Consider the following 576,716-nt stretch of genomic DNA (forward strand, 5'->3'; position numbering starts at 1 on the left):
TATACACACCAGTGGACTGGTGGGAAACAGTAAAAGGGAACATCAAGAGGTTCTTCATCCTCAAAGGTGTTCAGGAGGTGAGAGAGAGGTGGGGAAAACTGTCCCAGCTCCAGGAAAGTATGCAGAACCTGCTCCTGCTGCAGACGATGGAGGTGGATGTCATGGAGGACCTCAAGGAGGTGAAGGGCCAGCAAGCCTCGCTCTTTGCTTTGGAGGCCTCCAAGATAATCTTCCGGTCCAGGGTCCGCTCGGTGGAGCAGGACGAGACATGCTCACGTTTCTTCTTCCAGAAGGTGCACAAAGAGAGCTCCGTGCTCAGCAACCTGAAGGAAGAAGATGGCTCGCTAACGTCATCTCAGGCTGACGTGATGAAGATCAGTAAATCCTTCTACGCCAGTCTGTGTGACGCGAAGCCGACCGACAGCACGGCCTCCCAGTCGTTCCTGTCCTCTATCACGGAGGTCTTAGACGACAGAACACGAGAGAGGCTGGACCAGCCGCTATCTCTGGACGAGCTGACCAAGGCCCTCGAGTCCTTCGAAAAGAATAAAACTCCCGGAAGCGACGGCTTACCGGTCTAGCTCTATTCCGCTCTTTGGGCCTTGATTGGCCAGGACCTGCTGGAGGTGTATATCAGTATGCTTCGGGCAGGTACCATGAGTGAATCCATGAGGAAAGGCATCATCACCCTCATCTACAAGCGGAAGGGGGAGAGGGAGGATCTCAAAAATTGGAGACCAATCTCACTGTTGAATGCAGATTACAAAATTCTGTCAAAGGTAATCGCCAACCGGGTCAGGTCTGCTCTAGGGTCGGTGATTCACCCTGACCAAACCTGTGCTGTGCCGGGCAGGAAGATCGCTGAGAGTCTCGCGCTCCTCAGGGATACGATCGCCTACGTGCAGGACAGGGGGTTGGACACCTGCCTGATCAGCCTGGACCAGGAGAAAGCCTTTGACAGGATGTCACACATGTATATGAGAGATGTTCTCTCCAAAATGGGCTTTGGGGAGGGAATCTGCAATTGGATCAGACTGCTCTACACCAACATTGTCAGTGCAGTCTCAATCAATGGGTGGGAATCAGATAGCTTCCCAGTCAGATCTGGAGTCAGGCAGGGCTGCCCTCTCTCTCCTGCCTTGTTTGTGTGCTGCATAGAGCCATTTGCCGAGTCCATCAGGAAGGATGCGAGCCTGAGAGGGGTGACTATTCCTGGCAGCGGGGGCCGGCAGGTTAAGGCCTCCCTGTATATGGATGACGTCGCCATTTTCTGCTCGGATCTGCTGTCCATGCACAGACTCATGTGCATTTGTGACCAGTTCGAACGGGCCTCGGGGGCCAAGGTAAACTGAGGCAAGAGTGAGGCCATGCCCTTTGAGAACTGGGCCGACCAATCCTCAAGCCCCTTCACCATCAGGACCGACCACCTGAAGGTGCTGGGTATTTGGTTCGGCGGGTCTGGGGCGTGCACCAAGTCTTGGGAGGAGCACATCAGCAAAGTGAGGCAGAAACTGGGCAGATGGACGCTACGGTCGCTCTCCATCGCGGGAAAAAACCTGGTCATCAGGTGTGAGGCATTGTCATTGCTATTATACGTGGCACAGGTCTGGCCTATTCCCAGAACCTGTGCCACTGCAGTCACCCGGGCCATCTTCCAGTTCATATGGAGGTCAAAGATGGACCGGGTCCGAAGGGACTCGCTGTACAAAGATCTGGGCAACGGGGGAAAAAAATACACCCAATGCCACCCTCACCCTGATGGCCACCTTTGTGTGTGGCTGCATCAAGCTGTGCGTGGATCCCCGGTACGCAAACACCAAGTGTCACTACGTACTGAGGTTCTACCTGTCCCCGGTGTTGCGAAGGATGGGCCTGGACTCGCTGCTGCGGAACGCTCAGAGTAGTTGGACCGTTCCGTATCACCTGTCCTTCGTGGAGAAGTTTATGAAGAAAAACACCTTTGACCACAAGTCCATCAGGAAGTGGTCAGCACGTAGTGTCCTTGAGACCCTTCGGGAAAAGGAGAGGGCGGATCCTATTGAGCGGTTCCCTGAGCAGACTGTCAAAGTCATTTGGCAGAATGCCTCATCGCCAGAACTTTCCAACAAGCACCAAGACATGGCTTGGCTGGTGGTGAGAAGGGCTCTGCTGGTGAGATCCTTTATGCACGCCTGGACTCTCAGCCGCACCGCACGTTGCCCTCGAAGCGGCTGCGGGGGGGACGAGACTGTCACACACCTCCTTCTGGAATGTGCCTATGCAGAGGAAGTCTGGAGAGGAATGCAGTGGTGTTTGTCGAGGTTCGTCCCGAGCAGCGCCGTGACGCGGGACTCCGTGCTCTACGGCCTGTTCCCCGGGACGCACACCGAGACGAACATCAACTGTGCCTGGAGGATCATCAACTCCGTGAAGGACGCTCTCTGGGTGGTCCGAAACCTGCTGATCTTCCAGCTGAAGGAGTTGACCCCGACTGAGTGTTGCAGACTGGCACATTCCAAGGTCCAGGACTACGTGTTGAGGGATGCGCTGAAGCTTGGGGCAGCTGCCGCCAAGGTGCAGTGGGGAAAGACCACTGTGTAAAGTCTGCCTGCCTAACGAAGAACAGGGGGCCCATGCAGTCATTTGGGCTCTGCTGACGCCTCAGCTAATCATATGGGCATATGATTGAAAAATGTACTGACCTGTATAAAAATGATAAATTCTGATCTCTGTATGTACATGTTTACATATGTATGGCATGACCAACTGTAAAGACCATCAAATTATTTTATGAATAAAGTATATTTTTGAAATATATAAAAAAAATACACACAATACACAAGTTGTCAAATTACACATGGAGGGCTTAAAGCATTCCTGATCCCCACTTGTTGGTCTCCCTTCAACTGAGGAAGGGGAAGCAGGCCGATGTATGCTGAAAATGTAAAGGTGACGTGCCTGAAGGCCCCATTCCGCCCCCATCCCTGAGCCGAGAGTTGCCAACTTTGCTTAACCATATTGAACCAGAGGTTTTATTGCATAACTTGCACGCATTCTCCAGCCATTACTCAGTCAACACATCCATCCTTTTGATTTGATTTGATTTATTATTGTCACGTGTACTGAGATACAGTGAAAAGTATTGTTTTGCATTCTAACCAGACAAATCATGCCTTATATAAGCGCATCAAGTCAATAAAACAGAATGCAGAATATAGCATTATAATGACAGAGAAGATGCAGGGAGAGATCAATTCTAATATATGAGAGATCCATTCAAAAGTCTGAAAACGGAGGGGAAGAAACTGTTCTCGAATCTGTTGGCATGTGTTTGCAAACATTTGTATCGTCTACCCAATGGAAGAGGTTGGAAGAGAGTATATCAGGGATGTACTGTCTCCAACGATGGAAAGTCAACATCTTACTCAACTGGATGATGCCTGACTGTCATCAGTCTTTTCAATATCTCTATTTTCAGTGAAAACACACACACATACACACACACAGTAGGCCATTCAGCCCATCGACTCTGTTGTGCTTTTCAATGAGATCATGGTTCATTTAATAATCCTCAACTCCACTTCCCTGCCTTTTCTCCATAGCCCTCAATTCCCTTACTGATTTTAAATCACAGCCTTGACTATACTAACTGACACATCGTTGACAGCTCTCTGTGGTAAAGAATTCCATAGATTCATTACAAAATTCCTCCTCATTGCCGTGTTAAATGTGCAAAGCCTTATTCTGAGATCCAAAGGCCTAGGGAAAGTCCTAATGTTGTAAGACTGAGACTGGCAGGGAGGTTTGCCATGGCATCTCAGTGCCCACAAGTAACAAAGGGAGAGGTTGGTGAAGAAGGGAAATGGGGCAGTTTTAGTTGGGTAATGGTGGCGACCCATTGGAAGACTGGAGGATTCTTTGTCAAGGCAAGTTTAGATATGTTGAAGGTGTTGGTCAACATATTGTCTAGCTATCACCATTGTTAACAGCTAACCCGAGAATGCAACTTTTTTAAAAAAAGGTTTTGTGATTTACACATGAAAGAAGTGAAACTGTCACTGTATTCTAACAGATAAAAGGCTTAACAATCAATTTTTCAATGTATAATTTCAGTTCAATCACACTAAATTTTTGCGATAAATTCTGTGTGTTAGGATTGAGCCTCCACTATCACCTGATGAAGAAACCAACATGGTCATTCTAAAAGATGAGAGACTTAACAAACACTCCAGGTCTTTTTCAATATATCATTTCAGTTAGATCACACTGTAAACTTTTACTATAAATTCTGTGCCTTACAATCTTATTCTCCACAACCACCTGATGAAGGAGCAGTGCTCTGAAAGCTAGTGCTTCCAATTAAACCTGGTGTTGTGTGATTTTTAACTTTAGAAATGAAATATTGTGCCTTTTAGCAAAGCCTATTCAAATATAGAGTTAACAATTAGATTTTGTACAGGGAGTACAGGGAAAAGTTTACAATGTTGCCATTCACAGCACCTTAGGTCCAAGGCACCCAGGTAGAAAATGAGAGGTAAATAGTAGAAAAATAAAGAAATAAGTTAAAATTTTAACATCACAATTCTTGTCAGTATAAGGTAGTAAATATGACATAAAGTTAAAAGTTTCAAATTACCGTCCTGCTTTAGCGATAGGCCTTCAGTCGCGCCACTGGGCATACCCAACGAGGTCTCCCCACCGCGCCCCCCCCCCACAAACACTGGGCTCAGTCTCTCTCCCCCCCCACACTGGGCTCAGTCTCTCTCCCCCCAACACTGGGCTCAGTCTCTCATTCCCGCACATACTGGGCTCAGTCTCTCTCTCCCCCCACACTGGGCACAGTCTCTGTCTCCCCCCACACCGGGCACAGTCTCTCTCTTCCCCCACACTGGGCTCAGTCTCTCTCTCCCCAAACACTGCGCTCAGTCTCCCTCTCTCCCCTCACACTGGGCTCAGTCTCTCTCTCTCCCCCCACACTGGGCACTGTCTCTCTGCCCCACATTGGGCTCAGTCTCTCTCCCCCACACTGGTGTCAGTCTTTCACTCCCCAAACACTGGGCACAGTCTCTCAGTCTCTCACTCCCCCCCACACTGGGCTCAGTCTCTCTCCGCCCCCCCCCCCCCCCCCCCCCCCCCCACACTGGGCACAGTCTCTCACTCCGTCCACATTGGGCTCAGTCTCTCCACCCCACACTGGGCACAGTCTCTCACTCCCCCCCACACTGGGCACAGTCTCTCTCCGCCCCCCCCCCCCCCCACACTGGGCTCAGTCTCTCTCCCCCCACACTGGGCTCAGTCTCTCTCCCCCACACTGGGCTCAGTCTCTCATTCCCCAAACACTGGGCTCAGTCTCTCTGTCCCCCCACACTGGGCACAATCTCTCTCTCCCCCATACTGGGAACAGTCTCTCACTCCCCCCACACTGGGCTCACTCTCTCCCCCCACACTGGGCTCAGTCTCTCTCTCTCCCCCACACTGGGCTCAGTCTCTCTCATTCCCTCCACACTGGGCTCAGTCTCTCTCCACCCCACACTGGGCTCAGTCTCTCTCTCTCTCCCCCCATACTGGGCACAGTCTCTCTCCTCCCCACACTGGGCACAGTCTCTCCCCCAACACTGGGCACAGTCTCTCTCTCTCTCCCCCCACACTGGGCTCAGTCTCTCACTCCCCAAACACTGGGCACAGTCTCTCTCTCCCCCCACACTGGGCACAGTCTCTCCCCCCACACTGGGCACAGTCTCTCCCCACACTGGGCTGAGTCTCTACCCCCCAACACTGGGCTTAGTCTCTCTCTCCCCCCAAAACTGGGCTCAGTCTCTCCCCCCCACATACTGAGCACAGTCGCTCACCCCCCACACACTGGGCACAGTCTCTCCCCCACACACACACAGTCGGGCACAGTCTCTCCCCCCACACCCTCCCACACTGAGCACAGTCTCCACACACACACACACACACACACACACACACACACCCCCACTGGGCACAGTCTCTCTCTCTCTCTCTCTCCCCCCCGCACTGGGCTCAGTCTCTCTCCCCCCACACTGGGCTCAGTTTCTCTCCCCCACACTGGGCTCAGTCTCTCACTCCCCAAACACTGGGCTCAGTCTCTCTCTCCCCCCACACTGGGCTCAGTCTCTCACTCCCCCCACACTTGGCTCACTCTCTCCACCCCACACTGGGCTCAGTCTTTCTTCCCCCACACTGCGCTCAGTCTCTCTCCCCCCACACTGGGCTCAGTCTCTCTTCGTCACACTGGGCTCAGTCTCTCTCCCCCCCACACTGGGCACAGTCTCTCCCCATACACTGGGCTCAGTCTCCCCCCACACTGGGCACAGTCTCTCCCCATACACTGGGCTCAGTCTCCCCCACACTGGACTCAGTCTCTCCCCATACACTGTACTCAGTCTCCCCCCTCCCCACACTCTGCTCAGACTCTCTGCCCCACACAGGGCTCAGTCTCTTCCCCCATACTGGGCTCGATCTATCCCCATACACTGGGCTCAATCTCTCCCCAACACTGGGCTCAATCTCTGGCCCTGCTGAGTCGCTTCCATCTACAAAAGTGAAGGCTGAGGTTTGATCTCATGGTGATGTTTAAAATTTTTAAGGTCAACATGGAGAAACGTTTCCCCTTTATGGAGCAGGAACAAAATTTAAGGGCCATGGATTTAGGATCATCACCAGTAAAAGGAATGCTCCAATGCAGGGGGAGTGGCTATACCTACAGTATGGTTAGAATATGATCCCACAAAGAATAGTTGACGGAAGTAATGTGATTGCATTAAAAGAATAAGCAAATAAGAAAGAAAGAAATATAAGAATAAAGTGCTGAGAGTTTTAGATAGAGGAGGCTCATATGGGACATGGCACATGTCTCCGAATTTCTGTGCAGATAATACTTCACATCTTCAGACATTCTAAGCTCTTCAGCCTCAGAGCAATCAGAGTGGATGGTGCAGTTCAGGTCTGCTAGCTCACACACTCTGAACAGGCCCGGGTCTTAAGGCAGGAGTCACAGACGAGATGCAAATAGCAAAGCCGTATTACACCACCACACATAAATAACCCAGAAAGGAATCTGTAGTAGACTAGTGAAATTATACACGTCAATACAAAGTCACCATTGTCTACAAAATGATAGATTCTAAAACAAAATTTCAAGAGCAAGGCAGCTACCTTGTAAAATCTGTCTTATCTTGGCCATAAACACATGCCTCTGTGAGACTAAACAATACTGAAATACTTAAATTGTGATATATGTACTGCTGGAACTATTTCTGTGTAACTAATAAAGTGATTGAAGTGGCAAAGTCTATTTTAATGAAATGGCCTTTGGGGTTTCTTTTCATTCTAAAGAGTTGCAAAGTCTTTTAAAGTGTTGTTGACTATTCAGGATTATCACCAGATAACTTGCACAATTTTGACAACAATTTCCTTCCCAAAGAGCCCAGATTATTTTTACTTGGTCCTGAATAATACTGCTCTAATTCTAGTTGCATTTTGAATTAAACCACTGAGCTCTAATCTCACAAAAAGCTTGGGAAAATGGTGGATCTATGTTCAGATTGTTTTCAAAGGGTTTGATGGCACAGTAATGGTGGTGAAATGTTATGAGTGGATTGACTTCTCCTCTGTTATTTTAGAGAACATTTTCTCACTGATGTCTGGTTAATTATTTCTCTGCTGGCTCACCTTTTGGGAACTGAGTGAAGGGCACACGTCTGTCTGCATCAGGAGGAGATGGTCGAGATCATCATGTTCATGACTGATGATCACCAACAATCTGTCCTGGTCCAACCACGTTGACCACAATGGTCAAGAAAGCACAGCAATGTCTCGGATTCCTTCGGAAGCTAAAAAATTCAGCATGTCCACAAGGCCTCTTACCAATTTTTATAGATGCACCTTAGGAAGCATTCTACCTGTATGTCTCACATTGTGATGTGGCAACCACTCTGCCCATACCACAAGAAACTACAGCAGGTTGTGAAAACAGCCCAGTCCATCATGAAAACCAGCCTTCCATCCGTTGATTCTATCTATACTTCCCACTGCCTCAGGAAAGCAACTAAAATAATCGGAGACCCCTCCCACCCCAGTTATACTCTCTTCCATCCTCTTCCATTGGGCAGGAGATATGTGCTTGAATACACGTACAAACAGATTCAAGAACAGCTTCTTCCCTGCTGTTATCAGACTTTTGAATTGACCTCTCTGATGTTAATTCTGTTCTCTCGCTCTCTTTACACCTTCTCTGTGGCTGTAACACTATATTCTGCGCTCTGTTCTGCTGCCCTGACTTACTTTGTATGGTACAATCTGCCTGCATAGCATGCAAAATAATATTCCTCACTGTATCTCAATACATGTGACAACAGTCAGTCAATCAAACAACCAAGGTCCAGGTTTAGCACTTCATTTCTTCCATCTTGGAATTCCTCATGGTACTTCTCGGACTCAACAGGTTTTGCATTGTGTCCGGCCTTGCCTAATGATGTCCGGAAGCAATGGCTCAAAAAATTTGTCGGTGGATTATTTTTTCCAGTGCTCTTCCAAATGGAAGAGAACCCTTGGAAAAAGTGACTATAGCACAAGGAGAATTTAGCATTCCGTTTGAGAGGGAGGAACCTAAACTGGAAATGATTGTGCTCAGTTTATATAATCGAAATTACATAGAAATAGGGCAGAGCTGGCTGGGTTGGGCTAAGGAAAGCGTTCAGTTACAAAGACGATAGCAAAATAATGGCAGACATTCAAGAAAATAGTGCATGGATCACAGTAAAGACATTTTCCTGTGAGTAAAAAGGATTGTAGGAAGGGGATAAGCCAACCACGGCTAACCAAGGAATTTAAGGATTGCACCAAATTGAAAGAAAAAAAGAGTTGAGGAAAATCTCCTATACTGCGTATTCAGAAGGAACAGGAACCCAATGAACATAGTCCGCCCATTTCTCAGCAACAAACCCAAACAAGTGGACAAAACACATCCAGAAACCCGAGCCACTCTCCCCTACATCGAAGACATCTCGGAAAAGACTGCCAGACTGCTCAGACCCCTTGGCATCATGGTAGCCCACAAGCCCACCAACACACTAAAACAGCAGCTAATGAACTTGTAAGACCCTATACAGACAACAAGCAAAACCAATGTCATTTACAAAATACCGTGCAAGAACTGTAACAGACACTACATTGGACAAACAGGCAGAAAACAAGCCACCGGGATACATGAACTTCAACTATCCACAAAAAGACGTGACCCACTCTCACTAGTATCCTTACATTAGATGAGGAAGGACACCAGTTCGACACTATCCATCCTACAACAAACCAAACAGAGACACATACGAGAATTCCTAGAAGCATGGCATTCCAACCTGAACTGTATCAACAAACACATCGACTTGGACCCCATTTATCCCCCTTCTGAGGAAAAGAACAGGAAATGACAACACCAACCCAAGGAAACCTAAACACATAAATAGAAAGTGGGTCATGAACATCAGCGCTTCACCAGAGGCTCACTGATGATGTTGCCTAGTATGGTGATGAAACATCTGAAAACGAACCTTCCAGCTCAGCGAGCAAACCTACATCCTAAAAGAAAAAATACAATGGCAAAGATTAGTAGTAAGTCAACAGATTGGGAAAGGTTTAAAAGCCAACAAAACAGAACCAAAAAATAATAAGCAGGATGGAAACAAATGCTGAGGTTAGACTTATGAGTAATATCAAGAGGAACAGCAAGCGCTTGTTTAAAAAATCAAAAGGGAAAGAGATGCCAAAGCTAACACTGGCCTCTTTCAGACTGAGGAAATAATAATGAGGAACCATGAAATAGCAGAGGTGTTGCATAAATACTTTGTCTTTGTCTTCACAGTAGAAGATACCAATAGCATTCCAAAATTACTAAGTATTAAAGGAGTGAAAGGAAGAGAGAGATTGAATACAATAACTATCCCAAGAGAAGCTCGGGAAGCTCATGGCACTGAAAACTGAGACCTGTTGGGATACATTTGAAGATATTAAAGGAAGTAGCTACAGAAATAATGGAATGCACTGGTAGTAATCATGTCGGAATCTCTAGATTCTGGAAAAGTCCCATAGAATTGGAAAACTGCCAATGTAGCAACTTTAATTAAAAAGGGAAGGGGGAGCAGAAGACAAACAGGTAACTATAGCTTAACATCTTGAATTGGGAAAGTTTAAAGTCTAACATAAAGGATGTAAGAGAAAAGCATTTATGAATACACAATGTAATCAATCAGAGTCAGCATGGCTTCATGAAGAGAAATCATTCCTGACAAATTCACAGGAATTCTTTCAGGAGTTAACAAGCAGGATAGATAAAGGGGTAGCAGTGAACGTAATATATTTCAGTATGCAGAAGGTATTTGTTAAGGCACTACACATCAGGAAACTGCATAAGATAAAGTCCATGGTGTTGGAGATTGTATTTTAGCAAAGATTGGCTAACTAGTGGAAAACAGAGAGGTGAGATAAAGGGGGCATTTCAGCATGGCAACCTGTAACTAGAGGAGTGCTATACGGCTCAGTGCTGAGCAATAATTATTTAAAATATACATTAGGGCCTTGGATGAGGGAAGTGAATGTACTGTAGCCACATTTGAAGATGAGACAGAAACAGGTGGGAAGATAAGTGCTAAAGATGATACAAAGTTCCTGCAGGGGGAATATAAACAGGCTAAGAGAGAGGTGAGAACCTTCGCAGATAGAATGTAAAGTAGGGAAATGTGAGGAACGTAAAGTAGGGAAATGTGAGGTTATGTACATTGGCAGCAAGGATAGAAGAGCTGAATGTTATTTTTGGAGAAAGGCTGCAGAAAGCTATGGAACAAAGGGATTCAGGAGTCCTCATGCATGAATCACAAAAAGCTAGCACACAAATTCAACAGGCATTAGGGAAGACAAGTGAAATGTTGACCTTTCTTGGACTGGACTATAAAAGTGGGGAGATTTTGCTAAAACTATATAAGACACTCGTCAGACCACACTTGCAATACTGCGAACAGCCCCTTATCTAACAAAAGATATACTAGCATTGAGCAAAGTCCAGAGAAAGTTCACTATTTGATCACAAGTTTGGAGAAACTATTTTATGAGGAGAGGTTGAGTAGATTGGGCCTGTACAAACTGGAATATTGAAGAATGAAAGGTGTCATTATTGATGCATACAAGATTCTTCGGGGACTTGACATTGCAGATGCAGAAACATTGTTTCCCCTGTGGGGCAGTGTGGGACTAGAGGATGTAATCTCAGAGTAAGGAGATGGAGAGGGATTTCTCCCCTCAGAAGGTAGTGATTCTGAGGAGGGCCATCGAGGCTGAGTCATTATGCATATTCAATGCTGGCTCAGATAGATTTTTAATCAGTAAGGGTATTAAGAGTTGTGTGGGAAACGTAAGAAAGTGGAGTTGAGGATTCTCAGTTCAACCGTGATCTCATTGAATGGCGGAGCAGACTAGATGGGCTAAATAATCTACTTCTGCTGCTGTGTCTTTTGTTGTTACTTATGTATCAGAGAATTATATTAGTGCAGTTTTTCTCCCTTAACTGCTGTGTAAGTTGATCTGTTAAGACTTTAACGTTATGTACAGAGATTTACAAGTAGAATGAAAGTCTTTCTGCTGAATAAAGTCTGAATTCAGAAAAGAAAGTAATGGAAAGTTGGCTTACAGCTTCCCAAGCTCACTCCAATCTCTTAAACCACTGAGATCTCGATTAAATAGGACTGGCTTCAACATGAATGAGATTCATGACTGATGGTGATTGAGGAAGTGATTATGGATAAATCAAGGCTTTGGTTCAATGAATTCAGTGTGAGTAAAATTTGATAAAAAGAAAGGCATAGACTTACTGTCCAATATACACACAGCCTGGATTGCATTACTGCTGATTATATCAGAGGCATGACAAAGGTGAACACCAGCACAACATTGCTGCATATTGCAAAATGCAGTGTTTAATGGTGACCAGCATGTCCCACTCTCTCAGTGTCACAGATACTCCATACACCTCCTTCCTGTGGTGCTACCTCTGTACATTCACCGATTCTGTCCTCCAGGACTAACTGGGATGGCCGAGGTTGGTTAAATAGATGCATGCGGTTGTGAGGTATTGATGACCTAATATTCTTCAATATTCCAGTTTGTACAGGCCCAATCTACTCAACCTCTCCTCTTAAATAGTCTCTCCAAGCTTGTGATCAAATAGTGAACTTCCTCTGGGCTTTCCTCAATGCTAGTATATCTTTTGTTCGATAAGGGGCTGTTCGCAGTATTGCAACTGTGGTCCGACTAGTGGGGTAGGAAGCTCGAGTGGACTCTGATGCAGCTTACCACCCTCGAGATGTTGATGGGGCCAGAAATCTTCAGTTGTCCATTACATTTGTTTGACTGGTGAAGTCAACACTTTCAGATTCTCAGTCATGTTATAGAGTCATAGAGATGTATAAACCCTCGGTTCAACTAATCCATGCTGACTTGATATCCTAAATTAGTCCCATTTGCCAGCATTTGGACCATATCCCTCTATGGCTTTCCTATTCATATTTCCAACCAGATGTCCTTTAATGCTGTAATTGTACCAGCCTTGACCACTTCCTCTGGCAGCTCATCCCTTACACGCACCACCCTCCGAGTGAAAAAGTTGCCCCTTAGGTCCCTTTTAAATCTTCCCCCCTCACCTTGAACCTATCCCCTTTAGTTGTGAACTCCCCTGCCCTGGGAAAAAGACCTTGGCTATTCACCTTCTCCATGCCCCTTTTGATTTTATTAGCCGCTTTAGGGTCACCCCCTCAACTCCTGATGATCCAGGGAAAACAGCCCCAGTCTATTCAGCCTCTCCCTAGAGCTCTAGCCCTCCAACCCCGGCAACCATCCTTTACTGAGAAATATCTCAGGTGACCTCCTCAAATGAAGTTGCTGTTGGGAATTGCATGTAGGATCTAAATTGAAGTTGCATGGTGTAACGGACACATTTTAAACTGTGTTGTCGTATGCATTGCAGTGTCCTGTAACATTCCTATGCTTCTGACAGTTGTTCCACCCGCCCCATGTAGTCTCAGGCTGTAACTTCTGCCACTCCACTCATGGTAAATCTTCATTTAGGATAGTGATCTCAGCACTGATAGCTTAAATTCAATAGGATTTCCATTGGCGTAAACAAATTTTGTGAATCCAGGATCATTGGGATTACTAGTTTCCCTTATAACTGGCAGAGTTATCTTTTCTAAAGGAGATTGAATTATAATATTAATGTCTTTGTGTATAATCTCCACCTTTCCTGGAAATGTGTAATTGTGTGCTACTTCTGCACTTAGTCTTTGATTTTGAAGCAATGTTACATAGAGTCATAGAGTCATAGAGCTGTACAGCGCGGAAACAGACCCTTTGGTCCAACTCATCCATGCCGATCAGATATCCTATATAACTCTGGCCCCATTTGCCAGTATGTAGTCTATATCTTTCGTATTCAAATACCCATCCAGATGCCTTTAAACATTGTAATCGTACCATCCTCCACCACTTCCTCTGGCAGCTCATTCCATACACACACCACCCTCTGTGTGAAAAAGTTACCCCTTAGGTTGCTTTTAAATCTTTCCCTTCTCACCCTAAACTTATGCCCTCTAGTTCTGGACTTCCCCACCACAGGGAAAGACTTTGTCTATTTACCCTATCCATGCCCCTCATGATTTTATAAACCTCTGTAAGGTCACCCTTCAGCCTCCGATGCTCCAGAGAAAATAGCCCCAGTCTATTCAGCCTCTACTTATAACTCAAACCCTTCAACCCTGGCAACACCCTTGTAAATCTTTTCTGAACCCTTTCAAGTTTAACAATATTTTTCCATAGGAGGGACACCAGAATTGAACACAGTATTCTAAAAGTGGCCGAACTAAAGTCCTGTACAGCCTCAACATGATCTCCCAACCCCTAAATGCAAGGCAAGCATAGCAAATGTCTTCTTCACTATCCTATCTACCTGCGATTCCACTTTCAAGGAGCTATGACTCTGCACTCCAAGATCTTTTTGTTCAGCAACACTTCCCAGGACCTTACCATTAGGTGTATAAGTCCTGCTCTGATTTGCCTTTCCAAAGTCCAGCACCTCCCATTTATCTAAGTTAAACTCCATCTGCCACTCCTCAGCCCATTGGCCCATCTGATCAAGATCCCATTGGACTCTGAGGGTAACCTTCTTCGCTGTCCACTGCACCACCAATTTTAGTGTCATCTGCAAACTTACTAACTATACCTCCTATGTTCGCATCCAAATCGTTTATATAAATTATGAAAAACCTGTTGCCTCCATGGAGTCCATTTTTGCGTTCTGTCTGCACTGCCCAGAAATCTACCAGCAAGTATTAAAGATTTTTCAATTTCTCCTCAATGTGCTGACTAATCTTATTACTGTAAAGCTTTTAAAATCACATAATAATTTTTGTAATTTTGATAAGAAGGCACAAAAAATATTAATATTCATGGAGAACTTGAGTGCTAAAATGCAGGAAAATGAATGTCAGTCTTTCAATTCTGAGAAGATGTTAGTTTCTTTTCAGTAGCCATAAAGTCATTTTGAACATTAAATTCAAAACAGCACCTGCAATGTTTAAGTATATGACTAGCAACCCTGCAAGGGAGATCGGTGCTAAGGTTCTTGCTGATGTGAGTCTTACAACCACTAGAGAGAGACTGAGATAGAAAGAGCCAAAAGCGGGAAGAATTCTGCAACAGGAGAGGTGCTGTTATTAGCAGTCTCCAAGCAGGGAAAACTGGGGAGAATTCAGGGGGTGCTTAGAAGGCAGTGAGAAGAAAGCTCCAGAAGCTGAAGACTGTGTGAGAGTTGGAGTAGAAGACAGCTTTCAAGGCTGTTGAAGCCAAGAGTTTATTAGTTTATGGAATCTATGTTAAGTAACTGTGAGCCGATATAGTGGTTTATTTAAGAGTCTCAGAGATAGCCGTTACCTGAAGAAAATAACATCTGGTGAATGTGCATCAATTTGCAGAAAGGAAACCAATTACAGCCATATCAGCTAAGCAAGAATGGTTAGGGTAGTGATGGGAGTGGCTCTTCACTGACATTTCAGTGTGTAGAAGTGTATCAATGGGATTTGCTTGTTTTCAACTTAAATAAGTTTTGCCAATTTTATAACAACAGTCTTAATTTCTTTCCTAGCTCTTTCACTGTTTCTTGCAGTTTTAACTTTTACACCCCCTTGCTTTTCTTTTCTGGTCTTTGCTCTGCTTTTCATAATGTTCTTTCCTTTTCCTAGAACGATCTCTAACTTTAATTCCTGAAACCTTCACTTGCTCTTTATAGATCTGCGTGTTTCCAAATATGGCTGGCTTCTCTGACTTCTTTCAACATACACCCTTTCCACACAGCCTCACTTCCAGTAAGATGGCAGCAGAGTAGAACACTACAGCCAGAGCTCCTCTTCTCCACCTGTTCTTGTTCTTCTTTCTCGGTTTTTTCTTTTTTTTTCCTCCCTCCCTCTGTCCTCCCCTTCCTTGGCCTCGAACACCCAGCCCCAGCATCTGAAGCAGGGTCAGCAGTCAGCAGAGATGCCAGAGGCAGCATTGGGCTTGCCAGCAACCAGTGGCCCAGTGTGTGAGTGGGGATAACATCCCAGCATGCAGTGTGGTGCAAGTCAATGTGGAGGGCCCCCTGTGCTGGTCTGCTGTGGAGAGCCTTTGGGGAGAGACTGTGATGTTTGTCTTTTTAATTTTGCTTCTTGTTTGTTCTGTGTCATACTGTGTATTGCTGTAATGTAATTTTATTTTCTTCATTTCTCTATTCTGTAACTAAGGACTGTACCTAGGTACCTTTGTACCTAAGATGGCGCTGTAAGTGGCGACTTATAATCTTCTTACTGTACTCATTTGAATACATGTGACAGTAAAGCTAATTCAATTCAATTTAATTCATTCAATCCAATAGTGTTTTGTGGCAACGATCTAGCACCATTTTGAGCTACAAAAGGAATAAAAAGAAATTACTGAAACAAGACTTCATCTTCTGTTCAAATTGAGTCTCAGGCACAGCTCCAGGGCTTTTACAAGCTCCCTGCAAAGTATTCCGGTTCAAGGAGTCCCCACCGACACTGTAGTCACCACCCCACGGACACTGCTCCAGCCTTGAAGATGAAGAAAGAAATGAAAAAGAGAAAGGAGATGTAAAGCACCTTGAGAAAATGTGCAGCCTGGAGCGGACAGGCCTGACGCCACCTATTGTGCTGGCACCACTGTCTTGACATTCTGTATTTGCCACCTCCACTACTATGTAGGAGAGACTGGTTTTACAGAGCTAACTTAGTGCCTCCTTTAACTTCAATTAATTTTGAGACTGCCTAGTGATTATTGGTAGAGGAAATACCAGTATAGAACATCGAGTCATAGAGGCACACAGCACGGCAACAGACCCTTCGATCCAACCAGTTCATGCCAAACATAATCCTAAACTGAACTATTCCCACCTGCCTGCTCCTGGCCCATATCCCTCCAAACCTTTCCTATTCATCTATCTAGCCAAATGTCTTTCAAAAGTTGTAATTGTCCCCACATTCAGAAGTCCATTCCACATGTGAACTATCCTCTGTGTAAAAAATCCGCCTCTTATGTCTTTTTTAAACCTCTCTCATCTCACCTTAATAATGCTCTCCCTAGTCTTGAAATCCCCCATCCTACAGAAAAGACAACTACCGTTAGCTCTAACTGTACCTCTCGTTATTTTATAAGTTTCTATCAGGTCACCACTCACCTTCTACACTTCAGTGAAAAAAGTCCCAGCCTATCCAGCCTTTCTTTATAACTCAAATCTTCTATACCTGGTAAATCTCTTCTGAACCCTCTCCAGCTTAATAATATCATTCTTGTAACAGGATGACCAGAAATACACATAGCATTCCAGAAGAGACCTCACCAGTATCCTGTACAACCTCAACATGACATCCCAACTCCTATACTCAGGGGACTGAGCAATGAAGGAAAGCGTGCTAAATGACTTTTTAACCACCCTGTCTAAATGTGATGCAAACTTCAAAGAATTATGTACCTACATCCCTTTGTCCCTCTGTTCTACAGCACTACCCAAAGCTCTGCCATTAATTGTATTAGCTGAAAATGTGTTGCTGCAAAAGCACAGCAGGTCGGGCAGTATCCAAGGAGCAGGAGAATCGATGTTTCGGGCATGAGCCGTTCTTCAGGAATGCCCGAAACGTTGATTATCCTGTTCCCTGGATGCTGCCTGATCTGCTGCGCTTTTCCAGCAACACATTTTCAGCTCTGATCTCCAGCATCTACAGCCCTCACTTTCTCCATTGATTGTTTAGGCCCTAACCCTGATTGTTCAACCTAAATGCAATACTTTGCATCTACAGAAGAGGCACTGTTCTTACAGAACAAGAACATGATAGAAATACATACAACTACATTTGGTCAGGCATAATTATTAGGATCTTCAGGAGCTGACATGGATTCATTAACTCCCAAGAAAAGCTAGAATAGAACTCCTTGTTCATGGGCAACTTTAGTCAACTAGGAACAGTCAATGTAAAATACACATTTACCCCTTTGGAACCCTTATCTTCTGCCATTCCTGCCTAAGTGCTTTCCACATCTATCACTATCCTCCTCTATCCTACCAGTGTGTGTGTGTATGGACAAATTTTGAAATTGTGTCCTTTATCGCACGGATTATATATCAAGAAAAGCAATATTCTGAGCACCAACCCACCAGAATCCTTGGCCAAGACCAAACTTTGTTATCTCTTTCACTTCATTTCAAAAACTCAAGCAAATTAGTAAACCACATTTTGCTGTGAACAAGTATCCCTTGTTTTTACTTAATTGATGTGCATTTGTCTATTCCCACCTGCCTGCTCCTGGCCCATATCCCTCCAAACCTTTCTGCCACTGAGGTTAAACTGACTGTAACTGCTAAGTTTATCCTTGCACCATTGTTTGAACAAGAGTGTAACATCTGCAATTGTCCATTCCTGATGAAGGGCTTTTGCCCAAACCGTCGATTTTCCTGCTTCTCGGATGCTGCCTGACCTGCTGTGCTTTTCCAGCACCACTCTAATCTAAATTCTGCAATTGTCCAGTCATCTTGCACTGCCTGTATATTGAAGGAGATTACAGTATTACACCCTATTTGACATCTGGGCTGAAGTTGCAATCAAGTTGGCTGTTTTCTGATCATTGGGTGTTCTCTTTGGATGATCAGCCTTGAGCTGCACCACAGAAGTTCTTTCTGTGGCCAAGAAGTTCTGGTATGGGACTTGAACCTGGCACTGATGGCCCAGGGGTGGGGACGCTACCACTGTGCCACAAAACTTTCTATTTGTCACATTAAGAAACCTATAGCAATTCACTTCTGTTTCCAATATTTTTAAAGCAATGCCATCAATGCTTGCACACTTGCAGAGTTGGTCCGAATGCAGCTTCAGTATTTAATGTTACTGCAAAGCCAATTAGCTGACTTTCATTCAACCTTAGAAATGCAATTTATAAAATGGCCTGCTGAGCCTATCTCTTTGAAATGACTCAATGCGATTTGTTGATAGCAACTTCATGCACAAGTTATTTGCAAAGATATGAAGCCTTTGTCTTGTTGAAATACGTGAACATAAGACTGGCTAGCTGCATTGATTCTGTTCGATTTAATAATTAACGTAGGAATAGAGACTCAAGCTGATTGGGTGTGGTATACCAGCATCAGAATTAAACAATCCAAAATGGCTATGGCCATAAACACATTCTTCATTCATCATTGTACCAAACAAAAATGACATCTGCAAGAGATGTAGAGCCTAAATTTACATTCCTTGATAAAGGAATAAGTTATCTGTAAAATATTTTCATTTTGTGCTTCAAAGACTTTCCTGCCCGTTGTTTTCTTGCCCTTTTATGTCACTTCCCGCTCAGCAATGTGCCTTTTGTGCCTGTAGATTTATATACGCAATTGTAATAGATTGCAGATATAAATCTCTCTTTGCGTTACACTCCAAGAACTCCTGGCTTGGCTCTCACTTAACTCTGCATCCTCTCTTTGTTCTCCAACTGGCACGTTGATTTGCAGTGATTTAGCCTCGATTGCAACCAGTGCTCAAAACAAACAAGCAAATAAGAATTTAGTACGGGTTAATGGCCAAAACAAGCCTACAAAAGATTTGTTCCATTACAGAACTATACAATCTAATTTAGCTAGTTCAAGTGCCCTTCCAAATTTCCTCTCTGATCATGGCTAGTAGCAAGGCAAAGCACAGATGGCAATAACTGCTGAACGTTTTTGAAATTGATAATTGTTTAGATTAATTATAAACACTGTTGTCCTTGATTTATGGGACTAATTTTCAATTGTATTTTCAGATGGGAGCTCACTTATTCAGCATTTACTGTCAAAAGTGGAGTGAAATATTGTGATTAATATGGCAAACAATTCGGGCCAGGAATTTCCTCCGAGCTGTTTTCACTGTGCACCGGTAACTTCATCGGACATGAAACCTCTTTCACGGGGTAAACCGAGTTTCCACTGGTGAAATAATAAAGACAGAATCTGAGCAGCTCAGAGGAAATTTCCACCCTGGTTCAAAAAAAAGGGAGCAATTTATGAATTTATGCAATGAGCGTTGAATTTAATCTACTGAGATCTGGTCATTTTTATTTTGCTTATTCACTGGATGTGGCCATTACTGGCTACACAAGCATTTATTTATTTTTTAAACATCCTGTTCAGGGGTATCATTACAAGCCTGTGGGGCAGGTGGGATTTAAATACAGGCTTTCTAGCCCAAAGGTAGATTTACTACCCGTGTGCAGAAAGAGAAAGAGCCCTGTAAGGGTCTGATGTTCTCTTAACTTTCAGCCAGTATGTATTGCCTATCCCTAATTGCCCTAGAACTGCAGAGCCTATCAAAGAGTAATTAAAAATCAACCGCATTGTTGTTGTACAAGTCACATGTAGGCCAGATGCATAATGTCCCTGAAGGGTATGAATGAACCAAATGGACTTTTTTGCAGTGATACAGAGAGTTGTCAGTCATAATTACTGAGATGAGCTTTATATTCTATACTTCATTTTAAATTAATTAGGTTTTAAAGTACACCAGCTACAATGGTGGGATGATAAGTTCATGTCACCAGAGGAAATAGTGAGGACTGCAGATACTGGAGTGACAGAGCCAATAAAGTGTGGTGCTGGAAAGAAGCACAGCAGGTCAGGCAGCATCTGAGGAGCAGGAAAGTCAACATTTCGGATGAATGATTAATCCCAACACGTCAACTCTCCTGCTCCTCCGATGTTGCCTGACCTGCTGTGCTTCTTTCCAGCACCACACTTTATTGGATCATTTTACTAGAGCATTAACCTGGATTACTTGTCCACTGTATTTTCTCCTCCTAAACGTGTCAGTGTTAAACCCTGTGGGACTTCCAGTGTTCATGTGAGCAGTTCTTGCCTTTCCTGGCTTTCCCCTACATCAATGACCATGACCCCACCAGGCCCCTGGCTGAGGTGATGGAACTTGGCAAAATACCCCAATACTGAGCCTTACTCCTTCATGGCCTGTACAGCTCATGATCATTCCACATACTGTGCTTTCCACTGAGGTGTTGGAAGATTGCTGTTATTGACTGTTAGGCTATAAGAATAATACTTTGGTACAATTGTACAATATGAGTCATGGCCACTTTCAGATCTGTCAAATGAAATTATTGGAAATACAAATGGGGAGAAAGGTGAAACTAGTTGCTCACTAACTACCATCACACTATCATGCAATGTCACTCAAAGCAAAACCTAACTTCTGGCTCTCTGACAACAGTGAAGTTAGCTGTGATTCAGAAAACAAACCGTGTAGTACACAATTTATAAGAATTCTTAATTTTAGCAATTGACTGGATTTTTGAATGGACTGCATAAACTTTTCAAATATCTCAAATGCCCACAGGACAATGAGAGCTTTTTATCTGACATATAACCATGCTTATGGCACTCCCATTCCGAATCATAGCATTCATGTGATATGTTTTTTAAAAGATCAGTGGTGTAATTCATTCATTACCAGGTCACATGCATCACTTGACATTCATGGACAAGATGTTGAATGTTTCTGAGCAGTGACATTATTACTAAGAGACAATGTCCCCATTTAAGGTAGGCGCAGACTCATTTATGATAAACATTAATCAATTAGACCGCTGAGTCATCTCACACAATGCACGACTGTCAAAATACAAGGAACAAAATTTACTCACATTTTGTTCATCATGAGCAGCAGAATAAAATTGCCGTGACAATTATAATGAATTTGCTGTGAATTGAAGTTCCAATATCCTTAGCAGCTTCAATTGTGGCATGGCCTGATAGAATTTTCTACAGTGATTTCAAAGAGTACTGTTGACCAAAGTTAGGATTTAGGTTCAGAGAGATTTTCCAACATAAAATTAGATCCTTTGGTCAATCATGTCCATGCCAGTCATCAAGTGTCCATCTATACGAATTCCATTTTCTAGTATTTGGCCCACAGTCTTGTGGCACTTCAAGTGTTAATCGAAGTCATTCTTAAACGCCTTGGTAGTTCAACCTTTACTCGTGATTACCATATGCTCACAACACATAAAGTTGTTAAGACACAGCAGCAGAAGTAGACCATTAAATCCATTGAGTCTGCTCCACCATTCAATGAGATCATGACTGATCTGCTAATCCTTAACTTCACTTTCCTGCCTTTTCTTCATAATTCCTGGTTCCCTTTCCTGCCTTTTCCCCATAACTCCTGATTAAAAAGCTTTGACTATATTTAATGTCCCAGGCTCAGCAGCCCTCTGTGGTGAAGAATCCATATATAACCTTGCTTCTGGCACTTTCATTCTGAACCATAGCATTAAGCTGAAGGATCCATAAATGCACAACTTTCTAACAGAAGAAATTCCTCAACATTCAGTTGACAATTATATTCCTTAAATCCCTCCTAAACATCCTGTTCCTTAACTGTCCCCATAGTTATTGGCCCCTTTACTAAAGGGAAAGGTTTCTCCCTTTCAAACCTGTCAATGTGGTTCAGAACTGTATACCTCAATCAATCCTCCTTCAGCTTTCTCTGCTGCAGAGAAAACAACCCCGGCCTATCAAGTCTCCCTTCATAGTTGAATTGTTCCAGCCCAGGTAACATTATGGAGAATCTCTTCTGCACCCTCTCCAGTGCAATCACATCTTTCCAATTGTGTGGCGACCAGAACTGCACACAGTCCACCAGCAGTGACCCAACTAATGTCATATCCAGCTCCATAATAACTTCCTTGCTCTTGTCATCAATGCCTTGACTAATAAAGGCAAGTATCCCATAATGCTTCTTAACAACCTTGCCTCCCTGTCCTGCTGCCTTCAAGTATCAGTGAACAAACACACCAACGTCCCCCAATCCTCTGTATTTCCTAGGGTCCTACCATTCAACGTTTACCTGCTGCCTTGTTAGACTTCCCACAGTCTATTTGGATGATGTGGTGATCTTTATATACACTTCATGTATAGTCCTCCCCATCTGATTCTTACATATGTCCTTATACTGCAGTAACAAACCCTTCAACTGCATTCTACGCTCCTGAGACAGATAGCTTGCTAACCTACCCCATCCCTCAAGGACTTCTTCATCTTTTAATCTATTTTGAGGCAAATCAAAATCCATGTTATCTGGATTTGATTCCTTACTCTGCGGGGCAGTAACTAACACCTGGTTTTCCAGTTCTTTCTCTCTGGTATGATACGGTTTCAATATGTTCACATGACATACCCAATACCTTTTTTTGCTATCTGGCATCTTTACTAGATAGTTCACCTGACTCAACCTTTTCTCAATTTGACAGGCACCACTAAACTTGGCTTTGAAGGGATCTCCAATCACTGGTAACTGTACTAACATATCATCCCCTCGGGAAAACATCCGAGTCTCAGAGCTTTGATCTGCCAACCTGCTTCTATCTGTGCTCTCCTGAGATGCTGTTTAGCTAACTCACCTACTTGATTTAGTCACTCCCTCACCTCTGATAAATAACCTAAGTGTGAGATCTCCGACTTTGGTCCTATCAATTTTTCTTTAGTTAATTTCAAAGGACCTCTCACTTCATACCTGAATATTAACTCAAAGGGAATGAACTGAGTATTTGGGGCATCTCTAATGGCAAACAATAGGAATGGGATGCCTTTATCCCAATCAGTGGGTAGTCAGGTAGTGTACTCTTAACATAGTCTTCAATGTCTGATGCCCACCTTTCTAAAGCTCCCTGGGATTCAGATTATACACATTGGATTTAAAGTACTGCATACCTAAGTTATCCATAACCGCCTTATACAGCCTAGCAGTAAATTTTGACCCCTGGCCTGACTGAATCTCTCTGAGTAGCCCATACTGTGTGAAGAAAGCTACTAAATCCTCTACAACCTTTTTGCCTTGATATTCCGTAATGGAAATGCCTCCGGAAATCTAGTAGACACATCCATTATAGTTAACAAGTACTGGTGCCCATTTTTAGTTCTCGGGAGGGGATCTACACAACCAATTATAACCAGCATGAAAGGTTCTTTAAATGTGGGAATTAGCAACAAAGGTGCTGGTTTTATTACCGCCTGTGGCCTACTTACCATTTGGCATGTATGACACGTATGGCAAAAGTTAACCACATCCCTGTGCATTCCAGGCCAATAAAAATGTTTTTGTACCTTAGCCTGAGTCTTTCATACCCATGTGCTACCTGTAACACCTTCTGTCTGTATGCTACAGGTAATACAATCTGGTGCACTTCAGCCCATTTCTCCTCTGCAATAACCTGCCGTGGTCTCCATTTCCATCTTAGGATTCTATAATAGCACAATAGAATATTCTCTGCTTCCTTTTCAGAGTATGCATCCACATATATATCTTTTATCATCTTGTCTTGCTGTTGCAAGTCCCTGAGCCTTTCAGGACTAAACACTTCTGTCTGACCTTCCGCCTGTTCAGGGTTTGCCTGCACCATTATGTCAACAGGGTATCCACTAATTGAACCTCAACTCCTTCATCTTTCTCATTATTTTTCACTTTGTGCTGTGACTTACGACAGTGGGATCTGGTTACCACACAGTCTGGGAAAATACCAGGGTATTTCTGTTTTAACTCCTCAGTTTCTTGGCCTTCCTTGGGCTTCTCCACAACAAGGGGCATAACTCCCATCTTGATCCTGTCAAATCATTCCCAAGAACAAACTGAATTCCTGGAACTGACACACTGTCAATCACTCCACTGTAATTTCCCCAATCTTGAGTTGGCACTCTAGCCTGATCTTACATAGGGGAATGCTAAATTTCTGTCTATCTATCCCACAAATTACCACACTCTCAGGTAACAGATCAGAAAGAGATGCAAATTCGCTTATCCCTTATTATCAGTGACTGGTTAGATCCTGTATCTCTCAAAATGATAACTTCTTGTCCTTCTCCCTCTGTTCTTTCTGAGTAAACTTTACCCATGAGGCAAATTCTTTGTAGAGATCAGGTACTAACCCCATCCCCCGCCCCTGCCTAGCCTGTGTACTCTCCTGCAGCTCCTTAGCTCTTCTTGGGATGCATACTTTAATACCTTCACTAATGCCACTGGCTTTGCTTCTTTTATCACATCTTTTCCCACAGTGCCTTTCTTTAATGACCTACTTTCTAGCAGTGAAAGCACCTTTTCCCAGTGCCCTTCTGAAACCACTGGCACTGTAATTTACTGTGTCCCACTCCACGACAGTGAAATTACCTGAGGCCTTTCACCTCCTGTCCACCCTCTTGGGCTTCTTTTTTATCCTGTGGTAAATTCTTGCCAGTACTCTTTCTTCCGTAGTGTGGGATCTTTTTCATAGTGTGGGATTTCCCCTTCTTCCAACTTCTATCCCTCACAGGGCGAAATCATGGCCAGAAGCTTGTCTTATGCACCAACATATATTCATCTGTTAATTCTGCTGCCCTTCTCACTTTCTGAACTTTCTGTTCCTCCACGTGAATTCTTACCATCTCTGGAAGTGAGGTTTTAAACTCCTCCAGCAGAATAATCTCTCTTAGAGCCTCAAAGGTCCTATCTATTTTTAAAGCACACACCCATCTATCAAAATGACTATGTTTAATTCTTTCAAAATCAACATAAGACTGACCTGGTTCCTTCTTTGTGTTTCTGAACCGCTGTTCTATATGCTTCTGGACTAATTCATAAGCACTTACAATAGCCTGTTTGACCTCTTCATAATCTCTTGACCCCTCATCTGACAGCGTAACAAATACCTCACTAGCTCTGCCTACCAGCTTAGTCTGAACTAGCATTACCCATAAATCCTCAGATCACTCCATCTGCCTAGACAATTTTTCAAATGAAATAAAGAAGGTTCCAACATCTTTCTCATCAAAATGTGGCAGAGTTTCAACATATTTGTACATATCACTACCTTCTTTCTTAACCACCATCCTGTTAACTTGATTTTGCTGAACTTCTCAAGTTCAAATTCTCTCTGTTTTTCTCTTGCTTCGCGCTCTCTTTCTCTCTTCTTTTCTTCTCTCTCTCTTTCTCTCTCCCTTTCTTCTCTCTCTCTTTGCTCAGTTAAGAACCTTCACTCTTTCTCTCTCTTCTTCTCTCTCTCTCTTTTTCCTCTCTCTCTCTGTTTATCTTCTAACTACATTTTCCTTCATTGTAATTGAAGTTTTTCTACCTCTACTGCACTTGTCTGTTTCTCTGACACACCTAAGTGTTGGAGTAATTCCCTGACAATTTCAGCTTTACTTTTGTCCTTGGTTATACTCAAATCTAACTTATTTGCTAATTCTAAAAATATGGCCTTTTCTTTCCTTCTAAACTTTCTTAGCAAATTTGAGAATCATCTTCTTTAGCAATTTTAAGAACCATTTCTCTCACTTTTAATTTAATCCACCATAAGTCATTGAAATTAAACAAATTGTCTCACCTATGTTTATTTAAAAGTCTAGGACCCTCACCTGCAAGTGTTTAAATCTGCTGGGATTTTTCGTACCCGCAAATTTATTTAAATCTGTCTAAACCATTTCAAATCCTGGACAGGCACCCAAACTGTTACGACACGGGGTAAACCCCCTCTGGCTAATTTTAAACCAGTAACACAGGAAAGATTTATCCTATGCAGTAATCTGTGAAAATTCGAGAGGCCAAGAACTATTTCAAGTAAAAAAGAACAACTTAAAGTATATCAGAGAATAATTAACTAACAACTATTTACAACTCCTTCAACTAACCTATAATTTACTTTCCCTTATATAATACTAGTCTGATAACACCCTCAAATAAGATTTACCAAAAATTCAAGTTTCAAATCCAGGCAGCAGTCGAATCTTCCCTTTGTATCCTCTGGAGATTTTCTTCTTCGGATTTCTCTTTCACAGGTTATTAATAGATAAATATACTTTTAAGAAAGCTGTATTGTGGGCAGTCTGTCCATGCTGGTGGCTTGGCAGCTCTTCCCCAGCTGTTCAATTTTTCCCTGATCTTATACTCCCAAAGCATCAGATTGTGTCATTGGCTTGGTTGGAGTTTGGTATTTTGGGGGTATAATTTAAAATGATTGGCCTAATTCAAATTTGTTTTTGTGTCCAGGCAACCATCTACATTAGCTGCTGGTCCAAAAGGTTACATTGTATCTTGCTCAGTACACTTGGTGCTGTCAGGTAGTTCTGCTGGCTTTTAACTTTTTTAAAGGTACAGTACACCCACATCTTCATAACACTAGATCATTAATGTAGATACTGGTTGGGCCAGCATTTATTGACCATTCCTAGTTGTCCCCAAGACATTATCTGGGTCTTTGGATGACCAGTCAAGTGATAATGCCATGAGCCCATTGCCATCTTGAGGCATCCAAGTGTACAGTTAGGGTGCAGCAGTTCGAGTTCAGCATTCTCCTTTCTTCGAGCAGCAGAATCAGACAGTATGCGTTGTCTGGATAAGACAGATACTGGTGTGAGCTCAGAGGAGACAGAGAACAGATAGAGGGTAACAGGTGGGGTTCAAAGATAACAGAGAGGGCAAGACTGGCTATAGAGCATAGAAAATAGACCATTACAGCACAGTACAGGCCCTTCAGCCCTCGATGTTGTGCCGACCTGTAAAACCAATCTGAAGCCCATGTATCCTACAGTATTCCATTTTTATCCATATGTTTAGCCAATGACCATTTAAATGCACTTAAAGTTGGTGAATCTACTACTGTTGCAGGCAGTGCATTCCACACCCCTACTACTCTCTGAGTAAAGAAACTACCTCTGGCATCTGTCCTATATCTATCACTCCTCAACCTAAAGCTATGTCCCCTCATGCAAGCCAACACCATCCGAGGAAAACAGCTCTCAATGTCAAACCTATCTGACCCTCTGATTATCTTCATTATCTCAATTACGTCACCTCTCAACCTTCTTCTCTCTAATGAAAACAGACTCTCAAGTCCCTCAGCCTTTCCTCATAAGACCTTCCCTCCATAACAGGCAACATTCTAGTAAATCTCCTCTCTGAACACTTTCCAAAGCTTCCACATCCTTCCTGTAATGCAGTGACCAGAACTGTACGCAATACTCCAAATGTGGCCATATCAGAGTTTTGTACAGCAGCAGCTCCAAAACTTAATCCCTCCACCAATAAAAGCTGACATGCCATACGCCTTCTTAACAACCCTATGAAACTTCAGGGTAACGTTCAGGGATCTACGTACACGGACACCGATATCTCTCTGCTCATCTACACCACCAAGAATCTTACCATTAGCCCAGTATTCTGTATTCCTATTACTCTCTCCAAAGTGAATCACCTCACACGTTACTGCATTAAACTCCATTTGTTACCTGTCAGCCCAGCTCTGCAGCTTATCTATGTCCGTCTGTAGCATCCTTCAGCACTATCTATAACTCCACCAACCCTAGTGTCATCAGCAAATTTACTAACCTATCTTTCTATGCCCTCATCCAGGTCATTTGTAAAATGACAAACAGCAGTTGACCCAAAACAGATCCATGAAGTACACCCCAGTATCTGAACTCCAGGATGAACATTTCCCATCTACCACCACCCACTGTTTTCTTTCAGCAAGCCAATTTCTGATCCAAACTGCTAAATCACCCTCATTCCCATGCCTCCGTATTTTGTGCAATAGCCTACCGTGGGGAAACTTACCAAATGGCTTACTGAAATCCATATACACCGCATCAATTGCTTTACCCTCATCCACCTGTTTGGTCACCTTCTCAAAGAACTCAATAAGGTTTGTCAGGTACGACCTACCTTTCACAAAACCGTGTTGACTATCCCTAATCAACGTATTCCCCTCTAGATGATTATAAATCCTATCTCTTATAATCTTTTCCAACACTTTGCCCACAACCAAAGTAAGGCTCACTGGTCTACCTCTACTCCATTTTGAATCATAGAGTCATAGAGATATACAGCATGGAAACAGACCCTTCAGTCCAACCCGTCCATGCCGACCAGATAGCTCAACCCAATCAAGTCCCACCTGCCAGCACCCGGCCCATATCCCTCCAAACCCTTCCTATTCATATACCCATCCAAATGCCTCTTAAATGTTGCAATTGCACCAGCCTCCACCACTTCCTCTGGCAGCTCATTCCATACACGCAGCACCCTCTGCATGAAAATGTTGCCCCTTAGGTCTCTTTTATATCTTTCCCCTCTCACCCTAAACCTATGCCCTCTAGTTCTGGACTCCCCGATCCCAGGAGAAAGACTTTGCCTATTTACCCTATCCATGCCCCTCATAATTTTGTAAACCTCTATAAGGTCACCCCTCAGCCTCCAATGCTCCAGGGAAAACAGCCCCAGCTTATTCAACCTCTCCCTAGAGCTCAAATCCTCCAACCCTGGCAACATCCTTGTAAATCTTTTCTGAACCCTTTCAAGTTTCACAACATCTTTCTGATGTCTCATCCTGACATAAGGAGAAAGTGAGGTCTGCAGATGCTGGAGATCAAAGTTGAAACTTTATTGCTGGAACAGCACAGCAGGTCAGGCAGCATCCAGGGAACAGGAGATTCGACGTTTCGGGCACAGGCCCTTCTTCAGGAATGAGCAGAGAGTGTTCAGCAGGAGAAGATAAAAGGTAGGGAGGAGGGACTTGGAGGAGGGGAGTTGGAAATGTGATAGGTGGAAAGAGGTCAAGGTGAGGGTGATAGGTCGGAGTAGGATGGAGGCGGAGAGGTCAAGAAGAAGACTGCAGGTCAGGAAGGCGGTGCCGGGCTGGAGGGATCCGGCTGAGACAAGGTGGGGGGAGGGGGGATGAAGAAACTGGTGAAGTCCAAGTTCATCCCCTGCGGTTGGAGGGTTCCCAGTCGGAAGATAAGACGCTCCTCCTCCGACCGTCGGGTTGTTGTGGTTTGGCGGTGGATGAGTCCAATGACCTGCATATCCTCGGTGGAGTGGGAGGGGGAGTTGAAATGCTGTGCCACAGGTTGGTTGGGTTGGTTCGTCCGGGTGGCCCAGAGGTGCTCTCTGAATCGCTCCGCAAGTAGGCGGCCTGTCTCCCCAATATAGAGGAGGCCACACCGGCTGCAGCGGATGCAGTAGATGATGTGGGTGGAGGTGCAGGTGAATCTGTGGCGGATATGGAAGTTTCCCTTGGGGCCTTGGAGAGAAGTGAGGGGGGAGGTGTGGGCGCAAGTGTTGCACCTCCTGCGGTTGCAAGGGAAGGTGCCGGGAGTGGAGGTTGGGTCGGTGGGGGGTGTGGATCTGACAAGGGAGTCGCGGAGGGAGTGGTCTCTACGGAAAGCTGATAGGGGAGGGGAGGGAAATATATCCTTGGTGCTGGGGTCTGTTTGGAGGTGGCGGAAGTGACGGCGGATGATGCGCTGTACATGGAGATTGGTGGGGTGGTAGGTGAGGACCAGTGGGGTTCTGTCCTGGTGGCGGTTGGAGGGACGGGGCTCAAGGGCGGAGGAGCGGGAAGTGGAGGAGATGCGGTGGAGGGCACCGTCGACCACGTCGGGGGGGAAATTGCGGTCCTTGAAGAAGGAGGCCATCTGTGTTGTACGTATTTTGAACTGGTCCTCCTGGGAGCAGATGCGGCGGAGACGAAGGAATTGGGAGAATGGGATGGCGTTTTTACAGGGGGCAGGATGGGAGGAGGTGTAGTCCAGGTAGCTGTGGGAGTCGGTTGGTTTGTAGTAGATGTCCGTGTTGATTCGGTCGCCTGAGATCGGAACAGAAAGGTCTAGGAAGGGGAGGGAGGAGTCCGAGACTGTCCAGATGAATTTGAGGTCGGGGTGGAAGGTGTTAGTGTAGTGGATGAACTGTTCAACCTCCTCGTGGGAGCACGAGGTAGCGCCGATACAGTCATCAATGTAGCGAAGAAAAAGATGGGGGGTGGGGCCAGTGTAGTTGCGGAAGATGGATTGTTCCACATACCCTACGAAGAGGCAGGCATAGCTGGGGCCCATGCGGGTGCCCATGGCTACTCCTTTTGTTTGGAGAAAGTGGGAGGATTGGAAAGAAAAGTTGTTCAGGGTGAGGACCAGTTCGGTCAGTCGAAGGAGGGTGTCGGTGGAAGGGTACTGGGTGGTACGGCGGGAAAGGAAGAAGCGGAGTGCTTTGAGTCCTTCGTGATGGGGGATGGAGGTGTACAGGGACTGGATGTCCATGGTGAAGATGAGGCGTTGGGGACCGGGGAAGCGGAAATCCTGGAGGAGGTGGAGGGCGTGGGTGGTGTCACGAACGTAGGTGGGGAGTTCTTGGACTAATGGGGACAGGACCGTGTCGAGGTATGCCGAGATGAGTTCGGTTGGGCAGGAGCAGGCTGAGACGATGGGTCGTCCGGGGCAGTCAGGTTTGTGGATTTTGGGCAGGAGGTAGAAACGGGCGGTGCGGGGTTGTGGGACTATGAGGTTGGAGGCGGTGGATGGGAGGTCCCCTGAGGTGATGAGGTTATGGACGGTCTGGGAGATGATGGTTTGGTGACGGTCTGGGAGATGATGGTTTGGTGACGGTCTGGGAGATGATGGTTTGGTGACGGTCTGGGAGATGATGGTTTGGTTGACGGTCTGGGAGATGACTCCCAGACCGTCCATAACCTCATCACCTCAGGGGACCTCCCATCCACCGCCTCCAACCTCATAGTCCCACAACCCCGCACCGCCCGTTTCTACCTCCTGCCCAAAATCCACAAACCTGACTGCCTCGGACGACCCATCGTCTCAGCCTGCTCCTGCCCAACCGAACTCATCTCGGCATACCTCGACACGGTCCTGTCCCCATTAGTCCAAGAACTCCCCACCTACGTTCGTGACACCACCCACGCCCTCCACCTCCTCCAGGATTTCCGCTTCCCCGGTCCCCAACGCCTCATCTTCACCATGGACATCCAGTCCCTGTACACCTCCATCCCCCATCACGAAGGACTCAAAGCACTCCGCTTCTTCCTTTCCCGCCGTACCACCCAGTACCCTTCCACCGACACCCTCCTTCGACTGACCGAACTGGTCCTCACCCTGAACAACTTTTCTTTCCAATCCTCCCACTTTCTCCAAACAAAAGGAGTAGCCATGGGCACCCGCATGGGCCCCAGCTATGCCTGCCTCTTCGTAGGGTATGTGGAACAATCCATCTTCCGCAACTACACTGGCCCCACCCCCCATCTTTTTCTTCGCTACATTGATGACTGTATCGGCGCTACCTCGTGCTCCCACGAGGAGGTTGAACAGTTCATCCACTACACTAACACCTTCCACCCCGACCTCAAATTCACCTGGACAGTCTCGGACTCCTCCCTCCCCTTCCTAGACCTTTCTGTTTCTATCTCAGGCGACCAAATCAACACGGACATCTACTACAAACCAACCGACTCCCACAGCTACCTGGACTACACCTCCTCCCATCCTGCCCCCTGTAAAAATGCCATCCCATTCTCCCAATTCCTTCGTCTCCGCCGCATCTGCTCCCAGGAGGACCAGTTCAAAATACGTACAACACAGATGGCCTCCTTCTTCAAGGACCGCAATTTCCCCCCCGACGTGGTCGACGGTGCCCTCCACCGCATCTCCTCCACTTCCCGCTCCTCCGCCCTTGAGCCCCGCCCCTCCAACCGCCACCAGGACAGAACCCCACTGGTCCTCACCTACCACCCCACCAATCTCCATGTACAGCGCATCATCCGCCGTCACTTCCGCCACCTCCAAACAGACCCCAGCACCAAGGATATATTTCCCTCCCCTCCCCTATCAGCTTTCCGTAGAGATCACTCCCTCCGCGACTCCCTTGTCAGATCCACACCCCCCACCGACCCAACCTCCACTCCCGGCACCTTCCCTTGCAACCGCAGGAGGTGCAACACTTGCGCCCACACCTCCCCCCTCACTTCTCTCCAAGGCCCCAAGGGAAACTTCCATATCCGCCACAGATTCACCTGCACCTCCACCCACATCATCTACTGCATCCGCTGCAGCCGGTGTGGCCTCCTCTATATTGGGGAGACAGGCCGCCTACTTGCGGAGCGATTCAGAGAGCACCTCTGGGCCACCCGGACGAACCAACCCAACCAACCTGTGGCACAGCATTTCAACTCCCCCTCCCACTCCACCGAGGATATGCAGGTCATTGGACTCATCCACCGCCAAACCACAACAACCCGACGGTCGGAGGCGGAGCGTCTTATCTTCCGACTGGGAACCCTCCAACCGCAGGGGATGAACTTGGACTTCACCAGTTTCTTCATCCCCCCTCCCCCCACCTTGTCTCAGCCGGATCCCTCCAGCCCGGCACCGCCTTTCTGACCTGCAGTCTTCTTCTTGACCTCTCCGCCTCCATCCTACTCCGACCTATCACCCTCACCTTGACCTCTTTCCACCTATCACATTTCCAACTCCCCTCCTCCAAGTCCCTCCTCCCTACCTTTTATCTTCTCCTGCTGAACACTCTCTGCTCATTCCTGAAGAAGGGCCTGTGCCGAAACGTCGAATCTCCTGTTCCCTGGATGCTGCCTGACCTGCTGTGCTGTTCCAGCAATAAAGTTTCATCCTGACATAAGCCTTCTTCTTCCTCTTGACAAGAGCTTCAATTTCTTTAGCAAACTATACTATAGGAATAAGTCGATTAGGGATAGTCAACACGGTTTTGTGAAAGGTAGGTCATGCCCCACAAACCTTATAGAGTTCTTTGAGAAGGTGACTCTCCTGCTCCTCGGGTGCTGCCTGACCTACTCTGCTTTCCCAGCACCACATTCTCAGTTCTGATCTCCAGCACCTCCAGTCCTCACGTTCTCCTAGTGAATCTTAAACAATGACAAGATGGAGCATAAGAAGCAGATAGAGTGCTTAGTGTTATGGTGTAAAGACAACAATTTCTCCATCAATGTCAGTAAAACAAAAGCACTGGTCATTGACTTCTGGAAGCACAGTGGAGGGCTCTCCCTTGTCAGTATCAATGTTGCTGAGGTGGAGATGGTCAAAAGTGTCAAGTTCCTGGGAATGATGATCATCAACAATCTGTCCTGGTCCACCCACACTATGGTCAAGAAAGCACACCAACACCTCTACTTCCTCAGGAAGCTAAGGAAATTCAGCATATCCATAAAGACTCTTATCAGTTTTTATAGATACACCATAGAAAGTGTCCTATCTAGGTACATGACAATGTGGTATGGCAACTGCTCTTCCCAAGACTGCAAGAAACTAAAGCCACCTTCCATCCATTGATTCCATCTAGAGTTCCTGCTACCTGGGAAATCAACCAACATAATCAAAGACCATCGGTCAGAAGATAAAAAGGTTTGAATAGACATACTAACAGGTTCAAGAACAGGTTATTCCCCACTGTTATTAGACTTCTGAATGGACCTTCTAAATGTTTATGTTGATCTTTCTCTGCACCTTCTCGGGAGCTGTAACACTGTATGCTGCACTGTGTTCTGTTACCCTGATGCACTTGTACAGTATGATCTAACTGTAAAGCATGCAAGACAATCTAAGACAACACTTTCACTGTACCTCGGTACATGTGACAGCAACAAATCAAATCTAATCTACCAAAATGGATAAGAGTCTTTGTGAACATGTCAAATTTCCTTTGCCTTCTGAGAAAGTAGAGGTAGAGAGTTACTAACTCTCTTACTTAAGATCTGAACTGCTTTTACCATTCACTGGAATATTCTTCCTTGTTGAGCATTACCACGCAGGTTTCTTCTCAGTCCCAGTCCTCTCTGGAAAGTTCCACGATCTCCTCCTCAGCTGGGGGCAGGATTCTGAGCTCTGGGATTCCTCCTTTTGGAATGCCCCTACCTAGAGTGAAGGAGTTTCTCCTGCCGAAAGACAGAATGATTGAGTGTTAGAACTTAAAACCAGAAGCAGAAGGCCATTCAGCCCCTCGAGCTGGCTTCACTATCCAATACTCTCGTGGGAGCTGATCTCATCCCAGCCTCAACTCCAGGTTCCTGCTTGCTCTCCATAATCCTTTAGATTAGATTCTTTCATATGGAAACAGGCCTTTCGACCCAACAAGTCCACACCGATCCTCCGAAGAATAACCCACCCAGATCCATTCCCCTACCCTATATTTACTCCTGACTAATGCACGTAACACTATTGTCAATTTAGCATGGCCAGTTCACCTAATCTGCACATCTTTGGACAGTGGGAGGAAACCCACACAGACACAGGGAGAATGTGCAAACTCCACACAGAGGCTGGTATTGAACCCGGGTCCCTGACGCAATGAGGCAGCAGTGCTAACCACTGAACCACCATGCCGCCCTCTCATTAATCAGCGTCCTCTCTCATTTTCTTACCAGCAAATCCCACAGATGGCAGCAACTTCTGGAGCTGGAAGTCAATGTCGCGATCGACAATCATGGAATATTAGAGTAGCTGTGTGCACAGCTGAGAGGGAATGTTGCCTTGAACTCATCATTAATTAAAAACCTATCTATCTGTTATCTCAGTAGGTGTACGGCCACTTTACCACCGTTCCTATGACAACCCTTGAATTCTATAATGCTAACACAGGCCTGTAAAGGGTGCAGCAGTCATAGCATGAAGTGGCTCTTCCCACACATTCAGGTGACACGTCTCATCTGAAAGTCTGCTGTCTGAAAGCCCTCTGTGCTCACACCTTTCCACTGCTTGATAACTGTGTGTTTGTCAATTTTCAATCACCACACATCGCGCCACTTAATCTGGCAAAGCGGATTGTTCAGCTTTTTCAGCATGGCCCCAAAGGTTTAGAGTGTGCTCATGGGTATAAATCCTAGTTCCAACCTCTGTCTTGCGGCATTTGTTAGATAGAGGCAGAAGATAACAATAAGGATGAATGTGAGGTGAGAGGGATAGAGGTACAATGTACTTCTTAGAAGGTGAGAGATTGGGAAATGTGAATGTTCAAATAGAACTGGTTGTCCTTCTTCATAATTAAGGAGACCTTGGAGCGCAGAATCATTTTCCTTCACAGTGGAGTCACTGGTAGGCAGAGTGGTGAAGAATGCGTTTGGTATGCTTGCCTTCATTGTTCAGTGCATTGAGTATAGGAGTTGGGAGGTCATGTTGCAGCTGTACAGGACGTTGGTTAGACCACTTTTGGAATGCGGCATTCAGTTCTGGTCTCCCCCCTATAGGTAGGAAGTTGTAAAACTTGAAAGGGTTCACTAAAGATTGTTGCTAGGGATGGAGCATTTGAGCTATAGGAAGAGGCTGTTTTCCCTAGAACGCCTGAGGCTGAGTGATGACCTTATTGAGAGACATGGAAGGCTAAATAGCCAAGGTCTTTTCCCTGGGGAGGCAGTGTCCAGAATTAGAGAGCTTAGGTTTAAGGTAGGAGAGGAAAGATATATAGGAGACTTAAGGGGCAACTTTTTCATGCAGAGGGTGATGCATGTATGGAATAAACTGACAAAAGAAGTGGTGGAGGCTGGTACAATTACAACATTCAAAAGGCATCTGGATGGGTATATGAATAGGAAGGGTTTAGAGGGATGTGGGCCAAGTGCTGGCAAATGGGACCAGATTAGGTTGAGCTATCTGGTGGGCATGTACAAGTTGGAGTGAAGCATCTATTTCCGTGATGTACATCTCTTAGACACTATGACTCCATGACTGCAATTCAATTAAAACTAACAGGGTAAATAAAAAAAAATTGCGTACGGGAGTAAGGATGTCTTGCTTCAATTGTACAGAACACTGGCAAGATTGTACCAGGAATTGTACCATTCTGTGTGGGTCCAATGCCTTGCTATTGAGTGAGTGCAGTGCACGCTCACCAGACTGATTCCCAGGTTGGTGACATTGATAGCGAGATGTCTCAGCCTGTATTCCCAGAGGTCTAGAAGAATGAGAGGCATTCTCAGAAATTGCAGAATTTTTAAAGGGCTGATTGCAGAAAGGACGTTTCCACTGGCTTGGTGGGGAGGGTGCTAGGGAAGCGGGAAGATACGAGTGTGGTCTAGCACCAGGGAACCCTGTCTCCGAATGTGCTGAGGAGGAATTCCTTCATTCACAGGATCGTGAATCTCACGGAATCTCTACCCCAGCATATTTTGTGGTATCAAGCTTGTCTGAGATCAATTGATTTCTCGACACTCATGACATCAAGGGACATGGGGATTGCATTGGGACATGATGACCATGCCAATGATGATAACGTAGAATAACGAGAGCTGGTTCAAGGGGCTCAATGGGCTTCTTCTGCTCCTACGTTTTATATTTTCTTTGTTTCCATGGCATGAGAGCCACTTGTTGCCATACCTGAGAAACAGGACTCTCCTGCCTTCCCTGGGCAGTGTGGAGGGAAACCTTGTAGTGAGCTGCCTCTAACTGCGGGAGCAACTCCGATTGGGCTGGTGATCAGGATTAACAGGTAGAGAGGGGAGGATAGAGGCCTCAGTTCCCAAGAACTTGTCAAACAATCAGAATGTGCTTGGGCCTCACAGTGAATGAATGCCTGTCCATGTACTCTGTAAACATAACAACTGGGCCTTTGACCTGTGACTACGATTTAATTTTGATTTGATTTGTTTGTCACATGTACTAAGATACAGTGAAACGTATTGTTTTGTGTGCTATTCAGACAAATCATACTTTAAATAAGTACATCAGGGTAATAGAACAGATGCAGAATATAATGTTCCAGCTACAGGGATGTTGAAGAGAAAGAGGCAACTCTAATACATGAGAGGTCCATTCAAAACTCAGATAACAGCAGGGAAGAAACTGTTCTTGAATCTGTTGGTATATGTTTTTAAACTTTTGTATCTTCTGCCCAATGGAAGAGGTCAGAAGACGGTATAATCTGGATGGTAGGGGTCTTTAATTATTGGCTGCTTTCCTGAGACAGCAGGAAGTGTAGTTGGAGTCAATGGATGGAAAGCTGGTTTGAGTGATGAACTGAGCTGTATTCACAGCTCTCTGTAATTTCTTGTGGTCTTGGGAAGAGCAGTTTCCATATCAAACTGCAACCAGATCCGATGCTTTCTATGGTACATCCATCAAAATTGGTATAAGTCGTTGTGGACATGCTCAATTTCCTTAGCTTCCCGGGGAATTATAAGGATTGGTGTGCTTTCTTGACCGTAGGGAAGGTGTTGATGGATCAGGACAGATTATTGGCGATATTTGCTCCCAGGAACTTGAAGCTCTCGACTATTTTCACACTAACGCCATTGATACAGACAGGAGCGTGTCCTCCACTCCACTTCCTGTAGTTGACGATCAGCTCCTTTATTTTGCTAACATTGAGGGATAATTTGCCGTCTTTACATCATACTACTAAGCCCTCTATTTCTTCCCTGTACTCTGTCTCATTGTTTGAGATCTGATCCACTACTGTGGTGTCATCAGCAAATCTGTAAATGGAGTTTGAGTTGAATTTGGCCACATAGTCATGGAGTAAGGGGCTGAGCACATAACCCTGTGGGGTGCCAATGTTGAGAATATTGATGGCAGAGGTGTTGTTACCTATCCTTACTGCAGATCAAGAAGTCAGGGATCCAGTTGCTGAAAGAAGAACAGCTCCCACACTTGGGAATTTGGAGATGAGTTTGTTTGGAATTATGGTTGAAGGTGGAGCTAAAGTCAATAAATAGGAGCTGAGGTAATTGTCCTTATTATCCAGATGTCCCAGGGAGATGGTGTCTGCCATGGACCTATTGCGACAGTAGGCAAATTGTAATGGATCGAAGCAATCTGTAAGTCTGGAACAGATGTGTGCCATTACTAACCTCTTGAAGCATTTCATAATGATGGCTATCAGAGCCACCGGACATAAGTCGTTAAGGCAATTTGTCTGACTTTTCTTTGGCACCAGGATGTTACTGGTCTTCTTGAAGCAGGTGGGAACCTCACATCACAGGAAGGAAAGGTTAAAGATATCAGTGAATATCATTGGGCCTGTATTCTTCTACCAATATACATTACCTCACATTTCACTGCATTGAAATTTACCTGCCAGGTATCTGTCCATTTAGCCAACTTGTCAATGTCCCTCTGAAGTCACGCAGCACCTTCCTCACAATTCACTGGTCTCCTTAGCTTAGTATAATCTGCAAATTTGGAGACTTTGCCTCAACACCTATCTGAAACTATTTATATAAATCAGAAAAAGCCAAGGTGCCAAACACCAATTCCTGGGGAACAGTGTTTTCAACTTTGCTCCCATCTGAAATATCCCTATCTATACCCACTCTCTGTTTCCTATCTTTTAGCCAACTTCTAAACCAAACAGCCAAGGACCCATCCATCCCAAGTGTTTCTAATGTGATAATCAGCTTGCCATGTGGTACCACATCAAATACTTTCTGAAAGTCCAAATATACAACATCTAAAGCACGATCCTCATCCACTAACTGTTTCCAGAGATGGCTTCTGTTTCTCCTCAATGTTGCTCCATTGTGACTTCATAGGATCCAGGCTCAGGCATGTTTTGGATCCCTTGCTAGGTAACTAGATTGCCTGGAAAAAACAAATCATTATGAGACTCCATTCTACATTTTGTGTGGCAGTTTCATACCTACATATTGGTCATGTATCATCTTCATTCCCCCTTGCTTTTTTGTACTTCTGAGAAATTGGACTGATGATCGTTTGACAAGTTTGTCCTAATTTGTGTTCTAGAACATAGAACATAGAACATAGAACAGTACAGCACAGAACAGGTCCTTCAGCCCACCATGTTGTGCCGACCATTGATCCTCAAATATGTACCCACAAATTTCTGTGACCATATGCATGTCCAGCAGTCTCTTAAATGTCCCCAATGACCTTGCTTCCACAACTGCTGCTGGCAACACATTCCATGCTCTCACAACTCTCTGTGTAAAGAACCCGCCTCTGACATCCCCTCTCTACTTTTCTCCAACCAGCTTAAAATCCCTCGTGTTAGCCATTTCTGCCCTGGGAAATAGTCTCTGGCTATCGACTCTATCTATGCCTCTCATTATCTTGTACACCTCAATTAGGTCCCCTCTCCTCCTCCTTTTCTCCAATGAAAAAGTCCAAGCTCAGTTAACCTCTCTTCATAAGATAAGCCCTCCAGTCCAGGCAGCATCCTGGTAAACCTCCTCTGAACCCTCTCCAAAGTATCCACATCTTTCCTATAATAGGGCGACCAGAACTGGACGCAGTATTCTAAGTGTGGTCTAACCAAAGTTTTATAGAGCTGCAACAAGATCTCATGACTCTTAAACTCAATCCCCCTGTTAATGAAAACCAAAACACCATATGCTTTCTTAACAACCCTGTCCACTTGGGTGGCCATTTTAAGGGATCTATGTACCTGCACACCAAGATCCCTCTGTTCCTCCACACTGCCAAGAATCCTATCCTTAATCCTGTACTCAGCTTTCAAGTTCGACCTTCCAAAATGCATCACCTCACATTTATCCAGGTTGAACTCCATCTGCCACCTCTCAGCCCATCTCTGCATCCTGTCAATGTTCCGCTGCAGACTATAACAGCCCTCTGTACTGTCAACAACACCTCCAACCTTTGTGTCATCTGCAAACCTGCTGACCCACCCTTCAATCCCCTCATCCAAGTCATTAATAAAAATTACAAACAGTAGAGGCCCAAGGACAGAGCTCTGTGGAACAGTACTCATCACTGACTTCCAGGCAGAATATTTTCCTTCTACTACCACTCGCTGTCTTCTGTTGGCCAGTCAATTCTGTATCCAGACAGCTAAGTTCCCCTGTATCCCATTCTTCCTGACCTTCTGAATGAGCCTACCATGGAGAACCTTATCAAATGCCTTGCTGAAGTCCGTATACACCACATCCACAGCTCGACCCTCATCAACTTTTCCAGTCACATCCTCAAAGAACTCGGTAAGGTTTGTGAGGCATGACCTGCCCCTCACAAAGCCGTGTTTACTGCATTTGATCAAGCCATGCTCTTCCAGATGGTCATAAATCCTATCCTTCATAATCCTTTCTAAAACCTTGCAGACGGCAGACGTGAGACTTATTGGTCTGTAATTGCCAGGGATTTCCCTATTTCCTTTCTTGAAGAGAGGAATTACATTTGCCTCTCTCCAGTCCTCAGGTACGACTCCAGTGGAGAGCGAGGATGCAAAGATCTTCGCAAGTGGCGAAGCAATTGCATTTCTCATTTCCCAAAGCAGCTGAGGACAAATCTGGTACGGGCCTGGCGACTTGTCAATCTTAATGTTTGACAAAATTTTCAGCACATCAGCTTCCTCTATCTCTATCCATTCCAGCATGCACACCTGCTTTTCAAAGGTTTCATTCATTACAAAGTTTGTTTCTTTCATAAAGACAGAAGCAAAAACCTCATTTAGGGCTTCCCCTACTTCCTTAGACTCCACACACAAATTCCCTATGCTATCCCTGATTGGCCCTACTCTTTCTTTGACCATTCTCTTATTCCTCACATAAGTGTAAAATGCCTTTGTGTTCTCCCAATCCGTTCTGCCAAGCCTTTCTCGTGCCCCCTCCTGGCTCTCCTCAGAACATTTTTGAGCTCCTTCCTCGCCTGCCTGTAATCCTCTAGAGCTGAACTTGACCCTAGCTTCCTCCACCTTATGTAAGCTACCTTCTTCCTTTTGATGAGAAGCTCCACCGCTCTCGTTATCTTCCCACTTCTTGCCTGTCTCAGAGGGACATATTTATTCATCACTCTCAACAACTGTTCCTTAAACAGTCTCCACATGTCTATAGTGCCTTTACCATGGAACAATTGTTCCCAGTCCATGCTTCCTAACTCATGTTCTCTGGGTGAAACAGTAATTTCATAACCAGAGGCAGAGCTTTTAGGTGCAGCATTGCAATACGAAGATTCTATTTTGTTACCCTGCACTTCATGATAAACAATTTATAGGAAACCATTAACTTACTAAGATCATTGGATGTGGTACACATGTTCCTAAAGGGTCCCTGCCTAAATATTATGGCACAGACTTAGATATGATGTTTCCAGCTGAACTAAGGAAGAGTGAGTATTATCCACATTGATTCAAATCTTCAGATCAGGATCGCTATTTCTGATCCTAATTTGACTAAAAAGACCATGTTCATGTTTAGATGGATTGTCCATGTGAACATCCAGACCACGAACATTCTCGACTAAAATAGTCCTAAATCTGTGCAATATCTCAGTTCCAATGGCCCTCTCTATTTTCATTGCTTGCTTACCCAATTCTGAGGAGAAAGTGAGGTCTGCAGATGCTGGAGATCAGAGCTGAAAATGTGTTGCTGGAAAAGCGCAGCAGGTCAGGCAGCATCCAGGGAACAGGAGAATCGACGTTTTGGGCATAAGCCCTTCTTCAGGAGCTTCAATTCTGAAGCAGCTAAATCCAAAAACCATTGTTCTTATTATAAAGAAACCTAAATTCAGATAGTACATCTGTATTATGAAATTTGGTGGTCGTCTTCCTGAGGTTCATTGTCTTTTACAAATGTTATCAATGCAGAGGGGATTTATGGTAGCATCACAATGAGGTTACAGCATGTGGAGATTAAGCAATGCAGCTAGCTGCTATGCTTTTTTAAAAATAAAAATCTTCCCTGTGTTGTTTTTGGCTATGGCTCAAGTCATTTTGTTACAAGCACTTTTTCTTTCTCTTTGCATGTGGATAGCATCTGAAGTTGGTTTAATGGTCTTGCAGCTGGGACAGACAACCCATAACCAACCTGCCACTTGCACAGACCACAAATCTAGCCAACTCACAAATCAAGTACTCTCTGTTTGGCCAGTCACATTTGTAGAGTAATTTGTTTCCCTGTGAGGAATTGCTTAAAAGAATCTATTCTTGATTTACTGTAAAAAGAAAACTACAGCTGCTACAACCCTATAAACGTGTCAATCAGACAGATTTCTAAAATATTAATAATAGACACTATAAGCACTTGACATTTTTTATCGTGTGTAAAAGACATTCAATCATTGAATCATAGACCCATAGACATCTATAGCATGGAAACAGGCCCTTCGGCCCAACTTGTCCATGCCACCCAGCTTTCACAATTTAAACTAGTCCCATTTGCCTATGTTTGGTCCATAACCTGTACCTGTCTTAAATGATGAAATTATATTTGCTTCCACCACTATCTCTGGCAACCCATTCCAGACACTCACCACCCGCTATGTGAAAAAATTGTCCCGCTCTACCCTTTTGTATCTTTCCCCTCTCACCTTAAACCCATGCCCTCTAGATTTAGACTCCCCTACCCTGGGAGAAGCTGTCGGCCATCTACCCTATCTATGCTTCTCATGATTTTATAGACTCAAATAAGGTCACCCCTCAGTTTCCTACGCTCCAGTGAAAAAGGGCCCAGCCTATCCAATCCCTCATTATAATTCAAACCTTCCACTCCATGTAGCATCCTAGTAAAGCTTTTCTGCACTCTTTCCAGTTAATAATATCCTTTCCATATTAGGACGACCAGAACTGCATGTAATTTTCCAAATGTGGCCTCATGAACGGCTTGTACAGCTCCAACAAGACGTCCCACCACCTATACTCAATGCTCTGACTAATGAAAGTTAGCTTGCTGAAAACCTCCACCCTGTCTAACTGGGACTCCAATTTCAAGGAGTTAAGAACCTGTACCTCTAGATCTCTTTGTTCTGTGACACTCCCCAGGGCCCTACCATTGATAGCCCTGGTTTGTTTTACCAAAATGCAACACCTCGTATTTATCTAAATGAATTTCCATCTGCCATTCTTCAGCCGACTGGCCCAACTAATCAAGGACTTGCTGCACTCTGTCGGGGAGATTTCACTGGGGTGTTTAATGTAGGGCTAGGGAGGGTGACACTAGTTCTGCAACAGAAACTTCTAGTTCCAGCCCTGAAATGGTTAACAACAGCCAAGCGAGCTGCTGCTGGCGACTGCATGACTACCTGGCTGGAGCTTGTAAGGGATATGCATAATGTTAATTAAATCTTGGAGCCTGTAAATACCAGCCAGTATCAATTGCCCCATCGAAACTCGGGATTAATAAAGAAACCGATCGGAATCTGTAACTGTTAGACAAGTGTGAATTGCTCTATCGGAACCTGTAACTGTTAAGTGTGAATGGCTCTATTTAAGTCTAAAGTTGATAAGTGTAATTGTCAATTTAGTTAAACTGAAACTATTGAAAATGGCGAGCCTGTCAGACGCATAGTAATTCCTTGAAACAATGAACTATTGAATACGGGATCGGAACCGCTCCCGGGGATGGCTGAGCCATTGTCAAGCACAGCAGGAGCTGGACAGGCACTTCGATGCGGCCAATAGGAGGACGGATCCCCAGCGCGCGCAGATGAATGGACCAATGGGGAAGGCGAACTGACCGGGGACTCCAGGCAGCGCGAAGTATAATTGTGTCAAGTTTGAACGAGAAGGGAGAACGCCTTCTCCAACGAATGCATGCTTGTAGATTCGTTGTACCAGTTAAGATTGTGTGAATAAACGGCTGTCTGCGTCTAACCATAGTTGCCAGTGTGAGTCTCTCCTTCCGAAAGAACACGCAAAGACGGGACCCCGCGGGTCCGTCTTAACAACTCCCAGTAACCTTTTTCACTGTCTCTTATACTCCCAAACTTGGTGTCATCTGCAAACTTACTAACCATAACTCCTAGAGTTTCATCTATGTCATTTATTTAAATGATGAATAACAGTGAACCCAGCACCAATCCTTGTGGCACACCGTTGGTCACAGGCCTCCAGTCTGAAAAACAACCCTCAACCACCACCCTCTGTCTTCTACTGTCAAGCCAATTTTGTATCCAATTGGCTAGCTCTGCCTGGATCCCATGAGATTTAACCCTACTCAATAACCTGTCAAAGGTCTGGCTACTGCACTGCCCTCATCTTCTGTCTTGGTCGCCCCTTCAAAAACTCAATAAAATTCATGAGACATGATTTCCCATGCATAAGGCCATGCTGACTATCCTAAATGAGTCCTTACCTCACCAAATGCCTATAGATCCTGTCCCTCAGTATTCACTCTAACAACTTACCCACCAGCGATGTTAGGTTCACCAGTCTGTACTTCCCAGGTATTTCCCTGCAGCCTTTCTTAAATAATGGCACAACATTAGCCACCCTCCAGTCTTCTGACACCTCACCCGTGGCTGTTGATGATACAAATATCTCTGCTAAGGGCCCTAGCAATGTCTTCCCTAGCTTCCCACAAAATCCTGGAATACACTTCATCAGGTCCCGGAGATCTTTCTGCCTTAATGCGTTTTAAGACATCCAAGCACCTCCTCTTTTGGAATGTGGACACTCTTCAAGATATCACTATTTATTTCCCAAAGTCCTCTAGCATCCATATCTTTCTCAAAGGTAAATATTGACGAGAAACATTCATTTAGGATCTCATCCATCTCTTGTTGCTCCGACTTGGATAACCTTGTTGATCTTTAAGATGACCTATTCTTTCCCTGGTTACTCTTTCGTCCTTCATGTTCTTGTAGAATCTCTTTGGGTTCTCCTTTGTCTTATCTGTCAAGGCCATTTCATGTCCCCTTTTTTGCCCTCCTGGTTTCTCTCTTAAATGTACTCTAACAGATTCTATGCTCCTCAAGGAATTCACTTGATCCCAGCTACCTATATATGTCATATGCCTCTTCATTTTCAAGACCAGGGCCTCAATAAACCATTGAAAAAGAATTCAATCTAGATAAATGTCAGGTGTTGCATCTTGGTAAGGAATATCAGACCAGGATTGAAACACTTAATGGTAACGTTCTGGGAAGTGTTACCAAGCAAAGAGACCTTGAAGGTGCAGGTTCGTAGTTCCTTTAAAGTGGAGTCAGAGCTGGTCAGAAAACATTTAGAACGCTTGCCTTTATTGGTCAGTGTATTGTGTATTGGAGTTGGGATGTTGCCACAATACCTGACATTGGTTAGGCCACTTTTGGAATACTGCATTCAATTCTGGTCTCCCTGCTATAGGAAAGATGTTGTGAAATGTGAAAGGATTGAGAAAAGATTTACAAGGATGTTGCCAGGGTTGGAGGGCTTGAACTATTGGGAGAGGCTGAATAGGTTGGGGTTATTTTCCCTGGAGCGTTGGAGAATGAGAGGTGATCTTGTTGAACTTTGTAAAATCCTGATGGGCATGGGTGTGGGCAAGGTCTTTTACCCAGGGTAGTGGAGCCCAAAATTAGAGGGCATAGGTTTAAAGTGAGAAGGGAAATATTTAAAAGGGACCTAAAGGAAAACCTTTTCATGGAGAAGATAGTGCATGAATGGAATGAGCTGCCAGAGGAAGTGGTGGAGGCTGGTACAATTATAGCATTTAAAAAGTACCTGGATGGGTAAATGAATAGGAAGGATTTGAAGGGATATGAGCCAAGTACTGGCAAATGGGACTATATTTATTTATGATATCTGGTTGACATGGATGAGTTGGACCGAAGAGTCTATTTCCATGCTGTACAGCTCTATGACTCTAAAAGAGATCACAGAAAAGATAGCTTGTTATAACATCATAAATCTGCCTATCAGCAAATGTTCACTAGTTTTACCTGTTTTAAGATTTATTCATTTTTTCTGGGAGTCTGGGCTCACAGCTTATCTTCTTGTGTTTTTTTCCTAGTCACTGACCTCACCTCCCAATTTAACTGCCTAACTCTAATCTCCCTCTATCTCCTTGAAAGTGAGTGTCTGTGAGGACACTTGCAGCCAAAGTACAACTGTCAGGTCAGGAATTTACTCAACTAGAGCTTACTGCATCATACGGGAAATCTAACCCTTCAAACATTTTGTCACCATTGAACTATTCCACTCCTCAAAAATCATGTGATATCCTTTTCTAATTCTTTAAACTGATTTACTGACAGCATTCCCTCCTTTTTCCAAAGTTCATCTTGCACGTGTTGAAAAGTGGTATTAGTTAATTTCAAAATTGGGTAGATTAAATAATTCCTTCATTCTGTTTATTTTATTGTCCCCACAGTACCACAACCATTCATTCATACCGCAAAGAGTTAGAAAGCTCGACAATATGTCACTGGAGTCTTTGCATATATTAATAATGTTTCAGAAAAAAACAGCAGGCATGTCAAGAAATAATGGTTAAAATTATGATAAGGTGCAAACCCAAAAGGTTAAATTATTTGATGTGTAATCATCAAGATGTATGCATTATTTTACTTACATTAGGTGCAACATATTAATCCTTAACTTTTTAAAATGGCTCCTACATGTGGAATCACCATTTATTAAATCACTTATTTAGAAGTATCATTTGAGTTCAGATGTAATTCCTTCCTTGGCTGTATATATAAATATGTTGGATTTGATTTGTATGGTAAAAATGAAACTCATGTGACTTGCATTTGAGGGTTGGGTCATATGGAGGCCTGTATTTTGAATTATATAGAGGCTGGAACACAAATATAGGCCATTCAGCCCAACGCATTAGTGTCAGCACTCAACCTCCAAACAAAGAAATAATTATAATCTCATGCACACACCCTATTCCCATATCCCTTCAACCTCTTCCTCCACTTATCCAAGCTGGTTTAGAAAATTGACATTGTTCCTGATGCACCTTGTAGCCCAGGAAGAGAATTCCATGCCATCACAACTCCCAATGAAAGCTGGCCAGTTATTACCCCTAGAGTTGTCTATTCTTTTCTTGTGATAAGAATTCCATTGACAATTGAGTGGTGAAATTCTCATTGTAGCTTCTTTGACCTTGGGTCAGTTGTGCTTGTTTCAGGCTGAGAAAGTTGAGTTCACAATTCTTCTCTGTGACAGGAGCTGCAATGATGGCAGGGCTGCTGTTCAACTGAAGCCTTGTTTTTCCTGTTTAGGTCATAGAGGCACACAGCATGGAAAGCAATCCTTCCGTCCAAACAGTCCACACCCAACATCATCCCAAACTAAGTTAGTCTCACCTACCTGCTGCTGGCACATATCCCTCCAAACCTTTTCTATTTATGTACTTATCCCAGTGTCTTTTAACCATTATAACATGTAGGAGTCATTATAAAAAAAATTAAGGATTACTACATTTCACCTAATATAAGTAAAATAGTACATATGGCTTGATGATTTCACATGGAATAATTTAACCTTTTGGTTTTTTTGTACCTTATCTGGTTTTAACCATTATTTCTTGACATACATGTTGTTTTTTTCTGAAAACTCACATCCATTACTTCCTCAGGAAGTTCATTTCACACGCAAACCATCCTCTACGCAAAAAGTCTGCCCCTCGTACCTTTTTGAATTCTCTCTCCTCTCACCCTAAAAAGTGAGCCCCCTCATCTTGAAATCCCCATCCAAAGGAAAAGATACCTACCATTAACCCTATACCTCTCATGATTTAATAACTGTGTATAAGATTTTCAACCTCCTACATTCAAGTGAAAAATGTTCCAGCTTATCCAGCCTTTCTTTAGGGTGGCATGGTGGCTCAGTAGTTAACACTACTGCCTCACAGCACCAGGGTCCAAGTTTGATTCCCACCTCGTGCAATTGTCTCTGTGGAGTTTGCACATTCTCCCCGTGGAGAAAGTGTGGACTGCAGATGCTGGAGATCAGAGCTGAAAAATATGTTGCTGGAAAAGCACCGCAGGTCAGGCAGCATCCAAGGAGCAGGAGAATCAAAGTTTCGGGCATAAGCCCTTCTTTAGGAATGAGGAAGGTGTGCCAAGCAGGCTAAGATAAAAGGTAGGGAGGAGGGACTTGGGGGAGGGGCGTTGGGAATGCGATAGGTGGAAGGAGGTTAAGGTGAGGGTGATAGGCCGGAGAGGGGGTGGGGGCGGAGAGGTCAGGAAGAAGATTGCAGGTCAAGAAGGCGGTGCTGAGTCCGAGGGTTGGGACTGAGATAAGGTGGGGGGGAGGGGAAATGAGGAATGTGGAGAAATCTACATTCATCCCTTGTGGTTGGAGGGTTCCTAGGCAGAAGATGAGGCGCTCTTCCTCCGGACGTCGTGTTGCCATGGTCTGGCGATGGAGGAGGCCAAGGACCTGCATGTCCTTGGCGGAGTGAGAGGGGGAGTAAAAGTGTTCAGCCACGGGGTGGTTGGGTTGGTTGGTCCGGGTGTCCCAGAGGTGTTCTCCAAAACATTCCGCAAGTAGGCGGCCTGTCTCTCCAATGTAGAGGAGGCTACATCAGGTGCAGCAGATGCAGTAAATGATGCGTGTGGAGGTGCAGGTGAATTTGTGGCGGATATGGAAGGATCCCTTGGGGCCTTAGAGGGAAATGAGGGGGGAGGTGTGGGCGCAAGTTTTGCATTTCTTGCGGTTGCAGGGGAAGGTGCCGGGAGTGGAGGTTGGGTTGGTGGGGGGTGTGGACCTGACGAGGGAGTCGCGGAGGGAGTGGTCTTTCCAGAATGCTGATAGGGGAGGGAAAGGAAATATATCCTTAGTGGTGGGGTCTGTTTGACGGAAATGACGGAGGATGATACAATGTATCTGGAGGTTGGTGGGGTGGTAGGTGAGGACCAGTGGCGTTCTGTCCTGGTGGTGGTTGGAGGGACGGGGTTCAAGGGCAGAGGAGCGGGAAGTGGAGGAGATGCGGTGGAGAGCATCGTCAACCACATCTGAGGGGAAATTGCGGTGTTTGAAGAAGGAGGCCATCTGGGTTGTTCGGTATTGGAATTGGTCCTCCTGGGAGCAGATGCGGCGGAGGGGAAGGAATTGGGAACATGGGATGGTATTTTTACAGGGGGCAGGGTGGGAGGAGGTGTAGTCTAGGTAGCTGTGGGAGTCGGTCAGTTTATCGTAAATATCTGTGTTGAGTCGGTCGCCCAAGATAGAAATGGAGAGGTCTAGGAAGGGGAGGGAGGAGTCTGAGACGGTCCAGGTAAATTTGAGGTCAGGGTGGAAGGTGTTAGTAAAGTGGATGAACTGTTCAACCTCCTCGTGGGAGCACGAGGTAGCGCCGATACAGTCATCGATGTAGCGGAGGAAAAGGTGGGGGGTGGTGCCAGTGTAGCTGCGGAAGATGGATTGTTCCACATATCCAACGAAGAGGCAGGCATAGCTGGTGCCCATGCAGGTGCCCATGGCTACTCCTTTGGTTTGAAGGAAGTGGGAGGATTGGAAAGAGAAGTTGTTCAGAGTGAGGACCAGTTCAGTCAGTCGAAGGAGGGTGTCAGTGGAAGGGTACTGGTTGGGTCGGCGGGAAAGGAAGAAGTGGAGGACTTTGAGTCCTTCGTGATGGGGGATGGAGGTGTACAGGGACTGGATGTCCATGGTGAAGATAAGGCTTTGGGGGCCAGGGAAGCGAAAATCATGGAGGAGGTGGAAGGTGTGGGTGGTGTCCCGAACGTAGGTGGGGAGTTCTTGGACTAAGGGGAACAGGACCGTGATGAGTTCGGTGGGGTAGGAGCAGGCTGAGATAATGGGTCAGCCGGGGCAGTCAGGTTTGTGGATTTTGGGCAGGAGGTAGAAACGGGCGGTGCGGGGTTGTGGGATTATGAGGTTGGAGATGGTGGATGGGAGATCCCCTGAGGTGATGAGGTTATGGATGGTCTGGAAGATGATGGTTTGGTGGTGGGAGGTGGGGTCATGGTCAAGGCGGCAGTAGGAGGAGGTGTCCGCGAGCTGTCGTTTAGCCTCACCAATGTAAAGATCGATGCACCAAAGTACCACCGTGCCTCCCTTGTCTGCCGGTTTGATGGTGAGTTTGGGGGGAGGGAGTGGAGGGCTGCACGTTGTGAGGGTGAGAGGTTGGAGTGGGTGAGAGGGGTGGACAGGTTGAAGCGGTCAATGTCGCGGCGGCAGTTGGATATGAAGAGATTGAGGGCGGGTAAGAGGCCAGTATGGGGTGTTCAGGTGGATGGGGTGTGTTAGAGGCGGGAGAAGGGGTCGTCAGAGGGTGGGCAAGAATCCTGGTTGAAGAAGTAGGTGCGGTGGCGAAGGCGGCGGAAGAAATGCTCGATGTCTCGCTGCGTGTTGAACTCGTTAAGTGGCGGAAGTGACGTCATGGTTCGTGGCGGCGGTTGCTGCAGCGGCAGCGTGGGTAATGGCGCCCGAGCGGTTCCGGAGGCCGATGGAAGATACTGGAACGGTTGAGGAATCTGGAGTGTGGGGGTAAGTACAGGAAAGTTTTTGGTACTTACTGTCTTTAATTTCCGATATGGCTAGGAAGAACTGTTTGTTTAGTGTATGGATTCTTCTGAGGATGAAGAACAGTAGCGGTCCTTTTGCCCGTGTCTGCGTGGGTTTCCTCCGGGTGCTCCGGTTTCCTCCCACAATCCAAAGATGTGCTGGTTAGGTGAATTGGCCACGCTAAATTGTCCATAGTGTTAGGTGCATTAGTCAGGAGTAAATATAGGGTTGGGGAATGGGTCTGGGTGGGTTACTCTTCAGAGGGTCGGTGTGGACTTGTTGGGCCGAAGGGCCTGTTTCCACACTGTAGGGAATCTAGTCTCTTTATAACTCAAACCTTCCATATTCAATAACATCCTGGTAAATCTCTTCTGAAACCTCTCCAGCTTAATAATATCCTACCTATAACCAGGTGTCCAGAACTGGACACAGTATTCCAGAAGAGGCCTCACTAATGCCCCATACAACCTCAACATGACTTCTCAACAAAGAACTGAATAATGAAGGCAAGTCGGCTAAGCCCTTTTTAACCTATATGTGATGCAAACTTCAAAGAATTATGTTCCTGTATCCCTAGGTCCCTCTGTTCTTCAGCACAACTTAAGACCCTACCATTAATTGTATAATAGGTCAATGTATCAAATCCACAATTTATATTTAAAAAAAATTGTTTTCTTTGTTTTGCTTCGAACAACATTGTAAAGTCATTAGTGATGTGAAAGTGAGTACTGCAGATGCCAGAGATCAGAGTAAAGACCAGAATGGTGCTGGAAAAGCACTGCAGGTCGGGCAGCACCAGAGGAGCAGGAAAATTGATGTTTTGGGTAAAAGCCCCTCATGTCCAGTTCTGGACACCCTGTTAGAGGAAGGATGTTATTAAACTAGAGTGGGCTCAGAAAAGATTTACCAGAATGTCATCAGGAATGTGAGTTTGAGTGACGGTGAGAGGCTGGTTAGGCTGGGACTTTTTTTCACTGGAGCTTGGGAGATTGAGGGGTGACCTTATAGAGGTTTATAAAATCATGAGGGGGATAGATAAGGTGAATAGTAGGTGTCTTTTCTCTGGGGGATGGATTTCAAGATTATTGGACATATTTTTAAAGTGAGAGGAGAAAGATTTAAAAAGAATGTGAGAGGCAATTTCTTTAGAGAGAGAGTGGTTCACATGTGGAATGAACTGTGGAGGTTGTGGGTATAGTTACATTTAAAAGACATTTGGATAAGTACATGAATGGACAAGTTTGGAGGGATTTGGGCCAAGCAAAGGCAGATGAGACTGGTTAAGTTTGGGATTATGTTTGGCATAGACTGGTTGAACCAAAGGGTGTGTTTCTGTGTTATATGACTCTGTATTAAAATGGTCAGAAAGTCAAGGGCAGTGTCTGCCTGAGTTTCTGATGTACATTGCCTGCTGACTGCCAAGAGTTCTGCTTTGGCCAGCAAAATTGCTCCTATTAACTGGTGAGTCATCTTGTCTCCTGTTTTATGGCAACCCTTTGCCCATCAATGGGACAGCCAAGATTGTCAATCATTGCGGAAAGCAGACAAAGCTTTCATTAGATTAGATTACCTTCAGCCCAACAAGTCCACACCGACCCGCCGAAGCGTAACCCACCCAGACCCATTCCCTTACATTTACTCCTTCACCTTAGGTCCGCTGGACATTTTATAAGTGCTGCACATCTGTGTAAGCTCTTCCTTTTGTTCATTTCACACAAAATGATCCTGAGATTTGTCCAAATATTGTGGATATTCATCAAAGCAAAGTCTCTGTGGTCCGAGCACCATTGAGCAGTAAATTTATTGCCTTCGTCTTGCTCCTGACTATGTATTCCCTCCCAGTTTATGGGACATTTCTGACTACTGAGATTGTATAAGGGTGGAGAACAAGAAAATAAAGTGCCATCTCTGGTTTACAAGCAAAGAGGAACTTCAGTGAGTTCACAGGGAAATCAGCAATGGAGTTCAGGTTTCATAACTAAGAGAGAAGTAACTGTAATGCCACATTTGGGGGAAATCAATATAAAATTGGGAGTTGCACAAGCATACCATCAGAAGGAAGCGCTTTCTTTTCAGGTTATGTCTATTGACACTTTATCTATAATACAGAGATTCCAATAGTTTCAAAGACAGTAAATATTCCAAACATGCATATGTTCATCTTTGCGGTGTAGAGATAGAATGGTTTCCTAATGTATTCTGCTTAAGGAGTAAATCTTGTCCAAGGCCTCTCCTGAAAACAAAACAATCCCGATCTGTCCTTTGGCTTTGATTTTTAAGGTCCGGGGATGTGCGGGTTGCAGATAGTGGTGGGGCACGGGGGTGGTGTTGGGGAGGACAGGTCTGTGGGAGTTAGGGAGAGGGGGGCAAATGAACCCATGCACAATGGTGACTATGTTAATGGAGGTGAAGAGAGGTTAGATGTCCATGATGGAAAGGAAGCGATTAAAACCAGGAACCTGAAACCTGTTAAAGTTGTGTAGGCTTTTGGAAGAGATGCAGATGCAGGTACAGAGGGGGAGGAAAAGAGGAAGAACAATAGATTCGCCCTGACCGGGAAACATCAACACGTTTGCCTCCAATTTCCACCCTTTTCTCAGTTTCACATAAGAACATGAGATGGAGTAACAGAAAAAGGCCATTCAGCCCATTGAGTCTGCCCATGAATAATAATCTGATAATCCTCAACTCAATTTTCCTGCCTTTCCTCATAGTCATTTCATTACCGTACTGATTAAAAATCTGCTTTACCAAAGATCTCCCTTAAACTTGTGTCACAATGCTATGCTTTAAGAGATTTATTTTTCTTTTTTTAAAGAGAGGTTTAAATGGAAAAGAAGATGAGCTGTCCAGTTGGCAAGCTAATAAAGTAAATAGCTTGTGAGGCCTTGCATTTTCTTTCAAAAGTTGGAACAATAGAAGCAGACTGAATGGGTGTGGTCAACTTTCCCCAGATCCAGGATTTTTAGTTCTCTTTCAGCAGTTGTTGCTGGGGTCTCAGCAGGGTTGGAAGGTAGCAAATCTCTCTCTCTCTCTCTCTCTCTCTGTGTTTTCTCTAGATGTTTTCCTCCTGGACATGTGTCGTTGCATGTGAAACAATTTGTTTTCTGAATCTGCCTTTTGCCAAAAGTTATATTTATGGCATGTTACTATATTGGAACAGTTACTGTTTAGTTCTGAAATAATCTATTATTCTGTTAAGTTTTCCAATAGAGTTAAGTTATTCCAAGTTCCTCTTTCTTGCATTTTAACTATAGTGTTTTAATAAATTGAGTTTTGCTTAACGTTGAGTAGTTTCACCAATCAAATTGCACCTGGAACACAGCACCTCACATTTACCTGTAAGGTAAGGAAATGCTATGCCTATGTTCTGCCCACAAAAATGATCCTGAGCTTCCAGTTGTCTGCCACTTCAATACTCCGCCCTGTTCCCTGGCCAATATCTCTGTCTCAGGCTTGCTGCAGTGCTCCAGTGATGCTCAGTGTAAACAACAGCACTTCATTTTCCATTTGGGGACCCTGCAGCCATCTGGTCTCAATATTGAGCTCAATAACCCAATATCTGTACTCTCCTATGTCTTAGGCCCCATTCCCACACACTAGGCCTTGTTATCACTTGGTCTGCTCTTATACACAACCCATTGTTAGCCACTAACAGTCTCCATTAACAGCTATCCACTCTCCTAGCCAGATCATTATCCACTTCTTTGATGGTCCAACTATTCTTCTCTCTCTTTGGGATTTGTTCACATCTATCATTTACTCCACATCCCACCCCCAACCTATCTTCGGCATAAAAACCAATACTTTCCTCGCTATTATCAGTTCTGAGCAAGGGTCACTGGACCTGAATAGCTAATTCTGATTTCTCTTCACAGATGCTGCCAATTGCCAAAATAATTACTCTTTTTGTTTAAGAAAAAGTTGGTGTCTAGGCTACTTTCTCATTATATTTTGAAGGGAGTCCAACCTGGTCCAAAATACCTGGGGTGGGATTCTTGAGAAGATTTGTAGTGCAGTTTGAGGTTTAGGTTGTAAGTTTGTTCGCTGAACTGGAGGGTTGTTTTCAGATGTTACGTCACCATACTAGGTAACATCATCAGTGCACCTCCAGTGAAGCACTGGTGGTACGTCCCACTTTCCATTTATGTGTCTTAGTCTCTTAAGGTGGGTGATATCATTTCTGGTTCTTCTTCTCAGATGCTGGTAGATTGGGTCCAAATCAATGTGTTTATTGATGGAGTTTAAGTATGAATACCAGACCTCTTGGAATTCCCGTGCATGTCTCTGTTTGGTCTATCCTCAGATGAATGTGTTGTCCCAGTGGAAGAGGTGTCCTTCTTCATCTGTATATAAGGATAGTAGTGATAGTGAGTCATGTCTTTTGGTGGCTAGTTGCTGTTCATGTGTCCTAGTGGTTAGTTTTCTGCCTGTCTGTTTGATGTAGTGCTTGTTACAGTCCTTGCACAGTATTTTATAAGTGACATTCATTTTGCTGGTTGTATATATAGGGTCTTTTAGGTTCATCAGCTGCTGTTTAAGTGCGTTGGTAGGTTTGTGGGCTACCATGATGCCAAGGGGTCTGAGTAGTCTGGAAGTCATTTCAGAAATGTCTTTGATGTAAGGTAAGATGGCTAGAGTTTCTGGGCATGTTGCGTCTGCTTGTTTGAGTTTGTTGTTGAGAAATCGGCGGACTTCCAAACTACTCAGACACCTTGGCATCATGGTAGCCCATAAACCTACCAACACATTTAAACAATGGCTGATGAACTTGAAGGACCCTATACAAACAACCAGCAAAACGAATATCATTTAAAAATACCATGCAAGGACTGTAGCAAACACTACATCAGAAAGACTGGCAGGAAACTAGCCACCAGGATACATGAAAACCAACTAGCCACCAAAAGACATGACCCATTATCACTAGTATCCTTACATACAGACGAAGGACACCACTTCGACTGGGACAACACATCTTCAGATGAAGACAGGCCAAACAGGGACACGGATGGGAATTCCAAGAGGCTTGGCATTCTAACCAGAACTCCATCAATAAACACATCGATTTATACCCCATTTACCATCCACTGAGAAAAAGAACCAGAAATGATGTCACCCAACCTTAGAGACCAAGACACATAAGTAGAAAGTAGACATAACATCAGCGCTTCACCGGAGGCTCACTGATGATATTACCTAGTATGGTGATGAAATGTCTGAAAATGAACCTTTCAGGTCAGCGAGCAAACTTACAACCTGATACTTGGCATCATGAGCATGAGGCTGCAATGGCTTATTATTTTGGTTATTTACTGACACCTCTAATCTTGACCTGTTGTTCTGTTCTGGTGAAGCTGAATCAAGCTTGAGGAATAGACCTTCACCTTTCAATTACACACTTTATAGTCTTCTATTTTGTTCCAAACATGAACATCATGGTTCATGTGTTATAGTATGCTATTGTTAATTTTTAAGAATTAAAGTTTAACTGCAGCAAATTGGATATTTGTAATTGAAGCACCTTTAAATTTATTGCACTTACAAAGTTGGGGTCATGTTATTTTAAAAATGAACATTAGGAAGGTAAGATAATGAAAATGCTGGCTGTTCGTTATTGCCAGAACAACTGTTTCGTTATAAAATACAATTAGAATAGAAAATATGAAACGAGAAGATAACATAGGAGGCTTACTGAGATAGAGACATCCTCAATGCGTGCACAGAGGCAGTTGAAAAGGAGTTAAAGATAAATTAGCTTGAAAGGATTTGAAAACCCTTAAATGTCAGTCAGGAAACAGCCCAGGAGAGCTTAAGGAAAAGGTTCTCTGGTTTCAAAGTACCCGCAGTATGTTTGTTGGGAGAGGTTAGGTACAGCTTGAAGCTAGAAAAGTGCTGAAGTAAAATTCTAGCTTCTGAGTAGATTCAAGACAATTAGGAAGATAATGCATTGTAGTTGAGAGTGGGATGGAGGAAGCCCACAAGCAGTATTTGTTTGATGCAGCTGAGAAAGATTGGAGCTTAGAAAAATTAACAGAAGGTCAATAAATTTAAGTGTTTAACAAAAGCTGAAATTGTGCCAATAATTAGACACTTGAGAGCAATCTCAGGAATCCTAAGGAACTTGATCTCAGGAGAAGTGATTGAACTCCAAGGTATAAACATTCATTGACATAGGAGAAAGTGAAGTCTGCAGATGCTGGAGATCAGAATCAAGTGTGTGCTGCTGGAAAAGAACAACAGGTCAGGCAGCATCTGAGGAGCAGGGAAATCGACGTTTCGGGCCAGAGACCTTCCTGATGAAAGGTTCTGGCCCGAAATGTCGATTCTCCTGCTCCTCAAATGCTGCATTCATTGACATAGTTCAATTTGGCTAGGCATTTGACTATATTTTTGAAGAATTGTATCTTTTGCAATGGAATCAGAGATTTGATGAACAATAGCATAATGAGTATCTGAGTGGGAACTATCAAGTGCATTGGCCACTTAAAGTGCAGGCTTTGGGGTGTCCGTCATATTTGTTTGTTAACTCAGATTTACCTTTCATTAATCCTGATTGCTAGGGTCTAAATTGTATTGTTATAAAGGGGAAAAGTTGAACCCCTCCAATAATTGAAATCAAAACACCCAGAGAAGCTTGTCTCACCTTTATAATTTGTTAAATACAGTGGTTAAAGGATATATACTTTATAAACAACAAGTAACAATTTATTGATTTAATCCTAACAGTGATTACTAACAAACCAAACAATTTCTCACAACTAACTATTCTCTAACCAAACAAAATTCTACTGGTGTGCTGTTCCAATAAACGCAAGTCCCACTTATACAAATTCAAGTAATAAGTAAAAATAAATTAAAACTTACTCTCTCAAAGTCTACACAGAAGGTATCTTCTGGAATGCTTTACTTTCTCCATTGTCTTTCCAGTCATTAACACCTTTCTTCTGCTGTTCTCAAGTCACAAACACCTCGCTTCCTGCTGTCAGGAATGTTTTCCCGTGAATTCTTGTGTGAGGACTATAAGCTAGAAGTGCTGTGGAACCATTTATGGATAGATGGTGCTTTTTTGGAGAGCTTAGAGATTTCTTGTGAGAGCTAGATGTTTATTTCTCAGATGACAGATCACTCTCACCTGATTTTCAAGAACCCTCTCCTTATATACCCTGGCTAACATATCAATTTCCTACATTAATGTTGGTCCGAGGTTGTCAAAACCATCAGATTTAAATTCAGTTGGCTTTCAATCTCTTAAGTGCTTGGTTTAAATTAATTGGTTGATTCAAGCTAGTTGCCAAAACATCAAAACAAGCCTAAGGTTTCCAATCACACAGCCAATTGATACATGTTTCAATTTCAGAACTGTCTGCAATCTACAGCTACTTAGACACATTTTTCTGTATAAATAGAGTCATAGAGTCATAGAGGTGTACAGCACGGAAACAGACCCTTCAGTCCAACCCGTCCACGCCAACCAGATATCCCAATCTAGTCCCACCAGCCAGCACACAGCCCATATCCCTCCAAACCCTTTCTATTCATATACCCATCCAAATGCCTCTTAAATGATGCAATTGTACCAGCCTCCACCACATCCTCTGGCAGTTCATTCCATACCCGTACCACCCTCTGCATAAAAATGTTGCCCCTTAGGTCTCTTTTATATCTTTCCCCTCTCACCCTAAACCTATGCCCTCTAGTTCTGGACTCCCCGACCTCAGGGGAAAGACTTTGTCTATTTATCCTATCCATGCCCCTCATCATTTTGTAAACCACTATAAGGTCACCCCTCAGCCTCTGATGCTCCAGCCTCTGAACAGCCCCAGCTTGTTCAGCCTCTCCATATCGCTCAAATCCTCCAACCCTGGCAACATCCTTGTAAATCTTTTCCGACCCCTTTCAAGTTTCACAACATCTTTCCGATAGGAAGGAGACCAGAATTGCACGCAATATTCCAACAGTGGCCTAACCAATGTCCTGTACAGCCGCAACATGACCTCCCAACTCCAGTACTCAATACTCTGACCAATAAAGGAAAGCATACCAAACACCTTCTTCACTATCCAATCTGCCTGCAACTCCACTTTCAAGGAGCTATGAACCTGCACTCGAAGGTCTCTTTGTTCAGCAACACTCCCTAGGACCTTACCATTAATCTGTATGCTTAGAAAAACACTCTATCTCTTAAAGGAACCATGCACTTTTGTCTGAGGATCTTTCATGAATTTTTGAAGAACATCTTGTATATAGTACACATTGATGCTACTGAGCATTGGTAGTCGAGGGAGTGAATGAGATACCAATCAAGTGGGCTGCTTTGTCTTAGATGGTGTCAAGCTCCTTGAGTATTGACAGAGCTCCACCCATCCAGGCTAGTCCATCACACTCCTGATTTGTGACTTGTGACTTAAGATATTTGGGGAGTCAAGAAGAGAACTAATCACCACTGTATTTATGTAGTGAGTCCAGTTGAGTTTCTGATCAATAATAACCTCCAGGATGTTGATAGTGGAGTATTCAGTGATGGCAGCACTGTTGAATGTCAAGGGACAGTGGTTAGATTCTCTCTTTTTGGAGATAGTCACTGCCTGGTATTAGTGTGGTGAGAATATTACTTGTCACTTATTATCCAGATGTAGTTGCATTTGAACATGGACTGCTTCAGTATCTGAGGAGTCAGAAATAGTGCAATTATTGGCAAACATCCCCACTTCTGACCTTATGATGGAGGGATGGTCATTGAAGAAACAACTGAAAATGGCCTAAGACATGACCATGAGGAACTCCTGGAGCTGAGATGAATGACCTCCAACAAGCATTCATCTTCCTATATGCCAGGTATGACTCTAAACAGTGGAAAGTGTGCCCCCGATACCCATTAACTCCAATTTTGTACGTGCTCCTTGATCCCACACTTGCTCAAAAGCAGCTTTGATGTCAAGGCCTGTCACTCTCATCTCACCGCAGTGATAGTGCCATATGACACGATAGAGGATATTCTCAATGTGAAGGCTAAAAATCATACTGAAAATACATTTTGTCTAGCATTATCATAACTGATATTAAAATAGAACTCAACATTACACTGTACAATTTCAGACCATGATGCTGCCTGCTGTTTTTTTTCTCCTTTACTTCGCATGTTTCAGTTTTACTCTATTATTTTCTCTTTTCTTTTGCTTTCTGATTGCAGTATGCTTGCTGTAAGCATATCTTTTATTTCTTTCCTTGTGCTATCTCCTTTCTCTTTGGCCCTTTAAGGATAACTTTTCAGCTTTCATTCTGGCCCTGCTTACCTTTTGAACAACATCTATTATATTGCTAATATTTCCCAGTTCTGATGAAAGATCGTCAAGTTGGAATAGTTACTCTGTTTCTCTCTTTCCACAAACATTGCCTGACCTGCAGAGTATTCCCCGCATTGTCCATTTTAATTTCAGACTGTTCACCTCAGTCATAGTGAGCTGTTGGTTGCTAGGGACCACAGCTTGTTGCCCATGGAAACAGCAATCAAGAAGCTGCTCATTCTTCCGACTGAGAATCAGGAGGGCCAGGAACTCCTGCTCGTCATCTGGTCAGCACTGGATGGGGGTTAGGAAAATGTAATTGAATTCGGGGGAGTGGGGGAATCAGGCTGCAGCTTCTCCTGAACAACAGGGCCATGCCAAGGTGGGAGGGAAATGGGATCAGGGAGAATGTTTCCTCTTTCTGGTCATAATAAATTCAGAGGACTGATGTTCTAGGACATAGGTGAACTTTCATAGAATCACAGCTTATTATAGTGCAGCGTAAGGCCATTTGACCCATCGTGTTTGCACCAGCTCTCCAAATGAGCAATTCACTGATTGTTATTTCCCTCGCTTCTCACTGTAACCTGGAAAGTTCTTCCTTTTCAGATAATTCCCTTGTTTGAAACTGCCTCAATCACAATCTTAGGCACATCCCAGATCTTAAGCACGCATCTTAGGATTTCCTCATTGTACTTTAATTCTGTGGCCCCCTGATCTCGATCCTTTCACAAGTTCAGAATAGTTTCTCCCTATCTACTTTGTCCTGACTCTTTCTCTGGCCAGTCAGCTTCTCCTGATTTTTTTTTCTGCCATATATTGGCGTCACAATGCCAATGATGCACTTGGGATGCAGGGTTTGAATCAGGAACCTCCTATTGGCTTGAACCATTGGCATAAATATTATGACAGTGTGGAATGCGGCAGGAATTTCAGGAATGGGTCAGGGTGAGAGGTGGATGAAAAGCAAACATTTCTGGAAGGAGACAAATGAATTTCAGCACGTCAACAAATCTGAAAGAAGCAATATTTATTAGATTCTTTCTTACATTAAGAATGATGAAATATTTCAATGTCTAAGCTCAGATTTATTCCACGATTGAAATGCAGCCACTTTGGTAAAACCCAGGAAAACAAACCGAGGGCTGGAAGAGTTAGTACGTGGAGTCTGATCTCTCTGGGTGGTGTGTACCTTTTAAACACTGATGGAAGTCAGCATTGACAGAAAGATGATGTCATTGACAGTGGAATTGATTAAAACCTAGCTCACATAATATGCTGCCAGAGTGAACTGACAGTTGAAGCACAAAGTCGCAAGAGTTTATTTTTCTTTGGGAGGGGATGTAGACCGGGTGTAAACTATATAAAGATGTATGAGCATGTAAATATATCATTTCTGCAGAACGTGGTCAGTGACCAAGTGAACACACTCATGTACTGAAAGTCAATGGAACAAAGCTATTAGCTAGACAGTTACTTAAGTGACCCAGGGTATTACAGACATTTCAAGTTTTACCTCATAAACTGAAAGAAATTAAGTTGACAACATTGTACCCTTGGATTTACATTTTTGTTTATAGAACTGAATTGGTCCATGAGCAATTAAGACATTAAGTGAACTCATGCATACTACTTCAGTTAACCTTATTAGGAATTTCAACCTGAGCATCATCATATATTCCATAGTATGTTACCAAGTAGCAGTTTCCTCATAGATTTTGCATCTTCAAATGTTTGTTTATGTTGTTGACAGAGGTAATTGTAACCTTGTATGCTCTCTCTAAATACCCTATGAACTTTATGTCCTTTGTTTGCAATGGTCTGCCTGTACTGCATGAAAAATAAAACTTTTCATTGTACTTAGGTACATGTAACAATAATAAATCAAATCAAGTAAAAGCAAAAACGTTGTTGTGAGATGCTGCAGTCCATTATATTAGCTCTTGATCAACCCTTGTTAAACGTTTGAGACAGGAACTTATTCCTGTATGCTTCATGTGAGCTCTAAGCTATGCCCTTAGCTGCAGAGCTCAAATTCTAATCATTGTATTAATATTTCCAAACTTTAACCAAAGCTCCAATTCATATCTCTCAGGAAAGCAAATGTGTGAATTTTACTATCACAAATTTAAATCTAGAATACAACATTTTATACAAATTAAGATTTTGCTAAAATATTTACACAATTATTACATTGACCTTGTTTCTTTTTCTGTGTGTCTACATTGGGATTTGATGCTTTGATGTAGGACATCACCAGTATTGAAAAGAGATAATACCTCAGGAAGCCATGACTACAGGATGTTATGAATTGGTAATTAAAGCCTGCAGATAACAAGTGACAAGGAAAAATGATAGAAAATTATATAATTTTGAGGTCCTGGTCACGCATGCTTTAGAGGTGGGTGGACAGATTTTGCCTTGACTTTAACTCAGTGAGGATGCAGGGAAGAATTGGTTTACAGCAAATTTCAAAGACAGAAAGAAAGAGATTGATGTTGAAAAGGTCACAAAGGGTTGTAATTTTGATGAACTAGGGAGTCTAGAAATGAAAGTGAGATAATCTGTCACATGGCAAGCTTTTCTCCTGTTCCCAGTCCACAGGTGGAAGGAGCATGTTGGAAAAGGATTCCCTGATGAAAGCAGAACTCAAGTATTGAATGGATCATTGAGGGTCATGAAAAAAACATCTCCGGCATGGAAAAGGATAGCAATTCTTTCAGCAATGAGGGAGAAAGCTTAGCAAAAAGCGTCAGTCAAGTCTTGATTTGATTTGATTTGATTTATTATCGTTATGTGTAGCAAGATACAGTGTAAATTGTTGTCTTACATGCTTCTCAGGCAGATCATACTATACAAGTTCATCAGGGTAACAGAACAGAGTGCAGAATATAATGTTACAGCTGCCGAGAAGGTGCAGAGAGAAAGAGAGATCAACATTAACATTTAAAAGATCCATTCAAAAGTTTGAAATCAGCAAGGAAGGTGCTGTTTTTGAATCTGTTTGTACTTGTATCAAAACTTTTATATCTTCTGTCCAATGGAAGAGGGTGGATGAGAGTATAACTGAGGTGGGAGGGATCTTTGATTATATCGGTTGCTTTCCCAAAGCAGCAGGAAGTGCAGATGGAGTCAATGGGTGGGGGGCTGGTTTGTGTGATGGTCTGGGCTGTGTTCAAAACTCTGTCTCATTTATGCAGTTTTGGGATGATCAGTTGCCATACTAAAATGTGATGCATCCAGATAGGATGCCTTCTATGGTGCGTCTATAAAAATTGGTAAGAATCTTTATGGACATGCCGAATTTCTCCAGCCTCCTGAACAATTAGAGGCATTGTGCTTTCTTGACTATAGTGTCAACATGTCAAGACACTATATGTGGAGATCATTCATTTTAATGATTGATTTTCATTCATGCTATAGAAATTCAACCATTTGAATAAAATGTTGTGAACACTGAGGTATGATGAGCTGAACTAAGTTGATGAATGCAAAGTAAAATTCAGATCAAAAGAATTGAAAGAGTTAAATAATAAGTCCATTAGATTTAGAGAAGTCATGACTCTGAGAAGGCCCTGGATTGTCACAGTGATTTCTCTAAATGGCCACAAGGTCATGCTTCAGCTGTACAAGGCACTGGCAAAGCTGCACCTGGAGTATTGCATACAGTTCTGGTCACCGCATTATAGGAAGGATGTGGAAGTTTTGGAAAGGGTTCAGAGGAGATTTACTAGGATGTTGCTTGCCAAAGAAGGAAGGTCTTATGAGGAAAGGCTGAAGGAACTGAGGCTGTTTTCGTTGGAGAGAAAAAAGTTGACAGATGACTTAATTGAGACGTATAAGATAGTCAGAGGGTTGGATAGGGTGAACAGTGAGAGCCTTTTTCCTCAGATGGTGAAGGCTAACATGAGGGAACATTGCTTTAAATTGAGGGGTGATAGATCTGGGTCAGATATCAGGGGTGGTTTCTTCACTCAAAAGTCGGAACGTAGAACGGCCTGCCTGCAACAGTAGCAGACTTGCCATACTTAAGGGCATTAAAATGGTTATTGGATAGGCATATGGATAATAATGGAATGGTATAGGTTAGATAGGCATCAGATTAATTTCACAGGTTGGCGGAACATCGAGGGCCGAAGGACCTGTGCTGCACTGTAACATTCAATGGTCTGTGTTCTAAATGACTGCTTATCGTTGCAGAGACTGAATGATCAAGAGAAAATTCAATACCCAATGATAGAAATTTGGTGAGAAGCTGAAAGATGACAAATTGATGAGAGTCATATAATCTTACCAAGGTTTTCTAGCAGATATTCTCTAATATGTTCCAACAGTGATAAACGTATAACACAGGCAACAGGACCAGTAGTCAACGTCAAGCTATTAGAAATAGTGACTTAGACCAGAGGTTTCAAAGTGATGGATAAGTTGACAGGTCATAGCAATTGCCATTACACTCAAAAAGACTTTTCAAGTAGTAATCACCATTCTTATGATTAGGGGGAGGATGAGAAAACCACCATGAAGAGGCATTAAAAATACGACATGGTGCTAAATGTTTGAAAATGACAGGAGGGAGTCCAGCAAAACCCAAAAAGTGAAGAAAACAAAGTATTCAGTGGCATTAAAATTTGATATAAATGATCATGGTCAACCAGATAGAACAATGGAAGGATTCTTTTATTAAAGCTTTTGGACTTAGTGCTAGAAAAGAAGAGGGACCTTAAAAACTGAGCTCTTGTGAAGACATTCAGTGCAGGCTATTCTTGGGGTGCAGACAGCATAGCTATTGGACAGAGATAGCTTTACTGCATCTGGACAGGTGGGGAATACAGCAAGACTTCACAAACACCTGGATTTGGTTTGAAATACGAAACTACTGGTCCTGCCCTGACACTGAGGCAACCAGGTAAAATTGCACGTGAATAAGTGCTAGCTATCATGAGGGGAAACTCCCGACTAATCCATCACCTAAATAATTCAATTAATGACATCTTTACCACGCGGCCTGTAGGAGTGAGGATTGCTGCAGCAGTAGTTTATATTTCCTTCAGTCACTCTAACAGTTCTAAGCTGGACAAAGAAATAAAGTTAGCTCTTGGTGTTTTGTATTAATCAAGATAGGAAGTAGACAGCAGACCACTGACTTCATTGAAGCAAGACTCCTTGTCAGATCAGGTAGAAGGTGAGAAGAAAAAACTCATCAGAATATCAGCGAGAAATGCGCTGGCACAAGGTGGGATGGTGAGAAATAGAAAGTGAGCAAATTGAGCAGGGAATGGGAGAAAAGGAAACTGTGATCTCAATAGTGTAAACATCCCGTTGATTTCCAACTTCCTCACAATAAGATGTTGGAAAATGATTCCATGGTTCTCACTCTTTTTTTTAAATTCATTCAATGGTAATTCTTCAGGTTTGAGCTTAGACTGTGCTCAGAGTTTTAAAAAAACATAATTATGGTGACAATTTGTAGCTATGACCACAATTTCTGTAGAATGAAGACCGAACTCACAGGATTTCCAAAGGGTCTTCTCCCTTGAAGAATCAATCCAGACTACATTTAAATCTACAAGAATAATACAAAATTTAAAATGTATATTTTCTCGCATGATTGTGTTGACACTGATAGTGCAATTTATACCACAGCAAAGAAAAAGGTAACAGGCATTCACAAAACCAAAAAAAGATTATCCCAGAAATAAATTCTGCAAGGTGATATCATTACATGTAAAAGTAGACTTAATTACATAATACAAGACAGTAATTCTATGGGCTATCACCATTATAATAGCGACTGATAATAAGTGAGCATTAGGTTAAACATGGGTATGTATTAATTCTACTTAGAAACTTTTTCTTAAATGTGTTATGATCTGCCAAGGAGAGGACAATTAATCCTCAAATTGCTATTTGTGTTGGATATTTTAAGGGCGCATTATGTACATGCTGCATATTAAAAACATATACGTGATAATACCATACAAAATAATTGACTTCCAAATACTATGCAACAATGACATTACTGTTGTAAAATTAAATTGCAAAGCCTGTACATAGAAAGCTGGCTAAATCCAGAAGAAGCAAAATTCACAATTTGGCTTTAGGCTCTTCAAATCCAGGTTACACATCCGACTTTCTTTCAAAATTACCAAAATTGAACCAAAATTACCTTCATTCAAAACATCTTTAACATTACCAGTGAATCATTTTAAGTTTAGTTTTGACAAAAGAATCAGTTTGAGAAAAGATAATGAATATGGTGGTTAGAGCATAACGTTAGGTGTTAGTGCTCAAACAATTAGACAATAAGTGTGCCACAATATCATAATCAAGATGACTTTGCCTGTGCCTGTATTAAGTTGTGACATGCACACACAATCCCTTTATTATTGACGTGCATTTAAAGAATGGAATGCAGAACTTAAAAGCTGCATTTCTAGTTACTTATAAGCTAATTTCCCTCTCAGGTTACCTCATTGTCACCAAGAATTTGAATGTGCTTTTGCCTCGAGAATTTAAACAAATTTAAAGCCATCTTCCAATGAGACAATAAAACTGTTTTAAAATACATTTTAGTTGAATATATTATTCTAACAGACACCACTCAACCAAACAGCCATGAACAACACACTAAGTTATGAAGACAGTTTGATCAAGAATTTAGATTAGATTACTTACAGTGTGGAAACAGGCCCTTCGGCCCAACAAGTCCACACCACCCCGCCGAAGCGCAACCCACCCATACCCCTACATGTACCCCTTACCTAACACTACAGGCAATTTAGCATGGCCAATTCACCTGACCTGCACATCTTTGGACTGTGGGAGGAAACCGGAGCACCCGGAGGAAACCCACGCAGACACGGGGAGAACGTGCAAACTCCACACAGTCAGTCGCCTGAGGCGGGAATTGAACCCAGGTCTCTAGCACTGTGAGGCAGCAGTGCTAACCACTGTGCCACCGTGCCACCCACTAAATTTACTGACACAACCACTTTCCAGAATATAAGGGAATGCATTTTTTTATGAAAGTTGTTTTGCCGTGGGGACTGAGAGAACAATCTGTAAATTTGTCTACATTTCAAATGATCAGAACATCTGTACTGCTGAATAATTTTTTTTTCATTAATAGAATTGCTGGAATCAATTTAAAACTGCTGGCCATTTGCTTTCTGAAAGAAACATTATTCTTTAATCAATAAAGATCTGTTTTATCTGTCCCTTAATATTATTCTTGAACCATTTTAACAGATTAGAATAAAGGAAGTTTTTTTTTCTTTAAGGTCTAGTATGGTTTGATCAAAGGAAATGTTTCAATTGACAAAATGACCAGACAAGTCTGCGCAGGCAGGAAATGAGGTGGTTTTATTGTTTCCATTTTAAATGGTGTATGGGACTTCTCATGCTCCATCTATTCTTCGACACTGTAGTTGTGTTTTTCCTGTTCGCATTGCTAGATTTGGCTTGGCTTGAGTCTCACTCACTACCTTTTGTCTGTAACTTGCCATCGTTGACAGAAATAACCACATGGTGATGAGCTCCAGATTTCTGCCATGTTTATGGCTCATGTACCACAGGTCTGTCTTCAAAAGGTAGTCAGTGGGTAATGTCTGCTTCTCCCAAGGGTGAAAGTTTCAGTGAACTTTACCCACGATAGCAATTGGGACTGAATGCACCTTTTCCTATTAAGTGCTTTAACAACAGCCCTTGAAAACCTTCTGGTACAAATAGACAACTAAGGCAAGCTGTTAACCTGGAACTTCTTTAGTCATTCTTGGTCAGTCACATGCTCACGTTACACTGCTATTAATTTCCCATTGCAATTTAGAGTGGTTGCTCATTTGTTTAAATATCTTTTAAGAGACAAAAAGGCAAGAAACAGCTTAAGTGATATTCCAGGAATATAATATTAAGATCATTTACCTCACGAGTGCAGCATTAGTCCATAATGTCATTACATCATCTTCCTAATAAAATAGCTCTTTTTGAAAGTGTTATAAAACAATACAAGTGTGTTCAGAACAGAACAAATTTGAAGTGAAAAGCTGCTGGTAACAATGGGGCAGTCTATACAGGATTGTCGATATAAAGAATACAAAAAATGTGTTGTTTTTGAATTAAAAAGGCTTTACATTAAAATATTTCACACTGTCTCCCTGCACCCACCAATCAATGATACAAGTCAATGCACTCTGTGTAGGGCTTCTGTGTAAAAACTCTGCAACAATTCAATTTCACCTTGATCAAATATATTTATCGAAACACCTGTTTTTAGAGGAAAATATGATACAGTTTTTCTCACTTAACAAAATAAATTAAATATACATGACTTTCTGTTTAAAATCTATATAGTTTTACAACAACAAAAGAAGGCTTATATCTGTGGTTAGCATCTCTCTAATCCACACAAGGCACTACTGAGGTCCTATTTGCTAAAACATCATTGAAACATGATTGTACAGAATAGAAGAGTGTGATCTCCAGTAAGAGCAGGCACAAGTCAGTCCACTAGGAGGAGGTTAGCTGCTGGACTGTGATTCATTTTCCTCCTTGATATACTCAATTGTCCAGTGTCTCTACAGTGGGTGACAGTGAAATACAGCAGCCTGCTCTTTTCCTTCAAAGGTGAATAAATATTTCACCAAGACAGTTCATATTGTTTCACATTCGAAGCACTGTCCTGCTGTTCTTTTCCCTTGAAATGGCAGTGGCAAGACATACTTATTTTGTGGGGTACATTTTTAAAGGTCTTCACCAATGTCCAGTAGATGTTTATGTGGTAGCATAGACTATACAATCCCGAATATCAAGTCAGCCAGGAACTTAATGTAGACAGCAAGTTTATTTAAAACACAGTTAAACTTTGATTTGGCACTAACCAGTGGTGAAGCCTTTCTGAAGCACTGGGTTCATTATGTGTATGATTGGAAATATAATATACTGTCCCTGTTCAACTTCCAGGTAATAGTAATTATTTTTGAAATATATATAATATATAAATATTATTTGGTGTTGTTGATAAGGTATCTTTGTGTCAAGTGAATTTAACTGCATAGACAAACTAGTTCTCACAGTATTCAAATATACCTCAAGTAGTTTACATTTTCTAATATAATTTATCGAAACAAAGTAATTGCTCAGTACCTGGGGCAATGATTCAATTAGATGGACTGTGCACCAAAAGATAGTTTCATTTCGAAAGGTGTTTCAATTGGGATTGTGAAGTGTGAGATGATTCAGTCTTTGCAGTTTTGTTTTGTGAAAAGAAAATTTGCCTTGGGTCAATCTATTAGTAAGATCTGAATCGCTTCTAAAATATCACCTTGAAACATTCTCGCTGCAACCTCCGTCCCTCATGCTTCCAAGTACATTCTCATTTCATAGGAATTTCAGAGCTAGCTCCATTTTCCACTCTTGCCTCCCAAATTCCTCGCAACAAGGTCTTTTGCCAGGCAACTTTCAGTTTACTGGCAGTATGTGTGCGTGCGTGTGTGGGGCTGTGTATGTGGATGTTGGGGGGGGGGGGGCATGTGCATGTGTGTATGTGTACATGTTTGCATATGGGTGTGCGAGTGTATTTGTATGTAGCTGTGTGAATGGTTTTGTGCGTCAGGGGTGTGCATGTCTGTGTGTCTGTGGTGTCTGTGTGGGTATCTGTATATATGTGGAGTCTGTGTGTGTGTCTGTATGTGTAGCTGTGTGTTGGTGTATGTGTGTGCATGTGTGTGCGGGTGCGTGTGTCTATGTCAGAGAGAGAGAGTGATTGGGGATAGGTAGGAGGAGGCTAACAAACGGAAGTTGCTTGATCTTTCGAGGCCCCTTGTTGGGAGATTGGGAAGTGCTGTAGATGCCATCGCTAACACTGGTAGTGGATGTGCTGGTGCTGGTGAATCTTGCCTTCAACATGGGAGTGTGTGTGGGTGTGGATGTCAGTGTAGATCTTTGGGTACATTTTTGGGGCTGGCGGTGGGGGCCCTGGCACTAGGAGGTGCTGCTGCTGCTGCTGGGCCAGGTACTCCTCGTAGTTGATGGGGGTAATACACTCTTTGTCCGGTACACAGCCCCGGTCCCTCTGCTGCTGCTGCTGCTGCTGTCGGTGAAGGACGGTTGCTGCTGGGCTGGTGCACGGCTTCTTCTTTGCCTGGCAAAGCCAGAGGAGGATGGTGCCAAAGATGAAGATGGCACCAGCAGGAATTCCGATGATCACGGGCCATGGGAGGCTGCTGTTCGAAGAATTAGTCACAGGGCCTTTTGGAGGCTTTGGGTCTGGATCAAAGGGATAAGAAAGGGTTGGAGTAGAGAGGGTGGGGAGCAGAAAAAAGGCACAGATTTAAAACCAAGTGATTGGAAATCAGCAATAGATTACCATCTTCTTGAAGTAGGCTAGTCTCGACACATAAAGCAGCCACCGAAGCATAAATTATTTGATAATTTTTTACAGGTTTTCCACACAAGAGTGAATCAGCTGAGAATTGAAGCTATATTTCTGCATTTAAGCCCATACTCAAATAGCAATGATAGGGGAGTGGAGGTTCAATAAATGTCAAGTTTAGCTTGCAGTATGTGGGCTTTGTGAAATAAAGCTAATCTTGGACTGTCTAAACTTTTCAAGGGTGATATTATCAAAATAAAATCAATGTGGCCACACAACATGCAGTCCACAACCCAAAGGAATGATGCTGTGCCCATTTGGAACAGCTTAACCTATTCTAATTATTAACTGGCTTCTTAATAGAGTGGCATGACAACACAGCCTCATTCACCAATCATTGGCATCTTATTTGGCATAATGATTACAAAGCCACAGTGAAAATGTAAAGAACCTTGGGGGCCTCCATTAACTTTTCATGTGAACTACTTTACTGTTTCAAGGCGGCACATTTGGCTCTCATTCAAGTTAACACAATGAGGAGATAGCCCAGAGGTGTCTAGACACATGACATGAGATTGCGCCTATGGTGTCCCAGTGAATTACCAGTATGCCAAACACCAGAAGAAGGAGACCAATGGAAACAAGGTACTCCCCCATAGCATGACAGAAGGAAAACCAGCTAATTTTTTAAAAAAATCTTAAAATCAGAGGATATGGTATTTATTACACATTCGTAATAGCCCCTGAGAAGGTGATGGTGAGCCACTTTAACACCTGATGAAGGAGTGGCGCTCCGAAAGCTAGTGCTTCCAGTTAAACCTGTTGGACTATAACCTGGTGTTGTGTGATTTTTAACTTTGTACACCCCGGTCCAACACCAGCACCTCCAAATCAGTCTTTCTTTCGGTGATGCAGTCACTTAGTAACAATGCCCTTTGTCTTTGTGCCTGTGTACAGGAGATTTAGACTCACACTGAAGCAGAATTAGAAGAGTTCATCAATATTCCCAATTGTCATCACTGCTCCAGAAACATCAAATCACAACACGCAAGGAAAGCATTCATTTCTTAGACCCCACAGCATGAACATTGGCACAAAATCACATGCATACATTAGCAGTGATTTGTTTTGGATACATTTCCAAACACAGAAAGTTATCGTAAGTAACCTCTCCCTTGACTGGTGAGGCAACAGCTAAACTATTGCATGTTTCTAACACAGCCACTGAATTTGCTTGCAATTTTTAGTATATCAGATGCTCTGAGATGTGATAAATGCCATAAACGCGAATCTTTATGAAACAAACATGTTCAGTATTAAATTACAGAATTGACAATGTCATCACAATACCATCCTTTACATTGGGAGAGAGAGAGAGAGAGAGAGAGAGAGAGAAAGCCACTACACCTCAGGCAAGGGGGTGAGGTTAAGATGAAGAATCCTTCATGGTAACCTCAACTATTGCAAGAATTGAACCCATGCTGTGAGCAGTGTGCTGCATTACAAACCAGCCATCCAGACAATTGATTAAATGAGTGCTTCATGTTGAATGCTTGAAATCTACCCACCCTTCTCTATTCAGACTCTTTCCAGCTTTCTTGACCCTCCTTCCACCTCCTATCTCCCATCCCTTTGCCCACCACAATTCCTGTCTTCTGTGATGCAAAGGACCCAGGTTAAGGTCTCCAGTTGTGGTAAAATCCTGAATCATAGCCCCATATCTGGATCTCAGCCAACTTTTGTGGACCTTCCACTGGAACTGGAACATAGACTTAGGTCATTAGGCTCATCAAGTCTGCTCTACCATTCAATTATGATGATATGTTTCTCAATGCCTGCTTTCCTCCTGTAACCTTTGATCCCCTTACTAATCAAGAACCTATCTAGCTCTGTATTATAGTGACTCAATGACTTAGCCTTCTTAGCCGTCTGTGGCAATGAGTTCCATTGATTCATCACCCTCTAGCTGAAGAAATTCCTCCTTATCTCAGTTGTAAAGGGTTGTCCTTTCACTCTAAGCCTGTGCCTTCAGAATATAGTCTCTTCTACCAGTGGAAACATCTTCTCCAGGTCCACTCTATCCAGACCCCTCAGTACTCTGTCAGTTTCAATGACATCCCCCTCATCTTTCTAAACTCCATCAAGTACAGACCAAGAGTCCTCAACTGTTCCTCATACAACAAGAATCATTCTTCAACCTCCTCTGGACTCCCTCCAAGGTCAGCACATCCTTCCTCTGATACTGGGTCCAAAACTGCTCACAATAATACAAATACAGTGTGACCACAGCCTGAAACAGTCTCAGCAGTGCATCTCTGCTCTTGCATTCTAGACCTCTTGAAATGAATGCTAACATTGCATTTGCCTTCTGAACTGCCAACTGCCAACTGAACCTGCATGTTAATCTTAGAAGAATCCTGAACTAGGACAGCTCTAATTAGGGCACAGAGAAAACTCTGTATACCACATAGTGTTGTAGATGCCCCAAACATGTTCAGGTCTACTACAGGTTACTATTAGTTTAGTAAGACCATTCACATTATACATTAATGATCTGGAAGAAAGAACTGGGGGCAATTGTTGCTAAGTTTGCAGATGACACAAAGATAGCTGGAGGGACAGGCAGTTTTGAGGAGGTGGGGCGGTTTGTGCTTCAGATTTCTGAGGCCATTCCCCATTTAGGAAAATGTCTATCTCTTTGTTCTTTCTGCCAAAGTATATAACCTTACACTTTTCAATATTGTATTCTATCTTCCACTTCTTTGCCCACTCTCCTAGCCTGTCCAAGACCTTCTGCAACTTCCCCACCTCCTCAACACTAATGTCCGTCCAATTATCTTTGTGTCATCTGGTTTGTCAACTGCTCTTCCCAATACCGCAAAAACTACAGAGTTATGAACACTGCCCAGTCCATCAGACAAATCAGCCTTCCACCCACTGACTCCACCTGCACTTCCCACAGCCTTGGCAAGGCAACCAACATAATCAAAGGTCTCTCCCACCCCAGTTATAATCCCTTTCGACGGGCAGAAGATATAAAAGTTTGAATATACGTATGGACAGATTCAAGAACAGCTTCTTCCCCTCAGTTATCAGACATTTGAACTGACTTCTCAAATGTTAATTCTCTCTCTCTGCAGTCTTAACACTCTATTTTGCTACCCTGATGCACTTTGTATGGCATGATCTGCCTGTATAGCATGGAAAGCAACACTTCACTGTACCTCGGTGCCTGTGACAACAATAAATCAATCCATAAACCAATCAATCAATTGTTACACACAAAGTAGTTAGGATATAGAATGCTGTGTCTGAGGTTGGGGGAGGGGGGGTGGTGATGCATTCAAAAGACAACTGGAACACAAAGACAAACGGCAGGAGAATGCAACTAGTTGATTACCTCTACAAGGGACCTGGTATGGGCATGGTGGGCTGAATGGCCTCCTACTGTGCTGTAACTATTCTCTGATTCTATCAGTACTTTAGAAGTCTAGTCACTGTTGCAATATAGGAAAGGTAGTTGCCAATTTACACAAAACCATCCCCAGGAACAGCAATCTGATAATGATGGGATAATATGTTATACTGCTGATATTGATTGAGGGATAAATATTAACCAGGATAATTGGTGAACTCCTGGTCAGTTGTTCTGATGATTAGAGCAAGTACATCCACGTTGACTGCTGCTGAGCTGCACTGTTTGCCCAGTATTGTGTAACAATGTTTATGTTAGGCTGCATCCAGGTGTAGGACCATGAACAGGACTGGTCTTCATTGACATATTTGAACCAACATCCTTTGCAATTTCTTCCACTACTTATCCAGTTGCCATGACTACTTTCCTGCAGGGACTAGGGGCACTCTGGCATGGGAGATTGACTAGATCTAGTATGAAACTGCAAGATCCCACACACTGTCAATGTGCAGATGGTGTAACAGGGAAAGGTGTCTGTTGGCCTTATGTGATGTGTAGCCTGCTGGGAGAAATCTGGCCAGGCAACCTTTGCCAATTAGTGAAGGGAAAATGGGAAAAGGTTGGACAAAACTGTATAGAGTATTCCCACTTTGGCACCTTGATAACCCATCATATCTAATATTTGACAGGAAGTTTTTGTTTTACCATAACTGTAGCCATTTTACTGATGCACTCACTGTACATGAGGCTTGTTCAGTGCCATCACTGTGTCAAGACAAGGAGATAAAATCCTCAAATACAGAACTCACAACCAGTTCCTGTTCCTTCTCTTAGTTCATGAAACCAACAAAGGGAAGATATTCAATTCGATGGTGTCTCATCTGCTCTTGAAAGATTATCCAGTTAGTCTCATCCCTCTATTCTTTAATTATAGCTCTGCATGTTGCTCCTCTTCAAGTACATATTCAATTTTCTTTTGAGAGTTACTACTCCACCTGTTTCCATCATCCTCTCCAACTGTGCATTCTGAATCAGCATTAAATATAATCCTTATCTCTCCTAACTTTTTCTCTTGCCAACTATCCTTTGTGCATGTCAGTGGGAACAACTTCATCCCAACCAAAGATCCTTATAATTTTGAACACCTACATCAAATATCGCTTGGTCTGTTCCACCTGTTTTCAGATAGCACAAAGAAACCTGACACTATCAAGGGATGTTGAAACTCATTAACTCTGTAAGAGTCACAAGGTGTTCTGTACAAAAATGGAAAATTCTGGGAATACTTAACAGGTCAGGCGGATTATGTGGCTTTCAGATCAATGACCTTTCGTCAGAGTTGCCAGATCTGTTGCGCATTTCTGATTTTTTTTAATTGGAAGCAGTGCTTTGTCCAAATGTATTTAACTAAAAGAAAAGCCATGCTGAACAGTCTACATTAGACTGGGACCACACTACCAAAGCTAATGGAAGACTGAGATGGATTTATGGTTAGAAATGTGTGAGTAATAGGATCTTAAATAAAACATTTTTATTTTTATTTTTTATTTTTATTTTAGTTTTAATTCAGATTCAGCAGAGGCTCAGTGTCAAAGGTGACCTCAGTCAATACTGGCTCTTCGGTCAAGCCAGATGCATTGCCAGGATCGAAGACTGAGCCCATGGAGGTCACTGTTGACGTACAAGCTGGTAACTGATTCAGCCTGGTCATTTGAGTTATGATCAGAGGTTGATTGCCAAAGCCGAGTGAGTTTGTTCCAGTAGCTGGAGGTGATTGTCGAAGAACTGCAGGATTTCGCACTCCCTTCCACCAATCATTTTTTTAAGATCAGCAAATGAGCCAGCAAACCATACGCAGAGGAGAAGTAGGCCATTCAGCCCGTCAAGTCTGCTGCACCACTCAATGAGGTTGCACTTGATCTGAAAATCCTCCACTTTCCTACCTCTTTCCCATATCCTTTGATTCTTTTACTGATTAAAAATCTGTCTATCGCAACCTTGAATTACTTAATTAACTATTAAGCTTGATGATCAGCCATGATCACACTGAAAGGATCGAGGAGTCAACTCCCTATTCCTGCTCCAGTCTTCTCTGTTTCTAGATTAATGAACAGTCCTCTGTGGCAAAGAATTTCACAGGTTCACTACACTCTGACAGAAGAAATCCTTCATCTCTGTCTGCAGGCAAAACATGAACCACCTTGTGGGGTCCTTGTGCACAAAGCACAGAAAGCTTGCACACAGGTACAGCAGGCAATCAGGAAGGCTAATGGCTCTTACTTCAAGAGGTTTGGGGTATAAGAGTAGGGAAGTCTTACTGCTACCGTACAAGGTGCTGGTGTGACCACATCTGAAATACTGTGAGCAGTTTTGGTCCCCTTATTTAAGGATAGACATCATTTCATTGGAAGCAGTTCAAAGAAGTTTCACTACGATGATCCCTGGTAGGGAGGGATTGTCTTTTGAGCAAAGACTAAACAATTTGGGATTCTATTCATTGGCATTTAGAGAAATAAGAGGTGATCTCATTGAAACATATAGAATTCTTAAGGGGCTTGACAGGGTAAATGCTGAGATGATATTTCACCTTATGGACCATGATGTTTCCCCTCATGGGTCTAGGATCAGAGGGCATAGTCTCAGAATAGGAGTGCCAATTTAAACCTGTGATGAAAAGGAATTTCTTCTCTCAGAGGGTTGGAAATCCTTACCACAGAGAGCTGTGGGGGCAGAGTCCTTGAGATAGATAGCTACTGGATCAGTCAGGGAATCAAGGGTTGTGGGGAAAGGGCAGGAAAGTGGACATGAGGAATGTAGGATCAGCCATGATCCTACTAAATGGTGAAGCAGGCTCAAGGAGCTGAATGGCCTACTCCTGTCCCTATCTCTTGTGGTTTAACTTTTTATGATTCGATTAAAAGAAAGTCACAGAGCACCGGAAATATACTTAGATATGGAAGTTCGATAATATAGATAGTATGTTTCTTCAGAAGAATAACTCACAGTCTAGCAATTACGCACTGCAATATTAAAGCAGAAAACATATCTAAGTGTTATCTCTCTGTGTGCTGTACTACAATATGCATTAATTCCTTTCTTTCAAATAGATTGATGAAAGGTAGAACTTTAAAGCTGGGTTCATGTCCCATGAAAAACCTGTAAGAAATCCTGACTAAAAGCAGAAACAGGGTCAACTCCCATAGCCCTAGCCAATTCGTGCCTAAGAGCTCTGAGAATTCTGTCCAGTGTATCATTCAGTTATCCTGGGCCCAGCATTCTGTGCCTAGTCAAAGTCTTCAGAAATCTAATGGACAAGATAATTAATTTCTGAGGGGGCTTAGGTAACCTTCTTTAATCTATTGGGCCTTTGTGATCACCCTTGATCTTCGCCCTATCAAAAAGGTAGAGTGGAAATTTGCTGTATGTGTCTCTTCTAAGGTTATACGGGTGGAAGGAGCACACCTCTCGCTCCACAATATGAGGTAGAGCAGGCAGCCATCAGTTTCAGGCCCATTTCATAGCATGATCTGTGCTATACCGTTCTTCAATCTATGATGCAAACAAAATAAACATTGGTAGAACCTTATTTGCATCAATGAGTAAAGAATAAAGGATCTGCCATTATGTTATTTGTTCATAGGATGCTGGCATCACTGGCTAGGTCAGCATTTATTGTCCATCCCTAATAGCCCTGGAAAAGGTGACAGTGAGTTGATTTCTTGATCTACTGCAGTTCATGCAGTATAGAGGCACTCACTGTATTGTTCAGAAGAGAATTTCAGGATTTTGACCCAGCAAATGTGAAGGAACAGTAATCTATTTAGAAGTTAGAGTCTTGTGAGGCTTGTAGGGGAAATTGCCTTTGTCCTTCTCGAAGATATAAGTTGGGGTTAGGAAGGTCCTGTCAGATGAGCCATGGTGAGTTACAGCAGTGAATCCTGCAGCAGGTAGGCACAGTGCTATCGTGCTTCAGTATTAAAGGGAGTTAGAATTTAAGGTGGGAGTGGAGTATCAACAAGTGAGATGTCAGTGATATCTTCCTGTACCTCCACCTCAGACTAGATGGGTATATGGCCTAAAATCTCATCCAAAAGGATAGCACAGACATGGAGTCTCAGCCTGAAGTGGGACCCGAACCCATCCAATTTAAAAGGCAACCGTGCCATCAATCAAATCACAGCAGCTACCTAGAGACGCAACATGACTGCAGGTTCTTCTTCTCTGTCATAAGGGTGATGAATTATTCAAGGTGAGTTTTCAGTACTTTTCAAAGTGTTTGGGGAACACAGTGTATTCCTAAACAACCTTAAGACTTTCCTCTTGAGGCTAATCACATTGTGGGCAGATTAACCCTCTACTGGTCGGTAACCTGTCGCTGTGTGATTGTGAAATTTAGACAAGAGTTTAAAAGAAAACACTGGACAAAGAGAAATCAAGTTAAAGAAATCTTTATTCTGTCACAGGGCCCAGAAAATCTCCAAGTGCTTTCTAATTTATGTGCTGAGGTGCAAACATTGTATGTCAGGATTGTTTTTTTCTGGACATTGAGATAGTTGATTGATGGTGTTAATGGATGAATATCTCTGCTATTGAATCAGTGTTCTGACATTGGGAAGGATTACTGAGGTGTGGCCCGTCTGCAAGGGGTCATGTCCAGACTGGCTCCATGGGTCACATTACTCTGCCCATGTAGCTGGCATGGCCAACTGGGATGATTTATTGCCTTGTTAGTCACTCATCACTGGGGCAATATGCTCAAGACACTGTCTAATGCAGTGTTGAACTTTTGTACATAAGTGTATCTGTCAGCTAGCTTGTAAAGAGTATCTGTGAAACTACCAATCAACTTAGGCAGGCCAGTGTGGATAATAGCATAAGACTCTTCATGTTGGTCCACTGATTCTGTGAGGTGTGTCCCCTTTGTTTCTAAAGATGACTGAATCCTGGATCTACGAGACTGCACACTGTGTCTTGTTGCTGGCACTTCCGTTGTGCCATCTGAACCACCTGACGGATCACTGCTGGCATTGGAGATATCAGGGTGAGTGCTGGGCCTAATGCCATTGCCCACATTTGAGAAATTGGCAAAGGAGACAGAGTTATTCCAGGGCGAAAGAGTATAATTGGCATCTGTGGGAGAGAACCAGCACACTATTAGGATTGCTGAGAAAGTATCCAACAAGTGACTATGTTGACATAGGAATCAAGGAATGCAAAAGGAGACAAGTCAGTTAGTCATACCGGTGCCAGCTCTCTGACAGCACTATCCATTGATATCCAGTCCCATGTCCCAAAACTCTCCAGCTACTGTGTTCTTCAAATATTTATTCACATCCCCCTTGAACCCAATGATAGGTTCTGTTCCCGCTATTGTAATCACATCGAGATTTCCAGTGTAGAAGTTGCTTCCAGTGAAATCGCATGTAGGCCTGAGCTTGAGCCCAGTTTCATGCTCTTCCACCAGCCTCCTTCGTGAAAATAAGAGGGGGGAGCTGCCTGTCCCTGGCGATTGGCACCTCATGACTTAAATGCTGCCTGCACCCCTTACAGTCACAATGTATTTTGGTTAAAATCAACGATCTCTGAGGACAATGGAAGATACAGGAGAAACTATTCATCCCACATAGCCCTCACCCAGGTTTCATTGCAGGAGGCTGACAGGAAGAGGGCGTCTTCCATCTGCCAGTACCAAGAGATTTTACAGGTACTAGCCTGGAAAGAGTGGGCAGAGGTGGTAAAGTATGAAGACTATCTCCCCACCAAAAGGGCTATGACATGCTTCAGCTCCTCACATTGGTGATAATATTCTAGCCCACCAGGTGCATTCCCAAAACCCCTCACTGCTCTAGCACTGATACTCTCACCTTTGACACAGGACAAGGCTTGACATTCTAACAGGCAACAGTCACAGAAAAAGGGCCAGGGTTCATCATGTGCTCTCATCTCTTGACATACTGCAGTCTGTCTTCTATAAATAAATCCACAAGGCCATTAGGGATGGCATTTCAGGATTTTGACCCAGTGACACTGAAGGAATGATGATATCTCGAAGGTAGCAGCCATGGGTTGGGAAGTTAGGCAAGTAGCAAGTGCAGAGAATGGCATTGACAGGTGATGGGGAAGCACTGCAAAGGGCCACTGTGATTGGAGGAGAGTGCTAGAAATTGAGATGACTGAACTCATTCCTGTGATATAGCCATGTTTCAGGGAAACCTCTGCACCACCCTCATTACAGATTAGGGGAGGCCTAGTGGCATTATCACTAGACTATCAATCCAGAGACCCAGGTAATGTTCTCATAGTCATAGAGTCTTAGAGATGTACAGCATGGAAACAGACCCTTCAGTCCAACCCGTCCAGGTCGACCAGATATCCCAACCCAATCTAGTTCCACCTGCCAGCACCCAGCCCATATCCCTTCAAACCCTTCCTATTCATATGCCCATCCAAATGCCTCTGAAATGTTGCAATTGTACCAACCTCCACCACATCCCCTGGCAGCTCATTCCATACACGTACCACCCTCTGTGTGAAAACGTTGCCCCTTAGGTCTCTTTTATATCTTTCTCCTCTCACCCTAAACCTATGCCTTCTAGTTCTGGACTCCCCGACCCCAGGGAAAAGACTTTGCCTATTTACCCTATCCATGCCCCTCATCATTTTGTAAAGCACTATAACAGCCTCCGATGCTCCAGGGAAAACGGCCCCAGCCTGTTTAGCCTCTCCCTATAGCTCAAATCCTCCAACCCTGGCAACATCCTTGTAAATCTTTTCTGAACCCTTTCAAGTTTCACAACATCTTTCCGATAGGAAGGAGACCGGAATTGCTTGCAATATTCCAACAGTGGCCTAATCAATGTCCTGTGCAGCCGCAACATGACCTCCCAACTCCTGTACTCAGTACTCTGACCAATAAAGAAAAGCATACCAAACGCCTTCCTTCACTATCCTATCTACCTGTGACTCCACTTTCAATGAGCTATGAACCTGCACTCCAAGGTCTCTTTGTTCAGCAACACTCCCTAGGACCTTACCATTAAGTGTATAAGTCCTGCTAAGATTTGCTTTCCCAAAATGCAGCACCTCGCATTTATCTGAATTAAACTCCATCTGCCACTTCTCAGCCCATTGACCCATCTGGTCCAGATCCTGAAGAAACCGCAAGAACTGTAGATGCTGTAAATCAGAGGCAAAAACAGAAATCACTGGAAAAGCTCAGCAGGTCTGGCAGCATCTGTGGAGAAAAATCAGAGTTAAAGTTTCAGCATTAACTCTGATTTCTCTCCACAGATGCTGCCAGACCTGCTGAGCTTTTCCAGCAATTTCTGTTTTTGCATCTAATGTTCTGTGGACCCAGGTTAGAAGCAGGCCATGGCAGATGGAGGGAGTGCGAATTCAACAATTCTGTGGAAAGAAAGAATCCAATAATGATCATGAATCCATTGCGGATTGTCAGGAAAATCCCATCGGGTTCACTAATGTCCTTTAGAGAAGGAAATCTGCCATCTTACCTGGTCTGGCCTACATGTGACTCCAAACCCACAGCAATGTGAGTGGCCCTTAACTGCCCTCTGGGTAATGAACGTTAGCGTAGCAAGTGACACCCTCATCCCATGAATCAATAAAAGAACAAAATTGCTGCATAAGCCTGGAGGATACGCAGACCTTAACTATCAACCCTCCAGTCTGAACTCTTAAAAATTCATCCCCAAAGAGATCAATGACAGATTGGAACATTGTAAGTTTACAGAGATGACTCACTGTTTGTTCACCAAAAGCTAACACTTCTCCCTTTCACAACTGTCAAATCCAATCGATGTATAAAGAGGAAGAGGAAAGCCTTCTGAATAGGAGGCATCCCTTGACTGATGCTGTGCAGAGAGTGACACCACATGTAACTCAGAGAGTAAGGCCTGCACATGATTAAAGCCTCTTAGCTTTGGTATTGTTGCAATAAATCTCTTCTGTACCCTTTCCATTCTCCACTCTGCTGAAGTCAGCAGCACCATCTCCTCTTCGATATCAGCTGGCAGGATGCAGGCTTGCTCAGTCAATAGAACAGGAGAGTCAATCTTAAGAGCTGTGGGTTCAGGTCCCACATTGGTTGTAAGGTTTAGAGGAGACGCATGGAAAGCTTTAACCCAAAGGGTGGTGGGAATCTGAAACTCTCAGCCTGTGAGGTACAGGTAGAAACCCTCATAACGTTTAGATGTGCACTTGAAATGCCAAGGTATTCAAGATGTGGAGGTGCCAGTGCTGGACTGGGGTGGACAAAGTTGAAAATCACACAACACCAGTTTATAGTCCAACAGGTTTATTTGGAAGTACCAGCTTTTGGAGCTCTGCTCCTTCATCAGGTGGTGCTCCAAGAGCTAGTGCTTCCAGATAAACCTGTTGGTCTATAACCTGGTGTTGTGTGATTTTTAACTGAAGTTATTCAAAGTTATGGGCCAAGTGCTGGAAAATGGGATGAGAATAGTTAGGTGGTCACTTTTGACTGGGCCGAAGGATCTTTCTCTGTGCTGTAGAACACAACCTCAAGTGATTTCTGCTACTGTAGCCAGCTCCCCCCATGGCCCATGCTCCAACACTCTCAGTACTGGCTGCAACATCTTCCTTCACTCACTCTCACCGACCCCCAACTGCCAACACCATTAACCCTGCATACTGTCTATGCTGCCTACTCACTCACTCACTCAGAACAGCTTCCTACCTGAATCAAAATTAATCCCCTGCTTTCATCTCTTATATCTGTCTCCATCCCATTCCAAAAGGAATAGTGCTCACAATATGGCACAAGATAAAGGTGGTTCGCATGTGGAATGAACTTCCTGAGGAAGTGGTGGATGTGGGGCACAATTGCAACATTTAAAAGATATTTGGATAAGTACATGAATAGGAAAGATTTGGGGGGATATGGGCCAGGAGCTGGCAGGTGGGACTAGGTTAGTTTGGGGTTATGTTTGGCACGGACTGGTTGGACCAAATGGTTTGTTTCTGTGCTGTATGACACTGTAACTCTATAAATGGTGGGCTCCCTGACAGTCAGCACCTTATCCCTTTTCCCAACTGCAAACGCTCCAAATGGTTGAATGACCATGTCCGTGGACTGGTATTGGAGGTTGTGCTGAACTTACTGTGTTGGAAGCCCCTAGGTGAAGGCTATCCCTCTTGATAAGCCTGAAGACTGCTGACAACCATAACAAGTTTCCTGGTTTTGTGTCTGCAATAAACAGTAAAACGGCACTGTACGCAGTGAGTAGTCAGGTAGGCTGAGAGCTCGTTAGAGCTATGACAAAAAGTGAAACTCAGAAATGAGGCCTGGTCCATTCCATGAGCTGGGTGTGAGGCCCTGAGAGCAAAGCAATACAATGCTAGTAGCTGGTGAACCCAAGCCGCAGTATTGAAGTGCAGAAGAGCACTGTAAATAGATTGGAGATGGGCCATGAGGACTCATAGGTCAGGACATGGGGAACATGTGGCTGGTGTCCATGGAACATGCCTCTCGATGTTGTTGAGAGCAAGGTGAAGTCACCAAATAATCAGTCTGATGTCGATATCGAAATTCTTGACATTTAGCTTACTTGGTAAGTTTGGTAAGGTAGAAAGATTAATATTAGTGTGGTTAGTTGTGCATTTAACAAGCAGTGATTCAACTGGCCAAGAAAGAAACTCTCCTGTCTGATCAACAATTGCATAGAGATGCAGCACTGCAAAGGTAGGCCTTACCAGACTTCTTGTCCAGTCACAACACAAAGCTCACCACTGGAAATGCCTTTAAAAAGAGTGGGCATAAGGTTTGTTACACAGCTACTATGGCGACCAATGAGAAAAGGTATCTTTACCTCCCCAAAAGGTGACTGAATCTCTGAATTGGTGATCCAGAAGCCCAGGCTAATGTTCTGGGGACCAGTGGTTCAAATCCCCACCATGCCAGCTAGTGGAATTAAAATCTAAAACTAGTCTCAGTAATGGTAGCCATGATGTGGAGGTGCCAGTGATGGACTGGGATGGATAAAGTTAAAAATCACATAACACCAGGTGATAGTTCAACAGGTTTATTTGGAAGCACTAGCTTTTGGAGCACCATTTCTTTGTCAGATAGTTATAATCTCGGTGTCCTGTGATGCTGCCCTACTAGAAGGAGCAGTGCTCCAAAAGCTTGTACTTCCAAATAAGCCTGTTGGAGTATAACTTGGTGTTGTGTGATTTTTTAACTCAGTAATGATTGATTGCTGTTAAAACCCAGCTGATCCACTCATGGCCTTTAGGGAAGGACCACTGCCATCTTTACCTGGTCTCTACATGTGATTCTAATCCACAGCAAAGTGATTGACTCAACTGCCCTCTGAAATAGCGTAGCAAGCCACTCAGATCCAGGAGATTGTCTCATGAAAAAGTAGAGAGTAAAAAAAAACACATTCAAACCACACTTTAATATTTTCCATTGGCCTCATCTATAAAAGAAAATGACTTGGAGCTTTAGCTGAAAAGTCCTTGGTTTTTAGGAACAGATTTAGGAACATTATAACAGAGGGAAATTCCTACTCCTTGTTAACATCGAATAAAATAAATTGGGGTGTGCATGTGTGTGTCCATCCACACGTGTATGTATGTGTTTTGAGTGTATGCATGCGTGCGTGTGCGTGTGTGTGTGTGTGTGCACGTGTGCACGTGTGCGTGCATGTTGGGCGTCTGTGTTTGTGGTTTGCATTCTATCGGGATGCTTCATCGACATAATAAGGTTGTGCACATTTTAGGAATTACCATTTTAATATTCCACATCAAAAAGATTGGACACAAGTTTATGTGCAGCCAGAATGTCAGTGAAGCAGATTAAACAGAGCATTTAATCTTTTTTTTAAAACTACCTTCTTACAGAAGATTAAAAATTGCTGCTGATTATGGCCATGACAAAATATGGTCGGCACAGCCAACATATCACCTGGTAGTTTGCACCCAGATAAGAGGTGAACTCACACTTTGAAGTGTTATAAGGAGTATAAACCACATGCTTATAGCTGTAAGGTTTCACATTAAGGGAAGTGCCAACAAGTCAATTTAATGTTAAGGCTCCCCAACTTTCACTGATTCATTTCTCTTGCAACAAGGGAGTAAGGAATTTCATAGGCTAGGAACCTGCCAAAGCTAAAGAGGAATGGAACTGACTGAAATAACTTACACTAAAAGACAAAGAGGTTATTTTTCATAAAACAACAACTGCTGTGGGAAATAGTAAAATTTGCAAATTCTCAGCAAAATCCTCTCTCGTCCCATACCTTGTATTCCTCACAAACATTCTTAATTCAGGTTCCCTCCTTTGTGCCTCACTTAGACATTCTAATCTGCATTCCCCATTGATGGAAAGTTGGAAAAAAGGTACAGTAAAGGTAGCCACAGACACATATGTCACCGGACCAACTTGGTAAAGAGTACCCTGAAACACACAAATCTCACTTGGGAGGTGAGTCCCAAGACACAATGTGGACAGCTACGGTTGTGGGTCAGTGCCAAGATGGATTGGAGAGAATGGGTCTCCTAGTTCTGTGACTTTGTCTCAGTTGGTTATCGCTGTTCCACTTTCTAACTCTGATATCCACTTACCCCCATGACCTCTTATGCTAATTCTAGCCTCTGCCCACACACATCCCTATGGAACCATCCTGTCCTCCCCCCACCCAAACCTACCCCTCCCCACCCCCTTACCACCTCCACAACCATTCACTTTCTATCCACCCTGGACATACCTCAGGAGCCATGCAGGAATGAAAAGGAAACGCTAACAATCTATGATTGAGAGAGTGGGTGGAAAATAACTCCCATTCATAAAATCCATTCCAAACTGTTAAGTCTCAAGTGGTTAATCTCTTCAAAAAGAATAAGCATTTCTATTTGGATCTCACATCACCACAGCTAATCATTTAATAGTCTTTAGGTTGTCCAACAAACTGAACTCAGAACCCCCTATTGTGATAACTGTAGCTTCTGAAACTCTGCCAAAGACTTGGTGACAAAATAATCCTTGGAGAACAGTCAAACTAAACAGCTTCAACTAAACTCCATTACCAGATGCCACACGTTTCCCAATGCACTGTCACAGCAATGCAACAGAGGGTCTCTTTAAGTAAAAACAAAAATCTGTTAGACAGAAGTAATATTTTTAATTTTAGAGTTAGGCATTTTAATAATTCAGATTATTGCAGCCTTGAATAGGGCTTCGGTCTACTCCATTAATTGATTACACCCATAAGTGGATTAAGGCGGCACTGCTGCCTCACAGCACCTGGGGCCCAGGTTCAATTCCCACCTCAGGTGATTGTCTGTGTGGAGTTTGCACATTCTCCCTGTGTCTGTGTGGATTTCCTCCAGGTGCTCCGGTTTCCACCCACAATCCAAAGATATACAGGTTAGGTGAATTGGCCATGCTAAACTGCCCATAGAGTTTAGGGATGTGTAGGTTAGGTGCATTCGTCAAGGTAAATGTAGAGTAATAGGGTAGGGGAACGGGTCAGGGTGGGTTACTCTTTGGAGGGTCGGTGTGGACATGTTGGGCCTAATGGCCTGTTTCCACATTGTAGGGATAAAACAAAAAAGGACCCATCCAATGTTCAAGACTGGTTCAGATTTCATGGCTGCGGGAATCATGCTGTCCTTTTCCCTTACCAGGAAAATCTGGATCGGTCATAAATGGGACTTCCTACGAGTAGCAAGTTGGGGTGGGCTGAGGTACAGGGGGTGGAGGTGGGGGTGGAGTTGGAATGGGAAGCTAGTTAGGGGGTGGAGGAGAAAGAGGGGTTGATCCTTGTGGCCCCGTGCACAAAGGATATCCCACCCACAACAACAAAGTCTCTTTTCCTTCCTTTCCTTTCTCATCTGAGCCACAAAAAGCAACCTACACCATCCTGCCTACATCAGATGTATAATGGTGCAGGCAGTCATATTAACCTAGTCAAAAAGCTCACTAATGAACCTAAAATTAACTTTTTAAATATGGCCGTCAGACTGTCAATCGATTAGGAGGGTCAGCTCAGAGATGGGCAGGAAGATGGTGGTGGGCTGTCAGCACATGGATTTTGCTGCCTCACCACCCAAACCCCATCTCCGAAAGCATGCTCAGCCTGGGCTGCAATCTTGGCTCTCCAGTGCCACATACTTCAGTGCTGGACCCCCTCAACAACACTCAGAGCGATTTAGGTCAAGTCATTAAAATGACCCCCTGGCCTGGTCTTTAAGATAGGAGGATTACTATTGACATAGTGAGTCTCAAAATCATGATTTCTTTGAGTCTCACAGAAACATACCTGAAGCTCCAAGTACAGCTCAATCAATTTATAGATTATGTAAATGCAGTGAAAACAGTACAGAGAAAATGTACCAGACTAATACCTGGAATAGACGAGTTGTTTAATAAGGAGAAAGTAAGGACAGCAGATGCTAGAGATCGGAGTCAAAGAGTGTGACGTCGGAAAAGCACAGCCAGTCAGGCAGCATCCAAGTAGCAGGAGAATCAATGTTTCGAGCATAAGGCCTTCAACAGGAATGATGAAGGGTTTATGCTCAAAACATTGATTCTCCTGCTCCTCAGATGCTGCCTGACCAGCTGTGCTTTTCCAGCAGCACACTCTTTGACGGAGAAAGGCTGGACAGACTAGGCTGAAGGTTAGTAAGGCAAGAGGTTAGTAAAGCAACTTGACTGAAACATTCAGGATCCTGAGGTATTTGCACACAGCATGTGTGGAAAGGATGCTTCCTCTTGTGGGAGAATCTGGAATGAGGGGATCAAAAAGTAAGGGATTGCCTTTTTATAAAAAGAAATAAGGCAGGATTTTCCCAGAGGATCGTGAGAGCTTGAAACTCTCTCACTGAGAAGGCAGTGGAATCAGAGTCTTTGAATACTTTTAAGGCAAAGGTGGATAGATTGTTGGCAAGGTGGGAAAAGAACTGAGGTTAGCATCAGATTAGTCATGAGCTAATTAAAGGACAGAGTAGGCTCAAGGGACTGAATGACCAATGCCTGCTCTTAACCTGTATGTCCCAAACTTTACTTGAAGGAGGACAGTAGATCCCACCAGTGTCATGGCTAGCATTTTTCTTACCCAACCAATGTCACGAAATTCACACACCACTGATTTATTTCATTGACTGCTGGAGGGATCTTGTGTGAAAATTGCTTCCTGTGTTTACCTCTGTTGTAACCATGACTGAACTTCAAAAATATTTACTTGGCTGTGACACACTGAGTCATACTGAGGATGTGAAACATCCTCCAAAACAAAAAGAGAATTTTTGTAATTTACCTTTGAATCATCAGTGTAAGCGGGTCATTGTGTTTCTGATGCCAGGTCGAACTCACTTCTGCACATTGTAAATAGCACCATGCTAATCCCCTTCTCTCAGACTACTGCCACTCCACTGGAGGTTTGACATGTTTTACCAATTCAGCAAGTTTGAATCCTTTTCAAAATCCTGTCCCATCCAAATATGGTTAACTAATTTCCTATTCCTACAATCCACAAAATACATCGTACTTCCAACAAACTAAAAGATTTATCAAAAAGCATGAGAAATTAGAAGCATTGCCCTTTCTTCTCTCACCAGGGAAGCTAACTTCAATTCGTGAACCAACTATTGTTGTCTCAGCTTGTTAACCCCTCTATTACAAAGTATTTACATATTTACAGGGTTTAGAACCGATAACAACCAGTTAACTCAGGTCAGTGTTAATACTCCCAAATTTGCTGTACTAACAGTTCATTTTATTTTCCCAAGCATCAAATGTAGCTACTTGTAAATTTTACATTAAAGACTAAATGAAGCAGAGCATTACAACTGGTGATGCTTGATATTCTTGTTGTGTTAAGAATATGTTGGCCTCTGCCTGTTCTAAATTAGCTTGGCATTAATCTCCATGTATGCCTTTTGCTCCTACCTTTTTGACAGAGTAGTAACTTGGTCTTGCCTGTTTACCACTTTGTAATTTCTGATGACTACCCCTTCTGAAATGTAAAATTTAAGCTTCAAATCTTTTTCATAGTTCATTCACCTAACCTTTTGAATTAGCAAGAATAAAGGGAAAAATGACTCTAAGACAAGTGGTGCGCTGATCAAAACTGACCGATTCCCCTCTCAATAAAATGATAAGATTCTATTCACTTTCCGAATTACTCGCTGTGCTTTTTGTGACTCATACATGAGGAAATCCAAATCTCTCCATCTCAATGCTCTGCAATTGCTCGCCATTTAGATAATAAGCTTATTTTTTAAGCTTCCTGCCAAAATGGACAATTTCATATTTTCCCACATTATACTCCATTTGCCATATCTTTGTCCATTCAATTAGCCTATAGCTTTTCATATCTCGTTGCTCCCTCTTCACAACTTACCTTCTCCCTTATGTTGGTGTAATCAGCAAATTTTGCAATCATACTGTTCTGTCCTCTTAAATCATTTATTATCTATATAAACAGTTGAGATCCTAGAACAGATCCCTCAGGGCACACTATGCTTCACATCTTGCCAATCTGAAAATGACCCAATTATGCCTGCTGTCTGTTAGCCAGCTAATCTTCTTTCCTTGCCAATCTTCTGCTTCTTACACCATGAGCTATTATTTTCCACAATATCCTTTGACGCAGCGCCTTATTAAATGCCTTTGGGAAATCCAAGTACAGCATTTCCACCATTTTACCCTTGATTCACAGCATGTGTTACCTCCGCAAACAAAATCTCTAATACTTTGGTCAAACATGATTTCCCTTTCACAAAATCATGTTGATTCTACCTGATTACCTTGCAGTTATTCGAAAGTCCTGCTATAATGTCATTCTTAATATCTTGACTATTTTTTCCTCTGACAGATGTTGAACTATCAGGCCTGTAGTTTCCTGTTGTGTGTCTTCCTCCATTTTTGAATGGTGGAGCAGATTGGAAATGTCAAATGGACTAATCCTGCTCAGATGTCCTATGCTCCCACACTTCACTGAGCCACAGCTGAAACTAAAAAGGATGAGGTAACGTGTTTGGGTACCTCAAATAAATATTGCTGAAAAGTTACCTTATATTGTAAAACCATTTCAATGCACTTCATTGTTCTTAAAGATTCTGAGTAACACTCATATTCTGAAGAACCTGAACGCCCAAGCCTTCAACAATGCCCGAAAAAAAGAAAGATCAATCTGCCTAAATTTCCAATTCTACTATAGTTCCAAAAAAAGATAAGCAATGTTGTCTCTGCTGGGATGCCTAACACTATTTTTCAACAATGCAAGCATTCTGGTCAAAAGATTAAGGTCACGCGATTATGATTTTGCTAAGATCTAGCAATTTGTTTTCTGCAAATACCTCACACAGTTTAGCTTTCCAAGCAGTTGGATTAATGTGGGAGACTTGTGCAAGATTTTACCTCAACACTGATGACTGCTATTAGAGAAAAATGAACCAGCAATCCTTTTTCCTGGATGTTCTCCACTGTAAACATTCAACTTACGTACAGTCAAATATAACATCCTACCATGTGTAGGCACAAACTGTACTCCACATTGTCAGTTTCACATATAATCAACATCATTAATCTCATTTCAGCTCTTTGCATTGGGTAGTACAGATGTTGGCACCAATTCCACCGAAACATTTGTGTAAAATTCTGGTCGAAAATCATCATAGTGTTCATGCACTAAATCCTTCCATTATGCTTCTTTGCAAAATAATTTCTCAAAGCATGAAGCTTTTCATGCGGTAATTACGTAGATCTATTGCTTCCAGCATCAAAGCAGCCCAAACGTGTCCTAAGTACAGTGACAAATTACTTTCTACAGTATCCTAAACCTTTGAAAACAAACCAGCTTGGCCCTGTTTGCTCAGCACAATTTACTCTGAAGTGGAGTTTCCTGTTCATCAAGGTAAAGGGAAAAATTAATTTTTTTTCATCTATAGTGCCCACTGTTAAGAGCGAGCACTTTGGATCTCCGCACAGTGTTGGCAGTTACAGAACTAAACAACTCTTTTCAGACTCTTAACAAAAATGTATTCACTGGAAATTAAAACCAGGAGGGATAAATCAATATTGCTGGTTTTACACCAGTTTCCTCCCCCCCCCCCCCCCCTCCCTCTCCAGAAAGGTTAAGCTTGCCTCTACACTCTTACAAAAGCAAAATACTGGAAATCTGGAGGGAAGATAGAAAACAAAAGGGGAGAAACAGGTTTCACATTTCAGGCTTTTCATCAGAACAATTCTGACGATAACTTATTCATTAACCTGAAACACTAGGCCATATTTTAATTTTCAGTTCAGCAACAGTATGGAAGGTAAAATAATGCAAGTGCCCTTCCTGCAGCTAACTTACCCACCCAGTTCTGGCAGGGATTTTACAAAGAGGAGGGCAAGGCCTGGGCAGCACCATCCATTCCTACTCCTGACTAACCCTTAAGGGCTGCCATTTCTGGGCAGTGGGAGGTGGTCAGGGGAGAGGGAGGGAACATTCCAGCAGGTTAGTTTAATCCCTGGCTCCTTTTGACAGTGCAATCCCACCCCCATCCTCTGAGATCTCCTCTGTCACTATCTTCCTCGCACACTTGCCCTCTGCTCCTGTGGCACAGCTCAGGGCTGCCCCAGCTGGTTCTTCCTCCCCAGACAACTAAGGCTGAGGCAGTCATCAGGGGTGGGTAACCAAAATGCAAATGAGAAGTGGGCCTTTCAGCCCCTTAGGCCTGTTCTGCCATTCAAAGAATGGTATCTGCTTGTGTTCCAAATCCCACATTCCCCTCTACCAGAGAATCTATGTTTTCCTTTCCCATCGAGAATCCATCTCTCCTTTAAAAATCTTAGTGATTCACCCCACCGCCACCACATTCTGAGACAGCAAATTCCCAATTCCCACAGCCCTCAAAAGATAAGAATGATCCTGATCTATTTTAAAAGGGTGATCGCCAATTTTAAAAACAGCGCCCACTTGTTCTGGACTCACCCATACATGTCTGCCTTATCAACACCATTATATACTTGTGATACTGTAAACTCAAGTCCAGCCTGTCCAATCCTAATTCATAAAATATCCACCCATTCCAGTTATCAATCTAATAAGCCTCCTCTCAACTATCTCCAATTCATTTACATTATTTCTTACATAAGATCAAAACTGCACACAGTACCAATGATGTGGTCTCACCAATGCTCTGTGTAACTAATGCATGACATTAATGTGCAATTTCGCTTGTAATAAAGAATAGCATTCCATTAACCACTTAATTACTTGCTGTACCTGCATGCTAATGGTTTTGTAATTCACTTCAGAATCCTGCAGTCATTCTCCTTTTAAGTAACACACTGCATTTTTTAAATGAACAAAAACTGAAATTGCTGGAAAAACGCTGCAGGTCTGGCAGCATCTGTGGAGAAAAATCAGAGTGGAAGAGCTCTCAGTACTGGAGAAAGGTTACTAAGCCCAAAACGTTCACTCAGATTTCTCTGCACAGATGCTGCCAGACCTGCTGAGTTTTTCCAGCAATTTCTGTTTTTTGTTTCTGCTTTCCAGCATCCGCAGTTCTTCGGGTTTTCTCTGCTTTCTTATTCTGCCTGCTGACGTGAACAACTTCACATTTGCCCACATTATATTCCATCAGCCAGATTTTCTTTTTAACAGAGTATCCAAACAGGATAGGCCATTCATCCAGAGTGACCTGGATGGGTTAAAAGGTCATTCTTCATTGTGAAAAGGCAGAGCGGTATACTACTTTGAAACCCATCCCTAATACATATAAATATATTAATACATAATACATTGAAAAGAAAAAAACATATTTTCTCTCTGTTCTGTTATGGTCACTGGTTGAGAGAGAGAAAAAAACACTGAAAACCAACCACTGAGGGAAGATTACTAACCAATTGGAAACAAATGGGTAACCTGGTGGGCATCTTTGAGACCTATTGATGAGCCTAATTCAGACTGCTTTAGATGAGCACCCAAAATTCCCACCCAAAACAGGCTCTTTAAATTAGGATCTACACTAATTATTGAACTCCAGTGCTAACTTTGATATACAAGTGGGCAGTCAATGCTGTTCCCCATGTCCCCTACCTGCCAATTGGGTCTGAGCTGAAAAGAAAAATCGGGAAATCTGATGTCCTTAAATTTTTGGCTTGATTGCTAGGTAACAGAATGACGACCCTGCAAATTTGTCAGCCAGGCGTTATGCCTCTTCTCTCCCCCTGAGGAATGCTTGGCATTTAGTCAATGCCTGCCAAATATATCCAAACAAGGTCAGGTTTATGCTGGGTCTTCTCTCTCACTCAGCAGTTAGCCAAGAGAGCCCATGTAAATTCAGTGCAGTTAATTGGTTCATCTCACTATTGTTGGATCATGCACCTACTGGGAGGGAAATAAGTAGAGGAGGCAGTCTAAGCATGTTTCCCCAACATCCCATATAATTGACGTGTTGCTGAAACACCTTGTAAACGTTTATGTCAACTGCTGCTACAGTCCTAAAGGCAGTCCCCATTTTAATTCCTTTATCACACAAAACGATAAGCCTAACTAACTGAATGCTCACTACTCTTCAGCTTTAAAATATTAGATTCAAATTAACCACCGCATAGAAGAGATTCTCAATCCTCCAAAGAACTCGCCACATTAAATCCAGGCTCATTGCAGAATCGCCTACTATAATTCATTCTTTCTTAGTCCTTCAAAATTGAGAGGATCCTCAGTATCTCAGCACCCACCACTATATTTGGCAAACTTTAAAACCCACCCCACTCATCACATAATCACTACCGTATCATTCATCAAAAAAAAAACAAAGAACTGCGGATGCTGAAAATCAGAAACAAAATCAGCAATTGCTAGTAAAACTCAGCAGGCCTAGCAATTCTGAAGAAGGGTCACTGGTCCCAAAACATTAACTTTGCTTTCCCTCCTGCCAGACCTGCTGAGTTTTTTTTCCAGCAATTTCTGATTTTCCTACCATATCATGTGTGTGGGTTTTTGATACCGTAATTTTCAATCGTTGCACTTCACCTAGATTTCCCAAACTAAACATAAAGTCAGAATGATTACTTGAGGCAATCAGACACATTCCAGCAGGACTTGTTTGCATGTAACTTTGTTAATACTGTGTGACGGCATGGGGGGGGGGTGTTGGCCGTTAGCAACAGAGAGAGATTTTTCAGGCCTCATGTTGGTCTACGGATCTTAGTGTACCAAAGGGAACCGGCCATTCTCAGATTTCCACACTTCAAAAGCTTCAAATCTCAGGCATCCAAGGCCAAAATGCACTGCTGAAATCTAGAAAGAGCATAGACATTATTTCCAGTAGGCCATTACTGAGAGAATTAGGAGCCTGCCTACCTGGTAGCACAGTAAGGAAGGCACTCCGGAAGCTGTATCCCATGGTGTTGGCGCCCAAGCAGATGTACATCCCAGCATCCTCCTCTTTTGCTCGGGAGATCATCAGTTTGTTTAAGTAAGAGCCATCAGGTCTGGACCAGACCTCTCCCGTTGGCAGCACCACAAACTTCTGTCCGCCAACATCAATGGTGGAGTTGTACTTGTTCTCGCTGCCGTACTCTACTCTCTTCAGCCACTGAATCACAGGCTTAACGTCACTGCGGACCTTGCACTGAAAAGAGGTGGTACCTCCATAATCGACAGTGGTGTTTACAGGGTGGGTTCCAGTTAGAATGGGTTTGGACCTGGTGGTCTCTGCAAATGGTAAGCCAAATGATCCATTGTTAACGTTTACTGACTGCAGAAAACCTTACTGCACAATTACACGTATGGTGCAGCCTTTAAAAAATGCAGCAGTATTTCCCTACAAACGTGACATAGACTTTTGCTATGAAATCTTATAGCATAATTATCCTAGTTGAAGCACAAACCAGGATACAGCTGAGGACTATATGACATGGTTCATTAGATGTGACACCAAAAGTAGACATGCATTTCATTTTGGTAAAAAAGAATTTTGTTAAGTCTTGATAATAATGCACCTCATTATTACAAATGGAATCATTAAAACCAGACACAGCCTATTACACTACATCCCCTGTATTGGAATACTTTCACAAGCAGGCACACAGTATTAACTACAGTAATGATTCCTAAAGGGAATGAATATTAACGATGCATTTTCACTTCCACTTTGAGAAGAATCCAAAAAGAAATGTAATATCCTGCATCGATTGTCTCAGAAGTTGAACCTTGTCTCAAGGCAGAGCATTGAGGAATGTGCACTGGGGCAATAGGGTCTGAAAATGAACCAACTTCTCTCCACTCTCAGTAATACTGAGGGGCAAGGTTTCAGAAATCATTCAGAGGATCATTAAAATTGGTCAGGACTGGAGTATTTCACCTTCAAACAAAAAGAAAATGAGTAAAGTCAAGAATACAATCCAAATATCCAAACAATAAAACTCCTGGAAAGTCAAGAGTACAAAGTCAATAAATAAAAGAGGCAAAAGAATGGAGGTAAGTGGATGGAGGTAAGTGCCTTTCAAATGCTTGTTTAGAAAGGATTCTGCCACCTCAACTACTAATTTAGGTGATGGAGAGAAAAACAATCAATTCATTACAATTTTCTTTTGCTTTGTCAATGTATTTGCTGGAATGCTTTTACTGACATGGTTTTACCGACATTGATGAACCAATTACCAGCTTGGCAGACATACAGCTATCTCTGTCATATCAGAGAATTGCAAGGCCTCATTGATTTTATGGGTTGTTAGCAGCAATTGGACGGTTGAAATTAAACTTCAAGAGCAAGGCTTGAACATTTACTGTTAATGGGCTGTTTGAGAGAAAGAGAGGAATGAGGGATTGTCTGAATCCATCATTTGCAGTTGCAGAGTGGGTTAACTCTGACAATATGAACCGAAAAGAACATACAAAGAAGGGAGCTAATGCTAGAAGCACTCAAAAGGCACCCCACTATCATTTCTAACTGCATGATTCCTGAGAAAAGTAAACCTCCTGGAAATCTTTTCAAGCAAAATAGTTATTTTAAATATTTATGTTAAACCTTCTGGGCTCTTAGGCCAATCCATAATCAAAGTGCAGATTTGCATAATTGAGGAATCCAACTTCTTTAAAACAAGGCTCTGTTGGAATTCAGCTGTTTGCATGAAACAGTTTTTTTAAATTATATTTCAAAGCCCTTACAGAAATCCTGGTTACACTGAGAAAAACCTGAGTTTCTCCCCAGTGACATTAAATTCCACACGGTTTCAACATTTGGACAAAAGAAGAACCAACCTGAGGCCCGCACTGTTCAATTTTGTTCATGAACAAACTACCATGATTCCCAGCTGGCAGTGAGGTAACTGTAACTTCAGGTTGTTTTTCTAACAAAAGCCTAATTAGCTCCCAGATTCTGAAATCATGTTTGCCTGTAGGATTGCCTTGAGAGTGGGTAGCTCAGAACATATACAACAAGCCTCAGCACGGGGATAAATCTTAATTATTTTGTTCTCTGGGAGGTTTGTGCTGATTATTATCATCTATGGATATCAACAATCATCATTGTCTACCTCACTAAAGGAGCCGTTTTCTATATATCATTGTTGAGCAGCAGTAACTGATGGGATTGTGGAAAGTATTGTCAAGCTTCACCCAAATCCACACACAAACATACCAGCATCCCCCAATCCTGAATCAACCAGGAGGCGAAGAGGCCTGGGAAACAGCGAGGGAAATCACTGGGTTGGCCTGCCTCTTGTCTTCCTGCCGCCATGACATTTTACCAGGGGAGGGGAAGGCACACAACCTTCCTGCCTGGAGACCAACGTTAGAATTAGAATTAGAATCCCTACAGTGTGGAAACAGGTCCTTCGGCTCAACAAGTCGACACTGACCCTCCGACGAGTAACCCACCCAGACCCATTCCTCTACCTTATATTTACCACTGACTAATGCACCTAACCTACACATCCTTGAACATTATGGGCAATTTAGCATGGCCAAGTCACCTAATCAGCGCATCTTTGTATTGGGCCAACTGGGCCATTTGAATGTCTAATGCAGCTGGTGTTTTGCCAGTCACAGGCAGACTCTGCCACATGGGGGAAAAATAAAATAAATAGAAAGTTTTTTAAAAAAGACATAATAAACTCTGCTGACTTCCCTACAGACAGAGGGAGGTATCCTCTTGTAGCCCACAATGCAGTCTCCACTGGCAATGACCAACCCCTGCCATAACACTTATTTCTTTGTTTAACAATCACCTCTTCCACCTCCCGACTGATCCCTGTGCCCCAAAACCCTACTTACCTGGTCAGGAGGGTCCTCTGCTCCCAATACATCCTCAATGCAATTGTACAAGACTTTGGTCAGGCCCATAATTGGAGTACTGTGTGCAGTTCTAGTCGCTGCGCTATAGGAAGGATGTGGAGACTTTGAAGATGGTGCAGAAGAGAGGTTTACCAGGATGTTGCCTGGATTGGAGTATATTAACTACAAGGAGAGACTGGACTAATTGAAACACAGAATGGGAACTGCATATTCCCAGTCTGTATGGTTCACACCAGACATAGTTTTGCACCTCCAAGCGAGCCATATGGGGGAGCTGCCTGTTCACATTCTTATTCAAACTGAATGCACTTCATATGTTTTCAAACTAATTTCAAATAATCAATTGTGATGGAGTAGAGCCTTGTGAGCTTCCTGGTAGCTAAAGGCTAAAATCCCTACAATTCAGAAGAATTTAACTTGAATCCTGGGTCTGTACTACGTTAATCAGTTACAGCAGCATTTACGGAGGTACAACTTGCTCCTGGAAGCTGGAGGGAAAGCAACATTTGGCAGTGGCTCCTGGCATTCATTGAGATCTACTGGATCTCAGGTCAGGGATGCTAGGAAAAGAACTAGCTGAAATGGCATAAAGACCTGAAGCCTCTTCTCGTACTTGCATGAACATTGGCTGGTTGAATGAACTAAGAGGGGGCTACTACAACAGGTGGAATTGCACTATTATACATCTCAGTCTCTTAAAGTGGAAGAGACAGAGTGCAAGACAGGACCAAAGAGGTGCGAGTGTCCCACCACAATAGGGAGGAAGTGAGTCCAGCACTCCATGCAGTCCCTGGTATCTTCACATTTCTCCTAATGTTCCCCAGGACATCACTGTGGGAAATCTAAAACAAAAACGTTTTCTCTAAACTCGAGCCCTGTACTTTCCGAATCTGGTATCGAATAGATTGGAGCTAGTTAGCCTTGACAGGAGGAAAACCACCTTGGGGAAAGTGAGGCCACACGAGAAAGTAAAGAGTCCAGTAAATCTCTTATCAGTTCCTACAATCAGCTGCTTCTGAATTAAAACCTTCAGTTAACTATCTCTTTAACAGATCTGTTGCTTTTAAGAAAAACAAAATATATCTAAGCTTTGAATTCCAAGCAAAAGTAAAACATGGGTAGAGTAAACTGGTTTTTGATGCAAAATGGCACATTAAATAAAAAATTGCCTTGAGTTTTCGCTTCTGTCTGAGTCAGAGTGCAGAAATAAAGCCACCACATCTGACAGTGGGATGAGGCCTGATTTGAGTTTTGTATCTCTGCTCCTGTGTTTAGAATGAAAACACATTTAGCATCTGCACAACCTTATCACTACCAGATGTGCAATGTGCTCCAGGTTGGAATCTCTTGGAGCGCAGCACAGATTTGGCCATGTGGTTCTCATTGTGAGCATAAAGACTGCTTGCAACTGTCTTCAAATTGACCATTATTTTAATCCCTTTCTAAATCCAGTGCAGTACTTACGGATTACTTCAACCTTGTATGTTGCATTGATTTCACCCGCTCTGCTAAAGACACGACACGTGTACTTCCCACTGTCTCCGGGCCGCAAGCTCTTCAGGGTCAAAGTCCACTTCTTCTTCTTGGTATCGCCCATGTCCTGAAGGACAAGAGGCTTGTTGTCCTTTAGCCAGGTAATATCAGGCTGGGGATATCCGCTTGCAGTGCACTTCAGCCGGACCGAGCTGCCCACAGGACGGGCAATCACTCTGCGACGCATTTTGGTGGGTTGTGTAAACCTGGGTCTCACTACAAATCACCAAAGAAATATCATTACATCTCTGTTCATAAAGGCATATCTGCTTGATTAGAAATAACTTAAATAGGAAGAGCATTTATACATTCTAATTCACCTGGGTAATCCATCTGCAAGGGTGATTCTGTAGCATTATTTGGCCATTCTGCTTCAGAAAGACATCCCTTGAGGCGCTTAATATAGAGACATAGAGATGTACAGCATGGAACCCAGACCCTTCGGTCCAACCCGTCCATCCTGACCAGATATCCCAACCCAGTCTAGTCCCACCTGCCAGCACCCGGCCCATATCCCTCCAAACCCTTCCTATTCATATACCCATTCAACTGCCTCTTAAATGTTGCAATTTAAATATTCAGATAAAAATTCTTTATTGACTTTGCAGTACAGGTATAGGTCATTACTTCTAACAGATCCATGTGGCGTTTACCCTTCAATGATGTCCTTCCACCTGACTTTACGTCACCTATCACCATATCATCCTATTTCTAGGGGAGGCGATAGACTGTTAATACAGAGACCCAGGTGACATTCTGGGAACATGGATTCAAATCCTGCCATGGCAAGTGATGAAGTTTGAATTGAATAAAAATCTGGAATTAAGAATCTAATGATGATCATGAATCCACTGCTGATTGTTGGAAAAACCCATCTGATTCATTAATGTCCTTTAGGGAAGGAAACTGCCATTCTTACTTGGTCTGGCCTACAGGTGACTCCAGATCCACATTGTGGTTCAGTCTTGGATTAGATTCCCTACAGTATGGAAACAGGCCATTTGGCCCAACAAGTCTATACTGACCCTACAAACAGTGGCCCACCCAGACCCATTTCCCTCTGACTAATGCACCTAACTATGGCATTTAGCATGGCCAACTCACCTAAACTGCACATGTTTGGAGTGTGGGAAGAAATGGGAGCACCCGGAGGAAACCCACGCAGACATGGGTAGAATGTGCAAACTCCACACAGACAGACACCCTAGGCTGGAATTGAACTCAAAGACCTCATGCTGTGAGGCATCAATGTGCCACTGCACCACCCATCTTTAGAGATGGCAATAAATGCTAGCCTAGACAGCAACACACTCATCCCATGAACAAATCTAAAAAAAAATTCTTAGTGCCCCATCTAGCATCCTCCCCCAGATCCAAAGCAATGTGATTGACTCTTAACCCACATCTGAAATGCCTCACAAGCCATCCAATCCAAGGGCAGGTAGGGATGGTGATAAATACCAGCCTCACTAGCAACACTCACATCCCATGGGAAAAATGAAGGAAACAACTAATCAGTTGAAGTGCTCCAAATGTTAGTAGTTACATGCATGATCTGTTTGTGGTTGACTTACATAATTTAAAGAATCTGGCGTTCTGAATTGCCAATAATATCTAGTACATTTGTTCTCTGTAGATTTAATTAGAGCAGACTTAGTGAGCTACAGAAGGTACAAAGAAAACAGGCACAAATCTAAAAATATAAACAGAAATCTCTGGAAATAGATAATGGATCTGATATTATCTAAAGAGAAAAAGTGCCCTCATGGCTCCAGTGGCAATCTTTGGTCAAATGCTCTGTAATTTTGGGTACCTGTATTTGTGAGCTCTAACATTATCGTCAAGGCTTAGTGCAGTCCCTGAGAATTCTAAATAAACATGCAAGTATGAAGAACAAACATCAATTTTAGCAATAGTCAAGACAATTCCCTTTTAGGATACCTGGTTGGCATCGTCTAGTTGGACCAAAGGGTCTGTTTCCATACTGTATTCTCTATGACTCTATGACTCAATAATCTGCATTTAAAAAGGATTTTATTTCAAACAGAGTGGTGAACATTATATATATGGACATCAGCAAGGCATTAGTGAGGTTTTACATGGTAAACTGCTTAGCAAGGTTAAACTAAATAGAATCCAGGAAGAGCTAATCATTTGCATGCAAAACTGGCTTGAAGGTAAGAGACAGAGGGTGGGTGGTGGAGGGTTGCTTTTCAGACTGGAGGCCTGTGACCAGTGGTGTACCGCAGGGATCAGTGCTGGGTCCACTGCTTTTTGTCTTATGTAAATGATTTAATGTGAATATTGGAGGAACTGTGAGTAAGGTTGCAGGTGACAAAATTGGTAGAATAGTGGACAATGAAGAAGGCTATTTCAGAGTACAATGGGACCTTGATCAGGTGGGCCGAGGAGTGGCAGCTAAAGGTTAATTTAGATAAATGCGAGGTTTTGCATTTTGGTAAGGCAAAGCAAGGCAGGACTTACACAGTTAATGGTACAGACCTGAAGAGTGTTTTCATACAAAGAGACCTTGGAGTGCAGGTTAGTACTTCCTTGAAGGTAGAATCATAGGTAGACAGGATAGTAAAGAAGGCCTTTGATACACTTGCTTTTATTAGGATTTGGGAGGTCATGTTCACCTGTACAGGACATTGGTTAGGTCACTTTTGGAAAACTGCATTCATTCTGGTCTCCCTACTATAAGAAAGATGTTGCTAAACCCGAAAGAGTGCAGAAAAGATTCAAAAGGATGTTGCCAGGTTCAGAGGCTTTGAGCTATAGGGACAGGCTGAATAGGTTGGGGCTGTTTTCCCTGGAGCATTGGATGCTGAGGGGTGACTTTATAGAAGTTTATAAAATCATGAGGGGCATGGATAGGATAAATAGACAATGTCTTTTTCCAGGGTAGGACAGTCCAAAACTAGAGGGCATAGGTTTAAGGTGAGAGAGAAAAGATCTAATAGGGACCAAAGGGGCAACCTTTTCACACAGAGGGTGGTGCGTTCATCACCCTCTGTGGAATGAGCTGCCAGAGGAATTGGTAGAAGCTGTTACAATTATAAGATTTAAAGGCATCTGGATAGGTATATGAATAGAGTGATAGAGTGATATGATTTAGAGTGATAGGGGCCAAGTGTTGGCAAATGGAATGAGATTAATTTAGGATATCTGGTTGGCATGGACAAGTTGGACCATAGGGTCTGTTTCCATGTTGTGCAATTCTCTGACAAACAACATATTGAGAAACAAATTGCTAATTTGATCATAATTTCTTGTATTAGGATTTACTCAAATATGTCAACATTTACCTTTTAATCCTAAAAACAGTGGAAAAAAAAGAAAGCAAAATTTAATTTGGCAATTAATTTTTCTGTGTTTGTATTCTCTTGGGATCCTTGCCGACATGACTGCACATTGGAAAATCACTCACTGTGCCAGCAACCTTTTAACATGCAGAAGAACTTCCCTGCATCTGACTCTAAACTGGAATAGGTCCCACTATAATCTGTAGACTCTTTTGTTACAAAAGGGAAAGGAAAATGATTGCAATCCAAGGGAACATAGATTATAAGGAGTGACTAAAAGCCCGAGCAGAGGTAGCTTTTAAGAATGGCATTCAAAGGAAATGCAGAGGCTGGATTTAGAGAATCCAATAATGCAAGTTGAAAATAGATATGGATTCTTGCACATTCTGAATGAACTGTACCTGTACTTTCTAACTTAGCTTTTAATAGTATTTTCTAAATACTCCTTCTTATTAGAATGACAATAAATCATGAGGGAAACAACATCTGATTGCTCTTTATTTACTTTGTAAATATATATTGATGAACTTGCACAACCAGAAAAATTCTTCACTTTTTAATGAAGTTAGTTTCTTGAAAGCAGAACAACCAGGAAAATCTATGCAGCTAATGGTATCTGCCAGCACTTGGAATGTCTTGGAATTCAGTGAAAGTACAGGAGGCTATTTGGGCCATCCAATCTGTGCCAGTTGATGAGAAGCAACCTAACATTATGCTCTGGGTCTGTAATAGCTCTTCAAGTCAATGTTTAAGGACTTCTTAAAAACGGAGAGAGTTTCTACCTCTACCTTTAGACAGTGCGCACCAGGTCCTGACCAGCTGCTGGGTGAATAAAAACATTTCCTCATTCCCCCTTATTTCCAGTGATCAGATACTTAAAATCTCTCCTTTTTCAAAACGATCATCTAACTGTGTCAAGTGTTTCCTTTCTGACCCTTTCCCAAGGTACTGAACTCCTTTTGACACACTTGGCAAGACGGCAACGTGGCCATTGACCTGAGCCCTATCCACTTGTCATAAGCGGGGAATGTACTCAGTTAAAATCCAATACTTTACTTTGCAATTCAAAATTCCAATACCAGCAGGTGGACAAGGTAGGAGCAGGAGCATGTGATCATGCCGCATTCAAACAGAGAAGGAACAAGAGTAGGCCACTCAGCCAATTAAGTCTGCTCCCCCATTCAATAAACTGGTGGTTGATCAGATTTTAACCTCGATTCTATACTCCTGCATGCCCGACAATCAGTCAACCCCTAACTGCATTTTAATTGGGGCAGAAGCCTGGAAGACCCCACATCTTTTTCTCCTGATCTAAGTTGGTCTGTAACTAGTCTACACATTGAGGCTCTCCAAGGTAACAGTAAAATTGACCTGTGGGACCAGGAGGAGCAGGAATCCTTTTCTCGAATATCCTCCTATCCATCGCTTTCATTCCAATTTGGACGTCTTCTACACTCACTGCAACCCTATGTATCTGGCTCCCTCCCTGATTTTCTACTTTAGATATCTATTTCTTGCATTTCTGAAATTAGGTGTTTCCTTAATGTCTTTTATGTCTTCAATGCTTTGCTTTATTACTTTGAGATGTTCTACAACTTTAAACTATTGGTGTATCCCTTCAGAGGAACAGAAATAGATCAGTCAGCATTTCAAGCGGGACCTGCCATTCACTTAGAATAAAGTAAGAACCAACAGCTGAACAGCACACAGGGCATCCCGAAATACTTCACAACTAGAGATGTACTTGTACAGTGCCATAATGCCAGCAACTAGCTCACTGCTCAATCTTCAACCATTAAGGCAATACAATGAATATTTACACTAGCAGTTCTCAAGACGCTTTACATTCTCGTAACATTGTGGTGAATCTGTCATGTACAGACTCTAAGATCAATACATCCTTCCTGCAGTGTGGTGTCAAAACTGTATCATTGAATCATCACTTCCACACTCTAACCTTCTTGAAATAAAGGCCAACATTCCTTTTCGATTACAGACCAGCTTCTAGTGATTCTCATTCATTGATGACATCTAAACCTCTTTCCTTTAGTCGTGTTACTCATTCCTCACCACGAGAAAAATATTTCAATTTGTTTTTTTAATGGAGGATAATCTCCACCTATCAAACTCTTACTCCATCACTCAGGCAGTTTATTCCTTTATCACTTCCTGCTCCCAGCTACACAATTTTCAATGTCTCCTTATTTAATTCCATCTGCAAACCTGGATAAACAATTGGACATTCCTTAATTGAAATAATTGACAAGATGAAAGGGTCTTTGAAAAACACCAACTCCCCCATCTTTTCAATCAGGATTTGTTGCCTTTATCCTCATGGTAGTCCATACTTCCTATCATTTGCCAACCCGTGTCACAAGGCTATCTTCAGCTCTGTGCAGCTTCACTTTTGCCAATTATCTCTTTTATAGAACTTTCTAAAGACCTCCTGACTGTCCATTTAGACAATCCCCCATGCACCATGTCAGCGAGCTGCAAATGTTAAACTGATTAAGCTCAATGCAACTAACATTCAAAAAATCTACGCTGACATCATTTGTCATACCATCCTTGATCACTCCCCAGTGACAGAATCCTGCACATTGCTATTAAACTGATAAAGCTCTGGAATTGGTTTGCACTTCCTTTGCAATTTAATAATCTAGAGGTACAATTTGTCTTTCTTTGTCTCAAACGGTAAGGATATGGGGAGAAAGTGGGAACAACATATAGAGTTAGATGGTCAGTCATGATCATGATGAATGGCACAGAGGCTCAAAAGTCTGAATGGCCTACTCCTGGTCCTTGTTTTCTACATGTACTCAGCTTTTCATTGTGCCTTTTATGTTTCCATTCTTCCAAGGGACCAGACCCAAAACGATCCTTTTTCTGTTCTCCATCCATGTACTTATTGTGTACCTCCAATATATTCGGGGTGATTTTAAACGCTGCCTGCCCAGAAGAAACCATGTAGGGGTAGAGGTGGAGAAGGGCAGACCAAACTGCTGATGGGAGCCAGACTTCCTGCAGCAGCCCCTGCAATCCCCGCCACATTCTCATCCATGCAGCCACTTCCCCATGCACCCCATTATCCAGTTGTTTCCTGGCCAAAGCCCGTTGGTTTCTGACAGGATCCCAATCAAAACTGTGCACCCGAGATACAAATTAAAATCTCCCAAAGATCAAGCTGCTGCTGTCTCTGCTCTCTCAGACTCACTCTCCAAATTAATATCTGCACTTTTCAGTTCCTATAGTGGAGTTTTATTGGAGACAATTTTAACTCAATGACTATCAGAAATAAAACTGACAATGAGAAGTTGGAACCTGAGGGTTAATTTCACAATCAGTGTAGAGCCAGGATCAGAGAGAGTGCAGGTATAACATTTTTATTCTGTTTTCCATCTCTCAGCCCCCGGGAGAGCTCAGAAAAGAGCTTTATTTTCAATAATAAATCAGATATTATATGCAGCAGACAGTGTGCTAGAAACCAGATAAATAAGATAAAGTTCAAGTTGAGAGAAATATCACGGATGATCAGAAAATGTCAGCCATGTTTCAGTGAAGTCTTTCCAAAAGCTGGTGACTAATTCTCGAGTCAGACATTTTTCACTCAGAAAACGACAGCATACGCAGAGGTGAGTAAACTGTGTATCATGAAGAAACCCATGGGATAGGTTCAGCAGCAGCCCCGGCCAAGCAACATATAGCTGAGAACCCACAAGGAAATGAAAAGGGGAAATGGGGAATATTTCTGGTTAACATATTGAAAAGGAGTTGAAGAAATACAGGAGCTCTACTTGACAACCAAAACGCTAGCAAAGTTATCCTGATATTTCAAATAGAGTGAGACATGAATTTTGAAGCATACACAGAGCAGGACTGTGTGTAGTGGAGCAAACATTCAAGAGCATTTATGAACTCTGTCAATTTTCATCCATAAAGAGCACAGATCACAAAAGAAGCAGTCAGCAGGAATTTAAAAGAAAAATATTAGAAACCATAAAACATTGTGAATCCTTGCTGAGAAACTACTCGATAAGAAATAGTTGCCTGAAAAAAAAATCATAATTTTTAGAACATAATTAATAATGAGGCTAGGTATTTTTCTGTGGATAACAGCATTGCTAGCCTACTCAACTGGCATGAGTGTGCTAATTAGGCAAATACAATACAGGATTTTGGTACTGCTGTATTATAATCTCTTTTCTGTGATATTAAAGACTAAATAAATGTCTTCACTGCATTCTATCACCTCTTTAAATTTTTTTTTATTCCTCTTCTTTGCTGACTGTAACACAACTAACACACATACACACTCTGCACTGATTAAATTTCTACTTCCAAGACTGCTACCAAAGGAATATAAAGTTCAAACCAAAGCTTCCTCTGAATATCTATGGGCTGGCAATAGAGTCATAGAGACGTACTGCACAGAAACAGATCCTTCGGTCCAACTTGTCCATGCCGACCCAATCTAGTCCCACCTGCCAGCACCCGGCCCATATCCCTCCAAATCCTTCCTATTCATATACCCATCCAGATGCCTTTTAAATGTTGCAATTGTACCAGCCTCACCACTTCCTCTGGCAGCCCATTCCATACACGTACCACCTTCTGCGTGAAACAGTTGCCCCTTATGTCTCTTTTATATCTTTCCCTTCTCACCCTAAACATATGCCTTCTAGTTCTGGACTCCCCTACCCCAGGGAAAAGACTTTGTCTATTTATCTTAACCATGCCCCTCATAATTTTATAAACTTCTAATAAAGTCACCTTTCAGCCTCCGAAGCTCCAGGGAAAACAGCCCCAGCCTATTCAACCTCTCCCTATAGCTCAACTCCTCTAACCCTGGCAAACATCCTTGTAAATCTTTTCTGAACCCTTTCAAGTTTCACAACATCTTTCCGATAGGAAGGAGACCAGAATTGTGCACAATATTCCAACAGTGGCCTAACCAATGTCCTGTACGGCTGCAACATGACCTCCAAACTCCTGTACTCAATACTCTGACCAATAAAGGAAAGCATACCAAACGCCTTCTTCACTATCCTATTTACCTGCAATTCCACTGCAAAGAGCTATGAACCTGCACTCCAAGTTCTCTTTGTTTAGCAACACTCCCTAGGACGTTACCATCAAGTGTATAAGTCCTGCTAAGAAAACATAGACTTGCCATTATAATCTACATCTCAATGTATTAAATAGAAATAAAGAGATTGGACTCCAATGGCAACCACAGCCAGTTTAGTATTGTCCAGGGATTGAACTAGCCATATGACTCAGTACCAAACACATTTAACCAGATACAAGTACCTTTCTCTCTCACTAAAAGCAGGCAACTGTATCTCCTGCTTGAGCTCCACTCACTTAGCTGTGCTGAAGTACAGCATCTTCAAATCACCATCACACTCATATGACACCACCATCGCTACAATAATCAACTCTGACGAAATTACCTAATCAGAGCTCACAATATCATGTACCATTCAGTTCAACGCAAATGTCATGTTAGAAAGAACAAAGAAATACTTGATTATGTCAGTACTTGGAATTTTGAGAATTCATGGTATCATACCCCATTGTTTTCCTGTGGGATCTTCATTTGTATATTCCCCATTGGATCCTTGAGGCAGCTTTTGTCCATTCCTTCCTGTGCTTGAATCATCTGCAAACAAAACAAGCAAGAACACTATTAGGAGATATGGAATGGGAGACTGATGTGTCAAACATGATATAACAGGTACAAAGTTCAATTCACATAGCGCCTCGAGGCTATGAAAATGTTTTATTTTACCATTTTGATTCTAATTCAAAATATAAATCTTCAGAGTTAAACCACAAAGATTGTTTATTTTGCGAGGCCTGGGCAAGAAACCAAGTATGGGAGAGTGAGGACAGGATTAATTAAAACAGCCGTGGTTAGGTGACACCAAACTTTAAATTTATAGGTTTGTCACCTTTAATGAAGAAAATAAGGTAGGAAAAGGGAGTACAATTGAAAAAAAAAACTCAAGGGTGAGACAGAAACTTAATTACATGAAAGAGAAAGATAGCAAGCAGGGATGGAGAGAAACAAGTTTAAATAAAGCTCAGAACAAAGAAACAGGAGAAGGGCCATTCAGCCCCTTGAGCCAGTTCCACCATTTAATGAGATAATGGTGATCTGTGGTCTAACTCCAACTCCTTTCGCCCATACCCCATAATACCTTTGCTTTCAAAATTGTTTCCATCTCAGATTTAAAATCATCAACTAACCGAGCATCAAAAACTGTTTGTGGAAGAGAGTTGCAAATAATTACTACACTTTGTATGCTGAGTGCTTCCTAACATCTCTCTTATATGGTCTGGCCCAAATTTTCAGCCTAATATGTTTAGACAGGGTAGTGAAATATCATTGTTCATTCGGAATTCATATTGATGCCATTTGGCAACTGCATTGCCAAAAACTGAAATGAAGAAAAAGGTTAATTCAAGGTTTCTCTCACCTCTGTGATAGGATGAACATTGCTTGCTGAGAGCTGAATACATTATTCCCCTCATAATTTTATAAACTTCTAATAAAGTCACCTTTCAGCCTCCGAAGCTCCAGGGAAAACAGCCCCAGCCTACTCAACCTCTCCCTATAGCTCAACTCCTCTAACCCTGGCAAACATCCTTGTAAATCTTTTCTGAACCCTTTCAAGTTTCACAACATCTTTCCGATAGGAAGGAGATCAGAATTGTGCACAATATTCCAACAGTGGCCTAACCAATGTCATGTACGGCCAAATGCAGTCTGAAAAAACGGCCACATTATGAATACTTCGCTTAGCTCTTAGCATCCTAATGTATTTAGCTCTCAGCAAGCAATGTTCATCCAATCACAGAGGTGAGAGAAACCTTGAATTAACCTTTTTCTTCATTTCAGTTTTTTCATTGCCTGTGTGTTCACTTGTAAAAGATTGAGGTTCAAAGTGGAAAATCGTTTTTTGATATTGATACCATATTTGAGGCTTTAAGTTTTTTTGTCAAAGATCTTTTCAAAGTCTCCACTTATGGTATTAGTATTAGGATCATTTCAAATACTCGCCAAACTAACAAATGACTCATTGGTTCTGTACATAGTGGGGCTTTTACCCGAAACGTCGATTTCGAAGCTCCTTGGATGCTGCCTGAACTGCTGTGCTCTTCCAGCACCACTAATCCAGAATCTGGTTTCCAGCATCTGCAGTCATTGTTTTTACCTCATACATAGATGCTGCCTATTTTCAGAATTTTCTGTTTTTACGTCAGACTTACAGAATCTGCAGAATCTTATTTGCATAAAATTCTAATTTGTCATCCTCTCTTTTAGCCCACCACATTTACCAAAAGATGCAGAGTTGACCTGCAAGGATGGAACTCTGCAAAGGTTGCTCAGGAAGGGAAATCACAGCCTAAATAAATGGTTGACATCTTTCTTGGCCTGAGAAAGAGACTGTTCCCCTGCACAAGCATGATATCAGAAACTCAATCAAACCTGCATCCCACTGCTCAAGAAATTATATTCTAATCACTTAAAAAATAAATAAATTTAGCAAATTGTTTCAGCAGCATTAAACATCAAAGCTTGGCACATCATTGCAGCAAGTAATTCATTTCCAATCTTTCCTGTCTCACGCATAGTTCTACTAAAGACATTGCTTACTATGACTGAAGATTAATATAGCATTTCATGACTACTCCACTTCCTCTTGTAGAGCTACAAAGAATGCTGGAGATATTACTTCGACAAAACAAAAATACACTTGTTAAATCTGGATTCATAAATTTGCCCAGAACTAAATTTTCAAACTTTTTCCAACAACACAGCCACATTACTGTAGGTCTGGAGAGACATGTAGGCCAGATTGAGGAAGAGAATCTGCCATCCTCACCCGAAGGACATTAGCAAGTCAGATTGGTTTCTACAATTATAAATAGTTGGCCTGGGGAGGGGTGTTGCATGGGAAAAAAATCGATATCGAAGTTAGTGGAAAAGGTAGGAGTGCAGATTAGTGATGAGGCTGTTTCATAAGGTTGAGGAAACAGGGTTCAGACAGAGCAGTGGAGGGATACAGGATAGCCAGAAGGGACCTGAAGAAAGGGATTAGCAGAGCTAAGAGAGGGCATGAAATATCTTTGGCGGATAGGATCAAGGATAACCCCAAGGCATTTTATGCGTATGTGAGAAACATGAGAATGACGAGAACGAGGGTAGGTCCAATCAAGGACAGTATTGGAAAACTGTGTATTGAGTCGGAAGAGATAGGAGAGGTCTTGAATGAGTACTTTTCTTCAGTATTTACGAACGAGAGGGACCGTATTGTTGAAGAGGAGAGTGTGAAACGGACTGGTAAGCTAGAGGAGATACTTGTTAGGAAGGAAGATGTGTTGGACATTTTGAACAACTTGAGGATAGACAAGTCCCCCGGGCCTGACGGGATATATCCTAGGATTATGTGGGAAGCAAGAGAGGAAATTGCAGTACGGTTGGCAATGATCTTTTCGTCTTCACTGTCAACGGGGGTGGTACCAGGGGACTGGAGAGTGGCGAATGTTGTGCCCCTGTTCAAAAAAGGGAATAGGGATAACCCCGGGAATTACAGGCCAGTTAGTCTTACTTCTGTGGTAGGCAAAGTAATGGAAAGGGTATTGAGGGATAGGATTTATGAGTATCTGGAAAGACACTGCTTGATTAGGGACAGCCAGCATGGATTTGTGAAGGGTAGGTCTTGCCTTACAAATCTTATTGAATTCTTTGAGGAGGTGACCAAGCATGTGGATGAGGGTAGAGCAGTGGATGTAGTTTACATGGATTTTAGTAAGGCATTTGATAAGGTTCCCCATGGTAGGCTCATGCGGAAAGTCAGGAGGCATGGGATAAAGGGAAATTTGGCCAATTGGATAGAAAACTGGCTAACCGGTCAAAGTCAGAGAGTGGTGGTAGATGGTAAATATTCAGCCTGGAGCCCAGTTACAAGTGGAGTTCCGCAGGGATCAGTTCTGGGTCCTCTGCTGTTTGTAATTTTTATTAATGACTTGGATGAGGGAGTCGAAGGGTGGGTCAGTAAATTTGCAGACGATACGAAGATTGGTGGAGTTGTGGATAGTGAGGAGGGCTGTTGTCGGCTGCAAAGGGACTTAGATATGATGCAGAGCTGGGCTGAGGAGTGGCAGATGGAGTTCAACCCTGCCAAGTGTGAGGTTGTCCATTTTGGAAAGACAAATAAGAATGCGGAATACAGGGTTAACGGTAGGGTTCTTAGTAAGGTGGAAGAACAGAGGGATCTTGGGGTCTATGTTCATAGATCTTTGAAAGTTGCCACTCAGGTGGATAGAGCTTGTAAGAAGGCCTATGGTGTATTAGCGTTTATTAGCAGAGGGATTGAATTCAAGAATCGTGAAGTGATGTTGCAGCTGTACAGGACTTTGGTTAGGCCACATTTGGAGTACTGTGTGCAGTTCTGGCTCGCCTCACTTTAGGAAAGATGTGGAAGCTTTGGAGAGGGTACAGAGAAGATTTACCAGGATGTTGCCTGGAATGGAGAATAGGTCGTACGAGGATAGGTTGAGAGTGCTAGGCCTTTTCTCGTTGGAACGGCGAAGGATGAGGGGTGACTTGATAGAGGTTTATAAGATGATCAGAGGAATAGATAGAGTAGACAGTCAGAAACTTTTTCCCCGGGTACAACAGAGTGTTACAAGGGGACATAAATTTAAGGTGAAGGGTGGAAGGTATAGGGGAGATGTCAGGGGTGGGTTCTTTACCCAGAGAGTGGTGAGGGCATGGAATGCGCTGCCTGTGGGAGTGGTAGAGTCAGAATCATTGGTGACCTTTAAGCGGCAATTGGATAGGTACATGGATGGGTGCTTAAGCTAGGACAAATCTTCGGCACAACATCGTGGGCCGAAGGGCCTGTTCTGTGCTGTATTGTTCTATGTTCTATGAGGCTGATTGTTACTAGAAAATAAGAAAAGGAATGGATAGAACATGTCAAAGTCATAATGCGTAATGATACAGCAGTAGAGAAATGTGATAATCGAACAAACTTAAAGGCTTTGTATCTGAATGCGCAAAGCATTCGGAATAAAATCAATGAGTTAACAGCGCAAATAGTGAAGAATAGGTACAATTTGGGGCGATCACAGAGATATTGTTGCGTTGAGACCAGAACTGGGAATTAAATTTACAAAGATACTTGTTTCAGAAGGATAGGCAGGAAGGAAAAGGAGGTGGTGCAGCTGTGTTTCTAAAAGGATAAGTTCAACGTTGTAGTGAGAAATTACAAAGGGGCAGGTGATCAAGATGTAGAATTAGTCTGGGTGGAAATAAAGAAATAGCAAGGGAAAGAAGTTCCTAGTGGGAGTGGTTCCACACCGGGCACAGCATAAACCAGGATATACTGGGACCTTGTGAAAAAGGTGTGGCAATTATCAGTTTAAGGATTTTAATATGCACATAGGCTGGATTAATCAAATTGGTCACAAAGCCTAGAGGGAGAATTCATTGAATGTGTTAAGAGAGATATAGTTTCTTGGAGCAATGTGTTGTGGAACCAACTAGGGGGCAGGCTATTGGTAGTGTGTGATAAATTGGGATTAATGAGTTCTTCAAAGTTGTAACAGACAAAGTGGATAGTGGGGGTCCCATAGATGTAGTATATCTGGAGTTCTAGAATATATTTGATAAGGTCCCACACAAAGGGTTTATACATAAGCTAAGGACACATGGGTCGGGTAATTTATTAGAATCATACAGGGCAGAAGAGGTCCTTTAGCCCATCGAGTTTGCATCAACCCATGAGAAAACCCAAATTTCAACCTAATCCCATCTACCAGTACTTGATCCATTGCATGGGATGATGTACCATGTGCTCATCCAGGAACTTTTTAAAGGCAACACATTTCTACCACCCTCTCAGGCAGCACATTTCAGACCATCACCATTCTCTGGATATAGGTTTTCCCTCACTTCCCCTCTAAACCTCCTGCTCCTCACCTTGAGTCCATGTCCCCTTGTGACTGACATTTCAAAGGGAAATAGTTGCTCCTTATCCACTCTGTCCATGCCTCTGATTTTGTACACCTCAGTCTGTACGCCCCTCAGTCTTCTCTGCTCCAACAAAAACAGCCCAAGCCAATGCAACTTTTCCTCATAACTTAAATTTTCCATGCCAAGGTGAACCTCCTCTGCACCCTGTCCAGTGCAATCACACCTGTGGAATTCACTACTGCAGGGAGTGGTGGATACTGGAGTATTAAGTAAATTTGAGGAGGTAAAGACAGATTTTTAAATTAGTAATGGGTTGAAAGGCTATGGGGAGCGGGCAGAAAAGTGAAGGTAAGGCTGAGATGAGATCAGCCATGATGCATTAAATAGCAGAGCAAGCCACGGGGGCTGAATTTCCTTTTTTCTGTCCCTAGTTATTATGAGCTTATTATGTTAGCTTTTTATTTCAGATTTATGTTGAATGCACTATGGACCACAGAATTTGAATTCATAAGACCATAAGACCATAAGACATAGGAGTGGAAGTAAGGCCATTCGGCCCATCAAGTCCACTCCGCCATTCAATCATGGCTGATGCGCATTTCAGCTCCACTTACCAGCGTTCTCCCCGTAGCCCTTAATTCCTCGAGACAACAAGAATCTATCAATCTCGGCCTTGAAGACATTTAGCGTCCCGGCTTCCACTGCACTCCGTGGCAATGAATTCCACAGGCCCACCACTCTCTGGCTGAAGAAATGCCTCCGCATTTCTGTTCTGAAATGACCCCCTCTAATTCTAAGGCTGTGTCCACGGGTCCTAGTCTCCTCGTTTAACTGAAACAATTTCCTAGCATCCACCTTTTCCAAGCCATGTATTATTTTGTACGTCTCTATTAAGTCTCCCCTTAATCTTCTAAACTCCAACGAATACAATCCCAGTATCCTCAGCCGTTCCTCATATGTTAGACCTGGCATTCCAGGGATCATCCGTGTGAATCTCCGCTGGACACGTTCCAGTGCCAGTATGTCCTTCCTGAGGTGTGGGGACCAAAACTGGACACAGTACTCCAAATGGGGCCTAACCAGAGCTTTATAAAGTCTTAGTAGTACATCTCTGCTTTTATATTCCAACCCTCTTGAGATAAGAGACAACATTGCATTCGCTTTCTTAATCACGGACTCAACCTGCATGTTTACCTTTAGAGAATCCTGGACTAGCACTCCCAGATCCCTTTGTGCTTTGGCTTTATTAATTTTCTCACCATTTAGAAAGTAGTCTATGCTTTTATTCTTTTTGCCAAAGTGCAAGACCTCGCACTTGCTCACGTTAAATTCCATCAGCCATTTCCTGGACCACTCTCCCAACCTGTCAAGATCCTTCTGCAGCCTCCCCACTTCCTCAGTACTACCTGCCTGTCCACCTAACTTCGTATCATCGGCAAACTTCGCGAGAATGCCCCCGGTTCCCTCATCCAAATCGTTAATATATAATGCGAACAGCTGTGGCCCCAGCACCGAACCCTGCGGGACACCGCTCGTCACCGGCTGCCATTCTGAAAAAGAACCTTTTATCCCAACTCTCTGCCTTCTGTTAGACAGCCAATCCTCAATCCATCCCAGCAGCTCACCTCGAACACCATGGGCCCTCACCTTGCTCAGCAGCCTCCCGTGTGGCACCTTATCAAAGGCCTTTTGAAAGTCTAGATAGACCACATCCACTGGGTTTCCCTGGTCTAACCTACTTGTTACCTCTTCAAAAAATTCCAACAGGTTTGTCAGGCATGACCTCCCTTTACTAAATCCATGTTGACTTGTTCTAATCAGACTCTGCTCTTCCAAGAATTTAGAAACCTCATCCTTAATGATGGATTCTAGAATTTTACCAACAACCGAGGTTAAGCTGATTGGCCTATAATTTTCCATCTTTTGCCTTGATCCTTTCTTGAACAAGGGGGTTACAACAGCCATCTTCCAATCATCCGGGACCTTTCCTGACTCCAGTGACTCTTGAAAGATCTCAACCAATGCCTCTGCTATTTCCTCAGCCACCTCTCTCAGAACTCTAGGGTGTATCCCATCGGGGCCAGGAGATTTATCAATTTTAAGACTTTTTAACTTTTCTAGCACTATCTCTTTCGTAATGGCAACCATACTCAACTCAGCCCCGTGACACCCTTTAATTTTTGGGATATTACTCATGTCTTCCACTGTGAAGACTGATGCAAAGTACTTGTTAAGTTCTCCTGCTATTTCCTTATCTCCCATCACTAGGCTTCCTGCATCAGTTTGAAGTGGCCCAATGTCTACTTTTGCCTGTCGTTTGTTTCTTATGTACTGAAAGAAACTTTTACTATTATTTCTAATATTACTGGCTAGCCTACCTTCATATTTGATCCTCTCCTTTCTTATTACACTCTTTGTTATCCTCTGTTTGCTTTTGTATCCCTCCCAATCTTCTGATTTCCCACTGTTCTTAGCCACTTTATAGGATCTCTCTTTTTCTTTCATGTCCCCATAACATTAGACTGTTTCTGACTTAGTAGACCAGTGACATTACCACTACAACATCACTTCCTTTTTATTAAAACTGAATCTATGGAATTCATTCCTCAATAGCATGGAGGGTCAACCCACTGCAGGTGGACTGTAGCAATTCAAGAAGGTAGCTCACCACCACCTTTTCAAGCGCAACTAGGGACGGGCAATAAATGTTGGCCAGCCAGCGACACCCACATCCCACAAGTGAATAAATAATTAGGATGTAGAGAAATGAAAACTGAACAACCCAGCCAGTTTAGAGATACATTTTTGTTGTCACATATTGCATGCATGCCATTTTGTCACCTGTTTAGATCTTCTGCACACGTGTCCCACTGTTTCAGCATCTCCTTGAAAGTGGAGTCGCAGGTAGATAGGATAGTGAAGGCGGTGTTTGGTATGCTTTCCTTTATTGGTCAGAGTATTGAGTACAGGAGTTGGGAGGTCATGTTGTGGCTGCACAGGACCACTGTTAGGCCACTGTTGGAATATTGCGTGCAATTCTGGTCTCCTTCCTATTGGAGAGATGTTGTGAAACTTGAAAGGGTTCAGAAAAGATTTACAAGGATGTTGCCAGCGTTGGAGGGTTTGAGCTACAGGGAGAGGCTGAACAGGCTGGGACTGTTTTCCCTGGAGCGTCGGAGGCTGAGTGGGTGGCCTTATAGAGGTTTACAAAATTATGAGGGGCATGGACAGGATAAATAAACAAAGTCTTTTCCCTGGGGTCGGGGAGTCCAGAACTAGACGTCATAGGTTAAGGGTGAGAGGGGAAAGATATAAAAGAGACCTAAGGGGCAACTTTTTCCACAGAGGGTGGTATGTGTATGGAATGAACGGCCAGTGGAAGTGGTGGAGGCTGGTACAATTGCAACAACACCAGGCAGCACGATGGCACAGTGGTTAGCACTGCTGCCTCACAGCGTCAGGAACCCGGGTTCAATTTCCGCCTCAGGCAAATGTGTGAAGTTTGCACATTCTTCCCGTATCTGTGTGGGTTTCCTCCCACAATCCAAAGTTGTGCGGGTTAGGTGAATTGGCCATGCTAAAGGGTCTGTGGTGTTCAGGAATGTACAGCTTAGGTGCATTAGTCAGAAGGAAATATAGAGTAATAGGGGGATGGATCTGGGTGGGTTACTCTTCGGTGTGGACTTGCTGGGCCGAAGGGCCTGTTTCCACACTGTAGGGATTCTATGAATATATGACCCTTTTTCAGTACTGCTAGCTTCAAGGTATCAGGCGGGACTCAGATGATATTCTCACTTCTGAGCAAGAAGTTTTAAGTTCAGTCCCCACCCATTCCAAAAAGACTTGAGCATAAAAGTCCAGGTCGTCTCTACTAGGCAGAAGAGTATGGCACTTACAAATGCGACTTTAAATCAAAGTCCTGTATGTTCTGAAAAGATTTCATTTCAGCACTATCTCAAAGAAAAGCCAGAGAGCTATGTTCAGTATTCTGGCCAATATTTATCTCTCATCCAACACCATTGATAAATAATATGAAAAACAGACAGTGCGGGGTAACTCAGCAGAATCTGTGGGCGAGTGGCACTTCTTCAGACCAACGAAAACAGAGTATTTTCTACTCATTGCTATCAAGGGACAAACTGGCAAAGATTACAAGTGCAACCGTACAAGAATCGGAGACAGTAAGGACTGCATATGCTGGAAGTCCTGCTCCTCAGATGCTGCCTGGCCTGCTGTGCTTTTCCAGCATCACTCTAATGTAGACGCTGGAAGTCGGAGTCAATAGATGTGAAGCTGGTAGAACACAGCATCTGAGTTAAAGGAAAATCAACGTTTTGAGGTGAAACCCTTCGTCAGGACTTCATTAGATTAGGACATTCTGAGTCTGTGAAGGGTACTGTATAATAGCAAACCTTTCTTAAAAATGGTGAGAAAACAACTTTGAAATTTTAAAAGTGCAATACTCTCACATAGTTAAGAAAATTTCTAATTTGTCAGTTCCAATCACGTTGCAAGTCCACAACACTCAAAAACTCTCAGTTTAAAACTATGACAGTCACCTACTCCAGCTTTGCAAAGCTTTCCCCAGCCCCGTTTGTATTTTCACACAACAACGGGAATGATTTCATTGAAAAAAAACAACTTTTTTTGGTGCCAAAATCCTTTCTTAAAAAAAAAGGACATTTTTACGAACGCGGGGAAGCACCAAACTGCTCGCCTGATGTTTCATTCTTCATTACCTCCCAGCTCTGGACAAATGGCTCGAATTTTCAACACAACTTGATTTGCAGCCAAAGCTTTGATGTGCACTGAATTGCTGTAGCCGCTTTGATCTTCGATAGATCCCAACTTTTTTTTTGCGCGGCAAATCGCCTACAGAGACCACCCCCCCCATCCCATCCCATCCCCCGACCTCCGAAAGAAACCTGTCCAGACTTTTGATGGTGTAGACACCCAGAATGAGATTCAGGATGGACAAAGACGGATGAGCTCATGCTTATTTTTGACAATTTATGCAGAGCTCTTCAAAAGCCAATTATTGTGGCCATTACTACTTAATTTAATTAGACATGACATGAATTTGATACCAATTAAAAATGTTATTTAATAACTGAAAATGACCCATATCAAGACAGAGAGCCAGAAACTTTCTTTTAATATTTTAACGCAAGACCAGTCTCTGCTTTGACTCTGCTAGGACTGACGTGAACCCTTTGAAGTCCAGAGGCCTTCTAAGCCCCATTTCACAGATGATCCAGCTTTGCATAAATAAACACGTCGACCTTTGAACTCTAACTGGAGACCTGAGCCCACTTCAAAGTGATGGATGAAACGATCAACATGCATCATTAAGGCAACTCCTGCTTGATAAGTGAAGGGCGTTGAGTAAAGGAAGGGAGGGGGGAATTAAAATGGAAAAAAAACACTGAAATTAGGGGAACACAACTTAATGCAATCAAGTCAGGCTTGAACAATCAGACGAAGAGGCATTGTGTTGTTAATAACAACAACTGAATCAGCTTATGGAAGACATCAAACTCAATGCTGAATTAGCTTTGACAGGTATGGACAAGGAAAACCCATCAAAGAAAAAGCTAGATTTAGTCACCATGCAGTTCTCACAACATAGTGTGCTTGATTGCCTCTACTCTTAGGAGAAAAAAAACAGTTTAACAAATAAGTCAGAAAGAAACATACGCCAACAAATCAGGTACAGATTCAGTATAAAGAGAATGCTAGAGAAACTTAGCAGGACAGGCAGCATCTGTGGAGAGAGAAGCAGAGTTAGTGCTTCCAGTCCAATGACTTTGAACAGTCATATTGAACTTCAATCTTTAACTCCCGCTACAGATGCTGCCTGTCCTGCTAATTTCCTCCAGCATTTTCTGCTTTTTACTTCAGATTTCCAGCATCTTCTGTATTTGGCTAGTTTTTGACAAGTTTTTGTATAAACAGATCAAATGGCATCAACTTACAACGCTCACATGATTAAAAATGCACTTGGAACAATGATACATATATCCTGGTGCCCACCTTCTGTTTGTTTGCAAATCACAGAACAACAGCTACACTGTATAAACGTTTATGATTTTGACAAGGCTGAAGATCAAGTAGCTTTACTTCAGGTGAATCGCTCTCATAAATCCCAAACTAAGGCAGCAAAGCTGAGAATTGACCTTTGCTCTGTTGATTCATTATATTGTGATATTTATCACGAAAAAGACTTTTCAGTACATCCTACCCCACAAATCCAGAAAGATGCTCCAGCGTCCACAATAAATGATTCCAGTGATATTAAATTCGCAGTATTTATATGCCCCTCCTTTCATTAGTGAAACTTCCCCCAGTTCTCCAACAAATCCAAGTTCCTCTAACCCTGGTTTTTCTCACATCCCTTCTTTCCTTCAACCAACTCATGGAAACGTGCCTTTAGCTGCCGAGACCTGAAGTATTGGAACTCCCCCTCTGTGACTCACTGCCTCTCAGGTATTCTGGGCTTATTCGAGAGCCTTCGACAAACTGATCTTGGTCAAACAATGATGGAAAGCAAATGAACTTCATCACCACATTGTGGTTGTACGTTGAGAATATTTCATTGACCCCGTACTCCTCCGAATCTGTAAACATCATATGTTTCAAGGAGGAATAGCTGGGATGCTCTCATACTGAGACAATAGCTTCATTTGATAACCTCACAAGGTATATTATGAAAATGTCATTTAAAAATAAATGTGTATGGAATTATTAATCTGTTTTGGTTAATTTTGTTCTCATCATTTCCTGTTTCTTTTTAGGTTTGTGGCATCCCTGGTATAGTTGTCACATGAATATCTTACTTGCTGCTCCTATTACTTTAATCCCATCAATGGGCAAAGAAAGTGGCCTCAGAACCACGACATCTAGCAATGGGCATTCTTCACTTCCAAACTGAAAGTAGGCAAAGATCACGTTTTAAAAGAACAAAGCACAGCAAGGAATAGGCCCTTCGGCCCACCTAATCTATGCCAACACATGACGCTGCTCGAAGCTGAAAAGCTTTTGCCTCTACATGGTCCATATATCTGCTTATTCACGTATGTGCAAAGGTGCCTCTTAAACATTGCTATTGTACCTGATTCTACCACCTCCTCTGGCAGCACGTATTACATAAAACCTGCCTCTCACAACTCCTTTAAATTTTACCCCTTTTACGTTAAACTTATGCCCCCTAATAACTGATATTTCCATGCTGGAAAGAGACCTCTGACTATCCATTTTTTCCATGCCTCTCATAATTTTATAAACTAACAGGTCGCCTCTCAGCTTCCGATAATCAAGTGAAAATAAATCAGGTTTGTCCAGTCTCTCCTCATAGCTAATACCCTCCAATCCAGGCAATATCATGATAAACAAAAACAGCAATTGCTGGAGAGAAATCAGAGTTAACGTTTCAGGTCCATTGACCCTTCCACAGAACTGGTAAACATTGTGATAAACCTTTTCCAAACCCTCTCCAAAGCCTCCACCTCCTTCTGGTATTGTAGTAACCAGAACTGTGTGCAATCTTGAAAATGTGGCCTACCTAAAATTTTATACAGCAGCAACAAGACCTGCCAATTTTTATACTCTACTCCCTGACGAATGAAGGCATGAATACCACATAAAAAGCGAAAGAACCGCAGATGCTGGAAATCAGAAACAAAAACAGAAATTATTGGAAAAGGTCAGCAGGTCTGGCAGCTTCTGTGGAGAGAAATGAGAGTTAATGTTTTGGGTCCAGTGACCCTTCTTCAGAACAGTAGAACTTCAGAAGAATGCTATGTGCCTTCTTGACCACCTTATCCACTTGTGAGAGAGACTTGTGTAACCGCAGATGTAGCAAGAACATCTCTAACAAACTTTCTTCAATTTTTATACATCTTCACAAGAATTAGAAGAGCAGAGAGAAATGGAAGCCCCAAGACACACAAATCTCTGTTTTATAAACAGAAAGTAAACTAATGTAAAATCCAATTCGGAGACTTGAAGAAAGACATGTCATGGGAGCCCAGACTGGTTCAGAGCTAGGTCTACTCTCAGAGATGCTGCCTTCTGATGCAGCATTAAAAGGACCCTTGCTGTCTCTCAGATGGATGAGAAAGATTCCATGGCACTATTTGAGAAAGGATAAGAGAGATTTCTTGGCCAATATTGAAACCCTAATCAATATTACCACAAACAGGCTATCACATTAACACATTACTGTAGTGGGAGCTAGCTGTGGAGATTGATTGCCAAATTTCCAACATTAAAGTAGTGACTTTTTTTTTTATTCATTCATAGGATGAGGACATCACTGAATAACTCAGCATTTATTGTCAATTCCTAATTGCCCGGAGAAGAGTCAAACACTATACCTCAAACGTTATTCTTAACTGCAAATTCAAAAATTCTGATGTCGTTAAAGGTGCTATATAAGTGCAAATCTTAACTTTCTTTCAGTTTCGTACTGCAAAGCTGCTAGTAACACCAGTCCAATTATTTTCACAGCAATGTGGAAAATTACTTTGGAACTTTTCAATAACATTTCTCTCAAGCAAATGCACAGTGGTGCTCTACTTAATGACACTAATGCTGTGTAGATATAATTTGTAATTGTTTTTAACAGAACCTATTCAGATTGACAACCGTTATATTATTCTTTTAGGGTTTAAAATATTTTGCCATGAACTTGTCAACAGGATTTTGATCTTTAAGAAGAATAAAACATTAACTGTTTATTTTAATTTTTTTTTATTAATAAGCTTTTTAAGTGTGTAACAAAGGACTATGATTTCTTTTCATTCATTGGGAGATGTGGGTGTCACTGCCTGGCCAGCATTTATTGCCCGTCCCTAGTTGCCCTTGAGATGGTGGTGGTGAGCTGCCTTCTTGAACTGCTGCAGTCCATGTGCTGTGGGCAGATCCACAATGCCCTTAGGGAGGGAATTCCAGGATTTTGACTCAGCGACAGTGAAGGAATGGTGATATATTTCCAAGTCAGGATGGTGAGTGACTTGGAGGGGAACTTGAAGATGGTGGTGTTCTCATGTATCTGCTCCCTTGTCCTTCTGGATGGAAATGGTCATGGGTTTGGAAGGTGCTGCCTAAGGAGTTTTAGTAAATTTCTGTACTGCATCTTGTAGATAGTACACACTGCTGCTACTGAACATTAATGGTGAATTATGTGAGTACTTCTGGATGTGGTGCAAATCAAGTGGCCTACTCTGTCCTGGTTTCTTGAGTGTTGCTCCCATCCAAGCAAGTGGGGAATATTCCATCACACTCCTGACTTGTGACTTGGAAGTGAGTTACTCGCTGCAGATTTCACAGCCTCTAATTTGCTCTTTAACCATTGTGTTTAAGTGACTATTCAGTTCTGCTTATAGTTAATGCTTAACTTATCACGGGATTTCTAGTGTCTGGAAAATGATTGTTGTATTTTCCAATGTTACAACAGCAAGGACATTCCAGGGGCAGTGAAGGCACATTGGCATGTCTGAAAGTGAAAACTGCTATTTAAATGCAAGTTCACTTTTATTCATGGAAGTCCCCGCTAACACAATGTTGCCAAGTTTTGGTAATCGATAACGTTTGGTCCCCTCCTGTTCTTGACTTAGCTCTCTCATTCAGGTGAGGTTCCAGACTGAGAGTCCAGCAACAAACATAATCAAGGCTGTACTGTTAAAAGCTGAACATGACTGTGTTTGAAGCTGATAAAGTCAAAGTCATAAATACAAGTACTGTAATGTAACTAACATCAATGATGACCAAATGGACTGATCAGCTGACTATCCACAAGAATTATACAGTAGCTATGACAATATTCACTGTGGAGAAGGACATGAAAGATATAGGATGTGGGGAAATAGATGGTGACATCTTGAAAAATGTCCATATTACAAAGGAGGAAATGCTAGATGTTTTTAAATGCATAAATTTGGATAAATCCCCAGGACCTGATCAGGTGTACTCCAAAACTCTGTGGGAAGCTAGGGAAGTGATTGCTGGGACCCTTCCTGAGATATTCGTATCATTGATAGTCACGGGTGAGGTGTCAGCAGACTGGAGGTTAGTTAACGTGGTGCCACTATTTAAGAAAGGTGATAAGGACAAGCCAGGGAACTAGAGACCAGTGAGCCTGACGTCCATGGTGGGCAAGTTGTTGGAGGAAATCCTGAGGGACAGGATGCACATGTATTTGGAAAGGCAAGGACTGATTAGGGATAGTCAACATGGCTTTGTGCGTGGGAAATCATGTCTCACAAACTTGAATGTCTTACTGAAGTCCATATAGATCACGTCCACCTCTCTGCCCTCGTCAATCCTCTTTGTTACTTTTAAAAAAAAACTCAGACGTTCAACAAGGTTCCCCATGAGAGACTGGTTAGTAAGGTTAGATCTCATGGAATACAGGAAGAACTAGCCATTTGGATACAGAACTGGCTCAAAGGTAGAAAGTAGAGGGTGGTGCTGGAGGGCTGTTTTTCAGACTGGAGGCCTGTGACCAGTGGAGTGCCACATGGATCAGTGCTGGATCCACTACTTTTCATCATTTATATAAATGAATTGGATATGAACATAGGAACATAGTTAGTAAGTTTGCAGATGACGCCAAAATTGGAGGTGTAGTGGACAGTGAAGAAGGTTACCTCGGATTACAACAGGATCTTGATCAGATGGGCCAATGGGCTGAGGAGTGGCAGATGGAGTTTAATTTAAGTAAATGTGAGGTGCTGCATTTTGGGAAAGCAAATCTTAGCAGGACTTATACACTTAATGGTAAGGTCCTAGGGAGTGTTGCTGAAGCAAGAGACCTTGGAGTGCAGGTTCATAGCTCCTTGAAAGTGGAGTTGCAGGTAGATAGGATAGTGGCGAAGAAGGTGTTTGGTATGCTTTCTTTTATTGGTCAGAGTATTGAGTACAGGAGTTGGGAGGTCATGTTGCTGCTGTGCAGGACATTGGTTAAGCTATTTTTGGAATATTGTGTGCAATTCTGGTCTCCTTCCTATTGGAAGGATGTTGGAGAACATTGTAAGGATTCAGAAAAGATTTACAAGGATGTTGCCAGGGTTGGAGGATTTGAACTATAAGGAGAAGTTGAATAGGCTGGGGCTGTTTTCCCTAGAGTGTCGAAGGCTGAGGGGTGACCTTATTGAAGTTTTAAATCATGAGGGGCATGGATAGGATAAATAGACAAAGTCTTTTCCCTAGGTTGGGGTATTCCAGAATCAAAGGACATTGGTCTAGAGTGAGAGGGGAAAGATATAAAAGGGACCTAAGGGCCAACATTTTCACGCAGAGGGCGGTGCGTGTGTGGAATGAGCTGCCAGAGGAAGTGGTGGAGCTGGTATAATTGCAACATTTAAAAGGCATCTAGATGGGTATATGAATAGGAAAGGTTTAGAGGGATATGGGCCGAGTGCTGGGAAATGGGACTAGATTAGATTGGGATATCTGATTGGCATGGATGAATAGGACTGAAGGGTCTGTTTCCATGCTGTACATCTCTATGACTCAATGATTCAATATGTTAATCAGAGCCAAGAGGTAGTCAGCATTATTCCCTCAACCAATTAACATATCTTTCCCCACCAATTTGTATTGACATCCATTCAGTGTCTCATACCTGGTCTACAAGTCTTCGAATAATAATCTTATTGGTGCCAACATTTCCTACAAGGATTCTCCAATAGGTGCTGAGCCACCCGAGAATAACCAAGGAACTTCGTGGAGGGTTTTATTGTACAGCGGAGTTTATATTGTATTTAAAACAAGCTTAGCTTTGTAACCACAGCTGAGACCACACTGTGATGCGTGATTGTCACCAGCAAACTGCTTCACATGTCCAATCAGGCATTTAAAATTCCATCGACAGTTAGCTTTCTCAGAAGGATTTCATCTCCCTCTGTGACATTCCAAAACTCATGTCAGTTTGTTTCTCAGAAGCATTGTGCAAGTTGTTAGCCTATTAAAGCCTCATGACAAAATAAGGTTGCTGTCAATATCTAGCTAATATTTGTAGAGCTATGCATAGGCATGTTGGGGGAGTTATTGAAATGTATTAGAGATCACACGCACAATAAGGCCCAGTTCGGAGACCAACATCCTACTTTCCAAGGGCACTCAAAAGATGTCAGATACACAACTATGGTATAGGTTTTGCAGGTGTCCCTGCCACTTGTATAAAACTGGCAGGGGACACAAGACCAATCTCAGGGTCGGACAGGTGCCATGAAATGGGTCAAGCATTGGTCCTGCTTCACAGGCCAAGGATGTGGTCTCCCATCCACACCACGACAAACTTCAATTGTAGTCTTATTTTTAAATTTCATTAGGAGGAACAAGAATTTCAAGAACCTACTGGAAATAATCCCTATAGAAGAGTTGCCTGTGGAGCCTCAGCTGACCTTTTGAAAAGGCCAGCAAAGGGCTCTTGTGGTGCAGTGGTAGTGCCTCTAACTCTGGAACAGGACGTGCAGGCTCAAGTCCCACCTGCTCCAGAGATGTATCGTAACAGGTTGGTCAGAATATACCTGGAAAATGAGCAAGTCAAATCGAGGCAGTCATCGCAGCCATGTTGTCTTCTTCATCAGCCTGGTCAATATGCACTAACAGATACTGCTGAGTGCAACTTCAAACATGTGTGGATCACTGTATTCTGGGCACATCACCTTTGAAAGGAGATATTGCCTTTGAATAAAACAGTACAGTGCAAATGTATAAACTTATCACCAGGATCACAAAAACAAACTAGGGGCTGTATTTTCACTTTGGATTCGGGATGTTCTTGTGTATAAAACACAAAAACGTTAGCATGCAGGTGCAGCAAGTAATTAAGAACAATGTAATTTGATCTTTATTGCTAGGGAGTTGGAGTTTAAAAAGAGAAGTCTCATTATGACTGTACAGGATTGGTGAAGTCACATCTGCAGTATTGTGTACAGTTTTGGTCACTGTATTTCAGACAGGATAAATTGGCATTCAGGTAGTTCAAAACAGATCCACTGAGCTGATTCCTGGGATAAAGGGGTCAACTTCTCAAGGATGACTGAACAGCTTAAGTTTTTACTCATTTAGATAAATAAGGCCTTACTTTCTTGAAATATTGAGAAGTTGTTTCCAATAATGGAGGAATTTTGAACTCAGGGTGATAGATACCCAATTAGGGGCCATTCATTTAAAACTGAGATGTGAAGGAATCTCTTGTCTTCAAGGGTACCAAACATCTGGAATTCTTTAGCCCTGAGAGTTCTTGAGGCTAGATCACTGAATGTATGTAAAGACGGGGTAGACAGATTTTTGAAATATCAAGGGACTGAAGACTAGGAGAAGCTGGCACAGCAGATGATGAAGCCTGCAGGAGGTCAACCATGATCTTATAGAATGGTGGTACAGGCTTGAGGGCCTAATTGACCATGTCTTGCTCCTATTTCTCACGTTCTGTCCCTAACGATCACAACATACAATCATAGAATCCCTACAGTGTGGATACAGACCATTTGGCCCAACAAGTCCATACCGACTCTCCAAAGAGCATCCCACACAGACTCAACCCCCTACCCTAACCTTATAGCCCTGCATTTCCCATGGCTAATCCACCTAATCTGCACATCCCTGGAGCAATTTAGGGATGAGCAATTTAGCATGGCCAATCCATCTAACCTGCACATCTTTGGACTGTGGGAGGAAACCGGAGCACCCGGAAGAAACCCATGTCCAAATGCAAACTCACAGGTGCTTCTATGGCAGCAATATGTACCATTTGGGAGCTAGGTTGGAAGCTCAAAGTTAGAACGAACAGAGTTGTTGTCTCTGGTTTGTTACCCGTGCCACATGATAGAGAGTCGAGGAATAGGGAGAGAGAACAGTTAAATGCGTGGCTACAGGAATGGTGCAGGAGGGAGGGATTCCAGTATTTGGATAACTGGGGTTCTTTCTGGGGAAGGTGGGACCTCTATAAACAGGATGGTCTGCACCTGAACCTGAGGGGCACCAGTATCCTTGGGGGGAGGTTTGCTAGTGCTCTTGGGGGGGGTTTAAACTAACTCTGCAGGGGCATGGGAACCCAGATTGTAGCTTTAGGGTGCAGGACCTGGATGTAGGGAGGTTAGGAACATGGCATCAATTTCAAAGGAGGGTGCCTGTAAACAGGAAAGTGGCTTGAAGTGTGTATACTTCAATGCAAGAAGTATACGAAATAAGGTAGGTGAACTTGCAGCGTGGGTTGGTACCTGGGACTTCGATGTTGTGGCTATTACGGAGACATGGGTAGAACAGGGACAGGATTGGCTGTTGCAGGTTCCAGGGTTTAAATGTTTTAGTAGGGTCAGAGGTGGGGGTAAAAGAGGGGGAGGTGTGGCATTACTTGTCAAAGATAGTATTACAGCTGTGGAAAGGACGATGGATGAAGACTTGCCATCTGAGGTAGTTTGGGCTGAGGTTAGGAATAGGAAAGGTGAGCTCACCCTGTTAGGAGTTTTTTACAAGCCTCCTAATAGTCCTAGAGATGTAGAAGAAAGGATTGGGAGGATGATTCAGGAGAAGAGTGAAAGTAATAGGGTGGTTGTTATGGGGGACTTTAACTTTCCTGATATTAATTGGGAAAGCTATAGCTCTAGTTCGTTAGATGGGTCAGTGTTTGTCCAATGTGTGCAGGAGGGTTTCCTGACACAATATGTAGACAGGCCAACAAGAGGTGAGGCCATACTGGATTTGGTTCTGGGTAATGAACCAGGCCAGGTGTTAGAATTAGAGGTAGGTGAGCACTTTGGGGACAGTGACCACAATTCGGTGACTTTTACTCTAGTGATGGAGAGGGATAAGTGTGCACTACAGGGCAAGAGTTATAGCTGGGGGCAGGGAAATTATGATGCGGTGAGGCATGACTTAGGATGTGTGGCTTGGAAAAGTAAGCTTCAAGGCAAGGGCGTAATTGATATGTGGAGCTTGTTCAAGGAGCAACTATTGAGTGTCCTTGATAAGTATGTACCTGTCAGGCAGGGAGGAAAGGGTCGTGTGAGGGAGCCGTGGTTTAATAAGGAATTGGAATCCCTTGTCAAATGGAAGAGGGTGGCCTATGTAAAGATGAGGCGTGAAGGTTCAATTGGGGCGATTGAGAGTTATAAGGTAGCCAGGAAGGACCTGAAGAGAGAGCTAAGAGCAGCAAGGAGAGAACATGAAAGGTCCTTAGTTGGTAGGATTAGGGAAAACCCTAAGGCTTTCTATAGGTATGTCAGGAATAAAAGAATGACTAGGGTAGGAATAGGTCCAGTCAAGGATAGTAGTGAGAAGTTGCGTGTGGAGGCTGAAGAGATTGGGGAGACACTGAATGAATACTTTTCGTCAGTATTCAATCAGGAACAGGACATTGTTGTCAATGTGAATACTGAGTCACAATTAAGTAGAATGGATGGCTTTGAGGTATGTAGAGAAGAGGTGTTGGAAATTCTGGAAAGGGTGAAAATAGATAAGTCCCCTGGGCCTGATGGCATTTATCCTAGGATTCTCTGGGAAGCAAGGGAGGAGATTGCAGAGCCATTGGCCTTGATTTTTATGTCCTCGTTGTTTACAGGAGTAGTGCCAGAAGATTGCAGGCTAGCAAATGTGGTTCCCTTGTTCAAGAAGGGGAGTAGGGATAACCCGAGTAACTATAGGCCGGTGAGTCTCACTTCTGTTGTGGGCAAAATCTTAGAGAGAATTGTAAGGGATAGGATTTATGAACATCTGGATAGGAATAATGTGATCAAGGATAGTCAGCATGGTTTTGTGAAGGGCAGGTCGTGCCTCACAAACCTTATTGAATTCTTTGAGAAGGTGACTAAGGAGGTGGACGAGGGGAAAGCGGTAGATGTGGTGTATATGGATTTTAGTAAGGCGTTTGATAAGGTTCCCCATGGTAGACTACTGCAAAAAATACGGAGGTATGGCATTGAGGGTGAGTTGGAGGTTTAGGAGTTGGCTGGCTGGAAGAAGACAGAGGGTAGTAGTTGATGGCAAAGGTTCATCTTGGAGTGCCGTCACTAGCGGTGTTCCGCAAGGATCTGTTTTGGGACCATTGCTGTTTGTCATTTTTATAAATGACCTGGAGGAGGGGTTAGAAGGTTGGGTGAGCAAGTTTGCGGATGATACGAAAGTCGGAGGAGTTGTAGACAGTGAGGAAGGATGTGGCAGGTTACAGCGGGATATAGATAAGCTGCAGAACTTGGCAGAAAGGATGGAGTTCAATGTAGCTAAGTGTGAGGTGATTCACTTTGGTAAGAGTAACAAAAAGATGGGGTACTGGGCTAATGGTCGGATACTTGGTAGTGTGGATGAGCAGAGGGATCTTGGTGTCCATGTACACAGATCTTTGAAAGTTGCCACCCAGGTAAATAGTGCGGTGAAGAAGGCATATGGCGTACTGGCTTTTATTGGTAGAGGAATTGAGTTCCGGAGTACTGAGGTCATGTTGCAGTTGTATAAGACTCTGGTGCGGCCGCATCTGGAGTATTGTGTGCAGTTTTGGTCGCCATACTATAGGAAGGATGTGGAGGCACTGGAACGGGTGCAGAGGAGGTTTACCAGGATGTTGCCTGGTATGGTAGGAAGATCGTATGAGGAAAGGCTGAGGCAGTTGGGGTTGTTTTCATTGGAGAAAAGAAGGTCTAGGGGTGACTTGATAGAGGTGTACAAGATGATTAGGGGTTTGGATAGGGTCGACAGTGAGAATCTTTTTCCACGTATGGAGTCAGCTATTACAAGGGGGCATAGCTTTAAATTAAGGGGGGGTAGGTATAGGACAGATGTTAGGGGTAGGTTCTTTACTCAGCGAGTCGTGAGTTCATGGAATGCCCTGCCAGTAGCAGTGGTGGACTCTCCCTCTTTATGGGCATTTAAGCGGGCATTGGATAGGCATATGGAGGATAGTGGGCTAGTGTAGGTTAGGTGGGCTTGGATCGGCGCAACATCGAGGGCCGAAGGGCCTGTACTGCGCTGTATTCTTCTATGTTCTATGTTCTATTTATAAAGTGAGCAGCAGCAACTCTCTAAGGCTCCTTTGAAAGCAGCTAGTAAACCCATGACCACTTGCACCCAGAAGGACAGGGGCAACAGATATACGGGAAAACCACCACCTACAGGTTCCCTCCAAATCATTCACCATCCTGATGTGGAAATATACCGCTGTTCCTTCACTGTCACTGCGTCAAAATCCTGGAAATTCCTCTCTAACAGCCAACATTCAGCACATGGATTGTAGTGGTTCAAGAAGGCAGCTCACCACAACTTTGTTTGAGACAATTAGGGATGGGAAATAAATGCTGCCCTTTCCAAAGATGGCCACATAGCATGATTTTTTTTCAAATGAGCAAATATCTAACCCATTTAGGTGAGGAAGTTCATCCTTATTAGACATGCACTGCTGCACAGTGTTAAAGCCTTAGCAGGTTATATTCTTCCCTATGGCAATGCCCAATGACTACAAAGTAATGTTGAATTGTATGTTGCTCTGTCTACACTGGTATTTTTTAATAATTAAATCCAATCATGAAATCAACCAAGTAACAATTAACAAATAACACTGTTCACCAAGGAAGCGTGACAAATCTATAAAAGTCAAAAACTAAAAACAAGAGAGGACTGGAGGGAAAATGATACATTCCGCCCCTCGTGCCCCCCCCCCCCACCCCACCCCGCCAATAACACTCACCTGTCCTGAAAAGCTGAGAAGGTATTGTTTATTTTTAATAAGTCAACCTGTTCAGAGAGGCTATTACACACTGCAGGAACAGGTTTGATTTGAACCCAAACTTCCTGGTCCAGAGGCAGGACACTACCACTGCACCAATAAAGCCCCTAACACCAAAGTTATTTTATATCCTGAAGTGGTTTTACACACAACTGAATGTTTCTTTTCCCATCACCAAATCACCTAGGCTTTCTTTTTAACCGCTACTGTTAAAAGCAAATGTGTTATTTTTAAATATTAGGAACAGGAGGCACCAATTCACCCCTTTGATTCTGCTCTGCCCTTAAATTGGGTTGTGATAAATGATCGCTGATATTTCAACTCCATATAATTTGATTGCTTTAAATAAAGAAACCATATAGTTTCTGTCATGAAAGATTCAAGAGATCCAGTATCTATTGTCTTTTGATGGTGAGAATTCCAGAGTTTTGGAACCCTTTGAGGGAAATTGTGACTCCTGATTTCTTTCCGAAATAGCCTTTAACTAATTTTCAGATTTTTCTTTCTCTTGTTTAGAGAATCATAGAATCCCTACAGTGTGGAAGCAGGTCATTCGGCTGATCAAGTCCACACCGACCCTTTGAACAGCATCTCACCCACACTACACTGTCCCTGTAATCCTGCATTTCCAATGGCCATTCCATCTAACCTGCACACCTTTGTACTGTGGGGGGATACCGGAGCACCCAGAGAAAACCCATTCAGACACGAGAAGAATTTGCAAACTCCACATCGACAGTCACCTTTTGAGAAACTAATTTCTCTTAATCTACTCTGCTGAATTTATTTAATATTTTAAATACCTCAATCACCCCTCAAACTCATATACGCCAGGAAATACGAGGAAACTTTGCATAAATTGTCCACAGAATGTAATATTTTGATGAATCTGTCCTACACCCACTCCAAGATCCGGTACAATATCAAAAACAGAAATTGCTGGAAGAGCTCAGCAGGTCTGGGCATATCTGTGAGAGAAATCAGAGTTAATGCTTCTAGTCGAGTGACCGTTCCTCAGAACCATACATCTGTCCTAAATTGCGATGCTCAGAAATGAACGCTGTATATCAGATAGGGTTTGAAACTCCCTCCCCTTTGTAACCCAGCACCCCCACCTTGAGATAAAATGAAAATAACAGAGAGTGTGATCACCAGACAGATATAGAGAAACAAAGCTGCAACTGCTTTCAACCCTTGCTAAAAATGACTTCATATTCAAGCATTAGCTATAATGTGATTGATAACTCCAGTTCTGGGAGCAGGGATTTATGAACCAACACCACAATCCTGTTTTCTTTCCGAGTACATGACGATTCTGGTTGAATGAAATCATTAACCAGCAAATCTCTTTTCATAACTTCACCGACTCTTTCATGAAGCATTTTGGCCTCTCAAACCTCATTGTGTTTGAGGTTAGATTATCATTAGCACATTGATATAGAGGACAGAACTGGCGCCAACATTATTTGGTTATGCTCCACTGAATACAATAAACGTACACCTGAATTATATCATTAGCATCACAGATAAACACATCAAACAAAAGGAAATGTCACTTTAAAACAACTTTGTTCTGTCATGCAAACATTTAGCAAAAGTCTTCTTTGGTTTAAGCTGCTTTCATCCATCTATAACTTTGAGGATATGGCACCATATTAATGACATGTGCACTGAAGTAAAATATTAAAAGGGGTCATATGACGCAACATATCAAAGTACCGGTGGTTTTGCTTTAAGAATCAGAAGCTACTTAGATTTCAGTTGGTTGGGAGGGAACGATCAAGGCATTCATAAAAACCGTCAATTACCTTTTTCACTTATTCCTCTCGTTTTCAATTGCCGCACTATGGGATCGCAACAGCATAGTGGTAACGTTACTAAACTCATAATCCAAAGACCTTACAAAGCCATAAGATCAAATGCCATAGCAGCTGGGAGAATTGAAATTCAAGTATTTCACAAGTCAGGGATAAAAAAAGTTATTATAAATATCGATGATCATCAAACTATTCCAGATTGTTGTAAAAGCCCATCTGGTTTACTCTTCAGGGAAGGTAATCTGGTCTATGCGTCACTTCAGATCAACAACAACAATGTGGTTAACAGGTGGCTGCCTTCACAAATGGGGTAGTAAACCCCTGATGTAAAGTTGAATAAAAATGAAATTGGACAGACACTGAGGAGAAAACAAATACATATTCTGCCCAGTTGACTCTTCACTGCTGAACTCCATGGGAACCTTTATGGTTTCTACTCCCTCACGATCTTGTGATCAACATCCTAATCTAACTGCATTGCACGTGTATGTACAGTAAATGGATTACAGCAGTTCAAGGAGGCGACTCACCTTTGCCTTCTCAACAGCAACTGAGGATGGACGGACTCCTATTCACGTGACATTGCAAAGCGTTTTAAAGGCCAAAGGGGTAGAGATTTGTTTGGGTCAACTATCCAGCAATGAAATCCAATAAATGGGCCCTGCTGGCTAACACATGTGAAAAAGGGGCAATGGTTGAGCACAGGACAATTCTCAGCTGGGATACTCTCTACCAGCAGGCAGCTGCTGGTAGCCATGGGAGTTAGCACTTTGTTGAGAAAGAAAAGCAAAGAACATGGTGGATAAACCACATCAGCAATCTGCTGCAACATGTCTCAAGAGTGTCCTCCTGAAGTACTCATCACCTCGGTTTTACGCATAGTTCCTTTTCCACCTGCACCAGCTGTTTGTCATCTTAGCTTAAGCTCATCTCTCAACACCTCTGCTTAAGGTTTCAACAGAATTTTAAAAACGTGAGTCCAATGTAGCCTGACATAACTCGTGAAACTATTTCCTGCCTTTCTTAAAAAAAAAAGCAAATGTATCATCTTTCATTGATTTATGTCTCCAGTTTGTTTTACAGGGAAGTGAAGGGCACAATCAAAGCAAAAATGGTTAAGCCCATGAAGTCTGCATGGTACATAGTGATGGATGTCACCCAGTGAAATCTCACATCAGTCACTGAATTCAGACTGCTGTTACAGCAGTAGACATAAAACACCCAGGCAATGGAAGTTGCCTAATATTAAGTGGACTCTTCCTAGTTGGGTAACATGTTGCATCCGTAACATTTATCAAATCTTTCTGCATAACAAATTCATGCTGAAATACTAGTCTTTGTTAACCCTTTGGGGCTTCTGCTGCAGTGATGTGAAATGGGTAAATAATGGGTACATTCTTCTATCAGGTAAGCAGTAAAAGTTACTGTCACCATTACTCAAGAAACATAAATAAATGTTATGCAAATTTCAATTTGATTTATCTATTATCAAGTGTATTTTGTTACAAAAGTACAGTGAAAAGTCTTGTATAGTGTCACCACTCTCTGGCGCCATCTTAAAACACAGAAAAATAAACCAAACAGAATATGAGGCAGAAAAATTACGAAATAAACAATAATGTTCAATTTTACAGTCCTTCTTATTAAGTGCTCAGCCACGGGCCACAGGCCTGCTCCCCTTCATTGTACTGCCATCGCTAGAACAAAAGTTGCCACTCTTTAGCGCCATCTTGCCTCTGACTGCAGAGAAAGAAAAAGAAACAAAAAAAAAGTGCTGCCAAGGTGAGCGCAGTCATCTCCAAAGGGATGTTTTCCACATTACAATAACCAGTAAAGGGGACAACACACGAATAGGATGAGTTTGTATTCGTTAACATCACCAACAGTGACTCGTATCCCACTCAAGGCAATCAACTGAGTTAATTATTGAATATGCAGGCACATCATGATTACTCCTTCACCCAACCACCACACAAAATTAAAAAAAACTATCTGTCGCTTATTTTAAAATGACATAAGATGGATTCTCATTACTGTTAGTGTCTTTATACTCAACTGTGTGATTGGCAGGAACAGCTGGTCGCTGTCAGTGATGTGAGTGCACAAGACCCTAAAGCTGAGCTGTGACCCTGTAAATAACCCAAGGGTCGGAGCCAGGACATTTCCTCTGCAGGAGCTGTGACTTTAACACCCACAGATTTGGCTGCATTTTGAAGTCTTCACGCTTTCTTGAATCAAACCATTTGGCCTCACCCCATCTTCGCAGCACCTCACCATTGGGAATGGTGTAGAGGCACTGATACACTTGAGATCAAATGTTCCCTGTCACAGCCAGGCATCCTTCAAGACATTTTCATTTTTCCAAACAAAAGTGCTTGCATTAACCTTTTGCCTAATCTTAGCTCTTGTTCAAACAGAGGCCCTCAATGCCTATTCTTCATAAATGTCTGACACAGTAATTCATTTAGAAACAAATAATCTCAGTTGATAGGCTTTCTACGCTAATTGGCTGCAAAACGAAAGCTTGTAAGTTGTCAATCATGTGATAATGTAACATAATCAATTAAATTAATTAATCCAAGGTCAGTTTTACAGAAGCACAAATGATACATTAGTCACTAAATAAAACCATCAACAGTACAATTTTCTGAATTTCTCGAGTGCGTGTGTGTCAAGGATTTAGTCATGAGAACTCAATATTTGGTGAAGCAGCCTAGGTTAGCTGCAGTTGGCCGGCTTAAGATTTGTGCCCTTGATCAGTAGAATCAATAAGGAATCAGTAGGATTTGTTAGAATCTAGGTTTCCAACGGGAATAGGACAGTAACTGAATTTCCTGGGTCTGCAGTCTTCCCACGAATACGAGTTAAAATAACTTGTTGAAGACATGAAGTAAGTAAGGCACATCAAACAGAAAGCATTTGACATCTGTCTTTGTGCATGAGAAAAATTACTGGATCTGAAAGCATTAAATGCTGTAATGTCATGGACTTCTTTGGTCTCTTCTCCCATGTACTCGTCTGCAGCTGCTCAATGTAACTTTAGCAAACATCAAGGAGAGAAATGGGACTTACCGAATTAAAATATCTGACATACTTTCTGCTCTCCTTTCTCTTTGAAATGGGTACCACCCTGTAGAGACTGTGGCGCTGTTTTCTTTTGGTCTTTCATTTAGTGAATGGCTCTAAAATAACTTCTGCGTATTCGAGTACAAGGTCGCTCATTGGTACCAATGTGGAGGAAGGTTCCCCCTCATTAAAAACTTGGAAGCAGAAAAGAAACTGCAAATTGCCCACAAAAAAAGTTGCTTAATTCACAAACGGGCTGAAGCCCTGATGCAGACCAATATCTTCACCAAAGATAAATAGAGGGAGCATGTTATTGAAAAGTCAAATCCACATGAAAACTACGCCCTTTGATTTAGTTTTCCTTCTTTGTAAGAACCCGCAGCACTTTCTTCAACCAGATGGATGTACGTACCTGCAGTTGTGTTTCAAAGCTAAATTATTTTTAGGTGGAGAGAGGTGTGTGTGTGTGTGTTTTAGACTTGGTTATGAGTTCAGTGGGTGAGGAGCAAAGATAACTGCAGAATGAATTTGAGACGAACCTATTTTGTTCATCGGGGTGTTGAATTTCAGCCATTTTCCGGTCACTGCATGAGCTGTCACCATCTTCAGGAGGAACCAGCTCTCTTTCAATCTTGCAATGAAACCTGTTTCCTGTCAAATCATCTCAAAGTAGCACAATCACTGTCAGAAAGTAGAACAGTTTCCCATCCATTCATCTGTACTGAAAGTGAACAGTTACTATGGGCCTCACAACAGACTGTCTCAATATCTTCCAATCTGTATTTACTTTGGGAAAAGAAACAGCAAATGAAAAGGTTATATGTTAAACAACTACATAATATAGTGTGATGAGGAAGGCTACCTTCTAATACATTAACTTCTCTTTACTTTTCCAAGGATTGAAGGACCTGCAGCATATTTCCATCTTTTCCTGTTTGCATTTCAACGATTCAGCACAGGCAGTATTCTTAAATCTGTAACCTATTATTATTAATTGCATTTGTTAAACTTTTCACGCAGTCTCTCAAGTTCCCTTGATCGTGATGCTGAACTGACCAATTTTCCATTAACGCACAGTTTTAGGCTTGATTAGTTTGATGGCATCGATTAAAAGACACCAGCTCGTCGTCATTTTAAATCAACCATTAGTGCCTGCTGCAATATTCTCATTTCTATTAATACATTAGTGGGCGGCACGGTGGCACAGTGGTTAGCACTGCTGCCTCACAGCGCCAGAGACCCGGGTTCAATTCCCGCCTCAGGCGACTGACTGTGTGGAGTTTTCACGTTCTCCCTGTGTCTGCGTGGGTTTCCTCCGGGTGCTCCGGTTTCCTCCCACAGTCCAAAGATGTGCAGGTTAGGTGAATTGGCCATGCTAAATTGCCCGTAGTGTTAGGTATGGGGTAAATGTAGGGGTATGGGTGGGTTGCGCTTCAGCGGGGCGGTGTGGACTTGTTGGGTCGAAGGGCCTGTTTCCACACTGTAAGTAATCTAATCTAATCTAATCTAATTAGTCAGGATTATATGACTCCTCTCCCCCCAAGCAGTACATTTGGAGGTGGGGGATGTGGTAGTACATGGGAGACAGTGGAGCATGGGCTCTGTTAACTTGCTGGTTCCCTCCATGTTATGCACAGGGCCAGAAGGCTCATGGACAGACCTTACTCCCAGATGTGAATGGAGAATCTTAATTGGGTAATTAGTGCCCAATTAACAGCCTTGTCACAAACCTGCTGGCATTCCCCCAGCAGCAGGCACTGCCATAACAGGAAGCAGCATAGATGTCAGTCTTCAGCCAATTTGATTCAATAGACAATAGACAATAGACAATAGGTGCAGGAGTAGGCCATTCAGCCCTTCGAACCTGCACCGCCATTCAATATAATCATGACTGATCATTCCTAATCAGTATCCTGTTCCTGCCTTATCTCCACAACCCTTGATTCCACTATCTTTGAGAGCTCTATCCAACTCTTTCTTAAATGAATCCAGAGACTGGGCCTCCACTGCCCTCTGGGGCAGAGCATTCCACACAGCCACCACTCTCTGGGTGAAGAAGTTTCTCCTGAGCTCTGTCCTAAATGGTCTACCCCATATTTTTAAGCTGTGTCCTCTGGTTCGGCACTCACCCATCAGTGGAAATATGTTTCCTACTGCCAGAATGTCCAATCCTTTCATAATCTTATATGTCTCAATCAGATCCCCTCTCAGTCTTCTAAACTCAAGGGTATACAAGCCCAGTCGCTTTAGTCTTTCAGTGTAAGGTAATCCTGCCATTCCAGGAATTGACCTCGTGAATCTACGCTGCACTCCCTCAATAGCCAGAATGTCTTTGCTCAAATTTGGAGACCAGAACTGCACACAGTACTCCAGGTGTGGTCTCACCAGGGCCCTGTACAGCTGCAGAAGCACCTCTTTGCTTCTATATTCAATTCCTCTTGTTATGAAGGCCAGCATGCTATTAGCCTTCTTCACTACCTGCTGTACCTGCATGCTTGCCTTAATTGACTGGTGTACAAGAACACCCAGATCTCTCTGTACTGCCCCTTTCCATAAATTGATTCCATTGAGGTAGTAGTCTGCCTTCCTGTTCTTGCCACCAAAGTGGATAACCATACATTTATCCACATTAAACTGCATCTGCCATGCATCTGCCCACTCACTTAACTTGTCCAGGTCACCCTGTAATCTCCTAACATCCTCATCACATTTCACCCTGCCACCCAGCTTTGTATCATCAGCAAATTTGCTAATGTTATTGCTAATACCATCTTCTATATCATTAACATATATTGTAAAAAGCTGCGGTCCCAGCACGGATCCCTGCGGTACCCCACTGGTCACTGCCTGCCATTCCGAAATGGCATAGGATTCACTCCTATGACATCAAGAAATGACTGGAGGCACTGGATACTGCAAAGGCTATGAGCCCTGACAACATTCCAGTAACAGTACTGAAGACTTGTGCTCCAGAACCTGCCACTCCCATAGCCCAGCTTTTTCAGTACAGTTACAACGCTGGCACCTAGCCGACAATGCGGAAAATTGCCTAGGTATATCCTGTACATAAAAAGCAGGACAAATCCAACCCAGCCAATTACCGCCCCATCGATTTACTCTCGATCATCAGTAAAGTGATGGAAGGTGTCATCAACAGTGCTATCAAGCAGCACCTGCTCAGCAATAACCTGCTCAGTGAAGCCCAGTTCGGGTTCACCAGGGCCACTCAGCTCCTGACCTCATTACAGCCTTGGTTCAAACATGGACAAAAGAGCTGAATTCCAGAGGGGAGGTGAGAGTGACAGCCCTTGAATCAACGTCGCATTTGACCAAATGTGGTATCATGGAGCCCTGGAAAAACTGGAATCAATAGGCATCGACGGAGAACTCTCAGCTGGCTGGCATCATACCTGGCACAGATGTTGAGGTTGTTGGAGGTCAGTCATCTCCGCATCAGGACATCTCTTCAGGGGTTCCTTAAGTTGGTTTCATAGGCTCATAGATTTTCAGCTGCTTCACCAATGACCTTCCCTCCATCATAAGGTCAGAAATGGGGATGTTTGCCGATGATGGCACAATGTTCAGCACCATTTGCAACTCCTCAGATAATGAAGCAGTCCATGTTCAAACGCAGCAATATATGGACAGCTGACAAGTGGCAAGTGACATTTGTGCCACATAAATGCCAGGCAATGATATCTCCAACAACAAGGAATCTAAACATTGCCCCATGACATTCAATGGAGTTACCATCGACCAGAAACTGAACTGGAATAGTCACATAAATACAGTGGCTACAAGGGCAGGTCAGAGGCTAGGAATGAGATGGGTGACTCACCTCTTAACTCTCCAAAGCCTGTCCACCATCTAAAAGGCAAAAGCAGGGAGTGTGATGGAATATTCCCTATTTAGTTGGCTGAGTGTGGCTCCAACAACACTTTAGAATAAAATGACATTGTTCAGAGCTTTATTGCCACCCCTTCTAACACTTTCAAAATTCACTCCCTCTACTACTGATGCACAACAGCAGCAATGTGTGCCATCCTGAAGATACACTGCAGAAGAGCACCAGATCTTCAACAGAACCTTCCAAATCTGTAACCTCTGCTACCTAGAAAGACATGGGCAACAGATACATGGAAACACCACTTAGAGTGCCCTCCAAATCACACATCTTCCTGATTTGGAACTACAGAGGAACCTTATTATCTGAGCGACACAGGCGGGGAGTTTTTGTTTGGATAATCGAATGCTGCGTAATCGAATGCCAGATAACACAGTTTAGCCAAGCATTGGGACCTTGCGATCTTGTTCTGATAATCTGAAATTCGGATAATCAAATGCTGGATAATCGAGGTTCCTCTGTATATCACTACTTCACAACCACTTCCTAACATGTGGTTATACCCAGTTCACTTTCACCTATACCCATGGACTGCAATAGTTTAAGAAGGGAGCCCTGGATTAGATGCCAGTGTTGTACCTGTACTGGAAGAGCTTGGTTCTGGGAGTGGCAAGTTCTGGAGCACAAGTCTTCTCAAGGACAATTAAGGACAAGCAAATAATGTTGACCTGGCCATTCACACTCAAATTCTGTTATTGACTGAAAATAAATTAGGTTGTCAATAGTAACCCCCAGGATAACGTTGGCGGGGATGGGCAGAAACATATGAAACAGGGACAAGGTTAGGCCATTCAACTCCTTGAGCCTATTCCACCATTCACCTAGATTATGGCTAATCTTCTACATCAATGCCATTTTCCTGTACTATCCCCAGGACACGGAGATGCCGGTGTTGGACTGGGGTGGACAAAGTTAAAAATCACACAACACCAGGTTATAGTCCAACAGGTTTAATTGGAAGCACACTAGCTTTCGGAGCGACGCTCCTTCATCAGAGTAAAGTGGAGAGGATCTCCAAGAAGATTGCACATATCAACACAGACATCACAATCACCTGATGAAGGAGCGACGCTCCGAAAACTAGTGTGCTTCCAATTAAACCTGTTGGACTATAACCTTGTGTTGTGTGATTTTTAACTTTGTATCCCCAGGACAGATGGTTATATTCTCGCTTTGGGTATTATCATTGGCTGGCACATTTGTGGTGCATTAAGATGATTGGGACATCACTCTGAGAATCTCCTGCTGGGGTATTCTGGGAGTGAGTTGATTGATCAACAAAAGTATTTTCCTTAGGAATATAGGAGCAAGAGTAGTCTGTTCAATGCTTTGAGTCTGCTCTGCCACTCTAGATCATGGTTGATAATCTTTGTCAGTGTCATATTCCCATATTAACCCCATATTTTTTGATGTCATTGAAAACAAGAAATCTATCAATCTTGCTCTTACCTTATTCAAAGACTGAGCTTTCACAACCCTCTGGGGTAGAGAATTCCAAAGATTCACCCCCTTCGAGTACAAAGGTACCTCCTGAACTCAGTCCTATAGTTTGCTCTTTATTTTTGGATTTTCCATGGAATGTAACTTTTCAAATTTGTTTCTATCATTTCTCTGATATGTACACAATCATTTCAGAGTTTAACCATGACTGATACTCTTCCAGACCAAAGGTCTTTCAGTAATAGTTATGCCAGAATAAAACTGATACCTAGTTCCACCCCATTGACCGTTTTTCTTGAGACCCAATTCTCTTTGACCTTTTGCAATTATTAAATTTGACGTCTGCTTATGCTACATTTTATTATCACTAAATAATTCTCACCTCTTGGAAGCCTCTGTTGCATAAAACTAACATTTTTTCATCCCGCAGCAAGCTGTAAGCATTCGCATGGTTATAAATTCAGTGACAACATCACATACACTATAACATTGCAGTAGCTGTCATTGCAATAAGTGGCAGATTTATTGCATAGAGATTTTAATGCAAAGTGAGGCTAGCCTTGAATGTTTCTCTAAGGAAAATAACATCTTACTGGAGTAGCGCCCAGTAATTATTATTTCATGTTTTCTGCCACTTTATTGGCTGACAAACCTAATGACAACAGAGGAAATCAGTGGTTGGATTTTTCCATTTTGTTGAAAAGATGGGAAAAATACTCTTTTCCATCATAAATCACACTGTGGATAAAATTATGGCAAACACCACTTTTAAAATATGTGAGAAGAAAATTACATTAAAGTGACAGGGAAACTGACAGCTGCTCATAAGTTACATAACAACTTCCAAAATGTTTGTTAATTTGGTTGTGGAATTTGCAATTATGTACAAATGCCAAGCTCATCTCTTGAATATTCAAAGACTCTCTCCCAATCTGTAATAATGTCACGGAATGTTCATTTCTCAATACAATAAAAATAAACAGCACAGGAACAGGCCCTTTGGCCCACCAAGCCTGCACCAATTCCTAATCCTTATTTAGACCCATCACTTATTGTCTTTGCATATATTTCTGTTCACCTCATGTTCATGCTTCTATCACGGTATGCCTTAAATGTTGCCATGTTTGCTTCCGCCACCTCCACTGGCAGTGAATTCCAGGCACCCAATACTCTTTTTGTGATGTTTTCCTCGTTCTTTGCTAAACTTACTCTCACCTTGAACCTGTGCTTTCTATAGTTGACCTTTCCACTGTGGGAAAAAGCCTCTGCAAATCGACGCTTTCTATGCATCTCTATGTGAAGGCAGTCCAATTTATCCACTTCTCACCCTCCAGACCAGCCAACATCCTGGTAAACCTTCTCTGCATCCTCTCTAAAGCATCCTTTTGGTAGTGTAGTGACCAGAACTGCATGCAATACTCCAAATGTTGCCGAAATTTTACACAGCTGTAACATAAATTGCCAACTTTTATATTTGATGTCCTGCCTCACATCAATAGTCAAAGAAGTCAATAATATCCATGACAGAGGAGATTGCTGGATATAGCATTCAACTTCCACCACTGGCACATTATAAGCACAATTTGTAGAATCCACAGTGTACAGCACCTCAAAGAGAAGGACCAACCCCTTTTTCTCTTAGTACAAGTAGGATTGGACAGTAAATAAAGCTTGTCCATATCTCAAAAACATAGGCAAAAACTTAGCAGATGGAACATAATGTGGGAAAATGTGAGATATATAGCATGCTTGCCTTCATCGGTCAGGGCATTGAGTATAAAAGTTGACAAGTCACGTTGCCCCTGTATAAAACTTTAGTTAGGCCACATTTGGAATATCATGTTCAGTTCTGGTTGCCACACTATGGGAAGGATGTCGAGGCTTTGGAGAAGCTGTAAAAATCGTTACCAGGATGTTGCCTGGATTGGAGTGCATTAGCTATAAGGAGAGGTCGGATAAACTTGGATTGTTTTCACGAGAGTGCTGGAGGCTGAAGGGCAACCTGATAGAATGTAAAATTATGAGTAGCATGGATAGGGTGGTTAGTCAGAGTCATTTTCCCAAGGTGGAACTAATGACTACCAGGAGCGCATAGGTTTAAGGTGAGAGGGGAAGGTTTAAAGGAGATGTGTGAGGCAAGTTTTTATTTTCCACAGAGGGTAGTGGGTGCCTGGAACATGATGCCATGGGAGGTGGTAGAAGCAGATACGATAGCATTGTTTAAGAGGCTTTTAGATAGACACATGAACAGTCAGGGAGTAGAGGGATACGGACCACGTGCAGGCAGATGGGATTAGTTTAGCATCATGGTTGGCACAGACATATTGGGCAGAGGGCCTGTTTTTGTGCTGTACTGTTCTACATTTTATGTTCTTTTGTATACTGGCTTTGGAGGCAGAAAAAGTTCACTTGGTTAATCCTTGAGATGGAGGGAGTTTCTTATGAGGAGAGATGGTGCAGGTTGGATCTTTATTCATTCGAGTTAAGAAGAGTGAGAAGAGACTGTACTGAAACAAATAATATTCTTATGGGGTTTCAAAGGGTAAATGTGGAGCGATCATGCCAGGGGATTCTAGGAGCAGAAGGCATAATGAGGGGTCACCCATCTAAGATAGAAATAAGGAGAAATTTCTTCTCTCAGAGAGGGGTGAATCTGTCAATTCATTACTGCAGACAGGCAGATCTGTCTGGACTGGATCATTACATATATTCTGAGATGAACAGATTATTTTTTAATCAGTGAGGAGATTAAGTGTTATGAGAAAAAGGCAGGAAAATGGAGTTGAGGGCTGTCAAATCAGCCATTATCGCATTGAATGATGGAGCAGATTTGATGGGCTGAATGACTTGACACTTTCATAAGAGTTTGAGCAGAATTAGTCCATTCGGCCCATCGAGTCTGCTCCACATTCAATCATAGCTGATATGCTCCTCACCCCCATTTTTCTGCCTTCTCTCCATATCCCTTCAACCCATTACCAATCAAAAATCTGTCTAACTCCTCCTTAAATTTACTCGCTGTCCCAGCATCCACTGCACTTTGCGGTCGTGAATTCCACAACACTTTGGGAGTCGCAGTTTCACCTCAACTCTGTTTAAATTTGCTACCCCTTATCCTAAAACTAACGACCTCTTGTCTTAGTATGCCCCACAAGAGGGAAGCATCTGCTGCTCACTTTATCCACACTTACTTCTGCTCTATTTCTTATGGTCTTATAAACATGTTGGTTTTAAAAAATTAGTTTGTAAATTGTGTGCACTTGATGGTGAACTTTAAAATAAATAAAACAGACTGATTTACTTACAATGTTTCATGTTTTCAAGAATGCAGAAAACAAAGTATCAGATGATCAAAAGGCAAACAAATGGCTGACACATATGTTGTCCCATGTGGTTGCCTCAAATGAGCCCAAGCCAGAAGAATAACCTCCTTTGCCACTAATAATGCACGGCAGATGGTCACACACTTCTGAGCAACTTCATACACTTTAGCATTGTCCAAGTTGTACAATAAAGCAGAACTGCAAAGTACTTTGGACATTTTTAAGTTTTAATTCCATGGTGTGTTTTTTTTAATATAAAAAGGACTTTTGCTACAGGTGTACATTTCATGCTATCTGGCAAAGTGGGGCACATGGAAAGACACACTTGTGGGATATCAGGGCAAGAGCAACTTCAAACAGAGACAGAGAGAGGCAAAACAAGAAACAAATAATGAAGGGGCTAATGATCACTCCCCACCTCTCAGTGGAAAGCCACCCCTTGCAGAGTATTTCTGATTTTTTTTTCAGGAATATATAAAAAGAAGGAGTTAAAAACAGACTGCAACACTGGTCTGCATATGCTAGCAGAAGAAGGCATGCTAGTCAATTGAAGTCCTTGTGCTTTTGCCTGGGTTAGAGCTCTAGTGTACTTTGAAGGTCATAGATGCAGTAACAACCATTATGCACCCTGCTGTTGGAGATAAAATGACTCTCTGACTCAGCATACTGCAAGCCAATCAAAAGGAAACAGGACGAGGGCTCTCTTGCTCGGAGTGCAGTCAGTTTACCACCATTGAAAGGAAACAGGACAAAAGGATTTCAACTAACCTGCAAAAGCCAACAGTCCCAAAGTTCAATTATCAACATTCCCTTGCTTACTCTTCATAACCGACCCAGAGAGATCAGGTAACATTTTTTGGACTCACTCTTTGTTCCAATCTGTGTTGCAATATTTTAATTCTTTTCACATCTAGTAACTAATAAACTCACTCTTTTGCTAACTGGTTCCTTTTAAGAGCATAGCTTCATTTAGTCTGGGAATAAAGCATCCACAAGGGAGGGGATCCTTTATAAATTACTCCTATTGCAACCAACCAAGAGGGCAGGTGAATGGAGCTAGTTTATTCTTCCTCTCGCGAGAGCTTAATAATTTGTGGTGCCCTGTCTTGGAGGTCCTTGTCTGGGATCTGGTGACACCAATGTTGACTGCTTAACTTTGACTAATGTTATCCACCTGAATATGCAGACATGGTTGCCTTTAATTATTGACATGATACTGAAAGAAAGCTCGATACTAAATTATCAGAATGTGGTGTGTGCTAAACTAGAAATACAAAACCACAACCTTCCAAATCACCATTACTGATAACAACTTTTCATTCCAGATGTGCATAATTAACTAAATTTCTGTCTATTTTCACATTTCCAGATTAATAATTACTAACAAAATTACTAGCATGTTATCAATAATGTAAAAAAAGGAACATAATGATAACACTGCACTGTCAATAGATTTAAGCTTGCATGAAATCATAATCAGTTTTTCATCAAATGTTTGTGTGCCTGGATGGTAAAGAAAGCCAAATGGAAAATAAAGCACTCAAAATTTAAAACAAAAAGTTTCGAAGATTCTGAAAGTGCACAGCAGATGAATCCATTTCAGGTAACTTGCTCTTGGTCAGAACAGATTCAGTTCAGTTTCACAGGTGAGCCTTCCTGAAGCATTCAAGATATGAGATATGTATGATATGTATGCACTTTTCAGGCAGTCTTAAACTGCTGTCATTCATTAAGCACCTCTGGACGGGCATGAGACAGCAGCCCCACGACTCCTTGCTCAGAGTGCAGCAAAGGCAGGCATGTCTACTCAGCTTTCCAGTGAGCACTGTCTGTATTTGTTTTCTAATGATGAACCCACGGTAATATTTCATCATTCCGAGATGAATGATCGCTATCTTTGCATCAAACAGAAGATAGTAACATGAGACAAATTATCTTGTGAGACTGGATTTCAAAGGAAGAGAGAAGTTCCAATCTGGGAACAGTCCTAAATAGACGAGAAAAGATGCCAGAACCATTACAGAAGATTTGCTGTATTCATCTGAAGTTGAGATTCGGGCATTTCAGCAGGTGAGGATCTGGACGTGCTAACATTTATTGCATATGATATCTGACTAGATGGTACTTGAATAAATTGGAAAAGGCCATATCCACCACTACTCACCTTGATGTGTCCGAAAGCACAGGAAACTAGATGAGGGACATGACTGAAGTGTAAAATACCCAGATGTGAACATACAAGCATGTAAATCCCAACCAGGACCTCCCATCTGAGTCCACTTCCACCAAGTCTTTTTCTGATGATTCTCAGTTAATTTTACTGAAGAGCAAGAAACATCTTAGAGTGAAGGCAACATTCCACACAGTAGCTTGTATTTCATTCCCATGAAAACATGTTGGAAGCCAGTTATCATAGACGTCAAAATAAAGCTACTGCAAACAAAGGGCTGTAGAATGGAATAAAGGAGAGCAGCTGTTCCCTCTCAAAGGAAAATCCATAAGCAGTGAAGCAAGAGACAGTGACGCCACCAATCAGTTTGTGAATGTCTGGTAAAACAAAGACTGAGGTCCAATACCTCACAAACCTTCCTAGAAGGCTTGGATTGAGCCATACAGAAAATGCACATACCACAGTGTGACAGGCAAACACAAGAAAGCATGCCCAACCCTTCAAATTCCACTAAATCACTGCAGTCTTACAATGTTTAAATGGACCATATCGTCAAAGCTGCTTGAGAGTTTTGCCAGCTAACTATCTCAGCATGTGTCTTCACATTAACATAGTACATTAGAGGTCTTTGTGCCTAGTTTAATGGTCATGGAAAGGAAACATTACACACAAAGGCATACAACAGTTCCTCCCAGCTTGGACATTTTAGATAAAAGACACAATGCGCCAGTGCTTACAGTAAGACATCACTAATGTCAACTGCAAATCAAGGGTGCAATGAAAAAGAATAGATGAGTCTAAGCTAAGAAGATGGAGCCATTAACTGCTTCCTCACAGAGGATCCAGATAAAATGAAACAGGTAAAAATGAGGAAAAGGCAGCAAAAGAAACACATGTGACTTTATCCCTGCAAAGGCACATTCTATCCCCTCAGTTTACACAAACCTGACTTGCATTTGATCTGATTTAATGCATCTCACTTTACAACCAGATGCCTTGGGCATGGCAGCAAAACTACCAGATCAGATTCAATGTGACAAATTCTCACCCAAAAAGAAGTAAATCTCTGTTAAATAGCTGAAGGTATGGAGAACAAGGTGACTTTACAAATAATTGTGTATTCAGGAGGCTGAATTGGCAATAGTTGTTATCAGATTTTGAATGCTCCATAAAAGAGCCAATGTCAACTCGATGGGGTGAAGGCCTCTTTCGGGGCAGTAAATGCCTATCATTGGGAACAGAATCTATGCCAAAGTTTACAATAACCACAATCACAGCCACCATAGCAGCTTTGGAAAAATGGAAGTCCTGCACACGTGGAGTTCTGAATTTCCCTATGAAAGCTGTTGATCTATTAATTTTCCTCACATCACTCACTTTGTGACAATTTGCAACTGATGAACACTTATCACTGGCATGTGAATGAGAGTAAGCAATGTCGAATTTGAACTCTCCCCATTGGGCAGGAAAAGAAGGGGTGGGGGGAGGGGAGGGAGAGCTTCACTTAATCTCAAATCCTATCAATCTTCAGGTTCAGCACCATTGGCTTTGGTGATGGATAAGGGGACAGCTTATACAGGACCCTCACACATGAGTGCTATTGTATCAATAGAACCCCAAATGCATTTAACTGGGGCCTGAGTGCAAACCCCCTATTAATCCCTAAAACCTTCGCAGGCAACAGATAAGATATTCTTCATGATTAAAACTGATAGAAGCAGAACAAATATGTGCATGTGGGAAAATATTTGGACCTCAGTCCAACATGCAATCCAAGAGCAACTGATGGAAAGCAATCAGTGCATAAAATTCAATGAATGCTACTTCTAATAATATATCTTTCATAAGGAATGCATCACGTAAATTAAATCATTAACATTATTTTTCTACTGACCAGGAAAATTTAACATAGTCACTGTTAAATAATTGAATGTGAAAGTGAGGGTCAATTCCATTTAAAAATGAATAACAGATGTAACACAATTGAGCTTGAAGGGTCAAATAAATGAGAAGTTATTCAGTGGGAGGGCTTTTTACCCAATAAATTGGGGAACCTTCAAAACTAATTTTCTGAGAATGAAGCCTACTGTTACAGCAAGCACCTATTCAAAGACTATATTGTATTCCTCAAAGTAACTGAAAAGCAAGTCTTGAGAGGCCTACACTCTTGTGACTCAATACCTCTAATCCATTCTGTGTTTTTTCCCTTTTCCCCACCTCCCTCCCCCCACAACATTCTTTCATTCTTAGGTTGGGCTTGCATTAGCAAGGTTTACAGAAAGATCACAATCGAATCACCATAATGAACGAGAAGAGCCACAAAGACTGGGCTGAGTAAGTAGCTAATGAGAAAGGATTCCTCCATTTACAAGATAACCCCACCACAGGCAAGATCATTAAGGAGACTCAGAATAGAGGTGAATGGGGAAAGAGATTCTTGCAGCAAAAACTCCAACCAAACAGCATCGCGCTAATACCTCAGAGCACAATACCCGACAAGGCAAATCCCTCAAAACTTAATGAGCTACAAGCTTTCTTTTCATAGCAACAAAAGTTTGGCCCCTTTCTTATAACTAATCATGAACAAACGGTATCTCCGTGATGTCAATTAATAGTCGGTTCTTCGAATGCTGAAATAGGGAGGAAGGTGGCAGGAGAGAATTTAGGTCCACTTTAGCCCGCTTCCTTTTAGATGTAAGTACTACACAACATGCAAGAAATTGTGAAAAAAAATGCCACCTATCGATGCATTGTCGTTTCGCGGGGATCTCACACACACACACACACACACACACACACACACACACACACACACACACACACACACACACACACACACACACACACACACACACACACACACACACACACACACACACACACACACACACACACACACACACACACACACACAACTTTTTCTGTGCATCTGTCAGTCTCTGGCCTGACACTACCGCAATTAATTTAGTCAGGGCTCTTGCATTGTTGGGAATTGTCCAAGACTTGAGGACTGACACATGGCATCTTTGACAGAAACAGGGTTGTCCCTTCTTCCGATTAGTCCTTGGAGCTGAGGAAGTGATCCTTTCTCCTAATTTACCTTAATTTGTGATTTCTGCAGTTTCTCAGTCTATCCTTCAGAGTTCCTAGAGGATAGTCTACACAAATCATGAACAGAGGGGTAGTATGGGTGCTATATATTCCCACCTTACTCCCAAATGTTTGAGTGTTTCCATGTGGTTTGATGATACCAGCTTCACTCGGTTCCACTTGTTATCACGTGACTACAGCACCTGTCTGATATGATATATGTTTAAATGGTTTGACCATTGTGAGAAACAGTTTCAGCAGTGGCTCAGTTGTTTGTACACTTGGCTCACAACTTGAATCACAAGGTTCCCATTCCAGGGCTCAGGCCTCCAAATCCTCAACTTAAGGCGCTGACTTTCAGATGAGACATTAAACTGAAGCTTAATTTATCTGCTCAGCAATATTTCAAGGAACAACAGAGAGATCCTTGGTTTTCTTGCTTTAAAACTCACCCACGCAGTTGTGAGCCATACATTCCTTTACATTACACATTATCTGTGGCAGTTCAATAACTTTCAACAGGGATCTGTAACCTCAAGCATATCCAGTGTTGGACCATTCATCAGGATCTGCAGCACCATTTATGAGAATTAACATCCACTGAGTGTCATTCATTAGGATGAATAGACCTATCATTCATGAAGATTAGTATTGGTACAATTCACCAAATAAAATCCTTGTCGTTGTGAATACATCTGTGAAAAGTAAAGTCTGAAGCATTTGGAATCATCTTCAGCCATTGCCAAGTAGATGATGAATCTCAGTCTCCTCCAGTGGTCCCCAGAATCGCAGATACCAGTCTTTAATCAATGCAACTTTGATGTGACATCAAAAAAACAGCCAGAGTTCTGGAAACTGCAAAGGCTATGGCCCTGGCAACATGCTGCCAATAATAATGAAGACCTGCGCTCCAGAACTTGATGCCCCTAGCTAAATTGTTCCGGTACTGTTACAAACTGGCATCTACCAGATAATGTGGAATATTGGACAAGGTCTATCCTATCCACAAAAATGTAAGACAAATTCAACCCATCAATTACCACCACAAAAGTTTACTCTCAGTTATTAGCAATGTGATTGAGGGTGTCATCAACAGTCCGATCAGGCAGTACTTAGACACCAATCAGCTGCTCATTGAGTCCAAGGTGAAAGTAAGGTTGAAACTTTATTGCTGGAACAGCACAGCAGGTCAGGCAGCATCCAGGGAACAGGAGATTCGACGTTTCGGGCCCAGGCCCTTCTTCAGGCTGAAGAAGGGCCTGGGCCCGAAACGTCGAATCTCCTGTTCCCTGGATGCTGCCTGACCTGCTGTGCTGTTCCAGCAATAAAGTTTCAACTTTGATCTCCAGCATCTGCAGACCTCACTTTCTCCTCCAAGGTGAAAGTAAGTACTGCAGATAGAGTCATAAAGTCATAGAGATGTACAGCATGGAAACAGACCCTTTGGTCCAACCCGTCCATGCTGACCAGATATCCCAACCCAATCTAGTCCCACCTGCCAGCACCCGGCCCATATCCCTCCAAACCCTTCCTATTCATATACCCATCCAAATGCCTCAGAGTGGTGCTGGAAAAGCACCGCAGGTCAGGCAGCAGCTGAGGAGCAGGAAAATCGACATTTCAGGCAAAAGCCCATCATCAGAAAGGGCTTCATTCCTGATGAAGGGCTTTTGCCTGAAACATCGATTTTCCTGCTCCTCAGATGCTGCCTGACCTGCTGTGCTTTTCCAGCACCACTCTAATCTCAGTTTGGAGTCCGCCAGTCCCATTCATTTTATGAGCGGACACAAGAAGCACAAACTTCTCCCTGGGTTGGAGTTGTAACAAAGATGGTTGTTGTTGTTGGAGATCAGGCATCTCAGCTCCAGGAATTCCTCAAGGTAGGAACTTAGGGCCAACCGTCTTCAGTTGGTTCAACAAAGATCTTGCCTGCATCAATAGTCAGAGGTAGGGGTGACCACTGTCGATTATACAATGTTCAGCACCATTCACAACTCACTGGTTACAGAAACAGACCAGGTTCATATGCAGCAGAATCTGGACAATATCCAGATTCAGGCTGATAAGTTGCAAACAATATCCATACAATATCCTGCACAAATTAGGCATTGGGCCTCTATTCCCTAGAGTTTTGAAGATTGAGAAATGATCTAATTGAAACCTACAAAATCACAGATTTATAGAACTCCCATATTGCAGACAGAGACCATTTGGCCCATCGAGTCTGCACTAACCCTCCAAAGAGCATCCCACCTGACCCACACTACCACCATATCCCCATATTTGCCATGGCTAATCTGTCTAGCCTGCGCATCCCTAGACATTATGGGGCAATTTAACATGGCCAAGCTACATAACCTGCACATCTTTGGACTATGGGAGGAAACCACAGCACCCAGCAGAAACCCACGCAGACACAGGGAGAATGTGAAAAATCCACACAGACTGTCACCCAAGGTTGGAATCAAACCCATGGAACGAGGACATACCACAACCAAAAGGACTAGCCACACTACCATACATCAGGAGCATCTCGGAACTGACTGCCAGACTACTGCGACCCCTAGGACTCATAACGGCACACAAACCAACAGCCATGCTCAGACAACAACTCACCAGAACGAAGGACCCAATACCCAACATGAGCAAGACGAATGTAGTGTACAAAATACCATGCAAGGACTGCACTAAACACTATATAGGACAAACAGGAAGACAGCTAACAAGCCGCATACATGAACATCAACTAGCCACGAAACGACACGACCAGCTTTCCTTAGTAGCCACAGGGCCAGACGACTATAAACACCGGAGGAAACATCAAAGAAGGGCTTCGCAGGAGGCTCCCAAGCACTGATGATGTCACCTAGCCAGGGGACGAAACGTTTGCAACAAAAACTTCCAGCTCGGCGAACAGAACCACAGCACCATGTAGAAGAGCAGCTGAAACAAGCCAAGTGCTGGAAAGCGGGGTTAGCATACATAGGTCAGTGCAGACTAAATGGACCGAAGCGCCGCTTCTGTGCTGTATGGTTCAATGATTCTATGTAACAAGATATGGAGTGAATATGGGGAAACACCATGATTGTGTTGAATTATGGAGCAAGCTTGATGGGTTGAATGGCCTACTCCCTGCTCTATATCAGTGTTGACAATTTCTCAGTTAGATATATTTGTGTCTAAATTCATTCCATTCCTGAGAATTTAGAGTAAAAGCGAAGATGATGTTTCTGTTCGGGAGCACTGCATGGTTAGAGGGTGCTGTCTCTTGGATGAGACCTTAAAGTGAGACCTTGTCTGCCTTCTTGGAGTAGACACTAAAGATCTAGTGTAGTTATAATCTGGGTCCTGGCTAATATTCATCACTCCCTTAATATCATTCAATCAGATAAGCTGGTCATTACCATGTTGTTGTTTATGGGATATTGCTATGGGAAATTTGCCTGCCATGTTCCATCCTACTGTAACAGTTACTAGACTTCAAAACTGCTTTATTCAGAGAGGTCATGAAAGACACTACATAAAAGCAGGTTTGATTCGGAGATGCCGATGTTGGACTGGGGTGTACAAAGTTAAAAATCACACAACACCAGGTTATAGTCCAACAAGTGTGGACTAGTGTGCTTCCAATTAAACTTGTTGGTCTATAACCTGGTGTTGTGTGATTTTTAACTAAAAGCAGGTTCTTTTTCTCCTGCTGAGATGCTGTTTACTGAAATGTATTAGAATACAGAATCATTTTTTAAATTTACCAACAGGCGAACCCCATTGGCACCCTTTTCCAGGGATTGTGGGCACTGTCACTGGGTCCATTGGATGCCCCTCTACTGGCATCAGCTGGCAAGCAGGGTGAGAGACAGTGGAGCAGTCTTCTTAAAAACCTGCACAGCAACATTAAATAACATGGATTTTCCTTCACATCTCCAAGCTATAGGTTTCTAAGTCTCACCTGATAACTACCCACCTCCTCACTGCATTTAAATTTGGGGAACGTCATGGCATACGCTCTGTGATGACATTACTTCAATCAGTACCCCGGGTCATGGTGAGGTTACTCTCTGATCTCATTAATATTAAACAGCTAGCCAACAGGTCACCCTTTGAAGCAGTGAAAATGGATTCCCACGTCTTTTTTGGCCTTTGAATGGAGTCCACCCACCCTCAAAGTTTTATCGCAGTTGACATTTTGGGGGGGTGAGTTTCATGTGCACTGTGTCATTTTGCTTCCCTCGTACCTACTTTAACACAAAAGTTATGGAAACCAAATCACGTGCTTTTTTTAAAATTAAATATTGAAGTTAGTGTTCTCTCTGTCTCCCACTAACATGTTCGACAGTATTTGCTGCCTTGATTAAGCTCTCTAACTGAGTTCAATGCCTAACAACTCAGCTCTTAATAGATATGTTCTATATGTTTGGAAATCATCCCTCCCTCTTTTTTTTGTTGAATTTTATTGTTAACCAGTTTGCAACAAAACAGATCAACAGACTAAAATTGAGGGGTTTTTTTCTTTTAATCAAGTCAAGAGAGTCAACTTCCTTGTGATGGATTACAAAAAGCTGCAAAACCTGAAAGCTCCTGTTACAAACAAGTTAACATAATCTATTTTATTCTCCCACACAGTCATCTGATCATTGATGCTGCTGGCTGAATGGCAGGTTTTCAAGCTAAGAACATTAATTATTCCCTCAGGGAAAGTCAAATACATGTAAAACGTTCAGCTCTTAGTTTAAAAGTCTGTAGCATTTTAGGTTTATATTTTTGGCATCTTTAAGCAAACAGCAGTTGGATACATAGAGCCCATGCTGTCAGAATAACTCTTAATCAGTTTAAGAGATGTTCCACTGCTGAATAAAATTGAAAGAGCTCTTTTAAAACACGAACCACAAGTAGCAGCTAAGCCCCCGATAGGGGATATCAGAACCTGTCGTGAAACACAATGGCAACGCTGCATAGAGAATGATAGAACAATTAAGGAACACAAATTAACAGGGCTAAGTCACCACAGGGATGGATATTTGTTGAATTGGCAGCTTGGGAGAGGATGTCAACTGAAGAAGTTCATTATTTTATTCAAGAAACCCAAAGGTTGTCTTGATGCATTGAATTTAATGGACGTTGATGTGTATCTTTCAGTACATTTTAAACCAAAGCTTTTGAAAAGAAAATAATATAAACAACACCGAGGATTATAACCCCTAAATGTTCTACAAACATAATTTGTAGAAACATAAATTAAAATATAGAACATAAATATATCTATTTATTTGGTGAATTTTTACAGAATTTCAGATCATTACTACAGGAGTTGGGTGAAATTAGGGCATTGTTGCAACATGAATTACCCTAGCAGAAATAATGTGGAAATCTAATTTTGAAAGGACAACAGACAATATTTTAAACATATGAGAAAAGGAGGTGGAATTCATCGAATAGCTCCTTCAAGACAAATAGCACTTTGCATAGCATGGACCTTGAAGCCAGCTCTCCACAAACACCTCAGTGGCCTGTCTACTTCCTTCCCAGGGCAGTTTAAATTTAGCCTCAAGTCTTTGGATGCAACAATCGCAACAGGGAAGTCAAGTTAAAAAAAGCTGATCAACGCTGTCCACACTGAGCAAATTTGGAAGGTAAAAGCTTCATCTTTCATTCTTACATTGCTAACTTCCAATAGTGTGAATTAATGTAAATGAACAAGCTTTTAAAGAAGAAAATAATTTTATATATACATTTTTAAATGGGGATTTTTTTCCCATATGGAGAAAATTTGACATTCAACAAAAATAATCTTAATTTTCAGGGCCCCTCAGAGGTTTAGCAGTAATTGTGAAAATAATAAACCATTTGAAACCCATTTACACCTTATTCAATGAAGTGTGAATTTTTCAGGGTTTTTTTGAGAGATTACAATTGTTAAAGTGGAAGATGTCCTTAATTCGATTCATGTCATGCCCATAGACTGCAGATTGGTGGGAGGCAGCTCCACGTCAACAGCACCTCCTCTGGAGAGATGTAGAATTTATGAATTTTTGAGCTGGATTTTACAGGATCGCCTACCTAGAAAGTCAGTGCAGATCTACCTCTCCTTAAAATGAGAATTCTGTCCCTATTGCAAGAGAAAATCCACTTCAGAGAACTGCTGTCCAATCGGATAACCAACAGCTCTGCAGTCCCAGCAGTGTTGGCTGGGAATGGTGACTACAGACTGGGGTCTCAGGCAGACCTGAAGAACAGGAGCCTGGATTTCAAAACAAGTCCTGCAGTATCACCAGGGCCATGACGGTATGGTCCTAGTGAACAAAGCGAGGGATCAGGTTTGAAGAGCCAGGGGGTGAAGGCAATGGAGGACGTGTGATCTTTGGAGTGGGTGCATCTGATGAGTATTCTGGAGCCACAATTGAGGCTGGTTACCCCTTGCCTTGACTACTACCCCCATAGATTAAGCCACTGGGCTACCCACTTGGCACAGACTTCCCCGTGTCTTGGGCATGAACATTCAGACAAGGAGCAAGAGTAGACAGCTTAGCACTTTGAGCTCATTCTGCCATTCACTAAGATCATTGTTGATCTGATTTTAACCTTAACTCTACATTCCCATACATCTTTCATCCCCTTGCTGATCAACAATTTCCCTGAAATTGCAGCTGGGATGGATGGACACTTGCCCACCAATGGTCCAGGTTGGCATCTGGGTGCTGAAATGACCACGTGCTAGATTCTATGAACTCCCCCAATTGCAGCCACCGTCAAGTATGCCAGAGGGAGAGCTCTGTGTACTTGTGGGCTCTCCCAATTCAAATGGAGAAACGATGGTGAACACAGACATTTTCATAGTCTTTGACACTGCAGAATCTTTGCTCTTGTGCGGAGGCAGTGGCCGAGTGGTATTATCGCAAGACCATTAATTCAGAGATCCAACTAGTGTCCTGGGAACCTGTATTCAAATCCGCCAAAGCAGATGGTCCAATCTGAATTCAACAACAAAAAAAATCTGGTATTAAGAGATTAATGATGACCATGGGATGTCATGCTGTGGTTAAACAGGATGTTGGTGAGGCCTCTTCTGGAGTGGAGTGTGCAGTTATAGAGTCATACAATATGGAAACAGACCCTTCATTCCAACCAGTCCATGCCGAGCAGACTAAACGAGTCCCACCTGCCTGCATTTGGCCCGTATCCCTCCAAATGTTTCTCATTCATGAACTTATCCAAATGCTTTATAAACTGTAACTGTCTTATAACTGTACCTGCAACCATCACTTTCTCTGGCAGTTCATTCCACACATGAATCACTCTGTGTGTAAAAATGTTGCCCCTCATGTCCTTTCTAAATATTTCTCCTCTCATCTTAAAATATGCCCCTTAGTTTTGAATTCCCCCACCCGAGGGTCAAGACCCTTGTCGTTCATCTTATAATGAATTTATAAACCTCAATAAGGTCACCCCGAAACTCCTACGCTTCAGTGAAAAAAGTCCTTGTCTTCCCAGTCTATTTTAATACCTGAAACCCTCTGCTGGTTACCCTACTACAGAAAGGATATTATGATATTGGAGAGGGTTCATAAAAGAGTTACTAGGGTGTTGTTGAGTATTGAGGGTCTGAATTATAAAGGTAGGCTGGACAAGCAGGGACCTTTTTATGAGGTGAGTACAATTTTGTCAATTATGAAACATTTGGAGAGGTACATGGATGGGGTAGGTTCATGGATGGACCAAACATAGGCAAATGGGATTAGTTTAAATTGTGAGAATGGGACAGCATAGGCAAGTTGGGCCAAAGGGCCCGTTTCCATATTGCAAACTTCTATAAAAATGTAAAAGTCACACATAATCAGGGTGGCACGATGGCTCAGTGGTTAGTACTGCTGCCTCACAGAGACAGGGACCCAGGTTCAATTCCAACCTTGGGTGACTGTCCGTGTGAAGTTTGCACATTCTCCCTGTGTCTGCGTGAGTTTCCTCCAGTTTTCTCCCACAGTCCAAAGATGTGCAGGTCAGATGAATGGCCATGCTAAATTGTGCACAGTGTTAGGTGCATTAATCAGAGGGAAATGGGTCTGGGTGGGCTACTCTTCGGAGGGTCGGTGTGGACTTGTTGGGCCGAAGGGCCTGTTTCCACACTGTAGGGAATGTAATCTAATCTAAACCTGCTTATTAAAAGCTATGGCTAATGATCTATGTCTGGGTATGGGATGCAGATTTGCAAGAAATAATTTTACATGAGTTTATGAACATTGGTGTTGAGCCACGTGTCGAGGGTAATTAGGATCTCAGATTCTTGCCATAGAGCCCAGGCAAACCAATACCTTTGTTTAGATCAAAACATCAGCTGCATTTGTACAGCACAACAAGTGACTCGCTTTAAAGTTTTAATAGTTGTTTCATAATTTCAGTAATGAATAACAGATACACGGAAAATGTTCAGCTTCATTCCGAAGGAAAATATGCAAAATGTTTGAACAAGCAGAGAAAACAAAATGGATTCCTCACTGTATCTGCCTTCTCATGGAATAATTGAAACTGGCTTCTCAACCATGAAATCACAGCTTGCGACAGACAAACAAAATCCACTAAAAACAACTCTCTGCGTGCATCCCAAGACTACAAAGTAAATAACACAATGGCTTTCATTCCAGATTGGACTTTGTTACTGGCACGGCAAGCTAGCAAACAAAATATTTTAAAATCTGAGTTTTATGGTGGATAATTTCCACTGAACATGCCTCAAGACTTATTTAATTAGTTAAAGGTGCATTCAATTGTATGTTTCTTTGATGCCCAGGAATACCTTGAAAATTAACATTAATTACTTTGCCTGTAAAACTCTGTATCCTATACATTAAGAATCACGCAATGGCTAATAAACATGGAAAATGGTGTTGTTATAAATCTGGCTTGGAATGCAAACTCCAACCCTTCTTTACTGAGATTGTAATATTAAACAGCAACTTGGGCAAGGGGTTTGGTTACACTCCAGACTAAATTGTGTGGCAGTGTCAAGTCGAATACAGATCAGCGATACAAGGATGGTTTCAGCTATAGGGAGGGGCTGAATAGGCTGGGGTTAATTTCCCTGGAGCTTTGGAGGCTGAGGGGCTGACCTTATAGAAGTCTATAAAATATGAGGGGCGCAGATAGGGTGAATAGCCAAGGTCTTTTCCCCAGAGCAGTGGAATCCAAATCTAAACAGCACAAGTTTACGGTGAGAAGGGAAAGATTTAAAAGAGACCAAAGGGACAAATTTTCAAGCAGAAGGTGATGCGTGTATGGAATGAGCTGTCAGAGGAGGCTGGTACAATTACAACATTTAAAAGTTAAAAATCACATAACACCAGGTTATAGTCCAACAGGTTTATTTGAAAGCACTAGCTTTGGGAGGGCTGCTCCTTCAACCTGTTGGACTATAACCTGGTGCTGTGTGATTTTTAACTTTGTACACCCCAGTCCAACACCAGAACCTCCAAAACATTTAAAAGCTATCTGGCTGGGTATATGAACAGGAAGAGTTCAGAGGGATATGGGCCAAATGCTGTCAAATGGGACTAGATTAATTTAGAATATCTGGTCAGCATGGATGAGATGGACCAAAGGGTTGTTTCCGTGCTGTACATCTCTATGATTTTTTGGCTCAAAGATCAGCCATGCTGTTTAGCACAGGTTCAATGTTAACTACAGGTAACATTGGCCAACCACAGGAAAGCACACGGCAGAAAGATCTAGTGTTCGTATTCCGATAGAAGGAGTAATGATTTCACTGTGTGTACGTTGGTGTTGCAATACTGCAGAGTTTTTTAGAGAGCCTCAGTATAGAACATAGAACAGTACAGCACAGGAATGGGCCTTTAGCCTTTAGCCCATGATGTTGTGCCAAACATGAATCAAATTAAATTAATCCCCTCTCCCTGCTCTTGGTCCATATCCTTCAATTCCTTGCATATTCATGAGCTTATCTAAAAGTCTCTTGAATGCCCCTATCGTATCTGCCTCCACCACCATCCCTAGCAGTGAGTTCCACGCTCCTACCACTCTCTGTGTAAAAAACGTACCTCTCACAAGTCCTTTGAACTTTCCACCTCTCACCTTAAATGCATGCTGCCTAGTTTTAGACAATTCAACTCTGGGAAAAATATTCTGACCGTCAACCCTATCAATGCATCTCATAATTTTATAGACTTCTGTCAAGTCTCCCCTCAGCCTCTGCTGCTCCAGCCAAAACAACCTTAGAGTCCATACCCTCTAATCCAGGCAGCATCCTGGTAAACCTCTTCTGCCCCCTCTTCAAAGTCTCCACATCCTTCCTATAATATGGCGACCAGAACTGAATGCAATATTCTTAAGTTCAGCCTCACCAAAGTCTTATAATGCTGCAACATGATATTTCTCCACCCATATCTGCAATTGATCTATATTTCACTGCATCTGTTGAAAACCTTCCACACTATCTACAACTCCACCAACATGTGTGTCATCTGCAAATGCACTAACCCACCCATCTATGTTTTCATTCAAATATCTGGATAGCTGAGCTAGCAACTGATACAATCAATGCACCAACTGTTCTGCTCTGTTTCAAAGTGATTTTCAAACTTACATCAATTTCGTTTTTGTATTTATGACCTCGAGTTACATCATGTATTGATAGATTTTACAAGGCAGTGTAGAAATAAGAGTAGACTATTCAAACTTGTGAGTCTATATCTGAATTTACGGACTGGGATGTGAATGCATATGTCTAAGAGCCAGTGTGAATGAGAGAAACAATCCTGGTAACACAAGTGCAGGTGGCACTGCAGATCAGAAAACACTTCAACCCAGTTTATCTCAGATCAATTTTCTGCTCCAGTTGGAATCTGAGAAATAGGTGAACCTGGATGGTACAGTGGCATTAAAAAGTAATTGTCAGTCTCACTCAGAAAGTCTACAATATTGTGACTGAGAGCTTGAAATGCAATTAATTTCATCACTGCAAAAGGCGCATTCTTGGTGTTGATTAAGTTTGAGCCTAAGCACAATCAGTGATCCAAAGAATGTGAGTTCAAATCCATTCTTGGCAGGTTAGAAATCTGGATTCAACTCTAAGAAAACAATAATCACTAAAGGTGTCCACAAAACTTACACACTGCTGTTAAGAGCCAAGTGATTCACAAATATACGTTTAAAGAAGAAATCTGCTGTCCTTATTCTATCCAGGCCTTTATGTGACCCTTACACACCAATATAACTACTAACTGCCCTCTGAAATAATCTAGCAAGTTGATCAGTTGCGTCAGCCAGTAATTTAAGAAGCTCCATTACTAACAGCTGGTAGTAATAAATGCCAGCCTTGCAAATGACGCCCATATTCAAAAACAATATTTTTTAACAGATATCATACCTGAGCTGTGAGGTGTTGACAGTGGAAGGGATATTGAAAGGGTTAAACTTTTTTTTTAACCCCTGTACAACCTTGAACAGTACAAAGTAATAGAGCCTTTTCCTTCAATTAATGTCTCTTGGAACCCTACAATTTATTTTCCAGAATGACACTTTATGACAATTAAAGGAGAGAAACATTTCGCACCTCATTCACCATTACAGCTAAAACAGCGCAGTTTTTGATGAAGAACAGAATTAGGAGATTCATTTTTCTCACAAGTTACTAATTATATTGAACAGATTCCAGTGGGAGCATGTAAAGTTATGACAGTTGTATTTCTTATAATAATAAAAAGCTGATATCCAGTTAGGAAAACGGTTTAAAATATAGACAGAAATTTACTACACTGTTCATACCGATGGCATTTAATCTACAGGGACTACTGAAGTATAAATCAATGAAAGGCAGCTAGTCAAATATGAACAATGAGGGTTCATTGAGTTTAATCATGAAGCCTAAGCAGATATCCTGAAAACTTGGCCCATTTCCTTTGAATGATGCATAGAACATCATCTTCCAGAGATTAAGTTACTCCATGATAGGGCAAATTGTACAAGCTCTCTTTAAACAAATGGCTCGACAGCTTTCTCACTACTAAATGTTTTGCCTCACGTTTTCTTTCTTCCTTTTCTAAAAGCTCCAGTTTTTCTGGACTTTGGTTCAACAGACATGAATTGTTCTTTGCTGGCCTTGAACTTTGATTTACTCTTCATGACCCGCCAAATGAGCAGGAACCCGAATCAGCTGTGTTCCCTTTTGACACCCACAAATGCTCCCTTCCAAGAGGAGGACACTGGTTGGGAGAACACTGCTCAGTGGTGTTAGAGAAAAACTACCAGAAGCTCAACTGTGACCCCTCACTTTAATCAGTCAATCCACCAAACATCAGGAATGGAATTTGGGATCTGGGATCTGTAGTTTCATTCCAAACTGAGTATTGACACTACTTTGAGGGCATGCTTTGCTGCGGCTGAATTGAATCCAATGGACAGATTTTCCCTCATTTGCTAACATAAGCAAAAAGATTAGACTGAGTAGAAACAGAATTTCCCTCCTTTATACTCCAGCCTACTTCCTTGCTGATGCTGATAGATGTGGGAAAATGCATTCGAAAGTCTTAATTGCAGCCAAAAAATTATACTCACATTAAAAAGTGATAGTATGTATTAAAAAATGACAAATAACTGATTCCACATTGACTTCTATAATGAAACAAAAGTGGTGCATCAAGTGAGTTCCTATAGATTTGTCATGGCCCCATCACAAACTGATGCACAGTTTGGTACAACTAGCAAATTGTAACAAGTCAAGGAACTGCGAATACTGGAGATCTGAAGCAACAAAAAAATATAAATTGTTGGAGAAACTCAGAGTGAAGGAACTAACCCTTTAGAACTGAGATGAGAAGGAATTTCTTCAGCCGAAGAGCGGCAAATCTGTGGAACTCATTGCCACAGATGGTGGTGGTGGCCAAGTCATTGAGTGTATTTAAGACAGAGATAGATAGGTTCTTGATTGGTAAGGGGATCAAGGGACGTGGGGAGAAGGCAGGAGAATGGGATTGAGAAACACATCAGCCATGTTTAAATGGCAGAGCAGACATGGTCTTCATATTTCGAGTCCAGCGATCTTTCTTCAGAGTTTTGAAGAAGGGTTGCTGATTTGAAACATTAAGTTAATTCTGGTGTGTTGACTGAAGAATGTTCGGCAGGACATCTTCCTATTATTGTTCAAACAGGGTTAGAGATGTTTCCAGATGTGTTTACCAGCTGGAAAAAACGCTTACTTGCCTATTCATTACTGCAGTGAAATATCAGGCCTCATCAGCTCCATCATTGGGACTTGAACGCATAACTCTCTGACTGAGACACCAAAGGGCTACTAAACAGCACATGTCTTCCAGCTGGATGTCCTTCCTCCTTTCAGAGATGTGGTCGGGTTAGACTCGTGCCAAACGGCCTGCAATACAGTGATACTAATTTGGGAGATTGATCACATTTGCAGGGTGAGCATTTGGCAGTGTACTCAGCCAAGGACAAAGTTAAAAATCGCACAATGCCAGGTTATAGTCCAAAAGGTTTATTTGGAGGTACTAGCTTTTAGAGTACTGCACCTTCATGAGACTCACCCAAGGATGTGCCCAAAGCGTAATAATGCAGAATTGAGACACTCAAGATAAGTATGTTTTGCAACTTTCTGAAGGGAGAGATGGCTTCTTCCTCCAAATCAATGAACCAACAGTCATAAGGCTATAGGTTATATATGTAATTTGCTCCCGAACGGCACATGGCAACTGGACTGTAGTGGTTCAAGAAGGCGGCTCAACACCTTCTTCTCAAGGACTACGAGGGACAGGCAATAAATACTGGTCAGCCAGTGACACTCACATCCCATGAATGATTAAGAAAAATTGGATGGAAGGTATGTTGGAATCCATTGGGAAGCCCCCAACTTCAGGTTTCTGACCCCCTTGCTACACACACACACACACACACACACACACTCCTTAATGGAGATCATGCCCTTCCAAACCATTTACCAATCCAGAATGTGTCACAGAGTCAGGGGACCTAAGATCAGCTCAGTACTCTTGTGCCACAGACTTGGCAGTCTATCTGAACCTGAGGAAATTTAAGGCCAAGCTAACTTAGTCCATCTCTATGTGCTACATATGCATTCAAGTTCAACTTGAAAGGGCTATCTTCATTATTTTTCTCTGATTTACTGCTCTCCCTTCACCTCCTTGAGAAGGAAATGGTTGCCTCACTAGGTCAGAGGTCCTGCAGTAGGTGTTTAATAAGCTGCTTTGCCAGTTCTCCATGTATAACACCCAATCCTGTTTTCCCATGCTGTTCAGACACATGCACCTCCAGGAGGGTGGTCACCCTGGTGAGATGGTCACTCTGATGAGGGGCGCTGGCTAACCTCAGACAAAAGGAGAACATTCAGTTAATTCATTACAGGCCTTAGCTTCCGAAAGACCAGCAAAAATATATTCTTCCAAGGATTACGAATCTCTGGCGACAACATTCTGTTTCTCTATCTCCTCACTCTTGTTCTGAAAATTCTGCTTCAGGAAGTGCTAATTGCATGTGCATTCTCTTTTGTTGACAGAATGGGGAGAGGCAGCCCTCACCTGCCCAATCAATCGTTCTCCTGTAACTTGACACTGTCCATCCAAATAGCAAGGGTAATCCACAACTGCAATATCCCTGTATACCTCGCTTAGAAAACAATTGGCCCTCCTCCTGCAAAGGATTTGATCATAAATCTTTTCTTTCCTTTTCACTTCCCCACCCATTTTACAAGACCGCAAGGAATAGGAGACTCTTAGTCATTGAAACCACAACTGCCCTGATTGTGAAGTTATTTATTATCTGAAAGTGAAGCAGATCGTTTCTCATTACTTGAAGTACTAGTTGAAACCACTTCAATGGTCAGGTCAGAAAGCACAAAACAGTTGGTCTGATCCAGCCACTCTCTCATGATTTCAAGTCGGTCATAAATTGCCCATGCCACCTGCCTTAACCTCTGATTCCCAATAAAGCAGACACCCTGCATGACAGTACTTCTCCCTGACCATTGCCATCAGTAGAACTGGGAGAAATGCCCGGAATATCTGGGAGTTGAGGAGCCAGCATCTACCACCTCAAATATTCTTCGCTAATTTGCAAGGTATTGGAAGAACTACGTAACAAACCACATCTAACAGGCATTGTGTGGAATTTGATATTGGCATTTGATGTTCTTACCTCCACGCCCTTAACAACAGTAACAGTTTTGTTTCATGCGTTGGGAAATCTAATTCAAACGTCAGGGCTGCCAGTCAGAAGATTGATGAGGCTAGTCAAATAGAGAGCAATCTGATGATTACAAACTTGGGTTTGAAAAGACTGTAGGTTTTCAGGAGAAAAAGAAAACTCAGGGAAATTAATGTCTCCATGAGTGCAAATTGCATTTGAGCTTTAACTGTAGGAGCCAACAGTTACTGTGTGCCAGGGATCACTGTGTGCTGATAAACACATCAATCAGCATGGGTGACATCAGTTTCCAAAGTCCTTGTGTAACGGAATATGACTCTATTTACCTGTTGCCAGCAGTGTATTTACATAGTTGTCACTTCTACTGGTGCCATGCTTCCACATATATTTTGACTGGAAGATTAATATCTCATGGAATTAATAACTCCAGAATGAATGTACAAATACATTTGATGCACAGTTCACTGAACAGTGTACTGTTACTATCTTCATAAGCTAGTCAACTAGTGGTGACATTTTCTTTGACCAGATCCACAAACGATTTGGGTAATGGATCAAACTGGGTACCGGATAACTAAATTAGCCACCGAAAAAGGGTGGCCAACCAGCTGCATTCCCGAAGTGCACAAATCTCCCAGAATATCCCCTGTTCTAATATCCTTTGCCTCTTCCCCTACCAAGTGAAATTCTCAGTCTTCCAGTTGAAAGGATCAGTGAGACGGTGCACCAGAGTGGAAGTGGGAGAGTATTTCTCAGAGAAGTTACCATTTTTCTAAATAGATAATTATTCTGATTGTCCAAGCTATGTGGGAATGACGGACAGGGCCACGGGTTAACATTTCATGCACTTCAATTGGAAACACTTCATCAGAATTGGGCCTCCACTCAAAACATAAGCCTATGTGTGTGTCTCTCCCATTTTAATATTTCTGCTTATATTTCCCATTCCAGATGTTGAGGCTGGGCTTTATTATTCAATTTACCCACTGGATTCCACCTGTACTTCCGTCTCTGACTGGTAAAGACATTTCTTTCTTGAGTGAATGTTGTAAGCATTTGAGTGATGTAAATATATATTCTCATAACTGAATAACATTTTAACTGCTTTCTTTTAACAATTAAAAAGGTAAGAGAAGCAGGTGAAGAAATAAGTCTTCAAAGGAAAGCAAGATAAATCAGTCCTCAGTGTCTAATCTCACAATAAGGGGTCAGACATTTAAAAGAGAGATGAGGACGTGTTTCTTCTCTCAGAGTCATAGAGATGTACAGCATGGAAACAGACCCTTCGGTCCAACCCGTCCATATATCCCAACCCAATCCAGCCCCACCTGCCAGCACTTGGCCTATATCCTTCTAAATCCTTCCTATTCATGATTAGATTAGATTACCTACAGCGTGGAAACAGGCCCTTCGGCCCAACAAGTCCACACCGACCCTCCGAAGAGAAACCAACCCCCCCACTATATTTACCCTGGTCCAGTCATCCACAGTAGAATTCTCCTCAGTGACCTGCCCAGGATTTCTCCATCAGTCAGCATTAAACAACATGATTATTTGGTCATTATCACATTGCTCTCAGACAGAAGCTGCTGTGTGTACACTGACTGACACATTTTCTACCATACCCACCGTTGCTACCCTGCAAAAATACTTCCACTAGCTATCAAGTGCTTTGCAATGTCCCGAGGTCATGAAAGGTGCAGTCTAAATATAAATCCATTTTCTTTACTTATTAAGTTGCAAGAACAGACAACTGAAGAAGCTTTCTGAGGTAAATATTTGTCATTGATTTTTAGTAAAAGTGCCAGGTGTTGAGGAGAGTCATGTGAGAAACAGCTGGACGGTGACTAATACTGGAAAGCATTAAGGTATATTAAAATTATTTCTCTATTTCCCAGTTTATGGACACAATGAAGACCCCAGGAACTGCATCAAATGAACATATAACTTCAGAGCAGCCACGGGATTATCAATCTCTGGTTAATCTGATTGTGGCCCCAACTCCACAGCCCCACTTACTTTTCATATCCTTTGACTCCCAAATTAGTCAAGTAGCTATCTATTTCTGTCTTTAAAATATTCAGTGAATCAAATCATAATTTAACAGCAAGTAAAGCAACTAACATCTGAAGCTCCGTGGCAATGTGGCAGGTGCTTCAACATTACAAATTGATCTTGAACACTGGTCAATGGGTGAATGAGTGGCTAAGGCTGTGTTATCCTCAGTCTGTAAGTATTGGTAAAGCTGATGAAGCTGATCACCTACTTCACTTGGCACTAGGAACCAGGCATTTTGACAGTGACAAGACATCACAGGTTGGCAACTCAGTCATCTCAGAAGCGCCATAGTCAGTTGTGAGCACTGCTGAAGTTTCAACTCCAAGGAGAGGACTCCACGGTGGAGGGGGGGACCTTTGAATCCAGGTGTCAGGGGAGGGGAAGGTGTTGGAGACTCTGTGTGTGATGGAGGGAGGGCTTGCCCTGAGGGACTGGTGACTGAAGGACGGCCATTGCTGCTGGGAGGCCTCTTGAAGGCCATGCAGTCACTGAAAGATTACACGCATGACGCTTGGCACATAGATGAACTGGCTTTGACGTTTGGAAGGCACATCCCCATACAGAGAAAGTGAGGGCTGCAGATGCTGGAGATCAGAGCTTAAAAATGTGTTGCTGGAAAAGCGCAGCCGGTCAGGCAGCATCCAAGGAACAGAAGAATCGATGTTTTGGACATAAGCCCTTCTTCAGGAATGAGGAGGATGTGCCAAGCAGGCTAAGATAAAAGGTAGGGAGGAGGGACGTGGGGGAGGGGCGCTGGGAAGGAGGTTAAGGTGAGGGTGATAGGCCAGAGAGGGGGTGGGGGCGGAGAGGTCGGGAAGAAGATTGCAGGTCAAGAAGGTGGTGCTGAGTCCAAGGGTTGGGACTGAGAAAAGGTGGGGGGGAAGGGAAATGAGAAAGCTGGAGAAATCTGAGTTCATCCCTTGTGGTTGGAGGATTCCTAGGCAGAAGATGAGGCGCTCTTCCTCCAGGCGTCGTGTTGCCATGGTCTGGCGATGGAGGAGGCCAAGGACCTGCATGTCCTTGGCGGAGTGGGAGGGGGAGTTAAAGTGTTCAGCCACGGGGCGGTTGGGTTGGTTGGTGCGGGTGTCCCAGAGGTGTTCTCTGAAATGTTCCGCAAGTAGGCGGCCTGTCTCCCCAATGTAGAGGAGGCCACATCGGGTGCAGCGGATGCAGTAAATGATGTGTGTGGCAGCATCAAAGGAACAGGAGAATCGACATTTCGGGCATAAGCCCTTCTTCAGGAATGAGGGCAGCATCAAAGGAACAGGACCTGCTGCGCTTTTCCAGCAACACATTTTTAACCTCCCCATACAGACCTTTCAGGTCGACACAGTGGAAAAATATACCAGAGGGGATGTTGCATCGCACTGGGTGTCCATTAAGGAGGAAGCCTCTCTCCCAGACTTGCTGGGAGCAACTCAGTAGTTTCCTGTGAGGCAAGGGGATGTCCCATTGCTGCTGACCATGCTGGCCTCTAATGGCCTTTACTTGGTCATGTGATGGCTGCATTGGCAGAGCTACCAATCTTACTTCCACTGACATGGTAGGCAACATGGCAACAAAGTCATTCTGATGATTTCCCTGACACAGAGATCTGTTGTATAACGTACAAATGTCTATACTTCTGCTTCTAACATCATTTGTTTTTTTTATAGAGCCTCACAGCACAGAAATAGACCTTTTGGCCCAACTTGTCCACGCCAACCAGGTTTCCTGAACTAGTCCCATTTGCCTGCATTTGGCCCATATCCCTCTAAATCTTATGAAAACTGAAAGAACTGCGAGGAAGGGTCACTGGACCCAAAACATTAACTCTGCTTTCTCTCCACAGATGCTGCCAAACTTGCTGAACTTTTCCAGCAATTTCTGCTTTTGTCCCTTTAGACCTTTCCGTGTAGCTGTCCAAATCCATTAATGGTTTGATCAACACTTATTTCCTGGAGGTCAGCTGAGTCAAATTTAAGAGACATTGCAGTGGCTCTGAAGTCACATGAGGTCAGACCAGGTCAGGACAGCAGACTGCCCTCCCTTAAGGGCATTAGTGAACCAGAGGGGTTTTTACAACAATTGGCACTGTTACATGGTTACTATTAGGAGTTTTTCTTATCATGATGAGATTCAAACCCACCTCCTCAAAATGTTCATCTGGAGTTCTGGATGTTTAGTCTAGTGACATCACCACTACACCATGCCCTGCCCTTTAATAATTAAAACTAAAATAAGCATGATGTATTTATAGTATTTAATAAGAAACTGTAAGCACATGCTTTTGTTGCAGTTAGTAAAGATAAAGCACTGAAATATTCATAATTTCCTTAAGTTCATTTAATTCCATTTTCACTTGTTTGCAAGTGAAATTAAATGGAGTTCAGTGGGTAATCAGTGGAGTTTTCTGACACAACTGAGTGGTCCTGGATGAAAACCTTTGTGAAGATGTACACCTGCGTGTTAAATGAATAATCAACGATGCCATCCGTTTGCAATGGTGCTATCATCCAAAATAACTTGTATTTACTTAGCACATGTAAAATAATTAAACCGGCCTTAACTAAAGGAGCAAGATGCAGTATTGGGAGGGCTGGGGGACAGGGGGATACAGCTGAAACATTCATTTGAGAATTTTTTAACTACTGCCATTAGGATTGATGGGAAATATCTGTAGAGAGGACATCAGATGTTGCAGGAACCAACAAAAGCAGATTGGAAATTCTCCCTGTATGGAAGGGACCGAAGAGATGAGAATAGAAAAACAAATCTGATGGAATTAAAGTTCATTTCATACAGGATCAGGGTGAATCCCAAGTGAAGTGGAGTGCACTACCGCGTAGGCAAGCCTGATGGATTCACAATCCCAGGCATGACACCCGCATACAGGGGATGCCGAAGCATCAATAGTTGTGTCTGCAGTAGCAATCGTCTTACTGCCATTAACACTCAAGTTGCTACAGTGAAAGCATTGCCCGAGCTTTTTATTTTCTGATCTGAAATGATGCGGAAAGCTGAGGGAGGCCAAAGCTGTAACTGAGAAGTCTGCCACATTACCAAACACCAAAGCATGAAATTTAATCTCACATCTGCACCGTGAAAAAGCCCTTCTCGATGCTGACTGCGTGACAAATTTTGTTTTTGTTTGCTGGTACCAATGAAGAATGGTTCGGCTTCTTCAAATAAAATGGTGAGGGACCGTGGGGGAGGGGTGAGCTGTCAATTCAACCCCATAGCTCGACGAATGAGAAGCACTCAAGAGTTCATTTAACTATTAACTTCCCAATTCTCCAGACGTATAGATTCTCCCAAGTGTTTGCCCATTAACAGCATTATTGTGGATTTGTAGATAATTTATCTAAAGTTTGCACACTGTTCTCTGCTTCTTAATGGCCCTTTCTGTGATACTTTTTCCAATCAGTTCTCCTGATGTTGGTTTCTGATCGCAGGTTGTTTTAAACACAGGTTTGGTCGTCTGCATAAATTTATGTGGAGAATCTGGGTTGCCAAGTCAACAGCAGTTTTGTGCAATTATTTCATGGGATTGGATCAGCATTTCTTGCCTATTCCTAATTGCCCCCAAGAAAATGGCAGTGAGCTACTTTCTTGGACTGCTGCAGTCCTTGTGGTGTAAACACAGTGCTGTCAGGAAGGGGTGGGAATTCCAGGAATGATTCAGGAGTATGATGGAGTACTCCCCACTTGCCTGGATGAGTGCAGCTCCATACTCAAGAAGCTTGACACCATCCAGGACAAAGCACCATGTTTGATCAGTACCCATCGAGCACCATAATGTACCGCCTATAAAATTAATGCAGCAACTTGACAAGACTTTGTTAATAGTAGGTCCCAAACCCCAACTTCTGCCCTGAGAAGGTGATGGGCAGAAGGAACATGGAAGCAGCAGCATCTACACATTCCCTTGAAGTACAGGCACTGTCCCGACTTGGAACCATATCACCATTCATTCACTGTCGTTGGGTGAAAATCCTGCACTCCCTGTGGGGTAATCCACACTAGATAGGCTGCAGTCATTCATATAGACAGCTCACTCCCACCTCAGGGGCAATTGGGGATCAGTAATGGATGTTAGCCTTACCAGGAATGACAACACTTCGTGAATGAATAAATGAAAAATATTCCCATCAAGCTATGATATCCTCCCAATCCAAACAACCAAATCTCTTGCACCAATCCAATCCCAGACCTTCAATTTCCCTTGACCTGTGCTGACATTTGCTATCCTCCCCTCCCTCCTCACCGCTCCCCCAAATGTTTCATCCACCAAGGGCTTTCATTGTGATTTGCTGTGGCCAGGACACACACGCCATGCAGTTCAGGTCAAGCTATTCAGTGCAGAATGACCTGAGTGTAGTCGCTTTGCTTCCTCCCCCTCCTCCTCAGCTCCCACCAAATCGCAGGGCCAAAGAGTCAGGCCAAAATTTTGGGCAAAAGTCTCTGGTTTGGTCCTTCAATCCTTCAGCTTCAGACTCAGAATGAGCAAGATCTCGGAGCTGTGACTGATATTTGAAGGCTGTAGGTTGAAGCTCCAGTCACAGAGGTCAGCGCTAAATCCAGGTGGGCACCTTCGTGCAGAGACTTAAAGGATTGTTGCAATGTTGCGGATAATGACCTTTGGGTGAAATGTTAAACTGAGGTCCCATTCCCCAACTTGGGTGTGAAAGCCTTCTCTGGCACAATTTTAAAAAGAATGAGCTATGCAGAATGCCATTTACACTTCAGCTGACATCACTAGAACAGTGATTCATCTCTCTGCTGCCTGTGCGGAGTGTGCAAAATGGCCACCATCTCCCCATACAAGATGGTAATGACTACACTTGAGAAGTATCCTGGGGATGTGAAAGGTGCTAATGTACAAACTGGTTCTGGTTATGAGCTTTGTTATTCTTGACGGGCTCTACAAGATTCAGGATTCAACATTTCCAAGATTTTTGAGACTCATCAGTTCTCAAAGTAAGATCGATAGGAAATATATCTGTTGTCAAAAGTTATAAATTGTACCAGTGAACAGATGATTAACTTACCTCACTGCCGCACAGTCAAACAAGTTGGACCATTGCCACAATATGGTGAGGCCTGCTACCACAGGCCCTGTTTTGTTTTCATAGTCAAAATACACAATTTCATCTTGGCTTTCCATCCATATCTCCTTAATAAAGTATCTTCTTTTATTTCTTTGCAAGTAGGATTCAACAATGAAAAGATTCCATTAAATTTTAAAATACTCTGATGCCTGTTTTGGAGAACTGAATGCTCTCACTCAGTTTTTGGCACATCTGGATTGTGATCTAAATGTGCAGGAAGGTTTTGCAATGTTACCCAGTTGGTAATGACTGTGTGTGAACCTGTCAAATTTCATTTATTTAGAGTCAGGCTCATCCATTCTGTTTTAAAGATATTTCTTAGATTGATATTTATCATTCAATAAAAACGAACATGGCTCAATTCAGTTTAATAAAGTTGTAATCTCTCTCATGCTTTCTCAAATACCTGGCCCCTCAATGTTGACAGTTCTGGGCTTTACCAGGACATTATTATCAAAGCCTCAGTTCACAATCAATGTCTGACATATTAATAACATGAAATTTCAAAGTATCTTTCATCATCACTGCTCTTAGCTCTTGGATAGTTTTTATTTCTTTTCCTTCTCCTCTTCCTTCCTCTACAGTTCCCACCCTCTAAGAGTATTGACTCCTTCCTGTGATTTATTTTGAAGAGTACCTCTCCCAGTTGTCGAAAATCCATGACCACACTTTGACAGAAAGTGCCAGCTAGCATTCTGTCCCTGCTATAGACTGATGCACATGGACACGCAGTTAAGATTGAGATCCAGAATCTTTCCCTCCCTTATCTGAAGGCCCGAAGAGAAATTTGTACTATTTCGCAAAGTCAGTATGTCTTTAAGAGACATGCTTGTAAAATCCTCATTGTATGTGACCTGAAAGTGGAAAAGGCTCAGAGACCATCTTACCTCAGATCACTTCAAACATGACACATAGATGTGCCTGTGAATGCAATCATTGTACAGAGATGTGAGCTGTCATAAAGGTAAAGTCTTACAAGAGCAGAGAACTACTCTCTTGTTACAGCAAGATGACTGGTGGTGGTTCAACCTGAAGGTCACCATGTCTCAGGCAAGGGGAGAGGTTGAGGAGATCCTTCATGGTGGCTTCAACCAGTTTGGGAATTGAACCCATGCTACTGGTGTTACTCTACATTGCAAACCAGCCATTGAGCTAACTAACTCCCTGTGATGTAATAGCATTTATTGGATCCTTCAATACCACTTTATCCATTCCTAGTTTACATTACATTGGATAACATAAGTATTACCCCATTGGAGGTAAAACCCACATCATGGAAATGACTGCCAGACTACTCAGACCTCTTGGCATCATGGTAGCCCACAAACCCACCAACACACTAATGAACTTAAAAGACACTATACAGACAAACGTCATTTACAAAATCCTTGTAAGAACTGTAACAACCATTAACTTGGACAAACAGGCAGAAAACTAGCCGCCAGGATACATGAACATCAACTAGCCACAAAAAGACATGACCCACTCTCACTGGAATCCTTACATACAGATGAGGAAGGACATCACTTCGACTGGGACAACACATCCATCCTGGGACAAGCCAAATAGAGACAGGCACGAAAGTTTCGAGAAGCATAGCATTCCAACTGGAACTCTATCAACAAACACATTGACTAGGACCCCATTTACCCCCTCTGAGAAAAAGAACAGGAAATGACATCATCAATCTAAGGTAATCTAAACACATAAATAGAAAGTGGGTCATAAAACCAGTGCTTCACCAGAGGCTCACTGATGATGTTACCCAGTATGGTAATGAAACGTGTGAAAACAAACCTTCCAGCTCAGCAAGCAAACTTACATCCAGAACCTCAACCTGAGCTACAAATCTTCTCAAAACTCGATATCATTATTATATTTATCAATTCCTTATAGCTCATTAAATTCAATTGAATCTTGCCTGGAACTTGCAAGAAACTTCAATGAGCTTTCGAGAGATCCACATTATTAATATGAGGAAATAAATCAGGTTTTGCTCCCTGTATTTGTGATCAATGATATATAGATTAACTCTACAAAACAGATTAACTATATAAAACAATTTATAGACCGATTATGGGGCATTGCTTTTGGGTGCACCTGAAAGTAGAATAATATGATTTAAAATTACCCATATCGTTTGAAGCTGACAGGCACAGGAGACATCCCTCTGAACTGTCTGCGCAAATTTATCTCCCAGTTCCAAATGTAAAAGGGCAATGAGCAAATCAGCCAATCTTCAGCTGTACACACTTGGACATTGTTGCTTAAAAGCAAATGACCCCCCCCTTCCAACTCCATTTTGATTTGACCACACCCTGCGCTCCGACTTGTCCCTCACCTTTGATGGTCTGCATTGCCTGCAATGGGTTCTGCATGTAATTTAATCCAATGGAAAACCTGGGTCATTTAATGGTCGTTAACAGATAAAAAAAAACACGGGTGATTTGGTAATGGGGAGAGAAAAACTTTTCAATTGTGTGTAAGAACACCTCTGGATAGAAAAATGAAATAAGAAGAAAATCACACACAGAGAGAAATTTGGATAGAATTGCAGTCCCATCAGCATACAAGAAACAGTCTATAATTAAAGAAATATTTTCATTTTAAATGTGTATAACTACAGGGGAAAAGCAGGGAAGTGGTAGGAAGTAGAGGACTTGGTGTGATGGTGCAATAAGAACAACCTGTTTCTCAACGTCGGCAAAACTAAAGAACTGTTGATTGACTTCAGAAAGAGAGGAGAACATGCCCCCATCTACAACGACAGAGCTGAAGTGGAGAGGGATGAGAGCTCCTAGGAGTGGTGATAACCAACAACCTGTCCCAGATGTCCCATGTAGATGTGATGGTCAAGAAGGCACAACAATATCTCGTGTTCCTCAGGCAGCTCAGGAAATTTGGCATGTCCATAAGGACCCTCAGCAACTTTTACAGATGCACCATAGAAAACATACTATCTGGGTGCATTATGGCCTGGTAAGGCAACTGCTCTGCTAGGACCAGAAGAAACTACAGAAGGCTGCGTGCACAGCCCAGACCATCATGGAAACCCACCTCCCATCCATAGACTCCAGTTACCTGTCTCGCTGCCACGGAAAGGCAGCCAACATCATCAAAGACCCATCACACCCCAGTAATGCTCTCCTACAGCCTCTTCCCATCAGGAACGGCTTCTTCTCTCATTATTAGAGTGATGAATGTACTCTCTAATTTCAAAAATGCTGATCTCGTTAATGTTGATCTTGCCTCGAGCTTGCCTTGGGCAATGTAGCCTGTATGCCTCTGTCTAACGTTTTATTTCATCCTACGATCTGTATGTTCTTGCTTACTGTGAGCTGCCTGTACTGCTCGTAAACAAAGCTTTTTACTGTTCTTAGGTACATATGACAATAAATCAAATCAAATCTGCCAAAGAACCTGCAAAGACACGATGTGCTGAATTGGTGCTATAAGATTCTGTGATTCTAAATGTCAGTGACCCTTATGTGTGTGGAAGGTATAATCACTCTTCTGTTTAAAACAATCTGTCTGTTCCAAGCCTCTCACCTCACTTCATTAACCTATCCAGAAAAGCTTTCTTCCTTTATTCATCTTCTTTAACTGGTGCTGCAGGACAAACTTGCCCTCACTTTTTCCAGGGAAGGCACCCAGACTGACTATGTCATTAGTCTCTTCAGGGTTACAGTGCTGAGCAGATCCAAACAGCTGAGCTGCTGATTCCCACCTGTTTGCCAGAGTCCACGGGAACCTCTGTAGTGAGAACAGACCTAATGATTTCGGCAGAAAGCAGCAATCTTGCAGGGCCCAGCTGCAAAGGATTACATTGGCGCTGACAATTTATCTTCATTTCATTGGCCATTAAAAACAGCTCTGTCAAAAACATGCTGACTGGTAGCAACGGGGTGGTGGCTGGACAGAGGCAATCATTAAACTTCTCTTTCTAATCAATTTATCACTGCTATGAGGTGGTTTCCAATTAATCAATTAATTTGTGTACTGCCAGCCACTGGTAGTCCTCAAGAGACGCTCTTATTAACTCTTTAGGCACAAGCTTTTGGAGCGCTGCTCCTTCGTCAGGGTGACACTTTGATGATATTTTAGGTTGCAGTTTTGGCTGAGACACAGATTACATAGTGTTTGTGCCTTAACTGATCCGCTAATTTCCCTTAAAAATACTGTGGTTTAATGATGCCAATACTTTATAGGGTAGCCTGGTTACTTGTGTCCATCATGTGTTCTTTTTACTTCAGCTATCACTATTACATTCATCTGAAGCAGAAGTAGAGTAAACCTTGACCTGGCTCGAAGCCAAAGGACCCAACCAATGCTAGAATTGAATTCTCAGACCTTAACTACACAGACAGGGACAGCCCACCATGGTGTCACCCATTGCTCAGTTCAATTTCACCCAGAGATTTGAATACAGCGCTTAACCTGGTGTCTCAAGAGGAGTATATGTGCTGCACTGTCAGAGGTGCCGTCTTTCAGATGAGACGTTCACCTGAAGCAGTGTCCATCCTCTCAAGGGGATGTAAAGGATCCACTGGTGCTATTTCCAGACGGAGCAGTGGAGGTAACCCTTGCGTGCCCTTGCCAACACTTATCCCTCAGGCCCCATCACTAGAACAGACAATGTGGCCTTTACCAGATTGCTGTGTGTGGAAGCTTGCTGTGGATATTGTGTTTCTATATTACAACAGGGATATGATTTCCAAAACACTTAATGGTGTATGAATGAGTTTGTCAAGGGCATTATACAAGTTGTTTTCTTTTATGCCCAAGAGAAAATCAGAACTCGGGTTAAGTTTCGGGAGACAAAACGTTACTGGTGTTTTGGGAGGGGTGGGGGACAGGGGATGGAGAGAGTCTCCACTGTACGCAGCCCATGCCTATTGTACCAACACACTGCAGCATAGTCCTGAATGCAGAAAGCAAACCCTGTTGTCGACTCATCCTCCACTGGCAAAGGAACTGGGGCAGCAGAATGCACCAGGAGATAAAAGGAGGAGAGAAGGACAGAAGCAAAGGAGTAAAGCTTACACCAAAGTTTTGGCATTTGGAAGCTGCATGTTGTTGACTTGAATGTCTTTGTTCTATTTACCTGGAGTATATCAGTAATAAGTCACTGACCACTTTCAATTAATGTTACATTGTGTCTGTACTGTAAACAACATTCCAGGAAGCCAAGAACTATGAGCTCCATAAGAAATTTATTTGATATATTTAAGTACAAAACAATAGTCGCTGCATTCCATCTTGATAACAGGATCACTAAGCTCACCTTGACTCTGACACAATGCTCCTGTGTGGCATAACCACACTTTGGTCTATCTCAGAATGAAGCTCAACCTCATGCTAATCTCCCACCAGCTCCAAGTAGCCACCAAGATGAATGCAAGGGTGAACCTGGGAAAGAAACAGCCAGCTACAAGCTGAAACATATTAGCACTGGTGCATAGGACATTAAGGATGGCTGATGCTAGCTGAGTACAATGCAATGCTGTAGACCGGATGTTTATTACTGTCTAACCAAACACTCCAATGCAGTGTATGACTGAAATCCTCAAACCCATGGCTGAAGTTGCAAGGAAGCATAGAAAATAAGAGCAGAATTAGGCCAGTCAGCTCATTAATCAGCTCTACTATTCAACATGACTGTGGTTGAGTCTATATCTCAATGCCATTCACTGTTTTTCTCCCCATACCTATTGAGCCCTTTAGCCTCCGGAAATCAATCTTTTTTTTCTAAAACGTATTCAGTAATCTCACAACATCTACTGTGGTAGAGAGTCCCATGGGTTTACCACCCCCCTGAGTGAAGATATTTCCCTTCATATCAGTCCCAAATGATCCACCCTGAATCTTGAGAATGTGACCCCCTTATTCTGCATCCTCATCCATCTCTTTCATTCCACAAGCCTTCAGGAAATGCAGCAAACTGAGGAAAGCAAAGATCTCCTCATCCACCAGGTAACTGACAAAGTGTCTGCACACTGCCTGAAACTGTGCTAACTCATGAACTTCAATTGCAACAAGGTCAGATGAATTCTGGAGAGCTGAATGGAGTTCAGAAGAATTTACAATCACCTTGTGAAAGACTCAATGCAAAAGATTCACAGCTTCGATCTTCTGTGAAGCTCCTGGACAACCTCAAACTTCCATGCAAATCATGGCCGTTCAGTTACTTGAAGCACCGATTGTAAGAATGTAAGACCATAAGAACTAGGAACAGGAGTAGGCCATCTGTAAGTAATCTAATCTAATCTAATCTGGCCCATTGAGCCCCCTCTGCCATTCAATCAGATCGTGGCTGATCCTTTCATGGACTCAGCTCCACTTACCCACCTGCTCATCATAATTCTTATTTCCTTTACTGGTCAAAAATCTATCTATCTTTGCCTTAAAAGCATGCAACAAGGTAGCCTCAGCTGCTTCACTGGGCAGGCAATTCTACAGGTTCACAACCCTTTAGGTTGATTAAAGTTGTTACTCAACTCAGTCCTAAATCTGCTCCTCCTTATTTTGAGGGTATAACTCCCTAGTTGTGGTTTCACCCGCCAATGAAAACAAACTTCCCTGCTTCTATCTTATCAATTCCCTTCATAATTTTATATGTTTCTATAAGATTCGCCCTTATTCTTCTAAATTCCTGTGAGTATAGTCCCACTCTACTCAGTCTCTCCTCATAAGCCAACCCTCTCAACTCCAGAATCAACCTAATGAACCTGCTCTGTCCACCCTCCAGTGCCAGTACATCCTTTCTCAAGTAAGGAGACCAAAACAGTACACAGTACTCAATTGAAAATCCTTCAGGGTGTAATTGTTTATCACTCACAAGAGAGCATGAAACATAGAACAATTCAATACTGCTTTCTCTAATATGCAGGACAGACCACACTAATACATTCCAACTACTCCTGGCATACTTATCTGACTTAGCCTCTGGGTATAAAATTGTAGTGGTTGTGTAAATAGCTTCATGCAGAAGAGCAAAGAGAGTGTGTCCTGTCAGCCCATACCATTTATCCAAATAACTAGTATTACAAGATTTGAGGATCCAGTTCACTTTGTATTGCAAACATCACTTCCTCACTTTAAGATTGATGTTTTTAATAAAGCAGTAAATGCAGATTGTAGGCTTACAAATTGCTTGAAATCCAATGCTGTTCTCCATCATGTTTTGTTATGCACCACCTGTTTGTCTCCACTATGTTGGCTTCTTTTACTGAAGTGAGAGTTAATATTTCTGGCTTGCTTTTAGACTTCACTATTAGTCCATTAGTCTTCATTGCTGCAAATAATACTCTTTCCAAAGTTCTGAGGCTACCTGCACCCAGCCCATTTGCTCCCCAATTAATCCTCAGCACCACCCTCTATGTCACCTTCCCTCCATCAGCAACTTTTTATCTGTAAACTAGGGCTGCCTTTCTCAGCTGCCCTCTCTGTCTGTCACACCACAACAACTTATGACCATTTGGAGTGAAGTCCTAAAAGCCAGGAAGAAGATATGGGTGCAGGAGTGGTGCCCACATTGCAGTGTTGATAGGCACATAGTTACTGCCTAAATAAGTTAAAGCATAAATAAGGTCAGATTTACCAAGGTGAAGCCAGCTCTACCCTTCTTAGCATAGGTGATAGCCTAGAGGTATTGTCACTAGACTGGTAACTCAGACGCCCAGGTAATATTCTGGAGACCTGGGTTTGAATCCCGCCACAGCTGATGGTGAAATTTGAATTCAGTACAAAATTTGGAAATAAACGTTTAATGACCATCATGAAATCATTGTCAATTGTCATAGAAACCTACCTGATTCACTATGGTCTTTTAGGGCAGGAAACTGTTGTCCTCACCCAGTCTGGCATACATGTGCTTCCAGACCCACAGCAATGTAGTTGACTTGTAATTGCCCTCTGAAATAACCTAGCAAGTCACTCAATTGTATGAACTGCTATAAAGTTTAAGGAAAAGAATGACATGAAGCAGACCAATTAGCATAGACTAAGGTGGTGGTAAAGACAATGGCAGACCCTGCTCACTAATATCTGGTGGAGATAAATTGGGAGAGCTGTCTCACAGACTAATTAAACAACAGCCTGACACAGCCATAATCACATAATCATACCTTACAGACAATGTCCCAGACATCACCATCACCGGCAGGACAGGTCCAGTAGAGGTGGCGGTACAGTGGTGTACAGTCAGGAGGGAGTTACCCTGGGAGTCCTCAACAGTGACTCCAGACCCCATGAAGTCTCATGTTTTAATGTTAAACATGGGCAAGTAAACCTCTTACTGGTTACCACCTACGCCCTCTGTCGGCTGATGAGTCCGTACTCCTCCATGTTGAGCAGCACATGGAGGAAGTATTGAGGAGGCCAAAGGCACAAAATGAGCTCCTGGGGGGAAATTTCCGTGTCCACCTCGAAGAATGACTCAGCAGCAGCACTCCTAAAAGTCAACCACGTTATTTTGGATCTGGAGTCGAACAAGGGCCAAATAAGGACAGAAGGATATTCATAAACTACATGGCAGTTTACAAATTGATTGTGGTTTTGTAATCACCTTTACTGAGACGGTTTCATTTCTTTTTGATTATTTATTAAAATCTTATTTAAATTCCATCAGCTGCTGTGGTGGAGTTTTAATCCATGCCCCTTAGACATTCCCTCTATGACATCTCCTACTGATCGGCTTGTTAGAAACATTTTCTTTCTGTTTGGCACTGCATTAAAATGAGGTAAAAACAAATTCGGATGGCACACTTGCCCTGCATCTGGAAGCACGTCTGAACAGAAGGATAATAACTTGCAGATGACCTGCAAGCCAGGTTTAATCAATAACATGTTCTGGGAGATATCATGAGGAAAAATGACAAAGGACAATAAAACTTCACACGGGATGAGAAGAAAGACAGAACAAACGTTTTTGTGAGCAAAGGCAGTCTCTTTCTCTATCCAGGCTCTCTGGATTCCAAAACTCTACCCTTTGAAGTTTAATTAAACAATCTTTTTGATAGAGCTTGGACACGCACACTGGAGTAAGAGGTCTTTCCTTTGTAGGTTTTCCAGTTCTGTTTTCCACAGTTTGGGAATGTCAGAAGAACAGGTGAAACGTTGGGCTGGTTTTCTGCACTGTGCTACTTCAAAAGGAGCGATTTTGAGGCACGGTGTGGGGAGTACGATAAAAGAATAACCATAACGCAATAATACCAAAGAGTTCCGCATTGTCTAGTCAATTTTTATGAATGGGGAAGGGACAGATTAAACATTTTGCCAAAAACGCATTTAAAGAGGCCATTTGGATGAATTATTTTGAGGGGGAGCTGAGATTTTAGAAGCTAAACGCTGCTGCAAAAGTCAAAGCTTTTTGTCTTGCAATTACGTGGACTCAAACGCAAGAAAACTGACTTAAAAAGGAGAAAACAATTTGAACGGAATGAAAAGAGGTGTTTCAAGATGAACAGCTATAACTGCATGTCTCTTTTTAGTGATTTCAGAATGATTTTCGCCTTCACTGAATTAGAGGAATGAAAACTAGATGGGTTTTATAGTGTTCAGCTTCCCCCATGATATCACTGCCCAGATGGTGAAAGTGAGCACGTAGCCCACAGCCAGATTGCAAACGTTCACTTTAACCATGAGCAAAATGTTGTTAATGTTGCATTTTATTGTTTCTTCCAAGCCGTTAGGAATGGGGAGTGGTATTATGCTTACTCACAAATACTTAAAACTCATCAGGATACATGTACTAAGCTCATCATATAACAAATGCCCATCTTTAAAAATAGGGTTAGGCAATCTTGAAAGACGGCTTGACCACAACGATTAACAAATTTTTTTTAATTCACAAAGTTTTGCATATCTCAAGGTTTCCCAGCAACCATGGGATGGAGTGTGTTGATGTCTATGTTTGTGATGGAGGGCTTAAATTTAGTGTGAAAACAGGCCCCTCGGCCCAACAAGTACACACCGACCCGCCGAAGCACAACCCACCCCTACATTTACCCCTTCACCTAACACTACGGGCAATTTAGCGTGGCCAATTCACCTGACCTGCACATCTTTGGACTGTGGGAGGAAACCGGAGCACCCGGAGGAAACCCACGCAGACACGGGGAGAACATGCAAACTCCACACAGTCAGTCACCTGAGGCAGGAATTGAACCCGGGTCTCTGGCGCTGTGAGGCAGTAGTGCTAACCACTGTGCCACCATGCCACCCACATGATGATCTTTTTAACTTCAGCAAGATTAGATCCACCACCAAATGTAAGTATTTCAAATCAGACTATTTGGACGTATTGTGAGACATTGCAGTGCCAGTAGACTTTGATCTTCTAGCCCAGAGGGAGGGACACTGAGAGTCACAAACACCACTGGAACAAATTCTCTCCTGATACTTGTTTCCAAATGAAATTAATTAATAAACTTTCAACTTTCCTAGTCTTGTTAATTGAACGGTTTATCAGTTCCTGCATTGAGGAATATTGAAGCAATGTGTTTAGTGAGGGATAGGGGTTTATGTCTCTGTACACTTATTAAAGTATTACCTTCAAGAGTGCAAGAAGACATTGCAAATGGTGCAAGTGACCTGTCAATTCCTGTCACAGCTCACGACACACTGTCAGCTTTTTGGTTCCAATTTCAGTCCCCATTTAATGACTGATCATGCTTTTCTGTCAAAAATATTCAAAAGGCCCAATCTGCATAAGTGCTCAAAAGTGGGAAAGAAAGCAGTAACGTTGGTGCGATATTGTTCTAAAGAGAAGTGAAGGCACCCACAGATTTTCTAACTTCGCATCAGAGCAGGTTTTCTGCATTAAAAATAGACCAAGCATCAAAAGTACTTTATTGGCTGCAAAATATATTTGGACGTCCTGTGGTCATGAAAGACACCATAGAAGACAAGCCTTCCTTTCTTTAATCTTGATGCAAGGCAGCTTTAAGTCTGAGGTTTTACAAGCAGCTATTCCAGGTACTGAGCCCGCCTGATGTCTCAATGCAATAATGTCCATGCCCCTTTAAAAAGTTGGCAGAAGATGCCCCAGTCCTCTGCCACGTTAGGTATTCTGTTCCAAACTAGTAAACAGCTTGGGCTGTTTCTAAGGTTATGTCACAAGCAGTCACTGCCACAGCAAGTCAACAGTGACTAACATTATCACAGTTATCAATGCTGTCAGCTTCTGGTGTCATGCCTTGCCAGCTGGCTCCAAGCCAGTGTGCACTATGTTGGATCTTGAAGTACATCTACTCTGCACATGCTCATGTTGGCGAACAATGGAAATGCTAAAGGGTAGGAAAAATGTATCCTGGTCCAGTCATAATTACTTTCACTGACCCGTGCTTCTTGTACACAATGCCTTTCTTTTCCCATTTTCTTCTCTGATAATTCTCTCTATCCTTAAATCATTAAGCCTCATAAAACATAAAGCCTTACATGTAGCCATCTGTGACTGTGCCCAAGTTTCCTTTAATCTAATTTTATTTCCAGAGAAGATGTTTCCACTTACAGGGAAGACCAAAGCTAAGGGCTATAACTGTAAAATAGTCACAAATAAATCCAGTAAAGAATTCAGGGAAAAGTCTTTGCCCAGAGAGTGATTAGAATGTGGAAATCATTACTGTAAACAATGACTGAGTGGATAGCATTGATGTATTTGAAGAAAACCTAAATAAGTAAATGAGAGAGAAAGGTCTCGAGGGTTTTAGAATAGAGTCGAATCTGAATTAGAAGGTCTGAAGAAAAGTTATTGGTCTTGAAACTTTAACTCTGTTCCTCTCTTCTCACTTGCTGCCAGATCTGCTGAGTTTCTCCAGCAATTTCTGCTTTAATTTCAGATCTTCAGCAGCTGCAGTATTTTGCTTTGATTTTGTAGAAGGCTATGTGAGTGGGTTAGATAAGGTAGAGCTGGAGGAAGCTTGTGCCAGCATAGACCGGGTTAGCTGAATGACTTTATGCTGTGTAATACACACTCTCTAATTCTACATAGTTAAAAATCACACAACACCAGGTTATAGTCCAATAGGTTTAATTGGAAGCACTAGCTTTCGGAGCAACACTCCTTCATTAGCTCCTTCAGCCACCTGATGACGGAGCGGCGCTCCGAAAGCTAGTGCTTCCAATTAAGCCTGTTGGACTATAACCTGGTGTTGTGTGATTTTTAACTTTGCACACTCCAGTCCAACACCGGCATCTCCAAATCATAATTCTACATAAACAGTGAAATTTGCCAGACCAGCTTCACACAGAGGGTTTCACAGTGAGTCTGACTTTTGATTTCATTCAATGAGCAATGATCAAGCAGACTTTTTAACCAGAATCACAGATCGATGAAGAACTGATATCTAAGTCATTGGCCACTCCCTTGTCCCTGAGTGAAAATTCATTTGAGATGCTCAAAGTGTTGTTTCCAGCATAATTAAAGGAACGATGGGAACAGGAACATAATTCACCCGAGGAATATCCCAAAGATTCCTTCCCCATCCCAGATGGGCACCGCTGCCCATGAAATAGCACACATCATGACTGGATGAAATTCTCTGTGAAAACCCAAGACCATCTTAAATGCTTAAACCGAAAGCAGCTGTTTTCCCAGCATCCTCCTCAGCATGAACCTCTACACTTTACAAGAAACAAATTCTTTTAGTGTTGTTGATGGGGTTACTAGGAACGTTGTCTCGTTTTTACTGTATTAGTTGTATGTGATAGAAATGACAAGTAAAAGCTACTCTACTCTACTAAAGACACAGCGTCTGCAGTTGTAATCAATAACATCAGCTACACAAGCGCTGCATATCAAAGGCCTTGAAAGATGCACATCAATGGACAAAATGTTTTAGCAATTGATGATCTATTGAACATTACATATTTTATGATCATTGCCCTTAGAAAACAGTGGAATAGATTTTGACAACCTGTGATCATGTAACTTGAGTGATAATGAGTCTACAGTTCATTCTACACATCTCCCTATTTTATTAACTTCAACAGAATGGGCTGCCTATCTTCCCATCCATTTTACACAATCACACAAAGTGAAGACAACTTTCAATCCAATTTCAACTGTACAGAGTTATATTTCTTGATGTGCAATGTGTTGCATCTTTCATATGACAACATCACATGGTTCCTGAAGAAGGGCTTATGCCCGAAACGTCGATTCTCCTGTTCCCTGGATGCTGCCTGATCTGCTGCGCTTCTCCAGCAACACATTTTCAGCTCTGATCTCCAGTATCTGCAGACCTCACTTTCTCCTCAACATCACATGACATGCAGGCTTCAGGTTCAGTCTTGAAAAGGGCATCTTTAATATTATCAATTATAAAACATGTCTTACATAGAGAGTAAGCTCTAATTCTAACTGGAGGCTTTGCAATGAGAGAGTAAAGGAAAATGTCGTGGTTTGAAATGTCTGACCATTATTTTATCCGAGAAAAGTTTTAGAAATGATTCATCTTTAAATGCTATAGCTTAAAACAAAACAAATTTGAACAGATTCACAAGAAGAATGCTGATGCATAGACGGAAGAATGTCTACAGTTTTTATTTGCAAATAAAATAAATTCACAAGTGTCTCAACAGCAAACCCTGAGAGAGGGTAAGTGGGCTGCATTGTTATGTGGTGAGACAGTGGTAATAATTAAGAGTTCCATACCTCTAGATTCCAATTCACTGCTGGTCATATTCCAACTCGCCCTGTTGGCCCACGACCTCAGTGCTCACTAACCTGCGTTGTTTTCTAGATCAGGAAATGCCTTGATTTTATATTTTAATTCTGATGCCAAATTCCTCCATGGTTTCCATAAGACCATAAGAAACCGGAGCAGATTAATGGCCATTTGGCCTGTCAAGTCTGCTTCACCATTCGAGCATGGCCTGTGTTTTTCTCAACCCCATTCTTCTGACTCTTCCTTATGATCCTTGATTCTCTTACTAATCAACAACCTATATATCTTTGTCTTAAATATACTCAATGACTTGGCCACTACAGCCCCTCTGTAGCAATGCATTCCACAGATTCACCACCCTCTGGCTGAAAAAAACTCTTCCTCATCTCAGTTCTAAATGGTCATCCGTTCACTCTAAGGCTGTGCCCTTGAGACCTACTCTCTCATATTGGTGGAAATATCTTCTCCATGACCACTCTATCCAGACCTCTTAATATTCTGTAAGTTGCAATGAGATCACCCACTCATGCTTCTAAACTCCATCGAGTATGCAAGCAGAGTTCCATCATCCTTTCTGTAATAATCGGGACCTGGATAATTGGGGCTCATTCTGGAGTAGGTGGGACCTCTACAAATGGGACCTGAACCAGAAGGGTACCAATATCCTGGAGGGGGAGGTTTGCTAATGATCTTCAGGAGGATTTAACTAATTCAGCAGAAGGATGGGAACTAGAATTGTAGCTCCAGTGTACCGGAGATTGAGAGTAGTGAGGTCATGAATAAGGTTTCAAGGTCTCAGGAGCGTACCAGCAAGCAGGAAGATGGTTTGAAGTGAGTCTACTTTAATGTAAGGAGCATCCAGCATGGGTTGGTACCTGGGACTTGAATGTTGTGGCCATTTCGGAGACAAGGATAGAGCAGGGACAGGAATGGTTGTTGCAGGTTCTGGGGTTGAGATGTTTCAGTAAGATCAGGGAAGGCAGTAAAAGAGGGGGTGGTGTGGCATTGATAATCAAGGATGGCTTTACAGTGGCAGAAGGGACGTTTGCGAAATCGTCTACTAAGGTAGTATGGGCTGAGATTAGAAACAGGAAAGGAGAGGTCACCCTGTTGGGAGTTTTCTATAGGCCTCCAAAAAGTTCCAGAGATTCTGGATACGAGTGAAAGTAACAGAGTAGTTGTTATGGGGTCTTAAACTTTCCTAATATTGACTGGAAACGCTATAATTCGAGTACCTTAGCTGGGTCAGTTTTTGACTAATGTGTGCAGGAGGGTTTCCTGACTCAGTATGTTGATAGGCCAACAACAGGTGAGGCCACATTGGGTTTGGTACTTGATAATGAATTGGGCCAGATAGGTGAGCATTTTGGTGATAGTAACCACAATTTGGTTGAGTTTACTTTAGCAATGGAAAGGGACAGGTATATACCGCAGGGCAAGAGTTATAGCTGGGGGAAAGGCAATTATGATGCAATTAGGCAAGATTTAGGATGCATAGGATGGGAAAGGCAACTGCAGTGGATTGGCACATTTGAAATGTGGAGCTTGTTCAAGGAACAGCTATTGCGTGTCCTTGTTAAGTACGTACCTGTCGGGCAGGGAGGAAATGGTTGAGTGAGGAAACCGTGGTTTCTTAAAAAAATTGAAGATATTGTCAAGAGAAAGAAGAAGGCTTGTGTTAAGATGAGATGTGAAGGCTCAGTTAGGGCGCTTGAGTGTTACAAGTGAGCCAGGAAGGACTGAAAAAGAGAGCTAAGAAGAGCCAGGAGGGGACATGAGAAGTCCACTTTGGCAGATAGGATCAAGGAAAACCCTAAAGCTTTCTCTCGGTATATCAGGAACAAAAGAATGACTAGAGTAAGATTAGGCCCTGAGAAGGACAGTAATGGAAAGTTGTGCATGGAGTCTGAAGAGATAGGAGAGGCACTAAAGGAAAATTTTTATCAGTATTCACACAGGAAAAAGACAATTTTGTTGAGAAGAATACTGAAATACAGACTATTAGACTAAACGGGATTAATGTTCACAAGGAGAAGGTGTTAGCAATTTTCAAAACTGTGAAAATAGACATGTCCCCTGGGCCAGATGAGATTTATTCTAGGATTCTCTGGGAAGGTAGGGTGGAGATGCAGAGCCTTTGGCTATGATCTATATGTTGTCACTATCTACAGGAATAGTACCCGAAACTGGAGGATAGGAAATGTTATTGCCTTGTTCAAGAGGGGCGTAGAGACAACCCTGGTAATTATAGACCAGTGAGCCTTACTTCAGTTGTGGGTAAACTATTGGAAAGGATTATAAAAGATAGGATTTCTACTCATCTAGAAAGGAATAATTTGATTAGGGATAGTCAATACAGTTTTGTGAAGGGTAGGTCATGCCTCACAAATCTTATTGAGTTCTTTGAGAAGGTGACCAACAGGTGAATGAGAGTAAAGCCATTGATGTGGTGTATATGGATTTCAGTAAGGCATTTGATAAGGTTTCCCATGGTAGGCTATTGCACAAAATACGCACATGCATGGAATTGAGGGTGATTTAGCTGTTTGGATCAGAAATTGGCTAGCTGAAAGAAGAAAAAGGGTGGTGGTTGATGGGAAATATTCATCCTGGAGTTCAGTTATTAGTGGTGTACCACAAGGATCTGTTTTGGGGCCACTGCTGTTTGTCATTTTGGGTAAGGGCATAGAAGAATGGGCTAGTAAATTTGCAGATGGCACTAAAGTCAGTGGAGTTGTGGACAGTGCAGAAGGACTGGTCACAGAGGGACATAGATAAGCTACAGAGCTGAGCTGACAGGTGGCAAATGGGGTTTAATGCAGAAAAGTGTGAGGTGTTTCACTTTGGAAGGAGTAACAGGAATACAGAGTACTGGACTAATGGTAAAATTCTCAGTAGTGTGGATGAAGAGAGAGATCTCTGTGTCCATGTGCATAGAGTCATAGAGTCATAGAGATGTACAGCATGGAAACAGACCCTTCGGTCCAACCCGTCCATGCCGACCAGATATCCCAATCCAATCTAGTCCCACCTGCCAGCACCCGGCCCATAACCCTCCAAACCCTTCCTATTCATATACCCATCCAAATTCCTCTTAAATGTTGCAAATGTACCAGGCTCCACCACATCCTCTGGCAGCTCATTCCATATATGTACCACTCTCTGCGCGAAAAAGTTGCCCCTTAGGTATCTGTTATATCTTTCCCCTCTCACCCTAAACATATGCCCTCTAGTTCTGGACTCCCCAACCCCAGGGAAAAGACTTTGCCTATTTACCCTATCCATGCCCCTCATTATTTTGTAAACCTCTTTAAGGTCACCCCTCAGCCTCCGACGCTCCAGGGAAAACAGCCCAAGCCTGTTCAGCCTCTCCCTGTAGCTCAGATCCTCCATCCCTGGCAACATCCTTGTAAATCTTTTCTGAACCCTTTCAAGTTTCACAACATCTTTTCGATAGGAAGGAGACCAGAATTGCACGCAATATTACAACAGTGGCCTAACCAATGTCCTGTACAGCCGCAACATGACCTCCCAACTCCTGTACTCAATACTCTGACCAATAAAGGAAAGCATACCAAACGCCTTCTTCACTATCCTAGCTACCTGCGACTCCACTTTCAAGGAGCTATGAACCTGCACTCCAAGGTCTCTTTGTTCAGCAACACTCCATAGGACCTTACCATTAAGTGTATAATTCCTGCTAAGATTTGCTTTCCCAAAATGCAGCACCTTGCATTTATCTGAATTAAACTCCATCTGCCACTTCTCAGCCCATTGGCCCATCTGGTCAAGATCCTGTTGTAATCTGAGGTAACCCTCTTCGCTGCCCACTACACCTCCAATTTTGGTGTCATCTGCAAACTTACTAACTGTACCTCTTATGCTCGCATCCAAATCATTTATGTAAATGACAAAAAGTAGAGGGCCTAGCACCGATCCTTGTGGCACTCATAGATCCTTGAAAGTTGCCACCCAGGTTGATAGTGTTGTTAAGAAGGTGTATGGTGTGTTAGGATTTATTGGTAGAGGGATTAAGTTTCGGAGCCATGAGATCATGTTGAAGCTGTACAAAGCTCTGGTGCAGCTGTGCTTGGAGGTATTGCATACAGTTCTGGTCGCAGCATTATAGAAAGGCTGTGGAAACTTTGGAAAGGGTGCAGAGGAGATTTACCAGGATATTGCCTGATATGGAGGGAAGGTCTTATGAGGAAAGGTTGAGGGACTTGAGGCTGTTTTCATGAGAGAGAAGAAGGTTAAGAGGTAACTTAATAGAAACATAAAAAATGATCAGAGGATTAGATAGGGTGGACAGTGAGACTCTTTTTCTTCAGATGGGGATGGCTAGCACGAGGGACATAGTTTTAAATTGAGGGGTGATAGATATAGGACAGATGTCAGAGGTAGGTTCTTTACTCACAGACAGTAGTAGACTCGCCAACTTTAAGGGCTTTTAAATGGTCATTGGATAAATATATGGATGATAATGGAATAGTGTAGGTTAGCTGGGCTTCAGATTGGTTTCATAGGTTGGCACGACATTGAGGGCCAAAGGGGCCTTACTGCTATGTTCTATGCTCTACATAATCACCTTCAGCCCTACTACTTTTTGAGATTTGTGTGCACCTCAAATTCTGGCCTCTTGCACATCTCTGTCTTTTGTCACTCCACCATTGACAAGTGTACTTCCAGTCCCTCTGGCCCTGAGCTCTGGAATTCCCTCCCTAAACTGTCGTATGAAGTGCCAACCATTGCCAATGTGTGGTTGGGTAATTAGCTGCCATGATCCAAAGTTATGATCGTTACAGGGTGTACAGTATTGGATCTAGTGAGGTAGAGGAATCCATTTGGCAGCCTGTCAAGAAAAGGTCTTGTCATAAATGAGACATGGTTAATTGCACGATAGCAATCACGTATAAGTCACATTAATCAGATAGACGCAGTTACTAGACTACTAGAAGGCCTACGATAACGGGTCTCTCCCCTTCACAATCCAGACCTGTTTTGCCTATCCCTACTCAAGTCATCATCAGATTACATGGAGTTTATTGCAGTTTTCAACATTAACTTTTTCAGAACCATTATCTCCTATGAAACTCTCAGCCCAAGCAACATCCTGGTAAATTTCCTCTGCACCCTCTCTAGTGCTATCATATCTCTCCTGTAATGATGAGTTGCAATATTTCAATCAGACCTCCTCTTCTCATCTCCAGGGAAAGCCTCTCTGTTCACATTCTTGACTATCTATTGTAATATCCTCTCATTTAGCTCAATGCCAGCTTAGTTTATGTCAATTTTATTATATTAAGGGCACTCCACATATACAAGTTGCTGTTCATATTTGCAAGCAATCTGTTCTCCTACCAGAGGACTAAGGCATATCTGTTACGGTGAACAGGATTCTATTAGTGTGAGGTATTCCTAAGGGGAGAGATCAGGGGCTACTGGCAACTTCCAGGATGTTACAGGATGCTGAATTCCAGTGAAGGCAGGAAGAGAATAGAAGAAAATAGACAGATGAAGAGCAAAGGCAGTTTTCTCAACCAGAAACTGGAAAAACTAACATTAGCATTGGAGTTGAAATAAAGAGCTAGAGGGCGAGATATTAAACTGTGAATCTCAATGCTCCCTATCTACTACAACCAACATGTACTCAAAATGTAAATTACAGAATTCCTACTTTGTTGATTTTCTCATCAGTTTGCGTGACCATTTTGCATGATAAAGGTCATAGGCTTTCATCCAAATCTGCAAACTTTGCTAGCCCTTTCTGCCAATCAGTACCACGTGACCTTTCACCTCATTGCCTCCTATATCATTTCTTCTGTATTCAGATAGCTGACAGCTGTCTTGATCGCACTCTCTCTCGTACACCTAAACACCTCTTTCACACTTTCCAATCGTCTCTTCAAAACCAAAAGCAGTGTCTTTGGTCACCTGCCTAGCTCTACCCATCATGCACTGCTCAGTGCCTGTGAGAGATATCATGTTGCAGCATTTACAGCACGGTCCATTGTGTCTGTGCCATCTCTTTGGGGGAAACCAACCAACAAGTCCAATTCCCCTTCCCTTCCCCCAAAGCCCTGCAAATTACTCATCTTCAAACCTGTATTCAACTCCCTTTGGCAAGTTAATATTGAATCTGTTTCCATCGTCTTTGCAGGTAATGTATTCCAGATCTCCCCTCTGTTTTTTTTTTTGGCCAATTACCTCCAGTCTGCATTCTCTGCTTACTAAGACTCCTACCTGTGGAAAAAGTTTCAGACTATTTACTCTTTCATGTCAAAACCACAATATAATTTCAAATTATTGCAAAAGATCCCAGTATTATTTTTATGGGAAGTTTATGGGTGAGGGCAAAGGAAAACATAAATGATGCAAACATCTAAAGCAGATCCTCCTTACTGTGAATAGCAGGGTTTACAGCGATGATTCATGACTGAGTAACAGCCCAGCATATTTAATAAAGAAATTAGAGCAGGCTATTTACTAACGCAACATTGTTAAAGCCATTGTTGAGCAAAGGGAGATGGGGGGATGTCGAGAGCACAGTACTTCCTTCTACTTTGCATGTGAAAGCGTATCAGCAAGTCTGAATATTTTGGCGATGGGGCAGGAGAAAAAATTTTAGGAGTTGAATCAGGCAGCACCTTTTCACAAGGAAGGTGGACATTTAAAATCTTTCTCCAAAAAGGCCATGATTACTTTGACAATTGTCAGAACAGAGGTCAAGGTGTTTTTTAAACACCTTGCGTAAGGTGGAAATGAAACAAAGACTGAATTTGAGGTACAGACGAACCATGATCTAATGTAGTTCTAGAACAGGCTGGATAACCGAATCAGCTACACTTAATCTGATATTGCAATGTACCACCATTTTCACTCCCACATTAACAATTCATTCCTGATGCATTGTTGTATTATTTTATTGACAAGTCTAAGCTTTAGAACAAAGTTATTAAGGACATTACAGGATCTTTGAAACTGGAAATCGGATTTGAACACATTTGTTCTGTTTTGTCGTGTGGGGCTCTTCCCTATTTAGTCGTCCATAACACTGAAACTTGAGTTTGTGGGACATTCTATAAGAACTCTCTTTACAGTTTGATGTACACACACACACATTCTCCTCACATGAGGTTGCAACCTCCACTGTAACTCAAAGAACTGCAGATGCTGGAAATCTGAAACAAAAAACAGAAAAAGCTGGAGAAACTCAGCAGGTCTGGCAGCACCTGTGGAGAGAAAGCTGAGTTAATGTTTTGGGTCCACTCCCAAGGAAGACTCACTGCACTTAAGACATTAACTCTGCTTTCTCTGCACAGGTGCTGCCAGACCTGCTGAGTTTCTCCAGCAATATTCTGTTCTTGCTACAGTTTATGCTGCCTTAGAGCATGCTTCTTCATAATCTGACATTGACATTCTCATTACTCAGGTTTCTGTTATTAATTCCATTACTCTACATGTTCCTTCCTGCAATACAGTAAAGGTATCAGAAAATTTTACATCACCAACAGACAGACAATTTGGCCTGTTGTCCTGTGTCAACTCTCAAAAAGAGCTATCCAGTGGGTTACCTATCCATGTTCCTATTTACTTTTCTCGCAAAAGATTTTCCAGCCCTGGAAACGTCTCCTCACTCTTTCCTAATTCTCTCGGTGATCATCTTAAATTTATGGCCTCGAGTTACTGATTTGTCAACTGGTAGAAATAATTCTTTTCCTACAAACTTATCTTGTTTTCAGTATCTTGGGAGTTTTCACTCTCTCATTGGATTTCACTGTGCAGTTACAGAAATCCAGTTACTACACACTGTTACACACAGGCACACAGCACAAAGTCATAATTCAGTCTTTGCTCACTGAGATGATATTTTATGATTAGTCAGACGTGAGTAAGATATTTTAGGCTGTCATTACAAATGGAATGCACAGCATATGGAGCCATAGCAAAGCGGTTGTAATTTATCACTCTTGAGGGTTTGTGAACATGTTCAAAAATCTCCACAACCATTTTTTTTTTAAAATGGATTCTCAGGATGTGGCTATCACTGGCAAGTCTGGTGCTGAGGTATGTAAACAATTTCTGGGTGTTGTCAGAAGGCGATTTAGCACAGCAAAGATGAGAAATTCAGGATGGGCAGTGAACAGCAGTCTGGCCAGCGATGCTCACATCTGATGACTGAATCCAACTGAGTGGAGGCAGCTGGGATTCAACTCACAATTGTGTGTCCCTGGAGTCACATATAAACCAGGTTGCATAAGGAAAGCACACACACACCAACCACAACTGAGGTGCAAATGCACACATCATAAATATTCCAAAAAACGCAAATGCATGAAAATAAAAACAGACATAGACTTAATTCCCAACAGAGGGTCGAAAGGGAAATGTTGATCGATATAGATGGGTTGGTACTAATGGTGATGAAATGATTTGATTGGATACCATGGGCCATGGGGTGGCACAGTGGCTCAGTGGCTAGCACTGCTGCTTCATAGTACTAGGGACCTAGGTTCGGTTCCAGCCTCAGGTGACTGTCTGTGTGGAGTTTGCACATTCTCCCTTTGTCTGCGTGGGTTTCCTCCCATAATCCAAAGATGTGCAGCTCAGGTGAATTGGCCATGCTAAATTGCCCATAGTGTTGGGTGCATTAGTTAGATTCCTGAAGAAGGGCTCATGCCTGAAATGTCGATTCTCCTGCTCCTTGGATGCCGCCTGACCTGCTGCGCTTTTCCAGCAACACATTATCAGCTGCATTAGTCAGGGGTAAATATAGGGTCAGTGTGGACTCGTTGGGCTGAAGGGCCTGTTCCCACTGTAGGGAATCTAATCTAAGATACCCATTTAGTGTGGAGCTCCCCCGCCTGGTAGTTAAAACAACCCCCAGGGACAGGCAAGCACCCCAGAGGGCAGGTGGGTAGGTGAAGTGTTGTAGATTCAAGCTGCCTCCCAGGGTTTGTATATCCAGCCTCCTTCAAACATCCAGAAATCCAAATCCACTTTAGCCTGTGGTTCATCTATCATTTACTTCTGTTCAGCCTGTCTGCTGCCAGTTAACTTTATTACAAGCTGCTTTTTCACAGTCAGGAAATACTTTTGGTTTGTCTCCCTCTAATTCTGACAATTTTACAGCACAAACTGATCAGTGAATCCAGCTCAGGTTTCTTCACATCCTCCCAAATGTTCTGCTGCAATTTTCTTCAAACATGCTGACCAATCCAATCAGCTGTTAACCACCACCGGAGAGCACTCCGACTCTTGAAGCGTTGCCACCTTCGGCCAACACAGTCGCTGGATGTAGGTTCGATGTTTTATACTTTAAACTTTCATGGGCTGCGGGTGTTACTGACAAGCCGAAAGCTTGTGTTGCCCATTCCTAATTGCCCCTGAACTGAGTGAGTTGCTTTCTCAAGGGCAACTAGGAGTGCGTCATAAATGCTAACCCCCACCAGCGACACCCATATCTCATGAATGAAGTTTTCAGAAACCTTTTTTCATTCATTCGTGGGATATGGGACATTGGCTTTGCTGTCTGGCCAGCACTTATTACCCATCCCTAGTTGTCCTTGAGAAGGTAGTGGTGAGCTAGCTTCATGAATCGCTGCAGTCCATCTGCTGTGGGTTGATGCACAATGCCATTAGGGAGGGAATTCCAGGATTTTGACCCAGTGACAGTGAAGGAATGGTGAAATATTTCCATGTCAGGATGGCAGGGAACTTGTGGGTGGTGGTGTTCCCATATAGCTGCTGCCCTTGTCCTTCCAGATGGAAGTGGCCATGGGTTTGGAAGGTGCTCTCTAAGGATCTTTGGGAAGTTTCTTCAGTGCATTTTGTAGATAGTACACATTACTGCCACTGAGCATTGGTGAACCAGATTGCTGTGAGTCTGAAGTCACATAGATGGATCATTGGGCTGAGAAGTGGCAGATGGAGTTTAATTCAGATAAATGTGAGGTGCTGCATTTTGGAAAAGCAAATCTTAGCAGGACTTAAACACTTAATGGTAAGGTCCTAGGGAGTGTTGCTGGAGTGCAGGTTCATAGCTCCTTGAAAGTGGAGTCACAGGTAGATAGGATAGTGAAGAAGGCGTTTGGTATGCTTTTCTTTATTGGTCAGAGTATTGACTACAGGAGTTGGGAGGTCATGTTGCGGCTGTACAGGATGTTGTTTAGGCCACTGTTGGAATATTGCATGCAATTCTGGTCTCCTTCTTATCAGAAGGATGTTGTGAAAGTTGAAAGGGTTCAGGAAAGTTTTACAAGGATGTTGCCAGGGTTGGAGGATTTGAGCTATAGGGAGAGGTTGAATAGACTGGGGCTGTTTTCCCTGGAGCGTCGGAGGCTGAGGGGTGACTTTATAGAGGTTTACAAAATTATGAGGGGCATGGAGCAGATAAATAGATTCTTCTGGTCAGGGAGTCCAGAACTAGAGGGCATAGGTTTAGGGTGAGAGGTGAAAGATATAAAAGGGCCCTAAGGAGCAACGTTTTCACGCAGAGAGTGGTACATGTGGTACATGTGGTACATGTGGTACATGTGGTACATGTGGTACATATGGAATGAGCTACCAGAGGATGTGGTGCAGGCTGGTACAATTGCAACATTTAAAAGACATCTGGATGAGTAAACTAAAAGGAAGGGTTTGGAGAGATATGGGCCGGGTGCTGGCAGGTGGGACTAGATTGGGTTGGGATATCTGGTCGGCGTGGACGAGTTGAACCTACATCTCTATGACTTTATGTAGGACAAACCAGGTAAGGACAGTGGATTTCCTTCCCTCAAACACGTTAGCAAACCAGATAGGGCTTTTCTTCCAAATCAAAACACAATTGTTGGGCATGATAACTAAGGCTTGCTTACAATTACTGATTATCAGTCGAAGTTAAGGTCCACCAGCTCCAGGTGGATTTAAACACCAAGCATTAATCAAGGCCTCTGCGTTACCACTGCAGTAACTCACCTTTGAGCTGCACCCCTGTCACTACAGGTATTGGCTACTCACATCATTTTTCAAACCTTCAGTGTGGGGGGGAGCTGGTTTAACAAAAAGCAAAATCTCAGCTGAAATCATTTTGCTCATCTTCCAGCACTGAATTTATTGCTGCAGACTTTACTAAAGCAAACAGTGTGTACTTGCAGAGTGGTTCACTACAGCACAGAGGAGAGCTGATAATCCTTTATGGCCATTTATGGTGGCAGCCATTTTGATAGCGTTAGAAATATCAAACTACAGAGACATGTAGGATTACCAGTTACTTGTGGTAATCTCAACATTGTCCTTGACTGCTCTGTGTATCTGTACAAGGAAAACACTGGATGTCGTACAGATAAAAGAGTTACAATGGCTAAAGTTAATCTTTGACCCTCTACTCAGCCATGGAAGAAAATGCTGAACTTTACTTATAAGCAACCTTCCACTTTTTCCCTTTTTTTTAATGCACCTTGAGTTTGCACTTTTTTAGTGTTGCTTCAATTCCCCTGTAGTGCCACCGTCCTCGAGGGAGTATGGAACTATGGAAAGGTGGAACTCTTGGAATGGGGATAAGGGAGCAAGTGAGCCCAAGGCCCTTCTCACTCACATCCAATCACAGGAGGTGTGATGATTTTGGGTACACACCTCATAACAAAGGCCAGCAACCCAGTCATCCCACCTGTAAAGAGAAAAATGCACAAGCAAAAGTTGCCTTTCTCTTAATTCATACATGGAATGTGGATGCTGCTGGTTAGGTCTGCATTTATTACCCAACTGCGGTTGTCCTTGAGAAGGTGGTGATAGTCCAACTTCTTGACAACTTCTGAAGCCATTTCAGCGAGCAATTAAGTCACCATGGGCCTGGAGTCACTTGCAGGCTAGACAACAGTAAGGATGGCAGATTTCCTTCTCTACATCATGAACCAGATGAGGTTTTATGATTATCCAGTAGTTTCACAGCCACCGTTAATGATACCAGCTTTTTGTGCCAGTGTTTTATTTAAAAGAATCTGAATTTTAATGTTCTCACACTACCATATTAGGATTCTGAACTCATTTCAGTGATGATGACTCCTCATTGGGATTGCTAACCCTACAATATAACTACCATGCTACCATTTCCATTGATGCCCAGCCCATTCTACAGAACCATGTATCAGTCAGGCCTCCCTGCCCCACCTTCTGGTGGCCCATGATGAACAGATGCTGCTGTGATACAACCATTCCACTTATTCGACACGAGCACTGTTCCAAACTTTTTAAAAATAGCTAAAACACAGGCGGCATAAACATTAAGAGTACACAGAGTTGGCAGTATATGAGAAGTAAACTACTCATAACCCAAACCACGTGACCCATCATGCATCAACAGGCCTACACAGCTTGTCAGTTTATTTTCTCCATTTCACCAATCCCTAGTGTCTTGCTCTTAACCCTCAGTTAATTATAATTTACAGACATTCCCCTCATTTGTTTTTTTTAAAATTGCTGATCTCCTGAAAACTCGTCCCCTTGACTGGGTATGGTGTGGGCACCAGGCAACCTTCTGAATTCTCAACTTCAGGCTTGATGAACACACACACGCTTGCATGCACACACACAAGCATACGCACACATGTGCATAAGCACACACATATATATGCGCACACACGCACACAGACATATACACATGCAGACACACGTGCGCACACACACACAGACACACAAACACACAAACGCACATATGTGAATATACGTGTATGCACTGACACACGTGCATGCATATATGTGCATACAGGCACACACACTCACACACACATGTACCTACAGACACAAGCACACACATACGTGGCACACAAATGCACATGCACAGACTCACACATCCACATAGATACATGTGCATGCACACACACATGCATAAGCACACAAGCATGCACACATGCACAGACATACATGTGCATACACACGTATATGCACAACAGGCACACACAGACACAAATGTGCTCAGACGTGCAAGCATGCACTAATACATTCATATACACCAGATTAATAGATACACATGCATACACAGAAACACAGATGCACACAGACGTGCACTCACGCATTCGCATACAAACACACACGCACGCACATGCGCACAAACACAAGCACACTCGCATACACATGCGCTCACATCAGAGACATATAGTATCTGATCATCTGTCTCACATTTCCTACATTCCAACAGTAAACGCCATGTGCTAACAGTTTGTTAAAGCAAAGGCATCCAGAGATGTGGAAAGCACTATAAATGCAAGCTCTGCCTTTAGATGCAATTTCCAGATTGCTAATTACAGATGCCCTGATTGCCACCCTGGCCAAGATCAGCGAACAGTACAGATTCATGATAGTTCAGGAGCATCCCAGGGCCCTAGGTCTCAACTTTTTCCAGGAAATCATGTTTCTTTGCACAAAACTTGTCAAACATGATTTCAATGCCTCTTGCATCAATCTGTCCAAATTGCAAATAAACGTTGCAGTGTTCACTTTAAAATATTCACCCAAAGTGTGACATGGATGTAACGGCTTCAAGCATGTCACTTTCCTGTCTGCATCCCTGTTTCTGGTTTAAAAGGAGCGCTGACATGACAACCACTAAATCCCTCTGTTGTATTCCAAGTTCCAATAAATACTTGAAGGCAATTGTGTTCACAGGAGAAGTGTGACTGACTAATATAGTCCAGATGAAAAACGCACTGACTCTAACCCAGCTGCCAAAGAGTTAGTATAGCTGGTGGAAAGGGGCCTGAAGCAACGACCAACTCCAATGTCCCTGAGAAACGTAACTGGAAAGCTTGGGCATATATTAGCTCAGTCTGCAAAATGTGGCATGGAATTTAGCTTTTGCCCCTTTAAGGACTATCAAGTGAAGCATTTTTTTAAAAATTCTGTTTCCAATTTACTACCTAGAAACTGATTACTTCTGAAACTTGTGAATGGAATGGATTATCCTAATGGGGGTCACCTGAATTTTTGTTTCCAGTACAAAAGACAGAATACATCAGAGGTACAAAATACTGAAATGTGATTATAGAGAAATAACAAGCACACACAGGAACAGGAGCAGGAGTAGGTCATTCAGCCCCCTGAGCCTGTTCCACCATTCAATGAGATCATGGCTAATCGATGGTCTAACTCCATCTACCTGCCTTTGATCCATATCACTTAATTCCTTTCATCAATAAAATGTATCTATCTCAGATTTAAAATTAATAATTGATCCACCATCCACTGCCATTTGTGGGTGCTATCTCAGTAGCCCTTTAAATTCCTCACTTTCAAATGTCCATCCAGCTCTCTTTTGAAACCTCGTCTGAAATCCACCTCCACCACTAGCCCAGGCAGCACATTCCAAACCCAAACAATGCTCTGAGTAAAAAGGTTTCTCCTCATCTCACTCCCAGCTCTCTTGCTGACAATCTTGAAATTGTGACTCCTAGTTACTGACATACTGACTTGAGGAAATAGAATATCCTTCATTATCCTGTCAAAGTTATTCATAAATTTGAACACTTCAATAACCTCACCTCTTAATCTTCGCTTCTCCAACTGCATACAGTTCTGGTTGCCACACTAGCAGAAGGATGTGGAGGCTTTGGAGAGGGTACAGAATTGGTTTACCAGGATGTGGCCTGGTGGGGAGGGTATTAGCCATGAGGAGCGATTGGACAAACTTGGTTTGTTTTCACTTGTATGTTAAAGGAAGATGAGGTAACCTGATAGAAGTTTATAAAATTATGTGAGGCACAGATAGAATGGATGGTTAGAATCTTTTTTCCCAGGGTAGAAATGTCAATAACTAGGGGACGTGGATTAAAAGTAAACATTTAAAGGAGATGTGAGAAGTAAGTTTTTTTACGTACAGTGCAGTAGGTACCTGGTGGTGGAGATGGATACAACTAGCAATGTTTAAGAGCTATCTTGACAGAGATATAAATCAGCAGGGAATAGAGGGACGCGGACAGTACAGAGGAAAAAGGCGCCATGTGTCCGTACAGTCTTGGCGGGCGGAAGGGCCTGTTCCTGCGCTGTGTTGTTTTTTTGCTGACACCTCAACCAATGAAGTTCTGGTGAAGTGTAGTGGCTGTTTTAATTTAGGATATTGGCCAATTTGCACACAGTAACCTCACACAAACAGCAAAGGGTGATACTGACCAGACCAACTGTTTTTGTGATGTGGATTGAGGGACAAATATTGGTCAGGACACCAGAGGTAACCTGGAGTAACTCAGGATCTTTGATGTTCACCTGCCAAAGCAGACAGAACCTCAGTTTAACATCTTCCACAACAGATCATGGCCTCTGCCAATGCCACACACCCTCAATAGGATAATGAAGCAAACAGCAGTGATCTTGGTGCTGAAACCTGAAGCTTGAACCTTCTGCCACAACGACAAGAGTGTTAACTACTGAGCCAGCACTGGCATCCCACTTCATCAGCTATGTCCCTATGAGATATAAACACCCAAATGGGTGCAGAGTATCTGACAATATCCTTTATTCCCAAAGCATCTGCCTGTAAAGTAACATTTCTTTCAACAATGCAATTGTTTCAAGAAGTCAATCATTATAAACCAATTATAAATTACAGCCTGGGCAATATTGAAGGATTAACATTCCATTCATATGCAGTTAGAGAATATATTTACTTTTAGGAAAAAAAAATGCAAATTGTTTCTCTCATTGATGCAGTGGTAATGGATATTCAGTTCATTGCCATTGGTTCTAAAGCACATTGGAATGGCCTGCAGTTGTGAAAGAAGCTTTATAAATAAAAGATTTTTTTTATTGTAATCATATCTATTCAACCTCTGCTAAACATTAGCCAACTAACTTAAAATCATAAGCATGCTGAGTGGGAGTACACTATCCATCCTCTTGAGGCTGCTCCACTATTCAGTATCACCACTGAAAATCTTTGGCCCCAATTTGCAATTACAGCTTTTAAAAGGCATCTAGATAGGTATATGAACAGGAAGGGCTTAGAGGGATATGAGCCAAGTGCTAGCAAATGGGACTAGATTAGGTTTGGATATCTGGTCAGCATGGACAAGTTGGACTGAAGGGTCTCTTTCCATGCTGTACATCTCTATGACTCCATGACCTTTAGTTGATTTCTAAATCTCTCTCAATCTCCAAATGCACGATTCTTTGTAACCTTATTAGCCATTACTTTAATCCTACTACAATCCTTAACTTTCCGAGGAAGCAAGGGATAGATCTTTCTCACTGAGCTTTTCTTTGGCGGAATATGGTTTTGTTGAAAATTTTGCATTCCTTCACACATTTCCCACTGTTTCTTTGCCACCATTCAATATAGTCTAGCCAATCAACCCAAACTAATTCTCATCTCACGCCTGTATAATTAGTTTTGTTTAAGTTTGATGACTTTATTTGGGAATAGAGTATCTCGTCTTATTTTTGATATGGAATTTAATTGTATAATGATCACTGCTTCCCAAAGATTACAGATTATTAATGGATTCAGCTCCATTACACAATACCTGGTTTAAAATAAATTTATCCCCAGCTGGTTTCACAGCGTAATGTTGTAGGAAAGTGTTACTAAAACATTGTACAAACTCATCTTCCAGATTACAATTGCTAATTTGATTTCCGACATCATTAAAAGGAAATTGAATATATGGAGATTCTTTAATGTGATCCTAAAATACAAAAAGTGGATCTAATTCAATCATGTCAAAAAAAATTGCTTCAAGCTTCCTGCAAGCCTTCTCTTGAAGTGAAATTTACTTGGTTGATCAAAGACTTTTCTTGTTTAATTAGCACCTTGCCCATGTCTTAACTTCTTTCCCCCTTCCTTTTAGCTCAGGACTAACCACCTTTGAAAGGAACAAATTATTCAGTCAAGCACACATCCTCAAGAACTCAACTTTAAATGACTGAATGGAGAAAGCAAAGCATCTGGGAGACATCTTGTAACCTTGAAACAAATTAACCGTTTGTTCCGTATGTTGAGCAGGGGTTCACACAATATCAAGTTCCCTCATTCTAAATCGAACTACAAATAGAGCATGTTGAGAGATTTGTGAAGTGAAAGAGCCCACATTCCTTTCTACAGACATTCTTCATTGTTAACAACCATTAACATTTCCTTTGTAATACTTTTCTTCAGTAAAGGTGAATTTACATCACTTTGAGAGACTGGTAGTTGAAGTAAAATATTCCAGCCAAGCCTGTTTATACCGCTGGCTCCCAACTGACTGGAACTTTAACTGTCCTGTCCAAGAGAGAAATCTGCATGTGACCAGATACAAGAACTCTGTCCAAGTCGAGAGTGTTTGTCTTTGATGTTACTCATCTTAAAGGGTTAGAGAATGGGGATCAAGGAATTGCTACCTTTTACAGAGCAGATATTCCCAAGGTGTTTTACAGGCAATTAAATCATTTTGATATGTAGCAACTGTTGTAAAGTAAGAGACAGGAAAGGCAATGCATGGATAGCAATACCCCACAAATTACATTGTGATAATGGCCACATCAATTTATTTCAGTAACACTGGTGTTTGGATAATATATTGGTCTGAGAACTGGATCAAACAGCCCTTCTCTTCTTTGAGTCATGTTCATGGGTTCATTAATGTTTACCGGAGAGGGAAAATAAGACCTCAGTTTAACATTTCCTTCAAAAGCTGGCATCTACTACGATACAGCACTCACACAGTATTGCACTGAGGTGTCAGTCTAGGTTATAGGGTTAAAAATCAGACAACACCAGGTTATAGTCCAACAGGTTTAATTGGAAGCACACTAGCTTTCGGAGCGTCGCTCCTTCATCAGGACCACTATCACCTGATGAAGGAGCGACGCTCCGAAAGCAGGTGCTTCCAATTAAACCTGTTGGGCTATAACCTGGTGTTGTCTGATTTTTAACTTTGTACACCCCAGATCAACACCGGCATCTCCAAATCATACATTATAGGAGCAAGACTTAGGCTAGAGGGAGGGCTACCATCGCCCATGGACTATAGGACCAGGGTCCAATTTGTGAATAATGTTTAGAGAAGACTCAATAACAAAATCAAGTCAGATCTGATTAGATTACTCACCCCTCCTACTAACGGCTCTCAAGGAATGAAATTGATGCCAGTGAAGTATGGATCCCACTTCCAATCAAGATGGCAGTGGAGTAGGAAAAGAAGCACACAGGCCTCTGAGCCCAGGAGGGCGGGACTCGTCTGCTCCAACCACTTTTAGTTTTTTCTTTCTCCTTTTTATAATCTTAATTTTCCCTTGGGAGAGCTCGGACAACATCGAGGTGTTGAGGCACATCGGAGGAGAGATTGTGCTCCCAGCAATGATGGAGTGAGGTGAGATGGTGTTCATGGTGGTGAGGGAGGGAGGTGTGATAGTGTTCCTGGTAGTGATGGAGGGAGGTGTGAGTGTGTTCCTGGTGGTGATGGAGGGAGGTGAGATTGTGTTCCTGATGGTGATGGAGGGAGGAGTGATTGTGTTCCTGGTGGAGATGGAGGGAGGTGAGAGCGTGTTCCTGGTGGTGATGGAGGGAGGTGAGATTGTGTTCCTGGTGGTGATGGAGGGAGGAGTGATTGTGTTCCTGGTGATGAGGGAGGGAGGTGTGATAGTGTTCCTGGTGGTGATGGAGAGAGGTGAGATTGTGTTCCTGGTGATGAGGGAGGGAGATGAGGTTGTGTTTCTGGTGGTGATGGAGGGAGGTGAGAGTGTGTTCCTGGTGGTGATGGAGGGAGGTGAGAATGTGTTCCTGGTGGTGATGGAGGGAGGTGAGAGTGTGTTCCTGGTGGTGATGGAGGGAGGTGTGATTGTGTTCCTGGTGGTGATGGAGGGAGGAGTGATTGTGTTCCTGGTGATGAGGGAGGGAGGTGTGATAGTGTTCCTGGTGGTGATGGAGAGAGGTGGGATTGTGTTCCTGGTGGTGATGGAGGGAGGTGAGAATGTGTTCCTGGTGTTGATGGAGGGAGGTGTGATTGTGTTCCTGGTGATGAGGGGGGGATGTGTGATTGTGTTCCTGGTGGTGATGGAGGGAGGTGAGAATGTGTTCCTGGTGGTGATGGAGGGAGGTGTGATTGTGTTCCTGGTGCTGATGGAGGGAGGTGTGATTGTGTTCCTGGTGATGATGGAGGGAGGTGTGATTGTGTTGCTGGTGGTGATGGAGGGAGGTGAGAATGTATTCCTGGTGGTGATGGAGGGAGGTGTGATTGTGTACCTGGTGGTGAGAGAGGGAGGTGTGATTGTGTTCCTGGTGATGATGGATGGAGGTGTGATTGTGTTCCTGGTGATGAGGGAGGGAGGTGCGATTGTGTTGCTGGTGGTGATGGAGGGAGGTGAGAATGTATTCCTGGTGGTGATGGAGGGAGGTGTGATTGTGTACCTGGTGGTGAGAGAGGGAGGTGTGATTGTGTTCCTGGTGATGATGGATTGAGGTGTGATTGAGTTCCGAGTGATGAGGGAGGGAGGTGTGATTGTGTTCCTGGTGGTGATGGAGGGAGGTGTGATTGTATTCTTGGTGGTGAGAGAGGGAGGTGTGATTGTGTTCCTGGTGATGATGGAGAGAGGTGTGATTGTGTTCCTGGTGGTGATGGAGGGAGGTGTGATTGTGTTCCTGGTGGTGAGGGAGGGAGGTGTGATTGTGTTGCTGGTGGTGATGGAGGGAGGTGTGATTGTGTTCCTGGTGGTGATGGAGGGAGGTGTGATTGTGTTCCTGTGGTGATGGAGGGCGGTGTGATTGTGTTCCTGGTGGTGATGGAGGGCGGTGTGATTGTGTTGCTGGTGGTGATGGAGGGAGGTGTGATTGTGTTCCTGGTGGTGATGGAGGGAGGTGTGATTGTGTTCCTGATGGTGATGGAGGGCTGTGTGATTGTGTTCCTGGTGGTAATGGAGGGTGGTGTGATTGTGTTCCTGGTGATAATGGAGGGAGGCATGATTGTGTTCCTGGTGGTGACGGAGGGAGGTGTGATTGTGTTGCTAGTGGTGATGGAGGGCGGTGTGATTGTGTTGCTGATGGTGATGGAGGGCGGTGTGATTGTGTTGCTGGTGGTGATGGAGTGAGGTGTGATTGTGTTCCTAGTGGTGTGGAGGGAGGTGTGATTGTGTTCCTGATGGTGATGGAGGGCTGTGTGATTGTGTTCCTGGTGGTAATGGAGGGTGGTGTGATTGTGTTCCTGATGGTGATGGAGGGCTGTGTGATTGTGTTCCTGGTGGTAATGGAGACAGGTTTGATTGTGTTCCTGGTGATGATGGATGGAGGTGTGATTTTGTTCCTGGTGGTGAGGGAGGGAGGTGTGATTGTGTCCCTGGTGGTAATGGAAGGAGGTGTGATTGTGTTCCTAGTGGTGATGGAGGGAGGTGTGATTGTGTTCCTGGTGGTGACGGAGGGAGGTGTGATTGTATTCCTGGTGATGATGGAGGGAGGTGTGATTGTGTTCCTGGTGGTAATGGAGGGAGGTGAGATTCTGTTCCTGGCGGTGACGGAGGGAGGTGTGATTGTGTTCCTGGTGAAGATGGAGGGCGGTGTGATTGTGTTCCTGGTGGTGATGGAGGGAGGTGAGATTGTGTTCCTGCCAGTGTTCTGGGGACCTGGGTTGGAATCCCACTATGGCTGATGGTTGAAATTGAATTCAATGAAAAAAAAGTCTGAAATGAAGAATCTATTGACGACCATTGTCAATTGTCAGAAAAAACTCATTTGGTTCACTAATGTCCTTCAGGAAATGCAATTTGCCTTCTTCACCTGCTTTGGCCTCCATATAACTCCTGACCCACAGCAAGGTTGTTGACTTTCAATTGCTTTCTGAAATGGCCTATCAAGCCATTCAATTCAATGGCAGCTGGGGACTGGCGGTAAATACTGGCCAGCCAGTGATGCTCAGGCCCCACAAGTTAATAAAAAATACATCCTGGGAATTTGGTGGGTGAAGGGCGCTGTTTCACCAATTCCAGTCGCTGATTGGCTCCTGCTGGCCAAGAGTCAAACAGATTCCAGTAGAAAACCTGCCACCAGCCAATCAGCTCCATGATTGCTGGAAGATCCATCCTCATAGACTGCAATTTTCCCTCCTCCAAATTCTCCTGCTTTTGGATGTAGAAGCACAGAAAATAGGAGCAGGAGTCGGCCATCTTCCCTTCAAATCTGCTCCACTGTTCAATAGATATACACTGGATGGCCAATCATCCAGCTCAACAGCCTGTTTCTGCTTTACCCTTTAAATCTTTTAGCTCCAAGATGTTGCTCTGAGAGTGACTTGTTCCTCCATACTAATTCAAACAGGGTAAAACAAGGGGGATAAAGCATGCAGAAATCCAGTTATCTCAACTAGCTGAGACAAGAGCAAAGAAAAACTGGAACTTGATAACAATTTCTAATTTGCCTTCAATGCACTTCCACATACCTTGAAACCTGTCACCACAAACTAGATAAGTGCAGTTAGAACCAACTTTAGTTTTTTCTCAAGTCAAACTATGCTATCTGCTATTCTGATCGGCATAGAATAGGCTTTTCTTAAAGTGAATTCCTTAGGTTCCTTAATTCTAATTAGACTTCAATTTGATTTCAGATATGACTTGAAGGAGCCGGTGGGGTGGACAAAGTTAAAAATCACACAACACATGGTGCCTCAGTGGTTAGCACTGCTGCCTCACAGTGCCAGGGTCCCAGGTTCAATTCCAACCTCGGGTGACTGTTTTGCACATTCTCCCTGTGTCTGTGTGGGTTTGCTGAAGTTTCTTCCCAGTGTCCAAAGATGTACAGGTCAGGTGAGTTGGCCATGCTAAATTGCCCACAGTGTTATGTGCATGAGTCAGAAGGAAATGGGTCTGGGTGGGTTGCTCTTCTGAGGGTCGGTGTGGACTGGTTGGGCCGAAGGGCCTGTTTCCACACTGTAGGGAATCTAATCTATAAAAACCAGGTTATAGTCCGACAGATTTATTTGGAAACACTAACTTTTGAAGCACTGCTTCTTCATCACAGTTACCTGATGAAGGAGCAGCGCTCCCAAAGCTAGTGCTTCCAAATAAACCTACTGGACTATAACTTGGTGTTGTGTGATTTTTATTTCAGATAAATAGTCCATACAATAATTCCATGCATGCATGTTCTGCTGTGGGCGGGTTGAATTGGAGGCATGTAGCTGAAGGTAGCTAGGTAGATGAAAGCCTGGCAAGAAAAGCAAGTACTTGCGTTGTTGCCTTTTCATTCACTTCTCGTAACGTGATCTGTTCCACTTTTCTTTTCAACCATTTCCCACTGTGGTTTTGGAAGAGAACAGAACGGGCCACAGTTTCCAGCAATAATACCTTTCACATCAGCGGCAAATGTTCACGATTATGATTGACGTTTTCCTTTTTTTGAGGCATAAAAGATTTCAGATGTGGAAGGCTCTAAAATTACTAATCATGAGGTGGAGCCAAGGCTTTGGGGATTCGACAAGAGTAAGGGAGGGAGGGGAGGAGGCTCAGAGACACTTTCCAGAGGAAGCCAGTAGACCCCCGGAGTGTGCCGATCTGTCGGCCTGGTGCTGTAGGCATCTACGTGCATTTAAAATGGTTGAGGGACTGCTGGGTTAGCCTTGCCCGTGTTCTGATTTGTATCCCTGCTACTGATACCTCTAAAATTACCTTATTAAATTCCACAGCGCCAAACATTTGACCTAGCGTTTTTACTCCAATAGACCCTTAAGCAACTGACTAAATGCGTTTGGGTTCTGCTGGCTGATGCAGTCTGTTCTGCAGTAGTAATTAGAATGATATATAGCATACTCCAGTGGCTGTTACACAGTCCTGATAGAGTAATCAACTAATCAGTGCCATTCAAACATTCCCACTCAGCTATTCAGCAATGTCCCTTCACTCAAATTATACTGACACTTCGGGTTCCTCGCAAATCCAAATAACTTCGCCTCCCCTAATCTTGGTGTAGTACTTGTTGTTGCTTCCTTGCTCCAGATCGGAGCAAATAGAGCACTCCCCCCACAGCCCCTCCCAGTCCATTCCACTAGGACCAGCATCAACCCAGCACCAGCCCAGCATCAACCCAGCCCGAATCCAGCATCAGCCCAGCATCAACCCAGCCCTAGCCCAGCACCAACCTGGCACCAACCCAGCATCAGCCCAGCATCAACACAGCACCAGCCCAGCTCCCACCCAGCACAAACCCAGCACCAGCCCAGCATCAACCCAGCACCAGCCCGGCACCCACCCAGCCCCAACCCAGCACCAACCCAGCCCCAACCCAGCACCAGCGCAGCATCAACCCAGCCCGAATCCAGCCCCAACCCAGCCCCAACCCAGCCCTAGCCCAGCACCAACCCGGCACCAACCCAGCATCAGCCCAGCATCAACACAGCACCAGCCCAGCTCCCACCCAGCACAAACCCAGCACCAGCCCAGCATCAACCCAGCACCAGCCCGGCACCCACCCAGCCCTAGCCCACCACCAGCCCAGCACCAACCCAGCCCCAAGTCAGCCCAAACCCAGCAGCAGCCCAGCACCAGCACCAACCCAGCATCAAGTCAGCCCAAACCCAGCACCAGCGCAGCACCAGCCCAGCATCAGCCCAGCCCCAACCCAGCATCAAGCCAGCCCCAACCCAGCACCAACCCAGTACCAACCCAGCCCCAACCCAGCACCAACCCAGCCCCAACCCAGCAGCAGCCCAGCACCAGCACCAACCCAGCATCAAGTCAGCCCAAACCCAGCACCAGCGCAGCACCAGCCCAGCACCAACCCAGCCCCAACCCAGCCCCAACCCAGCACCAACCCAGCACCAACCCAGCCCCAACCCAGCATCAACCCAGCACCAGCCCAGCACCAACCCAGCCCCAACCCAGCATCAACCCAGCACCAGCCCAGCACCAACCCAGCCCCAACCCAGCATCAGCCCAGCACCAACCCAGCCCCAACCCAGCATCAACCCAGCACCAGCCCAGCACCAACCCAGCCCCAACCCAGCATCAACCCAGCACCAACCCAGCATCAAGCCAGCCCAAACCCAGCACCAGCCCAGCACCAGCCCAGCACCAGCCCAGCATCAACCCAGCATCAAGCCAGCCCAAACCCAGCACCAGCCCAGCCCCAACCCAGCACAAACCCAGCACCAGCCCAGCACCAACCCAGCCCCAACCCAGCATCAAGCCAGTCCAAACGCAGCACCAGTGCGGCACTAGCCCAGCAGGCAGGACTCTCTGGTTGGGAAAGCAGCTCCTTTTCGCACCTGTCCAGACTGCAGTAACCAGGCCACGGGTGGGTTTAGGAACAAATTCCTGCCACTGCAGGAATCTGTACTGAAAACAACAAATGCTGGAGATCACAGTGTGTCAGCCAGCTTCCATGGAGAGAGAACAAGCTAACATTTCAAGTCTAGGTGACTCTTCATCAGAGTTGAAGTGAAGTGTCAATGGTACAGCATTTATGCTGCAGGTTGGGGGTGGGGTGTGGTGGTGGGGGTAGTAAGTGTAGGGTGCTGGTGGAGAAAAGATGTTAGTAGTTTACATTAAGTGGTGGAAATGTGAGAATGGCAGGACAATGGTGTGTCTCCTGCCAAGCTTGAAAGAACAGTATGTGGGATAGGGAAAGGGAGAATATGATAACCCAAACTACAAGAAAGGAGTCCCACTTGCTTCCTTTCAAAGTCTGGAACTCTACACCCACTACCCCCACCACTATCACCCCTCCCCCCCCCCAAACTGTAGCATAAATGCTGTCCACTCCACACTTCACATCAGCTCTGATGAAGCATCATCTAGACTCGAAACGTTAGTTTGCTCTCTCTCCATGGATGCTGCTGACCCCCTATGATTCCAGTATTGTTTTCAGTGGTGAGTTTCGGTCATTAATTGGCCACTAATTGAACACTTAAGGACTTCACTTGGTGTCAGGTCAGAAAGGTTACATGTGGGCACCCAGATCTTAATTGTTGAGGTGGCAGGAAGATGGCTAGGAATAGACTGCATTGAAGGAAGTATTCATCATGAAGGAAGAGAATTTTAGGTGGCATTGTCCTCACGGATAACTGTGGACATTCAATGGTTTTGGCTGCGGAAAGCAGGATATAGTGGTCAATATCGTCAAATCAGATCTAGTAATGAATATTGTAACTAGTTATATACCAACATGGGGTGGCGGGGTGGCACAGTGGTTAGCACTGCTGCCTCACAGTGCCAGAGACCCGGGTTCAATTCCCACCTCAGGCGACTGACTGTGTGGAGTTTGCACATTCTCCCTGTGTCTACGTGGGTTTCCTCCAGGTGCTCCGGTTTCCTCCCACAGTCCAAAGATGTGTGGGTCAGGTGAATTGGCCATGCTAAATTGCCCGTAGTGTTAGGTGAAGGGGTAAGTGTATGGGTGGATTGCGTTTCGGTGGGTCGGTGTGGACTTGTTGGGCCGAAGGGCCTGTTTCCACACTGTAGGTAATCTAAATCACTGATACACTGTCACTCTTCGGGGAAAGGAAATAATCTTTGTTGTCTTGAAGATATGAACGCTGTGAAGATATTTGACGTCCTTCACTGTAACTTTTGAAATCAATTGATGATCAGATGTTTTGAAAACAAAGTTGTAAAACAATTATTTAGGTCACCTTGTGCACAAGTAACTGCATTACACAAACCCCCTTGAGCAATGTGTACGTAATTGACAATAATTAACAATAACCAGACTTTTGGACCCAGGTATACAAGCTGTCATTTAATTGTGGTACCTTGTCAAATTTTCTCTTTTCTGACTCCTTTCATCATGACTGATTTTTAATTCATGTTCTTAAAACATTCAAAAGAAAATGTCTTTTTAACCAAAATACCAAATACTAATCTCGCCAATACCATAGCCCTGAAATCAAAACTGGGGGATGGGGAAAATACAAACAGAAAGATACAAATCCCAGTAATGAGCACAATGAACACTTGCACATAAAGGCTTGACACGTTCATGCAACATTCTTCAAGCCACCGTTTCAACAGGTGAATAAATTGTTTAAATAAACAGGCCATATGTAAAAATAGCGTGCAGAAAAATAAAATAAAGGCTACAATAGTATTCTGTATCATGGTTGTGTTACTGGACTATTAGGAGAAAGTGAGGACTGCAGAAGAAGGGCTTATGCCCGAAACGTCGATTCTCCTGTTCCTGGGATGCTGCCTGACCTGCTGCGCTTACTGGACTATTAACCTAGCTGCCTGGATGAAAAATCCAAACCAGTGTGTGTTCAAATCCCATTATTTGAATTCAGATAAATAAAATGCTACCATCGTAAAAGTGGCATTAAATTATCAGATTGTCATAAAATTCCGCATGTTCACTAACGTGTTTTATAGGAGGAAGCATTCCTGCCAAGACAATATGTGATACCAGGTCCACATCAATGTGGCTGATAAATGCTCTCTATCGTGTTAGTTACTCAGTTTAGGGATGGACAATAAACATAGGCTTTGCCAATAATTCCCACATCCTGAGAACAAATACTAAAAGGAAAAGGAACTGAATGGAACTAGAAATTGTCAGAGATGGAAGACAGCCTGCTGGCTTGACATCATCGGTTTCATACCTACAGCATCAAGTGAAAATCAATCCACTGATTTTTAATCAGCAAGAGAAAAAAACTATCACAGCAACAAAAAAAAGTTGCCAAAGAACTTCTGAAGCATTTAAAATGTAGAATCCGAACGTCAGTATTTCTGTCAACTTGTTGGGGGAGGGAGAGTTCCCATGAGTTTTTCCCCATTGTGTCTCTATTCATTGGTAACAAATAAAGATAAAATGCCTGGACGTGAGACAATTGGGTCAAATCTGTTTTATTCAGATGCCTACCATGCACAATAATCCTGTGATACAATCAAGCCAATCTAAAATACAGTTTTAAAAGTCATTCTGTGCATACAATGGGGCAACAAAGAACTAACATTGTTTTCCCCTGATATATTGTCTGCTGTACAAAAGAAAACACTGCACTGCAAGCCAGAGGCAAACGAAGTGGAGTTGGTAAGTGTTGGGGTGGAGAAAGTTCTTGTTAATTTTCAGTGAATGTAGGGAGCCACCTTTGATCCATCATTGAGACAGCTTGGAGCATTTGGGTAAATGCAGAATGTGAGGAAATATTTATAATTTAAAACGATGGCATCAGGAACACACATACTGCCGACTGGCCTAATACATCTCTAGTGAGATTAGGTATTGCTGTTGCTACAGAACCTGAAAGAGCTAAACGTCAGCAGAAGTCATCCAATGGAAAAGCTATGAAAGTTATTACAATGTCTTTGGAAGAGTGGTTAGTGTGATTCCCTTCAGTGTAAACTCCCCCACCCCCACTTCCCCTCCCCCCCAATACCAGCCCCTAAACGTTTCTAAACATAATGCTGAATTCTCTCTGTTCTGGCCGACCAATGTCCTCTGCCCATTTCCCATCACCCCACCCTGCGCTCAACACTCTCATGTTTTCATCTCGATGCCAGCTCGACATGACATCTTCTCTATTCTTGGAATAATGAGCCCAATGCTAATGACTGTTAGTGACAATGCTCATTATCACAGATGGGGAATATTTTTGGAACTGGCCGTTACATTCCTATGAGTCTCCAGCATCCTATTCCAAACAGATCCTGGCTGACACATTCTTCAGATTTCTCTTTCCGACTGTAGCATCTCTCGGTCAGAAATATTGGAACGTTTCCTTCGCTATGGGTAAGTTTCAACTCCTGGAGACAACACTTGGAAATGTGCAACAGAGGCAGTTTTCAAAACAGCGATCTGATCGAAACAATCCGCTAGTGCCCTCAAATACCTTGGCTGCAGCATTCTTCCAGGCAGATTAAAAGCATGCAGCCTTGAATATCAAAACACCCCATACTGAGTGTCTGCAGCAGTGGCTACACGCTGCACAAAAGTCTGCTCAACCTCTACACGAAAGGTGTAATGCCTGAAGAATGGGATTATGGGTTGCTTCTCGGTCTCCTGTCAAATTTCTACTAAATAACAGATCACATTATTGTAGCACCTCAAAGCCACAATATCTCCTTTGTTGCCTTGAACACTCCAATTTTAAAACCATTTAAAAATGTGTTACCCAAATCCTCCTTCGAGTGTAACTCGGTCCACTTTTATCAGTCAAAGCAGTTCTGCTAACTGTGCTGATGACAACAACCTCAGAATTATTGCCGTGTCTGGCAGTCACACCCTCCCCATTGAGCTGAGGGATGTTTTATCTTTATTAAAAACCCTTAATTCTCTGAAATGTGCGTTCTTTAAATTGTAGCTTCAGCTAAGAATTTCAGACATATCTTTTAGGGCTACTTATTGCAGAAGAGACTAAGTATGATTGTTCAGCTTCTCATTCTCCTGGGAGGCAGTATGGAATCATTGATTTTTACAGTACAGAAAAAGGCCATTCGGTCCATCTTGTCGATACCAGCTTCTGAAAGAGCTACCCAGCTAGTCCACTCTCCAGTCCTCTCTCTGTAGCATTTTGAATTCATTGTTTTCAACTATATATTCAGCTCCCGTTTGAAATCTTCTTTGCAATTTCCCTGTACCATTCTCCCAGGCAGTGCATTCCAATCCTAACAATTCTCTGAGTAAAGAAGTTTCTCTTCATCTCACTCCTAGCTTTTTTGCTGATAATCTTAAAATTGTGACCCCTAGTTACTGACATACCAATTAGCAGAAACAGAATATCTTTCTTTACCCTGTCATAATTGTTCACAATTTTGAACACCTCAGTTAGATTGCCTCTTAATCTTCTCTGCTGCAAAGAGAATAAGTTGAAACTTTATTGCTGGAACAGCACAGCAGGTCAGGCAGCATCCAGGGAACAGGAGATTCGACGTTTCGGGCACAGGCCCTTCTTCAGGATCCTGTTCCCTGGATGCTGCCTGACCTGCTGTGCTGTTCCAGCAATAAAGTTTCAACTTTGATCTCCAGCATCTGCAGACCTCACTTTCTCCGCAAAGAGAATAAGCCCAATCTCCTTCCTTGTATCAAAAATCGTCATTCCTGATATCATTCTAGTAAATCTCCTTTGAACTCTCTTCAGGGCTTTAACATCCTTCCTTAAATATGGTGCCCAGAACTGAAAATAACATTCCAAATGTCTTCTCACCAATAATTTATAGATTCCTTGCATTGATAGTCTATGCCTCTATTTATAAACTCAAGGTTCCTGGAAGCCTTCTAGACAACTCTTTCAACTTTCCTTCCTTTCTTGCCCCCTTTTCTGTCCTTCCTATAGCATCTATACCCTGGAACATTAAAGATACCAGTCCTGTCCAGTTTCTGTAATAACAATGATATCCCATTCCCATCCATGCCCCGAACTCACCTGCTTTATACATAGTTTTTTAAGATTACTTACAGTGTGGAAACAGGCTCTTCGGCCCAACCAGTCCACACCAACCCTCTGAAGAGCAACCCATCCAGACCCATTCCCCTACATCTAACACTACGGGCAATTTAGCATGGCCAATTCACCTAACCTGCACATCTTTGGACTGTGGGAGGAAACTGGAGCACCCGGAGGAAACCCGCACAGACACGGAGAGAATGTGCAAACTCCACACAGACAGTGGGAATTGAACCCGGGTCTCTAGTGCTATGAGGCAGCAGTGCTAACTGCTGAGCCACCGTGCTGCTCCAAATGTCAAACCTCTTGCATTGAAATAAACCCTATCTTTTATCCAACCTCTAATCTATGCTGCCAAGGATGCATTAAGCCCAAACATTTCTAATTTGCTAACCAATCTGCCATGTATCAAATACTTTCTGAAAGTGCACATATACAACATCCACAGCTCTGTCCTGGGTCACCTCTTCAAAGATCTCAATAAATTTGTCAGACGTGACCTGGTCTTGACGGAACCATATTGATGTCCAGTATTAACTTATTTATCTCTTAGTGTATTATTCCATATTATGGCCTCCATCAATTTTTTTCACTCTTGATAGCAAGCTGACATATCTGGAGCTTTCTGGGTTATCCATTTCCACTTTCTTAAACAATGGTTTCACATTTGCAATCCTCCTGTCCCCCAGGACTAATCCAGTCATGTTTATGCTTACTCTCCATTTCTTGTGAATTAGGCAATCACCTATCTTTACCAATATGTTACCCCGAAACCATGAGTTTTTATTTTCTGCTATCAGCTTTGATGGGGGACCTTATCCACTGCTCTCTGAAAATCTAATTGCAGTACAGCCATTGGTTCTCCATTACATGTTGTTACTTCAAAACATTCCAAATAATTGGTACAAAGTGATTTCCCTTTCATACAACCAAGTTGACTCTGCCTGATCATCTTGACCTTATGACATCTTTAATAACAATGTCTAACATGTTCCCTATGAGGTGAAGCTAATTGGCCTGTAGTTCCTGCTTTCTGTCTCCCTCCCACTTTGAATAAAGAGTTATATTTCAAATATATTGAAACCTTCTAAATCTAAACTGTGTCCATCTTAAAGATACCCTCTAAGATTTACCCGATGGACCTTTTAGTTGCCTTGCCTTAATCTCTTGTTATATGGTTCATTGCCAAATCTAGTGTCATAATGTTCCCACAGAGTGCCTTTGGATGTGAAGGGTATGATATAAATGAAAGTTGCTATTAAATGACTCAGTAATGACAAGTCATGGAAAATCTGTCAGATATTTATCTTGTAAAGTCAGGATGCCAGCAGTATCATCTGGAATGTTAGCCAGCAGTGATCGACTAGTTTGCATTAACTAGTGATCGACTAGTGTGCATTTCTGGTTGCCCTATTATAGAAAGGATATTATTAAACCAGAAAGAGTGCAGAAAAGATTTATAGGATGCTGCATGGACTGGTAGATTTCGATTATTAGGACAAGCTGGACAGGCTGGAACGATCTGTCCTGGACCGTAGGAGACTGAGGGGTGAATTTATAGAAGCTTATAAAATCATGAGGGGCATAGATAAAGTAGATAGCCAACAACTCTTCCCCACAATAGGGGAGTCTAAAACTAGAGGACAATAGTTTAAGGTGAGAGGAGAGAGGTACAAAAGAGTCCAGCGGGGCAATTTTCCACGCTGAAGGTGGTGAGTGTCTGGAATGTGCTGCCAGAACTAGTGGTCAAAGTGAGTACAATTTCTTCATTTAAGAAACATTTATACAGGTACATGGTTAGGATAGGAATGGAGGGATACGAACTAAATGCAGGCAATTGGGACTAGTTTAATTGTGGGTAGAAACAATGATGAAGATGCTGAAAACCAGATTCTGGCTTAGTGGTGCTGGAAAAGCACAGCAGTTCAGGCAGCCTCTGAGGAGCAGTAAAATCAACGTTTTGGGCAAAAGCCTTTCATCAATTTTACTGCTCCTCGGATGCTGCCTGAACTGCTGTGCTTTTCCAGCACCACTAATCCAGAAACTAATTTAATTGTGAAAACTGAGTGGCATGGGCAGGTTGGGTTGAAGGGGCTGTTTCCATGTTGTGGACCTCTATTTCTCTTTGACAATGAATCTAATGCACTAATGACCACTTCTTGTTGCCGTGGAAAGGCTGCCAACATCATCAAACTTCCATAACCTCTTCCAACGTCTTCCAACAGGCAGAAGACACAGAAGTTTTTATATACGCACCAAAAGGTTCAAGAACATGTGGGCGGCACGGTGGCACAGTGGTTAGCACTGCTGCCTCACAGCGCCGGAGACCCGGGTTCAGTTCCCGCCTCAGGCGACTGACTGTGTGGAGTTTGCACATTCTCCCTGTGTCTGCGTGTGTTTCCTCCGGGTGCTCCGGTTTCCTCCCACAGTCCAAAGATGTGCAGGTCAGGTGAATTGGCCATGCTAAATTGCCCGTAGTGTTAAGTAAGGGGTAAATGTAGGGGTATGGGTGGGTTGCGCTTCGTTGGGTAGGTGTGGACTTGTTGGGCCGAAGGGCCTGTTTCCACACTGTAATGTAATCTAATCATAATCTAAAAACAGTTTCTTCCCTGCTGTTATTAGACTGCTGAATGGACCTCTCTAACTTCAAGTAATGTTGATCTTGCTTCGTGCACCTCCTGTGCAGCAATAACCTTGTACGCCTCTCTCTGTTGAAGTACCCTACGATCTGTATGTTCTTATTTGCTATGATCTGCCTATACTGCTCACAAAACAAAGCTTTTCACTGTACTTAGGTACATGTGCCAACACTAAATCAAATCAAATCAATCCAAAGAGCAGCCCAATCTCTGGCTCAACAACTCCCCCAAGAGTAGTTTGATCAGCCATTGCTGAGCAAGGATGAATGTTTATTTCTGCAGAGATCGATGTGAAGGTTTCTATAACACCTGCTCACTGAGAAACCCACAACTGGAAACAACAGGCTTTTCTTCACAACTTTACCTGTTCTAATGGATGGGAAATCACGGAATGTGCAAGCGGAAACTTCAGAAACACACCTTCAGTATGTGGATGCCTCACAAAAAAAGCAAGATAGTGAGGTTTCTCAGACAGTGCTTGGAAGGAACCATTACTTTAATGAGCAGAAGCTATACCTTGAGGATACCACTAGGCTGAGGAACCCTGCTCTGGAACAACAAGTTAACAATGCTAAAATTATATGCCTAAAGGTTCCTAGTAATTGTTACATTAGTTACATAGCCAAATGGATCATGATTTTGCCGATAGAGTTGATGTAGCAAACATCATGCATCTGAACCACTGTTACAGTTAAAAAGAGTAGGTCTACTTGGCAAATTTTATCATACAATCATTCAGTCATTGGTTAACTGCATTTCACCATTCTAATTCAGACTCTTACAGACCATCCAACTCCTCTGTAATATGCTTGTATCTCTGTATATATACAGATGTGATATAGCCAACACTTTCCTCATTCCTGAAGAAGGGCTTTTATGCCCGAAACGTCGATTCTCCTGTTCCTTGGATGCTGCCTGACCTGCTGCGCTTTTCCGGCAACACATTTTCAATTCTGGCCATTATAATTACACCAGGAAAAATAATGCACTTCTTGTCAAAGCCTCACTTTCATGGCTCTTTTTTTCAAATTTTAAATGAGTTTGAATCAAGACCAACAAAAATATTATTGCAATTTGAGGTTTTGTAATGGTAGGGTTTGTTACAAAGACATTATAGAAAGCCACCGTTTCAAAAGAGATTTAAGCTTTTTGGTACTTTAATGCTTTATTTTCTTTTTGTTAATATAAAGTTCTGCACATGCATCATTTATTTTTCGGGTCTGGTTGCTTTTGGAAAAACTCACCACCTGGGTTTCATCAGCCAGTCAGTTGAGGCAGAACTAAGGTAAATCCAGATTACCTGCATACCCGTCCTGAACACAACTGATTCAGCTCTGCTCCCAGTATGGGTTTCTCTGAGTTCAAGAATACTGAAGGTCATACAACTCACTCATTCATTCATTTAAAAACAGCCACTTGATGAAGACATTGAAAGACTATTGATGCCCCCAGGATTAATCACCAGCAAGGTCAGGGCAAGGAAATCAGGAAGAAAAATGGAACTGATTTAAAATAAAACTTTATTTAACAGAATTAAATATCAATTAAGCATTAAAGTACCAAGAATGTGTTTGTTTCAGGGTGGAGGATTTGCTGTATTATGCATTTGAAAATAAATATTAAACCCATCTATTGCATTCTTAAAGTGTATTCAATGACTTGACCTCTACTGCCTTCTTTAGTAGAGAAATACCCCCGGGTCACCACCCTCTGAGTGAAGGATTTATTTCCTTATTTCAGTCCTAACTGGCTGGCATGTATCCTCAAACTGTGGGCTCCTAGTCCTGGAACTCTCCTATACCCCCAGCAAGATGGAACTTCATCCCTGGGTCCAATCCTGTCAGAACTTTAAAAGTTTCAAGCAATCATAATGACTACATTTGAAATGAACGGGGTGAGATTAAATTAACTGGGTATTGCTCTGCGCATCTCGTCATGTCACTAAAACATGAAAGAGATCACATAATATTTTTTAAAAAAACAATGTTCCTTTTGCTCAGTGTTAAAATTGTCTTTCTGGACTAAAATGGCTGCTGCCAATCACATGATGCAAGCTGACTACAATTCTGAAAAATCCCAACTTGGACACCGTCTTTCTGGAATCTGATACTTTTCACAATGTATACATTAAAGCCAAAACAACACTGGATGGAATGAATCCTGTGATAATTAACATCACACTATTATATTTTCTAATAGACCCATCTGGCTCATAAGGTAAAAATCTACCTTTTATCAGAGGGATAGAAACTAATGGACAAGTTGAAAATAGCACATCATGGAATCATCTCATGTGACCAAAGGTCCTCTGGTGTTTGAAGAGTTCATTTGTAATTTCTGGACCTCCTTGCTTCAATCTGTATTTATAACATCCACGTGAGTTGACCCTACAACACCATTGACAAAATGCAGGCCTCCTAACTTATAGCTAAGTCTGCCACAGGTTTAAACCTCCTTGAAACCTGCTCAACTGACAGAAGACCACTAGCTCCTGAAAATTGAACTAAGCCTTTGTGCATCAACCTCATATTGTTACCCCTTCAACAACTTTAAAAGGCACTCTTTCACTCCTGTTTTGGTCAGCTGAATCCATCAGAGTCATAACTCCAACAGACGAAAAACATCTGGACACTGGAGACAAATGTTTTGGAGTCCAACAATTTGTGAATTTTTAAAAACTTATCTTTATTGTAAATTCTTTCATTTTAATTGCGTGTGTGTGTATATGATAAGGATCTATGAATAGACAAAACTGATTTATATTGAACCGACACAGAATGTGGAACAGTACAGCACAGGAACAGACCCTGCACTAAAAATGATGCCATAAATTAATCCCATCTCCTTGCATATGGTCCATATCACACTGTTCCTTGCCTGTTCATGTGTCAGTCTAAATGCCTCTAAAACTTTGTTAACATTTCTGCTCCTTCTACTTCCCCTGGTAGCACATTCCAGGCACCTACCGAACTCTGCAAAAAAGCCTCCTTTAGAGTCATAGAGTCATAGAGATGTACAGCATGGAAACAGACCCTTCAGTCCAACTTGTCCATGCCAACCAGATATCCCAACACAATCTAGTTCCACCTGCCAGCACCCGGCCCATATCCCTCCAAATCATTCCTATTCATATACCCATCCAGATGCCTCTTAAATGTTGCAATTGTCCTCTGGCAGCTCATTCCATACCCGTACCACCCTCTGTGTGAAAAAATTGCCCCTTAGGTCTCTTTTATATCTTTCGCCTCTCACCCTAAACATATGCCCTCTAGTTCTGGATTCCCCGACCCCAGGGAAAAGACTTTGCCTATTTACCCTATCCACGCCCCTCATAATTTTGTAAACCTCTATAAGGTCACCCCTCAGCCTCCGACGCTCCAGTGAAAACAGCCCCAGCCTGTTCAGCCTCTCCTTATAGCTCAAATCCTCCAACCCTGGCAACATCCTTGTAAATCTTTTCCGAACCCTTTCAAGTTTCACAACATCTTTCCAATGGGAAGGAGACCAGAATTGCATGCAATACTCCAACAATGGCCTAACCAATGTCCTGTACAGCCGCAACATGACCTCCCAACTCCTGTACTCAATACTCTGACCAATAAAGGAAAGCATACCAAACACCGCCTTCACTATCCTATCTACTTGCGACTCCACTTTCAAGGAGCTATGAATCTGCACTCCAAGGTCTCTTTGTTCAGCAACACTCCCAAGGACCTTACCATTAAGTGTTTAAGTTCTGCTAAGATTTGCTTTCCCAAAATGCAGCACATCGCATTTATCTGAATTAAACTCCATCTGCCACTCCTCAGCCCATTGGCCCATCTGGTCAAGATCCTGTTGTAATCTGGGGTAACCCTCTTCGCTGCCCACTACACCTCCAATTTTGCTGTCATCTGCAAACCTACTAACTGTACCTCTTTTGCTCACATCCAAATCATTTATGTAAATGACAATAAGTAGAGGGCCCAGCACCAATCCTTGTGGCACTCCACTGGTCACAGGCCTCCAGTCTAAAAAACAACCCTCCACCACCACCCTCTGTCTTCTACCTTTGAGCCAGTTCTGTATCCACATGGCTAGTTCTCCCTGTATTCAGTGAGATCTAACCTTGCTAATCAGTCTCCTATGGGGAACCTTGTCGAACTTCTTACTGAAGTCCATATAGATCACATCTACCACTCTGCCCTCATCAATCCTCTTTGTTACTTCCTCAAAAATCTCAATCAAGTTTGTGAGACATGATTTCCCACGCACATATCCATGTTGACTATCCCGTATCAGTCCTTGCCTTTCCAAATACATGTACATCCTTTCCCTCAGGATTCCCTCCAACAACATCCCCACCATCGACGTCAGGCTCACTGGTCTATAGTTCCCTGGCTTGTCCTTACCATCCTTCTTAGATTAGATTATATTACAGTGTGGAAACAGGCCCTTCGGCCCAACAAGTCCACACCGACCCGCCGAAGCGAAACCCACCCATACCCCTACATTTACCCCTTACCTAACACTACGGGCAATTTAGCATGGCCAATTCACCTGACCCTGCACATCTTTGGACTGTGGGAGGAAACCGGAGCACCCGGAGGAAACCCACGCAGACACGGGGAGAATGTGCAAACTCCACACAGTCAGTCGCCTGAGGCAGGAATTGAACCCAGGTCTCAGGCGCTGTGAGGCATCAGTGCTAACCACTGTGCCACCGTGCCGCCCACCATTCTTAAATAGTGGCACCACGTTAGCCAACCTCCAGTCTTCCGGCACTTCACCTGTGACTATCAATGGTACAAATATCTCAGCAAGAGGCCCAGCAATCACTTCTCTAACTTCCCACAGAGTTCTCGGGTACACCTGATCAGGTCCTGGGGATTTATCCACCTTTACCCCTTTCAAGACATCCAGCACTTCCTCCTCTGTAATATGGACATTTTGCAAGATGTCACCATCTATTTCCCTACATTCTATATCTTCCATATCCTTTTCCATAGTAAATACTGATGCAAAATACTCATTTAGTATCTCCCTCATTTTCTGCGGCTCCACACAAAGGCCGCCTTGCTGATCTTTGAGGGGCCCTATTCTCTCCCTAGTTTCCCTTTTGTCCTTTATGTATTTGTAAACTCTCTTTGGATTCTTCTTAATTCTATTTGCCAAAGCTATCTCATGTCCCCTTTTTACCCTCCTGATTTCCCTCTTTTTAAACTTTCCCGGTCTCACCTTAAACCTATGACCCCTAGTATTTGACATTTCCACCGTGGGAAAAATATTCTCCACCCTTTTCATGCCTCTCAGTTTAATAAACTTCTATCAGGTCAACCCTCAGCCTCCGACACTCTGGCAAAAACAATCCAAATTTATAACTGAAGCCTTCCAACCCAGGGAACATCCTGGTAAACATCTGCACTCTCTCCAAAGCCTCCACATCTTTCCTATAGTTTGGCTACCAGAACTGTGTGCAGTACTCCTAATGTGGCCTAAAGTTTCATAGAGCTGCAACATGACTTGCCAACTTTTATAATCAATACCCTGACTGGTGAAGGCAAGCATGTCGTATGCCTTCTTTGGCACTTTAACCTAAAGAGAGCTTGTTATGCATCACTTTCAATTGAATTTTAGTCATGGATGGTTTGAGCGAACTATACCACAGCCTGTTTCAAAGGAGAAAGGTTTCAGGGCCTTCTTCAGAACTGATGCTCGAAATACTAGAGCCCTAGGAGATTGAGGGAGTAGGGGAGTGAGGTGTTGAGGGGTCAGGTTTTGTTGGGTAGGTGGTGCGGAAGGAAAAGGGGGCCTTGATATCTTGGTGCAGTGCCTCCTGTGCTCACAAGAGCCACCCTAACAGGTATTCTCCTCCCTTCCTGCCTTTTCCCATCTAAGACATAAAAATACTTCAAATATGGCCTAACGTTTTATACAGTTCTCCACAGATGCTGCCAGACCTCTGAGTTTTCCCACCAATTTCTGGTTTTGTTTCGGATTTCTAGCACCTGCAATTTTGGGGTTTATTTTTGCTCCGGTGTCTCTCTCTCTCTCTGTCTCTCTCTCTCTCTCTGCTCTGGGAAGCCATGTTTTAATCAGTGCTTTTTCCAGCCGACCCAGCAATGCCCACCACTGAACTCTGATGCTGCTGCGGCCAATGAGATCCTGCCAGTTAGTTTGCTGGCAGCTCCTGACGGCGGAATTTACTCCCACTGGAATTCCAGGGTTAATCCCAGAACCTGTCTGTCCAAGAGAACGCACCCATTTTTTATGCTGGGGCTGCCTGCGATTTCTAATCTGCCTCAGCTGCCAAACCTTCCTCGATCTCGCCTTCGGTTCCTCTTCTCTACATCTTACAGCTGTAAAAAAAAAATTTCACTTTTCTACCTCTCCCCTCACTTCCAAAGAAGAAAAATCTCAAACTTCTCTTTTTCTCTCCCTCCCTCAACAGACACTGCTAGACTTGTTGAGCTTCTTCAGCATTTTCTGCTTTTATTTCATATTCCAAATGTCTGCATTATTCTGCTTTTATTCTGAACAATCCATTCATTATTATTTACATACGGCAGGCAGGAAACCAGCTTTTGTTTTACCAGTTTAGCCTACCCAGCCGATATTAAGGGGTGACAGTTTAGGGATGGGACTACCTATCTCTATCCAATACCACGGTCAAGATTAGAGTGATGCTGGAAAAGCACAGCAGGTCAGGCAACAGCCAAGGAACAGGAAAATCGACATTTTGGGCAGGAGCCCTTCATCAGGAATCTTGCCAATCCCACACCTTGTAAGAGTATATAAAGTCCAGGCCATAGCTTGTATCATTAGGTCATTTTGGTATATTTGTATTTTACTGTTTAGGACACAAGGTCTAATTGGTATTTCATCCTGGGACTGCGTTGGGACGGTAACTGTTTACAATATGTGATTTGGAGGGAGGAAGCAAGTGTACTATAGCCAAATCTGCAAACAACACAGAAAGGAAAGGCAGGTTGCGAGAGGGAAACAAACAGTTTATAAAGACATATTGATAGGTTAAATGAGTCTAATGTGGGAAAATGTGAAGTTGCTCATTTGAGAAGGCAGATCAAAAGAACAGAATGTTATTCAAACAGATAAAAACTGCAGAAAGGGACTTGGGGTATACTTGTGCACGGAACACAGAAAGCTAGCACATCAGGAGTTCTGTGAGCAGTTTTGGTCCCCTTATTTAGGGAAGGATATCATTTCACCGGAGGCAGTTCAGAGAAGGTTTACTAGGATGGTCGCTGGTAGGGAAGGATCGTCTTCTGAGCAAAGGCTAAATAGGTTGGGATTCTACTCACTGGAGTTTAGAATAATGAGAGATGGATCACATTGAAAAATATAGGATTCTTAAGGGTAAATGCTGAGAGGTTGTTTCCCCCCCATGGGAGAGTCTGGGATCAGAGGGTGTCTCTGGGCTCAGAGGGCATAGTCTCAGAATAAGGAGATGCCAATTTACGGCTGAGATGAGGAGGAATTTCGTCTCTCAGAGGGTAGTGAGACTTTGGAACTCTTTGTCACAGAGACCTACCAAGGCAAGTCCTTGTCACAGAGACCTACCAAGGCAAGGCTCAGATAGCTAGATGCTTGATCAGTTGGGGAACCAAGGATTAAGGGCAGGAAAATGGATGAGAGGAATGTCAGATCAGCCATTGAATGGTAGAGCAGGCTGAAGGGCCAAACAGCCTCCTCCTGTTCCTATTCCCTAGATCCTGAGTTAATTTGAAGCTAAACATTTTTCAGTTGATCCTGTTATCATGATAAGTGATCAAAAGTGTTTGATTTATATGCAGATATACATATTCAATGTGATGTTATGCACAGTTAACTTGTATATAAGCTGTAGAAATCATTGTAGGTTGAATTCTCAACCTGGTAACCAAACATAAGAATACTTGAAGGATGTGCTAAACCAGGGTTGCAGTCATCGGCTCTCTTAGATAGATATAAATGATCCTGTGGCACTATTACAAAGAAGTGTATTGAGATTGCTCAATCCTTGGTCAGTGTACATTCCTCAATCAACAACTCATCATTGTCATAGCGCTGCATGTGGAGACTTGCTGTGTACAAATATCCTGCCTTATTTCCTACATTAGAACAGGGACTGACCTCCAAAAATATTTGATTGCCTGTAAAGCACTTCGAAGCATCCTGAACTTGGGAAAGGCACATTTCTTTCCCGAGGTAGTTAAAACAACTTCACCATCCATCTAATTGAAACTGATGTTTGCTGTTCAGTTCTGATGCTAACTCCTCTTCATCTTCCAGTTGCTGTGCACTTCTGACATCTTCTATCACATTTCAGACTCTGTTTAATTTTATTTCTCTATTTGTGATCGAGGAATGCTGCCAAACCCCTGCTACCTTTGCCCTGGAGCCAGTAATGCAGTGGAATGTTTTAAAGGAAAACTGCTATTTGTCATGGACTAGAATGCCACTTAAGGTTCATGCCAATGTCATCTTGTGTGATTTGTCAAAAGGAGGGATCCAATAGGTTCTTCTTACTACGACCAGTTTCTCCCACAGAGCAGTCATCCATCATTCCTTGGTCAGGGCCTGCCCATCTGGGGAGAGTAAGGCATAGAAAAAAAATCCAAGACTAGATTTAATGGCCTCACTCCCTCCAAACAATCTGAAAGAGCAATTGGCTATGGCCCTGGTATTCCAGATATCGCCTTGTTTCTGTCACTGTGGGTGCCACCTCGCTTGTTCTAAGTGTTTTACAAGGTTGTCACCCGGGAGAAAGAACACATGCTTTTGATGAAACAGGAAGGATATAGTCACTGTGGGCCAAAAACATTTAGCTGTTTCCCATATTTGGCAAGAAGCCACTGATGACATTTCCAGGCAAGAAAACCTACACGTCCTGTGTCCATCACAGTTATCATCATCTTTAATGGAGCATAAATCACGAGGAAACCAAACTGTGCTGAGAATAAGCAGTCAGCATTTAACATTACAAGCCACAAATCTCAGTCAGTTGATTGTGGCGTCAAGCTTCAGCATCTGTGCGTAAAGTAAGTTTGCACATGTTTGCGCATATCTGTCGATCTCTTCTGAGAATAGAGTTTCAAAAAAAATAATTAGGAGTCTTAAAGCTTTGTTTATAGAGTCAGGGAGTCATGCAGCCCAGAGAAGACCTTTCAGCCTATCAAATCGGCAACAATCTTCAATAATCCCTCACTCATTGAAAGATTTTGAAATGTTCTTTTGAAAATGAATGAAAATGGGAAAATGAAGTTAAGACGCAGATCAACTTTGATTAAATTGAATGGCAAATCAAGTCTACTCCTGTTTTAATGCCCTGTCTATGGTACTAGCAGCCAGAGAAAGGACTAAACAGTCCAGTAATGGTGATTCCTCAAGCAGTCTCCAGCTCCTAGGCTATCCCGCAAATAAACTCCAGCTGTTGGGTTTAACTTCAACACTTGGCTGACATTACTCCTGAATGTACATTGGTTCTTCACGGTTGCACGTGTGGAATCCAACTTATTTAGCTCAGCGTGGTCTGGGAGTGATAGGTTACAAACTGAGATGTGTTAGAGCAATACACGGATAGGGAGTAGACATTCCCCAATACGTTTCGTGGGAGAGGTTACCCTGCCAAATGGATTCAGTGACATAATTAATTTAGGAACTCTTCACTGTTTATTTATTTTTAATTGTCGGAGAGGGTGGACATTTGGAGGGATTTTATGTCGCTGCTTGCTTCTAAAGAACAATGGGATCACAAGGTCACATCCTGCTCTGGACAAGATACATCTAGCACTTCCATGTACAGTTGCACTGTAAGTACTGAACTTCCTGACTGTTAACTGTGTGACTGCACAGCCGACTGAAGGGGTCACTGAGATTCCTAAGGACTGGCTTCATATCCAATAGTATGTCTGGCTCAGCTATCCCCATTTTTCATATTTGCTTTCCCAGGCAGAAAGTTCCCATAAGGCTCTGCTCTTTTTGATGAACAAGTCCAAGCTAAGGTCATTAGTAATTTGCTTCACGATGGCATCAAATGCAAATTTCCACACAACGCAGATAAAAGAAGCCATTTTAGCTAGGTGGGATTATTTTTCAATATGCATTAAAGAAGGAAGGGAGAGTACCAAACTCTCTCTATAGCCTAATGTTTTCGGAAGAATGAAGAACAAAATACTGGTTTAAAATTCCCTGTGCTCTCAAGGTTAGCTGAGTTGGCTGGACAGCTGGTTTGCAATGAGGTAAAAACAATGACTGCAGATGCTTGAAACCAGATTCTGGATTAGTGGTGCTGGAAGAGCACAGCAGTTCAGGCAGCATCCAAGGAGCTTCGAAATCGACGTTTCGGGCAAAAGCCCTTCATCAGGAATAAAGGCAGTGAGCCTGGAGCGTGGAGAGATAAGCTAGAGGAGGGTGGGGGTGGGGAGAAAGTAGCAGAGAGTTTGCAGTGGGAGAGGGACTCCCTGAGATTCTTGTAGAGAGAGGAGGAAAACTACTTCAAGGCAGGCATCCTTTACAATGAAGAGTGACACAGTTCTTGCACTGGCTGAGGGCACCATGTAGGTCCTGCCTTGCCCCTTGCCTGAGGTGTGGTGACCGCTATCAGTCAGCTCTGTCAAATGAAAGAGCAGGAACTATAGTGACATTACCCATGTCATTGTCATAGTCAAAACTCACATGACAATGGGTTATAGTCCAACAGGTTTATTTGAAACCGGAAACTTCCGGAGCGCCCCCCCCCCCCCCCCCCATCTTGTCATAGTATTTCAAGTTCACATTCCTTTCATTCTCACAGTTCTTACTCCATGGTGCTGGTTAAAAAGGAGGAGGAAGCCTGCTGAGGGGAGGAGGGAGCCTGCTGAGCTCTCCCAACCCTTCCCCCAACACCTCCCCCACAAAGCCAGTTGATAGTCAATTGGCTGGATGGGGGGGGCTGGGGGTTTCTGTCCCTCAGGAGTCAGGAAGTCTGACCTGAGAGAGCTAACCAGAGGATGAAAGCATTTTGTGTCAAGAGTGAATGGCTTTAGACCTGGGTCAGTGTTTGGCTGTGTTGTCAGGCCCCCAATGAGCTGGCCTAAGGGAGAAATGGAGGAAGTTCTGGAGGATGGAGGGGTAGTGGTGGTCGGATGGCTGGGAGGGGAGGAAAGCCTGGAGTGGGTAAAACCTTTCAGGATGATTAAATCATGGAAGCAGGACATGGCTGTAAAGTGGAAAATAATTGGCTGCATGAAAGTCTCAGATGGCCTATTGACTGGGGGATTGCACATGCCATCCATAGGTTATAGAGGAGGCCTGGGTAGGGAGGGAGAAAGTGGGGTGAATAAGATTTTCCTACTGTCTCACTGACACCGCCAACTTTGATTTTTCCTCTGCCTTCACTGCTCATTTCCTCATCACCTCGGTCCTTACTGTTTGGAGTCACTTCTCTACCTTCCTCCTCCCTTCTGATCTCAATCATGATCTCTAGAGACCCGTAATCCAAGCCCCAGATCAATGTGTTACCCGCTCCACTTAAATGGAATTGTCTTTACCTCTGATCAGGACTGCGTTTGCCCAGATATGCATCTTTTTCCCTATTAAAATCCATCCAGACCGCTTTTAATGAAAAAAAAAGTAAGGTTGATGGCTTTATTTTCAGGACTGGAAGAGTTAATTGGCGATAGCAGGAAGGAAGCTGCCATACAGTAAGGATTGCTGTGATTTATAGTTTCAAGGTTTTGGAGGCCAGAACGAACTCGAACTGCGCAATTTCTCACATTCTCTTCCTGCACTCACTCCTTAACTCCTTAATGCCATTTCTCTGTCTAATTTCTCCCCTTATCTATTCCTTACTCTTGTTACTTATCTTTTTTCTGTTCTTTCTGCTGAAAGTCCGGCTGCTGTTAGCTCTCATTCACTTACTGGCCTTGGCTCTCAGCTCCCCTTGGTATTCAACCTACACTCCTTCTTTCCCGTTTCATTGATGACTTTGGTTCCAAAACTAAGTCCACGTGGACAATCTAGACTAATAGCTCATGGGAATAAACAGATCAGAGTCATTTCCTTGTCAGAAAATTAGCCTTTTTTTTTGCTTTGGCTTATCAGTTGCACAGTTGGAGTTAAAGTTAGCCTCCAAAATCTTAGCACTGTAAATCACGGCATCGCTTACTCTGTGACAGCAAATCTCACCCTGTCATCATTTTTTAAACCACTGAGTACTAAAAATCAAAGTTTTGTTTTCATTGGTGAAATTGTGTGGATGAGCTTTGAATGGGTTCACAAAGCAAAATAAAAATATGCAAAAATCATTGAAACTGAAAACACGTTTTTTTGTGGTGGAATGGGGACACAAAGAAAGATGAAGATGGAAGAATGGTAAATGGAGATTTATTCCTCTTTACATTTATGTAAGGATCAGTGCTGGGTCCTCTACTTTTTGTTATTTACATGAATGATTTGGTTGCGAGCATAAGAGGTACAGTTAGTAAGTTTGCAGATGACACCAAAATTGGAAGTGTAGTGGAGTAATCTGTTATCTCAGATTACAATAGGATCTTGACCAGGTGGGCTAATGGACTGAGAAGTGGCAGATGGAGTTTAATTCAGATAAATGCGAGGTGCTGCATTTTGGGAAAGCAAGTCTTAGCAGGACTTATACACTTAATGGTGAGGTCCCAGGGAGTGTTGCTGAACAAAGAGACCTTGGGGTGCAGGTTCATAGCTCCTTGAAAGTGGAGTTGCAGGTAGATAGGATAGTGAAGAAGGCGTTTGCTTTCCTTTATTAGTCGGAGTACTGAGTACAGGAGTTGGGAGGTCATGTTGTGGCTGTACAGGACATTGGTGGAATATTGCATGCAATTCTGGTTTCCTGCATATCGGAAAGATGTTGTGAAACTTGAAAATGTTCAGAAAAGATTCACAAGGATGTTGCCTGGGTTGGAGGATTTGAGCTATAGGGAGAGGCTGAACAGGCGAGGCTGTTTTCCCTGGAGCGTCGGAGACTGAGGGGCATGGATAGGTTAAATCGGCAAAGTCTTTTCCCTGGGGTTGGGGAGTCCAGAACTAGAGGGCATAGGTTTAGGGTGAGAGGGGAAAGATATAAAAGAGACCTAAGGGGCAACGTTTTCACACAGAGGGTGGTACGGGTATGGAATGAGCTGCCAAAGGAGGTGGTGGAGGCTGGTACAATTCCAACATTTAAAAGGCATTTGGATGGGTATATGAATAGGAAGGGTTTGGAGGGATATGGGCTGGGTACTAGCAGGTGGGACTAGATTGGGTTGGGATATCTGGTCAGCATGGACGGGTTGGACTGAAGGGTCTGTTTCCATGCTGTACATCTCTATGACTCTGTGTATATTGAATCACGCTTCTATTCCGTATGAAGATTGAGGGCTCACAGATCCCATTACAAAAAGAGAGGACAACTTGCCCTCTGGATCAGAACCCCAATTTCAGTTTGAATGTATTGTGTAAGAAGATTTCAATCACTAATTTCAAATCTAATGTGGATCTTGTTTTTGTGCACCTCCTGTGCAGCTGTAACCTTGTCTGCCTCACTCTGTCTAAACATCTTATGATCTGTATATCCTTGTATGTTGTGACCTGCCGCGACTGCTCACAAAACAAAAATTTTCACTCGCCTTAGGTACATGTGACAATAATAAAACAAATCAAATCAAAAATAATTTGCTGACAAATTAGCTGTCTGCATCCTTTCTTGAAAATTTCCGGTGCTTCACAAATTTGAATCAAGTGACGGCTGGAAATATAGGCAATAGTTATAATCAATTACTGTTCACTGGTTACATAGCTGTCATAAAACAGTAAATAATAAAGTTAAAATTACATCTAAAAGTGTGCTTAGTCTAAGTTGAGAATATTTGTGTTTTTGTACAGCCAGTAAGGAACCAATATGTGAAGGTGAAGCCCCACTCTATCATTTTGTTAGTCAATTAACCCTGTGGAGAATCACCACAGTGTGGAAACAGATCATTTGGCCCATTGAGTCTAAACTGACCCTCTGAAGAGCATCCCATCTACACCCAGGTCCCCACATTATCCCTATAACACTGTATTTCCCATGGCTAATCAACCCAGCCTGCACATCCCTGGATACTTTAGCGCACTCAATCCACCCATCCTGCACATCTTTAAACTATGGGAGGAAACCCACACAGACACTCAGGGAGAATGTGCAAACTCCACACAAACTGGAATCAAACTTGGGTCCCCTGTGCTGTAAGGCAACAATGCCAACCACTGAGCCACCATGCCACCCAGATACTAATCCCCTATTAGAGAAGTACTCATTATAAGTATATTATTTCTCCCAAAAATATTTTTTGTGTCTTTTATAAGTTGCATTTCTGGGAAGGGCGACTTTTACCAACAACAGGGATGCTGCTGAGTCACCAATAAAAAACTACAATGTGTCATCAAGGGCAAAAATGTTTTTAAAACTAGTTCCTTTAAAAGGTGTTCTGACAAAGGGCCATTGAATGAGAAACATTAACTCTCTCTCTCTCTCGCTCTCAAAAAATACTGCAAATCCTGCTGAGTTTCTTTGGCACTTTCTGTTTTTGTTTCTTTTTAAAAAGGGCTTGTTTTTGCAATGACAGTTCACTCTCAATAGTGGAGCTGAAGGCATCAGATCAGATTGTAAATGCCCTAAATAAGACAAATAGAGTCCTAGATTTTGCAAACAGAGTCACAGAGTGTAAAACCAAAGGAAGGTGTGGTGATTAGTTCTAGGCACCACACTTTAGGAAAAATGTGAAGGGATTAAAGAGATTATGGACAAGATTCACAAGAATAGTTCTGGAACTCAGTTACATGGATAGACTGGAGAAGCTGGGACTGTTCTCCTTAGAGAAGATTAAATTAGATTCCCTACAGTGTGGAAACAGGCCCTTTGGCCCAACAAGTCCACACCGACCCTCCGAAGAGTAACCCACCCAGACCCATTTCCATCTGACTAACGCACCTAACCTATGGGCAACTTAGCATGGCCAATTCACCTCATCTGCACATTTTTGGATTGTGGGAGGAAACCGGAGCACCCGGAGGAAACCCATGCAGACACGGAGAGAATGTGCAAACTCCACACAGTCAGTCGCCTGAGGCTGGAATCAAACCTGGGACCCTGGTGCTGTGAGGCAGCAGAGCTAACCACTGAGCCACCGTGCCGCCTCTAAAGATACGACAGAGAATGTTGTGAAAGATCTGAACAATGTAGATTGAGGAAAGGAAACATTTCAGGTCCACAGGAAGAAAGGTACGGAGAGGTGGTAGAGTCAATCTAGCTGAGTAGCTCTTGCAGAGAATCATAATGGGCACGATGGGCCAAATGGCCTCCTCTGTACTGAAAACATTTTATGATAATAGAGTCATAGAGTCATACAGCACAGAATCCTTTGAATCCATGGCCCTTTGGTCATGGTATGTATGCAGAGATCTAGCTGCCGGGACCCTAACCTTTTCAGATAATCTAGAGAAAGAAGACTTCTCCAATTTATATATTATTGACAGACACCATGTCTACCATTGGCACAATTTGAGAAACTGTGCAGTTAAGTGGAAAAGATAGAAGGGCGGAGAAACCTGGCTGCAATCCTCCATGACCAGGAGCAGACCAAGACCCCAAAGGGCCTGAAATAGACTTTAGATTTTCAATAAACAATGTACATCCCAAGTAATGTAATATACAAAGAACCTGAGCCCAGAATAAGCACATGCTTGGCACATGCCAACATTGAATTCATCAGTGCCCGTTGCTTGCCTAAAATAATGGACACTGCACAATTCAATTTTTATGCCAATGTGTACCTACATATGAAGTACACAACTATCTAGCTTCACTACCTAACCTCCAGGGGAAAACTGGCTTTTTGTAGAGAGTAGGTAGCAGACCACAACCTTCTCCCCTGAAACCATGTGCCAGTTTCAACTTATTTCTAAGGTCTTAACAAAGAAAGACCATTTGGCCCAACAAGTCCACACTGGGTGCTTAAGCTCTGTTGTATATTGTAAAAAAAAACATGTTGTATTATAGTATAAACCACACTACCACACCAAATGTTGCATTAACTTATCTAAACAATTTAGCATGAGTAATGATTATATAGCACTACGTATGCACTGCAATATGAAAACTTAAGTCATATATACAGGAAGACCAGATAGCAGTCTGTGAACTCAGTCCATTCTGCTCAAAAAGGCTCAAAGTTGATTGCTCTAATAGAATGCCCTCTAGGGGCAGTACAATGTACCTAAACTGATATGAACTAAATTACAAAATAATAATGAAATTCACAAGTTAGAAGGTTGTAAGACCAAGGAAATTAAGTTAATTATTGTATTCACAAACTTGCAAAATTACAAGCACTCACTTCAAATTATGCAGAGGGCAATTGGCAATTACTTCATTCTACGAGAGTGGATCACCTGCCCACTGTGGACATCATTCCATGGACGTCCATGGAATAGGAACTGAGTGGGATCTATCATAGGGTGGCAAAAGTGAGGACTGCAGATACTGGAGATCAGAGTCAAGATTAGAGTGGTGCTGGAAAAACACAGCAGGTCAGGCAGCATCTGAGGAGCAGCAAAATCGACGTTTCAGGCAAAAGCTCTTCATCAGAAATAAGGTTGGGAGCCTCGAGTGTGGAGAGATAAATGGGGAGATAAGTGGGGCTGGGGAGAAGGCAGCTAAGAGTGCAATAGGTGAATGGAAGTGGGGATAAAGGTGATAGATCAGAGAGGATCTATCACTCATTTGCAGATCCAGGAACCGTGAACAGGCTCGTAGTCATGACTGGAGAGACAGGGAGGGGAAATGACCAATAGTTCTGGTCAGCCAAAAGGTTGAACAGGTAAATGTCAAGGAGGTTTTCAAGGCACAGAGGAAGAGGGGCGCAGTGAGAGACTTCAGCAGAGAAATCTATTCAACATTCAATGATTGTCAAAGACACAGACAATAAAAGTTTCATGCAAATTTCAAATACTCCATTGTTTCATTCCTTTATGGCAAGATCAATGTTTATTGTCTATCCCTAATCACCCTTGAGAATGTGGTGGTGAGCTACCTACCCGAACTGTTGCAGTCTGTGGGTTGTAGTTGCACCCACAGAGTTCCAGGATTTAAACTCAGTAACAGTGAAGGCACCACAATTTGGTTCCAAGTCAGATTGGTATTTGCCATATGGTTAAGGACATTGCATGCTGTTTTATAATGGTGGGAGAGTTACATATTTTACAATTACAGTACCACTGTATTTTACCCCATCCATCACTTTCAATTTACTGTAAACATCCTGTAGGCTAATGGGAGTTACAGTTCTTTCAGTGAGGGGTATCTGCAGATTGGTGTGTATTTGTAGAGTAATTGCCAACTCCAGGTCAGAGGAAACTTTGAAATAACTGTTCCTTCTCTTATATCTTTGACCTTTTAAGCATAAAGTCAAAGTATTACTTGCCAAGTTCATCCACCATTACAGTAGAAGGAGAAATGGAGTCCACCTGTATTTGGCAAATCCCCACAAACAGCAATGGACTGACTGTGCAGAGAGTCTATTTTCATGATGCTAGGTAAGGTATAAATGCTAGCCACGATATCAGGAGGACTCCACTGCTCTTCTTTCATCAGTGCCATGGAATCTCTGCAACCATCTCATCGAGCAAGTGATGCCCTTATTTAACATCTTGAAAAAGCACCTCTAACAATGCAGTTCTCCCTCAACACTCAGTTGAAATGTCAGTCCAGATTCCATATTCAATGCTCCACTGAGTACACTTCCACTCAGCCAAGGATGACATGCATCTCGGAACATTGATGCATTGTGCTAAATAACTAACAGGAACAGTGTGGATCACGGACAGGAACTGGGCCTCTTGTTGGCTTTGGTTTGGATTTACCAACATGGGGATGAGCTGGAATTTGTCCTTGCACATCCAATATTTTAGACATATTATTCCTGGATAAGATGCAGAGTGACTACAACTGTGCTCATAGCTGTAGAGGAATTTGCTTATTATCCTGCCCACATAGAATGATTTAACAGACTATTCCATTTTATTTAAAGCCTCAACAGACCCCACTTCTTCATGTCAAGCATTTCCCACTCTGCACTCAGCTCATCTGGGCATATGTGTTACTTGAAGTCAGCCAGAAGCTTGCAAGTGAGCAGTGCACAGAAGCACAAGCAGCACTGCAGACAGAATTTTATTAAAATGCAGTGAGTCTGGGTGCTCCTGTCACATAGATCAAAAACAAGAAAGGTTAGGGCAGGAGTCGGGGGGCTGGGTGAGAATAAGAAGCTGGAATGTTGACGCTTTGGATCCTAAATCAATCAGAAAAATGGACAGCCTCACACTTTGATATTCACACGGATGCACAAGCTGCCTTCTGCTCCTGAGCATCTGCAAAGAATTGTGGATTAAACAGATCCATATGTTCTGCATGCCTTAAACTGACACCAGCCATATGTCAGCTCATCAGGCGTCTGCTGCATTATCAGGTATGCAACATGTGAGAAAAACAGTTCATAATCACATTTTACACTTACGTTAGTGAAAAATAACTCTTCTTTCACCTCAATCATAAGCAGGTGCAATTCTGGGCTTTGTTCCCCAGTCAAATCCCATATTCTCTGGTATACGTCATTATCAGTGACAAAGCAACATATTAAACAGTTCTTTTAGATGATGTCATGACCACAAAGACAAAGAAATCTCTCAGTGTCATGCGAACCTCAAGTTGATTGATCATTTGAATTGAATTTTGTATTTCAGGATAGTATGAACTGTCAAGTTTGTCCAAATAGTTCAAGCCTGTTTACAAGCCTGTGTTCATCAAGGCAGATGTCAACAAGTTCCATCCTCCATGCAATCAACCTACTGAGATGTCCACCTTAAATGATACCTGATCATGACATAGTTACTGCAAGTTAATCAAGGGCTAATCTACAACTGATTATTAGAAAACAGGCAGGCTATACAAAGTAATGGATACTTGGCATTGATTACAAGGCACTAAGCTGACTGAGGGGTTCAGGTCACCTTATAAACCTTAAGGGCAAAGATCAAGTGCTTTATAAACATCATTTGAACCCCATGAGACTAAATTACTGTCATAAAAATATCATGCTTTGCAATAAGGTTTTGTTATGTATTACACACATGGCTGTAATATATACAGTTTTGTGCAGTATTTCTGTCACCAACAATGTGTATCATTACAAAACTAATTATAAAATCCAGTAAAAAAGAGCAGTCTAGTTAAAAACTGTTCATATCAACAAATATTTGAACTCTAAGTAATTCCTATCAAGCAATCAGTCTGATTAAATTGTAATTTAATCAGAAATTCAAGCCTGAATTATAATCTGTACTATTGACATTGTCATTCCAGACAAACAATTCCAGTCTAATCTACAACCAGAAAACAAAAATCACCATCTACATAAATTACCTGACACGTTATGTTACATTACCTAATTATTTTAAATAATTACATTAAGTAATTACATTACTCATAAAAGCAGCATTTCACTTCAGTCTTAAAAGAGATTTATATATAAGGGCTTATGCCCAAAACGTCAACTCTCCTGCTCCTCAGATGCTGCCTGACTGGCTGTGCTTTTCCAGCACCACGCTCTTCAACTCTGATCTCCAGCATCTTCAGTCCCCACTTTCTCCTATATTCTTTAAATAATCAATCCTTCTGAACAGCACTCGATATGGGTGTTATTTCTCCTTTACCATGATGATGTGCCCCTCATCAACCGTTCTGTCAACAATTCAGCGCTCCCTTACAGATGCAGCTCATACTTCACCTCTGACATTTTCTGTTTGCTTTTTACAGAGATGTTAAAAACTAATGGCTTAAAAGCAGTTGAAGCACTTTGTTGTGAATGTGGGAAGGTTCTGGCAAGGTGCTGCCCAAGTGCAAATTCTTTCTTTTGCCCAAAGACTGAAAGTTATGCAGCCAGCTATCTCCCAATTGCGTTTTGGAATCATCTGGTAAAATCAACATTTTTGCATTTCCCTTCATTTCTCAGGTGACAAAAAAACAGAGTCAGTATGAGCGAGCATACTTCGCCTGCTAGGAGAATAGGATTTGCATCTATATGCCTGACTGACATTAAACTGCCAGTAAACTGTATCTCACTTAGCTCTGTGTGTGTGTGTGTGTATGCATGTGTGTCTGTTTTGAATGAAGACCAAAATCTGTTACAGTCAAGTTGACTTTTCACACTCTCTCAATTGGCAGACAATGTAGCTATGAAATTTATATTTGAGGCTTTTTAAATCGGAGATAATTCTTCACACCACTTCACGGCTCCATCTGGATACAGTAGGACAGGATTTATTTGGTGCTACAAACATGTCATTGGATAGGCTGAGAAATTACTGAAATGAACAGTGATTTTATGACTGGCAAGATTTGTCATTGAGTAGTTTGGTGATGAGTGGCCTGGAGTGAAGGCAAAAGACTCTGGATACTTAACAAATTATCGTCTTTCCAATGCATTAAATGCATGTTTATAAATCAAGCCTTCTTTTCTGTCTTTTCAGGTTTTTCCTGCCCTAGGCCATAGGAACTAAAGTGAGAACAAACACTACAAGTCCTCAGGTTCCTTGTTCTCTTCACGGAAGCTTCAATAGTGGGTGTTGACATGGTATTTGACCAGATTCAATTAATGTCCTGGTCTGGACAGAGGTATTTCTGGATCATATCTTCAGAGCAGTGTATGGGTTGTGCCAGGAGCTGGTGGCAATGTGAATTGTATACGCTTCCAACAGACTGCTGGCAAAGCCCTGACCTTGTACTGTTTTGCTCCTTTGTATCAGTCTTTATGGGGGAAGATACTTCAAACATTCCATTAATACTAAAGAATACAAGTGAGAAATTAAGTACCATCACTATCACCATTACTTGAGAATTATTATTCACCAAACTAAAGGCAGATATATCCCCTGATCTTGATGGTTTGATCTTAGGATCCTAAAATAGGGAGCTAAAAGATAAAGTTGCAATTTTCCAAAAATCGTTGGACTCTAGAAAAGTACCAGAGGATTAGGGGCTAATGTGACACCTGTATTCAAAAAGGGAGGGAGGCAAAATGCAGGGAACTATAGGCAAATTAGACTAATACCTCTTGCTGGAAAAGTGTTGGAGTCAATTATTAAGCAAGTAATAGCAGAACATTTGGAAAGTCATCATCTAATCAAGTTGAGTCAGCATGGCTTCATGAAAGGGAAATCGTGTCTGACTAATTTATGAGAGTTTTTCAAAGAAGTCTCAACCAGTGTGGATGGAGGGGAACCAGTAGATGTGTTATATCTGGACTTCCATTAGGCATTCAACAAGGTACCTCACAAAAGGTTCAGTCATAAGATAAGAGCCCACAGTGTTGGAGGCAGTGTATTGACATGGGGAAAGAATTGGCTCATGGGCAGGAAACAGTGAATGGGTATAAGGTGTTCTTTTTCAGATTTGAAACTTGTAAGCAATGGGTTTTTACAGGAATTAGTGCTACTTACAATAACTACAAATGTTTCTATGTATTAATGACTTGGAGGAAGGAAGTGGATGAACTGTAGCCAAATTTCCAGATGACACAAAAATAGGTGGAAAGGCAGATTGTGAGCAGGATAAAACAGTTTACAGAGAGTTAGGTTAAGCAAGTGGGTAAAATTGGCAAATGGAGTATAATGTGAGAAAATGTGAAGTTTCTCATTTTGGAAAGGAGAACAAAAAAACAGAATATTACTTAATTGGAGAAAAACCGCAGAAAGCGGCAACACAAAGGGACTTGTGGGATACCTGTGCTTGAAGCTCAGAAAGCTAGCACGCAGGGGCAGCAGGTAATCAGCAAGGCTAATGGAATGTTACTTCAAGGGACTTGGAGTATAAGAAAAGGGAAATCTTACTGCAACTGTACAAGGTGCTGCTGAGACCACATCTGAAATACTGTGAGCAGTTTTGGTCCCCTTATTTAAGGAAGGATATCATTTCATTGGAGGTGGTTCAAAGTAGGTTGGATGACTCCTGGTAGGGAGGGATTGTCTTATGAACAAAGGCTAAACAGGTTGGGATTCTACTCACTCGAGTTTAGAAGATTGAGAGGTGATCCCGTTGAAATATATAGGATTCTTATTTGACAGGGTAAATGCTGAGAGAGTGTTCCCCTCTTGGGACAATCAGGGCCAAAGAGCATGGCCTCAGAATAAAGGGACACAATATAAGACCGAGATGAGAAAGAATTTCTTCTCTTAGAAAGTTGCGAGTATCTGAGACTCTTTGCCACAGAGAGCTGTGGGTAAAGTCCTTGTGTCAATTTAAGGCTGAGATAAACAGATTCTTGATCAATAGCAGAATCAAGGATCTTGGGGAAAGGGCAGGAAGGTGGAGTGTCCGATCAATAATAACCTTACTGAATGGCATAGCAGACCTAAGGGGCTGAACGACATACTGCTGTTCCTATTTCTCATGGTCGTATGACCTTAGATTAAGGATACTCTAACCATATAATCTTCAGAGAGTGCTCTTGTAGTTGTAGTGTTATGGTAGTGTCCCTACCTCTGAGTGAAGCCCTCAGTTCAAGTCTTACCTTAACTGGAGGTTTGTCATGACATGCCGAATCAGGACGATTAAAATATCTACAATTCTCACAACAATGATATGGAATCCCTATTGATTTATGTATGTGATGGTATTGCTGAATTGAGAAAAGAAGGAAGACTTGGATTCCTGTAGCATCCTACACAACTTTAGGAAGTTCCAACTCAGTTTACAGTCAACTAATTACCCTGTGAAGCACTGTTACTACTCTGTGTAGGAACAGGAGTTGACCACGTGACCCCTCAAGAATGTTTGCCATTGTGGTTCAGCTTTGACCTAACTCCACATTCACACCTTTGCTCCTTATTTTTCAATGTATCTGGGGAGTGAAAATCAATGACAGATACAGAATTAATAATTGACACAGCATGGACTGTCAATTGTACAAGCGCTCAAAACATTTAGCACCATTTGCATGTAAAGGAGTTTTCTAACTTCACTTACATGTTTATCTAACCTCTATTGAGCTTATACCTAATTCCCAAAGAGTTTTAAATTATTTTCTATTTCTTAATTCTATCCATAAAGACTCCACAGCCTGTTTACCAATCATTCTTATTGAATTAATTTCATTCTTAATCATCCCCTTCTTCTATTTTTCTTGTGCACCTTATAACATGATATAATCAGATTGTAGTGTTGGCCATGTTCCAATCATGCCTTAGGACTGGCTACCATGTCATACCCCACATTGAACATGTCCGTAAATCACTTAACTTATACCATCTACTTCTTTGGGCTGAATCTTCCCAAATAATTACTCAGTGTCATTTTCATCAAGTTTCATGGGAAGTTCTCTCCATCATGCTGAGGAATTTTTCTCATGAGGTCATCACTAACCCAACTCATTAACTCCCTACTTTGCCCCGTGCTGTCTCTCTCATCCAATGATAACCTGATAGTTCCACTCGCTGTAGCTGAGAGTACTCATCACTGCTGAGATATCCCAGAACCCTTTGTGCTGGCACCATATTTAAAAGGCTGTCATATTCCCAGTCAATCTTCTTTTATATTACGAGCGAGCTTACTCTCATATTTCATGTTCTCCCCCACTTATTGCTTTTTCAGATTTCCTCTGCTGGTTTTTATAGTCCTCTGACTTCCCACTAATCTTCACCACAATGTATACTTTCTCTTTTGCTTTTATGTTGTCCCTGACTTCCCTTGTCAGCCATGGTTGCCTTGAGTCCCGCCTTAGTAGGTTTCATCTTTCTTGCAATGAATTTCTGCTGTATTTCCCAATTCATACCCAGAAACCCTTGCCATGGCTGCTCCACCATCTTCCCTGCTAGGTTCCCCTTCCAAGCAACTCTGGCCAGCTGCTCCTTCATGTCATAGAGTCACAGAGATGTACAGCATGGAAACAGACCTTCGGTCCAACCTGTTCATGCCGACTAGATATCCCAACCCAATCTAGTCCCATCTGCCAGCACCTGGCCCATTTCCCTCCAAGCTCTTCCTATTCATATACCCATCCAGGTGCCTTTTAAATGTTGCAATTGTACCAGTCTCCACCACTTCCTCTGGCAGTTCATTCCATACACGTACCACCCTCTGCGTGAAAAGTTGCCCCTTAGGTCATACAGTCATAGAGTCATAGAGATGTACAGCATGGAAACAGACCCTTCGGTCCAATCCGTCCACGCCAACCAGATATCCCAACCCAATCTAGCCCGCCTGCCAGCACCCGGCCCATATCCCTCCAAACTCTTCCTATTTATATACCCATCCAAATGCCTCTTAAATGTTGCAATTGTACCAGCCTCCACCACATCCTCTGGCAGCTCATTCCATACACGTACCACCTTCTGCATGAAAAAATTGCCCCTTAGGTCTCTTTTATATCTTTCCCCTCTCACCCTAAACCTATGCCCTCTGGTTCTGGACTCCATCACCCAAGGGAAAAGACTTTGTCTATTTATCCTATCCATGTCCCTCATAATTTTGTAAACCTCTTATCTAGCCAATGGAAGAAAAGGAATGAGAAATTGAAGATCCATAAACCCTTTGCTCGGTTATACAATGTAGTGTTTGCTCTTACTGATGGGACAAGCCCAGCTTCTAACCGCACTGCCCTCAACTCCCAACCTGAAAAGCCCCAGGACTGTCAAGGTAATGGAAAAGCTCATCTTTCCTGATCTTTGAACATGAGCAGAGGATATTTCTGGCCAAGTGCTTGAATAGTTGCTTCAGTTTAGAGTTCTCCCATTGCCATAACCAACTCTGTGATTCATAGAATTATAGAATCCCTGCAGTGTGGCGGGAGGCCATCCGGTCCATTGAGCCCATACTGAACCTCGGAAGAACCATAAACAATCCTACATATATATCTGTCTCCAGTATGATTTCTTTACAATGTCATGGCAGACAGAGTTTATTGGTCAAACTGCTAAAGCAATCCAATGGTCTAAAATGGATGCAGCAGGCAGGAAGTTTATTAGTTTACTGTGCTGGTAGGAGAAAGTGAGGACTGCAGATGCTGGAGATCAGTCAAGAAGGTGGTGCTGTTAGCCTGTTGAGGTCTTCTGGTGCAGTGGGTAGTAGGCTGGAAGCCCCAGATTCAAGTTCAATCCCAGGACTGTCCCAGAAAAGTCATACCAGACTCGTAACATTAACACTGTTTCTCTTTCCACAAAGGCTGCCAGACCTACTGAGTTTCTCCAGCATTCACTGTATTTATTCCATGTCAGGACTTGCTGGCCAAGGAATATGCATTTATAACAGGCTCTAACAAATTGAGTATCAATCTGCAAAACATTTTAACAGACTTCAACGGCAGGCAGTAAGTAAAGACTACTTCTAAAAAGGACATTGGAGCCTCTACCATCACTATCCAAAGGTGTGGACAACAATATGAATGTAAAATGCATAATACCATAATATCTTGGATTCCCTGAGTAAACTGTAACACACCCTCACCACTGGTAACCTGATAGCTGTAGTTGATTAAACTCCAGCATAACCTTGTCTGTTGCACATGAGATGTGTCCCATTAGGCAGTCATTGTAACTCAATAGTGAGCAAATAGAGACTTCATGTGAGTTTCTGAATAACTTGGTTTGAAACAGCCAAAGTACAAAAGAAAGAGAGAAAGGAGACTAAAACAGGAAATGGTATAGTTTATAAATCTAGGGCCTGACTGCTTTATTTATTGAACTATTCCTTCTCATGATAAAGGAAGTGGTTAGTCAATGATGCAGAACAGTGCAATTTGTACAGGTTTATTGGTTTAACTTGTACTCGGATATTAGAATCCTAAATAAAGAATGTCAATTTGATGCCAAATAGTAAAATTTGACTTTAAGGCAGATGTCTCCCCGATTCTGTGTGATAAATAGAACCCACACTGTCTTTAACTAGGAACTGCAAAACAATCAACCACAAAGCCCAGAGTAATGGAGCTTAGTTTAACTGGCCTATAAGGAATAGACAGATGGAGAAAAAATGCATCAATCCTGCTTAATGGAGCTCAGAGGACACCTGAGTTAAATGGAGCGGAACAAAAAGTAAAGCAGCTTCCTGTCTTACTCAGTACTTACTAATCACAATGAGAGTGTAGTTGAGGTTAATGCTGCCAAAACCATTAGTGGCCTTGCAGATGTAGGTCCCAGCATCTTCAGCTTCCACTTCTTTGATTTTCAGACCCTGGCGCAGGACCCGGAATCGCGTCCAACCGCTGTGAATGGTGCGGCCATCTTTCGTCCACATGGTCAATGGTGGGGGGTCACCCTCTACTGGGCACGGCAACTTGATCGTTCGACCTAACCTCACGGTCTGTCGGTTGATCACTCTTGAAGAAATCTGTGGCGGACCTAAGGATCAAGTAGAAAAGCAATTGGTTGAGTGGCCAGTGCATGACTAACATCTCTGAGTTGCCTTTCTAATGCATTTTTAAGGACACTAGCACATCTCCATGTGGTTAGACATGGTCAGTTACATGCTGTTTTAACACGCCAGAACTATGTAAAAAGTTAAATGCCCAAAGTCTTAGTCTTCTGCTTATTCCACTAGATCCAAGAATATTAAGCAACAATTGAATTGATGAGTTTAAATTCACTGTAAAATTGGAGCAGAGGAAAGAGAAATGGACTGCTCCAAGTGCTTGTGTGACCTAGAATGAGGAGACATAGATTAAGTGTAAGAGATTTAAGGTAGGCAAGCAAGAGAAATATTTTTTTAAAGGGTTGCAAGGCTGTAAAATGCAGAAGTAAATTTAATGATTGAAGCAAAGACCATGTTAATATTTAAAAATAAGTTGGATAGGTGGTTTAAGGAAAAGGGAATGGGTGGTTTAAAAAAAAGGGCATTGGAATAATGCATTTATGAGATTGAAGCTACTGTTTTGCACATCCCAAGAATAAAATTTGAAAGAAAACACCGCAATTTGCTGCCCAAGTAACCAAACAGATTTGAATTGTAGTGAGCCTTATTTCCTGATGAAGGGCTTATGCCCAAAATGTCGATTCTCTTGCTCCTTGGATGCTGCCTGACCTGCTGTGCTTTTTCAGCACCACATTTTTGACTCTGATCTCCAGCATCTGCAGTCCTCACTTTCTCCTTAAAGATCAGACTGGAGATCAAACCTGAGACCTGAGTAATCATTGGGTAATTTAGCAGTACACCACACAGTGAGTCAGTCACTGATCAAAAGACATATCACAAACAATGGTTTTCAAATACAATCATAATTGGCAGGTTGGGAACAGGATAATTCTTCAAATTGGTGTTTCTGCTGAGGTGATAGCACTTGCCATGGGCACAACTCAAGAGGTTTCTGGCAAACAGACAATGGCATCACAAGGTGCTATGCTAGTTGCACTAAATCACAGGATCACCACAGTTGCCACTATAATGTTGTTTCTGGATCAATGGTGCTGGAAGAGCACAGCAATTCAGGCAGCATCGAGGAGCTTCAGCAAAATCGACGTTTCGAGCAAAAGCCCTTCATCAGGAATAAAGGCAGAGAGCCTGAAGCGTGGAGAGATAAGCTAGGGGAGGGTGGGGGTGGGGAGAGAGAAGCATTGGGTACAATAGGTCAGTGGGGGAGGGGATGAAGGTGATAGGTCAGGGAGGAGAGGGTGGAGTGGATAGGTGGAAACGGAGCTGGGCAGGTCGGACAAGTCCGGACAAGTCAAGGGGACTGGAAGTTTGAAACTAGGATGAGGTGGGGGAAGGGGAAATGAGGAAGCTGTTGAAGTCCACATTGATGCCCTGGGGTTGAAGTGTTCCGAGGCGGAAGATGAGGCGTTCTTCCTCCAGGCCTCTGGTGGTGAGGGAGCGGCGGTGAAGGAGGCCCAGGACCTCCATGTCCTCGGCAGAGTGGGAGGGGGAGTTGAAATGTTGGGCCACGGGGCAGTTTGGTTGATTGGTGCGGGTGTCTCGGAGATGTTCCCTAAAGCGCTCTGCTAGGAGGCGCCCAGTCTCCCCAATGTAGAGGAGACCACATCGGGAGCAACGGATACAATAAATGATATTAGTGGATGTGCAGGTAAAACTTTGATGGATATGGAAGGCTCCTTTAGGGCCTTGGATAGAGGTGAGGGAGGAGGTGTGGGCACAGGTTTTACAGTTCCTGCGGTGGCAGGGGAAAGTGCCAGGATGTGAGGGTGGGTCGTAGGGGGGCGTGGACCTGACCAGGTAGTCACGGAGGGAACAGTCTTTGCGGAAGGCGGAAAGGAGTGGGGAGGGAAATATATCCCTGGTGGTGGGGTCTTTTTGGAGGTGGCGGAAATGTCGGCGGATGATTTAGTTTATGCGGAGGTTTGTAGGTTGGAAGGTGAGCACCAGGGGCGTTCTGTCCTTGTTACGGTTGGAGGGGTGGGGTCTGAGGGCGGAGGTGCGGGATGTGGACGAGATGCGTTGGAGGGCACCTTTAACCACGTGGGAAGGGAAATTGCGGTCTCGAAAGAAGGAGGCCATCTGGTGCGTTCTGTGGTGGAACTGGTCCTCCTGGGAGCAGATACGGTGGAGGAGGAGGAATTGGGAATACGGGATGGCATTTTTGCAAGAGATAGGGTGGGAAGAGGTGTAATCCAGGTAGCTGTGGGAGTCGGTGGGTTTGTAAAAATGTCAGTGTCAAGTCGGTCTTCACTAATGGAGATGGAGAGGTCCAGGAAGGGGAGAGAGGTGTCAGAGATGGTCCAGGTAAATTTAAGGTCAGGGTGGAATGTGTTGGTGAAGTTGATGAATTGCTCAACCTCCTCGCGGGAGCACAAGGTGGCGCCAATGCAGTCATCAATGTAGCGGAGGAAGAGGTGGGGAGTGGTGCCGGTGTAATTACGGAAGGTCAACTGCTCTACATAGCCAACAAAGAGACAGGCATAGCTGGGGCCCATACGTGTGCCCATGGCTACCCCTTTGGTCTGGAGGAAGTGGGAGGATTCAAAGGAGAAATTGTTAAGGGTGAGGACCAGTTCGGCCAAACGAATGAGAGTGTCGGTGGAAGGGTACTGTTGGGGACGTCTGGAGAGGAAAAAACGGAGGGCTTGGAGGCCCTGGTCATGGCGGATGGAGGTGTAGAGGGATTGGATATCCATGGTGAAGATGAGGCGTTGGGGGCCGGGGAAACGGAAGTCTTGGAGGAGGTGGAGGGCGTGGGTGGTGTCTCGAATGTATGTGGGGAGTTCCTGGACTAGCGGGGATAGGACAGTGTCGAGGAAGGTAGAGATGAGTTCAGTGGGGCAGGAGCATGCTGAGACAATGGGTCGGCCAGGGTGGTCAGGCTTGTGGATCTTGGAAAGGAGGTAGAACCGGGCAGTGCGGGGTAATGTTGTGGTCTAATTCCTAACCTTATCCACACACTTACAACACTTGGATGGTAGGATGGTTTTTAAAGTGCAGCATTTGAAGTAAATGGATTGATAACATGGAAATGACTGAGGAATTAACACACAATGCCTTCTCAAGGGCAAACACTGGCCATTACATTAACATAAATATGAACCCACTTAATATGAAAATGGTTAACTTCTCAGTTACAATGGTGAACACAGGATATCATACAATCTCCTATATCTCCTAACTCCTACAAGTGCCCAATAGCATCATCTACTTGGATCTTGAGTTTAAGGTTCTTGATTCCACTACCAACACCATTCCAGATGTAAATAACAATTTGCATTAAGAATTGTTCTTGAGATTTATCTTAAGTTGTCTATTCACCCACTTTAACCTGTTCCATTCTCGTTCTATGTTGAAACATTCCTTGAAAAAATGTTGAAGATTAAACCTGTCTATGCCAAGCCTGGACAGTTGGAATTAGCTTCATGGAGTTTCCCTCCACTCCCTTCATACCGGGAAAACATTTTGTCTTTATAGCAATACTAAACACCATATTACAGAGCAATTTTGACCACTGTAATGTATCATTTACAGTCCAACTATACTCAGTCACAGTTCTAGTCCATTCAATTTTGTTCTATGGTCATTTGATACATTAACTATCGAATCTATTATAATGTCAGCTTCCTTTCTGGTATGTTTTTAGCTCTTTTTACATCTGCGATAATTTATCTGACATTTTGTTTGTCTAACGAGATATAGTACTTGATTAAATATTTATTTGTATCTCGTTTAATCTGCCACTTACTTTCCATTTACAGATTTTATCTAAAACCATTAATTTAAATTGTGGCCCCAGGAGCCACCACTGTGTATCATGTTACAACTAGAAGAATAATATTAGCCAGATTTTGCGGTCAGCATCAATTCAGCATTAGCTTCAGCATCCAGTAACAATGCTGTCACCAAACAGATTGAACAACCAATCACATTGATGAATGCTCACAAACAGAAAATCAGTATTAACCAATGATTGTCCATGTATGTTTGGTCATTTTAGCAACACTGCAATAGAGATTGGAACATATGCATGAGATTAAGTTGGAAATTAAAGCAAAAGCGATTTTTATTGCAATTAAGACATTTCAAATCCAACAAACATCAAATATATTTTCACAATCACAGAGATTATCATCGTGGACTGCATATACAATTAAAATGAGGTCAGTTAGTTTGGTCAGCACATGCCATCATATTGGATTTAATTCCTGTTCTCGCTGAAGTAAATTTTGCACCTGCCCCTAAGACTGGAGGGCAATGACACTGACGTACCACTTCTCGCAAGAAATCAGCTTGGTTAGCAGAGCATAGCATACGTCAAGGATCTGTCTTTAGGCACAGCACAGATGAACAAATAAATGTTATTTAAAAAACAAGTTACACATCATTCATCAAAGCATTCCTTCTTCAATGGTTTTTAAAATGAGAATATTTGTGTAAAACTGCAAGGTCACATCATTCAGTAGTTTGAGAAGATTGTAATCTACTGAACTTCCACAGTACACCCTTTGCAGGATCAGAGAATCATGACAGCAACTTCTTGATATCTACATTTATCTGGACGTGCGCATGCCAGAAATTGTCCTCACTTTCACAATTGTGACATACTGATAATTTTGCTGTCATTAAAACTGCCACATGTGAGACCTATGTATCACACAAATTACTGGACCTTTTACAGATAAAAGAATGCCAGCATTTTTATAATTCAATTTCACTGAAGTATTACCACTGTCCCATGTAACACCATAGATTATCACTGCAGTATTAATCACTTACAATATTACTATGGTATGAATCAAGTTGTAATACGTCAGCATAGTATGAACTAACCCTAAGTGTGCTTTTAGGATGTGAACTACATGGAGCAATCTTTCTGTCCCTACAACCCAAGGACTGCAGTAGTCCCAAAGGGCAGCTTACTCCGACGCAATGAAGGATGGGCAATAAATGCTGGCTTTGTCAACAAGCCCAGATCCTGTGAAAGAAGTAAAATAATCTGAATGGGACAACTGACCAAATGAAGAAAAAAATTCAACTCCTGTGCCTCTGTCTGTATGTTGTATGTTCCACAATCCCAATTTAGCATGTTTTGTCATGAGTAGTATGTTTTGTTTGGTCATGCTTAGTTAATTTCAAATTTATGAGATTGTGCACCTAATCAATAACATTGAACCAAAAATGAACTGCAAGGCGAAGGGTGGAAGACAAATTGCATAGACAATATCCTGTACGTAACAAGCCACTTGCAAAAACAGACCTTGTTACAGAGATTACATGTAGCAAACACCACGCATCAATTAATAAACCACTTGAAACAAATTTTGCCACTGCACAATGGGGTAGAAATGGATAGCGTCAAGAGTGTGGCGCTGGAAAAGCACAGCAGATCAGGCAGCATCCAAGGAGCAGGAGAATCAACGTTTCCTGCATAAGCGCATGCTGCCAGACCTGCTGTGCTTTTCCAGCACCACGTTCTCAACTCTAATCTCCAGCACCTGCAGTCCTCACTTTCTCCTATAAATGGATAGAGTCTTATCAGCTGCTGGTTGTTTACCCTGTTCACTGCCCAGTTCCATTACAGTCAATGGTATTGAATACTCCATGGGGTATAACATACTCACAATGTACAATGTGTTACCATTCAAGACAAGTATCTAATCAGCTGTAACCCTTGCCAGAATTGATGTGCTCCAACCCAATCCCTGACAATATTTCTTGTGGAGAGTTATCACATAGCATTGTTATTGCAACAGGAGTTATCTGGAGTGCAGTGCCTGTTCAGGTATTATAAACAGGTTCAATAAAGTTGTGTAATAACATCTCTGAGCAGGTTGATTAGAAAATATCTTCAAACAGCAATTGGGTAGAAAGTTGAATAAAAGAAAATTGCAAGATGACAAGTTAACAGCAGAGGAGTGGCGATAACTGGATAACTCTTATTAATAAAGCAGGACAATCACAATATGCCAAATGATATCCTTCAGTGCTTTATCATTCTCTGATTAGTACTGTCTGCTCACAGGACTTAACATCTGTCAGTGTTCAACATTTAAGCCTGAAATTTATATGAATTGCAAATCACAGTCCTTTGCTATTTCTCAGGCAGGTTTGATCACAGAACAGCAGATACCCAAATCACATTAATCGTGCACTTAATACACATTTCACGTAAAGGAAGATTTGGTGGTCAGAACCTCCACTTTAATGCAACACCATGTTATGTGAGTGGCTAAAATGCTCAAGACCACGGGTGAATGAATGCCTTCAGAATGTTTAATTTTAAGGGTAGGCTTTTGAGTGTAAAGCAAATAAAGTTATAGATATAAAGAATGTGGTTTCCCAGATGCCACTGCATAGTGTAACAGATGCACCAGCTGTGGAAAAGCTTCTAGCTCCATGTTGGAGTTACCACTGTGAAATCAACAGAGGAACTAATCTGAATGAATGCAGTCCAGAAACCAGGATTCAAGAGCCACCATCAGCCACTTCAAAAGGACACATTTTCTGTGCTGTGTTTGTTAACGTGCCCACATCTAGGAATGATTACATTCAACTTGTTTGACAGTCCTTTATGAAATATTGAACAAGATGAAAAAGTGCGGACCTCCGGGCAGCATAATTATCCCTCTACAGTTTCATTGATGCAAGCCATCTGGATGAGCATTTACACCCCATAGCCAACTACAGCTCTTATAATAAACTGCCTCTCAACCCCTCGCCAACACCCTCCCTCCCCCTGCCTTCCACCCTTCGCCTTTCGCAATTGTGAGTTGTTGGCTACTCTTGAGTTTTGCAGTAAAGAAAAACATTGTAATGTTTTAACCTGGGAAATAAATGTTCTGTCATGTCTTTGTCCAAAGAAATATAATGGTCATAATTAAGAGTGTGAAAATGCAGCAAATTCTAAGTAGCAAAAGACCACTCAATATTTCTGCTTGCTTTGAATATTGGTGCGTGCAAGAGAGGTACATTAAAAGTGCCAAATTGTATTGTAAGCCAGAAATTCATGTATACACAAAAGGCAGTTTTCCTTTTATCAAAAACAGCAGTAGACATTAGAGCTTGGAGTGTGTAACAGGGTAGCAGAGTCTTAGCAGATTGGCCTTTCACCACAGGGACACAAGTTTGAATCCAGCCCAGACTAATACAATGTTAGAGTCGACAGTATTTTGAATGCAGGCTATTCTTTTTCATCAAGACTATTTAATTCATTAATGTTACCCATTTTGTTTGTATTTCACGTCAAATTGAATGTTTCTTAACATTGTTAACATTGCTAGTAAGCTGTGCAAAGGTATTGATTTTAGTTGACTTAACTCAGTCCCAGAATGCTCAAAGTCACAGCACAGAGTAGGACCTGTCTATGTCCAAATTGACTCATAAGATTTTGTGTTGGTGAAGAAATGGGAAAATGAGACTTCAAGCTGAACTAATATGCAGCTTCCTACATTTGGATTTAAGGTTCACTGTTGTACAGCAAGACTTACATTTATAAAGCACCTTCAGTGCATAAAAAGTGTAGTTATACAAAAAATGGAATTACACCGAATATTAGGTTAGGGTAATTTGTCAAATGGTTGGTTTGAAGGAAATTTTGAAATTCTGTCACAGGATATGAACCTTACCGGCTAGGCCACCATATATTGCCAATCCTGAATTGCCCTCAAGAAGGTAGTTGTGATCTACCTTCGAAACTGCTGCAGTCAATCTGGTGCATCCTGTGTCTTGGAATGGGGATTTCCAGCTTTTCAGCCCAACAATCAGGAATGCATAGCAAAATACTGATAGTTTCCAACTTTGTCACATGATCAATTTAGCTCCATCTACAAACCTAAAGTAGGTTACTGTATGAGCGATTTATACCTCTGCACAGAATCTTGTATGAGCTTCCTACAGTATTACTCACAATAAGATATCTTTGCTATCTCCAACCTCTTTAAGATCATAAGACTGTAGATACAGAAGTAGGCCATTCAGCCCTCGAGTCTGCTCTGCAATTCAATAAGATCACAGCTGGTCTGATTATACTTAACCCCACTTTCACACTTTGATTCTGGAACCTCTGATTCCCTCATTGATTAAAAATCTGTCTATCTCAGACTTGAATATCTTTGTAAGACAGTAAGAAACAAAATTGTGAATACTCTCCAGATGTTTATACTTAGTTTGAAATTACGACCTTCATTAATTCAGTGCCTCAACTGTAGCTCCCAGCAGCCCACATCCCAAGCATTTCACTAAAAAGATCGATAAAGAGTAGGACATGATGTGGAGGAGCTGATGTTGGACTGGGGTGGACAAAGTTAACAATCACACAACACCAGCTTATAGTCCAACAGGTTTATTTGGAAGCACTAGCTTTCAGAGTGCTGCTCCTTCATCAGGTGGTTGTCTTGATGAAGGAGCAGTGCTCCGATAGCTAGTGCTTCCAAATAAACCTGCTGGACTATAAACTAGGGTAGGACAGGAAGTAGTCCACTGAGAAAACACCCTTGGCTTAAACAAGATGTAATTCAATACATGATAACAAATAACACATTACACTAATGCAAAAGACATTATTATAGACACAATGAAGAAATCCCAGATATCCTAAACTGTTCTCCCCACCAAGCCCATATTGTATCAACATGGTAGTTTTGCCTCAGTATTAACCCTTTTAGACCATTATGCCTTTATACAACAGCCATTTCTGATCCCTATTTCACCTCTTTGGTCATTCAAACAGTTCAATCCACAACCACCCTTTACCTTCTTGTATTTAAAGAGTTTTCATTCCTCTTCAAGAAATTCTATTCCTTGAATTCTTACCAATCCCATGTGTGGAACAGTCTAGAAGCTTTAATGAAGTCAAACATTTTACATCCACAGAATGTCTGTTGTCAACAAGGTCTGTCATTTCACTGAACAACTCCAGTGAATTTGTTAGACAAGACCTCCCGTCCATAATCCATTTTGACTCTGTCATACCAAATCATACCACACCATATGTATCCAGGCCTTTCATTATCCCTTCTCTGAAAATGCCTTCTCGTACTTTATCCACAACAGATGTTGGGCACAGTGATCTTTAGTTCCACATGTTATCCCTATGCTCAATTTTAAAATTGGACATTATTTTTGTCACTTATCATCCTGAAGCACAGGTCTAATGTCTTCCATAAAACCCTGCCAAAGATGCAGCTGGTTTTGTTGGACATTTCTTTAGGTATCATTGTCTGAGGCCCATTCAAGTCACTACCTTGCCTTAATTTAACTTCAAGAGCTATCAGAAACCAATTTGTTTGAAAGTTCCAATCTTACTTCAGCCATCTGCTCTTGAAACGGAGATTCTGTGCTGAGGATACTGCCTGAAAGTATCTACCATAAACTCAGTAGCAATACATTCAGCATCTTTGCTATGCTTTGACCAATTAATACAATTTCATCAAATTACACGATCATTTAAATGGCCACATAATTTTATTGCCTTACCTCCATACAGTTACCTCTGGTAGTTAAATAACAACAGATCAAAATTCACATCTTGTGTTCCCCATTATTTGGAAAGCTAATGCAATTTCCCTTTCCTTCCGACATCCAAAACTAGTTTTAATTGCTAACTTGGGGGAAAGGCTGCTTTCACTGCAAACATTTTGCAAGGGAAATTTCACGTAACCACAGACATATGGAAAACCCACCACTGCTGAATCCTGTCCTCGGAGACCAATCGCACTGACGTTGTTGAAGCTAAACTTTATTATCACATTAAACACGACCAAAAGAGGAAATTCCTAAGAAGGTCAAACTGCAAGACATTTGTTTTAGTGTGGGGGTGGTGATGAGGTGGTGAAGGTTGGTGTGTCTCACTGGCTCCAGTGAGCTATCTTCCTTCTCTCCTCCTTTGACTTACTTTCCATGATTTTCCAACATTTGTGACAGCAAGCCTCCTACTAACACAGTTTCTGCAGTCCCACACTGTAATCAGTCAAAGATTTGAATATGTGATGAGATGGACCTCAGATTAGAACCTTTGCTTTGCTGGGCCCCTGTGGGGGTTTCCGTAAATGAGGTTAGACTGGTTTCCATTAATGTATCATCTGAGTTAATGTAGTTTAAAAGGGGACCATTGCTGTTTGATTAATTGCTTTGTGAGACAGCAATTTACCAAGTTAGAGAATCAAAGGACATAATAGTGACATTATATCATCATTGCATCATTGATCAACTGCTGTTTTTTTCAAAAAGTGTACTTGACCAAACCATACAAAGCAAACGCAGCATTGAGAACACTCACAGTGCAGTAGATACAAGCAGGGCCTGTGGAATGAACGTTCCACAGTGACCAAGAGAACAAGGTCCGTCTGGATCAGATTGTTGAGGTTTATGTACAAGGATATGCTTATCACTAAAATAATTTGCAAAAACAATTTTTTTTAAACTTTGGGAAACATTGGTTTGGCCACTTTTGAAACATTGCATTCAATTCTGCTCTCCCTCTCATAGGAAAGAGTTGTTAAACTCAAAAGGGCACGGAAAAAATTTTACAAGGATGTTGCTAGTGTTGGAGGGTTTGAGCTATAGGAAGAGGCTGAATAGGCCGGGGCTATATTTCCTGGACCATTGGACGGTGAGGTATGACCTTATAGTGATTTACAAAATCATGACAGGCATAAGGTGAATAGGATAAGGGAGTCCTAAACTAGCGGCATGGGTTTAAGGTGAGACGGGAAGGATTTAAAAGAGACCTAAGGGGAAACCTTTTCACACAGAGGGTGGTGTGTTTATGGAACGAGAGGAGATGGTGGAGGCTGGTACATTTAAAACACATCAGAATGGGTACATGAATAGGAAGGGTTTAGCGGGTAATCGGTCAAATGCTGGCAATTCAGACTAGATTAATTAAAAATATCTGGTCGGCATGGATGAGTTGGACCAAAAGGTCTGCTTCCGAGCTGCACAATTCTGTGACTTGATGCTTGTAATAAAAGTATTAACATCAATGCAAGAAACTAACCATCAACCTCAGTGAGTTGGAAGGAAATACACCCCAATATCATCAACTACAAAGAGCTCTAGAGAGCAAATGAATATAGGAACTGACCCCTCAGCCCCACCATTCATTTATAAGTTCATAAGTTGACAAGATATAGGAGCAGAATTAGGCCATTTGGCCCATCACAAGTTTGTTCCGCCATTCAATCATGGCTGATATGCCCCCCATTTTCCTGCCTTCTCTCCATATCCCTTCAACCCATTACAATCAAAAATCGGTTTAACTCCTCCTTAAATGTTCTCACTGTACTGCACTTTGGGGTAGCGAATTCCACAGGTCAAACCTTTTTGGAGAAGATAAATTCATAAGATCTAAACTGTACCTCAAATCATGTTGAGTAATTTAGCTCTACAACTTTTGCCTTATAAGAAGTAATTTGAAAATGTTGGAATTACTCAGATCTGTGGCGAGAGAAACATACTGGGCAGAAGCTACCTAGCCCTTGAACAATGTGGACATTAACGAATCAGTTGGGAAAATGTGGGGAGCTGAGCAAAATTTGTTCCTCCATGTTGAGAAAAACAGGGACAATTTTGCTTAAATTTTGATTGGCAAAATGAGGATCTTGCTAGTGAGTGGCAAGGGGCCTATTTGCATGCATTAACATGCCATTAGCATTTCAATCCATTGATAGGTCTTCTCTTATTCTCCCAGCAGCAATGGGATAATTAAATAGTGACAATTCCCGACACGAAAGTCAGAACAGGTTCCTGTTGGCTCCAGCCTGCTACTTGTTTCTCCAGGCTTCCATCTTGGACAGTGATCACCAACATCTCAGGGCATGCTCTATGGGCAGCCCACAACAACCAACCCTTCCATGGAGAAAGCCAGCCATTGAAAATAGCCTGCAAATCTCGTCAGGACTCAGAGACAAAACCTCTGCAAAACCCATTACAATTGACACATGGCTGAAAATTCAGCCCACACTTTTGAATACATACAATTCTTCAAACCTTCATTGGAGCAGTTATCAAAATGTATTTCTCGTTCAGAGTTGCTGAACATGTTTGACACAAAACTCACAGTGTCGATTAAAAATAAAAGGTTTTCCATAACCAAGCAGATCCTATCCTGTGAGATCTATAATCTCTTTACCAATAGTTACTTTTCCATTTCCTGCTCCCAATATAGATCTCGAATTCAAGTTCGCAGATTAACTTTGCATTCCATTGCACTGTCACAGTTAATCTTTAACCCAGTTTACACGACTCACATGGTTGAATACTCTCCACCTCCACTGAGAGCCAGAAATGGAAACTTGTCACAGACTCGAGTGTTTCAACAGCTGTTCTCTACAATATCTGACATGTAACCTGATCACATTATTTGAGCAGTCCCATTGACAGCACTTTAATAAGAGGTGAAAATCAGAATAGATTCTTTCTCTAAAATTAAAATCTTCAGAAGGGTCAATGAGTTCATTCAATAAGCCACAGACCATTTCTCTGAATGTGATCTCCCAAAAGGGATTCCCAGCTGCTAGAAAACATCTCAAAAATCCCAGGTCAGTTCCCCACCACTTTGTTTACACATTCAATAGGTGCATTGCTGTGAGGAACGCATTCATAATTTTTAAACATGGGTTCCCACCGCAAAAAGCTCCCATCGCAAACACACATTCATAAAATCAGAACTATTACTACATATAATTCCCATGAAGCAATATTTTTTAGAAAATGATGAAGAAAGATGGAATAAAAAATGGGATATCAAATAATTTGAGACATACTTTATGTTAATCTGTACATACTCAGCCAAATCTATGTAACTTATTAATGTAACTTATTAAAAATAATCAATCACTGGCAAGATTACTGACCATCCCTAAGTGCACCCGAGAAGGTGCCAGTGAGTTGACTTGTTGCCCACAGCAGACATAAGGTGCAGGTACACACAGTGCCATTTCTTTTATTTTCTTCATTTATGGGACATGGGTATCTCTGGCTGGCCAGCATTGATAGCACATCCCTAGTTGCCCTTGAGAAGGTGGTGGTGAGCTGCCTTCTTGAATCGCTGATGTCCACGTGCTATGAGTTGACCTACAATGCCATTAAGGAGGGAATTCCAGGATTTTGACCCAAGACACCAAAGGCACTTTGATATATTTCCAAGTCAGGATGGTGAATGGCTTGGAGGGGAACTTGCAGGTCGTGGTGTTCCCACACATTTGCTGTCCTTGTCCTTCTAGATGGAAGTTGTCATGGGTTTGGAAGGTGTTATCTGAGGATCTTTGTTGAATTTCTGCAGTGCAACTTATAGATGATACACGCTGCTGATACTGAGCATCGGTGGTGGAGGGAGTGGATGCTTGTGGACGTTGTGCCAGCAAGCAGACTGCTTTGTTCTGCATGGTGTCAAGTGTTGTTGGGGCTGCACTCATCCAGCCAAGTGGGGACTTTTTCATCACAATCCTGACTAGTGGCTTCTAGATGGTGGACAAGGTTTGGGGAGTCAGAGGGTGAGTTGCTCACCATACTATTCCTAGCTTCTGACCTGCTCTTATAGCTAGTGTGTTTATGTAGAGAGTCTAATTGAATCTCTGGACAATGGTAACCCCAAGGATGTTGATAGTGGGGGATTCAGTGATGGTAACACGATTGAGGGTTAAAGAGCAATGGTTAGGTTGTCTCTTATTGGAGATGATTATTGCCTGGTATTTGTGTGATGCAAACGTTACTTGTCACTTGTTAGCCCAAGCCTGAATATTGTCCAGATCTTGTTACATTTCATCATAGACTGCTTCAGTCTCTGAGGAGTTGTGAATGGTGCTGAATATTGTGTAACTATCAGTGAACATTCCCACTTCTGACCTTATGATGGAGGGGAGGTCATTGATGAAGCAGCTGAAGATGGTTGAACCTAGGACACTACACTGAGGAACACCTGCAGAGGTGTCTTGGAGTTAAGATGACTGATCTCCAACAACCATGACCATCTTCCCATTTGTCAGGTCTGATTCTAAAGAATTTGTCCCCTGATACCCATTGATTCTAGTTTTGCTAGGGCTTCTTAATGCCACATCACTTTACTCATAATCAAGAGTAGACTGATTGGCTGGGTTGGATTTTTCCTGGTTTTTATGTACAGGACATAGTTGGGCAATAAGATGGTTCATGAGGTTCATTTATGGTTAAATGTTGGTCAGCAAACCAGGATAACATTCTCTGAGCAAGTTTCATAGGTTCTTATTCTCACAGTCTATATGAAAACCAAGAACACTCAGCATCTGTCAGTACTGAGCTGCAGCAACAGTATGTGGGATTACGTATTCAAATATGTCAAGGTTAGAGCATACAGCCATTGGATATTGAGGCAGAATGCCTCAGAGGGACTGTAAAGGGCAAGATAATGATTCTCTCTATTTATAACGTTGAAACTTTTAGTTTTCAGTTATTGAGGAACAAGGAGCTAATATCATTCAGCAAGGACATGGATAATAAGTGAGTGAGACATGATGCCAGGTAGGATCAGAAGGGCTTTGAAAGAGTAATGATGTTTATACAGAGAGGATGACACCCAGTGAGTTTTGGGCAGATTTGGAGGTGACAAGGAATGGAAAAGGAAAGAAAAATGGGTATTATATTGGGTCATTAATCATCAAAAGTGACACAAGTTGTGGATAATGTGCGTATCCAACACTATTGCTGCAGGAACTTTGGTAGATACATTGATGTATAAAGAAGCATATAACCATTCACTACAGAGGCACTGCCTGACCAATAACATTCATAATATTCCAGTAGCTTACTGTAAGTAAACACAATATAGCATCAAAGTTCTCAGGATAATTACAGGTCATGAGACTCTCAAATTATTTATTGTTTCTGCACCGTTCTCTCAACAGGCTAATTTAGCAAAGGATTATGGGTCAAATCTGCTAAAGCCGAGGCCATGACATCTGATTTCCTCCCTATAAATCTAGCTTAATAGTCAAACTTGTAAGTGCAGCCGTCTCACTCCAGTAGCTTGAGGTGGAGCTCCACGAGGAAAACAAAGGCTCTCCCTTAAAGTTACAGTGCATCTCTGGGTGAGCTGCTTGTTATGCATGATGTAAAGCGTAATAAACCAACACCATATGTAATAGATCTGAACTCCTTTTCAACATGTTGTAGTTTGGAAAGCCGCTCTAAAAATAATGGTGTAGTGGTTTCAGCATTAACATGCTGTTGGCTGCCATTTGGTGTTCAAAGACAGTGAAAAATCTCTTCCTAACAAGAAGCAGCTGGAATGAACAATACGGGGCCACAGCTTGGGTATGCAAGCTGTCCCTGGTTAATCTGGCTTTGTGGCTTTAACCAGCATTAATAAGCTACTGTACAGGGTTTTACGTCACCAATAATTTTCACTTTCTTTCCCCCCCACCTCTCCCAACAGGTTTTGAGCTGCGGTGTGTTTGTTACTTCTCTTTCTCTGTATTTCTTTGGGCTCTCCTAATGCCAATCTAGATTCTTGGCCAGCTGCCATATTGATGCCAGCTGGGAGATGCACAGGAGTGTGGCCTATGGGGATTCCTGCTCACTGAAGCAGCCCTGGTTTTCTTTCCAGCATCACTTTTTTTGTGTGTAAAAACTCCCCAGGCGCAGGCTTGAGGAGGTGGAAAGGTCTTAAGGAGGAAGTTTGAAGACCACCACACACCCATTGTTATATCCATCTAACCTTTCCATGGCATTGCACAATGAGCAAACCAATAGCTCTGCACAACATAGTGGAAAGGCATTGAACAAATCTACTACATCATGGTGAATCGTGTGCACACACCTTGATTTGAGATAAAACTAACTAGGATGATCTAATTGAGGCATTTAGGGAGAATGCCTAAGGAGTAGAAGGAATGGAAATAAAGAGAAATTATTGCCTTTAATGGAAGGAGTGCAGTACAGGGCAGCCCACTTTCAACCAGTGAGATTTTTTGAATAATGTGAAGAAGCACTCTTTCACACAGGCGTACAGTATTATAAATCTGGAACTCTGCCCTTCAAAAAGCTCTTGAGATTAGGCTGACTGAACACAGTTTCAAAACAGAGATTGATGGATCTTTGTTAGGTAAAGGAATCAAGAGCTATTAACCAAAGCAGGTAAATAGAGTTGATGTTAAATCAGTCCATGGGAAGGGGCTGAGAGACTGAATGGCCTTTTCTTGTTCCTATGGCATATCATTTTCTAAAATGTATCTGCTTCAGTTTGGTGGCATGTAAAAAGTTGAGGTCTGTTTGTTGTCATGGAAGAATCAGTGGGATAAGTCCTGACACTGATTTTAAAGCAGTGCATAGGCAGAGCAGTTAACAACACAGCATTATGTTGTATACCTCAACATACACAAGAATGAATGTTGGGAAGTTGCAGTAAAGTGCAGTCAATATGAAATAAACATGTTAAGGATATGGAGAGCTAGTAATTAGTTATGTAAGTACTTTTTTCACAATGGACTCATTGTTATTGACTGTCAATCAGTCTCTCTGACATTATAAACTAATTGTAACAGGCAAGGAGGTCAATTCCTTCACATATTAATTGATCTTGGAAATTTTAACAGATTCGTTTCTCATAATAAGTTATATTTTGCTTTGTTTGTCTTAAGTCATTTTTTTCTTGCTAATCCAATGTCTTTATTCTTCTCTTTAATTCCTTTTCTACAGTCAATTTGCCATTGAATTCGTCTGAACAAATCTGCATTGTCTTTTCAACTATTAACCCGTTTATTTCAAACTATTTAATTCTCATTGCTTAAGGAAATAGTCATGGCTTCATCAATGGGAAGTCATGGCGAACAAATCTGTCAGAATTCCTTGAGGAGGCAATGTGCGAGATAGACAAAGGAGAGCAAGTGGACATGATCTATCTGGATTTCCAGAAAGCTTTTGACAAGGTGCTGCACAGAAGATAAAGAAGATAAAAGACCAAGGTGTTAGGGGCATATACTGTCATGAATAGAGGATTGGCTGACTGGCAGAAGGCAGAGAATGGGAATAAAGGGGTCTTTTTCAGGATAACAGCTCGTGACCAGTAGTGTTCAGGAGTCAGTTTTGGGATCCCAACTATTTACTTTATACAATAACAATCTGGACAAAGGAACTGGAGGCATTATTGTTCAGTTTGATGGGGGCATTGTTGCTAAGTTTGCTGATGACACAAAGATAGCTGGAGGGGCAGGTAATATTGAGGAGGCGTGGAGACTGCAGAAGGACTTGGACAGGCAGGGAGAGTGGGCAAAGAAGTGGCAGATGGAATACACTGTGGGAAAGTGTGAGGTTATGCATTTTAGTAGGAAGAATGGCAGTGTAGACTATTTTCTAAATGGCGAAAACTTTGGAAATCTGAAGCACAAAAGGACCTAGGAGTCCTAGTTCAGGATTCTGTTAAGGTTAACATGCAGGTTCAGCTGGCAGTTAGAAAGGCAAATGTAGTGTTGGCATTCATTTCGAGAAGGCTAGACTACAAGAGCTGAGATATACTGCTGAGGCTTATAAGGTTCTGGTCAGATAACATTTGGAATATTGTGAGCAGTTTTGGAAAGATTTAAAAAGGAACTGAGGAGTACCTTTTTCATGCAGAGGGTGGCACATGTATGGATTGAGCTGCCAGAGGAAATGGTGGAGGCTGGTACAATTACAACGTTTAAAAGGCATCTAGAGGGTACGTGGATTGGAAGGGTTCAGAGGGATATGGGCCAAATGTTGTGGTCAGATTGGGATGTTTGGTCAGCGCAGACAAGTTGGACAAAAGGGTCTATTTCCATGCTGTATAACTCCATGACCCAAGTTAGATGGAAGAATAAAATGTTCATGTCTTAGAGTCATAGAGTCTTAGAGATGTACAGCACGAAAACAGATCCTTCGGTCCAAGTCGTCCATGCCGACCAGATATCCTAACCTAATCTAGTCCCATTTGCCAGCACTTGGCCCATATCCCTCTAAACCCTTTTTATTCATATACCCACCCAGATGCCTTTTAAATGCTGTAATTGTACCAGCCTCCACCACTTCCTCTGACATCTCATTCCATACATGCACCACCCTCTGCATGAAAATGTTGCCCTTTAGGTCCCTTTTAAATCATTTCCCTCTCATCCTGAAACTATGCCCTCTACTTCTGGACTCCCCCACCCCAGGGAAAAGACCTTGTCTGTTTATCCTATCCATGTCCCTCATGATTTTATAAACCTCTATAAGGTCACCCCTCAGCCTCCGATGCTCCAGGGAAAACAGCCCAAGCCCAAACAGCCTCTCCCTATAGTTCAAATCATCCAACCCTGGAAACATCCTTGTATATCTTTTCTGAACCTTTTCAAGTTTCACAACATCCTTCCAATAAGAAGGAGATCAGAATTGCATGCAATATTTCAAAAGTGGCCTAACCAATGTCCTGTACAGCCACAACACGACCTCCCAACTCCTATACTCAATGCATTGACCAATAAAGGAAAGCACACCACATATTTTGCCAGAAGCTCCAAAGAATCTCTACATCACTAATACAAATAGGATTTTTCTAATTCCTTTTAAATGAGACTGGAACAGTTCAACATCAGTAAGTACATTTTTGCTGTCTCAATGCTTCTTGCTCATAGATCTTGTCATGTCTCTCTGATGTTGACAGCTCTGGGTGAATCATCTTTGAGGACCATTGTCAGAACCACAGAGACAGCCGCAGTTAGGTGGTGGTATCAATCATGTTGTCTCTGACAGGTTGATTCCACAAGACATTCCCACACTAAATGGACAGTTTGAAAATGACCAGTAATTTGAGTGCCAACTGCAAATGTGGCTCCTGCCAAGTGGATCTTCTTTCTTGAATGGTAAATAACGAAGACTGTTGACTAGAATAGGTTCGGAATTCACAGTTGGAGATGTAAAAATGATAGAGCAGGAAAATCAAAAGCTAAATTAATCAGGATTAAATGTAAACGATATCACTGAGATAAAGGCAGATTGTAACAAAACAACACCAACCAGTTTGTTTCATGCTTGCATGCATAACGAGGAAAGCAACTGGACCTTTGACAGTTTGACAGTTTAATTAAATCCAAAAGAAAAGAGGGCTTCTCTCCATCTTAAATTCAATTATTGTCACACTGCAGGCACAGAATTTCAAAACACCGAACCATTTCCTGCTCATGCTTCAGAAATTCTATTGCTGCTCTCATTGAGATGTTTGATGCCATAAATGTTTAACTCGTCTCATTGAGCTTGATGACAAGGCAGCAATGCACCTACCTTTACATGTTTATGGATCAGTAAATGATCCGAGTTGTCATTATGGATGTAGATTTGACCTTGCAGTTAACCTTTTGACCTTAATATCCCAGTTCTGTAACCCCATTAAATGGCAATACAGGACTCTGTTCTGATGTTTCAATTTGATTCGATTTGATTCGATTGACTTGATTTATGGTCGCAAGTATTTTGTCACAAAATACAGTGAAAAGCATTGTATAGTGTCACCACTCTCCTTAAAACAGAAAATTAACCAAGACATAGAATATAAAGGCAAAAAAGTGAAGAAATAAGGAATGCGTTCAACTTCACAGTCCTTCTTGTTAAGTGCTCTGCCATGGGCCTGGTAGCCAGGTATGAATCCCCTTTACTAAGTTGCCATGACCAGAACAAAAGTTGCACTGTGCAGTGCCATCTCGCCTCCAACTCCCTCACCACTATGAATCCTCGCTAGCCAATGCAGATGCCGGATACTGCACCATTCCAAACCGACTCTGTCACCATCATGAGTTCTCTTCAGGCGCACCTCACCAATGCAGCCACTGTTGAGGCTGCCGGGTGTTTTACTAGGATCAAACTCGTCTCCATTACCCCCTCCATGAATCTGTGCTGGACACCAAGAACCCAAACCTGCCTCCCCCATAGCAGCCATGAGTCAGTGCTAGGACCAGCCCGACACTGCAGAAGCCACTGGAAATCCAAGCTCACCTCTGATAACGCTACCATAAGGCTCAGAAACCCGACTCCACCGCCATCTTACGAGAAATCGACAGACCTTTGTGAATACCTACTCCCTCTGGACCTGTTTTTTAAATGTAAGAAAGCTGAAAATCAACAGTGGAATGACTGCAGGAATTTCATTTAAGTTAATGTAAGCAGCACAAACATGCCCGATTTCTGTAGGGAATTGTAGATGCACTCACAGAAATTCCAATTTTGTGTTAATGCATTTCAAACATCTGGAATCAGTCCCCTTGCAGTCCACTGTCTGCCCCTCTCTGCAGTGCACACAGTCACCTGTTTAAGACCATTGCTGCTGCTTCCTTCTCCATGCTCTAAGCCATTGTAAACAGGTTGTTTTAAAGATCGCTCTTCAGGCCAGTTGCAATTGTGGCATACACAGACACAACTGTCTACAACATTCACTCCCCTTACCACTGATGCACATTAACAGCAGATTGTACCATCCACAAGGTGCATTTCAACAACTTGACAATCTCTCTTTGAGCGCACCTTCTAAACCCACACTTATCCACCTTGGAAGTCAAGGACAGCAAATGCATTGGTACATCACTAGGTCACTCACCATCCTGACTTGGAAATAGATCACCGTTCCTTCACTGAGCCCAGATCAAACTCCTGGAAATCCCAATCATCACTGCGGGTGTACCCACACCATGTGGACTGCAGTAACTCAAGTAGCTTACTGGAACCTTCACAAGTGCAATTAAATTTGTGTAACAAATGGTGACTGTGTTCCTGCCCACTTCCCATGTACTCTGGAAGCCCTCAGTGGCAACAATGTGAGAATGATCAGAACATCCATTGGGGTCTGGTAAATATGATATTGTGAAGACACTGCTGCTGTTCACTAAAACAGCTCTGAGCTCTCTTTTTCAAATCTTCCCTCGTGAGGGCAGACAGAATCTCTTATGCTGGAGAGCTCTGGCTGTTCATGCCATGTTCACTGTTGACCCCGTCCACAACACTCCGTCATTGGCAGCAGTGAGGTCACGAGCAGAGTCAGAAGCCAAGAGGCCTCAGTGAATGCACAAAGTTGGCTCCAACTCAAAACGCAGTTCAGTATGAAAACGCCTCTGCAGGCACCCAGCTGGATGGGTAAGAAAAACAAGTTAAACCCCTTTCCCTCAGCCTATACCAGTTATTAGACTGCACAGAGAATATGAGAATACAGGTTTGAGAGTGTAACCCAGCCTTTCATTTGAAGTTTAACCAGCAACATCAAAGCAAACAGACATCTCAGTCTCCTGACTCATCAGATAAGAGACTGTAATGTCTTATATTTCACAAGAATGAAAACCCGCGAAGAAGCTGTGACTACCAGCAGGAAAACAATCATTGCCTTTGCACTACCCTGGTCTTTATAACTCAGTATAAAGCTATGGCTCCATGAGCACTTCCATGCAGGAGGAGTTCAGTTTGAGGGTGATAAGGGTAGCCCAGTCATGCTTGAATTATTACTATTTCTCAGGAGAGTGCAGTGTTTTGTGTTCTGTAAAGCAACTCTGAATCTTTGCTTACCTCCTGATGGAGGGGTCAGGCTTATGATCTCATGCTGCTCCCCACCCAGCCCATGGGGAGATATGTGCAATTGGCGAAGGGGGCAAACTGAACTCCCTGACAATGTGACCTTCCTGGGGAGGGCTGTGCCAAAATTCCAATGACAGTCCAAAGCCAGGCCCACACGGCTATTCCAGGTGGTACTGCAGGTCCATCTACTATCAATCACCCCAGTACGGATCACTGCCACCTGCTAAATATAAAGTTGCAACCAAGATTCCTTCCCATTCCCCAAAGAATGAAAAGAGATCTGGTGAAAGCAGACTTTTGATGGCTTGTTTATAAGGATATAAACATCTGTCTTACTGCAGGATCAAATTCCTGGCAGCCATCAGCAAAGCTGAACCTAATTAGAGACAGATGAGGAATAAACATTGCCATCGCTAAATGGCTCAGGTAGAGCACATGGAAAATACCAGCAGGAGCCCTAATAGTGCAGCACACTGAAACAGGAGAGACACGTCACACTGACAATTGAATCATATACCCGTCTTTCAGGATTCTGGAACAAACATTAGAACATTGAACTGTAGAAATTGTTTCATATGTCTAATCAGTACATCTCGAATCACAGTGGTTGGTTAGAAAGGAACATGGACAGAGGTGCAAGAGCAAGTCAATAGCCTATTCTCATAATATCTCTTTGTTCCCCAACCAATTCATAAAGAGAGGTCATAGGGTTTAAACAGACTCCACTTTGATTTTCTGGTCCCCTAGTGCCTGTGTGTATAGCATATCATTTAACACAAAATAATAAACTCACATAATGCAAAAATGGAACTGTTGTATTGGTTCAGAGAACGTGGCACTCTTTGGAAACTGCAGCTATGATATGGCATTAAGCCAAAGTAGAATAGTTTTTTTCTAATCTCCAGGCCTAACCTTTTATGATTTTTACGAGCAAAAAGGTTCACAATTAAAACTCCACAGTCACTAGACTGACCCTCACGTAATTTATTCTGTCCCTTTATTTTCCCCGACCCATTGTTATGGTTCAGGATTTGTTTTCAAATTAAAAGGCAGGGATTGCTAATAAATTTTCGTGATCAGCAGCCAGAAGAGTTGTGTATTAATGCAAACAAAGATCGAAGAGCACGAGTCTACACATGTGAAACATTAAAACCAAGAGAAAGGGGAAGGGTTAATGGGAATGATCAATAAACCTGCTGCCTGACATGCAGACAGCCAACTAATGTCTAAGCATTCAGTAGCAGGGCTTTTGACATCTGTCAAGTTTTACTAGACCTCAACATTTCATAAGCCAAGCGGAGTCAGTGGCCTATTTGCTTTGCAAATTTCAGTTTGGAGGTCAGGACTATTGGTAGGGAGATCAAAGCCAGGAGGACACTGTTAAAACACTTCCCAGTACATAGCTAAGAAATCTACTCATAGCAGTCTGAGGGCAGGCAACTTGCAGTCTGTCAACACACATATATTTTCTTTTCAAACAACTTGATCCTTTTTTCTCAACTTATCTAGGTTGATAGGTCAAAATTCAAATCTGCACTCTGTAATGTATTCAGTTGTTGTGGTACACTGTCCCCATAACAGTAGTCACTGGAAAAATGCGATCATCACTTTATTTCATACCTTGCTTTTAAGAAATAAATGGTTCCTGCAGCCTTTCTGTCATCAGATTTGATTATATATTTACCTAAAAGCACCTTGAACTTCATAGTGGTCTGGTATACAAAAAATGGAATGTCATGGCAGCTTTAATGTCTGTATTTTCGATTTAAATCATGTTTAGTTATGGTCTGTTTGGGATTAACAAAAGGTTACTGTTCCTTTGCTTATTGCAAGGAGGATTTCCAAAAGAACATGATAAGAATTTTCCATTTTTCTCAGAACGTACCAAAATTTATGAATAAGCCCCATGTTAATTCTGGAGAGACTTTTCTGTTGAACTAAATTGCCCAGTTGAGAAGTCTTCACACTCAAATCAAAATGGCACTCTGATTTTTGAATATTTGTTTCTCGGTGACTTAAGCAGCTTACAGGCTTTTAGCAGTGGCATAGTGCCTTGGGTAGGAGAGACAAGAATCAACCAGATAACCTCAAAATTCATCTCCGTGCTAACTGGAGTTAAGATATACATGCTGTCTTCATAGCTGACAATGCAATACAGTGAAATGGTTTTATTGCCTTTTTGGCCCCTGGAGGATAGTCTCTGAACAATGATGGAGAATAACAGCAGTTAAGAATGATTTGGAGGTGTCAATGTTGGACTGGAGTGCACAAAGTTAAAAATCACACAGCATCAGGTTATAGTCCAACAGGTCTGTTTGAAATCACGAGCTTTTGGAATGCTGCTCCTTCATCAGGTGGTTGTGGAATATAAGATCATGGAACACAGAAATTAAGAACAGTTAAGAAAGTTGTGATTCTTGAAAAAAACAATAAGAGTAAAAAGCCTCCGTAGTTTTAAGAAAATTCAACTCTACTCAGCTTAATGGCTTCTCTCTTTCAAGATGAATCTAAGTATGTCCTGAATCCAGTTATGAATTGATGGCATCTGTCCATCTCAGGAGATGACAGACCCTTCCCTGGTTGCTTAGATACAGTTTCTCCAGTGGCTGGGAGACAGATTCCACAGTCAGGTTTCAGATTTTCCCAGATTTTGGATTACCTGTTGGTTAGATTAGATTAGATTACAGTGTGGAAACAGACCCTTCGGCCCAATAAGTCCACACCGACCCGCCGAAGCAAAACCCACCCATACCCCTACATTTACCCCTTATCTAACACTACGGGCAATTTAGTATGGCCAATTCACCTGACCCTGCACATCTTTGGACTGTGGGAGGAAACCGGAGCACCCGGAGGAAACCCACGCAGACACGGGGAGAACGTGCAAACTCCACACAGTCAGTCGCCTGAGGCGGGAATTGAACCCGGGTCTCTGGCGCTGTGAGGCAGCAGTGCTAACCACTGTGCCACCGTGCCGCCCACTGGTTAATGTTTGTGAGAATGCGAGTGGTTCCTGGGGTGTTTAAATCTTCCATTTTCAGTGAAGGTTGCAATGCAGCATTCCAAGAATGAAATTAAAAAGAGAAATTGCTGGAAAAACTCATCAGGTCTGGCAACATCTGTGGAGAGAAAGCAGAGTTAACGTTTCACGTCCAGTGACCCTTTTCAGAACTCCAGAAATAACTTGGACCATGAAATTCTGAGAGAGCTGATGACTGTATAGGAACAGGATGAATTATGTTAATGCCTTACATGTTGCATGGTGCCCAGAGAGGTGTGTTTGGTCTTTGGACAGCTCCACTTCCTGGACAGCCAGATTTGGGCTCTTGTTCCTGTATCTTACTTCTGGATTGAGCATTTTCTTTTGTAACTGTAGAGGCTGATTCGTGAGCTCCTAACCCATCTGGCACAGAGGAACAGCGATGGCCTGCAGTCAACTGATTCTTTTTTTGTTTCATCCACCAGGCTCTCTTTTCTGTCATCTGTTCATTTCTTTTCTCATCTGCTTTCTACATGCCCTTTCTGATTCCTTGCCTGCAGACATTGCAGTCACCAGCTAGGACTTCCCATGCTTCGACTCTGTACATAGTCAACTTGAAGTCTTGCTCACATACAACTTGGTATCACAGATATGGGGGACTTATATTGGGTCTTATACCAATAGCAAGCTCGCTACAGAAACTCACATGGCCCACTCATTAGAGTCTATTGACTCGATTCATCGAATCCCTTGATTCTGTCAAACAACGGCCAGGTACAGACTCTACAATAGCCACTGCTACTCACCAATGGATTAAGCAAGACTTAAAGCTCCTGACTGCGGTGGATCTATGGGTTATTCTGTGGGTTTCTGCCTCTGCTAGAGACAGTGCTTTTTTCCCTAAAATCTATCGTCTCTCTGTAATCACTCCAAGGATTGATTCTGGTTTAATTTGATTTAGTAGAGTCACATGTAACGAGAAAATCATACCTCGCATAAGTACATCAGGGCAATGGAACAGAATGCTGAATATAGTGTTACAGCTATAGAGAAGGTGCAAAGAAAGATCAACTTTAATATATAAGAGATCCATTCAAAACTCTGATCAGTGGGGAAGAAGCTGTTCTTGAATCAGAAGAGTTTATGTTCATACTGTGTTTTTCACATCTTTATTAGATAGTCTCTGCCAATCTAGTACTTTTGGATTGCAGTCACTGCTCTAGCCTATGGACACATGGAAACCAATGTGCGCACAGCCAGATCCCACAAACAACAAAGGGATAAATGACAAAACCCTTCCAAAGAAGGGTCACTGGACCTGAAACATTAACTTTGTTTTCTGTCCACAGATGCTGCCAGACCTGCTAAGTTTCTCTGGCATTTTCTTGGGGGGGGGGGGTGGTTTCTGAGTTCCAAGCATCCACTGTTCTTCAGATGATTGAGTGACATTGGTTGAGGGATAAATATTGGTGAAGACACTGTGATGATCTCTCTCACCTCTGCTCTTCTTAGAAATAGTAGCATGGGCTCATTTTACTTCCATCTGAGAACACAGATAAGGCCTCAGCTTGACTTTTGTTTGAAAAGATAGCACTCCCACATCACTGTATTTCCTCAGAGTGCAATGAGTTACCAGACTGCATTGAGTCTCAGGAGTGGGGTTTGAATGTGTGGCCTTGACTCAGAAGTGAGAGAACTGCCATTGAGTCAAGTGCCATTGAGTCAAGTGCCTTATCCCATCAGACTATAATTCCAACTGTCCAACACAAGAGAAAAAGGTAAATTAAGATTGCTATTGGTTTCAGCACATCCTTTTTAAGAGGAAGACTACACACAACCTGTTAGAGGATGTTTTGCTTGAAAATTCCTTGAAAATTTTGAGGTCAGATTCCAATAGAAACACAAACTAATATGCAAAGGATGACCTTCTATTTTAGCACTGAACTTTGAACTCAGCTGTACTTCAATCTTGATATCAGCTCACCAATCATTAGGGTTCAGAATCTTGCTCATTAAACAAGAGCTTTACGTTTAGGTGTTAGACAGTGGCTAAAGGAAATGACATCTAATCTCTAGCTACACAAATAGCCAAGATCGTATGTACTCTTCCTGCTGGAATTATTTTTTTTTTTACTGAATATTACATTGGCCAAGATTTGGGGGCAGCATGGTAATTCACAACGCCAGGGACCCAGGTTCAATTCCACCCTCGAAGGACTGTCTTTGTGGAGTTTGCGCATCCTCCCCATTCCTGCGTGGGTTTCCTCCGAGTGCTCTGGTTTCCTCTCGCAGTCCAAAGATGTGCAGGTAAGATGGATTAGCCACGCTAAATTGCCCATAGTATCCAGAGATGTGCAGGAATAGATGGGTTGGGTATGGGGAATGCAGGAACAGAGTTGGGAAGTGGGTCTGGATAGGATACTTTTCAAAGGATCAGTGTGGACTGATGGGCCAAATGGTCTGCTTCCACACTGTAGGGACTTTATGATTCTATGATCAACTAACAGTATTGATGAAGAATCACACAGAAGCCAAGTAGTGTAATTCAAACTCAGATTCCTACTCTATAGATTTTCAGTGTTAAACCTGGGGCCATTCTGTTCGAGAAAAGCAAAATACTGCATAATCTGTAGATCTGAAACAAAAGCAATATTGGAAATACTCAGCAGGAAACAGCAAAAAATAGAACAAATGTTCCACGTTGATGATTTATGTCAGAACTGGAAGAAATTAGAGACATAACAGTTTTTAAACATGTACAGAGCAAAGGGAAAGGAGTGGAGAGTCACAAAAAGAGAATGTGATAGGATGGAAGGCAGCAGAGATAAACTGAGAGAAGTGATGGTAATTCAAGGAGAAAGAGGGTGGTAAAGGATATACAAAAAAACAAGAAATGGGTCTAAAGCAAATGGCCGCAGCAGGATCATTGCCAGCAAATCTGTCTGAGAAATGGGAATATTATTGAGCTCAGTGTTGTTTCTAGAAGGTTGTAAAGTGCCTGTTGGAAAGATGAGGTGCTGTTCCTTCAAATTCCATTGAGGTCCTTTAGAATATTATTGTAGGAGGCTAAGGACTGGAGTGGGAGTGGGATGGAGAATTAAAATGGCAAGTGACCCAAAGTTCAGAGTTACACTTGGGATCTGAACGGAAGTGTTCAGCAAAGCAATCACTCAATCTATGTTTGGTCTCCCTGTGGTGGAGGAGACCTTCCTGTGGCTGACTTCCTTAGTGAGCAGTATATTTTCTATCTGTCATCAAGGAGAGCTCGCATACACATTGTTCATCTTACCCAACTGAAGGAAATATTTGATTTAATTCTAAAATATTGCTCTACTCTTAAATATAATTTCTCAATAAATTTGAGAAGTAATTGGAGCATGGATTGGATGAGTATTGAGGAGAATATTTTATATGCAGAGGGTGGCTGGGAGTCTGGTACTCACTGCCTGAAATATCACACTAAAGAGAATATTTGGAATTGCATTTGAAGTACATTACCGATAGCATTAGGACTAAGGATTGAAAGTTGGGTCAGGATGGATTACTCTTTGTCAGCTAGCATTCATTTAATTGGCCTTCTTCTGTGCCATAAATTTCCATTTCTTTCTAGGAAGCTATGCTGTACAATAACAATCAAGACACCTCTTTGTGTTAATTTGAGAACACTGCTTTTTATGTATATAAAAGATGTTATGTTATTCAGGACAAATCATGATCTGAACTGATGATTCAAACTACATTGTTACTGCTATCACTGAGTCCTTAAACACGTCCCATTTCCTTGTTAGCATGTCCTTTTCATTTCAAATACCAGTGTGCCTGAGTATATAAATTACATTTCCATGCCAAACTCAACATAAAACTAAGCCTATTGAGTCCACTGCGATTTGAGTTTTCATTCATGTGCTTAAAACTGTAGATTCTGCACTTTTCAACCTGACTTTTAATGAGAAATATATTGTACAAATCCCATGACTGTCATAGTTTTCTATTTTCTTAATTTTTGGCGGGAGTGGAATGACAGGTGACAAACTGGGCTTATTTTAACCCGTGTTTTAGGTGCCGCACATGCTCAGAGAGTTCACAAATGGCTTCAACAGCGTGCATGGAGTTATGGGGCCAATTCAGCCAGATTGTTGAGCACATTAGAACCTAAACAGTAATCATTCGCTATAAGTATAAAGAATATCCTGACTTGACAGCAAAGTCAACAGTTGAGAGCTCAGCATTCTGGGCCCTGCACTTCTATTGACCTCATACAGTGAAACATGTGCTCAGAAGTGGGAACCACCCCACTGCTGATAATTCACTCTTTAAAAGGATAATCAACATCTTACAGAACTTGCTGGTTGGCGTCTCCTCGATTTTGTTTAATTCTACAAGTCTTTGAAAATTCTAGAAGTGGCGTCTAGTTGCAAAATTCTCCAGGAGTGATGAAACATGTGTTGATGGAGTGTTTTTTATTTGGCTAATTTTTAAGACTTGCACACAAGTCATTTGCTCTGAGACAGAAGTTCACATTCTTCAGGGAAATTAGGGTTCAGCAATATATTGCTGACTTGGTCAACTGCACTCACATCCTGAGAATGAATGCCAAAGCAAGCATTTCCCTCGGAATGCAGCTCACTTTGATAAGAGTCAGAGAGCGGGACAATCTGGCAAATGAATGAGGAGGAAGATGGAGAAAGCTGTATCTGCACATGGCATTCATACAGCATCTATTACATGGACCTCAGTGAGGGTCAGTGTATTGCATTTCATTACAGAAATCTGCATCTGCAGCAGGCATGATAGTTACCCCCAAAGCAAGAGGAAAGACTAGCGCAGAGAATTGCAGGAGGAACTCAGCAGGTGTGGAAGCACCTAGGAGGGAGAAACCGAGTTAATGTTTCAAGCCTGGTATGACTCTTTGTCAAAACCAGGGGAAGGACCACATTCCCAGTGGCTATGAACTTTCATGGATCTGAGTCTTCATATTTGTAGCGTGTCATTGTATGGTTGTATTCGAGAGGTCACTGACTCCCTCTACCCAACGAGTCCCAACTGCATTTCATTCACTCCTAGCAGGGAGATATGGGTAGAACAAATATTTTGTTTAGTTTGCCCATTAGATGTGGGCATCACTGGATGGGACAGCCTTTACTGCCATCCCTAACTGCCTAGGACCATTTCAGAGGGTAGCTAAGAACCAACCATATTTTTGTGGGTCTGGAATAATATGTATGCCAGATCAGGTAAGGATGACAGCTTCCCTTCTCTAAAGGAGTTTTTAACCACAACCAACAGTGGCTACATAGTTGCCATTAGACAAGCTTTCAATTGTACGTTTTTTGCGTTAGGATTTTATCCCCTGTCCCCAAAGAATTCTCATTCGCACTCTCACTCTCATTTTTATTCTCAGTCTCTTACAGATGCAGCTTTCCTCCAGAATTCTCTGCGTTTGTTTGACATTTCCAGCATCCACAGTACTTTAGATTTCCCAGAACATTAACCCGGGGTTCCGGATGACAGGTTCAGTGACATTTCCACTATGCCACTGCATCCCCTTAATAGGCTACTTATGAGACAAGCACATGTCACAATGGATAGAGATTTCCCTCTCCCAATGTCCATTTGATTTGTCACCATAGGCTTTGCAGCATTTAAGTCGATGAATCTCTTAATTCAATGTATAACACAGTTGAAGGCCTGATACTCCAGCATCAGTCACAATGGCACCTCCATTCTGTGGCAGTTTATTGTGCCATCTGTACTTGAGACATGATAACAAATTCAGATGCTGACTACTGCCTGGAAATGACTACTTGCTGATGATGCTAGCATGTAAACATGTATACTGCACATATACAGTGAAATGTGGCTCTGCCTGTCCTAGTGCCCCAAAGCAGAAGAGATAGCATAAGTTGCTCTGCACCCTCATTGTTATAAACAGACAAGGGTTAATCAGCTATCACAATCCTTGCACTCATTCTTGGAGGCTTTAGAAATTAGCCCTTGCATGAGTCATGACAATATTATGATATCTTGAGAAACCAATTATAAACCTACATGAATAGAAATTACTCTAAGTGTTCACAAATGCTTAACACACTCATATCAAATTCCCTACCCTCCCTCTCTCTCTCTCTCGCTCTCTCTCTCTCACTCTCTATATGGAAGGCTAATGATAAGCTGCTGAAGGGTAAAAGATTTTCCAAGAGATCATAAGGAAAAGAGTTTGGCTAAAAACAGAGGTTGGAGGTCTTGACTTAGTTGTGCATGTGTTGGAGTAACAAAGACTATGTGAGGAATGAATTATTTTTCAAATTGCATACTGCGAGTGCCCTATTAAAGAAGTTAGCAGATGGAGGTAAATGTAAGAAAAAGGTACAAAGAAGTTATGGAAAGTTATAATAAGGTCCCTCATGGTGAACTGGTCCAGAAGATCACATTGCATGGAATCCATGGTGAGTTGGATACAAAATTATCTTGACCATAGAAGACAGAGGGTAGTTGTTGAGAGGGTTTTTCTGACTGGAGATCTGTGACCAGTGGTGTTCTGCAAGGATCAGTGCCAGAATCTCTGTTGTTTGTAATAATATAAATGACATGCAGTGTCAATAGCCTGATTAGTAAGTTTGCAAATAGCATGAAAATTGGTGGAGTTGTGGTTAGGTAAAGAAGGGTAAATGGATGAAGCAGGATACAGACCAGTTGGAAAGTTGGGTGGAGAAATGGCACATGGAGCTTTGTCTGGATAAGTGTGAAGTGATGAATTTTGGGAGGTCAAATGCAAGAAGAAAATATGCAGTAAATGGCAGGACCTTTCTAAACATTGATGTACTGGGGAATCTTGGGATGCAAGTCCATAGCTCCCTGAAAGTGGCAACACAAGGGGATAAGGTGGTAAAGAGGGTGTATGGCATACTTGCCTTCATCAGTCAGGACACTGCATACAAAAGCTGTCAAGTCATGTTGCAACTGTGTAAGCCTTAGGTTAGGCCACATTTGGAGTGCTGTATACTGTTCTGGTCACCATACCAAAAGACAGATATGGAGGTTTGGAGAGGGTGTAAAAGAGTTGACTAAGCTGTTGTGTGGGTTGGAGTGTATTAACTATGAGGAGAGGTTGGACAAATTTGGATTGTTTTCACTAGGACATCAGAGGCTAAGTGATGACATGATAGAAGTATTTAAAATTATGAGAGGCATGGATAGGGTGGATAGTCGAGAGTCTTTTCCCCATGATGGAAATGTCAAATAATAATGGGGCATAAGTTTAAGGTGAGAGAGGGAAAGTTTAAAGGAGATGTGCAAGGTAAGTTTTTTACATAGTGAGTGGTAGGAGCCTGGAACACTCTGCTGGGGAGGTGTTAGAAGCAGATATAATAGCAATGTTTAAGAAGCAGTTAGACAGACCCCATGAACAGGCAGGGAATTAGACGGATAGGGATCATGTGCAGGCAGCTGAGATTAATTTAGAATGGCATCACGGTCAGCATAGACATGGTGGGTCGAAGGGTCTGTTCCTGTGCTGCGCTGATCTATGTTCTTAAAATAAGTGAGGGAGCTAAAATATAAAATTAATATTCAAGATTCTTTAGCAAATTGATAAATTGAAATCTGGCAAAAAACTTTGAGTGTGATTGGAACATAGCATGCTTTGTCACAGCATAGTTCAGGCACAGCCCTGGGAAATCTAGACCCTGGGAAGTCAATGCTGAGAATGACACAAAGAGTCTGCAGTGGGCTATGGACAGGTTAAGTGAGTGGCAAAAACCTTGGCAGGTGGAATATAATGTAGGAAAATGTGAGGTTATGTATTTTGGCAAGAGGAACAGAAGAGGTGAGTATTATTTAAATGAAGGAGGACTGCAGAAAGTCAAAGTACAGATGGATTTGGGAGCCCCCACCTACAAATCACAAAAAAGCTAGTATCCAAATTCAACAGGTAACAGGGAAGGTAAATGGGATGTTGCCCTTTATTTCTAAGTAAATAGAGTATAAAAGTAGGGAAATCTTGTTAAAATTATACAAGGCACTAGTCAGACCGCAGCTGCAGCAGGTTTTGGACCCTTAGCTGAGGAATGATGTACTGGCATTGGAGAAAGTCCAGAAAAGGTGGACTAAGCTGATACCAGTACGGAGCAGAGATTGAGTATATTTAGTCTGTGCTCATTGGAATATGGAAGATTGAGAGATAACCCTTATTGAAACAAAGAAGATCCTTACGATACTTTTCAGGGTAGATGTAGAAAGACTGTTTCCATTTGGGGGAGAGTCTAGGACCAGAGGGCACAAACTCAGATCAAGGGGTCACACATGTTCAACAGAGATGAGGATGAATTTGTTTGCTCAGACGGTAGTGAATCTGCCGAATTCCTGACTGCAAAGGTCTGTAAGGCTGAGTCATTAAGTATATTCAAGGTTGAGATTGGCAGATGTGTAAACACTAAAGGAATCAAACATTTTGCAGAAAAGGCAGGAAAGTGGAGTTGAGGATTATCAGATCAACCATGGTCTCATTCTACCATGTTGCAGACTTGATGGGTGAACAACACTTCTGCTCTTGCGCCTTATGATCTTATGAAATAGTGAATGCATAACTGAACAGAGGAAAATGCGGGTTTATGGAGTTAGATTAGGCCACTGGAATGAAGTTATGATTACTGCAGCTAGCACAGACATCACCCCTCTGTGAACATATATGGTGCATGTCAGCTATGGCCTAATTAGTAACCTCTTTTCTGCTGCATTGTGCAGTTGTAGGTTTAAGCACCACTCAGGGCTAGAGTTAAAAAGAAAATACTCAAATATAGCACTGCAATGCTGAAGGTGCTGTATTTTGAGAGAGATGTTAAACTGAGGGCCTCCATCTGCTGTCTTGTATGAATGCAAAAGGTCCCATGTCACTGCTTTGAAGAAAAGCAGGGAAGTCATCATGGTCAGTGGGCATTGTTCCATCAACATCTCTAAAACAGAGTATCTGGTCATTGCTGCTTATGGATGTCACTTTTCCCACACTACAACAATGATTACACTTCAAACATTTTAAACTCTTCAATCAGAGGATGCAATCACAAGCTAGACAGGGTACTGTCTCTTTGGGATATGCCAGGTTCTCTCCTGGGGTGGGTGAATCCATGACTTTGATGGATCTTCTGAACTTACTGCTCACAGACAGGAGAATTCCTAAAAAGGTCCTGAGATTGTAACTGTTTATGTTGAGGATGGTAAATGAGTGAGATTGGACTATAATAGTTGGGGAGGTGAGGTAAGATCTAAGTAATCGATATTAGGAGTCAGAATCTATTGCATGGTCTTCACTCTTTTCCTGAAATTTTATATATTGCTATTTTGACAGGAGCTTTAGCTTATTTGTTTTTAAACTGGTTACGTCCAATTAAAATTATGGCAAGGAATTTGATCTGAGCACTTAAAATATGCATCTGATAATAGCACTGAACTATCCTCCTGTAACATCCATCTCTTACAAATATAGAAAACAACTTTTGGTCGTGGAATTTTACCTTTTAACATTGCTGTCTGTGGTAACCAAAGTTTGGAATGTTGTAGAACTTGAACTGGCAACAACATTCAATGGTGCCAAAGGACATTTTACAGCAATACTGCAAATGACTTGTGTTATCTGCTGCTGTTATGATGGGAACTACACACTAAATTCATACTAAATTTAGCACAGGCACTCTGCCAAATTCATGGAAAGACAGCACCAAATATAAAAGCAACCATGAATCCGTTCCTAGTAAGATTCACCAGGTAGCTAACTTAATTCTGATCAAATGTAATTCTGGATCTACTAACAGAAAAGCAAGAAAGATTTGCATTTACATAGTGCCTCTCACAACCTCAGGTTATCTCATAGCAAGTCACAGCCAATTAAATACATTTTTGGAGAACAGCCAATGTTGTAACTTAGGAAACATGCCCACAGCAAGGTCTAACAAATGGAAATTTGATAGTCATCAGGTAATGTTTTTTAATGATGCCAATTAAATGATAAATAATAAACAGCAACTGAAAGCATTGGCAAAACTCAATAAATGTGGTAGCATCCATGAAGAGATAAACAGAGTTAACATTTCCAGCCCAGTAAGACTCTTCTTCAGAATTTAACAAGAATATTGCCAAGGACGTGGGGGTGGGGCGGGAAACAGCCTGCCTTTCTTCTTCCACCCTTGTAGGGAAAGAACACTCAGGACATAAATCTAACATCTTTTCCAGAGGGTGGCACACCTGGCAGTGCAGCATCCTAACATCAGCTGAGAAATTTTATGCTTAAAATCTCTGTTCTGGAAATTTAGCCCACAGCCTTCTGACTCAGAGAGGTGTGTACGGCTACACAGCTCTCTCAGTGCGTATCTCTCATTAGCTCTCGAACTGCAGCCCCCTCCCCACCCTGAACAACATGGGGCACTTGTCAATCTTCACTTGCAAGAGTTTGGCCCCGTGACCGTAGCCATGAAGCAGCAACCTGGCACTTACTCCAGCTGCATCGCATCCGAGCTGCAGTGAAAGGCACCAAGTTGCAGAATCAGTTTCTCATTATGGCCCAGTTACACGGGGGGCCCACTCTGCTGCCTTCTGGAATGCTCTAATGAACAGAAGACATTACCATTTTACATGAAGAATTTGAGGTTTCCTCTCTCCATCAAAGCACGAGCCTTTTGAACTTTTCCTTAAGCTTCATAAAGTGCAAAGGAGTTACAATCAAAACAAACGAAGCTTGCCTTATTTTTCAGCAGTGGTGAAAAGTAAGCCGCCTTCAAGGCTAAGCCTCCCCAGTAGTAACCTTGACGTGATGACACAGAGAGGGCTAAAACTTAGTCGGGTAATCTGAGAGCATCCCACCTCCCATCCCCCATCTTAACCACTTTTCCTTTCTGGCTTCAGTTGCTCCCCCAGTTCTACCTTCCACGCTACAGTGACTGGAGTTTTGTGTGTTTGCAATCGCACGCACGGGAACTGCCAAAATTCTGTTCCAATAGTCAATAATATAAGGAAATTAAAAATATTTCTGGAGCCTTCATATGGAACATGAGAGGCAGCTGAGGCACATTTTATGGCTCTTGGAACCTTAGATGTGTTTTCTCATTCATTCATAACAATACCGCGATTATGTAAAACCCACCGTGTCTTACAGATCATTTGCTTTTTTTTCTAGTTCTCACCTAAAGTGCCAATTAAACTCAACAAAATAATACAGCAGCATAGTGGAAATAAATAATTGCAGCCTTTCAATTTATTGTAAATTCCGGAAAGTATCTTATTCTCCTGAGCACTATAAATGTTAGTATAAAGATTCTGGACTGTCGGTTGGTGCCAGGGTAACCAGAGTTTATTTTCACAGTTTTTAAAGTAGCCTGATACAATGGATAGTATTTAATGGAAGTGACGAGGCCTAGAATTGTTGGTGAATCCCAATCCAGAGTTGAGAGATCGTGGGAAAGGGGTTCAGCGGTGGGAGAGTAATGGGGAAAGTGAAGGGTTGGCAGGGAGAGCAGAGGTGAGGCTTTCAACCTCCTCCTATCTTCCTCTACTTCCCCCAATCCTCCTAGCACCCCACCCTGTCCCCCAACACCACCACCTGGGAACCTGCAGTCAGCTCTGCGTGGTCTTCCTTGTCATGCACACCACATAACAAACTCCCCACCTATCTCTGTGTTAATGCCAGCAGCAGCAGCACGCATCCCAGGTATTACATATACAACACTTGAGACATCCTGAAAGTCCTTTAAAGCCAACTATGTATTTTTGAAGAGTATATAATAAATGCAACAGTCAATTTGCACAAAAACCTGCAACAGCAACAACAAAATAGATGTAGGCTTTCTATTTGTGTTTGCACAACCTCAAAAATAAGATTATATACTGTATCAGAATATAGAGGCATGATGCGAGATGGAATTCACTGCAGGAAGAAACTTCCATGGCCAAACCACCGTGGTTCTAATGTTCAAAATCAAAACTGATTAACTAAATGAGAGTTGAGGGTAAAACTGGATGCTGGATCCTCACGTTCACAAATGAATGGTAAGGAGTATTAAAATGGGAGATTCTTACTTGTTGGAGAAAGGTTTGCCTTCATTCAGGTTTCTGCCATTGGTATATACCATCGTTCAGTTAAATTGCAGTTGAGAGTGTCGAAAAATCGAAGTTTTGGGCATAAGTCCTTCATCAGCTGTCGATTCTCCTGCTTCTTGGATGCTGCCTGACCTGCTGTGTTTTTCCAGCACCACACTCTCGATTCTGATCTCCAGCATCTGCAGTCCTTACTTTCTCCTTCAGTTAAATTGCAACCAAGGTGGCAAAACCCTGACATCTTTCTGAATTGGAGACAACCCATCATGACCATTATCACTGAGCCAGTGGCCACTTTTCCCAAATGCAAATACCACACCGTATTTTCTATCCAGTAATTAGCAACCATATTCTCGCCTTTACTCACTGGGCAGTGCAGCAGATCTTGAACTCAAAATCTGGAATTCCACAATTCAAGCAAAGGTTCAAGCCTTACTCTCACTCTGAGTGCTGCCAACTAACCACTGTTAAAAGGAAACAGAAAAAAATGATTTCAACTAACCTATAAAAACCAGGAATTCCAACATCTGTCCAATTATCAACCAACGGGTAATAAATGCTGGCCCAGCCAGCCACGCCATGTCCATGAGGGAATTTTTATAAAATAAACCATTATCCACTCTTCACAAATACCCAGAGAGCATGATTCCTCCACCTTTTATCTTTTTTGAATTCACTTTTATTCTTAATCTGTGTGCAGGTGTGTTGTGTTATTTTTTCATTTTGAATTTATTAACTTATAAAACGAAAAACTCATGCAAACTCAATGCTTAAATTTTAAAGCATAAGTTCATTTGGTCTGGGAGAAAGATATCAAACATTGACAGATCCTTTCTAAACTAACATTGTTGCAACTAACTGAAGGATCAGGTAAATGAAGAAAGGAGGCTAGTTCATTCCTCCTTACCTGGGAGATTAACAATTTGGAGTGTACCATCTGGAAGTGTAATGACATGGGGAACACCATCTGAGGTCTGCTCCTCACAGCCTGAGTTATTTGAAATTCAGGTCCCAACGTGGGTAGTTCTGACTTTATTTGGAAAAATTGGGGTGCTAAAACTATGGTATATTTAAACTATTATAAGTCAAAACTAATTGGCCATAGATTGCTGAGTAAAGTTCGCTAAATCAATCGAATGTTACTCTTAGTTATATAGATGTGTTGACAGACTTTTTGACATTATCACTGCAGCATCTAATAATAATGGTTACTTGAGTACAAAATCAGCAACTTCTGAAAATCAGAATCTTAATTTCACATCATTTATTGTGTTGAAAGACAATTTTAGCTACCCTCCTTCAACATGCTAATGAAATTAGTAAATCCAGCCTCATTGGTACTGACTGTATTTTAAGGACTCAACTGGGTGATCCAAATGTAACTAGAAGGCGACTCCACCTTTTTATAATTCAGGAATTACTGGGTGACAGCAACCTGAAAAGAATAAGGCCTTGGTTGTCTGGAAAGACTAAATCTGAAGTGTCTTCTATGAAAACTCAGTACAGCAAAAGAAAAAGCTCTTACACTGTGAAAAAGCAAGTTCTGTACAGCTGACCTAGCCCCTGAGCTGATTGAAATATTTACTCTTTTCCCTCGAATGCGTTTATTCCAATATAAAACCTCTTAAGTCACACACACTAGCGTTATTTTATGACCAAGTGACCAAAACCAGCCACTTGTTGCAAGCTAGACTGATGCAAGTAGACCATGAATGCCTGAGGTGACAAGATATACCTCAAATAAGTGTGTTGGAATGAGATCAGCCCCTCCTTTCTCTCGTTCCCTTCCACCTAATGACATGGTTGTCACGGGTCAATTACGACACATGATAAAACCCCAGCACTTTCCATTCTGCTTCAAGGCAGAGCCAGTGTGGAAAGAAAAATACATTGTTGGATGCCTACAGTATTATTCAATGCCACACACTATACCCTTACTCAGCCAAAAGAACTTGCTTGTGTTAAACATCAACAGGTCCAAATGAAATATTTCAAAAGAACAACTCATCCTTTAAAATGGGGAAAGAGTAATGTAACAGTAACATTTATCATATTTTATATGGATGGCAAAAAAACCCCTTACACAGACACACGCACGCACACACACATGTCATATGATAGCAATGTGTCAATGCCTATAAACGGGAGTGAAATGGCACAAAATAGACTCAGTGGATAGAGAAAATGTCAGAACAGACAAAAAAAGTATTGTACAGACATGGCAGAGCACGTAAATTCATGAAATTTTGGATGGGTTTTATTTTCAAATGCTATCGGGTAATTTTCTTGTTTTTTTTAAATAAGCACCTTAGTTGAATCTAGGGAGTTCTTTTGGCTGAGTAAGGGTATAGTGTGTGGCATTGAATAATACTGTCCATGTTGTCCCTGGTTTGATCTCCAGCCTATGTTGAGATAACTAGCCAAGGTGATCTCAGGATTGCTATAGTTGGCCTTCATGTTCATGCAAAGGTCCAAGATCAACCAGACTTCATCTTTGTGAGTGTTTTCAAGTGAGCTCCTACAATAATGCATTGAGGCACTACTCGATCAAAGAGTTGGGCTTTTTCAATTCATTCATGAGATGTGGGCCAACATTTATTGCCCATCTGTAGCTGCTCTTGAATATTCAGCTGCCTTCTTGAATTTGCTGTAGGTCCAGCCATAAGGCAATGAGATGGAAACTTAAGGATTTTCACCCAGCGATACTGAAGGAACAGCAAGATATTTCATCAATAAACATTCCCACTTCTGACCTCATGTTGGAGAGAAAATTATTGATGAACCAGCTGAGGTTGGGTCTGGGTCAAAGGAACTCCTGAAGCTGAGATGACTGGCCTCCCACAATCGCACCCACTTTCCTTTGTGTTAGTCATGACTCCAACCAATTAAGAACTTTCTCCCCCAATTCCTATTCACAATTGGCACTAATTTGTCCGTAGCCAAGAACCATGGCTTCTGGGAACCACCCCCTAGCCTCTCTTCCAGCCCTCATACACCTCTTGTCATGACAGCACCTCCACTCCCATCCCACCTGCGATAATATCTCAATGGTGATCCTGCGAGGCCAGAAATGTTGTCCTGCAACAACCATGACCTCTACCATGACTTTATTGTTTGACATCGCAGGCTTCCTTGGTCTGGAGTCCTAATTCCAGCATGTCAGAAGATTTGGATGGCTTTCTCGCCGTAGTAGGTCATGGACTCTCCTCCTAGAAACTCTTCCACTTTCAGAATTAAGCCAAAAATGGGAAGATCCCAAACTGAATATCTGCCTGAAAACTCCTCACTGCTGGACAATATTTTCTTAAACAGTGGACGGTTCAGAGAATTACCTGCTCTTTCAACCACGGCATTCACATGACTGGGCTATTTCATCTCATGGTCAATGGTGAAAGTCCAGATATTTAAGCTAAAGGGCTTGACGATGTTGATGCCATTTAGGTCAGTTGTAATGGCTTATTTGAACAAACTATCTGATATCAAATTCAAAATCATGAAGATCTCTGTTGCTAAATTTTTGATGATGTTGTTCCCAAATATTGCTGCAACTGATTCTGACGATAAGAAGGTGTTTAACTTTTGGTCAAATTATAAAGTGGTCCATAGATTGCAAACACAAAAAGGGAAAGACTGTGTGAATAATAATATTAAGAAATGACAAATAAATGCCTACTAAAATAAGATAAAATATATTTTTTTAATTGCTCACATTATAATCATTGGTTTGGAAACTGGAGAATTAATCTTGGTGAAAGAGTCAGAGTCATAGTCATAGAAATGTACAGACTGCAAACAGACCCTTCGATCCAACTCATCCATGCCAACCAGATATCCTAAATTAATCTAGCCCCATTTTCCAGCACTTGGCCCATATTCCTCTAAAACCTCCTATTCATATATCCATCCTGATTCCTTTTAAATGTTGCAATTGTACCAGCCTCCACCACTTCCTCTGGCAGCTCAATCCATTCATGTACCACCCTCTGTGAGAAAAAGTTGCCCCTTAGGTCGCTTTTAAATCTTTCCCCTCTCACCCTAAACCTAGGCCCTTTAGTTCTGGACTCCTCACCTCAGGGAAAAGACCTTGTCTATATACCCACTTTTTTCAGTGATTTAAGAAATGCAACTTTTTTTTGTAAGATCAATCTCTACTATGTGAAGTGGGTCCCACTCAAGAACGCTATAGAATTACAAAGACCTTTAGTACAAATGCTTTGCAGAATAGGTTTCAAATCCTTTGAATGCATTGTACTTGCTGTGAGTAGTAGGATAGCCAGAACCAATTCACAGAGACAGTAGAAATGTAAAATACTTTCTTCTCTCTCCACTAATATTCTGAAAGACCTTTAGAAAATATGTTGTGTTATAGGAAGATGATGGTTATAAGCACATGACATCCCCTCTATATAGTAATTGCAATTCATCTTTGTGATGAATGTTAAGATTCCAATGTTAATGAATTGTGTAAGAGTGCATGGTGAATGTGTCTGACAGCGAACAAATTGTTCACCAAGGAAGCTATATTTAGCTAAGACATGATGCTAAAATAACTCACCACTGCATAGTAGCTGTGGTCTAGCACTGTCCATTTTAAGAGGGCATGCATGGGGAAATACTGCAGAATTGAGGGATAATTCACAAAAGGCTAGCATCCAAGTTGATAGGAAAGGCAATTGAAATATTGGCCTTTACTTCAATGGAAATGGACTATAAAAATAGGGAGATCTTGCTAAAGTTATTCATATCTAGAATAATGTGAACCATTTTGGTCCCCTTATGTGATGTAAATATACACATGGCATTGGAGGCAGTCCAAGAAGGTTCATTAGGCTGATCCCAGGGAAGGGGAGACTGTGTCTTATGCAGAGAGATTGAGTAGGTTGAGCTGATACTCATTGGAGTTTAGAAGAATGAAACACTATCTTACTGAAATCTGAAAGGTTCCTCAGGGGCTTGACAGGGTTAATGCAGAAAGATTGGTTCCCCCTTGTGGGAGAGTCTGGGACAAGAGGCCATCATCTTAGAGTAAGCCAGAAACGGGAAGGAATTTCTTCTCTCAGAGGGTAATGAACCTGTCGGGAATTCCTTATCTCAGAAGGCTGTCAATTACAACACATGGAGTTTTTTAAGCTGATGGTTCTCACCTCTCTAAAATTGGGATCATAAAATGGAGGAACATTTTTAGTAGGTCATTCAACCCCATCAAGTCTGCATTGCCATTCAATGAGATCATGCTGACCTGATAATCCTCAACTCCATTTTCTGGCCTTTTTTCCCATAACCCTTGATTTCCTTAATTTTGTCAACCTCGGATCCGTCACATGCAATGTAACTGCATGCTTGGAAAGATATATTTTTTATCAACGAGACTGAGACACTGCGGTAATCAACGAGACTGAGACACTGCGGTAATCAATGAGACTGAGACACTGCGGTAATCAATGGGACTGAGACATTGTGGTAATCAATGAGACTGAGACATTGCGGTAATCAATGAGACTGAGACACTGCGGTAATCAATGGGACTGAGACACTGCTGTAATCAACGAGACTGAGACATTGTGGTAATCAATGAGACTGAGACACTGCGGTAATCAATGAGACTGAGACACTGCGGTAATCAATGAGACTGAGACACTGCGGTAATCAATGGGACTGAGACATTGCGGTAATCAATGAGACTGAGACACTGCGGTAATCAACGAGACTGAGACATTGTGGTAATCAATGAGACTGAGACACTGCGGTAATCAATGAGACTGAGACACTGCGGTAATCAATAAGACTGAGACACTGCTGTAATCAACGAGACTGAGACACTGCTGTAATCAACGAGACTGAGACACTGCGGTAATCAATGAGACTGAGACACTGCGGTAATCAATGGGACTGAGACACTGCGGTAATCAATGGGACTGAGACACTGCGGTAATCAATGCCATTTCCTAATCGATAGACAATAAGCAGCAAGGCAACTGACAAAAAACCTTTTGTTCGATTTCACCTGATGGAACAACATTATAAAAGCTGATTGAGGGGAAAAAGAGAGGGAGAAGGTAAAGCAGGAAGTATTGGACTGCTATCAGGTAACTCTAAATGTAGAAAGTTCCTATAACAATGATGCTTTAATAACATAGAGAGTCCTTGAAAGAACTTCAGAAGCTAATCTACAATTGAAACAAATGGAATAAATACGTACGAGTTTTAGTCATTTTTAGAGATGAAGTGGTCAAGTGTCTCAGGTACTTATCAAAGTCCTTTTCAAAATTAACAGTACAGTAATGGGCTTGAATTTTAAATAAAGTCGCTTTACAGCAAGGTTGAATGATATCATTTGTCTCTTTGTGTCAGGGAGCTGCTTACTCAGATTTCCTTTCGTTGTGTCTTTCAGCTGTTCAGCTCATAGCTTTGATCGGCAATGAACTCAAACCTGAATGAGATGGACAAAAGGTTTCTGTTCAATGTATGCAAAATGTTGGTGTTCTTTTAACCTTCTGAAAAAATATCGTACCAATTATGTTTTGCATATTTTTTTAATTGGCCAGTGGAGTATTTGATTACAGTTTACAGCCCTTGGTGTTTGCAAAAGTAAATCCAGCCCTATCCATTTCAAATAATCTTTTCAATTCTAATACTGAAAAAGAATACTTATCACATGAGATCGTGTGTGAAATCACAGAAAAGACGATGGTTGAATTATAAACATTATTTTGTCCTGCCCTCGGATTAAGATTTCTAGAAATTGCAGATAAGAAAAACCAACGTGGGGATCTTTGTTCGAGATCTTTGTTCGACTCATTCATTCAAAGGTTTGATCTAAACAACGGAAAAGAAACCAAACCAAAATATTCACATTACATTTTGGCCCAGTGATCCCATGTGTTGCTGCTGCCCTGTGAGGTTTGGTGGAGCGTGATCACGTTCAGTGATCATCGGTAGGATCAACACAAGTGACTGCATCACCCCCCTGGATTAGGAAAAGAAGCATTCAACTAGATCCCCTCCTCCAATGAATTGCTAGCCTTGGCTCAGTGATAGCATTCCTACCTCAGGGTTAAAATGTCATCAGTTCAAACTTCATCTGGATATTTGAGCATCTGATCTAGACAGATACTTTAGCGCATCAATGAGTGTGCACTGCACTGTTGGAACAGGCATCTTATTGGAATTAGAATTAGCTTTATGGTCACATGCACTCACAGTGAAAAGTTTATGAGTCACCACTTACTGTGCCATCTTAGTTACAAAGATACCTAGGTACTGAACCTTAGGGACAAAGCAGGAAAATAAAGAGGCAAGGTTATAAAGTTAGACATGACACTCCTTCTTACAAAAAAGGTAGAAAAACAAAGAAACAGAGTTAAAAGTTCAATACTATATGGGCCCGGATGTGTTGGCCTCACGCACCTCACAGGGGCTCAATTCCCCCCACTCCGGGCTTGACCTCGCCTCCAGCTCAGGAGCAGCTGTCTGCTCTTGCCACCAGCTACCTGGGACAGCGTGCTCCTGCCTTCTCTGTCTCTCAGGATAGCTGCCATTGAAGTCAAGGATCTCTCTCACTGCTGTGTTGGGCTCACCCTCCCTGTGCTGACTCAATCTCCTCCATGACAATGTCCTCTGTGCTGCACAAACTCGCACCTCACATAAAGTCAGTAGATGAAATGAAGACAAAAGAAGTAGTGAAAGAAGAAAAAAAAGCAAAAGCGGACGGAGCTGATGAGCTCTGAGCAGGGGCCCACATGCTGTGCTACTGCTCCGATGCCATCATGAAGATCTCGAAGAGAAACATTTTCCCTTCTTCAAGCAATCAATACTTTTAAGGTAAGGGGCAGAAGGTGGGAATTTGGGAGGGATGGATGAATTTGGAGATTGTGAAATCTTGCTGTTGTGTTATGTCTCACAGTCAGTATGTTCGTATACCTTTAAGGTGCATGCTCATTATATCATTACTTTATAATAGCATGTGATCTAAGGATATAAAGATCTCATATTCCGGGATCACATGAAGCATGATATGCTATTGAAGACAACATTGCTCTGTTGTAATCTACCAACTTAATATTAACCCAGACATTTAGATGTCAGAGAAATCTAATGTTTGTTTTAATAGGTAGCTTTAATACCATGATATCCATACTCAGTTTCCTATGTTACAAGGAACAATATAAGCATTGCTGCACCAAATGCACACCACTTGCTGTGAACATATTGCTTGTTGAATTTTCTTCAAAAATACTTAACTTCGAGGTCACAAAGTCTGCTACATAAATGCAAGTTCTTTTGGTCTCTCTACCAGCATTCCTTCCTGTAAATTCAAAGAGAAAAGACTCTGCAATCAGAAATCGATACTGTAAAGTCAAAACACTTTCCATTTTGTTACTGAAGATGATTTCTTTTGCTGCCACTGCCTAGTGTGAACTTCCAGGTTCAAACCTGCTGTGGCAAAGCCAACAAATCATGTCTAAATGCTCCTGTTGAACCAGCCACATAAATACTGTGACTACAAGAGTAGGTCAGAGACTGGCAATTCTGTGGCAACTGACTCACCTCCTGACTCCCCAAAGCCTGTTCACCATCTACAAGGCACAAGCCAGGGAGTGTGATGGAATATTCCCCACTTGCTTAGATGACGTCATCTCCAACAATACTTAATAACATTAGGACAAAGCAGCCAGCGGGACTAGCATCCCATCTGACACCTCCAACATTCACCTCCTCTTCCACCAATGCTCAATAGCAGCAGTGTGTACCATCTGCAATATGTGCAGTAGTGATTCACCAAGGCTCCTTAGGCATCTCCTTTTAAACCTGTGACCTTTATCACCAAGAAGGACAAAGACAGCAGATGCATAAGAGCACTCCCACCTACAGGTTCCCCTCCAAACCACTCATGGTCCTGACTTGGAACTTTATTGAAGACAACATTGCTCACTAACGTTGAGTTGAACTCCTGGAGCTCCCTCCCAAATAGCATTGCAGATGTCCCTATAACTTAAGGACTGCAACAAGACAAGAAGGCAGCTCACCACCACCACCGTCTCCAGAACAATTAGAGATGGGAAATAAATGTTGTCCTAGCCAGTATCTCCACATCCTGTGAATGATAATGTTTTTTCACAAAAGTGCATCAGAACACCTTGAGGATGTTAAAGGTGCTGCATAAGTGGAAATCTTCCTTTCTATGAAACTAGGCTTGAGCAAGAAACAACACCAGTTTTCACATCCTGAGTCTAAATATACAACTCTTCCCCCCCCCCCCAAAAAAAGTTTTTTTTTAAATAGTTCCTTCTATAGTCTATGGGAATTTGGAGAGTTCTGAATCCTTTGATGCCCTTTATCATTTTATATTTGTTAACAACATTTTCACTGATAGTTGCTTTTAAGTAAAAGATAACATTGGTAAAAGTTTGACCATTCTGCTAAATCTCACTACTTTATCACCACACAATTCAGTAAAACAAGCTATATTGCTGTCCATCTTTACTGATCCTGGCCTAGATGCACCAGCAAGGTCAAATGGCTTATTAAGTAGTTTGAAGATAAACAGATAAACCAAAAAGATGGTACAAGTATTTTACCTTAAGGCATCATTTGGGCATGCTTTGTACAAACAAGGAGGGAGATTAATGGAAGGCCTAACAGAACACACATCTAGCTTGTCATTTTAATCTATCTCCAGTTACTGCAATAGACGAGAATAATGTGCAGAGACAGCCCATGCAAGGTGAGGTAATTAATTACTTAACATAAAGCTATGTGAAACTTCAGAGCGTTTAAAGTTCACAGTGTGTGTGTATGTAGAAAAAAAAGCTACACTGAATTCCTATGTTTAAATCTTTGTTCATCTGTGTGGAGAAGACCTGCATTAGATGTCATTTGTACAGCTGGCTCTTTTCATGTGTCTGACAATCAAAACACTTGTAGCTGGAGCCACCATTTCCAAGACAGTGTAAAACCACTTACTACTGACAGAACTTGTTCAAAGTCTTAGAGTAAGACACATGGCGGAAATGCCAATTGATACACTTCAACCACTGGAACATAGCGAGAGTGAGCCTAATTTCATAGAAAGAAAATATTTTAAGTCTTAGTCCAACAGCTTAAAAATATATCTCATCTTTCCTGATGACAACGAGTCTTTTTTTGGTCTACCAATTCCTCAGTTTTCAAAAGGTAGCTGAGAAATGGCTGTGGTCCCTTTTCATCAGTTTTTTTATAAAACATATAACAGTTATTTGAAAAGAACAGTTTCACAAAAGGTGTTGAATACAGAATTTTTCCTTTTAGTTCTACTTGGATGGAATTTTACTAGTTCTTCCCTCAGCTATCCTCCACAACAAATGTTTCAATTCCTTCTAAAAAGAGCGTTCGCCTATAGAATAAAAAAACATAGAATTTTGCAGTCCAGAAGGAGGCCACTCTACCCATCGTGACTGTACCAGCTCCTGACAGAGCTACCAAGCTAGTCCCATCTACAGCCCTATTTGCTTAGTCCTCTGACTTCATCCATTTCAAATATGTATCCAGCTCTCTTCTGAAATCTCCAATGGAATCTGCCTCCATTATTCTCCCAGGCAGTGTCTTCCAAATCCTAACAACTGCCTGAGTAAAGCAGTTAGTCCTCATCTCACTTCTAGCTCTCTTGAAGTTGTGAACCCTGGTTACTGACATATCAACTAGTGGAAACAGAATATCCTTCTTTACCCTGTCAGTAATTTTGAATATCCCAATAAGGTCACCTCTTAACCTTCCCTGCTGCAAGGAAAATAAGCCCAGTCTCTGAGGAAGGGTCACTCAACCCGAAACTCTGACTTCTCTCCACAGGTGTTGCCAGACCTGCTGAGCTGTTCCAGCAATTTCTATTTTTATTTCAATTTCTATCATTTAAGCCCAATCTCTCTCATTTTTCCTTGTATCTAAAATCCTTAATTCCTCATGTCATTCTAGAAATCTCCTTTGCACTTTCTCCAGGGTTTTAACATCCTTCCCTGAACAAGGTGCCCAGAACTGAATGTAATTCTCCAAACTCATATTCATTACCCGACAAGCTTTCACAATCTCCTCAAGCAATGAATGCAATTCTGAAGTCATTAAGAAACTTTTTCATAAAAATTATAAGCCATGCTGTTTCGGGACTTTGAAACCCTTTCGTTTGACAGCTGTCAAGGATATTTGAAGGTGGAAACACACAAGTTAGGCTGAAATGCTGAAATGCTTGATGAAACTCTTCATAATACTAGTCCGATCAGTTGATGTTCAATGGATTGTCTAACAAAGAGATTTTGAATTGGAGATTTTAATCATTTGATCGCTGAAATGAAATTTAAGTGGGCAGAAAAGGAAGAACAAAAGGCAGTTGTGTGTAGATAAAGTGCATGTTCATTAAGTGAAAATCTTCACATTCACTATTTGAGCAAAACCTAACCTCTGCCTTATTTCACATTATGCTTTAAGTAAATAAAATGGATTTAATTAATCTTCAGACTATATTTCCCTGACATCGATGCAAATAGTTAGTGTTCACTTTAAATAGGAGAGTATTCACCTACTAAACTTGTAGGATTCAGGGAAATTGCTATTTCCTGAAGTAACAAATTTCCAATTTCCAATTGTAAACCATTATCATGGTAAGCATTACGATTATAACTTTATTAAAGTTATTGAAATATTCTTTATAAAGTGTCAATATACTTAGCGCACACTACCCAATTAAGTAATTGAAATACTATTTTGTGTTTAGGTAAATGTTAAATTCTTTCTTTGTGTTGGTTCTGTTGTTCCTTTAACCTTTTAGCAGTACAATTTTCTACAATACTCCCTGAAGTTGAAAGACTCATGTTACTCAATGTAACTTTAAAATGATTTCATGTTTGGCATATCAAAAGTGATTGTAAAGCACTTTGGCAATTTTTCTGTCTTTCTTTCTATCTTCCTCGTTCTCACTGTTCTTTTTGGCAATGGAGAAAACATGTCTTTGGAAAGCCATTTTAATTGGCTGGAAATAATTCTTTCAAAGGCCAGCTTTGCATTACATTCAGTAGACTGACCTATTTAAGTTCTTCGAGGTAGCCAGGCCAATCGTTTGATGTGAGAAACCACAACAGAATTAGCAAGCACTTTGCTACCGCCTACCCCTCTCTCTCCCTCCCTCCCGCTCACTCACACACACACGATCATAGGTTTAATTGAAGTCTGTTAATAGGATAGCAGGGGTACCACATCTACTTTGCCATAATGAATGCTCTGGGAAGTTTTGCACAGTTGCACCTAAGAACCTTTGAGGATCATTGATGCAGAACATCATTTATATTGTATCAAACTGTAAAGCCTGTATTTAAGACCTGGGCTAGCATAGGAAGCTCGATCCCTATTCATAACTTTGTCATTGTTTCCGTTTAGCAGGTCTGGTGGTAACACAGGAGAAAGGATGGAGGCTTTGGAGAGAATGTAAATGAGGTTTACCAGTATATTGCCTGGATTGGAGTGTATTAACTATAAGGAGAGGTTGAACAAACTTGAAATGTTTTGACTACAGCATCGGAGGCTGAGGGGTGACCTGACAGAAGTATGTAAAATTATGGGAGGTATGGATAGGGTGGAGAGTTGCAGTCTTTTTCCCAGGGTGGAAATGTCAAATACAATAGGGCATATGTGTGAGATGAGAGGGAGAAAGTTTAAAGGAACGTTTTATATACAGAGGGTGGTCGGGGCCTGGAACATGCTGCCAGGTGATAGAAGCAGATACGATAGCAATGTTTAAGAGGCATTGAGGCAGACACATGAATAGACAGGGAACAGAGGGATATAGACCATGTGCAAGCAAATGGGATGAGTTGAGAATGGCGTCATCATCAGCACAGGCATGATGGACCAAAGAGTCTATTCCTGTGCTATACTGTTTTGTTGAAATGCCTTCATAGTCAATCTCCTGCTGTTCGCAAACTTTAATTCATCCCACAGTCTGCAACCTCTCCCCAAAACCTTGCATATCTCATGACCAATCCACCTGGCTTGCACATCTTTGGACTTTGGGAGGAAAGCCATGCAGACACAGAGAGAACATGCAAACTCCACACATACTTCAATCAGGTCACCCCTCCACACCGAGTCCGTGGCTCTGGAAGGCAGCAGTGCCACCCATTTAAAACTACAAAAGACAGCAATGGATGTCCACATGAGAAAGCGAGTCGCACTGATAGCGACCATGAAATTACCATCAATTGTCCTAAACTCTCATCTGTTTCATTAGTGTCCTTGCAGGAGGAAACTCTGCTGCCCTTGCCTACTTTGGCCTGCTTTTGATACCAGGCCAACATGGTTGACTCTTAACAACCTCTGAAGTAGCCTAGTCATCCAGGTTCAAAGGCAATTAGGGGTGGGCAACAAACACTGGCCTTGCCAGCAATGTCGACATCCCATGAAAGAATAAATAAATAAATATAAATATCAGGGCAGATGGTTAAAAACTTGGTAGGTTTAAGAAGCTTCTCCCTATAGTTCCATCCCTCCAATCCTGGCAACATCCTTGTAAATCCTTTCTGAAACCTTTCAAGTTTCACAACATCCTTCCCATAGGAGGGAGACAGAATTGCACGCAATACTCCAACAGTGGCCTAACCAATGTCCTGTACAGCTGCAACATGACCTCCCAACTCCTGTACTCAATACTCTGACCAATAAAGGAAAACATACCAAACACCTTCTTTATTATCCTATCTACGTGTGATTCCACTTTCAAGGAGTTATGAACCTGCACTCCAAGGTCTCTTTGCTCAGCGGCACTTTCCAGGACCTGACTATTAAGTGTATGCCCTGCTATGATATGCTGTTCCAAAATGCAGCACCTCGTATTTATCTAAATTAAACTCCATCTGCGACTCCTCAGTCCATTGGCCCATCTGATCAAGATCCCATTGTACTCTGAGGTAATCTTCTTTGCTGTCCAATTGTGTCATCTGCAAACTTACTAACTATACCTCCTATGTTCACATCCAAATCATTTATATAAATAATGAAAAGTAGTGGACCCAGTCCCGATCCTTGTGGCACACCGCTGGTTACAGACTATTTTCTCTGGAGCATCAGAGGCTGGAGGGGGGGGGGGGGGGGTGACGTTATAGAGGTTTATAAAATCATGATGGGCATGGACAGGGTAAATAGACAAGGTTTTTTCCCTGGGGTGGGGGAGTCCAGAATTAGACGGCATAGGTTTAAGGTGAGAGGGGAAAGATTTAAAACGGATCTAAGGGGCAACCTTTTCACCCAGAGGGTGATATATGTATGGAATGAACTGCCAGAGGAACTGGTGGAGGCTGGTACAATTGCAACATTTAGAAGGCACCTGGATGGGTATATGAATAGGAAGAGTTTAGAGGGATATGGGTCAAGTGCTGGAAAATGGGACTAGATTAATTTTAGGATATCTGGTCAGCATGGATGAGTTGGATCGAAGGGTCTGTTTCCATGCTGTACATCTCTATGACTCTACGGTCAGCATGGACAAGTTGAGCCAAAGGGTCTGTTTCCACGCTGCACATTTCTATGACAGCATGACACTAAGCCTTTCAGAGAAGGAAAGAGAGTTTGAGAAGTGTGGGCTGAGGGCTGAGACATTTCAGAGAGCTGTGGGGCTGAAGGAGATTACAGAAATCAGGAGGAGCCAGGCTGTGGAGGGATCTGAAAACAAAATGAGTCAATATAGATCAGGAAGCACAGGAGTGCTGCATGAACAAAGCTTGGTAAATGAAAGGATACTGTAAGTTGTAGTTGAAAGACCCTTCCTTTTTCCTGTGTTTTAAGTTCAATAAACCTAATGTCAATAATTGTAAATAAATGTGAACAAACAATTGTGATGCCAAGTTCAATTTACAAAGGGCAATATTTCACCAACATCAGCAAAACCTCTCTGGTTCATTAGTTCAAAGTCCTTGAAACTTTATTGCACTTCTATTTGCTTAAGGAACAAAACAGACAATCAATACAGTGAGTGTTATTAGTGGAGGAGGAGTGTTTGATCACTCCTGCCTTTGAAAGCTGTTTTGAAATTACCCGAAAATGCCTTTCATCAACCTAAAGGAACTGATGTGTGATCGTAAAATGTAATGAGCTTAATGCAATCCCTTTCAACCTCATCATGAAGTAAATAGCACAGAAATGGTATTGTAGAGAGAGAGCTGTGAAGAAAACCCCAGCTGTTTCATGGGATCGATCTGTGGGACTGTCACCACAACATACATTTCCCCTCTCATCAACCCTCACAGGACCCATCCAGAGCCATTGTGTGAAAGTAAACAACCCAGTTAATGCACAGAATTTAGCAAATTGACAGTTGCGTTCGTAGTTTTTAAAATGTATTTGTGGAATGTGGGTGTCACTGGCTGGCCAGCATTTATTGCCCATCCCTAGTTGCCCTCGAGAAGCTGGTGGTGGTGAGCTGCTTTCTTGAATCACTGCAGTCCATGTGCTGTGAGTTGACCCATAATGCCCTTACGGAGGGAATTTCAGATTTTGAACCAGCAACAGTGAAGGAATGGTGATATATTTCCAGATCAGGATGGTGAGTGGCTTGGAGGTGGTGATGTTCCCATGCATCTGCAGTCCTTCTCGATGGAAGTGGTTGTGGGTTTGGAAGCTGCTGCCTAGGGACCCTTGGTGAATTTCTGCAGGGTATCTTGTAGACATCGCAAATTGCTGCTCACATTGCTGCTCCTGCTAATCCCATAGTTACTGCCAAAAATTTCAAAGCAGCACTTGAAAGGGGTATTGCCCCCATTATCTATAGGCAATAGACAACCTCACTTCACAGTACAGGGTTCTGAGACTCAAATAACTCCCTTACCCAGTGAGTGGTCAGCACATGGGACCCACAATTAGTAAATATCAGGTAAAGATCATAGATTCACTAAAGAGGGTTCTAAATAATAATGAAGGAGAAGGCATAATAAGTCCTGTTGAAAGGGTTACATGAAGAAAGATGAAGGGAGGCTTGGGTGGAGCATAATCACAGATACAGACCAGCTAGATTGAAAAATCTGTGTATGCACCATAAATTCCATGTTATTCAATGTGCCACCAAAGTAATACTTAGAGAAAGCATCTCCCTTCGCCCTCACTGTTTCCTACTGCTCCACTCAGTTGGCAGCTGCCTGACAGCCCATCCCCCACAGAAATGAAGCTCCCTAAGACCAGCCAGAGGAACGATTCCCTGACTGTCTCTGCCATACAAGAACCAACACAGTCAGAAGCTTGGATAAAGTTAAAAATCACACAACACCAGGTTATAGTCCAACAGGTTTAACTGGAAGCACTAGTTTTCGGAGCGATGCTCCTTCATCAGGTGATTCATCAGATGATTGTCAACCACCTGATGAAGGAGTGTCGCTCCGAAAGCTAGCGCTTCCAATTAAACCTGTTGGACTATAACCTGGTGTTGTGTGATTTTTAATTTTGTACACCCCAGTCCAACACTGGCAGCTCCAAATCAGAAGCTTGGATAGATAGTATGCACTAATTTTGTTCATCATTCCTGTCCCTAGTTCACAAATGACTTTTTGAACGAGTTGTTTCACTTTCCATTAACCCTGTAGCTTTCCTTTTCCTTTTACGTCTAATCTAATTCCACTTGAAAGTTATTGCTGAATGTATTTCCACCAGGACTTTGTATATTAAAATACAACCAATTAATTGCCACAGAAAACTAATACATCTCAGATTGTCATCAGTCACTGTGTGAATAAAATTTTCCTCACTCCTCCCACCTTGGACATTTTTGCCAGTTCTTTTAAATCGGTGTCTCTCCAGTTGTCAATACTCCTACTGACAGAAACACTGGAGCTGATAGCAATGATGATATTCATAGACGCTAGTGGCAATATTGCTTCAGTTTAACGAGAAACAACAAATTTATATTCAAATCTATTTAATTTGATTGCATGGAATCAGTATGACAAATCTTAGCCATGCCTATGATACCCAATCATCTCGTCACACACATATTTTCATACAATACTGATCAGCCTCTGTCTAAGGTGTGGATGATGTACTGGAGATAGCCACGACATCTGTCACCTTGGCTGTTGGCAACCAAAGACATAAGCTGAAAAGTTCAGGAAGTCATCACTTACTTGGGGTTGAGAGAACTTGCTGCCTTTGTTGCTCTGTGATGCAAGAAGGGTGCAATGTTCTCATATCAGGAATTTCTGACTGTAGTCCCAGCTACTGATGACAACTGTCACACATCACACCCTCATACTTTCACATCTCAAAATCTGCGTCAGGTCATAAACTCATTTTTAGGGCGTCTCCAAAAGCCGTCACCAATAAAATGTTCAGCGGCTAGACTTGTTTGGAAAGGGCACCAAGATGCATTCTGCCGAGCATTTTATACTTTTAAATTTCACTCGTTTAAATTTAAATTTTCCAAGGTGTGGTGAGTTGATGAATATTATCCTTTGACAGGTTGAGAGAGAGAGAGATCTACAGTAACTGACTGGACAGAGCCCCAAGTGGCTGGAACTTGCAATTTTGTCATGACTTTTCACAGCCAACCAGACACAGAGGAAAATTATTCAGCTCATTGAGTCTGCAGCAACTCTCTCAAAGAGCAGGAAAGTTAGTCCAAAACCCTTCATTTCTCCTGCCACTTTTCTCCTCCAAGTACTGATCTAAATCCTCTTTGCTATTGAATCTATGTCAACATTCTAAATCCCAGTCACTCAGTGTGCAGAACAATTTTTCTTCATGTAACTTCTTTTGTCAATCATCTTAAAACTGTGCCCTCTAACTATTGATTCCTCAGCAAAGTTTTATTTCATCTAACACCACAACAAAAGTTCCTTCCAGTCTTCTCTGCCATCAGCAGAACAAGCCCATCTCCACCAGACTATCCACATATCTGTAATCCCTGATTCACAGAATCAATATGTAGCTCCCTTCTGCATCCTCTCCAAATACTCCTCACTCTTCCTAATTTTGTCCAGTTTGGACAGCAAGAGCTGAATTAAGTTTGATACAGGTTTTAAAACCTCCTGGCTTTTGCATTCCTCTGTTTATGAAGCCCAGAATCCAACATGCTTTATTAATTGTTTTGATAAGCTGTTCAGTTACTTCTGAAGATTTGCGCACAAACATCACCTCAGGTCTCATTCTTGTTGAAGTGTGGCCCTCATTCTTCTTTACAAATTGTATCACCTCATGCTTGTCTGCATTGAGGCCCACTCATGAGTACCATTCCACCAGCTTATCCACATACACCAAAAGATTATTCCTATCTTACTCGCTGTTTACCACACTTTCCACTTTTGTGTTATTTGCACATTTAGAATGTCTCTGTTTGCTAATTCCCAACAGTATGAAAACTTGTAGCAATATCTCTCATAAATATATTTTAAAAAGAGACAAATATGTAAAAATGAACAGAAAGAGTATATGGTATAAAAAAAAGTGTTAAACACAAAGTAGGATTCGGATTTTTATTTTAATATCAAAAATCAGCATAATACTACACATCAAAAATAATCAGCAGTGAGCATGCATACTCAGCTATCATCATTGGATTGTAGCTGTCACCAACCACTTTGTTTCAAATAGTGCCCTCTGTCCCCAAATTAATGGATGTGAAAAACAGCCTTAGTTTTGTGCTGAACTTTGGAGAACTCCACCATATCCAAACATACATTCACCATAACTCCCTGCTTTCTATCCTACAGCCAATGCTGTCCCTGTCCCTTTAAAATCATGAGCTACAATTTTAACAAAAGACCGAATAAGGTACAAGCCTAAGAATGCCTTTGCAGTCTATAAGTAGTTTAGAGAAAATGGTAAGTTTTCAAAGTGCAGTTTTTAAACAAATATTCTTTCATGCAATGTGTCACTGGCATGTGCTGTCCATCACTAATTGTCTTTGAGAAGAGAGTAGTGAATTGCCTTCTCAGTGTAGTCCATGTGATGCTCCAGATCAGGATGGTGAGTGGCTTGGAGAGAAACCTGCAGCTGGCGATGCACCCATGTATCCACTGCCCTTGCTATTCTAGTTGTTCCAGTTCACATATTTGAAAAAAGATTGATTTCAATTAAACTATATCTTCAAAAAAAGTCATACTGAAATCAAGTCTTTAGTTCTATTTCTTCTCCAAAGATGCTGCCAGACCTGCTGAGTCTCTCCAGCATTCCCTCTTGTTGGCTCCCTCACAACAGCCACAGACCCAAGTTTAACTGCAATGCCCTTTAAAGTACAACCAGTTTGGGTAGCATTGGTGCTACTCTTGGTGATATATATCACCCAGAGTGCATTCTGTAACTTTGTCACTATCAGTGCTTCTTCCAAGTAATGATTAACAGAAAGAGTTGAATGTGAAATGTTGATAGAAAACATGAACAAACTGACAACAAGATTGCAGCCAGAAAGTCAACCAAGAGTTTTATTAATATAAAAGAATAAATTTATGGAAAGAAGAAAGTTGCCATTAATTTGTCTTGTTTATTAGACTTTTAAAAAATTTTTTTGCATATCTGGATTCATTTCTGAAAACATTAAAGATTTAGCTCCAAGTTTATTTCCTCTATTTACTTCATCAGCAGACATTTCTGTCACTGTCGGACTAGATACTGAGCCTTCCAGGTGAATTTTCAATGCCTGTGCAGCGAACCTCCATAACTCAGAATGGCCCCAATTTTGTTCCACCTTATTAATTCCTCTTTCCAGACTGGGACTTAAGCAGAAATAAAAACTAACAAACAGTAATATTTGGTCTGCTTCAAGAAATAAAACACAACATATTTAAAGTTTTTACAGTGATATGACATGTCATTCACAGAAAGCTACTAAGTATGTGCACCTGGGGATGTTTGTTTGTTTAAGTCTGGTGCCTCACATACCACTCTGGGCCATGCTGTGACCTGTGTTTGTCAGCTTGGATGCGCGAGTATTTAACAGTGTATTCAATCTTCTTAGAATCATTTTAAACAGTTTTTCTTTAAAACGAACAGAAATAATCTTTGTGACTGAAAGAATGTCGACTCCTATTCTTAAGCTCTTCGGGGATTTCAAGCAACAATGACCTTTCACCTTGCTTTGTTTCTCAGCTTCATTGTGACATATGTTCTGAGAAAGGAAAGGTGTCAAAGATGTTTACACTGCAAATACCTCAGAAGCAAGAAAAAATTAGGTCCGACAGATTTCCAAATCTATTTTCAGAACACAGCAGCATTTCCTGTACATGTCCACTCATCCTAATCCCCAGTAATGGCTCCGGTGACAAGCTTTGTCAGAACCAGTGACTGAAATTCCAGAGATAATGGAGAAAGAGTTAGGGAGCTCAATGACACCTTGAGTACTTCAGCACTGATTGATATCCTGGGAATCCATTAACATTCAGGGCCGGCACTCTAGGTTCATACTTTTCAGGCTGAGTAACAAACAACAGACCTCTGGCCTGACTCTAACAAGTCTCTGGCATTGGTCTTTACCTGCCATGACCTGCCCCCACCTCCCCTCCTCCAAAGCCCATTATGTATTCTGAAGGTGAAAAAAGATTGAAATGAAAAGAATAAGTATTAATACAGTCATGGAGATGTACAGCATGGAGACAGACTCATGGTCCAAATTGTCCATGCCAACCAGATATCCTGAACTAATCTAGTTCCATTTGCCAGCATTTGGCCCTCATCCCTGTAAACCCTTCCTACCCATATACCCATCCAGATGCCTTTTAAATATTGTAACTGTACCAGCCTCTACCACTTCCTCTGGCATCTCATTTCATACTCGCACGTGAAAACATTGCCCCTTGGGTGGCTTTTAAATTCTTTCCCCTCTCACCTTAAACCTATGCCCTCTAGTTTTGAACTCCCCTACCCTGGGGAATAGACCTTGGCTATTCACCCTATCCACACCACTCATGATTTTATAAACTTCTACAAGGTCACCCCGCAGCCTCTGATTCACCAACTTTTAAATAATTCTTTCATGTATTTTACAAATTGAAACTTTTGCCTTTACTTGATTAAAGGCGTTGAGGGAAAAGTGTCGGCCTAACTCGGTAGGTGGGATATTTGAAGCCTATTTTGAGTAGGTTGCTATTGCTGTCATCCTCTGAGTGAGGCATTTATGTACTTGCGCCTGACTCCCAGCCTTGGAATCCACAGTGTTGGCACAGGCCTGAGGGAAGTCTGCAGACTGGGAGGGACTGATGTGCTGGCGAGGAGGGTGATGGGTGCAGCTTCAGGTGGATAGCTCAGATCACATGCTCAGCTTGAAGTGGAGTGACGAGATATTCGGGGCTAACATCAATCAGCAACACATGACCAGGAGATTTATTCTCGGTGGGGGGTTCTTATTTATAGCACTCCGCTGTGTGCAAATGGATTTACCCACCTTAACAATGGCAGTCCCTCAAAATAACAAATTTAATTTCTTTGCAAGAGACAAGATTAATGTGCTAAAAAAAGGCTGTCCATAATTGGTACAGCAAATCTTTCATCTTTAATACATCAAACCCATGTTGCAACTTTATAAGCATAATTCTTAAAGTTTCTCTTATGCAGCTACTGTATGTAATCTAAGGAACAGAACCACATGTGGTGCCTGTACTGAAAAGATCAGTCAGTTGAGGCCGATGTTCATTCTGACTTAAATTTCCATCTGCGCATTGCTACATTTACAAATTCTGAGTTCCGACCCTTTTCCTAATGTAACAAAGATCTGAATCACCAATTTCAACATAAAATATGTCATGGTGCAACTGACAATCTGGATGTGTAAGCCAATCATTTCACTGGATGGAGATGAATATCTGCAGTATAGCTGCAACGCTTGAGTCAGAGTATAGAGTCTCAATAATTCCCTTCATAGGAGTCTACTGATACTTCAGGATACCTGATAAAATCATCAGCTGCAATAAAAGAAAGAAACCAAAGACGACTGGGTTCGGTGGGGGGATAAAAACCGGTGTCTCCATGCTCACAGGCCCAGCATTTAATCTATTACCTATTTTGTTTCCCAGAAGCTTACTCAGTAGATCAAACTGATTCCAAAGATACAGACAGAAAGCCGAGATACAGAGAGAAAGAATCTAGACTCCAGTCACCCCCCCTCCCCCCATTGCTCTCCCCTACATTAATCTTGGCTGGCAGATCAGTGAAGCGCAAGAGGCAGATGCTGAGATGTTTGGTGCTAAGTGAAACCAGCCCGGTGTCTCTAACCCCAGCCAGGCCCTGAAACAAGTGTTTGGGTAGCAGTGCTCAGCAGCTTGTTCCGTCTGCAACACGTGGCTGCTGCAGGCGGATTGGAACCTGCGTCTCCCTCCTTCCCCAGCACCTCACCCCACATTTACCCCAAACCTCAGCGATGACAGGTGCTGCACTGGAGCCACCACCCCACCCCGCCAAGTAGCCCCAGCCAAAGACAGTCCTCTGGTCCGTGGGAATAGCTGTGCAACAGCTGTGAAAACACGGAGAAATGGGAAGAAGGGGAGGCGGAAAAGGCTGTGATGGCTCTCAAGGATCACCAGAGCTCAGCAGAGCATGAAATCTTGATTGTGATCTTCATGCTGCTTTTTAAAGAGACAAGTCTGACTTTTTCAACAACAAAGGAAGCAGAACTTTAGCGTCAGAAGCACAGCGCCTCTTTCAAACCTTTTGGATGGTTATTTTAGCAGTTGCGGGGGGGGGGTGGTGTTGGGGCAGCTCGTTCCTAGTGTAGCCCAGCTAGCTTCACTTCCCACTGTCAGTCCCTTTGCAAGTACTGAAAATGAGTTCCCCAAAGTGAGGCGTCATTTTAGATTGGTCATTTGCAACTCTCACGTTGAGCTAAATGCTGTTCTGAGAAGTGAAACAGTTCTTTCTACAAAGTGAACGTGGAAAGATATTTTAAATCTTCTTGTAACTGTAAGAGGTGAAAATTCACAGGGTGAAGAGGTAAGATTCTGAGCAGGGATTTCGTCTCCGATAATGTGCCCAGTTCCCAGGTTGCATGTATTCAGTTGGTTCACAGCACATTGTTTTGTCACCCAGTCACCTCTTGCAACATGTGGGCGAGCAGAAATCGATTTCAAGCTTTCAACATTGGCCTTCAAGTTGTCACATTCAATATCCATCTTTTATCTTTGTTTATTGGTGCCAATGTGGTGTTATAATTGGGGAGAATGTCAGCCGCTGACATATCTGGCAATATCATGTCACTACCTTACTCTGGTGTAAATGACACGTTGCCTGTGGGATGGTCTGTAACTCAGCTGACTCTATTTTTCACATTGCTGCTGTGGACCTGGGAGTGGCTGACATCAGTGTGTTGACCATGTGTCTATTCTGTATACAATGTCAGTTAGGCTTAACCATGGGACATGCCAGGTACTGGGCTATCTGACACACATGAAAAGTTGTTGAATATATTCAATGAAACAACTGTGTCATCAGTGCTAGGATGTAGATTGTAGCTCTCCTTCACACCATATTCTGCCACTGCTGCATTTACACTTAGAGCACTGACATGAATAACAGGTCCGCTGTAACCATCTTCATCTTACAAACATACAATTATATGAATTAGGAGCAGAACTGGGTCACTCAGCCCCCTCAACCCTGCTCTACAATCAAAACTCTGTTTGCTCAATATTTTTGAAAATTCTTTCACAGGGGATGGGTCACTGGCTAGCATTTATTGCTCATCCCTAATTGCCCAGTGGGCAGTTGAGAGTCAACCACTTTGCTGTGGGTCTGGACTCACATCTAGCTCAGACTGGGTAAGGATGGCAGATTTCCATCCCTGAACTTGGTCACTACTCACCTGACTTTCCCTCATTTGCTTCCTTAATCCCCAAACATGATTGTCTTCCCTTTTAAAACCTGTGGGAATTTCACATCACCTTGAACCTATGGAACTTTTATTCACTTTCCCCTTCTTCAATCCCAGCTCACTGCACCAAATGAGCTGCTGCTCATGATAAAGGTGCTGACACCATTCTTTTGACGTGTAGGAGACTAAAGGGTCTGCTAGGTCTGGTGCGATAAAGAAAAGCTACTCCCTGGTTTACCTAGTAGAATCCCCCGATCCCATTAACAAGATATAGTTTATTGCATGTTAGCAACTAATAACAGGTTATATTGATATGATCAAGATAGTTGCAGAGACTCTGGACCAGACAGACCAGGTGTCATTGCTTCAAGATCCTAGGCAATGCTGTCCACAAGTCTACGTGATATCATTGTAGTGGATAGTACTTATGGTGTTCCTCAGGATTAATCCTTTCAGAATCATATACAACACTAACCCTTATGTATAATCATAGAATGCACACAACAGAGGCCATTCAGCCTATCACACCAATGCCCATTCTATGAAATATTTGCCTAATGAGTCCAGCTCCCCTCTATCTGCCCCACAATCATGCCAATGTTTTGTTTTCACACCAATTCCTTATTGAAGATTACTTTTGCATCTGGTTCCACCACCCCAATCCTAATATATGTGATCTTCTGCACTTTAGGACTTAGCTGTTCACCTCGTCCCAGGATCCCCCAGGCAAACATGGTCTGCTAGCAGTCCGTCCTTCTGTTAAGTGGTGTTATTCAGATCTATGGCTGCTGCATTATTCTGAGCTACCCATTCCTTTTTGAGAAAATAGTTCTTCAGCAACTTGTTTCCTAAACCGACCAAAATGGATTTGACTTTATAAGATTAGCAGCATTTACAGAAACGGCAAAGTTTCAATGCTGCTGGGAAAGTTGGTGTTCCACAACCTTAGTTTATAAGTAGCCAGCATGTTTCTCTCAGTTAAAAAACAACAGATTTACAGAGGTCAGTTTTTCTAACTTCACCTAAATGTTCAATACATTGTTCAACAATAGAGTGAAGGCTTTCTTCTTTCAAACACCCGATAAACTCAACACGGGGAAGTACTGTCACAACATGAATAGAAAAAACACAAAGAGTAGAAATAGAGAGAAAAAACAACAAAATCAAATAGCAGGCCATTTAATCATTAATCAAGCCTGTCTCCACTATATGCAGTGGACTGATAAACAACAGGCATGTATGTGCTTTGGCTCCTAAAAAGTTGTCCTACGCTATCAGGCAAGCACATGGAACCTTGTGGGTGTTTGTATTGGACATATTCTCCTGGGTGCTGCTATCTAAACCATTCCCACAGTGTAGAAAAGATTGGACTTGTGGCCTTAACCTTTTGTTAAAGGGTAAAGTCAGACCTGATAATATTGTCAGTGAAGGACAGTGCAGCCGTGGTTGAATATTGGAGATATCCAATAATAACATCATTAGCTCCTATGATGCCTTATTAAGTCAAAAGGTACTAAAGCATTATTGTTGAAGCCCGGTTGTATTTGTCATGTAAGTAAGTCATGGTGGGAGATGGATGAGTATTTGGCTTAACTTTCTTTACGAAATAGCAAATGTGCATTCAAGGACTTTCCCAGAGAAAGGTTACAGGGTAATGTTCTGCTTTTACATTCCCATGCCCAGTATAGAGCACCGCATGGCTAAACTTTGAGCTTGGAGTGTATTCCACCCATTTTACAGTTTGCCTAATGTTTCTGTTCACTAAAAGTGATGGCCAATAAGTCAGGTGTGCTGCAGTGTGGTTGTGTTAGCACATCAAACATTAAAAGTGTGTTCCCGGCATGTGATGCCTATCACTGGGAATGGAAAATTTATCCTTACAACATGTCTGACTGATATCTGACTATCTCTGTCACCCCATTTACCAGTGCCCCTTTCAGACTCTGCTTAATGATCAACAACCACTGACCTTTCCCTTACCATCCATAGCCTAAATGTGAGTGACTGATTAGCATCAAGGTTTTAATTGAAACCTGCCTCATAGATGGGAACACCAAATAGATCTGTTTTCCTTGTACACATGGCCATTTTCACTTTGCTTTGGGTCAAGTAATGAGGTTAAATAAATTAGATTAACTGTGATTGGGAAGATCAATCATGAACAAGCAGTATTCTTTCTTAGAATTAATTGAAACAGCACTGACTTCATTTGCCTACCAAAATTAATTATGTCCCTGTTGACACAGGTTCAGTGCTTGTTTGTCTGTAACATCCCACCTGTAACAGTATAGTTAATCTCCTAGATATTAATAAAGACACATTTGCCTGATCTCACTTGATTAGCCTCCTAACTGATTCTTATGAGGAAAGGCTCTTCATTTAAAAAGCATAAGTCATCATGATGTAGTTGCCATATATTTCAAGGTGAGACAAATCAACTCACCCATGCTACTAATATATTTCCCAAAATAATAATTTAACATCTCTGAGTGTATGGCAGAATGCAGACAGGTTGAGGACAAGTTATAATATCAGCCTTTGAAAATGATATCTGAGCATGAGAGTTGAATGGAGGAACAGGCTGGAGGGATGAGTGCTCCACTCCTGTTTCTATGGCTCCGTCAGCTCCTTATTGACCCACTTAAAGGCTGAGATTCCAGATCTCAGCAGGATTTAGTGTAGTTGAGAGGTTCTCCCACCTCGTGCCTGATTATGGGACCAGTCATCAAGGAGGGAGCGCCCACTCAGAGTCATGCATGTTGCGCTTGTTTCTGACTGCCTGCTTTCATGGGTGAACCCCTGACCATCACCCACACTCAGCAGTCTCCTGGCATCAAGGGACTATCTCTGGTGAAGGAGTTGGAGCGTTACTGGGAACAGGCACACTCCTGGTAATTGCCTGTAACGTAGAGCACCCTGGCCACTGATTGGTCAGCGGTCCTCAAGGTTGGATTCCCATTCCACTGAGGCCTACTTCTGTTAGGCGTTCAAAGCTGCCCGATTGTACTTTGCATTAATTCTCCCGTCCATCAGATAAATCCACGTGACCTACAATAACTTCTAACCTGATAGTGCTGGACCAGTGAAACTAACGACTTAAGAGCAAGGAAAGCAAAGTTTGAAGGAAATAAAGACAAAGAGTCGAATCCAAATGGCCCAGTGGGAAGGGAACATAATTAGGCAGGGTGATGGCAAACCAGGAGGTCCCACCTTTGCCTGAACCAAGTTCTGAGTGGGAAGGCCCAGGCTCCACCTTCCAACCTCGTCACCAGTTCAGGCCCATAAGTGGTTAATGAAGCACCGCCTAAGAACCTATTCCCGCTTGTCTTAAAATTAGTTCAGCCGCAGGTGGAACAAGAAAATCAGATCCATCCAAATCAGCCAGTGGGGCAGAATGTCGGATTGGGAGGGTTGTGGTGCCTTGATGAAGGGACTGGACCAAGAGCATGAGGTAATAACTGCTAAGAGCCACCCTATTGTCCTATTTTTCAATCAACCCCCCCCCGCCCCTGTCTGCCACGACCATTACCTCCAAACACCTTTCACCTTCCCTTTACACAATCCTCTGTCCTCAGAAACCATTCGTTCATGGGATGTTGTCTCATCAGCTAGATCAGGATTTATTGTCCATCCCTAGTTGCCCTTGAGAAGGTGCGAGTGAGCTGCCTGTCTTTGGTGTGGCAGTGCCTCCCCCAAGAAGCAACCAAGTTCTGAAAAATCTGGCCTCAGACTTGCCAGCAGCTCTTTGTCCCAGGTCCTAATTCTAGTAGAAAGCCCACTAATGACCAATTAACTGCCTACTTGTCAGAAAATCCAGTGAGCTCTCCCTCCTCCTGCTTTGGACTTAGTCAATTAATCACTTTCTATGTCCTGCTGCAATGGCAGTCTCCCTAGCTGGTCTCAATGTGCTATCGCTGGTGCTGAGGAACCAGCCCATTGCGGAGAGTATTTAGAAAGACACATTTAACAGGACTTCAGAAAAATCAATTTGCAACCAAACACTTTTGTAAATACAAATTAATTTAGCCAAGCAGAGATCTATCACACAAGGGAGTTTCACTCTCAAAAATCTATCTGGAAAAATTGCAAAAGATTCTTAATTATAATTTGCGATTAACATTAGGATTTTTTTGTTTTGGTTTAATTTCTTTTGCTCTTGCTTTAACCAATGATTACAGAGATCTGTCTGTATTGGAGGAACTGACTCGGAGGAGTTACTGTGCCTGTTTGAGCAAGTGAACTGAATAAACACACATCGCTGAACTGGCAAGCTTGCTGAAGTGCTGAGAGTTACAGTGAATGATTTACTGAGATCAGTTTCTCATATACAGCGAATGCTCTCAACTGTATCCCATGATGGTGACGTCAGGACTCAGGTTTTTAAAACCCCTTAAGAAGCACAAGTTACTCATAATTCCTTTCAGGCAGTAGCTTCTGAAAAATTGCATTACAGAACAATCTCGATTATCCAAATGTCAATTATCCGAATTTTGGATTATCTGAACAAGATCTCAAGGTCCCATAAAAATGCTATCCACAATCCGTTTCCGAACTCTCAGTTATCCGAACAAAATACTCTCCGCCCGTCCAGTTGAGGTAATTGACGTTGTTCTGTAATTGTGAGTCTCCCCTTTTAACTTTTCAGAAACCACACCGACTATAATTCATTTTTGTTCCAGGTACTCGAGCTCTTCACCAAGGTTATTTCCAGCAAATTACTAGAACTTTAGAAATAAGAATTGATTAAAAATTAAAAACAACGGTCAGCAAAACAGAACAATGGCTGCTTGCCTTAGAGGTGTTAGAAGTTTAGATTTGACGTTGATGAATGTAGACATTGAATTTCTCTACAGTTTGACAGACTCCACTTGTCTCCAAGAACCCATAGCTTCTAAATGCTCAATGACTGACTGAGGACCAAAGACAGGGCCAGAGTATTGTCTAAATTAATCTGTCAGCAAGGCTCAGTTGTGCCTGTCATTACATCCCAGTAACCACCTCAGAGGAAGGACAAGAAATGAGTGACTAAATCATTCAACCTATTAAAGTAACTCATTTTACAAGTGAACAGAGTAGAGTTCAGGCACTGGTTCAGCAACTTAGACGGAACAAAGCACTTTTTCTTATTCGCAACTTCAATCTCCCTTAAAGCTGCAGCAATCCATTCTGGGATGTTTACAGACACAATCTAACAATCAAAGGTACACCATCTAACCCAACCTTTCCACATGTCTCCATCTGTCTCTGGAGGGATTGCACAACAGTCGGATTCGGTCCAGATCTCGACTAACTGTCAGGATCAGTTGTATCTTATCTTCATTGGCGTGAAGATATCTCCTGCCTCAATGACATTGAGACAGCTGTTTTCCATTACAAAGCTTAAATCACCAAATATGTGCTTCTGATTTCCTAGCAATCTGTCGAGTGATATGGAACTGACTTCACTTGGGAAAAGTGCTCCTTCACCATTCTCTTATATTTTAGCCCACAGCATATCGCAGTGAGCTTCCCCAGGGTTCACTGAGTGCTACCCCATATCCCACAAACCCCCCCCCCCACCTTCTGTAATCGGCTGCTATACAAATAAAAGAATAAGTTAACCAGTTGAGACACCTGGAAGAATTATGTTTCCAGTTGTATTCACAGTAGGTACAAATCAGTCATGTTTCTCAGTGCTGTCCAAAACTAAAGGGAGGAGAAGGGAAACAATTCCCCATGAAGATCCCCATCCTCTCTTCCAGTTCCTCAAGATGTTCGGCTCCAGTTTTCTGAGCTATAATCATCCTCTCATTACTCACCTTCATTTTTGAGACTTAGTAGTGACTCCCTGGCTAAAGTCTCCAGGGAGACTCCACCACCATGGCATGATTTGAGGCCAGCTCAATCTCACCTTATGCTGCTAGCCATGTGCATTAACTTTCATTAGATTAATGGTCAAGGTAGGAAACCTGGCTGATCTTGTTCTCCTGTTTTGTTCCCTGGGTAGCATGATCACTGTTAGAAGCCCATCTACTTCCCATTTTCCTGGATGGGTCCACCTCCAAAAACACTCAAGAAGCTTGACATCATCCAAGGCAGAGCAGCCCACATGACTGGCACCACATGCACTCCCTCCACCACCACACTCAGTAGCAGAAGTGTGTTTCAACTACAAAGAGGCACAGCAGAAATTTACCAAAGATCCTGAGACAGGACCTTCCAAAGATACAACCTCTACAGCCTACTAGAACGAGGTAATTGCAAGTTACCTTCCAATTCACTTGGAAATAAGTCACCATTTCTTCAAAGTCACTGGGTCAAAATCCTGGAATTCCCTCCCCTAACAGCATTCTGGGTCAACCTGTAGCACATGGACCACAGCAGTTCAAGGAGGCAGTTCACTACCTGCTCAAGGGCAACTAGGGATGGGCAATAAATGCTGACCCAGCCAGCAATGCCCATACCCAATGACTAAGTTAAAAAAGCATACATGACTATGGACCAAAAAAGTGCACACCAAAAATTATCTTGGAAAGACAAATTGAAACAACAGGTAAAGCAAGTGTTTCGTGCTGCTGGGATGCAGTGGCTACAAGCGGTATTTTTCACCAGCAGAATGCTGTCGTCAGACCAAAAACATGGTTTGCCTACCACACAACCAATCAACATTATATACGAATTTCAGTGCCATTACATCCCAGTGCTTGGCTGACAACTCAAACAGCATGTTCCTTCATTAGCTCACACACAGAGAACAGCCTATAAGCAAACAACCTGCACCTGCAAAATCTGAAATGAAATATCTGTGATTAGATAAGGTTTATGATTGATCAGCACTGGCTGAACAATTGAGAGTGTGCTATTGGCTGTACCAAAAACCAATTTAAGAAACTCTGCAAACTTATTGTATGCCTCATGTACACTTGTTGGAAATAACATACAATCAGATACAGGGACCCATCTTCTGCACTCAAGGGAATACATTCAAGACTTGTACTTTTTTTTTGCTTTACCCAACAGCTTGGAGAGCTGATAGTTTTTCTTCAGTATTCTTTGGATGTTGGCATTGCTGACTAGACCAGCATTTATTGCCCATCCCTAATTGCCCAGAGGGCAGTTAAGAGTCAACCATATTTCTGTAGATCTGGAGTAAACATGTTTGCTAAAGGACATAAGTGAACCAGATGGGTTCTTCCAACAATCAGCAATGGATTCATGGTCATCGTTAGATCCTTAATACCAGACTTTTTTGTTGAATTCAAATTTCACTATCCGCCATGGGTCTCTGGATTAACAATCCAGCAATAATACCATGCGACCACTGCCTTCCCACTGTACTTTCCATTAGTTTCAGCCAATGCCTCAAACAGTCAGAGTCAACTTGACAATGAAACTACCACTTTATCCTGTAGTATAAATCTTTGGGATCATTTAAAATATGGCACTGTTGCATTTGAGCACATGCAAGATGAAAAGCTTTACACATGCCCCTCTTTGCATCAATATTCAAAATTACCTTTTGTGAAACCTATGGCACAAATTAGGTATAACAGATACCAGAAAAATGTCATGAGCACTTCAAACTTCCTCAACATTCAGGTATAAACTATTTTGAGTTCAAATGTATTAATATTCAATGTGATTATTTCCTTGGAGGTACTCTGAATAGGAATATCTAGTCAACCACAAGTGGAAGGTATTTATGATATTGAGATCAGGATTGATGGATTTTTGTTAAAAAAAAAAGGATCGAAGAGATATGGAACTATGGTGTGGAAATGGGGTCAAAATACAGATCAACCATAACCTGGTTGAACAGAACAAAGAACTGTGGATGCTAGAGATCCGAAACAAAACCAGAAATGGTAACTTTTCACTCAGAGGAGTGGTGCGTATATGGAATGAGCTGCCAGGGGAAGTGGTGGAGGCTGGTACAATTGCAACATTTAAAAGGCATCTGGATGGGCATATAAATAGGAAGGGTTTAGAGAGATATGGGCCAGGTGCTGGCAAGTGGGACTAGATTAGGTTAGGATATCTGGTCAGCATGGATGAGTTGGACCGAAGGGTCTCTTTCCCTGCTGTACATCCCTATGACTGTATGCTACAGAAACCTAACAGGGTCTGGCCTCATCTGTGGAGAGAAAAACAAGAGTTAATATTTTGAGCCCTGTGACTCTTCATCAAAACTCTTTAAACCTGAATGAATAGATTTGTAGGCTAAATGATCTAGATTTGTTCCTATATTCCTCTTTGGCTCATCTACCTGCTTGAACATCCCTTGTGCGCCCCTACATCCTTTCAGGTTTCACATCTTCACTTGCTCATTTGTTTAGATAAAGAGATGAAGTCGGTTTCGGCAGTAAATGTTGGCTAACATTTATTTTCCTGCCAGTATTTTATATCACATCTAACCACCATGTTTATGGGGCAGTCCGCATGTGGATTATAGGGCAATGCTTTATTAAGTCTTAAATTATCAAGTTGGATAAACTGCAAATCCTCCCGGATTTTTGAGGTGGAGAGAAGGGCACATACTTTTCCTTGTAAAGAATCCACATTCTTGCACTTTTAAGTGGATTATAATAAATGTGCTGTTGTTAAATGTGTCTTGTTTTTAAATTGATTTCCTCCCATAATTACATAGCAGATTTATAACAGAAATATGCTTTCAGAATTTCAACAGCTGATTTATACTTTAAACTGCAATTAGATCTCTTGCTGGGTTTCAGTAAGTTTGATTGTGATTCAAATGAAGATTAGCCAACACCATGTAACTCTACAATGGAAACCCTCCTTCTTAACCACAGAATTGTATCCAGTACAGGAGAAGGGTGAAGCCCTGGATTGCTTTTTTAAAGCAGTACACCCATTACCGCATTCACTGGCCATGGACCATCCCAATTTGAATCAGTAATTTTCCAGTGGGAGCATTAATGTAAAACACACTGTGAAAGGTGCTTTCTCCCAAGGTATCGCGCAAATGGCTCAGTTCCGCTGAATTACTGACAAGGGTCCAAATCACCAAAAGTGGATTAGGCGTTTTGACTGGTGAGCTCCCAGGTGCAAAAACTTAGCAGCGCGGCAAGCCTTGCTATTGGAGTGTAACCAGCAAGAAAATGTGAATAATTCTAATTCTTTCCACTTTCACACACTGACGCAAGCAGCAACAAAAGGTGAACAGAATAGGCCAACAATCCCAGGCTAACGAAAAATAAATCAAAAGAGACCAGGATTGTCGAGTTACTGAACTATATCGCTCGTCATTTGTTAAAGAAGTATTTTCATGGGATGCAATGTTGTTGGCTAGGCCACCATTTTTTGCTCATCCCGAAAAGCTCTTAAGAAGGTAGTGGCGATGCAACTCCTTGAACCACTAGAGTCTGTCTACATTCACAGTGATGCTAGGAAAAAGAGTTCCAAGACTTGCACATGACAGCAAATGATCAACAATACTGTTAAAAGGCAGAATGATATGTGATTTTTAGGGACGTTTTTGAGTGGTGGAACCCACTTGCATCTGCTTTCCTTGTTCCTAAATACCCATCTCTAATGGAGGTGTAGGTATATCCAGAGCGCTGTGAGGAAAGGAGTCCCATAACAATGAAGCAGCGGTGACATAATTCCAAGTCAGGATGTCGTATCTCTCAGTATGTGTTACTGAGTAACAGCCCTGTGAAGCAGTTCACTGCCACCAATCGTCTTTGCTTTGTCATTGACTGTATTAGCGACTCCTGTTAGAGGATACACCAATGTAGAATATTGGCAGAAAAGGTGCAGTTCTTAGATGACAAGCAGCCTTACTGCATTACACTAGTAAGTACAAGTAGATTCTGTGTGGTATAACTATTAGGACCTTAGGGAACTAGTGCAGATGCATTTGCTCCCTCTGAAAGCTAGATTAGAATTCCCTATCTCCACCCACAGAGTGGCATCAATGGAATAGGTAGAGATAACGTAACATCAACATTAATCCTTTCAGCAATATTATCTTATGAAAAGTGGTGTTCCCATGCATCTGGTGTCCTTGCCCTCCTTTATTCATTGGGTTCACTGACTGGGCCAGCATTTATTGCTGATCCCAAATTTCCTTGGAAAAGGTGTTGCTGAGTTTTCTTCTTGAATGGTTATAGCTTTTGGCACGTAGGGATGCCCAAGTGCTGTGGGTAAGGGAGTTCTAGGATTTTAACCCCAGCAGCAGTGAAGGAACAGTGATATAGTTCCAAGATAGGATGTTGTGTGATTTGGAGGCGAGTATTGCAGAGGTTATGAGCTTGGAAAGCTCTGTCTAAGGAGCACAGATGGGTTGTAATATAATGACCTGACAAATAGTGCAAATTTTCATATTTTCTCAAGAGACTGTGCATGTTACAAAAATAACAGTGGTAGACAGGAGACAAGGCTGAGTCGAAAAGTGTGGCGCTGGAAAAGTCACCGGGTCAGGCAGCATCCAAGGAGAAGAGTCAATATTTCAGGAATAAGCCCTTCATCAGGAATGTGGCAAGGGAAGGGGGCTGAGAGATAAATAGGAGTGTGTGGGGAAGGTAGATGGGAAGGCGATAGGTAGATGCATGTTGGGGGTGATTGTGATAGATTAATAGGGAGGGTGGAACAACTAGGTGGGAAGGAAGATAGACAGGTAGGACAGTTCCAGAGGGCGGTGCCAAGTTGGAGAGTTGGATCTGGGATGAGATGGTGGAGGGGAAATTTGGAAACTAGTGAAGTCGATATTGAGGCCATGTGGTTGAAGGATCCCAAGGCAGATGATAAGGCATTCTTCCTCCAGTCGTTGGGTGGCTTGGATTTGGTGGTGGAGGAAGCCCAGGACTTGTATGTCCTTGGCAGTGTGGGAGGGGGAGTTGAAGTGGTCAGCCACAGGCCGGTGGGGTTGTTTGGTGCGTGTGTCCCAGAGGTGTTCTCTGAAATACTCCGGATGCTACATGACCTACTGTGCTTTTCCAGCGCTATACATTTCGTCTCTGACTCACCAGCATCTGCAGTCCTCATTTTCTCTCAGGAGAGAAGGCTACCTGGTTAATTATTAGATAGTCTAATTTCAGGTAAGAGTTAGCTAATTATTCTGGAAGAGAGTATCCACAACTTTTAAATAGCAAAATTAAGTGTTTATCATTTAAAGATGATATGATGGAATATGTATAATTAAAGTGAAATTTGCACTCATTTAAAGCTTTATCGTGTTTTTCAGTGTTACACATGAGCAAGAGATGAATGGGAGCAATGATGAATTGACAACTGGCAGCTATCTTTGCAAAAATATAGTCTTTCCCACTAACATTCAACTAAAAGGTTTAGGCAGAATGTATTTTTCTACTTTATTTGCTTCACCATTTCTTACAAGAAAGTAATGACTTTAATCAACTCATTCACTGCTGAACTATCCTGGAGCCATGAAGACTTCTTAATAAAGGTGATCTAGCCAATATTTTGACTGTCAAAAAGGTTACCCAAATAGCCTGTCAGAAAAGTATGCACTTCATTTGAGATTTTAATTAACAATCACTGTGTTATTATTTTGCATAAAATAGAATAGGGTGAGTCAGATGCAGAATAGTCCAGTTATCATTTCCTACCACAATAACTCCTCTTTCGACACACCCTGATTTGCTGAAGAAAAATATAGCATTCAATCTGAGCCCCGTAAATGCAGCTTTCCAAAAAGTGAAACAGGTCACTTTAAAAAGAAGAATGCGATTTTTAAATCCTTAGAAATGAAAGACGCCTCCGATTTTCCTAAATCTCTTTGCTCCTGATGTAATTTCATGCCTAAAGAAAAGGGTTTTTTGCATATCTTGTTTCTCTCCCCATCCACTGATTACCATGACATCGTGCTAAGCACAACCTTCCACAAATGTCTTATCACACAAGAATGAAGGGAGGGAGCAGCGTAAGGACAGATATGAACTGTGCAATCCTGCATGGTATTCAGTGTCATTCTTTGAAAAGTTGCTCCAAAAATGCACAACATATTTGATCAGCAAGACAAGCAATAATATAGTGCTATTTTCATTGTTAGAGTGGGTTTGCAAGGGTAGAGAGATCCCTGTTTTTGTCTGCAGGAAATGATATAAAACATTAACGAACAGGATGCAGATTTTGAGCTACATTTCACATCAGACTTGGAAAAGAGTCAAATACTCAGGCAGATTTTCGTTGCATGTCACTTTTGTTTGGGTTTAATTCACTTTGCATTTACCATGATGTTTGATTTATTCTGTTTTTCCAACAAAAGCAGGATACTGTTGTACAATATATGCAGGGTGTGCAATTTCCCTCTAATACCCAATGAAGTGAAGACCTAGAGCAGTGTTGGCTCAGATCACATCACATATGAATGTTGTCATCCATTTACTGTCAGTCATGACACCTGCTGCTGACACAAACAGTATCGGGAAAACAGCTTATCCTCCAAAGAGGCCAGCTGCAAAAATACTTTGACTCTTTTACAATACTTCCATGGTCTTGATCCACGGCAATTTTCCTGCACCTACCTTCAGCAAACCACCGCCGCCTCAATCCCCATTTTTGTCCACTTGCTTTTCCCCAATGCCATCTTCTCTTCCTCTCTGGTAGCTATCACATTCCAGCAGCCTTGAATTCTCTATAATCTTGTCTATATAGTAACTTTGAAGCTTTCAGCAGAACATGTTGTTAACTGTGCCTTTGGCCATCTCTCCTAATTTCGCTCCAACCCAACACCACCATAAACCTCCAGCCCCGAAATGAATTGGACATTGTTAGACACCTGAAAGTGCAACACCAATGTCAGCATTATGGTGTGATGCACAATTACATAATAATAACCCTGGGGGGAGAGACAGTGCTCGTAAATCACTCCAGTATTGCCTTTCTGATTTCTGACACCATCCCATTATGATCCAGTGTAACTTCCCATTCTGGTGGAAGATCTTTGACCTAAAATATTACTTCTGTTTTTCCCTGCACGGATGCTATGATTTATGTTGAGTATTTACAGTACTTTCCATTGTTATTTCAGATTTCTAGCATCTCGAGTATTTTGAGTTTATATTAAGTTCCGTGCTTGATCAAGTGACAAGTTTTAAGGGTACAAGATGGGACATTGTGAAACATTGGACCAGGTTCATCAGGAAGGTTTGTACTTTCATTAGAAATGAGAATCGTTGCATAATTCATGACCAACTTGGGATTGCCATTGAGAAGACACATTCTTGAGCCTCTGCACCCAGACCATGTCCCAGGGTATTGATTCAGTGACAAACAGTAATGATCATTTCCAAGTCAGGACAGTGTGTGTCTTGGAGAGGAACTTGTAAGTGACAGTGTTTCCACGCATCTCCTGCCCTTGCCCTTCTGTTTGGTAGAGGTTTGTGATTTGAAAGGTGTTGTTGAAAGAAGCTTTGTGAGTGATTACCATGCATCTGGTACATGGCACACTGCTGCCACATGTACATCAATGTCAGGTGACGAAGGAGCAAGTGCTTCAAAAGTGATTTAAATTAAACCTGTTGGATATAACCTAGTGTTGTGTGACATCTGACCTTGTCCAACACCAGCACCTCCACATCATGAATGCTTAAGGTGATGGATGATTTGCCAGTCAAGTGTTGCCCTGAATGGTCTTGAGCTTCTTGAGTGTTGAGGAGCTGCAGGCATCCAGGCAACAAGAGATTATTCCATCACATTCCTGCCTTGTACCATGTAGATGGTGGAAAGCTCTGAGGAATCGGGAAATGAGTTACTCATGTCAGAACTCCAAGATTTTCACTTGCCGTTGATGGACAACAATAAATTAAATTTATTTATTGTTTATATGACTAGCCCAATTCAATTTCTAGTCAATCATAATCGTGAAGATGTTTATAATGGGGAAATTACAATGGCAATGGCATTGAATGTCAAGGAAAGATGGTTGGATTCCTTCTTGTTCGATATGGTCAGTGGTTAGCTTGAATGTTACTTGCCAATTTTTGGCCTAAGTCTCGATGTTGTCCGGATCTAGCTGCATTTGAACACAAGCTATTTCAGTGTCTGAGGAGTGCGAATGGTGTTGAACATTGTGAAATCATCTGCGAACATGTCCACTTCTGACCTTATTATGGATGAAAAACCATTAGCAGAGCAGCTACGTTTGGCCTAAGGCATTATCTTGCGGAACTCCTACAGAGATACTCTGGGATTGAGGTGATTGACCTGAAACAACCAAAACTAGTTTCATTTATATTAGGTATGACTCCAACCAATGGAAAGTTTCCCCTCTGATTCCTATTGACTTCAATTTGATATGGATCCTTGATGTCACACTCAGTCAAACACTGCCTTGTTGTTAAGGGCTGTCACTCCCACCTACCACTGGGAAATAATAGCCTCGAGGTATTATTGCTGGACTGTTAACCCAGAGACCCAGATAACATTCTGCGGACCCAGGTGTGAATCCCACCATGGCAGATGAGTGAAATTTGAAATCAACAAAAATAAAATCTGGAATTAAGAGTCTAATGATGACCACAAATCCACTATTGATTGTTGGAAAAACCCATCTGGTTCACTAATGTCCTTTAAGGAAAGAAACTGTTGTCCTTACCTGGTCTGGCCCACATGTGACTCCAGACCCACAGCAATGAGGTTGACTCTTAACTGCCCTCTGGGCAATTATGGATGGGCAATAAATGCTGGCCCAGCCAGCAATGCCCTCATCCCGTGAATGAATTAAGAATCTCACCTCTTGAGTTCAGCGATTCTTCACAAGTAGTTTCTACACCATGTCTGATGAAATCTGGCCTTTATAGAAGCTAAACAGAACATCAGTGAGCAAATTATTACTGTGCATGTGCCACTTGATAGCATAGAAAATGGCATCTCCTATCACTTTGCCAATGATAGAGAGTAGACAAGCAGGAGGCTGAAAGAACACAGCAAGCCAGGCAGAATCAGGAGGTGGAGAAGTCAATGTTTTGGGTGTAACCCTTCTTCAGGACTGGGGGTGGGTGTAAGGGGGGCTGCAGATAAAGGAGGGAGGGGGATGCTTGGTGGGGGGGGGGGGGGGGGGGGATGCAGGTGGTGAGGTGGGCATAGGTGAACATAGGTATAGGGTATGACCTGGTTGGTCAATGGGAGGAATTAATCCAATTGATGGCTGGAAGGAATAGTTGATCAGAGGAATGGAAGGGCCGGAGGGGCTGGGAAGACTGGGACAATACCTCATCTTCCGCCTGGGCAGCCTATAGCCTGGAGGACTCAGCGTTGAGTTCTCCAATTTCAAATAACCTCCCTTCCCATTCCCTGACTCTCTTCCTAGCCCCTCCCCCTCCCTCCCATTCCTCTGATCGACCCTTCCTTCTTGCCACCAACCGGATTCATTCCTCCCATCGACCAACCAGGTCATACCCTCTATTTCTGTTTGCCCATCCCCACTTCACCACCTTCCCCCTCCCACCACCAACAACCCGCCACCCCCACCCCGTTTATCTGCAGCTCCCTATATATCCATCCCTAGTCCTGAAGGAGGGTTACACCCAAAACACTGACTTTTTTTACCTCCTGACGCTGCCTGGCTTGCTGTGTTCTTCCAGCTTCCTGCTTGTCTGCTTTGGATTCAAGCTATTGCAGTTTGTTTTGTCTCCAATGTAGACTGGTAGAGCAGTAATTGGCTAAATCAACTTATCCTCCTTTTTTTGGGCAATTTTCTAAATTGTCAGGTTGAATTCAGTGTAGTGCTGGAACAACTTGGGTGAGGTTACAGCTAATTAAGGAGCAATGGTCTTCAGCTGAAATTTTGTCAGGGACAAAGTCTTTGCTGTATCTGCTGCCTCATCCATTTCTTGGTACCATGTGATTGGTTGAAGACTTTCGAAGATAGATCATTCTTCTCAGAACATCTAGTTCAGGATGTTCCAAATGAATGCTTCAGCCTTTCCTTTTGCATTGACCAATCCACTATTGTTGATGATGGGAATGCTTCTCTATTTCAAAAAGGGGTGAAAATCCCATGTAGAACATGGTCTATTGGGGGTATTCAGATAATGAACTTTCCCTCCCTCAACTCTACAATGCTGCTAATGCACTAACTGCTTTGCATTGACAAAGAGTTAGCTGTCTTTTATGAATACTTACATTTATGTAGAATCTTTGTTAGCATTGGAAAAGAAAATACTTGTTTAATTAAAAGAAAGTCTTGCATCTATATAGTGACAACCTCTGGAAATCCCACAGAGGTTTACAGTTATTTTGGAAGTATGGCAACTATTGTAAAGTGATCATTTGGGAAGTTTTGAGTGGGATGCACAATGTTAAGATCCTTACTGTTTCTAATTTGTACTAACTACTTTGAGTCACAATCTCCCTCAACGTAATCAGTTGAGCCAACGAAAGCAAACTAGGAAATCAAGACAGGTAAATCAAAAATGGAAAAATTTGATTAAACAAAATTTGCACAGGGTCTGAGCAATGATAGACAGAGTTTAATGCACAGGAGTGTTAAGGGCTGAACATAATAAAGAAAAATTATTAAATGAAGTGGAGATGCCAGTGTTGGACTGGGGTGTACAGCCACCTGATGTAGGAGCAACGCTCCGAAAGCTAGTGCTTCCAATTAAACCTGTTGGACTATAACCTAGTGTTGTGTGATTTTTAATATTAGATGAATGCATTGAAATGACCCTGGAAAATACTTGTGACATTCAGGGGTTCCAACAGAGGTTAACACTAACCCATTCCACTAATGCTGAGCAGTAATCAGAAAAACCAATATGATGCTGGGCTGTATAGATTTTTTCTTAATTATTAATTCACAGGATGTGGGCATTTCTGGGCCAGCATCTATTGAGCATTTCTACTTGCCCAGAGAGCAGTTAAGAGTCAACCACGTTGCTGTGGGTCTGGAGTCACACGTAGGCCAGGTACGGATAGCAGATTCCCTTCCATCAAGGGCTTTAGTGAACCAGAGGAATTTGTCTGACAATTGACACACTGTTGCCTCAAGTTTTAATTCTAGATTTTTAAAATTGAATTCAAATTTTTGCCATCATGCTGTGGTGAAGTTCAAACCTATGTCCTTAGAATATTAGCTTGGAGTTCTGGAGAACTCATCCAGTAACACTACTCCCACGCTGTTCACTACTCAATTATTTATAGTGTCAAAAGCCTCGGTTTTTCAAATAGACTTGAGAGATTTGGGCTTGCTCTCTTGAAAAAATGGTACTTGAAAGGGAGGCTTTTCTTAAAGATGTGTCATATTTCAAAAGATGTGGTAAGTGTTCATCCAAAATTCTGCATCGAATTGAAGTGTGGAAGTAAAAGAAGTAGGTGTCAGCCAAACTAGTGAAAAGAAATTCTGGAACTGATAACAGACATGGTGACCTAGAATTTACATCTGAGCAAAGTCGTGAAAGAGAATTCCCCGGAACCATATAAAAAATAATTAGATGCAGGAACAGTGGGAGTAAAGAGCAGGGCCATTGTGAATGGATGAATTAAAGTGGATTGTATGGTCTTTTTCATCCAGAAATATCCTTTTCTAACTTAATGCAATATCAAAGTAACCCATGAATTATCGCCCATCTTTAATTGTCTATGAGAAGATGATGGTAAGCTGTCTTCCTGAATCGCTACAATCCTTATGCTTTAGGTAGACCACAGCACTGTTCGAGAAAAAAATTAAGATCTTGCAATCACAGCTTCTTAGGATGAAGATGTGACTGAGGCAGTTTAACTCATTAATTTGTTGTAAGACTCACATTGGGCTTTGTTATTAGCAGCCAGCTTCTCTACATTGCTGAAGTATCCTCATATAATGACTGACACGTAAGCAGAACACAACCAAATGTTAACATCCCAATAATGACTACCTCATGTTCACACAGATGTATAAAATTATACAGGATATCAAAAAGCCATGTCATTGCTAGAGGTCAGTTGTAAGAATGAAATAAACTCTGCTGGCTTACCACACAATCACAATGCATGAGGGAGAAAGAGAGATGAGGGAGGGGATGTTATGTCCATTGTGGCTCTCCTATCTAAACTGAGTCTCTGGGGAAATTTAGACTTGTGGGTGAAAGTACGGAGCAGACAATTTTACAACAGTTGCCACTATATGTCACTCGCAGTTTTTTTTTCTGACATCAATGAGAATCGAATTTGAGGCAGATATATCTCATCAAGCTGACCAAATATGGCTAAAGCCAAAATGATTCCTCACAGTTCTCTCAACTCAAAACCCAACCTGTTTGTTAAACCTGAGGCTTTTATTACCTGAATTTACTCGCATCTTAATTACAATTCCTGTGAAGAACTTCACTACCCATTCTATATCTTAATTGTTTAAATCTATGTTTCTTTGTCTATCTATCTCGTGGACAGAGTGGTTCATGAAGGTAGCTTATCACCACCTTCTCAAGGGCAACTAGGGACAAGCAATAAAAGCTGACTAGCCAGCGACACCCAAGTCCACAAATGAATAATAAAGAAGCATTGGAAAGCATAAAATCTGTATAAATAGCATTACTTTAACCAAATTGAACCAATGGATCTTTTCTGAAATATTTCAATTACTGTATAAAAACTTAGGCCAGATTGGAAGGTCACAGATGTTAAAAATGGTTGATGAGCACAAATGCATATTCTCTGCTGGAAATTCTGTTCTTTTATTCATTAAAACATGATTGAGAGATAAACAGGACAAAATAAAACCCAATGATTACTCCGACAGAAGGCAAGCCAAGGCCGATTGCTATCTGCATCTTCAAGAGCTTTCTCAGGGAGAAGGCTGACAGTGAGGGGGCCCACAGGTGAGATGGCTAGGCTGAGGCTGCAATATGTCCTTATCTCAGTGCCATCCAAGCCAATGGAGGTGACTGGCAAACACCAGCCCTCGCAGTAGCTGGCCTCACTCACACTAAGACAGCACAGAATAAACAACAGCTGGTGAGGAACGGAGCCAAAAAGAGGCAAAGTGATTTATGAATGTATTTACATGCTTAAGGAGTTTTCAATGCTGTATTCATTCATTAAAAAAAACCAATCTTTCTGTCCAAGGAGTAATGTTAATCCACTTGAGTTGGAGCTGATGATGACCAAATGAAAGTGCCTGTATACTACCAGGATTTCTGAAATGGGGGAAGTTTAACTTGGAAAACATTAAACCATGTACAATTCTGGGAGGGTAGGCTTTGCCATCTGGGGCTCATGATACATCTCATCTAGTAAACCTGACTTTTATGTGAACTGTGCTGACTGCAGAATATTTAAAGTCCCTGTTGTGACTCCTGGTTTTCACAGATTTGTTCTTTTTTATTGAGAAATTTAATTACAGGCCAAAGTGTATTGCCATCACAGCCACCACAATGGAAGAGGATAAGAATAAACCTGAGGCAACTTAGTGATTGTCAATCAGATAATTCTGAATTTCCTCAAAATCTCTCCCTGTTTACCTTTAGAGAGGTGAGAGAGAAATGGGGAATGTTTTTGGTGAGATAACAAAATTATATGTCATATGTCCCTCTGGCTGTCTTCCCTCTGAGCAGTTCCTGGTCTCCAGCACAAGTGTTTTCCCAAAAGGCAGGAAAGAAAGTCATGAAATGTGCCCTTACCAACGACTAGTTTACCAATAACTTCCAATAGCTACTTTACGTTTTTCAAAATCACGGATAGCATATAACACAGAGAGCACAACAAATAGCATATGACAAATCCCATAGTGAAGTAAGAACAAGAATAGGCCATTTGGCTCCTCAAGCCTGCTCTGCCATTGAATAGGATTCGAAATTCCTCAAGTCCACTTTCCTGCCTTTTCCCCATTGATTTCCTGACAGAGTACAGCATGATGCAACAGAGTTTGTGACAATGTTTGACAAAGAATTTACGAGAAAGTGTGACAGAGTTTGATTAAAGGTGACACAGAACATGAAGCAAGAGGAAACACTGAACTCAACGACAGGTCCTCATGTGGATCTTGACAAACGAAGGCTGATTTTTGGAATGTACTGTCTGGGGAGAAACTCATCTATCAGTCATAAATAACAAAGAGGACAGCAAGTTGATACGTTAAAGAGAGACAGACGGGACATTACCTTTAACTGAGAGGATGAGGAAATGCTAAGTTGGGTGCAGAAGAATTGAGCAAGTGGCAATACCATACAGGCCTCTGGCGCTATGGCAACTTTATCATTTATTGTGGAAGGAATGAGTGACAAAATGCTAAAGGATCGAATAAGAACAAATAAACTGGGTGACGTTTTTTGGAAGGGAATCAGATTTGGAAGCAGAAAATAATTTGTAGTTAGATAATTACCACAAGACAGGAAAATGCCATTTAGCCTATAATCAGTCACATCCAGGAGACAACAGATAATAGAAGAAGTTCTGGAGGGTTTTCTCTGGGAGGTTAAGCAGAAGCCCTTTCTTCAGCAGAGGAGGATCACTGATGAAACAAGGAATGTAAGGAATTCAAGGACACATTCTGGGTTAGAGAGGAAGTGAAGATATTCAGCTAAGAAAAGTGTGATACAGAAAGCCCATTGATTCTTAAAACAAGTTCTTCACAACCTTTGAGACAGAGAATCCATGGGGCTTTTTGTTGCACCATGAATCTCTCCATAGCTTGCTGGCCACATATTTACAGCAAGGATATCATGAAGCATGAATATTAATGAATGAATACCAGTCATTATTTGGGATGATTGTTCTGAAGTGGACTCTGAATTGTGTGATGGGGAAAAATATTTTAGGAGTGCTTTTATTGCATCTGTTATGCTGGTGTTTCATGCCAGGAATGGCCTGAACTCTCAGTTTTCACAAAACTAAAAATGTGGGATGGGGTCAGCTAGACATGAGATGCCACTTTCCACAGGAGTTGCCTTGGCAACAGTGCTGTTCCTTGAAGTGGTAAATCATGAATTCACAGCCCGGTGCCCCCTCCCCTTCGAATAAAATGAGCATTCCCACTTACAGATGGGTCTTTATTAGAAGAACAGAACACAGGAAAATGCAGATCAAGCCTGCTCTCTCTCTCTCTCTCTCTCTCTCCCCAGGATGGAGCATGGAAATATAGTTAAGGTATGGCCTCGGGGTAAGGGAAGGAACTTAATGGAAATAAGTCAGAGGGCAACTCGACTGGCCTCATTGCTGTCATGCACCTGTGCCCATTTCTCCAGCCCCCCACTCCCAGTTCTATGCAGTTTTGTAATGCTGTGCTAGAAGTAACACTAAAAGGTTACCATAAAACTTTGGAACTACCGGTGGGAGCTTACTAAGTTGTGGAAAGCACATTCCCCTCCTAATCATTGCTGTGAAGAAAGTCCTTCTGAAGAAAGCATTTGTATAGCGCTTTTCAGTACTTCAGGAGCTCCCAAAGATCTTTCCAAGCAATGAAATAATTTTGAATTGCAGTCACATTTGTAAGGTGTGAAACACAGCAGCCACAGCAAACTCCCACAAACAGCGGTGGGATAACAAACAGTTAATCTCATCCAGAGAGTCAGGTTAGGGATAGATATTGACCAGGATAGCGAGGATGGGTCCCTTGCTTTGCAGGAAGCACTGCCGGTGGATGTTTCAAGCCCACCTCAAAGAGGTCTCACTTTAACATTCACTGCCATTCAATTCTCACTCTGCTGTGGCAAGATTCACTGAGAGATGTTCACCTGTGGGAACTGTGAGCCCTGAGTCTCAGTCAAATCAGGGAGAGAGAGAGAGATGAGTCATTTCAAAGAAAACCTACTTTCAAATCAATCAGACCAGTTTGCAGTGTCGAAAATCTAATCGATTTAAAATGCAGTTGTACCATGAAAACTGCTTGCCTTACCATTACATCATTGGAATAATTTCAATTTCCATGCATGTGACATCATGCCTGCTGCTCGCTACAGTATTCACTCTACATAAGGGATACAATTCCTGGACAGTTTCAGCTTATGCCCACCTCTCTCTTTCATCTACGTTTTCAATTCTCACTTCTACAGAAGTTAACAACATGGGTGCCTACTGTAAATCTTATTTTGTTCAGCTTTGCCTGCATTATTCTGAAGTGTTACAATGGCTGTGTAGTAGCCATCTGTCAGAAGGGTCACAGTTTTAGCCCTTGCACCGGAAACCTGAGCACCTCATCCAGCCTGACACTTTATTGCAGTTCTGAAGGACAGCTGCACTGTCGACAGTGCCTTTTCTGAACAAAACGTTAAATCTGGGCTCCATCCGGTCCCAAAGATCCCAAAGGAGAGCAAAGGAATTATCTTTGTGTCCAGGCCAGTACTAATCTATCAATCAAGACGTAACATTGTGATCAACTGTCTGGGTGTTTACAACAAAAACAGTGATAACTTGGACCATTAGCACTTCTAACATATTTAGAAAGACCCAAGGTGATTCACTGGAGTATTACAAAGAATATTTTTTGTGGAATAATTTTAGAAATAGGGTATTTCTTTAATGTATCTGAACATCCGTGACAGGCCATGTTAGGTTTTATCATTTTACCCACATCAGCACTTCACTCAGCCCACCTGGAAAATAGCTCCGAGCTATAACTAAAGATGCTGGTGAATTCATATCATTATGTACAACAGATAGACAGGCCATGGTGCATGTACTTGTGGTCACTGTCATCCCTTCAAACTCAGTTTAATTGCCCTAGAAGGCTGGGAGAAAGTTTCCTGATTCTTCTCCCCATGAAATGACTTGGTATTTCACCTCTGTTTCTTTGTCGTCTCCTGGGAGATGACATGTCTGTTGGAAAGAAATATTTGCCATTGAGGGAGTACAGTGTAAGTTCAGCAGATTAATCTCAAGGGTGTCAGAATTGTTTTACAAGGAACATTTGAGGAAATTGAATCTGTACTCTCTGGAGGTTTGAAGATTAGAATAGTCAGATAGTTGTTTTTGACCAGCACAGATTCAATGGGCTGAGGGGCCTTTGTGCTGTAAACCTCTGATCTAGAATGGTGAAGGAGATCCGATGGGCTGAATGGTCATTCTTCTTCCAGGGAAGCATTATAACCCTATGGGAGTGGCTTGATGAAGCAACAAGCTTTTTCTTGTTTGTCTTCTTGAATGTTTGTACAGGATTGAAAAATGAAGTAGATCCTAACCAGTTTTACAGACACTTGTATTCCCAACAGATATATTACATGTGCAGAATATTTAACTTGCAGGATGCACAATATCTTTTATTACACATTTTCCATCAATATGTGCATTTGTCATGTACTGATTTCAGATACAGTAACTCAAATTTGTGTGGAATAATATAAACACAATGTACAGACAGGAAGCAGATCCTACAAGAAAGACAAGGACAATGAGAAAGGCAGGCTAAAGGGAGCATTTACCCTTTTGGGTAACACCCACATTTCTTTTTGAAATACTAACATCTGGCCAAACAATTTCCTGTCTATTTCAAACCTACAGAGTCAAGATGAGAAAGGCACAGAGTGAAGCTTTACACAGCTAGGCTCCCTTAGTGACTAAAGGAAAGCAACACTTCATTTAGCTAGTTAGCCAGTGCGTGCGAGAAATGGGAAAATGCTGTTACCCTCAAAGAGTTAAACGTCTGTTTTATGAGCCTATTATTGTACCTTCAGACCACCAGAAACTTGGAGTGCCATTCCGTTTCCCCCTTGAGGGCTGAGCAGTTTTGTTGGCGTTTTTATAGTCTAGATGACGGCAACAACTATAAATACAGCTGAATTTGGCAGCTCCAGATACTGTGAAAACACACTCATCAAACTCTTGTGTCAAAACAAATGAGCAGATCGATGTGGCAAAGTAAATAAACAAGGTGCGATTTCTTTTCATCATTTAATGGTTTTATAGTGCCATTTAAACAAGTGGAAATTTGAAAGGAAAAGAATAATATTCAGAAAAGGAAATAACACACTCTACAGCCAGATATTGTTCTTTTCCAGCCTCCTCAGGCAGATTTTGAGAGTCGGGACAGTCCAATCTCATTCTTTCATTGCGGTGCCTGGGCTAGGGGGAGTTGATGCAGTTCTCTTTCTTAAAGAATTTTGCTTATTTTGAACATAAGCATTTTAAAAATTATATCTACTTCATATGAAGTATCTTCCAACACACGTCTTTCTGGAAAGTCCATTTTCAAACAATATCTGGAAAGAGATGCAGTGGTTTTATCAAGATGCAAGTAGCTCCATCCTTTGATTTGATTTAGACTTTATTGTCACATGTACTCAAATACAGGAGTACATGTGAAAATTTCAATGTCACCAAACACGGCGCCATCCTCTGCTGGCTGTTTGCAGGGGCAGACATGGAGACAAACATTAGCCGCTCCTGTAAGGCCAGTCACTCAACGGAAGGCATTCTCTGGCCTTTCCAAAACTCACTAGCCTTCCAGAGCCAGGGGTAGTTTACAATTGCATGCCGCAGACTGCTCCATTCCGACCGACGTACCACCTACAAATGCTGCAACACACCACGAGGCTAGAGCTAATGTAAAATCCCTCAGGATGTATCAGAACCTGTTTAAGAACAATTTTAATATAGATCCTATTTCCATTGTAGAGTGATAAGCACAAGAGTAACATTCTTACCCAAACAGATCTGTATGGCTACCCTTGTATTGTAATTGCTTTCAAAATATCATGGATAAAGTGTATCTTGGGGAAAAGAAAATGAAATCTGTCAGGTTGTTCTGCTCTCCTATGAGCCACTCCTACAGAGGTTTATGCTTTTCCTTAAAACAACATAGACTCGCTGTCTCCAAGTGTATCCGTCACAGGATACAGCAGGGAGAAAAATATCATTGCAACACGGGGAAATGCAGCAGGCACAAATAAAAGAGATTTTCTGTCAAAATAGATGGACTAACTGCAAATGCCAATAAAGGTCAGCCACAAACTACTTCCAAGACAACAGATACAAGAGGAAAGTAAAACTTGCAGTCGACATTTGGTATATTTTACTTGGAAGGCTCACTAAGCAAACATTTGTGCACATTAGGCTGATTGGGCATCTCAAAGTAACTTTAATTCAGACAGCATTCTGAAAAGGATGTTGAGAATGGACGAGGAGGGAATTACTGTGGCAATGAGCAAGGAGAGCAGATTCTCATGGATATTTAATATCCGACCAAATACACTGCCCAATACCATTCTGGGAAAAAAAGCGGCATGTTCTCAGGGATGGAAAACGGAACTTGATGCCACAGAAACATTTTGTTTGAGTAATTATTATTTTCTCCCCACCTCCTCAAGTGGCTTGTTCACAGGCCAAGAACTGCACTCCAGCCAAGATGTCTAGGCTGGTGGCCTGATTTCAGCCTCCTGCCAGTACAACCGGCTCCTAAGAGTGGCACAAGAGAAAGCCAAAAATGAATCTCCCTGTGGAGCAAGACTTGGCCTGACCTGGGAGCCCCAAGGATCCAAACATCACTGGTTAGGAAGTTAGAATCACAAGCGGCATCCAAATACTCAGGCTCCACATTCTTCTTTCAATGATTAAACAGCCTTTCCTCTTAATGTTCAGATCTTGTTCAACACAAAAGAAAACTATCCTAGGGTAAAAATTCACAGTATCTGTTGTTTGAGATAAACTTAGGGAATCTCAATACATCCACATTACAACTGTTAGTGGTTTCACAGTAGAGGTCACCAACTCTGAGGTTAGTGTTAAGGTACAAATTTGAAACAGAGTTAAAAATTGCTACCCTCATCTACTGCTCTCAAAGTGGACCCGAAAGCTATATCCAGATATGTATCTCTGAGTAACACCGAAGCAGGGTTGAAGGAGTTCAGAATCACACGGCAGGAATTTTATGTAACTGTACCATGACTAATCTTGATGCTAACTCCATGTCTAGCAAAGTAAAAGTCTCCAATGCCCCATCATTAGCACATATTTAACTCAGCACAGAATCCACCACAAAGCAAAACACATCTTTAAGTAACATAGACATGAAGGATACATCGTTAAAAGCACTGGAAAAAGCACGGCAGGTCAGGCAGCATCCAAGGAGTAGGAGAGTCGATGTTTCGGGCATAAGCCCTTCATCACAATACATCGTCTAGTTCAACTAGTGTCTCCATTAAGTGTGGAACAGACACTGGACATACTTTACCAAAGTTCCTTCAAGATTCACACGATTGTAACTCAGTTTTTCATCTCGATCCCAAATTCCCAATGTAAGTGGCATTTAGTACTGCATCAGAATCAGTACTATCACAAATCAGAATAATTTCTAATTCTCTTATCCACTTGTAGACATAGAACCAACTACAGGGAGAAAGTGGGAAAATGGGGCTGAGAAACTTATCAGCCATGATTGAATCGTGAAGCAGACTCTATGGGCTGAATGGTCTAATTTCTGCTCCTATGTCTTATGGTCTTATGGTATTGCTTTCTGTTCCCACTCTTGCAGCTGGTGTTCCCCAAGGACTTTTCCTCAGTTCTCTCTTATTTTTCATCATCAGAAAAAATATCACAGCTTCAGTTTCACGTGCCCACTGATGACATTCATCTCTCTCTCTCTCACTTTTTTCAACTCAAACATGGTCTAAACTAAGATAAAACTCACTGTCTAAACTGTCCGATTGCTTGACTGAGGTCCAATACCAGGATCAATGGAAATTTCTTCCGTCTAGATAGCTTTTGGTCTCAATGACAAACTTAATTCTTTCAAGACTAAACCAGACTGTTCACAACATCAATTTCATATGTGACCCCAGTATGAACTTCTGACCACATATCAGTGTCATCAGTGAGATATCCATGGCATCACCTTACTTTGTCCCTGGTTCAGCTCATTTGTTGCTGAAACTCTCATTCATGCCTCTGTTCCCTCTGAACTTGACTAATGCATTTTGGTCTGCAACCCACTTTCTATCCTCCACAAATTTGAGACCATCCAAAAGTCTACTTCCCAAGTCCAAAGTCACATCAGCTCTTCTTCACCCAGCACTCTGGGGCTTGCTGACATACATTTGTTCCAGGTTAACAATCCCTCTATTTTTAAATTCTCATACATGTTTTCAAAGTCCTCCGTAGCCTTACTCCTCTCTATCTCTAGATTGTCCTCCAGCCCCAAGATACTCATGCTCCTTCAATTCTTGTATTATGAATATCCCCTATTTTAAACATTCATGGCTGTATGTTTAGCTGACAATGCCTTAACCTCTGGATGCCCCTTCCTGTCTTTCTATCTCATTTTCCTTCTTTATACACTCTTATAAACCTACCTTTCTGACCATGTTTTTGGTCATCTGCCATATATCTCCTTTGGTGTCTTGACATCAGACTTTGGTAAGACGAACAAGGGTAGGACTGAGTGATGTTTTAGAACAGAGAGACGTAGGGGTTCAGCTACATAGTTCCTTGAACGCTTGTCAGAGGTAGACAGAGTCATTAAGAAAGCATTCAGCATGCTTGCCTTCATTGCCCTAGCTCTATTCCTGATGAAGGGCTTTTGCCCAAAACGTCGATTTTCCTGCTCCTCGGATGCTGCCTGACCTGCTGTGCTTTTCAAGCACCACTCTAGACTCTGGTTTTCAGCATCTGCAGTCCTTGATTTTACCTCATTGAGTATAGGAGTTGGGACATCATGTTGTGGTTGTACAGGACATTGGTGAGGCCACTTCTGGAGCATTATGTCCAGTTCTGGTCACCCTACTGTAGAAAGGATATTATTAAATTAGACAGGTTGCAGAAAAGATTTAGAAGGATGTTACAGGGACTGGAAGGTTTGAGTTCTAAGGAGAGGCTGAATAAGCTGGACCTTTTCTCACTGCTGCGTAGGAGATTGAGGGGTGACCTTCTAGAGATTTATAAAATCATGGGAAGCATAGATAAGGTGAATAGCAAAGGTCTTGTCCCTAGGGTGGGCAGGTTCAAAACGAGAGGGCATAATTTTAAAGTGAGAGGTGAAATATTTAAAAGGGACATGAAGGGCTATGTTTTCACATAGAGGGTGGTTCATATGTAGAATGAACTGCCAGAGGAAGTGGTAGATGTAGGTACAGTTACAACATTTAAAAGACATTTGGATAGGCGCATGAATGGGAAAGTTTAGAGGGATACGGCCAAACACAGGCAAATGGGACTCGTTTAGTTTGGGAAACACGGTCAGCATGGACAGGTTGGACCGAAGGGTCTGTTTCCATGCTGTCTGACTCTCTATGACACTTCTCTGAATTACCTTAGTGCTATATAAATATATAAATATAGCACTAACGTAATTGGTCAGCTCCATTAAAAATGAAGTAGAACACGCAACATAAAATATGTATGTATACAACAGCAACTGCTCACGTGTGGATAATGTTTGATACAAATCCACGTGCTGTTAGTAAAAGTGTCTCTAGTTCTTTGTGAGCTAGAGTAACCTCATTGAAATCGAGGAAAGCACATGTTGGTAAAACATAATGTATGTTCATTCCTACCAAGATGCTTTGTTGGGAGCTAGCAATCTTCAAGAGGAGCTCCATTTGTTCATGGTGGGTTGAATCTCTGATCCAGTTTTTCAGAAACTGGCACTCAGTGTGAATAAATTATTTCAGAGCGGAAGATAGAAAGGTATCTGAATATAATGGAAGACTAAATGTTAGATTAGGCACTAAACCCTAGCTGTTCCCATGGACATATCTTTAGATCAATGTAACACTGATGATATGAGCTACTGCTTTTACTGGGAACTGTGCATATAATTTATTTAACGAAATGAGGCTTACCACACTGTGGCATGGATTGTACAAACATTATTACTGCAAATGTAAATATTATCCATCCTTAGATTGCTTACACTGTTGCCTGGAATGACAGTTACTTGTAGTGGCTTATATTAATTCATGTGCCCCTGCTACCTGGAGTGAGTCCATTCTTTGGCACCTGTATTCGTTCATGTCTCCATACCATCTGGAATGACTAAGTTATTGCTGTGACCTCTGTTCATTCACATCTCCATGCTGTCTGGAGTGAGACTAATTCAGACCTGACCTCAATGAGGCATAACTCATTCCTTTAGAAAAATATGCTGCAAGTTCCTTAAGGTCAGAAACATAGACAAAGAAATTAAAAATAGGAGCAAGAAAAGGCCATTCAGCCCATTAAGACTACACTGCCATTCAACTCGATCATTACTATTCCTCAATCTCAATGCCATCGCCTTACACTCTCCCTTTACATCTTGACACCGATGGCCTCTAAAAAAACTATTTCTTTCTTAAATATATTAGTAATTTGGCCTCCACATCTTGAGAATTCCACAGCTTCACAGTCCTCTGAGTGAGTAAGTCTCACTTCATCTCAATAAAAACAATTACCTATATTGTATAATGAGACCATGACCACTTGTTTTGGATCCCCAAGTGTGGAAATATCATCCCTGCATCCAGTCTGTCTAGCCCTGTCAATGTTTTATGTGTTACAGTGCAATCCCCTTTCATTCTTCTGAACTCCAGTGAATACAGGCCCAATTAATCCAATTCATCTTCATACAATAAACCTGCCATCCCTGAAATCAGTCTGGTGAACCTTACTGCGCTCCCCCTATGGCAAGTATAACTTTTCTTAGGTAAGGAGACCAAACCTGTATACAATACTCCGGGTCTGGTCGCGTCAAAGCACCATAGATCTCCAGTAAGACTTCCTGCACTCAAACAGTGAAGGCAAACTTCCATTTGCCTTCCTAATCAGGGTTGCAACCATACGGTTTCCATAGAATGCAATTTCAATTGGGGTGGGTTACTTTGTTACTGAGCTTAAAGCATGTTAATTCGACTGTAAATAAGGGACACTAGTTACAACTACTGGGCCATGGATTTCAACAAGTCTCACAGTGGAATAAGACTGAGAGCGAGATTTGAGGCAAAGGTCTTGGTTCTTTTTAAAGTGCAAATTCAGAAATGTCATTGTCTAATATTAGCACAGATGCGTTTACCACATGCATAGACCAGAAGAAAGAGGAATAGATGTAGGCTAAACGGCCCCTTAAGCCTGCTCCACCATTCAATAGGATCAAGGCTGATCCAACACTCCTCACTTTCCCTTGAATCCCCGACTAATCAAGAATCTATCTATTTCAGCTTTAAATATACACATGAGGGTTCTGCCCCCACATCTCTCTGTGGCAAGGAGTTCCAAAGACTCACAAGCCTCTTAGAGAAGAAATTCCTCATCTCAGTTGTGTGTTGGTGCTCCTTTATTCTGAGACTATGACAATTACTTCTCTTCATCTACTATTTCAATTATGAGATCGCAACCCCCATGCTTTAAATTAGTTAATGCATCTGTTTGAGCATCAGCAAGAGCAACATCATTTCATATACAGAGAGCAATATGGCACAGGGCAATTCACAGGCTATGTCCAAAATATAAACTTGGGATCACTGCCCACCAAAAATGCCCAATACTATTAAAGAAGGTACCAACAAAAATGCTTCTCAACACAGACCATGGCATTCTATAAACCATAATACTAACCAAGTGAAAGGCTGGATTACAAATGCATGAAGAGTTAGTTTATTTAAATTTTCAATGTTTACATGTAGAAATAAATATATTAAAGTATTCTTTGCTATATTTACTTTTAGTGACTGAACACTTCATGGGTCTTTAAAATACATTTCGGGATGGAGTGACAATGAAAGGGCACTTTGATCTAAAGGTGTTAGCCTATCTATAGGTAAGGTAAAAATAATGACTGCAGATGCTGGAAACCAGATTCTGGATTAGTGTTGCTGGAACAGCACAGCAGTTCAGGCAGCATCCGAGGAGCAGGAAAATCGACGTTTTGGGCAAAAGCCCTTCATCAGGAATAAAGGCAGAGAGCCTGAAGGGTGGAGAGATAAGCTAGAGGAGGGTGGGGGTGGGAGTGGGGAGAAAGTAGCATAGAATACAATAGGTGAGTGGGGGAGGGGATGAAGGTGATAGGTCAGGGGTGGGGGGCAGAGTGGATAGGTGGAAAAGAAGATAGGCAGGTAGGACAAGTCATGAGGACAGTGCTGAGCTGGAAGTTTGGAACTCGGGTGAGGTGGGGGAAGGGGAAATGAGGAAACTGTTGAAGTTCACATTGATGCCCTGGGGTTGAAGTGTTCCGAGGCGGAAGATGAGGCGTTCTTCCTCCAGGCGTCTGGTGGTGAGGGAGCGGTGGTGAAGGAGGCCCAGGACCTCCATGTCCTCGGCAGAGTGGGAGGGGGAGTTGAAATGTTGGGCCACGGGACGGTGTGGTTGATTTGTGCGGGTGTCCCGGAGATGTTCCCTAAAGCACTCTGCTAGGAGGCGCCCAGTCTCCCCAATGTAGAGGAGACCGCATCGGGAGCAACGGATACAATAAATGATATTGGTGGATGTACAGGTAAAACTTTGATGGATGTGGAAGGCTCCTTTAGGACCTTGGATGGAGGTGAGGGAGGAGGTGTGGGCACAGGTTTTGCAATTCCTGCGGTGGCAGGGGAAGGTGCCAGGATGGGAGGGTGTGTTGTTGGGGAGCATGGACCTGACCAGGTAGTCACGGAGGGAACGGTCTTTGCGGAAGGTGGAAAGGGGTGGGGAAGGAAATGTATCCCGGGTGGTGGGGTCTTTTTGGAGGTGGCGGAAATGTTGGCGGATGATTTGGTTTATGCGAAGGTTGGTAGGGTGGAAGGTGAGCACCAGGGGCGTTCTGTCCTTGTTGCGGTTGGAGGGGTGGGGTCTGAGGGCGGAGGTGCGGGATGTGGACGAGATGCATTGGAGGGCATCTTTAACCACGTGGGAAGGGAAATTGCGGTCTCTAAAGAAGGAGGCCATCTGGTGTGTTCTGTGAAACATATCCTGATCATATCAATATAAAAGCAGAGAACGCTGGAGAAACTCGACAGGTTTCACAGTACATGTTGGGACAGAAACAGAATTAACGTTTTTAGTCTGATCTGGCTCTTCTACAGATGAAGAACAGTCAAATTAGATTTGAAGTGTTAGCTGTTTCTTTCTCCACAGATGCTGCAAGACCTGGTGAGTTTCTCCATCATTAACTCATGCCAATCTCCTGCTTTGTCCCCAACATCCTTGCACACTATCTTCATCTAAACAATTATCAAATGCCCTTTTGAACTTGGTAGTTGAACTTGCCATATAGTTTAATCACAGTTTTGATTTTAAGCTGAAGTGATTCATCCACAAGGTCTCAGGACTTGAACTGAAGTGGGATTTCTGGAGTGGATAGTAAATTAGTTCAATGAACAAACAGTCATGATATACAAAGCTGCATCAGAATAGTAGAAAGCAATGAGTATAATGCTTCAGATGTCACCAAAACTGGGTGGGTTTCTGACTGCAAGGAGGTTTCAACATGATTTAGTCAAGTTGAATTAGTGTGCAAACGCATGGCAGGTGCAGTACAATATGGCTAAATGTGAAGTTATACATTTTAGTATGAAAACCAGAAAGGAAAAGTATTATTTAAATGGTGATATATTGAGAAGTGTGGATGTACAAAGGGAGCTGGGTATCCTTGTCCACCAGTCAATGGATGTAGACTAGCAGGTGCAGTCAGTAATTAGGAAGGCAAATGGTATACTGGCCTTCATTGTAAGAGGATTTAAGGTCATAGAGTCATAGAAATGTACAGCACGGAAACAGACCCTTCAGTCCATGATGACCAGTCATCCTAACCTAATATAGTCCCATTTGCCACGTCTTACTGCAGCTATACAGAGTCTTAGTGAGACCACACCTGAAGCATTGTGTGCAGTTTTGATCCCCATACCGAAGAGGATATAGTTGCTATCGGAGTGCAGCAGAGGTTGACACACAGCCAGGGATGGAGAGATTGGTTAGAAGGACGAAAGGTGATTTGATTTAAACATATAAATTTCTGCCAGGGCTGGATAGACTAAATGCAGTGAGGATATGTTTTCCTAGTTGTAGAGTCCAGAACAGTGGGACGCTGTCTCAGATTTGGGGTACACCATTTAGGACTGAGATGAGGAAATATTTCTTCACACAAAGGGTAGTGCATTGATGAAATTCTCCATCACAGACAGCTGTGGAGGTCAAATCACTGTTTATATTCAAGAAAGAGATAGGTTTTAGGTTTTAAACGTATCAAGGGGTTTGGGGAGAAAGCAGGAACATGGCAATGAGATAGAGGATCAGCCTTTCAGTGAACATACTGACTGGCAGGCAGGCTTGACAAGACAAAAAACTGCAGATGCTGTGTTCCAAGTTAGACAAGCAGGAGGCTGGAAGAGCACAGAAAGCCAGGCAGCATCAGGAGGTGGAAAAGTCAACGTTTTGGGTGTAACCCTTCTTCAGGACTGGGGTTGGGTGTAAGGGGAGGTACAGATAAAGGGGGTGGCAGGGACGGGATGATGAAGTGGGGATAGGTGAAATCAGGCAGAGGGTATGACCTGGTTTGTCAATGGGAGGAGTGAATCCAGTAGGTGGCTGGGAGGTGTGTAAGGGAGGGGGAGGGGCTGGGAAGGGAGTCCGGGCACAGGAAGGGAGGTTATTTGAAATTGGAAAACTCAGTGTTGAGTCCTCCGAGTTGTAGGCTGCCCAGGCGAAAGTTGAAGGGATGAATGATTTAAGACGAATATTGTATTTTAATTGTACACTAAATAAATAGCACAGGCTGCCCGGAGAGACGAGATTGGGAGAATCTCAACAAATTTGAAAGTGAGATAGATAGGGTGTCAGCAAACTCAAGAGGGAGTTTTAATGGGGGTGGGGGGGGGGGAGTCAATTGAGTATGAGTACAGTATGGTGGGGTCTTATAGGAATTTTGGAGGTAATCAGATGTTTCTTCCAGTTCTTTGGCTCTGTACTCCTACCACAAAGTTAGACTGTGTTCCTCAGGCTGAGAGATGCAACTTTTAAACAATGCTGCATCCACAAGATTGCCCAGACTCAGTTGTTTTAGTGGTCCAGCTAACGTTCCGAAATCTACATTGCAATGTAAACAGGGCAAATTCCAGAGCAGCAGCAGCCAACACATACATAACCACTTCTATTTGAAGTGGTTTTGTTTAATATAAACTTGCCAAAGAAAAAGTTCTCCTCAAGGGAAATGCCACTTAAGGTTTGTACATTAAATTATACAACACGTCTGGAGTGCAGACCAACGAACTATGTTCAACAGTCTTTGCCATTATCCAGTCACCTGTTGGAACTACCATTTAACCTGTGAGGACATGGTGCTGATTCATGTGCTGACCCATTCTAACTTGATGTCTTTTCTTTCTATTCAGTCTGATATTTATATATATATTTAGACAGAGGCAGTTTAATGATGCTTTTTTTTTCTAACCAGTGGTGTTTTTCAACCTTTTACATTCAACAAGAATTTAACACAATGTGGATCAAGGATAGAGACTGGGCGACCTCCTCTGTGTGCCACTGCTGCTGACATTGTAAAGCATTAACAGGCATGTCCCCTGGGTGATAATAATGAAGCTCTTCCTGTACATTGGCAATGCTATAGCAATGATGCAAGAGCAAAGAGATTTGAGTCAAGAGTGGGATTATAGGAAAGTTCTGCCTCAGAAGACATTTCCAACAAGTGGAGGGATAACTTGTTTATGATTAAGATCCAACTAACGAAAAGAGGAAATCTGCCAAATTAAGAGCTAAAAAGGGCTACAGTTTCCACTTTGGAAGTGTGATATGATAATTATACTTAAACTGCATTTAAGTTTGTGCTAGTTAGGTTAAAGCTCCAGATTCTGCTGAATAACATTTGCATAGTCACAAATTGAAAGATTTTCAGTGAGGCTGAGGGATATACAGTAATATTTCCCTCGGTTTAATGTCACTTCTCAGTGTATTGAAGACACCTGGTTTTATTGAAACAACTGGAAATGGGCTTTTATCAGCAAAAATAAACAAGCATTTTAAGAATAATAATGTATAGCCCTCCAGCTTGTATGGGTTGATTTAAATTCAACCACTTTGAAAAACTATGCTGAACCGCTGAATAATGTCAAAACCCTCTTCAATACTTCATAATGGTGTGGTCCTGCAGTATTGCTGTGTCAAATTCATCCCTAACAGCGCTGTGTTGTCTTAGAACAGTGTTGCTGTAGAAGCCAAGCTCACTTTCTCAAAGGCAATTCCTTCCATCGACTTCCAACTCACCTAACTACCATCTCCTCCCCCCCCACGGAAGAATTTAAAAGCAAAGAACATTACTGGCAAAGCACAACGAATCCATGCTTAATGCTGAATCTGTTGTAGAAACAGCAGACAGACTGGGGAGAAGCAAAATCCCATGTCAATGCCTGGCATCATGAGTTTGTCTGCTCTATAGCTGTGAGGCTAATGAATCGTGTCTTTGCTGTAAAGTACCAGGCCCTAATGTGTATCCTGAATGTAATCTAGTAAACACAGGGATTAGCAAGAATACTATTTCATGTTTTCTGTCAGTCAATATTGAAACTGCTGGAGGGATAAAAGTTTGTGCATTTGGGAAAAGGGTTGGTTGCGCACTCGGATGGATTAAGCAGTCCACGTCTCAGTCACAGTCTCTGGAATGTGTATGCACGTCTGCAGTAACTTCCTACGTTTTGCAATCCAACTCAAAGAGCAGCTTCGAAAAACAATACCTTTTCCACTGAGCCCAACGTTGGGATAAAACGGTGTTTAACATGAACTGACGAGTACAACGAATGGAACGTTGGTTTATATATAAATTCTTAAAACGGCAAAAAAACCCAGCACCCCCCCCTCCCCTCCAAAAAAGGATGCGGTTACATTTCAACATCTCATTTGTAAAGTGACAGGGCGAACAGCTGGTGGCAAGTGAGCAGTCCCTTCAGCTTCGCTAGGAGGGCGCTGACCTGTTAGTGCAGAGGCCATGGCTGCGTTCACATGAGGCCCCGACCTCTCCCCCTCCAACTCACCCAGCAACCCGGGCTCTTCGGGAACCAATACCCGCCCGCCCCCTCAGCACCGACTGGGAAAACGGAGGCCCTCTCAGACGTTTGGCGAAAGGTGCCCGGATTGCTATTCAACGCCAAGCCGGCAGCCAGCAGATCAGATTGTTTGGTCATGTGGGAGCTTACTGTGCGGAAATTGGTCGCTGTCGTTCCCAAACCACAACAGAGGCGGCGCTTAGGAAATGCAGTTCCGCGCACTACCCGCCAAGCAACCTTTGTGACCCACTTCTTGTTTTTAGCTTCACACTTACCCCAGTTTTGAAATTTTCCACAAAGTGAATGTCTCCCCAGCCCTCCTTGTTTCTCTTATTCTTTTTTTTTTGTTTTCTTTTTATTTTAAAGATGTGGACGCCATTGGTATTTTTCGTCCATTCCTAATTGCTAATGTGTATCCTCAATAAACCGAGCTACTTCGGAGAGTAACTGGGAGACAACACTGTGGGGCCTGGAGTTACATGTAGACCTGGAAAGGACAGCAGATTTCCCTCCCTCTCTGAAGGACATTAGTGAACCAGATAAGTTTTGTATTTTTGCTCAGTGCAGTTCTCTGGCCCAGCTGACACGGTAGGATTTGAATTTGTCCCCCTCCCCACCCCAGTGCCTCAGCATTGCCAGGCCAATGACAGTCCGAGAAGGGCTCACTAGCTCAAGGACTGCCCCCACAGCAATCTCCCCCTCAGGGAGACAGCTAGCTCATCTCTGAAACCTGCCTCAGTCACTGGCACTGAAGCTATCTCCATCCGCAGAGCTTCCCTGAAACCGGATCCCCTTGCTCTGACACAACGCCGGTCTCAGAAGTGCCACATGGCACCCACCCCGCTTCCAGTAACATCAGTCACACAGGCAGCAAGTCCCAGCAGCAGTAAAGCACTGACATAGCCCCAACTGGTGCAGGCAGCTTGGACTGAGGCAGTCACCCAAACCATTACACTTCGATCAAGAGAGGGAGGGCAAGTGAAAGGACACAGAGAGAGAGAGAGGACAGTGGGTGAGAGGACATGGTTGGCGGGGTGGGGGGGGGAAGAGTGAGAGGATACAGAGAGTGAGAGGATACGGGGGTGAGGGGGGCACCGAGAGTGAGCGGACAGAGAGGGGAAGGCGGGTGGTCACTGACAGTGAGAGGATACAGAGAGATGGAGGATACAGAGAGAGAGGATACACAGAGAGGGGGGATATAGACAGAGAGGGCACAGAGAGTGGGGGAGAATAAGAGGACACGGAGACAGAGTCATAGTGTCATAGAGATGTACAGCATGGAAACAGACCCTTCAGTCCAACCTATCCATGCCGACCAGATATCCAAATCCAATCTAGTCCCACCTGCCAGCACCTGGCCCATATCCCTCCAAACCCTTCCTATTCATATACCCATCCAAATGCCTTTTAAATGTTGCAATTGTACCAGCCTCCACCACTTCCTCTGGCAACTCAATCCATACACGTACCACCCTCTGTGTGAAAAAGTTGCCCCGTAAGTCTCTTTTATATCTTTCCCCTCTCACCTTAAACCTATGCCCTCTAGTTCTGGACTCCCCGACCCCAAGGAAAAGACTTTGTCTATTTATCCTATATGTGCCCCTCATAATTTAGTAAACCTCTATAAGGTCACCCCTCAACCTCCGACGCTCCAGCTAAAACAGCCCCAGCCTGTTCAGCCTCTCCCTGTAGATCAAATCCTCCAACCCTGGCAACATCCTTGTATATCTAATCTGAACCCTTTCAAGTTTCACAACATCTTCTGGAGACCAAAATTGCATGAAATATTCCAACAGTGGCCTCACCAATGTCCTGTACAACATGACCTCCCAACTCCTGCACTCAATACTCTGACCAATAAAGGAAAGCATACCAAACACCTTCTTCACTATCCTATCTACCTGCGACTCCACTTTCAAGGAGCTATGAACCTGCACTCCAAGGTCTCTTTGTTCAGCAACACTCCCGAGGACCTTACCATTAAGTGTATAAGTCCTGCTAAGATTTGCTTTCCCAAAATGCAGCACCTCGCATTTATCTGAATTCAACTCCATCTGCCACTTCTCAGCCCATTGGCCCATCTGGTCCAGATCCTGTTGTAATCTGAGGTAACCCTCTTCGCTGTTCACTACACCTCCAATTTTGGTGTCATCTGCAAACTTACTACTGTAGCTCTTATGCTCACATCCAAATCATTTATGTAAATAACATAAAGTAGAGGACCCAGCACCGATCCTTGTGGCAATGCACTGGTCACAGGCCTCCAGTCTGAAAATCAACCCTCCACCACCACCCTCTGTCTGCTACTTTTGAGCCAGTTCTGTATCCAATGGCTAGTTCTCCCTGTATTCCATGAGATCTAACCTTGCTAATCAGTCTCCCATGGGGAACCTTGTCGAACGCCTTACTGAACTCCATATAGATCACATCTACTGCTCTGCCCGCATCAATTAGATTACTTACAGTGTGGAAACAGGCCCTTCGGCCCAATAAGTCCACACCGACCCGCCGAAGCGCAACCCACCCATACCTCTACATTTACCCCTTACCTTACACTACGGGCAATTTAGCATGGCCAATTCACCTGACCTGCACATCTTTGGACTGTCCGAAGAAACCGGAGCACCCGGAGGAAACCCACGCAGACACGGGGAGAATGTGCAAACTCCACACAGTCAGTCGCCTGAGGCGGAAATTGAACCTGGGTCTCTGGCGCTGTGAGGCAGCAGTGCTAGCCACTGTGCCGCTGTGCCGCCCACAATCTTCTTCGTTATTTCTTCAAAAAACTCAATCAAGTTTGTGAGACATGATTTCCCACGCACAAAGTCATGTTGACTATCCCTAATCGGTCCTTGCCTTTCCAAATACATGTACATCCTGTCCCTCCAACAACTTGCCCACCACCGAGGTCAGGCTCACCGGTCTGTAGTTCCCTGGCTTGTCTTTACCCTTCTTAAATAGTGGCATCACATTTGCCAACCTCCAGTCTTCCGGCACCTCACCTGTGACTATCGAGGATACAAATATATCAGCAAGAGGCCCAGCAATCACCTCTCTAGCTTCCCACAGAGTTCTCGGGTACACCTGATCAGGTCCTGGGGATTTATCCACCTTTAACCATTTCAAGACATCCAGCAATTCCTCCTCTGTAATCTGGACATTTTGCAAGATGTCACCATCTATTTCCCTACAATCAATCCCTACAGTCGATCAATTATGGTGCTGGGAAAGCACAGCAGGTCCAGCAGCAGCTGAAGAACAGGAGAGTCTTCTGCTGGTGAAGGGTTCTGCCAGATACGTCAACTCTCCAGCTCCTCAGATACTGCCTGAGCTGCTGTGCTTTTTCCAGCGCCATACTCTGGACTCTGACATCTCCAGCATCCTCACTACCTGCTAGGTAACAGATACAGACAGAGAGTGAGAGGAGAGGGCACAGACGGAGGGAGAGTAAGGGACATAGAGAGAGGGAGGGTGACACATTGGTTCGCAAGGCTGGATTTAAAAGCAATTTGCTCAGATGAAAGGGAAGAGTTCTCATTACCAGTGTCAGTCAGTGCAGTGCCCTGTGAAAGAGGCAAGATGTCTACACGGACACCAGCTGGAGCCCCAGTGATGCCTCAATTCCCTGTTCAAACAGACCCTTCTCTATCAACACTCTGCTTTGACTCTCTGGCCTTGCGGACGAGTTGAAACATTTGGTAAATTGCACCAAGGGAGAACGAAGTTAACGCCTCGATCGAAGCTTTTCAATGATGTGTTGGGATGAGGGGCGCTCGCATCATGTAATTGTCGAAATGAGTTTGGAGCAACACCAACACCAACAAGGAGTGGGCGGGCGGCACGGTGGCACAGTGATCAGCACTGCTGCCTCTCACAGCCAGCGCCAGAGCCCAGGGTTCAATTCCTGTCTCAGGTAACTGTCTCCGAGGAGAAAGTGAGGACTGCAGATGCTGGAGATCAGAGCTGAAAATGTGTTGCTGGAAAAGCGCAGCATGTCAGGCAGCATCCAAGGAACAGGAGAATCGGCGTTTCGGGCATAAGCCCTTCTTCAGGAAGGGCTTATGCCCGAAACGTCGATTCTCCTGCTCCTTGGATGCTGCCTGACCTGCTGCGCTTTTCCAGCAACACATTTTCAGCTCAGGTAACTGTCTCCCCGTGTCTGCATGGGTTTGCTCCGGTTTCCTCCCACAATCCAAAGATGTGCGGGTCAGGTGAATTGACCAGGCTCAATTGCCCGTAGAGTTAGGTGAAGGTAAATAGTGTTAGGTAAATGGGTGGGTTATTCTTCGGAGGGTCGGTGTGGACTTGTTGAGCCGAAGGGCCTGTTTCCACACTGTCAGTAATCTAATCTAATAAAAGATGTCCGAGGGGCATGGGCACCGTGCCCTCCTGGGAGCTGCCGGCCACCCCAGCCCTCCCTAGGTTTCCATCTGGATTCCCTCGCTGAATTCATTTGGAGTGGGATCAGATTTCCGCTCAGCACTAACTTGTGGTGAACCATGAACTTCTGCACTCGGCGAAAGGAAATCCACTGTCCGTCTGCTGTCATTTCTAATAAAATGCAGCAAGAAGCGTACCCTGCCAGGGAATACCGTTTGCATTCACCCGCTGAAAAGGCTTGGTGTTTTGTTTTGCGAATAATTTCACTTGTTATTAGTCGGGGACTGAAGAGGTAGATCCAACCGACCGGAAAGCAATCACTCCGTTTAGTCGGATCATATTGGAGTCTATGTAGCAGTCGAAAAATACTCAACAGCATCGGATTTCAACTCTCTGTTAACGTTTTTTTTAAATTAAAAAAAAGACATTTGAAATACATCCTCCAAGAGACAGAATTGACAGTTTGTATGAGTTTAGGAGATCCAAGTTATGTCTCTGGGGTGTAGGGGGAAGTGCTGTGAGACAGACTGAGGGACAGCTGCAATCTGATCCGATTATATCAAGTGCCTGGAACCTGCTTAAGATGGAGGTTTGAGGGAATCACCAGCCTTTTGCTTTTTCACATTATAATCAAGTTCTGAGAGCTGGGGGACTTCGTGTTCCCCCCACAACCCCGCTCTCGGCGAGGGAGCTGCGGCATCAGGACTTGGTCACAAACCGTCCGTTCCTCACACACGGCCAACCGGCCGGTTAGATCCTGGGGGGAGTTGCTCGGTGTTTCTGGGCCAGCCTGCGGCAACACACACAAGAGACCAAAGCAATGGCAGGCCATCGCTTCTTCAGACTTGGTACCCAAACAGAGACAGAATCAAACCATAGTCAGATCACTCAAGAGACGGCCTGCCAGCTTCACAACAAATCCAGTTGCATTGAATACATCAGCTCCAACCCATGCATCACCATGTCCAGGTGGGTCACTAACAATGGGGCCAAGACCCAGCAAGCTAAGGAATGGGGTGGACACCTCCCTGTATGAGAGAGAAAATCTTCATGAGGGGGTGGGGGGGGGGGAGCTATTTTCACAGTACACATGTATAGGCAGGTTTTGAGTGAGTTAAATCCCATCCTTTAATATATGTTTGAGTGTGTATGCCTCTGTGAACCCAAGTGGGATGTATGAGCGCATCTGTGAGCATGCGTGAAATGGAATGTGTTCTTATTTATGTGTGAATGTACCAGAAAGATAATGTGTGTGAGAGGAGTGCCTGTGAGTGTGAGAGAATGAATGTGACTGTGAGAGTGTGTGTGAGAGAATGCATCTGACTGCGTGAGAGAATGAGTGTAAGAGAAATAGTCTGACTGTGAGAATGAGTGTGACTGGGAATGAGAGTGACTGGGAGAAAGAGACAAGGAGTCTGTAAGACAGGAGTATAACTGTGAGAATGAGATGGGGTGAGTGAGTGGGACTGTGTGAGTGTGGAGAAAGTGGGAGAGTGTGTATGTGTGGGGGGAAAGTGTGTGTGAGTGTAGGGGGAAGCATGTGTGTGGGAGAAATGTATGTCAGTGTGGGGAAAGTGTGTGAGAGTGTGGGGGAAAAGTGGTGTGAGTGTGGGGAAAGTGTGTGTGAGTGTGGGGGAAAAGTGGTGTGAGTGTGGGGAAAGTGTGTGAGAGTGTGGGGGAAAAGTGGTGTGAGTGTGGGGAAAGTGTGTGTGAGTGTGGGGAAAAGTGGTTTGAGTGTGGGGAACGTGTGTGTGAGTGTGGGGGAAAAGTGGTGTGAGTGTGGGGAAAGTGTGTGTGAATGTGGGGAAACTGTGTGTGAGTGTGGGGGAAATGTGGTGTGAGTATGGGGAAAGTGTGTGTAAGTGTGAGGGAAGTGTGTGTGAGTGTGGGGGAAAATGTATGTGAGTGTAGGGAAAAGAGTGTGTGAGTGTGGGGAAAGTGTGTATGAGTTTGAGGGAAAGTGTGTGCGAGTATGGGGGTAAATGTGTGTGAGTGTGGGGGAAAGTATATGTAAGTGTAGGGAAAAGAGTGTGTGAGTGTGGGGAAAGTGTGTATGAGTGTGGGGGAAAGTATGTGTGAGTGTGGGGGCAATTGTGTGAGAGTGTGGGTGAAAGTGTGTGTGAGTGTGGGGTGAAAGTGCGTGAGAGTGTGGGGAAATGTGTGTGAGAGTGTGAGGAATGTGAGTGCGAGTGTGGGGGTAATTGTGTATGGGGGGGAAGTGTGTGTGAGTGTGGGGGAAGTGCATGTGAGTGTGTGGGGAAAGTGTTTGTGAGTGTGGGGAAAGTATGTGTGAGTGTGGGGTAAGTGGGTCTGAGTGTGGTGGAAGTGTGTATGAGGAAGTGTGTGTGAGTGTGAGGGAAAGTGTGTGAGTGGGGGGGAAGTGTGTGTGAGTGTGGAGAAAGTGTGCGTGAGTGTGGGAGAAAGTGTGTGTGAGTGTGGGGGCAAGTGTGTGTGACTGTGGGGAAAGTATGTGTGAGTGAGGGGGAACGTGTGTGTGGGTCTGGGGGGAAGAGTGTGTGAGTGTGGGGGAAAGTTTGTGTGAGTGTGGTGGGAAGTGTGTGTGAATGTGGGGGAAAGGTGTGTGTTGTGGGGGAAGTGTGTGTGTGGGGGGGAAAGTGTGCATGAGTGTGGGGAATATGTGTGTGAGTGTGGGGGAAGTGTGTGTGAGTATTTGGAAACGTGTGTGAGTGTGGGGAAATTGTATGTGAGTGTAGGGGATAAGTGTGTGTGAGTGTTGGGGAAAGTGTGTGTGAGTATGGGGAATTGTGTGTTGGGGGGAAGTGTGTGTGAGTATGAGGGAAAGTGTGCATGAGTGTGGGGGAAAGTGTGTGTGAGTGTGGGGAAAGTGTGTGTGAGTGTGGGGCAAGGGTGTGTGAGTGTAGGGGATAAGTGTGTGTGAGTGTAGGGGATAGGTGTGTGTGAGTGTGGGGGAAGTGTGTGTGAGTGTGGGCGAAAGTATGTGTGAGTGTGGAGAAGGTGTACGTGATTGTGGGGGGAAAGTGTGTGTCAGTGGGTGTGGGGGACGTGTGTGTGAGTGTGGGAGAAAGTGTGTATGGGGAAAGTGTGTGTGAGTGTGGGGGGAAAGTGTGTGAGTGTGGGTGAAAGTATGTGTGAGTGTGGGGAAAGTGTGGGTGAATGTGAGGGGATGTGTGTGTCAGTGGGGGGGAGGTGTCTGTGAGTGTGGGGAAAGTGTGTGTGAGTGTGGGGAAATTGTATGTGAGTGTAGGGGATAAGTGTGTGTGAGTGTGGGGGAAAGTGTGTGTGAGTATGGGGAATTGTGTGTTGGGGGGAAGTGTGTGTGAGTGTGGGGGAAAGTGTGTGTGAGTGTGGGGGAAAGTGTGTGTGAGTATGAGGTATGAGGGCAAGTGTGCGTGAGTGTGGGGGTAAAGTGTGTGAGTGTGGGTGAAAGTATGTGTGAGTGTGGGGAAAGTGTGTGTGAATGTGGGGGGATGTGTGTGTCAGTGGGGGGGGGAAGTGTGTGTGAGTGTGGGTAAAAGAATGTGTGAGTGTGAGGGGAAGTGTGTGTCAGTAGTAAGGGGAAGTGGGTGTCAGTTTGGGAGAAAGCTAGTGTGAGGAAGTGGGAAAGTGTGACTGAGTGTGGGGAAAGTGTGTGTGAGTGTGGGGGAAGTGTGCATGAGTGCGGGGTAAAGTGTATGTGGGTGTGGGGAGGTGGACGTGTGTGTGAGTGTCAGTGAATGTGTGTGTGAGTGTGGGGAAAAGTTTGTGTGAGTGTGGTGGGAAGTATGTCTGAGTGTGGGGAAAGTGTGTGTGAGTGTGGGGGAAAGTGTGTGTGAGTATGGGGAATTGTGTGTTGGGGGGAAGTGTGTGTGAGTGTGGGGGAAAGTGTGTGTGAGTGTGGGGGAAAGTGTGTGTGAGTATGAGGTATGAGGGCAAGTGTGCGTGAGTGTGGGGGGAAAGTGTGTGAGTGTGGGTGTAAGTATGTGTGAGTGTGGGGAAAGTGTGTGTGAATGTGGGGGGATGTGTGTGTCTGTGGGGGGGGGAAGTGTGTGTGAGTGTGGGTAAAAGAATGTGTGAGTGTGAGGGGAAGTGTGTGTCAGTAGTAAGGGGAAGTGGGTGTCAGTTTGGGAGAAAGTTAGTGTGAGGAAGTGGGAAAGTGTGACTGAGTGTGGGGAAAGTGTGTGTCAGTGTGGGGGAAGTGTGCATGAGTGCGGGGTAAAGTGTATGTGGGTGTGGGGAGGTGGACGTGTGTGTGAGTGTCAGTGAATGTGTGTGTGAGTGTGGGGAAAAGTTTGTGTGAGTGTGGTGGGAAGTATGTCTGAGTGTGGGGAAAGTGTGTGTGAGTGTGGGGGAAAGTGTGTGTGAGTGTGGGGAAGTGTGTGTGAGTGTGGGAAAGTGTGTGTGAGTGTGGGGGGAAAGTGTGTTTGAGTGTGGGGAGGTCTGTGTGAGTGTGGGGGGAAGTGTGTGTGAGTGTGGGGAAGTGTGTATTAGTGTGGGGGAAGTGTGTATGAGTGTCGGGAAAGTGTGTGTGAGTGTGGGGAAGTGTGCATGAGTGTGGGGAAGTGTGTGTGGGTGTGGTGGAATTGTGTGTGGGTGTGGGGAAGTGTGTATGAGTGTGGAGGAAAGTGTATGTGTGTGGGGGGAAAGTGTGTGTGAGTGTGGGGGAAAGTGTGTCTGAATGTTGTGGAAGTGTGTGTGTATGTGGGGAAGTGCGTGTGTTGGGGGGAAGTCTGTTCGAGTGTAGGGGAAAGTGTGTGTGAGTGTAGGGGAGAAGGTGTGTGAGTGTGGGTGAAAATATGTGTGAGTGTGGGGAAAGTGTGCGTGAGTGTGGGGGCAAGTGTGTGTGAGTTTGCAGAAATGTGTGTGTGAGTGTGGGGGCAAGTGTGTGTGAGTGTGGAGAAAGTATGTGTGTGAGGGGGAAAGTGTGTGTGAGTGTGGGGGGAAGAGTGTGTAAGTGTGGGGGAAGGGTGTGTGAGTATGAGGTATGAGGGCAAGTGTGCGTGAGTGTGGGGGGAAAGTGTGTGAGTGTGGGTGAAATTATGTGTGAGTGTGGGGAAAGTGTGTGTGAATGTGGGGGGATGTGTGTGTCATTGTGGGGAAAGTGTGTGTGAGTGAGGGGGAAAGTGTGTGTGAGTGTGGGGCAAGGGTGTGTGAGTGTGGGCAAATTGTGTGTGAGTGTGGGGAAGTGTGTGTTGGGGGGAAGTGTGTGTGAGTGTGGGGGAAGTGTGTGTGAGTGTGGGCGAAAGTATGCGTGAGTGTGGAGAATGTGTACGTGATTGTGGGGGGAAAGTGTGTGTCAGTGGGGTTGGGGGACGTGTGTGTGAGTTTGGGAGAAAATGAGTATGGGGGAAAGTGTGTCTGAGTGTGGGGAAAGTGTGTGTGAGTGTGGAAGAAAGTGTGCATGAGTGTGGGGAATGTGTGTGTGAGTGTGGGGGGAAAGTGTGCATGAGTGTGGGGAAAGTGTGTGTGAGTGTAGGGGGAAGTGTGCGTGAGTGTGGGGAAGTGTGCATGAGTGTGGGGAAGTGCGTGTGGGTGTGGTGGAATTGTGTGTGGGTGTGGGGAAGTGTGAATGAATGTGGAGGAAAATGTATGTGTGTGGGGGGAAAGTGTGTGTGACTGTGGGGGAAAGTGTGTCTGAGTGTTGTGGAAGTGTGTGTGTATGTGGGGAATGGCGTGTGTTGGGGGGGAAGTCTGTTCGAGTGTAGGGGAAAGTGTGTGTGAGTGTAGGGGAGAAGGTGTGTGAGTGTGGGTGAAAGTATGTGTGAGTGTGGGGAAAGTGTGCGTGAGTGTGGGGGCAAGTGTGTGTGTTTGCAGAAATGTGTGTGTGAGTGTGGGGGCAAGTGTGTGTGAGTATGAGGGAAAGTGTGCATGAGTGTGGGGGGAAAGTGTGTGAGTGTGGGTGAAAGTATGTGTGTGTGTGGGGAAAGTGTGTGTGAATGTGGGGGGATGTGTGTGTCTGTGTGGGGGGGAAGTGTGTGTGAGAATGGGGGAAAGTGTGTGTGAGTGTGGGGCAAGGGTGTGTGAGTATGGGGTAATTGTGTGTGAGTGTAGAGGATAAGTGTGTGTGAGTGTGGGGAAAGTGTGTGTGAGTGTGGGGAAGTGTGTGTTGGGGGGGAAGTGTGTGTGAGTGTGGGGGAATGTGTGTGTGTTGAGGGGGAAGTGTGTGTGTGTGTGTGGGGGAAAGTGTGTGTGAGTATGAGGGCAAGTGAGCGTGAGTGTGGGGGGAAAGTGTGTGAGTGTGGGTGAAAGTATGTGTGAGTGCGGGGAAAGTGTGGGTGAATGTGAGGGGATGTGTGTGTCAGTGGGGGGTGGAAGTGTGTGTGAGTGTGGGGAAGTGTGTGTGAGTGAGGGGCAAGGGTGTGTGGGTATGGGGAAATTGTATGTGCGTGTAGGGGATAAGTGTGTGTGAGTGTGGGGGAAAGTGTGTGTGAGAGTATGGGGAATTGTGTGTTGGGGGAAGTGTGTCTGAGTGTGGGGAAAGTGTGTATGAGTGTTGGGGCAAGTGTGTATGAGTGTGGGGGAAAGTGTGTATGAGTGTGTGGGAAAGAGTGTGTGGGTCTGGGGGGAAGAGTGTGTGAGTGTGGAGGAAAGTGTATGTGTGTGGGGGGGAAGTGTGTGTGAGTGTGGGGGCAAGTGTGTGTGAGTGTGGGGAAAGTATGTATGAGTGAGGGGGAAAGAGTGTGTGGGTCTGGGGGGAAGAGTGTGTGAGTGTGGAGGAAAGTGTATGTGTGTGGGGGGGGAAGTGTGTGTGAGTGTGGGGGAATGTGTGTATGAGTGTTGGGGAAAGTGTGTGTGAGCATGAGGGAAAGTGTGCATGAGTGTGGGGGGTAAGTGTGTGTGAATGTGGGGCAAGGGTGTGTGAGTGTGGGGAAATTGTGTGTGAGTGTAGGGGAAAGTGTGTGTGAGTGTGGGGGAAGTGTGTGTGAGTGTGGGGAAGTGTGTGTTGGGGGAGAAGTGTGTGTGAGTGTAGGGGAAAGTGTGTGTGAGTGTGGGGGAAAGTGTGTGTGAGTATGAGGGAAAGTGTGCATGAGTGTGGGGGGAAAGAGTGTGTGAGTGTGGGGCAAGGGTTTGTGAGTGTGGGGAAATTGTGTGTGAGTGTAGGCGAAAGTGTGTGTGAGTGTGGGGGAAGTGTGTGTGAGTGTGGGGAAGTGTGTGTTGGGGGAGAAGTGTGTGTGAGTGTGGGGGAAAGTGTGTGTGAGTTTGGGGGAAAGTGTGTGTGAGTGTGGGGGAGAGGGTGTGTGAGTGTAGGTGAAAGTATGTGAGTGTGTAGAAACTGTGCGTGAGTGTGGGGGAAAGTGTGTGAGTGTGTGGTAAGTGTGTGTGAGTGTGGGGGAAAGTGTGTGTGAGTGTGGGGGAAAGTATGCATGAGTGTGGAGAAGTGTGTGTGAGTGTGGTGGAAGTGTGCGCGATTGTGTGGAAGTGTATGTGAGTGTGGGAAAGTGTGCGTGACTGTGGGGGAAAGAGTGTGTGAGTGTGGGGTAAATGTGTGTGAGTGTGGGGGAAAGTGTGTGTGAGTATGGGGCAAAGTGTGTGAGTGTGGGGGAGAGGGTGTGTGAGTGTGGGAGAAAGTATGTGTGAGTATGGGGAAAGTGTGTGTGAGTGTGGGGGCAAGTGTGTGTGAGTGTGGGGAAAGTATGTGTGAGTGTGGGGGCAGTGTGTGTGGGTCTGGGGGGAAGAGTGTGTGAGTGTGGAGAAAAGTGTATGTGTGTTGGGGGGAAGTGTGTGTGAGTGTGGGTGAATGTGTGTGTGAGTGTTGGGGAAAGTGAGTGTGAGGGAAAGTGTGCATGAGTGTGGGGGGAAAGAGTGTGAGAGTGTGGGGCAAGGGTGTGTGAGTGTGGGGAAATTGTGTGTGAGTGTAGGCGAAAGTGTGTGTGAGTGTGGGGGAAGTGTGTGTGAGTGTGGGGAAGTGTGTGTTGGGGGAGAAGTGTGTGTGAGTGTGGGGGAAAGTGTGTGTGAGTTTGGGGGAAAGTGTGTGTGAGTGTGGGGGAGAGGGTGTGTGAGTGTAGGTGAAAGTATGTGAGTGTGTAGAAACTGTGCGTGAGTGTGGGGGAAAGTGTGTGAGTGTGTGGTAAGTGTGTGTGAGTGTGGGGGAAAGTGTGTGTGAGTGTGGGGGAAAGTATGCATGAGTGTGGAGAAGTGTGTGTGAGTGTGGGGTAAATGTGTGTGAGTGTGGGGGAAAGTGTGTGTGAGTATGGGGCAAAGTGTGTGAGTGTGGGGGAGAGGGTGTGTGAGTGTGGGTGAAAGTATGTGTGAGTGTGGAGAAAGTGTGCGTGAGTGTGGGGAAAGTGTGTGTGAGTGTGGGGGCAAGTGTGTGTGAGTGTGGGGGAAGTGTGTGTGAGTGTGGGGAAGTGTGTGTTGGGGGAGAAGTGTGTGTGAGTGTGGGGGAAAGTGTGTGTGAGTTTGGGGGAAAGTGTGTGTGAGTGTGGGGGAGAGGGTGTGTGAGTGTAGGTGAAAGTATGTGAGTGTGTAGAAACTGTGCGTGAGTGTGGGGGAAAGTGTGTGAGTGTGTGGTAAGTGTGTGTGAGTGTGGGGGAAAGTGTGTGTGAGTGTGGGGGAAAGTATGCATGAGTGTGGAGAAGTGTGTGTGAGTGTGGTGGAAGTGTGCGCGATTGTGTGGAAGTGTATGTGAGTGTGGGAAAGTGTGCGTGACTGTGGGGGAAAGAGTGTGTGAGTGTGGGGTAAATGTGTGTGAGTGTGGGGGAAAGTGTGTGTGAGTATGGGGCAAAGTGTGTGAGTGTGGGGGAGAGGGTGTGTGAGTGTGGGAGAAAGTATGTGTGAGTATGGGGAAAGTGTGTGTGAGTGTGGGGGCAAGTGTGTGTGAGTGTGGGGAAAGTATGTGTGAGTGTGGGGGCAGTGTGTGTGGGTCTGGGGGGAAGAGTGTGTGAGTGTGGAGAAAAGTGTATGTGTGTTGGGGGGAAGTGTGTGTGAGTGTGGGTGAATGTGTGTGTGAGTGTTGGGGAAAGTGAGTGTGAGGGAAAGTGTGCATGAGTGTGGGGGGAAAGAGTGTGAGAGTGTGGGGCAAGGGTGTGTGAGTGTGGGGAAATTGTGTGTGAGTGTAGGCGAAAGTGTGTGTGAGTGTGGGGGAAGTGTGTGTGAGTGTGGGGAAGTGTGTGTTGGGGGAGAAGTGTGTGTGAGTGTGGGGGAAAGTGTGTGTGAGTTTGGGGGAAAGTGTGTGTGAGTGTGGGGGAGAGGGTGTGTGAGTGTAGGTGAAAGTATGTGAGTGTGTAGAAACTGTGCGTGAGTGTGGGGGAAAGTGTGTGAGTGTGTGGTAAGTGTGTGTGAGTGTGGGGGAAAGTGTGTGTGAGTGTGGGGGAAAGTATGCATGAGTGTGGAGAAGTGTGTGTGAGTGTGGGGTAAATGTGTGTGAGTGTGGGGGAAAGTGTGTGTGAGTATGGGGCAAAGTGTGTGAGTGTGGGGGAGAGGGTGTGTGAGTGTGGGTGAAAGTATGTGTGAGTGTGGAGAAAGTGTGCGTGAGTGTGGGGAAAGTGTGTGTGAGTGTGGGGGCAAGTGTGTGTGAGTGTGGGGAAAGTATGTGTGAGTGTGGGGGAAGTGTGTGTGGGTCTGGGGGGAAGAGTGTGTGAGTGTGGAGAAAAGTGTATGTGTGTTGGGGGGAAGTGTGTGTGAGTGTGGGGGAATGTGTGTGTGAGTGTTGGAGAAAGTGAGTGTGAGTATGAGGGAAGGTGTGCATGAGTGTGGGGGGAAAGTGTGTGTGAGTGTAGGGGAAAGTGTGTGTGAGTGTGGGGGAACTGTGTGTGAGTGTGGGGAAGTGTGTGTTGGGGAGAAGTGTGTGTGAGTGTGGGGGAAAGTGTGTGTGAGTGTGGGGGAAAGTGTGTGTGAATATGAGGGAAAGTGTGCATGAGTGTGGGGGAAAGTGTGTGTGAGTGTGGGGAACGTGTGAGTGAGTGTGGGGCAAGGGTGTGTGAGTGTGGGGAAATTGTGTGTGAGTGTAGGGGAAAGTGTGTGTGAGTGTGGTGGAAGTGTGTGTGAGTGTGAGGGAGTGTGTGTTGGGGGAGAAGTGTGTGTGAGTGTGGGAGAAAGTGTGTGTGAGTGTGGGAGAAAGTGTGTATGGGGAAAGTGTGTGTGAGTGTGGGAGAAAGTGTGTATGGGGAAAGTGTGTGTGAGTGTGGGAGAAAGTGTGCATGAGTGTGGGAAATGTGTGTGAGTGTGGGGGGAAAGTGTGTCTGAGTGTGGGGAAACAGTGTGTGAGTGTGGGGGAAACAGTGTGTGAGTGTGGGGGAAAGTGTGCATGAGTGTGGGGAAGTGTGTGTGAATGTAGGGGAAGTGTGTATGAGTGTTGGGGCAAGTGTGTGTGAGTGTGGGGGAAAGTGTGTGAGTGTGGGGGAAAGTGTGCATGAGTGTGGGGAAGTGTGCGTGAGTGTAGGGGAAGTGTGTATGAGTGTTGGGGCAAGTGTGTGTGAGTGTGGGGGAAAGTGTGTGAGTGTGGGGGAAAGTGTGCATGAGTGTATGGAAGTGTGCGTGAGTGTAGGGGAAGTGTGTATGAGTGTTGGGGCAAGTGTGTGTGAGTGTGGGGGAAAGTGTGTATGAGTGTGTGGGAAATTGTGCGCAAGTGTGGGGTAATTGTGTGTGGGGGGAACTGTGTGAGTGTGGGGAAAGTGTGTGTGAGTTTGAGGGAAGTGTGTGTGAGTCTGGGGAAAGTGTGTGTGAGTGTGGAGGAAAGTGTGTGTGAGTGTGGGGAAAAGTGTGTGTGAGTGTAGGAAAGTGTGTGTGAGTGTGGGGGAAAGGGTGTGTGAGTGTGGGTGAAAGTATGTGTGAGTGTGGGGGGAAGTGTGCGTGAGTGTGGGGGGCAGTGTGTGTCAGTTTGGGAGAAAGTTAGTGTGAGTATGGGGGAAAGTGTTTCTGAGTATGGGGAATGTGGGTGTGACTGTGGGAGAAGTGAGTGTGAGTGTGGTGAAGTGTGTGTGAGTGTGGGGACGTGTGTGTGAGTGTGGGGGAAGTGTGTATGAGTGTGGGGAAGTGTGTATGAGTGTGGGGGAAAGTGTGTGTGTGGGGGGGGTGGACATGTGTGTGAGTGTCGGTGAATGTATGTGTGAGTGTGGGGGAAAGTTTGTGTGAGTGTGGTGGGAAGTGTGTCTGAGTGTGGGGAAAGTGTGTGTGAGTGTCTGGAAAAGTATGCATGAGTGTGGGGAAGTGTGTATGAGTGTGGTGGAATTGTGTGTGAGTGTGGGGAAGTGTGTATGAGAGTGGGAGAAAGTGTGTGTTGTGGGTGAAGTGTGTGAATGTGGGGGAAATTGTGTGTGAGTGTGGGGGAAAGTGTGTGTGACTGTGGGGTGAGTGTGCGTGAGTATGGGAATGTGTGCATGAGTGAAAGAAGTCTGTGTGAGTGTGTGGGGAAGTGTGTGTGAGCATGGGGGAAAGTGTGTGTGAGGGTGGGGGACAGTATGTGAGTGTGGGGAAAGTGTGTGTGAGTGAGGGGGAAAGTGTGTGTGAGTGTGGGGAAACTGTGTGAGTGTGGGTAAAGTATGTGTGAGTGAGGGGCAAGTGTGTGTGGGTGTGGGGGGAGAGTGTGTGAGAGTGGGGGAAAGTTTGTGTGAGTGTGGGGTAAGTTTGTGTGAGTGTTGGGGTAAGTGTGTGTGAGTGTGGGGAAACTGTGTGTTAGTGTGGGGAAACTGTGTGTTAGTGTGGGTAAAGTGTGTGTGAGTGTGAGGGAGTGTGTGTTGGGGGAGAACTGTGTGTGAGTGTGGGGGAAGTGTGTGTGAGTGTGGGAGAAAGTGTGTATGGGGAAAGTGTGTGTGAGTGTGGGAGAAAGTGTGTATGGGGAAAGTGTGTGTGAGTGTGGGAGAAAGTGTGCATGAGTGTGGGAAATGTGTGTGAGTGTGGGGGGAAAGTGTGTCTGAGTGTGGGGAAACAGTGTGTGAGTGTGGGGGAAACAGTGTGTGAGTGTGGGGGAAAGTGTGCATGAGTGTGGGAAATGTGTGTGAGTGTGGGGGGAAAGTGTGTCTGAGTGTGGGGAAACAGTGTGTGAGTGTGGGGGAAACAGTGTGTGAGTGTGGGGGAAAGTGTGCATGAGTGTGGGGAAGTGTGTGTGAATGTAGGGGAAGTGTGTATGAGTGTTGGGGCAAGTGTGTGTGAGTGTGGGGGAAAGTGTGTGAGTGTGGGGGAAAGTGTGCATGAGTGTGGGGAAGTGTGCGTGAGTGTAGGGGAAGTGTGTATGAGTGTTGGGGCAAGTGTGTGTGAGTGTGGGGGAAAGTGTGTATGAGTGTGTGGGAAATTGTGCGCAAGTGTGGGGTAATTGTGTGTGGGGGGAACTGTGTGAGTGTGGGGAAAGTGTGTGTGAGTTTGAGGGAAGTGTGTGTGAGTCTGGGGAAAGTGTGTGTGAGTGTGGAGGAAAGTGTGTGTGAGTGTGGGGAAAAGTGTGTGTGAGTGTAGGAAAGTGTGTGTGAGTGTGGGGGAAAGGGTGTGTGAGTGTGGGTGAAAGTATGTGTGAGTGTGGGGGGAAGTGTGCGTGAGTGTGGGGGGCAGTGTGTGTCAGTTTGGGAGAAAGTTAGTGTGAGTATGGGGGAAAGTGTTTCTGAGTATGGGGAATGTGGGTGTGACTGTGGGAGAAGTGAGTGTGAGTGTGGTGAAGTGTGTGTGAGTGTGGGGACGTGTGTGTGAGTGTGGGGGAAGTGTGTATGAGTGTGGGGAAGTGTGTATGAGTGTGGGGGAAAGTGTGTGTGTGGGGGGGTGGACATGTGTGTGAGTGTCGGTGAATGTATGTGTGAGTGTGGGGGAAAGTTTGTGTGAGTGTGGTGGGAAGTGTGTCTGAGTGTGGGGAAAGTGTGTGTGAGTGTCTGGAAAAGTATGCATGAGTGTGGGGAAGTGTGTATGAGTGTGGTGGAATTGTGTGTGAGTGTGGGGAAGTGTGTATGAGAGTGGGAGAAAGTGTGTGTTGCGGGTGAAGTGTGTGAATGTGGGGGAAATTGTGTGTGAGTGTGGGGGAAAGTGTGTGTGACTGTGGGGTGAGTGTGCGTGAGTATGGGAATGTGTGCATGAGTGAAAGAAGTCTGTGTGAGTGTGTGGGGAAGTGTGTGTGAGCATGGGGGAAAGTGTGTGTGAGGGTGGGGGACAGTATGTGAGTGTGGGGAAAGTGTGTGTGAGTGAGGGGGAAAGTGTGTGTGAGTGTGGGGAAACTGTGTGAGTGTGGGTAAAGTATGTGTGAGTGAGGGGCAAGTGTGTGTGGGTGTGGGGGGAGAGTGTGTGAGTGTGGGGGAAAGTTTGTGTGAGTGTGGGGTAAGTTTGTGTGAGTGTTGGGGTAAGTGTGTGTGAGTGTGGGGAAACTGTGAGTTAGTGTGGGGAAACTGTGTGTTAGTGTGGGTAAAGTGTGTGTGAGTGAGGGGGAAAGTGTGTGTAGGTGTGGGAGGAGAGTGTGTGAGTGTGGGGGAAAGTAGTGTTTGTGTGGGGTAAGTTTGTGTGAGTGTTGGGGTAAGTGTGTGTGAGTGTGGGGAAACTGTGTGTGAGTGTGGGTAAAGTGTGTGTGAGCGACGGGGAAAGTGTGTGTGAGTGTGGGGGAAGTGTGTATGAGTGAGGGGTAAGTGTGTGTGAGTGTGGGGAAAGTGTGTATGAGTGAGGGGTAAGTGTGTGTGAGTGTGGGGAAAGTGTGTGTGAGTGTGGGGAATGTGTGCGTGAGTGTGGGGAAAGTGTGTGTGAGTGAGGGGGAAAGTGTGTGTGAGTGTGGGGGAAGTGTGTGTGAGTGTTGGGAAACTGTGAGCGTGGGGGAAAGTGTGCATGAGTGTGGAGAATGTGTGTGTGAGTGTAGGGGATGTGTGTGTGAGTGTGGGGAAGTGTGTATGAGAGTGGGAGAAAGTGTGTGTTGCGGGTGAAGTGTGTGAATGTGGGGGAAATTGTGTGTGAGTGTGTCGGAAAGTGTGTGTGACTGTGGGGTGAGTGTGCGTGACTGTGGAGATGTATGCATGAGTGAAAGAAGTCTGTGTGAGTGTAGGGGGAAGTGTGTGTGAGCATGGGGGAAAGTGTGTGTGAGTGTGGGGGACAGTATGTGAGTGTGGGGAACAGTATGTGAGTGTGGGGAAAGTGTGTGTGAGTGTGGGTAAAGTGTGTGTGAGTGAGGGGGAAAGTGTGTGTGAGCATGGGGGAAAGTGTGTGTGAGTGCGGGGGACAGTATGTGAGTGTGGGGAAACTGTGTGTGAGTGAGGGGGAAAGTGTGTGTGAGTGTGGGGAAACTGTGTGTGAGGGTGGGGAAACTGTGTGTGAGTGAGGGGAAAGTGTGTGTGGGTGTGGGGGAGAGTGTGTGAGTGTGGGTAAAGTGTGTGTGAGTGAAGAGAAAGTGTGTGTGGGTGTGGGGGGAGAGTGTGTGAGTGTGAGGGAAAGTGTGTGTGAGTGTGGGGTAAGTTTGTGTGAGTGTTGGGTAAGTGTGTGTGAGTGTGGGGAAACTGTATGTTAGTGTGGGGAAACTGTGTGTGAGTGAGAGGGAAAGTGTGTGTGAGTGTGGGGAAACTGTGTGTGAGTGTGGGGAAACTGTGTGAGTGAGGGGAAAGTGTGTGTGGGTGTGGGGGGAGAGTGTGTGAGTGTGGGTAAAGTGTGTGTGAGTGAGGGGAAAGTGTGTGTGGGTGTGGCGGGAGAGTGTGTGAGTGTGGGGGAAAGTTAGTGTGAGTGTGGGGTAAGTTTGTGTGAGTGTTGGGGTAAGTGTGTGTGAGTGTGGGGAAACTGTGTATTAGTGTGGGTAAAGTGTGTGTGAGTGAGGGGAAAGTGTGTGTGTGTGGGGGAAAGGGTGTGTGAGTGTGGGGAATGTGTGTGTGAGTGAGGGGGAAAGTGTGTGTGAGTGTGGGGTAAGTTTGTGTGAGTGTTGGGTAAGTGTGTGTGAGTGTGGGGAAACTGTGTGTTAGTGTGGGTAAAGTGTGTGTGAGTGAGGGGGAAAGTGTGTGTAGGTGTGGGAGGAGAGTGTGTGAGTGTGGGGGAAAGTTAGTGTGAGCGTGGGGTAAGTTTGTGTGAGTGTTGGGGTAAGTGTGTGTGAGTGTGGGGAAACTGTGTGTGAGTGTGGGTAAAGTGTGTGTGAGTGAGGGGGAAAGTGTGTGTGAGCATGGGGGAAAGTGTGTGTGAGTGTGGGGGACAGTGTGTGAGTGTGGGGAAAGTGTGTGTGAGTGAGGGGAAAAGTGTGTGTGAGTGAGGGGGAAAGTGTGTGTGAGTGTGGGGTAAGTTTGTGTGAGTGTTGGGTAATTGTGTGTGAGTGTGGGGAAACTGTGTGTGAGTGTGGGTAAAGTGTATGTGAGTGAGGGGGAAAGTGTGTATGAGTGTGGGGGACAGTATGTGAGTGTGGGGAAACTGTGTGTGAGTGAGGGGGAAAGTGTGTGTGAGTGTGGGGAAACTGTGTGTGAGTGTGGGGAAACTGTGTGTGAGTGAGGGGAAAGTGTGTGTGGGTGTGGGGGGAGAGTGTGTGAGTGTGGGTAAAGTGTGTGTGAGTGAGGGGAAAGTGTGTGTGGGTGTGGGGGGAGAGTGTGTGAGTGTGGGGGAAAGTGTGTGTGAGTGAGGGGGAAAGTGTGTGTGAGTGTTGGGTAAGTTTGTGTGAGTGTTGGGGTAAGTGTGTGTCAGTGTGGGGAAACTGTGTGTTAGTGTGGGGAAACTGTGTGTTAGTGTGGGTAAAGTGTGTGTGAGTGAGGGGGAAAGTGTGTGTGGGTGTGGGGGGAGAGTGTGTGAGTGTGGGATAAAGTTTGTGTGAGTGTTGGGGTAAGTGTGTGTGAGTGTGGGGAAACTGTGTGTTAGTGTGGGGAAAGTGTGAGTGAGTGAGGGGGAAAGTGTGTGTGGGTGTGGGGGGAGAGTGTGTGAGTGTGGGATAAAGTTTGTGTGAGTATGGGGTAAGTTTGTGTGAGTGTTGGGGTAAGTGTGTGTGAGTGTGGGGAAACTGTGTGTTAGTGTGGGGAAACTGTGTTAGTGTGGGTAAAGTGTGTGTGAGTGAGGGGGAAAGTGTGTGTGGGTGTGGGGGGAGAGTGTGTGAGTGTGGGATAAAGTTTGTGTGAGTATGGGGTAAGTTTGTGTGAGTGTTGTGGTAAGTGTGTGTGAGTGTGGGGAAACTGTGTGTTAGTGTGGGTAAAGTGTGTGTGAGTGAGGGGGAAAGTGTGTGTGAGCATGGGGGAAAGTGTGTGTTGGAGTGTGGGGGACAATGTGTGTGTGGGGAAAGTGTGTGTGAGTGCGGGGAAAGGTGTGTGTGTGTGAGGGGGAAAGTGTGTGTGAGTGTGGGGTAAGTTTGTGTGAGTGTTGGGTAATTGTGTGTGAGTGTGGGGAAACTGTGTGTGAGTGTGGGTAAAGTGTGTGTGTGAGGGGGAAAGTGTGTGTGAGCATGGGGGAAAGTGTGTGTGAGTGTGGGGGACAGTATGTGAGTGTGGGAAAACTGTGTGTGAGTGAGGGGGAAAGTGTGTGTGAGTGTGGAGAAACTGTGTGTGAGTGTGGGGAAACTGTGTGTGAGTGAGGGGAAAGTGTGTGTGGGTGTGGGGGGAGAGTGTGTGAGTGTGGGTAAAGTGTGTGTGAGTGAGGGGAAAGTGTGTGTGGGTGTGGGGGGAGAGTGTGTGAGTGTGGTAAAGTGTGTATGAGTGAGGGGGAAAGTGTGTGTGGGTGTGGGGGGAGAGTGTGTGAGTGTGGGGGAAGGTTAGTGTGAGTGTGGGGTAAGTTTGTGTGAGTGTTGGGGTAAGTGTGTGTGAGTGTGGGGAAACTGTGTATTAGTGTGGGTAAAGTGTGTGTGAGTGAGGGGAAAGTGTGTGTGTGTGGGGGAAAGGGTGTGTGAGTGTGGGGAATGTGTGTGTGAGTGAGGGGGAAAGTGTGTGAGTGTGGGGTAAGTTTGTGTGAGTGTTGGGTAAGTGTGTGTGAGTGTGGGGAAACTGTGTTTGAGTGTGGGTAAAGTGTGTGTGAGTGAGGGGGAAAGTGTGTGTAGGTGTGGGAGGAGAGTGTGTGAGTGTGGGGGAAAGTTAGTGTGAGCGTGGGGTAAGTTTGTGTGAGTGTTGGGGTAAGTGTGTGTGAGTGTGGGGAAACTGTGTGTGAGTGTGGGTAAAGTGTGTGTGAGTGAGGGGGAAAGTGTGTGTGAGCATGGGGGAAAGTGTGTGTGAGTGTGGGGGACAGTGTGTGAGTATGGGGAAAGTGTGTGTGAGTGAGGGGAAAAGTGTGTGTGAGTGAGGGGGAAAGTGTGTGTGAGTGTGGGGTAAGTTTGTGTGAGTGTTGGGTAATTGTGTGTGAGTGTGGGGAAACTGTGTGTGTGTGGGTAAAGTGTGTGTGAGTGAGGGGGAAAGTGTGTGTGAGTGTGGGGACAGTATGTGAGTGTGGGGAAACTGTGTGTGAGTGAGGGGGAAAGTGTGTGTGAGTGTGGGGAAACTGTGTGTGAGTGTGGGGAAAGTGTGTGTGGGTGTGGGGGGAGAGTGTGTGAGTGTGGGTAAAGTGTGTGTGAGTGAGGGGAAAGTGTGTGTGGGTGTGGGGGGAGAGTGTGTGAGTGTGGGGGAAAGTGTGTGTGAGTGTTGGGTAAGTTTGTGTGAGTGTTGGGGTAAGTGTGTGTCAGTGTGGGGAAACTGTGTGTTAGTGTGGGGAAACTGTGTGTTAGTGTGGGTAAAGTGTGTGTGAGTGAGGGGGAAAGTGTGTGTGGGTGTGGGGGGAGAGTGTGTGAGTGTGGGATAAAGTTTGTGTGAGTGAGGGGGTAAGTGTGTGTGAGTGTGGGGAAACTGTGTGTTAGTGTGGGTAAAGTGTGTGTGAGTGAGGGGGAAAGTGTGTGTGAGCATGGGGGAAAGTGTGTGTGAGTGTGGGGGACAGTATGTGAGTGTGGGGAAAGTGTGTGTGTGAGGGGAAAAGTGTGTGTGAGTGAGGGGGAAGGTGTGTGTGAGTGTGGGGTAAGTTTGTGTGAGTGTTGGGTAATTGTGTGTGAGTGTGGGGAAACTGTGTGTGAGTGTGGGTAAAGTGTGTGTGAGTGAGGGGGAAAGTGTGTGTGAGCATGGGGGAAAGTGTGTGTGAGTGTGGGGGACAGTATGTGAGTGTGGGAAAACTGTGTGTGAGTGAGGGGGAAAGTGTGTGTGAGTGTGGGGAAACTGTGTGTGAGTGTGGGGAAACTGTGTGAGTGAGGGGAAAGTGTGTGTGGGTGTGGGGGGAGAGTGTGTGAGTGTGGGTAAAGTGTGTGTGAGTGAGGGGAAAGTGTGTGTGGGTGTGGGGGGAGAGTGTGTGAGTGTGGGGGAAAGTGTGTGTGAGTGTGGGGGAAGTGTGAGTGTTGAGGGGAAGTGTGTGTGAGTGTGGGGGAAAGTTTGTGTGAGTTGGTGGGAAATGTGTGTGAATGTCGGGGAAGGGTGTCTGTTGTGGGGGAAGTGTGTGTGAGTGTGCGGTAAGTGTGTGTGAGTTTGAGGGAAAGTGTGTGTGAGTGTGGGGAAAGTGTGTGTGAGTGAGGGGGAAAGTGTGTGTGAGTGTGGGGAAAGGGTGTGTGGGTGTGGGGGGAATGAGTGTGTGAGTGTGAGGAAAGTGTGTGTGAGTGTGGGGGAAAAGTGTGTGTGAGTGTGGGGGGAAGAGTGTGTGGGGGGGGAAGTTTATGTGAGTGTGGTTGGAAGTGTGTGTGTGTGGGGAAAGTGTGTGTGTGAGGAGGAAAGTGTGTGTGAGTGTGGGGAAAGGGTGTGTGGGTGTGGGGGGAATGAGTGTGTGAGTGTGAGGAAAGTGTGTGTGAGTGTGGGGGAAAAGTGTGTGTGAGTGTGGGGGGAAGAGTGTGTGTGGGGGGGAAGTTTGTGTGAGTGTGGTTGGAAGTGTGTGTGAATGTGGGGGAAGGGTGTGTGTTGTGGGGGAAGTGTGTGTGTGGGGGAAAGTGTGTGTGAGTATGGGGGAAAATGTGCGTGAGTGTGGGTCTAAGTGTGTGTTAGTGTTGGGGAAAGTGTGTGAGTGTGGATGAAAGTTTGTGTGAGTGTGGGGAAAGTGTGCGTGAGTGGGGGGGAATGTGTGTGTGTGGGGGGAAAGGGTGTGTGGGTGTGGGGGGAATGAGTGTTTGAGTGTGGGGGGAAGTGTGTGTGTGGGGGAAAATTGAGTGAGTGTAGGGGTAAAGTGTGTGGGGGGGGGGGAAAGTGTATGTGAGTGTGGGGGAAAAGTGTGTGTGGGGGTGGTAGTGTGTGGGGGGGGAATGAGTGTGGTGGAAAAGTGTGTGTGAGTGTGGGGGAAAGTGTGTGTGTGTGGGGAAAGTGTGCGTGAGTGTGGGGAAAGTGTGTGTGTGTGTGTGTGAGGGGGAAAGCGTGTATGGGGGGGTGGGAGGTAGGTGGTGTGTGAGTGCCTCCCGGAAACGAGGAGTGGGACATTGGCTTGAACCAAACGGACGGTCCATTTTCCCCACGTGGTCCCAGCCTCAGGATGTTGCTGTACAACTCAGAATGAGCTTCAAGCAGCGCTGAGCTGGGCAGACAGGGAAATCCTGGAATCAGATCCCTGTCCATAAAATCTTATCGACTTCCTGGAGAAATTATTGGAATAAAGCTACGACAACAATTTCCGCGGGCCGCTTCCGCCGCTAAGGATTGAGCACAGAGGAGCCGTAAAAATGCTTTTAAAGTGACGGCTTTTGTCTCGGTTTCTATGGAGGGGCTGCACTCCATAATCACTGTATTGTTCTGGTTAAACCAAGTCAAACTCTGCAAACATCGCCTGTTGTCTCTTGAGGTGCGCAGGGGCAGCTTTAAAGAAAGTGGCTTCCTATTCTTTCTTCCCCCCCCCCCAAAAAATCGTAAATTATGCAAATCCTGTCGGACAGTCGTGACAATCAACTTGGGTGTAAAATCCGCAGTTAAAAACATGCTATTTGTGAATTAAGGAGATTTGGGAGAGAAACGGAAAATAAAGTGAACCGATGTGAGTTTCAAATTCAATTTTGCATTGATTTATTCCAAGTGTTTCGAGATTCAGGGAAAGTATAGAGAATGTACTAGATTGGCGAACACAAAAATTTGCATGTTAAAAACGCTTAGTCAAGAAATCGTTCGGGCCTGAGTTGGATTTTACAAAGCTGACAGGGCGTGAGTATGGCGCTAGTGCCGTTCCCATTCAAACAAAACCGCCTTCCAATCTCGACACTGGTTGCCGGACTTACTGAAGTCCCTCTGTGCCCACAAAGTGAACCGACTGCTGAGGGGCAATCACCAGGCGCTGTGGGAATTTTTCTCATCTCAGACAAACCGGGAACACACCTTACACTGCAGGAGCTGACACTGCAGCCCAGGGCATTCGAAAGAAAGTGATGGCTCTGAATCGAGCCGAATGGGGCAGGATGTTATTTTATCCCCTCCCCTGAGTGAAAAAGGAAGGTCGGGGTGTGATGTAATTAAACGCTTTAGACTGGGAAAGACGAGCATGGCCAGGGAGAAAATCGCCAGCATTAGGGATCAGAAAGTCACTACATAAATTCCCACTGGGTGTTTGGGAGGAACTCCCTCATTGTGAGAATGGCAAGAATGTGAGACTGTTTTATCACAGTGAAGTGGCTTAGACTGTTGCTGTACATTGGTGAGGGGAGGGGTGGAAAGACAGCGTTCTGTTAAACCAGGTCCTTTGGGAGGAAGGATGCTCCTCAACCGAACTGAAAAAGGAAGGAGCCTGAGCGGTGCTAAACACCAGGATTTTCCTGCTCCTCGGACGCTGCCTGACCTGCTGTGCTTTTCCAGCCCCACTCTGATCGATACTCTGATCTCCAGCATCTGCAGTCCTCACTTTTTGCCTCGCCGCCCAAAAATCACCCTGTTCAGGGCCAGTGCATGAGTTCGTTCGGGGTTGTGAAAGAGAGAGTTGAGCAAGCGTTCCCCAGGTTCCCAAACGGATCCCATATTTATTCAGAGGGTCATAGAGTTATACAGCACGGAAACAGACCCTTCGGTCCAACTCATCCATGCCGACCAGATACCCTAACCTTATTTGGCGTCATTGATGAGGAAGACGACGGTGGGTGTGTCTGTACTGAACCACCACACAACCCCAACAAAATGCCTGGCCCTGGAGATCAGTCTGCCCCCTGAGAGGGAGGGTTCAGTAGCGCATTCCCCAATCTCTGTTTCAGACTGCAAGCAGTCACATCAGCAACTCAACTCCCAAAAGCACTAAAGTTAACCTGCAAGACCTGCTGCCCTGTCATAACGCTGAGAACTGAACTGCGGGTGTAAAGAAAGAGGTGTGTTTGGGGTGTGGGGAGGGGTGCATATGAAATTCATTCCCCCCCCCCCCCCCCCCCATTCCCCCCCCATTCCCCCCCTCCTCCACCTCACAGTTGACGGCTTCTGTCCGTTGTCCAGTGAGTCCCCCCCTCAGTCCTGGAAATCGCCACCAACACTACATACCGAAACACCAACTACTGCGGATACTGCAAATCTGAAAGCGACGCTAAAAACCCCTTACACATAAATCTGAAATTGCTGGAGAAACTCAGCAGATCTGGCAGCAACTGGTGGAGAGAAAACTAGAGATAGCTTTCTTCAGAATAAATCCATTCCCGGACCGGGGCAATGCAACCGTCCGTTTGGAAGAAGCAGCAAGTGAGATCAGGTCGATAAGCCTCTGCGGTATTCTCAGGGGAAGAGTTACCTTCCCTCCCTCTCCTGCAGCCACACTGTGGGTTGCTGTAACTCTAGCAAGAGAAAGGGAACTCCCAACAACTTTATCAAACGGTCCGCCTCCACTGTACCCAGCTGGGTACACCTTACAGCGATAGCTAAATCACACCAGGAACAGCTACAGCGGGAACGCCATTCGGCCCATTCACCAACCCCTGCCCCCCCCCCCCCCCCCCCATGATGTTCTATGCCAAACTAGTGTCCATGTTGACCAGTTAAGAGTTTCTATCTCAGCCTGGTCAGATGCTGTTTTTATCTCCACATCGCGGCAAGGCATGCGACTATTCGGCCCATCGTGTCTGTGCTGACCCTCTGAATGAGTCATCTCATTAGCCCCAAAGCCCGCTTTCTCCCTGGCGCCCTGGAAATCCGTTGTGTTTTCTTCAATTAAATTAAATCCAGTTCCGTCAGTGAAAGTGCCTGCAGGTGCTCTATCCCAATACCGAACCTCCTAGGAATCCCGCTTGGAAATGTATTAAACCCGGCAGACCAGAATGGGTGCAGCCCAGTGACCCAAACAAGTGCGGAAGATGGGGACCGAACCACTCCAGAGAACACCCTCCACTCCTCCCCTCCCACCCCCATGTATTCACTTTTCTCCTAGGCCCTTGGAAATGTGAGTGGTCTTTACACCGGGACACTGACGCCTCCGCTGGTTAAGAAGTACGCGCAGATCCCAGAGCAGGATTGTAGGATTCCTATCAGCATGGTCCTGAAAACACCGCTTCAAACCAACTCCCTGCTCTCCAGGGATTGAACCAACAGGCACCAGACTCCGGCTCTTACTCGCTTCCGTGAACGGAGTCTCTGTCAGAAGCGAAAACACACGTCCCGCTGAAGCTGCCTGCCAACGACACAGTGCAGAACATTCAGCCTTGGGACTCACTCCCACCCCTCCCCTCTCCACTGCAGTTCTCATCGATCGCAATGAGAATTGTCATGTTTTTTTTAAAACAAACCGTGCGGAAGTGGCCTCCAGTTATTGGCTGGAATTCTTCCTGGGAATTGAAATCGTTTAATTAAATAATGACTGTTAGTTATCTGTCAGTTTTGTTTAAACCAGTTACAATGGGCAGGCTATGCAATCAACAAAAGATACAGAATTCACATCCGATGTTTATTTAACCTAGGAACTGGGCAAATCAGTCATAACGGCAATTATACTGTAGATGGACGGGCAGATGGATAAATGTGTCCTGTGTCTGCTTCGGTTCACTCGCTGTCTCTTTTTAACAAAATAACCGGTGTTTTTGACAGGGGGGGAAAGTCTAGGTCGAGTTAATTAAGTGCGGATTCTAAAGTGGAGACCCAACATTATACACCAGACTCAATCCGACTTGTCCCTCGCACAGAGACAAAAACACAGAGACAAATATCTACCTCCCAAGTGTTGACCATTGTCGAATGCTTTTGACACGTGCGTCTATAATGTATAATGATCTTGGTCAAGATTGACTCTGTGACTGTGAACAAAAGTAGATGATTGCGTTGTTTCCTCCTCCCTACCCCCTCCTCCACTTCCCCAGCCGCTATGGGATCTTTCCGTGCCACCGTGACATATCACGCGGAAAACACTCTCCGGGATCCCGGTGGGATATTCATCCCCGTTATTATCTTTGTTTCTTCTTACTCGCCGGCCGAAGGAAAACTGGGAAGCATCTGGATTGAATCATTCGGAAGAAATCGCCACTTAGTTTGGAGGGAAATGGACTCGACGCTACTTCCATACGGGCCAGTGATGTGTGGTTTCGCCTTGTCTACCGGGAATTTAGGAGGTGGGTGGGGATGGGTAGGAGGGAGTGGGATGTAACTGTCCCCCCCCCCCCCCCCCCACCCTGAGGCAGGACACTATCTGATGTGCTGTTTGCAGTGCATCAGATTTCAGACTTTCCAGAAACGGTGTTTCATAGAGAGAGGCTCTTACCCAAGTTCGACACCAGGAAACTCTCAGAAGCGTAACTTTTGTTTTAGACGAAATTACATTAACTCACACTTCAACGACTGAATTAACCCCAAAAGCCACTTTAAATGATACATTGAGACGGGTTTGCTCTCCACATACATGATCAGATTCTGCTGTGTATTATGCACACAGAGTCAGTCCAGTCACTGACAGGAGGCTTCTCCTGAAGAACTGTATAGTCCTGAACCCGAAACAGGGGAGGTGGGGTGAAGACCCCAGTTCCTGTACTCACCCCGAGCGCCGGCTGAGAGCGCCGCTACTCCCCACAGCAAGAACAAGACTCGAAGAAATTCCATTGTCGTCCCCTCCAGAGGCAAAAGCAAAACGAAAATCCACTCCTTATAACCCTCGCGTTTTCCAAGCTGCAAATAAACGGAGGCAGTTTTGTTTTCTTTCCAAAATTGAGATTGGGGGATATCTGCACAATGTCCTGACAACACACACACTCAAGCACACACATGAACACACATATTCTCTCTCACACACACACACTCAGACACACATGAACACACATATTCTCTCTCACACACACTCAGACACACACAAACTGACACACATACTCTCTCACACACACACACACGATGGGGGATAGAGGCGATAGAGGCGATGGGTGCAATCTCTCATCGATTAATGAGCCCGTTTGTGTTTAATAAAGCTGATGGAGTGAGTGGATGCATGAGGACAGGGAGAGACACACACATACATTATCCATTCATTCTCGTTAATACAGCAGCGATCCGAAGCAGTTTAAAATTGTCCCTGCCTATAACATTACCGTCTAACATTGTCCCATTACACTGCCTTTTTGTTTCCCTTTTGAGGGGTGGAGGGGGAGTGGGATATAAGCTGTCACGTTGGTTCTTAAAAAGAAAAATTATTTCTCTGAACGTCCATAAATCTCGGAAAAGTAGCTAAACATGAAATCACTGGACTCGCCTCTTATCTGACACCACCTTCACTTTCCTCTCAATTGCTAGCTGACGCCCGGTGCCCCGCGGATACAAAACAAAGCGGCGGCTGCTCCCAACACGCCGTGTCATTACACATTGTCATTAGTTACAAATTTGCAGGCGAACACGCTACAGGACAGGCGAGAGGATGGGTTCCTGGCGGGCAGCAGAGAGAGAGAGAGAGAGGTGGGTGGGGGGACAGACATGGCCTGAGGCGGTACACACTGTCCACGTGCAGCCTGAGATCCAGCGGAGAATGGAGCAAACAGGCACCGCTCCGGCTCGGCTCACACTGGGAAAGGTTTAATGTAAACCCACTCCGCAGTCAGTTCGGGAGGGGGGGAGGTGGAATTTCTCGCTCACAGACACACACACACTCTCTCACACACACACAAACACACTCACAGACATACATACACACACAAACATACATACACAGTCACACAAACACACTCTCTCTCACACACACAAACACACTTACAGACATACATACACACACACACACACAGACACACACACCCACAGACATACATCCACACACATACATACACACACGCACACTCTCTCACACACACTCACACAAACACACAGACATACATACACAGACACACACAAATACACACACACAGAATCACACAGGCACACACACTCACAGACACACACACTCACACACACTCACACAAACACACTCAGACATGCATACACAAACATACATACACACGCACATACACACACACAAATATACACACACAGAATCACACACACAGACACACTCACAGACACACACACACATACATACACACACAAACACATACACACGCACACACACAAATACACACACACAGAATCACACAGACACACACTTACAGACACACACACTCACACAAACACACTCATACATACAAACAAACATACATACGCACACAGGCACATACACACACTCAGACACACACTATCTCACACACACACTCACAGACACACACACTCAGACATCCATACACACAAACAAACATACACACGCACACACACACACTCTCACACAGACACACACACTCTCTCTCCCACACACACACAGACACACTCACAGGAGCAGGATGCTATCGCTGCGCTGGGCCTCTCTGATTTACACAGGTTGAGGTACGGTCAAAGACACAACTAGTGATTACAAGGTGGCAGCTCCAACATCATACCCCCTTCCCACCCCACCCCCTCCATACACCCACCCCCTTTTCTCGAATGCGTACCATTGGTAGACACAGCCGCTGTGGTAACTCTTATCAATAAGTTGTGTGAAGCAGCCGGGTTCACAGGTACCATTGACCGACCGGCTCATTGGCAGGTACGGCCAGTGGTGAAGGCGGAAGGCTGGGGCTGGGGGTGGGGGAGTTGTTGTAACCGATAGACCCTTTCCGTTGCTGACCCGGCGCCGGATGGGCGCATTTACAGACAAGCGGAACCGAGGCGCAAGTCATCGGAGTGGAAACCGACCCGATTTTAATGTGCGTGAGATTAAATTTGGGTTCGTTATTACCGTTCGGAGAAGGACAAGGCGCTGTATAAATGCAAGGTGCTTTTTTACTCCTCCACCATCCGCACCCCCCCCCCCCCCCCCCCCACCCCCCACCATTCGTTAATAAACAACCCGGTCCGAGCGGGCGCAAATAAACAAGAGGACTTCTAGAGGCTGGGACTCTGTGCCTCTCAGTACAGATGGACCTCCCCAGAAGCACATACCTGTAATCTCGGAGCGGTGAACTGGAACTAGCAGGAGCTGTTCCAGGTACGGGCTTTCCATTTTCAAATTGCTCCCAGCGAGAGAGAGAGACAGACAGTCGATCACACGTCCTTCACATTCGCAGGCAAACCCTCCATGCGATTAGCTGCGGTCGGTAGGTGCCAACACTTCCGCACTGGAGATCAAACTTTGAACTTTAGTCAGAGGACCGCAGAGCCATGGCCTGCAGAACCCGCGAGGGGCACCCGCACACCCGCTGCTGCTGCTTTGGTTTTGTATTAACAGTGTAAAAGGTCAGCCCTCTCTCCGTCTCCCTTTCCCGGCTGCGGCCGCTGTACAGTGAAGAGCCCCCTGTAGATCGCTCCCAGTCAGTCCTCAGAGTTTCAGGGGGAACAAAAAACACTACCTGAACTCTGAGATTGGCAGCTCCTGCGCCTTTCAAGATTGTTTCCCCTCTGTGTGAAAGGACAGGGTTTGCAACGTGAAAGTGGGTCTTGCCAAGCAAGAGGAACACAGAAATGACCGCCAAGGACTCGGCTCCAACAGTTTCTGGTCTCTTTGCCCTCACCGTGTGTGTGTGTGTTTAATAAGGAGCTCCGACAAGTTAGAAGCGAGAGCCCGGGCTTTGTGTTTCCAGGGAAAGGCTACAAGCAAATCACTTTCAGACTTTGGGCCAATCATCGGCGAGCTGGAACTGACAGGCACTGGGCCCGGAGCTGCCCGTGTCTCCCAGTCCCTAGAGCTTCTCAACGTAGTGGTCACCACACAGACGCACTCACACACACACACATACACACACATAGACACAGACACACACACACACATAGACACAGACACACACATACAAGCACACACATATACACACAGACACACACACATAGACACAGACACACATACATACAGACACACACACATACACACACAAACACACAGACACACACACATAGACACAGACACACATACAGACACACACGCATAGACACATACACACGCATACAAACACACACAGACATACACACAGACACACACAGACACAGACACACACATACACGCACATACACATACAGAGACACAGACACACACGTACACACACATACAGACATACAGACACACACATACACACATATACACACAAAGAGACACAGACACACACGTACACACATAGAGACACACATACAGACGCACACACACACATCTACACGGACACAACATTCATCATCAGTAAATTCTGTCCGTGCAAAAAGTGCCCATCTGTCCAGCATCGGCACCCGCAGGAGCACTCTCTCTCTCTCTCTCTTTCCCACTTCACTGCTGTTTCCCCGAGTCACGCGTCCCGCAGATAAGCAGCTCTGAGGAAAGGGCATTGGATCCAAAGTGTTAACTCTGCTTTCTCTCGACAGATACTGCCAGAGCTGCTGAGTCTCTCCAACAATTTCTGATTCGGATACATTTCTTGGGTTACATCTGTTCTATTAGGTGAAAGTGAGGACTGCAGATGCCGGAGATCAGAGTCAAGATTAGAGTGGTACTGGAAAAGCACAGCAGGAATCATGGTGAAGGGCTTTTGTCCGAAACGTCGATTTTCCTGCTCCTGGGATGCTGCCTGACCTGCTGTGCGTTTCCAGCACTAGTTTGATCTTGACTCTAATCTCCAGCATCTGCAGCACCCACTTCTGTCCTACAGCAATCCAGTCAGCCCACACTTGCTCATTACCGCACCTCCTCAACTTTGTCTTGGTCAAGTGCTCTTCCAGTTTCCTGGTGAAGTCACACTTATCACTTCCACGGCCCTCACGGTTTTCAGGTCATTACCATTCGCTGGGTAACAATATTCCTCCCCGCTTTCCTCCGGAAACCCTCAACCCTTTACTATCAGCCAATGGCAACAGCGTATCTCTGCCTCTTTTACCCGAGCCTGCCATGACCTTATGCATTTCTATCAACTATCCCCTCAATCTCCTTCCCTCTAAGGGGAGCAGCCCCACCTTCTCCACACTAACCCTGTAGCTGGAACCATCCTGGTAAATCACTCCCTCTGCAACCTCTCAACCACCCTCACATCCTTCTTACAGTTTGGTGACCAGGACTGGGCACAGTGCTCTAACAGTGGCCAAATTAGAGCTTATATAAGTTCAGGAAAATTCTCCTGCTTTTGGGTTCAGTCCCTCTACAGTACTTAGAAATACGAGGTCCCATATGCTTCACTAACCACTCACTGCCTTGCCATCTTCAAAGGTCAATGCTGTTCCCTACACTCTGCAAAACTGTGACACTAAGTTCTATCCCTTCTGCCAAACCATATCACCACATTGCTCTGAACTGAATCACACTTGCCTGCCTCTTCTGCTGGTTCATTAATGTCCTTTTGCAGGCAGTGTTTATATTCCTCCCTGTTTGGTACCCTCGGAGTTTTGTACCTCTTGAAATTTTAATCTGCACTCCAAGATCCAAGTCATTTATTTATACATCTCTCCTAGTGATCATTCATAATTTTGAGGATGTTTATTTACAAAAGAGCAAAGGTATCTCCAGTTTAATTTCCATAGGCGTAAATTTATTCCATCATAGAACATTCACATCTGCAGGCATTGAACAATGAAATATTGTTTCCAAGCCTTTACCTGAACATGTACTTATGTTCAAAAGACATCATTGTACACAGTATTTAATGCACGGGCATTAAAGATTTTTGGAATTTGGTGGAATGTTGAAAACCACCCAGCAAAACTAACCCCGAATGGTTAACAACACTGAGCTAATGTCAAAGCACGTTCATGTTGGAAATTTGAATTAAAAACAGAAAATACTGCAAATGCTCAATGATTGAGGCAGCATGGGTGGACGGCGAAACAGAGCTCATTGTTTAGGTCAATGGCTTTTCCAAATCTATAATGATTCATTTCAAACAAACTTCCCATAGACACTTTAATACATGGAGTGAATTTGACACCAACTAACTATTATCCACCAACCACCTCCTACATTCCCATCCCCCCGCCCCAAACGGTCCGCAGGTGGCGAAGGAGGCAAATGGCGTGTTGGCCTTCATTGTGAGAGGATTCCAATACTGGAACAAGGATAGCTTGCTTCAATGGCACACTTTGGTCTCCTAATCTGAAGATGTTCTGACTATTGGGAGAGTTCGGCAAAGGTTTTCAATATTGATTCCTGGGGTGGCAGCACTGACATATGAATAAAAACTGGACTGGTTAGGACAAGATTTATTGGAGTTTAGAAGAATGAGAGGAGATCTTATAGAAATCGATAACATTCTAACGGGACCTGGCTGGGTGATAGCAGGAAGGAGGCAGGGAGTCCAGAACCAGAGGTCACAGTTGCTGTACCCTCTCAGCATGCAGCCACTCCAGTGTTGGACACACAGTGTTTGGAACCAGCACACCAATCAAAGCATTGACTTTTGTTCGGGATTTCACTGCTGCACACACGTCTTGGAGATCCGCGCAAGCAATAAGAAAACTAAAGGGAATACTGGTCACAGTCTAAGGATATGGGGTAGTCCATTTAGGACAGCGATGAGGGGAAATGTCTTTACTCAGAGAATGGTGTCACAAAACGCGGTTGAAGCCAAAACATTGAATGTTTTCCAGAAGGAGATAGATATAATCCTTGCGGCTAAAAAGGATCAAAATGGAAGGGGAAAAATCAAGAACAGGTTACTGAGTTGGATGATCAGCCACTCTCATCTAAATGTCCCAGTCCTGTTCCTATTTTCTGTGCTTCTAACACTTTGTTTAGTATTCCCCATCACCCTCCCCACTTTGCACTGTGTCCCCCCTGCACCTACACCATTTTCCCTGTCCCCACGCCCTTTCTTTAGCGCTTCTTTACTCCACAGCCTTTGTCCATCAGTGCCCCCACCCTTCCTCCTAGCACTCCCACGCACCTCCCCCACCAATATCCCTTTCCCAACCATTCCCCCACCCCACACCAACACGTCTCCTCTCCCCACAACCACCCCCATTCTCCCCAATACTCTCCATCCCTCATCACTCTCTCCCATCCCCAGCCACCTCCACCGTTCCCCCACCTCCACACCCAACACCCACTCCTCCCCATAGCCTCTATCCCCCCACTCCTTCCACACCATGACCCCCAAACTCAACCCAACTCCACACTGACCCCAACGCCCCCATTCCTTCCAACCATCTCCTCATTATAAAGAGAAAACAGGAATGGGGTAAAAAAAACAAATACTCTGTGTGAAAGCTAATACCCGAGGCTAATATTAAATCTCTCCTTAAAACCAGCCTGGGATGAGGGAAGCGAACGTAGTAGAGAGTTAACAAATTGTTAGCAGCACAGCTCCGTTTTCCCTGATATTAATTCGAAAGACAGACTCACTGACTTAATTGTGGAAACATTTCGTTTTCGGAGTTTAATGATTGCAAACCCACTGTTGTGGATTGGCGACCGCCTTTCCAGTTGAGTGGACGTACACATGGAAAAAGAGACGCATTCAGAAAGGGTGAAGCTGCTTATTGTTTAATAGCGTCAATCTTGGCTTTCCTTCATGGAAGCCCAGAGAGGTGAAGCCCAGGAACACTCCAACTCTGTACAGTGGGACTTCAACTCTTTGATTTCAGCTGCGTTGTTATTCAGACTGATTCTCACAACCGAGAAATGTCAGCCCTCTCCAGCCATTCTACAACAGTCATTGCAGACTGTGTAATTGTACAGGATCACCAGGGCTGAAGTCAAGGATATGGCACATTCCAGACAATCATATTAAACATTCAACGCTGCATGTAAGCTCCTAAATAACAGGCTCCAACCTATGCGTTATCATCTGTATTTAATACTGCTGTGTACGTTGTGCCCTCTGTCTATGGGACCAGCCCAGTTAAACATGGGTTGACATCGGGATTGCTTCTGATTAGTGTAGCTCATGTGGCCATCCAATGGGAAGTTACAGCACAGCTAGGAGATGTGTTTACAATGTAACCGAAGAAGATATACGGTGTTACAGTACATTGTAGCAATTCTACAGTTAGGTATGATATATAGTTATAGCACATGCATTTAAACGACTCCCTAAAGTTGTGATCCGCATTGGGTGTCATGAGCTAAATATTGAACAAATCATAAGGACAGCGTTTACATTTCTTACAATGCAGGCCCTCTGACATGTTCCGGAGCTGAGGGAAACAATTTTCATTTCATTCACCATGAACCGCTAGGTGGCCACCTGCACCATTAGAGTGCTCAGGATAGCAATGTGGTTTGGAATGGATTCAAATTCCAGAACAATTCGACACGGTATGAATGTAGTGAGTCAGTCACCTCAATCGACACATTCATATGAACATTTCATAGAAAAGTCTTAGTGACCTTTCGCTAGTTTCTTTTCCCAAAAGTCATGCGGAACCCCAACAGGTTTTGACAGTGTTACCGACCGGAGCATTCATTACCGAGGGATGTTCAATTACCTAGTGAAGATAAAGGCAACATTTCACATTTCTTATTTCACACCACATTTTCCACTTCTACCTACAGTACAATGGGGAGCAACACAGAATTGGACAAATCAAAATAATAGTTTGAAGACAAAATCCAACGCAAGTTCCTTTTGTCAATTGTATTTTTATTTTGTAAAACAACAGAGTGGGCCTGCAGCGTGCTGTCTGAAACCAGCAGAGCCGAGCCCTGCATGAAACTAGGACTGAACGCCATATTCCACTGAACCCCACCATTGTTATAACATGATACAAGTTTTGTTTGACACAACTTGCGTCCATGAATCGTTTGACCACGTCCACTGTTGTACCTGCAATTCACTCCAGATGAACTTGCTCTACATTGATTCTCTTACGTATTAATTGTTTCCCAGCACGGGAGTGGGTGGCAGACAGTCCACTTCTAAACCCCACGGTCAAAATCAGCTGTTCACATCAATTCCAGCCTCCACTCCCATAAGGACACATTCATACATGTGCATTCAGTCACACATGGCACATTATTCCAATCATGCCACATTTACATACACATCCAATCTTGCATGGGAATTTGCTAGCACCCAGCCACCCGCGGAACATACTGCAAACACCTAGCTGTGCAAACACACAGCATATTCACATACATGCACACACCTGACACAAGTCTATCTGCGGTAGTGTGCTGGTGAGGTTGCGAGGGTGGGGATTTAGAGGTTTTGACCAATAACCAGGAGAAAGGAATTAAAATCTCCTTCGTGCTAACCGAGGAATTTCATGGAAATCCCAAAACTTAGCGGATTTCCTAGTCCTTTCCGAACGGAATTCCATCTGGCTTTACCCAGTTGGTCTACTTATGATTCCAGACCAACTCCAGCGCCGTTGACTGGCTAAGGACCTAAGTGCCCATGAGAGAGTGTCTTGCAGCAAGGGCTCAGAGAAGTTGTTCACCATCATCATCCAGTAGGCAAGAGGTGAGTGACGTCAACACCGCGTACTTCCCATGAATCAATAAATAAGACACACATTCAAAAACACTTATATACTCCAACCAAACACGGTAAGACAGGAATTCACCCCAACGTAGGGGACAAGTCCAGACTCAAGATCCGCAGACGGTAGTCATAGGACCTGACAGACACAAGCTTTTCTGTAAGATGATACAGGCTTCCTTGTATTTCCTGGGTCATTACATTGAACTCATCACGCTACCTCGATAGATTGTTTAAATCACAGAACTGTTAAACAAAATATTTATTCAGTAATGCCCATCATTTAACAAGACAACTTAATCTGAGAATGGTGACCACAGATGTACTGACAGGACAGACTCTCAACCATCCTTTTGGACGCTTCGCCACAATGTGCTTCAGTGAAGATTGTCTTAGTTTTTCATGCGCGTTTCTTGATGGATGGAAGGATAACACCTGCAAACAGCAACAGACGGTTACATTCCGCCTCCTACCGACGAAACGGTAGAAGAACAGCAGGATCTCAGTGTGTTCAATAAAGGACAAAAAACGGCATAGTGTGAAACTAGCTTAAGATGAACTTTTCCTCCGAGACCCACTGACTATTGCATAGTTTAACAAATGGGATGATCCAATGTTTAAAACACTGGAGTTTACATAAGAAACACCACGGGTGTACTGAAGCTAAACATGCAGTTCAGGCAGCATCCAAGGTGCAGCGAAATCGACGTTTCGGGCAAAAGCCCTTCATCAGGAATAAAGGCAGAGAGCCTGAAGCGTGGAGAGATAAGCTAGAGGAGGGTGGGGGTGGGGAGAGAGTAGCATAGAGTACAATAGGTGAGTGGGGGAGGAGATGAAGGTGATAGGTCAGGGAGGAGAGGGTGGAGTGGACAGGTAGAAAAGGAGATAGGCAGGTAGGACAAGTCCGGACAGGTCATGGGGACAGTGCTGAGCTGGAAGTTTGAAATGAGGATAAGGTGGGGGAAGGGGAAATGAGGAAACTGTTGAAGTCCACATTGATGCCCTGGGGTTGAAGTGTTCCGAGGCGGAAGATGAGGCGTTCTACCTCCAGGCGTCTGGTAGTGAGGGAGCGGCGGTGAAGGAGGCCCAGGACCTCCATGTCCTCGGCAGAGTGGAAGGGGGAGTTGAAATGTTGGACCACGGGGCGGTTTGGTTGATTGGTGCGGGTGTCTCGGAGATGTTCCCTGAAGCGCTCTGCTAGGAGGGGCCCAGTCTCCCCAATGTAGAGGAGACCGCATCAGGAGCAATGGATACAATAAATGATATTAGTGGATGTGCAGGTAAAACTTTGATGGATGTGGAAGGCTCCTTTAGGGCATTGGATAGAGGCGAGGCACAGACTTTACAGTTCCTGCAGTGGCAGGGGAAGGTGCCAGGATGGGAGGGTGGGTTGTAGGGGGGCGTGGACCTGACCAGGTAGTCACGGAGGGAACGGTCTTTGAAGAAGGCGGAAAGGGGTGGGGAGGGAAATATATCCCTGGTGGTAGCGTCTTTTTGGAGGTGGCGGAAATGTCGGCGGATGATTTGGTTTATGCGGAGGTTGGTAGGGTGGAAGGTGAGCACCAGGGGCGTTCTGTCCTTGTTACGGTTGGAGGGGTGGGGTCTGAGGGCGGAGGTGCGGGATGTGGACGAGATGCATTGGAGGGCATCTTTAACCACGTGGGAAGGGAAATTGCGGTCTCTGAAGAAGGAGGCCATCTGGTGTGTTCTGTGGTGGAACTGGTCCTCCTGGGAGCCGAAACAGCGGAGGCGGAGGAATTGGAAATACGGGATGGCATTTTTGCAAGAGGTAGGGTGGGAAGAGGTGTAATCCAGGTAACTGTGGGAGTTGGTGGGTTTGTAAAAAATGTCAGTGTCAATTCGGTCATCATTAATGGAGATGGAGAGGTCCAGGAAGGGGAGGGAGGTGTCAGAGATGGTCCAGGTAAATTTAAGGTCAGGGTGGAATGTGTTGGTGAAGTTGATGAATTGCTCAACCTCCTCGCGGGAGCACGAGGTGGCGCCAATGCAGTCATCAATGTAGTGGAGGAAGAGGTGGGGAGTGGTGCCTGTGTAATTATGGAAGATCAACTGTTCTACGTAGCCAACAAAGAGACAGACATACCCCTTTGGTCTGGAGGAAGTGGGAGGATTCGAAGGAGAAATTGTTAAGGGTGAGCGCTTTAGGGAACATCTCCGGGACACCTGCACCAATCAACCACACTGCCCCGTGGCCCAACATTTCAACTCCCCCTCCCACTCTGCCGAGGGCATGGAGGTCCTGGGCCTCCTTCACTGCCGTTCCCTCACCACCAGACCCCTGGAGGAAGAACGCCTCATCTTCCGCCTTGGAACACTTCAACCCCAGGGCATCAATGTGAACTTCAACAGTTTCCTCATTTCCCCTTCCCCCACCTCACCCTAGTTCCAAACTTCCAGCTCAGCACTGTCCCCATGACTTGTCCTACCTGCCTATCTCCTTTTCCACCTATCCACTCCACCCTCTCCTCCCTGACCTATCACCTTCATCCCCTCCCCCACTCACCTATTCTACTCTATGCTACTTTCTCCCCACCCCCACCCTCCTCTAGCTTATCTCTCCACGCTTCAGGCTCTCTGCATTTATTCCTGATGAAGGGCTTTTGCCCGAAACGTCGATTTCGCTGCTCCTTGGATGCTGCCTGAACTGCTGTGCTCTTCCAGCACCACTAATCCAGAATCTGGTTTCCAGCATCTGCAGTCATTGTTTTTACCACCTTGAAGCTAAACATGGAATACTCCGTTCTTGCTATACTTTCCTTCAATGTTCATAACTTGAACCTGGGCAGAAACACAGGAGGTCATGTAACTTGATGTCTGTAGTGGAGAAGGTGTTACAATTGATCAAAAAGGAGTTTTTCCTTTAATCAATCTATGCAGAGACATTGCAATATATCTTGGGAGGAGGCGGGATTCATGGGAGGAGGCGGGATTCATGGGAGGAGGCTGGATTCATGGGAGGAGGCGGGATTCATAGAACATAGAATATTACAGCGCAGTGCAGGCCTTTCGGCCTCCATGTTGTGCCAACGTGTGGAACCAATCTGAAATCCATCTATCCTACACTGTTCCATTTTCATCCATATGTTTATCCAATGACCATTTAAATGCCCTTAAGGTTGGTGAGTCCACCACTGTTTCAGGCAGGTCATTCCATGCCCCTACTATTCTCTGAGTAAAGAAATTACCTCTGACATCTGACTCCACACACAACTTCCCACTGCTATCCTTGGTTGGCCCATATCTTACTCTAGTCATTCTTTTATTCTTGATATACCAATAGAAAGCCTTAGGGTTTCCCTTTATCCTATCTAGCAACAACTTCTCATGTGTCCTCCTGGATTCAAACCTAGGTTTTCTAGTTCAGAGGTAAGGTCACTACCATTGTGTCATAAGAGCCCTGAAAAGGCAATTGTGAAGGGTCAGCACAGTTTGATCAAATGGAGTTCTTGTAAGGAATAACACATGCTGTGGATAAGGAGGACCTTGCTGTACTTGGATTTCCAGGAGGCATTTGATGAGGTGCTGCATAAAAGGTTATTGTGCAAAGTCGGAGCTGATAGTGTAGGCAGTAATGTAAAAGCATGGAAAGGAGATTGGCTGGTTGCGTTGCGAAATGTAGAGTATATATCAATGATTTTTTTTTCTAATTGGTATTATATTACAGACATCTGTGTTGTGGTGAGCATATAATAAGATTGAAGACTGATGTAAATGGACTAGGTGAGTTGGCAAAGGTCTGGCAGATGGAGTATAATGTGAAGTTGTTCACTTTGGCATGATGAGTAAAAAACAGTGTTACTTGAACAGAGAACATATTGCAAAATTTCAAGAAAAAGAGGAATCTAATTATTCTAGTGCATGACTCATAATGTTAGTATGCAGGTACATCAAATCATTAAGAAAGGTTATAGGATGCTGCTCTTTATTAAAAGAAGAATTTAATAAATGTAAGAAAGCTATGCTTCCATTATACAGGATTTTGGTGAGGCAACATCTCGAACACTCTGTGCAGATGTGGTCTCTTTATTGAAGGACAGATGTAAATGTATTTGAGGTGGTTCAGAGGAGGTTTACTAGATTGGTACCCTGGAATGAGTAGGTTGCCTCTGAGGAAAGACCAGCTAGGCTGGGTTTGTTTAGAAGAGTGCGAGGTGAAATTTACAAGGTCCAGAATGCTCTTGACAAGGAGGACATGCAAAGGAATGTTCTGTTGTGGGTGGCTCCAGAACTAGCGGACATTTTTAAAATATGAACAAAGGTTGTACAGGTTGAAAGTCTACTCTTTAGAAATTAGAAAATTAAGAAATAATCTCATTGAAACATGTAGGATTTTTAAGGGACTTGACAGGGTAAATGCTGAGAGGATGTTTCCCCTCATGGTGAGTCGACGACAAAGGGTATCATCTCAGAATTTAAGATTAAGATGGGGAGGAATTTCTTCTCTGAGTTGAGTCTTTTGAACTCCTTGCCACTGTCACTCTACTGCAGGCCAGAAGCTTTGAGTACATTTAAGTCTGAGAGAATTTTTTGATCAGTACGGAAATCAAATGGGAAAAGGCAGGAAACTGGATGTGGGAAATGTTCTATCAGTCATGATCCTATTGAATTGCAGTGCAAGCTTGAGGGGCTTCTATTTCTTAGGGTGTTATTATCGAGACTACAAAATGCTGCCTGTAGAGGAATTAGGATCTCCTTGCATACAAATCACTAGGAATGAGCATGCAGGTACAGCAAGCAATTGTAAAGGTAACAGCATGACTTTATGGCAATAGCTTGAAGATGCAAGCTAGGAAAATTGTACTACAAACTGTACAGGGCATTGATGAAACAATACCTAGAGTACTATTTACTACAAGGTTTTAGTCACCTTACTAAGGAGGGATAGACTTGCATTAGAAGCAGTTTAGAGAATGTTCACCAGGCTGATTCCAAAAATGAATGGATTGTCATATGAGGAAAGATTGAACGGATTGGACCTATGGACCTATTCATAGAAATTTAGAAATATGTAAGATGCTTCATTTTCCTCACAGGGCAAGTGCAGAGGATTTTGAAAATGGAGTCATGTATTCTGATGGGACAGATAGAAAAGTGGGGTTGAGGCCACAATCATGTGAACAATGATCTTATTGAATATTGTAGTGTGTCTAAAGCAAGAAGTATCAGGAATAAGGGTGACAAACTCAGAGCATGATCAGTACTTAGAGCTACGATGGTGTGGCCGTTACAGAGACTTGGATATCACAGGGGCAGGAATGGTTGTTGAATGTTCCAGGGTTTAGATGTTTCAAAACAAATAGGGAGGGGTAAAAAAGGTGGAGGAATAGCATTGCTAATCAGGGATAGTATCACAGTAGTAGAAAGGGGGATCGTTGAGGAGTGTTTGTCTACAGAGTCAGTATGGGTGGAAGTCAGAAACAGGAAAGGAGCAGTCATTTTACTGGGAGTTTTGTACAGGCTTCCCAATAGCAATAGAAACACAGAGGAGAAGTTCAGGAAGCAGATTTTAGAAATGTGCAGAAGTAACAGGCTTGTTGTCATGGGTAACTTTAACTTCCCTAATATTGATTGGAACCTACTTAGTTCAAATAGTTTGGATGGAGCAGTTTTTGCCTGGAAGGGTTTCTGGTGCGATAAGTACATAGGCTGACTAGGGGGGAGGCCATATTGGATTTGATGCTTGGCAACAAACCATGCCAGGTGTCAGATCTCTCGATGGGAGAGCATTTTGATGGTTGTGATCACAACTCTATGGTCTTTACTATACTCATGGAGAAGGATAAGAGCAGATGGAATGGGAAGGTATTTAATTGGGGGAGGGAGAATTGTAATATTATTAGACAGGAAGTGAGGCACCTAAATTGGGAATAGATATTCTCAGGGAAATGCACAACTGAAATGTGGAGGTTGTTTAGGAAGCACCTGCTGATAGTGCTGGACACGTTTGTCCCACTGAGGCAAGGAAGGGATGGTAGGTTGAAAGAACCTTGGGTGACAAGGGATGTGGAACATCTAATCATGAGGAAGAAGGAAGGTTACTTAAGGTTGGGGAGGCAAGGATCAGATAGGGCTTGAGACGGTAACAGAGTAGCCAAGAAGGATCTGAAAAATGGACTTAAGAAAGCTAGAAGGGGGCATGGAAAAGCTTCAGTGGTAGGATTAAGAAAAATCCTAAGGCATTCTACACTTATGTGAGAAACAAGAGAATGGCCAGCGTGAGGAGAAGGCCGATCAGGGATAGTGGAGGGAACTTGTGCCTGGAGTCAGAGGAAGGAGGGGAGGTCCTTAATGAATACTTTATTTCAGTATTCACCAGTGAGAGGAGCCTTGATGTTTCTGAGGACAGTGTGAAAAAGACTGATACGCTAGAACAGATTGATGTTAGGGAGGATGCGCTGAAAATTTTGAAAAATGTGAGGCTAGATAAATCCCATGGGTCAGACAGGATATACCCTAGGTTTCTACTGATAGAGAGGGAAAAGATTTGCAATTGTACCAGCCTCCACCACTTCCTCAGGCAGCTCATTCCATACACGTACCACCCTCTGTGTGAAAAAGTTGCCCCTTAGGTCTCTTTTATATCTTTCCCCTCTCACCCTAAACCTATGCCCTCTAGTTCTGGACTCCCCGACCCCAGGGAAAATACTTTGCCTATTTACCCTATCCACGCCCCTCATACTTTTGTAAACCTCTATAAGGTTACCCCTCAGCCTCTGACGTTCCAGGGAAAACAGCCCCAGCCTGTTCAGCCTCTCCCTGTAGCTCAAATCCCAATGTGGTTCAATACCAGTAATAAAAGCAATGTTGTTTCTGGCTTAGCTGTCAGAAGGGGCTTGCTGTCAAGGCTGCTAGTCATCATCATATGACTGTTCAGAAAATCTTTAAATACTTTATTTAACGATAAGATTAAAAACGACAGTTGTGTACAAAAAGGAGGAGCCTGTTATTCAAGGATAGAGAAAAAGTGTTACCTGAAAGGTTCAAGCAAAGGTTATTTTGTTAACATTGAATCAATTAAATCAGAAAGCTGCAACAAGTGCATCAACATTGGAGGGATTTACTTTGTTTCACTCCTAAGTAGGTAAGTGCTGCATTTTGCTTGTTCTATTCTTTAGACCAAGTTTTTTTTTAAAAGGTTACTTTTAGAGGGATGGCAGTGAGGGCAGTGCAATGTTCCTCTTGCAACATGTTTGAGGTGAGGGATGCCATGGTCGTCCCTGCTGATTACACTTGCAGGAAGTGCACCCATCTCCAGCTCCTCCAAGACCGTGTTAGGGAACTGGAGCTGGAGTTGGATGAACTTAGGATCATTCAGGAGGCAGAGGGGGTCATAGATCGGAGCTTTAGGGAAGTAGTAACTCCAAAGATTGCAGACAGATGGGTGACAGTGAGGGGGACTGGGAGGAAGCAGCCAGTGCAGGGACGCCCTGCGGCCGTTCCCCTCAAGAACAAGTATACCGTTTTGGATACTTGTGGGGGGGGGGGGGGGACTTACCAGGGGTAAGCAATGGGGTTCAGGCCTCTGGCACGGAGCCTGTCCCCGTTGCTCAGAAGGGAAGGGTGGAGAAGAGCAGAGCAATAGTTATTGGGGCCTCGATAGTTCGGGGCACAGATAGGCGGCTCTGTGGGGGCGAGAGAGACTCACGTTTGGTATGTTGCCTCCCAGGTGCAAGGGTACGTGATGTCTCTGATCGTGTTTTCCGGGTCCTTAAGGGGGAGGGGGAGCAGCCCGAAGTCGTGGTCCACATTGGCACCAACGACATAGGTAGGAGGAGGGCTGAGGATGTTAGGCAGGCTTTCAGGGAGCTAGGTTGGAAGCTCAGAGTTAGAACAAACAGAATTGTTGTCTCTGGTTTGTTACCCGTGCCACGTGATAGAGAGTCGAGGAATAGGGAGAGAGAACAGTTAAATTCGTGGCTACAGGGATGGTGCAGGAGGGAGGGATTCCAGTATCTGGATAACTGGGGTTCTTTCTGGGGAAGGTGGGACCTCTATAAACAGGATGGTCTACACCTGAACCTGAGGGGCACCAGTATCTTTGGGGGGAGGTTTGCTAGTGCTCTTGGGGGGGGTTTAAACTAACTCTGCAGGGGCATGGGAACCTAGACTGTAGCTTCAGGGTGCAGGGCCTGGAGTGTAGGGAGGTTAGGAACATGGCATCAATCTCAAAGGAGGGTGCCTGTAAACAGGAAAGTGGCTTGAAGTGTGTATACTTCAATGCAAGAAGTATACGAAATAAGGTAGGTGAACTTGCAGCGTGGGTTGGTACCTGGGACTTCGATGTTGTGGCTATTACGGAGACATGGGTCGAACAGGGACAGGATTGGCTGTTACAGGTTCCAGGGTTTAAATGTTTTACTAGAGTCAGAGATGGGGGTAAAAGAGGGGGAGGTGTGGCATTGCTTGTCAAAGATAGTATTACAGCGGTGGAAAGGACGATGGATGAAGACTCGCCATCTGAGGTAGTTTGGGCTGAGGTTAGGAATAGGAAAGGTGAGGTCACCCTGTTAGGAGTTTTCTACAGGCCTCCTAATAGTCCTAGAGATATAGAAGAAAGGATTGCGAGGATGATTCAGGAGAAGAGTGAAAGTAATAGGGTGGTTGTTATGGGGGCCTTTAACTTTCCAGATATTGACTGGGAAAGCTATAGGAGAAAGTGAGGTCTGCAGATGCTGGAGATCAGAGCTGGAAATGTGTTGCTGGAAAAGCGCAGCAGGTCAGGCAGCATCCAGGGAACAGGAGAATCGACGTTTCAGGCATAAGCCCTTCTTCAGGAATGGGGAAAGTTTGTCCAGCAGGCTAAGATAAAAGGTAGGGAGGAGGGACTTGGGGGAGGGGCGTCGCAAATGTGATAGGTGGAAAGAGGTCAAGGTGAGGGTGATAGGTCAGACTGGGGTGGGGACGGAGAGGTCGGGAAGAAGATCTCAGGTTAGGAAGGCGGTGCTGAATTCGAGGGATTTGACTGAGACAGGGTGGGGGAGGGGAAATGAGGAAACTGGTGAAATCCGAGTTCATCCCTTGTGGTTGGAGGGTTCCTAGCCGGAAGATGAGGCGTTCTTCCTCCAACCGTCGTTTTGTTGTGGTCTGACGATGGAGGAGTCCAAAGACCTGCATATCCTTGGTGGAGTGGGAGGGGGATTTGAAATGTTGAGCTACAGGGTGGTTGGGTTGGTTGGTCCGGGTGTCCCAGAGGTGTTCTCTGAAACGCTCCGCAAGTAGCCGGCCTGTCTCCCCAATATAGAGGAGGCCACATTGGGTGCAGAGGATGCAATAGATGATATGTGTGGAGGTGCAGGTGAATCTGTGGCGGATATGGAAGTTTCCTTTGGGGCCTTGGAGAGAGGTGAGGGGGGAGGTGTGGGCGCACGTCTTGCACCTCCTGCGGTTGCAGGGGAAGGTGCCGGGAGTGGAGGTTGGGTTGGTGGGGGGTGTGGATCTGACGAGGGAGTCACGGAGGGAGTGATCTTTACGGAATGCTGATAGGGGAGGGGAGGGAAATATATCCTTGGTGGTGGGGTCCGTTTGGAGGTAGCAGAAATGACGGCGGATGATGCGCTGTAGATGGAGATTGGTGGGGTGGTAGGTGAGGACCAGTGGGGTTCTGTCCTGGTGGCGGTTGGAGGGGCGGGGTTCAAGGGCGGAGGAGCGGGAAGTGGAAGAGATGCGGTGGAGGGCATCGTCGACCACGTCGGGGGGGAAATTGCGGTCCTTGAAGAAGGAGGCCATCTGGGTTGTGCGATTTTGGAACTGGTCCTCCTGGGAGCAGATGCGGCGGAGTCGAAGGAATTGGGAGAATGGGATGGCGTTTTTACAGGGGGCAGGATGGGAGGAGGTGTAGTCCAGGTAGCTGTGGGAGTCGGTCGGTTTGTAGTAGATGTCCATGTTGATTCGGTCGCCTGAGATAGAAATAGAAAGGTCGAGGAAGGGGAGGGAGGAGTCGAAGGAATTGGGAGAATGGGATGGCGTTTTTACAGGGGGCAGGATGGGAGGAGGTGTAGTCCAGGTAGCTGTGGGAGTCGGTCGGTTTGTAGTAGATGTCCGTGTTGATTCGGTCGCCTGAGATAGAAATAGAAAGGTCGAGGAAGGGGAGGGAGGAGTCGAAGGAATTGGGAGAATGGGATGGCGTTTTTACAGGGGGCAGGATGGGAGGAGGTGTAGTCCAGGTAGCTGTGGGAGTCGGTCGGTTTGTAGTAGATGTCCGTGTTGATTCGGTCCAATTCCTTCGACTCCGCCGCATCTGCTCCCAGGAGGTCCAGTTCCAAAAATGCACAACCCAGATGGCCTCCTTCTTCAAGGACCGCAATTTCCCCCCCGACGTGGTCGACGATGCCCTCCACCGCATCTCTTCCACTTCCCGCTCCTCCGCCCTTGAACCCCGCCCCTCCAACCGCCACCAGGACAGAACCCCACTGGTCCTCACCTACCACCCCACCAATCTCCATCTACAGCGCATCATCCGCCGTCATTTCCGCCATCTCCAAACGGACCCCACCACCAAGGATATATTTCCCTCCCCTCCCCTATCAGCATTCCGTAAAGACCACTCCCTCTGTGACTCCCTCGTCAGATCCACACCCCCCACCAACCCAACCTCCACTCCCGACACCTTCCCCTGCAACCGCAGGAGGTGCAAGACTTGCGCCCACACCTCCCCCCTCACCTCCCTCCAAGGCCCCAAAGGAAACTTCCATATCTGCCACAGATTCACCTGCACCTCCACACATATCATCTATTGCATCCTCTGCACCCAATGTGGCCTCCTCTATATTGGGGAGACAGGCCGGCTACTTGCGGAGCGTTTCAGAGAACACCTCTGGGACACCCGGACCAACCAACCCAACCACCCTGTAGCTCAACATTTCAATTCCCCCTCCCACTCCACCAAGGATATGCAGGTCTTTGGACTCCTCCATCGTCAGACCACAACAAAACGACGGTTGGAGGACGAACGCCTCATCTTCCGGCTAGGAACCCTCCAACCACAAGGGATGAACTCGGATTTCACCAGTTTCCTCATTTCCCCTCCCCCACCCTGTCTCAGTCAAATCCCTCGAATTCAGCACCGCCTTCCTAACCTGAGATCTTCTTCCCGACCTCTCCGTCCCCACCCCAGTCTGACCTATCACCCTCACCTTGACCTCTTTCCACCTATCACATTTGCGACGCCCCTCCCCCAAGTCCCTCCTCCCTACCTTTTATCTTAGCCTGCTGGACAAACTTTCCCCATTCCTGAAGAAGGGCTTATGCCCGAAACGTCGATTCTCCTGTTCCCTGGATGCTGCCTGACCTGCTGCGCTTTTCCAGCAACACATTTCCAGCTGGGAAAGCTATAGCTCGAGTTTGTTAGATGGGTCGGTATTTGTCCAATGTGTGTAGGAGGGTTTCCTGACACAATATGTAGACAGGCCAACAAGAGGTGAGGCCATACTTGATTTGGTTCAGGGTAGCGAACCAGGCCAGGTGTTAGAATTGGAGGTAGGTGAGCACTTTGGGGACAGTGACCACAATTCGGTGACTTTTACTCGAGTGATGGAGAGGGATAAGTGTGCACTGCAGGGCAAGAGTTATAGCTGGGGGCAGGGAAATTATGATGCGGTGAGGCACGACCTAGGATGCGTGGCTTGAAAAAGTAGGCTTCAAGGCATGGACACAATTGATATGTGGAGCTTGTTCAAGGAGCAACTATTGAGTGTCCTTGATAAGTATGTACCTGTCAGGCAGGGAGGAAAGGGTCATGTGAGGGAGCCGTGGTTTAATAAGGAATTGGAATCCCTTGTTAAATGGAAGAGGGCGGCCTATGTAAAGATGAGGCGTGAAGGTTCTATTGGGGTGATTGAGAGTTATAAGGTAGCCAGGAAGGATCTGAAGAGAGAGCTAAGAGCAGCAAGGAGGGGACATGAAAAGTCCTTAGTTGGTAGGATTAGGGAAAACCCTAAGGCTTTCTATGGGTATGTCAGGAATAAAAGAATGACTAGGGTAGGAATAGGTCCAGTCAAGGATAGTAGTGGGAAGTTGCGTGTGGAGGCTGAAGAGATTGGGGAGACACTGAATGAATACTTTTCATCAGTATTCACTCAGGAACAGGACATTGTTGCCGATGCGAATATTGAGTCACAATTAATTAGAATGGACGGCTTTGAGGTATGTAGGGAAGAGGTGTTGGAAATTCCGGAAAGGGTGTAAATAGATAAGTTCCCTGGGCCTGATGGCATTTATCCTAGGATTCTCTGGGAAGCAAGGGAGGAGATTGCAGAGCCATTGGCCTTGATTTTTATGTCCTCGTTGTCTACAGGAATAGTGCCAGTAGACTGGAGGATACCAAATGTGGTTCCCTTGTTCAAGAAGGGGAGTAAGGATAACCCTAGTAACTATAGGCCGGTGAGTCTCACTTCTGTTGTGGGCAAAGTCTTAGAGAGAATTGTAAGGGATAGGATTTATGAACATCTGGATAGGAATAATGTGATCAAGGATAGTCAGCATGGTTTTGTGAAGGGCAGGTCGTGCCTCACAAACCTTATTGAATTCTTTGAGAAGGTGACTAAGGAGGTAGACGAGGGTAAAGTGGTAGATGTGGTGTATATGGATTTTAGTAAGGCATTTGATAAGGTTCCCCATGGTAGGCTACTGCAAAAAATACGGAGGTATGCCATTGAGGGTGAGTTGGAGGTTTGGATTAGGAGTTGGCTGGCTGGAAGAAGACAGAGGTAGTAGTTGATGGTAAAGGTTCATCTTGGAGTGCAGTTACCAGCGGTGTTCCGCAGGGATCTGTTTTGGGACCATTGCAGTTTGTCATTTTTATAAATGACCTGGAGGAGGGGTTAGAAGGTTGGGTGAGCAAGTTTGCGGATGATACGAAAGTCGGTGGAGTTGTTGACAGTGAGAAAGGATGTGTCAGGTTACAGCGGGATACAGATAAGTTGCAGAGCTGGGCAGAAAGGTGGCAAATGGAGTTCAATGTAGATAAGTGTGAGGTGATTCACTTTGGTAAGAGTAACAAAAAGACGGGGTACTGGGCTAATGGTCGGATACTTGGTAGTGTGGATGAGCAGAGGGATCTTGGTGTCCATGTACACAGATCTCTGAAAGTTGCCACCCAGGTAAATAGTGCAGTGAAGAAGGCATATGGCGTACTGGCTTTTATTGGTAGAGGAATTGAGTTCCGGAGCCCTGAGGTCATGTTGCAGTTGTATAAGACTCTGGTGCGGCCGCATCTGGAGTATTGTGTGCACTTTTGGTCGCCATACTATAGGAAGGATGTGGAGGCACTGGAACAGGTGCAGAGGAGGTTTACCAGGATGTTGCCTGGTATGGTAGGAAGATCGTATGAGGAAAGGCTGAGGCACTTGGGGCTGTTTTCATTGGAGAAAAGAAGGTTTAGGGGTGACTTGATAGAGGTGTACAAGATGATTAGGGGCTTAGATAGGGTTGACCATGAGAACCTTTTTCCACGTATGGAGTCAGCTATTATGAGGGGGCATAGCTTTAAATTAAGGGGTGGTAGGTATAGGACAGATGTTAGGGGTAGATTCTTTACTCAGCAAGTCGTGAGTTCATGGAATGCCCTGCCAGTAGCAGTGGTGGACTCTCCCTCTTTATGGGCATTTAAACGGGCATTGGATAGGCATATGGAACATAGTGGGCTAGTGTAGGTTAGGTGGGCTTGGATCGGCGCAACATCAAGGGCCAAAGGGCCTGTAGTGCACTGTATTTTTCTATGTTCTATGTTCTATGTTCTAATTTCCATGGATCAAGTGCAATTTAAAAACCTTGATGCAATTTCAACAACAAATATCAGTTATAAATTCCAATTTCACCCTGCCCTCTCAGTTGAACTTAAAGGATCCCACAACACTATTTTGAACATCAGCAGATAAATTGTTTCTAGTGTCCTGATTAACACGCATCCCTCAACCAACATCAATAAATCAGATTATCTAGTTATCATTACTTTGCTGTTTCTGTGACCTTGTTATGCACATTTGACTGTAATTTTCCCTGCCTCATAACAATGGCTGGATTCAAATGTTTTTAATTGACTATAAAATGCTTTGGGACCTTCTGAAGTCATAGACGCCGCTATATAAATGCAGAGTTTTGTTTTGCTTTCACCCCTATCACTGAGAATTGGTTTTCTATTTACAGCAACACAAACGTGAGGCTGTAACAATAAAGGATTCCTAACAGTAACTGTTTGTAGATAGTGAATAAGTCAAGAAAGAATGAAGACATATAAAAAAAAATACAGAGCATTAAGCAAGGATGAATTAATCTTCATGTAGACTGGGGAAATGAAATTGACAGAAGTAGTCACAAAAAAGAACTCATCATGTTTATTCAGAATAGCTTCTGAGAACGATCTGTTGTGGCTCCAACCAGACACAAGCTATTTTGGATCTGGGCATGTGTAATGAGACTGGCCTAATAAATGATGGCAGAGTTAAAGATCCCCTAGGGAACAGTGGCCATAACATGATAACATATAGCAGTCAGTTTGAGAGTGAGAAACGTGGGTCAGAAACACCTGTGTTAAACTCAAATGAGGGTATTTGAAAAGAATGGGGGCTGGCTGAAGTGGACTAGAAAGGAGTTTAACAGAATAAAATCAGTTGAGGAACAATGGCAGATGTTTAAGGACATAGTTAGTGACACACAGAAAATATACACTTCAGTGAGAAAGAAGGATTGCAGAAAGGTGATAAACCAACCCTGGTTAAATAAGGGAGATAAGGATAGTATCAAATTGAAAGAAAAACATCATAGAATCCGACAAAGATTAGGCGCAAACCAGAGGTTTGGAAAGCTTTAAAAGCCAATAAAAACCGACCAAAAAAAGGAGCAAGAAAATAAACTATCAGGGTAAAGTAAGTAATATAAAAATGGAAATTAAGAGCTCTTTTATATATAAGGAAAAGGAATAGAGATGCTAAAGTGAACATAAGCCCCTTAAAGAATGAGACTGAGGAAATAATAGTGGAAAACTAGAAAATGGCCATGGAGTTAAATAATTACTTTGTGTCAGTCTTCAATGTAGGAGAGACTTATGGAATTCTAAAATTACTAAATAATCAAGGGGCTAAAGGTGGCGGTGATTGTGGTGCAGTGGGATGTGCATGGGTTGGAAAATAAACACTAACTATCACCAGAGAAAATGTACCTGGATAATTAATGGGGCCAATACAGCCCCTAGAACTGATGGATTGCATCTTAGGTTTTTAAAGAAAGTAGCCACAGAGACAGTGTTGCAGTGCACTAAATACAATGCACTAATTAAACACACTGGTAACCATCTTCCAAGAATACTTAGATTTCATCAAATTCAATATAACACTCTTATTTATAAAAAGGGGAACTAAACACTAGTTAATATAGCATCTGTCATTGAAAAAATATTACAGTCTATTCCAAGAATGAGGAGACCAGTTGAGAGACCACTGGGAGATGGACAAGTGACCAGAGTTTGAAACTGCGTGGCAGGAAATTAGAATTAATAGAGGAAAGATTCTGACTGAACATATAATTCATAGTCATCACACAAGAACAGACAGAGGAGATTGTGAGAATTTTTTCCCCATGGCAACGCGTCTAAGTTCAAAAGGTATAAGTTTAAGGTGAGGAGTAAGTTGTTTTGAGGAGATCTGAGGAAACAGTTTTTCACCCAGACTGAGGTAGAAACATGGAACGTGCTGCCTCAGAGGGTGGTGGAAATAGGTACTCTCACAACATTCATGAAACTTCTGGAGGAACACTTAAAATGGAAGGGCAGAGTAGGCTATGGGCTAAGTGCAGCTAAATGGGATTAATGTAGTTTGGTACTTGTTAATCAGCATAGACATGGTGGGCCGAAAGGCCTGTTTCTATACTGTATGACTCTATAAAGTGATGGGAGAGGGGCAATGGGTTGAGGCAGCAATGCACAGACTAGGGTGGTGGGGGAAGGAAATGCCATGATGGGGGAGCGGACAGTGTTGGCAAGTGTGAAAGGGCCTTAACAGTAGGTTCCAGTGAATGCAGGGGTCCAGTAAGGAGATACTTTCACTGTCCCACCAGTAAAGTGAGACATGGACCTGGTTGATTGCCAATTGGGCTCTCTCCCCTGCCCACTGAGAAAAGATTGCAGTGGAGCTAAAAGAGGACATTAAGTGGTCATTAATTACTAACTTAAGAGCCACATCACCTCAACCACCATTCATAAAACTGCAGTCAGCTTGAAGCCAGGCAGAAATGGTAACTGTGGCGTCACACTCACTAACTGTTCTCCATAGATTGGTGCGGCTAAGACATTGGAGTTAAGTGAATAACATATTCAGACGTTAAGACACAGAAACTGTAGAAGCCTTTACCCTAAACTGGAAACTGACTGTACTTTAACGAGACTATTTTATGATTAGACCAAATCCAAACCATATTGGAACAATGCTAGAAATGTGATGTACTGTGCTGAACTTGGATTCATTCTGAAACTTCATAGAATTACATGGAACTAACAGCACACTGAAAGTAACCAGCAAATGTTACACATGAATCTCTTCAGATTATTGAACTCTATCCACAGATTCCTTTCACTCTCATATACTTATCCATCTTTCTCTTTAAAACTTTTAAGCTGTTGCCATTTCTTTTTCTGTACAAAGAAGTTTCTACAGACTTTTTTTTATTTATTCATGAGATGTGAGTGTCACTGGCTAGGCCAGCACTTATTACCCAACAGGCAGTTAAGAGTCAACCATATGAAACATCTGGATGAACACTTAAAATGCAAGTGTAGAGTAGGCTATGGACCAAGTGGAGCTAAATGGGATTAGTGTAGTTTGGTATTTGTAGTCAGCATAGACATGGTGGGCCAAAAGGCCTGTTTCTATGCTGCATGACTCTATAAAGTGATGGGAGAGGGGCAATGGGTTGAGGCAGCAATGCACAGACTGGGGTGGTGGGGACAGGAAATGCCATGATGGGGGAGCGGACGGTGTTGGCAAGTGTGACAGTCACATGTAGACCAGACCAGGCAAAGCTGACAGCCTCCCTTCCTTAAAGAACTTAATGAACCAATTGGGTTGTTGTGACAATTGACAATTTGGACAGCTTTTTATCCGGGATTTTTACTGAATTCAAATTTCACCAGCTGTCATGATGGGATTTAAACCCATGTTTATTAAGTTCGAAGTTCTGGTTGTTAGTCCAACAGATTGTTATGATCTCACTGCCTCCGTTCAATATTCTAATCTCTATTAGAGACTATATTACATTTACAACCACACCATTGTTTATTTTGCAATCTGATGGACACATGGAATGAGCCTATGGCTTAGCAATAGCAACTGTGCCTCTGAATCATACAGCCATCGTTACATTGTTCAACAGGTAATCAATAAACCCATTACCACAATACATTCTGGACAGGACACATGTTACTGAACACTAGTTTAAACACTAAAAGGTCAGTTAGGAACTAACTGCGATATGGTCCTTCCACCTTCTACTTAGTAGAAGCAGCAAAGTGCCTTCAGTTAAAAACAGAAATGCTCTTAGCATCTAACAGTAACACATTGAAATCAGGAGGAACAAGTGGTGAAAACTGCTGGTGGAAGAGTGACAGTCTGAAGGTTCTGCTTGTGACTTAACAATTTCAGTGATTTCTAAATCTCTGTCGATGAACATGCGCAGTTGTTGTTGCAGCCCCACTTGCTTGTGAGTCATGTGTGAAATTGTAGAAGGATTCCAAGGCCATTTAGCCTTCTGTGTCTGATAACACAGCATGATGATTTCTCCAAAGGCTGCAATCATTCATGTCCATAGCAGTAGATAGAGTGGTTAATCCTTCTTGTGATTCCCACAACCCGCACAATGACAGACCCAGCACATTACAATCCATTACAACCCATTTGGTGCAATGATCCCACTAGAACAGTCTGGAATCATGGAATGTCTGCAGGAACATTGAGTTGACCCCTTTGGACACCGAAGTAGGAATGTTAGTAATAAATCAATCCATATTTCCAGTGGTAGCTGGGCAGGTTGCAGGGATATGGATAAAAACAGTGACACAAAGGAAGGTAAACATGATACTTCTGAAGAGCTGGCGCAGACTCGATGGGTGGAATAGCCTCCTTCTGTATCTTACTATTCTATGTGCAACTGAAAAGAGGCTGGGGAGTTACCCATGGGAGATTCAGAGTGCAGGGTGCAGGTGTTCAGAGTCAGAAAGGGAGACATCTGAACACCATCTAGATAAATGTCCCCTCTCTGCTGTCTAGACGTCATGTAGCAAAGCTTCAGGGTTGGGAGGGAAAGCAGTCAGAGACTCATTTGAGAAATGATGACATAGGCGGAAGCAGGAGTCAGGTCCTGATGAAAGCTTTTAAAAAGCTAAACTCTCAAGGAACAGAACCTTCAGGGTTCCAGGAATCTAGAATCCAGTAATCGCTGGATTACATCTCACAGCACAAGTTGGATTGGACAGAGAGATTATGATCAGGATTGTCAATACTTGGCTGAATAGATGATGCGAAAGGGGAAGAGATTCAGATTCTTGGGACCAAATGAGGGGGTTGCTATTCAAAGTCAGGGGCATGTGGGTCCTCTGTTGTTGGAGCTAAGCTCATGCAGGTAAGTGATGAGAAAATTGACTCCTTCTGTGTTCCTGGTTTTCACAGTCTTCTGTGAACCCTGTTCTTGCAGCTGCAACATTAACCGAACTTTAATGCTATCTGATACATCAGTGTCACTTCAGTACTCCCCTGTTCAGCTTTCCTCCCTGTATCAACTTTAACTCATCAACAACACTGCTGTTCTGATGCTGTCTTGCACCAACCCTTGTTCAACTGCATTGGCTTCTGATTTCCTGACACTTCTGATTTAGAGTTTCTTGTGCTTGAGTTTAACTTCTTCCATGAGCTCACCTGTCCCTGTCTCTGTCGCCACTTACAGATTTATAAACTGAAAGCCTCCTGACTGTTTGTCAATCCTTTGCCATCTATTGGTGCTGGACCTTTGTAGATGCTGCCATTGCACTAGTGGAGGAGGGAGCAAATGTTCAAGAACAGATTACTTTGAGTCAGTTGCTATATCCTGAAGGGTATTGAGTTTCTTAAGTGTTGTTGGTGCTGCAGTCACTCAGACAAGTGGAGCGTTTTCCATCATATTCCTGACTTCTGCTCATTGATTTTTGGATGAGTTACTCACCTCAGATTTCCCAGACTCTGACCTATGCCTGTAGTCACTGTATTTATATGGCAAGGCCTGAGACACCACCCTGAGGAAACTCTGCAGAGATGATCTGTCTCCAATAATAACAACCACCTTCCTTTGTGTTAGATATGACTTCACCTAGTGGAGAGATTTCCTGATTGATTTCAGTTTTGCTAAGATACCTTGGTGCCACATTCATTCAAAAGCTGCCTTGATGTCAAGACTACAATGACAACAGGAGCTGGGTGGTCCCGATGGAACCCCAACTGAGCGTTGGTGAGCAGGTTATTGCTGAATAACTGTTGATCTTCAATGTTGTCAATGCCACCTTTCATCAGTTTGCTGGGGATAGGAATAATCTGCTGTCATGGTCATTAGCTGGATTGGATTTTTTCTTGCTTTATTTGTTCACAGGACTATTAGAACATAGAAAAGTACAGCACAGAACAGGCCCTTTGGCCAAAAATGTTGTGCTGAGGTTTAATCCTAATGTAAAATATACATTAACCTATGCACCCCTCAACTCACTGCTGTCCATGTGCCTGTCCAGCAGTCGCTTAAATGTCCCTAATGACTCTGCTTCTACCACCACCGCTGGCAACGCATTCCATGCAGTCACAACTCTCTGCGTAAAGAACCTACCTCTGATGTCTCCTCTATACCTTTCCCCTAATATCTTAAAACTATGACCCCTCATACCCGTCAATCCTGCCCTGGGGGAGAAGTCTCTGGCTATTGACTCTGTCTATGCCTCTCATTATCTTGTATACCTTGATCAGGTCTCCTCTCTTCCTCCTTCTCTCCAGAGAGACAAGTTTGAGCTTATTCAACCTTTCTTCATAAGGCAAGCCCTCCAGTCCAGGCAGCATCCTGGTAAACCTTCTTTGCACCCTCTCCAAAGCCTCTGTATCATTCCTATAGTAGGGCGACCAGAACTGGACACAATATTCCAAGTGTGGTCTCACCAGGGACTTGGAGAACTGCAGCAAAACCTTGCGGCTCTTAAACTCAATTTCCCTGTTAATGAAAGCCAAAACACCATATGCTTTCTTAACAACCCTATCCACACTTTCAGGCATATGCAAGTAATGTAGCTGTACAGAATGTCTTATGCAGCTAGTTCTGGAACATAAGTCTTCAATACGATAGTTGGGATGTTGTCATGACCCGTACTCTATCAAATGAATTTACCTCCATCTTGATATCACTTGGAGTGAATTGAATTGCTGTCATTTGTGATACTGTCAATCTCAAAACAGGAACAGGATGGATTATGTACCTGGCACTTCTGGCTGATGGTGGGTGCAAATATTTTATCCTTGTTTTATCATTGACCCTACCATTCCTGCAGAATACTGTGCCAACTCCTTCCTCCCCAATTACTTTGAACATGTTATCACCTCACAATTCCATCCTCATCTTTCCCAGAGCACCATTTTAGATTTCCTTCAATCCAGTTGCAACCTATCATAGCTCTGAAAGAACTCGCAAAGTCACAATTGAATTCTATGTGACTGTGACAATGATAAATCCTCATCCTCGTTGAGCTGTCTGTATGCAGCCTTTGACAGAGCTGGCAACACCAATGTCCTTCAAAGACCTCCTACTCCTGGGGGCACAGATCTCAAAGCTTAACTAGTTATAATTAATTAATTATAGAAAAGAATCACTTGTAATGGCTTCTTTCCCTCCTCCCACACAATTTCCTCTTCTTGTCTCCCTCAGTCAGATCTCTCCTTGCCCTCCTCCTATTTCCAATCTACATGTTGTTTCTCAATGACATCATGTGAGATCCCGGCATTAGCTTTCTCCTGCATTCTGTCTGCACCCGGCTCCACCTTATCTTCACCTCTCTTGTTACCTTTGCTATTGCAAAGTTATCAAATCGCTTATAAGCATCCAGCACTGGATGAACAGAAATTTCATCCAATTAATCAGCAAAACTGAAGCTATTGTTTTCAGTTTCTGGGCCAAATTCTGTTCCTCTATGACATTGTTCAACCTTGCCTCTGTCTCAGCTCTCTTCTTCCAAAACCTTCATCCATGCCTCCGTTAATTCTAGATCTGACTATTCTGACCTTCTGCTCTTCACATTTAAAGGTCTTTCAAAACTCTGCCGTCCATGCCATATGTCCAGCAAGACCCATTCACCTAACACCCCTCTGCTGGTAAGATCTACATTGGCTCCCAATTGCGTAATGATCAGATTTTCTTTTTATTTGTTCATTGGATGAAGGTGGCACTGACCCCAGAGGGCAGTTAAGAGTCAACCACATTGCAATGGGTCTTGAGCCACATGTAGGCCAGACCAGGTGAGGATGGTGGTTTCTTCCCTAAAAGGCATTAGTGAACCAGATGGGTTTTTCCAACATTTGACAATGAATTCATGGTCATCATTAGACTCTTAATTCCAGATTGTCGCTGAATTCAAATTCCACCACTGGGCTGTCATCTCCCAATTATCAAAATACTCATCTTTGTTTACAAAGCTCTCTATGGCCTTGACCTTGCTATCTCTTTACTTTCCTCCAACCCTTCCAGGTATCAGTGATTCCATAATTCTGAGCTCATGAACATCCCAGGTGTTAAACTTTGGTGACTGCGTCTTCAACTGCCCAATCCCCAGCTCCCAGACTTCCTGCCTCGTACCTTTCTGCCTCTCTCCCCCATTTTACTTCCTTGAAGACACTCTTTTAAACCAACCATGTTGACCAAGCCTTTAGTTTTCTAGCCTAGTAACTCCTGATGTTGGTTGTCCTTGGGTGGGTTGTCCAGGTGTGTGAGATTCTGCTGAGATGGGGTTAGGTGAGGGCAGCTTCTCAAAGCCTACAGTAATTAAAGTTTTTGGTGGGCAACCAAATTGTCAAAATTGCTCCAAATGGCCACTTTCCAAACAGTTTGCAAATTCTCACCATGTAGCTCAGTCCATGACAGTGAGAGCCCAAAAGAAAAGTGGGAAAATCTTGTCAAATGCTTTGTATCTCAGTGATAAGCCAGAGCTGTTCAACCACAAAAAGCAAGCATTTACTAGATTTGAGGAGAATAGAAATGTCTTTTTAAAAAAACTGTGAACATTTCTGTAGTTCATTTTATCTATAACATTGACATTAAGGGGTATTTGTGTACCCACATTGTAGAATATTTTCTCCCTGTTCAGACATAATACAGGAATGAGGACTGAGAGTATCATTGGTCTCAGTTATGCCTTGGTTGGTAACACGCTTGGCTCTCAGAAGGTGCTGATTCAAGTTCCAATTCAGAGGTTTATGGATTACTGAGGGAGTGGCACACTGTTGCCTAGTGGAGGTGACATTAAACCAAGGTCCCATTTTGTCCAGTGGATGTAAAAGATCAGGGTGTTCACCTCGAGTCATAGAATCCCTGCAGTGCAGAAGCAGGTCCTTCGGCCTATTGAGTCCACACTGATCCTCCAAAAAGCATCCCACTGAGACCCAGTCCCGACCCTATCCCTGTAACCCTGCATTTCCTTTGGCTAATCCACCTAGCCTACACATCCCTGGGCACTATGGACAATTTAGCATGGTCAATCCAGCTCAGCTGCACATCTTTGGACTGTGGGAGGCACGGGGAAAATGTGCACCCAAGGCTGGAATCAAACCTGGGTCCCTGGCTCTTTTTGGCAGCAGCGTTAACCACTGAGCCACTGTGACATCCTCATCAATGTTTTGTCTCTTAATCAATTGCAATCACCAATTATAATCACAAGAGAAAAACTGCTAAAATATTTGCCAGACTAAAATCTGACAAGTCCCAGGGTTCGTGATGGATTTCATCCTTGTGTGTTAAAAGGAGTGGTTGCTGAGAAAGTAGATGTACAGGTTTTAATTTTCCAAGATTCCCAAGATTCCAAAAAAGTCCCCACCAAATTTGTAAAGAGCAAATGTGATTCAGTATTCAACAAAGGAAAAAGGCAGAAGACAGGAAACTACAGGCCAGTTCATTAAACATTCATCCAAGAGAAAATGCTGGAATTTTATTAAGGGAGTCATAACAGGCCACTTAGAAAATCTTAATACAATCAGGCAGGATCAACATAGTTTTGTGAAAGGAAAATCACGTTAGACTAAATTTTTAGAGTAATTTGAGGATCTAACAAGCAATGTAGACACATGGGAACCAGAGGATGTTCTGTACTTAGATTTCTGAAAGACGTTTGATTAGATGCCTCAAAGGTTACTGTGCAAAACAAGAGCTAATTGTGATTGGGGTAACATTTTAGCACAAGTGGAGATTGGTTAGCTATTAGGGAAGGTAAAAACAATGACTGCAGATGCTGGAAACCAAATTCTGGATCAGTGGTGCTGGAAGAGCACAGCAATTCAGGCAGCATCCGACGAGCAGCAAAATCGACGTTTCGGGCAAAAGCCCTTCATCAGGAATAAAGGCAGAGAGCCTGAAGCGTAGAGAGAGAAGCGAGAGGATGGTGGGGGTGGGGAGAAAGTAGCATAGAGTAGAATAGGTGAGTGGGGAGGAGATGAAGGTGATAGGTCAGGGAGGAGAGGGTGGAGTGGATAGGTGGAAAAGGAGCTAGGCAGGTCGGACAAGTCTGGACAAGACAAGGGGACAGTGCTGAGCTGGAAGTTTGAGACTAGGATGAGGTGGGGGAAGGGGAAATGAGGAAGCTGTTGAAGTCCACATTGATGCCCTGGGGTTGAAGTGTTCCGAGGCGGAAGATGAGGCGTTCTTCCTCCAGGCGTCTGGTGGTGAGGGAGCGGCGGTGAAGGAGGCCCAGGACCTCCATGTCCTCAGCAGAGTGGGAGGGGGAGTTGAAATGTTGGGCCACGGGGCGGTTTGGTTGATTGGTGCGGGTGTCTCAGAGATGTTCCCTAAAGCGCTCTGCTAGGAGGCGCCCAGTCTCCCCAATGTAGAGGAGACCGCATCGGGAGCAACGGATACAATAAATGATATTAGTGGATGTGCAGGTAAAACTTTGATGGATGTGGAAGGCTCCTTTAGGGCCTTGGATAGAGGTGAGGGAGGAGGTGTGGGCACAGGTTTTACAGTTCCTGCAGTGGCAGGGGAAAGTGCCAGGATGGGAGGGTGGGTTGTAGGGGGGCGTAGACCTGACCAAGTAGTCATGGAGGGAACGGTCTTTGCGGAAGGCGGAAAGGGGTGGGGAGGGAAATATATCCCTAGTGGTGGGGTCTTTTTGGAGGTGGCGGAAATGTCGGCGGATGATTTGGTTTATGCGGAGGTTGGTAGGGTGGAAGGTGAGCACCAGGGGCGTTCTGTCCTTGTTACGGTTGGAGAGGTGGGGTCTGAGGGCGGAGGTGCGGGATGTGGACAAGATGCGTTGGAGGGCATCTTTAACCACGTGGGAAGGGAAATTGCGGTCTCTAAAGAAGGAGGCCATCTGGTGTGTTCTATGGTGGAACTGGTCCTCCTGGGAGCAGATACGACAGAGGCGGAGGAATTGGGAATACGGGATGACATTTTTGCAGGAGATAGGGTGGGAAGAGGTGTAATCCAGGTAGCTGTGGGAGTCGGTGGGTTTGTAAAAAATGTCAGTGTCAAGTCGATCGTCACTAATGGAGATGGAGAGGTCCAGGAAGGGGAGGGAGGTGTCAGAGATGGTCCAGGTAAATTTAAGGTCAGGGTGGAATGTGTTGGTGAAGTTGATGAATTGCTCAACCTCCTCGCGGGAGCACGAGGTGGCGCCAATGCAGTCATCAATGTAGCGGAGGAAGAGGTGGGGAGTGGTGCCAGTGTAATTACGGAAGATCAACTGTTCTACATAGCCAACAAAGAGACAGGCATAGCTGGGGCCCATACGTGTGCACATGGCTACCCCTTTGGTCTGGAGGAAGTGGGAGGATTCAATGGAGAAATTGTTAAGGGTGAGGACCAGTTCGGCCAAACGAATGAGAGTGTCGGTGGAGGGTACTGTTGGGAACGTCTGGAGAGGAAGAAACGGAGGGCTTGGAGGCCCTGGTCATGGCGGATGGAGGTGTAGAGGGATTGGATATACATGGTGAAGATGAGGCGTTGGGGGCCAGGGAAACGGAAGTCTTGGAGGAGGTGGAGGGCGTGGGTGGTGTCTCGAACGTATGTGGGGAGTTCCTGGACTAGGGGGGGTAGGATAGTGTCGAGGTAGGTAGAGATGAGTTCAGTGGGGCAGGAGCATGCTGAGACAATGGATCGGCCAGGGTGGTCAGGCTTGTGGATCTTGGGAAGGAGTTAGAACCGGGCAGTGCGGGGTTCCCGGACTATGAGGTTGGAAGCTGTGGGTGGGAGATTTCCTGAGGTGATGAGATTCTGTATGGTCTGGGAGATGATAGTTTGGTGATGGGGGGGTGGGGTCATGGTCGAGGGGGCAGTAGGAAGAGGTGTCCTCGAGTTGGCGTTTGGCTTCAGCGGTGTAGAGGTCAGTGCGCCAGATTACCACTGCGCCCCCTTTATCCGCTGGCTTAATGGTGAGGTTGGCATTAGAGCAGAGGGATTGGATGGCTGCGCATTTTGAGGGTGAGAGGATGGAGTGGGGGAGGGGGGTCGACAGGTTGAGGCGGTTAATGTCCTGGCGGCAGTTGGAAATGAAGAGGTCAAGGGCAGGTAATAGGCCAGCGCGGGGTGTCCAGGTAGATGCAGTGTGTTGGAGGTGGGCGAAGGGGTCCTCAGAGGGAGTATGTATTTGGGTTCATTTTCTATTAAATTAGATTCCCTACGGTGTGGAAACAGGCCCTTCGGCCCAACCAGTTCACACCGACTCTCCGAAGAGTAACCCACTCAGATCCATTTCCCCTCTGACTAATGCACCTGACACTATGAGCAATTTAGCATGGTCAATTCACCTGACCTGCACATCTTTGGACTGTGGGAGGAAACCCACACAGACACGGCGCAAATGTACAAACTCCACACAGACAGTTGCCAGAGGCTGGAATCAAACCTGGGACCCTGGTGCTGTAAGGCAACAGTGCTAACCACTGAGCCACCATGCCACCCTAACCTAATCCTTCTTGTATGTTTGTAACAGCCTGCATGGTGACTTAGTGTGCAGGATAGGTGAATTGGCCATGCTAAGTTGTCTATAGTGTTAGGTGCATTAGTCAGGGGTAAATGTAGAGGAATCAGTCTGGATGGGTTACTCTTCGGAGGGTCGGTGTGGACTTATAGGGTCAGAGAATCATAGAGATGTACAGCATGGAAACAGACCCTTCAGTCCAACCCCATCCATGCCGACCAGATATCCCAACCCAATCTAGTCCCACCTCCCAGCACCTGGCCCATATCCTCCCAAACCCTTCCTATTCATATACCCATCCAAATGCCTCTTAAATGTTGCAATTGTACCAGCCTCCACCACTTCCTCTGACAGCTCATTCCATACCCGTACCACCCTCTGTGTGAAAACGTTGTCCCTTTGGTCCGTTTTATATCTTTCCCCTCTCACCCTAAACCTATGCCCTCTAGTTCTGGACTCCCTGACCCCAGGAAAAGACTTTGCCTATTTACCCTATCCATGCCCCTCATAATTTTGTAAACCTCTATAAGGTCACTCCTCAGCCTCCGATGCTCCAGGGAAAACAGCCCCAGCCTGTTCAGCCTCTCTCTATAGCTCAAATCCTCCAACCCTGGCAACATCCTTATAAATCTTTTCTGAATCCTTTCAAGTTTCACAACATCTTTTCGATAGGAAGGAGATCAGAATTGCACACAATATTCCAACAGTGGCCGGACCAATGTCCTGTACAGCTGCAACATGACCTCCCAACTCCTGTACTCAATACTCTGACCAATAAAAGAAAGCATACCAAACACCTTCTTCACTATCCTATCTACCTGCAACTCCATTTTCAAGGAGCTATGAACCTGCACTCCAAGGTCTCTTTGTCCAGCAACACTCCCTGGGACCTTACCTGTGACTATCGATGATACAAATATCTCAGCAAGAGGCCCAGCAATCACCTCTCTAGCTTCCCACAGAGTTCTCGGGTACACCTGATCAGGTCTTGGGGATTTATCCACCTTTACCCATTTCAAGACATCCAGCATTTCCTCCTCTGTAATATGGACCTTTTGCAAGATGTCACCATCCATTACCCCACATTCTATACCTTCCATATCTTTTTCCACAGTAAATACTGATGCAAAATACTCATTTAGTATCTCCCCCATTTTCTGCGGCTCCACACAATGGCCGCCTTGCTGATCTTTGAGGGGCCCTATTCTCTCCCTAGTTACCCTTTTGTCCTTAATGTATTTGTAAAAACCCTTTGAATTCTCCTTAATTCTATTTGCTAAAGCTATCTCATGTCCCTGGTTTGCCCTCCTGATTTCCCTCTTAAGTGTACTCCTACTTCCTTTATACTCTTCTAAGGATTCACTCGATCTATCCTGTCTATGCCTTACATATACTTCCTTCTTTTTCTTAACCAGACCCTCATTTTTTTAATCACCCAGCATTCCCTATACCTACCAGCCTTTCCTTTCACCCTAACAGGAATATACTTTCTCTGGATTCTCGTTATCTCATTTCTGAAGGCTTCCCATTTTCCAGCCGTCCCTTTACCTGTGAACATCTGCCTCCAATCAGCTTTCGAAAGTTCTTGCCTAATGCTGTCAAAATTGGCCTTTCTCCAATTTAGAACTTCAACTTTTAGATCTGGTCTAACCTTTTCCATCACTATTTTAAATCTAATAAATTATGGTCACTGGCCCCAAAGTGCTCCCCCACTGACACCTCAGTCACCTGCCCTGCCTTATTTCCCAAAAGTAGGTCAGGTTTTGCACCTTCTCTAGTAGGTACATCCACATACTGAATCAGAAAATTGTCTTGTACGCACTTAACAAATTCTTCTCCATCTAAACCTTTAACACTATGGCAGTCTATGTTTGGAAAGTTAAAATCCCCTACCATAACCACCCTATTATTCTTACAGATAGCTGAGATCTCCTCACAAGTTTGTTTCCCAATTTCCCTCTGATTATTAAGGAGTCTATAATACAATCCCAATAAGGTGATCATCCCTTTCTTATTTATTGGGCCAAAGGGCCTGTGTCAATACTGTAGGGAATCTAATGTAAAAAGCTGATAAGATAATTTAGTTAATTGATGTGTGCAATAATTGTTTGCCATAGTTCCTAAATTACAATACAGACAAGACTTCTGAAGTTCTGATTTTGCTGTAAAAGGCTTTGGGATATCTTTAGGTATTGTACGAACGCATGTCGTTCTTTCTTTCAGTTTTTACGTTCATGCCAATGGAAAGAGCTAATGAAGTGTATTATTCATTAACGCCTGGATCAAAACTGAAACTTAAAAGTCCTGTAGTTCCTTAATATTAACTCAGCAACTGGGCCTGGCAAAATTGTTGATGCTAATTTTACAGATTCTGTGTAGCTCTGTCCACAGATGGAATAAAAATAGATTTATAGTTTAGCTCATCTACCCAGATGCTCAAGATTTCTGTGACCCAGCTTGCAATTCCAAACAAGCACACCTACTCCATTCTGGAGGACCAAGTTTGTTGATGGCTTGAGGAAACTGCATTGACTGGATAGTGGTGTCATTGGGCATTGGTTAGTATTTGTGCTCCACCTAGTGGCACTAAGTTGAATATCAGGAATATCGAACTTTCAAACAGCATTGTTGGCTTAACTGGACCACATGGACTGCAGCAGTTCAAGAAGGCAGCTCACTACCACCTTCTCAAGGGCAACGAGGGGTGGACAATAAATGTCGGCCCAGCCAGCAAGCCGATGAATGAATTTTGAAAAACAGATTCCAATCAAAATAAATACCAGAACAAAATGCATAATGAGGTAGTTAATTTGGCAATTATTTCAACTGTGCAAAATTCTCTTACTTAAAAGAGCACTGAAAGCACACTGTATGACTCCTTTATCATGACTGGAGGCCTGTGACCAGTGGAGTGCCACAAGCATCGGTGCTGGGCCCTCTACTTTTTGTCATTTACATAAATGATTTGGATGCAAGCATAAGAGGTATAGTTAGTAAGTTTGCAGACGACGCCAAAATTGGAGGTGTAGTGGACAGCGAAGAGGGTTACCTCAGATTACAACAGGATCTGGACCAGATGGGCCAATGGGCTGAGAAGTGGCAGATGGAGTTTAATTCAGATAAATGTGAGATGCTGCATTTTGGGAAAGCAAACCTTAGCAGGACTTATACACTTAATGGTAAGGTCCTCGGGAGTGTTACTGAACAAACGAGACCTTGGAGTACAGGTTCATAGCTCCTTGAAAGTGGAGTCGCAGGTAGATAGGATAGTGGAGAAGGCGTTTGGTATGCTTTCCTTTACTGGTCAGAGTATTGAGTACAGGATTTGGGAGGTCATGTTGCGGCTGTACAGGACATTGGTTAGGCCACTGTTGGAATATTGCGTGCAATTCTGGTCTCCTTCCTATCGGAAAGATGTTGTGAAACTTGAAAGGGTTCAGAAAAGATTTACAAGGATGTTGCCTGGGTTGGAGGATCTGAGCTACAGGGAGAGGCTGAACAGGCTGGGGCTGTTTTCCCTGGAGCATCGGAGGCTGAGGGGTGACCTTATAGAAGTGTACAAAATTATGAGGGGCATGGATAGGATAAATAGACAAAGTCTTTTCCCTGGGGTCAGGGAGTCCAGAACTTGAGGGCATTGATTCACGATGAGAGGGGAAAGATATAAAAGGGACCTAAGGGGCAACCTTTTCACCCAGACAATGGTACGTTTACGGAATGAGCTGTCAGAGGAAGTGGTGCAGGCTAATACAATTGCAATATTTAAAAGGCATCTGGATGGGAATATGAATAGGAAGGGTTTGGAGGGATATGGGCTGGGTGCTGGCAGGTGGGACTAGATTGGGTTGGGATATTTGGTCGGCATGGACGGGTTGGACTGAAGGGTCTGTTTCCATGCTGTACATCTCTCTGACTTTATGACTCTATTTGAGACTATAGTAGATGAGTAATTGTTCAACAGGGGAAGTTAGGAATATAGAAAGAAAGTGTATTTAGGAATACTGGAGGGGGGGGGGCGTGTTCATCTGGAGCAGGATTAGTTGGAACAAATGGTTTGTTTCCGTGTCAGTATATAATTGTAATTTCTATGTAATTCTGTTTTACGGCTTGAGGTCATTTCGTTTTGGCCAGGGAATAGTTATGACAGGAGGAACTAAAAAAGGTGGCATCTCGTTTCAATCATCATCTTTTCTGTTTCCTGTCATTTTAAAAGCATGCCTTTGATTTGACCTGACCTCAGCAACAACATACTTAAACGAACAGGTCAGAGAAAGGGAACTTGGCATTGCCACTACTGAATATTTGGAGTTTGGACCCTGGGTCATCTCTGCATTACAGGATCCCACAAATCCAAAGCAGTGTCTCTGCGTTATTGGGTCTGTTCCCCGGACTGAAGGTTGGATAGAGTATTAGTGAGCAATTCAGTGAGTGTGTGCAAAAGTACCATGTTGTCACTTGGTAACTGTTCATTGTCATAATTGAAAGTGACGGTGAGTCGATGTAATTGAGACCTTCAGGGTCACAGAGATGTGACTGTGTCACAGTAGATACCATGGCTGCTGAAAGCCCAATCGCCAGGTCAACCCGGACCAGGGTGGCTTGTAAGGTTGGCGTAGTCAGTCTTGGAAACACCATAACAAACAGCCCCTACACTCCAGTCAGAGTGCATTTACACCATTACCTCACATCATCAGAATGCAACAAAGCCCAGTACTTTAGTCACGGGACTTAATTGTTTTGCCAATGAACAGACATCATCAGTGTTCTTGGTGAATGAAACCATTTTCCTGTCAGCAGGAATCTCCAGTTTATAATTGACAGACTCCACATTCAACATGATGTTGCTGACCCCTGTGTTTCAAGAAAAATGACCCTAACCCTAAACCCAATCACAACCGCGACCCCAACCCTAAACCTAATCCCAACCCAACCCTAAACCTAATCCTAACCCTAAACCCAACCCTAACCTGAACCCCAAAGCCTAATCCCAAACCCTAACCCCAACCCTAACCTTTAACCTATCCCTAACCTGAGCTTAATCTGATCCTAACCCCTGGCCCTAAACCTAACCCTGACCCTATCACAGGATTATATCAATGGGAAAGCTGGAAATCCCATGATTTCTATTTAACTCAAAGTCAGAAGGTCATCCCAAACGACATTCCAGAGTCTTGTAATGATATTTCTGTGCAACTACGAGGGAATGCTGTCCAATTTCAGGACAGATGTTAAGCTCAGACCCTGATAAATGTCAAAGATTCCAAGCCACTATTTGGAAGAAGTCGTCCTTGCATCCTGATCAATCTTCATCCTTCAACGAGCATTATTAAAACAGATCACCTGGTTATTACTCCATTCCTATTTGTGAAATATTGCTAAGAACAACTGACATCCACGATTTCACTTCCCTCACTGTGAAGCACTTTGAAACATCCTGAGGTTGTGAGACCTGCTACATAAATACCACTTTCCTTTCTTTCATAGAACCGAACTGGTTAGAAACTGAGGCAAAATTACTGCAGTGTGAGTTGTCTTCTGGTTATCCAAGTTAATGAAATCTACTTCCGTGGGAATAATGGCTTTCAGCCCACAGCACAAACTACTCCAAATTCAATGCTGACAGGCACTGAATGAATAATGAAGAAAATTAAAGAAATGCACTTATATAGCTCCTTTCATGGCCACAGGATGTCCCAAAGCAACCCACTATCCGTGCACCAATTATTTACTGTGAAGGGAAGTCACTGTTGTAATGTGGTAAATACAAAGTCAGAGTCAATTGCCATACAGCAAGTGCCCCAAAGCACCAACCTGCTAATGACCAGGTAAACATTTTTTAATGATATTGATTTAAGATTGATTGGCTAGGCCATCCGGAATAACTCAGCAAAAGTGCGGACTGCAGATGCTGGAGATTAGATTCGTGAGTGTGGTGCTGGAAAAGCACAGCTGGTCAGGGAGCATCCGAGGAGCGGGAGAATCAATGTTTCAGGCAAAATCCCTGATGAAGGGCTTTTGCTTGAAACATCGACTCTCCTGCTCCTCCGATGCTGCCTGACCAGCTGCGCTTTTCCAGCACCACACAACCGGCATAACTCACCTGCTCTTTTCCAAAATAATGCTGTGGAATCTGAAAGGGTAGGCAAGACCAAAGTTTTCATCTTCAAGGTGACACTTCTGAGAGTGCAGCACTCTCTCAGTACTTCACTGACCTGTTAGCTTGTTCATCGCTCTGCACAGGACTCTGGAGTGTGATTTACAAACAAAATGTTCTGACTCAGGGACTACTCACTGAGCCTCAGCTGAAGCTGTAACACCGCAACATGGATAGTGTGAAAATGGTGAAAGCCCACACTGATATAGTAAGGGATGGGTGTTAATTGGGGAGCACCTTTTTGGGTTGATGCTAATTGTTTGGGTTGAAAATAAGGTGGTGGTGGTAGTACTTTCATCTTCATCTCAGAAGAGCATTAACCTCCTACTCCAAAGGCTTGAACACATCACCTAGATTGGCACTTCTGTGCAGTACTGAGAGAACGCTGAACTTTCAGAAGAGTTATCTTTCAGACCAGGCATTTCGTCCCTTTACCGATACCTTCAGATCAGATGCTTGGTGAACTACTGCACTGATGTTTTTATGTTTTATGGCTGCCATATTTTGTTGACTACAACTGCATATGGCAACATACTTTGTCAGCTGTAAATACCTGTGGGACATTCAGATGTTGAGACATGAATTGAATTTTCTCCTCTATGAATAGGATGAATTATGTTCTCAATGTAGTTATGGCAGATCTGAGGTAAAAACAATGACTGCAGATGCTGGAAACCAGATTCTGGATCAGTGGTGCTGGGAGAGCACAGCAGTTCAGGCAGCATCCGACGAGCAGCAAAATCGACGTTTCGGGCAAAAGCCCTTCATCAGGAATAAAGGCAGAGAGCCTGAAGCGTGGAGAGATAAGCTAGAGGAGGGTGGGGGTGGGGAGAGAGTGGCATAGAGTACAATAGGTGAGTGGGGGAGGAGATGAAGGTGATAAGTCAGGGAGGAGAGGGTGGAGTGGATAGGTGGAAAAGGAGCTAGGCAGGTCGGACAAGTCCGGGCAGGTCAAGGGGACAGTGCGGGCTGGAAGTTTGAAACTAGGATGAGGTGGGGGAAGGGGAAATGAGGACGCTGTTGAAGTCCACAGTGATGCCCTGGGGTTGAAGTGTTCCAAGGCGGAAGATGAGGCGTTCTTCCCCCATCTGGTGGTGACGGAGCGGCGGTGAAGGAGGCCCAGGACCTCCATGTCCTCGGCAGAGTGGGAGGGGGAGTTGAAATGTTGGGCCATGGAGCGGTTTGGTTGATTGGTGCGGGTGTCTCGGAGATGTTCCCTAAAGCGCTCTGCCAGGAGGCGCCCAGTCTCCCCAATGTAGAGGAGACTGCATCGGGAGCAACGGATACAATAAATGATATTAGTGGATGTGCAGGTAAAACTTTGATGGATGTGGAAGGCTCCTTTAGGGCCTTGGATAGAGGTGAGGGAGGAGGTGTGGGCACAGGTTTTACAGTTCCTGCGGTGGCAGGGGAAAGTGCCAGGATGAGAGGGTGGGTCGTAGGGGGGCGTGGACCTGACCAAGTAGTCACGGAGGGAACGGTCTTTGAAGAAGGCGGAAAGGGGTGGGGAGGGAAATATATCCCTGGTGGTGGCGTCTTTTTGGAGGTGGCGGAAATGTCGGCGAAGGTTGGTAGGGTGGAAGGTGAGCACCAGGGGCGTTCTGTCCTTGTTACGGTTGGAGGGGTGGGGTCTGAGGGCGGAGGTGCGGGATGTGGACGAGATGCGTTGGAGGGCATCTTTAACCACGTGGGAAGGGAAATTGCGGTCTCTAAAGAAGGAGGCAATCTGGTATGTTCTATGGTGGAACTGGTCCTCCTGGGAGCAGATACGATGGAGGTGGAGGAATTGGGAATACGGGATGGCATTTTTGCAAGAGATAGGGTGGGAAGAGGTATAATCCAGGTAGCTGTGGGAGTTGGTGGGTTTGTAAAAAATGTGAGTGTCAAGTCGGTCGTCACTAATAGAGATGGAGAAGTGAAGCTGATGAATTGCTCAATCTCCTCGCGGGAGCGCGAGGTGGCGCCAATGCAGTCATCAATGTAGCGGAGGAAGAGGTGGGGAGTGATGCCGGTGTAATTACGGAAGATCAACTGCTCTACATAGCCAACAAACAGACAGGCATAGCTGGGGCCCATACGTGTGCCCGTGGCTACTCCTTTGGTTTGGAGGAAGTGGGAGGATTCAAAGGAGAAATTGTTACGGGTGAGGACCAGTTCGGCCAAACGAATGAGAGTGTCGGTGGAGGGGTACTGTTGGGGACATCTGGAGAGGAAAAAATGGAGGGCTTGGAGGCCGTGGTCATGGCGGATGGAGGTGTAGAGGGATTGGATATCCATGGTGAAGATGAGGCGTTGGGGACCGGGGAAACGGAAGTCTTGGAGGAGGTGGAGGGCGTGGGTGGTGTCTCGAACGTATGTGGGGAGTTCCTGGACTAGGGGGGATAGGACAGTGTCGAGGTAGGTAGAGATGAGTTCAGTGGGGCAGGAGCATGCTGAGACAATGGGTCGGCCAGGGTGGTCAGGCTTCTGGATCTTAGGAAGGAGGTAGAACCGGGCAGTGCGGGGTTCCCGGACTATGAGGTTGGAAGCTGTGGGTGGGAGATCTCCTGATGTGATGAGGTTCTGTATGGTCTGGGAGATGATGGTTTGGTGATGGGGGGTGGGGTCATGGTCGAGGGGGCAGTAGGAAGAGGTGTCCTCGAGTTGGCGTTTGGCTTCAGCGGTGTAGAGGTCAGTGCGCCAGACTGCCACTGCGCCCCCTTTATCTGCTGGCTTGATGGTGAGGTTGGGATTAGAGCAGAGGGATTGGATGGCTGCGCATTGTGAGGGTGAGAGGTTGGAGTGGGGGAGGGGGGGTCGACAGATCTGACCAGGGTATGCTTAATGCTGACAGTGAAAGCCCAAAATGATTTATTATTAAAATGGATCATCTTAATGCCCAAAAATAGCAAGGCCAGTCAGACTAAACTAAATTCAGAATTCTTAGTAAGGCTACAGGTTATCTCAGTTTTCTGTTCACTTCATACAGCTAATGAAACTGGATGCTTTTCTAAATAAATGGGCCAGTGAAGAAGCTTTGGCCAGGAAAGGCAGATTTTAAGAAATTGTTCACACTTTTCCTGGTAAGTACTGTCAGCTGTCAATGCTGCACTCTGAGAGAGCACAATTGGAAACTGGTCCCTTTAATATCTCCATGAAACAGTTGGTGCTGCATTTGTTAATCATAACACTGAACTGCAGAAAGGATTTAGGCCACTAAGAAGAAACATTCATTGTCATTAAATGCTTCAGAGAATTGTACATGGTAGATGAAAGCTGAATAATAAACCAGGAAGACATGCATCTAAAAAGTTTGCTCCAAAGAAACCAAAGGGTAGAAATTACAAGTAACATCCTAGATGCAGCAATAAATCAGGAAATGGAAAGAAGGGAGGAATTCAGTACAACAACGTACAATAACATTGACCAGAGAAATGGTACTGAGTAAATAGGTGGAGCTGTGGGCTGACTGGGTGCTAATGGACTTCATCCTAGAGTCATAAAAGAAGTAGCTAGCAAGGTACTTAATGCATTGGTTTTAATTTTCCAAAACTCCCTTGCTTCAGGGACAGTCCAACTAGATTGGAAGATAACCAATCTAACTCGGGTTGGTGACGATTCGCCAAGGCAGATTTGCCGCCGATGATTAGCCATTGCCAGGTCTCCACCAGCGTTTCTCCACTGGGGTCGCTTGACCTCTGGAGACTATTCGACACCGGAAATATATATATATATATATATATGTACTGATTGTTTTCCCTCCCACCTGTTCTTTCATACTTCTCAGTCCCCTTTATTTATATAACTACATACGACATATTGATAAAAAAAAGAGGTAAAATAAATATCATTTTATTGATTTATATATGAAAATGAGTTACAAACTTTAACCAGAAAAAGGAAATATATTTTAAAAATCATTATAATGGCAGTAAAATATAACAACAATTTTATATAGCTTAGATATGCTTGTTCTCTAACATTTTAAACATTGTTAAATAAAAAAAATTCTATTAACAAAAAATTTAGTTACTAAAACAAGTAAACGCTACCATCAATATTCAAAATATACGACTTTCTTGCCGTGGCGAATCGTGTTCAGTGGCCAGTGGGCGGTGGCTAAGCATCCACAGTGGGCAAAGGGCAGTGGCTAATCGGCAGCGGAGAATCTGCTGTGGCGAATGGTCCCATCCTGATTGAACTCATTCAGCCAGAATCTAAGGGAGACAGAAGGCAGTAAACTCTCGGTCAGTGAACTTAATACCTGTGATACAGAAACTATTAGAACCTATTATTAATCATGTTGTGACAGAGCATTTCGACAGGTTTATGATCATCAGGCAGAGTCAACATGGTTTTGGAAAAGGAAAATCATGACTGGCAAGTCTATTGGAGTTCTTTGAGCAAGTATCTCATGGTGTGAAAAGGGAAACTTGTGGATGGACAATAGTTAGTTTTCCAGTAGGCATTTGATAAGGTGCCACAATAAAGGTCATAGAGTCATAGAGATGTACAGCATGGAAACAGACTCTTCGGTCCAACCCGGCCATGCCGACCAGATATCCCAACCCAATCTAGTCCCACTTACCAGCACTTGGCCCATATCCCTCCAAACGCTTCCTATTCATATACCCATCCAAATGCCTTTTAAATGTTGTAATTGTACCAGCTTCCACCACTTCCTCTGGCAGCGCATTCTATATGCGTACCACCCTCTGCGTGAAAAAAGTTGCCCCTTAGGTCCCTTTTATATGTTTCTCCTCTCACTCTAAACCCCTATGCCCTCTAGTTCTGGACTCCCCAACCCCAGGGAAAAGACTTTGTCTAAACCTCTATAAGGTCACCCCTCAGCCTTCGATGCTCCAGGGAAAACAGCCCCAGCCTGTTTAGCCTCTCCCTATCGCTGAAATCCTGCAACCGTGGCAACATCCTTGTAAGTCTTTTCTGAACCCTTTCAAGTTTCACAATATCTTTCTGATAGGAAGGAGACCAGAATTGCACGCAATATTCCAACAGTGGCCTAACCAATGCCCTGTACAGCCACAACATAACCTCCAACTCCTGTACTCAATACTCTGACCAATAAAGGAAAGCATACCAAATGCCTTCTTCACTGTCCTATCTAACTGCAACTCCACTTTCAAGGAGCTATGAACCTGCACTCCAAGGTCTCTTTATTCAGCAACACTCCCTAGGACCTTACCATTAAGTGTATAAGTCCTGCTAAGATTTGCTTTCCTAAAAGGCTAGATAGCCCGTAGTGTTAGGTGAAGGGGTAAATGTAGGGGAATTGTTCTGGATGGGTTGCTCTTCGGAGGGTCAGTGTCGACTTGTTGGGCTGAAGGGCCTGTTTCCACACTGTAAGTAAAAAAGAAGAAAAAATGAAAAATGCATCAACTCGCATTTATCTGAATTAAACTCCATCTGCCACTTCTCGGCCCATTGGCCCATCTGGTCCAGATCCTGTTGTAATTGAATGTAATCTTCTTCGCTGTCCACTACACCTCCAATTTTGGTGTCATCTGCAAACTTACTAGCTATACCTTTTTTGCTAGCATCCAAATCATTTATATAAATGACGAAAAGTAGAGGACTCAGCACCGATCCTTGTGGCACTCCACTGGTCACTGACCTCCAGTCTGAAAAACAACCCTCCACCACCACCCTCTGTCTTCTACCTTTGAGCCAGTTCTGTATCCAAATGGCTAGTTCTCCCTGTATTCCATGAGATCTAACCTTGCTAACCAGTCTCCCATGGGGAACCTTGTCGAACACCTTACCGAAGTATATATAGATCACATCTACCGCTCTGCCCTCATCAATCCTCTTATTACTTCTTCAAAAAACTCAATCAAGTTTGTGAGACATGATTTCCCACGCACAAAGCCATGTTGACTATCCCTAGTCAGTCCTTCCCTTTACAAATACATGTACATCCTGTCCCTCAGAACTCCCTCCAACAACTTGCCCACCACCGATATCAGGCTCACCGGTCTATAGTTCCCTGGCTTGTCCTTACCACCCTTCTTAAAGAGTGGCACCATGTTAGCCAACCTCCAGTCTTCCGGCACCTCACCTGTGACTATCAATGATACAAATATCTCAGCAAGAGGCCCAGCAATCACTTCTCTAGCTTCCCACAGAGTTCTCGGGTACACCTGATCAGGTCCTGGGATTTATCCACCCTTATGCATTTCAAGACATCCAGCACTTCCTCCTCTGTAATATGGACAATTTGCAAGGTGTCACCATCTATTTCCCTACTTTTGATATCTTCCATATCCTTTTCCACAATAAATATTGATGCAATATACTCGTTTAGTATCTCCCCTATTTTCTGCGGCTCCACACAAAGGCTGCCTTGTTGATCTTTGAGGGGCCTTATTCTCTCCCCAGATATCCTTTTGTCCTTAATGTATTTGTAAAAACTCTTTCGATTCTCCTTAATTGTATTTGCCAAAGCTATTTCATGTCCCCTTTTTGCCCTCCTGATTTCCCTCTTAAGTATACTCCTACTTCCTTTATACTCTTCTAAGGATTCACTCGATCTATCCTGTCTATACATTACATGTGGTTCCTTCTTTTTCTTAACTAAACCCTCAATTTCTTTTGTCATCCAGCATTCCCTATACCTACCAGCCTTTCCTTTCACCCTAACAGGAATATACTTTCTCTGGATTCTCGTTATCTCATTTCTGAAGGCTTCTCATTTTCCAGCCGTCCCTTTACCTGCGAACATCTGCCCCCAATCAGCTTTTGAAAGTTCTTGCCTAATACCATCAAAATTGGCCTTTCTCCAATTTAGAAATTCAATGTTTAGATCTGGTCTATCCTTTTCCATCACTATTTTAAATCTAATAGAATTATGATCACTGGCCCCAAAATACTCCCCCACTGACACCTCAGTCACCTGCCCTGCCTTATTTCCCAAGAGTAGGTCAAGTTTTGCACCTTCTCTAGTAGGTACATCCACATACTGAATCAGAAAATTTTCTTGTACACACTTAACAAATTCCTCTCCATCTTAACTCTTATCACTATGGTAGTTCCAGTCTATGTTTGGAAAGTTAAAATCCCCTACCATAACCACCCTCTTATTCTTACAGATAGCTGAGATCTCCTTACAAGTTTGTTTCTCAATTTCTCTCTGACTATTAGGGGGTTTATAATATAATCCCAATAAGGTGATCATCCCTTTATTTCTCAGTTCCATCCAAATAACTTCCCTGGATGTATTTCTAGGAATATTGTCACTCAGCTCAGCTGTAATGCTATCTCTTATCAAAAATGCCACTCCCCCTCCTCTCTTGCCTCCCTTTCTATCCTTCCTGTAGCATTTGTATCCTGGAACATTAAGCTGCCAGTCCTGCCCATCCCTGAGCCATGTTTCTGTAATTGCTATGATATCCCAGTCCCATGTTCCTAACCATGCCCTGAGTTCATCTGCCTTTCCTGTTAGGCCCCTTGCATTGAAATAAATGCAGTTTAATTTATTAGTCCTACCTTGTCCCTGCCTGTCCTGTTTGACTCACTTCTTTTGTCAACTGTACCAGTCTCAGATAGCTTTCTTTCCTCACTATCGCCCTGGGTCCCCCCCCACCCCACTCTACCTTACTAGTTTAAATCCTCCCAAGCAGATCTAGCAAATTTCCCTGCCGGTACATTAGTCCCCTTCCAATTTAGGTGCAATCCATCCTCCTTGTACAGGTCATTTCTACCGCAAAAGAGATTCCAATTATCCAAAAATGTGAATCCTTTGCCCATATGCCAGCTCCTCAGCCATGCATTCATCTGCTCTATCCTCCTATTCCTGCCCTCACTAGTTCATAGCATTGGGAGTAATCCAGATATTACTGTCCTTGAGGACCTCCTTTTTAAATTTCTACCTAACTCTCTGTAATCTCCTTTCAGAATCTCAACCTTTTCCCTTCCTATGTCATTGATTCTAATGTGGACAATGACCTCTTGCTGGGCCCTCTTCCCCGTGAGAACATTCTGCACCCTCTCTGAAACATCCTTGATCGTGGCACCAGGGAAGCAACACACCATTCTGATTTTTCGCTGCTGGCCGCAGAAACGTCTGTCTGCACCTCGGACTAGAGAGTCCCCTAACACAATTGATCTCTTGGAAGCCGACGTACCCCTCATTGCACTAGAGCCAGTCTCAATACCAGAAACTTGGCTGTTCGAGCTATGTTCCCCTGAGAATCCATCACCCCCTACATCTTCCAAAACAGCATACTCGTTTGAAATGGGGATAGCCACAAAAGACTCCTGCACTAGTTGCCTACCTCTCTTACCCTTCCTGGAGTTAACCCATCTATGTGATTGTATCTGAGACTTTCCCCCCTTCCTATAACTGCCATCCATCACATACTGTTGCTGTTGCAAATTCCTCATTGCTTCTAACTGTATCCCCAACCGATCCATTCAATCTGATAAGATTCACATCCAACAGCACTTATTGCAGGTTTAATCTGCAGTAATCCTTAAATTCTCTTTAACGTCCCACATCTGACAAGAAGTACATATCATTGCAAAGGCCATTTTTGCTTCTTCACAATTGACAGACCCAGAAAATAACACAGTCTTATTCCTCTACAAAACACTGCTCCAGGTTAAATTAATAGCTATGGCTTATATTTTAAGTTTAATCAAGAGACATATCTCAAAAAACATATAATCAAGAAAGAACCCACTCTACTCACTACTGCAGATTTTCTGTAGGTCACACTTAAAAACAATACACACATCTGCTTCTGTGTTGTGAACCTCACCCAAACAGTTCCTCCAAGATCAGTTGTGAATTTTACTGTTTGTTAATTTTCCCAGACGCACTCCAATGTCCAGCAATACGTGAATTCAAACAGCAAAAGCAGTAACTGTGCAGGTTCACTGTGGTGTCAGTTTCTTTCTCGTTCTTCTGCACTGACCTCACCGTGTGCTTCCTTTGTCTGTTCTTCTCCCTTTTAAAACTGCTTTTGTTTTGACTTTTTTTTTCCAAAGTTCCAAAATATTGCAACAGCATATAAAACAGTAATTGCTGCTCCTGGAATTCAAGGAAATCACCTCCACCACCTAAAATACCTTAATAAAGGAGCAACTGTTACAGCCAGAAATCTTTCCCATCCTCCATCTTGGATTACCCAGAATCCTTTCCCACGGAAAATAAAAGCTCATGGTGTGGGTGGTCTAATATACTGCATGGAGTGAACTGATTGTTTAAGAGGAAGCAGGGAAGAGTCACAAATGTTTTTTTTTTCAAGTTGACAAGATGTAATGAGTAGTGTGCCATAGGGATCAGTGCTGGAACCATTTATCAGTGATGTTGTTATGAAGATGTCGATGTACTGTACCTTTAAGGAAGTTAAAAGCTAGCAGAACTATCTGACAGCACCAAGTGCTCTGAACAAGATACCTTTGGTCCAGCAGCTAGTGTAGCTGGTTGCCTGGAGACAAAAACAAATTTGAATTCGACCAATCAGTTTAAATTATACCCCCCCCCCCCCAAAAAAAACATACTCCGATCAAGTTTGAATTTAGTATATTGACAGTATTAAAAGCCAATGACACAACCCAATGCTTTGGGGATATAAGACCAGGAAAAATTGAACAGTTGAGGGAGAACTGCCAAAAGACTAACAGGTGTAGGCTGCTAGTCAGAACTCTCTGAGAGGTACCTGTCTAGAGAAGGAGTTGCACAGAGGAAAACCTCAACACTGACCTGGAGAGCAAATCTACAGATAACAAAGAGAAGATTCAACAGCTGGCTGGTTTTGAAATTTGAATTTTTCAGTAGATCTTACTTGGGGGTTTTATCGGACTAGTATTATAGAAGGGAAAGTAAAAGATAGGTTCGTGGAGGGAGTTGTAAATAGTTGTTAGTTAATCATTCTTTGTTATACTTTAAGAAATAAAGCTGTTAATTTTTACTTTAAATAGTTCTTGGCCTCTCAAATTTTTGCAGATTACCACATGGGGTAAATCTTTTCTGTGTTGCTGGTTTAAATTAAGCAGGAGGGTGTACCCCGTGTCGTAACAAAGTAAGTGACCTGGCTGAATGGGCAGGAGGGACGGTTGCCAAATTTGCTGATGATACAGAGATAGATCGGCAAGGACATTATGAAAATAGCACAGGAAGCTACAAAAAAAAAAGAACATGATTAAATGGGTGCGATATACGGTTACCTACTATCACTATCACTATGTTCGATTTTCCTGCCACGACTTGACCAGCTTCTTGTGCTACAATGGCAGGCTCAGTTAGCCCATCCTCCCTCCCTGCAGCCCAATTCCCATCCAGGCAAGTTAAAGAACTTCAAACCCGCTGGACAATTGCAAAGGCAGAGTCTCCCACATTCCAAATGCCACACCCCTCCCCACCCCTTCCCCCAATTACTCCCCCATCTCCATTTCCCTTACAAGCCTGACTGGCAGTCATACTCTGCTGTACCTGACCACTGAACAAACCAGATAGCCCGATTCTAAGTGGTGTGATCGCCTGCTAGTCAAAAGATTACTGTTTCTTTCCTCCTCCCTGATGCATTGTAGTGTCTACGTTCAGCCTCCAGCTCATAAACTCTAAGCTGAATGTGTTTGTGTATTGTAACAATTATTGCAGACTTGTTGGCAGCCTTGGACCAAGCTGGGAAACTCACCTCCTGACTCCCCACCCCTGAAGAAGGGCTTATGCCCGAAACGTCGATTCTCCTGTTCCCAGGATGCTGCCTGACCTGCTGCGCTTTTCCAGCAACACATTTTCAGCTCTGATCTCCAGCATCTGCAGACCTCACTTTCTCCCCACCCCACTCCTGGCACCAGTCAGGAGTGTGATGGAATACTCCCCACTTACCTGGATGAGTACGGGTCCAATAACACTCAACTTGATACCACCCATGACAAAGCAGCACCACATCGACAAGCATCCACTCTCTCCACCTCCGACGCTCAGCCGCAGCAATGTGTACCGTCAACAAGATGCACTGCAGAAATTCACCAAAGATCCTCAGACAGCACCTTCCAAACCCATGACCACTTCCATCCAGAAAGACAAAGGCAGCAGATACATGGGAACACCTTCAAGATCCTCTCCTAGCCACTCACCAACCTGACATGGGGAACAAAAGCCCCCACACGCTGCATTTGCATCACCCATCTTACCATTCTTAATCTGCTCTAATTAATCACTTAACTATTTGATTCAATTACTTAACTACTTTTTAAAATGTATTTTATTAACCTTACCATTGATTGCTGGACTAGTTTCAACTTTAGAAATGGAATAAATCATCGCCACTTAAGACATACTCACCAAATGATTAGCTGCTACTCCTGACTGCAGAGTAACAGTCAATTCCTGCTGGCTAAAACAACAGCAATGAGCTACCTATTTCTCATTTTTGATGACTCCTTTATTTATTCAACTACAAGCGCTCTCATGTAGGTTCCATTCATATACTAAGTTACACTAAATTAGCTATTTTCTACGCTCCTAACACAAATTCGACCCACTTTCAGAGGAACTAGTAGGAGCCAATTCTTTGATGAATTAAATTCAACTACTCTTCAATTTGGAGGCTTTGTTAAAACCTTCTAGGAGAAAGTGAGGACTGCAGATGCTGGAGATCAGAGCTGAAAATGTGTTGCTGGAAAAGCGCAGCAGGCCAGGCAGCATCCAAGGAGCAGGAGAATCGATGTTTCGGGCATGAGCCCAAAGAAGGGTTCATACCCGAAACATCTATTCTCCTGCTCCTTGGATGCTGCCTGGCCTGCTGCGCTTTTCCAGCAACACATTTTCAGCTTTGTTAAAACCTTGTCTAAGCGTGGGAACTTCAGAATCAAAGCTGTAGATTTCAATGAAATGCTAACTACAAATTGCGAGCCACAAACAAATTGAATTTATCAAGAAAATTTAGACTTTCTTAACCATCAACTATAAGCATTCAGCTAGTCAAACTGTATCAATTTATTGGAAGAAGGGAATGCATGCGTGATTGCTAAAGTTTCTGATGATACAAGGATAGGTTTGTTGTTATGTCACCATAGCCATACTAGACCACAGGGGCTGCTCTCTCATTAAATCACTGGTGGTGATTTAACCTGAGGGCCATCAGACCTCAGGTGAGAGACAAGGTTGAGAAGGAGAGTCCTTCGTGGCAACCTCAAACCGGTGATGGGAATTAAATCCATGCTATTGGCTCTGCAAACCAAACATCCAGCCAAGTGAGCTAAACCGATTCCCACAAGGATAGGTAGGAAAGTAAGCTGCCAAAAGAAATCTGCAAAGGAATATCAATAGGTTAAGCGAATGGATGAAACGTTAGCAGATGCTGTGGAATGCATAAAATTGGGAAGCTGCCCACTTTGGCAGAAATAAATATTTCAAATCCCCGAGGGTCTAAAGGATCTGGTTATGCTGATATATGAATCACAAAGTGTTGGCCTGCAGATATAGCCAGTGATTGGGAAGGTAAATACAACATTGTTATTTATTACAAGGCAAATAGAATATGAAAAGAGGGATGTTTTACTAGAGTGCCTAGAATACTGATAAGGCCACGTTTTGAGTACTGTATACAGTTTTGGTCTCCTTATTTTAAAAAAAGGATATAAATGCACATGAAGCAATTCAGAGAAGCTTCATTCAAGTGCTAACTGGGATAAAGGGGTCATCCTATGAGAAAAAGTTGCACAGTCTGAGCTTGCATCCATTGAAGCCCAGAAGAATGAGGGAACATCCTTCTGAAACACAGGAGCCTGAGGGAATTTCACGGGATAGATGCCTAAAGGAGGTTTCTTGGTGAGAGAGACTAAAACTAGAGAACACAGTTCACAAAAAGAGAGTCTCCCATTTAAGATAGACACAGGGAGGAGTTTCTTCTCTCAGGCCATTGGTTAGGCCACTTTTGGAATACTGCATTCAATTCTGGTCTCCCTCCTATAGGAAGGATGTTGTGAAACGTGAAAGGGTTCAGGAAAGATTTACAAGGATGTTGGCAGGGTTGGAGGGTATGAGCTGTAGGGAGAGGCTGAATAGATTGGGGCTGTTTTTTCCCTGGAGCATCGGAGGCTGAGGGGTGACCTTATAGGTGTTCATAAAATCATGAGGGACATGGTTAGGATAAATAGACAAAGTCTTTTCTGCAAAGTGAGGGAGTCCAAAACTGGAAGGTACAAGCTTAAGGTGAGAGGTAAACAATTTAAAGGGACCTATGGGGGGGCGACTTTTCACATATACGGTGGTGCGTGTATGGAATGAGCTGCCAGAGGAATTGGTGGAGGCTGGTACAATTACAACATTTAAAAGGCATCTGGATGGGTATATGAATAGGAAGGATTTAGAGGGATATGGGCCAAATGCTGGCAAACGGGTCTAGATTAATTAGGACAGCTGGTCGACATGGACCAAAGGGCCTGTTTCTGTGCTGTCCATCTCTATGACTCTATGACTCGAAGTATCAAGGGGAAGCAGCCACTAGTGGTGTTATTGTTAGACTATTAATCCAGAGACCCAAGTCATGTTCTGGGAACCCAGGTTCAAATCCTTATATGATTTGTTACACATGTGACTCCAGGCACACAGTAACATTGTAAACTCTTAACTGCACCCTGCGTAATTGGAAATAGGAAATAAATGCTGGCCTAGGCAGTGACACTGACTTCTTATGAATGAATTTTTTAAAAAGTTCTTGTAACTCTTGACATTGAAGATGGGGCCATTGCATAGTTATAAGGCAGAGGTAGATAGATTCTTTGGCTGGAATATGGCATTCACAATCAGATTTGCAACTGAAGTAACTTCACAGAGGCCTGTATCCCACCACCAAGTTACCTTTTATTTACATGTGAGAGTCTTTGACACTGATCCAGCTCCCTAAGAGCCAGCTCTCAGAATGAACAGGACATCTGACATTTCTGGTTTTTTTCCCTTTTTTCTTTTTCTTAACCTCCCACACTACCGCCTAACTGCGGGAGTGCTTATTTTTCCCCAGCACCTGTGTGTGTGCAGGTGTGAGACACAGTGAGAGACACAAGGTGCACAAATCTTTATTCAATTTCCACCACCAGGAAGAAAGGAAACACCCGAGTGGCCAGTGACAAGCTGTGCCCTTACATTTCTGGTTTTTTTGGAGAGTCCTCGCACACACACACTGATCCAGCTCCCTGACAGGCAGCTCTCAGAGTGAACAGGATGTCTCAAACCCCTGTTTTTTTTTCTTTTTTTTCTCTTATTTTTTCCCCAGCATCCATGGTGTGTGTGTGCAGGTGTGAGACACAGTGAAAGACACAAGGTGCACAAATCTTTTATTCAATTTCCACCACCAGGAAGATAGGAAACACCCGAGTGGCCAGTGACAAGCAGTGCCCTTACATTTCTGTTTTTTTTTTCTTTTTTCTTCACACACACTGATCCAGTTGCCTCAGAGCCAGCTCTCAGAGTAACAGAAACTCTGGCACTCCTGTTTTTTTTTATATATAGAGTGAAATGACCCTCTGACACTCCTGCTTATTTTTTATTTCTCTTTTTTCTTCTTTTTAACCCACACTCTAACACCTAAGTGCGGTAGTGCTTATTTATCCCCAGCACGCATGGTGTGTGTGTGCAGGTGTGAGACACAGTGAGAGACACAAGGTGCTTGAATCTTTATTCAATTTCCACCACCAGAAAGAAAGGAAACACCCGAGTGGCCAGTGACAAGCATTGTCCTTACATTTCTGTTTTTTTTTGGAGAGTCCTCGCACGAACACTGATCAAGCTCCCTGAGAGGCAGCTCTCAGAGTGAACAGGATGTCTCAAACCCCTGTTTTTTTCTTTTTTCTTTTTTGTTCTTTTTTTTTCTTATGTTTTTTTCCCCAGCACCCATGGTGTGTGTGTGTGTGCAGGTGTGAGACACAGTGAGAGGACACAAGGAGCACAAATCTTTTATTCAATTTCCACCTCCAGAAAGATAGGAAAACAGCGGAGTGGCCAGTGCCCTTACATTTCTGTTTTTATCTATCAGCCAGGGCTCTGTGATTGGACCAGGTTAACAGCCCCAACCAGGGAATTCATATCCTATGAGGTCCATCTGGCTGAAATCATCACAATCATTACAACAGTGGTCTTATTGAATAATGCAGCAGACAAGAGGACCCTTGTCTCAATCACAATATGTACGTCTGTAGGAGTGGGCTGTTTGTCCCATCAATCCTGCTGTGTCATTTGATTTGATTATGGCTGATTTGATTGTACCTTAATTCCACTTGCCTGGCTGTCCTCATTACTGTTGATATATCAAAGACAATTCAAACAACATCTGACAGAGGAATTTACAGTGTAAAATGTGTGGAAATGCAGGAATGGTTTCTGTAAACGTGTATTAGGAAACCAACCCACAGAACTGCAGCAGAAGACACGGTCTTCACTTTATTTATCATAGTAAACCATAACTTGTAAATTTTAGATCAGTGACAAAAGTAGCAAAGGGGCTTTTTAAATGCAGTGAGTTGTTATGAGGTGGATTGCATGGCTGAAAGACTGGTGGAAGCAGATTGAACAGAATGGCATGCACGGATTGGACCAAAGGGTCTGTTTCCAGGCTGTACATCTCTATGGCTCTATGACCATATGACTTATTGGAAATAAATAACTCATAGAACTATTTATTTCCGAATGATTCTTTTATGAGATATGGATGTCACTGGCAAGCCCAGCAATTGTCCACCCCTAATTACCTTTGAACTGAATTGCTCGCTCAATCAATTAAGAGGGTAGTTAAACCACGTGACTCTGGAGTCACACATGAGTAAGGATGGCTGATTGCCTTTTATAAAGGACTTAGAGTCTTATAGATATACAGCACGAAAACAGACACTTCAGTCCAACTCATCCATGCCGACCAGATCTCTTAAATAAATCTAGTCCCATTTGCCAGCATTTGATCCATATCCCTCTAAACCCTTCCTGTTCATATACATACAGATGCCTTTTAAATGTTGCAATTATACCAGAACCAGAGCTTTTCTAACAATCAATGAAAGATCATGCTCACTATTACTAAAATGAGCTGTCAATTCCAGATTATTTTATTAATTGGATATAAATTCCTGGCTGCTATGGTAGTATTTGACCCCATGTCACCAAAACATTAGCCCAATCCTCTGGATTACTAGGCCAGCAACAAGTCAGATAAAGCAGAAGCGTGAATCTAAATGGATACCACATCCAGAGAATAATGAGCCAAGTGGCCTGGATAATTCTATGATGAATGAAACTGGTTCCTTTTAGGTGACACTATTTTTGACCAACACCATTGCAGTGTAGCTTTAAGTGAAGTTTTTACTTATGACTGTAATGAAGCCAACAGTTCCTGTCTTGCTGTGAAAATGCAGCACATTGCAGGATGTGAAGGTGCTTAAATATGCCTGTAGGCAGCTGCCTCCTGAGCCTAATCCCAGGACGCACTTTTAAATTCAAACTAAATTCCATCTGTATTGTTCTCTGTGTCAACTCAGAATGACAGAACAAATTAGGTTGAATTGAACCACACTCAGTGGAAATTACAGATCTACTGTTAGCTGAATGTTATTGTGGGTAGAATTACTTGTGGTTTTACAAAGAGTGCTGTGAAGTGCTCAGACATTTTGAGTCATGCATCGATTTGTAAATGCTAGGTTTGAGTCAGGCAAGTAAAAGAACTGGTGAAAAGTGCTTCTCCAGTGCATACAATTTACCAGGATTGTCAGAACCCTTCAACCTATAGCCCGTAAGAGATACTGTTACAGATGATTGTAGAATTAACGGCAAATTAAACATCACGATCAGAAAGTGCCGTGAGACTTGGCAGCAACTGGCAGTTACAGGTGGAAACAGCTCTGCCTGGTAGGGTACAGAGAAGAGTTGAGTGTTAGGCACTGTTTGTTAGCAGTATTTAGTAAAAAACTGGGAGAAAGTACTTACTGAGATATGAGAATCACCTACTGCCTTATCAATGTGAGTGAGCAAGTGAAAAGATTAGTTTTCAAGAAGAAAGGACTGGACCAATTAATAGGATGGACTATAGCTTGGCATTTAGGTTTTAACATGAGCCAATATTAAAGTAAAAAGCAAAGTGACGTTGGAGAACATCAGAATGGAAATTCTATACGGACTCATCATCATGAAAGCTGTAAATGATTGATGAATGGGACCCCAGTATCCGTACAGCCAGAATTCTGGATGCAGTGTTATGAAAAATTATTCCAAGAAGGGACAATCTCCGGTGATGTGGCAGGGTAATCTGAGGCTGTGGTCAGTTTTGTTGCTGGGGACGGTAATGTTATTTCTTTCAGAGCTGAGTATGCTAATAGTTCAACAAGCCCCAGCCAAGAACTGCAGCGTGTTAGACTAAGGACGTGTGCATAAGTTGTGGTAGATGTAAATCATCAAGTTGGTCTGTTAGATAAACCTGTTTGAAATTTTCAAGTAAATTAAAGCTATGCTACCTATCAATCCAGCATAAGGGTGATAATCCTGTGTTAAGAAAACAACACAAAAATATGACACAACCGTGTTGGACAAATTGACTTTTAGCCAGTTGACATTTTGAGCATAAATGGTTATCGGTGTAATTATCCTACATTTTAAATTCTGTGCTTTTGACTGCGATTTTGATTGTTTCTGTCCGGATCGCAGGCCTCCCTCCTGTTTTTTTTATTTCAAAACTATACTTTATTCATAAAAAAAATACATACATAGTCACTAAAGCAATTCTGTTTTGTACAGTAGCACATGAGAAAGCAAACAAACATTGGAGTTTGACTCGTATAGAACAAACAAACCAAAGACATTTCTTACTTGTGCAGAATGGTATTTACATGGATCGGAGGCACCGGGAGGATCCGATTACTGAATGGATCCGCATTTAACTTTGGCAGAAAGACCTCAGACGGTGGTCTTCCTACTGCCATGGCAGCACCTACCCCAGGCTTTAGTGCATCCCTCAGCATGTAGTCCTGGACTTTGGGCTGTGCCAGTCTGCAACACACGGTCGAGGTCAACTCCTTGTTCCAAAAGACCAACAGGTTTCGGGCAGGCCAAGGAGTGTCTTTCACCGAATTGATAAACCTTCACCTGACGTGACAGATGCATTGTACCTTGTGATCGACCAATGTAGAAGAGACAGAACCATCCAATCGACAAACAGGTGACACCACTAATATTTTTAGGGATGGCCAAGGTACCTAAACTGATTTGCAATTACAATTAATAAACTAAATAAAAAGTGTCTGATCAAGCAGAAATTGAAACCAAACTTAAAAATGTAAGATTACAACAGTTGTGAAAGATGTCAATTGAACCAATAGAAATGCACATTAATTAAACAGCTTCCTAGGAGGTGGTATTGAGTGTCAATTAGCCAAAGTGAAAATGGAGAAGCATTCAGTTGTGGTCAATTAATATTTGTCAAATGTATCCCACACACATTCCGCTTCCCTTTTTGTTCAAGATTCATGGTTTTTCTTTTCATTTCTACACATTATTATTCATCTTTAATTTGCCACATTTTGAACAAATTACCAAACTGATCCCAAAGGTGCAACAGGGGTTATATAAACAGTTTGCACAATCAGGCTCTTTTAACAGAAATGAATAAAATGGCTACACATTTAAATTGAGAACATGATCACTTTCAATCCATTTAGGCTAAACGTTCGTTTGGCAAGTGTCTGTATTTAACAAGAGCCGGGAGAGGTTGCTCTGATTTGTACAGTGTTGGTGGCATTGGGTAGAATAATCCAGCACCAGAGATGTCAGTACTATACTGAGCATGTGGACAGGTCCACACTTTACTCAGTTCACACTGTTTTGGGAAGCCTGCAATGTTTTGTTCATGGAGTATTTACCAAGGCAATTTTTAAGCTGGTGGTTTTTTTTAAGAACACCAAACAAGCTGGTCTTTATTAAAGGGTTAGTTAGAGAAATGAGTCAACTGATAGACAAAACGGAGCTGTTCCATTTCTCAACCATCTGTCTGCCTCCTGCTACTTATTGCTTTCTGGCATGAATGCAGATTACAAACAGCTCCAAATTGAGAACAAAAAAAAACTCTTTCTTTTCAACATGGAAAATTTGTCTGTGCTTTTTCTTTTATAGGATATGGGCACTGCCAACAACACTTGGTGCCCATCCTAATTGCCTTTGAACTGAATGCTTGCTTGCACTATTTCAGAGGACAGTTCAGAGTCAACCACATTGCTGTGGGTCTGGCACATGTAGGCTTGACTGAGAAAGGAACATTATGACAGTTGATGATAGTTATCATTACAGACATTAGCTTTTAATTCCAAATTTTATTTATTGAATTTAATGTCCATGGCTGTCACTAAGGGGATCTGAACCCAACTATGAAGAGCATTAGTTTGGACCTCTGGATTAATACTCCAGTGATGTTACCACCACAATACTGCCTTTCCTTACGCTGTCTGCGTAATGACAATCAAATCACTGCAATATACATGCAAAGTGGATTCTTCATTAAAATCTGTTTTGATATCTCTGGAGGTAGTTCGAACAAAACTTAAAACACTGAAATAATTTTTATCTCATACTTTTTAAGTGTAAATTCTCTAATTTTCATGCACCTTGATTTCTGAATCCAACATTTAATGGGATGATCATTAATGTTGCAGGTAGGTTTCAACTGACGGAGTCAAGACCCCCCCCCCCCCCCCCCCCCCCCCGAACCATTTGTGCCTGGCGCACACTCTCACAAAGTTGCAGGTTCAAATTTCAGTCTCCAGGACTAGAACATCAAAACCAAGAACAATGCAGCAGTGCAATTCAGATGGAGCGAAGCTATGTGAGAGGTGAAGTCTTTCAAATGAGATATTAATCTGAGATCCTATCAAATCTCATATAAGATTCTACGGCAGTATTTTGAAGAAGAATGAATAAGTTAGGGTCATAGAGTCGTAGAGATGTACAGCACGGAAACAGACCCTTCGGTCCAACTTTTCCATGCCAACCAGGTATCCTTAATTAATCTAGTCCCATTTGCCAGCACTTGGCCCACATCCTTCTAAATTCTTCATATGCATATAACCATCCAGATGCCTTTTCTATGTTGTAATTGTACCAGCTACCACCACTTCCTCTGGCAGCTCAAACCATACATGCACCACCTTCTTGTCGCTTAGGTCCCTTTTAAATCTTACCCCTCTTACCCTAAACTTATGCCCTCTAGTTCTGGATCCCCCCGCCCTGGGGAAAAGACCTTATCTAATTACTCTATCCATGCCCCGCATGATTTTATCAAACTCTATAAGGTTACCCCTCAGCCTCTGATGTTCCAACCTATGTAGCCTCTCCCTGTAACTCAAATCCTCCAACCCTGGCAACATCTTTGTAAATCTTTTCTGAACCCAGAAAAGACCAGAACTGCACACAATATTCCAAAAGTGGCCTAACCAATGCCCTGTACAGCTGCAATATGACCTCCCAACTCCTGTACTCAATGTCCTTGCTAATATTGATTCCTCAATCAACCTCACAAAGACAGATTATTTGACTATTATCATATTACTGTTTTTAGTTCGATCAATCAAACCATAAATAAAGAGTTCTTACAGAAAGTAGCACAGACTTAAACAGCATACTTTGTGAGATGGAACAGTGCAAGATTTCAAACATTCAAGAAAATAATTTGCTGCTGCATTTCCTGTTGTCAACAGTGACAACATTTTGAAAGTCCCTTTTTGGCTGCAAAGCTCTGAGAGATGTCTCATGATTGAGAGAAGTGCCACATGAATTCATGCGCTTAATTTGCTTTCTTTTCACATGCACTGTCATTGCTATTTCCTCACTTCTTCCAAATATCGCTGATCAGGAGATCAGTCATGTCCAGCAGCAGTCAAAAGATTTGTCACAGGAGGCATAATGTCTCTGTTGTATGCCAACTTTCATAGAAAATGTTTGCGGGATATTTGTTCATGTAACATTTTCCTCAGATCAGTTCAAAGTGCTACGCACCATTCTGGGCCCTTGAGGAGTTTCTGGAAATGTAGTTTCTCACTTCATGGAGATCATTACTTTCTCTCGTGGATGATTGGAGACAACAGGATAGGGCTGTTGAGTTTGAACCCAAGGGCACAACCTCAGACTGAAAGGATGACCCTTTAGAACTGAAAATAGAAAAAATACCTTCAGCCAAAGAATGGTGAATCTATGAAACTCATTGCTGCAGAAGGTTGTTGAGGCAAGACCTTGATAAGTTCTTGATTAGTAAGGGATCAAGGATTATTGTGTGAACGCAGGAGAATAGAGCAGAAAAACATATCTACTGTGATCAAATGGGGGACCACACTTATAGAGTCTTAATCATAGAATCATAGAGAAACAAACCATTCGGTCTAACTCGTCTATGCCGACCAGATATCCCAACCCAATCTAGACCCACCAGCCAGCACTGAGCCCATATCCCTCCAAACCCTTCCTGTTTATATACCCATCCAGATGCCTTTTAGATGTTGCAATTATAATTGATAGGCCAAATGGCCTAATTTTGCTCCTGTATTAAACGGCCTTATAAGACCAGCAATTACAGACCAGTCAGTTTAATGTCATGTGTGGGGAAGCTTCAAGAGACAGTTATTCAGGATAGGACTTATAGTCATATGGGAATGTAGATAAATTAGAAACAGCCAGCATGAATTTCTTGAGGGAAAGATCTTGCTCACCTAACTTGTTCAGTTTTTCAAAGAGATATCAGAAGGTGTTGATGAGGTTAACGCTGTTGAGGTGGTATTTAGGAACTTCCAAACAGCATTCAAAACAGTGCCACAGAATAAACTTGTGAGAATAGGTCATGAAATAAATGGGAGAGTAGTAATGTTGGTAGAGAATTGGCTGTGTGTTAGAAATAAATGGTAATGATCAGTGGTCATTTATTGGACTGAGAGTAGGTTTGTTCTCGAGTTTGATTTTGGGACCCTTGCTTTTCGTATTATACTTTAATGAATTAGATCTAATGTTCAAGGGACAATTTCCAAATTTTTTACCAAGTTTGAAAGCATTGTAAAACAGCAACGAATACAGTATAAGCCTACAAAAAGATAATAGCATGCTGGAGGAGCTAGCAGATAGTTGGCAAGTGGAGTTCAACATGGGCAAGGGTGATCCAATAATCACAGAGATATAGTTCAACTGAGATGCTATCATTAAGGTTTGCAGGCAAGAAAGTCTTGGATGCATTTTTGTGTAAGCCACTAATGGTCGCAAGCCAAGTATCCTACACTTTGTTGATAAGCCATAGAGTACAGGAACAAGGACAATATATGTTGAAGTTCTGTAAGACAGTAGTTAGACCTCAACTAGAGTATTGTGTACAGTTATGGGCCACACACTTTAGGAAGGATGTGAATACATTGGTGAGAGTTGAGAAGAGAGTTTCTTAGAATGGTTGCAGGGGTGAGAAATTTCAGTTTTCAAAAAGATTGTAAAAGTAGGACTGATTTCCTTGAGGAAAAGAAAACTGAAGGGAAATCTGCCCTAAGTTTTCAGAATCATGAGAGGTCCACAGTAAATAGGGAGGAGTTGTTCCCACTCATAAAAGGTTCAAGGACATGAACGTTCAGATGTAAGGTAATTTGCAAAAGAAGCAAATGTGATGTGACAGAAACTTTCACTCAACAAGTAGTCAAGGTCTAGAATATGCGACCTGAATGTGTGATGTGGGCAGTTTCAACTGAGACTTTCAGAGAGCCTTAGATTATTAAAATAGAAACAATGTGTAGGGTTATTTGCAAAAAGCAAGAGAATGGCACTGAGACATAATGTACATCTGGAAAGCCAATGCAGACTGAATGGACTGAATGTACTCCTTCAGTGTGGTAACAATTCAGTGATTCAGTGACAAAGATCTAAACAACACAGTATTCAGCTGCATTGTAATTTTATACATCATTCAGTCTCTCAAGCCTGTTCGATTATTTAATTAAATCATGCTTAATCTGTTTACCCATATTTATTCCAGAGATGTCAATACCCTTATTGAAAATTAAACTTTTGATCTCACTATTCAAAAGTATTATTAACCTCCAGTAATTACACGATGGAGACTTGCAGAATTCAAATAGCTGCAGCATGAGGAATAAACTCTGAATTCCTTTAAATCTAGTTCTAATGCTAAGACAATCGTGCTGTTTTAGGTGGAGCAGTGAAATCAGGACATAGATTTTTTTTGGGTTGGGATAATGCCTACAACACAAGTTACCTGTGGAAATAAAATGCATGAGATGGGGACAATATTCAGTAGTTAGTAGATAGGATCTTCCAGAAAGGCAGTCACGGCAGCCCAGCTAATTTCAATACCGTGGAAAATCAGGTATTGCACCAACTATGATCACTGACCTCATGTCATCTGGTGATCTCCCCCACCCACCATTGTCTCCAAGCTGATAGTACCACCCCACCTCCTCCACCGCCACTCCATCACCACCTGACGCCTGGAGGAAGAACGCCTCATCTTCCGCCTCGGAACCCCTCAACCCCAGGGCATCAATGTGGACTTCATCAGTTTCCTCATTTCCCCTCCCCCACACCTTATCCCAATTCCAACGGTCCAGCTCAGCACCATCCTCACGATCTGTCCCATCTGTCCATCTTCCTTCTCACCTATCCACACCACCCTCCTCTCCGACCTATCACCTTTACCCCTTCCTTCAACCACCTATTGCACTTCCAGCTACTTCCTCCCCAGCCATTTATCTCTCCACTCCCGAGGCTTCCAGCCTCATTCCTTTTTTGCCCAAAACATCGATTTTCTTGCTGCTCGGATACTGCCTGACCTGCTGTGCATTTCCAGCACTACTCTAATCTTGATATGAATGAAAATGAAATAGTGTAGGTTAGATGGGCCTCAGATTGGTTTTACAGGTCGGTGCAACATTGAGGGCCAAAGGGCCTTTACTGCGCTGTAATGTTCTATCCATGTGTACATCCACTGACTCCCAAAGTTACCTGTTTCCTGTAAAAACTCCATTCCATTCTCTCAGTTCTTCCATCTCCGTTGCATATGTTCCGATGGGGCCACCTTCGACAAAAAACCCTTCAAAATGGCCACCCTCTTCCTCAACCGAGAATTCCTCAGCACTGTTGTTGACAAGGCCCTCAACCATGTCCGACCTATCTCCTGCACTTCTCTCTTACTCCATCTCTTCCCTCCCGCAACAGCAATAGAGTTCCCCATGTCCTTACCTACCATCCTACCAGCATCCACATCCAGAAAATCATCTGCAGTCATTTCTGCCACCTCCAGCAAAAGGTTACCACCAGACAGATACTCCCCTCCCCTCCCTTGTCAGACTTCCGCAGGAACCATTCTCTCCAGGACACCCGGTCCAATCTTTCTTCACTCCCAACACCAGCCCCATATCCCCACAGCACCTTCGCATAAAACCGCCTGCCCGTTTACTTCCTCTCAGCTCAATATCCAAAGGCCCAAACACACCTTCCAGGTGAAGCAGCGCTTTACCTGCACTTCTCACAATCAAGTCAACTGCATTCGCTGTTCACAATGTGGTCTCCTCTACATTTGTGGAAATGAAGCATAGCCTGCGTGATCACTTTGCAAAACATCAGCTCTGCCTGAGCTTCCAGTTGCCTGCCACTTTAACATACCACCCTGTTACCTGGCCAACATCTCTGTCTCAGGCTTGCTGCAGTGCTCCAGTGAAGCTCAGCCCAAGCTGGAAGCACAGCACCTCATTTTCCACCTGGGGATCCTGTAGCCCTCAGGACTCAATATTGAGTTCAATGATTTTAGGGCCTGAAGTCCCCCATGTCCAGCCCCCAACCCCACACACCTGTTATCACATATTCTGCCATTACACACTACCTATTGTTAGCCACTAACAGTCTCCATTAACAGCTGTGCACCCTCCCAGCCAGATCATTATCGACTCCTTTGTCTGTTCAACTGTTCTTTTTTCTCTTTGGAATCTATCCCCACCTGTCTTTTACTCCTTACTCCTTCCCCCACCCTATCGTCTGCAAATAAACCAACATTTGCTTAGTTACCATCAGTTCTGAGGAAGCTCTGATTTCTCTTCACAGATACTGCCAGATCTGTTGAACTTTTCCACCAACTTCCGTTTTTGTTGCAGCTAATTTCAATGATCTTTTCTCATTAAAGTAATCTTGAGAGACTAGCATTCCTTGCTGCAGATTGAACGTAGGGTGTTTGAGGGATACCCATTTTACAAAGGCAAGTTAGGCTTGGAATCTGCAATTAGTCATTTTTATGACCCAAATAAAGGAATTTTAAGCATTTTAAGGTGAATCTTGGTAAGTTACACACATCTATGTTTTCACAAGGAAAGTTAAAACCCAATCCAAGATACGCTTTTGGCCAAATTCCCAACTGAGTCTCCCGGGAGTATGATATCATTTTGTGCAATTAGAAATATGGAATTTCATGATACTCAGTAACTAATGGACTCAACAGATGTATGCTGCATGACTGTTATTGTCAAACTGTCTTCTGATCCATACAAAATTAGTTCTAAACGTTAACCAAAGAAACCCCAAAGAACTTGCCACACATCAGCCTAAAGCGTTTTATAATAAACTCTAACATTTACCCCACAACCAAGATCAGACAACCAAGTCTATAATTCTCTGTTCCTCTCTACCTCCTTTTTTTTTAAGCAGTGAGGTTGCATTATTTACCCTCCAATTGCTAGGAACTGTCCCAGAGTCTACAGAATCTTGAAAGATGATCACCAATGCATCCATTATTTCTACAGCAACTTCACAGTTCTCTGGGATGTGTATTATCAAGTCCTGGGGATTTATCAGCCTTTAATTCTGTGAATTTCCCAAAAACTATTTCACCACTCATACTGTTTTACTTTAGTTCCACTCTTTCACTAGGATGCATGTACCCCAATATCTTTGGGACATTATTTGTGTCATAGAGTCAGACAGTCATAGAGATGTACAGCATGGAAGCAGACCCTTCCGTCCAACTCGCCCATTCCAACCAGATATCCCAACCCAATCTAGTCCCACCTGCCAGCACCTGGCCCATATCCCTCCAAGCCCTTCCTACTCATATACCCATCCAGATGCCTTTTAAATGTTGCAATTGTACCAACCTCCACCACTTCCTCTGGCAGCTCATTCCATACATGCACCACATTTTGTCTTCCTTTGTGAAGACAGAAATGTGTATTTAATTGCTCTGTCATGTCTTTAAATAGGGAGGGTTGTCAGCAACATGGCCAGGATATGTCGGATCCTTTCCTGAGTGCCTTGGAACAAAGGATCTCCCCCATTGGGAACACACCAGGATTTGCCTGCCATGCCTCTTCCATAGCAAGCCTCCCATTGCTGCAGGAACACCAGTGGCAATGGGACATGCCTGCCATAGTGGCAATGATTGGTCTTCTAGTCAGTAACACAATGGAAAGAGGTGGGAAAGCTATGTACTCACAATCCACCAAATTCCTACCAGGTCAAATATCCTCAACCAGTGATCCTGCCATAAGATTCCTAGTCAATGCTGCAGGTCAAGAATACCTTTGAAAGCGTTCTTGGTTGATCTGAATTATATCAACAATATACGAACAGCAGAATTCCACCCTCCACTGTAATTTACTGCCATATTGTATTCAACTGTTTTCTCATAAAATATAGGGATGGCAGTCAGGAATTTCTGATTTTTTTTCTAAGTGGGTTGGCAGACGCCATAATGCATTGGATATCCTTTACCACCAGTGTTTTATAGGATCCCAGGACAGGACTATCCTCAGCAACACCCCTGGCAAAGCCACTCCTGGTGAAAACCTCCAAACGACCATATCTCTCAACAGTTTGATTTGAAGAAAAATGTCTACATTCTTGGTGATTCATTAAAAATAACAGATAAGAATTGTCTAAGGAAACTGTTTTGGAGAGAGACTGGGCTTAGAGTGTTTTGAGAGCTCGCTATTAATTTTATACAATGTAATGAATGAAAACATTCCTATTTTTGTCTAAACTTGCTGTGTAGAAGCAGCTGAAATGCTAATCTTACAAACTGCAAAACACCCCTAATTATAAACTTGAATGAAGAATAGGATCTAGTGTTTTCAAAAGCCCGTATTGTCACTCACCTCCTGACTGTTTTAAAAAGTGTGTTCAGTTAAAATTGACTTGTATCTGAACTAAAAGTAATTCTGAATGGTTAACTTTGCAGTGCTTGAAGAATCGAGAGTGTAGTGCAGGAAAAGCACAGCAGGTCAGGCATCTGATGAGCAGGAAAATTGACATTTTGGGCAAAAGCCCTTCATCAGGAATGAGGCTGGGAGCCTCAGGGGCTGAGAGATAAATGGGAGAGGGGTGGGGCTGGGGGAAGATAGTTGGGAGTGCGATAGGTGGATGGACTTGGGAGTGAAGGTGATAGGTCAGAGAGGAGGATGGAGCGGATAGGTGGGAAGGAAGAAGGAAGAGGGAAGAGGGAAAGCATGCAGAGTTGAAGTACATTCTAAAATGGATCTTTAGCCAATGAAAAATAAAACTACTGTGGGAAGCACAGATCCTTCCTTTATTCCAGCTATTGTATGTAAAGACAGGACTGCAGTCTTCATCACGGGCTGAGCCCAACTCTGAAAAAGGTTGATTTCGTATTTAATGAGTCACTCTCCTTGTTATAATATGATAAAAGAGACAGGACCTAAAATCTTGCTTTATGTGACTGTGTTTTCTTGCTGCAGAATTCAGGATTGCAGGCTGCTGCCCAGATTGACAGCCCGAATGCTCTCAATGCAGTGCAGAAAAAAAACATGAAAGCCATTGTGTCCAGCTTCCGCCAGAGACTTCAGCAAAAACCCCCATCTGACTTTCCCTTCCAGCTGTTCCTTCAGGCAAGTCAGAAACATACAGCATTTGAGCTCCAGTGTAAAACCTCATCTTACCCATGACTGCAACCACTGAATTCCAAAAGCCACTTTGTTAGACATGCCACTGCTCACTGGTCACTCACATAACTCTCCTACTAACTTTTGTTTAGTGCTTATATCATCTGCCTTTCTAATGGAATACCTCAGGACATTTGCAAATAATGTCAGATCTCTGGTTTCTTTGTTCGGAGGTAAAGAAACCCGTGAGATGCAAGAACTGAATGACTGTTGCCAAAAATGACACAAAGAGTAGCCCAGAGTCGATGATGACTGTAGGACTGAATGAATCAGAACAGATGTTGCGAGATGTTGAATCGCTCAGAGAGATTATTTTGAAACGAACTGGATGAATTTTAGCAGGCAACACATAACCCAACACAACAAATGTTTATGTTGGTACTGATTTCAAATTTACAGATGATGTGATGCATTGTTAAAAGTTTGTTCTTGGAGATGAATGGATTAAAAATCATATCAACTTAAACAAAAGATGAGCTTTTCTTAACCTGGTGATCTTTAAGTTTTGACTAGATATGGTAAAATTGATCTTAACAAATAGTTCAAGTTCACAACTCAGCGCTGAAATTATTTTTGCAAATTGTCTGACAGTATTCGAAAACACTAATGATAATTTGACTTGATACAAAGGAGTGATAAAAAGGTGATGTTGGATCTACCTCATTATAGATCGTTCAACTTCTGAAATTAAAATCAGGAAATAAGTAAAAATAACATTAAAACTAAAATGATCCCAATTGAATGAAGACTTTCTGAAGAAAGGTTTTGCACTCAAAACGTTAATTGTCCACAGCTATATACTTCTCAGTAAATCAGTTTAACTTATTATATTTCAATGTCATGGAGAGGAAGCATATTTCAACTATATTAAATAAAAGTCAGGGTGCAAATTAGAGAGTTTTACATCAGGATCATAACATAAATTAGATTCTGTTATTTTATTCAGTACATTTAGCTAACCCAGAACATTATCAAGGTAGCTAGCTGGATGGATGAATTGAATGGTTGACTATTGGGTTAACCATGACGACTCTGCCTTTATAGTTCCAATTCCCTTCTCTTTCTCTGTAAACAGAATAAAAGACAAACCCATTTGGGATTGAGATGAGGAAGCACTTCTTCACTCAGAAGGGTGAATATTTGTAACTCTGTACCCCAGAAGGATGTGGAAGTTCCATCATTGAGTTACTTCAAAATGGAGATGGATAAATCTTTAGAGACGAATGAGTTATGGAATGTGGGGATAACATGGGAAATTGTCATTGAGGGAGATGGTCAGCAATGGTCTAGTATGCCAGAGCAAGCTCGAGAGACTGAATCATTTACTCCTGTTGCGTGTGCTTTTTTTAGTCCTTAGTATTGCATTCATTCATACTCTCCTTCCAGCAATTCAGTGTATTCTGCATTAATGGTCTTCTTCAAGCAGAAATGCCACAAATGCCTTAATCACAAATTCTATATCCAGTACTCCACACTGAGAGGAAGCATTGCTTGCATTGAGGTGAAAGAGCTTACATTAATATCATAATATTCATCTCCTGAAGGAATTTAGAGGGAAGGAGTTACGTTTATAAATTGATATCACTGTTGGGCCTGCAAATACAGCAAACAATTTGTAAACAGCAAGATCCCAAAACAACAGATGAAATGAATGACCTGCTTTGGCATTGGTTGAATGAAGAATATTGACCAAGACATCAGGGGAACTCCCTGATCCTCTTTGACCATTCACAAGGCTGGCAATTAATGTCACTGCTTAATGTACCTACCGAAACAAGACACCTCTGGCAATGCAGCATTCCCTCAGCTCTGCATGATTTTATTTCCTGGGGAACATGGCCTAGCAAGCAGACGGCCCATATTGACCATCTGCAAAGATACTTCAGCAATTCTTACAGATGGGCGCATCATTGTGTCCTGGACACATCATCAGGAGAGAATGGGAATGATTTTTAACACAGGATCAGCGACAGCAAGAGCTCAGTGAGAGAAATGATAGTCAGGGGTGAAGTGCAGGGGAAAGGAGAAGCCTCTTGGCTAACAAGGAACCTGAAAATCCTGCCCCATCACAATAAATTGTCACAGTCTCATCTCTCATCTGTATCTGGTTCAATTCCTGATTGGATTGATGAGAATGGGAAGCCACCATGGCTCCTTTGCTTAGTCTCCAGCAATCCCATAGACCCCCTTCACCCAGCTCCAACACTCTCACTCCACCTTCCACCTGGCTTTTTAATTACATTTGATCGGTTCATTGAGAACTGTCAACAAGATTTTGGTCGCCTCAATTTCTCTGTTCCCCCCTTCATCCAATCCAACCTGTCTCCCTTTGAACTGACTGCACTCCGTGCTCTCAAATCCAACCCTGTCTTTGTTATTAAGCCTGCTGATGAGGGTGGTGCTGTTGTAGTCTGGCGGATTGACCTCTACATTGGGGAGGCTGAGCAGCAGTTCTCAGATACCTCCTCCTATCTCTCATAGACTATGACCCCACCACGGAGTATCACACCATGGTATTCACTATGCTCACTGATCTCATTTCATCGGGTGGTGACCCCCCCCAACCTTCCCCACTGCCTCCAAGCTGATAGTCCTCCTAGCCCCACACAGCTCTCCTTTACCTATTTCTGAAGATCCACAAACCAGACTGTCGGACCCATTGTTTCTGCCTGCTACTGCCCCACAGAACTCATCTCTTCCTACCATGACTCAGCCATCCCCCCCCCCCCCCCCCGCCCACTCTGGTCCAGTCCCTGCCCACTTACATATGTAATTCCTCTGACGCTTTGCGCGCCAGTTTCAGAATTTCCAGTTTGCAGGCTCCAACCACCTCCTCATTACCATGGAGGTGCAATCCCTGTTACACGCCCAACCCCCGGCAGGATGGTCTCAGAGCTCTCTGCTTCTTCCTGGAGCAAAGGCCTGAACTGTCTCCATCCATCACCACCCTCCCCCGCCAGGCCGAGCCCATCCTCACCCTCAACAACTTCTCTTTTAACTCCTCTCGATTTCTTCAGAGGGGTAGCTATGGGTTTGGGCATGGCCCTAGTTAAGCCTACTTCTTCATTGGGTACATGGGACATTCCTTGTTCCAGTCCTATTCCAGCCCACAACTTTTTTCCGATATAGTGATGATGTCAACAGTGCTGTTTCCGTCTCGTCAGCAATTGGGAAAGTTCATCACCTTCACTTCCAATTTCCACCCCGCCCTTATTTTCACCTGGTCTATCTCTGACTCCTCCCTTCGCTTCCTCGAAATCTCTGTTTCCATTTCTGGGGATAGACTGACCAGCAATATTCACTGTAAACCAACCGACTCCCACTGCTACTTAAACTATACATCCTCCCACCCTGCTTCCTGCAAAGACTCATAGAGTCATAGAGATGTACAGCATGGAAACGGATCCTACAGTCTAACCGGTCCATGCCAACCAGATATCCCAACCCAGAGGTTAGATCAGAGTGGTACTGGAAAAGCACAGCAGGTCAGGCAGCATCCGAGGAGCAGGAAAATCGACGTTTCGGGCAAAAGCATTCCTGATGAAGGGCTTTAGCACGAAACGTCGATTTTCCTGCTCCTCAGATGCTGCCTGACCTGCTGTGCTTTTCCAGTACCACTCTGAGCTAAACTCTGGTTTCCAGCATCTGCAGTACTCACGTTTGCCTAGATATCCCAACCCAATCTAGTCCCACCTGCCAGCACCCGGCCCATATCCCTCCAAACCCTTCCTATTCATATACCTATCCAAATGACTTTTAAATGTTGCAATTGTACCAGCCTCCACCACTTCCTCTGGCAGCTCATTCCATACACGTACCACCCTCTGCATGAAAAGGTTGCCCCTTAGTTCTCTTTTATATCTTTCCCCTCTCACCCTAAACCTATGCCCTCTAGTTCTGGACTCCCCCACTTCAGGGAAAAGACTTTGTCTATTTATCCTATCCATGCCCCTCATAATTTTGTAAACCACATAGGGTCACCCCTCAGCCTCCGATACTCCAGGGAAAACAGCCCCAGCCTGTTCAGCCTCTCCCTATAGCTCAAATCCTATAGCAACATCCCTGTAAATCTTTTATGAACCCTTTCAAGTTTCACAACATCTTTCCGATAGGAAGGAGACCAGAATTGCACGCAATATTCCAGTGGTCTAACCAATGTCCTATACAGCCACAATATGACCTCCCAACTCCTGTACTCAATACTCTGACCAGTTAAGGAAAGCATACCAAACACCTTCTTCACTATCCTATCTAACTGCAACTTCACTTTTAAGGAGCTATGAACCTGTACTCCAGGGTCTCTTTGTTCAGAAAAACTCTCTAGGACCTTACCATTACGTGTATAAGTCCTGCTAAGATTTGCTTTCCCAAAATGCAGCACCTCGCATTTATCTGAATTAAACTCCATCTGCCACTTCTCAGCCCATTGACCCATCTGATCAAGATCCTGTTGTATTCTGAGGTAACCTTCTTCGCTGTCCACTACACCTCCAATTTTGGTGTCATCTGCAAACTTACTAACTGTACCTCTTATGCTTACATCCAAACCATTTATATAAATGATGAAAAGCAGTGGACCCAGCACTGATCCTTGTGGCATTCCACTGGTCACTGGCCTCAAGTCTGAAAAACAACCCTCCACCACCACCCTCTGTCTGCTACCTTTGAGCCTGTTCTGTATCCAAATGGCTAGTTGTCCCTGTATTTCATGTGATCTAACCTTGCTAATCAGTCTCCCATGGGGAACCTTGTTGAATGCCTTACTGAAGTCCATATAGATCACATCTACTGTTCTGCCCTCATCAATCCTCTTTGTTACTTCTTCAAAATAAAGTTCCTCTGTCTCCATCACATTTGTTCCAGCAAGGCCAACATTGACAAGGGAGTCTTTGAAATGTCCACCTTCTTCCTCAACCAAGGATTCCCCAGCACCACTGAGGACAGTTCTGAGTCCAGCCCATCTCCCGCACTTCCACCCTCCCCACCTCTCTTCCCTCCTGCAACAGCAATAGGGTTTCCCTTGTCCTTACCTACCATTCCACCAGCATCCACATCCAGAGGATCATTATCCACTATTTCCACAAGCTCCAGCGAGATGATACCAACAGACACATATTCCCCTCCCTCACCTTGTCCATCTTCTGCAGGGACAGTTCCCTCTGGGACACCATGGTCCACTCTTCCTTCACTTTCAACATCATCCCACAACCTCACGGCATCTTCCCCTGAAACCACAGAAGTTGTAATACTTGCCCAATTACCTCCTCACTCTCAGTATCCAAGGGCCTAAGCACACTTTCCAGGTGAAGCAGCACTCTACATGCACTTCACACAATCTAGTCTATTACATTCACTGCTCACAATGTGGTCTCCTCCACACTGGGGGAGACAAAGCATAGACTGGGTGACCACTTCACAAAACACCTACGTTCTGTTCACAGAAAGACCCTGAGCTCCCAGTTGCCTGCCATTTTAACATATCATCCTGTTCCCAAGTCATTTTTCGCTTGGGGACCCTGCAGTCCTGTGGAGTCAATATCGAATTCAATTATTGTAGGACCTGAACTCACCCATGTCCTAGCCCCCAACCCCACACACCAGGCCTTGTTATCACATAGGTAAAAACATTATTCCTGATGAAGGGCTTTTGCCCGAAACGTTGATTTCGAAGCTCCTCGGATGCTGCCTGAATTGCTGTGCTCTTCCAGCACCACTGATCCAGAATCTTGTTATCACATAGCCTGCCATTACACTCTACCTATTGTTAGCCACTAACAGTCTCCATTAACAGCTGTTCACTCTCCTAGCCAGAACGTTATCGCCTCCTTTGTCTGTCCAACTGCTCCTCTCTCTTTGGGCTCTATCCCCACTTATTGCTTCTCCTTACCTCCTTTGCCCACTCTATCTTCTGCATATAAACTAACATTTGCCTAGTTACCATCAGTTCTGATGGTTCCAGTCACTGGAACCAAAACGTTAACTTTGATTTCTCTTCACAGATGCTGCCAGAGCTTTTCCAGCAGCTTCTGTCTTTTTATTTTTGATTTATAACGTCTACATTTTTTCAGGCTTTTAACACAACCAGGCCCTGTTCATGTGATTAGATTAGATTCCCTACAGTGCGGAAACAGGCCCTTCAGCCCAACAAGTCCACACCGACCCTCCGAAGAGTAACCCACACAGACCTACTCACCTACTCCCTACTAATGCACCTATCACTATGGGCATATTAGCATGGCCAATTCACCTGACCCACACATCTTTGGACTGTGGGAGGAAACCAGAGCACCTGGAGGAAACCCACACAGACACGGGGAGAATGTGTAAACTCCACACAGACAGTCGCCTGAGGCTGGGATTGAACTCGGGTCCCTGGTGCTGTGAGGCAGCAGTGCTAACCACTGTGCCGCCCCAATGTGCTTGAATCCCAATCTGCATATTTACTAAGCACAACACTGATTTCAAGTGAATGCCTTTGCAAATTAAAAATTTGTTAATTAGCATGGGAGTTAGCAGATTGGGAAAGGAAAATATCGGGATACCTTCCCCCACCCCATTTAACTGAAAGATGTGGTAGAGAGGATTAAAAATCACACATCCCCATAAGTGTCCATGCTTAAGTCCAGAATGGCACCTATGCCCACCATTATAGCAGGAAAAGTACCCTCAATGAAAGAAAGCTGGCAGTTCTCTAGTTACACTGTTAACAAGGCAAGGTACACTATCAATGAAAAGAAAGTCTTCATTGATAACCTATGTATCCTCTACTAGCTATTATTTTACCTCACACTTAAAAATAACTTTCTAACCTTTTATAAAATCAAGTCAGACCTTCACAGAACTGAAGACTAAATTCTGCTTTTCTCCACTTTGGATCCTAAGCTCCCAAAAACAGTAACTCATCACAATATAAAATAAATCTAAGCACCTATTTCATTCAATTGATTGTCATTACTTTGAAATGGAGATTAACAATATTTACAGTTGGAAAAAAAGTCATATTTCAATGGACTGCACTATCAATGCTTCCTCAGGATTGGTTTATATCTGGGGCTATTATCAATGTTTGCTCAATCTTACAAGGTCACTAACCATCTATTTCAGCCGAGGGCTGTGTTCATATTTTGTTTGCCATTTTAAGGGGTTACTAAAGAATGATCTTTTATTGATAATTGTAACCAAGTTTGTGAAGGAGCCTATGCTGGTTTTCTATAAAGGCAACACAGCTCTTCTTACTTTCCTACCTTTTCCCTGTAGTCCAACAAATAGGTAATTGTCCCATTCCCTTCTGAAAACCATAATGAACCTCCATCCAAAAGTGTGGCCATTCAAACATCATGACATTCTGAACAGTTATAGAAAAGAACAATGAAACTGAAGGAGAACGAAGGTATGGGGAGATATACTAACAAACGTATTGAATTGTTTTCTACAAATTCCACAAATAAGTGCAGAGTGCATTGTCAGGGTGAGGGAGACTTGGTGAAGTGAGTCTGAGACTGAGCAAGTAACTGAGAATTTAGGTCAAAGTGGGAATTCGGGGCAGTGAAGGAAATAGATGTCTTAATTAAGGTTTGCTCCAAGAAATAAAGTCTCAAGAGCAAAATGTGAGTGGGTGAGGAAATAAGTTCAGATCAAGAGGCCAACCTGAGACCTATGGCAATAAGTTGTCATAAGTGCAGGGAAGGCAGCTGATGGGTGAGTAGGTTTGGTTAGTATTTCCAAGTGAAAGTTGGGCATTTAGATTGTGTTTAAGTCTATCTTCTTTTTTTTCTTTTTCTAAGAAATATCTTGTAAATTATTGTACTAAGTCCATTCTTATTTGATAGTTTTCAGAGTAATGACATGACAGGTCAGAGGGCTAAGTGGAGCATATATCCTGTGCTCTGTGTGATGTAATGATACACCATGCGTCCAAGACAAACCCAGTTGTAGGAAATGTCACCAGCTGCACAAGCCTGAGATCTGCATTTTGAAACTTGTGCTGTGGCTGGAATCGTTGCTGCGCTTTTGTGAGAGGTAGACAACAGCAGCAGTGACCTGCTGACTGGTTCCACTTTCACTGGGACTGGGACTGAAATCTCAAAGGAAGACCGAAGGGTCTGCTCCCATGCTGTGCATCTCTATGATTCTATGACTTGCTAGTGATGTTGGGGTTGACTTAAATTAATGCAACAGAGGGATGGGACCTTGAGGGGTGACCAAATTGATAGGAAGCAAAGTTGTTTCCAGAAAGTTGTAAGTATGCTAGAGAGACTAGAAGGCAGGAGAAACAAAGCTGAGCATTGAGTACACTTCAAAGATGGAATTATGTCAAAAAGACCCAGTACAGGCACTCTGTCTGAATGCAAAACATTAGATAATCTAAAGGCACAAATGGAGATACATGGATATGATCTAATTGCCATTGCAGAAACCTGGCCACATGACGATCTAGACTGGGTAGGCAATAGTCTAGTAGTGTTATCACAATATTATTAATCCAGAAACCCAGGTAATGTTCTGGGGACCTGTATTCTAATCCTGCTATGGCAGAGGATGAAATTTGAATTCAACAATAATCTGAAAATAAGGGCCTAATGGTGACCATGCTGATGTCAGGCAAAAAAAACCCATCTGGCTCACTAATGTCCTTCAAGGAAGGAAATCTGCCTTCCTTACCTGGTCTGGCCTAGATGTGTCTCCAGGCACGCAGCCATGTGATTGACTCAACTGGTCCAGCCAGTGATGCTCTCATCCTATGAATGAATTTTAAAAAGGGGACTGGGAATTGAATATTCAAGGATATTCAATGGTTATGACAGATAGACAGACAAGAAGGAAAATGAGGTGGAGTTGCACTGAGCATAAGGAAGGGATCAATACATTAGTAAGGGAAAATGTCAGGTTAGAAAATAATGTATGGAATCTTGTGAAACTAAGAAACAGCAAAGAGTAGCAGACATCAGTTAGACCTATTGATAGGCCACACATAGTATTAATCAGGAGACAAGAGATGCATTTACCATGACCCCAATTATCATGGGTGTCTTCAATCTGCAAATAGACTGGGTAAACCAATAGAGCACTAAAATAATGAAAGATGAGTTTTTGGAATGTGTTAGGGATGGTTTTCCAGAGAAGTTGACTTTTGGACACTTCCTTATTTTATTTGGAACAGTTCATGAACAGGAGTTGTTTGAATTGTACCTGAAACATTGATTCACTACACCTTCAGAGTTTCTGGAGTACACTCACGGATTGTAAATCTCAAATTCTCTTTGATTCTCAAAATTGTCAAAAGCATTTCTGCCCTCAGTTTCAGTAGTGGCAGTTCCCCTTTCATAGCGCCAACTTCCTCTTTGTGCTATGAATGCTGCTGGAAATGAATGATTTCCTAGGAATTCCTATTTTGGTGTTACAGGAAGGATATTATTAAATGGGAGCGGGTTTTAGAGGAGATTTACCAGGATGTTGCCAGGTACGGAGGGTTTGAGTTATAAAGAAAGACTGGATAGGCTAGGACTTTTCTCACTGCAGCGTAAGAGGTTGAGAGGTGACCTTCTATAAGTTTATAAAATCATGAGAGGCATGGATAGGGTTAATGGTCGATGTCTGTATAGGCTGCCCATATTTGAAAGACACAAAACAAGGGATAAAACAGAATTAAACATCCTGCTCAGTATTAAGTGAAACATAACGGTACCTTTGAACAGGGCTACTCCAAGGTGAATGGGTGGCCCTATACAACAGCCATCCAAGACAGTTTGATAAGAGGCTGTCTAAGGATAGACACAAGTTCATTAAAATATGACAAGTGATTGATTCCAGCCTCATTGATGAAAGGATGTTGTCCCAAAAGGTGAACAGTGCCAGTTAAAACAAGGGATATAAATATCAGTCCATGAGATAGTCAGCTGAACTCATCACGCAGCTATGAAAACAACAGCTAGTTATTTTGTAGTAATCAGTTGTTTTCTTTTGAAGTTATTCATAATATTAAGGAACAGGTTCGAGTTAAAGATTCTTCAGATAATCATAGACATAAAGTTCAACATAATTATAGATACACATATATAACCAAAATATAATAGAGGCATTAGGGGAAAAACTTTCAAATATAGCTATGAAAGTTAATTAGTCTTTGCAAATGCTTCCCTTATCTCGAAAAGAGATGCCTGACACATCCTGAATGAAGTAGATTGTTCACAACTTATTAATTGCTCACACTAGGAGTAGCTGTAATACCTTACATACAACTAACTTTATAATAGGAATTAACACGACAAATCTTATAGCAGGTAGTTAGAACCAACTGGTTTGTATTTTTCATATATATAATTGACACAGTGGCAAGTATAAGAGGAGTAGCAGAATTTGATAGAGATAGCAAAGGAATACAAAGGGCAACAGAATTTGAGCAGTCCTTACACACAATGAAGTCTGGAACAGGTCCAAAGGAGTATAACCAATAACTTTGGATTGAAAATTCATAGGATGCAAAGATCCTAATGCCAGGAGATTGCAATCTCTATTAAACACCACGAGATCATGGGAATTTGGGGCTGTCCGTAGGAATGCTCATCATTGATTAAGTATTTCACAGGATTGGATGTATAGAATAGGAGAAGGACATAGTGACCACGTTGGAGATAATACAAAATATATAATAATGCTGTATTTCACTGGAAAGAGCAGAGCGTCATTGATCAATATGATGAGGCTGCATTTGGGGAAGATCTTCTGCGCTCTCCCTGCATTAACCAGTTGATTCTTCAATAGAAATAAAGTCTGCCACACATCTAAATCCTGCCTGCCTCCTGAGTCTCTGTCCTGGCTCAGGGGGGTTATGCACTAACAGTGTCTTTTCCCTAGAATGAGGGATTTCAAGACTAGGGGACATTTTTAAGGTGAGAGGACAGAGAATCAAAAAGAACATAAAGGGCAAAGAGTTCATATGTGGAAAGCACGCCCTGAGGACATGGGCACAGTTACAACGTTTAAAAGACATTTGGGGAAGTACTCTCCAGTAGAGTTTTTTTTGCTCTGCCCTTTTTCTTTCATTTCTCCATTTTTGTCCTTTTTTCTATAGTTTTCTTCTTTTTGAAACTTTTAACTTAAACTTACCTGGAGGGGAAAGTAGGCAGCACCTCCACACCAAACCTCCAGGTCCAGCAGGGGTCAGTGAGTCCCAGACCAGGCCAGTAGGGGGCCCTAAGACCCAGACCAGGCCAGCAGGGGGGGCAGTGAGTCCCACACCAGGTCAGTAGGGGACTGTGAGTCCTAGACCAGGCCAGCAGGGGGCCAGTGAGTCCCACACCAGGCCAGAATGGGGCTGTGAGTCCCACACCAGGCCAGAAGGGGGCTGTGAGTCCCACACCAGGCCAGCAGGGGGCCGTGAGTATCACACCAGGTCAGCAGGGGGCAGTGACTCCCAGACCAGACCAGCAGAGGGGGGCATGAGTCCCACACGAGGCCAGCAAGGGGCTGTGAGTCCCAGACCAGGCCAGCAGGGGGCTGTGAGTCCCAGACCAGACCAGCAAGGGGCAGTGAGTCCCACACAAGGCCAGCAGGGGGCCATGAGTCCCAGACCAGGCCAGCAGGGGGCAGTGAATCCCAGACCAGACCAGCAGAGGGCCATGAGTTCCAGACCAGGCCAGCAGGGGGCTGTGATCCCAGACCAGGACAACAGGGGGCGGTTAGTTCCAGACCAGGTCAGCAGGGGGCCAGTGAGTTCCACCCCAGGTCAGCAGGGGGACATAAGTCCCGGACAAGGTCAGCAAAGGGCAGTAAGTCCCAAACCACGGCAGCAGGGCGGCAGTGAGACCCACTCCAGGCCAGCAGGGGGCCGTGAGTCCGACATGAGGCCAGCAGGGGCTGTCAGTCCTACACCAGGCCAGCAGGGGTCAGTGAGTTCCAGACCAGGTCAGCAGGGGGCAGTGAGTCCCAGACCAGGTCAGCAGGGGGCTGTCAGTCCTACACCAGGTCAGCAGGGGTCAATGAGTTCCAGACCAGGTCAGCAGGGCGCAGTGAGTCCCAGACCAGGCCTGCAGGGGGCTGTGAGTCCCACATCAGGTCAGCAGGGGGCAGTGAGTTCCACACCAGGCCAACAAGGGGTGGTGAGTCCCAGACCAGGCCAGCAGGGGGCCGTGAGTTCCAGACCAGGCCAGCAAGAGGCAGTGAGTCCCACTCAAGGACAGCAGAGGGCAGTGAGTTCCAGACCAGGCAAGCAGGGGGCCGTGAGTTCCAACCAGGTCAGCAGGGGACCCTGAGTCCCACACCAGGCCAGCAGGGGGCCGTGAGTGCCAGACCAGGCCAGCAGGGGGCTGTGAGTTCCAGACTAGGCCAACAGGGGGCAGAGAGTCCCAGACCAGGCCAGCAGGAGGCTGTGAGTCCCACACCAGGCTAGCAGGGGGCAGTGAGTCCCACACCAGGCCAGCAGGGGGGCAGTGAGTCCCATACCAGGTCAACAGGGGGCAGTGAGATCCAGACCAGGCCAGCAGGGGGCCGTGAGTCCCACACCAGGCCAGCAGGGGGCTGTGAGCCACACACCAGGCCAGCAGGGGGCCGTGAGTTCCAGACTTGGCCAGCAGAGGGCAGTGAGTTCCACTCAAGGACAGCAGAGGGCAGTGAGTTCCAGACCAGGTCAGCAGGGGGCCGTGAGTCCTACACCAGGCCAGGAGGGGGCCGTGAGTGCCACACCAGGCCAGGAGGGGGCCGTGAGTTCTAGAAAAGGTCAGCAGGGGGCCGTGAGTTCCAGACCAGGTTAACAGGGGGCAGTGAGTCCCAGACCAGGCCAGCAGGAGGCTGTGAGTCCCACACCAGGCCGGAAGGGGGCAGTGAGACCCACACCAGGCCAGCAAGGGGCAGTGAGTCCCAGACCAGGTCAGCAGTGGGTTGTGAGTCCCACAGCAGGCCAGCAGGGGGGCAGTGAGTCCCTGACCAGGCCAGCAGGGGGCCGTGAGTTCCAGGGCAGCAGGGGGCAGTGAGTTCTAGACCAGGCCAGCAGAGGAGCAGTGAGTCCCATACCAGGTCAACAGGGGGCAGTGAGTTCCAGACCACGCAAGCTGGGGGCCGTGAGTCCCACACCAGGCCAGCAGGTGGCAGTGAGTCCCAGACCCAGCAATCAGTGGACCGTGAGTCCCACTCCAGGCCTGCAGGGGGCAGTGAGTCCCAAACCAGGCCAGCAAAGGGCTGTGAGTCCCAGACCAAGTCAGTTGGGGGCAGTGAGTTCGACACCAGACCAGCAGTGAGGCAGTGAGTCCCACCCCAGGCCAGCAGGGGACTATGAGTCCCACACAAGGCCAGCAGGCTTCCATGAGTCCCACACCAGGTCAGCTGGGGGCCATGAGTCCCAAACCAGGACAGCAGGGGGCCGTGAGTTCCAGACCTGGTCAGCAGGGAGCAATGAGTCCCAGATCAGGCCAGCAGGGGACTGTGAGTCCCACACCGTGCCAGCAGGGGGCTGTGAGTTCCAGACCAGGCCAGCAGTGGAGCAGTGAGTCCCAGACCAGGCCAGCAGGGGGCCGTGAGTCCCAAACCACGCCAGCAGGGGGGCCATGAGTCCCAGTCCAGGCCAACAGGGGGCAGTGAGTTCCAGACCAGGCCAGTGGGGGGGCAGTGAATCCCACACCAAGACAGCAGGGGCCAGTGAGTTCACACCAGGCCAGCAGGGGGCCGTGATTCCCACACCAGGCCAGTTGGGGGCCGTGAGTTCCAGACCCGGTCAGCAGGGAGCAATGAGTCCTAGATCAGGTCAGCAAAGGGCTGCGAGTCCCACACCGGGCCAGCAGGGGGCAGTGAGTTCCAGACCAGACCAGCAGGGAGCCGTGATTCCCACACCAGGCCAGTAGGGGGCCGTGAGTTCCAGACCAGGCCAGCAGGGGGCTGTGAGTCCCACACAAGGCCAGCAGGGGGCAGTGAGTTCCAGACCAGGTCAGCAGGGGGCCATGAGTCCCACACTAGGCCAGCAGGGGGCCGTAAGTTCCAAACCAGGTCAACAGGGGGCAGTGAGTCCCAGACCAGGACAGCAGGGGGCTGTGAGTCCCACACCAGGTCAGCAGGGGGCAGTGAGTTCCAGAGCAGGTCAGCAGGGGGCCGTGAGTCCCAGACCAGGCCAGCAGGGGGGCAGTGAGTCCAGACCAGGTCAGCAGGGGGCAGTGAGTCCCACAGCAGGCCAGCAGGACGCCGTGAGTCCCACACCAGGCCAGCAGGGGGGCAGTGAGTCCCTGACCAGGCCAGCAGGGGGCCGTGAGTTCCAGCCAGGTCAGATGGGGGCAGTGACTTCCAGACCAGGCCAGCAGTGGGCCATGAGTCTCACAACAGGCCAGCAGGGGGGCAGTGAGTCCCAGACCAGGCCAGCAGTAGGCCGTTGGTTCCAGACCAGGTCAGCAGGGTGCAGTGGGTCCCACACCAGGTCAGCAGGGTGCAGTGAGTCCCACACCACGCTAGCAGGGGGCTGTGAGTCACACACCAGGTCAGCAGGGTGCAGTGAGGCCCAGACCAGGCGAGCAGGGGGCTGTGAGTCACACACCAGGTCAGCAGGGGGGCAGGGAGTCCCAGACCGGTCCAGCAGAGGACTTTGAGTCCCGCACCAGGCGAGCATGGGGCCGTGAGACGCAGACCAGGACAACAGTGGGCCATGAGTTCCACACCTGGCGAGCAGGGGGCTGTGAGTCACAGACCAGGCCAGCAGTGGGTCGTGAGTCCCACACCAGGCCAGCAGGGGGGGCGTGAGTCCCAGACTAGGCCAGCAGGGGGGCAGTGAGTCCCACACCAGGCCAGCAGGGGGCAGTTAGCTCCAGACCAGTTCAGCAGGGAGCCAGTGAGTTCCAGACCAGGTCAGCAGGAGGCCAGTGAGTTCCAGACCAGGTCAGCAGGGGGTCATAAGTCCCAGAGCAGGTCAGCAGGGTGGCAGTGAATCCCACTCCAGGCCAGCATGGGGCCGTGGGTCCAACACCAGGCCAGCAGGGGGCTGTCAGTCCTACACCAGGTCAGCAGGGGACAGTGAGTTCCAGACCAGGCCAGCAGTGGGCCGTGAGTCCCACAACAGGCCAGCAGGGGACTGTGAGTCCCAGACCGGGCCAGCAGTGGGCAGTGAGTCCCAGATCAGGCCAGCAGTGGGCCGTGAGTCCCACACCAGGCCAGCAGGGAGCTGTGAGTTCCAGACCAGGTCAACAGGGGCCAGTGAGTTCCAGACCAGGTCAGCAGGGGGGCAGTGAGTCCCACTCCAGGCCAGCAAGGGGCCGTGGGTCCAACACCAGGCCAGCAGGGGGCTGTCAGTCCTACACGAGGTCAGCAGGGGACAGTGAGTCCCAGACAAGGCCAGCAGGGAGCCGTGAGTTCCAGACCAGGTCAACAGGGGGGCAGTGAGTCCCACACCAGGACAGCAGGGGGCTGTGAGTCGCAGACCAGGCCAGCAGTGGGCCGTGAGTCCCACACCAGGCCAGCAGGGGGGCCGTGAGTCCCAGACTAGGCCAGCAGTGGGCTGTGTGTCCCAGACCAGGTCAGCAGGGGGCTGTGATCCCAAACCAGGCCAGAAGGGCGGGAGTGTGTCCTACACCAGGCCAGCAGTTGGCAGTTAGTTCCAGACCAGGTCAGCAGGGGGCCAGTGAGTTCCAGACCAGGTCAGCAGGGGGCCATAAGTCCCAGACCAGGTCAGCAGGGGGCCAAATGTCCCACTCCAGGCCAGCAGGGGGCTGTCAGTCCTACACCAGGTCAGCAGGGGGCTGTGAGTTCCAGACCAGGTCAGCAGGGGGGATGTGAGTTCCAGACCAGGTCAGCAGTGGAGTGTGAGTCCCCGGCCAGGCCAGCAGTGGGCCATGAGTCCCACACTAGGCCAGCAAGGGGGCCATGACTCCCAGGCTAGGCCAGCAGTGGGCTGTGTGTCCCAGACCAGGCCAGCAGTGGGCAGTGAGTCCCAGAGCAGGCCAGCAGGGGGCTGTGATCGCCGACCAGGCCAACAGGGGGGCCGTGAGTCCCAGACTAGGCCAGCAGTGGGCCGTGTGTCCCAGACCAGGCCAGCAGGGGGCAGTGAGTTCAAGACCAGGCCAGCAGAGGGCCTTGAGTTCCAGACCAGGTCAGCGGGGGCTGTGAGTCCCAGAACAGGCCAGCAGTGGGCCGTGAGTCCCACACCAGGCCAGCAGGGAGCCGTGAGTTCCAGACCAGGTCAGCAGGGGGGCAGTTAGTCCCACACTAGGCCAGCAGGGGGCTGTGATCGCAGACCAGGCCAACAGGGGGGCCGTGAGTCCCAGACCAGGCCAGCAGTGGGCCATGAGTCTCACAACAGGTCAGCAGGGGGGCAGTGAGTCCCAGACCAGGCCAGCAGTAGGCCGTTGGTTCCAGACCAGGTCAGCAGGGTGCAGTGGGTCCCACACCAGGTCAGCAGGGTGCAGTGAGTCCCACACCACGCCAGCAGGGGGCTGTGAGTCACACACCAGGTCAGCAGGGGGGCAGTGAGTCCCAGACCAGGCCAGCAGAGGACATTGAGTCCCGCACCAGGCGAGCATGGGGCCGTGAGACGCAGACCAGGACAACAGTGGGCCATGAGTTCCACACCTGGCGAGCAGGGGGCTGTGAGTCACAGACCAGGCCAGCAGTGGGTCGTGAGTCCCACACCAGGCCAGCAGGGGGGGCATGAGTCCCAGACTAGGCCAGCAGGGGGGCAGTGAGTCCCACACCAGGCCAGCAGGGGGCAGTTAGCTGCAGACCAGTTCAGCAGGGAGCCAGTGAGTTCCAGACCAGGTCAGCAGGAGGCCAGTGAGTTCCAGACCAGGTCAGCAGGGGGCCATAAGTCCCAGAGCAGGTCAGCAGGGTGGCAGTGAGTCCCACTCCAGGCCAGCATGGGGCCGTGGGTCCAACACCAGGCCAGCAGGGGGCTGTCAGTCCTACACCAGGTCAGCAGGGGACAGTGAGTTCCAGACCAGGCCAGCAGTGGGCCGTGAGTCCCACAACAGGCCAGCAGGGGACTGTGAGTCCCAGACCGGGCCAGCAGTGGGCAGTGAGTCCCAAATCAGGCCAGCAGTGGGCCGTGAGTCCCACACCAGGCCAGCAGGGAGCTGTGAGTTCCAGACCAGGTCAACAGGGGCCAGTGAGTTCCAGACCAGGTCAGCAGGGGGCCATAAGTCCCAGAGCAGGTCAGCAGGGCGGCAGTGAGTCCCACTCCAGGCCAGCAAGGGGCCGTGGGTCCAACACCAGGCCAGCAGGGGGCTGTCAGTCCTACACGAGGTCAGCAGGGGACAGTGAGTCCCAGACCAGGCCAGCAGGGAGCCGTGAGTTCCAGACTAGGTCAACAGGGGGGCAGTGAGTCCCACACCAGGACAGCAGGGGGCTGTGAGTCGCAGACCAGGCCAGCAGTGGGCCGTGAGTCCCACACCAGGACAGCAGGGGGCTGTGAGTCGCAGACTAGGCCAGCAGTGGGCTGTGTGTCCCAGACCAGGCCAGCAGGGGGCTGTGATCCCAAACCAGGCCAGAAGGGCGGGAGTGTGTCCTACACCAGGCCAGCAGTTGGCAGTTAGTTCCAGACCAGGCCAGCAGTGGACTGTGAGTCCCACACCAGGCCAGCAGTGGACTGTGAGTCCCAGGCCAGGCCAGCAGTGGGCCATGAGTCCCACACCAGGCCAGCAGGGGGCATTGAGTCCCAGACCAGGCCAGCAGTGGGCAGTGAGTCCCACACCAGGCCAGCAGTTGGCAGTTAGTTCCAGACCAGGTCAGCAGGGGGCCAGTGAGTCCCAGACCAGGTCAGCAGGGGGCCATAAGTCCCAGACCAGGTCAGCAGGGGGCAGTGAGTCCCAAACCACAGCAGCAGGGCGTCAGTGAGTCCGACACCAGGCCAGCAGGGGGCTGTCAGTCCTACACCAGGTCAGCAGGGGGCTGTGAGTTCCAGACCAGGTCAGCAGGGGGGATGTGAGTTCCAGACCAAGCCAGCAGTGGGTCGTGAGTCCCACACCAGGCCAGCAGGGGGCAGTGAGTCCCAGACCAGGCCAGCAGTGGGCAGTGAGTCCCACACCAGGCCAGCAGGGGGCAGTGAGTTCCAGACCAGGCCAGCAGTGGGCCGTGAGTCCCACTCCAGGCCAGCAGGGGGCTGTCAGTCCTACACCAGGTCAGCACGGGGCTGTGAGTTCCACACCAGGTCAGCAGGGGGGATGTGAGTTCCAGACCAGGCAAGCAGTGGACTGTGAGTCCCAGGCCAGGCCAGCAGTGGGCCATGAGTCCCACACCAGGCCAGCAGGGGGCAGTGAGTCCCAGACCAGGCCAGCAGTGGGCAGTGAGTCCCACACCAGGCCAGCAGGGGGCAGTGAGTCCCAGACCAGGCCAGAAGAGGGCCATGTGTCCCACACCAGCCCAGCAGGGAGCCGAGAGTTCCAGGCCAGGTCAGCAGTGGGCCGTGAGTCCCACACCAAGCCAACAGGGGGCAGTGAGCCCCAGATCAAACTAGCAGTGGGCCGTGAGTCCCGCACCAGCCCAGCAGGGAGCCGAGAGTTCCAGGCCAGATCAGCAGTGGGCCGTGAGTCCCACACAAGCCCAGCAGCGGGCAGTGAGTTCCAGACCAGGTCAGCAGGAGGGCAGTGAGTCCCACACCAGGCCAGCAGGGGGCTATGAGTCCCACACCAGGTCAGCAGGGGGCTGTCAGTCCCACACCAGGTCAGCAGGGGGCAGTGAGTCCAACACCAGGCCAGCAGGGGGCCGTAAGTCCCAGACCAGGCCTGCAGTGGGCGTGAGTCCCACACCAGGTCAGCAAGGGGTAGTGAGTTCCAGACCAGGCCAGCAGGGGGCAGTGAGTCCCACACCACGCCAGCAGGGGGCAGTTAGTTCCAGACCAGGTCGACAGGGTGTGAGAGTCCAGGACCAAGCCAGCAGTGGGCCGTGAGTCCCAGACCTGGCCAGCAGGGGGCAGCGAGTTGTAGACCAAGTCAGCAGTGGGCCTGTGAGTCCCAGACCAGGCCAGCAGAGGGCCTTGAGTTCCAGACCAGGCCTGCAGGGGGCTGTGAGTCCCAGACCAGGCCAGCAGGGGGTAGTGAGTTCCAGACCAGGCCAGCAGAGGGCCTTGAGTTCCAGATCAGGCCAGCAGTGGGCCGTGAGTCCCACACCAGGCCAGCAGGGAGCCGTGAGTTCCAGACCAGGTCAACAGGGGGCTGTGAGTTACAGACCAGGTCAGCAGGGGGGCAGTTAGTCCCACACCAGGCCAGCAGGGGGCTGTGAGTCACAGACCCAGCCAGCAGTGGGCCGTGAGTCCCACACTAGGCCAGCAGGGGGGCAGTGACTCCCAGGCTAGGCCAGCAGTGGGCAGTGAGTCCCAGAGCAGGCCAGCAGGGGGCTGTGATCGCAGACCAGGCCAACAGGGGGGCTGTGAGCCCCAGACTAGGCCAGCAGTGGGCTGTGTGTCCCAGACCAGGCCAGCAGGGGGCAGTGAGTCCCAGACCAGGCCAGCAGGGGGCAGTGAGTCCCAGACCAGGCCAGCCGGGGACTGTCAGTCCCACACCAGGTCAGCAGGGGGCAGTGAGTCCAACACCAGGCCAGCAGGGGACCGTGAGTCTCACACCAGGCCAGCAGGGGACTGTCAGTCCCACACCAGGTCAGCAGTGGGCTATGAGTCCCACACCAGACCAGCAGGGGGCTGTGAGTTCCAGACCAGGTCAGCAGGGGGGATGTGAGTTCCAGACCAGGCCAGCAGTGGGCCGTGAGTCCCACACCAGGCCAGCAGGGGTCTGTGAGTCCCAGGCCAGGCCAGCAGTGGGCCATGAGTCCCACATCAGGCCAGTAGGGGGCAGTGAGTCCCAGACCAGGCCAGCACTGTGCAGTGAGTCCCACACCAGGCCAGCAGGGGGCAGTGAGTCCCAGACCAGGCCAGCAGTGGGCCGTGAGTCCTGCACCAGCCCAGCAGGGAGCCGAGAGTTCCAGGCCAGGCCAGCAGTGGGCCGTGAGTCCCACACCAGCCCAGCAGGGGGCAGTGAGTTCCAGACCAGGTCAGCAGGAGGGCAGTGAGTCCCACACCAGGCCAGCAGGGGGCTATGAGTCCCACACCAGGCCAGCAGGGGGCCGTGAGTACCACACCAAGTCAGCAGGGGGCTGTCAGTCCCACACCAGGTCAGCAGGGGGCAGTGAGTCCAACACCAGGCCAGCAGGGGACCGTGAGTCCCACACCAGGCCTGCAGTGGGCGTGAGTCCCACATCAGGCCACCAGGGGGCTGTGAGTCCCACACCAAGCCAGCAGGGGGCAGTGAGTTCCAGACCAGGCCAGCAGGGGGCAGTGAGTCCCACACCACGCCCGCAGGGGGCAATTAGTTCCAAACCAGGCCGACAGGGTGTGAGAGTCCAGGACCAAGCCAGCAGTGGGCAGTGAGTCCCAGACCTGGCCAGCAGGGGGCAGCGAGTTGTAGACCAAGTCAGCAGTGGGCCTGTGAGTCCCAGACCAGGCCAGCAGAGGGCCTTGAGTTCCAGACCAGACCTGCAGGGGGCTGTGAGTCCCAGACCAGGCCAGCAGGGGGCAGTGAGTTCCAGACCAGGCCAGCAGTGGGCCGTGAGTCCCACACCAGGCCAGCAGGGAGCCGTGAGTTCCAGACCAGGTCAACAGGGGGCTGTGAGTTCCAGACCAGGTCAGCAGGGGGGCAGTTAGTCGCACACCAGGCCAGCAGGGGGCTGTGAGTCACAGACCCGGCCAGCAGGGGGCCGTGAGTCCCACACCAAGTCAGCAGTGGGCTGTCAGTCCCACACCAGGTCAGCAGGGGGCAGTGAGTCCAACACCAGGCCAGCAGGGGACCGTGAGTCCCACACCAGGCCTGCAGTGGGCGTGAGTCCCACATCAGGCCACCAGGGGGCTGTGAGTCCCACACCAAGCCAGCAGGGGGCAGTGAGTTCCAGACCAGGCCAGCAGGGGGCAGTGAGTCCCACACCACGCCCGCAGGGGGCAATTAGTTCCAGACCAGGCCGACAGGGTGTGAGAGTCCAGGACCAAGCCAGCAGTGGGCAGTGAGTCCCAGACCTGGCCAGCAGGGGGCAGCGAGTTGTAGACCAAGTCAGCAGTGGGCCTGTGAGTCCCAGACCAGGCCAGCAGAGGGCCTTGAGTTCCAGACCAGGCCTGCAGGGGGCTGTGAGTCCCAGACCAGGCCAGCAGGGGGCAGTGAGTTCCAGACCAGGCCAGCAGAGGGCCTTGAGTTCCAGACCAGGTCAGCGGGGGCTGTGAGTCCCAGAACAGGCCAGCAGGGGGCAGTGAGTTCCAGATCAGGCCAGCAGTGGGCCGTGAGTCCCACACCAGGCCAGCAGGGAGCCGTGAGTTCCAGACCAGGTCAACAGGGGGCTGTGAGTTCCAGACCAGGTCAGCAGGGGGGCAGTTAGTCGCACACCAGGCCAGCAGGGGGCTGTGAGTCACAGACCCGGCCAGCAGTGGGCCGTGAGTCCCACACTAGGCCAGCAGGGGGGCCATGACTCCCAGGCTAGGCCAGCAATGGGCTGTGTGTCCCAGACCAGGCCAGCAGTGGGCAGTGAGTCCCAGAGCAGGCCAGCAGGGGGCTGTGATCGCAGACCAGGCCAACAGGGATCCGTGAGACGCAGACCAGGCCAGCAGTGGGCCATGAGTCCCACACAAGGCCAGCAGGGGGGCATTGTGTCACAGACCCGGCCTGCAGGGGAGCAGCGAGGCCAAGACCATGCCAGCAGGAGGCAGTGAGTCCCACAGCAGACCAGCAGAGGGCAGTGAGTCCCAAACCAGGTCAGCTGGAGGCAGTGAGTTCCAGACCAGGCCAGCAGGGGGCCCTTAATCCCAGACCAGGTCAGCAGGGGACAGTGAGTCCCAGACCAGACCAGCAGAGGGCCTTGAGTTCCAGATCAGGTCTGCAGGGGGCTGTGAGTTCCAGACCAGGCCAGCAGTGCGCCTTGAGTTCCAGACCAGGTCATCAGGGAGTCGTGAGTCCCACACCAAGCCAGCAGGGGGCCATGACTTCCAGACCAGGTCAACAAGGGGGGGTGAGTCCCACACCAGGTCAGCAGGGGGCAGTGAGTTCCAGACCAGGCCAGCAGGGGGTCAGTGAGTTCCAGAGCAGGTCAGCAGGGGGTCGTGAGTCCCACAACAAGCCAGCAGGGGGCCGTGAGTTCCAGACCAGGTCAACAGGGGGTGTGTGACTCCCACACCAGATAAGCAGGGGGCAGTGAGTTCCAGGCCAGGCCAGCAGGGGGGCAGTGAGTTCCAGACCAGGTCAACAGGGGGCAGTGAGTCTCGGACCAGGCCAGCAGGGGGCTGAGTCCAACACGAGGACAGCAGGGGGCTGTGAGTTCCAGACCAGGCCAGCAGGTGGGCAGTGAGTCCCAGACCAGGGCAGCAGGGGGTGGTGAGTCCCAGATCAGGGCAGCAGGGTGCCGTGAGTCCCACACCAGGCCAGCAGGGGGCAGTGAGTCCCAGACCAGGCAAGCAGGGGGCTGTGAGTCCCACACCAGGTCAGCAGGTGGCAGTGAGTCCCACACCAGGCCAGCAGGGGGCAGTGAGTTCCAGACCTGGTCAGCAGGGGCAATGAGTCCCACACCAGGCCAGCAGGGGGCAGTGAGTTCCAGACCAGGCCAACAGGGGGGCAGTGAGTCCCAGACCAGGTCAGCACGTGGCAGTGAGTCCAACACGAGGACAGCAGGGAGCAGTGAGATCCAGACCAGGTCAGCAGGTGGGCAGTGAGTCCCAGACCAGGGCAGCAGGGGGCTGTGTGTCCCACACCAGGTCAGCAGGGGGCAGTGAGTCCCAAACCAGGTCAGCAGGGGGCAGTGAGTTCCAGACCAGGCCAGCAGGGGGGCAGTGTGTTCCAGACCAGGCCAGCAGGGGCCCGTGTCCCAGCCCAGGCCACCAGGAGGCCGTCAGTCCCACACCAGGCCAGCAGGGGGCAGTGAGTCCCAGATCAGGCCAGCAGTTGGACGTGAGTTCCAGACCAGGTCAGCAGGGGGCTGTGAGTCCCACACCACAGCAGCAGAGGGCCGTGTGTCACAGACCAGGCCAGCAGGGGGCTGTCAGTCCCACACCAGGTCAGCAGGGGGCAGTGAGTTCCACACCAGGCCAGCAGGGGGCCGTGAGTCCCACACCACGGCAGCAGGGCAGCAGTGAGTCCCACACCAGGCCAGCAGTTGGGCAGTGAGTCCCAGATCAGGCCAGTAGGGGGCCGTGAGTCCCAGACCAGGCCAGCAGGGGGCCGTGAGTCTCACACCAGGCCAGCAGGCGGCAGTGAGTTCCAGACCAGGTCAACAGGGGGCAGTGAATCCCACACCAGGCCTGCAGGGGGCTGTGAGTCCTACAACAGGTCAGCAGGGGGCAGTGAGCCCCACACCAAGCCAGTAGGGGGGAGGACTAACACGCCAGGCCAGCAGGGGGGGACCTTGAGTCCCAGACCAGGCCAGTAGTGGGCCGTGAGTTCCAGACTAGGCCAGCATGGGGCAGTGAGTACCAGACCAGGCCAGCAGGGGTGCAGTGAGTCCCAGACCTGGCCAGCAGGGGGCAGTGAGTTCTAGACCAGGTCAGCTGGGGGGTGTAAGTCCCAGACCAGATCAGCAGGGGGCAGTGTGTCCCAAACCACGGCAGCAAGGCGGCATTGAGTTGCACTACAGGCCAGCAGGAGGCAGTGAGTCCCACAGGAGGTCAGCAGGGGGCCTTGAGTTCCAGACTAGGTCAGCAGGGGGCAGTGAGTTCCAGACCAGGCCAGCAGGAAGCTGTGAGTCCCAGACCTGGCCAGCAGGGGGCAGTGAGTCCCACACCAGGTCAGCAGGGGGATTTCAGTCCCGCACCAGGTCAGCAGGGAGCCGTGCGTTCCCGACCAGGCCAGGAGGGGGCTGTCAGTCCCACACCAGGTCAGCAGGGGGCAGTGAGTTCCAGACCAGGCCAGCAGGTGGGCAATGAGTCCCAGACCAGGTCAACAGGGGGCAGTGAGTCTCGGACCAGGCCAGCAGGGGGCTGAGTCCAACACGAGGACAGCAGGGGGCTGTGAGTTCCAGACCAGGCCAGCAGGTGGTCAGTGAGTCCCAGACCAGGGCAGCAGGTGGTGGTGAGTCCCAGATCAGGGCAGCAGGGTGCCGTGAGTCCCACACCAGGCCAGCAGGGGGCAGTGAGTCCCAGACCAGGCAAGCAGGGGGCTGTGAGTCCCACACCAGGTCAGCAGGTGGCAGTGAGTCCCACACCAGGCCAGCAGGGGGCAGTGAGTTCCAGACCTGGTCAGCAGGGGCAATGAGTCCCACACCAGGCCAGCAGGGGGCTGTGAGTCACAGACCCGGCCAGCAGTGGGCCATGAGTCCCACACTAGGCCAGCAGGTGGGCCGTGACTCCCAGGCTAGGCCAGCAGGGGGGCATTGTGTCACAGACCCGGCCTGCAGGGGAGCAGCGAGGCCAAGACCATGCCAGCAGGAGGCAGTGAGTCCCACAGCAGACCAGCAGAGGGCAGTGAGTCCCAAACCAGGTCAGCTGGAGGCAGTGAGTTCCAGACCAGGCCAGCAGGGGGCCCTTAATCCCAGACCAGGTCAGCAGGGGACAGTGAGTCCCAGACCAGACCAGCAGAGGGCCTTGAGTTCCAGATCAGGTCTGCAGGGGGCTGTGAGTTCCAGACCAGGCCAGCAGTGCGCCTTGAGTTCCAGACCAGGTCATCAGGGAGTCGTGAGTCCCACACCAAGCCAGCAGGGGGCCATGACTTCCAGACCAGGTCAACAAGGGGGGGTGAGTCCCACACCAGGTCAGCAGGGGGCAGTGAGTTCCAGACCAGGCCAGCAGGGGGTCAGTGAGTTCCAGAGCAGGTCAGCAGGGGGTCGTGAGTCCCACAACAAGCCAGCAGGGGGCCGTGAGTTCCAGACCAGGTCAACAGGGGGTGTGTGACTCCCACACCAGGTAGGCAGGGGGCAGTGAGTTCCAGGCCAGGCCAGCAGGGGGGCAGTGAGTTCCAGACCAGGTCAACAGGGGGCAGTGAGTCTCAGACCAGGCCAGCAGCGGGCTGAGTCCAACACGAGGACAGCAGGGGGCTGTGAGTTCCAGACCAGGCCAGCAGGTGGGCAGTGAGTCCCAGACCAGGGCAGCAGGGGGTGGTGAGTCCCAGATCAGGGCAGCAGGGTGCCGTGAGTCCCACACCAGGCCAGCAGGGGGCAGTGAGTCCCAGACCAGGCAAGCAGGGGGCTGTGAGTCCCACACCAGGTCAGCAGGGGGCAGTGAGTCCCACACCAGGCCAGCAGGGGGCAGTGAGTTCCAGACCTGGTCAGCAGGGGCAATGAGTCCCACACCAGGCCAGCAGGGGGCAGTGAGTTCCAGACCAGGCCAATAGGGGGGCAGTGAGTCCCAGACCAGGTCAGCACGTGGCAGTGAGCCCAACACGAGGACAGCAGGGAGCAGTGAGATCCAGACCAGGTCAGCAGGTGGGCAGTGTGTCCCAGACCAGGGCAGCAGGGGGCTGTGTGTCCCACACCAGGTCAGCAGGGGGCAGTGAGTCCCAAACCAGGTCAGCAGGGGGCAGTGAGTTCCAGACCAGGCCAGCAGGGGGGCAGTGTGTTCCAGTCCAGGCCAGCAGGGGGCCGTGTCCCAGACCAGGCCACCAGGAGGCCGTCAGTCCCACACCAGGCCAGCAGGGGGCAGTGAGTCCCAGGTCAGGCCAGCAGTTGGACGTGAGTTCCAGACCAGGTCAGCAGGGGGCTGTGAGTCCCACACCACAGCAGCAGAGGGCCGTGTGTCACAGACCAGGCCAGCAGGGGGCTGTCAGTCCCACACCAGGTCAGCAGGGGGCAGTGAGTTCCAGACCCTGCCAGCAGGGGGCAGTGAGTTCCACACCAGGCCAGCAGGGGGCCGTGAGTCCCACACCACGGCAGCAGGGCAGCAGTGAGTCCCACACCAGGCCAGCAGTTGGGCAGTGAGTCCCAGATCAGGCCAGTAGGGGGCCGTGAGTCCCAGACCAGGCCAGCAGGGGGCCGTGAGTCTCTCACCAGGCCAGCAGGCGGCAGTGAGTTCCAGACCAAGTCAACAGGGGGCAGTGAATCCCACACCAGGCCTGCAGGGGGCTGTGAGTCCTACAACAGGTCAGCAGGGGGCAGTGAGCCCCACACCAAGCCAGGAGGGGGGAGGACTAACACGCCAGGCCAGCAGGGGGGGACCTTGAGTCCCAGACCAGGCCAGTAGTGGGCCGTGAGTTCCAGACTAGGCCAGCATGGGGCAGTGAGTACCAGACCAGGCCAGCAGGGGTGCAGTGAGTCCCAGACCTGGCCAGCAGGGGGCAGTGAGTTCTAGACCAGGTCAGCTGGGGGGCGTAAGTCCCAGACCAGATCAGCAGGGGGCAGTGTGTCCCAAACCACGGCAGCAAGGCGGCATTGAGTTGCACTACAAGCCAGCAGGAGGCAGTGAGTCCCACAGGAGGCCAGCAGGGGGCCTTGAGTTCCAGACTAGGTCAACAGGGGGCAGTGAGTCTCAGACCAGGCCAGCAGCGGGCTGAGTCCAACACGAGGACAGCAGGGGGCTGTGAGTTCCAGACCAGGCCAGCAGGTGGGCAGTGAGTCCCAGACCAGGGCAGCAGGGGGTGGTGAGTCCCAGATCAGGGCAGCAGGGTGCCGTGAGTCCCACACCAGGCCAGCAGGGGGCAGTGAGTCCCAGACCAGGCAAGCAGGGGGCTGTGAGTCCCACACCAGGTCAGCAGGGGGCAGTGAGTCCCACACCAGGCCAGCAGGGGGCAGTGAGTTCCAGACCTGGTCAGCAGGGGCAATGAGTCCCACACCAGGCCAGCAGGGGGCAGTGAGTTCCAGACCAGGCCAATAGGGGGGCAGTGAGTCCCAGACCAGGTCAGCACGTGGCAGTGAGCCCAACACGAGGACAGCAGGGAGCAGTGAGATCCAGACCAGGTCAGCAGGTGGGCAGTGTGTCCCAGACCAGGGCAGCAGGGGGCTGTGTGTCCCACACCAGGTCAGCAGGGGGCAGTGAGTCCCAAACCAGGTCAGCAGGGGGCAGTGAGTTCCAGACCAGGCCAGCAGGGGGGCAGTGTGTTCCAGTCCAGGCCAGCAGGGGGCCGTGTCCCAGACCAGGCCACCAGGAGGCCGTCAGTCCCACACCAGGCCAGCAGGGGGCAGTGAGTCCCAGGTCAGGCCAGCAGTTGGACGTGAGTTCCAGACCAGGTCAGCAGGGGGCTGTGAGTCCCACACCACAGCAGCAGAGGGCCGTGTGTCACAGACCAGGCCAGCAGGGGGCTGTCAGTCCCACACCAGGTCAGCAGGGGGCAGTGAGTTCCAGACCCTGCCAGCAGGGGGCAGTGAGTTCCACACCAGGCCAGCAGGGGGCCGTGAGTCCCACACCACGGCAGCAGGGCAGCAGTGAGTCCCACACCAGGCCAGCAGTTGGGCAGTGAGTCCCAGATCAGGCCAGTAGGGGGCCGTGAGTCCCAGACCAGGCCAGCAGGGGGCCGTGAGTCTCTCACCAGGCCAGCAGGCGGCAGTGAGTTCCAGACCAAGTCAACAGGGGGCAGTGAATCCCACACCAGGCCTGCAGGGGGCTGTGAGTCCTACAACAGGTCAGCAGGGGGCAGTGAGCCCCACACCAAGCCAGGAGGGGGGAGGACTAACACGCCAGGCCAGCAGGGGGGGACCTTGAGTCCCAGACCAGGCCAGTAGTGGGCCGTGAGTTCCAGACTAGGCCAGCATGGGGCAGTGAGTACCAGACCAGGCCAGCAGGGGTGCAGTGAGTCCCAGACCTGGCCAGCAGGGGGCAGTGAGTTCTAGACCAGGTCAGCTGGGGGGCGTAAGTCCCAGACCAGATCAGCAGGGGGCAGTGTGTCCCAAACCACGGCAGCAAGGCGGCATTGAGTTGCACTACAAGCCAGCAGGAGGCAGTGAGTCCCACAGGAGGCCAGCAGGGGGCCTTGAGTTCCAGACTAGGTCAGCAGGGGGCAGTGAGTTCCAGACCAGGCCAGCAGGAAGCTGTGAGTCCCAGACCTGGCCAGCAGGGGGCAGTGAGTCCCACACCAGGTCAGCAGGGGGATTTCAGTCCCGCACCAGGTCAGCAGGGAGCCGTGCATTCCCGACCAGGCCAGCAGGGGGCTGTCAGTCCCACACCAGGTAAGCAGGGGGCTGTGAGTTCCAGACCTGGTCAGCAGGGGCAATGAGTCCCACACCAGGCCAGCAGGGGGCAGTGAGTTCCAGACCAGGCCAACAGGGGGGCAGTGAGTCCCAGACCAGGTCAGCACGTGGCAGTGAGTCCAACAAGAGGACAGCAGGGAGCAGTGAGATCCAGACCAGGTCAGCAGGGGGCAGTGAGTCCCAGACCAGGCAAGCAGGGGGCTGTGTGTCCCACACCAGGTCAGCAGGGGGCAGTGAGTCCCAAACCAGGTCAGCAGGGGGCAGTGAGTTCCAGACCAGGTCAGCAGGTGGGCAGTGTGTCCCAGACCAGGGCAGCAGGGGGCTGTGTGTCCCACACCAGGTCAGCAGGGGGCAGTGAGTTCCAGACCAGGCCAGCAGGGGGGCAGTGTGTTCCAGACCAGGCCAGCAGGGGGCCGTGTCCCAGACCAGGCCACCAGGAGGCCGTCAGTCCCACACCAGGCCAGCAGGGGGCAGTGAGTCCCAGATCAGGCCAGCAGTTGGACGTGAGTTCCAGACCCGGTCAGCTGGGGGCTGTGAGTCCCACACCACAGCAGCAGAGGGCCGTGTGTCACAGACCAGGCCAGCAGGGGGCTGTCAGTCCCACACCAGGTCAGCAGGGGGCAGTGAGTTCCAGACCCTGCCAGCAGGGGGCAGTGAGTCCCACACCAGGCCAGCAGGGGGCTGTGAGTCACAGACCCGGCCAGCAGTGGGCCATGAGTCCCACACTAGGCCAGCAGGTGGGCCGTGACTCCCAGGCTAGGCCAGCAGGGGGGCATTGTGTCACAGACCCGGCCTGCAGGGGAGCAGCGAGGCCAAGACCATGCCAGCAGGAGGCAGTGAGTCCCACAGCAGACCAGCAGAGGGCAGTGAGTCCCAAACCAGGTCAGCTGGAGGCAGTGAGTTCCAGACCAGGCCAGCAGGGGGCCCTTAATCCCAGACCAGGTCAGCAGGGGACAGTGAGTCCCAGACCAGACCAGCAGAGGGCCTTGAGTTCCAGATCAGGTCTGCAGGGGGCTGTGAGTTCCAGACCAGGCCAGCAGTGCGCCTTGAGTTCCAGACCAGGTCATCAGGGAGTCGTGAGTCCCACACCAAGCCAGCAGGGGGCCATGACTTCCAGACCAGGTCAACAAGGGGGGGTGAGTCCCACACCAGGTCAGCAGGGGGCAGTGAGTTCCAGACCAGGCCAGCAGGGGGTCAGTGAGTTCCAGAGCAGGTCAGCAGGGGGTCGTGAGTCCCACAACAAGCCAGCAGGGGGCCGTGAGTTCCAGACCAGGTCAACAGGGGGTGTGTGACTCCCACACCAGGTAGGCAGGGGGCAGTGAGTTCCAGGCCAGGCCAGCAGGGGGGCAGTGAGTTCCAGACCAGGTCAACAGGGGGCAGTGAGTCTCAGACCAGGCCAGCAGCGGGCTGAGTCCAACACGAGGACAGCAGGGGGCTGTGAGTTCCAGACCAGGCCAGCAGGTGGGCAGTGAGTCCCAGACCAGGGCAGCAGGGAGTGGTGAGTCCCAGATCAGGGCAGCAGGGTGCCGTGAGTCCCACACCAGGCCAGCAGGGGGCAGTGAGTCCCAGACCAGGCAAGCAGGGGGCTGTGAGTCCCACACCAGGTCAGCAGGGGGCAGTGAGTCCCACACCAGGCCAGCAGGGGGCAGTGAGTTCCAGACCTGGTCAGCAGGGGCAATGAGTCCCACACCAGGCCAGCAGGGGGCAGTGAGTTCCAGACCAGGCCAATAGGGGGGCAGTGAGTCCCAGACCAGGTCAGCACGTGGCAGTGAGCCCAACACGAGGACAGCAGGGAGCAGTGAGATCCAGACCAGGTCAGCAGGTGGGCAGTGTGTCCCAGACCAGGGCAGCAGGGGGCTGTGTGTCCCACACCAGGTCAGCAGGGGGCAGTGAGTCCCAAACCAGGTCAGCAGGGGGCAGTGAGTTCCAGACCAGGCCAGCAGGGGGGCAGTGTGTTCCAGTCCAGGCCAGCAGGGGGCCGTGTCCCAGACCAGGCCACCAGGAGGCCGTCAGTCCCACACCAGGCCAGCAGGGGGCAGTGAGTCCCAGGTCAGGCCAGCAGTTGGACGTGAGTTCCAGACCAGGTCAGCAGGGGGCTGTGAGTCCCACACCACAGCAGCAGAGGGCCGTGTGTCACAGACCAGGCCAGCAGGGGGCTGTCAGTCCCACACCAGGTCAGCAGGGGGCAGTGAGTTCCAGACCCTGCCAGCAGGGGGCAGTGAGTTCCACACCAGGCCAGCAGGGGGCCGTGAGTCCCACACCACGGCAGCAGGGCAGCAGTGAGTCCCACACCAGGCCAGCAGTTGGGCAGTGAGTCCCAGATCAGGCCAGTAGGGGGCCGTGAGTCCCAGACCAGGCCAGCAGGGGGCCGTGAGTCTCTCACCAGGCCAGCAGGCGGCAGTGAGTTCCAGACCAAGTCAACAGGGGGCAGTGAATCCCACACCAGGCCTGCAGGGGGCTGTGAGTCCTACAACAGGTCAGCAGGGGGCAGTGAGCCCCACACCAAGCCAGGAGGGGGGAGGACTAACACGCCAGGCCAGCAGGGGGGGACCTTGAGTCCCAGACCAGGCCAGTAGTGGGCCGTGAGTTCCAGACTAGGCCAGCATGGGGCAGTGAGTACCAGACCAGGCCAGCAGGGGTGCAGTGAGTCCCAGACCTGGCCAGCAGGGGGCAGTGAGTTCTAGACCAGGTCAGCTGGGGGGCGTAAGTCCCAGACCAGATCAGCAGGGGGCAGTGTGTCCCAAACCACGGCAGCAAGGCGGCATTGAGTTGCACTACAAGCCAGCAGGAGGCAGTGAGTCCCACAGGAGGCCAGCAGGGGGCCTTGAGTTCCAGACTAGGTCAACAGGGGGCAGTGAGTCTCAGACCAGGCCAGCAGCGGGCTGAGTCCAACACGAGGACAGCAGGGGGCTGTGAGTTCCAGACCAGGCCAGCAGGTGGGCAGTGAGTCCCAGACCAGGGCAGCAGGGGGTGGTGAGTCCCAGATCAGGGCAGCAGGGTGCCGTGAGTCCCACACCAGGCCAGCAGGGGGCAGTGAGTCCCAGACCAGGCAAGCAGGGGGCTGTGAGTCCCACACCAGGTCAGCAGGGGGCAGTGAGTCCCACACCAGGCCAGCAGGGGGCAGTGAGTTCCAGACCTGGTCAGCAGGGGCAATGAGTCCCACACCAGGCCAGCAGGGGGCAGTGAGTTCCAGACCAGGCCAATAGGGGGGCAGTGAGTCCCAGACCAGGTCAGCACGTGGCAGTGAGCCCAACACGAGGACAGCAGGGAGCAGTGAGATCCAGACCAGGTCAGCAGGTGGGCAGTGTGTCCCAGACCAGGGCAGCAGGGGGCTGTGTGTCCCACACCAGGTCAGCAGGGGGCAGTGAGTCCCAAACCAGGTCAGCAGGGGGCAGTGAGTTCCAGACCAGGCCAGCAGGGGGGCAGTGTGTTCCAGTCCAGGCCAGCAGGGGGCCGTGTCCCAGACCAGGCCACCAGGAGGCCGTCAGTCCCACACCAGGCCAGCAGGGGGCAGTGAGTCCCAGGTCAGGCCAGCAGTTGGACGTGAGTTCCAGACCAGGTCAGCAGGGGGCTGTGAGTCCCACACCACAGCAGCAGAGGGCCGTGTGTCACAGACCAGGCCAGCAGGGGGCTGTCAGTCCCACACCAGGTCAGCAGGGGGCAGTGAGTTCCAGACCCTGCCAGCAGGGGGCAGTGAGTTCCACACCAGGCCAGCAGGGGGCCGTGAGTCCCACACCACGGCAGCAGGGCAGCAGTGAGTCCCACACCAGGCCAGCAGTTGGGCAGTGAGTCCCAGATCAGGCCAGTAGGGGGCCGTGAGTCCCAGACCAGGCCAGCAGGGGGCCGTGAGTCTCTCACCAGGCCAGCAGGCGGCAGTGAGTTCCAGACCAAGTCAACAGGGGGCAGTGAATCCCACACCAGGCCTGCAGGGGGCTGTGAGTCCTACAACAGGTCAGCAGGGGGCAGTGAGCCCCACACCAAGCCAGGAGGGGGGAGGACTAACACGCCAGGCCAGCAGGGGGGGACCTTGAGTCCCAGACCAGGCCAGTAGTGGGCCGTGAGTTCCAGACTAGGCCAGCATGGGGCAGTGAGTACCAGACCAGGCCAGCAGGGGTGCAGTGAGTCCCAGACCTGGCCAGCAGGGGGCAGTGAGTTCTAGACCAGGTCAGCTGGGGGGCGTAAGTCCCAGACCAGATCAGCAGGGGGCAGTGTGTCCCAAACCACGGCAGCAAGGCGGCATTGAGTTGCACTACAAGCCAGCAGGAGGCAGTGAGTCCCACAGGAGGCCAGCAGGGGGCCTTGAGTTCCAGACTAGGTCAGCAGGGGGCAGTGAGTTCCAGACCAGGCCAGCAGGAAGCTGTGAGTCCCAGACCTGGCCAGCAGGGGGCAGTGAGTCCCACACCAGGTCAGCAGGGGGATTTCAGTCCCGCACCAGGTCAGCAGGGAGCCGTGCATTCCCGACCAGGCCAGCAGGGGGCTGTCAGTCCCACACCAGGTAAGCAGGGGGCTGTGAGTTCCAGACCTGGTCAGCAGGGGCAATGAGTCCCACACCAGGCCAGCAAGGGGCAGTGAGTTCCAGACCAGGCCAACAGGGGGGCAGTGAGTCCCAGACCAGGTCAGCACGTGGCAGTGAGTCCAACAAGAGGACAGCAGGGAGCAGTGAGATCCAGACCAGGTCAGCAGGGGGCAGTGAGTCCCAGACCAGGCAAGCAGGGGGCTGTGTGTCCCACACCAGGTCAGCAGGGGGCAGTGAGTCCCAAACCAGGTCAGCAGGGGGCAGTGAGTTCCAGACCAGGTCAGCAGGTGGGCAGTGTGTCCCAGACCAGGGCAGCAGGGGGCTGTGTGTCCCACACCAGGTCAGCAGGGGGCAGTGAGTTCCAGACCAGGCCAGCAGGGGGGCAGTGTGTTCCAGACCAGGCCAGCAGGGGGCCGTGTCCCAGACCAGGCCACCAGGAGGCCGTCAGTCCCACACCAGGCCAGCAGGGGGCAGTGAGTCCCAGATCAGGCCAGCAGTTGGACGTGAGTTCCAGACCCGGTCAGCTGGGGGCTGTGAGTCCCACACCACAGCAGCAGAGGGCCGTGTGTCACAGACCAGGCCAGCAGGGGGCTGTCAGTCCCACACCAGGTCAGCAGGGGGCAGTGAGTTCCAGACCCTGCCAGCAGGGGGCAGTGAGTTCCACACCAGGCCAGCAGGGGCCGTGAGTCCCACACCACGGCAGCAGGGCAGCAGTGAGTCCCACACCAGGCCAGCAGTTGGGCAGTGAGTCCCAGATCAGGCCAGTAGGGGGCCGTGAGTCCCAGACCAGGCCAGCAGGGGGCCGTGAGTCTCTCACCAGGCCAGCAGGCGGCAGTGAGTTCCAGACCAGGTCAACAGGGGGCAGTGAATCCCACACCAGGCCTGCAGGGGGCTGTGAGTCCTACAACAGGTCAGCAGGGGGCAGTGAGCCCCACACCAAGCCAGTAGGGGGGAGGACTAACACGCCAGGCCAGCAGGGGGGGACCTTGAGTCCCAGACCAGGCCAGTAGTGGGCCGTGAGTTCCAGACTAGGCCAGCATGGGGCAGTGAGTACCAGACCAGGCCAGCAGGGGTGCAGTGAGTCCCAGACCTGGCCAGCAGGGGGCAGTGAGTTCTAGACCAGGTCAGCTGGGGGGCGTAAGTCCCAGACCAGATCAGCAGGGGGCAGTGTGTCCCAAACCATGGCAGCAAGGCGGCATTGAGTTGCACTACAAGCCAGCAGGAGGCAGTGAGTCCCACAGGAGGCCAGCAGGGGGCCTTGAGTTCCAGACTAGGTCAGCAGGGGGCAGTGAGTTCCAGACCAGGCCAGCAGGAAGCTGTGAGTCCCAGACCTGGCCAGCAGGGGGCAGTGAGTCCCACACCAGGTCAGCAGGGGGATTTCAGTCCCGCACCAGGTCAGCAGGGAGCCGTGCGTTCCCGACCAGGCCAGCAGGGGGCTGTCAGTCCCACACCAGGTCAGCAGGAGGCAGTGAGTTCCAGACCAGGCCAGCAGGTGGGCAATGAGTCCCAGACCAGGCCAACAGGGGGCTGTGAGTCTCAGACCAGGCCAGCAGGGTGCTGTGAGTCCCAGACCAGGCCAGCAGGTGGCTGTGAGTCCCACACGAGGCCAGCAGGGGGCAGTGAGTCTCACACCATGTCAGCAGGGGGCTGTGAGTCACAGACCAGGCCAGCACGGTGCTATCAGTCCCACACCGGGTCAGCAGGGGGCAGTGAGTTCCAGACCAGGCCAACAGGGGGCAGTGAGACCCACACGAGACAACAAGGGGCAGTGAGTTCCAGACCAGACCAGCAGGTGGGCAGTGAGTCTCAGACCAGACCAGCAGGGGGCCATGAGTCCCAGACCAGGCCAGCAGGGGGCCATGAGTCCCACACCAGGCCAGCAGGGGGCAGTGAGTCCCAAACTAGGCTAGCAAGGGGCAGGGACTCCCAAACCAGGCCAGCAGGGGGTCCGTGAGTCCCAGATCAGGCCAGCAGTGGGACGTGAGTCCCACACCAGACCAGCAGGGGGCAATGAGTCCCAAACCAGGTCAGCAGGGTGCCGTGAGTCACAGACCAGGCCTGCAGGGGGCCGTGAGTCCCACAACAGACCAGCAGGGAACCGTGAGTCCCAGACCAGGCCAGCAGTGGGCCGTAAGTCCCACACCAGGCCAGCAGGGGTCTGTGAGTCCAACACCAGGCGAGCAGGGTGCCGTGAGTCACAGACCAGGCCTGCAGGGGGCCGTGAGTCCCACAACAGACCAGCAGGGGACCGTGAGTCCCAGACCAGACCAGCAGGGGGCCGTGACTTCCAGACCAGGTCAGCAGGGGGCAGTGTATCGCAGACCAGACCAGCAGGGGGCCATGAGTCCCACACCAGGCCAGCAGGAGGCTTTGAGTACCAGACCAGGCCAGCAGCGGGCTGTGAGTCCCACAACGGACCAACAGGGGGCCGTGAGTCCCAGACCAGGCCAGCAGTGGGCCGTGAGTCCCACAACAGGCCAGCAGGGGTCTGTGAGGCCAAGGCCAGGCCAGCAGTGGGCCGTGAGTCACACACCAGGTCAGCAGGGGGCCGTTAGTCCCAGACCAGGCCAGCATGGGGCAGTGTATCCCAGACCAGACCAGACCAGCAGGGGGCCGTGACTTCCAGACCAGGTTAGCAGGGGACAATGTATTGCAGACCAGACCAGCAGGGGGCCATGAGTCTACTACCCGGCCAGCAAGGGGGTGTGAGTTCCAGACCAGGTCAGCAGGGGGCAAAGTATCCCAGACCAGACCAGCAGGGGGCCATGAGTCCCACACCAGGCCAGCAGGGTGCTTTGTGTACCAAACCAGGCCAGCAGGGGGCTGTGAGTCCCAGACCAGGCCAGCAGTGGGCAGTGAGTCCCAGACCAGGCCAGCAGGGGGCAGTGAGTCCCAGACCTGGCAAGCAGGGGGCAGTGAGTTCCAGATCAGGTCAGCAGTGGGCCAGTGAGTTCCCGACCAGGTCAGCAGGGGGCCATAAGTCCCACTACAGGCCAGCAGGGGGCAGTGAGTGCCACACGAGGCCAGCAGGGGGCCTTGAGTTCCAGACCAGGTCAGCAGGGGGTCGTACCAGGCCAGCAGTGGGCCGTGAGTTCCAGACCAGGTCAACGGGGGGGGGGGGGGGGTGTGAGACCCACACCAGGTCAGCAGGGGGCAGTGAATTCCAGACGAGGCCAGCAGGGAGGCAGTGAGCCCCATACCAGGCCAGCAGGGGGCTGTGAGTCCCACAACAGGCCATCAGCGGGCTGTGAGTCCCACACCAGGTCAGCAGGGGGCTTTCAGTGCCACACCAGGTCAGCAGGGGGCCGTGATCCCAGACCAGGCCAGCAGGGGGACAGTGAGTCATACACCAGGCCAGCAGGGGGCAGTGGGTTCTAGACTAGGCCAGCAGGGGGGCAGTGAGTACCAGACCAGGCCAACAGGGGGCAGTGAGTTCCAGACCAGGCCAGCAGGGGGCTGTGATCCCCACACAAGGACAGCAGGGGGCAGTGAGTTCCAGACCAGGCCAGCAGTGGGCTGTGAATTCCAGACCAGGACAGCAGGGGGCAGTGAGTTCCAGACCAGGACAGCAGGTGGGCAGTGAGTCCCACACCAGGTCAGCAGGGGGCAGTGAGTCCCACACCAGGCCAGCAGGGGGGACCGTGAGTCCCAGACCAGGCCAGCAGTGGGCCGTGAGTCCCACACCAGGTCAGCAGGGGGCAGTGAGTCCCACACCAGGCCAGCAAGGGAGACCGTGAGTCCCAGACCAGGCCAGCAGGGGGCAGTGAGTTCCAGACCAGGCCAGCAGGGGGCAGAGTCCCAAACCAGGTCAGCAGGGGGCCGTGAGTCGCAGACCAGGTCAGCAGGGGGCAGTGAGTCACAGACCATGCTAGCAGGCGACCATGAGTCCCACAACAGGCAAGTGGGGGACATGAGTCCCAGACCAGGCCAGCAGGGGTCTGTGAGGCCCAGATCAGGCCAGCAGTGGGCCGTGAGTCACACACTAGGTCAGCAGGGGGCCGTAAGTCCCAGACCAGGCCAGCAGGGGGCAGTGTATCCTAGACCAGACCAGCAGGGGGCCGTGACTTGCAGACCAGGTCAGCAGGGGGCTGTGAGTCCTACACCCAGCCAGCAAGGGGCTGTGAGTTCCAGACTAGGCCAGCAGGAGGCAGTAAGTCCCAGACCAGGCCAGCAGAGGGCTGTGATCCCAGACCAGGCCTGCAGGGGGACAGTGAGTCACACACCAGGTCAGCAGGGGGCCGTTAGTCCCAGACCAGGCCAGCAGGGGGCAGTGTATCCCAGACCAGACCAGCAGGGGGCCATGAGTCCCACACCAGGCCAGCAATTGGCTGTGAGTTCCAGACCAGGCTAGCAGGGAGCAGTGAGTCCAAGACCAGGCCAGCAGGGGGGCAGTGTGTCCCAGACCAGGCCAGCAGGGGGCAGTGAATCCCAGACCAGGCCAACAGAGGACTGTGAGTTTCAGACCAGGCCAGCAGGGGGCTGAGTCCCAGACCAGGCCAGCAGGCGGCAGTGAGTCCCACTCCAGACCAGCAGGGGGCAATTGGCTGTGAGTTCCAGACCAGGTAAGCAGGGAGCAGTGAGTCCTAGACCAGGCCAGCAGGGGGCCGTGAGTCCCAGACCAAGCCAGAAGAGGGCTATGAATTCCAGACCTGGCCAGCAGGGGGCTGTGATCCCAGACCAGGCCAGCAGGGGGGCAATGAGTCCCAGACCTGGCCAGCAGGGGGCAGTGAGTTGCAGACCAGGTCAGCAGGGAGCCAAAAGTCCCAGACTAGGTCAGCAGGGGGCAGTGAGTCCCAAACCATGGCAGCAGGGGGCAGTGTGTCCCAGACCAGGCCAGCAGGGGGCCGTGAGTCCCACACCAGGTCAGCAGGGGGCAGTGAGCCCCACACCAGGCCAGCAGGGGGCCGTGAATCCCACACCAGGTCAGCAGGGGGCAGTGAGTCCCAGACCAGGCCAGCAGGGGGCAGTGAGTCCCAGACCAGACCAGCAGGGGAGCATGAGTCCCACACCAGGCCAGCAGGGAGCTGTGAGTTCCAGACCAGGTCAGCAGGGGGCAGTGAATCCCAGACCACGCCAGCAGGGGGCAGTGATTCCCTGACCAGGCCAGCAGGGGACTGTTAGTCCCAGACCAGGCCAGCAGGGGGCAGTGAGTCCCAGACCAGGCCAGCAGAGGGCTGTGAATTCCAGACCAGGCCAGCAGGGGAGCAGTGAGTCCCACTCCAGTCCAGCAGAGGGCAGTGAGTCCCAGACCAGGTCAGCAGGGGGCAGTGAGTTGCAGACCAGGCCAGCAGGGGGCAGTGAGTTTCTCACCAGGCCAGCTGCGGGGTCTGAGACCCAGACCAGGCCAGCAGGAAGCAGTGAGTCCCATACCAGGCCAGTAGGGGGCTGTGAGTCCCAGACCAGGCCAGCAGAGGGCAGTGAATCCCACACCAGGCCAGCAGGGGGGCAGTGAGACCCAGACCAGACCACAGGGGGGTCAGTGAGTCCCAGACCATGCCAGCAGAGGGCAGTGAATCCCACACCAGGCCAGCAGGGGGGCAGTGAGACCCAGACCAGACCAGCAGGGCAGCAGTGTGTCCCAGAGAGGAGGCTAGTCGAGGGGCAGTAAGTCCCAGAGCGGAAGCTAATGGAGGGGCAGTGAGTCCCAGAGCGGAGGCTAATGGAGGGGCAGTGAGTCCCAGAGCAGAGGCTGATGGAGGGGCAGTGAGTCCCAGAGCAGTGGCTAATGGAGGGGCAGTGAGTCCCAGAGCAGAGACTAATGGAGGGGCAGTGAGTCCCAGAGCAGAGACTAATGGAGGGGCAGTGAGTCCCAGAGCAGTGGCTAATGGAGGGGCAGTGAGTCCCAGAGCAGAGACTAATGGAGGGGCAGTGAGTCCCAGTGCGGAGACTAATGGAGGGGCAGTGAGTCCCAGAGCAGAGACTAATGGAGGGGCAGTGAGTCCCAGTGCGGAGGCTAATGGAGGGGCAGTGAGTCCCAGAGCAGAGGCTAATGGAGGGGCAGTGAGCCCCAGAGCAGAGGCTAATGGAGGGGCAGTGAGTCCCAGAGCAGAGGCTAATGGAGGGGCAGTGAGTCCCAGAGCAGAGGCTAGTGGTGGCTAACACAGGCACCCTGTACCTAAGGTGGCGCCAAAGTGGTGACATTACAAGCTTTTTACTGCACTCATTCAAGTGCATGTGACAATAAAGATAATTCAATTGAATTCAAATGGGAAAGGTTTGGAGGGATATGGGCCAGGAGCAGGCACGTGGGAGTTTAGTTTGGGATTATGGACTGATTGGACCAATGGGTCAAATTTCATGCTGTATGTCTCTATGACTCTATAAGTATATGGAGGACCCAACTGGAGGACATATAATTTTAAATCTACTGTAATTTAATTAAAAAAGACTAATTTACCTGAGGATTGGGAATACAACAAAGGAGGGCCAAGAAATGGACAAGGAAAGGGAGAATCCAGATTAAAAACTTAAAAATGGACAATTAAAGCTTTTCTAGGTGTTTATAAGCAAACATAGCAAAAACAAATATTGTTTCATTGCAGGTACAGTCAGAAGAATTTATAATGGGGAATAGAGAAATTGTACAGAAACTAAGTGATTGCTTTGTGTCTGTTTTGACTGAGGAAGGTATCAGAAACCTTCTAGAACAAGAGATCCAAGTAGCTGGGGAGAATAGTTGTTGAAGGGAAGTTATTATTAGGAAGGAGATTGTACCTGGGAGAACTCATAGGGCTGAAGGCACAGACAAGATGCATCCCATCATATTGTGGGAAGCAAGGGAGAAGATTACGGGGAGTCTGATATTAATTTTCAAATCCTCTCTACACAGGAGAAGGTGCCAGAGGACTGAAGAACATCTATTGTGGTGCCATTATTTCAGAAAGGTGGTAGGGAAAATTCAGGAAACTACAGGCCGGTGAGTCTCATGTTAGAAGTACAGCAACTACTGGAAAACATCTGAAGGACAGGATTAATCTCCACTTGGCGAGGCAAGGGTTGATCAAGGATAGTGAGCATGAGTTTCTAAGGGAGAGATCGTATCTACCAAATTTGAATACTTTTTTGAGGAGTTGACAAGGTGTGTAGGTGATGTTAGTTCAGATGGTGTATGGACTTCAGTAAGGCTTTTAACAAGGTTTTGCATGGTAGATTAGATAAGAAGCTAAAATGCCATGGAATCTTGTCCATTGGTCCTTGAAGGCAGAAGACTAAGTATGTAAGGTGGTTAAGAATCATTATGGGATACATGCCTTGAATATGGGATACAGACATTGAATACAGGAGCAAGGAGGATATTGATGGAACTATGTGTAATTGTTGGTTGGGCCACATGTACTGAGTGCAGCCCTGGCTACCACACTATAGGAAGGACACGGTGGCTCAGTGGTTAGCACTGCTGCCTCACATCATCAGGGATCCAGGTTTGACTCCACCCTCGGGCGACTGTCTGTGTGGAGTTTGCACATTCTCCCTGCATCTGCGTGGGTTTCCTCCGGGTGCTCCGGTTTCCTCCCACAGCCCAAATATGTGCAGATTAGGTGGATTAACCATGGCAAATTGTCCATGGTGTCTGGGAGGTTTAGATCGGTTAGGTTAGCCGTGGGAAATGCAGAGTTATAGGGATAGGGTAGGAGGTTGGGTCGGGTGGGATGCTTTTCAGAGGGTCAGTATGACTCGATGGGCTGAATGACCTTCTTCCGCACTGTAGTGATTCTATGATTGTACTACAGAGGGTGCAGAAGAGATTTATCAGTATGTAACCAGGGTTAAAGAGATTCAGCAATGAAGAGAGACTGGGCAACAGAGACCCCATTTCTGAATAGGGGACATGTTCAACTCATATTTTGCTTTGATTTTCCTCAAGGTTTAAGAAGCTGGGGTTGTTTTCCTTACAGCAGAGAAGTCTGAAAAAAATCACTACACATGAAACTTTAACTCTGCTTTTCTCTCCAGGGATGTTACCAGACCTGCACAGCACTTTCTGACTGTGTTTCAGATTGCCAGCATCCTCAGTATTTTATTTGATTCTCCTGGATCCTGCCTTTGCTCTGGGCCCATTCATTCTGGAATGCCTAAGCCTTGGGCTCCATCTCGTGGCAGGAGTTGGCCAGTGCCACTATTCCTGGGGCTGTAGTGAGAGCTGTCCCCTTCTTACCACATCATGGAGACCAGTCAATCTAAAAGTACTGTATGATGGGTGTATTTTTTAATTGAATATTGTACCTTGATAAATTTAGTAACCTATTTTATTTTATAAGTTACTTCAGCGAGAAGCTAACAATGCTGTGCTTGTTTGGGACCTAATTTGAACTTATAGAGTCATAGAGATGTACAGCACGGAAACAGACCCTTCAGTTCAATCCATTCATGCCGACCAGATATCCCAACCCAATCTAGTCCCACCTACCAGCACCCGGTCCATATCCCTCCAAACCCTTCCTATTCATATGCCCATCCAAATGCCTCTTAAATGTTGCAATTGTACCAGCCTCCACCACATCCTCTGGCAGCTCATTTCATACACGTACCACCCTCTGTGTGAAAGAATTGCCCCTTAGGTCTCTTTTATGTCTTTCCCCTCTCACCATAAACCTATGCCCTCTCGTTCTGGACTCCCCGACCCCAGGGAAAAGACTTTGTCTATTTATCCTATCCATGTCCCTCATAATTTTGTAAACCTCTATAAGGTCACCCCTCAGCCTCTCCCTATAGCTCAAATCCTCCAACCCTGGCAACATCCTTGTAAATCTTTTCTGAACCCTTTCAAGTTTCACAACATCTTTCTGATAGGAAGGAGACCAGAATTGCACGTAATTTATTTTCTAGGTGAGAACTCTCCCATGGAACCTTACTCAGACTTTAATATTGATTCCTATGGGAATCCCTGATTCACTTAAAGTTGTGATTTTCAGGATGATAACTGCAACTTTAAACAAGGACTTACGATAGATTAAACAGATACATACATCAAGGTGTTCTGTGATGAGGTGGCTCATACAACAACACAGATGCTTCGAGACCTGCTGAATATTTCTAGAACTTTCTGTTTTTGTTTTTTTTTAAAAGCATGGTTTTAATTTACACTTTCCCTGAGCTCATGGGCCATAGAGACTACCCATCTGAGTAGGACACATGTTCAATGTGTCAAATCAATTTTGCTTTGATTTTCCTCAAGGTTTAAGAAGCAGATCGTCCCTTTCTGAGCTAACCCCCAAGCCTTGCTGGGTCTCATTGTTATAATTTTCATCATAACTGGAGTCTACCAGCCAAGTACAAAACAATTAGGGTGGCATGGTGGCTCAGTGGTTAGCACTGCTGCCTCACAGCGCCAAGGACCTGCCAGGGACCCAGGTTTGATTCCAGCCTTGTGTGCAGTTTACACATTCTCCCTGTGTCTGTGTGGGTTTCCTCCAGGTGCTCCGGTTTCCTCCCACAATCCAAAGATGCGCAGGTTAGGTGAATTGGCCATTCTAAATTGCCCATATGTTAGTTGCATTAGTCAGTGGGAAATGGGTCTGTGTGGGGGTTACTCTTCAGAGGGTCGGTGTGGACTTGTTGGGCCAAAAGGCCTGTTTCCACACTGTAGCGAATCTAATCAAATTCCATTATAGTGATTGACACTCATTCATAGAATTCCAGGCAACGCCTGACCTTCAGTCATCTCAAACCTTACCAATGCATGGACATTAAGAAAGAACTTAACAAAAATACCAAAGAACTGCAAATGCTGGAAATCAGAAACAAAATCAGAAATGGCAGGGAAAACTCAGCAGGCCTGGCAGCATCTGTGGAGAGAAAGCAAGTTAATGTTTCAGGTCCAGTTACCTATCTTCAGACTGATTGTAGCTACAGAAAGGTTGGTATTAATGCTGAGGTGAGGAATGGGGGGGGAGTAAACGATAGGTGGAAGTGAAGCCTAGAGAGAGAGAGAAAACAGCAGTTAGCCAGGCAAAGGAAAGGGCAAAGGTCAGTCTGGGGAGTCAATAGCTACTAAATGGGACCATTAACAGCTGACAATGGGATAGTTGTGGTAGCAGCCCATGTGATGACAATGCCTAGGGGTTGGGGTAAGGACGTGGGAGAAGGTGTTCAGGCCCTATCATTCCTTGTTCCAATCCCATTCCGACTCCCACTCACAACTTTTTCTCCGGTACAATGATGACATCATCAGTGCAGTTTTCCTGTCTCTCATCTGGAATTGAAAAAGCTTATCTATTTTCACTTCTAATTTCAACCCCATGTCTCTCTTCACCTGGTCCAACTCTGACTCCTTCCTTCCCTTTCTCGACATTGCTGTGTCCATTTCTGAGGATAAGCAGGCCAGCAATATCCACTACAAACTCACTGACACCCACAGTTACCTTGACGATACATCCTCACACCCTGTTTCCTGTAAAGACTCCATTCCATTCTCCCAGCTTCTCTGTCTCTGTTTCATGATGCCTCTTTCGACAGTAGGTTCTCCAACGTGTCCATTTTCTTACTCAAGTGAGGATTCCTCAGCACTGAGGTTAACAAGGCCATCTTCTGTGTCCAACCCATATCCCGCATTTAGGCCCTCAGCCCCTCCCTTCCCTCTCACAGCAGCGATAGGGTCTCCCTTGTCCTCACCTACCATCCCACCAGCATCCACATTCAGAAGATCACCAGTTGCTATGTCCTCCACCTCCAGCGAGATGCCACCACATATTCCCCTCCCCTCCCTTATCAGCCTTCTGCAGGGACTGTGCCCTCTTAGACTCCCTGGTCCACTCCTCCTTCACTACCAACACCCAACCCTCACAGCCTCACAACACCATACCCTGGAACCACAGAAGGAGTAACATCTGCCCATTTATCTCCTTCCTCCACAGTGTCTAAGGCCCAAACACACCTTCCAGGTGAAGCAGCACTTACCCTGCACTTACCTCAGACTACTGCATTCGCTGCTCACAATGTGGCCTCCTCTACTTTGGGGGAAACGAAGTGTAGACTGGGTGACCACTTTGCAGAACATAGGTATGTTCTGTTCACCAAAATGACCCTGAGCTTCCAGTTGCCTGCCATTTCAACACCCCATCCTGTTCCCTGGCCAACATCTCTGTCTCAGGCTTGCTGCAGTGCTCCAGAGAAGTTCAGTGCAAGCTGGAAGAGCAGCACCTCATTTTCCATTTGGGAAGTGTGCAGCCTTCCGGACTCAGCGTTGAGTTCAATATTTTTCGGGCCTGAGCACTTTCTCCCATGTCCTTACTCCAATTCCCACAGACCAGGCCTTGTCGTCACATGGGCTGCTCCCATAATCATCCCATTGTCAGCTAATAATGGTCCAGTTTAGTAGCTATTGATCCCCATGACTGAACTTCTAACATATTTTCAGGTATTAGCCGTATATTCCTTCATATCTTTAATATCTCAAAATCTATCGCTTTCAGTGTGTTGATTAAGTATACTCATTGATTGAGCCTCCATTGTCATCTGGGACAAAGAATTCCAAATATTTATCACTCCTGAGTAAAAGAATGCTTCCTCATCTCAACCACAAATGGCCTACATTTGATTTACAAACTGATTCTACATCCCCTTCCTCCATGCTTAGAGATTTCAGGCACAATCTCCTCCAAAGACAATCCCAACAACCCAGAAGTCAATCTGGTGAGCCTCCATTGCAGCCTGTCTATAGAAAGTATTCCTCCTTTCAGCAAGGGAACCAAAATTCTACTCAACACTCCAGGTATGGCCTCACAAGGCTGAATACAATCACAGCAAGATATCTTTACTCCCGTACTCAAACCCTCTTGCAATAATGGGGCGCCATTTGCCTTCCCAATTACTTTTTGCATCTTCATGTTGCCTTCAGTGGCATATAAACAGGGACACCCATGTCCTGGCACAAAGGAAGGGCAGGAAACTAGGAAAAACTGGAGAGCTCGCTCTGTTAACTGTATTCATATAGTAGAGAAGAATGGCATAAGTTTAGGACATCAGGATGTGCAAGTGATTTGCATAGAAATGAGAAATGATAAAGGCAAATAGTCACTGTGGGACTGGTGTACAGCTCCCCCTCTCTAACTGTAGCCACATGATGGAACGTGAAGGAAGAAATAGTGAGAGCTTGTCACAAAGGCACAGCAATAATCCTGGGGGACTTTGACCTACATGTAGACTGGAAAAGCCAGATGTGTGAAGATAGCCTAGATGAAGAGTTATTAGACTGTTTTCAGGAAGTTTCTCAAGGCACCAGTCAAGGGTGTGATGGAATACTCCCCAGTCACCTGGATGGGTGCAGCTCCAACAACACTCAAGAAGCTTGACACAATCCTGGACAAAGCAGCCGCTTGATTGGCAGCACATCCACAAATCTCCACTCCCTCCACCACTGACACTCAATCACAGCAGTGTGTACTATCGACTACATGCACTGCAGAAATTCACTAAATCCTTAGACAACACTTTCCAAGCTCAAGACCACTACCACTGCGAAGTACGAGGGTAGCAATTACATGGCAACACCACTAGCTATTAGTTCTCCTCCACTATCACCGGTCAAATCCTGGAATTCCCTCCTTAATTCCCTCGGGCGGCACGGTGGCACAGTGGTTAGCACTGCTGCCTCACAGCGCCAGAGACCCGGGTTCAATTCCCGCCTCAGGCGACTGACTGTGTGGAGTTTGCACGTTCTCCCCGTGTCTGCGTGGGTTTCCTCCGGGTGCTCCGGTTTCCTCCCACAATCCAAAAAGATGTGCAGGTCAGGTGAATTGGCCATGCTAAATTGCCCGTAGTGTTAGGTAAGGGGTAAATATAGGGGAAGGGGTATGGGTGGGTTGCGCTTCGGCGGGGCGGTGTGGACTTGTTGGGCCGAAGGGCCTGTTTCCACACTGTAAGTAATCTAATAGCAATGTCGGACTACCTTCACCAAATGGACTGCAGTGTTTCAAGAAGCCATGATGTGGAGGTGCTGGTGTTGGACAGCTTACTTTCACAATCAGGACTCCCGCCCACCTTCCGAGGACCCCTTCGCCCACCTCCAACACACTGCATCCACCTGGACACCCCGCGCTGGCCTATTACCTGCCCTCGACCTTTTCATTTCCAACTGCCGCCGGGACATTAACCGCCTCAACCTGTCGACCCCCCTCCCCCACTCCAACCTCTCACCCTCACAGCGCGCAGCCCTCCAATCCCTCTGCTCCAATCCTGACCTCACCATCAAGCCAGCGGACAAAGGGGGCGCAGTGGTAGTCTGGCGCACTGACCTCTACATCGCTGAAGCCAAACGCCAACTCGAGGACACCTCTTCCTACCGCCCCCTTGACCATGACCCCACCCCCCATCACCAAACCATCATCTCCCAGACCATACAGAACCTCATCACCTCAGGAGATCTCCCACCCACAGCTTCCAACCTCATAGTCCGGGAACCCCGCACTGCCCGGTTCTACCTCCTTCCCAAGATCCACAAGCCTGACCACCCTGGCCGACCCATTGTCTCAGCATGCTCCTGCCCCACTGAACTCATCTCTACCTACCTCGACACTGTCCTATCCCCCCTAGTCCAGGAACTCCCCACATATGTTCGAGACACCACCCACGCCCTCCACCTCCTCCAAGACTTCCGTTTCCCCGGCCCCCAACACCTCATCTTCACCATGGATATCCAATCCCTCTACACCTACATCCGCCATGACCAGGGCCTCCAAGCTCTCCGTTTTTTCCTCTCCAGACGTTCCCAACAGTACCCCTCCACCGACACTCTCATTCGTTTGGCCGAACTGGTCCTCACCCTTAACAATTTCTCCTTTGAATCCTCCCACTTCCTCCAGACCAAAGGGGTAGCCATGGGCACACGTATGGGCCCCAGCTATGCCTGTCTCTTCGTTGGCTACGTGGAGCAGTTGATCTTCCGTAATTACACCGGCACCACTCCCCACCTCTTCCTCCGCTACATTGATGACTGCATTGGCGCCACCTCGTGCTCCCGCGAGGAGGTTGAGCAATTCATCAACTTCACCAACACATTCCACCCTGACCTTAAATTTACCTGGGCCATCTCTGACACCTCCCTCCCCTTCCTGGACCTCTCCATCTCCATCAGTGACGACCGACTTGACACTGACATCTTCTACAAACCCACCGACTCCCACAGCTACCTGGATTACACCTCTTCCCACCCTACCTCTTGCAAAATGCCATCCCGTATTCCCAATTCCTCCGCCTCCGCCGTATCTGCTCCCAGGAGGAGCGGTTCCACCATAGAACACACCAGATGGCCTCCTTCTTTAGAGACCGCAATTTCCCTTCCCACGTGGTTAAAGATGCCCTCCAACGCATCTCATCCACATCCCGCACCTCCGCCCTCAGACCCAACCCCTCCAACCGCAACAAGGACAGAACGCCCCTGGTGCTCACCTTCCACCCTACCAACCTTCGCATAAACCAAATCATCCGCCGACATTTCCGCCACCTCCAAACAGACCCCACCACCAGGGATATATTTCCCTCCCCACCCCTCTCCGCCTTCCGCAAAGACCGTTCCCTCCGTGACTACCTGGTCAGGTCCACGCCCCCCTACGACCCATCCTCCCATCCTGGCACTTTCCCCTGCCACCGCAGGAACTGTAAAACCTGCGCCCGCACCTCCTCCCTCACCTCTATCCAAGGCCCCAAAGGAGCTTTCCACATCCATCAAAGTTTTACCTGCACATCCACTAATATCATCTATTGTATCCGTTGCTCCCGATGCGGTCTCCTCTACATTGGGGAGACTGGGCGCCTCCTAGCAGAGCGCTTTAGGGAACATCTCCGAGACACCCGCACCAATCAACCAAATCGCCCAGTGGCTCAACATTTCAACTCCCCCTCCCACTCTGCCGAGGATATGGAGGTGCTGGGCCTCCTCCACCGCCGCTCCCTCACCACCAGACGCCTGGAGGAAGAACGCCTCATCTTCCGCCTCGGAACACTTCAATCCCAGGGCATCAATGTGGACTTCAACAGTTTCCTCATTTCCCCTTCCCCCACCTCATCCTAGCTTCTAACCTCCAGAAACTCGATCCCCTGACCTGTCCGGACTTGTCCGACCTGCCCAGCTCCTTTTCCACCTATCCACTCCACCCTCTCCTCCCTGACCTATCACCTTCATCTCCTCCCCCACTGACCTATTGTACTCTATGCTACTTTCTCCCCACCCCCACCCTCCTCTAGCTTATCTCTCCACGCTTCAGGCTCTCTGCCTTTATTCCTGATGAAGGGCTTTTGCCCGAAACGTCGATTTTGCCTGTCATCGGATGCTGCCTGAATTGCTGTGCTCTTCCAGCACCACTGATCCAGAATCTGGTTTCCAGCATCTGCAGTCATTGTTTTTACCAAAGTTAAAATGCACACAATACCAGGTTATAGTCCAACAGGTTTATTTGGATGTACAAGCTCTCGGAGCGCTGCTCCTTCATCAGGTAGCAATAAACTCTGTCCTACTCCACTAGCTACCTGACGAAGGAGCAGCGCTCTGAAAGCGTATACTTCCAAATAAGCCTGTTGTTGAAAAGTGTGGTGCTAGACAGGCACAGTGAGTCAGGCAGCATTCGAATAGCAGGAGAGTCGACGTTTTGGGCATAAGCCTGATGAAAGGCTTAATCCCGGTACGTCAATTCTCCTGCTCCTCGGATGCTGCTTGACCCGCTGTGCTTTTCCAGCACCATACTCTTCAACTCTGATCTCCAGCATCTGCAGTCCCCACTTTCTCCTGTAACCTCGTGTTATGTGAATTTTAACATGTTTCATGCAGGCAGCTTCCCAGCACCTTTTCAAAAGGGGATGGATTATAATGTCTCCACAGCCAGTGCCCACACCCCCTGCCATCCTGTGAGTAAATGAAGAAACACCTAATCAATCAGATCAAATGACAAGACTCCAAAAGTTACAAATTTTACTGTAACAAAACTAAGAACAATATTGACAGAACATTATTTAGTTTGTGGAATCATACAATCCCTACAGTGTGGTAGCAGGCCATCAGGCCCAACAAGTCCACACCAACTCTCCGAAGAGGTCTCAACACTGAGCTTGTGCCCCTGTCTTGACCTCAACTTGATTAGGAGAATTGGAGGAAATTGATCATCACCCAGAGAACAGCGGGTCCAGAATCAAGCAGCTGTCTCGACATGTCCAAGAACAAACTGTCATTGACTGGCTGGTCAAGAAGCAACCAGGAGAACATATCATTTGATTGAAGTCAGAGTGTAATTGTGGTGGAGTATTTTACTGACTGGAGAACTGTGAACAGTGGAGTTCTACAAAGATCAGTGCTGGGGCCCCAATTGTTTGCAATATATATAAATGATTTAAATAAAAAATGTCAGTGGTCTGATTAATAAGTTTGCAGATGAGACAAAAATTGGTGGATTTGTGGATAGTCAGGAAGATTGGGAGGCACGGTGACTCAGTGGATAACGCTGCGCCTCCCAGTGCGAGGAATCCGGGTTTGATTCCAGCCTCAGGGCGACTGTCTGTGTGGAGTTTGCACATTCTCCCCGTGTCTGCGTGGGTTTCCTCCCACAATCCAAAGATGTGCAGATTAGGTGAATTGGCCATGCTCAATTGCCCACAGTGATCAGGGATGTGTGAGATAGGTGCATTAGTCAGGGGTAAATGTAGGATAATAGGGGAGGGGAATGGGTTTGGGTGGGATACTCTTCTGAGGGTTGGTGTGGATTTGTTGGGCCAAAGGGCCTGTTTCCACACTGTAGGGATTCTATGAATGTCAATAGGATATAGATCAGCCAGAAAGTTGGGCAGAGGCATGGCAGATGGACTTTAATCTGAACAAGTGTGAGGTGATGCAGTTTAGAAGGTCAAATGCAAGAACAAAGTTAATGGGTGGACCCTTAGGAATATTGATATCCAGAGAGATCTTGGTGTGCAAGTCCATCGCTCCCTGAATGTGGCAACACAAGTGAATACAGTGGTAAAGAAGGCATACAGCTTGCTTGCCTTCACCAGATGGAGTATAGAAGTGGGCAAGTCTAAAGTCTAAACCTAAGCTTTAGTTAGGTTACGTATGGAGTACTGTGCACAGTCTAGTCACCACACTATAGGAAGCATGTGTAGGCTTTCAAGAGGGTGCAAAAGAGGCTGACCAGGATGTTGCCTGGATTGGAGTGTGTTAGCTATGAGGAGAGGATGGACAAACTTGGATTGTTTAAGGTCTTTTTCCTTGGGCGAGGGAGTCCAGAACGAGAGGACCTAGGTTTATGCTGAGTGGGGAAAGAATTAGAAAGCACTTGAAGGGTAATTTTTTCAGGCGGAGGGGTGTACAGAACAAGCTGCCAGAGGAAGTGATGGAGGTGAGTACAATTACAACATTTAAAAGGCACTTGATGGGTATATGATTAGGGAGGGTTGAAAGGGATATAGGCCAAATGTTGGCAAATGGGACTAGGTCAGATTGGGATGTCTGGTCAGCATGGATGAGCTGAAAGGAAGGCTGTGTTTCCGTGCTGTAGAGCTCAATAACTCTAGAACGTCAGAGGCTGAGGGGCAACCTTATGGAAATACTTAAAATTCTGAGAGGCATGGACAGGATGGGTTAGTCAAATCTTTTTCCCAGGGTAGAAATGTCAAATACAATAGAGAATAGGTTAAGGTGAGAGTGCAAAAGCTTAAGGAAAATGTGCAGGGCAAGTCTTTTTTTTAAACACAGAGGGTGCCTGGAACGTGCAGAGGAGGTGATAAAAGCAGACACAATCGCAAAGCTTAAGAGGCATTCAGACAGACACCTGAATAGGCATGGAACAGAGGGATATGGCCCATGTGCAGACAGATGGGATTAGTTTAGAATGGTCTCATGGTTGGCGCTGACATGATGGGCCAAAGGATTTGTTACTTTGCTGTACGTTCTATGTTCCATGTTCTTAACTACACTCTGGGCAATTAAGGATGGTCAATAAATGGCAGCCCAGCCAGTGACACCCATATTCTGTGAATGATTAAGACAAAACTTCATTGCAGTTAACAAAACAAATGAGGGAACTTGCCGACATTACAGAGATAAGGTAGTAAAGTTAAGGAACATGGGAGATTTTCCTCATTTCTGTCACCAAATAGGTCATTCAGCAGTCACGGTAAGTGTGAGTTTATTAAGTTCATGTAACATCTGTCCCTGTTCCAGTTATATCCCCATTGTGATAAAGCATCATTTCACAAATAGAGACAAGGTAACAGTCAGCAGAAAATCTTTTTTCATTATTTATTCAATCACAAGCTGTGAGCATTGCCGGCTAGGTACTTATTGCTCATCGCTATTTGTATTTGAGAAGTTGATGGTAAAGCACTGTCTGAAAACTTTGCAATTGTCAGTTGATATCTCAACAGTTTCATGCTGTGAATAGTCCCTGTGAGTAGTCACTAGGTGGCAGGGTAATCATGGGATAAATCATCTTCAAACGCCATGACCCTCAATATTATAAACTAATCTCAGATCCACTCCACAAATCTATTACCCTTCAGTTTATTTGAATAAGAATTAATTATTTTAAAGCTAAAATGCAATCATAGTATCTAATTTTGGAAATTGTTTGGCTAATTGTCTTTATTTGCAAATGGAGTTAAAAGCTATGAAATTATTCTTTAACTATGAAATGGACTGGTGGGAATTGACAGTTAAAAGGTACCTGGTGCCCTCCTGCAATGACAAAACATAAGGGAGGTATCCCCACAAAATACAAAGTCCATTTGTCTCCAGGGCAGTGTATCACCAGCCTTTTTTCCAAAGGACAATTCAACAATGGAAGGATTTTCCCATTTGCAGTCTTCTGCTTTTCACTCCCTTAACTGTGCAACCAATTAGCTGGATGCATTTTCCTGGTCAGAGAAGCATTAATCCTTGCGACTGCCAAGATCTTCCAGCTGGCACACCATTTCAGATGCTTCAAACCAGGAACTATATCTGTCGTACAACTGCTCAACTCTGAAGTTGAAAGATGTCACAAAAGAAATGCAAACTAACTTCCCGCTTTAAGCGGCTGGTCAACCGGCTGTGGAAATGGGGTCAATGCTTTTCCCTGCTCACTTCCCAAGGAGTCAGAGTAGATGTGGAGAGGTTATTTCCCCATGGGGGACAGTTTAGGATCAGAGGGCATAATCTCACAGCACAGGGTTAGCTGCTTAAGGTAGAGTTAAGGGAGGTAGGGAGTCTGTGAAATTCTTTACTGCTGGTTCATTAAGTAGGTTCGAGGCCAAGATAGATTTTTAATCAGTGAAGGACACAATGGTTATAGGTAAAACACAAGAAAGTGGAGTTGAGTATTATTAGATCAGCCAACGATGAGCAGACGTAATGAACTGAATGGACTACTTCAGCTCCAAGAACTTATGCTTTTATGAACAATTAACAGTCATCGTTAGTCCAACTCTCTATTCCAGTTTTTTTTTAAATTGAATCAAATCTGCCATAATAAGATTCAAACCTGCATTGCCCAAATATTGGCCTTGGGTGCTGGATTGTTAGTCCAAAAAGATAACACTACCACTATACCACCTACTAGTAACCTTTAATTCCTCTTTGTACTCTTGTATTGCATTAACCACTTTGAATCATGTAACTGTGCTTTAATTGATTTCCTATGAATGAATGGAAAATAGTTGTGAAAATCTGTGTTGAAATAAATGCACAGAGGCCTGTGCACCATTACTAAGTCACCCTTTATTTACTTGTGGGAGAAAGTGAGGACTGCAGATGCTGGAGATTGGAGTCAAGACTGTGGTGCTGGAAAAGCACAGCAGGTCAGGCAGCATCTGAGGAGTGGGGGAAGGCTGAAGGAAGGAAGAGCAATCTGGGGACTTTTTTCAGCCAGGGGAGCAGACAGGCATTTCTGCGGCTGCTGATGTGACTCCAGGGTGGTGTGTTGCTTCCCTTGTGCCAAGGTCAGGGATGTCACTGAACAACTGCAAGGCATCTTGAAAGGGGAGGGTGATGAGTTCGAGGTTGTGTTACATGTTGATACCAACAATATGGGCAAAGGGAGAAACGAGGTCTAGCATTAAGAATTCAGGGAGCTAGGCAGTAGATTAAAAAGCAGGACCTCAATGGTTATAATATCTGGATTACTCTCAGTGCCACATATTAGGGAGTTTGGAAATAGGAAAACAGGACAGATGAATACGTGGCTCAAGTACTGGTGCAATGGGAGGGTTTTAGATTCCTGAATTATTGGCACTGCTTTTGACGGAGGTGGGACATGTACAAACAGGATGGTCTACACCTGAGCCACATTGGGACCAATATCCTTGCAGGTAGGTTTGCTAGTATTGTTGGGAGAAGTTTGAATTCTTTTGACAGGGGAACAGGGGATAGAATATTGATGAAGCAGAGACACATCATGCTACAGCAAAGGAAGCAAGTCACTGTGAGTTTAGCTATGTAGAGTGTCAAGAGAGTAATGCAAAGGTGTTTACTTTAATGCTCAGAGTTAATAGTAAGACTGATGAGTTAATGGTGTGGTTTGACACATGGAAGTATGATATTGTTGCCATCACAGAAACGTGGTTGAGGGAAGGACTGGGCTGGCAACTCAACATTCTGGGGTATAGGATTTTTAGGTGAGACAGAAGAGTGTGTAAAAAGGGTGGTGGTGTGGCACCATTGATTAAGGAGCCAATTACAGCAATGAGAGATGATATCTTGGAAGGGTCTTCAGACAAGACTTTGTGGGTAGAACTTAGGGATGTTAACAGGGCAGCTACTTTACTGGGAGGGTATTATAGGCCCCCAAAGAGTCAGTGGGAAATAGAGGATCAAATATGTACACAGAGGTGTGTGAGAGTGATAATTGGATAGTTATACTATGGGATTTCGACTTTCCGAACATAAATTGGGATTGTCATGATGTTAAAGATTTAGAAGGGGCAGATTTCTTGAAATGTATCCAGGTCGAAGGCCCAACAAGGGATGGCACAGTGCCAGATCTGCTTCTGGAGAAAGAAGCCAGGCAAGTGTTTGGTGTGGCAGCGAGGGAACATTTAGACAAAAGCAACAACAGCAACAGAGTATGGCTCAAATCAGTTCTGGACCAGGAAAAAGAAGGCCATGCAAAAGATGGCTTTGGATTGGAGGAAGGCAGATTTTATTAAAATAAAGCAGGATCTGCCCACAGTAGACTGAGAACAGCGAGGCAAAAGTGAGGACTGCAGATGCTGGAAACCAGAGTTTAGATTAGATGCTGCCTGGCCTGCTGTGCTTTTCCAGCACCACTCTAATCTAAAGACTGAGAACAGCTCCCTGCGGGTAAGCCTACAATGGAACAATGGGGAGCATTCAAATAGGAGCTGGGGAGAGCACAGGTCCAACATGTACCCTTTACAGGGAAATGCAGCAGCAATATGTTCAGGGAACCCTGGATGTCTAGAACAATTCAGAACTGAATAAGAAAGAAGAGTAGGGCTTTTAGCAAGTCTAAAGGAAACAATTCAGCTGTGGTCCGAGAGGAAAACATAAAGTACAGGAGGGACCTTAAGAAAGCAATTAGAGCAAAAACAGACATGAAAAGGGACTTGCAAACATGATTAGGGAGAATCCTAAGGTATTTTTAAAATATATTTAAGGGAGGAGGTTAGCCAGAGAAAGAGTAGGGGCCACAAGGGATAAAGGGGGCAAACTGTGTGAAAGCCACAAAATATTGGAAGGATCTTGAATGAATACTTCTCTGCGGTCTTCAATCTGAAAAGAGGAACGTGAATATGGAATTCAAGAAAAGGGATGTGAGGAATGTGCATAGGAAATAGGGAAGTATTGGAGGCTGTGTTGGGCTGAAAAACAGATAAATCCCCTGGCTTGGCCATCGCAGGCAGCTGTGGGAAACGAGGCAGGAAATTGCAGGGGCCCTGACAGAATTTTTTATTTCCTCTCTGACCACAGGGGGAGTGCCCGAGGACTGAAGGATGACTAGTGTGGTTCCACATTTTTGAAAGGGGTGGTAGAGATGAGCCAGGACATTTATAGAGCAGTGAGTCTCAAGTCAGTGGTAGGGCAACTTTTGGACAAAATTCCATGGAGTGAATTAATATCCACGTGGAAGAGCATGGGTTAATTAGGGATAGTCAGCATGGCTTTGTCAGACGGATGTCATGCTTAACATATTTGTCAGAATTTTCTGAAAATGTGGTCAAGTGTATGGATGACTGAAATCCAGCTGTTGTAGTTTTGTTTGGTTTTTAGCAAAGCTTTTGACAAGGTCTCACGGGGAAAAGGTCAGAGCACATGCAGTGGTGAGATGATTCAGAAACTGACTTAGTAATAGGGCCGGGAGAAAGTGAGGACTGCAGATGCTGGAGGTCAGAGCTGAAAATGTGTTGCTGGAAAAGTGCAGCAGGTCAGGCAGCATCCAAGGAGCAGGAGAATCGACGTTTCGGGCATGAGCCCTTTTTCAGCGGCCACAAGGATCAGTACTGGGACCATTATTGCTTTTTATTTACATAAATGATATAAATGAAAATGCAAGGGGAATATTAACCAAATTTGCAGAAGACACCAAGATTGGTGGTGTGATTAATAGCAAAGAAAATGCTTGTAGGTTACAGGAAGATAGAAATGGGTTAGTCAGATGGCAGACCAGTACTTAACCCTGATAAGCGTGAAATGTTTGGAAGAAGAAACAAGATGAGGGAGTATTTAATGAATGGCAGGGCATGTGATAGCTCAGAGGAACAGAGGGATCTTGGGGTAATTATTGACAGGTCCCCGAAGTCAGCAAACCACATGACTAGGATAATTAAGAAGACATATGGGATACTGGCTTTCATCAGAGTTTAAGAACAAGGAGGTAATGTTGGAATTGTACAGATTGTTGTTCACATCATAGCTGGAGCACTGTGTGCAGCTCTGGTCACCTCACAACAGGAAGGATGTGATAGCACTACACAGTGTACAGAGGAGTTTCACCAGCATGTTGCCACGGGATGGAGAATTTGAGCTATGAGGAGAGACTAGATAGACTTGGATTCTTTTCTCTAGTGCAGAAAAGACTGAGAGGGGATGTAACTGAGGTGCATAATGGGTGTGTAGAGAACAGCTGTTCCCCTTGATTGAGGGGTCAATCATGAGAGGGCATAGTTTTAGAGTAAGTGTCAGAAGATTCAGTTTTGGGAAAAACTTTTTCTCTCAGTGGTGTTGGGAATCTGGAATGCACTGTCTGGGAAGGTAGTCAAGGCAGGAAACATTACAACCTCTTAAAAATATTTGGATGAACACTTGAGATATCAAAACATTCAGGAAAATGCAGGAAATTGGGATTAGCGCACTTTTAGTGGTAGTTATGTCAGTGCAAATTCGATGGGCTGAAGGGCCTTTGTGCAGTGTATGAATCTATGAAAAGTCTGCAAGATATTGACAATGGCTAGGTTTGAAAGTGCCACGAAAGTTGGAGATAAAATCCCAGACAGCTGCCTGTCTCTCTTCAAGTGTAACTTTGAAGAAAGGCTAGCTGAATTAAATGGGCCAATACCAGCTAATACTTTAGAAAAAGAAGGATCACTGGATCTGAAGTGTTAATTCTGCTTTGTCTCCACAGATGCTGCCAGACCTGCAGAGTTTCTCCAGCAATTCTGTTTTTGTTTCACCACCTTACGTGGCACAGTCATAACAAAACAAGATATATATCAGTTTTTTCCTGTCCAGGAGCAACGGGAGACAGAACGGAGGTGATGTTGGGACCAGGAGGTTGTCGGGAAGGTAAGTGAACAGTATATATTTGGGCAGGCTAAACCCAAAATACTTCATGTATGGTATCTCCCTCCCGCTACCAATCATAAGAAAAGGACTCGGGAAGGTAAGGTCTTTTTCTTTTCTTTTATATATTTAAGTGCATTGTTTGGTATTGGTTAGTTGAGTTAAAGCTAAGGCTTACAATGGCAAGGGACCTCAGACCCATGGTATATGACTCTTGCTTGATGTGGGAGCTCAGGGATGTGGTTGGTGTTCCTGACTCTTACACTTGCAGGAAATGTGTCCAGCTGCAGCTCTTGTTTGACCGCATGACGGCTCTGGAGCTGTGGATGGACTCACTGTAGAGCATCCGCGATGCTGAGGAGGTCGTGGATAGCACGTTTAGTGAATTGGTCACACCACAGAATTAGAACTGCTGAGGGAGACAGTGAATGGGTGACCAAAAGGCAGAGAAAGAGTAGGAAGGCAGTGCAGGTGTCTGTGGTCATCTCCCTCCCAAACAGGTATACCGTTTTGGATATTGTTGGGGGAGATGGCTCACCAGGAGAGGGCAGCAGTTGCCAGGATCACGGACCTGTGGCGGGCACTGCTGTTCAGAAGGGCGGGAAAAAGACTCGTAGGGCCATAGTCTTAGAGGATTCTATTGTAAGAGTAGGTGGGCAGTTCTGTGGCCAAAAACGAGACTCCCGGATGGTATGTTGCCTCCCAGCTGCTCGAGTTAGGGAGGTCACCGATCGGCTGCAGAGCATTCTGAAAGGGGAGGTCCTGAAAGCAGAATTCAGGGAGCTAGGAGAGAAATTAAAGAGGAGGACGTCAAAGGTAGTGATCGCGGGATTACTACTAGTGCCACATGCCAGCCAGGGTAAAAATGAAAGAATTGGCAGGATGAACACATGGCTTGAGGGATGGTGTAGGAGAGAGGGGTTCAGACTTGTGGGACATTAGGACCGGTTTGGGGAATGCCGGACTATTATAAACCACACTGGAACTAATGTTCTTGGGGAAGATATTGCTACTGCTGTTGGGAAGAGTTTAAGTTAATTTGGCCCGAGCTGGGATGCCGAAGAGAAGACAAGTGGACAGTGAGGTGGAAACTAGAGACTGTAAGGATCATGAAGTTAGCACTACCAAGGGGAAGAGTAGGCAGAGAGCAGATGAACGCGAAGAAACTGGTGGCCTGAAGTGCATCTACTTTAATGCAAGGAGTATAGTGGGTAAGGCAGACAAACTTAGGGCTTGGATTGGTGCCTGGGAATATGACGTTATTGTGATCACAGAGACTTGGTTGAAGGAAGGGCATGTTTGGCAAATAAATGTTCCAGGATATAAATGCTTCAGACAGGACAGGGAGGGAAGTAAAAGGGGGGGGGTGGAGTTGCATTGCTGGTCAGGGATGATATCACGACTGTGCTAAAGGAGGACACTATGGAGGGCTTGAGCAATGAGGCATTATGGGTGGAGCTGAGAAATAAGAAGGGTGCAGTTACATTGTTGGGGCTGTATTACAGGCCTCCCAAAAGTGAGTGTGAGGTAGAAGAACAAATAGGTAAACAGATGTAGAGGCAACAGGGTGGTGGTGATGGGAGATTTTAATTTTCCCAACATTGACTGGGATGCACTTAGAGTCAGAGGTCTGGATGGGGCAGAATTTGTAAGAAACATCCAGGAAAGTTTTCTGGAGCAGTAAGCCAATAGTCCGACGAGGAAAGGGGCCATATTGGATCTGGTATTACAGAGTGAGCCAGGCCAGGTGATGGAAGTTGTGGTGGGGGATTTCTTTGGGAACAGTGACCACAATTCCGTAAGTTTTAGAATACTCATAGACAAAGATGACACTGGTCCTTAGGGAAGAGTACTAAACCGGGCCAAGGCCAATTACATCAAAATTCGGCAGGAACTGGGAAATATGGATTCAGAGCAGCTATTTCAAGAGAAGTCCACATTTGATATATGGGAGGCTTTCACAGATAGGTAGTGCAGGATAGGCATGTCCCTTTGAGAACAATAGATAGGAAAGGCAGGATTCATGAACCCTGGATGACAGGAGAAATTGTGCGACTAGCTAAGAGGAAAAGGGAAGCATACATAAGGTCCAGGCAGCTAAGAACAGAACGGGCCCTGGAGGAAAATCAGCAGAGTAGGACCAATCTTAAACGAGGAATCAAGCAGGCTAAAAGGGGTCATGAAATAACTTTAGTGAGCAGAATTAAGGAGAATCCCAAGGCCTTTTATTCATATATAAAAAGCAAGAGGATAACGAGAGAAAAGGTTGGTCCACTATAGGATAAGGAAGGAAAGGTTGTGTGTCGAACCTGAGAAAATGGGTGAGATTCTCAATGATTACTTTGTATCAGTGTTCACTGAGGAGAGGGACGTGATGAATGTTAAGATTAGAGATAGAGGTTTGTTTTCTCTGGATCACGTTGACATAAGGAGGGAGGATGTATTGGGTAGGCTAAAGGATATTAAGGTGGACAAATCCCCAGGACTGGATGGAATCTATCCCAGGTTGCTGAGGGAGGTGAGAGAGGAAATAGTTGGGGCCCTGACAGATATCTTTGTAGCATCCTTAAACACAGGTGAGGTGCCAGAGGACTGGAGAGTTGCTAATGTTGTCCCCTTGTTCAAGAAAAGTACTAGGGATATTCTGGGTAACTACAGACCAGTGAGCCTGACATCAGTGGTGGTAAAGTTGCTGGAGAAGGTGCTGAGGGATAAAATCTATTTATATTTGGAAAGGAATAGGCTTATCAGTGATAGGCCACATGATTTTGTGTGGAGGACATCATGCCTTACCAACTTAAAAGAGTCCTTTGAGGAAGTGACCAAGTTGATGAATGAAGGAAGGCCTGTAGATGTCATATACATGGACTTTAGTAAGGCATTTGATAAAGGTCCCCATGGTAGAATGGAGAAAGTGATGTCACATGGTGTGCAGGGTGTTCTAGCTAGGTGGATAAAGAACTGGTTGAGCAACAGGAGACAGAGAGTAGTAGTTGAAGGGAGTTTCACGAAATGGAGGAAAGTGACCAGTGGTGTTCCACAGGGATCAGTATTGGGGTCACTGTTGTTTGTAATATACATAAATGACCTGGAAGAGAGCATTGGCGGTCTGATCAGTAAGTTTGCAGATGACACAAAGATTGGTGACTGGCAAAGAATACAGGAGAACATAGATAGACTGGAGAGTTGGGCGGAGAAGTAGCAGATGGAGTTCAATCCAGGCAAATGTGAGGTGATGCATCTTGGGAAGTCTAATTCTTGAGTGAACTATACTGTGAATGGAAGAGCCTTGGGAAAAGTTGATGAGCAGAGAGATCTGGGAGTTCAGGTCCATTGTACCCTGAAGGTGGATAGGTGGATAGAGTGGTCAAGAAGGCATATAGTATGCTTGCCTTTATTGGACGGGGTATTGAGTATAAGAGCTGGCAGGTCATGTTAAAATTGTACAAGACATTGGTTCAGCCGCATTTAGAATACTGTGTACAGTTTTGGGCGCCACATTACCAAAAGGATGTGGACGCTTTGGAGAGGGTGCAGAGAAGGTTTACGAGGATGTTGCCTGGTATGGAAGGTGTCAGCGATTAAGAGAGGTTGAATCGGTTAGGATTGTTTACATTAGATAAAAAGGAGATTGAGGGGGGAACTTGATTGAGGTCTACAAAATCATGAAGGGTATAGACAGGGTAGATAGAGATAAGCTTTTTCTCAGGGTGAGGGATTCAATAACAAAAGGTTATGCATTCAAGGTGAGAGGTGAAATGTTTAAGGGGGATTTTAGAGGCAAGTACTTTACACACAGGTGCCTGAAATGCATTGCCAGCAGAGATAGTAGAGGCAGGCACGGTAGATTCATTTAAGGAGCACCTGGACAGATGCATGAGTAGGTGGGGAGCAGAGGGATACAGATCCTTAGGAATTGGAGTATAGGTTTAAACAGTGGATTTGGATCGGCACAGGCTTGGAGGGCCGAAGGGCCTGCTCCTGGGCTGTAAATTTTCTTTGTTCTATTTTCTGTGTTCATATTAAAAGGACATCATAATTAACTTGTTTTTGCAGCCAGGTCAGTTTGGTCAGTTGCTCTGAGAATGTGCTATGAGATCTGATGATGGATTGCTCACCTGAGACAGACCCTGGATTGTGGGACCTCAGAGCACCCATTGTTATTGTGAGCATGTGTGATTACCTTTTACTGTAACAGTGTGCACTACATTAAGTAGAACCACATCCAAAGTTATTGCGTGCCATTGGTATCTGGGCTAGGACCTTTAGATCCAAAAAGGGGTGTTTACAGAGGGATGCGCCAGCCAGGAGATCTGGAAGATACAGACCTGGCAGAACATACTGAGGATAGGTTAGTCACAATGTACAATGCAAAGCAAATGACCCTGGTGGGATCCAGTTGCCCTGGAGGGGAACTGTATTGGAGAGGAGTGTAGTTATCTGTGAGGTAACTGCAATGCAACAATGAATGGTGGGCGGAAGTGAGGACTGCAAATGCTGGAGATTAGAGTTGGGATTGTGGTGCTGGAAAAGCACAGCAGGTCAGGCAGCATCCGTGGAGCAGGAGAATCGACATTTCAGGCAATGAAGGGCTTTTGCCCGAAACGTCGATTTCCTGCCTTCGGATGCTGCCTGACCTGCTGTGCTTTTCCAGCACCACACACTCAAGTGAATGGTGGGATCCACTTTGTAAACCAATTCCAAAAAGGACTATGGATAAATGAAACTTAGTCAGGAATTAGACAAGAGTTCATAGTACTTAAGTTGGGAGCACGACAGTAACTTGGTTGCTGTTGAGAAAAGGAACGACAAAGAAAAATGCTTATGCATAAATCTCAACTTGTTACCCTTTGTGTGTGTGTGTGTGTGTGCATGTGTGTGTGTGCATGTGTGTGTGTATATGCGTGTGTGTATGTGTGTGTGTATGTGTGTATGCGTGTGTGTGTGTATGCGTGTGTGTGTGTATGTGTATATGTGTGTGTATGTGTGTGTGTATGTGTGTGTGTGTGTCTGAGTGTGTGTGAGTCAGAGACCGTGTGTGTGAGAGTCAGAGAGAGAGCATGTACTTGGGTATATGAGTCACAGAGTGAGTGTGTGTGTGTGCCAGAGCGAGTGTGTGTGAGTGTGTGTGGTTTATGGCACTGTTCTGTACTTTGTGTGTCATCTGTTCAAGCCAGCAGAGATTCATTAACCCTCTATGGTCTAGCCTTGTTTAATGTGTGTATATAATCATAGGAAAATTGATAAAAAAACATGTTAAAATGCATGTTTCATTCATGGAAAATAATTGTTCTGCTTGTGGTGAATGGAATTAGTGGAAGGATCCCTCTTGGATGAGATGTAATAAAGTGAATAAAGATATCCATGGGATAGGGAAATTGCGAAGTCTGTCAATTCAAACTTGGAGAACACCTTTTCCTTGTCTCTTTGTGTTTGCAAGAGACTGTTCTTAATTAGTAGTTTGAGAAACCTTCCTTTAAAGCAAAACTTATCGTAAATTAAACAAGTGCTGCAGAGCTTATGTGTCAGTGTAAGGATGCTTCCATCAGTGACATGAGAGTGATTGAGCATGCCTGTGCAAGTTTAATGTTATGCGAAGTTATAGATCTACTGCGTTCCATGTGGAAGCTCATAAGATTTCTTTTGTTTGGGCACTGCAGACACTGGAGAGTCAGTTGAAAAGTATGGCACTGGAAAAGTACAGCATCTGAGGAACAGGAGAGTCGACGTTATGGGCATAAGCCCTTCATCAGGAATGTTGGGGGCAAGGAAGGGGGCTGAGAGATAAATAGGAGCGTGGGTGTGGGGGTAAGGTGGCTGGGAACGTGATAGGTCAGTGCAGTTGGGGGTGACAGTGATAGGTCGGAGGGCATGGTGGAGCGGATAGATGGGAAGGAGGATGGACAGGTGGGGCAATTCAAGAGGGTGGTGCCGAGTTGGAGGTTTGGATCTGTGATGAGGTGGCAGGAGGGGAAAAAAGGAAACTGGAGAAGTTGATGTTGATGCCATGTGGTTAAAAGGTCCCAAGACAGGAGATAAGACATTCTTCCTCCAGGGCCTCGGGTGGCTTGCATTTGACAGTGGAGGAGGCCCAAGACTTGCATGTCCTTGGCAGAGTGGGAGAGGGTGTTGAAGTGGTCAGCCATAGGGGGTTGGACTTTCTTGGTGCATGTGTCCCAGCAATGCTCCCTGAAATGTTCCACGAGTTGGGATCTGGTCTTCCCATTACATTGAAAGCAATGGACACAGTAGAAAGAACAAAGAACAAAGAAAATTTCCAGCCCAGGAGCAGGCCCTTCAGCCTTCCAAGCCTGAGCCGATCCAAATCCACTGTCTAAATCTGTCGCCCAATTCCTAAGCATCTGTATCCCTCTGCTCCCCACTTACTCATGCATCCGTCTAGACACACAGTAAATTAGTCTACCGTACCTACCTCTACAACCTCTGCTGGCAATGCGTACCACCCTCTGTGTAAATTACTTGCCGTGTGAATTCCCCTTAAACCTTTCACCTCTCTCCTCGAAAGCGGGACCTCTCGTTATTGAATCCTTCACCCTGGGAAAAAGCTTATCTCTATCTACCCTGTCTATATCCTTCATGATTTTGTAGACCTCAATCAGGTCCCCCCCCATCTCCTTTTTATCTAATGAAAACAATCCTAACCTACTCAATCTCTCTTCATAGCTAACATCTTCCATATCGGACAATATCCTCATAAACCTTCTCTGCATACTCTCCAATGCGTCCCCATCCTTTTGGTAATCTGGCAACCAGAACTGTACACAGTATTCTAAATGCAGCCAAATCAATGTCTTGTACAATTTTAACATGACCTGCCAGCTCTTATACTCAATACCCCGTCTGATGAAGGCAAGCATACTATATGACTTCTTGACCACTCTATCCACCTGTGCAGCAACCTTCAGGGTACAATAGACCTGAACTCCCAGATCTCTCTGCTCATCAACATTTCTCAAGGCTCTTCTGTTTACAGTATAATTCCCAAAATGCATCACCTCATATTTGCCTGGATTGCGCTCCATCTGTCACTTTTCCGCCCAACTCTCCAGTCTATCTATATTCTCCAGTATTTTTTGACAGTCCCCTATGCTTTCTGCTACTCCACCAATCTTTGTGTCATCTGCAAACTTGCTGATCATACCAACAGTGCCCTCTTCCAGATCATTTATATGTATTACAAACGACAGTGGCCCCAACACTGACCCCCAGGACAACATTGATCACCTTTCTCCATTTCAAGAAACTCCTTTCAACTACTACTCTCTGTCTCCTGTTGCTCAACGAGTTTTTTTATCCACCTAGCTAGAACACCCTGCACACCATGTGACATCACTTTCTCCATTAGTTTACCATGGGGAGCCTTATCAAATGCCTTACTAAAGTCCATGTATATGATATCTACAGCCCTTCCTTCATCTATCAACTTGGTGACTTCCTCAAAGAACTTTACCATGGTGAACTTTATCAAACACCTTAATAAATGCCATATATATGACATCTACAGCTCTTCTTTCATAGATGAGTTGTTTAGATGTGCAGGAAAATCTCTGCTGGATGTGAAAAGATCTTTTGGGGCCTTGGACGGAGGTGAGAGGGGAGGTATGGGTGCAGGTTTTACACCTCGTGCAGCAGCAATGGAAGATGCCAGGTGCGGAGGGTGAGTTGTTGGGGGGGCGTGGACTTAATGAGGGAGTCATGGAAGGAACACTTTCTACCCTGACCTTCTGATCACATGGACCATCTCAGACAACTCCCTCCCCTTCCGAGACCTCTCCATCTCTGGTGACCAACTTAACAGAGACAATAATTTCAAACCCATCACCTCCCACAGCTACCTGGACGAGCCCTCTTCCAATCCCCCTCTCCTGTAAAAATGCGATCCCTTAATTCCAATTCCTCCACCTCCATTGTATCTGCTCCCAGGAGGAGCAATTCCATTCCAGAACATTCCAGACAGTCTCCCATTTCAAGGGTGGCAATTTCCCCTCCCATGTGTTCAATAATGCCCTCCAGTGCATCCCCTCCATTTCCCACACCTTTGTTCTTTAATCACACTCCTCCAATTGCAACCCCTCTGTCCTCACCTTCCACCCCACTAATCTCTGTATACACAGCATTATCTTCCGTCATTTCCACTACCTAGAATCATAGAATTCCTACAGTAGGGAAACGGGCCCTTCGGCTCAGCAATTCCACACCAACCCTCCAAAGAGGAACCCACCCAGACCCATTCCCCAACTACTCTACATTTATCCCTGACTAATGCACCTAATGCACCTATGGGAGACTGGTTAGCAAGGTTAAATCTCATGGAATACTGGGAGAACTAGCCATTTGGATACAAAACTGCTCGAAGGTAGAAAACAGAGGGTGATGGTGGAGGGTTGTTTTTCAGACTGGAGACCTGTGACTAATAATGTACCACAAGGATCGGTGCTGGGTCCACAACTTTTCATCATTTATGATTGGTCAGAGCATTGAGTACAGGAGTTGGGAGGTCATGTTGCAGCTGTTCAGGACATTGGTTAGGCGCTATTGGAATATTACTTGCAATTCTGGTCTCCTTCCTATCAGAAAAATGTTGTAAAACATGAAAAGGTTCAGAAAAGATTTCCAAGAATGTTACCAGGTTTGGAGGCTGAATGGACTGGGGCTGTTTTCCCAGAGCGTCGGAGGCTGAGGGGTGACCTCAGAGGTTTATAAAATCATGAAGGGCATGGATAAGATAAATAGACAAAGTATTTTCCCTGGAGTAGGGGTGTCTACAACTAGAGGGCATAGGTTTAGGGTGAGAAGGGAAAGATGTAAAAGGGACCTAAGGGGCAACTTTTTCACGGAGAGGGTGGCGCGTGTATGGAATGAGCTGCCAGAGGATGTGGTGGAGGCTGGTACAATTGCAACATTTAAAAGGCATCTGGATGTGTATATAAATAGAAAGGGTTTAGAGGGATATGGACCAAGTGCTGGCAAATGGGACTAGATTGGGTTGGGATATCTGGTCAGCATGGACGAGTTGGACCGAAGGGTCTGTTTCCATGCTGTATATCTCTATGACTATGACCTAACCTACACATCCCTGAACACTATGGGAAATTTAGCATTGCCAATCCACCTAATCTGCATATCTTTGGACTGTGGGAGGAAGCCAGAGTACCCAGAGGAAACCCACGCAGACACGGGGAGAGCGTGCAAATTCCACACAGACAATAACCTGAGGCTGGAATCGAACCCAGGTCCCTGGCTCTGTGAGGCAGCAGTGCTAACCACTGAGACACCATGTCACCTCACCACCAGAGATAGATTTCCCTCCCCACCGCTATCTGCGGTCTGCAGAGACCATTCCCTCTGTGACCCCCTTGTTAGGTTCATGCCCCCCACCAACCCTCAACTCTTGGCACCTTTCCCTGCTATCACAAGACCTCCCCCCTCACCTCCACCCAAGACCCCAAAGGATCCTTCCACATCTGGCAGAGATTTTCCTGCACCTCTAAACAGCTCATCTACTGCATCTATTGCTCTCGATGTGGTGTCTTCTATTTTGGGGATTCAGGACGCCAACTTGCTGAATGTTTCAGAGAACATCTCTGGGACATGTGCACAAAACAACCCCATTGCCCTGTGGTCAACCACCTCAACTCCCCCTCCCATTCCACAAGGACATGACTGGGCCTGTTCCACCATCAACTCCAAGTCACCCGACGCCTGGAGGAAGAACGTCTAATCTTCCACTTTGGCACCCTTAAATCACATGGTGCAATGTTGACTTCACCAGTTTCCTGATCTCCCCTCCCCCACCTCATCCCAGATCTAACCCTCCAACTCGTCACTGCCTGTCCTACCTGTCCATTTTCCTTCCCACCTTTCTGCTCCAACCTATCATCATCATCTCCCGTCTGAATCTACCTATCACCTTCCATGCTACCTTCCCCCCCCTCCCCCCCCCCTATTTATCTCTCAGCTCCCTCCCCCCACAATATTCCTGATGAAGGGCTTATTCCCAAAACATTGACTCTCCTGCTCCTTGAATGCTGCCTGACCTGCTGTGCTTTTCCAGCGCCACACATTTTGATTCTGAATAGGTTAAGGTTCTTTTTTGTTACATTTCAGAAAAGCCCAGCAAGAGATATGTGGGAAGGCTAATAAAGTAAACTTTTCAACTGAGCTGTGCATTTGTGATTAATGGGCATAATTATGATTCTAGGATATTGTCATACAGCCACAGAGTCATAGAGGTCTACGTCTCAAAAAAGGGGCCCTTCAGCCCATTGAATCTTTTCTGTTTAAAACGCCATTAAACTATCCTATTCCCATTTCCCAGCATCTGACCCACGACCTCGTATGCATTGCAAGTGAATATCTAAATACATCTTCAATGTTATGAGGGCTTCTGCCTATGTCACCCTTACAGGGTCCCACCACATGAAAGAGATGAGAAAGTCTTTCTCACATCTCCTTTATACTTCCTGCCCCTTTACCTTGAACCCTCCACCTAGAGGAAACATTTCTTCCTATCTATCCCGTCTATACCCCTCATAATGTTTTACAGCTCAATCACATGATAAATGTTTGGGGATTTTTAATCCAGACACACCATTTAAACATATTTGGAATGTTTTTCTATTAATGTTCAAAAGTAAAAATTAGACTGATTACAATTAATGCTGAGTTGAGCTCATCTTGCACTTGAAACTTTACAAAGTCTGAAAATTTGACAATTTTGTACCTGATTTACCTCTTAAAGCAACTTTAAATTGGAACTTGTAAACAAATGGTCTGACTTTAAAATAATGGACTCAAATAAATTAATTTTACATTTTTTTTGTATGAACTCGAGTTGCATCAAACGAGTTGTGTGCTCCGGTGAAGCTCAGTGAGATTTCACCAAACTCTGCATTAGCTACCCAACCATGGTGAATGACATCCCTCATGTCCAATTTTAGTCCCATCTTACCATGTGCCACTCACAGAAATAGCAAGCATTGGCATTCCAGTATTGTCTCTCACTGGAGTGTAATGGCACAACAGGCACTAAGCCCACGCTGCATATGACTGGCACAGCTGATGCTCCCTTGTGCATGCAACCCCATTCTCTCACCCTGATTGCTGTTTAACCTGCAGGCTGTATGCTTTACCTGTCTCTGGATGTAATCCATCAAAACATCCTCTGGGTGCCCGCTGCACTTTCCCTAATTCCCTGTTATCGCACTCATCTTGTCATTTGCTATTGAGGGAACATCATGTACATCCAGGCATTCAGGCAAGTCCAAACATGAGCTTTTATTGACAGACAGCAAAAGGAAACATGTTGGAAAAGAATACAAACTGCAAAATGTAACACCTCAAATGTGGAACAAATGCCGGTATCTTGACTTTGATAGTCAAGATGGTTTTCAGCACCCAGCTGGCATCAATAGAATTGAATTGAATTATTTGTCACGTGTACCGAGGCACAGTGAAATGCTTTGTCTTGTGAGCAACACAGGCAGATCACAGAGTTAAGTAGCATAGATAGTAAATAATAGGTAAACAGCGGCAAAAACAAAAACACGGGTTCAGGCGAATGTTAAGAGTTTGAGAGTCCATTCAGTATTCCAACAACAGTTGGGTAGAAACAATTTCGATACCGGCTGGTGAGTGTGTTCAGGCTTCTGTACCTTCTCCCCGATGGTAGAGGTTGTAGAAAAACATTGCCAGGGTGGGATGGATCTTTGAGAATGCTGGCAGCCTTTCCTTGACAGGGGGCCTGGTAGATGGATTCTATAGATGGGAGGTTGGCCTTTGTGATTGTCCGGGCTGAGTTCACCACTCTCTGTCACCGTCGCCGATCTTGAATGGTACAGTTGCCATACCAGGTCGTGATACATCCAGACAGAATGCTCTCGATGCCACAATTATAAGAGTTGGCAAGGGTATTCGCCAACATGCCCAAATTTCCTCAGCTGTGGCCCTTGTCAGCCAGTGGCGTCTGATGCAGTTGAGCTCTGTCATGGACAAAGAGAGTTCCCCCAAACTTTATGTCCTCATCCATCTCCGTGGACCAATGCTCCGGTTCCCTGGCTCCTCAGCATCGAGCCTGCTCCGATTGAGCAGAGGGCACTAGGATAGGGCACCGCACTCTGGAATTTACTGGAAGCCATCTCCAGACCAATCCATGCAGCACAACCACAACTTTAGACTGATTGTCCACTCCACCACGGCCCTGGTCAGAGGATGGGCACCAAAATGGTGAAGGTGCCTGCACTAGCTTGGTGACCAACACATTCCATCCAAATGGAGTATCCTTTGTGCTTCATTCCAAACCAGACTCACAGCAATTTTTCTATTTTCCATTGTATTCATTAGAGCCCATCATCATCATTACATGAGATATGATGTAGTGCTATTCCCTTTAACCCCATAGCAGCGATGGAAGGCTTTTGGACTGTATTTACATTCATTAAAGTTATTACTGCCAATTCCTTGAGATGACAACATTAGGTTAACTCACGCCAATGGGATAGTGCAATCTGCCTTCCAGCAACATTTTATGCAGAGGTATGTTCACTCATATGTGCAAAGAAATGTTTGCAAACGTGTGCATCATATCTTTCCCCCTTCGATGTCCTGATACCCTGCAGACATGAATCCAAGTTTCTGCCCATCAAAGTCTGCCAGCCTGAGTGCTCCCCCAGCCAGCTTCCAGTTACATTCTGTATCTAGAGAACGGCAAGTGATGGCAGGGCATACAGTTCGTGGTGGGCGCTGTCAGCACCAGACTCTGCCTGGTCACTGCGTAGGTCAGTGTTAAAGTGGGGGAGTACTAAGAAAGAAGTGTGGACAGAAGCTGGCACTGTCCAAGTGAACGTAAAGTGAGTCAGAGCGAGGAAAGCAATATGGCCACTAAGATGCATGTGTCAATGTCAGTGCAAAAGCGTCTTATGCAGATGCATGAGGTGTGTGGCTATCCTTGCGTGCAAAACAACTTGGTGGAAGCATGCAAATCATAGGTGTCCCTAAGCTCCAAAACATCACGGTGAGTGACTAACATCTGTGTGAGGAGGCTGGTGGTTTGCTGATGCCAACTGACATGGATTGATCTGGAGGGTGGTCGTGAACTTTGCAGGGATTTTGCTCAGAAAAAGCAGTGGAATGACGGTCTGGGTCAAGCATCTCTGCCCGGATACACCTGTTGGGAATTTGCACCGAGAGGTCTCCCAGAGAACGAGTGGAACATTGGAAATGGCATTAAAATAGGGCGACTTGGAGTTTTAATGAGATGCAAACACATAGAGCTGAAAATGTGTTGCTGGAAAAGCGCAGCAGCCCAGGCAGCATCCAGGGAACAGGAGAATCGACGTTTCGGGCATAAGCCCTTCTTCATCATTCCTGAAGAAGGGCTTATGCCCGAAACGTCGATTCTCCTGTTCCCTGGATGCTGCCTGGGCTGCTGCGCTTTTCCAGCAACACATTTTCAGCTCTGATCTCCAGCATCTGCAGACCTCACTTTCTCCTGCAAATACATAGAAGCAAGGTAGTCACCACTCAATGATAAAGTTTAAAATCGCTATTTGAGGCTTGAGAGGAAATCTGAAAAAAATGCTCTTGATTTTGACAATCTGATATTTTTGTTCTTAGCCTGTTGACTCACCATGACACCAGGCAGAAGAAAGTTCCGCACACAGCTGATCAAAGGAAATACTCACAACCCTATAGTTTGATCTTCAAGAGTGAACTATAAGCTGTTTCCATTTAAGAAATTTCATTATCACGACTGCTATTTCAGCAGGTCCTGGCTGGTTTAGCTGGCGTTGCCTCCTGAAATGTTGGCAGAATGTGGATATCAGTCTCTGATGCCAACACAACTGAAACAGAAGGAAAGTCAAAGCATTGAGATGCAGACTGGAAACATATTTAACAATTCTAGAGTTAGTTAAAAAGAACCTAATTGTGTCTTTATTTAACTAATTAGAAAATGTGAAGTTAAATCTTGCATCTGTTTTTGCTGCAGCTGAGTGCACCAGCCTTGGCCCCGATGGATTGTTATTCGGGAGTGTCGATTGCAGGATTTTTGGCTGCACAGCTCTCACCAGCAGAGGCTGCTGCTTCAGGAAGTAGTCTACACTGTGCTATGGAGTACCAGCAGCTACTACAACTACAAACAGTAAAAACCTCCATTACACTCATACAGAGCACTTCAATTTCCAACTTGGTTTGAAAGAGGACGCAGCAGCTAAAATAAATCCAAAAGACTGAGGAGAAAGTAGGCCTTTCAGTCCTGATGAAGGGCTTTTGCCCGAAACATCGATTTCGCTGCTCCTTGGATGCTGCCTGAACTGCTGTGCTCTTCCAGCACCACTAATCCAGAATCCTTTCAGTCCATTAAGTCTGCTCTATCATTTAATGAGATCATGGCTGATCTGATATTCCTGAACTCCACTTTTCTGCCTTTACCCCATCACTTTGGTTCCCTTACCGATTAACAATCTGAACATACTTAATGATCAATAACCCTCTGTGCTAAAGAACTCCACAGGTTCACTACCATCTGAGAGAAGAAATTCCTCCTCATCTCTGTCTTCAATGTACAACCCACTTATTCCTAGATTATGCTCTGGACCTAGACTCACCCACAAGGAGAAATAATTTTTCTGCACCTATCCTATCAAGTCCCCGAAGAATATTGTATGTTCCAATAAGGTTACCCTTCGTTCTTCTAAATTCCGATGATTACAGGCCCAACCTACTCGGTCTTTCCTCATGAAGTCCCTCCATATCTGGTATCAGCCTAACAACCCTTCTCTGGACTGCCTTCAGTGCCAGTATATCTTTATTTAGACTGTTCACAGTGTTCCAGCTGTGGTCTGATTAGTGCCATGTATAGTTTTAGCAAGACCTCCCTACTTTCACACGACATTCGCTTTGAAATAAAACCATCGTTCCATTTGCCTTCCCTATCACCCATTGAATTTGGATGCTATTATTTTGTGATTCATGGATGGGGACTCTCAAACTCCTCTGTGCTGCAGCTTTCTGCAGTCTTTCCCCATTTAAATAATATTCAGATCCTCTGCTCTTCCCGTCAAAATGCATAACCACTCATTTTCCTGCACTATATTCCATCTGCTAAGTTTTTGCCCATTCATTTAACCTGTGCATTCCTGTAAACTTTGTGTCAGTTTCCCTAGTGCCCCTTTCAAACCTGTCTCCTGCTGCTATGATCTCCCGTACACTTGGATGACGTTCCTGATGAAGGGGTCCTGCCCGAAATGTCAATTTTCCTGCTCCTCGGATGCTGCCTGACCTGCTGTGATTTTCCAGCATTACTCTGATCTGACTCTGCAGGCCTCACTTTCACCTGACGTTCTTAAAGGTCAATATTATGGGGTCATCTCCTGTCTGGGGCGGAGCAGGTCCTTGGTCCCTGGCAGTTCTCTGAGTGCCAGTGACTAATGCGCAGACATGACAGTAATTTGCTCATCATTATGTGCGCCCAACTCTAATCTAACACAAGTACCCATTGAGAGCTCAGCAGCTCAGTGCAAGAGGCCGCCTTGTTGGTGTGTCCTCTGAGGGATCTGTGGTTCTTCCCTTGCATGACCAAATTCGTGGCCACGGGGACCAGGCAGACAGCATATAATGTGAGCAAGGCATTTGGGCATGTATTGAGCTTGCTCATTGTAGCAGAAGAGCAGCACAGCAATGGACCATGCTTCTTATCTGATTGCCAGGGCATGGATTTTACAGCATCTCCTGATCAGCCAGGACCAGGATCCTTTCCTCATCATGGATGGGAAGCTGATTGTCAGGCACCCCAGCAACCATCTTGGCACTGTCCTCCCTATTGTGGACTGTTTTCTCTTGGAATGGGACAAAGTGAACTATTTCCTCTACTCTAAAGCTATGAGCCCTCATTACAAATGTGTTTAAACAGAGCTGAGAATGCCTAGTATCAAAACTCAATAACTCAAAACTGAAGCCATAACGATATCTCCCCCCCCTTTTCAATACATGCAAAATAAAAATATAAATAAAACTGAAAAGAATACATCGTTCCTCTATTTTAAAAATCAAGGTCCTAATTAAAAAAAGCATTCCAGTATCCCATGACTTGTGCCTTCTAGATGATTCGCAGTACAAAGACCGCAATCTCCCCTCCGACGTGGTCGACGATGCCCTCCACCACATCTCCTCCACTTCCCGCACCTCTGCCCTAGAACCACGCCCCTCCAATCATCACCAGGACAGAACCCCACTGGTCCTCACCTTCCACCCCACCAACCTCCGGATACATCGTATCATCCACTGTCATTTCCGCCACCTCCAAACAGACCCCACCACCAGGGATATATTTCCCTCCCCATTCCTATCAGTGTTCCGGAGAGACCACTCCCTCCGCGACTCCCTTGTCAGGTCCACACCCCCCACCAACCCAACCTCCACTCCCGGCACCTTCCCCTGCAACCGCAAGAAGTGCAAAACGTGCGCCCACACCTCCCCCCTCATCTCCCTCCAAGGCCCCAATGGATCCTTCCACATCCATCGCAAATTCACCTCCACCTCCACACACATCATTTACTGCATCCGCTGCACCCAATGTGATCTCCTCTACATTGGGGAGACAGGCCGCCTACTTGCGGAACGTTTCAGGGAACACATCTGGGACACCCGGACCAACCAACCCAACCACCCCGTGGCTCAACACTTTAATGCCCCCTCCCACTCCACCAAGGACATGCAGGTCCTTGGCCTCCTCCATCGCCAGACCCTGACCACACGACGTCTGGAGGAAGAGCGCCTCATCATCCGCCTAGGAACCCTCCAACCACACGGGATGAATATAGATTTCTCCAGCTCCTCATTTCCCCTCCCCCCACCTTATCTCAGTCCCAACCCTCAGATTCAGCACCGCCCTCTTGACCTGCAATCTTCTTCCCGACCTCTCCGCCCCCACCCCCTCTCCGGCCTATCACCCTCACCCTCACCTCCTTCCACCTATCGTATTCCCAGCGCCCCTCCCCCAAATTCCCTCCCCCCTTTATCTCAGCCCGCTTGGCACACCAGCTTCATTCCTGAAGAAGGGCTTATGCCCGAAACATCGATTCTCTTGCTCCTCGGATGCTGCCTGGCCTGTTGTGTTTTTCCAGCACCACATTTTTCAACTCCTTCTAGACGATGGACAGGCTTAGTGGATTCAGGAGGTAAGTTACTCACTGCAGTATCCTTGCTTCTGACCTGCTCTTGTTGCCATAGTTCTTGATATATCTGGCTTCAGTTGAGTTTCAGGTCAATGGTCCCCCCCAGGACTTTGATAGTGAGGGATTCAGTGATGCGAATGCCATTGATTGTAAAAGGGGTGATTATTGGATTCTCTCCTATTGGGTAAAAACAATGACTGCAGATGCTGGAAACCAGAGTCTAGGTTAAAGTGGTGCTGGAAAAGCACAGCAGTTCAGGCAGCTTCCGAGGAGCAGGAAAATCGATGTTTCGGGCAAATGCCCTTCATCAGGAATACAGGCAGAGAGCCTGAAGGGTGGAGAGATAAGTGAGAGGAGGGTGGGGGTGGGGAGAAAGGAGCATAAAGTACAATGGGTGAGTGGGGGAGGGGATGAAGGTGATAGGTCGGGCGGGGAGGGTGGAATGGATCGGTGGAAAAGAAGATAGGCAGGTAGGACAAGTCATGGGGACAGTGCTGGGCTGGAAGTTTGGAACTGGGGTGAGGTGGGGGAAGGGGAAATGAGGAAACTGTTGAAGTGAAGTCTCTTCTCTCCTATTGGAGATGTTTATTGCCTGGCACTTGTGTGGCATGGATGTTACTTGCCACTTGTTGCTCTAAGCCAGGATACTGTCCAGATCTTATTGCATTTGAAAATGGGCTGCTTTGGTATTGCATTGTGAATAGCACAAAACATTGTGCAATCATTGGCAAACATCTCCACTTCTGACATTATGATGGAGGGAAGGTCATTGATGAAGCAGCTGAAGATGGTTGGACACTATCCTGAGGAAGTCCTGCAGAGATGTTTTGGCCTTTATTAAAAGAGGGATTGAGTTCCTGAACCAGGAGGTTATGCTGCAGCTGTACAAAGCTCTGGTACGGCCACACTTGGAGTATTGTCTATAGTTCTGGTCACTGCATTATAAGAAGGATGTGGAAGCCTTGGAAAGGGTGCAAAGGAGATTTGCTAGGATGTTGCCTGTTATGGAAGGAATGTCTTACGAGGAAAGGCTGAGGGCCTTGAGGCTGTTCTCGTTCGAGAGAAGAAGGTTGAGAGGTGACTTAATAGAGACATACAAGATAATCAGAGGGTTAGATAGGGTGGACAGGGAGATCCTTTTTCCAAGTATGGGAATGGCAAGCACGAGGGGACACAACTTTAAAGTGAGGGAATATAGGTATAAGACAGATGTCAGAGGTAGTTTCTTTACTCAAGGAGTAGTAAGGGTATGGAATGCTTTGCCTGCATCGGTAGTAGATTCGCCAAGTTTAAGTGCATTTAAGTCATCATTGGACAGGCATATGGACATACATGGAATAGTGTAGGTTAGATGGGCTTCAGATTAGTATGACAGGGTGGTGCAACATCGAGGGCCGAAGGGCCTGTACTGCGCTGTAATGTTCTATGTTCTATGTTCTGGAGTTGAGATGACTGATCACCAACAACCACAAATATCTTCCTATGTGCCAGATATGACTTCAATAAGCAGACAGTATTCCCCCTTTAGATCCATTAGGCTGCTTGATGCTACAGAGCCCTTTCCTGATGAAGGGCTTTTGCCCGAAATGTCGATTTTCCTGCTCCTTGGATTCTGCCTGACTTGCTGTGCTTTTCCAGCACCACTCTAATCTAGATTCTGATTTCCAGCATCTGCAGTCCTCACTTTTGCCTCCTTGATGCTAAACCTGATTGAATGCTACTTTGATGCTCAGAGCAGTTACCCTCATTTCACCTCTAGAGTTTGGCTCCTTTTTCCATGTTTAGACCAAAGCTGAGCTGAGTGGTTCTGGTGGAAGCCAAACTGAGTGCGAGTGAGATAAACCTGAGATAAATTAGATTAGATTAGATTACTTACAGTGTGGAAACAGGCCCTTCGGCCCAACATGGCCACACCGCCCCGCCGAAGCGCAACCCACCCATACCCCTACATTTACCCCTTACCTAACACTACGGGCAATTTAGCATGTCCAATTCACCTGACCTGCACATCTTTGGACTGTGGGAGGAAACCGGAGCACCCGGAGGAAACCCATGCAGACACGGGGAGAACGTGCAAACTCCACACAGTCAGTCGCCTGAGGCGGGAATTGAACCCGGGTCTCTGGCGCTGCGAGGCAGCAGTGCTAACCACTGTGCCACCATGCCGCCCACATAATGGTCTTTTATGAAATGTAAGAGTAAGTTATGCAACTATTACTGAAACATTCAAGTGCAACAATAAGACTACACTATAATACTGAACACAACAACTCTGGCCAGGACACTGGTCAGCTCTTCCCAGGAACAGTTCTGTTATATGCTAATTGTTGGAGCTTATCTCATGATGACAGGCAACCCTTTCAGGTACTAAATGGATTATAAACCTCCAGATACTCCAGGAACAAATTGTAATATTCAGGGGCTGCTCACACAGCAATCTTGTGAACTGAAGTTACCTGAACCCCAGCCATTGTTTTGGGCTGGGTAACTTCAGCTTTGAGAATGACATGAGGTGCAACTCCCTGACTGTAGGAAGAATAATGAGATAATCCTAAAGGTGTTCTTGGAGTGAGCCGATAGTGGAAAGACACTGGTCCTCAGATGAGCTAAAAACCAAAAAGAACAAAACATCATTGTTCGGGAAGATAAGGACAAATGGTAAAAATGAAGAATTTCAGTGTACCATCAGTGAGAACTCCAAAGATTAACCTTCACAAAGCTGTAGACCCCACATTTGGAAGCGTAGAGAGGACCCCGAGATCTTGGAGGAAACATTTGGCCAGTGTGAGCTTATATTCTCAGGTATTAGCTTTTATTTTTATTGACTGTTCAAGGAGTCCATCATTTGAAAACTGGTGGGTTGTGCACTTGAATTTTAGTCACGTATGAATTGCATACCTTTTCTTAACCAAACGGCATGAATTATGTGTCTGTTTTAACTAGACTAATAAAGCTGGTGTTTAGATGTTACAGATTTGACACTTTTCCTCTTTGTGCCAAACCTATAACTGTTGTCAAGCGCGGTAACCAGGCAGCATTACCTTGCAAAGTTTAAAAGCCTTGAAATAGTTTGTGACAAAAAGTTATGACTCAAACTGTAAAGTATTTACAGTACCTGGCAGAAAGGAATTCAGTTAGTTCAGTTGGCTGGACGACGTGAGGGAGGGAGGTTCTGCCTGACAAATTTGATTGAATTTGAGGGATCAGGTGTGTAGATGTGGGTAGTGCAGTTGATGTAGTTTATATGGATTTGATAAGGTATTATTGGAAGACTGATAAAGGTGGTGAAAACCCATAACATCTTGAGCAACTTGGCAAGTTGAAACCAAAATTGGCTTAGTGGCAGGAGACAAAGGGTGGTGGTAGAAGGCCGATGTCCAGTGGTGAACCACAGGGATCAGGGCTGGGTCCTTTATAGTTTGTGATATATATAAATTATATCAATGAGAACATGGGGGCCATGATAAATAAGTTTGCAGATGACACAAATATTGGTCAGGTGGTTAATAGTGAGGAAGAGGTTACAGGAAATTATAGACGTGTTCATCAGATGGGTAGATCAGTGTCAGATGGAATTTAACCCTGGAAGGGTAATGTGGTGCACTTTGGAAGAAACAATAAAACAAGTGAGTACTCAATGAAAAGCTGGCTACTAATAACCTCAGAGGAACAGAGGGATGTTGGGGTGTTTGTCCATACATCCCTGAAGAAGGCAGGACATATTAATTGAGTAATTCAGAAAGCATAAGGGACACTTACCTTTATCAGTTGTGGCATAGATTATAAGAGCCAGGAGATTATGTTCGAGCTGTACAGGATTTTGGTTAGGCTACAATAAGATTATTGTGTGTGGCTCTAATCACCATACAGTATGAAGGATGTGATTGCACTGAAGGGGTTTCAGGGAAGATTCACCAGAATATTGCCTGGGATGGAGCAGCTTAGCTATGAAGAGAGTTTGGATAAGTTCAGGTTGTTTTGTTTGGAGCAGAGAAGGCTGAGAGGGATTTGACTGAGGTGTATAAGATTGAGGGGCATGGACAGATTGGATAAGAAGCAGCTCTTCCTCTTAGATGAAACATCAATAATGACAGGGAATAATTTTAAGGAGAAGAGCAGGCAGTTTACAGAAACTTGAGGAAAAATTGTTTCACCCACACGACAGTGGGAATGTGGAATGTATTGCTGGGAAAGTATTAGAGGAAAATCTCGCAACCTTTAGAAAGTATGTGGATGAACACTTGAGCTAGTGAGGGCAGGAATAGGAGGATAGAACAGATGAATGCATGGCTGAGGAACTGGTGTATGGGAGAAGGATTCACATTTTTGGATCATTGGAATCTCTTTTGGGGTAGAAGTGACCTGTACAAGAAGGATGGATTGCACCTAAATTGACAGGGGACTAACATACTGGCAGGGAAATTTGCTAGAACTGCTTGGGAGACCCAGGGGGTTAGTGAGGAAAGAGATCTATCTGAGACTGGTACAGTTGAGAACAGAAGTGAATCAAACAGTCAGGGCAGGCAGGGACAAAGTAGGACTAATAAATGAAACTGCATTTATTTCAATGCAAGGGGCCGAACAGGGAAGGCAGATGAACTCAGGGCCTGGTTAGGAACATGGGACTGGGATATCATAGCAATTACGGAAACATGGCTCAGGGATGGGCAGGACTGGCAGCAGGTAGAAAGGGAGGCAAGAGAGGAGGGGGAGTAGCATTTTTGCTAAGGGATAGCATTACAGCTGTGCTGAGGGAGGATATTCCCGGAAATACATCTAGGGATATTATTTGGGTGGAACTGAGAAATGAGAAAGGGATGATCACCTTATTGAGATTGTATTATAGACCCCTTAATAGTCAGAAATTGAGAAACAAACTAGTAAGGAGATCTCAGCTATCTGTAAGATTAATAGGGTAGTTATGGTAGGGGATTTTAACTTTCCAAACATCGACTGGGACTGCCATAGTGTTAAAGATTTAGATGGAGAGGAATTTCTTAAGTGTGTACAAGACAATTTTCTGATTCAGTTATGTGGATGTACCTACTAGAGAAGGTGCAAAACGTGACCTACTCTTGGGAAATAAGGCTGGGCAGGTGACTGAGATGTCAGTGGGGGAGCACTTTGGGGCCAGTGACCATAATGCTATTCGTTTTAAAATAGTGATGGAAAAGGATAGACCAGATCTAAAAGTTGAAGTTCTAAATTGGAGAAAGGCCAATTTTGACGGTATTAGGCAAGAACTTTCGAAAGCTGATTGGAGGCAGATGTTCGCAGGTAAAGGGACCGCTGGAAAATGGGAAGCCTTCAGAAATGAGATAACAACAATCCAGAGAAAGTATATTCCTGTCAGGGTGAAAGGAAAGGCTGGTAGGTATAGGGAATGCTGCATGACTAAAGAAATTGAGGGTTTGGTTAAGAAAAAGAAGGAAGCATATGTCAGGTACAGACAGGGTAGATCGAGTGAATCCTTAGAAGAAAGAAAGTAGGAGTATACTTAAGAGGGAAATCAGGAGGGCAAACCAGGGACATGAGATAGCTTTGGCAAATAGAATTAAGGGTTTTACAAATACATTAACGACAAAAGGATAACTAGGGAGAGAATAGGGCCACTCAAAGATCAGCAAGGTGGCCTTTGTGTGGAGCCACAGAAAATGGGGGAAATACTAAATGAATATTTTGCATCAGTATTTACTGTGGAAAAGGATATAGAAGATATAGACTGTAGGGAAATAGATGGTGACATCTTGCAAAATGTCCACATTACAGAGGAGGAAGTGCTGGATGTTTTGAAACGGTTAAAGGTGGGTAAATCCCCAGGACCTAATCAGGTGTACCAAGAACTCTGTGGGAAGCTGGAGAAGTGATTGCTGGGCCTCTTGCTGAGATATTTGTATCATCGATAGTCACAGGTGAGGTGCCAGAAGATTGGAGGTTGGCAAATGTGGTGCCACTGTTTAAGAAGGGTGATAAAGACAAGCCAGGGAACAATAGACCAGTGAGCCTGACCTCAGTGGTGGGCAAGTTGTTGGAAAAAATCCTGAGAGACAGGATATACATGTATTTGGAAAGGCAAGGACTGATTAGAGATAGTCAACATGGCTTTGTGCGTGGGAAATCATGTCTCACAAACTTGATTGAGTTTTTTGAAGAAGTAACAAAGAAGATTGATGTGGGCAGAGCAGTAGATGTGATCTATATGAACTTCAGTAAGGCGTTCGACAAGGTTCCCCATGGAAGACTGATTAGCAAGGTTAGATCTCATGGAATACAGGGAGAACTAGCCACTTGGATACAGAACTGGCTCAAAGGTAGAAGACAGAGGGTGGTGGTGGAGGGTTGTTTTTCAGACTGGAGGCCTGTGACCAGTGGAGTGTCACAAGGATCGGTGCTGGGTCCTCTACGTTTTGTCATTTATATAAATGATTTGGATGCGAGCATAAGAGGTACAGTTAGTAAGTTTGCAGATGACACCAAAATTGGAGGTGTAGTGGACAGCGAAGAGGGTTATTTCAGATTACAACAGAACCTGGACCAGATGGGCCAATGGGCTGAGAAGTGGCAGATGGAGTTTAATTAAGAAAAATGTGTGGTGCTGCATTTTGGGAAAGCAAATCTTAGCAGGACTTATACACTTAATGGTAAGGTCCTAGGGAGTTTTGCTGAACAAAGAGACCTTGGAGTCCAGGTTCATAGCTCCTTGAAAGTGGAGTCGCAGGTAGATAGGATAGTGAAGAAGGCGTTTGGTATGCTTTCCTTTACTGGTCAGAGTGTTGAGTACAGGAGTTGGGAGGTCATGTTGCAGCTGTTTAGAACATTGGTTAGGCCACTGTTGGAATATTGCGTGCAATTCTGGTCTCCTTCCTATCGGAAAGATATTGTGAAACTTGAAAGGGTTCAGAAAAGATATACAAGGATGTTGCCAGGGTTGGAGGATTTGAGCTACTGGGATAGGCTGAACATGCTGGGGCTGTTTTCCCTGGAGCATCAGAGGCTGAGGGGTGACGTTGTAGAGGTTTACAAAATTATGAGGGGCATGGATAGGATAAATAGACAGAGTCTCTTCCCTGGGGTCAGGGAGTCCAGAACTAGAGGGCATAGGTTTAGGGTGAGAGGGGAAAGATATAAAAGAGACCTAAGGGGCAACCTTTTCACACAGAGGGTGGTACGTGTATGGAATGAGCTGCCAGAGGATGTGGTGGAGGCTGGTACAATTGCAATATTTAAGAGGCATTTGGATGAGTATATGAATAAGAAGGGTTTGGAGGGATATGGGCCGGGTGCTGGCAGGTGGGACTAGATTGGGTTGGGATATCTGGTCGGCCTGGACAAGTTGGACCGAAGGGTCTGTTTCCATGTTGTACATCTCTATGACTCTATGACTCTAAATGTCATAACATTGAAGGCTATGGCCACATGGGGTGGGATTAATTGATTCAGATTTGATGGGCCATTGGGCCTCCTCTGTGCACTATGACGCAATGACTATTTTGTGGTTCAGTCTAGTGCATAGATAGGTGAGGAAATGTGGAGACAGAAGGTCCAAAGACAAGGTAGCATAGGTAGAAAAACAGAAATTACTGGGAAAACCCAGCAGATCTGGCAGCATCGGTGAAGAGAAAATGGAATTGGCATTTCAGGTCCAATGACCTTCTTCAGAATCTGAAACATTAACTCTGATTTCTCTGCACAAGTTTTCCCAGCAATTTCTGTCTTTGTTGCTGAATTCCAGCATCTGAAGTTCTTATTTTTGTTTTGTAAGGTCGATCCAGGGCTCGCCTGTTTGTCCTGCCATGTGGTAAAATTGTGACAGTAGGTGTGACCAATTAATAAGCAAAAGGACTCTTAGAAGACAGATTGACCATGAAGCCCAGTGCGCATGAAAGGTGATATGTGAATACCGAGTTTTGAAGAACTTGTTTAAAGACTGCAGCTGTAGTGATAATAGAGACAAGCAGAAGACTGATGCTAAATCCACGGGAACCACTTTCTCGTTCCTGTGAATTGCCTTGGAATATTTAACTCTTTTAAGGATGCTCCACAAATGTAAGTTGTTGTTGTTCTCGGTTTTACAGCTGTCATGTTGCAATAACATGAACATGAAACTCTGTTGGTCATCTTTCTTCCATCATCTATCGGATGCAAAGACATAAATCGTGAGGCCTAGTGGTGTTCTTGGCCCAGAACCTAGTCGCACCCCCAGTCTCTGACCAGAGTAGAGTGGATCTGCCCCCTCAGCTGAGTTCAGGGGGCCGTCTGGACCCCCAGCATTCAACCCTGTCCCAGGCCCTGTCTGGAGTCAATCTAAGAGGGAAGGTAAGACGTCACATCAAAAGGTAGGATCCCCAATAGTGCAGTACTCCCTCAGTATAACAACGGAATGTATCAAAGCTTGGTCACATCCTCACATTTCTGATTCAGGAGCTAGAGTACTCCCAATGAGCCACAGCTGACAGAGTGGACTGCAAGAAGCAAGTGAACTAAAGTTAGATTCACTGTCAGATTCCACAAGTCCCAGTTTCACTCAAAGCCCTGTGCTGCACATCCCTTCCTCACAATCAGTCTGGAATGAGGAACAGTTGCAGCCAACTCAAAACAGATGGTGGCATGTGTGAATGGTGTTTTTGCTCAGACTGCTTTGTCTCTGGGCTTTCTGTCTCCACGGTTCTTCATCTATCAAATACTCCATTCTGATGGCCGAAACAAAATGCAAAATCGCCACAAAAAGCTCCTGCGATAGCAAGATATTCAGGATGTATGAGATCCAAACAGAGCCACAAAACAGTTACGATGCATCCCGGATGTGCAGCTGACTGAGGCTGGGCCCTTGAAATCCTGGGCTTTTCTTTACGCCTGCTTTGAACCAGACTGATTGCAGGGAATTCATAAATTGCACAGATTTTCATAGTCAGGAATCATAGAGGTTTTGGAGGCAGGATGCAATGAATGGGTGCAAAAGATGAAAATTATTGTAAGTCCCTGTGTGCCCTAATTTCTTGACTGTGCCTCAATCATGCCTCTACTTGGATGTCATTTCACAGGAAATTCCAGGCTCCAATTCTTTACGAACACAGTAGTGTTTATAAACTGTCGTCACCTCAGTCCCTTTGAGAGAGGGGGATTAGAAAAGAAACCCAGCAAAACAGAGACAGCCCCCACCCTGTGACAGCAAAGAGTTTTTATAAGACATTGCTAAACTGCTCAGTGAATGAGCGTTACAGTTAAACTGACCTAGCTCCCATGATTTAAGTCCACTGCTGAGGAATCAGACTGAGACCTTTTTTACAGAAACTATGAATTGGCTCTTTAGAAATTAGCCAGCAGTGCCAGCTGGAAATGTTTTCTTTGGGGCTGGAAAGAAGGTTGGCGTCAGTCGGGGCAAAGGACATGCCAATGGAATGTAATATCAGGAGGAAGCAGCAGGTCATTCAATTGCTGGCACTCTGCCCAGCAACAACTGGCTGTCTTTGTGTTTGAGTTTGGTTATAATCACTCTGTGAACATACACGCTCTTGTGTTCGTAATATTGGAAAAAAGGGTGAAAGAAATATAAAAAGTACATTCCTTTCTTATCCTGTCAAGGTCTTCGAGTCTAAATGCACTCACGGTTGCTATCCAATAGAAATGTACTAGTGAGAATGGAAAGGAATCTTCCACTGTCATAATATGTAATGTTACCACACAGACCCTGCCGAGAAATATTGGTCACTGCAATATAGCAAATGTGTCAATTTCAGCTCACATGCTCCCTCTGAAGCAATTCTGTGATATCATCTCATTTTTTTCTCCGTTCCCATTTTTGTTTACCATGTAAAGCCATAATGATTATTTTTAAGGAGCTTAAGGTTGTGAAATTGCTAACTGAGCACAAAACACGGAGTGGGATTGGGTTGTTCAATTGATCCTTGCACACATCACAACCTGGAATAGATTCTGCCCCCACCTATAACTGCATAGCCTCCCCCCATTCACTCTGTCCCCACCCTGCCAATGAGAATAGCTGCCTAGTTTTTCACACCTCTACTAATCAACCCCGTCCAATTACTTTCTAGATGACATTTCTTCAATCCCAGGAGCTTAGGAACTAATATGTTCCAATGTGTATTTGGTCATCCCCATTTATACAGATGACTACAGAGTCCAGCCTCATTCCTGACTGGATGGCTAACTAGTCTTTTTAAGGAGCTCATCAATGTTGCACTCTCTGTACGGTTCGCTGTATCACCGTACATCATGGAAAATAGTTTCAAGTTTCAGTCTCAGCCTCTTCCTTTTAAACCTGCTCCTTTTGTTTGATGCTCCTGGTTTTAAGTCTTTCTTCCTTTCCCTGCACAACAGCTCCGTCAATTGGAAGGCAGATTAGTTACGGGCCAGGGAGACCACCAGCAGGAGGTCACGGCCTGTGATAATTGGCGATGATCCATGGCAATGGAGGGGGGACAGGAGGCAATTGATGGGCACTTCGTTGGAACAGGGATGTTGGTGAGGAGGATGGCAGTGATACTGCAAGGGGACAATCCCCTGAGAACATCCATGTCATCAGCTCATATTCAACTGAGTTCCCAATGGTACTCTGGCAACCTGAGTTAAAACATTTAGGGAGTTGCCCTGGTTTTGAGTTCAGGACAGTTACCCAGTTTATTTAATCCAAATGACAACATGTTCGTATGTGATGAGTTGGTGTCACATTTTACTATATCTTGGTTCACCCCGATCCCCCCAGACCACCCTGCACCTTTTCAGTGTATCATTAATACACATCAGCTGTTTGAATTCTGAATCACACCTACCCTAATTCTGAATTACACCTAATATTCTTGATTTAAAACAAACCCTAACATTCCCTATCCAAGAATCCATTCCTATCAGGCCTAATGTTGACTGAGTTGAGCTTCTTAAGCTCCACATTGATGGCATTACAGTCTGGCTCCCAGCGCAAATATATGGGACACTGTGTAGTTCATGTATTGATCATCATGAAGAAGGTAAAAATAATGACTGCAGATGCTGGAAACCAGATTCTGGTGTAGAGTGGTGCTGGAAAAGCACAGCAGTTCAGGCAGCATCCGACGAGCAGCAAAATCGACGTTTCGGGCAAAACATCAGGAATACAGGCAGAGTGCCTGAAGGGTGGAGAGATAAATGGGAGGAGGGTGGGGGTGGGGAGAAAGTAGCATAGAATACAATAGGTGAGTGGAGGTGGGGATGGAGGTGATAGGTCAGGGAGGAGTGTGGGGGAAGGTAGGAAAGAGTACAATGGGTGGATGGGGGTGGGATGAAGGTGATAGGTCAGACAGGAGGGTGGAGTGGATAGGTGGAAAAGAAGATAAGCCGATAAGACAGGTCATGGGGACAGTGCTGAGCTGGAAGTTTGGAACTGGGGTGAGGTGGGGGAAGGGGAAATGAGGAAACTGGTGAAGTCCACATTGAAGCCTTGGGGTTGAAGTGTTGAAGAAGCCCATTCTACCCTGCCCACCTTTTCTGGAGCTCTCTACTTGTTTTGTGTTCATTCCAATCACCATCCATATTCTAATTAAAACACCATCAGCCTCCAGTGAACAAGATCAATTTTCAGCCAACTCACGGAATGGGCAATTCGCTGGATTCAGTAGAATGTTGGTTTTACACCCTGCCCCAGCTTTTACTCGGGAATAGATGCAGTGTTAAGGCAACTCAGCACCAGTCTCCTGCTGGATGAATTAAAAACAAAATTAGCTATGGCTCTTTTAACAATATCTTTCAAACCTGCAACCTCGAGTAAAAGGATATAAGCAGTAAATGTATGAAAACACCACCATCTGCAAGTTCCCGGCCAAGTCACACACCAGATACATGAATAAGCAGATAATAGAGGGATGCAGACCATGTGGAGATGGAAGGATTTTAGTTTAGAAATGGTGTCACATGTTAGCATGTGCAGGGTGGGCCGAACAGCCTGTTCCTGTGCTGTACTGATTTATGTTCTTTGTTCATTCTGACTCGACACTGTGTCACTGGTAGTAATAATATCTCTCAATGTCTTTCCAGCATAAATCTTCTGCATTTTGGTCAGTCACGGGCCAAGTTCACCCATGACCTCTGCAGTGACACTTTTGAGGACATCCCTTAAACATTTTCATCTTCCTCTGAGATTCTCGAGCCATGATGAACCTCCAGGTAGAGGAGTTACTTTGACACTCTGGTGTCATACATGTGCACAACACAAGATTGTTTCAGGTGATTATCATCTTGATGCAAGGCCCAGTTTGGGAGAGGTTGTTGCTGTTTGAACACCTTTTTTGCTACTGGATTTGGAGGATTTTATGACAATATTACTGGTGGTTCTTCTGCAGTGCTCTGAGGTTTCTGCTGCAGATTGTCCAAACCTCCAAAGCATTGAGGAGCACAGGGGTCACTGATCAATGGGAAGTCATGACCAGAAAAGGATTGGTGCAATGGCACAGCCTTGTTTGACCCCAGTTTTCACAGACTTTGGCAACTCCTTTGGAGAGTATCACATTTTCCATGTTATTGTGGAGTAGGTAGAGAGTAGTGACAAATTTCTGAGACCAGCCAAATTTGAGGTGGATATTCCCTCAAATTTCCCCATTAACAAAGTCAAAAGCTTTTGTGAGGTCAATGAACAATGGTTGGTGCTGATCTTGGTACCTCGCCAGAATGTGTCACATGGTGAGGATCAGGTCTGTGGTGCCTCTCAATGAGTGCAAACTGCAGTGAGTCCCTGGATCAATTTCCACAACCAATGGGACGAGGAGGTTGAGGAGATTCCTTGCAATGGCAGAGATAGCAGGGAAACTCTTCTGTAGTTAGCACAATCAGACTTGCCTCTCTTGTTGAATGTGATCACCATCACAATGTTCCTGCGATCACTTGGCGCGCGATGTGGGATCTGAGAATGTACAGCTGTGCCACGACTGTACCTCCAACAAGTTTCCGAATTTAAGCAGTGATTCCATTTGCTTTTGAAAGGCTTTTTCATCTTCACTCCACATTGGGCTGGCACTGAGGAGAGCCAGTTGGAGTAGTGAAGACTGGAGCTGAGGGCCTTTTAAAGATGGTGAGGTATAAGGGTACCACTTTCTTGGCAGATATCCGCAGGGTGGTGAGTTATTTGGGAACAGAGCATGATAAGATAGGTGTGGAATCAGGCAAGCTGGATACTTTGTGAACAGGGTGGGTATTTAATCATTTGAGTTTGGTAAGATGCAGTGAGAAGTCTTGTGACAAGAAAGAATTTGATGCAACTAGCACTGAGCCAAAGAAAATGTAAGATTGAACTCTCTGAGAGAAAACTAGTACTCAATAGCAATCTTGTTTTCACTGGAGACCTTCCTGGAATGACCAAATCCTTTTCCTTTTCCTTTTCCTGTTCTACCTTTGCTAATGACTACCCCCCCCCCTTCATTATGTAAACATCTTTTGTTATTTTCTGCTGGAAAATGCATTAATTTTCATTTCTCCATATCCATAGCCACCTCTCATTCCTTTACTGAATTGGTTCTGGGAAACGTTTCAAGGATCCAAAATGTCATGCACAAATATATGGTTTGCATACAAAGGGACAGAAAAGGGATGAACTGAGGGAACCCTGCAAGGATAAGCTGAATACTGTGAACATGGCTTGAACGGAGAGAACGATTCAGTAGAAAGGCAGATTACAAGTAGCAACAAAACAGATCCATTAATATTTTGTTGTAATTTCTTCTATACCATTGCTCAAGGTAGTTAGAATCATACAGGACGGAAACAGACCCTTTGGTTTATGATGACCAGGTTTCCTGGTCTCACATGCCTGCATTTGGCCCATATCCCTCTAAACCTTTCCTATTTAAGTACCCTTCCAAATGTCTTTTAATGTTGTAACTTACCTGCAATCACCATTTCCTCTGGCAGCACCTTCCACTGCTGCACCACACTCTGTGTGCAAACGTTGTCCCTCAGGTCCCTTTTAAATCTTTCCTCCCTCACCTTAAAAATATGCCCTCTAGGTTTGGACCCCCCAACCCTTGGAAAAAAGACTTTGGCCATTCACCTTATCGATGCCCCTCATGATTTTGTAAGCCTCTATACGGTCACACCTCAGCCTCCGATGCTCCAGGGAAAAATGTCTCAGATTTTCCAATCTTTCATAATAACTCAAACCCTCCAGTCTCGACAACATTCTTATAAAGTTTTTTTCAGTACCCTTTACAGTTTAACAACATCATTCTTATAGCAGAACGACTAGAATTGTACACAGTATTCTAAAGGTGGCCTCACCAATGTCCTGTACAGCCACAAAATGATATCTCAACTCTGATATTCAATAGGAGAAAGTGAGGTCTGCAGATGTTGGAGATCAGAGCTGGAAATGTGTTGCTGGAAAAGCGCAGCAGGTCAGGCAGCATCCAGGGAACAGGAGAATCGACGTTTCGGGCATAAGCCCTGATATAAAGTCTCTGCACATGCATTCACAATGGGACTGTAGGTGATTCCTGAAGAAGGTCTTATGCCCGAAACGTCGATTCTCCTGTTCCCTGGATGCTGCCTGACCTGCTGCGCTTTTCCAGCAACACATTTCCAGCTCTGATATTCAATACTCTAACCAATGAAGGCAAGCATGCCAAATGCCTTCTTCATTATCCTGTCTACCTGCAATACCACCTTCAAAGAACTATGAATCTACACCCCTAGGTCCCTCTGTTCAACGACACTCCCCAGGGCCCTACTGTTAACTGCATAAGTCCTGCCCTAGTTTGCCTTACTAACATTCAACATCTTCATTTATCTAAAATAACTCCATCTGCTATTGCTCGACCCATTGGCCCACCTGATCAAGATGCCACTGTACTCTTAGATAGCCTTCTTCAGAGTCCGCTATATCACCAATTTTGGTGTCACCCACAAATTTACCAACCGTACCTCCTATAATCTTATCCAAATCATGTATATAAATGACACGCAACAGTGGACCCAGAAACAATCCTTGCGGCGCACTGCTGCTCACAGGCTTCCAGTCTGAATAACAATCCTCTACCACCATCCTCTGTCTTTTACCATCAAGCCAATTTTATATCCAATTGGCTAAGTTGTCTGCAGTACTTTTGCAATTTTTTTTAACCTGACCTGATTTAAAGTCTCTGCACATGCATTCACAATGGGACTGTAGGTGATAATAGATGCTTACAGGTTTGGATGAATTTAGAACATTTGAGGATATTAAGAACAGGAGAAGGAGGAAGTGAGGACTGCAGATGCTGGTGATCGAAAAGTGTGGTGCTGGAAAAGCACAGCAGGTCAGGCAGCATCCGAGGAGCAGGAGTATTGATGTTTCAGACATGAACTCTTCATCAGGAATGATATTAAGAACAGGACAAGCAAGAAAAAGACTGGGTTAAGGTAATGATCATCCACGATCTCAGAGAATGGTGGAACAGGTTGATAAGGCTGAATGGCCAGGTCCTGTAGCTTTGTGATCCTAGCTGAGGGCAATCGCAGGTCCATGACAGGTTAGTGAATTTCATGCTTCAAGTTTAATAACTGAGTTTCTGATTGGCTTTGCTCTATTATAAAGCGTGTGGGTTTGAAGTGTGCACTGGTAATTTCTCTGGGGAATACTTCTGATTGTCTGCCATGGTGCTGACAGAAAATGGGTTTAAGGTATTTGCCATTTTTCAGACAGGTGGTGAGAATAAAGAGAAGGATTCATTTCAATAACTCGCTCTCTGTCGGGTAACAACTGCTTTCCTTGGAGAAGGTCAGAAGTCACATGACACCAGGTTATAGTCCAACAGGTTTATTTAAAATTACAAGCTTTCAGGGTGTTGCTTAGGAGCAGCGCTCCAAAAGCTTGTGATTTCATATAAACCTGTTGGACTATAACCTGGTGTCATGTGACTTCAGACCTTGTCCACCTCAGTCCAACACCTCCATATCATTCCTTGAAGAAGACAAGGACATTTGATGGAGGTTTTCAAAACTATGAGAGGTCTGGATGGGGGTAGACTGGGAGAAACATTTTCTACTCGCAAAGGGATCAAGGGCAAGAGGGTACAGATTTAAATTGTTGGGTTAAAAAAAAGCGAAAGCAACTTGAGAAAGGCATTTCCAGGAAGAGAATTATTAAGTTTGGAACGTATTGCTTGTGACTGTGGTGATGCCTGTTTAATTGAGGCGTTCTAAATGAAATTAGGCTTATTGGAAAAGGAAGAATGTGTTATGGAGAAAGGGTGACAGAATCACTTCACTGAAATGCTCATTCAGCAAGCTGGCGCAGACATGATAGGCTGAATAGCCTCCTTCTGTGATTCAGTGGTTTTAATTCAGGTAACATCAGGGAGCTTGCAAGTAACCCATTTGCAAAGCTGAAATCTCATTGGATCCTCAGTATCCCTGTGGAGTGTCAGCCTAGATTTTGTCAAGAGTAGGACTTGAACCCATAACCTTTTAACACTTACAAAGGGAATCAAGGAACACATTTTTAGCTTTTCTCCCAGATTTTGAAGGCAAAAACATTTACTTGGAGTTTGTTTCTAGCATGATAGGTAATCTAGATTTTAGCACTATACTGAGTAACATTATTCTGAGTTTGTTGAGATTTCTGAAAAAAGTGGTTATTTTAAGCTCTTTTCAATACTATTATGGGGCAGCTAATAATTTTTTAATTTCATGGAGATAAAGAAAGAACCTCAAGCTATTTTAAAACAATCGAAAATGATCTCTTCAATCTGTACAAATTGGGTTTCATGATTTGCCAAGGGCTGTGCTTTACAAAATATAGCTGGTAGACACCTGGTATGGTTAAATATAATAAAGAGAGCAGACAGCTGCTTGATATATGATATAAACAACACAGAGCAGAGGAGGAAAAAAGATCTGCTCCTGGAAGGAAGCTGAACAGTGTCGAGATGTAGGAGAGCAGTGGGTTGAGGGCCAGTTATTTTCTCAGCTGTGCTTACTGGCTCCAAGTCGATGAGTCACATGGGCTGCTATTTGCACCTGTGTGGTCACACTTCAAACCAAACCAGCTTTGCAGGGGAGGGTCAGGGCTCCATATGATTTACATCATCTCGCCCGTGAAATTTATACAGAACAGCCGACAGTCATCGAGCAACTGTTGTAATGAAGCTCAGACGCAGGATGCCTAACTTTAATTGTATCCTCCTCCCGTCAAATTCTCAGCTTGACTCAGTGGTTGTACTCAATCTTGCCCTGAAGTCAGGAAGCTCCTGCCTGCCTGTAGAAACTACACTACAGTGACTCGGTGAACTGGGAGGTTTGTCTTGTAAGCTATTCACAGGGTATGGGCATCACTGACTGGCCAGCATTTATTACCCGGCCCTAGTTGCCCTCGAGAAGGTGATGATGAGCTGCTGCCTTTGAAGCGCTGCAGTCTGTGTGCTAGAGGTAGACATGCAATGCTATTAGCGAGAGAATTTCAGAATTCTATCCCAGTTACAGTGATATATATTCCAAGTCAGGACCATGAGTGGCTTGGAGGAGAACTTGAAGGTGGTAATGTTCCCATGTATCTGCTGTACATGTCCTTCTAGATGGAAGTGATCATGGGTTTGGAACATGCTGTCTCAGGATTTATGATGCATTTCTGCAGTGTATTTTGTAGATGGTACACACTGCTGTGACTGAGTGTTGGTGGTGGAGGGAGTGGATGCTTGTGGATGTGGTGCCAATCAAGCAGCTGCTTTGTCCTGGATGGTGTCAAGCTTCTTGAGTGTTGCTGGCAGTATTCCATCACACTCCTGACTTGCTGATGGTGGACAGGCTTTAGAGAGTCAGGATGTCAGTTAATCACCACAAGATTCCTAGCCTATTGCTATTGTATTTATCAGTCAAGTTCAGTTTCTGGGCATTGACTCTGAAAGCACAGGAGAAGGCCATTTGATCCATTGCTCCTCTGCAAGCTCATTGGAAGAGCTATCCAGTGGTGGGGGGTTTGGGGGTGGGGGGGGGGGGGGGGGTTGTGGAGAAGGAAGGGAAACATATTACATCGGGGAAAAGAGCATACTTCTCCCCTCTTTTGTTTCTTTATTAAATGCCATTCCTCTGTAGTATCTTTTATTTTAGGAGAAGGGGCCATAACAAAAATGTCACCTGGTCTGGTCACAACAGATGCAGTCTTTTATCTATCTCCATTCAGAATTTGTAACATGTGGTAACAACATTTATATGGTAGCGGTTCTCGACCATGGCTCAATGGGCAACTCTCCTGCTCCTGCCAGCTACCATTAGCCTGTTCCAGAAGGCTGTTGGGCTGGTGTTCACCTTGCCTGGCCACATTGGGAATTGTATCTTCCTGGGCCATCAGTGTCAGAATGGGATTGGAACTCAGCACCTCTGGCCCAAAGGGACAGTGCTCCAAGTGTAAGAGCCCTGAAATTAAAACTATAAGAACAAGGAATCAAAACTGCATCACTTTAAAATGTGGTTCAAGCCCCTCCTCAGTCAGAATGCTATTGCTTGTATAGAATGAGAGATTCTTGGGCAATGGAACTTGGTGATATTATCCCTGATCATCGCAATCTGGTTATTATTGTGTGAGAATGGTAAAGCGTGGATTTCTTTACTTACTAAAGGATGTTTATATAAAACTTCACTCTGAGTGAAGAGTTGGGTCCCCTTTCAGATGCTCCCATTGTGCTGTTTTATGTGACGTTCTGGAATTGGGACAATGAATATTGTGACTAAAGCCAATGAATTAAATCTAGCAAAGCCTAATGCTCCCAAGACCTTGGCTTCTGGGCAGCAGAGTGACTTGAATATTAACCCAGAATCTCAGTCTTTAGAACAGTAACCTACTCATTTTCATTGAATGGAAACCAACTGAATTCAGCAAAACCACAGGAGCTATGATTTGGGAGGCAGTGGTGTCATGGCAATGTTACTAGACTTGTCAGCCAAGAGGCCCAGGCTAATGTTCTGAGAACAAGGGTTCAAATCACTACCATGGCAGATGGTGAAATTTGAATTTAATAAAATCTGGAATTAAAAGCTGATTTAATGGTTACTCTCTATGTTCCCATGCAATTGTTTTCTTCTGTGCGAGTGTCTGAGGTCTGTGAGCAGCAGCAATGTCCCAAACCAGAAGTCAATGTAGTGGCACAGTTTTCAGTAAGCACAGATCGCTGAGTCCGCACAGCTTAGAGGGCACACAGCCATTATCGATTGTTGTAACATCTGGTTCACTAGGATCCTTTAGGAAAACGGAACTGTCCTTCTGAAGAAGGAACACAGGAGCAAAACATATTAACTCAGCTTTCTCTCCACAGATGCTGCCAGACCTGATGAATTTCTCCAGCAATATGTGTTTTTGTTTCAACTGCCCTTCTTGCATGACAACATTTCAGGTTAAAATAAAAAGGAAAAAAATGTGTGATTTAAATACTCATGTTTTCTTTGAATCTTTTCTATAGTTATCATATGTTGTGGACCAATGTTTTGTTTCTTCTCTACAGCCATTCCCACTCATTGATTCAATGATGCCTTTGATCCCTTGCCCTCTAATACTTCTTGATTGTTCCCCTTGCTTTCCCCACTTTCCTAACAGCATAGAACCCATCACATTTGCACTTCTCTTCAGTTTCAAAGAATTCATATTAAGAGGCATTTAGACAGACGCATGAGCACGCAGGAAACGGGGGGATAAGGGCCACGTGCGGGCAGATAGGATTAGTTCAGAATGGCATCATGGGTAGCATAGATATGAAGAGCTGAAGGAGCTTGTTCCTGTACTGTTCTATGTTCTCTGTTCTATGAACTTGAAAAACTAACTCCGTTTCTTTCTCTCCACGGAGGCTTCTAGAGCTACTGAATTTCGCCAGCACTTTCTGTTTTTATTTCCTACTGATCTTTATATCATCAGCAAATTGGCTTCAGTCCAATCAATTCCTTCATCCGAATCCATAAGACCATAAGAATTAGATCATTCGGCCCATCGAGTCTGCTTCACCATTCAATATTGTTTGATATGATTCTCAGCCCCATTCTCCTCCCTTTCCCCCCTAACCCCGATCCCTTACTAATCAGAAATCTACTCTGAACAGAAATCAGAGTTAACGTTTCGGGTCCGGTGACCCTTCCTCAGGACTGTCCTACTGGATAGTGAAGCAAAGACAAATATTACTGGAGAAACTCATCAGGTCTGGCAACATCTGTGGAGAGAAAGCTGAGTTAATCTGTTTCGGGTCCAGTGACCCTTCCTCAGTTCTGAGGGTCACCTGATCTGAAACATTAACTCTGATTTTTCCTCACAGATGCTACCGGACCTGCTGAACATTTCCAGCAATTTCTGTTTTTGTTTCTGATTTACAGCATACTCCGTACTTTCGGTTTTTATTTGGGAACTTATCTGTCTTTGTCTTAAATACACTCAATGACTTTGCTTCCACATCTTCTGCAGCAATGAGCTCCACAGATTAGCCACCCTTTGGATGAAGAAATTTCTCCTAATTCCTAATCTCAGTTTTAAAGAGTTGTCCCTTCACTCTGAGATTGTGCCATGTGGTCCTAATCTCTCCTACAAGTAGAAACATCTTCTCCACACTGATCCCTGTGGAACTTCACTCATCACCATTCTGAAAAAGACCCCTTTATCCCCACTCTCTGCCTTCTGCCAGTCAGCTAATCCTCTATCCATGCCAGAACCCGCCCCCAGCACAATGGACAGCCACAAGATGTGCCGCATCTTGTCTAAGACCTTCTGGAAATCCAAATAGATTATATCCACTGGCTTTTCTTTGTCTAACTTGCTTTTCAAGTTAATACAGATTGCAGATATTTTCTCATCAATTCATTAAGAGCAGCTGGAACTTGAACAGGAGGCTCTTGGCTCTGAGATAGGGACACTATCAACCCACATAGTGCTCTTATAGATTGTCGATGATTAAGGATCCAGCATCGATCTCTGCAAGATTCCACTCACAATCTTGCCAACTTGAAAATAGCCCATTTATCAAGACTCTTGATTTCCTGTTAGTTTGACAATCTTCATAAATCATATACAGCAGTCAGAACTCTCATCTTGTGCAGTGACCTTTTATATGACACTTTGCTAAGAGCTTTTGGAAAAACAATACACTACAGCTACTGATTCCCCTTAATCCACACTGCATGCAACATCCTTAAATAACTTTCATAAATTGGTCAAATCTGATTTCCCTTTCACAAAACCATATTCACTCTGCTGAATTGTATTCTGATTTTTAAAAAATATCCTACTGGGTGGTAGCATAGTCTACATGGATTTCAGTATGGCCTTTAATAAGTTCCATAGGGTAGGCTGCTCTGGAAGGTTAGATCGTACCCTCTTAATAATGGTCTCCAGCATTTCCTGCATTATTGATATTTTGTCAAGGTTGTTTAAGCAAATCAAAAAAGTGAAATGTCTTTGAATCCAGAAAAAGACTGCTCCTGTTTAGTGCTGAATCTGGGAAATCACATTCAATCTGATTGTTCTATGAGAACAATGAACAGTCTGAAATTTTATGAACATTCCTCCAGTTATTTAATCACCTGAGATGAATAGCCCGAGGTAAACCACATGCAGTTGCTTCCCTCTCTTGGAAGGTAATGAGTACTTAGAGTTATAGAATTATACAACACAGCACAGAAACAGACCCTTCGGTCCAACTCGTCCATGCCAACCAAGTTTCCAAACTAACTAGTCCCACTTGTCTGCATTTGGTCCATATCCTCTGCATCCACTACTTCTTCTGGCAGTTCATTCCACATACGAACCTCCCTCTGTGTTGAAAAGGTACCCCTCAGGTTCTTCTAAACTCATTCTTCTCTCATCTCAACAATACACCTCTGAGTTTTGAAGACCCCACCTTAGGGAAAAGACCTTTGCTATTCATTTTAGCTATGCCCCTCATGATTTTATAAACCTCTATGAAGTTACCTTTCAACTTCCTATTACCCTCATCTGTTTTCTTGGTCAGACCCTCAAAAAACTCAATCAAGTTTGTGAGACATGAGTTCCCACGCTCAAACCCATGCTGACCATCCCTAATCAGTCCTTACCACTCCAAATGTATGTAAATCCTGTCTCTCAGAATCCCCTCCAACAACTTACCTATCACTGACATCAGACTCACCAGTCTATAGTTCCCAGGCTTCTCCTTATAATCTTCCTTAAACAAAGGGACATTAGCTACCCTCCAGCCTTGCAGCACAGCTCAACAGCAGGGAGGCAAGTACAAGGCTGGAAGGAGATACTGTAATCAGAAATAGTAAAGTGAAGAGACAGGTCAGGCTGGAACAGGACAGGGAACAAGGAATGCCTGATGGATTAAATTGCAATTATTTCAATGCAAGAGGGTTGACACGTAAGGTCAATGATTTTAGGGCATGGACAAGTACCTGGGACTGGGATATTATAGCTATTACAGAAACATGGCTAAGGGAGGGACAGGACTGGCAGCTTAATAGACCAGAACACAGATGCTTTAGGTGGGACAGAGGTGGTGGAAGGAGGGGAGGGGGAGTTGCATTTTTGATCACAGTGAACATCACAGCAGAAATCAGAGGTGAAATGACTGAAGAATTATCCAGGAGACTTTGTGGGTGGAGCTAGGAAATAAGTAGGGGATGGTGATATTATCGGGGTTGTACAATAGGCCCCCAAATAGTCAACAGGAATTAGAGAAACAAATCTGCAGGGCATTGAGGAGACTTGCAGGAGCAATAATGTTGTCACAGTAAGGGATTTTAATTTTCCTAACATAGACTGGGATTGCCAGAGCGTTAAGGGCTTAGATTTGTTAAGTGCTTTCAGGGAAGTTTCCTCAATTAATATGTAGAGGTTCCTACTTGAGAAGGGGCATAACTCACATTCGGGAAATAGGCCAGGACAGGTGACGAAGGTGACAGTGCGGGATCAATTTGGGACCAGTGACCATCGTTCTATTCATTTTAAAATAGTTATGGAGGGAGACAAACTGGTCCATGGGTTCAAGTTCTAAATTGGGTCATGGCAAATTTTGATGGAATTATAAGGGAGCTTGCAGGAGGTTGATTGGAGTAGTTTGTTTGCACACAAAGGGACCTCCATTAAGTGGGAAGCCTTTACAAGTGAGAGAGCTAGAGTTCAAAGTCTATATGTTCCTGTGAAGATGAAGAGCAAGGTTTGCAGGAATAGAGAACCCCAGATAACAAGAAATGTTGAGGCTTTGACCAGAAAAGAGAAATGGCTCAGGTACAGGCAGCCAGAATCAAGGGAATCTCTGGAAGTATGTCAGGAATACAGGAGTTTACTGACGAAGGAAATCATAATGGTGAAAAGGGGGCATGAGATAGCCTTGGCTAAGAATATTAGGGTGAATCGAGAGGTACTTTATGTATATTAAAGGAAAAAGAATAACTAGAGAGAGTATAGGACTCTTCAAGAACCAAGGAGAAAGTGAGGACCGCAGATGCTGGAATCGGAGCTGAAAATGTGTTGCTGGAAAAGCGCAGCAGGTCAGGCAGCATCCAAGGAGCAGGAGAATCGACGTTTCGGGCATGAGCCCTTCTTCAGGAATGCGGGAGCCCTCATTCCTGAAGAAGGGCTCATGCCCGAAACGTCAATTCTCCTGCTCCTTGGATGCTGCCTGACCTGCTGCGCTTTTCCAGCAACACATTTTCAGCTCCTCAAGAACCAAATTGGGCACTATGTGTAGAACCGTGGATGAAGTCCTCAATGAATATTTTTCTTCTGTGTTTACCATGGAGAAAGACATGAAGACTTGAGAACTTGGGGAATAGGGGAGATGTTGGATGTATTAGAATGTATGAAGGTGGATAAATCTCCTGGTCCTCACCAGATATATCCAAGAACACTGCAAGGGGCTAGAGAAGAAATTGCGGGAGCCCTGGCTGATATTTTTGCATCGTTAGGCATGGGTGAGGCCCCGGAGGACTGGAGGGTAGTGAATGTTGTGCCCTTATTCCAGTAGGGCTGCAAAGAAGATCTTGGGAACTACAGACCTATTGGCTTAACATCTGTGGTAGGTAAGTTACTTGAGAAGATTCTGAGATAAGATACACATTCATTTGGAAAGACAGGGTTTGATTAGAAGCAGTCAGCACAGTTTTGTGCATAGGAGATCATGCCTCACAAATTTGTGAGAGTTCTTTGATGAAGTGGCCAGGAAGGTTGATGAGGGCAGGGCTGTAGACATTGTCTACATGGATTTCAGTAAACTGAAATTTTACTGACACTGTATATATGTGACATATATATATGTGTATATATGTGACATGTTGGACAGCGCACCTCCCAGTGCTCTTTCTCCATCCTCTGTAAATTTTTACCTTCAAGTATTTCACCAATTCTCATTGCAATGCAACTAATCAGGTAGATGTGCTTATTGATCTGGACCCAACATACCAACCACTGCAACGGACAGCTGGAACTGACAACCGGAAACGGCAGATTCAAACCACTACAAAGGCTGGAGGAAAGATCACAGAAGCGCTTCACAGGAAGCTCCCAAGCACTGAGGATGTCACCTAGACAGGGGACGAAACATCTGCAACACAAATTTCCAGCTCGGCGAACAGAACCACAACAACGAGCACCCGAGCTACAAATCTTCTCACAAACTTTGAGCATCATTTTAAGGTTAGAGGGGAAAGAATAAAAGGGAACCTGAGGGGCAATGTTTTTACACAGAGGATGTAAGCATATGGATGAGCTGCCAGTGGAAGTGTTTGAGGTGGGTACATTAACAGCATTTAAAAGGCATTTGGACAAACACATGGATAAGAAGGGTTTAGAAGGATATGGACTAAGGGAAATAGGGTTAGCGTGGATGGATGTTTAGGTTGGCATGGACCAGTTTGGGCCCAAGGGCCTGTCTCTGTGTTGTAGGACTCTGACTCTATGGCTATCGATGACACAAACATCTTCACTACGAGCCCTGTAATTTCTTCCTTAGCTTCCCACAATGTCCTCAGTTAGACTTTATGTGAAAATGGTTTAACTGTGGGGAATTGTTAGCTCAGTTGATTAGATGGCTAATGTGTGGTTCAGCATAAGGCTAACAGCCAGGGTTTGATTCCTGTTCATGATGAAGTATACTTGGGATCTGCCACCCTATACTGACAGTAGATAGCATTAGACAAACCACAAACAAAATGTGTGGCGATGGAAAAGTACAACTGGCCAGGCAGCATCTGAGAAGCGGGAGAGTTGATGTTTTGAGTATAAGCTGTTCAGAATTCCTGATGAAGATCTTATGCTTGAAACATCGATGCTCCTGCTCCTGGGATGCTGCCTGTTTAGCTGTGCTTTTCCAGCGCCACACATTTCGACTCTGATCTCCAGCATCTGCAGTCCTCACTTTCTCCATAGACAAACCTCAGCTGACAGAAACTGCCAAGAATATGGCTCAGGATTAATAGGAGCACACAATGGGTTTACGTTTCAGCAGAATACAGAAGAATGAATGAAAGGTTGAGCACTTCCATTCCCTCACAGTTTATATCTAACTTTTTGGGAGATAATGTAAACAATGCGGAGGTAGCCAGGATTAAAAATTATAATATAAATCCCTTTATTGCTGTTTGCTTTCCACCCATTATATCATATATAGGTTAAAGTTCCAATACATTCACTCTTTGTTCACTGTAAAAATCTCATAGCTTTTCTCAAACAACTTCATTTCCCATGTCGCTTCCCATTTTTGAAATAAAATTCTGAAGCAGCATGCATTCCATCTCAACAGATGAACAATTAATCTAACTCTTAGGTTCCGAATGTCTAAGCTACATAATATACAAGTTAATGCACACAATGTTGCTGAACACTTAACTATGCTAAATTAATTGTGAAACAATTTATGAATTTGTACATCTTTATAAGCTTTCTCCTTGAGTTATGGCATTAATTTGCACATCTAAATTTAATACATTTGTTTATTATGTGGGATAATGCATTGCAGTAATTAGTATCCTTCAAAATGCTTTGTTGCTTATGAATTGCTTCAGGACATTCTGAGGATATGAAAGATTGATTGATTTCTTCATTCATTCCACAGAATATTAAGATGACTATCTGTTATTATTAAAATGAAGGTTATGTTTCAATATACTCTCTATGAAACAAAACTTGGCTTGATGTGTTCAGTACCATGTATCTATGTGACATGTTGGACAGCGCACCTCCCATTTGCTCTTTCTCCATCCTCTGTAAATTTTTACCTTCAAGTATTTAACCAATTCTCATTGCAATGCAACTAATCAGGTAGATAAGGTAATGAAGAGGGCATTTGGTATTCTTTCCATTATTGGTCAGTGTATTGAGTATAAGAGTTGGGAGGTCATGTTTGCAGGACATCGGTTAGGCCACTGTTGGAATATTGCGTGCAATTTTGGTCTCCCTCCTATCGGAAGGATGTTGTGGGACTTGAAAGGGTTCAGAAAAGATTTACAAGGATGTTGCCAGGGTTGGAGGATTTGAGCTATAGGGAGAGGCTGAGTAGGATGGGACTGTTTTCCCTGGAGCGTTGGAGGCTAAGGGGTGACCTTATAGAGATTTATCAAATCATGAGGGGCATTGTTAGGATAAATAGATAAAATCTTTTCCCTGGTTTGGGCGAGTCCAAAACTAGAGGGTATAGGTTTAAGATGAGAGGGGAAAGATTTAAAAGGGACCAAAGGGGTAACATTTTCACACAGAGGGTGGTGCAGATATGAAGTGAGCCACCAGAGGAAGTGGTGGAGGCTGGTACAATTACAGCATCTAAAAGGCATCTGGATGGGGTGTATGAATAGGAAAGGTTTAGAGGGATATGGACCAAGTGCTGGCAAATGGGCCTAGATTATTTTGGGGTATGTGGGTGGCATGGACGAGTTGGACCGAAGGGTCTGTTTCCGTGACTCTATGACTGTATTGAATTTGTTGCCACCAGCTTTTCAGAGTCAGAAGTCACACAACACCAGCTGACGAAGGAGCAATGCTCCAAAAGCTTGTGATTTCAAATAAACCTCTTGGACTATAACATGGTATCATGTGACTTCTGACTCTGTCCACCTCAGTCCAACGCTGGCATCTCCACATCATGACCAGCCTTTTCAGGCACTGCATTCCAAATAGCAATGTGTTATATCAAACAATGGTTCAGACTAATTCAAAATTATTGTAAGATATAAGCTGTCATTGAAGCAGGATTAAATGAGGTCAGAAAACTTTTATCGTTACCTTAGTCTCTTTGCTGGGTGCAATATTAAAATCATGGCAAGATACTCAGAGTCTATTCGAATCTTCTTCATGTTACGTTTCATTTATGACCAATGGACGCCATTAAAATGAGAAACCAATTAAATGCAGCACATGAATTCCCAAATAGACCAAGGCAGTGCTATTTTTATCTAGTAAAAGACATCTAAGCATAGAGGCGTCAGTCAAATGCACATCATGACATACCAGGTCATTGTGACCATGGAGTTCAGGTGACCTTTCCTTCAGGTTTTACAAGTACAATGGACATTTTTATAAAATGTATGGCACAGAAATTTGGCGCATGGCCACTTGACCCATGATGTCTCTGCCAGCCCAAAAGATGAGGCACCCAGTTTAATCTCACTTTCCAGCATTTGGTCAATAGCCCTGGAGGTAACAGCACTTGGGGTTCATACCTAAATGGCTTTTAAATGGGTTGAGAGTTCTTGCCTCAAGTTCCCTTTCAGGCAGTGGCTCCACACCCCAACCACTCTGGGTGATTCTCCACATCCCCACCCCCCCAACCACCACCACCAAACCTCCCCCCCCCTCCCCACGACCCCCTCTTTCTACCAATGACTTTAAACTGATGCCCATTAGTAATTGATCTCTCCACAAAGGTAAATATGCCATTTCATCTTGGCCCCTTTTAATCTTGTACTTCTCAAACAAATGTCCTCTCGTTCTCCTCTGTTCAAGGGACAACAAGCTCACTCTATCCAATCGTTCCTCATAGTTGCAATTTTCTAGCCCTGGCAGCATCTTTGTAAATCCCCCTTGCACCCTCCCTGGTGAAATCACATCCTCTCTGTAATGAGGCGATCAGAACTGCATACAGTACTCAAGTTGTGGTCTAGCTAATGACTAACATGGTTTCAGTATAACCTCCTGGCTCTAATATTTCTAATGAAGGACAGGATTCCATATGCCTTCCTAATCACTTTGTCAACCTATCCTGCTACCCTCAGGGATTTGAGGACATTCATTCCAAGGTCTCTCAACTTCCTTCACGCAATTCAGTAATCTCTTGTGAATTGCCTTGTAGTTGCATATTTTTTTCCTTGCTGGATTAGACCCCTGACTGATCGGCAGCTGTTTCCAGCATCAATAGGAGAAGAAAACTGTCTTCTATCATAGTTAACTCAAAAGTATCCGCATTCACTGAGTATGATTTACATAATTGTCGTTTTAAAAGTTGCAGCGGTCGATTGCTGGAGACACAAGCTGACATTGCACATTTGGAAACAAAAGCATAAGAAACAGGAACAGAGGTAGGCAAATGGATCCTGACCCTATTCTGCCATTAAATAGCTCATTGATAATCTTCAATATACCTTCACTTATCCTACCCTTGTAGCTCATCATGTGTGTAATTGTTTTCTTTGCAGCTGGTCTCACTCTCCTTGCTCTCTCCACCCGGCTCAACAATTTTTTCTCTCTCTGTTTAGATGTATTCATCCAAAATTCTCCTCTGAAAGATCATAGTTGACTCTGCCTCCATTGCATGCTCAGGCCGCAAGACTCAGATCCCAACCATCTGCTGTGTAAAAGCATTTCCTCACAGGACTTTTGGTTCTTTTCCCAGTCGCAATTAAGTCAGTGTTTTGATCCTTACATCATGGGAATCCTTCTGTCCAGACTGATCATGATTAGAGCATCTCCATCAACTATCCTCTCAACCTTCCTTCAAAAGAGAAAATCTCACCTTCTGTGCACGTGATTGAAGTCCCTCATTCATAGAACCTTCTCTTTAGTCTTTTCTGCACACTGTCAAAAACCTTCATCGCTTCCCCAAAATGTGATGCGCAGAATTCGACACAAAACTAGAGCTCTCATTTGCTTATTAAGGGCTTAACAAGCAAAAATCCTTTCTGCACCCCAAATTTGATTTTATGAAAAAGTGTCCATTTAATTTTGGGAGATTGGAAACCATAAGAAAGACATGAATTATGGATAGAACAATCTTTAAAAGGTTTCTATGATTTTAAATTTGCCTACTTGCTTGTGAAAATTGCTAGAAGAAAATATGGCCCTTAGCTTTGCTTCAGTTCCAAATGTTGAATTATTAACATCTTCAAGGAAGCTTCCTCAGTAAATGATTTTAATAAGCAAAACAGCAACAGCTACTTGCACTCATGGAGAGCTTCTATCATTCACAAACATTTCAAGACACTGTTCTGAGGGTCAGTCAAAAGTCCAGATGCTGAATCAAGGTACGGGATAAAGGCTTTTTTTAAAAATAACTTATCTTCAAAAAGGACAGAGAGGGAGACAGGCTGACAAGTTATTAGAGGAATTGCTGAGTAAGTGACCCAGAAGGCATAGGCGGCAGGTGATACACTAGAATTAGAGAAACAGGTCATTCACGTGGACTGTAAGGCTGAAGAAGTTTACAGACTTTGAAAAGATTTGGCAGTGCGGTGGCAATTCAAGGGCCTGAACTGGACAGAGGTATGTCTGGATCTCTTATCTCCCCGACACAAGTCCTTTGGTGATGGGTGAGCAACAGATTCACTGGAACCTGCAGAGAGACTGCTCAGATCAGATCATAGGGTCATCTCTGACTGGAAAGAAGCAAAAGTGGATCTCAGCAGATCTCGGTGTGACTGAGCAGCTCTGTACAGGACCATGCTGTTCACCTGCCTGGTAACTTACTGTAGGTATAAGCACAGTCACTGGCCTGAATTTTCAAGGTCATGTCTAGGATTGACATTGAGAAAGGATGACAAGATGAGAAGATTAAATTGAATTATGATTAACGGTGGAAAATTTCTAATTTCTATTTACCTCCAGTTGATACTTTAGGATATAAGAATAAGGTTGAATAAATTAAAGTAGAAGTATCTAAAATTAAAATAAACAAGTAACTTATTAAGGTTAAGGTATATCAGGACAGCTCAGCCAAGGGGAATGCCCAGCGTCTGGTATGTGGGCAGTTATAGATACGACAGAAAGTTACCTCAGAGTACAACAGGATCTTGATCAGATGGACTGAGGAGTGGCAGATGGAATTCAATTTCAATAAATGTGAGGTTCTGCAAAGTGGAAAGGCAAATTAGGCCAGGATTTATACATTTAATGGTAAGGTCCTGGGGAGTGTTGCTGAACAAAGAGACCTCGGAATGCAGGTTCATAACTCCTTGAAAGTGGAGTCCCAGGCAGACAGATAGGATAGTGAAGAAAGCATTTAGTATGCTTTCCTTCATTGGTCATAGCATTGAGTTTAGGAGGTGGGAGGTCATGTTGTGGCTGTATAGGACAGTGGCTGGGCAACTTTTAAAATATTGTGTGCAGTTCTGGTCTCCCTCCTACTTTAATTTAGGATATCTGGTCAGCATGGACGAGTTGGACCGAAGGGTCTGTTCCGTGCTGTACATCTCTATAACTCTATGACTGTATGTAAACAAACCAGCACCTGAATTGCCAGCAGCTGTACAGGCTTGACCTCTGGGGAATCACTGAAGTAGTAAATTGTGTGGATAGCACATTCACAGAGATCGTCATAGCACAGATTAGAGGCAAGTAGACAGGTCATGTAGCAATCCCCTGGTCACTAAGCTATTTTCTGCGATGGATACTGGTGAGGGTGATGGATCCTTGAAGGAGTGCAGCTACAGCAAAGCCTGTGTTCCCATGGGACAGGAGGGAAGGATGTAGAGCAGGAAAGCTGGAATGATCTTTTGAGTTAGAGGAACAGACAGGCATTTCTGCAGCTGTCAATGTGACTCCCTGGTTTCTTGCCTCCCTGGGACGAGGGTCAAGGATTGTTACAGAATGGTTTTCAGGACATTCTTCTGCAGGATGACAAACAGCCAGAGATCGTAGTCCACATTGGTACTGACAACTTAGGTACGAAGGGAGATGTAGCCCTGCAATTGGAATTAAGGGAGGTAAGTAGAAAATGAGCAAGCAGGACATCTAAAGTAGAAATCTCTGGTTTCTTCCCAGTGCCACATGCAAATACACATAGAAATAGGAAGATAAGGCAGATGAATACTTGTCAGAAAAAATGGTTCAGGATGAAAAGTTTTAGATTCCTGGGACATTGGGACTTGCTCTGGGGCATTGGCACCTATACAAGATGGATGGCTTGTATCTAAACAGAGCTGGGACTGGGTTCCTATGCTAATGCTGTTGAGAGGGCTTTAAACTAACTCAGCAGGAGTGTGAGAACCACTGTGCATAAGAGTGCACAAAACAGAATGAGACAGGGAGAATTACAATAGACAACCAAAAGTTATTAGATGGTATTTGAGTTGGGCGGAAATGATAACGTCTAAATCAGGATTATACCGCATGAATGTAAATGCATGATTATAGTTAATAAGATTAAGGACTTGCAAAACAGATCACGTTATGGGGTTATAATATTCTGGTAGTAATGGAAACCTGCCTTAAGAAAAGCAGGTCTAGTTGTTCAATATTCATAGATACAAAGTGTTCAGAACAGATAGGCAAGGAGAAGAGGAGGAGTGATGGTGTCATTGGTTAAGGAAAGCACTGAAGTACTTGAGAAAGAGGATGTTTTTGAGAGTTCAAGGACAGAACTAATTTGGTCAGAGCTAAGAAATAAGAAGGGTTTACTTGCATTGCTCACCAACTCGTGGGAAGGCTGTAGAGGGACAAATCTGCAAGGACATTTCCAGAGGTGTTAACACCATAGAGCAGTTACAGAGACTGGGATAATGAAAATACAAGGAGCAATGAGAGTCAAGTGTTCCTAGACTGTGTTTGAGAGAATTTCCTACAACAATTAAGTGTTCAATCCAATAAGAAAGAAGGCACTGCTTGGCCTGGTTCTTGGAAATGAGGTGGGCCAAGTTGACCATTGGGAAACATTTAGAGGAAAGTGATCATTGTTTCATAAGGTTTAGGATGACATTGGAAAATAAAGCTGATTATGGTACAAAAAGAACTGTAACAATGTGGATACAAAATTGGCTGAGTGCTAGGAAACAGAGAGTCATGGTTAATGAGTATTTTTCAGACTAAAGGAAAGCTTGTCATGGAGATCCACAGAGATCAATATTGGGACCTTTCCTTTGCCTAATTTATATAAATGATTTAATCTTGTGTAGGAATGCTTTCAAAGTTTGTGGATAGCACAAAACTTGGGAGAACTGTAAACTGTGAGGAGAGTGTAGAACTTCAAATGGACATTGACATATTGGTAGAACAGGCAGATAGGTGTCAGATGAAGTTCAATGCTGAGAAATGTGAGATTTTACACTTTAGTACGAAGAACATGGAAAGACAGTGTAAAATAAAGAGTACTATTCAAAAGATTGTGCAGGAGCAGAGAGACCTGGTGTGACCCATTTTGGAAATATAATATCGTTCCTTCACTGTCAAGAGTAGTTTTATTTGTCATTTCTACCATATACGACTGAAACGGTAAAAACACGACAGAGTTCCTCCAGGACTAAGGTGCTACATGCGCAACAATAATAACAATAACACAAACTACAGTGAATTATGAATGAAAATTAAATTTTAAAAATTGCTTTAGCAGTAACTCGAGAAGTCTTGCAATGAATTTCAGATCGAATAAAGTGTGATCATAAAGCGTTCAGGAGCCTGATGGCCTGGGCGAAGAAACTGTTGCACAGTCTGGCTGTGGGAGACCGAATGCTCCGGGATCTTCTGCCAGATGGCAGGAGGGAGAAGAGTTTGAGTGAGGGATGTGTGGAGTCTTCCTTCAGCACATGGACTGTAGCCCAATGGCTCAATGGCACAGGTTCAAGAAGGTAGCTCACCACCACCTTCTCAAGGGCTACACAGGACAGCCAATAAAAATGCTGGCCAGCCAGTGATGCTCCCATTCCACAATTGAATTTAAAGAAGGGTACAAAAGTTATTAACGGTAACAGGGCAAGTACAGAGAGAACACTGTGCCACCGTGTGGGCGGCACGGTGGCACAGTGGTTAGCACTGCTGCCTCGCAGCGCCAGAGACCCGGGTTCAATTCCCGCCTCAGGCGACTGGCTGTGTGGAGTTTGCACATTCTCCCCGTGTCTGCGTGGGTTTCCTCCGGGTGCTCCGGTTTCCTCCCACAGTCCAAAGATGTGCAGGTCAGGTGAATTGGCCATGCTAAATTGCCCGTATTGGTAGGTAAGGGGTAGATGTGTAGGGGTATGGGTGGGTTGCGCTTCGGCGGGTCGGTGTGGACTTGTTGGGCCGAAGGGCCTGTTTCCACACTGTAAAGTAATCTAATCTAATCTGTAAAGTAATCTAATCTAATCTAATTAATAAAATATAATCTTCTGGACTTCACTAACATGGCCAAGGGATACAAAAGTACAAGGCTATGATGAACCTATGTAGGACACTGGTCAAACCTAAGTGGGACTATTGTGTACATTTAGGAACAATAGGAAGAATGTGATCACATTGGAGAGAGTGCAGAAGATGTTTACAAAAATGATTCTAATCGAGTTTTGAGGAGATTTGTAACTCAGGTTGAACTTCAAACCAGGAAAATTACACATACGGACCAAATATTGAACTACAGAAGCAATCATCCTAACATCCACAAAGCTGCCTTAGAACATAATTTCAATGAGCCACCACACACTGCAGCACAGAGGAACTATGTAGAGCAGAGGAAAATCTCCTAAACCGTGTATTCGAAAAGAACGGGTACCCAATGAACACAGTCTGACAATTTATCAGCAACAAACCCAAACAAGCAGACAAAACATGTCCAGAAACCCTTGCCACTCTCCCCGACATCAAAGACATCTCAGAAATGACTGCCAGACTACTCAGCCCCTTGGCATCATGGGAGTCCACAAACCCACCAAAACACTAAAACAGCAGTTAATGAACTTGAAAGACCCTACACAGACAACAAGCAAAGCTAATGTCATTTACAAAATACCTTGCAAGATCTGTAACAAACACTACTTTGGACAAACAGGCAGAACACTAGCCACCAGGATACATGAACACCAACTAGCTACACAATGACATGACCCACTCTCACTAGTATCCTTACATATGGATGAGGAAGGACACCACTTTGACTGGGACAACACATCTATCCAAGGCCAAGCCAAATAGAGATACACACGAGAATTCCTAGAAACATGGCATTCCAATCAGAACTCTATCAACAAACACATTTACCACACCCTGGGTAAAAGAACCGGAAATGACATTCCCGTAGGAAATGATGTCACCACAGGAAATGACATCACCGAGTCTAGGAAACTCAAACATATAAATAGAAAGTGGTCTACATCACCAGTGCTTCATTCAGAGTCTCACTGAAGATGTTACCTAGTATGGTGACAAAACGTCTGAAAACGAACCTTCCAGCTCACCGAGCAAACCTACATCCAGAATGATTCTAAGGTTGAGAATCTTCAGTTATGAGGAAAGATTGGAGAAATTGGGACTGATGATCTTGGACAGATGAAGGCTAAGGGGAGATTTAAAAGAAGTTTTCAAAAAACAGAGTCTTTTCAGAGTAGATCGGGAGAAACTCTTCTTACTTAAAAAGGGATTGAGAACCACAGGGCACAGATTTAAAACTTTGCAAAGACAGGAAAAAACTTTGAATCTGGCATGCATTGCCTGGAAGTGTGGAGGAGGCAGATTCAATTGAGGATTCAACAGGTCAACATTGTAAATTATTTCAACAAAATCAATGTCCAGGATTATGGGGAAAGGCAAGAGATTAGCTCGGTTAAAATCCTCAGAGTGCAGACCCTATGGAACAAATGGTCTCCTTCCACACTATAACACTTCTGTGACTCTGTCAACTTTAACAGAATATTATTGAGCTTTACTGGGGTTAAAATTTGTGAAACTTACACAACCAAAACAAAGCAAGTGTCTAGTCATCTTGACCTTCAATTTAGACAAAGAGTGAGGATGTCCTAAAAGGCTTTGTTTTAGTTAACATTTTGTTATTTAAACCATTCCTTGGTTTGAATAAATTCAAATGCTTTCAACATAAATTCTTTCCTTGGCTCTTTTGAATTTTACAAACTGGCTCTGGGCTCATTGGAAACGTTTTGTTGATATTTTGCAAAGAGCGCTGTATAAAATGGCATTAAGTTTAATTCTAATTATCATGAGGTTTTTACATAGTCTTATGGAAAAGAATTTGATTACTGTTTCACTATTTACACTCTAGAAACTATCTGTCATTAACAATAAACAGTGCTTTTTCATTCCTTCTGTTTATACAATTAGTATGAGGTTATGTTTTTCAATAAATCACAAGTTTTATTTATAAACCATCCAGGATTGTACAATCATTCAGTACAGAAGAGGTTGTTGGCCCATTGAGTCTGTACTGTCTGACTCTACCACCTAAAATAGTCCTACTTTCCTGCACGAGGTCCATAGCCTTGAATGATATGACACTTTAAACATTCGTCCAAGTACGTTTTAAAGGTTATGAAGTTTCCCACCTTAAGTATCCTCTTAGACAGTGCATTTCAAACCCCATCACCATCTAGGTGAAAACACTTTCCTCAAATCCCCTGTAAACCTTTCAACATAAAATTTTGTCCCCTTGTTCTTGATCCTTCAACTAAGATGAGCATCCATGCCCCTCGTAATCTTATCTCTGACCCCTAATAGGTCTTCCCTCATCCTTCTCTGATCCAAAGAAAGCAACCCCAGCCTCTCTTCATTGCTAAACTGCACCATCCCAGACCTGAAATCTTAACATTAGCAAGTAATACAAATAAATGCAGGTTAATCAGCTGATGGAACAGAAAGAAATTTTAACAGTCAGGCAATGCCCTGAACACTAGCATCAATGCCTCTTGCAAGCTCAATCAAAATGACGGCAGAAGCTGCAAAAACAAATTAGCGTATGTAGTATGTCGTACGAATAACTGTTACAAATAATCTCATCACTAGAAATGAATCAGAAGGAATCATGTGTGTATTTTAACAGCAAGCAGATCCCTGTGATGAGAAAGCTGTCACAGACTGGATCAGAGATAATGGAAAGGAGTGGGTAATTCCAGTAAATAGATACTCGTCAAAGATTTTTTTAAAACTTTATAAAAGCAGTGAAGTATTCCTGCAAAACATAATTAAATGAGGAAAGCATACCTGAATTGGGTAAATATACTGTATGTAATGAAATTATTTTATATCATTACCAGCACAGCTGTGGTGAGCACTGTTGCCTCATGGTACCAGGGACTTGGGTTCAGTTCCAGACTTGGGTGACTCGCTGTGTCAAGTTTCCACATTCTCCCTATGTCTGTATTGGTTTCCTCCCACAGTCCAAGGCTGAGCAGGTTAGGTGGATTGACTGTGATAAATGCAGGGTTAGGGTCTAGGGTGCAATGCTCTTCAGAGGGTCAGTACAGAATTGATAAGTCAAATGACTTCTTTCCACACTGGAGATATTTTATAGAGTCTTATAATAATTGTTAGGATGCATGTAAAAGATAGTTTGTCGATCATAATGGCCCTTTCCTTCACATCAAATATTTCTGCTACACTCCTTAACGAATGTAATCAGGAGCACTTGGTTAAAAAAAAATTATTGATTACCTTCCTCTAAACTTGAATAATGTGAATGCTGTTCTGGAAACAATCGTTTGTATGAACAATCTTTTTTTTTTAGGTTTCCCCATTCTATCAGATCAAGTTTGATCCAAACTTCAACTGCTGACCCCTTACTAAATAAAAAGCTATTGATTTTAATCTATATATATAAAAATTTCAATTGGCCTAATCCTATAGCATTTTGGAAGGAGCAGTCTTAATATTGACCATCAGTTGTTTGAGAAAGTGCAGCCTGATTTCATTTTAAATAGCCAAACACTCATTTCAAGATTGTCCCTATTTGTTCTTGATCCTATCAGCAGGAGGAATAGCTTATTTTAATCTAGAATATTGAAACCTGCTATTATTTCTGTTAAATCATCCCTTAATCTTCTAAACTGAAATGAATGATGAAGTTTGTCTTTAAGTCGTGCTGTCATTCCGATAAACCAGTGAAGTGCCTCCTTCAAGAAATATAGTAAAGAACTGTCTGCATTTTAAAAGCACCTTAAGCAGCTCTGGGCTGACCCCAAAGTCATTTTCAAGTGTAGTCACTGTTGTAATATAAGACATGTTGCAGCAGCCAATTTACTTTTGGCAAAGTCCCACCAACTGCAATGAGTTATACCTTCAATAAATAAATGTCTGCTTTTGATGTTCATGGCAATACCATTGCTGAATTCTCCCACTATCAACATCCTGGGGTTACCATTAACTACTGGCTGAATTAGAGCAGCATTGTGTATGCTCCTAACACCATTGACAACTGCAGTTTAAGAAGGCAGCTCAATACCACCTTCACCGGGGCAATTATAGATGGGCCTGACAAGCAATGATCACATCCCATGAACAAACTTTTCAAAATGACCAAATCTTGCTTTTCGGTGCTTAACTCATTTCCAAGTTTTGGGATGAAGCCCCTGCCTCTTCTTAAAATGTGATCTTTTCTTGTTCCGCACATCTTTGGCAATGTAGTTAACTGTTAACCTAGAATTTGTTGCTCCAATTTCAGGAGTGGGTCATCAACTCAAAGGTGAGTGAGTGTGTTATCACTGAGCCAAGACTAACACATAAATTCTCCCTGAGCTGTGGTGCCTAAAACTACTTCAACAGGGGGTTTAACTAATGCTACATACAACTACATTAAACCTCCTCACTAGTTTTATTTTGAAACCTCTTGATTTTATTCAAATCTAGAAATCTAACCATCTCTGTTTTGAACCACTGAGCACTGTGGCTCAGTGGTTAGCACTGCTGCCTCACAGTGTGAGGGGCCCGGGTTCGATTCCAGCATTGGGCCACTGCCTGTGTGGAGTTTGCACATTCTCCCTGTGTCTGAGTGGGTTTCCTCCGGGTGCTCTGGTTTCCTCCCACAGTCCAAAGATGTGCAGGTTAGGTGAATTGGCCATGCTAAATAGCCTGTAGTGTTAGGTACATTAGTCAGGGGTGAATGTAGGGGAATGGCTCTGGGTGGATTGCTCTTTGGAGTGTAGGTGTGGACTTGTTGGGCCGAAGGGCCTGTTTCCACACTGTAGGGAATCTAATCTAATCAATATTCAGTGGGGCAGAGAATTGGAAAAACCTACTGCTCCTGAGAGGAAAGAAAAGCCTCCTTATCTCAGTCCTAAATTGCTTGTTCCCTTTTCTGTGATAGGGCAGCATGGTGGCCCAGTGGTTAGCACTGCTGCCTCAGAATGTGAGAGACCTGGTTCAATTCCACCCATGGGCAGCTGTACGTGCAGAGTTTGCATGTTCTCCCTGTGTCTGTGTGGGTTTCCTCCAGGTACTCTGGTTTCCTTCCACAGTCCAAACATGTGCAGGCTAGGTGGCTTGGTTATGCTAAATTGCCCACAGTATCCAGGGATGTGTACGTTATGTGTAGTCATGGGAAATGCAGGATTACAGGGAATAAGGTTGGGTGGATGAGTTTCAGTAGGATGCTGTTTGGAGGGTTAGAGCAGACTCAATGGGCCAAATGGCCTCAGCCTGCACTGCAGGGATTCCATGAACCAAGGGGGACATGTTTTCTGTTTCTATCCAGCCTAAGAAGTTTATAAGTTTTAATGAGATCATCTCCCACTATCAGAGGAATTAATCTGGTAAACCTTCCCTGCACTCTCTCTATGGCAAGTGTATGCTTCCTTTAGGTAAGTTCCTGTACTTCTGACGTTAAGGAAATATTCTTTCTCAGATCCAAAGTGAATTAACTCACAATTCATCTCCAATTTGACCTCCATTTGCCACAGTTTGCCACCTCTTGATGAAGGTCTTTTGCCCAAAACGTTGACTTTCCTGCTTCTCGGATGCTTCCTGACCTGCTGTGCTTTTCCAGCACCACATTCTCGACTCTGATCTCCAGCATCTGCAGGACTCACTTTCGCCTACTCCATTTGCCACAGTTTTACCCACTCGAAGTCTTTGTGCAAGTTTCTGCTTTCTGTGACTCCTGACTGAATATCATCTGCAAACTTGAACAGACAGCTCACTTTCTCTATCTTTTGATCTGAGACTTTAATATTTAAAAGTATATGTGGTGAAAACTTGAGGCCCCAGTTCAGATTCCTGCAGAATCTGTCTTGTGGAATAATGCCAATCAGAAGCCATTCACTTTATCTTTCTTCCCTGTCTCAAACATTCCAGCCAATTACCAAACCATGTCACAAGACTTCAATTTCATTCCATTTGTTTGCATATTTTACTGTGCTAGGAGCCAGCTACTTGATTGAGTGTTACTGACCGCCTGTTTGATCATTCGGGGAAAGCTGCTTGTTTAAGTTCAGAGCTCTAAAAACAGCTCTGTCATCAGCTCCCAACAACAGCGTTTACTATAATCCAGGATATATCTGTGTCTGCTTTTCCAGGTTGCCAAATGAGCTGAAACTTATGAACAAAATATTGAATGTGAAGAAGCATAGGGGTTTGGAAGTGTAATGAAGCGGTTTAGTCAATGCCTGTAAAAAGCTGAAGTGGGTGGCACAAGAGGCACTAGGTTTCCTTGTTCTATGTATTGCATTCCACGGCTCCTTAAGGTCTGAATTAAAGGAAGACGGGAACTCGGATTTCCACAGCAAGTAGCATGATGACAACACTCTTGATTTGACGTGTTTCATTGTATGACAAGAAAATGTAGACATGTTTATTTATTCTCTGTAAATGATGTTTCTCCATATTCTAGGACACGATAAACCAGTCCACTGAACTGCAGTATTTTGTTTCACTCCTGTCTCACTGTCTGCACCCAATCTGGCCCTTTTCTCATAACTGAACAAATTGCTTTGCTTTTGCCTTCACCCAGCTGTTATTTTACTTTCTCAATCCCCCTACAAAAAAAAGCAGCCATTGTGGGAGCTGGGTTTGATGTGGGAGCAGGATTAATGGCTCATTGAGAGCATTGATGCCAATGTCACTACTGCTAAGCATTGTGGCAGTGATGTGCAGTTGGCTCCAGATCTGTAGACATTTGGATATTTGAGTAAGAAGCAGAGAAGGAGATAGAGGGGAAAGAAAAAGTATAAAGGGCACCATTTAGTCTGCTGTTTGACTGCCAAATGTAGCCCTGAGAGAAATGTGATGCTAAACCAACTAAATTACTGGCTTCCACTAAAGGCAACCAGCAGGGCTGGGGCACCCATGAAGCAACATTATTCATTGTGTCAATTAGCGGAAAATAAGGAAATTGTCACTGATCCTTTCACTGGAGAGCTGTGAGTTTGCACAAAGTTCTCAATAAAGTTCTTTAGAAAGCTTTTGCTTAGAATCTGACTGGACTCAGGATGGCATGGAATTATATTGTACTGCAGAACATAAGAAAACCCACTGGCACTTTCTACCTATGCTACCTCATTAGTCAAACTATCCAATTAATGTTACCCCTCAGCTGCCCTGTAAGTTCTTTCCCTTCAAGTACTTATCCAATTCCCTTTCAGAATACTCCATTTTTATTTCAGAGAGGGCACTCCTGTTCCCTTTGTAAAACTGTGGACAGGATCTTAAAAGGGGTCTGAGTGACAGGGGCTATGGGGAGATGGGTGGCAGAATCAGATGGGGCCCACCTCAATGTCGGAAATATCTCCATCTTTCCTGTTTTTCACAAACAGCAAGATGACTTTCTCGCTAAGCAACGGCAAGTTGCCAATTAAGGGGGAGTATTGCTTCTTAAATGGGTTAATAATAGCCCAACTCGACCCATTAATATTCAGCTTTCTATCTTACCAGATGCACGGAATGTTGAGAAAAACCAACATGAAAACCAGAGCCACAATCCTGCTCACCACTTGCTCTGGACAACCTTCATGTTGGCACAGGACATCAATATGGCAGGGCACGCTCCATGAGCACCAGCCACATGTACTCTGCATCCAGGGACATTGGCATCTGATATGTGCCAGCCTCGAAGAACCCTCATGAAACATCTCTAATCCACTTACAGGATGCTTCTGCACTTCAAGGCTGCACCTGTTGTGTCACTGTAACGCTGTACTAAGGACACTGTACTCCCCAGGGACACACAGCCAGCTCCTGGACTGGACCAGGTTGCATCTCTGGGCTCTTTGCTCACTGTCATAATGCTCACCCACCCACCTGCCTTACTCTGCCTTGTTGTGCTTCATCCCTCAGCCAGAGATGCCAGGCTCAAATCATTCTGTCCTGCCTTTGCCATTCAGTGGAAACACACAGAAAGAAACTTGTCACAGTGGTCAGCAAGCCTCAATCAACAAGGAGGATGGCCTTCACTGGGGGCCCCAGTACAGTGAGCCAAGGACTGCCTCCGATACCAGTCCAGGGCCTGATCAGACTGGTCAGAGTCAAGATGCGTTCTACAAAAAGGGTGAGGAGCTGAATGTCAGGCAGCTCGCCATCAGTCTTGACTCTTTCTGCCCTGCTGGAATGAGTGGGGGACAGATATTACAGAAAATGAAAGTGAGTGTTGGTGTACGTGGGTAGGAATCCAGGCACCACAAAGAGCATGCAGGGTTAGTGGTGTCAGGGTTTGGGGAGGGTGACAACAAGTGTGGGAAAATGTTGGCAGTGTGACAATACTATGGCTTCAAGAGATGTGTTTTGTCCTGGATTTTTCTTATGAGAAAAGGTTGAGCCAGAGCTGCAGAGCAGTCTGCTGCAAAGTCAATATACAGCTTGTGAGACCTTTGGTTATTCTTAAGCTGGGACAATAGAAACTGCCTGAATGGATGGGGTCAAACTCCCACAGAAGCAGAATTTTTAGTTTTAGCTTTCTGCAGTTGCTAGAGTCTTGAAGCTGGATTTGGAAGCTCTTATTCATAGAATCCCTACAGTGTGAAAGCAGGCCATTTGGCCCATCGAGTCCACACCAGCACTCCAAAGAGCATCCCATCTGGACCCACTCGTTTATCCCTGTAACCCAGCATTTTCCATGACTAATCCACCTAACCTACACATCCCAGGACACTATGGACAATTTAGCATGGCCAATCCACCTAAACTTCAATCTTTGGACTGTGGGATGAAACCAGAGCACCCAGAGGAAACCCACACAGAGAGAGGGAGAATATGCAAACTCCACACAGACAGACAGTCACCTGAAGCTGGAACTGAACCCAGATCCCAGGCATTGTGAGGCAGCAGTGCTAACCACTGAGTCACTGTGCTATCCTACTCTCTCTGTTATAACTAAAAGCTGGGGTCCTCTTCCTGCTGCTAGAATTGCATGTGAGACTATCTATTTTACTGAATTTGTCTTTGCAAAGGGTGTGTTTATGAGATATTACTATATTAGAACGGTTTATTAATATCAGTTAATATATATGTTATTTTGTTAAGCATTTTTATGGAGTTAGAGTTAAGCCAATTCTTTTATTTTTATTTTGTCTGCATTTTAACTGCAGTGTAAAACTAAAGTGTGCTTTGCTTAAAGTTAAGTAGTTTGACCAATCAAATTGCATCTGTTATGCATCGCCTTACAATTGTAAATAAAATAAGAAAACGTTAGGGTTTAGACTGTCTTCCTAATATATTTTGAGGGGGCTTGGTCTGGTCCATATCACAGGCAGTAGTGAGAGTTGCACAGCATAAGCCTTTGTGGGAGGTGAGTGCAGTAGCAAAGATAGAGAGAGTGTGAGCTACTGGAGATTTACATTGGTGGAGTAGGGCAAAACAATGACTTTCTTGCTACACTGCTGGTCCATTCTTCTAGATGGTTGAGACCGCACTGACCCACAGCCCACTGAACCTCAGTCCAGGTTGGCATGTTCTGGTGTTGTGGCCTCTACTGCTGGTCCTGAGGGAAGAGAAGCCCATCCTCTGCACCACCCCAGCCAGCAGGACTTCCAGGACCCTGCCTCAACTAAAGGGCACCAATGTCCTCCTGCCTGCCATTGTAGGGACAAAAATTAGGACCCATGTGGCCAGCTCCGGACTGACCGTGCTTGTCCAGGTGCACAGCGAGAGTTCAAAGCTGATAAGGGATGCCAAGGATTTCCACATATCCGCTGAGCAATGACTTGTTCCAGGAACAATGGACCTGGAATCAGACATGAGGAATGCTATAGATTAGAGTAAGTAGTTAGTGTGGGGAACTTGGTAAGATATGAGAAGAACTCTAAGCTTCACAGCGATAAACTCTTGAAATAAATTTGACACAACTTGGACTTCACCTAAAAAACATAAGGTATGTTTAAAATGTCATTGTTATGGATCACTCCCCTCCTTCACCAAAAAATATAGCAAGGAGATGGCCTAAACCCTAACCTTAATATTTATTTAAAGGCAAGTGTAAGGTGCTGTGTTCCCGATACGATTCGATTGGTCCATCACTGGGCTTTAAGCAAAACACAGTTTATTCTTATAACACAGTTACAAATACAGGAAAATAAAACTATCATAACTTTAACTCTATTGAAATACTTAACAGGATAATATCTGATTTAACCACTAATCATCAACAATTCCAATGTCGGCAGCATCCCATAAACACACCCTTTGGCAAAATGTAATTCAGCAAGTCAGTTACGATTCTCATCTGTTGTCTCTCTCCAGGCCAGAAGAAAAAAGCAATCTGCCCAGGAATCCTTGCTGTCTAAGACGTCATTCCAGCAGAGAACTCAAGGTTTGAGCTTAGCAGCCAGCAGGAACCTTCTCAATCATTGAAAGCAAAACTAAAAATCTTCCTGAGTCTATGTGAGCCCTGACCCCATCCACTCATGAGTCTTCTGGTTAAAAAAAACACTCAGGGAAAAGGCAAAAGCTGTTTATGAACTGCCTGTCTGGAGTAGACGTTCCAGCACCACCATAGCAACATCTCTCTGCAGGAGAAATAACACAGAACAGATCTCTCAGAACAGATGGCATGTACCATCACGTTACCCTTTGATTCACTTCCCAATCATCAAGATCTGTAACCCCTGGTTGCTGACTCTTCCTCACGTTTATGTCTTCTCTCAGGCTTTAACATGCTTCCTTAAGAGCAGTTCTCGTAACTAAACATAATACATTAGCTGAGGATTAGCCAGTATTTTATAAATGATTCGCACACTTCTTTGCTGGAGTACTCTATTCCTCCTTAACAAGTACCATAATAAATTAGTCAATAAGGTGTTATATAGTAATTCTTTTCCCAGGCAAGTCTCAAATTAACCATACTGTTCACAACACTGATGTTGCATATGAAATGAACATCCAATTACATATCTACACTATCGCAAAGACCGATTCCTTCCACACACGTAACATTGTCCAATTCTGCCCCTAGCTCAGCTCATCTACCATTGAACTCCTCACGAGTGCCTCTAGACTTGACTATTCCACTGCACTCCTTTCTGACCTTCAGTTGTCGATTCTTGATAAACATGAGGTTATCCAAAACCCTGCTGCCTATGTCTGACACCTCACCAAGTCCCATTCGTCCAGCACACTTTTGCTTGTCGACCCACGTTAACTCCCAGCTGAGCAATGTCTCGCTGTTTCATAATTCTTCCTTCTCTTTGCCCTCTATCTCTGGAACCTCCTTCAGGCCCATAATCATTCACCATCTCTGCAGCACTCCACTTCTGACCTTTTGTGCAATCACTCACTTTAATCATTCCAAGATGACTGGCTATGCCTTCACCTACTGAGGCCCTAAGCTCTTTAATTCACTACCTCAACTTTTCCACCACTTTAGCTCCCTTTCTTCAATGAAAATGCATCCCAAAAGCCTAATGTTTTCTCCAAAGCCTTTCCTCAACATCTTCTTCAGTAACTTGGTTAAATCTGTTTTATTGGCAAAGTTTGTTACACTATGCCACGTTAAAGATACTGTATAAATTATTCTTGTTGCCAATAATTTGTTCTTTTAGGATAATTTGTTGCACAGGTTCTATACACACTGCACAAACTTACGTGGCTCCTCCAGAGAATATAGTGCTGTGGGCTACCATCAGCACAATCTACACGGCATTCTTCATTAACCTCAGTGGTGTTTTCCTCACTGTGGGGATTAGTCTGATAAGAGTCACTGGACTTGAAATGTTAGCTCTGCTTTCTCCCCACAGATGCTGCCAGACCTGCTGAGTTTCTCCAGCAATTTCTGCTTTTGTTTAAAATCTCCAGCATCCGCAAATCTTTGTTTAGTTACAATGTTGGGATTATTGAGAATGCAAAGGAAGATCCCAAGTGGTATTCCCTGCAGAAAAAGGGAAGCTCCCAACAGTGAAGAAGGTGTCGTGTGCAACAGTAGTAGGAAGGATATTATTAAATTGGAATGGGTTTAGAGAAGATTTTACCAGGATGTTGCCGGATATAGAAGGTTTGAGTTATAAAGGTTGGCTGGATAGGCTGGGATTTTTTTCCACTGGTCCGTAGCAAATTGACAGGTGACTTTATAGAGGTTTATTAAATTGTGCAGGGTATAGTTAAGTTGAATGGCAGGTTTCTTTTCCCTTGGATGGGGATATCAAGACTAGAGGGCATATTCTAAAGGTGAGAGGAGTAAGATTTAAAAAAGATATGGGGTCAATTTTCTCTACACAGAGAGTGGTTCGTGCATGGAATGAACTTCCAGTGGAAGTGATGGATGCAGGTACAGTTACAATGTTTAAAAGGCATTTGGATAAGAGCATGAATAAGAAATTTTGGAGAGATATGGGGCCAAGCACAGGCAGGTGGGACTAGCTTATCTTGGGATTATGGTCGGTGTGGATATTAGATTAGATTAGATTACATTACATTACATTACATTACAGTGTGGAAACAGGCCCTTCGGCCCAACAAGTCCACACCGACCCACCGAAGCGAACCCACCCATACCCCTACATTTACCCCTTACCTAACACTACGGACAATTTAGTACGGCCAATTCACCTGGCCCTGCACATCTTTGGACTGTGGGAGGAAACCGGAACACCCGGAGGAAACCCACGCAGACACGGGGAGAACGTGCAAACTCCACACAGTCAGTCGCCTGAGGCGGGAAGTGAACCCGGGTCTCTGGCGCTGTGAGGCAACAGTGCTAACCACTGTGCCACCGTGCCGCCCATACGGATATGTTGGACCGAAAGGTCTGTTTCCATGCTGTATGACTTGATGACTCTCTGACTCGATGCCTAATGTTACATGCTCTTTTTCTCATTCAGTCCTCATCACAATGAAATTAGTCACTGGGAAACAATGAAGCCTAGAAATGTTGTTAACTGTGCAAGTTTCATAACACGTTCACATTCTATTGTCTGCTATTTTAGCACAGGCATTAACTCATTAAATGAGCCTCCATTCACCTGAAAATAGTGTATAGTGAGGAGTATGTCATCCAACATCCTACATCTGTCAATGCAAATGGAGCACTTGGTAACTTCTAACCCTGGATCTCACAAATAACAGATAGTACTGTGTCCCAAAGCTCCACCGATACTCATTGCTTGGAATGTGTTTCATTGATGTTAATGCTGTCAAGATTTACTCCTGAAGTTCCAAAGAAGAATCATGTTAGACTCAAAATATTAACTCTGTTTCTGTCTCCACAAATGCAGTCAGACCTGCTGGGTTTCACCAGCATTTTCTGGTTTATATCAAATTGCCAACATCCATAGTATTTTGCTTTTACTCTTGAAGTTCACTGTCTGTTTGGAACCTTTTCATTATCTGTTACTGTATTCTATTAGTAAACAACACCCACATCCTTTGAATAAATGACTAAAAGGTCTCTGCAGGTCAGAGGGAATTTATGAGGAGGAAACACAGTTAATATTTCAGGTTGATGAGATTTCTCTTGAATTGGAGATGGGTAGGGCAGCAACAAGCTTTCCTACCCTGATCGTAATCAGGGAGTTGCACTGGGGTGTACAAAGTTAAAAACCACACAATACCAGGTTATAGTCCAACAGGTTTACTTGGAAGCACCAACTATCGGAGCACTGCTCCCTCATCGCTAGCTACCTGACAAAGAAGGAGCGCTCCAAAAGCTTGTACTTCGAAATAAACATGTTGGACTATAACCTGGTGTTGTGTGATTTTGATCTTAAGCAAGGCGGAGACAGGTACCCATTCCATACCCTGTAGCTTCATTAAATGCCCCATGCCTCCAAACCTGCCTCAGGAAAGGACATTGAAGCTGCCTCAAAACTCTAAGCTAAACAAAGAGACCTTGGAGTGCAGGCTCACAGTCTTTTAAAAGTTGAGTCACAGGTAGATAGGATAGTGAAGAAGGCATTTGGTATGCTTGTCGTTACTGGTCAGAGTATTGAGTATAGGAGTTAGGAGGTCATGATGCGGCTGTACAGCACATTGGTTAGGCCACTTTTGGAACACTGTATGCAATTCCGGTCTCCTTCCTATCGGAAGGATGTTGTGAAATTTGAAATGGTTCAGAAAAGATTCACAAGGATGTTGCAAAGGTTGGAGAAAAGTTTGAGCTACAGGGAGAGGCTGGGGCTACTTTGCCTGGAGTATCAGAAGCTGAGGAGTACCTTATAGAGATTTATAAAATCATGAGGGCCATAGATTTGATAAATAAGCAAGGTATTTTCCCCAGGGTGGGAGCGTCCAAAACTAGAGGCCATAGGTTTAAGGTGAAAGGGGGAGAATTTAAATAGGACCTAAGGGGCAACCTTTTCACACAGAGGGTGGTGCGTGTATGGAATGAGCTGCCAGAGGAAGTGGTGGAGGCTAGTACAATTGCAGCATTTAAAAGGTATCTGGATGGGTATATGAATAGGAAGGGTTTACAGCGATATGAACCAAATGCTGGCAAATGGAACTAGATTGATACAGGATATCAGGTTGGCATGGATGAGTTGGACTGAAGGTTCTGTTTCTGTGCTGTACATCTCTATGACTCTATTACCCTTCACTGCATAAGTGCTGTACTAATTAAGGTTCCACCCTTCAGTTGAGGCCTATTGCTTGCTTAGGTGGATGTGAAAAATCCCCGAGCACTATCTTGCAGAGACGGAATGTTATCCAAGACTCCTGACCAGTGTACATCTCTCAGCATTACTAAAGAGCAGGTTATCTAATAATTACCACATTGCTATTGGTGAGAATTTCCTGTGCACAAATTGATTGTCAAAAAATCTACACTACAATAATCCCTATATTACAAAATCCCTTTTCTTTCAAGGGAATCTTTCAGGAAGCCAACAAGGAAAGCATTAGATAAATCAGATCTAAGGAATACAGTAGGTACTGTATTCAGCATCAGAGGATCTGTGATCTCCCTGAAGACATTCATGATAAAATCTAACATATTGTTGTACTGTTATCCAAGATATCTCACTTGCCTGTTTAGCAAGGAATGTGACTTAATTTTGGTTTGACAGTCAATATAATTGGCATTAGTCAATCACCTATTCAACCTTGATATTTTTGAGACGGCAAGGGATTCCATTCTATTAGTGCTCTGCCTGAAGGCAGATTATTGGCTCATTGCTTGTTGATTCTTCATCTCAATCTATTTTGCTTGGCAGCATTTATCAGTGGTGGTTTACCATTGCCTTCCACTGTCAGGGGCAGATCCCAAGTCTATTTCACTTAGAATAGGAATTGATACCATGCTGTTAGCCTTATTCTGAACCACACAACAGCCATCTAACAAATTGAACCACCTGACCCCTTACAGTAAGGAGGCATTTCCTTTGTATTTATGAAAACGTTTCCAAATGCCCATTTTCCTTTAGTTTCTAGCTTTTTCGTCAGATGCATAGGATTTAAATACAATTTCAATCAAGTTTCCTCATTTTCTTCATAAACTAATCTCTGTTCAGAGCACACTGTCTTGATATGTGCATTCATACATGAATATTGGAAAGATATGAGGAAATGTTTTGAATTGACAATCCCTGAATAAAATTTATAATATTGAAAGCTGTGATCCACCACATAACTTTCAACATGGCAAGTGCTATTTGCAATCAATTATGAATATATTGTACTCTGTTATATCAATTATACATGGCAACAGCTTTTGAATGTCTACAAGTAAATTGATTTTCATATGAATCTATTAAAAGTTTGAAAACTATTATTTGAACTTTCCAAATTCAGGATGAAAGATTTTTTTTTTAACAAAGAACATTCCAAAGAAAAAGTTCATCTTTATTGTGAAACCATTCCCTTGTCAATAAGTTAACTCTTTGCCTCATGAGGATTTAAAGCAGTTACTTTGTATCAAGTAACATGAGAATAGCTAAATCTTAATTCATAACAAGAAAGAGTTTACTTCATCCAATTAAAGTCTGGTTCTTTATTAAATGTGTATTTATTTTTCCTCATCAAGTTTTAGGTAAGATTTGAAAGATTTCCACCAAGTATAATTAAGGTGAATCAAACTGCCTTTATCAGGGGTAGACAATCCACCAATAACATATGGTGCTTATTCAAGATTATTTGGTATCTGTCAGAGCACAAAAGGAGACTTTGGTGGTCTCTTTAAGTACAGAAGAATTGTTTGATTGGTTGGAACTGAAAGTTCTTATTTGTATTAGAGAGATTCAATCTGCAACTGAAGTACATTAAATGGGCTTAGGTTACTATATAACTTACCTCTGGCTGCAGTGAGTATAAATGGGATCATATCCAAGAATTTCATTTCTAAAGAGGAACAACACAAGGTTGTCTGTGTTTTTTTGCTTCTATGATTTGCAATGCTTATTGAGCCACCGGAAAATCGGATTAAAGCTGGCTGGTTCAGGAGATATGAAGAGAGAAAATTGACCAAATGCTGAATGGGCTAAAAACATAGCCTTGGTCATCTTATGGAATTTCAATTATCTAATTATAATGCGCCTGATCTTCGAATTCAGACATCCTTCAGGAAGATACTGAGTGTAGAATACTTCAAGACATTACAAACGTACTCTTTTAGAAATATATTGTTTTCTCTTTTGATAGGAGAAGGACATTAGGAATGAAACAATGTTTTATTGAGTGTTGTGCTGAGAGAGAGAGAGCGAGAGAGAGACACAGAGGGAAGGAAGGGCTAAGGAGGAGCATATTACTTGTCAAACCTGCTGCATTTTTTAGTATGTTCAATATGGCTGCTCTCGGGCTTCATATCTACTTTTCTTCCCGTTACAATCCCTTCATACCCAGATGTGAGAACAAAACTCTGTCAATCTCAAGTTTCAAATATTTATGTCCTCTGGGGAAGACAATTCCAAGATTAACAAGTCTTTGAGTGAAGAGATTCCTCCTTATCCCAGTCCTAAATAGTCTTGAGACTATAAGACCATAGACCATGAGAAAGCCATTCAACCCATTGAGTCAATGAGATCATGACAGATCTGATAATCCTCAACTCCATTTTCCTGCCTTTTCCCAACAACACTTGATGCCCTTCCTGATTAAAATCTGTTTGTTTCAGCCTTGAATGTATTTAAGGACCCAGCATTGACAGCCCTCTGTGGTAAAGAATTTACAGATTCACTACCCACTCAAAGATAAAAATCCTCCTCATCTCTTTTTTAAATGTGCAATCCTTATTCTGAGATTATGCTTTCTGGTCCTAGACTATCCCACAAGGGGAAACCACCATTCTAACATCTAGCCTGTTCCCTAAAAATCTTGTGTGTTTCAATAAGGTCACCCCTCACTCTTTTAAATTCCAATGAATACAGGCTCAACCTACTCAACCTCTTCCTGTAAGATTGTCCCTCAATACCTGATACCAGCCTAGAGAACTTCCTTCGGTCTACCTCAAATACTAGAATATCGTTCCTTAGATAAAGGGACCAAAATTGTTCACAGTATTCCACATGTGATCCGATTAGTATCTTGCATAGTTTTAGTAAAAACTCTCTACTTTTATATTCCCTATCTCTTTGAAATAAAGGTCAACATTCCCATTTACCTTTTCTTTTGCCCGCTGATCCTTATCTTGAAGCTATATCCCCTCTGTTGAGATTGCCTTGCCAGTGAAAACAACCTCTTAGTGTCTCCTTCAGTATCTTGAATGTTTCAATGAGATCATATTTCAGAGCAAACTCATATCGTCAACAACATGCATTGTTGAGATTCAGCAAGGCGACTGCAATGTCTCATTCCAAACCCACAACCTTCACCATCTAGAAGGATAAAAAAAGTATACATGTGGGAACACCACTACATGGCAAGTTCCTCTCCAAAGTCACATATCATCCTGCCTAGGAAATATATCGCCGTTCCTTCAATGTCACTGTGTTAAAATCGTGGAACTCCCACACTAACAGTGGGTGTTCCTATACCACATGGACTGCAGTGGCTCAAGAAGGCAGCTCATCACCACCTCATTAAGAGCAACTAGGGATGAGCAATAAATGCTAGTATATCGAGTAACACCCACATTCTGTGTATTAAAATATGGACCTAATTAACTAAGTTTGTTGCCACAGGAACAAATCTAATGAACCTTCACACAAATTATATCCTTCCTCAAATATAGAAATCAATATTTGTCCCAGTGGTCTCATCCCAAAGGAGTACAGAACTATAGTAAAACTTCTTAATTCTTGTTCTCCTTCACAATCACAATAACAACCAACATGGCATTTGCTTTTCTAATTTCTTCTGGACCTGCTGCCAGTTTCTTGAACTCTTAGTCATCTCACTGACCATACGATTTGCAAGTTTTCCAGCTTTTAAAATAGACAGTGTTCTGCTTTACTGTTCTTTCAACCAAAGTGAATTAGCTCACATTTTCCACGTTATACTCCATCTGCCACTTCTTGCCCACTCACTTAACCTGTGCATCTTCCTTTTGCAGTCTCTTTGCATTTCCAGCTTGCATTTCCACCAGGCTTTGTATCATCAGCAAACTTAGATACATTATTCTCTTGCCCTTTGTGGAAGAGAGTTCTTAGCACCTACCACCTTTTGTATGTCAAAGTGCTTCCTAACATCTCTCCTGAACAGTCTGGCCCTAATTCTCAGCCTATGCCCCCTAGTTCTAGAATTCATAACTAGTAAAAATAGTTAATCTTTATCTACCCTGTCTCTTCCTGTTAGTATCTTGAAGGCTTCAATCAGATCACTCCTTAACCTTCTAAATTCTAGAGAAAACAGTCCTAATTTGTGTAATATCTCCTCATTACTTAATCCCTGAAGTCCAGGTATCATTCTTGTAAATTACATTCTACTCCTTCCAAGGCCAATATATCCTTCCTTAGGTGTATACTCTTAATGATAATGTCCTAGGGAGTGTTGCTGAACAAAGCGACCTTGGAGTGCAGGTTCACAGCTCCTTGAAAGTGGAATCGCAGGTAGATAGGATAGTGAAGGAGGCATTTGGTATGTTTTCTTTTATTGGTCAGAATATTGAGTACAAGAGTTGTGAGGTCATGTTGCGGCTGTACAGGACATTGGTTAGGCCACTGTTGGAATATTGCATGCAATTCTAGTCTCCTTCCTATTGGAAAGATGTTGTGAAACTTGAAAGGGTTCAGAAAAGATTTACAAGGATATTGCCAGGGTTGGAGGATTTGAGCTATCGGGAGAGGCTGAACAGGCTGGGGCTGTTTTCCCTGGAGTGTCGGAGACTGAGGGGTGATCTTATAGAGGTTTACAAAATTATGAGGGGCATGGATAGGATAAATAGACAAAGTCTTTTCCCTGGGGTTGGGGAGTCCAGAACTAGAGGGCATAGGTTTAGGGAGGGAGGGGAAGGATATAAAAGAGACCTAAGGGGCAACTTTTTCACACAGAGGGTGGTACGGGTATGGAATGAGCTGCCAGAGGAAGTAGTGGAGGCTGGTACAATTGCAACATTTAAGAGGTATTTGGAAGGGCATATGAATAGGAAGGGCTTGGAGGGATATGGGCCGGGTGCTGGCAGGTTGGACTAGATTAGGTTGGGATATCTGGTCGGCATGGACGGGTTGGACTGAAGGGTTTGTTTCTATGCTGTAGATCACTATGACTCTATGACTCTATGGTGATCTTTTTAATGCCCAGTTAAAAATCACACAATGCCAGGTTATAGTCCAACAGGTTTATTTGGAAGCACTAGCTTTCGGAGCATTACTCATTCATCAGGTGGTTGTGGAGTGTAAGATTGTAGGTCACAGAATTTATAGCAAAAGTTTAAAGTCTGATGTAATTGAAATGATATATTGAAAAAGACCTGGATTGTTTGTTAAGTCTCTCAGCGCTCCAAAAGTTAGTGCTTCCAAATAAACCTGTTGGACTATAACCTGGTGTTGTGTAATTTTTAACTTTGTACACCCCAGTCCAACACTGGCATCTCCAATTTTAATGCCCTTCACCATGGCGAGTTTGGTGGCAGGGGGTATTCAGTTAGACAGGAGAGTGACAGTTAGGACCCTGTCAGCTTTCTGCCACAGTCCTAACTAAGCCCAATGAGGGAAGGCCTGTAGACAACCTTCCTATCCTACTGCCAACTGAGGCCATTAAAGGAATAACTGCTATCTATATAATGGTTTCATCCTGCCACCACAGGGTATGACACAGATCTCCAACCACGGCGAAGAATAAACTTCTCAATCTCCCATTGTAGGACACATTAACACAATTGTTTTGTACAATCTAATTAACACTTCAAATATAATCAGGTTCTGTGGACGTCCACTACCAGCCTTAATTTTCAATCTTTGTCAGTAACAATCTCCTCCATTTTAACTCAAATGCTTCCAGAACGTTACAGGATAAAATATAGGAATGTCCCTACATTTGTCACAGTTCAGAGAAGAGTGAAGTACAATGTACAGACACAAAACCCTGTGAACAAATTGAGCTTGCCTGGACTCAAAATACAACTAACAGCTACTGAGCTTAATACATGTACATACAATCAAGACATTTTGTGTTGCAAGATTATTCTATCCAGTCTGGATCCTTTCTATTCATCTTTCAAAGCACTTGATCAGCAAATGAATCCATATAATGGAAGGATTAGAAAAGCTAAAACAAAGCAAAGTTAACTGGAACCTTCTAATGATGTTTAACTGCTTCAATTATAGCCTTCCATTGCTGAGCAGCTCAGCTGTGGGATACATTATTCTGGATGTTTCCCCCACATGTCTGCAGCTAGAAGCTACATCCTAAACCCAACTTGGGATGTTAGTCTCACTGGCAGGGCCAACACGTATTGCCCATCATTAGATATTTTGAGAAATGGTGGTGAGCTGCCTTCTTGAACCATTGTTGTCAATTGTACGTAGGGAGATTAAAATCCTGTTTGAGAGGGAGTTTCATGATTTTGATCCAGCGACACTGAAGGAATGGGTGATTTACTTGCAAGTCAGGATAATGAGTTATCTGTGCCTCATTGCATAGTGTAGATTTTGGACGTAGCTTCTTTTAACAAAACAGGTCTCACAGTTGATGAGGTTTTAGGAAGGAGGGAAAATGGAGAATCATAGAGTCATGCAGTCATAGAGATGTACAGCACAGAAACAGACCTTTCATTCCAATTTGTCCATGCTAACTAGATATCCTAACCTAATCTAGTCCCAGTTGACAGCACTTGGTACATATTCCTCTAAAGCTTTCCTATTCATATACCCATCCAGATGCTTTTTGAATGTTGTAATTGGACCAGTCTCCACCACTTCCTCTGTCAGCTCATTCCATACATGCACCACCCTCTGTGTGAAAAGGTTGCCCCTTACTTCCTTTTAAATCTTTCCCCTCTCACCTTAATCTTATGTTCTCTAGTTTTGGACTCCCCTACCCTGGGGGAAAGACCTTGTCTATTCATCCTATCTACATGCCTCATGATTCCATAAACTTCTGTAAGGTCACCCCTCAGCCTCCAACACTCCAGGGAAAACAGCCCCAGCCTTTTCAGCCCCTCCCTATAACTCAAACCCTCCAACTCTGGCAACATCATTGTAAATCTTTTCTGAACCCTTTCATGCTTAATAACATCTTTCCAATAGTAGCGAGACCCGAATTAAATGCAGTATTCCAAAAGTGGCCAACCAATGTCCTGTAAAGCCAAAACATGATCTCATACCTATACTAAATGCACTGACCAATAAAGACAAGCTTACCAAACACCTTCTTCACTATGCTGTCTAACTGTGACTCCACTTTCAATGCATTATGAATCTGCACACCAAGGTCTCGTTCTTCAACAACACTTCCAGGACCTCACATTTAGTGTATAAATCCTGCCCTAATTTGTCCTGCCCAAACCTAACACCTCACATTTATCTAGATTAAACTCAAAATGCCACTCCTCGGCCCATCAGCCCAGCTGGTCAAGTTCCCATTTTACTCTGAGGTAACCTTCTTCTCCGTCCACTACACCACTAATTTTGGTGTCACTTGCAAACTCACTAACTATACCTCTCACGGAGTGCAGATAAACATTTTTTCTTGATGAAATCTTGTGTCTAAAATACCTAATTGTGCAATTCTTACATTAGGAGGAGATAGGTTCAGGTGTGGTCATGCCTGCTTCATGTAAGAGACTGGCTGGTTCTTCACGCACTCGGGAATTCTCAGGTTCTGCAGACAGTCCACTAGCAAAGAGTTAGAGGCCCAGTGAGCAGCCTTTCCAGATCTCCTCTCCACTCCTGTGGTTGCTGCTGTGTCAAAAACCAAGTATATTTCAGCCATTCTGACACCTGCCAGGGTGCCTTCCTGATTACTGCCTGACTGTTGCAATAAAATTCTGCCCGATGTGTCCACATTTAGATCGGCCTCATGAACGTTAGAGAAAGAGTTCCATAATGGATAGCAGATGTATCTTGGCTTTGTCAATTTGTTCACATGCACCAGAATTAATTGAATTATATTTACAAAGTCATTGCATCATAGAGCATTCTCTGGCAGCCTTTACCTTGCCTATGAGATGCAAAAAATCTGAATTAGTTTTGAAATGGTGGAAGTTATTTTCAAAATGCACAAAAATTATCATCTAATTAAATGCATCTGAGAGAGATTGGATTAATTTAGAATAACATTTGGATCCACTCTTCACAGCCTCAGTTTGTAATCAATTGAAAGGTTCATGGTAGTACTACAGAGGCTTTTTACACTTCTCTTATTATGAACAGAAGCTCTTCAGTCAATTGAACAGCATGCAGTGTATAGAGCTCATCTGGAAACCTGTGTGTTTATTGAATTCTCTCTGAACTGCTTTGCCTGAATGCCAGTTCAGTGAGAAATGAATTGCATCTGTAGATGGCATATACTGCCTCGTTGATTTGATTTCCAATAAAAGCTACCTCCATTTATCCCAGTTAAAAATCACACAACACCAGGTTATAGTCCAACAGGTTTAATTGGAAGCACACTAGCTTTCGGAGCGATGCTCCTTCATCAGGTGATTGTCCTCCTGATGAAGGAGCGTCGCTCCGAAAGCTAGTGTGCTTCCAATTAAACCTGTTGGACTATAACCTGGTGTTGTGTGATTTTTAACTTTGTACACCCCAGTCCAACACCAGCATCTCCGAATCATGTCCATTTATCCAGTTATTATTCGCAAATGTAACTGAATCAATCAGAAATGGCATGAGATTTAGAACATTGAAGAGAAGAACTGTAGAGAGTTCTGAGGGTGTGCTATCGTCTTCCAGGGTTGAGTTGAAGGAGACTGAAGTAACTCCACAGAGGCTGGTATCCCATCACCAAGTCACTCTTTACTTCCAGGTGGAGAGTCCTTGACACTAATCCAGCTCCCTCAGAGTCAGCTTTCGGAGTGAACAAGATGTCTGACAATCCTCTTTTTGTCTGTCAGCCTGTTTGGACCAGATTAGCAGACCTAGTCAGGGAACTCATATTCTATGAGGTCCACCTGGCTGACCTCATTACAATCACAACAGAAACATGTCAACAATTGAGTTTAGTTTGGAAGACTGGATGAAGGAACTGGGGAAGAATAGGTATGGGGGCATGGAGGGTAGATGCAATCAGGACTTTTTGCTTGCTTTGAGGGTAAACAGCTACCAGGACTTATTGGACTGAATGACCGAATTCCGTGTTGTTACCTTTAATCCTGCTATCTGCTGAATGTAGAATGAATTATTAAAAGGAGAGCCGAGCCAGCCTTTATACTGACAGCCATTCCATCCTTTAAGGTAAACCTTCCAGTCGCCAAAAGAAACAATTTTGTAGGGATGATGTGTAAACTTTTCCACCCTACTGCCAGAGGGGTAATAGGGGCATGTTAAAGGGGAATTGCAAGTATTTGAAGATAGAAAGAGACAATGAATTCAAGTTCCTTGAGGCAGATTTCACCAATAAATAACAGGAGTGTACTTTTGTTTTGTTGTACACAGTGCTTTTATTTTACTGCCAGGATTGTTGTTTGTAAAATTAAAATGGAAAAACTTGTGCATGGCCTGTGCAGAAACGCGTGGGCTTTTTGCACGGTCACACAGTATAGAGGGAACAATGGTCTCATCGTATATTTCCATTGAGGAAGAGAAAGCTGCAGATGGAAACCTGGCACTGGCAAAAATGGCCATTGTGACCTCGCTCTGTGGAAGGTTTTAACCAAAAGGGGATTGTGTCGGTTACTGTCCTTGCAGCTGCATGGTTTTACTCCACAATGAAGCTAATAGTGAGTAAAACATGCCAATCAGGCAATCACCTAATCACCCATTGGGCAGGTTAATTTAAAATTACCCTACTAGTTTCTACAGTATAGAAAAATTAAACTGGCATTTTTATTTTCATTTCCTTAAGCAACTTCTCTGATTATATTTTGGCTACAATATGTAAATCTAAGCAGATTAAAAGCAGGAAACCACCAGAGACTCTACATCTGTATATTATTTTAGATATGACTTTCACAATCATGAAATAGTATTGTCTCACTATTTATAAATAGCTCACAATTGTGAATGAACTACAAAATCACTGAAGACGTTTAGAGAGGTTCACTGAGGAGTCAGGATGTACTGCCTCATAAATGAAGGGTTTATTAATACTTTTCCTACAATTGGATTTGTTTTACTCATTAAACCAGTAATTGGATGTTCCAGTTACCAGTTACCATTTCCTTCTTTGATTTCCACTGTAACAGTGCTAACCTGGTTGGGTAGAATGGTCACCATTAGAGAAGCTAGTCTCCATAATGGACCCTGGGCAGATTACTGGTTGCAACATCACTTCCGATCTTCTTTTTTTTTGCTTCTTTAAGTAACCTCAAAGTGTTTGGCCTCAATCTCTGTTCTGGACTCCGCTATCTCTCTCTGAAGTTGGAACTGACTATGGGGAACATTGGTGGGTAACAGTCTATTTGCTTCCCTATTATTCGCTAAACTTGAATGCTAACTTTTTTTTTGTAATTTGTGCATGAGGATTCCCAAATCCACACTGCAGAATCCTGCAATCTGTCTCCATTTAAATAATATTTAGCTCTTCTAGTCTTCCTGCCAAAGTGCAGAACCTCACAATTTCCCACATTATATTCCTTTTGCCAAGTTATTACCCACTCACTTAACCTGTTCATATCTTTCTACTGACTCTTTGAGTCATCTTCACTACTTCTTTCTCACGCACTTTTGTGCCATTTGCAACTTGGCTATATTATATCCATCTTCCTCAGTTACATCATTAATATGAGGAGAAAGTGAGGTCTGCAGATGCTGGAGATCAGAGCTGAAAATGTGTTGCTGGAAAAGCGCAGCAGGTCAGGCAGCATCCAGGGAACAGGAGAATCGACGTTTCGGGCATAAGCTCTACATCATTAATATGTACTAGAATTAACTATGGTCCCAGCACTGATCCCTGTGGCACTCCACTAATTACAGGTTGTCATCATGAAAATGTCCTTACCCCAACTCTGTGTCTTCTTCAGAAAGACAGCTTTGTGCACCCCTACAAGCTCAGAAGCTGACACCTTGGTGGAGACGCATCACATTTAGAAAGTTTGCGAGTACAGGCTGGTGAGCACCTCACTACAACAGCTCCACTTCGGGCTGAGGAAGGAATGCCCTTCGCCACTGGCACTCAGCAGTCTGCCAGAGACCAGGCACCTACACAGGGAGGGTGGCAAGATTGGGAGGCAATGACACTCATTGCTCAGAGGCTGCCGCAGAGCAGCTCTGTCATGGGGAGCCAGCTGTCTCAAGCATGTGGTCATCTGCCTGTCTCTATGGGCAGGTTGGCAGCTGCCATGGAGCCCCATGTCCAGTATCCTCAGGGGCTGCTGGGTCAGTGCACACATCTGCACTCCATGTTCCCAGCCATTGGTCCTCAGAACTGAAGGGATAGTAATAGAGTTAAGGTCAAGCCTGACACTCTCCCCAAGTGCCCCTTTCTCACATGGAACAGGAGCACCCAGCTGGAGGAGAAACCACACACACAGGCCCCTCAGAAATCTCCACTCAGGACACTCTGAAGGTGACTGGGCCCTCCACCCTGCCAACCCCTCGTTAATCCTTGGAACTTCATAGACTTTTACAGTCCAGAAGGAGGCCATTCAACCCATCATGTCTGTACTGTATCCCAAAAGAGCTTCCCAGCTAGTCCCACTCTCCAGCCCTATCTCCAGAGCCCTTTAACTTCATCCATTCAGCTCTCTTTTGAAACCTCTGATGAAATCTGCCTCCATCACTCTCCCAGGCAGTTCATTCCAAATCCTATCAAATCTCTGAATAAACAAGTTTCTCCTTATCTCACTCCTGAATCTCTTGCTGATAAACTTAAAATTGTGACCTATAGTTACACATATACCAACTAGTGGAAAAAGAATTTCCTTCTTTACCCTGTCAAAATTGTTCATAATTTTGAACACTTCAATAAGGTCACCTCTTAATTTTCTCCTTTCCAAAGAGAATAAGCCCAATTTCTCTAATCTTTCCTCGGACCTAAATCCCTCGTTCCTGGTATCATTCCAGTAAATCACCCTTGTTCTCTCTCCAGGGCTTGGACATCCTTCCCTAATTAAGCTGCCCAGAACCGAACACAATACTCCACATGACCAAAGATTTGTAGAGGTGTAGCATCAATTCCTTGCTTTTATACTCTACACCTCTATTTATAAACTCAAGGATCCTACGAGCTTTCTTAATAACTATTTCAACTTGCTTGGCTACCTTCAGAAAATAGCGCACATGAACCCCAAGGTCCCTTTGCTCTTATACTCCCCTCAACTGAGCCTGTACTGCCTCTTCCTGTTTCTTCGACCAAAATGCATGACTTCACATTTCTCCACATTGAAATTTACCTGCCATGTTTCTTTCTATTTAATCAACTTATCAATGTCCCTTTGAAGTCATGCAGCATCATCCTCACAATTCACTGCTCTCCCTAACCTGCAAATTTAGAGATTTTGCTGTAAGCATTCATCTGCAAATCAGAAAAGGCAATGGTAACACCAATCCCTGGGAACACCACTTTCAACTTGTCTCCAATCTGAGAGGTGTCCATTATACCTCTGTTTCCTATCTTTTCACCGTGCAGCCAAGAAGCCATCAATCCCAAACATTTCTAATTTTCTAACTAACCTGCCATGTAACACCATATCAAATGCTTTCTGAAAGTCTAAATATATAAGACGCACAACACAACAGTCATCCACTGTCTGTCATCTCGTAAAAGAATTAAATCAAATTTGTCAGACATGACCTGCCCTTGACAAAGCCATGTTGACTATTTAGTATTAACTTTTTTTTCTGTAAGTGTACATTTATCTTCTCCTGCATTATGACCTCCATCACTTTTTCCATCATTGATGTCAAGCTGACAGGTCTGTAGTTTCCTGGGTTATCCTTTGTCCATTCTTAAACAATGGCACCACATTTGCCACCATCCAGTCCCCTGGGACTAATCCTGTGTTCAGAAAATTGCCATCAGTGGCTCTGCGATTACCTCTGTAACCTCTCTCCTCAATCTAGGATGCAGCCCATCCAGACCTGGCGATTTCTGCCAGCCTTTTTAACAGCTCTTCTTTATCAATCACTATACTGCTCAGTTGGTCAACTCCCATATTTTCAATGAGACCATTGTCACCTTTTTCTAATTTGATAAAAACAGAAGCAAAGTACTTCTTTAGTACCTCCGTCATACCGTTCACTTCAGTGAGCAGCTTATCTTGCTTGTTCCTCTGGACCCATGTTATCCTTCCTTAACTTTTTGTTATCAATATGTTTGAAGAACATTTTAGTTTTTGTTTTAGCGCAGCCTGTCATTCATTCCTCATGTTTCCTCTTACCATTCCTTGTTCTATCCTTAGCCTCTCTCCGGCATTTGAGACACTTTACCTGATTTATTTTGCTATAATTATTCCGATATGCATCATATGGGACCTTTTACTTCCTTATTTTCTCATCAATATCTTTAGTCATGCAGGATACTCTATCTTTGGATACCCTGTATTCATTTCCCCTGAGTATGCACTTAGTTTGAACTTTATTTACCTCTCTTTTGAAAGCTTTCCATTTTTCATCTACTGTTTATATACAAAAATGCATTTCCAATCAACTTGCTTCAGTTTAACTTTTAGACTCCTAAACTTTGCCCTTTTCCAGTAAGGGGTCTTAATCCTTGACTGATTCTGTCCTTTTCCAAATTAATATTGAACCATATATTATGATCACTATTTCCCAAATGCTCTCCCACTCTGACATTCTTCACTTGGCCTTCCTCCTTTCCTAGGACAAGATCCTGCACAGCATTCTCCATGGAAGGACTGAAAATTTACTGTTCCAGAAAGTTGTCCTGCCCACAATGCAGGAATTTCTTCCATTTCATGCTTCATACTCTCCCTTTCCCAGTCTACTCTAGGGTAATTGAAATCACCAACTATCACAATCCCACTTGCCCTGCAGGTTTCTATAATCTGCCTACAGATGCTGTTTTCTACTTCCTCCCCACTAAATGGAGGTCAATAACAAACATCCAGCAAAGTCACCACTCCCTTCTATTTCTCACCTCCAGACATAAAAATCTAACTCAGGAACTGCATCTCTTTCAAGGGCAATGATACTTCCTTTGACTATGACTGCTACAACACTTCCTTTATTACCTACCCTGTTCCTGCTAAAAGCCTGATAACCTGGGATGTTAAACATCCAATCCTATTCTGGCTTGAGCTACCTTTCTGTCAATGCTACCACGTCATATCCCCCAGAGCAATTTCTGCTTCCAGCTTCCCAACGTTGATCTGTAGTAGAAATGATAGTAAAAGTTTCTTTCAATATATAAGAAACAAACGACAGGCAAGAGTAGACATTGGGCCACTTCAAACTGATGCTGGAAGCCTAGTGATGGGAGATAAGGAAATAGCAGGAGAACTTAATAAGTACTTTGCATCAGTCTTCACAGTGAAAGACATGAGTAATATCCCAACAATTAAAGGGAGTCAGGGGGCTGAGTTGAGTATGGTTGCCATTAGAAAAGAGAAAGTGCTAGAAAAGCTAAAAGGTCTTAAAATTGATAAATCTCCTGGCCCCGATGGGCTACATCCTAGAGTTCTGAGGGAGGTGGCTGAGGAAATAGTGGAGGTGTTGGTTGAGATCTTTCAAAAGTCACTGGAGTCAGGGAAAGTCTCGGATGATTGGAAGATCGCTGTTGTAGCCCCCCTTGTTCAAGAATAGATCAAGAGAAAAGATGGAAAATTATAGGCCAATTAGCCTAACCTCTGTTGTTGGTAAAATTCTAGAATCCATCATTAAGGATGAGGTTTCTAAATTCTTGGAAGAGCAGGGTCGGATTAGAACAAGTCAACATGGATTTAGTAAGGGGAGGTCGTGCCTGACAAACTGGTTAGAATTCTTTGAAGAGGTGACAAGTAGGTTAGACCAGGGAAACCCAGTGGATGTTATCTACCTAGACTTCCAAAAGGCCTTTGATAAGGTGCCACACGGGAGGCTGCTGAGCAAGGTGAGGGCCCATGGTGTTCGAGGTGAGCTACTGGTATGGATTGAGGATTGGCTGTCTGACAGAAGGCAGAGTGTTGGGATAAAAGTTTCTTTTTCGGAATGGCAGCCGGTGACAAGCGATGTCCCGCAGGGTTCAGTGATGGGGCCGCAGCTGTTCACGTTATATATTAATGATCTGGATGAAGGAACTGGGGGCATTCTAGCGAAGTTTGCCGATGATACAAAGTTAGGTGGACAGGCAGGTAGTACTAAGGAAGTGGGGAGGCTGCAGAAGGATCTAGACAGTTTGGGAGAGTCGTCCAGGAAATGGTTGATGGAATTCAATGTGAGCAAATGCGAGGTCTTGCACTTTGGTAAAAAGAATAGAAGCATGGACTACTTTCTAAACGGTGAGAAAATTCGTAAAGCCAAAGTACAGAACGACCTGGGAGTGCCAGTTGAGGATTCTCTAAAGGTAAACATGCAGGTTGAGTCCGTGATTAAGAAAGCGAATACAATGTTGTCAATAATCTCAAGAGGATTGGAATATAAAAGCACTGTTGTGCTACTGAGACTTTATAAAGCTCCGATTAGGCCCCATTTGGCGTACTGAGTCCAGTTTTGGTCCCCATACCTCAGGAAGGACATACTGGCACTGGAGCGTGTCCAGCGGAGATTCACACAGATGATCCCTGGAATGGTAGGTCTAACATATGAGGAATGGCTGAGGATTCTGGGATTGTATTCATTGGAGTTTAGAAGATTAAGGGGAGATCTAATAGAAACTTACAAGATAATACGTGGCTTGGGGAGGGTGGATGCTAGGAAATTGTTTCCGTTAGGCGAGGAGACTAGGACCCGTGGACACAGCCTTAGAATTAGAGGGGGTAAATTCAGAATAGAAATGCGGAGACATTTCTTCAGCCAGAGAGTGGTGGGCCTGTGGAATTCATTGCCGCAGAGTGCAGTGGAGGCTGGGATGCTAAATGTCTTCAAGGCAGAGATTGATAAATTCTTGATGTCACAAGGAATTAAGGGCTATGGGGAGAATGCGGGTAAGTGGAGTTGAAATGCCCATCAGCCATGATTGAATGGCAGAGTGGACTCGATGGGCCGAATGGCCTTACTTCCGCTCCTATGTCTTATGGTCTTATGGTCTTATGTATATTCCGAGCATTTATATAGATACAATTTAACCCTGTCCTTATCTCTTTCTTGCTTATTTGGAGGTACTTCTTTGTTCACTGTCAACATTCAAGCTGTACTTCTAAACCTAGTCCCATTAGTCAACCCACTCCATGCCTTTCAAATTTAAATCCACCCCCATTACACTAGTCACTCACTTAGCACGGAGATTAGTTCTATTTTTACTCAGATGAAGCCCATCTCTTCTGAACAGCTTCCTCCTTTCCCAAAGTGCCCCAGAAATTTAAATTCCTCCCTTCTACACCACCCCTCAAGCCACACATTTACCTCCCTGGGCCTAAATGTGAAGCTCGTGGCACAGGGAGTATTTTTGAGATTACTGCCCTGGAGGTCCTATGTTACAACCTACCCCCTAACTCCTGAACCTGATCCCATATGACCTCCAAGCTATTCCCCCCTACGTTGTTAAATCCCACATGAACCACAACAATGAGTTGCTCACCCCTCATTCCAGAGGTTTACCCAGCTGTTCCATTGCGCCCCAAACCTTTGCCCGTGGGAGACAACAGACAATACAGCACTCAAGATCTCATCTGCAAACTATTTTGTCTATCCTTCAAACTATTGAGTCACCCATTACTGCCATCTATTTAATTTGCCTACTAGCCTTTATGTCTTTACCCAGAGTAGCCTCGGATACCATGGTACTGAGGTTTTACTTAAAGTCATCCATTCACGACTCAGTCGTGTTGCTCACTGAACAGGTATCTAAAAGTTCATACCTGTTAGACAAGGAGTCCTGGCTTTCCTGGGCCTACTGTCTACTTTCCTACAGAAGAGTTGTCACCCATTCAAAGGAATTCTTAGTCAAAATGCCCAAAGTTCGTTCATAATTGAGAGTCTCTCCTGACCGCTCCCTAATATTGCTGACACTGAATACACATAGAAATAAATTGGCCTTGAAATAACCCTCTTTTCAATTCAAATCTTTAAATTCCATGGTATCTTTTCTAGTTAATATTATTACTTCGATCAATGATTCACTAAACTTTCTCTCTTCTTCCTCCATAGCATAATATAAATTCGCTCACATACCCTCCCATCCTTGCTGTGTTGAAATTATAATTTTTTGCTTGGATTTGTATTTTGCCTCAGTGCCTTTGAGAATCTCAAGGCAGGTTCTCTTTTGCCTCCTTCAGCCTCACATGCATCCTCCTGGGACACAGCTTTTTTTTTTCTGAACCTCTGACTCTCCTGTTTTTTTCTATTATCCCCACACTACCGCCTAACTGCGGTAGTGCTTATTTTTCCCCAGCACCCATGGTGTGTGTGTGCAGGTGTGAGACACAGTGAAAGACACAAGGTGCACAAATCTTTATTCAAATTTCCACCACCAGGAAGAAAGGAAACACTCGAGTGGCCAGTGACAAGCAGTGCCCTTCACATTCAAAGGGCAATGCTGTGTGATCAAATAGTGAAGGGGAGGGCAGGGATTAAATCAAAATAGAGTTGGTGGGGGAAATAATGCACTCCACTCCCTGCGGCGCCCACCTCTCCCTGAACAACTCCAGGGTGTTGGTGTCCAAGGACACCCGGGCTCTAAAGTAGGGACACAGCTTTTAAATTTGGCATTAGCAAACAATCGCACCTGATTTACATTGCCTTCAGTCCTCACTTCAGCCTTAGTATTGACTTACACAATGGACTTATATCTTTTAGCTAAATTCCTTAATTTAAAAGAAAACAGCATTTTGCTTTATCAAATTTGGCCCTTGGAGTAATCTCAATGTATCTGAAAACCAGTATTAACTAAGTCATTCTCTGCAGTGCGGCAGTATGTACTTTAAGGACATGCAGTCTTACAAGCAGACGTGTCAATTCTACCCTTGGGTAATATTCATAAATTTTAATTGGTGTTTGAGCAAGATTGTTGAGAGCAAACAGAAGGCTCCCCCAAGTCCTTTGGGAGACATTTTACAGTTTGAATGAGTGGAACACAGCCCTGCAATAAAGTGATTTTCTAACGCAATTTTGACGTGAATCAATGCTAATATGGGTAAGTGGGTCCATATATTCAAACTAAAACATATAGTCAGAGTCAACTCAGAATAGGCAATTTTGTGAACATGGGTAAGAGAGATTAACAGATAACCTTGAACTCACTCCCTGTCACCTATTATTCTTGCAGAGAATAAT

The 576,716-nt window shown here is 44.4% G+C and overlaps 1 protein-coding gene and 2 long non-coding RNA genes across 4 annotated transcripts; 1 reads left to right on the forward strand and 2 right to left on the reverse strand.

Moving 5' to 3' along the window:
• Positions 1-66,882: 66,882 nt before the first annotated feature.
• LOC122558377 (fibroblast growth factor receptor-like 1) lies at positions 66,883-368,013 on the reverse strand. The gene is made up of 6 exons (XM_087991210.1): positions 367,884-368,013; positions 243,324-243,596; positions 107,304-107,393; positions 98,358-98,642; positions 93,957-94,310; positions 66,883-70,093 (listed from the first exon to the last, which is right to left on the reverse strand). The coding sequence occupies exons 1-6, from the start codon at positions 367,945-367,947 to the stop codon at positions 69,684-69,686; spliced, it is 1,476 nt and encodes a 491-aa protein (XP_087847336.1). The 5' UTR covers positions 367,948-368,013; the 3' UTR covers positions 66,883-69,683.
• Positions 144,757-157,762, forward strand: LOC122558468 (uncharacterized). Its single transcript, XR_015758370.1, has 3 exons — positions 144,757-144,842; positions 148,417-148,500; positions 157,650-157,762. It is a non-coding gene; the product is annotated as an uncharacterized LOC122558468 (long non-coding RNA).
• LOC122558340 (uncharacterized) lies at positions 327,754-333,574 on the reverse strand. 2 transcript variants are annotated; one of them, XR_015758369.1, is made up of 3 exons: positions 332,363-333,574; positions 331,498-331,592; positions 327,754-328,075 (listed from the first exon to the last, which is right to left on the reverse strand). It is a non-coding gene; the product is annotated as an uncharacterized LOC122558340 (long non-coding RNA). The 2 variants fall into 2 exon arrangements; XR_006314105.2 differs by having other exon boundaries at positions 331,498-333,574.
• Positions 368,014-576,716: the final 208,703 nt, after the last annotated feature.

Source organism: Chiloscyllium plagiosum, unplaced genomic scaffold (assembly GCF_037043375.1).
Source record: "Chiloscyllium plagiosum isolate Xiang-an unplaced genomic scaffold, Cpla_swu_hap1 HiC_scaffold_1, whole genome shotgun sequence".
Classification (NCBI taxonomy): Eukaryota; Metazoa; Chordata; class Chondrichthyes; order Orectolobiformes; family Hemiscylliidae; genus Chiloscyllium; species Chiloscyllium plagiosum.

Excerpts from the sequence above, each read along its gene's own strand:
- LOC122558377 (XM_087991210.1), bottom strand. The coding sequence starts at position 367,947 with ATGGAATTTCTTCGAGTCTTGTTCTTGCTGTGGGGAGTAGCGGCGCTC. Across the intron at positions 243,597-367,883 it reads GCTCTCAGCCGGCGCTCGGG|GTCCGCCACAGATTTCTTCA; the intron begins GTGAGTACAGGA and ends CTTGATCCTTAG. Across the intron at positions 94,311-98,357 it reads ATACAAGGTTGAAGTAATCC|AGACCACCAGGTCCAAACCC; the intron begins GTAAGTACTGCA and ends TACCATTTGCAG.